Source organism: Coregonus clupeaformis, chromosome 16, assembly GCF_020615455.1.
Source record: "Coregonus clupeaformis isolate EN_2021a chromosome 16, ASM2061545v1, whole genome shotgun sequence".
Classification (NCBI taxonomy): Eukaryota; Metazoa; Chordata; class Actinopteri; order Salmoniformes; family Salmonidae; genus Coregonus; species Coregonus clupeaformis.
Window position 1 is genome coordinate 37,898,464 of NC_059207.1, and position 576,716 is coordinate 38,475,179.

Consider the following 576,716-nt stretch of genomic DNA (forward strand, 5'->3'; position numbering starts at 1 on the left):
TCAAAATGGATTAAATATATTTTTTCTCACCCATCTACACAAAATACTTGATAATGACAAAGTGAAAACATGTTTTTAGAAATGTTTGCAAATGTTTTGAAAATCAAATAAAGAAATATCTAATTTACATAAGTATTCACACCCCTGAGTCAATACTTTGTACAAGCAGCGATTACAGCTGTGAGTCTTTCTGGGTAAGTCTCTAAGTGCTTTCCACACCTGGATTGTGCAACATTTGCCCATTATTATTTTCAAAATTCTTCATGCTCTGTCAAATTGGTTGTTGATCATTGATTTTCAAGTCTTGCCATAGATTTTCAAGTACTGTATTTTAAAGTCAAAACTGTAATTCGGCCACTCAGGAACATTCACTGTCTTCTTGGTAAACAACTCCAGTGTAAATGTGGCCTTTGTTTTAGGTTATTGTCCTGCTGAAAGGTGAATTCATCTCCCAGTGTCTGGTGGAAAGGAGACTGAACCAGGTTTTCCTCTAGGATTTTGCCTGTGCTTAGCTCCATTCCATTTCTTTTTTACCCTGAAAAACTCCCCAGTTCTTAACGATTACAAGCATACCCATAACATGATGCAGCCACATTTATGCTTGATAATATGGAGAGTGGTACTCAGTAATGTGTTGTATTGGATTTGCTTCAAACATAACACTTTGTATTCAGGACAAAAAGTTAATTGCTTAGGAATTTTCTTTGCAGTATTATTTTAGTGCCTTGTTGCAAACAGAATGTATGTTTTGGAATATTTCTATTATGTAATGGCTTCCTTCTTTTCACTCTGTCAATTAGGTTAATATTGTGGAGTAACTACAATGTTGTTGATCCATCCTCAGTTTTCTCCTGTCACAGCCATTAAACTCTGTAACTGTTTTAAAGTCACCATTGGCTTCATGGTGAAATCCCTGAGCGGTTTCCTTCCTCTCCGGCAACAGAGTTAGGAAGGACGCCTGTATCTTTGTAGTGACTGGGTGTATTGATACACCATCCAAAGTTTAATTAATAACTTCACCATGCTCAAAGAGATTTTCAATGTCTGCTTTTTTAAATTTTGACCCATTTACCAATAGGTGCCCTTCTTTGCCAGGCATTGGAAAGCCTCCCTGCTCTTTGTGGTTGAATCTGTGTTCAAAATTCACTGCTTGACTGAGGGACCTTACAGATAATTGTATGTGTCGGGTACAGAGATGAGGTAGTCATTCAAAAATCATGTTAAACAGTATTAATGCACACAGAGTGAGTCTATGCAACTTATTATATGTGCACATTTTTACTCCTGAACTTATTTAGGCTTGCCATAACAAAGGGGTTGAATACTTATTGACTAAAGACATTTCAGCTATTCATTTTTTATTAATTTGTAAACATTTCAAAAAACATAATTCCACTTTGACATAATGGGGTATGGTGTATAGGCCAGTGACACAAAATCTATTTCATCAATTTTAAATTCAGGCTGTAACACAACAAAATGTGGAAAAAGTCAAGGGGTGTAAATACTTTCTGAAGGAACTGTATGCAGGATCTTAATTTGAGCCAGTTTGCTACAGCAGGAAAATAATCCTGCAGCAACAGGAAATGTGAATTATTATGTGTATTATAATTAATGGACCTTTTTGTAGGGGTTAATACATTTTTCATATGGTAAGATCAAGTTGAAATGTCAGAGTTGAAATTCCAAATATCAGAAGCCTTTTTAAATCTCAAATACAGTAAAAATGTTGCAAAGTTCTCCTGCAACAGGGTGATCAAATTAAGATCCTACATCTGTAGTTCCTCTCAAAGATGTAAAGTGTATCAAAACATAATGCTCTCATATAACCATAGAAAATGAATCGTATGATGTATTGTCATATCAGCCCTCTGTTCCTTAATCATTACAAGCGGTCTAAATCGAAGACAGCCAGATAGATCCTGTGTGCATGGTATTGGAACACTCTGTACAGGCTCATATTTATATACTTGCAGACTGTATAGAATAGATATTTGATCGTGAAGATATTTTAGCACAGAGTTTGTAGAGAACAAAAAGCCCAGAAAACTCCTAGATGAATTTACTAAACCAAGGAGGAGGGAAATGGTGCTGATCCACCATGTTGTCAATTATCAATGTTCCTGTTCCCCTAACCTCAGCTTTTGGCAAGGCTGTGGTCCTTCAGTGATTGGTGTGGGTTAAAAGCAGAGATTATTGATCTGCTGCCTGGGTCCCCATAGGATAAGGATCACTGTCTGCAGGAGGTGGACTTGACGAGACAAGGTCAGGTCATCCGACAAAGACGTACCCTTAAACCATCTCATCAGATGCCCACTTCACTAGAAGGTAAGAATCAATAATGTCCTGGTAGCACTGAAGGCGAATGTGCTTACTCAACAAGGCATTTGGAATTGTTATTTCCTCTCATCCTTGATATTTGTTAGATCAAACAAATGTTAGAAAGCTAATTAAAAAGCATAGACTGATATTACAATCAATGTAGCACTGAAACACGGAATCATATATGCTTACAATCTATACTGCTTTCATAGTATTCATGAATTGGGTAGTAGGTGAGGCCGATAATGCTGGGAGGAGTCTTTACAAATCTTGATTGTATTTGTTGTTGTATCATATCTGAGTGGCAGGCATTGCCATGGCAACATTTCCATGGCTTTTACAGCTTCTATCTTTCACTGACAGCAGTGGGATGGGAGAGAGGAGAAGAACAAGGGAATGGAGAAAAGAGTGATGTGTAGAATAGAGAAGCAACGCGGTAAGCAGAGAAATCACAATGATCCAAATATCATTAAAGCCAAACCATACACACTTCTCATAAATAAAGCATACAGTGTCTCGTTAGGCTTTCCAGTGTCAGACACCACCCCCACATCTTTCTCCCCTTCTCTCCTCTGTTTGGCATTGCAGGAGTGAAAATGTTAATTAGAGTGATGGCCGGCTCCTGTCAGCAGAGCTTGTGGGGGTCTTTGGGCTTCCTTCCTCCTACCTCCAGAGCACTCAGGCAAGAGCATCTATCTCACCACAGCCATCTCTGGAGAACCTAGGTCTCTCATCCATATTCATCCCCAGTCACAGGCACCTCTCAGCAGCCACCACCTTCATCCTCACCACCGCTATGGTGTCTATCACCAGGTCCTTCTCCTGTAATGGCTGCCTGGACTCCCCCTCTACTGCTTAAAGAGGCAGAACACTACCCTAACAACCTGATGAAGCGTTTTACATGCATGTGATTGTTCCTTACCCAACAAGCTGTCAAGCAGGAGAAAATATCTAAATGAAGGAATCTAGAGATACAGTCAGAGACCTATGAGTCACACACACATTTAGACATTTACATTGGGTTCCAGTACAGATATAATCATGGTCTCCTCTGTTCTAAATAACAAGTACATTTCGAATCATAAATCAAAATGTTCACAATAGGCCTACACACATACAAGCACACACAATTTATCCGTCTCACACACCGTTTGGCCTGTAATGTTTAGTTGAGGTAGAGGTGCTTGCTGGGGTTTTGATGGAGGTTGTTTAGTGCAGCCTCTCCCCTGGGGTTAGAGCAGGGCAGGCTGGGTCTGTTGAAGTGGCTATAGCACTCTGTCATGGCATCCCAGATCCCTGTAGACGAAGCCACGCTCCCCACAGTCAAATATGGCCACAGAGGTGGAGGCAACAGCATCCAAGGATAGTGCTGTGGTTGTTATGGCCGACGGTGACACAGAATGTGCTCTGTTGTATTATTTTACTAAAACCATTTATATCTAAAGACTATGGATACGTACAAATGGCTGAGATACAAATGACTCAGTGCAACTGATGCTGGTGACAGAGCAGAGATGCATACCTTGGTGGACTGTAGCACAGACAGTAACCATGACAACATGGCAAGGAGAGCGAGAAACAGAAGAAAATAGAAATGGGTTTCTGCTGAGACCTGCACTTGCGGCACTACAGCAATCCCTCTAAAGGGGCCAAGAGAAGAGGGAGTTAGGGAGAGGTGTAGACAGACAAGTCCTTATTAAACATACATGCCAACTGTCTCCCTCCGCTCTACCCAATTAAGGTCATTTCCACTAGAGGCGCTGGAGCCAGCGAGGCGGAACACCAAAGGCAGTGCATGGCGGCGTGGATTCGTTCTGATGAAGGTTGCATGACATTCAGTGGTTGACTTGCACTAGCCCAGTTACACCTTTAATACTAATCAGATGCTATATAGTTAATAGAGTGTGATAAGTAAAGTGTAGGACAGTGTGCCGAGCAGGTGTGTAGTGCTGGGGGAGCGGCTCACTTTTGTCAATTTGAGAATACACGGAGCTGGTAAAACTATATCTGAATAAATTTTTTTGATTAAATTCTAAATAAAATATAATTAATTACCACTAAAATGCCATGAAAAACGATAGAATGACAAACCAAAGAAATATGTATAGCCGCCTAGAGGTAGGTAAATGGTTTCTTCTCAGTCTTCTCTCTGGCGGTGGCGAGAATGATGAAGAATTATAGGCTACTTGTGTGCAATGCGGAGTCCTATCAGATGCTTGGCCACTTTGGCCAATCAGAACGTTGAAAATAATTCCTTAGATTTGTGTCATCATTAGTCCCTTTGCAGTATGCGCGTTTATCAGAGGCAATTTTTTTGACAGCTGGCTAGCTGTCATAGTTGTAATGGCGACGAAACAAACAAGCATTGGTGCATTCTTTTTTTAAATGCAAAAGCTGCAGCAACTACCACCACCAATAGGCCTGACAAAAACAGCCAGCAAGTCGACACAGGTGAAGATCCTGATCCTTCCTCATCTGACCTGGCTACTAGCATGGCAGCCCCCACCACAACCTTGCTGACATTGTGGGCTCCCTCTCAGTCCCCGGGGCCAGGCTTGATTTTCATAACACTGACAGCTCCCGATCATACCACCTCAGTTACCAATGCCAATTGCCAACACCTCGGCTACCGATCCCAACACGTCTTTGCTACCAATCCACCTTGGTTCCATCAGATGACAGGAAAGCTCCTCTCCCCACAGCTGGTACCACCATGTGACGACCCTCCCACTCTGTCTGCCGTATTCTCTCTCTTTGCTCTTGTTTCCTTATTAGGATGCCGGTGGGCGGAGTTGGGAGGGTCGTCAGCACATGGAAAACACCTGGGCCCGGGTGTGTCCCAGGATAAATGGACCTATTCTACATTCATTGGGGAGACTCTCTCCATGCAGACACCTTGACTGATTTTTGTTGTGGTAGTTTGTGGTTTTTGGTTGTTTGCTTTGGCACCTTTCAACACCTTGCATCATTACATTTATGCATGCAAAACACTCATTTACACTACTGATTACTGTTACTTTAGTTAATAAATATATATTCTGGTATTCCTTGTCTCCACGGTGTCTCCCTTTTTGTTACGAACTGTGAGCCGGTTCGTGACAAGTGGGGGCTCATCTGGGATCTTGAACGTGTTGTGTTTGGGAGAAAACGTGGAGTTAATGTTAAATTCTGTAGGGGCTTTGTTTGTATATTTTGTTAGTTTGTTTGAGTTTGATAGGCCCAGTATTGGTTGCCTTTGGTTTTTTGGGTTGTGTACTGCGTTGGAGAGAGACATTGGTTAGTTTCCAGGCCCTGCCCAGTCTGGAAACTCTTGCTCTACTCGCTGTTGGGACATCGGTCTGAGGAGGTGAGTACAATCGGCTGTGTACCTCAGTGGGAGATTTGGATAGGGTAGTGACATTTGCTACACGGAGCTATAGCCTTTTCCCCTGATAGGCTTAGTGATGTGTTATGTTTTGGAATACGTTGGGCATGGTTAAATGTTTGTTATTTTTGTGTGGTGTCTGTGGACTGAGCAGTTGTCTCGGGGGCACATCCGTGGCTTGGTGGAATCTACCAGCGTGCTGGGGGGTTTAATTCCTTGCCAGCGGGCTACAGTGCATAATTACCCACCGCGAATCCGCACGAAGACTAGGGTTGAGTTTTGGTAGGTTTTGGGGAAGCTCCATATCCCATCTCTCTTCTGTGGTGCTCGGTGTGATTGTCATTTCTCGTGTGGTGTCTGGTGTGCTCAGCAGAGGGGTTGAGCGAGATTATTATATTAATTTTTTTCTCTCTTGATTATGGCGTCTAATGTAGACGAAGTTTATTCGCTTTACCATTAGAGGAACTGTTAGAATTATGTACTAAAGAACAGCTGTTGAAGGTTGCTGAACACTACAAGGTTGAAATTAGTGATGAACGTCTAAAAAATTATATTAGGTTAATATTGAAGGCCAATTTGATGGAGAGTGGTATTCTTGAAGTTACCACTGGGGCAGCCTCTGCTGAGGACTCGTCGTCTCCCCGATATGTTACAGTGGCCGCTCCATTGGTTAGTCATAGTAGTCTTCTTTTTGAACAGCAGAAGGAACTGCTTCTGTTACAGCTAGAGCATGAACAAGCTAAAATGGGGCATGATCGTGTAAAATATGAAAGGGAATTGGAAATTAAATATGCTAAAATCAAGCTGCAACAAGAGCGACTAGAGTTGGTTAGGGAAGGAAAGCTCTGAGGGGAGAGTTTGCTCTGGGAAGGTGACCCAGAGTTACCTAGGGGTCGTTCCTCTTTTGGTCGTAACCCAGACACATTTGATATTGTTGGGAACTTACGGTTGTTGCCTCAGTTTAATGAAAAGGACCCTGAGACATTATTTTCGTTGTTTGAGCGTGTTGCTGACGCTAGGAGTTGGCCTGATTCTGACCGCACTTTGATGTTGCAGCGTGTGCTGACTGGTAAAGCGCAAGAAGCGTATTCAGCTCTTAGTGTAGCCGACAGTGTCAGTTATGATAAGGTTAAAACGGCTGTGTTACAGAGTTACGAATTGGTCCCTGAGGCTTACTGCCAACGATTTAGGACTTTAAAAAGGGATGATCAGCAGACTCATGGTGAGTTTGCGTGAAAATTATCTTTGCTGTTTAATCGCTGGTGTTCCGCCTCTGCAGTTATGACTTTCCAAGGGCTGTGTGATCTGATTATGTTAGAGCAATTTAAGGACACAATCCCTGATCGTATAGCGACGTACGATAACAAACGAAAAATAAAGACTGTCGCTGAAGATGCGGTTTTGGCAGATGAATATGTGTTGACTCACAAAAATGTTTTTGCAGAACCCCGTATTCGGAGTGAGTGGGGGCGTTCGCAGAGATTTGGGCCTCGCTCGCCGAGATACTTCGGTTCACGGGCAGAGTTTCATTCAAACAGGGTTGAGCCCGATTCCCGTGGTAAAACTGACTTTGGTCAAGAGTGTCACTACTGTCAAGACTTGGGTCATTGGAAAAATGAATGTCTGGTTCTTAGGTCTATGGGTAAATTCAGTACAGGTGCTTATGTTAAATCTAAGCCTATGGCGTTAGCTGCGCCTGTTCCACATCAGTTCACTCCTGACACATTGTCTCATGCCCAGGGCCATGTGAAAGGCCATACTGATCCAGACTATTTACCTTTCAAGAACCTAGTGCCAGTGAAGATCCTAATAGAATAGTGTTCTAATTAGGGGAATAGGTTTGAACACTCTGTCAGTTCCATTGCATAAACTGATGTTGGATTGTGGACTGGTGAAAGGTGAGGTTGTTGTGGGGGTGCGTCCTTCATTGCCTATTGAGGGTATTGACGTGATCCTTGGAAATAACTTGGCTGGGGAGCGTGTGTGGCCTATCGTGTTTCCATCTTTAGTGGTTTCCAATAAGCCGTCAATTGTAGGGATTCCTGATGAGAGTGCGCAGAATTTCCCAGAGGTGTTCTCTGCGTGTGCAGTGACGTGTTCTATGATCCATGACGACCTGGTCACGGAACTGGCTAACGAGAATACCACCAAGAAGTCTGTTACTGTTTTCCCTGTTATCCCGTTATCTGTATGTGGAACAGTTGGGAGATGTCGTACAGGGCTATTTTCTCCAAGAGGAGGTCCTGATGAGAAAGTGGATGTCTCATGGTAGTTGTTTTCTGGGGGAGGCGATTAGTCAGGTTGTGGTACCAGTTAAGCTTTGTGAGTTGGTGTTGATAACTTCTCACAATGACGTTGCTGGACATATGGGTGTGAGGAAAACCTACAATCGCATATTAAGACATTTATTTTGGCCAAGATTAAAGAGGGATGTTTCTGATTTCATCAAAATGTGTCACACCTGTCAATTAACTGGTAAACCTAATCAAGCTACTAAGCCGGTACCACTGTTTCCTATTCCTGTACTCAGTAAACCTTTTGAATATCTGATTATTGACTGTGTTGGTCCTCTGCCTCGTTCTAAAAAGGGTAGTAATTATTTGTTGACTGTGATGTGTCAGACCACTAGGTTTCCTGCTGCCTATCCTTTCCGGTCTATCACGACTAAGTCTGTGTTAAAAGCTTTGACTCAGTTTCTCTCACTAAGGTCATTCAAAGTGATCAAGGATCTAATTTAACCTCTAATCTCTTTGGTCAGGTTCTCCAACATCTCCATATTAAACACAACTTGTCTAGCGCCTATTATGCGCAAAGTCAAGGAGCACTGGAATGTTTCCATCAAACACTTAAGTCTTTGTTGAGAGCTTATTGTACTGAGATGGATAAGGATTGGGAGGAGGGGTTGCCTTGGTTACTGTTAGCCGCTAGGGAGGTTTCACAGGAGAGCACGGGTTTTAGCCCAAATGAACTTATGTTTGGACATAGGGTGCGTGGGTTTTTATCTGTTCTCCAGGATGACTGGAAGTCTCCCAAGCCTCCTCAGTCCCTGTTATCATATGTGTGTGATTTTCGACGACGCTTGTATGCCGCTGGTGAAATGGCTAAAGAGAAGCTATGATCTTCACAGGACAGGATGAAGAGCATATTTGATCGCCGAGCTGAGCCTCGTCACTTTAGTCCAGGTGATCAGGTTCTGGCTCTGCTGCCAATTGTTGGTTCTCCTTTTCAAGCCAAGTTTCAAGGTCCATATACAGTGGTGCGCCAGTACACTGAGCAAAATTATCTAGTTGCCACTCCAGAACGGAAGAAAGCACACCAACTGTGCCATGTAAATTTGTTAAAACCCTATTATGCACGTTCCTCTGAGACTGAACAGTGGGAGTCTACAGAGGACGGTAAAACTGTTTTTTTGGCTGATACTGTTATTTCCCTGGGTTCTGGTCATGCTAGGTCTGTGCAGGAGGAGGAAGATGTTTCTGGTCCCGACGATTGCATACTGCAGGGTAGATTGAAAAATTCAGAGACACTGGAGATTTTAGATAGCCTTCTTACCCATCTACCTGTTGATGGGCGGAAAGAGATGGTTGGTTTGATTCTGAGATTTCCAGGTTTGTTTTCTGATACACCTACACGTACAAACGTAATAGAACATGATATTGACATTGGAGATGCTGACCCCATTCGTCAGCGGTTCTATAGAGTTTCTTCAGAGAAACTGTGTTGTCTGGATGCTGAGGTCAGGTGCATGCTGGAGAGTAAAATAGCAGAGCCTTCTTTCTCCAGTTGGGCTTCTCCCTGTATCTTGGTCAGTAAATCGGATGGAACAAACAGATTTTGTACGGACTACCGTAAGGTAAACGATGTCACTAAGCCGGATTAATTTCCTCTTCCTCGGATGGAGGACTGCGTTGATCAAGTTGGCGCAGCTAAGTTTGTGAGCAAATTTGACCTGTTAAAGGGCTATTGGCAGGTGCCACTGATGAGTAGGGCACGTGAAATCTCTGCCTTTATTACACCTTTTGGTCTGTACTCGTATTCGGTTATGAGTTTCGGCCTGCGTAATGCACCTGCCACTTTTCAGCGACTTATGAACAGGGTTGTCTCTGGTCTGGCCGGGTGCGCTGTTTTACTGGACGATGTAGTGATATATGCAGATACTTGGGAGGAACATCTGTCCCGTATTCAAAACTTGTTTGAACGTCTGGCTGCGGGTCGCCTCACGATAAATTTGGCTAAATGTGAGTTTGCTCAGGCGACTGTTACATACCTTGGAAAGGTGGTTGGGCAGGGTGAAGTGCGTCCTGTTCGGCCTAAAGTGGTAGCTATTGATGCTTTTCCACTACCAACTACTAAAAAGGAACTGATGCGTTTCTTGGGAATGATTGGGTATTATCGTGTTTTTTTTAGGAACTTCTCTACTGCGGTCGCTCCCTTGACAGATTTGCTGAAAGCTAAGGCTGTGTACGTATGGTCTTCTCGTTGTCAACAGGCTTTTGAAGATGCAAAGAGGTTGCTTACTTCAACTCCGGTGCTGGCTGTTCCTCGTGTGGATTTGTCATTTACCTTGCAGGTGGATGCTAGTCATGGGGGGGCAGGTGCAGTTTTGTTGCAAGCAGATGTGTCTGGGGTTGAGAGGCCTGTTAGTTTCTTTTCCAAAAAGTTTAACCATTATCAGTTGAACTATTCGGTCATTGAAAAAGAAGCGTTAGCACTCATATGGGCGCTGCAACACTTCGAAGTGTATGTCGGGTCGGGAGTAGTACCTATTGTGGTCTACACCGACCATAACCCTCTCACCTTTTTGAGGTCCATGATGTGTCCTAATCAGAGGATAATGAGATGGTGTTTATTTTAACAATCCTTCCATCTAGATGTGCGGCACATCCGGGGGACTGATAACGTGATTGCTGATGCACTCTCTTGTGCGCCCTTTTCCTGAATGTCACGGATTCAGCCGAGGCTGCCCCTCCTCCTTGCTCGGGCAGGCTTCGGCGTTCGTCGTCACCAGAGTACTAGCTGCTACCGATCCATGTATCTATGTTCGACTTGTTTTGTCTTATTGGTTTCACCTGTTTCCCTTTTTCTTTTCATTATGAAGTTATGTCTTCCCTATTTAACCCTCTGTCTCACACTGTGTGTTGTGCGTGTTTGTTCATGTTTCGGTTGTCGTTAGTGTGCGGGTTTGTCCCCTCCCTGCGTGGAGGTTGTTGTTCATTCTTTTACCTTCGAGTAAAGTACGCCTTTTGATTAGCTCTGTGTCCTGCGCCTGACTTCGCCTACCGCATTACACTGACGCCTTGACAGAAACACGCACCATCTACATGGAGTCAGCAGGTACAGCTATGCCAGCCGGATCGATGGAGGAACGCGTCCAACAACAAGCGGCCATGATCCAGGCTCTCGGCACCGCTATGGAACGAGTAGTGAATACTATGGAGCGATGGGAGAGAGGAGGTATCCCAATACCTCCTCCGATTACACCACCGCCTACACGATGTCCATCGCTTCACCCTCTGGGTCCAATGAGATTCGGCTCTCGCTCCCGAGGGCTTATGACGGTACAGCTGCCGGGTGTCAGGGTTTTCTGCTCCAGGTAGAGCTCTACCTGGCAACCATCCACCCGGCTCCCTCGGGATACGAGAGCGTGTCCACCCTCATCTCCTGTCTGTCCGGTAAAGCGCTGGAGTGGGCCAACGCAGAGTGGGGGGGAATAGACTGGATAACCTGTTGGCTACCCGCGGATGTCCGGATCAGGGGCCGTCCATTCCATCCCCCAGCACCTCCGACCCTACCCCTATGGAGCTCGGAGGTGCTGCTATGAGGGAGACCGGTAGAGGGGCCGTCCCCTGCACCAACTGTGGCCGCAGAGGACACACTGCTGGTCGGTGCTGGGTAGGGCCTTCAAGGAGTCGAGGCAGTAGGCAGCGCACTGATGAACCGTTTCAGGTGAGTAGGCACCCAACACACCCAGAGCTCCCTGTTGCGCATATGTGTATTAATGTTGTATTTCCCGAGTTTTTTTCTCATTCCCGGCATAAGGAACTGGTTCTAATCCCCGAGCCGACTAGGTGAAAAATCTGTCGATGTGCCCTTGAGCAAGGCACTTAACCCTAATTGCTCCTGTAAGTCGCTCTGGATAAGAGCGTCTGCTAAATAACCAATTATTATTATTATTATTATTATTATATTATTATTATTATTATTATATAAGGCGCTAGTAGATTCAGGCGCAGCTGGGAACTTTATTGATCATCAGTTTACCCGTAGGTTATAATATAATATATAATATAATATGCCATTTAGCAGACGCTTTTATCCAAAGCGACTTACAGTCATGCGTGCATACATTTTTTTTGTGTATGGGTGGTCCCGGGGATCGAACCCACTACCTTGGCGTTACAAGCGCCGTGCTCTACCAGCTGAGCTACAGAGGACCAGGTTAGGGATTCCTATTGTGCCAGTCGATATGCCCTTCCCTACATGCCCTAGATAGTCGACCTTTAGGGTCAGGTCTGATTAGGGAGGTCACAGCACCACTCTGGATGAAGACGCAGGAGGGGCATGAGGAAATAATTAGTCTATATCTGATTGATTCTTCTGCGTTTCCCGTGGTGTTGGGGCTTCCCTGGTTAACTTCTCATGACCCCACTATTTAATGGCAACAGATTGCTCTCAAGGGATGGTCAAGTCAGTGCTTAGGGGAGGTGTGTAGGTGTTTCCGTAGGGGCAACTACGGTGGAAAGTCCAAACCAGGTTCCCACCATGCACATTCCGCCTGAATATGCCGATTTGGCTCCTGCCTTCTGTAAAAAGGAGTCACGTGTATCCTCTGTCACAGGAAGAGACGGTGGCTATGGAAACATATGTCACCGAATCTCTGAGACAGGGATACATTCGGCCGTCCACTTCCCCTGTGTCATCAAGTTTCTTTTTTGTGAAGAAGAAGGATGGTGGCTTACGCCCGTGCATTGACTACCGTGGTCTAAATCAGATCACTGTAAAATACAGCTATCCATTACCTCTGATTGCGAGTATGACGGAGTCATTGCACGGGGCGCGCTTCTTCACGAAATTGGATCTCAGGAGCGCGTACAACCTGGTGCGTATCCGGGAGGGAGATGAGTGGAAGACGGCGTTTACCTCGGGGCACTATGAGTACCTCGTCATGCCATACGGTTTGATGAATGCTCCTTCAGTCTTCCAATCTTTTGTTGATGAGATTTTCAGGGACCTGCATGGACAGGGTGTAGTGGTGTATATTGATGACATTCTCATATACTCCGCTACACGGGCCGAGCATGTGTTCCTGGTGCGTCAGGTGCTTGGTAGACTGTTGGAGCATGACCTGTATGTGAAGGCAGAGAAATGTATGTTCTTCCAAGAGTCCATCTCCCTCCTAGGACACCGCCTGTCCGCGTCAGGTGTGGAGATGGAGATTGACCGCATTTCGGCCGTGCGTAATTGGCCGACTCCAACCACGGTGAAGGAGATGCAGCGATTCTTGGGTTTTGCCAATTACTACCGGAGGTTTATCCTGGGCTTTGGTCAGGTAGCGGCTCCCATTACCTCCTTGCTAAAGGGAGGACCGGTGCGTCTGCAGTGGTCAGCTGAGGTGGACAGGGCTTTTGGGTATCTGAAGGACCTGTTTACTTCGGCTCCGGTGCTGGCTCATCCGGATCCTTCCTTGGCATTCCAGGTTGAGGTGGATGCGTCCGAGGCTGGGATTGGAGCTGTACTGTCTCAGCGCTCGGGTACGCCACCAAAACTTTGCCCCTGTGCTTTCTTTTCTAAGAAGCTCAGTCCGGCGGAGCGCAATTATGATGTGGGGGACCGGGAGCTGTTAGCTGTGGTTCAAGCTCTGAAAGTGTGGAGGCATTGGCTTGAGGGGGCTAAACACCCTTTTCTCATTTTGACTGACCATCGTAACCTGGAGTACATCCGGGTGGCGAGGAGGCTGAACCCTCGTCAGGCAAGGTGGGCCATGTTCTTCACTCGTTTTGTGTTTACTCTCACTTACAGACCAGGTTCCCAGAACGCTAAGGCAGACGCCCTGTCCCGACTGTATGACACAGAGGAGAGGTCCATTGAGTCCACTCCCATACTCGGACAGTGCACTGTCTTAGTGGGAAGTACTGGTGGCCCACCTTAGCCAAGGACGTGAGAGTTTATGTTTCCTCCTGCTCAGTGTGCGCCCAGTGTAAGGCACCTAGACACCTGCCCAGAGGGAAAATTATAACCCCTACCCGTTCCACAACGGCCGTGGTCCCACCTATCGGTGGATTTTGTGATGGACCTTCCCCCCTCACAAGGGAACACCACGATCCTGGTCGTTGTGGATTGGTTTTCGAAGGCCTGCCATCTCATTCCTATGCCAGGTCTCCCTACAGCCCTACAAACTGCTGAGGCCCTGTTTACACACGTCTTCCGGCACTACGGGGTACCTGAGGATATTGTGTCGGATCGGGGTCCCCAGTTCACCTCAAGGGTCTGGAGGGCGTTCATGGAACGTCTGGGGGTCTCGATTAGCCTTACCTCAGGTTTTCACCCCGAGAGTAATGGGCAGGTGGAGAGAGTTAACCAGGATGTGGGTAGGTTTCTGAGGTCCTATTGCCAGGACCAGCAGGGGGAGTGGTCAGGTTATATCCCCTGGGCAGAGATAGCCCAAAACTCACTCCGCCACTCCTCTACTAATCTTACGCCTTTCCAGTGTGTGTTAGGTTATTAGCCAGTCCTGGCACCTTGGCATCAGAGCCAGATCGAGGCTCCTGCGGTGGATGAGTGGTTTCGGCGCTCGGAAGAGACCTGGAACGCTGCTCATGTACACCTGCAGCAGGCAATCAGGCGACAAAAGGCGAGCGCCGATCGTCACCGCAGTGAGGCCCCGGTGTATGCACCGGGGGACCGGGTCTGGCTCTCGACCCAAAACCTGCCCCTTCGCCTGCCCTGCCGGAAGCTGGTTCGGCGATTTGTGGGGCCATTTTAAAGTCCTGTGGAGATTGAACGAGGTTTGTTATAGGTTACAACTTCCTATTAATTACTGTATTAACCCCTCGTTCCATGTGTCTCTCCTCAGGCCGGTAGTAGCTGGTCCACTCCAGGAGTCTCAGGTACGGGAGGTTCCTCCGCCCCCACTGGACATCGAGGGGGCTCCGGCGTACTCGGTCCGTTCCATCTTGGATTCGAGGCGTCGGGTGGGGGTCCTGCAGTATCTCGTGGAGTGGGAGGGGTACGGTCCGGAGGAACGGTGCTGGGTCCCTAGGAGGGACATCCTCGATCCCTCCATGTTGAGGGATTTCCACCAGAGTCATTCGACCCGCCCTGCTCCGCGTCCTCCTGGCCATCCCCGAGGCCGGGGTCGGCGCACGGCTGGAGCCGCGCATCAAGGGGGGGGGTACTGTCACTGATTCAGCCGAGGCTGCCCCTCCTCCTTGCTCGGGCAGGCTTCGGCGTTCGTCGTCACCGGAATACTAGCTGCTAACGATCCATGTATCTATGTTCGACTTGTTTTGACTTATTGGTCACACCGGTTTCCCATTATGTAGTTATGTCTTCCCTATTTAACCCTCTGTCTCACACCCTCCCAACTCCGCCCACCGGCATCCTAATAAGGAAACAAGAGTAAAGAGAGAGAATACGGCAGACAGAGTGGGAGGGTCGTCAGCTACATGGGAAAAACCTGGGCCCGGGTCTGTCTGCCGTATTCTCTCTCTTTACTCTTGTTTCCTTATTAGGATGCCGGTGGGCGGAGTTGGGAGGGTCGTCAGCTACATGGGCCCAGGATAAATGGACCTCTTCTACATTCATTGGGGAGACTCTCTCCATGCAGATACCTTGATTGATTTTTGTTGTGGTAATTTCGTGGTTTTTGGTTGTTTGCTGTGGCACCTTTCAACACCTTGCATCATTACATTTATGCATGCAAAACAGTCATTTACACTACTGATTACACACACCATTGTTAATTATACTTAGTTACTTTAGTTAATAAATATATATTCTGGTATTCCTTGTCTCCACGGAGTCTCCCTTTTTGTTACGAACTGTGAGCCGATAGGCCTGCTACCATGCGCTGTTGTGGAGGAACAAACAGGAGGCATACTGGGCTGCAAAATGTGCTGTCACACATCTCAGTCTACAAGTCTCAAGGGTTGACACTTTCACACAAATGGCGTTTGTACAAAGTAAGTAATAGTGTGTCAAATCGCACAGCTAATCGCTGTGGATTTGTTTTTATCCACCACAAGCAATCAAGAGCACACATCAGGCACAACTATCAATGACAACTCTAAAGTGGCGCTGTCCTTTCAGTACCATGAAGGGCGCTCCAATCGCTTACAATAACACTGTCTAATAGTCCTACTCATCACTTATTATTCTAATTCTTATTATTACAAAAATAAGATTATCATTGCTCACAATGGTGCTCCTTTCGTAAAGTTCGATCAAAGACGAATCAATGTCTCCCAAGATCACATAATGATTAATTTGCATTTTACATAACAGAACCGAATATAATAGCATAGCATTGTAGACCTATAACGTTACTGTTGCACCGAAAACACCTAATTGCTAATGAGATTTTAGGATGTTTAGCTGAAGCTGAATAGTCACTTATTTTTTCTCATGCGCCAAAACTCAACAGAGCATGCCACTAGGCAGGATATATGCTTTGATTGATTGTTTATTCAGATATAATATATATACAGTTGAAGTCGGAAGTTTACATACACCTTAGCCAAATACATTTAAACTAAGTTTTTCAGAATTCCTGACATTTAATCCCAGTGAAAATTCCCTGTCTTAGGTGAGGTAGGATCACCACTTTATTTAAAGAATGTGATATGTCAGAATAATAGTAGAGAGAATGACTTATTTCAGCTTTATTTATTTCAAGTTTTAATTTATTTCATCACATTCCCAGTGGGTCAGAAGTTTACATACACTCAATTAGTATTTGGTAACCTTGCCTTTAAATTTGGGTCAAACATTTCAGGTAGCCTTCCACAAGCTTCCCACAATAAATTGTGTGAATTTTGGCCCATTCCTCCTGACAGAGCTGGTGTAACTGAGTCAGGTTTGTAGGCCTCCTTGCTCGCACACACTTTTTCAGTTCTGCCCACAAATGTTCTATAGGATTGAGGTCAGGGCTTTGTGATGGCCACTCCAATACCTTGACTTTGTTGTCCTAAAGCCATTTTTCCAAAACTTTGGAAGTATGCTTGGGGTCACTGTCCATTTGGAAGACCCATTTGCGATTAAGCTTTAACTTCCTGACTGATGTCTTGAGATGTTGCTTCAATATATCCACATAATTTTCCTTCCTCATGATGCCATCTATTTTGTGAAGTGCACCAGTCCCTCCTGCAGCAAAGCAACCCCACAGCATGATGCTGCCACCCCCGTGCTTCACGGTTGGGATGGTGTTCTTTGGCTTGCAAGCCCTTTTTCCTCCAAACATAACGATGGTCATTATGGCCAAACAGTTCTATTTTTGTTTAATCAGACCAGAGCACATTTCTCCAAAAAGTACAATCTTTGTCCCCATGTGCAGTTGCAAACCATAGTCTGGCTTTTCTATGGAGCAGTGGCTTCTTCCTTGCTGAGGGGCCTTTCAGGTCATGTGGATATAGGACTTGTTTTACTGTGGATATAGATACTTAATAATAATATAATAATAATAATAATAATAATAACAATAATATGCCATTTAGCAGACGCTTTTTCCAAAGGGACTTACAGTCATGTGCGCATACATTTTTATGTATGGGTGGTCCCGGGGATCGAACCCACTACCCTGGCATTACAAGCGCCATGCTCTACCAATTGAGCTACAGAGGACTACTACTACCATTACATTTGTACCTGTTTCCTCCAGCATCTTCACAAGGTAATTTGCTGTTGTTCTGGGATTGATTTGCACATTGCGCACCAAAGTACGTTCATCTCTAGGAGACAGAACGCGCCTCCTTCCTGAGTGGTTGTCACAAGAATTTATATCTCTAATTCAACCTAGGCTTGAATCATTACCAGGGGTTGTAAGGCTCTGGTTTTAATCATAAATGATTCAAGGTCCACAACCAGCAAGAATGATCTGTATTTTTATTCATGGAGAGCTCTGGCGCCAAAAACCCATACATACTGTTTTATACCCCTTGACACACAAAGGCACTTTGCTCCGCCCACCTTTAGGAGGCTTTCTTAAACAGTTTCCGCAGTCTCCTTCACCCTGGAATGTTTAGTCCCGCCCCCCTCTGTTAGTGGGTTGCCACTACATTATAACTCTTAACACCGTTCACACATTTATACTGTATTTGGGGTGAAATCCTTTAGTCATTATTCTTAAAATACAAATCAATCTAACAATCCACCCCTTTGACTAAATGTTTTCACATTCAGGATAAATGTATTTTACAAGCATGATTAATCTCAGAGATTACGTCAGAACTAATAAACATTTCATCCAATTGCGGTCTTTCAGGGTCCAAATCCTCGTCATCCACCAAGCCTGGAGGATCGTTTTTCACATTCCCCTGGTCAGAGTCCGGAGTCAGTCCATCTCTCATCATTGTTTAGATACTGCATTTCACCAACGCCTGACTCACCAATCCTCGGACACAGGGAACAAGACAACAACCACATAATACAAGAATACCCATACAAACACTGACCGCTCCTAAGATGGTGGCTGCTATGGTTTTCCATTTACCAAACATTTCATCAAACCACCCTATCCACGATGTACTAACTTCTGAGTTCTCAGTTCATTCTTCACTTAGTGCAGTTAATTCTGTAAGACCTCTGGTGACTGTCCCATCCAGTGTGGTGTTGTTAGGGATAAATGTGCAACAATGGCTTATCATTCTATAGACACCGGCCCTTTCTGCCTGATCTAGAACCAACCTCTACTAAGTTATGAGCGGGATGGCGGATAATTGCTCGGAGATCCCCTTTACTGCATCTCTAGTCTGGTTAATAAATCGTTGTTGGTTGTAATAGATATAATTTATCCAATCCACATTCTTGTTTATTGTCACCCACCAGAAAAATGTTGTGGTAAAACCCTCCCATATTTGATTCATAGCTTTGTATTCGTCTGGAACACCCCTGGGATGCCTATACCATCTATCCAAATTGGGCTATATCCTTCCTGACCTATATTTCTTCTCCTCCTGATTATTCTTCCTGTCACTGGTCTTTGATGACTAATTCTTGCAGGTTTGGACCAACAATACTGGTGCACAAGTACCCACCCATCCTTCTGGTAATGTCTGTCGAATGCTCCCTTTGTTAGTACATGCCCACCACACATCAGTCAGAGGGATGGTAAGGTTCATAATTTTTTCCCCTCCCTTCCTTATCTAAATCAGTCACATTAATTATCTCCTTACAGCCATCAAAATCACCCAAGTTACGGGTGCCATTTCTATGTCTGTAACACTGGTATTCGCCAGGAGTTAAAGTGAATCTAGGTGGGCTGGCCGAGTAAGTCAACTTTGCCAGCCCAATCCCTGTGCAATTGGGCTCTTTTGATTGGACCCCAGGTCTAATACACAGGCAAACATTGCCTTTGGCATTGGGGGTGGTCAACATTGTCGGTCGCCCAATGGAGCATACATAACAATTGGTCTCCCCCAAGGCCCCTAGCGGTGTACTTCATCCACTTTAACCAGAGATTCTCATCAGGGACCCCTCCACTTCCCCTTGGTTCCATTCTTGGAGGAGAAAATCTTTCATAGTGGACGGGTTAGTCAAATTGACTCCGTCATCCCTTGACTGATCTACTCGGTCTATTGCTATTAATGGATTAATGACAGTACCTGTGCCCTCCATATCTTTCGACTCCATCAAATGTAATCTTAGACAAGTATCCCGTCCGTATTCGTCCGCACAAGCCCAGTAAGTTCTTTTCATGTCCTCTTTAGTGACCTTTACTATTGTTACTACCATCTCCGTGGGGATGTCATTATACCTTCTTATCCTCCATCTGGACGTCCAGCCCCCCGTCTCATATCTCCGTCCCCCAGTATGTCTAAATACCTGAGCCCAGGAACAATCCGCCGAGGGAGCTGAACATAAATACAATGGGATTTTATAATCCCACGTTGCTTGCTTATCCGCCCTGATAAGATCCCTAATCCTAATTTTGAATCTTACTCCCCACCCTTCTCTGACTCCTATTTTGTAGATAACTCGTCCTTGACGGTCAGTATGTCGGGTCGCTTCCCTTTTATTTCTTAATAATGGTAAGGCCATAGCGTAATTGGTGCGAGGTGGTGGTGGATCTTGACATACCAAGACTATTGCCGAGACTATGATGCAGCTCAGGGTCACCCATATTCCCAAAAACCGCCAACCCTCTCCTGCCTTTAGTCCTTCTGCTTGGTACCACCCCATACTCACACCCTAAGAACACACTACAGTGATGATAGGTCGGGGTAGGAGATCTTCATTAACAGAAGTGACCCCCGGACCCTATTGGTCTACTTCTTCTCTCCAACTCTGTGTGTGTTCAGTGGTGCTTGTATGTGGTCTTACCTTCTTGCAGTGGGTAACATGGAACCCGGTTGCTCTTTCTGCTATTCTAATGGCAAAGGCAAATACCAATATAACCTGATAGGGCCCTTCCCAACAGGCCTGCTTCCAGTTTTTCTTCTTTAGGGACTGGATGCTCACCAGTCACCTGGTTAGATAGAGTGGGTCACCTTCTCCTTTAGTTCACCTGTGGGGCACAAAACCTCTGACATACGGGTGTGGTTAATAAACTATCTTCACACATGTTCAGATTAATCTAACAATTTCTTTTTTAAGTATTTTGTCCTCTCCTTCGTATATTATTTAATCCTACCATTAGCCTCTTCCCCCCTCTTGACACATAGTTCTGCTCATGTGTCAATATTACCACCTACCTAAACAATCACTTAGGTAATTTATCAACCAATTGCCATGCCTTTTATTTTTGAGACTGTCTTTTGCTTCTTTATTGCTCCTCCCACTTCCTTTGTCTTTTATGGTGGCTAAATTCGACTTTCATTCAGTTCAGAATAAATTAGTAATCCAATCAAAATCAATCTCTTATCTTGTAAAAACACTTATGTTTAGTTCAAACTCTGTTCAACCCCGGCTCTCCCGGGCTTGACCTGAAGACTGATTGTTGGATATGACAAGTCCATATTTAAATCTTTCAAACCTAACACAACACCCCTTCATGCTGTAATCAATCAAGAAGATAGCAAAGGAGAGACAGGTTTTAGCCTGAACTCTGCTTAATCCTGGTGCCACTCCTTCACAATGTTTGAAGAGAGACAAAAGACAGCCATGGATTGAAGTAAGAGCAAGCACTTCGACCCTAGGTCACCTAAGTCTTCTGCCTAGCAACAAAGAATAAAAACCTCTATGTTCGTGATTAACCCAGTTATATCTAATAGCCCACCAAAAAAAAAAACATCACCATCTTTAAATCACGACCAATGTCATATCCCTCTTTACTCTCTACCATTTGGGTAACATCCCTGATATATGTAGGAAAAGCTAAGAGTGTTTGGGAAGAGAGCAACAACATAAACTGTTCTTCCTCCTCCTGAGCAACATTCCAATGAGATAAGCTAATCTCTTTCTCCTGGTTATACATTTTGTTAACCTTCAATTACCATCAGTAATCTAAAGATGGTAGTACACACAAAACATGATACAGATATCCCTAGTCCTAACCCATCAATAATGTTTGTATCAATCTAATTCCTCATAACTAATCCATAAAACCACTCAAAATTCCTGGAATGATTATTTAATTGATTACCCTAAATCTGCTACATGTGATCTCATCTCAAATGATCCATTATCAATTATTTGATCAACCCCCTAGGAAAATCTCTCTCCCCTTCTATTACACAATTCAGTTATTTTTACCTTTAACTTCATACTCGCCAAGATGGCGAAGTAGTGCAGTCCTGTTTCTGTCGTGTGTCTGTAAATAGCCTGTAAATACCCTGTTTTTTTGTATTTTTCTTACATATTTCCCTATCAGACTTTTCATCCTTCTACAAAATATACTTTCCTGCAACCCGCCTCACTCAATGTGGAACGGATTCTATTTTTGACTTACCTTTATCTAGAATCTAGAATCTCCAGTTGAAACTAGCTAGCCAGCTAACTAGCTACTTGCTATTAGCCACAGCTAGCGGTGTTTCACCCAGAACATTGGATTTTTTTCATGGGATTAATTTTAATCACTGGACATTGATCACCGGATATTCGGCCAGTCTGCACAGCGCCGTTATCGACCCAGAACATATCAGTTTTTCCGCCGGAATCACTGAATCACTGGACCTTTAACTCCGGATTCATCGCTACCAGCTGGCTACAACAAAACGGACGCTGTGGTCTGGCTAATCATCCTGAGCTAGGCCCATCTCCCGGCTATCTAACTCTCTGTCAACCGGACGGGACCACCTAGTGTTGACACGGAGCCCCCGCCGATCCTACACGACTGGTCTGCCGACGAAATCGTCTGATGTGGTTACGACGCTAACCACGAAGATTCCATCCATCGGCTAGCCCTGGCCCGCTAGCACACGCTATCCGTGGCCTCTTACTCACTAAACTGAACTAGCTACTGAACTAGCTACTTGCTATTAGCCACAGCTAGCGGTGTTTCACCAGAACATTGGATTTTTTTCCACGGGATTAATTTTAATCATTGGACATTGATCACCGGATATTCGGCCAGTCTGCACAGCGCGTTATCGACCCAGATCATATCAGTTTTTCCGCCGGAATCACTGAATCACTGGACCTTTAACTCCGGATTCATCGCTACCAGCTGGCTACAACAAAACGGACGCTGTGGTCTGGCTAATCAACCTGAGCCAGGCCCATCTCCCGGCTATCTACCTCTCTGTCAACCGGACGGGACCACCTAGTGTTGACACGAAGCCCCGCCGATCCTACACGACTGGTCTGCCGACGAAATCGTCTGATGTGGTTACGACGTTAACCACGAAGATTCCATCCATCTGCTAGCCCTGGCCCGCTTAGCACACGCTATCCGTGGCCTCTTACTCACAAGTGCTTCACAACCGGACCTTATGATAACTCAGCTATACAGCTGATATCTGCTGGACTGTTCCTTTTTACGGTACTACATCCTGTTTATGTTTAGCCTCAGCCCAAACATGGTTAGTTTATTGTTGTTTCGGTTATTTCTAATTGTACTATATCACTGTAGACCCCCAGCCTAGCTAAACCTGCCTTAGATAGCTCCTTTGTCCCTCCCCCATACACTCAGAGACCGACTCAATTGATGCCTCTAGAGATACTATCTCTTTCATTGTTACCCAACGCTTAGGTTTACCTCCACTTTACTCATATCCTTCCATATCCTTGTCTGTACATAATGCCCTGAATCTTTTCTATAACACCCGAAATCTGCCCCCTTTATTCTATGTACCCAACGCACTAGAAGACCAGTTCTTAAAGCCTTTAGCCGTATCCTTATTCTAGTCCTCCTCTGTTCCTCTGGTGATGTAGAGGCTAACCCAGGCCCTGCAGCCCTCAGTATCACTCCTACTCCCCAGGCGCTATCATTTGATCACTTCTGTAATCGCAAAAGTCTTGGTTTCTTGCACATAAATATCAGAAGTCTACTTCCTAAGTTTGAGTTATTCACTGCGTTAGCACACTCTGCCAACCCTGATGTTCTAGCAGTGTCTGAATCCTGGCTCAGGAAGGCCACCAAAAATTCTGAAATTTCCATCCCCAACTATAACATTTTCCGTCTAGATAGAACTGCCAAAGGGGGTGGAGTTGCAATCTACTGTAGAGATAGCCTGCAGAGCTCCATCATACTATCCAGGTCTGTGCCCAAACAGTTTGAGCTTCTACTTCTAAAAATCCACCTTTCCAGAAATAAGTCTCTCACTGTTGCCGCTTGCTACAGACCCCCTCAGCCCCCAGCTGTGCCCTGGACACCATATGTGAATTGATTGCCCCCCATTTATCCTCAGAGTTTGTACTGCTTGGTGACCTAAATTGGGATATGCTTAATACCCCAGCCATCCTACAATCCAAGCTAGATGCCCTCAACCTCACGCAAATTATCAACGAACCTACCAGGTACAACCCTAAATCCGTAAACATGGGTACCCTCATAGATATCATCCTGACTAGCATACCCTCTAAATACACCTCAGCTGTCTTCAACCAGGATCTCAGCGATCACTGCCTTATTGCCTGCGTCCCGTAACGGGTCCGCGGTCAAACGACCACCCCTCATCACTGTCAAACACTCCCTAAAACACTTTAGCGAGGAGGCCTTCCTAATTGACCTGGCCCAGGTATCCTGGATGGATATAGATCTCATTCCGTCAGTAGAGGATGCCTGGTTGTTCCTTAAAAGTAATTTCTCTCAATCTTAAATAAACATGCCCCATTCAAAAATACAGAACTAAGAACCGATATAGCCCCTGGTTCTCCTCAGACTTGACTGCCCTTGACCAGCACAAAAACATCCTGTGGCGTACAGCATTAGCATCAAATAGCCCCCGCGATATGCAACTTTTCAGGGAAGTTAGGAACCAATATACACAAGCAGTCAGGGAAAGCAAAGGCTAACTTTTTCAAACAGAAATTTGCATCCTGTAGCACTAACTCCAAAAAGTTTTGGGACACTGTAAAGTCCATGGAGAATAAGAGCACTTCCTCCCAGCTGCCCACTGCACTGAGGCTAGGAAACACAATCACCACCGATAAATCTACAATAATCGAGAATTTCAACAAGCATTTTGCTACAGCTGGCCATGCTTTCCATCTGGCTACCACTAACCCGGCCACCAACTCTGCACCCTCTGCTGCAACTTGCCCATGCCCCCCTGCTTCTCCTTCACACAAATTCAGACAGCTGATGTTTTGAAAGCGCTGCAAAATCTGGACCCCTACAAATCAGCTGGGCTAGACAATCTGGACCCTTTCTTTCTAAAACTAGCCCGAAATTGTCGCAACCCCTATTACTAGTCTGTTCAACCTCTCTTTCATAACGTCTGAGATCCCCAGAGATTGGAAAGCTGCCGCGGTCATCCCCCTCTTCAAAGGGGGTGACACTCTAGATCCAAACTGCTACAGACCTATATCCATCCTGCCCTGCCTTTCGAAAGTATTCGAAAGCCAAGTTAACAAACAGATCATCGACCATTTCGAATACCACCGTACCTTCTCCGCTATGCAATCCGGTTTCCGAGCTGGTCACGGGTGCACTTCAGCCACGCTCAAGGTCCTAAACGATATTATAACCGCGATTGATAATAGACAGTACTGTGCAGCCGTCTTCATCGACCTGGCCAAGGCTTTCGACTCTGTCAACCACCGCATTCTTATTGGCAGACTAAATAGCCTTGGTTTCTCAAATGACTGCCTCGCCTGGTTCACCAACTACTTCTCAGATAGAGTTCAGTGTGTCAAATCGGAGGGCCTGTTGTCTGGACCTATGGCAGTCTCTATGGGGGTGCCACAGGGTTCAATTCTTGGGCCGACACTTTTCTCCGTGTATATCAATGATGTCGCTCTTGCTGCTGGTGATTCTCAGATCCACCTCTACGCAGACGACACCATTTTGTATACATCTGGCCCTTCATTGGACACTGTGTTAACAAACCTCCAAACGAGCTTCAATGCCATACAACAATCCTTCAGTAGCCTTCAACTGCTCTTAAACACTAGTAAAACTAAATGCATGCTTTTCAATCGAACGCTGCTAGCACCCGCCCACCCGACTAGAATCACCACTCTGACGTGGTCTGACCTAGAGTATGTGGACAACTACAAATATCTAGGTGTCTGGTTAGACTGTAAACTCAACTTCCAGACTCACATAAAGAATCTCCAATCCAAAGTTAAATCTAGAATCGGCTTCCTATTTCGCAACAAAGCCTCCTTCACTCATGCTGCCAAACATGCCCTCGTAAAACTGACTATCCTACCGATCCTTGACTTGGTGATGTCATTTACAAAATAGCCTCCAACACTCTACTCAGCAAATTGGATGTAGTCTATCACAGTGCCATCCGTTTTGTCTCCAAAGCCCCATACACTACCCACCACTGTGACCTGTACGCTCTTGTTGGCTGGTCCTCACTACATGTTCGTCGCCAAACCCACTGGCTCCAGGCCATCTATAAATCACTGCTAGGCAAATCCCGCCTTATCTTAGCTCATTGGTCACCATAGCAGCACCCACCCGTAGTCTGCGCTCCAGCAGGTATATCTCACTGGTCATTCCCAAAGCCAACACCTCCTTTGGGCGCCATTCCTTCCAGTTCTCTGCTGCCAATGACTGGAACGAATTGCAAAATCTCTGAAGCTGGAGACTCTTACTCTCCCTCAATAACTTTAAGCATCAGTTGTCAGAGCACCTTACCGATCACTGCACCTGTACACAGCCCATCTGAAATTAGCCCACCCAACTACCTCATCCCTATATTGTTATTTATTTTGCTCTTTTGCACCCCAGTATCTCTATTTGCACATAATCTCTGCACATCTAGCATTCCAGTGTTAATACTATTGTAATTATTCTGCACTATAGCCTATTTATTGCCTTACCTCCATAACTTGCTACATTTGCACACACTGTATACAGTGGGGAAAAAAAGTTTTTAGTCAGCCACCAATTGTGCAAGTTCTCCCACTTAAAAAGATGAGAGAGGCCTGTAATTTTCATCATAGGTACACGTCAACTATGACAGACAAAATGAGAAAAAAAAATCTAGAAAATCACATTGTAGGATTTTTAATGAATTTATTGGCATATGATGGTGGAAAATAAGTATTTGGTCAATAAACAAAAGTTTCTCAATACTTTGTTATATACCCTTGTTGGCAATGACACAGGTCAAACGTTTTCTGTAAGTCTTCACAAGGTTTTCACACACTGTTGCTGGTATTTTGGCCCATTCCTCCAAGCAGATCTCCTCTAGAGCAGTGATGTTTTGGGGCTGTCACTGGGCAACACAGACTTTCAACTCCCTCCAAAGATTTTCTATGGGGGTTGAGATCTGGAGACTGGCTAGGCCACTCCAGGACCTTGAAATGCTTCTACGAAGCCACCCTCGTTGCCCGGGCGGTGTGTTTGGGATCATTGTCATGCTGAAAGACCCAGCCACGTTTCATCTTCAATGCCCTTGCTGATGGAAGGAGGGTTTCACTCAAAATCTCACGATACATGGCCCCATTCATTCTTTCCTTTCCACGGATCAGTCGTCCTGGTCCCTTTGCAGAAAACAGCCCCAAAGCATGATGTTTCCAACCCCATGCTTCACAGTAGGTATGGTGTTCTTTGGATGCAACTCAGCATTCTTTGTCCTCCAAACATGACGAGTTGAGTTTTTACCAAAAAGTTATATTTTGGTTTCATCTGACCATATGACATTCTCCCAATCCTCTTCTGGATCATCCAAATGCACTTCAGACGGGCCTGGACATGTACTGGCTTAAGCAGGGGGGACACGTCTTGCACTGCAGGATTTGAGTCTCCTGGCGGCGTAGGTGTTACTGATGGTAGGCTTTGTTACTTTGGTCCCAGCTCTCTGCAGGTCATTCACTAGGTCCCCCCGTGTGGTTCTGGGATTTTTGCTCACCGTTCTTGTGATCATTTTGACCCCACGGGGTGAGATCTTGCGTGGAGCCCCAGATCGAGGGAGATTATCAGTGGTCTTGTATGTCTTCCATTTCCTAATAATTGCTCCCACAGTTGATTTCTTCAAACCAAGCTGCTTACCTTTGCAGATTCAGTCTTCCCAGCCTGGTGCAGGTCTACAATTTTGTTTTTGGTGTCCTTTGACAGCTCTTTGGTCTTGGCCATTGTGGAGTTTGGAGTGTGACTGTTTGAGGTTGTGGACAGGTGTCTTTTATACTGATAACAAGTTCAAACAGGTGCCATTAATACAGGTAACGAGTGGAGGACAGAGGAGCCTCTTAAAGAAGAAGTTACAGGTCTGTGAGAGAGCCAGAAATCTTGCTTGTTTGTAGGTGACCAAATACTTATTTTCCACCATAATTTGCAAATAAATTCATTAAAAATCCTACAATGGGATTTTCTGGATTTTTTTTTCTCAATTTGTCTGTCATAGTTGACGTGTACCTATGATGAAAATTACAGGCCTCTCTCATCTTTTTAAGTGGGAGAACTTGCACAATTGGTGGCTGACTAAATACTTTTTTTCCCCACTGTATATATTTTCTGTTGTATTTCTGACTTTATGTTTTTTTTTACCCCATATGTAACTCTGTGTTGTTTTTATTGCACTACTTTGCTTTATCTTGGCCAGGTCGCAGTTGTAAATGAGAACCTGTTCTCAACTGGCTTACCTGGTTAAATAAAGGTGAAAAAAAAAAAAAAAATACTTATAACCAATGTTTTTTCAATCCATCATCCTAATAGTAAAAACGATATCCCATTGTTCACGTAACGAAACTAAATTATTTTTTTTGAATCCACCATTTATTTTCATCCACCACTGGTGTTACTCAACCTATACAATAAAGTAATAACCATTTGAATTCATCAAAGCACTTCCTTCCAGTAAAGTCTTTAGACCTCTACTTGAAAATGTCCAGCTAAATCTAACTCGCTGGACTGTCTCTATTTTTTCCCGCTAACCAGAGCCATAAATTATTCTCCTTTGTCCTCAACTCAATTTTCACAGCTCTATCGCCATTTCAGTTCGCTATTCAATTTCTTTATCTGTTCTCTCTGATTCGGCACTAATTAATAAAACAAATACTTGATATCGTTGAGTGGCGCAGTGGTCTAAGGCACTGCATCGCAGTGCTAACTGTGCCACTAGATCCTGGTTCGAATCCAGGCTCTGTCGCAGCCGGCCGCGACCGGGAGACTCATGGGCGGCGCACAATTGGCCCAGCGTCGTCCAGGGTAGGAGAGGGAATGGCCGGCAGGGATGTAGCTCAGTTGATAGAGCATGGCGTTTGCAACGCCAGGGTTGTGGGTTCGATTCCACGGGGGCCAGTATAAAAAATATGTATTCACTAACTGTAAGTCGCTCTGGATAAGAGCGTCTGCTAAATGACTAAAATGTAAATGTAAATAAGCATACATTTAATGATATTCCTATCATCTGAACTATGTACTGTCTCTCACATCCCCCCGCTCCTTCCTACATTACGGGGGAGGTGCGGGGGACCTTCCCTAATAATCTTTCTTCTTAGGAAATAATGTCATTCGTACTTGTAACATATTTTCATAGACCTATCTAGAATACTACTAAATTTATCTAATGCAACTTTTAATACACGTAAAAACTCTCTCTCCCTACACCCATTACCTATTGAATAAGTGAGTCTTTCTATTTAACCCCCAACCACGCTTCAAATCTTCTATAGTATTAACCAACCAAATACTAAGTAGTATCCGGTTACCATTCATACCAGCCGTTGAATTCCCTCATACACACAGATTTCACCTTATGCCATTCAAATGCCCAAAAAAAAAAATAGTTCAATGGAACCCTCTATTGGCTCTCTACTATTTATACATTACTTCTATAACCACTTTAGTTATGGTCCGATTACCCATTAAACCTTATCACATAACCTTATCACCTAATCAAACAACGGCACAACCTTAAACTCATATCGGCCGGCTGGTAGCCCAGTAACCAAGAGCACTGTGTCAGCAACCGAGACGCGCCGCTCCAATCCCCGAGCCGACCAGGCGAAAAATCTGCCGATGTGCCCCGAGCAAGGCACCCAACCCCAACCGCTCCTGCAAGTCGCTCCGACCAGAGCGTCGCCAAATGACCAAAAATGCAAATGTAAATATTCTCTACTTTCTCACTCATGACGTACATCTACGTTTGGGTGAGAAAGTTCATACGTATATATCGTTAGAAATTTATAGGTACCTCTCAAAAAATCGCTTCGTGGTGTTTTTAGCCAATTCTTAATCGACACGAATCATTTCTTCAAACATTTTACCCGTGGAACCAAAAAATAGACTGTCCTATCTCCGACACTGCCCTTTCCTTTATCCCTGCAGTCACGATGGTTATGACCTGTTTTGTTACAGTATTTACACGGGGCCTTACACTCCCTTGCCAAATATTCCTCTTTGTTACAGTTAAAGCACTTCCTCTCTCCTTCGCGCTTCCAAAAGCCATACCCTCGCTGTCTCTAGCCCCTCCCCTCGCTGTTTCCTCAAATCCGTTCCACAGTTTACATGCATCTGCTTAATCATAACTTCTAACTTCTCCACATCGAGATGCCCAATAAATCCATACCTCTTCTCCCAAATGGATCCATAAAACATATTTCTTCGATCTCTTCCTAACATATATCTTTCATCCCCCGTTAATTCTTGGACCTCTTTAGAATATTTATTTCCCATGGTGGAAAAATAAGAAATCCCCCCGTTTAGTAATAATTCAATCCAGAATTATTTTCCTGGGATTTATTATTAGGTGCGACTCTTGAGCCAATGTTATGATCTGCTTTTGTAATTAACCATTTAAATTATCTAACGCGTAACCCAGAGTTTTTTTTATTACTCCAGTTTCATGAAAGGGATCGGACAACAATTTTTTCTCACGCGACCTATTTTAGTTCCTTCCTTGAAACAATTATCACGTATTTCGATGGATCATTAAGTCTCACAAGTATACAACATTTAACAATTTTTTTCTAACACTATCCGTAACCTAGAGGTCGTAACTGCTCCAGTTTCATGAAATAGACAGAGTTAGAGCAAATCCCCAGTTGTTTATGCAACTTTTGACTTATCTATCTTACACGATGATAATTATCTCCCTTCCTGTTTATATTGTAAAGACTGTATCTCATGCAATCTCAATATTAACTAGATTCTTTTGGTAATAGCTCGAAGGACCACTTGTCACGAGAATTTATATCTCTAATTCAACCTAAGCTTGAATCATTACCAGGGGTTGTAAGGCTCTGGTTTTAATCATAAATGATTCAAGGTCCACAACCAGCAAGAATGATCTGTATTTTTATTCATGGAGAGCTCTGGCACCAAAAACCCATACATACTGTTTTATACCCCTTGACACAAAGGCACTTTCCTCCGCCCACCTTTAGGAGGCTTTCTTAAACAGTTTCCGCAGTCTCCTTCACCCTGGAATGTTTAGTCCCGCCCCCCTCTGTTAGTGGGTTGCCACTACATTATAACTCTTAACACCGTTCACACATTTATACTGTATTTGGGGTGAAATCCTTTAGTCATTATTCTTAAAATACAAATTAATCTAACAGTATGACGGCTGCGTGGTCCCATGGTGTTTATACTTGTGTACTATTGTTTGTACAGATGAACGTGGTACCTTCAGGCATTTGGAAATTGCTCCCAAGGATGAACCAGACTTGTGGAGGTCTACAATTATTTATCTGAGGTCTTGGCTAATTTCTTTTGATTTTCCCATGATGTCAAGCAAAGAGACACTGAGTTTGAAGGTAGGCCTTGAAATACATCCACAGGTACACCTCCAATTGACTCAAATTATGTCAATTAGCCTATCAGAAACTTCTAAAGCCATGACATCATTTTCTGGAATTTTCCAAGCTGTTTAAAGGCACAGTCAACTTAGTGTATGTAAACTTCTGACCCACTGGAATTGTGATAGTGAATTATAAGTGAAATAATCTGTCTGTAAACAATTGTTGGAAAAATTACTTGTGTCATGCATAAAGTAGATGTCCTAACCGACTTGCCAAAACTATAGTTTGTTAATAAGAAATTTGTGGAGTGGTTGAAAAACAAGTTTTAATGACTCCAACCTAACTGTATGTAAACTTCCGACTTCAACTGTATACATATACACTACCGGTCAAAAGTTTTAGAGCACCTACTCATTCAAGGGTTTTTCTTTATTTTTACTATTTTCTACATTGTAGAAAATAGTGAAGTCATCAAAACTATGTGTCAGCGCCCTGGCTCTGGGGACTCTTATATGTTGAGCCAGGGTGTGTAGGGTCTATGTTTTGTGTTCTATGTTCAGTTTCTAGTTCATGTGTTTTCTAGGTTGGTCGGGTGGTTCTCAATCAGAGGCAACGGAATCAGCGTTGCTTGTTGTCTCTGATTGGGGAACCATACTTAGGCAGCCTGTTGTGTACTTGTGTTTTGTGGGATCTTGTTCCGTGTTGGTTTGTGTTCATGACCGAGGACTTCACGTTTCGCTTTTGTTGTTTTGTATTTTGTATCGTGTTGCTAGTACACTATTAAAAGAGATGTACGCATATCACGCTGCGCCTTGGTCCAATCATTATGACGATCGTGACAGAAGATCCCACCAAAACTGGACCAAGCAGCGTGTTTTGAGCAAAGCCCGGGTAAGGAGCTGGAGAAGTTGGCGGTGGCCCAGGTGGGCTAATGGTGGTCCTGGGAGGACATGTTCGCGGGCAAAGGGCCATGGCCAAAGGTTAAAGCCCTGGCGAGGAGGAGGTACAGCCAACAGTGTCATCGTCGGACAGGCGAGAGGCATCCCCAATAATTTTTTTGGGGGGGGGCACACGGCATGGACGACAGGGTTGCTGGAGGCAGCTACAGGGCGTATCTGCAGAATAGGAGAGGAGGCCACCAGGTTACGGGGCTATTGGTCATGAGGGAGCAGGAGTTAGTTGGTCAGAGGGAGGAGCTACTGGAGGCGATAAGGGAGAAGGAGAGAGTAGAGGCACGGCGAGAGGAACTGAGTAGGCAGCAGAGGGAGCGGAGGTTTATGATGAAACCCAGTCCCGCCGCCTCGCACAAGCAAGTGGTGTGTGTCACCAGTCCGGTCCGGCCCGCCCTGATCCCCGCACTAAGTTAGTGGTGCGTGTTCCCAGTCCGGCCCGACCCGCTCCTGCTCCCCGCACTAAGTTAGTGGTGCGTGTTCCAGTACGGCCAACCGGCCTGCTCCCCGCACCAAGCCTATGGTGCGCGTCGCCAGCCCGGCCCGGCCTGTTCCTGCTCCCCGCACCAAGCCCATGGTGCGGTCGCCAGCCCGGCCCAGCCTGTTCTGCCCTCGCACCAAGCCAATGGTGCGCGCCGCCAGCCCGGCCCAGCCTGTCCTGCCCCCGCACCAAGCCAATGGTGCGCGCTGCCAGCCGGCCGTGTGTCTGCTCCCCGCACCAAGCCGTGGTGCGCGTCGCCAGCTCGGCTCGGCCTGTTCCCTCCCCGCACCAAGCCAGTGGTGCGCTCTGTCAGCCCGGTCCGCCCGCCCCTGCTCGCACTCAGCCAGTGGTGCGCTCGTCAGCCCGGTCCGCCCGTCTCTGCCCCCCGCACCAAGCCAATGGTGCGCTGCCGCCAGCCCGCCCGGCCTGCTCCTGCTCCCCGCACCAAGCCTATGGTGCGCGTCGCCAGCCCGGCCCGGCCTGTTCCTGCTCCCGCACCAAGACAGTGGTGCGCTCGTCAGCCCGGTCCAGCCCATTCCCTGCTCCCCGCACAAGTCAATGGTGCTGCGTCGCCAGCCCGGTCCGGCCTGTTCTGCTACCCGCACCAAGCCAGTGGTGCGCTTCGCCAGCCCGGTCCGCCCGCCCTGCTCCCCGCACCAAGCCAATGGTGCGGCGTCGCCAGCCCGGTCCGCCCGTTCTCTGCTTCTCCGCACTAAGCCTGTGGTGCGGTCGTCAGTCCGGCACAGCCCGTGCCTGTTTCACCGGTGCATGGTCAGGTACCGGTCAGCTGCCCACACCGGAGCCTAGCAATCCGCTCCACCGATGTCCAGTCCAGCTCCAGCCAGCGGGGCCAGACCAGACCAGGGGCGCAACGGGTGGTGGTGTCCCACTAAGCCCAAACCAGATGGGATGGCGTATCACTGCAGAATGCTTTGGAAACCATGCTGGTTAAGTCTAAATAAATCATAGACAGTGTCACCAGCAAAGCACCCCCATACCATAACACCTCCTCCTCCATACTTTACGGTGGGAAATACACATGCGGAGATAATCCGTTCACCTACACCGCGTCTCACAAAGACACAGTGGTTTGAACCAAAAATCTCAAATTTGGGCTCCAGACCAAAGGACACATTTCCACCGGTCTAATGTCCATTGCTCGTGTTTCTTGGCCCAAGCAAGTCTCTTCTTCTTATTGGTGTCCTTTAGTAGTGGTTTCTTTGCAGCAATTCCACCATGAAGGCCTGATTCACAGTGTCTCCTCTGAACAGTTGATGTTGAGATGTGTATGTTACTTGAACTCTGTGAAGCATTTATTTGGGCTGCAATTTCTGAGGCTGGTAATGCTAATGAACTTATCCTCTGCAGCAGTACAGTAACTCTGGGTCTTCCATTCCTGTGGCGGTCCTCATGAGAGCCAGTTTCATCATAGCGTTTGATGGTTTTTGCGACTGCACTTGAATAAACTTTCAACGTTCTTGACATTTTCTGTATTGACTGACCTTCATCTCTTAAAGTAATGATGGACTGTCTTTTCTCTTTGCTTAGTTGAGCTGTTCTTGCCATATTATGGACTTGGTCTTTTACCAAATAGGGCTATCTTCTGTATACCCCCCCACCCCCCAATTCCACAAATTAACTTTTAAGAAGGCACACCTGTTAATTCAAATGCATTCCAGGTGACTACCTCAAGAAGCTGGTTGAGATAATGCCAAGAGTGTGCAAAGCTGTCATCAAGGCAAAGGGTGGCTATTTGAAGAATCTCAAATATAAAATATATTTTGATTTGTTTAATAGATTTTTTGGTTACTACATGATTCCTTTTGTGTTATTTCATATTTTTGACATCTTCAGTATTATTCTACAATGTAGAAAATAGTAAAAATAAATAAAAACCCTTGAATGAGTAGGTGTCCTAAAACGTTTGACCGGTAGTGTGTGTATATACAGTGGGGTAAAAAAGTATTTAGTCAGCCACCAATTGTGCAAGTTCTCCCACTTAAAAAGATGAGAGAGGCCTGTAATTTTCATCATAGGTACACGTCAACTATGACAGACAAATTGAGAAAAAAATTTTTTTATGAATTTATTTGCAAATTATGGTGGAAAATAAGTATTTGGTCACCTACAAACAAGCAAGATTTCTGGCTCTCACAGACCTGTAACTTCTTCCTTAAGAGGCTCTTCTGTCCTCCACTCGTTACCTGTATTAATGGCACCTGTTTGAACTTGTTATCAGTATAAAAGACACCTGTCCACAACCTCAAACAGTCACACTCCAAACTCCACCTGGCCAAGACCAAAGAGCTGTCAAAGGACACAGAAACAAAATTGTAGACCTGCACCAGGCTGGGAAGACTGAATCTGCAATAGGTAAGCAGCTTCGGTTTGAAAAAATCAACTGTGGGAGCAATTATTAGGAAATGGAAGACATACAAGACCACTGATAATCTCCCTCGATCTGGGGCTCCACGCAAGATCTCACCCGTGGGGTCAAAATGATCACAAGAACGGTGAGCAAAATCCTGAACCACACGGGGGGACCTAGTGAATGACCTGCAGAGAGCTGGGACCAAAGTAACAAAGCCCACCATCAGTAACACACTACGCCACCAGGGACTCAAATCCTGCAGTGCAGGCGTGTCCCCTGCTTAAGCCAGTACATGTCCAGGCCCATCTGAAGTTTGCTAGAGTGCATTTGGATGATCCAGAAGAGGATTGGGAGAATGTCATATGGTCAGATGAAACCAAATATAACTTTTGGTAAAAACTCAACTCGTCATGTTTGGAGGACAAAGAATGCTGAGTTGCATCCAAAGAACACTATACCTACTGTGAAGCATGGGGTTGGAAACATCATGCTTTGGGGCTGTTTTTCTGCAAAGGGACCAGGACGACTGATCCGTGTAAAGGAAAGAATGAATGGTACCATGTATCGTGAGATTTTGAGTGAAAACCTCCTTCCATCAGCAAGGGCATTGAAGATGAAACGTGAGCTGGGTCTTTCAGCATGACAATGATCCCAAACACACTGCCCGGGCAACGAAGGAGTGGCTTCGAAGAAGCATTTCAAGGTCCTGGAGTGGCCTAGCCAGTCTCCAGATCTCAACCCCATAGAAAATCTTTGGAGGGAGTTGAAAGTCCGTGTTGCCCAGCGACAGCCCCAAAACATCACTGCTCTAGAGGACATCTGCATGGAGGAATGGGCCAAAATACCAGCAACAGTGTGTGAAAACCTTGTGAAGACTTACAGAAAACGTTTGACCTGTGTCATTGCTAACAAAGGGTATATAACAAAGTATTGAGAAACTTTTGTTATTGACCATTAATACTTATTTTCCACCATAATTTGCAAATAAATTCACTAAAAATCCTACAATGTGATTTTCAGGATTTCTTTTTCTCATTTTGTCTGTCATAGTTGACGTGTACATATGATGAAAATTACAGGCCTCTCTCATCTTTTTAAGTGGGAGAACTTGCACAATTGGTGGCTGACTAAATACTTTTTTCCCCCACTGTACATATATATACATATATATATATGAACTAAATGCATATTCCCAACTGATTGAGATCAACCAAATGACATTCTGTCACGCCCTGACATAGAGATCTCTAGTTGGTTTGGTCAGGGTGTGAATATCTATGGGTAGATCTATGTTATCTAGTTCTATGTTGGCCGGGTGTGGTTCCCAATCAGAGGCAGCTGTTGATCGTTGTCTCTGATTGGGGATCATACTTAGGCAGCCATTTTGCCTACCTATGTTGTGGGATCTTGTTTCAGTTTGGCTTGTTGGATGTTTAGTCTTTTGAACTTCACGTTCTGTTGGATTTTGTTATTTTGTCGGTGTTTATATAATAAACGACTATGTACATATACCACGCTGCACCTTGGTCCAATCCTTTATACAACGAACGTGACAGAAGATCGCACCACCAACGGACCAAGCAGCGTGGCCAGGAGGAGCAGACTCCTGGACACAGGTGGGGGAAGACATTTTGGACATGGGAGGAGATATTAGCTGGTAAAGGACCCTGGGAGAAGGAAAAAGCCAAGGCAGGAGAGGATCAACGGCGACGCTGAAGGTGCCGACGATGAATGAGGCTCCGAGAGGCAACCCCCAAGAAAACATTTGGGGGCAGGAGGCCGTGAAAAGGCTGACTGTGGAGGAGGAGAAGGCCGCTATAGTAGTAGTAGAGGCCCTCCAAGACCTGCAGCTCAGCAGTCTGAGAGAGGAGACCACCACATTGCGGAGGCTGTTAGCACAGAGGGAGCAGGAGTTCTCTCTTCAGAGGGAGGCGCTACAGGAGGCTCACAGGGAGAAGGAGTCAGTGGATGCACTGAGAGAGGAGTTGGCCAGGCAACAGGAGGAGCTGAGAGAGGAGTTAACCCTTCAGCAGCAGAGAACTCAGTACTTAGAGCAGAGGCTGGCGAAGCCAGGTTGCAGAGCAGAGCAAACTCCCGCACTCGCTTTGAGGAGCGTGTGATCGTGCAGACACCAGGCTATGCGCTGACGTTGCGCACTGTGCCGTAGGCGCTTCACAGACCCGTGGTGCGTGTCCCCAGTTCGGTAAGGCCCGTGCTCTGCTGCACCAAACCAGTGGTGCGTGTCTCCAGTCGGTACGGCCGTGCCTGTTCCTCGCACCAAACCAGTGGTGCGTGTTTCAGTCCGGTACGGCCCGTGCCTACTCCTCGCGCACCAAACCAGTGGTGTGTGTCTCCCAGTCTGGCACGGCCCGTGCCTGCTCCTCGCACCAAACCAGTGGTGCGTGTCTCCAGTCCTGTACGGCCCATACCTGCTCCTCGCATCAAACCAGTGGTGCGTGTCCCCAGCCGTGTACGGCCCGTGCCTGCTCCTCGCACCAGACTAGTGGTGTGTGTCCCCGGTACGGTCCAGTCCAGGGTCAGAGTAGTCCGCTCCACCGGTGCCAAGTCCAGCTCCGGTCAGCTGCTCCACTCCAGTGCCAGAGTAGTCCGCTCCACCGGTGCCCAGTCCAGCTCCGGTCAGCTGCTCCACTCCAGTGCCAGAGCAGTCCGCTCCACCGGTGCCTAGTCCAGCTCCGGTTAGCTGCTCCAGTCCAATGCAGAGCAGTCCACTCCACCGGTGCCAAGTCCAGCCCCGGTCAGCTGCTCTAGTCCAGAGCCAGAGCAGTCCGCTCCACCGGGGTCCAGTTCAGCGCCGGTCAGCGGCTCCACTCCAGTGCCAGAGCAGTCCGCTCCACCGGTGCCTAGTCCGGGTCCGGTCGCCTACTCTCCCACACTAGGGTCCAGACAGGACTTGGTGCATCGCGGGAGGACTGCAGAGCCAGAACCAGACGTCAACCCCTCTCCAGGGTCGGGGCCTCCCACACCAGGGTCCAGACAGGGCTTGGTGCATCGTGGGAGGACTGAGAGGGGAAGCATCGCGCCGGGTCCAGACCGGACCAGGTGTGCAACGGGGAGCCAGAAAGGGAGAGAGGACAGTAGATTGACGTCGCGCCCCGGAGCCGGAGCGCCACCGAGGCTAAATGCCAACCCCTAATGAGTCAGTTTTGCGGCCGGAGTCCGCACCTTTGGGGGTTAGGTAAATGTCACGCCCTGACATAGAGATCTCTAGTTGGTTTGGTCAGGTGTGAATATCTATGTGTAGATCTATGTTATCTATTTCTATGTTGGCCGGTGTGGTTCCCAATCAGAGGCAGCTGTCGATCGTTGTATCTGATTGGGGATCATACTTAGGCAGCCATTTTGCCTACCTATGTTGTGGGATCTTGTTTCAGTTTGGCTTGTTGGATGTTTAGCCTTTTGAACTTCACATCTGTTGGATTTTGTTATTTTGTCGGTGTTTACATAATAAACGACTATGTACGCATACCACGCTGCACCTTGGTCCAATCCTTTATACAACTAACGTGACACACTCAACCTGTAAAACATAAATAATTATTATTCACGATTGACAGTAATGATGGCCTATTTTGAAATTAGGTATGCCTAACATGGTGTTTGAGGGTATTAAAAATATAACATTTTCTTGAGACAATATGTGTGGGCATAGTGTCACGAGTGTCAGTGTAATGCGGTAGGTCGAAGTCAGGCGCAGGACACAGAATTCAATGAAAACGTACTTTACTGACAAGAAAAGAAACAAATACAAAATACCTCCACACAGGGAGGAGCAAACCCGCTCACCAAACGACACAAGAAACGAAATAACAAACACGCACAAAACACAATGGGAGCCACCGGGTTAAATAGGGAAGGAGTAATTACACGATGGGAAACAGGTGTGTGACAATCAGACAACAACAGGTAGAACATAGAAACATAGAACATAGATCGGCAGCAGCTAGTATTCCAGTGACGACGAACGCCGAAGCCTGCCCGAGCAAGGAGGAGGGGCAGCCTCGGCAGAAACCGTGACACAAAGGCAGACATTGCAATTGGAGGATGCATTTTATGCATATTCTAGTCAATAGTCTACATCTGTCTGTACAAACTTTGATTGATGAACTGATGACGTCATTTACATTTTTGTTTTGGCACTCCCTCACCTAAAAAAATAGCACTACACCACTGGTGCCGAAAAAGAGACCCATATAGGCATACAGTCTAAACGTAATGAGAGTGATCCATGCAAGTGATGAGAGCAAATCAGTGGATTCTCACCCCTACAATGTATTTACCACCCTTCTCTATCATGGCTTCTTCCAGCGAGAGCTCTCTCTCTCACTCTCAAAATGTGCAAAAAATAGTCCTCTATCGATACTTTGGGGAATTTTCGATGCTCCCGGACTATCTAGCTTTCATTTTTGGTGATTATTAGCGAGCTGGACACAGTCAAGAAACTGTATGAATGCAGGTCTATTATATTTTCTAGACAGTTTCAATTTGGTTTTAGTCATTTTAAAGTATATTGAGTTCGGCCACCCCCATCCACTGTCTAAATTTTAAGTAAACACAGACCAGCCATCCCCCCAGTCAAAGCTTTACATGGGGTTCTCTCTGAAGCCACAATAATCTGTAAAAATCATGTATGCATACAGTGAGGGAAAAAAGTATTTGATCCCCTGCTGATTTTGTACATTTGCCCACTGACAAAGAAATGATCAGTCTATCATTTTAATGGTAGGTTTATTTGAACAGCGAGAGACAGAATAACAACAAAAAAATCCAGAAAAACACATGTCAAAATGTTATAAATTTGATTAGCATTTTAATGAGGGAAATAAGTATTTGACCCCCTCTCAATCAGAAAGATTTCTGGTTCCCAGGTGTTTTTTATACAGGTAACGAGCTGAGATTAGGGGCACACTCTTAAAGGGAGTGCTCCTAATCTCAGCTTGTTATCTGTATAAAAGACACCTGTCCACAGAAGCAATCAATCAATCAGATTCCAAACTCTCCACCATGGCCAAGACCAAAGAGCTCTCCAAGGATGTCAGGGACAAGATTGTACACCTAACAAGGCTGGAATGGGCTACAAGACCATTGGTGAGAAGGTGACAACAGTTGGTGCGATTATTCACAATTGGAAGAAACACAAAAGAACTGTCAATCTCCCTCGGCCTGGGGCTCCATGCAATATCTCACTTAGTGGAGTTGCAATTATCATGAGAACAGTGAGGAATCAGCCCAGAACTACACGGGAGGATCTTGTCAATGATCTCAAGGCAGCTGTGACCATAGTCACCAAGAAAACAATTGGTAACACACTACGCCGTGAAGGACTGAAATCCTGCAGCGCCCGCAAGGTCCCCCTGCTCAAGAAAGCAAATATACATGCCCGCCTGAAGTTTGCCAATGAACATCTGAATGATTCAGAGGAGAACTGGGTGAAAGTGTTGTGGTCAGATGAGACCAAAATGGAGCTCTTTGGCATCAACTCAACTCGCCGTGTTTGGAGGAGGAGGAATACTGCCTATGACCCCAAGAACACCATCCCCACCGTCAAACATGGAGGTGGAAACATGATGCTTTGGGGGGGGGGGTTTCTGCTAAGGGGACAGGACAACTTCACCGCATCAAAGGGACGATGGATGGGGCCATGTACCGTCAAATCTTGGGTGAGAACTCCTTCCCTCAGCCAGGGCATTGAAAATGGCTCGTGGATGGGTATTCCAGCTACAATGACCCAAAACACATGGCCAAGGCAACAAAAGAGTGGCTCAAGAAGAAGCACATTAAGGTCCTGGAGTGGCCTAGCCAGTCTCCAGACCTTAATCCCATAGAAAATCTGTGGAGGGAGCTGAAGGTTCGAGTTGCCAAACGTCAGGCTCGAAATCTTAATGACTTGGAGAAGATCTGCAAAGAGGAGTGGGACAAAATCCCTCCTGAGATGTGTGCAAACCTGGTGGCCAACTACAAGAAATGTCTGACCTCTGTGATTGCCAACAAGGGTTTTGCCACCAAGTACTAAGTCATGTTTTGCAGAGGGGTCAAATACTTATTTCCCTCATTAAAATGCAAATACATTTATAACATTTTTGACATGCGTTTTTCTGGATTTTGTTGTTGTTATTCTGTCTCTCACTGTTCAAATAAACCTACCATTAAAATTATAGACCGATCATTTCTTTGTCAGTGGGCAAACGTACAAAATCAGCAGGGGAACAAATACTTTTTCCCATCCACTTCACCTGTCCTCGAGTTTCTTTTTTGTGAAGAAGAAGGATGGTGGCTTATGCCCGTGCATTGATTACAGTGGCTTAAATCAGATTACCATCAAGTAGAGCTATCCATTACCCCTGATAGCTAGTAAGACGGAATCATTGCACGGGGCACGCTTCTTCACAAAACTGGATCTCAGGGGCGCGTACAACCTAGTGCGTATCCGGGAGGGAGATGAGTGGAAGACGGCATTTAGTACCACCTCTGGACATTATGAGTATCTTGTCATGCCATACGGGTTAATGAATGCTCCATCAGTCTTCCAATAATTTGTGGATGAGATTTTCAGGGACCTGCACGGACAAGGGGTAGTGGTGTATATTGATGACATACTTATATACTCCACTACCAGGGCCGAGCATGTGTCCCTGGTGCGTAATGTGCTTGAAAGACTGTTAGAGCATGACCTGTATGCTAAGGCAGAGAAATGCCTGTTCTTTCAGGAGTCCATCTCCTTCCTAGGGTACCACATGTCCGCGTCTGTGGTGAAGATGGAGAGTGACCACGGTAAAGGAGGTGCAGCGTTTCTTGGGGTTTGCCAACTACTACCGGAGGTTTATCCGGGGCTTTGGTCAGGTAGCGGCTCCCATTACCTCGTTGCTGAAGGGGGGACCGGTGCGTCTGCGGTGGTCAGCTGAGGCGGACAGGGCTTTTAGTCGCCTGAAGGAGCTGTTTACCTCGGCTCCAGTGCCAGCTCAACCGGATCCTTCCTTGGCCTTCACGGTTGAGGTGGACGCGTCCAAGGCTGGGATAGGCGCTGTACTTTCTCAGCGCTCGGGCACGCCACCCAAGCTCCGCCCCTGTGCTTTCTTTTCGAAGAAGCTCAGCCCGGCGGAGCGCAACTATGATGTGGGGGACCGGGAGCTGTTGGCTGTGGTCCAAGCCCTGAAGGCGTGGAGACATTGGCTTGAGGGGGCTAAACACCCTTTTCTCATTTTGACTGACCACCGTTATCTGGAGTACATCTGAGCGGCGAAGAGGTTAAACCCTCGCCAGTCAAGGTGGTCCATGTTTCTAACACGTTTTGTTTTCACCCTTTCTTACAGGCCGGGCTCCCAGAATGCTAAGGCAGATGCTCTGTCCCGACTGTATGACACGGAGGAGAGTTCCGTGGAGCCCACTCCCATACTTCCGGCGTCGTGTCTGGTGGCACCGGTGGTGTGGGAGGTTGACGCGGACATCGAGCGGGCATTACGTAACGAACCCTCTCCTCCCCAGTGTCCAGAGGGTCGTAAGTACGTACTTTTAGAGGTCCGCGATCGCTTGATCTATTGGGCTCACACGTCACCCTCCTCTGGTCATCCTGGCATCGGTTGGACAGTGACCTGTCTTAGTGGGAAGTACTGGTGGCCCACCTTAGCCAAGGACGTGAGGGTTTATGTTTCCTCCTGCTCGGTGTGCGCCCAGTGTAAGGCTCCTAGACACCTGCCTAGAGGGAAATTACAACCCCTACCCGTTCCACAGCGACCGTGGTCCCACCTATCGGTGGATTTTATGACTGATCTTCCTCCCTCAAGGGGGAACACAACCATCCTGGTCATTGTGGATCGGTTCTCTAAGTCCTGTCGCCTCCTTCCTCTGTCCGGACTCCCTACGGCCCTACAAACTGCCGAGGCCCTGTTTACACACGTCTTCCGGCACTACGGGGTGCCTGAGGATATAGTGTCTGATTGGGGTCCCCAGGTCACCTCAAGGGTGTGGAGGGCGTTCATGGAACGGTTGGGGATCTCGGTTAGCCTTACCTCAGGTTTTCACCCCGAGAGTAACGGGCAGGTGGAGAGAGAATTAACCAGGAGGTGGGTAGGTTTCTGAGGTCGTATTGCCAGGACCGCGAGGGGAGTGGTCGGTTTTCCTACCCTGGGCAGAGATGGCTATAAACTCCAACCGCCACTCCTCAACTGACCTCACACCATTCCAGGTGTGTTAGGTTATCAGCCGGCCCTTGCACCGTGGCATCAGAGCCAGATCGAGGTACCTGCGGTGGACGAGTGGGTTCGGTGCTCGCAGGAGACCTGGGACGCTACACAGTGAACGCCTGCAGCGGGCCAGCAGGCATCAGAAGGCGAGCGCCGACCGCTACCGCGAGTGAAGCTCCGGTGTATGCACCGGGGACTGGGTCTGGCTCTGACCCGAAACCTGCCCCCTTCGCCTGCCCTGCCGAAAGTTGGGTAGGCGGTTTGTGGGCCCATTTAAAGTCCTGAGGAGATTGAACGAGGTATGTTATAGGTTACAACTTCCTGTTATTATCGTATTAACCCCTCGTTCCATGTGTCTCTCCTCAGGCCAGTGGTAGCTGGTCCACTCCAGGAATCTGAGATACGGGAGGTTCCTCCGCCCCCACTGGACATCGAGGGGGCACCGGCGTACTCGGTCCGTTCATCCTGGATTCGAGGCGTCGGGTGGTGGGCCTGCAGTATCTCGTGGAGTGGGAGGGGTACGGTCCGGAGGAGCGGTGCTGGGTTCCTAGAAGGGATATCCTCGATCCCTTCTTGTTGAGAGAATTCCATCAGAACCATCCCACTCGCCCCGCGCCGCGTACTCCTGGCCGTCCCCGAGGCCCGAGACGGCCCTTCCTTCTGGCTCGGGCAGGCTTCGGCGTTCGTCGTCACCGGAGTACTAGCTGCTGCCGCTCTATGTTAGATGTTTCTATATTCACTTGATTGTTGTCTGTAGTTGCGCACCTGTTCCCCATTATGTTAGTTTGTCTGCCTATTTAACCTGTATACGTCCACTGTTTGGTGTGCGTGTTTATTGTATGTACGAGTGTCATTAGTGTGAGCGGGTTTTGCTCCTCCTTTGTTGTTTTGGAGGATTTTCCTTGTATTTCTTTACTACTCAGTAAAGTGGTTCTTCATCTCATTCTGTGTCCTGCGCTTGACTCTGGCCTTCCGCATTCCACCGACATTCGTGACAATGAGGCAAAAGGAATAGCAAATAAGTCTGGCTGCACAACAAATTGGCAAATATATTGCAATCATGTGACTAAACTGAATAAAAAGAAGAAGAACCTACACTATGAAACGAAGATAAATTACATAAAGAATGATAGTAAAAGCTTTGGAGCACCTTAAATTAAATTTTGGGAAAAAAGGCAAACTCAGCTCCATCATTCATTGAATCAGATAGCTCATTCATCACAAAACCGACTGATATTTCCAACTACTTTAATAATTTTTTCATTAGCAAATGTAGGCATGACATGCCAGCAACAAACGCTAACACTACACATCCAAGTATATCTGACCAAATTATGAAAGACAAGCATTGTAATTTTGAATTCCGTAAAGTGAGTGTTAAAGAGCTGAAAAATGTACTGTTGTCTATCAACAATGACAAGCCACCGGGGTCTGACAACTTGGATGGAAAATTACTGAGGTTAATAGCAGACGATATTGCCACTCCTATTTGCCATATTTTCAATTTAAGCCCACTAGAAAGTGTGTGCCCCCAGGCCTTGAGGCCTTGAGGGAAGCAAAAATCAATCTGGTAGCTTAGTGGTTAAGAGCATTGTACCAGTAACCGAAAGGTCACTGGTTCTAATCCACGAGCCGACTAGGTGAAAAATCTGTGGATGTGCCCTTGAGCAAGGCACTTAACCCTAATTGCTCCTGTAAGTTGCTCTGGATAAGAGCGTCTGCTAAATGACAATAAAAAAATAAAAAAATAAAAAGAATTAGTCAAGCCCCCTTTACTGGCTCAAATAGCTGACCAATCAGCCTGTTACCAACCCTTAGTAAACTTTTTGAAAAAATTGTGTTTGACCAGATACAATGCTATTTTACAGTAAACAAATTGACAACAGACTTTCAGCATGCTTATAAGGAAGGACATTCAACAAGCACAGCAATTACACAAATGACTGATGATTGGCTGAGAGAAATTGATGATAAAAAGATTGTGGGGGCTGTTTTGTTAGACTTCGGTGCGGCTTTTGACATTATCGATCATAGTCTACTGCTGGAAAACGTATGTGTTATGGCTATATTGTGGATAAAGAGTTACCTGTAACAGAACACAGAGGGTGTTCTTTAATGGAAGCCTCTCCAACATAATCCAGGTAGAATCAGGAATTCCCCAGGGCAGCTGTCTAGGCCCCTTACTATTTTTCAATCTTTACTAACGACATGCCACTGGCTTTGAGTAAAGCCAGTGTGTCTATGTATGCGGAGGACTCAACACTATACACGTCAGCTACTACAGCGACTGAAATGACTGCAACACTTAAAAAAGAGCTGCAGTTAGTTTCAGAGTGAGTGGCAAGGAATAAGTTAGTCCTAAATATTTATAAAACTAAAAGCATTGTATTTGGGACAAATCATTCACTAAACCCTAAACCGCAACTAAATAATGTGGAAATTGAGCAAGATGAGGTGACTAAACTGCTTGGAGTAACCCTGGATTGTAAACTGTCATGGTCAAAACACATTGACACAACAGTAGCTAAAATGGGGAGAAGTCTGTCCATAATAAAGCATTGCTCTACCTTCTTAACAGCACTATCAACAAGGCAGGTCCTACAGGCCCCAGTTTTGTCACACCCGGACTACTGTTCAGTCATGTGGTCAGGTACCACAAAAAGGGACTTAGGAAAATTGCAATTGGCTCAGAACAGGGCAGCACGGCTGGCCCTTGGATGTACACAGAGAGCTAACTCTATTCTCCTGGCTCAAAGTGGAGGAGAGATTGACTTCATCACTACTTGTATTTATGAGAGGTATTGACATGTTGAGTGCACCGAGCTGTCTGTTTGAACTACTGGCGCACAGCTCGGACACCCATGCATACCCTACAAAACATGCCACAAGAGGTCTCTTCACACTCCCCAAGTCCAGAACAGACTATGGGAGGCGCAAAGCACTACATAGAGCCATGACTACATGGAACTCTGTTCCACATCAAGTAACTGATGCAAGCAGTAAAATTAGATTTAAAAAACAGATAAAAATACACCTTTTGGAACAGTGGGGACTGTGAAGCAACACAAACATAGGCACAGACATACACACACATACATTTATACATTTACGTCATTTAGCAGACGCTCTTATCCAGAGCGACTTACAGTTAGTGACTGCATACTTTTTTTTTTATACTAGCCCCCCGTGGGAATCGAACCCACAACCCTGGCGTTGCAAACGCCATGCTCTACCAACTGAGCTACACAGGACGTACACATGGATATTGTATTGTAGATATGTGGTAGTGGTGGAGTAAGGGCCTGAGGGCACACAGTGTGTTGTGAAACCTGTGAATGTATTGTAATGTTTTTTAAATTGTATAACTGCCTTAATTTTGCTGGACCCCAGGAAGAGTAGCTGCTGCCTTGGCGGCAGCTAATGGGGATCCATAATAAATACAAATAAGCTAGCTGTATTTATTCAGCTGCGTGACCTGCATCTATTAATCGTTTGTAAGTCTTCCATCAACTCCACTGTAGTCATAGGCAAGAGTAGGTCTACATTCTTGTCAAATGAGGTCACCACATCTGTGGTCTTGGGAGCTCAGTACTGTCTGCGATTATACACACGCGCGCACACATACGCACAAACATTTTGAGTGTTCACTTAGAAGATCCCTGCTTTGGACCCAGGTTGACGTTCAGTGTCATGAATCTTGCCCTGGAGGAAGAACTGAGCAACTTCTGCTAGTAAAAATTCATTTTTAAGGTGAGGGTTAGGCATTAAGTTTAGCAGTGTGATTAAGGTTAGGTTTAAAATCTAATTTTATGACTTTATGGCTGTGCCAGCTAGTGAGCACTCAGCAGAGCTGCCTCCAGAACAAGGTTAATTATGAAAAACGCTAACCTGCGCTTTGGACATAGAGTCTTTGAGACCATAACTAATTGGTCTACCAAAAGCTTAAGACGGGTGTTGGGGAAGCTACTCTGAAATCATAGTTTACCAAACTACCAAGTACTTCACACTAGAACAAGTTAAGCTACACTAAAGCTACCCTTAAGAAAAATATAGTTTACTTAACTAAAGCTACTTTTAAAAAGTAGTTCACTACATCCAAGCTACTTCGGGAAAAATTATCAGATCTTAATCTGAAATGTCATAGATTGCAAATTGCAAGAACAGATTACTCTGGAGTCAGATGTTAACAGAATGTGTAATTTAGCCTATTAAACACAAAAACGATGTTTCAAGTGAGAATTAGGCAGGTCTGATGCTGAAAAAGGAAGGTAATTCATGCCTATTTCACCCATATTTTCTTATCTTTTTGCAAAAAGAGTAGTGTGTAGTTCCAGTAGTTAGCTACACCACTACATGGCAAAAAAAATAATTATGTCACGATCGTTACATGATGAAGCGGACCAAGGCGCAGCGTGATAGGCGTACATACTTTTATTAAGTGTACACAACACGAACAAAAACAACAAAACGATACGTGAAGATCCCACAATAAACTAGTGAACACAGGCTGCCTAAGTATGGTCCCCAATCAGAGACAACGAGCTACAGCTGTCTCTGATTGGGAACCACCCTGGCCAACATAGAAATAAACGATCTAGAACAAAACCCATAGAAAACTAAACATAACAAGTCCACACCCTGGCTCAACATTTAAGAGTCCCCAGAGCCAGGGCGTAACAAATTAACTACACTGTAGTTAAATTACATGTAGTTCACTACTCCTCAACACTGCTTAACATAGTGTGTGTGTTTGCCTATTCTCTCTTAACTGCTATCCAGCATCAACCTCCCAATGCCCTCTGTCATATGTTTCTCCACATCTCTCCTTCTAACCATCTCTCTCCCCATGTCTTCTCCTAACCATCTTCCTCCTAGGCAGTTCTCAGTCCTGACTCTTTCATGGCTTTGGGAGCAGCAGAGTGTTCAGTGGTGTCTGTAATTACCTTGTGTCTAGACATTGCTGGTTGGAAGACATACACGCAAATTGAGACCGTGTTTGTGCAAGGGACTGTAGCAATCTTAGACTTAAAATTGTGTCAATGTCAACCATGACACGACAAGTCTGTCGCTGTATGATGGTGTCATCAACTGCCCGTGACACTCAACAACAGCTTGTCTGTGTGTGTGTTTGTCATTGTGGTGACAATGTAATGTTATCCACATCATGCAGACAATTGAGAGACGAGGTGTATTTAGAACTAATTTATACATAATGGACATGCTCCACTGTATTGAGTTTATTATTATAATCACTTATTTTCTGTCCTATTTTCCCTGTTACCGATTGTTTCATCATTATTTTAATGTTGTTGTTTTTCTGTCTGCATATTATATGCTTGAACATCTGAAAGGCAACAGTAGGAACACCAACCCTCAAATCTTCTATAGAGCACAAAAATGTAAACTTCACTATTATAATAGAATGGGCTCTGCACAAAGCTGATCACAGTTTTATTGAGATTACTTTTTCAAATAGAGGGGAACTGATTCTAAACAGGCCATGTAGGGTTGACTTACCGAAACAGGTTCACGGAGTATGAATATCCCACAATTCTCAACAAGCTCCAGTTTCACTTACTGATGTCAACAGTCGTTTGATTTCACTGAAGAAGAAAGACCAAGGTAGAGGTACTGTAGAGGAATAGGAGAGGAGTGAGAACATTGTCATGTCGGTGCACAACTTGACTGTATTTTGTACCGAATGTAACCCTTAAGGTTTCTTTCTATCCCATTTCCCAAGCAGATACAGCAGAATGGTTTATTTTAGTGGCCAGGTTGTTGCCTTTTCTTATTCCCCTTCTTACATTGTCCTCCCAGAATCCCAACTTCTAAATCTCTTTCCTTCTTGACAGTTTGTTTGCAATCCAAAGTGTAACCTGCAGTAATTTACTATTACATTACACTGATAGGTAGGTAGGCCTTGTGTTACCACAGGTTATAACACTGTTACCACAGGGCATAACAATAATATCTAAGCACTTTGTTATTCGTAATTGCATACTGGAGAATAAACTATCTAATTCTCATAGCTTCAAATCCCACAATGGTAACACAGGTAACATTCAAATGGGTGGTTGAGAGCAGAGAGAAATAACTGAATAAGTGACAATAATTAAACAAATTGAAATGTGTACAGAGAGGGATGGCGCAGGACAAAGGAATGGGAAACATTCCTAAGAATAATAAAAGAAAAGATGATGCACTGTCAGGGAAAGAAAGAAGGTAGAGTGAAATAAGGAGTGAGAGAATGAGCAGATGGGGTTGTACAGACCCTGAGCTTGGGGGAGAGAATAGATCAATAACTAATTTCAGTGGTGAGATTCAGCCACATTGTTTTTCAATAAATGACAGGTAAAGAGGCTTGGCTCCTCTCTCTTGGTTTTATCACCTTTTGCTGGCAGCATTGGTTCATCATTGGGGAATGCTATGTATCTGCCTCGGCATGATTGTTGGCTGGGGTAAGTTATGCCTTGCCAACTCTCCCTGGTGGCCTTTACAGTCCATGTATACACCACCAAATGAGCTCTCCTTCTCAAATCACACACCTGCTAATGTGTGATGATCCCAACGCATGTCTAGTGGAAGTCTGAGGTTGGTTTGAGGCCAGGGTTTGGGGAACATGAAACACAAGACAGTAAAAAGACTGCAAACCAAGTTGATCAAATGTATCTCTACTGTATCAAAAAAAGCAATCATATCCTTTACTGTATGTCCCTTGTTCCCCATCCCTTTCTCTGTAATACTGTGTCAGTTTCCTCTACAGTGGGGTAGCTTGGGGTTAAATGCCCCCCAGGGTTATACACCCCCCTCCTGTAATTCTTACAGAAACCACTGTCACCACATTTGACACTTTCCCTAGATTCCACTATTCTTGCTCAACTAAAAATCTTATCCGTCTCATCTCAACTTTTTAAGTCACCCCAACGATTTTGAGGTATATTGATCAAATAAATGTATAATTTAGAAAAAGTTAGATCTATAAACATTTGTATATTTACCAGTAGGGGAAGCTAAAGATAAATAATCCACTTGGTTAGAATATATTTTCTAAAGCAGTTTTTAATAAAGTAGTACAATTTAAAATGAGTATGTTTGTGGTAAAACAAGAGATGTGCAATGCCATTTTTTTTCCGATATTTGATTTAATTAAAATATGATACCTAGACTTTAGCTTTTAAGAGTCAATTACTCAAAAATGCCCAAATAAAACATATACATTTTAACACACTAATCTTCTACATTTATTTTATTCTGCCTACTTATTTCCCTTCAAAATATGTTTGCCTAAAGATAGCCACTATGCACATATCTAAATCGTACCATACATAGCTTTTTTCTGTCCGAAAATAGAAATGTCCCTTACGGGGGGCGTTTTCCCCCAAGTTACCCTACTGTTCTCTCTCAAATATTTTTTTCCTCTAATCCAAACCTCCACCCCACTCCCTCTCCCTGGCGGCTGATGTTGGGGTTTCGTCAGTGCGTGTGGAGAGATTCAGACAGACAGGAGAGTGAAGTGCGTGTGGAGCTGTAGCTGCCTCCTCTCTTCAGAGGCTATGACCTAGATAAAGAAGAGGAGTCAATGTGCTTGTCTGCGAGCCAGGCAGCCACTCCAGCCCCAGCCAGCAATGTCAGGAGGGGGTTAGTTGTGTAACACACTGTCCTATTTAGTTTGCTAGTCTCTCTCTCAAACACATTCATACACACTCTGCTAAAGCTGCATTAAAATAATGACTCTCTTTAGTAGCATCTGTCCATGCACGGCTTGAACAGTCACTGGCTTCAATGTAACTGCATTGGCCTAAGATGGGTGAATGAACCATACAGAAAGACTGAGATGGTGTGTGAATCACACCTGATTTGCTTCAGCATAAACTCTGTATAACCTTTCCACACCAGCAGACAGTCATCACAGCTCCATTGTGTCCCACAGAAAACCACTACTCAACCAAGACTTCTCCAATTACACTACCATCCACAGCAGCTGTTGGTAGAACTGCAGTGCATGTGTGCATATGTTGAATACTGCATATCTGTATTCTCAAACCTGACAGAAACATTTAGATCAAAATCTGCAACAAAATCTGCATTGGCAAGAAATCAATGTATGCATTGTGATGTACTAAAATGAGCTGTGTGTAGAACATGGGATATTCTAAATGACGTAAAAATAAAGTGAGTGTAAAGGATTCCATCTACCACACAACTATTTCCTAAAAAGGCAGTGGATATTGTGGAGTTTGTAGATGTAGTCAGTGGAACCAAATCAACCACTGGTCTCTCTCCCCATTGTGTAACACTGCCATCATCTGGCTTCTTGGTTACAGTACACTTAGTAGCAATCGCTTTCCAATATTTGCTGAGAGAAAATTAAAGTAGGCGTGTGTTTTCTTACATGTCCGTATAGTTCAGTAGTACTTTGAGTCTTTAGGGTCAGGGTAAATCAACACAACAGATACTCCAAGCACTGCTAATTAACCACCTGAAACACACAGACACGTACACTGCAATCCAGTCTCTTAGGCTGCATTTACAGGCAGCCCAATTCTGATATTTTTTCCACTAATTGGTCTTTTGACTAATCACATCAGATTTTTTCACGTCAGATCTTTTTTCTGAGCTGATCTGATTGGTCAAAAGACCAATTAGTGAAAAAAAGATAACCTTCTGTGCCAGGCTGATCTGCCCTGTAGCTTTCAATAGAATCAGGCTGCCGTTCAGCACAACCTTCTGACTCTGTAGCAACACCAAGTCCTCCGACTCCACCGACTCCCATAGGCACCATACACTGCCATGCTGTAATGTGTTAATTGTCAAAAATGTGTCAATGCTATTAAAATAAATAAGGAAACAATCCAAGCACAATTCATGAGCAAACACGTAGAGAGAAGGTTGATGTGAAGCTTCAATGGCTCATGAATACAAACAAAATACATGAAATGTGTATCGGATATAAAAATGTGTTTGAAGTATTAATAGAAGATTTCTGATTGTGTCAAGAACACTTGAATATATAATATAAATTGTAATTGGATCTCTTTTTTAGCAACTACCTGCTACAAAGAACAACACTGCCATCTTGCGGCCCATCACTATACTTCAACTGTTGTCGCTGACATGGAAAAAAGATGCAGAATAACTGATCCTGATTGTTTTATTCAGATGACAAAGTCCAAACTTTTCTGTTAATATTTAACAAAAATAGTTATCTGCACCCTTCCAGCAGTGCAAATGTATGGAAGTTACACAACTTATTCTTAAGAAATGTCTGAGTATAAGTGATCTTGATCTCGTGATAGTAAACATATACAGATTATTTGTCTGTATGATTTGGCGCGCACACACACACACTTGAACAACAAAACAAAGGCCTCAATGGCAGGTTCTGAGTACATTGATAGATTGGTGTCCTAACACCAAATAATTACAAAATAATAAAAGGTCAATTAATCCTTGTGTCATCCCCAGTTGCCATAGTGTAAGAAAATGTGTCGTCAACGTAAGGGTATGCTGTGGCTTGAAGCAGTCCCATCCTGGCTTGGGGCTCAGGGTGTGTTCAGGAAGTAGGTACTCCTTCAGTCTGTCAGGTAAGGGCAGAGCCTTCACCCTGTCATCCAGGGGCCAGGGCTGCAGGTGGCCCCTGATGAAGGCCCTGCAGAGGCAGCGCAGGGGGGGAGGGCTGGTCTCCTGCTCCACCACACGCCGATGGAGGTCCCGCAATGTCTGAGCATTGGGGTCTTGGTCTGGCATAGGCAGGTCCAGGGGCAGGGCCAGACTGGGGGAGGACACCCGGGCCAAGTCCAGGAGGACCTCAGCCTGCTCCAGGAGCTCAGCCGCCTGCCCTGCATCAGAACAGTCCAGCAGGGCCGTCTGGAGCCTCTGGAACACCAGCTTGTAGCCTGTCCAGCAGGAGGCTCCGTGGCGGGAACAGTGGAATGAGGCTCCACTCTGCAGCAGCAGCACTGCCAGGGGAAAGAGACGATCAAAGTGCTCCAGGCTGGTCACAGTCAGGGAGGGCTCCCCATCCTCCTCCCCGTCGGGGGCAAGGCAGCAGCTGGGGTCAGCCCCGTAGGCCAGCAGCAGCCGCGTGGCCCTCAGACAGAAGCGGCCGATCTCAGCTGCATCCTCCACAGAGGCCTCCAGAGCCTCCTTCACCAGAAAGACCAGCGAGGATACAGCCGTCTCTCCATCCAGTGTGGCAGCATGGACGTCTGCACCTTAGGAGGGGAACAAACAACACGTTTCCTAAATATAAATACGTTTGGACATACCCTGCTCTTGTTGATGTTTAATATTTCTGTCTTACTGATAAATGCCCATAAGCCTACTCCAAATTAAAGCGGCAATATCTAACTTTTTGGGCAACCTGACCAAATTCACATAGAAATGTGTGTTATAGATCTGTCATTCTAATTGAAAGCAAGTGTAAGAAGCGGTAGATACAGTGCTATGAAAAAGTATTTGCCCCCTTTCTAATTTTCTCTACTTTTGCATATTTGTGATACTGAATGTTATCAGATCTTCAACCAAAACCTAATATTAGATAAAGGGAACATAAGTGAACAAATAACACAACAATTACATATTTATTTCATAAACAAAGTTATGCAACACCCAATTCCCTGTGTGAAAAAAGTAATTGCCCCTTACACTCATTAACTGGTTGTGCCACCTTTAGCTGCAATGACTCCAACCAAATGCTTCCTGTAGTTGTTGATCAGTCTCTCACGTCGCTGTGGAGGAATTTTGGCCCAATCTTCCATGCAGAACTGCTTTAACTCAGTGACGTGTGGGTTTTCAAGCATGAACTGCTCGTTTCAAGTCCTGCCACAACATCTCAATTGGGATTAGGTCTGGACATTGACTAGGCCATTCCAAAACTTCAAATTTGTTGCTTTTTAGCATTTTCATGTAGACTTGATTGTGTGTTTTGGATCATTGTCTTGCTGCATGACCCAGCTTCGCTTCAGCTTCAGCTCACAAACGGATGGTCTGACATTCTCCTGTAGAATTCTCTGATACAGAGCAGAATTCATGGTTCCTTCTATTAAGGCAAGTCGTCCAGGTCCTGAGGCAGCAAAGCATCCCCAAACCATCACACCACCACCACCATGCTTGACCTTTGGTATGATGTTCTTACTGTGGAATGCAGAGTTTGGTTTTCGCCAGGCATTACTGGAACCATGTCGTCCAAAAAGTTATACTTTTGAATCATCTGTCCATAGAGCATTCTTCCAAGAGTCTTGATGATCATCCAGGTGCTTTTTGGCAAACTTTTTGGACGAGATGGGTCCCGTTATGCCAGGCGAAAACCAAACACTGCATTCCACAGTAAGTTATTGAGTGTAAGGGGGCAATTACTTTTTCACAAAGAGGAATTGGGTGTTGCATAACTTTGTTTATGAAATAAATGAAATAAATATGTAATTGTTGTGTTATTTGTTCACTTATGTTCCCTTTATCTAATATTAGGTTTTGGTTGAAGATCTGATAACATTCAGTATCACAAATATGCAAAAGTAGAGAAAATTAGAAAGGGGGCAAATACTTTTTCATAGCACTGTATGTTCTATCCATGTGTGCTATTTCTATGCTTCCCGTTCTTAAGTTTCGTTTGTGTGTCTTTTACTTTCGGTTTCAATCAGCTTCAAAAAGCTGAAAATAAAATATTTTAGGTTATGGAAAATATATTTCACAGATGGTACAATGATTCTCTACACTATACTTGCTTGTTTTGTCACATAAACTGAAATTAGAACAACTTTTAGAATTTTTGCAACCAGGAAATGGCGGAGCGATTTCTGCATAGTGGATTTTTAAGGTTATTTTATAGCACAGTACCTCTCTGGAGTAGCAGCCGGATGTTTTCTGTGTTATGCACAGTTAGTCCATCACTGCTAGCTAGGGCATGTAGCAAGGGTGATTTTCCTTTGGGGACAAGATCAAAAAGGCAGTGTTGAAATACAGGATATACAGTAAATACAGGTCAAAATGTCAACTCACCATTTTTATCTCTTGCATTCATGTCAGCACCCATGTCCAGCAGTGTGCGCATACAAGGCAGTCTCTCTGCCTCTTCACTAGCGAGATCCAAAGGGCTACTTTCATGGATCTGCAAAAGATACAGTACACTGTGTTACAGACAGCCATAACAACACATTCTGTATACAGAGCAAGAAATGCACTGCAATAAGGACACAACCGTATTACGTTTTGCAGCTATAAGTTCTTGCTACCGGTTGTACTCACCCTATCTCGCTTGTCAATGTCAGCTCCATGTCCAGCCAGCAACCTCACCATACTCGGCCTGCTCCTCAGTACAGCAATGTGCAGTGGGTTGTAATAAGACACAGGGTCTGGGAATAAAATTATATTTAGGTCAGTAAAATATATAGACAAATAGTCTCCTAATATTTGAATGACAACAAGTCATTCCTCTCACCCTCAAAGTTGAGATCTGCTCCATATCGTAGCAGGACTTCTGCTGCACAGACCAGTCCCCGTTCAGCAACCTTAAACAGAGCATAGCTGATCCCCTCCTCAAACACAGCTGACTGGGACTCCTTCTCCAGCAGCTCCACTAAAGACCCACATAGACTGTCCTCATCCTCAGGGCTTCGGCTCCTGTAAATCCAATGAGAAGAAGAAGAAAGACAAATACAGATAAATACACAAGATATGTTTAAGCTTACACATTGCCAAATCGATTGACATTGTGGAACTTGAGTGTCAGTGCAAATTACTATAGCAGTCACATCACAAACCAGACTCACAGCATCACATAACGCACACTCACCTCTCTTCAGTGCTTGTCCCTTCCTCCAGCCCAACAACACACAGCACGGCGTCCACCAGTGGCTGATACTCATATATAATCCTGCGAAAGCCATGGAGGAAAGGCATGCTCCTGGCCGATGTGCCACTCTCTGCTGCTTGCGCTAGAACACTGGACACGTTACACCCAAAGGGAAGGGCATTAGCTAAACAGTTGTATAAGTTTTATAAATTATTTTATAGATAGTGCTTATCTGAAAGTCTCAGACAGTTGTCAAGGGTGGTCTCTGGGATTTGTATACGCCCCAAACAAAAGTGCAGAATTATGCATAGCTAGCTTTTATCTGCAAGTTGTGAGCGCAAACTTAACAATTATTGCCACATGCGATCTAGCTAATATACCGACAAATTAATATTTGGTAGGTATATGGCTAGTTAGCTACCGTCTTTAAAGCCAACATTGAAAGCTAAATACGATTTGGCTAGCTAACGTTAGCTGTGAGCATCAGCAGACATTGCTACAGTTAGTTCATAATTTGTGTTACCTGGAGCAGAACGACAGAACAAGATTTGACATGACGGCAAAACTTGCAAGCTAGCTAACAAGAATAGCTAACTAGCTATTTTGTTTTGCTTCTAAATGATCCAACGCGCTGCTTTCAAGCTGCAATACTAGCTTACCTTCAAAACAGGAAGTAAACACGCCCACAAAGGTTTTTCGTATTTTCCCTTCCCCAGTAACATGTTGGTGGTGCTAAAACGTTCCTAGTTCCACTTCTGGTAAATTCCAGTACTTTTTCTATGCAAGTTGTAGTGATCGATGTACAGTACCAGTCAAAAGTTTGGACACACCTACTCATTCAAGAGTTTTTCTTTCTTTATTTTTTACTATTTTCGACATTGTAGAATAATAGTGAAGACATCAAAACTATGAAATAGCACATATGGAATCATGTGGTAACCAAAAAAGTGTTAAACAAATCAAAATATATGTTATATTTTAGATAAAAACACACACACACACACACATATATATATATATATATATACAGTTGAAGTCGGAAGTTTACATACACTTAGGTTGGAGTCATTAAAACTCATTTTTCAACCACAAGTCAGTTAGGACATCTACTTTGTGCTAATCACAATATTTCACATTGTTTGTCTGCATAATTCAAACCTAACATTCGTTTGCATGAGACAAAGTCCACTTGATCAATAGTTATTGCTCTAGTATCCTATGGTGCCGCTGGTGTCAATGGCATCTTTACTCATTACATAGTCAAAAAAGTTAATTGTTAATCGTTTCCTTATTTCAAATGTCATGAATCATCATGGTAGTCTTTGATGACTCTAAAAAGTTTCAAGTTGATAGGCCATTGTGGAGTGGATTTACAAAGGATTAAAATGGACATGTAAAATCTGATTTCCTGATTTATGAATAACTCAACCATCGCTTAACCAATCCCTTAGCTTTTCTCAAACTAAGTTAAGAGACAGTGCATTCGGAAAGTATTCAGACCCCTTGACTTTTTCCACATTTTGTTACATTACAGCCTTATTCTAAAATGGATTAAATTGTTTTTTCCCCTCTCATCAATCTACACACAATACCCCATAATGACAAAGCAAAAACAGTATTACAACTTTTTTTTTGCTAATTTATAAAACATAAAAAACGGAAACATCACATTTACATAAGTATTCAGACCCTTTACTCAGAACTTTGTTGAAGCACCTTTGGCAGCGATTATAGCCGCGAGTCTTCTTGGGTATGATGCTACAAGCTTGGCACACCTGTATTTGGGGAGTTTCTCCCATTCTTCTCTGCAGATCCTCTCAAGCTCTGTCAGGTTGGATGGGGAGCGTCACTGCACAGCTATTTTCAGGTCTCTCAAGAGATATTCGATTGGGTTCAAGTCCAGGCTCTGGCTTGGCCACACAAGGACATTCAGAGACTTGTCCCGATGCCACTCCTGCGTTGTCTTGGCTGTGTGCTTAGGGTCGTTGTCCTGTTGGAAGGTGAACCTTCACCCCAGTCTGAGGTCCTGAGTGCTCTGGAGCAAGTTTTCATCAAGGATTTCTCTGTACTTTGCTCCGTTCATCTTCCCCCGATCCTGAATATTCTCCCAGTCCCTGCCGCTGAAAAACATCCCCACAGCATGATGCTGCCACCAACATGCTTCACCGTAGGGATGGTTTCCTCCAGATGTGACGCTTGGCATTCAGGCCAAAGAGTTCAATCTTGGTTTCATCAGACCAGAGAATCTTGTTTCTCATGGTCTGAGAGTCCTTTAGGTGCCTTTTGGCAAACTCCAAGCGGGCTGTCATGTGCCTTTTACTGAGGAGTGGCTTCTGTCTGGCCACTCTACCATAAAGCTTGATTGGTGGAGTGCTGCAGAGATGGTTGTCCTTCTGGAAGTTTCTCCCATCTCTGCAGAGGAACTCTGGAGCTCTGTCAGAGTGACCATTGGGTTCTTGGTCACCTCCTGACCAAGGCCCTTCTCCCTCGATTGCTCAGTTTGGCCGGGCGGGCAGCTCTAGGAAGAGTCTTGGTGGTTCCAAACTTCTTCCATTTAAGAATGATTGAGGCCACTGTGTTCTTGGGGACCTTCAATGCTGCAGAAATTTTTGGTACCCTTCCCCAGATCTGTGCCTCGACACAATCCTGTCTCAGAGCTCTATGGACAATTATTTTGACCTCATGGCTTGGTTTTTGCTCTGACATGCACTGTCAACTGTGGGACCGTATATAGACAGGTGTGTGCCTTTCCAAATCATGTCCAATCAATTGAATTTAACACAGGGGGAACCCCAATCAAGTTGTAGAAACATCTCAAAGATGATCAATGGAAACAGAATGCACCTGAGCTTAATTTCGAGTCTCATAGCAAAGGGTCTGAATACTTATGTGAATACGGTATTTCTGTTTATTGTTTTTAATACATTTGCTAACATTTAAAAAAAACTGTTTTCGCTTTGTCATTATGGGGTATCGTGTGTAGATTGATGAGGAAAACGTGGAAAAAGTCAAGGGGTCTGAATACTTTCCTAATGCACTGTATCATGGGCCTACATACCACATTTTGGAGTTATGGTTTGATGAGAATACATTTTCCAAAATGTCTAAGATGGAAGAAAATCTATCCTGATTGTCCTTATGGGTCTTTGGGGTAAATTTGTTCAGCATGAGGAAAGACATTTACGTACAAAGTATCAAGTCTCTAGGTCAAACGGGGCGACGGATATGAGGGTTTAAGTTAGACTGGTTATAATAGCGCCAACTATAGGCCAATGAGTGCCATTCTTTTTTAACATGTTACTCATGGTCTCTAGTTTCTGTGTGCCAAATTTGAAAAAAGTTACCAGTCTATGCTTGAGTTATTTGACCATGTCAAGGAAAACAATAAGAAATCACCATGAACCCCGTAATTATCAGTCAATTGGTGTGTTCAACATAATTTTATTAGGTATAACACACACACACTTACCCAGAAGAACGTTTTTTACTTTCCCACGTAGACAGTCATGCACAGTCCATACAAAAAGCTCACCATTAAGATGAGGCATGTGCTGAGCAGTGGGCTAATAGAAAACAGAGATCCCAGCGAGTAGAGTAAGAGGAGAATGAGTAATGTGCGATAACTGGAAAATGTGCGCAGGCTAAGGCGTGGCCGCAGGTGGTAGTCCTCCTGGCTTTGCTGTGTCACTGTACTCTTTGGGAACCTTCCTTTTACAGTGGAGGTGATAAGGTAGTGTTGTCCCAGCCTTCCCAACAGGTTATGTTGTGAGCATAGATCGTTCATGTGTCCTTCAAGCTGCAGGACAAAATTCTCAAGTCATTTAGTCAATACATGTACAATCCCTGTACTACTACCAATCGTTATAGGTAGGCCTACTGTATGCCATATGCACTGATTATACAAAACATTAAGAACACTTTCCTAATATTGAGTTGCACCCCCTTTTGCTCTCAGAACAGCCTCAATTCGTCAGGGCATGGACTCTACAAGGTATTGAAAGGCTTCCACAGGGATGCTGGCCCATGTTGACGCCAATGTTTCCCACAGTTGTGTCAAGTTGGCTGGATGCCCTTTGGGTGGTGGACCATTCTTGATACACACAGGAAACTATTGAGCGTGAAAAACCCAGAATCGTTGCAGTTCTTGACACACTCAAACCGGTGTATCTGGCACCTACTACCATACCCAGTTCAAAGGCACTTAAATATTTTGTTTTGCCAATTCACCCTCTGAATGGCACACATACAAAATGCATGTCTCAATTGTCTTAAGGCTTAAAAATCATTCTTTAACCTGTCTTCTCCCCTTCATTTGCACTGATTGAAGTGGATTTAACAAGTGACATCAATAAGGGATCATAGCTTTCCCCTGGATTCACCTGGTCAGTCTATTTCATGGAAAGAGCAGGTGTTCCTAATGTTTTTAGTAATCATTATAGAAACATTAAATTGCATATAAAGTAAGACCCAAAGGCATCATGCCCATAGCGGGCACAGGGGCACGTGCCCCTCAGATTTGTCCTGTAAAATACAAAATAAAAACATTATAAAAAAAGTTTTTTTTTCAACACATGTTTTTGTGGTTGTTTCTCTGTAATACTACTAGCCAACTAGCAATTTTATTAAGTTGGATAAGTAGCAGATAGGTTCCCAATCTCCCAACCTCATAACTAGCTACCAATAAGCCATTTCAGGATATCAATCAAGTTAGAGTAGCTAGCTTGTCTAACTATTTTAGTTGGCATGACTGCTGGCAAGGTTGGTACACTTTAGAAAAGCAAGCAATTACTAAATGTACTGAATAAGACTCACATTCCTTTCAATCTTTTACCCAGATTTTAGCAGAGGTATGCTTAAGAGGTATGCTTAGATATGCTATATAATTAAGCATGATGATTATGGCTCTAGATAGCAGGAAAAATATGTTTCAGGTGTTTGAAAAATACCAAATTCTCCAACTTCCACCCCCCAGCCATCCTCACGTACTTTGTGCCCCCTCAGATTTTTGGGGTGCATGACGCCCCTGGTAAGATCCACCTACTTACTCTGTTATTGATTAGTGTGGCGATCCAAAACATAAGCTGCACAAAGACTGCATTTTCATAGCTTCTCACAGGCTGCAGCTGTGGGTCCCCTTGATACTCAATATCAAATCTGCGAAGGCCATTGATAATCTGCAATAGAACACAATTACAATTTACAATTACGTATTGCACCGTATGCACATCATTCATTTTTATTTTAGTAGTTATTCTCACCTGCATTCTGCCAAGGTCTGTCAGGATCAGCCCGGTTTCACTCTGAATACAGTCAGGGAGCTGTTTGGATTCCTCCACTGACCCCATGTTCATCATCTGAGATAGATGACCTGTGTTGAGCTACAAAACACCAAAACTGATGTGAGACATCACTTTAACATTGGTTACTACTTCTTGATAATAATAACCAATGTCATATCATCTTCTCACGTTGAAAACATGATTGAGGTGTTCCACAGCTTTCTTTAGTAGCTCCACGGTCTTCATGTCAGACTTGGTCATGTCATTCCTCCCACTTTCTGAGTTGGTTTTAGGAATCAACCTCATCCAGGAACAGAGAAACTGACCAACTGATACATTGCCTGGCTGATCCAACATTGTTTTTGCAGTCTGTTGGGCCTGCATTAGTCTCTGGACCAGTTTCAGCACCTACAATGTTCAGAATATAGGAAAGCATTTGTGACCACTCTCTATATTTGGTAGATTGCAGCACCCTCAGTCAAATGGTATTTTCTGTCATTCACTTGTTCTTCATGGGACTTACCTCAGCTCGCATTTCTACCCCAAACATCTGTAGGTTCTTGTTATTGATGTGAGTCTTGGGCAGGGGCAGAGCAGCTATTTCAGTGGGCTGCACCTGAGATGCCATCAGAGTGGGTGGGAAGAGGGGACCCTGATGCAATAACAGTCTTTCTCCTGTAAACAACATTTATGGAGAAAACAAATTTTGAGAGGCCTAATGTTGTTAATTGTGATTGAGTCACAGTGCCCTTCAACTAAGAATAATTGTGGTTACCATTTTCAATCAATTCTGGAAGATTGGGTTGGGCAAATACTTTTGCCATCCTGAAAACCATGGTTGCATTGTCGATGTTGACGAGGTCAACATGTGCAAATCTTTTCAAGAAGCAGCTGAATAGTTTGGTGTACATGAGAATATTCTCCTGAATGAAAGAGGCCCTAAGAGACGGAGACAGCTTTATGTTAGCAAACGTCCTTTTCAACTCACTGCTGTGTCTGAACTATAACACTATTCAGCATGTTCAAAATATCTTACCATTTCTCTTTGCTTTCACTGTGGACATGTTTTTGGTATCTCCAGGGCTGGATGTAAATAAGCCACGTCTCCAATACCTGTATCGAGAAACGGCTAATTCAAAACCACTTATCTTATACATACATTCAGAACCCCTACAGTAGCATACCTTCCAAAACCAGCTAGAAACACTGCAAATTAAGCAATAACATGGCCAAATGCCAAAGACAGACCAAATGTAAATCCAATGTAGAACTTAAGTGTGCACTCACTGCTCTGAAGGACGTCTCCATAGGCCACTGTTTGAAGCAGTGCAGCAAGAGAAGGTACAACCTCTGTACATATTCTGATGTGACCACTCTGGGTTTGAATAACAACATATTGTTAATATCATCATCATCATCATCATTGTAAAAAACACTAAAGTGGGTATTCACCTTTTTAAATCTTCTGAGAGATAGGTTTCTGAGGTGGCAGAAGGTAAGATATCAGTCTGGTCTAGTTTTGTGTTTCCAGAGAGGGCATGCATGTGCTTCACCAGCAGTCTCACCACCAGCATGTGCTCCTCTGTGATGACAGAGACCTGCAGGTTTACAGACAAGTGCTTATCATTAAAATGTAGCATTCTGAATCCATTAGATTAACAATGTGAATAAAAGTGCATGTTAGTCATGAAAAATGAGTCATCGAAGGAAGATAGGAAAGACCTCATTAAGCTTCTGGTGTGTCTCCAACGGGGAAATGTGGCAGCCATATCTCCAGAAATATCTAAAGCAGGGACAATGAACAAGGCCATACAATGACTCAGCAACTGCACCTTTGCGAGACAAGCCAAGATTGCTGTATTAAAAGTGTCTCTGTCCAACCCAGATTTTTCTCAATCACCTGTAGCATAGTCCCTGATCTCCAGATCGCCCTGATTGGTTGTCTCAGCGTTAACAGGGCACTGGCGTTTCAACAGGCCTTTGTTTGTTTCACTATACCTAGAGGACCTTGGGAACCATCAAAACAAGCGTTATCAAATATGATATTTCATATTTGCCCAACATTGATAGATTATGTGCTGGTCTTATAATGCATTGTGAAAGGCATAGACTAGTTATACTGCACCTTGGAATGTGTGAGGTCTAGGTGCCTTTGACATCTGAGTGAGGGGATCCTTCTGTAGGGAGGAAGTGTATGAGATATGCATCCACCAAGGCAAAGTAGACGCTGTTAGAGATGGAGGTTTGATGCCCTGAAGGGTGATCCTAATTTAACAATTAAAAACAGAGAACACTCAGGTTACAAAACGAGATAGCATTGGCAATGGATTGACTTTATTAATAATTTTATTTGAAACAAATGAAATGGAATAACACTTAGGCCTACCCTCTGTGTAATGACACTTGATGCAAAATAAAACATGAAGTACTCAAAGGCATCTGGTGACAGTTAAGAACAACACTAAACTGAAGTGGGCAAAGTTCAATAATACTTAGTAATAGTTGTCATTGCGTCAAACATAGCAAAAAGGATACTGAGTGACAATCTCTGATTCTGAGAGTGTAATTTATTGAGGAAAATCCGGCTATTTGAAATGACTCCCTCCTGGATGGAAATTCTCACACGATCCTGTTAAAATGAAAGAGAAAAAAACTCAACATTCATACAGGAATATAGACCAATAGGCATTTAACTACTGATATTGTAATGTGTAGTAATACTTGCTAACACGATGACATTGTGAAGTATACTGTAATAACACTGTACCATTAGCATTTACAGTCACATCCGAAATGATTGGCGCCCTTGATAAAGATGAGCAAAAAAGACTGTAATAAAAAAATCAACAAAAAAAAGAGTTATATATATATTTTTTAAAGATAGGTGTCCAAATGATTGGCATCCCTGTTTTCAATACTTTGTGTACCCTCCCCTCGTGAGGATGACAGCACTTAGTATTTTTCTATAATGTTTTATGAGATTGAAGAACACATTGGGAGGGATCTTAGTGTCAGGTGTCAGTGTGCAGCGGTAGGACGGAGTCAGGCACAGGACACAGAACTGAGTAAATAACGAACTTTACTCTGAAAACAACAAATCTAATTTCCACGCAGGGAAATAAAACAGCTCACAGCAGTATACAACACCAAACATAGAACAATCACGCACAAAACCATGAGGGAAGCGGAGGGTTAAATAGGGAAATAATCATAATGTGATGGGAACCAGGTGTGTACAATCAAGACAAAACAACCTGGAAAACAGAAACGTAGATCGGTGGCACTTAGACCATTCCTCCATAGAGAATCTTTCCAGATCCTTTCCAGATACTTCAAACCACAGGTTTTCAAGGGAGACTCATTTTCTGGTCAATTAACCATTTCTTTGTGGATTTGAATGTGTGCTTGAGGTCATTGTCTTGCTGGAAGATCAACTTGCCAAGTTTCAGGTCAAGTTCTGTAATTCTCCAACTATGGCCCTTGGACTAGTCTGTGTCTTCCGAACCATCATCCTCACTGTGCGTGGAGAAAATATACACTTGGGTCCTCTACCAGGCAAGTTTACCACCGTTCCAGTGGTTTTAAACTTTGTAATTGTTGCCCTAACAGTGGTAAGTGATATATGTGGTTTTTCAGTATTTTTTTTGTACCTATTGCCTGACTTATGAACGTCACCAACCATTTCTCTCTTTTAATTTGTGAGTTCTTTGCCTTTCCCCATGGTGATGGATGACAAATGGATTTTACATGTGTGCTACCAAATGTTTATACCCCAGTGAAACAGGAAGCCATGAAAGGCCACAATACAGTTTCTTAAACAGTTTCTTTAAAACAGTAGAATGTTAATGCAGATTAAATTGTTTGATTTTATTTATAAGAATCATTAGGGTGCCAATAATTTTAACACCTATCTTTTTTTTTACTTGTGTGTTGTGAAATCTGTGAATGTATTGGAATGTTTTTAAAACTGTATAACTGCCTTAATTTTGCTGGACCCCAGGAAGAGTAGCTGCTGCCTTGGCAGCAGCTAATGGGGATCCATAATAAATACAAATACTTGTTAAACAAAATCTCTTTCTCTGAGCAATTGTATTAGTATAAAATAATATAATTTTGCATACAATACAGCTTGGTACCAATAATTTTGGATGTGACTGTATGTTGAAAACTTAGTGTGCGGCTTTCCTTTTCTTTTTCAAGTGTTTTACTCCGTTAGCCAGCACCTCGCCTAAATAGGTGTGCGTTTCTTTCGCCTCTATAGAAAACTTACAGGTAAACTGGCGACTTGGATCTCAAAGTTGTATTCTTCAGCTTGAAGTTTATAAACAAGTTTCAGCATTGGGCCACTGCAAAATATTGTATGTTGGTGAAAACTCCCATGTTTATTAGTATACTGTAGGTCAGGGATCTCCAACCCTGTTCCTGGAGAGCTACCGTCCTGTAGGTTTTTGCTCCAACCCTAATCTAGCACACCAAATTCTAACAATTAGCTGGTTGATAAACTGAATCAGGTTAGTTACAACTGGGGTTGGAGCGAAAACCTACAGGAGGGTAGCTCTCCAGGAACAGGGTTGGAGAGCCCTGCTGTAGGTGCAATACACATTAGTAATATAATATTATCGATAGCAAGTTGTGGAACGTCTCAAAATCACAGACAGGTCCACCTTGGTCGTAGGAACTCCAGTACATTGCTGTAGTCACTGCTGTGGGCTTGCAGGGAGGAAAGACTCCAACCAACAATGCTGCCATCCAGGCTGCCAACAACCCTCTCCACCAGCCAGGGGAAGATACCACATAGCTCCTGTATGGAGGCCAAACAGCATCATTAACACACCCCTCACTCAGTTTATACATGTATAGGCTACACTACCTGATTTGAAGAGGAGTTGTGTTATGACACAGTGAAAATCTGAAATCTTTGCATACTGAGGAGCTAGAGGACAATTTGCAACAGGAAGCAGCATATGTACATGGTTCTACAGCTGTCTGAATGGCTGTGTCCAGACAGTCACAGTATCACATTGTCTACATCAGCCTGAAACAGCAACTGGCTGATCCTCTCTGACATTTACTCTACACATGGCCACTAGCAAGCAACTACTTTTTCTTACCGCTTGAATTCAATTTGTGGTACAAAATATGGTAACCTTTACCTGACTCTACACAGAACGAGGTAAAGGTTACCACATTTTGTATCATGTGAGTAAGTCCCGTGTGGTACAGTTGGTAGAGCATGGCCCTTGTAATGCCAGGGTTATGGGTTTGTTTCCCACAAAGGACCAATATGAGAAAAAAAGTAAGAAAGTGTATGTACTCACTAAGTTGACAAGAGTGTCTACTAAGTGACTAATGTGTGTGAATACATAACCCACTTATGTTAAAACATTCAAATACAACGTCTTGATGGAAGTTAGTATAGTAGCTAGCCATAGTATTGCAAGTTGCAACAGCAATACTGTGATATAGTGAAATGAATGAGGACATCATCTCTAGATGCAGTATAATTCAGTAGATTGTTCAGCTACCTTGACAGGTTTATCGTCAATTTCTTTTGTCATCTCTGTGCATTGCTGTGGGAGTGACTTGATTGTCCAATCTGTCTTCAGATGATCCTGCATGGGAGAACACTTGATCATAAACATCAGCTATAAGAGCCTCTGCTAAAATAAAATAAAAATCTTGAGCGTTTTAAGATTTAAGATTTGTCTTGACTCACCAAAGAGGAGGACATGATTGTAGTATTCCCGCAAAAAACTTATCTGAAAAAGTAAACAAGAAATTAAAATACAGTATTCAAGTCAAATAATCGGTTTAAAACATTTCCATTTCCATCTTGTGCGCTTTTAGTTCAGATCATTGTGCCAATGTTTTGTATGATCATGTCTTTAGAGACGTCAGTGTATGACAGCTGTCCTCTGCAACAGTTGCTTGTGTGCCCCCCACAGGTCATTTATTCTGCACCCACCCCCAAGTCTAGCTGGAGGTGGAATATTCCATGTTGAGGTTCAGTCAAAGAACCAATTCAGAGAATTTTGCATTTTTCAAACAACTGAAACAGCTCTTTCCTGCAATGTAGAGCCATAATCATTATGCCTAATTATATGTAAAAAAAAAATAATAATAAATACATAAATGTCTATTTTTCTGCATAGGTTATCTAAGCATGCCTCTTTACCGTTCAATTGTCATTTTAATTAATGATGCACATAGATTTTTTAAGAACGTTATGCCTTAGGAATTTAGTACAACTGCCACATTGGTATATAGTAGGGCTGTGACGATACCAGTATCGCAATGTTTTTTATAATAAATGACCCCCTATAGCAATAAGGCTCAATGGATAGAAGAATCCCACCAATCCATCTGCAGAGTTGAACTCTATCTCCATGTGTCCATGGTTATTTCTTTCCAGGATTGAATATTCATTAGATAGTCACACAATGTTACAATAGTATAATTGGTAACATTTCCTATGAATTCCACTCTTCATAATGCATTATGAGCCCATTTATAACACCTCATGAGCTATGCATAAATCAGAAATGAAGACACACGTTCACAAATGCACACATGCACACAAACAAATGCACAAAGCACTGCACTTTCACTGCATGTGTTCTAAGTTTTAATGTGTATTCATCCATCACAAATGCCCAGTGGAGGCCAAGTTCTTTCCCTGAAGTGGAAGGCAAAACACAGCAGTTCAATCAATGGCTGATGAATCATTCTAATTTCATCACTTTCAGCCAAGCATTATTATAATCACATCCCACCCAGGCATTCAATAAAGCATTGTTCACTGCAGGGATGGCAGGCTGCTCTAAATCATTCTGATGTGGCTGCAGTGTCCTGCTATTTCCCACCAAACTCAATTTACTCCCCATTTTTATGCCATGTGGTCATGAATGATCAATTTCCCTTCCCATTTTTGGCCAATCTGCCAGGGATGAGTTCCCCGGCCAATATAGTATTTGTGCACACACCTGTCTAGATACTCTGGTGCTACAATGGATCTCAAATGTAAGCTTCAATTAGTTGATATCCTCAAGTTTCATGTTTTATTAGTCATATGTACAGGATACACATGATATACGCCATCCAACGAAATGCTTACTTGCAGGTTCTTTCTCAACAATGCAACAATAATAAGAAATAATAAAAGATAAGAATAGGAACATAAAGTAAATGGCTCAGTAGAATAGAATAAACATTTTTGCATGAGTATAATACAGGGAAGCACAATTTAAAGTACAATATTCACACATGTATCAGAGAAAGGGGGGATTGGGGGGCAAGTATTAGCTATAGGAAGTAAGAGTCTGGTTGCAGCAATTCTGATGTGTGTGTAGCATGAATGTACTGTATATGTTTGTGTGTATGTGTGTGTGTTTGTGCATGCGTGCGTGTGTGTGTGTGTGGATGTGTGTCTGTCTGGGTGTGTGCATGAGTGAGTGCATGTGTGCTAAAGTGTGGAGAGTAAGTGCAGGTGGTCAGTCTAGTTCAAGTGTTCAGCAGTTGGATGGCTTGTAGAAAGAAACTGTCTCTGACCCTGTTGGTATCAGACCTCATGCTCCGATACCGTCTGCCCGACGGTAAAGGAGAGAACAGCTCGTGGCTAGGGTCTGTGGGGTCCTTGATGATGCTGCTGGACTTCCTCAGCCATTGTTTCAAGTAGATGTCCTGGATGGGTGGGAACACGGCCCCAGTGATGGAGAAGCTCATTTACTGCATTTCTACACAATTTAAAAACTCTAGAATGATATTTAGAGAACAGCAAAAACAAACAAAAATGACCCTAGCCATTAACACTGCAATATTAGGTTTAAAGGGCTGTGGAACCACATATACAATGTCAAACACTACTCAACCTCATCATAAATTGACTAATTTACTTACAGTGCAACGTGAAATACTGTGGATGCATAATACACGCTATCAAGTCACCACAAGGCTGACTTCAAATGTCGACATCCATAGGCGCCCCGTGAGTTTGGGGAAGCAATTTGTTCACCATAAAATTGCACATTTACAGAGCCGCTGGAAAACGTGTGGCAAGACAGCATTTGCCCCAGTACTTTTCAAAAGCAGCAGCACCGACATGGCCAGTAACTTCTCAGTGCATTTTTGTGTTCCAGTTCAACATTTACCTGATCTGTCGCAGTCTACCATTGAAAACCATTGAAGACTACATGCAGAAAAGTTGTGCTATTTGTATTTGAGCAATATGGCGTTCTGGCCGAGGAGTAGGGTTGATCCACAGATAAAACAATGAACTAGATATTTCACTGGATGTATAAAAGGGAAGCATCCGGTTGGTGTTTCCACTCACTACCAAATATGGTGATGAAAGGAAGCCCAGCGGCCGGCAGTGGGAGAAGATGGAATGAGATGAATTTTGGCCGACATTCTGCTAATTTTCTCATCAATGAAACTTTTGATCTCCATAAAATGTACTGTTTCCAAAACTAGAATCTGTAACAAACAGAGTGGACTGCATTTGTAGACTTTACCCAAAGTTTCTAAAAATTGCGTTGTTTAGAAGGAGTGCAAGGGCGAATTGAGTTATTGCACATGTGCACTTCACAGAGTAGGCATTCCCTAATGGCAATATGCAAATAAATGTTAAAACGCACCAATAGGATCTCACTAGCTTGTGCTTGACTCTGCCCACCTCCTTGCTTGTTCTGCCCACTATGATTAATTTGCTCCCATTGGAAATGACAGACTCTGGTCTATGTTGGGTTAGTTATAAAAATATTTGGTTGTTCTGAGTGTTCTGATCTCACAAAGGCAGTCAAGCGCCCAAGCTAACTGGCTAAAGTTGGCTAGCTTGCTAGCTACTTCCAGATACAAATGAGAGAACACGTCACTCTGAACATTTTACTCGCCCTAGCAGAGCTGGTTAGAGTGTTTTCATCTTATCTAGAGGGGTAGTGACTGTAACTGTGTTATAGCAAGAATTTAATTCAGTTTTTTAGCTGATGTTTACTTACACCTGTCATAACAACCAATTATTCTGCTCTCTGGCACTCTCAAACCAGAGTGCTCTAAAATCGGAGTAAATTACCACTGTGAATTTACAAACACACCCATGATTGGCCTTCATTCAAGCACCACTACGCTCCCGTGAGTCACAACTTATCAAGCACTCAAGCAGTACAGAAGTTGATAGCTACAGTACCTTCAGAATGCATTCATACCCCTTGATTTATTCCACATTTTGTTGTGTTATAGCCTGATTTCAAAATGGATCATGTTTTTAGACATTTATGCAAATGTATTGAAAATGAAATCCAGAAATATCTCATTTACATAAGTATTCACACCCCTGAGTCAATACATGTTAGATTCACCTTCGGCAGTGATTACAACTGTGAGTCTTTCTGGGTACGTCTCTAAGAGCTTTGCACACCTGGATTGTACAATATGTGCCCATAATTATTTTCAAAATTATTCAAGCTCTGTCAAATTGGTTGTTGATCATTGCTAGACTAGACAACAATTTTCATGTCTTGCCATAGATTTTCAAGCAGAAAACTCAGCCATTAGGGACATTCACAGACTTCCTGGTAAGCAATGTAGATTTGGCCTTGTGTTTTAGGTTATTGTCCTGCTAAAAGGTGAATTCATCTCCCAGTGTCTGGTGGAAAGCAGACTGAACCAGGTTTTCCTCTAGGATTTTGCCTGTGCTTAGCTCCATTCTGTTTAATTTTTATCCTGAAACACTCTCCAGTCCTTAATGATTACAAGCATACCCATAACATGTTGCAGCCACCACTATGCTTGAAAATATGGAGAGTGGTACTCAGTAATGTGTTGAATTGGATTTGCCCCAAACATAACACTTTGTATTCAGTACCAAAAGTTAATTGCTTTGCCAAATATTTTGCAGTATTACTTTAGTGCCTTGTTGCAAACAGGATGCATGTTTTGCAGTGGCAACCCGTCATTCAGGGCCTGTTTTGAGCCCCGCCTGTTCTGCATGTTATTTTGGCATTACTACATGTCACATACCAGTTTGCAAACAATTAAAAATTAAATATTGAGTTAATGAAGCCGTATACAAACATGGTCTCTTTTTTGCTTTCTTGAGTAAGGCAGCTCCAAAATGCGGATGTTTCAGCCTAGCTCAGTGCTTTCTGTGGTGGACGGGCAGGCAGCGCAAAATACAGAGCGTAGGGGTTGGTCATCTTCTCTAGTTGCGCCGTGATTGGCTCAGTATTCTGTACAGGCTTCTTTCTTTTCACTCTGTGCTTTCTGTGGTGGACGGGCAGGCAGCGGAAAATACAGAGCGTAGGGGTTGGTCATCTTCTCTAGTTGTGCCGTGATTGGCTCAGTATTCTGTACAGGCTTCTTTCTTTTCACTCTGTCAATTAGGTTAGTATTGTGGAGTAACTACAATGTTGTTGATCCGTCCTCAATTTTCTCCTATCACAGCCATTAAACTCTGTAAGTGTTTTAAAGTCACCATTGTCCTCATGGTGAAATCCCTGAGCGGTTTCCTTCCTCTCCGGCAGCTGAGTTAGGATGTTCGCCTGTATCTTTGTAGTGACTGGGTGTATCTTTGTAGTGACACCATCCAAAGTGTATTTAATAACTTCACCATGCTCAAAGGGATATTCAGTTAGTGTTTTCTTTTTTCTTTTACCCATCTACCAATAGGTGCCCTTCTTTGCGAGGCATTGGAAAAACTCCCTGGTCTTTGAGGTTGAATCTGTGTTTGAAATTCACTGCTCGACTGTGGGACCTTACAGATAATTGTATGTGTGGGGTACAGAGAATAGGTAGTCATTCAAAAATCATGTAAAACAGTATTATTGCAAACAGAGTGAATCCATGCAACTTATTATGTGACTTGTTAAGCACAATTTTACTCCTGAACTTATTTAGGTTTGCCATAACAAAGGGGTGAATACTTATTGACTCAAGACATTTCAGCTTTACATTTGTTATTAATTTGTAAACATTTCTAAAAACATAATTCTACTTTGACATTATGGGGTATTGTGTGTAGGCCAGTGACCAACACAATCTAAATGTAATCAGTTATAAATTCAGGCTGCAACACAACAAAATGTGGAAAATGTCAAAATACTTTCTGAAGGCACTGTACGTTCACACAGCACACCTGACCCGTTCCCCTGCAAAAATAAGTGTCCATCAATCTATTCTGAACAAAAATATAAACGCAACATGCAACAATTTCAACGATTTTACTGAGTTACAGTTCACATAAGGGAATCAGTCAATTGAAATAAATAAATTAGGGCCTAATCTATGGATTTTAACTTGACTGGGCAGGGGCATAGCCATGGTTGGGCCTGGGAGGATATAGACCCACCCACTTGGGAGCCAGGCCCACCCACTGGGGAGCCAGGCCCAGCCAATCAGAATGAGTTTTTCCCCACAAAACGGCTTTATTACAGACATAAATACTCCTTAGTTTGATCAGCTATCCGGGTGGCTGGTCTCAGACGATTCCGCAGGTGAGGAAGCCAGATGTGGAGTTCCTGGGCTGGTCTGCGGTTGTAAGGCCGGTTGGACTTACTGCCAAATTCTCTAAAAATACATTGGAGGCGGCTTATGGTAGAGAAATTAACATTCAATTCTCTGGCAACAGCTCTGGTGGACATTCCTGCAGTCAGCATGCCAAATGCACGCTCCTTCAAAACTTGATGCATCTGTGTCATTGTGTTGTTTGACAAAACTGCACATTTTAGAGTGGCCTTTTATTGTCCCCAGCACAAGGTGCACCTGTGTAATGGTCATGCTGTTTAATCAGCTTATTGATATGCCACACCTGTCAGGTGGATGGATTATCTTGGCAAAGGAAAAATTCTCACTAACAGGGATGTAAACAAATTTGTGCACCAATTTTGAGAGAAATAAGCTTTTTGTGCTTATGGAACATTTCTGGAATCTTTTATTTCAACTCATGAAACATTTGATGAGCTTATTTATTTTAGGAAAAGTGATTACAAAAGTAAACCTTCAATAGTGAACAAACTAGGAATATGCTGGCTACTGTTGAAAGTCTGCAAAAATAAAGCTACAAAAATACACTTTAACATTAGTCGTGGCTAGGCTACCATAGCCAGGTCTATATCTCTTTTGGAAGACAATTGTCTTAAAGGGGCAACGTTATATTTTGAGATGTAAAAAAAAAAATCTCAAAATCACATACAGTGGGGAAAAAAAGTATTTAGTCAGCCACCAATTGTGCAAGTTCTCCCACTTAAAAAGATGAGAGAGGCCTGTAATTTTCATCATAGGAACACGTCAACTATGACAGACAAAATGAGAAAAAAAATCCAGAAAATCACATTGTAGGATTTTTAATGAATTTATTTGCAAATGATGGTGGAAAATAAGTATTTGGTCAATAACAAAAGTTTCTCAATACTTTGTTATATACCCTTTGTTGGCAATGACACAGGTCAAACGTTTTCTGTAAGTCTTCACAAGGTTTTCACACACTGTTGCTGGTATTTTGGCCCATTCCTCCATGCAGATCTCCTCTAGAGCAGTGATGTTTTGGGGGCTGTCGCTGGGCAACACGGACTTTCAACTCCCTCCAAAGATTTTCTATGGGGTTGAGATCTGGAGACAGGCTAGGCCACTCCAGGACCTTGAAATGCTTCTTACGAAGCCACTCCTTCGTTGCCCTGGCGGTGTGTTTGGGATCATTGTCATGCTGAAAGACCCAGCCACGTTTCATCTTCAATGCCCTTGCTGATGGAAGGAGGTTTTCACTCAAAATCTCACAATACATGGCCCCATTCATTCTTTCCTTTACACGGATCAGTCGTCCTGGTCCCTTTGCAGAAAAACAGGCCCAAAGCATGATGTTTCCACCCCCATGCTTCACAGTAGGTATGGTGTTCTTTGGATGCAACTCAGCATTCTTTGTCCTCCAAACACGACGAGTTGAGTTTTTACCAAAAAGTTATATTTTGGTTTCATCTGACCATATGACATTCTCCCAATCCTCTTCTGGATCATCCAAATGCACTCTAGCAAACTTCAGACGGGCCTGGACATGTATTGGCTTAAGCAGGGGGACACGTCTGGCACTGTAGGATTTGAGTCCCTGGCGGCGTAGTGTGTTACTGATGGTAGGCTTTGTTACTTTGGTCCCAGCTCTCTGCAGGTCATTCACTAGGTCCCCCCGTGTGGTTCTGGGATTTTTGTTCACCGTTCTTGTGATCATTTTGACCCCACGGGGTGAGTTCTTGCGTGGAGCCCCAGATCGAGGGAGATTATCAGTGGTCTTGTATGTCTTCCATTTCCTAATAATTGCTCCCACAGTTGATTTCTTCAAACCAAGCTGCTTACCTATTGCAGATTCAGTCTTCCCAGCCTGGTGCAGGTCTACAATTTTGTTTCTGGTGTCTTTTGACAGCTCTTTGGTCTTGGCCATAGTGGAGTTTGGAGTGTGACTGTTTGAGGTTGTGGACAGGTGTCTTTTATACTGATAACAAGTTCAAACAGGTGCCATTAATACAGGTAACGAGTGGAGGACAGAGGAGCCTCTTAAAGAAGAAGTTACAGGTCTGTGAGAGCCAGAAATCTTGCTTGTTTGTAGGTGACCAAATACTTATTTTCCACCATAATTTGCAAATAAATTCATTACAAATCCTACAATGTGATTTTCTGGAAAAGAAAATCTCAATTTGTCTGTCATAGTTGACGTGTACCTATGATGAAAATTACAGGCCTCTCTCATCTTTTTAAGTGGGAGAACTTGCACAATTGGTGGCTGACTAAATACTTTTTTTCCCCACTGTACTTTAGAAACAAAAATGTATGCAATTAATACAATGCATTTCTAAAGAATAGAGTAATGACTTACATTGCTAAATTATATTAAACAGCTTTTCAATACATATCATAATAACCAAATCTAGCCTAATAATAGCTGCATATAGAGAGAAAGCATGCCAACTTATAGGCACTGCACGACCCCAATTCATTTTAAAACTACACCATGTCCAGGCAAGTAGAAATTCTGTTTGGGCCAGTCGATTTTTGGCCAACTGGCCCTGTCGGACCAGTCTTAGCCTAAGAATAGGACATAGAGTTTTACCTGACCAGGTCATGAGATCAGGAAAAACTCCAGGCCCCAGCAAAGACAGGGACAAATTTTTAGAACCTGTGGTGCCACCTCTGCACCTTTATAATAAAGGATTGAATATATCTATCATCGCAGACTAATGTAAGATAGGCTAGTATTCCTAATGTGATGAGTACATTGCATAGTCACAATCTAGGCTAATAATATAACTCATTCACACGCATAGTGACAGATTAGGCCTAATCAGAGATGTTTCTTCTCCTTTCTTTGCACTGAAAATTGTTTGCCTTTCATGCAATTCTACTACACTTTATATGACTGGAGACACAAGCAACATATTTTTTAATACAACACAAATTAGTAGCCTACTCTGCTGACACTGACAAACAGATCAGTAAAAATGACCTTGTCTTAAATGCGACCATCTAATCTTCGAAAAGGGGAGACTCAAATTGTACAATATGATGTCCATCTAGCCTGGAGGATGAAATTATTGTCCCCAATAAAACGTTCCAGTGGTACTGATGCAGTAATAAAGACAGTGAATATGCATGCACTCTCAGAGGGATATGGCTGATGCTCTCCGCTGGTGCCAATAAGATAGGCTACTGTTCGCTCAATTGGGAGTTGAGAATTTTGATAACTAGAGACAGATAATAGTTGTATTTTGAAATATTGTGATAGGCCTAAGCCTTTTTAATAGCTTTTCACTGACCACTGAAACTCAGCAATCAGCTATTTGGTAGGCTATTTGCTGTGCGCTGCCCAAATGGCATGATTCAAACAATCCACAGCTCATTTTTAAAAGAAGCTAATGATCATCTGTGGCCAAATCATGCTCTCTGGTGTAGTATTTTGAATGATTTTATTTATTTCTGTATAGGCATGAGTAATTACAGTATATAGCTAATTTTGGCAAATTGTATTCAATTTACTTTAGGGGAAGCTTATTGCATAAAACAGCTGGCCGCAAGGCTTACAAGGCTGAGTTCAAATATAGACATCAAATTCAAAGCAATCGGCGCACTGACTAAACAGCTGACCGGCAAAGCAAACTGTCTGGCACTGTCTTTGCTCTCTGCTTTCTTAAAGTGAGAGAAAGGCACCAGGCTGGAAGCTTCTCTCTGAGCGATGACCGCATGGTCCTAAAGCCAGCCAACAATATGCTAAACAGCCGTTGCATTTTAATCGGTATTGAAATTATTTTAGTCTACTTTTTTTGTAGCCTACTTTTACATTTTGGGTCTTGAGCTAGGGTATGGGGACTGCCATACCCTGCCATACCCACAATGCCAGTTTATTTACCTCCTCCCTATAGTCTGACTCATCATTGTTGGTTATCAGGCCTACAGCCAACCCTGGTGTCATCAGCAAACTTGATGATGGAGTTGGTGTCATGCAAAGCCACACAGTCATGGTTGAACAGGGAGCACAGCAGAGGGCTGAGGACACACCCCTGGGGGGCCCCTGTGTTAAGAGTCAGTGGAGTCAGCCTGTGGTCTTCCCGTCAGAAAGTCCAGGATCCAGTAGCAGAGGGTAGTGTCCAGACCCAGGGCTCTGATCCTCAGCTCCATGTGGTGGGCAGGGGCACTGCGCTGCTTGTCATACTAATGGAACAGTGGGTGTTGAGACACATGTGGTGCCTGATCCTTGAGAAAACAGTATATATCAGCCTTGAAGCTCCCCCTGTGTCTTAACATTAACTCAGGCATGGGGAAGAACAAATACAAATCTGTCAACATCAAGACAACAAATTGACATAGCTTGTGTCTTTTACAAACTACCAGTAAAGGGGGTCACAATAGCTTTGTAAACATTATCTTCTGATGTTCTTCAGTATATGTTCAGTTATCCAAAATACAGTTGAAGTCAGAAGTTTACATACACTTAGGTTGGAGTCATTAAAATTCGTTTTTCAACCACTCCACACATTTCTTGTTAACAAAGTATAGTTTTGGCAAGTCGGTTAGGACATCTACTTTGTGCATGACACAAGTATAATAATCAAGACCTCTACAAATACTCAGTCCTGCCAGTTCCACACTGCCAGATTGTAATCTCTGCTCATTCTGCCACTCCGACTCTGGTCCCTGTCTCCAGTCCCACGCCTCGTCATCCTGCTACTCTGTCCTGGATTCCCCACTCTACTACTCCCTTGGATTCCCCTCCGGACCTGCTCACCCTGGCACAACCCACCTCGCTCCAGCCTCAGCCTCCGCACCTGGTTTCCAGCAGTTTCCCCTGACCTGCACTCCATCTTCCCCCTGTGTTTCAATAAATACCTTGGTTACTTCATCCCAGTCTCCTCGTCTGAGTCTGCTCTTGGGTTCCTCTATTCCACTCTGCGTAACAGTACGATCTGGCCAAAGAGATGAACCCAGCAGACTCTGCTACTCTCCACCAAACCCTCATCGGCCAAGGCGCCCTGCTCGAGCAACATGACCAAGCCCTGAAGACCCTTCTGGAGCACATCAAGGAATTTTCACAGAGCATGTCTGACTTACAGGGCCGACCCTTCGCCCAGAGCTCACAACCAGTTCCAAGTCCTTCTTCCCCACTCTGGGAGCCGTTTGTTCCGACTCCCGAGTGTTACGATGGCAACCTCGGAGCTTGCAGAGCCTTTTTGGTACAATGTTCACTAGTATTTGAGCAACCGCCCTACTCTTATGCTAGCGAACAGGCCAAGATTTCCTTTCTGATTGGCTGCCTCCGTGGAGCAGCGCTTTCCTGGGCCACGGCGGTGTGGGAGAGGCAGTCCCCCATCTGCTTCTCCTACTCCAGATTCACGGAGGAGATGAAGAAAGTCTTCGACCAACCAGTGTGCGGTAAGGATGCCGCTAAACGACTCCTGTCCCTCCGTCAAGGCCCCCATAGTGTTGCTGAGCTGGCTTGTGAGTTCCGCACCCTTGGCTGGAATGAGCAGGCCCTTCAGGGAGCATTCCGGAATGCGCTCACTGAGACCCTCAAGGACGAGTTGGTGTCCAGGGATGAGCCTGATGGACTTGATGAACTCATCTCTCTCGCTATCCGCATCGACAACCGTCTCCGTGAGCGTCGGAGGGAGAGGGTATACTGTTGAACCAAATCGCCTGCCCATCTTCCCCCAGACCCCTGCTTGAAGGCAACCTTGTGTGGCAGAGACAGGTTTTTCCTCTGTCTACTCTCATCGATGCCAACGACAGCTTCCTGGACTGAGGTGTCATTACCCAGTTGGGCCTGGACACTGTCCCACTCAATTCACCCCTCGATGCAAATGCTCTCAATGGACAGCTTCTCACCGTGTCTGTGAGAGAACTGTCCCTGTCATCCTGTGTCTCTCTGGAAATCACTAGGAAAAGATCAGTTTCCACATAATCGACTGTCCTTACTCTCCCCTGGTTCTTGGCCATCCATGGTTAAAGCTACACAACCCACAGATTGACTGGACCGCCGGAAAGGTAACCACTTGGAGTTCATTTTCTCATTCTAATTGTTTACATTCTGCCCTTCCCCCTGCCTTGTCTGTGTCCCAGTTCATTCCAGAACCTCCGGACCTGTCATCAATTCCTCCCGAGTATCACGATCTAGCTCCTGTGTTCAGCAAGCACCACGCCCTTTCGCTGCCGCCTCATCGGTCGTACGACTGCGCCATTGACCTCCAGCCTGGAGCTCCTCTCCCCAGTAGCAGGTTGTTTAACTTCTCTTGTCCCGAGCAAGAGGCTATGGAGAGGTACATCCAGGATTCTCTGGCTGCAGGACTTATCAAGCCATCTTCCGCCCCGGTGGGTGATGGGTTTTTCTTTGTGAAAAAGAAGGATGGGTCACTGAGGCCGTGCATAGACTTCCGTGGTCTGAATAATATCACTGTTAAGAACAAGTACCCCTTGCCACTCATCAGCTCTGCTTTTTTTCCCCTCCATGGTGCCACGGTGTTTACCAAACTCGACCTCCAGAATGCCTACCACCTTGTCCGCATAAGAGAGGGGGACGAGTGGAAGACTGCGTTCAACACACCACTTGGTCACTTTGAGTATTTGGTCATGCCTTTTGGTCTTCCTAATGCCCCTGCTGTTTTCCAGAACCTAGTCAATGACGTGCTGAGGGATGTGATTGGACTCTATTTAGATGACATCCTGATTTTTTTCAAGGACGCTGAGGCTCACCAGCAACACATTCGCCAAGTTCTTCAACGGCTGTTGGAGAATAAGCTTTTTGTTAAAGCTGAAAAATATGAGTTCTATGCTGCCACAGTGTCTTTCCTGGGTTATATTATTGCACAGGGACAGTTATGTATGGAACCCGCCAAGGTCATGGCAGTCACAGAGTGGCCTGCGCCCTCCAACCTGAAGCAGCTACAGCGTTTCCTGGGGTTTGCAAATTTTTACAGATGTTTCAACCGCAACTACAGCAGTCTGGCAGCACCTCTCACCACTCTCACCTCCACCTCCACTCCGTTCCACTGGACTCCTGAGGCAGAGGCAGCATTCCTGGAACTCAAGCGTCACTTCACCTCCGCTCCGGTCCTTACTTAGCACGACCCAGAACTCCAGTTCATCGTGGAGGTGGACACCTCTGACACCAGGATAGGTGCTGTTCTGTCCCCCCTCTGATCAGAAGGTCCACCCATGTGCATTCTTTTCCCGTAAGCTCTCACCTGCAGAGAGGAATTTTGACATCGGAAACCGGGAACTCCTGGCAGTTAAGCTGGATCTGGAGGAATGGCGCCACTGGCTGGAGGGCTCTGTAACCCCCTTCATTGTGTGGACTGGCCATAAAAACCTGTCCTACATCCAGACCGCCAAACGTCTGAACTTCCGGCAAGCCAGGTGGGCCTTGTTTTTTGGTTGATTCAATTTCACACTCACTTATCGCCCTGGTTAAAAGAATACCAAGCCTGATGCCCTCTCCCGGGTACCGAGCCAGAAGCCATTGTGCCATCCACCTGCATCGTTGCCGCCGTCACCTGGGAGATCGAGTCCCGTATCTTCCAGGCTCAGCAGAACCAGCCTGATCCGGGTAACGGTCCTAGTAATGGTCTGTTTGTCCCAGATTGTGTTCGCTCTGATGTTCTTCAGTGGGGCCATTCTACCCACCTCACCTGTCACCCTGGTATGAACCGGACCCTTGCCTTCCTGCGTCAGTGCTTTTGGTGGGCCACCATGGAGCGAGATGTCTGGGAGTTTGTATCAGCCTGTTCGGTTTCTGCCCGGAACAAAACCTCCACTAAACCCACTTCCGGTCTTCTCCGCCCTCTTCCCATTCCCAGTTGCCCCTGGTCACACATAGCTCTGGACTTCGTCACTGGCCTCGTCATTCTGTTACTCTGTCCTGGATTCCCCACTCTACTACTCCCTTGGATTCCCCTCTGGACCTGCTCACCCTGTCACAACCCCCCTCGCTCCAGCCTCAGCCTCCGCACCTGGTTTCCAGCAGTTTCCCCTGACCTGCACTCCATCTTCTCCCTGTGTTTCAATAAATACCTTGGTTACTTCATCCCGGTCTCCTCGTCTGAGTCTGCTCTTGGGTTCCCCTGTTCCACTCCGCATAACAACATGTTGTGTTCACCTTCCAAGAGATAGCAGTTCAAAGGTGGCAGCCATGTGACTGACATCGATAAATAACCTTCATTTGGTGGTTTTTGTTTTGTTTCTCCCATCACATTTTCAGCAGGATTGTGAAAAGAAGGGAGCAGAAAAAGAGAGAAGATAACTACAATTCCATTCCTATACCACCTGCCAGTAAATTGGCTCCTTATTACATTTAGGCCACATCTATCAATAAATGGACTGATATTGAAATTACTTTGTTGGCCACCAATCGTTGGCAATAGATCCGGTCGCTCCTGAAACAAGGCGGTCATTTATCTGGTCCACATTTCCTCCTTGGGTGAGAGGAAGTAGAACGTAAGACATTTATTTGTTCCCTCAGTGATAGATGTGCCCCCTCTGAACCTCTGATTACCAGATTACCAGCAGTAAAGCAGGAATCCATTAGACAATAATTTAGTGCTGCTGGGGCCCCTTTGGATTCTCCCTCTTTCATCAACTGGTGCTACTAGGGAGGCCAGAGACACAGAGAAGACTAATGCCATACCCAGCAAACCGAGAGCGTTCCCAGGACATAACGTAAATTGTAATTAGGTTATGTAAAGCTGAGAGTAATTTTCCTCTAGAGGGCAATGCCTTAAAGTCGAGAATAAACATGAATGAGGAATATAATATTAATATGTAATGAATTAAATATGAGTAAAATGTTTTACATTAAAATTTAACTATTTGCTCATACACCTTTTATAGCCACAGACTGTATACCATTGCAAGGTAATAGAGTGCCCTTGGCAAGATGAAGGTAGTGGCAGACTGAAATGTTAATCAAGTGAGGGGGAGATTTGGGAAGGTCTCCCCAGTGCTTGGCACTCTGAGCGGTGGATTTATCAGTTCAGTAGGTCATTGCGTAATATCCTCTTGTGCTTTCAGCATATTGAAGAGAAAATAATCTGGGTGGAAATGATCAGCTGTATGAAAGGTCAGGGAAAGTTAAGCATGCCCTAAGCAGGTCATGACTCTTCCTCCCTGATAAGAAATAACTGCCCATGTAAGGCAGAATGAGGAAAAAAGATAACCTTGTCCAATTTGTCCTATTGAAATTGCTGAACTGTCACTCAAAATGATAGTCAGTCAACTGGTGTGATCAAAGCTCTCTCTCAGGAGGAGATATTTGGTACCTAAAGCTGTGCTTATTGAGTGGCTGCAGAATGCATTGACATATTAATTAATTAATTAATTAATAATAATTAATAATCACACCAACGTGAAAGCGTTTACAAGACAGGAAACAGGAAGGCAGAAATTCGGCTGGTATGACGTAGCATTACCTTGTACCCCTGCAAATCGACTCAGTACTAGTACCCCGTTATCGTTACTCATTGTGTATTTGATGGAAGTGGATGGAGGAGGGATGGAGGACGGTGTGGGCACAAGTGAGATAGGAGCATATTGGAAATGAACAGAGAACCATTGAGAGAGAATAGTCAGAGTGGAAGAGATGGAGAGAAAATTAAGATAAAATAGGGAAATAGTAGTGGAGATAAGAGAGTAGTAGTAGTAGTGATAGTAGTAGTAGTAGTAGTAGTAGTAGTAGTAGTAGTAGTAATAGTAGTAACACTAGTAGCAGTAGCAGTAGTAGTAGCAGTAGTAGTAGCAGTAGTAGTAGTAGTAGTAGTAGTTACTTTTGGTAACATCGCTAATAGACTAGACAATAACTGGAGGCAATAGACAGAACTAGTCTGTTTGGTAACATCGCTAATTGACCAGACACTAACTAGAGGTAAGAGACAGAACTAGTCTGTTTGGTAACATCGCTAATAGACCAGACACTAACTAGAGGTCAACTATGCCTCTGTCTGTCAACTATGCCTCTGTCTATCCCTGTTCTCTCCTCTCCGCACAGGCTATACAAACGCCTCACACCGCGTGGCTGCTGCCTCTCTAACCTGGTGGTCCCTGCACGCACCACCCACGTGGAGTTCCAGGTCTCAGGCAGCCTCTGGAACTGCCGATCTGCTGCCAACAAGGCAGAGTTCATCTCAGCCTATGCTACCCTCCAGTCCCTCGACTTCTTGGCGCTGACGGAAACATGGATTACCACTGAAAACACTGCTACTCCTACTGCTCTCTCCTCGTCTGACCATGTGTTCTCGCATACCCCGAGAGCATCTGGTCAGCAGGGTGGTGGCACAGGAATCCTCATCTCTCCCAAGTGGACATTCTCTATTTTTCCCCTGACCCATCTGTCTATCTCCTCATTTGAATTCCATGCTGTCACAGTCACTAGCCCATTTAAGCTTAATATCCTTGTCATCTATCGCCCTCCAGGTTCCCTTGGAGAGTTCATCAATGAGCTTGACGCCTTGATAAGTTCCTTTCCTGAGGATGGCTCACCCCTCACAGTTCTGGGGGACTTCAACCTCCCTACGTCTACCTTTGACTCATTTCTCTCTGCCTCCTTCTTTCCACTCCTCTCCTCTTTTGACCTCACCCTCTCACCGTCCCCCCCTACTCACAAGGCAGGCAATACGCTTGACCTCATCTTTACTAGATGCTGTTCTTCTACTAATCTCACTGCAACTCCCCTCCATGTCTCCAACCACTACTTTGTATCCTTTTCTCTCTCGCTCTCCTCCAACACTACTCACTCTGCCCCTACTCAGATGGTAATGCGCCATGGCAACCTTCGCTCTCTCTCTCCCGCTACTCTCTCCTCTTCCATCCTATCATCTCTTCCCTCTGCTCAAGCCTTCTCCCTCCAATCTCCTGATTCTGCCTCCTCAACCCTCCTCTCCTCCCTTTCTGCATCCTTTGACTCTCTATGTCCCCTATCCTCCCGGCCGGCTCGGTCCTCCCCTCCTGCTCCGTGGCTTGATGACTCATTGCGAGCTCACAGAACAGGGCTCCGGGCAGCCAAGCGGAAATGGAGGAAAACTAGACTCCCTGCGGACCTGGCATCTTTTCACTCCCTCCTCTCTACATTTTCTTCATCTGTTTCTGCTGCTAAGGCCACTTTCTACCACTCTAAATTCCAAGCATCTGCCTCTAACCCTAGGGAAGCTCTTTGCCACCTTCTCCTCCCTGCTGAATCCCCCCTCCTCCCTCTCTGTGGATGACTTCGTCAACCATTTTGATAAGAAGGTTGACGACATCCGATCCTCGTTTGTTAAGTCAAATGACACTGCTGGTCCTGCTCACACTGCCCTACCCTATGCTTTGACTTCTTTCTCCCCTCTCTCTCCAGATAAAATCTTGCGACTTGTGACGGCCGGCCGCCCAACAACCTGTCCGCTTGACCCTATCCCCTCCTCTCTTCTCCAGACCATCTCCGGTGACCTTCTCCCTTACCTCACCTCGCTGATCAACTCATCCTTGACCGCTGGCTATGTCCCTTCCGTCTTCAAGAGAGCGAGAGTTGCACCCCTTCTCAAAAAACCAACACTCGATCCCTCCGATGTCAACAACTACAGACCAGTATCCCTTCTTTATTTTCTCTCCAAAACTCTTGAGCGTGCCGTCTATAGCCAACTCTCCTGCTATCGCTCTCAGAATGACCTTCTTGATCCAAACCAGTCAGGTTTCAAGACTGGTCATTCAACTGAGACTGCTCTTCTCTGTGTCACAGAGGCTCTCCGCACTGCTAAAGCTAACTCTCTCTCCTCTGCTCTCATCCTTCTAGACCTTTCTGCTGCCTTTGATACTGTGAACCATCAGATCCTCCTCTCCACCCTCTCCGAGTTGGGCATCTCCGGCACGGCTCACTCTTGGATTGCGTCCTACCTGACAGGTCGCTCCTACCAGGTGGCGTGGCGAGAATCTGTCTCCGCACCACGTGCTCTCACCACTGGTGTCCCCCAGGGCTCAGTTCTAGGCCCTCTCCTATTCTCTTTATACACCAAGTCACTTGGCTTTGTCATATCCTCACATGGTTTCTCCTATCATTGCTACGCAGATGACACACAATTCATCTTCTCCTTTCCCCCTTCTGATAACCAGGTGGCGAATCGCATCTCTGCATGTCTGGCAGACATATCAGTGTGGATGTCGGATCACCACCTCAAGCTGAACCTCGGCAAGACAGAGCTGCTCTTCCGCCCGGGGAAGGACTGCCCGCTCCATGATCTCGCCATCACGGTTGACAACTCCGTTGTGTCCTCCTCCCAGAGTGCAAAGAACCTTGGCGTGACCCTGGACAACACCCTGTCGTTCTCCGCTAACATCAAAGCGGTGACCCGATCCTGTAGGTTCATGCTCTACAACATTCGCAGAGTACGACCCTACCTTACACAGGAAGCAACACAGGTCCTAATCCAGGCACTTGTCATCTCCCGTCTGGATTACTGCAACTCGCTGTTGGCTGGGCTCCCTGCCTGTGCCATTAAACCCCTACAACTCATCCAGAATGCTGCAGCCCGTCTGGTGTTCAACCTTCCCAAGTTCTCTCACGTCACCCCGCTCCTCCGTACACTCCACTGGCTTCCAGTTGAAGCTCGCTTCTGCTACAAGACCATGGTGCTTGCCTACGGAGCTGTGAGGGGAATGGCACCTCCTTACCTTCAGGCTCTGATCAGTCCCTACACCCAAACAAGGGCATTGCGTTCTTCCACCTCTGGCCTGCTGGTCCCCCTACCTCTGCAGAAGCACAGTTCCCGCTCAGCCCAGTCAAAACTGTTCGCTGCTCTGGCACCCCAATGGTGGAACAAGCTCCCTCACGACGCCAGGACAGCGTAGTCACTGACCACCTTCCGGAGACACTTGAAACCCTACCTCTCTGAATCTTTTGACTGGTAATACCTGGGATAGTATAAAAGTAATCCTTCTACCCCCAAACCCCCACCCCACCCCACCCCCACAAAAAAACATATATATATATATAAATAAAATATATATATATATAAAACAAATGAAAATAAAAATTATACTCAAAAAATTCAAATTACAAAAATTACAAAAATATGTTTTTAAAAAATGGTTAAGTGGTTGTCCCACTGGCTATCATAAGGTGAATGCACCAATTTGTAAGTCGCTCTGGATAAGAGTGTCTGCTAAATGACGTAAATGTAAATGTAGATTAGATTCTTCATGTTCATCTGGCTGGGAAATGTTTACAACATTTACCATAGACATAGCCAGTCCACTTCAGGTCTGTATGTTATTTGAAACAGAAGATGTTATTTTGTGCTGTGTCTAAGTGAGTCATATTTGCTTTAAAGGTTAGGCAACAAGAACAAATCAACAGGAGAGGAGCAGTAGTGTAATGTACCCTCCTGTGACTTACTGAGGGCCATAGGAAGGTCACTTTATTCTTCCCCTGTGGGCATCTTCCTGGCACACAGAGTGAAGATAATAAGTAAATACAATTTTAATGGCCTCTGCTCTGAATGGGTGGCTGTAATCTGCACAGGCTCAAGGTGTACTGGGCACCAAAGGAGACAGGGTATAGTCTGCAGTGCCAGTGGTTATTATTAGCGCTATCATTTATCAGATAGAGGAGGAGAATGAAGTGTGATGATGAATTTGGGGCTCCTGTCCACTTCTGTGGAGCTGTCAGGGCTGGTAGGCAGGGGAGCCTGGCTAAGGTCATGGATAAAGGATGCCACCTCAGGGTGGCCCCAAGGGAACTACTCACCACATTACGCATATAAAGGGGGAATATATTGCAACTCTGAACTAAAGGACAGAGGTGGGAACAAAAGTTGGTGGAAAAGTTTACTTTTGTTCTGTCAACTTCTGTTCACACATGGAGTCACTTAGATTTGTCCCTAAGAGTCAGGTAATTCCCAAAAGTACATTGGGTGATTTATTAATAGATGTATTAATAGAATGCCTATTCAATGTCTTTGTCTTCAAACCTCCCCATCCGTCTTAATTTCACGTTCCCTCACATCAGTCTGAAGTAAATTGATGCGGTGCGCAGCTGCTGCCAATGTCCATGTTAAAAATCTAACCACATGTACAAAAACATTCCTTTAACCAATAGACCTGAGTACTAATATACTTAACAGGTGTGGGTCTATGGGGAGTTAAAGGCGTATTATTGTATTTCAAAATTACTTGCAGCCACAGACATTGTAACCCTAGACATTGAGGCCCAGTCTGGAGCATATGAAAACCTTCAGAAGTAGAATACATCTCAGTGTAGAATTGGCTTCCAGGGATTTGAGTGGGGCCCAGATATACATGCGCTGCCTTTGGGCTGGCGCCAGCTTTCATGTGAATAACATGCCAGTTCACCATTACTGCTGAAATACATTTTTGTGAGCCAATGCTTTCTCCTTCCAACTCTTAATGTTTTTCACAGATGTTCGAGAGTGAATTTGTTTCCCTCCCAGAGATCACATTTCATACATTCAGAGGGAACCAAAACATAGGTTCCACGTGGGAGGGATGGAATTTGAGATAGAACCTGAAAGCATAATATACAGCATAAAAACAATTATAGTGTGACTGTGTGAGAGTATTGTAGAACGAGTATAGCTGATTGAAATGCAGTGGTGGTGCCAACTGTAAATCAATGCTGGTCAATGTAATTTCATAGTGGATCCTAGATATGTGAACACCATCACAAAGTACTGAGGATGCCAGGATACACTCAGCTTGAGCTCACTCTATTCTGACTTGCATCTGAATAGATTGCAGATTGATCGATATACAGTATGATCGAGACTCTTATGACATGGGTCTGTTTCCTGTTTCATGTATCTTTCCTACCTACGGACAGAATAGATGCAGGCTGCGTGTGGATGTCATCCTCACCTCATGTATTGGGCTTGAAAAGAGACATCAAAGCACTCAGAAAGAGCGAATAACATATGAAAAGAATGACTGAACTAGGCTGGTTTTAATTGCATTTAGTGTTCATATTCAATAGGATTTTGCTTGGGATTCTCCTTGTCATTCAAAGCAGGCAACAGACTTCCCATTATGAATTTAACTGTATGGTTTTCAAAATGTAATTAACCATCTGATGAGAGCAAGGAGACGCATGCTTCATGTCTGTGTGTGATAGAACATGTTGTTGAATCAATGGCACTACTGATTGCGGGTTAGTCCCTGTCATGTAGAATTGATTTTAAGCATGACAAAATAGATGGGTTTATGTTAAGTGTTTGTGCCTAGGTGGCATTTCGGTGGTGGCATACAGTTTAACCTATTCAGGGTGATCTTCAAAGTATAGCGACAATGTCATATCATGCAAGATGCCCTGGCAGTGATTATCAGAATACATGGGGTTAGATTGATTCATGTTGGCTACCGTGACTTTGTTTAATTAAGCTTATGATTAACAGTCCTGTAGTTAAGGGAATTGCAGCTGACAATATGTTAGCACTGGTAATAACGATCTATAACATTGAATGCACAAAGGTAATACATCTATGAACAGTTGTATTGTAAGGATGTACACGCTGGTCTCACGCTATAGTGACTACATTTGGCTAGATCGAGAGGGGCTCTGTCTCTTTCCGTGTGTCATCAGCTCGGTAAGTGAAACAAAACGCATTTATTGTAGTCCACATGGTGTCGCTGTTGCCTGTCAATCAGCATAATCTTGAGAAGAGGACAGGCCTTTAGAAACGGTTTGAGAAGAACCCACATGAATATGACTAACGTGAGAACCCTGAACCGTTAGGCAACATAAATGTGAAGTTTCCTTTTGAATATTAGTTTGTAAGGAATGTGTTAGATATGTAAAAAAAAAACCGCTTCCTAAATATCTGCACTGTAGGCTACAGCTTGGCTACTGCCTGGAGAAGAAACAAGACAAACCTGTAGCCTAGCCAGTTGTTAAGTTGTCATTTATAAATGTCAAAGTAATTCTCACATATTTTTCAAAGTGAGGTTGGAAGTGTAGGTTACCCCCGTGACGCAGTGCCTCTTTTCATCACACTGGCACAATGAACATAACATGACCAATAGTCTACTTAATTGTTAGTGAGTTGACAGTCACATTGAGTTTGGTATGATTAAGTTAGGCATTAAACGGCCTGGCTCTCGAGAGGTCAGGTGGGAAGAGATACTGCTGCAGCCCAATGTCGACATAAGACAGGGATAATACAAAAATATACGTAATTGCTGCGATTTGGGCGTTTTGCCCCTGATAGATTTTTACCAAGGTAGCCTAGGTATATATAGGCTATCGAACTATAACAAAATATATTCCCTATAGCATAAGCAGCAGTAGCAGAGTTATGTGTATCCAGATTGTTTGGCAAATTCAATAGCAGAACCATTTGTGAGTGCGCTAAAGTTTGTAAATGCTTTGCGTAAAATGCGCAATATCCTCTATTACGTTTGTTGGCAAAATTCATCACAATACCTGTTATCTTCATTAGTACCCCATCACGTCTGCGCTGTAAAGTGCGTGCGTGAGGTGCTGAGCGGTCGATCCGCCTTTACTCCACACTACACGCCCCCTAGACCAGAATTTACCAATACATGCTGTGATTTGGGTTCAATTCCCTCTTATTTTTATACAAAGGATGTTGACGGTGTGCACTATACCAGGAGGACGGATTTAAGAGGGCGGAGTGTCAGGTCTTTATAGCTTGGCTATATCTGCAGCAGTGCACATGGATACAAGCGGAGACAAACGCAAATAAGTATTTCATGCTGCATAGTCAGCCGCCACATGGAGTGCCGAAGTTTGATAAAAACTGATATACAACAACAGCTAACTGACGGCTATGTTGTACTGTATCCGACATGGGATTCATCTTTGTTCCCGCTGTAAAGAACCTGTATTGGAGTTAGTCTAAGCGTGATTTGAAACATTTATTTTTCTACGGGTGACAGGACACCTGAAGAACTATATGAAAACACTTTATTGTGCATTTCTATCACACCGTGAGTCGTCTGCAGCCAAAGTATAATTGATTCTCAGTGAAATTCTTGAGGTTCGACGATAAGAGCGATTACGCATCGCCATGAAACTTCACATCGGTCTGCAAATGATGCAGAGGAGACAGGGATGACAAACTGGTGAAGAAAGCGGATTTAAAATATACTATTATAATCTCTATGTGAAAATATAATTTTTGTAATAACGGCTTCCATGGTGATTATTCATGATCCCATGTAGCAGAAGAAAACTAAAAGGCTACAAATGATCTTTGTCGATACGTAACGCTGAAGTCCCCATGCGTTATTCAGTTATCTGGATAGCAATGTGCATGTAAACTGCAACTTGTAACAAGTATTTTTATGACTTAATATTTATTACATATTGCCACGTTTTCATTTACATTCGATATTCAGCAATGCGCACCTTTTGCTGAGGGCTGTTCACATTGGATAATAGAAACGGGGATGACTTTTTGGAACTTAATAAACTATCCATTTGGATGGTCAGTGGACATTTGTAAAAATCCCACAGTCAGTTTTGATGCAGCCAAGTCTATGATTTGAATCCCTTTTTGAATGATACATTATCACTAAATCAAAATGGATTTTTTTCAAGAGGCGAAAAGAAACATGTTGCATCTCCATGCGCTACAATCAATCATGGTACTTTTAGGGGGTAAGTGTGACATTATTTTAAACCATTTGTTTTGTGACGAATGCACACATGCAACTCATCTTAGCTCTATGATTTTGATATTTGAAGAATTTTATATTTTATTCATTCTGGGATGCTTAAGCTGTCAAATTTTGTTTTATGTTTCTCTAATCATAAACATCTAGTGAATTGGGTCGTTCCACCAATACTGTGTCTTTTAAGATGTGTATCTTGGTGAAAAACACATTCGATTTCACTTAATTTTAAGGTTCTGTCATAAAGAGCACATGTTCAACTTAATAAAAAACATGTTTTCCCACCTCAAGAGGTTTTACATAAAAAATATGACTGTAGTAAGTTCATATTAAGTGCCAAATACAGTAACAGGGTTGACCTTAACAGGGTTAATCATTTAATCTTAAAGGAGTTGTTCACTATTTTACAACATTATATTATAAGGTTCCTCACCATGAATGTAGTCTATGGGCAAGGATACATTTTAATCAATTGTTCGGTTTTATTTAAACAGCCACTACAAACTTTAGCTAACTATAGCCACCGCTAGCTAAAAATCTATGGTAGTAATAGGGGCATGTGAACATGTAATTTTAAAAAAATGGCCAAATCAAATGAGTTGATTATACTTTTTTGGGGTGACAGGGGATCGCATGCCCCATCATTTCCATAGATTTTTTAGCTAGCGGTGGCTAAAGTTAGCTGAAGATTGTAGTGGCTGTTTAAAGAAAACCGAACCATGGATTACTGGCCCATAGCCTACTTTCAGGATGAGGATCTAACATAATGTTGTAAAGTAGTGAATTACTCCTTTAAATCAGCCACAAATCCCCTTGTGACAAGGGAAATGGAAGCTTGTTTATGTGCAACAGGGAGGGGCAATCGAATGCAAGCTTCACAAAAAAAATGAAATTGTTAAAACATTTCTAGACTGTCTATGTATGGGTAACAGGGTTGACGTGTTATGCTTGACCCATTCAGTTCAGTTCAGGGTTGACCTTAAAATGAGGGACAGGTTGTTGTTTTTTTCAACTTTCAAATGAATCAGTAATCAGATTAAATACATAATCTTCAGAAATTACTTTGTCAAAGCAACAAAATAACTAGGGCTTCATAATGATGGGAAAACGTGGAGACATTTTGGGGTTAAGTGAGTTAAAATCAACCTGGAAGTCCCGTGTAGCTCAGTTGGTAGAGCATGGCGCTTGCAACGCCAGGGTTGTGGGTTCTATTCCCACGGGAGGCCAGTATGAAAATGTATGCACTCACTAACTGTAAGTCGCTCTGGATAAGAGTGTCTGGTAAATGTAAAATCACAGAGGGTACATGTCAAAATTGTGAATTTTTGCACTATAGCAAGTCTTTATTCATATAAAAAAAATCTGATTTATTGAATTCTACATGTGGTCTATATTAAAGGGCACTTCAATAAATATAAAAAGCTTTTAAAATTCAAGATTGGTGAACAATTTCTAATTAAAATATCAAAGGGACACAAAAGGCACTCATTTCATTGAACGACCCAAATATAACTGACCTATGTTAACGCCTCATATGGATAGCTTCCTCATGGGAGTCTTTCATCATAATTCTCAAGGCTAAGTGCTTACAACAAAAATTCAAGTACCTACTGATTTTCTGTCAGCATGGCTTTGTCCATTCCTTTCAGAACAGTTCTCTACACCCCATTCTCATACCCAGCTACAGTGGGGGAAAAAAGTATTTAGTCAGCCACCAATTGTGCAAGTTCTCCCACTTAAAAAGATGAGAGAGGCCTGTAATTTTCATCATAGGTACACGTCAACTATGACAGACAAATTGAGATTTTTTTCTCTCCAGAAAATCACATTGTAGGATTTGTAATGAATTTATTTGCAAATTATGGTGGAAAATAAGTATTTGGTCACCTACAAACAAGCAAGATTTCTGGCTCTCACAGACCTGTAACTTCTTCTTTAAGAGGCTCCTCTGTCCTCCACTCGTTACCTGTATTAATGGCACCTGTTTGAACTTGTTATCAGTATAAAAGACACCTGTCCACAACCTCAAACAGTCACACTCCAAACTCCACTATGGCCAAGACCAAAGAGCTGTCAAAAGACACCAGAAACAAAATTGTAGACCTGCACCAGGCTGGGAAGACTGAATCTGCAATAGGTAAGCAGCTTGGTTTGAAGAAATCAACTGTGGGAGCAATTATTAGGAAATGGAAGACATACAAGACCACTGATAATCTCCCTCGATCTGGGGCTCCACGCAAGAACTCACCCCGTGGGGTCAAAATGATCACAAGAACTGTGAACAAAAATCCCAGAACCACATGGGGGGACCTAGTGAATGACCTGCAGAGAGCTGGGACCAAAGTAACAAAGCCTACCATCAGTAACACACTATGCCGCCAGGGACTCAAATCCTACAGTGCCAGACGTGTCCCCCTGCTTAAGCCAGTACATGTCCAGGCCCGTCTGAAGTTTGCTAGAGTGCATTTGGATGATCCAGAAGAGGATTGGGAGAATGTCATATGGTCAGATGAAACCAAAATATAACTTTTTGGTAAAAACTCAACTCGTCGTGTTTGGAGGACAAAGAATGCTGAGTTGCATCCAAAGAACACCATACCTACTGTGAAGCATGGGGGTGGAAACATCATGCTTTGGGGCTGTTTTTTCTGCAAAGGGACCAGGACGACTGATCCGTGTAAAGGAAAGAATGAATGGGGCCATGTATCGTGAGATTTTGAGTGAAAACCTCCTTCCATCAGCAAGGGCATTGAAGATGAAACGTGGCTGGGTCTTTCAGCATGACAATGATCCCAAACACACCGCCCGGGCAACGAAGGAGTGGCTTCGTGAGGAAGCATTTCAAGGTCCTGGAGTGGCCTAGCCAGTCTCCAGATCTCAACCCCATAGAAAATCTTTGGAGGGAGTTGAAAGTCCGTGTTGCCCAGCGACAGCCCCAAAACATCACTGCTCTAGAGGAGATCTGCATGAAGGAATGGGCCAAAATACCAGCAACAGTGTGTGAAAACCTTGTGAAGACTTACAGAAAACGTTTGACCTGTGTCATTGCCAACAAAGGGTATATAACAAAGTATTGAGAAACTTTTGTTATTGACCAAATACTTATTTTCCACCATAATTTGCAAATAAATTCATAAAAAATCCTACAATGTGATTTTCTGGATTTTCTTTCTCATTTTGTCTGTCATAGTTGACGTGTACCTATGATGAAAATTACAGGCCTCTCTCATCTTTTTAAGTGGGAGAACTTGCACAATTGGTGTCTGATTAAATACTTTTTTCCCCCACTGTATATGTGACAGACGTATGGTTGGGCGGTATCCAGATTTTCATACCGTCATACCATTTCTGTACCATACCAGGGTGTACGGTATTACTGGAAGTGCAGACAACGGGCGCTATAAAAAAAAAGAAGATATACATATACACACACTGAGCAAAAATATAAACGCAACATGCAACAATTTCAAAGATTTTACTGACTTACAGTTCATATAAAGAAAAATAAATACATTCATTAGGCCCTATCTATGGCTTTCACATGACTTGGAAAACAGATATGCATCAGTTGGTCACAGACTTTTAAAAAAAGTAGGGGGGTGGGTCAGAAAACCAGTCAGTTTCTGGTGTGACCACCATTTGCCTCATGCAGCGCGACACATCTCCTTCGCATAGAGTTGATCAGGCTGTTGATTGTAGCCTGTGGAATGATATCCCACTCCTCTTCAATGGCTGTGAGAAGTTTCTGGATATTGGCGGGAAATGGAACACGCTGTCGTACATGTCAATCCAGAGCATCTAAAACATGCTCAGTGGGTGACATGTCTGGTGAGTATGCAGGCATTTTCAGCTTCCAGGAATTGTGTACAGATCCTTGCGACATGGGGCCGTGCTTTATCATGCTGAAACATGAGGTGATGGCGGCAGATGAATGGCACGACAATGGGCCTCAGGATCTCATCACGGTATCTCTGTGCATTGAAATTGCCATTGATAAAATGCAATTGTGTTTGTTGTCTGTAGTTTATGCCTGCCCATACCATAACCCCACCGCCACCATGGGGCACTCTGTTCACAGCGTTGACATAAGCAAAACGCTGGCCCACATGACCCCATACATGCTGTCTGCCATCTGCCCGGTACAGTTGAAACCAGGATTCATCAGTGAAGAGCACACTTCTCCAGCTCAGTGGCCATCGAAGGTGAGCATTTGCCCACTGAAGTCGGTTACGACGCGAACTGCAGTCAGGTCAAGACCCTAGTGAGGACGACTAGCACACAGATGAGCTTCCCTGAGACGGTTTCTGACAGCTTGTGCAGAAATTCTTCGGTGTTGCAAACCCACAGTTTCATCAGTTGTCAGGGTGGCTGGTCTCAGACGATCCCACAGGTGAAGAAGCCAGATCTGGAGGTCCTGGGCTGGCGTGTTTACACGTGGTCTGCGGTTGTGAGGCCGATTGGACGTACTGCCATATTCTCTAAAATGACGTTGGAGGCGGCTTATGGTAGAGAAATTAACATTCAATTCTCTGGCAACAGCTCTGGAGGACATTCCAGCAGTCAGCATGCCAATTGCACGCTCCCTCAAAACTTGATCACTGCTGGTTGTGGGTGATGATGGCAATAATGGCAAGAGGACTCTTGCTTTGTTTTGTTTCTGAAGCATTTTGAGTGAGATTTTTGCTGGGTTGTGAGGATTTGTACGCAACTCAGAGGGCGAGAGAGAGAGAGAGAGAGAGAGAGGGGGAATGGGTTCAAATTCCATTCAACAGGGTTGCCTTGGGTAGTCATCAGATTATTTATATTTTGTTTGTTTTTAGTTCCATCCTTCAGCTCCACTCAACCCCTCCCATCTATCTCTGAACACCATCCAGTTTTGATTTCTATTTGCCATATATTTTTCAACTGTGCTGTGATGTTTCACAAAAGTTCTGAACCTTTCTATTCTCAAAGATTCTACATATTGTCACAGATTATTCATATTATATTCTAACAATGGATAGGTAGTTGAGCATGAAAATGAAATGAACTGTCTGGTGCACTTAAAATTGTGATAGAGGCAGTCAAATTAGAGGAAGACATAACGTAAAAGAAGCAGACAGTGATGCACTAAATTGTTCAGCCATACATTAATATATTCATACATTTTGCATCCAATTTGAATCAAATTGTAATAATCGTCTGTTATCCTCGGGTTCATTTATTCTCAGCGTTCTGTAGAGGCCCCATCAAGTTTGTGTTAAAGAGGGGGGCCTGGGTGATGAGGAGAGGCTGCAGGAGCAGATAGTGGTGTAGAGGGGAAGGTCGTGCTCCGTGCCAAGTCAGCCTCCTCTGCACGGAGCACACAGAGCTCTGTGTTGAGCTGGACGCTGTGACTGCCACACGGCCATGGCAGGACAGCCCAGGAGTCACAGGCCCTTGGCACGCCAAGGACAGGGCAACTGCTGTGTAGGATCAAACAGCTAAGACAGGACGGGAGGGTAGCAGGATGAGATTTTGAGTTTGAGAATGTTCTGGATGTAGTACAGCCACTTCGGATTTAGTCGGCTAGAAATGAACAGTACCAGTGCACAGTGCACAGAGACGGTTTCTGACTGAGTGTGGCCTCAATGGTTTTGGTGTTCTTTGTTTAAAATAAGTGTAGACGAAATGAAGATGAAGATTAACCAGTTCCTGTGTGAAAGGCAGATGTACTGATTGAGCTCCGAGTGGCCATTACCTCCACTCTGATTAGGAGCAGAGGATTATGGGATTGTTGATTGGAGACACACACACACTCAGGCTTTCCAATTACACTCAGAACCTTGCCCCTAGTTACAGTTCTGTTCCTCAGGCCATTTTCATGAGTGATTAGAGTGAATCAGTGAATCTATTTATTCTGTAGTTTCAACAGACGTACCACAGAATGCAACTCTAAATAAGGGCTGGTGTACAGCACATAAAAAGCGGAGGATTTTTTTACATTGACCACACAACCACCAGAGAAAAGACAAATAATGTATGGTGCAGATAGTGTAGAGGTGAGTCATGGTTTCATATATCCCAGCCCAGTGAGTAAACCCCTCCACTGCATCACTCTGATCCAAAACAGAGGGAGATGGCAGAGGCTAGAGGGGGCCTGTTCTGTCAGGAGAGGAGAGAGATATGATTGAAAGTCTTGTAAAATCGCCTACTAAAACAACCTTCATTGTCAGGGTTATTTGAGGGTCCATGTTTGGTTTGACATCGAAACTTCAAGCACAAGAGTAGCAGATATATTCACGTCCTGTCTATTAGCCCATAAAACACCCATGTCCATCCATTTTGCTGTTGTCTCCCTGTACAGGGCATGCCTGTTTCACATCGCCCAAATACCCTTTTTGTCCATTACCACAGACCGACAAGTCCAACAATAAAAAAAGGTGCATTCCATCACAGATATTGACACCCTTCAGAAGGAGCTTTGAAGGCTAGGTGCTGGCATTGGGCATTTGTATTTGCTGAAGACAACATAGCAAATTAACTGTGTGTATCAAATACGTGATCCAAATATCTGGCATTATCAATATTCAACATGATGAGAAAATCTACAAATCTACTTGGCAGATCTACAGCCTGAGAATGAGAACAACACTACACGTTTATCAAACCAATACCAGGCTAACCTTTTCATTTCTAAATGCTCTCTGACTCACTCATCCCCAGCTCTCAGTAACAGCCTCACTCTGAATCACAGAGAGGTGTCAAGACTCCACACTTAACATAATCCTGACAGTCTATCCACCTCACCACAAAGAAGTAAATGGCCCTTGAAAATATGCACCTGTCATTGCCTATTCTAATGCATTTAGCTCTGATTCCTCCTATAGATGCTGACAGTTACTCACAGAGACTTCACTCTGATGCTCTGTGAACCTTTGTCCAGCCACCTGTGCATAATGTTTTCATTCCGAAAAGAGATGCAAAACAAATGTGCATGCCAAAGATGCATCTATTCAGCAGAGAAGCATTTTTGGGGTATACAGTTCAGATATCTATACAGCTTGTCTTGAAAATTCAACAGGGTTGACTTGGGTAGACATAATAGAATTTCTATCCAGATGTAAATCACCTTTCAGTGTCACAGATTATGCATTTTATATTCTAACAATGGATAGGTAGTTGATCATGAAAATGAAATGAACTGTCTGGTGCACTTAAAATTGTGATAAGAGGCAGTCAAATTAGAGGCAGACAGATCGTAAAAGAAGCAGAATGTGTACGCAATAAAGTGGTTGAATATAATTATATTGAGTTAAATGTACAGGTTAACTTAAAAGCCTCCAAGCACAACATATTGCATGAATATCTAATATAATGTTGTGCTGGCTTAGCATTTTCTCCCAGGCTGCCTGCTACTGTAATAACATCTCTAGTAATGCGGTAATGAAAACATAATACCTTTGCTGCTTCAAAGTAATTTTGAATACCTCATAATTAGATACGTTTCTAATTTTGCTGAAAGTTTTTTTTCTGTATGTTGGATCTAGACACCAACAGTGAGATCTGTTATCTGTACAGTAGGAAACCAGCCAAGCAAAACTTGAACAATCTAATATGAAGGTTTGTGAACTTCAACTTGAGTACAGAACATCTTCTTTATAAAGAAACTGGGCAATAAGTAGTCAGTGATAATGTGATTATCCCAATTCTTAGTGTCTGCCTTCTACAGTTAGTAATGAGTTTGGTGGTCCCACCCCACACAGTAATGAGAACAGAGTTGTGAATGTTGCATGGTAAACCAGAGCTTTGAACCCAGACAGATTGATGACCTTACAAGACCTTACAGTTCAACTCTTTTTACATAATTTATTAAATCTCACCAGTTACCATTATAGTAAATTCCATGATCAAATGCAATGAAGGGCCAAACTCAATGAAAGGAACCAGCTGTTACCAATAGATGGGTAACTAATTAATGGACATTTTCTTATGAACTTTATTACTCCTTAAGTGCTTAAGTGTTTTATTGAGTCTACTAGCTGTTTCCCAGAACATCCAGGTAGATTTGAAGGCAAACCATGAGGGGATCAAAGACAACCCAGAGTGGAGCCCTTATTTTGGTATAAGCTGCTTGAAATAAATGGGCAACCTATCAATATCCCCCTTCAGATCGGCCATCTATCTGATGAAGGTTCCAGAGGGGCTGTATCACTGAGATTACACACAGAGGGCATCTTTACCTCCACACTGAAACTCACAGCAAAAAAATGCAGACTTTACAATTGCCTTTTTAATCCATTGGCTTTGGCCGTGTTTCCCACCTCCCTCCAGGCAGCATTTAAAATCAATCTTCTGTTCATATTTCACTTCCCTTTTCTCATTGCAGGATGTGAAAGCTGAAGGGTGCCAGTTGTAACTCTTATCACCAGTGTCAGGGGACAAAGGGTAGTGGCTAACCCTGGGCATTGTGTGGTGGATCCATAGAGATCCTATTCAATTACGTATTCTAATTCCTAATTCTATGGGTGAATCATATCAGAGTGGATAACACACTCATAGTATACTAAGCAAAAATATAAACACAACATGCAACAATTTCAAAAGATTTTGTGGAGTTACAGTTCATATGAAATCAGTCAATTGAAATAAACTCATTATTCCCTAATCTATGGATTGCACATAGATGGGCCGGGGCGCAGCCATGGGTGGGCCTGGGAAGGCATAGGCCCACCCACTTGGGAGCCAGGCCTACCCACTTGGGAGCCAGGCCGACCCACAAAAGGGCTTTATTACAGACATAAATACTCCTCCGCACCCCCCCTCCCCCTCTGACGATCCCGCAGGTGAAGAAGCCAGATGTGGCGGTCCTGGGCTAGTGTCACGCCCTGACGTATAGGACTCTTGTTAGCTGAGTCAGAGTGTGGAAGTTCTATGTTATTATTTCTAGGTTTACGATCTAGGATTTATATTTCTATGCTTGGCCAGGTATGGTTCCCAATCAGAGGCAGCTGTCGCTCGTTGTCTCTGATTGGGGATCATACTTAGGTAGCCCAGTTGCCTACTATGTTTGGGGGATCTTGTTCCTGTGTTAGGCTTGTATTGTGTATAGCCTTGGACGTCACGTTATGTTGTTTTGTTTTTGTGTTTATTATTAATAAACATTGTGATGTCACGAGAGGCTGTGTCCTGGAGGGACGGTACATCCCCCTGAGATGGCTGCAAACCCAGACAGCTATGGCTCCATCTGCTGGTATGGTCGGGAACTCCAACCCTCTATGGCCAATCTTCCCACGCAGCTGAAACCAATCAGGAGCTGATGGGCTGAAGGTTTGTTGAAGGGAAGAGACACGGTCTCCAAGCTGAGCTCTCTGGAGGACAAGAGTGCTGCACGTCCACTTCCATGAGGAATATAAGGATTTGGAGATACTTACCTTTGGGAAATACTCACCTTTGGATATATGCACCTGTGGAAATACGTGTGGGACATTTGGAAGGACGTTTTGCTGGGTTGGCCACTAGCTGCAACGTGGAATACAGTAAGGCTGGGGAAAAGTTATTTGAGCGAGGGAGAGTTATGATTTTGGATGTGGAAGAGACATCCCGGAACTGTTAACCCTTAAGAGCCACCAGAGAACAGAATTGTGTTATAATTTCGTTAATTTCCCAAGACCTTTAATAAAATCCTTGTTTTGTTTGAACCTTGTCTCCTTGCACTACTTGAGCAATCCCGCTGAAAGCTGTGTAGCCTCTCGTGACATCACAGATGGTGGGGAATACAGGCACGCTCAAGCGTTAATAGTGCATGTCGGAGGAGGATACCGAAGGTTTGATCACCCAGTTTTCCAAGTTGGCCGTAGGCTCCCCGCCGACTGAAATGGAGGACATATTGAAAGCCCTTGTTGCTGGCCAGCAAGCCCAGATGCAAGCAAACGTGGCTCTCTTGGAGGAGCAAAAGAAAGCCAACCTTCTGAAGGCAGAGGAATTGCAGTTGCAGAGACAGAGGGTTGTCCAAAATACCCGCCCAATAAAGGCAAGTGACTTTATATCTAAGATGGGAGCTACCGATGACATTGAGGCATACCTGCATGCATTTGAGGCCACGGCCACTAGGGAAGCCTGGCCCAAGCAACAGTGGGTTGGTCTGTTAGCCCCCTTTCTAACCGGGGAAGCGCTGAATGCTGTCCGGGACCTGGGCCCTGACCAGGTTACTGACTATGATGCCCTGAAGTCTGAGATCCTCAGCAGATATGGACTCACAAAGTTTGGTATGGCCCAGCGCTTTCACAGTTGGACCTTCCAACCAGACCAACCTCCTCGGGCGCAGATGCATGAACTTGTCCGAATCGCAAGGAAATGGCTGGATCCGCAGAGGAATACAGCAGCGGCGGTGGTGGAGGCCGTTGTGGTGGATCGTTACCTACGCGCCCTGCCTTATGAGGCAAAACGGTTCATCAGTCAACAGGCCTTGACCACGGCTGATCTGACCGTGGAAGCTGTGGAAAAGTACCAGGCCACAGCGGAGATGCTGAATGCTTCCCGAAAAAGACCCCAGGAGGGCGGCCCCACCACAAATGGGAAGAACCCGTCCAAAGGACCCCAAGGTCTCGAACCCAGCCACGTCAGGACTTATCCCGGCTCCAGGGGGAGCCAGAAACCAGGCGGGTCCAAGAAGAGTACACCAGGAGGGGGAAACTTCGACAGTGTTACCGGTGTGGGGAGATGGGACATATCTCCTGGCAGTGTGGGAAACCAGCCGATGAACCTATGCCCACTGCGGAGTCCTCCAGCTCAGCACCCACACACCGTTTTGCCTCGCTCTTGGGAGTCGTAGATGGCGGCCCAGATCGACCCCCCACCTGCCCAGTAACTGTGAATCACCATGATGTGGAGGCCTTACTGGATTCTGGTAGCCGGGCCACCCTGGTGCGTAAGGATTTGGTGGGCCCAACGTGTCTGACCCCGGGGAAAGTCCTCCCAGTTTCCTGTGTCCATGGGGACACCAGAGAATACCCCATTACTGAACTTACAATGACCAGCACACGGGGAACCATACACACGACGGCGGGGGTGGTTGATTCCCTCCCCGTCCCTGTCCTAATTGGACGAGACTGCCCAGCCTTTTACCCACTCTGGAGAGAGTCTCAGGAGAGGATAACCCGAGTACCTCGGAAACGGAGAGGCAAGACTCATCCTGGGAAGGCTCCGGTGCAATCCTCCGAGTTACTCACTCCCGCCCGGGCTCTGATAGGGATGGCAGGTGCCCAGACCGACACAGAGACGGAGTTACAGAATCTGGACAAAGAACTGTCTGGTCTGAAGGGGACCGCTGAGAGGTATCGTTTGTTAAAGCAACAGTTAGACATGAAGACAGAAGAGTTAGATATCCTCCAGGCTAAACTCCAACAGAGCTCCTTCCATAAGCAACAGGAGGAGCTGGAGAGGCTGCGCAGGACCATCGAGGAGTGTGAGGAGACCCTGCGCAGTAGTAAGGAGGTCCAGAAGAAGGCAGAGGAGAAGTACAAGGTGTTGGAGAACAAGATGAAGAATGCGGAGGCAGAGAGAGAGAAGGAACTGAAAGCTGCTCAACAGAAGCTAAACTCTGCTAAAACCAAGGCTGATGCGTTCAGTAAGAAACTCAAGGAGAGACAACAGGAGGCTGAGTCCCTGGTCCTAGAGGTGGAGGAGTTGAAGAGAGAGCAGGCTGGCAAGCACCACGGCAATGCGGACGCCCTCTCCCGGCGTGATGCCTTCTTCGCTGCCTTTACCCCGACGAGGACGTCGGTCCCGAGGAGGGGGATGTGTGATGTCACGAGAGGCTGTGTCCTGGAGGGACGGTACATCCCCCTGAGATGGCTGCAAACCCAGACAGCTATGGCTCCATCTGCTGGTATGGTCGGGAACTCCAACCCTCTATGGCCAATCTTCCCACGCAGCTGAAACCAATCAGGAGCTGATGGGCTGAAGGTTTGTTGAAGGGAAGAGACACGGTCTCCAAGCTGAGCTCTCTGGAGGACAAGAGTGCTGCACGTCCACTTCCATGAGGAATATAAGGATTTGGAGATACTTACCTTTGGGAAATACTCACCTTTGGATATATGCACCTGTGGAAATACGTGTGGGACATTTGGAAGGACGTTTTGCTGGGTTGGCCACTAGCTGCAACGTGGAATACAGTAAGGCTGGGGAAAAGTTATTTGAGCGAGGGAGAGTTATGATTTTGGATGTGGAAGAGACATCCCGGAACTGTTAACCCTTAAGAGCCACCAGAGAACAGAATTGTGTTATAATTTCGTTAATTTCCCAAGACCTTTAATAAAATCCTTGTTTTGTTTGAACCTTGTCTCCTTGCACTACTTGAGCAATCCCGCTGAAAGCTGTGTAGCCTCTCGTGACATCACAACATGTTCACATCGCACGCTGCACCTTGGTCTGACCCGTCTCTCAACGTTCGTGACAGAAGATCCCACCAACAATGGTCCAGACATCCTGGACATGGGAGGAGATCCTGGACAGTAAGGGATCTTGGACATGGGAGGAGATCCAGGCTGGGATGGATCGCTGTCCTTGGGAACACACAGAGGACGCCCGGGTTAGAGAGGAGCAACGGCAACACAGAAGGCGCCGGCCGAGGAGGAAGCCCGAGAGACAGCCCCAAGAAAATATTCGGGGGGGGCTAAAAGGGTGGTCGGGGATCGATAGAGAAGAGCCCCGACCACTGCACTCGTGGGGGCTCAAGGAGGAGTCCTCACTGGAGGAGGACTGGGCGCGGAGAGTAAAAGACTGGTACAGTCGGAGATCTCTAACGACAGTTCCCAGTCCAGTACACCTCGTGCCTGCGTCTCGCACCAAACCAGTGGTGCGTGTCGCCAGCCCGGTACGCCCCGTACCTGCTCCCCGCACCAAACCAGTGGTGCGTGTTGCCAGCCCGGTACGCCCCGTACCTGCTCCCCGCACCAAGCCAGTGGTGCGTGTTCCCAGTCCGGTACGGCCTGTGCCTGCTCCCCGCACCAAACCAGTGGTGCGTGTCTCCAGTTCGGCACGGCCCGTGCCTCCTCACCGCACCAAACCAGTGGTGCGTGTATCCAGTCCGGTACGGCCCGTGCCTGCTCCTCGCACCAAACCAGTGGTGCGTGTCGCCAGCCCGGTACACCCCGTACCTGCTCCCCGCACCAGGCCAGTGGTGCGTGTTCCCAGTCCGGCCCGACCCGTTCCTGCTCCACGCACCAAACCAGTGGTGCGTGTCGCCAGCCCGGTATGCCCCGTACCTGCTCCCCGCACCAAGCCAGTGGTGCGTGTTCCCAGTCCAGCTCCGGTCAGCAGCTCCACTGCGGAGCCAGAGCAGTCCACTCCACCGGTTTCCAGTCCAGCTCCGGTCAGCGGTTCCACTCCGGAGCCAGAGCAGTCTGCTCCACCGGGGTCCAGTTCAGCTCCGGTCAGCGGCTCCAGTCTAGACCCAGACGTCAGCCCCTCTCCAGGTTCGGGTCTCCCACACCAGGGTCCAGACAGGGCTTGGTGCATCGCGGGAGGATTTCCGAACCAGGCCCAGACGTCAGCCCCTCTCCAGGTTCGGGGTCTCCCACACCAGAGTCCAGACAGGGCTTGGTGCATCGTGGGAGGAAGGAGAGGGGAAGCATCGCGCCGAGGTCCAGACCAGACCAGGGGCGCAACGGGGAGGCTGAGAGGAAGAGGTCGTCACGCCCGGAGCCGGATCCGCCTCCGAGGCGGAATGCCCACCCGGACCCTACTCTGTTATGTCAGGTTTGTGCAAACAGAGTCCGCACCTTTGGGGGGCTCGTTGTCTCTGATTGGGGATCATACTTAGGTAGCTCAGTTGCCTACTATGTTTGTGGGATCTTGTTCCTGTGTTAGGCTTGTATTGTGTATAGCCTTGGACTTCACATTATGTTGTTTTGTTTTTGTGTTTATTATTAATAAACATGTTCACATCGCACGCTGCACCTTGGTCTGACCCATCTCTCAACGTTCGTGACAGCTAGCGTGGTTACACATGGTCTGCGGTTGTGAGGCCGGTTGGACGTACTGCCAAATTCTCTAAAATGACATTGGTAGAGAAATGAAAATTCAATTCTCTGGCAACAGATCTGGTGGACATCCTGCAGTCAGCATGCCAATTGCACGCTCCCTCAAAACTTCAGACATCTGTGGCATTGTGTTGTGTGACCAAACTGCACATTTTAGAGTGGTCTTTTATTGTCCCCAGCACAAGGTGCACCTGTGTAATGATCATGCTGTTTAATCAGCTTCTTGATATGCCACACCTGTCTGTGATGCCTGATTTGAAGAAGTCAGGCGCAGGAGGGTAAATCACAGTATACAGAATTTATTCGGTAATCCTATGTAACCAGTCCAGTGCGCAAAACAGGCGCACTGGAACAAACATGCACACGGGGAAAATACCCCGGCAATACAAAATACTGAGCTCAACCGAGCTACTAATCCTGACAAAGAACAATCACCCACAAGGACAATGGGGCAGAGGGAACACTTAAACACATACTAATGAGGGGAATATGAACCAGGTGTGTGTTATTGACAAGATAAGACAAATGGAATGATGAGATATGGAGCGGCAGTGGCTAGTAGGCCGGTGACGACGAACGCCGAAGCCTGCCCGAACAAAGAGGGGAGGCAGCGTCGGAGGAAGTCGTGACACTGTCAGGTGTATGGATTATCTTGACAAAGGATAAAATGCTCACTAACAGGGATGTACACAAATTTGTGCACAAAATTTGAAAGAAATATGCTTTTGGTGGTAAATTCAATTGATTGGACATGATTTGGAAAGGCACACACCTGTCTATATAAGGTCCCACAATTGACAGTGCATGTCAGAGCAAAAACCAAGCCATGAGGTCGAAGGAATTGTCCGTAGAGCTCCGAGACAGGATTGTGTCGAGACACAGATCTGGGGAAGGGTACCAAAAAATGTCTGCACCATTGAAGGTCCCCAAGAACACAGAGGCCTCCATCATTCTTAAATGGAAGAAGTTTGGAACCACCAAGACTCTTCCTAGAGCTGCCCGCCCGGCCAAACTGAGCAATCGGGGTACAAGGGCCTTGGTCAGGGAGGTGACCAAGAACCCGATGGTAACTCTGACAGAGCACCAGAGTTCATCTGTGGAGATGGGTCAACCTTCCAGAAGTACAACCGTCTCTGCAGCACTCCACCAATCAGGCCTTTATGGCAGAGTGGCCAGACGGAAACCTCTCCTTAGTAAAAGGCACATGACAGCTCGCTTGGAGTTGCCAAAAGGCACCTAAAGGACTCTCAGACCATGAGAAACAAGATTCTCTGCTCTGATGAAACCAAGATTGAACTCTTTGGCCTGAATGCCAAACGTCACGTCTGGAGGAAACCTGGCACCATCCGGACAGAGAAGCATGGTGATGGCAGCATCATGCTGTGGGGATGTTTTTCAGCGGCAGGGACTGAGAGACTAGTCAGGATCGAGGGAAAGATGAATGGAGCAAAGTACAGAGAGATCCTTGATGAAAACCTGCTCCAGAGTGCTCAGGACCTCAGACTGGGGTGAAGGTTCACCTTCCAACAGGAAAGCGACCCTAAGCACACAGCCAAGACAACGCAGGAGTGGCATCGGGACAAGTCTCGAATGTCCTTGAGTGGCCCATTCAGAGCCCGGACTTGAACCTGATTGAACATCTCTGGAGAGACCTGAAAATAGCTGTGCAGTGACGCTCCGAATCCAATCTGACAGAGCTTGAGAGGATCTGCAGAGAAGAATGGCAGACACTCCCCAAATATAGGTGTGCCAAGCTTGTAGCGTCATAATCAAGAAGACTCAAGGCTGTAATCGCTGCCAAGGTTCTTCAACAAATTACTGAGTAAAGGGTCTGAATACTTATGTAAATGAAATATTTCAGTTTTTTATTTTGAATAAATATGCAAAAAAATCTAAAAATCTGGTTTTGCTTTTTCATTATGGGGTATTGTGTGTAGATGATGGAAAATAACTATTTAATCCATTTTAGAATAAGGCTGTAACGTAACAAAATGTGTAAAAAGTCAAGGGGTCTGAATACTTTCCGAATGCACACATATAGCTCACACTATGACACAGTTGACGAACTTAACACATGCATTCATTGTTAAGAATCATAACAGACTGAAAGAGATGTGTGGGATTAATTTGGTGATTGTGTACACATTCTTACTGTCCCAAATCCTAGAAGCCTATGGTTATTCCTAGACTGACGACTAACATATAATTATTCTGCTGCTCTGTCGTTAGCTACATTCTTTAGTCTGAGACTGCCATCATTGAAGTCAGTTTGTGGTGACGAGGGACACGAGGGTCGTTGTACAAAACAAAGTCATCAGCGATTGGATTGTCTCTAACCAATCAGAGTATCAAAGCCAATGACACATTTTCAAAGCCCCACTTTACTCACGTATGTTCTGGCTCTGGCCCAACCCATCGGTTTCTGGACTAATCAGACGGCCCCGAATGTGTTCACATTCGGTGAAGGGTCGAGATGGTACTCAGATCCAATCTCATTGCGGAGAAGAAACTAACGTCCATGGGTGTGGCGTAGCGTTTTGCCGGAGCAAGGAGTCTGGGTAGCCAGGCAAGGTTATTCCTTGACAGGGATACAGTTAATACTGGGACAGTCACAGCAGCTGAAGGAGGAGACAGCATGGTTTGTGTGCAAGTACTTATGATGCCGATTGTAGACTATCCATGCTTGATCCCCTATTGGATCTTTGTAAGCTGATGGATGAGAGGTAGGGATGGAAGATGGGGTATTTCTCCTAGCCAGAAGTCCCGTTGGGACACCGTTCAGTAGTTTCAATTAAAAGAGGGGTGAGGTTGAGAGAACATATTACAGTTTGAACTTTGGGGAGCTATGAGAAAATTAATTTCAATTAGTAAAATAAAAGAATGGGTATGTTTAACCCTTATAAATTATTGTTTTATGAGGTAGCAATTTGCCTATTCTGAATGTACTATCTTACAGTAGGATTCAATATATTGAGTCAGTGCTTTTCCCCTCCTTTTCTGTGCGTGCTCTGTAATTCATATGTATAACCTCCACCAACAAATGTGCACACACACACACTCTCTCTCTCTCTCTCTCTCTCTCTCTCTCTCTCTCTCTCTCTCTCTCTCTCTCTCTCTCTCTCTCTCTCTCTCTCTCTCTCTCTCTCTCTCTCTCTCTCTCTCTCTCTCTCTCTCTCTCTCTCAGTAGATAGTGAAATAAACAATAAACATTAACACTAAACATTACACTCAGAAGTTCCAAAATACATTTCAAATGTCATATTATGTATATATACAGTGTTGTAGCAATGTGCAAATAGTTAAAGTACAAATGGGAAAATAAATAAACATAAATATGGTTTGTATTTACAATGGTGTTTGTTCTTCACTGGTTGCCCTTTTCTTGTGGCAAAAGGTCACAAATCAAGCTGCTGTGATGGCACACTGTGGTTTTTCACCCAGTAGATAAGGGAGTTTATCAAAATTGGGTTTGTTTTCGAATTCTTTGTGGATCTCTTTAATCTGAGGGAAATACAGTGGGGGGGAAAAGTATTTAGTCAGCCACCAATTGTGCAAGTTCTCCCACTTAAAAAAGATGAGAGAGGCCTGTAATTTTCATCATAGGTACACGTCAACTATGACAGACAAAATGAGAATTTCTTTTCCAGAAAATCACATTGTAGGATTTTTAATTAATTTATTTGCAAATTATGGTGGAAAATAAGTATTTGGTCAATAACAAAAGTTTCTCAATACTTTGTTATATACCCTTTGTTGGCAATGACACAGGTCAAACGTTTTCTGTAAGTCTTCACAAGGTTTTCACACACTGTTGCTGGTATTTTGGCCCATTCCTCCATGCAAATCTCCTCTAGAGCAGTGATGTTTTGGGGCTGTCGCTTGGCAACACAGACTTTCAACTCCCTCCAAAGATTTTCTATGGGGTTGAGATCTGGAGACTGGCTAGGCCACTCCAGGACCTTGAAATGCTTCTTACGAAGCCACTCCTTCGTTGCCCGGGCGGTGTGTTTGGGATCATTGTCATGCTGAAAGACCCAGCCACGTTTCATCTTCAATGCCCTTGCTGATGGAAGGAGGTTTTCACTCAAAATCTCACGATACATGGCCCCATTCATTCTTTCCTTTACACGGATCAGTCGTCCTGGTCCCTTTGCAGAAAAACAGCCCCAAAGCATGATGTTTCCACCCCCATGCTTCGCAGTAGGTAGGGTGTTCTTTGGATGCAACTCAGCATTCTTTGTCCTCCAAACACGACGAGTTGAGTTTTTACCAAAAAGTTCTATTTTGGTTTAATCTGACCATATGACATTCTCCCCAATCCTCTTCTGGATCATCCAAATGCACTCTAGCAAACTTCAGACGGGCCTGGACATGTACTGGCTTAAGCAGGGGGACACGTCTGGCACTGCAGGATTTGAGTCCCTGGCGGCGTAGTGTGTTACTGATGGTAGGCTTTGTTACTTTGGTCCCAGCTCTCTGCAGGTTATTCACTAGGTCCCCCCGTGTGGTTCTGGGATTTTTGCTCACCGTTCTTGTGATCATTTTGACCCCACGGGGTGAGATCTTGCGTGGAGCCCCAGATCAAGGGAGATTATCAGTGGTCTTGTATGTCTTCCATTTCCTAATAATTGCTCCCACAGTTGATTTCTTCAAACCAAGCTGCTTACCTATTGCAGATTCAGTCTTCCCAGCCTGGTGCAGGTCTACAATTTTGTTTCTGGTGTCCTTTGACAACTCTTTGGTCTTGGCCATAGTGGAGTTTGGAGTGTGACTGTTTGAGGTTGTGGACAGGTGTCTTTTATACTGATAACAAGTTCAAACAGGTGCCATTAATACAGGTAACGAGTGGAGGACAGAGGAGCCTCTTAAAGAAGAAGTTACAGGTCTGTGAGAGCCAGAAATCTTGCTTGTTTGTAGGTGACCAAATACTTATTTTCCACCATAATTTGCAAATAAATTCATTAAAAATCCTACAATGTGATTTTCTGGAGAAAAAAAATCTCAATTTGTCTGTCATAGTTGACGTGTATCTATGTTGAAAATTACAGGCCTCTCTCATCTTTTTAAGTGGGAGAACTTGCACAATTAGTGGCTGACTAAATACTTTTTTCCCCCACTGTATGTGTCTCTAATATGGTCATACATTTGGCAGGAGGTTAGGAAGTGCAGCTCAGTTTCCACCTCATTTTGTGGGCAGTGTGCACATAGCCTGTCTTCTCTTGAGAGCCAGGTCTGCCTACGGTGGCCTTTCTCAAATGCAAGGCTATGCTCACTGAGTCTGTACATAGTCAAAGCTTTCATTAAGTTTGGGTTAATTCTTTCCAATGTGTCAAGTAATTCTCTTTTTGTTTTCTCATGATTTGTTTGGATCTAATTGTGTTGTTGTTGTTCTGGGGCTCTGTGGGGTCTGTTTGTGTTTGTGAACAGAGCCCCAGGACCAGCTTACTTAGGGGACTCTTCTCCAAGTTCATCTCTCTGTAGGTGATGGCTTTGTTATGGAAGGTTTGGGAATCGCTTCATTTTAAGTGGTTATAGAATTTAACGGCTCTTTTCTGGATTTTGATAATTAGCAGGTATCGGCCTAATTCAGCTCTGCATGCATTAAGGTGTTTTTCGTTGTACACTGAGGATATTTTTGCAGAATTCTGCATGCAGTCTCAATTTGGTGTTTGTCCTTTTTTGTGATTTCTTGGTTGGTGAGCAGAACCAGAATGTCAGAATGTCAGAATCTGTGAAGAAGATCTAGGTGCTGCTGTAGGCCATCCTTGGTTGGTGACAGAAGCACCAGATGATCAGCAAACAGTAGACATTTGACTTCAGATTCTAGTAGGGTGAGGCCGGGTGCTGCAGACTGTTCTAGTGCCCTCGCCAATTTGTTGATATATATGTTGAAGAGGGTGGGACTTAAACTGCATTCCTGTCTCTTTGGAAATAAATGTGTGTGTTTTTTGCCAATTTTAACCACACACTTGTTGTTTGTGTACATGGATTTTATAATGTCATATGTTTTTCCCCCAACCCCACTTTCCATTAATTTGTATAGCAGACCCTCATGCCAAATTGAGTCAAAAGCTTTTTTTGAAATCAACAAAGCATGAGAAGACTTTGCCTTTGTTTTGTTCATTTGTTTGTCAATTATGGTGTGCAGGGTGAATATGTGGTCTGTCGTAAGGTAATTTGGTAAAAAGCCAATTTGACATTTGCTCAGTACATTGTTTTCACTGAGGAAATGAACTAGTCTGCTGTTAGACCCTCACGGATGGGGCGGCATGTAACGCGAACGTCTAGCAACCCAAAGGTTGCGATTTCGAATCTCATAATGGATAACTTAAGCATTTTAGCTAATTAGCAACTTTTCAGCTACTTAATACTTTTTAGATACTTTGCAACTACTTATCATGTTAGTTAACCCTAACCCTAACCTTAACCCTTTTACCTAACTCCTAAACTTAACCCTAACCTTAACCCTAACCTCTAGCCTAGCTAATGTTAGCCAGCTAGCTAACATTAGCCACCTAGCTAGAATTCGTAACATATCATACATTTAGAAAATTCTTAACATATAGTATGTTTTGCAAATTCGAAACATATTGTACATTTTGCAAATTCGAACCATTTAATACGAATTGTAATTCGTAACATATCATATGAAATAGGTGATGGACATCCACAAATTAATACATACCATACGAAACTTAACATTTCATACTAAATGGAGTGAATTGGATTTAGTACAGAATAATACGAAAAGCTCTTAGACCAGGTTGGATGTACATACAGTGCATTCGGAAAAAGTATTCAGACCCCTTGACTTTTTCCAAATTTTGTTAGGTTACAGCCTTATACTAAAATTGATATTTTTTTAACATTCTCAGCAATCTACAAACAATACCCCATAATGACAAAGTGAAAACAGTTTTTTTTATACTTTTGCAAATTTATTACAAATAAAAAACAGAAAAACCAGACCCTTTGCTTTGAGACTCGAAATTGAGCTCAGGTGCATCCTGTTTCTATTGATTATCCTTGAGATGTTTCTAAAACTTGTTTGGAGTCCACCTGTGGTAAATTCAATTGATTGGAAATTATTTGGAAAGGCACACACCTGTCTATATAAGGTCCCACTGTTGACAGTGCATGTCAGAGCAAAAACCAAGCCATGAGGTCGAAGGAATTGTCCGTAGAGCTCCGAGACAGGATTGTGTCGAGGCACAGATCTGGGGAAGGGTACCAAAAATATTCTGCAGCATTGTACCTACATGTACAAATGACCTCAACTAACCTGTACCCCCGCACATTGACTCGGTACCGGTACCCACTACCCATAGCATCGTTATTGTTATTTTGTTGTGTTACTTTTTATTTTTTACTTTAGTTTATTTAGTAAATATTTTCTTAACTCTATTTCTTGAACTGCGTTGTTGGTTAAGGGCTTGTAAGTAAGCATTTCACGGTAAGGTCTACACCTGTTGTATTCTGCGCATGTGACAAATACAATTTGATTTGATCTGCAAGAACACAGTGGCCTCCATCATTCTTAAATGGAAGAAGTTTGGAACCACCAAGACTCTTCCTAGAGCTGGCCCTGGTCAGGGAGGTGACCAAGAACCCAATGGTCACTCTGACAAAGCTCCAGAGTTCCTCTGTGGAGATGGGTGAACCTTTCAGAAGGACATCTCTGCAGCACTCCACCAATCAGGCCTTTATGGTAGAGTGGCCAGACGGAAGCCACTCCTCAGTAAAAGGCATATGACAGCCCGCTTAGGGCTTGCCAAAAGGCACGTAAAGGACTCTCAGACCATGAGAAACAAGATTCTCTGGTCTGATGAAACCAAGATTGAACTCTTTGGCCTGAATGCCAAGCGTCACGTATAGAGGAAACCTGGCACCATCCCTACGGTGAATCATGGTGGTGGTGGGGATGTTTTTCAGTGGCAGGGACTGAGAGACTAGTCAGGATCAAGAGAAAGATGAACGGAGGAAAGTACGGAGAGATCCTTGATGAAAACCTGCTCGAGAGTGCTCAGGACCTCAGACTGGGGCGAAGGTTCACCTTCCAACAGGACAACAACCCTAAGCACACAGCCAAGACAACGCAGGAGTGGCTTCGGGACAAGTTTCTGAATGTCCTTGAGTGTCCCAGCCAGAGCCCGGACTTGAACCTGATCGATCATCTCTGGAGAGACCTGAAAATAGCTGTGCAGTGACGCTCCCCATCCAACCTGAGAGAGCTTGAGAGGATCTGCAGAGAAGAATGGGAGAAACTCCCCAAATACAGGTGTGCCAAGCTTGTAGCGTCATGCCCAATAAGACTCAAGGCTGTAAACGCTGCCAAAGGTGCTTCAACAAAGTACTGAGTGAAGGGTCTGAATACCTATGTAAATGTGATGTTTCATTTTGTTATTTTCAATAAATGTGAAAAAATGTAGAACAACCTGTTTTTGCTTTGTCATTATGGTGTATTGTGTAGATTGATGAGGAAAACCCCCAATTTAATACATTTTAGAATAAGGTTGTAACGTAACAAAATGTGGAATAAGTCAAGGGGTCTGAATGCTTTCCGAATGCACTGTATAGATTGCATTTTGATCCAGCTACAGTGCTATGTGGGTTGTTAATTGGATTAGTCGTTCTTGATTTCTTGCCTTTTGCTTTCTTTTCATTTTTTTCATTTTAATTGTTTGACATTTGACTGCATTGTTAGGATCTAGTAACATAAGCATTTCGCTGCACCACTATAACACCTGCTAAACTGTGTATGCAACCAATAAACATATATTTGATTTGTATTTTCAGATGTTGATGGCACCAAAAAATCCCTTAAAGCGGCAATTAACAGTAGAAACAATAGCGTTTTCCCACCACTGTATCGGTAAAAAGCTAAGGGATGGGCCTGGAGAAATGTAACCACTTTCAAATTCATAGACATAGCTATGGATGCAAGGACTGACCATACATGATATCAAAATGTAACCATGTTTTGAGGCCAAATACTGTTTGTTAACTTGGTTGACGAATTTTGGAGTAAAACAAGTTTATTTTTGGGGTTATGATGGGCTACAACAGTTGAACTAAGTTCATGAGGTATTATAAGTTATATTCTTCAAGAATCAATGGGTACATATCATTAATTGATTAGTCCAGAAATATATGTAGCAACTGCGATTTGTCCCTTTACAACTACGAGGGAACATCCTGGTATTGCAGTGAGTGGCAATGTCCTATTTTAAACTACTATCTCTGGCTTTTCATGGTAGAGAAATTATTTGCGGTGAAGTTTTTGTGACTCAAAGGGGCTATAGGTCCTCATTATGAACAATAATACTGGAGCATCTCACATCATTGATGATAGTATTCACAGCTTTTTTACTTCTTGTTTTTAACTTTAGCTTTACCATGAAAAGCTCCATGGTTGTGGAATGGGAGAGTAAAATAACTGCCTTGTCCCGGTAGCATTCCTCAAGACTAGACTGCTTGACTGTCCATCTTGGCAGTCAGACAAGCGTTGCCCTTCGCGCAAATATTTATTTTTACCTAAGAGACATTGTCGGAAGCAAGACAGCACATCGCTTTTCCTTGTGATGTAGTCTGAAATAGAATACTCCCTCTCCCCTTGTTGTGTGCTTAATGGCTTTCTTCTCCTGGAAAACAATAGAGCTACTTAGTTCCCAGTCTGACAGCTTTTGGGTTTAACCACAGATTTAGAGCCAGTCCATCTGGAGCCGCAACTAAGGTTATTTAAAAAAGGAAAGGGCCACAGTGAGGTGAATGCACACTTCCTCTTTAGATAGAGAATTCTACTGCATTTTCAATAATGGGTTAGGAAAATAAATAATTTAAGGCCATTCATGACCTACTGTATCTGTGGATTTTTCCTTCAAAGGATTGCAATATTTCCATAGATACACAATTAAGCTAGTAAGGTTCTGTTTTCAGTAAATGCCAAATTAGCAGAAACAATTTATGAAAAGACAGATTAAGCCAGGACAAAGGTCTAGTTGAAAAAGCGATGCATGGTTTTGTAGTCTGGTTCCCTTCGTAGAAATTCAGTGTTGTCACGTTGTAGACGTATAATGTATTGTCCAGTAATATGGGTGACCCTGGGAAAGGTTTACCAATATATTTAGGGAGGGTAGGAGTGCCTGTGTGAGTTTAAAATAATACTGAGCTACCGTGCTGCACAGGCTTTTTATGCACCAGCTCACTATTTAAAAGCTTGCTGTTAAAAAAGGGATTGAGGAAAACCTCTCAGCACTAGCTGAAGAACCTGAATTAATGAGGTTTACTGTTATTTTACAGGTATTATACCTGTGTTCCTTCACCAGCTACAGTACAGAAACATTACCAGTTTAGTAAGAAACTCAAGTCATATGAAACAAATTATGAAAGGAATATCTGGTCAGCTTTGTAGTTCTGCACATATGTTTGACTGTAGTTGTACTTTGGTGTGAGGTACGAGGCTTCTCTTCCCTGTCAGCCTAGGATGATCAGATCTCAGTGAGGTGTCTGAACTGTGGTGGTATGCTAAAGAACATCCTGAGGCTGAATCCAACTGCCACATCCTACATCCTCTAATGTGAGCTGCCCTCCATTTCTCATAGCCTTTAAAGAAGCCTGTAGCTCAGTCAGTCACTGGCTTCAAACCTGCACACTTCCTTCCACCACCATGCATAACAAATGGTTGCTATTGCTACACTGAGGGGTTGTTATAGTCACATGTAGAGACCTGTACTGTAGAAATATCCTGTTGAATATTTCACATTTATTATATCTATTTGACAGATTTGAGAATTTTGAGGGGAAATGTCTAACGAGAGGGTTTCAAAAGGTGTGTGGCAGTGTGCAGATGACTTTCTTGCATGACATCACACAGCCACCTATTTGATATGCCATTTTTAGACTCTGGGTATGTGTCTTCTATAATACAAAGAGGAGATGGTTACATGCCAAGCTAGAGGCTTAGCCTCTGACTGGAGAAGTAGCTATTGTCCTCACGTCTCTCAGGCGAGGCGGATGAGGTAGTCATTGTTCCACGGATCCTCTTATACCTCTGTATGCACAATTATCATTAAGAGTAGTTTTGATTACTTGTCATCGATTACATTGTGTGCAATCAGTGGTAATGTTTTTTCAATATTCTGTACATTTCCTGATTTGTGATAAGAGGACAGAAGGTCAACTGGTACTATAGCTGTTATACTGTCCAATTAAGAGAGATTGAAGGGGTTTGTTAGGGCCACTTGTAGCTGGTAAGGACCAGAGCAATAGATTCTCTCCATATGACTCTGGTCAGGACTATCCTTGACTATCCCCCCCCCACCCATTTCTGTCATGGTAGGACGCAGAGGTAATATTGAAAAGGCAGCCACGTTTACTCCACAGCGCTACCAATCTGTCTTCCATCACCTCGGTCTACACGGTGCGTGTTGTTGTTGCTTTGCTCTTCGCCATCATGCTGAGTGCTCACTGGCTATTGGCATTAGTCCTTACCCAATCGCGTCGTAGCACTGCTCATACTACAAGATGCACAACCAACATTTCTGACATGGCAGAAAATTATCGGGACATCTGTCATGGGTCTGGAGAACGGAACAGCCATCATCGGTGCGTCCTTGACCCGCTCAAACTATGCGAGTTCCGATGTAACTGATCCTAGCCCAAGTTCATACGATTTTACCCTGATCATGACAATTAGTCTGGGACGGCAAAAATTTGGCGAATTCGTGGCAAAATCGTTTAGTGTATGCCCAGCATAATGTAACGGCCCGATGACGATAGTCACTACAATTCCTATATTACAACAATTATCTTTTTTTTTCTTCATATTTTGCACTGTAAATCTTCTGCAATTAATATTGCTGAGCAGCAAGTTGTGGTCTGAGAGCAATCCTTTGGGGTGATATGAAAGTGTATTCAGCATTTTATTGACCTGTGCTTAGTCAGATGTGGTGAGAATGGAGAGTTCAGTATATGCTGTTTCCTGTAGTGGTTACATACCTGCACCGGGCAGTATGTTGTCTGAGCAGCAGCGTATAGATCGTATTCCCCTGGTCGTGACGGAGCTCTGCTCTCATTGTTAAATGTCCCTCAGTGCACACAAAGAGGCCGACTCACTCTGCCCTTCGAGAGGCCCTGTGTTTGCCCTGATTTACGATATTGCTTTGCAATAAAGGGCAGTGTGAGGGCAAGAGATTCATTAGGCAGCCAGTTTATGTTTTAGAAAAGTCCAGAGTGGCCCTGGGAATACTGATTGGCACACAAATCTGTGCTTGTCTCATCCTCCCTGTCCAGGCCTGGCCTTGCTTCCTCCCCTACAGCCGTGTGCGCTGCGCTGCCTGCTCTGGCACAATGGAGTCCTTCTTCTCTGCACCCAGGAGACCAGTAATGTCTACAGCCCAGCCCAGGTCACTCACTGACTGATACCCTTCAAGCCACATCACAGCACCTGAAGGTTCCTTTTTAGCAACTAATGGTGTCCCCACTGTCTCTCACAGCCAGGCAGGGGACGAGAATGTGGTTGCCGCGGTTCTTTCTCTTCTCCGCCCCACAGCTTTATCAAACACAAGGAGTACTGCTACTGCTGCTGCTGTTGTTTACTCTTCCCTGGCCAAAACTCTTTAATCCCCAAGATGATGCGTTCTCTCATGAACTCAAAAATAGCTATTCTCTTAGTGAAGCCACAGGCCCATTACTCTTTATTATCTCTTACCGTCTAAAATGTGGCCATCTATTAGAGGTCAGGTAGCGAACAGCTACAGCAGGTCCCCCACTGTAGTCGAAGAGGAAACTATTCTACACACAGCTATTTGCACGAGTAGTTATTATAGATGGAATTTTGCTCGTCTCAGGGATAGAGGGGTAATAGCACCTCTAAAATGTAAGTTTAAAGTGATCGTCGTAGTGCTCTTATTGACACTGTTTGAATTATCCTGTTTCTATAGGAAAAGTACAAATCTTTATATTTTTTGCCCGATTCTATTAAAATATTTCCCAAAAGGTTTCTATTTTTCACAGTTTTTTCAGGTTTTCAGTCTCAAAATCACCTTTTTCTAATAGAAAACAACATAATTGGATGTTCTAAGTCCACAATAATGCTTAAACCAGACCTTTGAGGTCTGTAAAAATCTACGAAATTTTGATTTTTGGGTGGGTTGCACTTTAATTCAAGTGTGCACCAGCCAGAGTTTCTGTAGCGCGCATGTGATTGCAGAGTTTGCAAAACAATGGCCAATGGATTGATGCAAATAATCAGGATATCATTCTGCCACGTAGGCATAGGCTACTTTGTAGTTAACATTTAATTGAGAAGGTTTTTGGGAAAGCCTTTCCATCTCTATGGTTATCATTAGCATCATCGCTAATGGCTACATAAAGTATAGTCATACGTGTGCACCTCAGACACACACAGACAGGGGCATTCCTGTGCCGTTTCAGAAAGTTACAGGAAAATACAAATTATTTATTATTATTATTTATTATTATTAATTATTTATTTTATTTTTTATTATTATTATTTATGCCATTTAGCAGACGCTTTTATCCAAAGCGACTTACAGTCATGTGTGCATACATTTTTTTTAACGTATGGGTGGTCCCGGGGATCGAACCCACTACCTTGGCGTTACAAGCGCCGTGCTCTACCAGCTGAGCTACAGAGGACCAAATCACTGATGCATTTTGTTCATGTCTTATGATTAACTTGGGCAAATTAAATAATTTTCTAATAAGTTCAATATATTTAGTGGATTTACTACTAAATTAAAAAAAAAAATGAATATTGTTGAATTTCGTTTTAATTTCTGGATTCTGTGATTCCGTCCGCACTTTCCGCAGTGCAGATTTTATAGGGCCCTAGAAAAATAAACAAGCAGAAATTAATATCATATTGTATCGTGTATTGATTCATCCCCTAGTGCCTTTGCCACTTTCTTACATTTCTTGGTGACTCAACAGCATAGATCATTCTCAAATGATGCTTGAAAGAAAAAAAATATGTATTATTGTTGACACTTGGGCACATATTCAATAGCCCTTATTAATTACATATGATGATAAATACGCTGTGGGTAATACATAGGGACGAGAGAGCTTTAAGTCATTCTTCATATTTAAGGAATGTCACATTCGGATTAAAGTCAGAGCTGTGGACTGTGGGAGTCAGAGGGGTAAGAGAGAGGTACACACCCAGGGAGGGGAAAAGAAGAGAGGAGGGGGAACTGTCAAAGTCAACCATTATAGCCTTATCCCAGGAAACATGACCCCATTGGCCCCATGTAGGTATTCGGTGGGCAAGGTGGGCACGGGCTAGCCCACACCAAGCCCACACCAAACCCACACCAGCACAGCACGGGCTAGCCCACAGGAATCCCACACCAGCCCAACATGGGCTAACCTACACCAGCCCAACACGGTCTAGCCCACACATAGCCGCAGGAAGTAGGGGTGCTGAAGGTGCTGCAGCCCCCCCCAAAAAAAAAAGTCCTGTATTTGTGGACCGATTTAACCGTCTGCAGCGCGGGCATAAAAAAACAAACATATGATAGTAACAACTTGGTTGTCTTTCTGATACAATGTATCAAGTTCCCTAAATACATTTAAGGCTTGATAATTATACAATTTATGCATGTAATTAAATTCTAATGAATAAATGATAAATACATAAATTCCTATTAAATAGAAAAAGTGCATCGGCCCAATGTGGGCAGCCTACATGGAGCCAATATTCTTGCCCACATTGGGCACACATTGTGCCAATGTGGGCATGTTTGCTGGAAAAAGATAGGCTTATTTCAGGCTGTCTTCACTAGATATGGGCTGCCCACACTAGTCCACACTGGGCAAATGCTTTGTGGGCCAACGTGGAGCCGATGAGCAAAGAAGCATTGGCTCAATGTTGGCAGCCTACATGGGGCCAGTATTTTAGCCTGCATTGGGCCACCATCATGCCAATGTGGACATGTTTGCTGGGTATTCTTATTCCTTACATATAGCTCCTCCCCTCTATTTGTTTCCGTCAGATCCTTATGCTCCTTTTACTGACTTTTCTCTGTATGTTTATATCTTGTGGAGTTTTCCTTCTGTGCTGTATCCCACTCTCTCACACCCCGGTCCTATTTTAGGCCTTTATTTGGTGTACTAATCATACTAGTCTTTCCCTGTCTCTTGTTGACCTGTGCAAGGAGCAGAAAGGCAGGCAGCCAGCCAGCCCCTCCCTTTTACTGGAGGAGGCTGGGTAAATTACTGGCTACTGGAGTGGTCCTCCAGTGACCACCCATATCATTAGACAAGGCAATGGGCAGCAGGAACATTGTCTCCATCCAGGGTGTCCTCTCCAGTAGCCAGTAATTTACCCAGCCTCCTCCATGTGTGAAGGCTGCTGCCCTGCCTGCTCTGTCAGTCCTGCTTCAGCTCTACAAACACCGTCTGGTCTGGTCTGGAGCCTGTGTGATAGCATGGCTGAGCATGTGTGTATGAGGTGTATAAGGAGTGCTGCTTGGTTAGTCAGGAGCTCTGACTGCTTGGTTCGGCCTGGGATCTACATGCACACTCTTGTTGGGAGCCTGTCTGCTTGCCTGTCTGTCTGTCCTGACGGCTCAAACATTGTGTAGCTCTCCCCAGGCTAGCTCATCTCGATGTGGCTAGCTCATCTCAAAAGAGAAGAAATGCCTCAAACGGGTTTGGAGTGGTCTCGCTCAAATAAAAACATGCAAACTCACCATCATTTGCATGTTTTTGCTTTATATGGTCGCTCCCTTAGAACGCTGTACTATGATAATGCTTATTTGATGATTAGTCCATCTCTTGCTAATAGAGAGCAATAGTAATGCCATATTTTTGTAGGCACTAATGGAGGCTAACTCTGCAATGGCTTGTTGTTCAAAGCCTATGGGGAAATTAATGTTTTTAGTTTTTTTGGATAAACGCCGAAAATAAGGTCTATGGTAAACACAGGTTTAGGAGAACTTATACGTTTTGCTAGGTAACATAACTTTTTGTGAATTCTGAAGCATTTATATATTCAAATCAAGTAAAAAGCTCAAACTACACCTCCGATCGCATGCCTTTGACATCTAGCTAACAGGCTTAGCTTTGAGATGGACCCAAAGTCTCCGCTGGACAACATAGTTCGGGAACCGATAAAATGAGCACCTTTCCACTGAAGAGATACGGTTGCAGCCTGGAGCAAAGCAATATCAATCAATCAATCAATTTTATTTTATTTTATATAGCCCTTCTTACATCAGCTAATATCTCGAAGTGCTGTACAGAAACCCAGCCTAAAACCCCAAACAGCTAGTAATGCAGGTGTAGAAGCACGGTGGCTAGGAAAAACTCCCTAGAAAGGCAAAACCTAGGAAGAAACCTAGAGAGGAACCAGGCTATGAGGGGTGGCCAGTCCTCTTCTGGCTGTGCCGGGTGGAGATTATAACAGAACCATGCCAAGATGTTCAAAAATGTTCATAAGTGACAAGCATGGTCAAATAATAATCAGGAATAAATCTCAGTTGGCTTTTCATAGCCGATCATTAGAGTTTAAAACAGCAGGTCTGGGACAGGTAGGGGTTCCATAACCGCAGGCAGAACAGTTTAAACTGGAATAGCAGCAAGGCCAGGCGGACTGGGGACAGCAAGGAGTCACCACGGCCGGTAGTCCCGACGTATGGTCCTAGGGCTCAGGTCTCTCAGTTGGCTTTTCATAGCCGATCATTTAGAGTTGAAAACAGCAGGTCTGGGACAGGTAGGGGGTTTCGTAGCCGCAGGCAGAACAGTTGAAACTGGAATAGCAGCAAGGCCAGGCGGACTGGGGACAGCAAGGTGTCATCATGCCCGGTAGTCCTGACGTATGGTCCTAGGGGCTCAGGTTCTCAGAGAGAAAGAGAGAACGAGAGAATTAGAGAGAGCATACTTAAATTCACACAGGACACTGGATAAGACAGGAGAAGTACTCCAGGTATAACCAACTAACCCCAGCCCCCCGACACATAAACTACTGCAGCATAAATACTGGAGGCTGAGACAGGAGCGGTCCGGAGACACTGTGGCCCCATCCGAAGAAACCCCGGACAGGGCCAAACAGGAAGGATATAACCCCACCCACTCCGCCAAAGCACAGCCCCCGCACCACTAGAGGGATATCCCCAACCACCAACTTACAATCCTGAGACAAGGCCGAGTATAGCCCACAGAGGTCTCCACCACAGCACAAACCAAGGGGGGCGCCAACCCAGACAGGAAAATCACGTCAGTAACTCAACCCACTCAAGTGACGCACCCCTCCCAGGGACGGCATGAAAGAGCACCAGCAAGCCAGTGACTCAGCCCCTGCAACAGGGTTAGAGGCAGAGAACCCCAGTGGAGAGGGGAACCGGCCCGGCAGAGACAGCAAGGGCTGTTCGTTGCTCCAGCCTTTCCGTTCACCTTCACACTCCTGGGCCAGACTACACTCAATCATATGACCTACTGAAGAGATAAGTCTTCAGTAAAGACTTAAAGGTTGAGACCGAGTCTGCGTCTCTCACATGGGTAGGCAGACTGTTCCATAAAAATGGAGATCTATAGGAGAAAGCCCTGCCTCCCGCTGTTTGCTTAGAAATTCTAGGGACAATTAGGAGGCCTGCGTCTTGTGACCGTAGCGTACGTATTGGTATTGTGATGTCACGAGAGGCTACACAGCTTTCAGCGGGATTGCTCAAGTAGTGCAAGGAGACCAGGTTCAACCAAAACAAGGATTTTATTAAAGGTCTTGGGAAACTAACGAAAGTATAACACAATTCTGTTCTCTGGTGGCTCTTTAAGGGTTAACAGTTCAGGGATGTCTCTTCCACATCCAAAATCATAACTCTCCCTCGCTCAAATAACTTTTCCCCAGTCTTACTGTATTCCACGTTGCAGCTAGTGGCCAACCCAGCAAAACGTCCTTCCAAATGTCCCACACGTATTTCCACAGGTGCATATATCCAAAGGTGAGTATTTCCCAAAGGTAAGTATCTCCAAATCCTTATATTCCTCATGGAAGTGGACGTGCAGCACTCTTGTCCTCCAGAGAGCCCAGGTTGGAGACTGTGTCTCTTCACTTCAACAAACCTTCAGCTCATCAGCTCCTGATTGGTTTCAGCTGCGTGGGAAGATTGGCCATAGAGGGTTGGAGTTCCCGACCATACCAGCAGATGGAGCCATAGCTGTCTGGGTTTGCAGCCATCTCAGGGGATGTAACGTCCCTCCAGGACACAGCCTCTCGTGACATCACACATCCCCCTCCTCGGGACCGACGTCCTCGTCGGGGTAAAGGCAGCGAAGAAGGCATCACGCCGGGAGAGGGCGTCCGCATTGCCGTGGTGCTTGCCAGCCTGCTCTCTCTTCAACTCCTCCACCTCTAGGACCAGGGACTCAGCCTCCTGTTGTCTCTCCTTGAGTTTCTTACTGAACGCATCAGCCTTGGTTTTAGCAGAGTTTAGCTTCTGTTGAGCAGCTTTCAGTTCCTTCTCTCTCTCTGCCTCCGCATTCTTCATCTTGTTCTCCAACACCTTGTACTTCTCCTCTGCCTTCTTCTGGACCTCCTTACTACTGCGCAGGGTCTCCTCACACTCCTCGATGGTCCTGCGCAGCCTCTCCAGCTCCTCCTGTTGCTTATGGAAGGAGCTCTGTTGGAGTTTAGCCTGGAGGATATCTAACTCTTCTGTCTTCATGTCTAACTGTTGCTTTAACAAACGATACCTCTCAGCGGTCCCCTTCAGACCAGACAGTTCTTTGTCCAGATTCTGTAGCTCCGTCTCTGTGTCGGTCTGGGCACCTGCCATCCCTATCAGAGCCCGGGCGGGAGTGAGTAATTCGGAGGATTGCACCGGAGCCTTCCCAGGATGAGTCTTGCCTCTCCGTTTCCGAGGTACTCGGGTTATCCTCTCCTGAGACTCTCTCCAGAGTGGGTAAAAGGCTGGGCAGTCTCGTCCAATTAGGACAGGGACGGGGAGGGAATCAACCACCCCCGCCGTCGTGTGTATGGTTCCCCGTGTGCTGGTCATTGTAAGTTCAGTAATGGGGTATTCTCTGGTGTCCCCATGGACACAGGAAACTGGGAGGACTTTCCCGGGGTCAGACACGTTGGGCCCACCAAATCCTTACGCACCAGGGTGGCCCGGCTACCAGAATCCAGTAAGGCCTCCACATCATGGTGATTCACAGTTACCGGGCAGGTGGGGGGGTCGATCTGGGCCGCCATCTACGACTCCCAAGAGCGAGGCAAAACGGTGTGTGGGTGCTGAGCTGGAGGACTCCGCAGTGGGCATAGGTTCATCGGCTGGTTTCCCACACTGCCAGGAGATATGTCCCATCTCCCCACACCGGTAACACTGTCGAGTTTCCCCCCTCCTGGTGTACTCTTCTTGGACCCGCCTGGTTTCTGGCTCCCCCTGGAGCCGGGATAAGTCCTGACGTGGCTGGGTTCGAGACCTTGGGGTCCTTTGGACGGGTTCTTCCCATTTGTGGTGGGGCCGCCCTCCTGGGGTCTTTTTCGGGGAAGCATTCAGCATCTCCGCTGCGGCCTGGTACTTTTCCACAGCTTCCACGGTCAGATCAGCCGTGGTCAAGGCCTGTTGACTGATGAACCGTTTTGCCTCATAAGGCAGGGCGCGTAGGTAACGATCCACCACAACGGCCTCCACCACCGCCGCTGCTGTATTCCTCTGCGGATCCAGCCATTTCCCTTGCGATTCGGACAAGTTCATGCATCTGCGCCCGAGGAGGTTGGTCTGGTTGGAAGGTCCAGCTGTGAAAGCGCTGGGCCATACCAAACTTTGTGAGTCCATATCTGCTGAGGATCTCAGACTTCAGGGCATCATAGTCAGTAACCTGGTCAGGGCCCAGGTCCCGGACAGCATTCAGCGATTCCCCGGTTAGAAAGGGGGGCTAACAGACCAACCCACTGTTGCTTGGGCCAGGCTTCCCTAGTGGCCGTGGCCTCAAATGCATGCAGGTATGCCTCAATGTCATCGGTAGCTCCCATCTTAGATATAAAGTCACTTGCCTTTATTGGGCGGGTATTTTGGACCCCCTCTGTCTCTGCAACTGCAATTCCTCTGCCTTCAGAAGGTTGGCTTTCTTTTGCTCCTCCAAGAGAGCCACGTTTGCTTGCATCTGGGCGTGCTGGCCAGCAACAAGGGCTTTCAATATGTCCTCCATTTCAGTCGGCGGGAGCCTACGGCCAACTTGGAAAACTGGGTGATCAAACCTTCGGTATCCTCCTCTGACATGCACTATTAACGCTTGAGCGTGCCTGTATTCTCCACCATCTGTGATGTCACGAGAGGCTACACAGCTTTCAGCGGGATTGCTCAAGTAGTGCAAGGAGACCAGGTTCAACCAAAACAAGGATTTTATTAAAGGTCTTGGGAAACTAACGAAAGTATAACACAATTCTGTTCTCTGGTGGCTCTTTAAGGGTTAACAGTTCAGGGATGTCTCTTCCACATCCAAAATCATAACTCTCCCTCGCTCAAATAACTTTTCCCCAGTCTTACTGTATTCCACGTTGCAGCTAGTGGCCAACCCAGCAAAACGTCCTTCCAAATGTCCCACACGTATTTCCACAGGTGCATATATCCAAAGGTGAGTATTTCCCAAAGGTAAGTATCTCCAAATCCTTATATTCCTCATGGAAGTGGACGTGCAGCACTCTTGTCCTCCAGAGAGCCCAGGTTGGAGACTGTGTCTCTTCACTTCAACAAACCTTCAGCTCATCAGCTCCTGATTGGTTTCAGCTGCGTGGGAAGATTGGCCATAGAGGGTTGGAGTTCCCGACCATACCAGCAGATGGAGCCATAGCTGTCTGGGTTTGCAGCCATCTCAGGGGGATGTAACGTCCCTCCAGGACACAGCCTCTCGTGACATCACAGTATGTACGGCAGGACCAACTCGGAAAGATAGGTAGGAGCAAGCCCATGTAACGCTTTATAGGTTAACAGTAAAACCTTGAAATCAGCCCTTGCCTTAACAGGAAGCCAGTGTAGGGAAGCTAGCACTGGAGTAATATGATCAAATTTCTTGGTTCTAGTCAGGATTCTAGCAGCCGTATTTAGCACTAACTGAAGTTTATTTAGTGCTTTATCCGGGTAGCCGGAAAATAGAGCATTGCAGTAGTCTAATCTAGAAGTAACAAATGCATGGATTAATTTTTCTGCATCATTTTTGGACAGAAAATTTCTGATTTTTGCAATGTTACGTAGATGGAAAAAAGCTGTCCTTGAAACAGTCTTGATATGTTCGTCAAAAGAGAGATCAGGGTCAAGAGTAACGCCTAGGTCCTTCACAGTTTTATTTGAGACGACTTTACAACCATCAAGATGAATTGTCAGATTTAACAGAAGATCTCTTTGTTTCTTGGGACCTAGAACAAGCATCTCTGTTTTGTCCGAGTTTAAAAGTAAAAAGTTTTCAGCCATCCACTTCCTTATGTCTGAAACACAGGCTTCTAGCGAGGGCAATTTTGGGGCTTCACCATGCTTCATTGAAATGTACAGCTGTGTGTCATCCGCATAGCAGTGAAAGTTAACATTATGTTTTCGAATAACATCCCCAAGAGGTAAAATATATAGTGAAAAACAATAGTGGTCCTAAAACGGAACCTTGAGGAACACCGAAATGTACAGTTGATTTGTCGGAGGACAGACCATTCACAGAGACAAACTGATATCTTTCCGACAGGTAGGATCTAAACCAGGCCAGAACTTGTCCGTGTAGACCAATTTGGGTTTCCAGTCTCTCCAAAAGAATGTGGTGATCGATGGTGTCAAAGGCAGCACTAAGGTCTAGTAGCACGAGGACAGATGCAGAGCCTCGGTCTGACGCCATTAAAAGGTCATTTACCACCTTCACAAGTGCAGTCTCAGTGCTATGATGGGGGTCTAAAACCAGACTGAAGCATTTCGTATACATTGTTTGTCTTCAGAAAGGCAGTGAGTTGCTGCGCAACAGCTTTTTCTAAAAATTTTTGAGAGGAATGGAAGATTCGATATAGGCCGATAGTTTTTTATATTTTCCGGGTCAAGGTTTGGCTTTTTTCAAGAGAGGCTTTATCACTGCCACTTTTAGTGAGTTTGGTACACATCCGGTGGATAGAGAGCTGTTTATTATGTTCAACATAGGAGGGCCAAGCACAGGAAGCAGCTCCTTCAGCAGTTTAGTAGGAATAGGATCCAGTATGCAGCTTGAAGGTTTAGAGGCCATGATTATTTTCATCATTGTGTCAAGAGATATAGTACTAAAACACTTAAGTGTCTCTCCCGATCCCAGGCCCTCGCAGAGCTGTGCAGATCCAGGACAGCTAAGCCCTGGAGGAATACGCAGATTCAAAGAGGAGTCCGTAATTTGCTTTCTAATGGTCATGATCTTTTCCTCAAAGAAGTTCATGAATTTATCACTGCTGAAGTGAAAACCATCCTCTCTTGGGGAATGCTGCTTTTTAGTTAGCTTTGCAACAGTATCAAAAAGAAATTTTGGATTGTTCTTATTTTCCTCGATTAATTTGGAAAAGTAGGATGATCGAGCAGCAGTGAGGGCTCTTCGGTACTGCACGGTACTGTCTTTCCAAGCTAGTCGGAAGACTTCCAGTTTGGTGTGGCGCCATTTCCGTTCCAATTTCCTGGAAGCTTGCTTCAAAGCTCGGGTATTTTCTGTATACCAGGGAGCTAGTTTCTTATGACAAATGTTTTTCGTTTTTAGGGGTGCAACTGCATCTAGGGTATTGCGCAAGGTTAAATTGAGTTCCTCAGTTAAGTGGTTAACTGATTTTTGTCCTCTGACGTCCTTGGGTAGGCAGAAGGAGTCTGGAAGGGCATCAATGAATTTTTGTGTTGTCTGAGAATTTATAGCACGACTTTTGATGCTCCTTGGTTGGGGTCTGAGCAGATTATTTGTTGCGATTGCAAACGTAATAAAATGGTGGTCCGATAGTCCAGGATTTTGTGGAAAAACATTAAGATCTACAACATTTATTCCATGGGACAAAACTAGGTCCAGAGTATGACTGTGGCAGTGAGTAGGTCCAGAGACATGTTGGACAAAACCCACTGAGTCGATAATGGCTCCGAAAGACTTTTGGAGTGGGTCTGTGGACTTCTCCATGTGAATATTAAAATCACCAAAAATTAGAATATGATCTGCTATGACTACAAGGTCTGATAGGAATTCAGGAAACTCAGAGAGGAACGCTGTATATGGCCCAGGAGGCCTGTAAACAGTAGCTATAAAAAGTGATTGAGTAGGCTGCATAGATTTCATGACTAGAAGCTCGAAAGATGAAAACGTCATTTTTTTTTTGTAAATTGAAATTTGCTATCGTAAATGTTAGCAACACCTCCGCCTTTGCGGGATGCACGGGAATATGGTCACTAGTGTAACCAGGAGGTGAGGCCTCATTTAACACAGCAAATTCATCAGGCTTAAGCCATGTTTCAGTCAGGCCAATCACATCAAGATTATGATCAGTGATTAGTTCATTGACTATGACTGCCTTTGAAGTGAGGGATCTAACATTAAGTAACCCTATTTTGAGATGTGAGGTATCACGATCTCTTTCAATAATGGCAGGAATGGAGGAGGTCTTTATCCTAATAAGATTGCTAGGGTGAACACCACCATGTTTAGTTTTGCCCAACCTAGGTCGAGGCACAGACACAGTCTCAATGGGTATGGCTGAGCTGACTACACTGACTATGCTATTGGCAGACTCCACTAAGCTGGCAGGTTGGCTAACAGCCTGCTGCCTGGCCTGCACCCTATTTCACTGTGGGGCTAGAGGAGTTAGAGCCCTATCTATGTTGGTAGATAAGAGGAGAGCACCCCTCCAGTTAGGATGGAGTCCGTCACTCCTCAGCAGGTCAGGCTTGATCCTGTTTGTGGGTGAGTCCCAGAAAGAGGGCCAATTATCCACAAATGTTATCTTTTGGGAGGGGCAGAAAACAGTTTTCAACCAGCGATTGAGTGCTGAGACTCTGCTGTAGAGCTCGTCACTTCCCCTAACTGGGAGGGGGCCAGAGACAATTACTCGATGCCGACACATCTTTCTAGCTGATTTACACGCTGAAGCTATGTTGCACTTGGTGACCTCTGACTGTTTCATCCTAACATCGTTGGTGCCGACGTGGATAACAATATCTCTATACTCTCTACACTCGCCAGTTTTAGCTTTAGCCAGCACCATCTTTAGATTAGCCTTAACGTCGGTAGCCCTGCCCCCTGGTAAACAGTGTATGATCGCTGGGTGATTCGTTTTAAGTCTAATACTGCGGGTAATGGAGTCGCCAATGACTAGGGTTTTCAATTTGTCAGAGCTAATGGTGGGAGCCTTCGGAGTCTCAGACCCCGTAACGGGAGGAGTAGAGACTAGAGAAGACTCAGACTCAGACTCCGACTCGCTACATAATGGGGAAAACCGGTTGAAGGTTTCTGTCGGCTGAATGAGCGACACCGGTTGAGCATTCCAACAGTATTTCCCTCCAGAAGCCATGAGAAAGTTGTCCGGCTGCGGGGACTGTGCGGGGGGATTTATACTAACATTACTGTCTGTACTTACTGGTGGCACAGACGCTGTTTCTTCCTTTCCTACACTGATATTACCCTTGCCTAACGATTGCGTCTGAAGCTGGGCTTGTAGCACAGCTTATTCTCGCCGTAAGGCGAGAATTCTCCTGTATATTATGAGTACAGCGACTGCAATTAGAAGACATCATGTTAATGTTACTACTTAGCTTCGGCTGTTGAAGATGTTGATGAACCATGTCCAGATAAAGCGTCCGGAGTGAAAAAAGTTGAATAAGGGAAAAAAGTTGCGATGGAAAAAAGGAAAATAACGTAAAGTTGGCAGCTAAAACGCACAGGAAAATGACTCTTCTGTCTCGGGATAAACGTCCGGGGTGAAAAAGTTTAACGAAAAAAGATGAGTGAGGACAAAACTAAAAAGTTGGTAAATTTGTTGAACACAGAGATTGATTAAACGTTTATTAAAAGTAAAACGTGAATAGTTTGTTAGGTAGCCAAGTAGCAACAAACAGCAGAGCAGCACGGAGACAATGCGGAAGCGAGACGGAAGTCAATATACCATCCTTGCATTTTCGTTCAAGCTGGTAAGCAGAAAGCGAACTAGCTTTTTGGTGGACTGTAGCGTAGACTAGTTTGCGTGTGTCACGCCCTGGCTCTGGGGACTCTCGTATGTTGAGCCAGGGTGTTAGGTTCTAGTTTTGTGTTTCTATGTTGGCCAGGGTGGCTCCCAATCAGAGACGGCTGTTGCTCGTTGTCTCTGATTGGGAGCCATACTTAGGTAGCTGTAAGGCATTCGTTTGGTGTGGTTTCTTGTTCCTTTTGATTTGTGTTTGTATCGAAGGACTTCACGTTTCGTTTGTTGTTTTGTTCGCTGTGGTGTACAAGAAAATAAATATGTACGCATCTCACGCTGCGCCTTGGCCCGCTCCTTTTCAAGACGATCGTGACAATGTGCTCCAATGGGAAACAGACGACACCCACTGGAAATTGCATTTTCACAGAAATCAATAGCTGACTACATCAAAACAATGTTCCAAAAACCATGGCTATATCTTCAGACAGAAGAAACCACCACGACTGGGTCAAGCAGCGTGATGAGGAGAAAGGTTGGAATTGGGAGCAGTGGAGAGAGAATTGGACGAGAACCATGGAGGCCTGGTCCACGGGGGAGAGACAAGCCCAGAAAATTTTTAGGGGGGGGGCTCACGCCGTGGACGACGGGGCAGCAGGAGTACGGGATAGAGTGGTTCAGAGGGTTGGCAGAGGAGGCCGCCAGGTTACGGGAGTTACTGGACACCAGGGGGAAGGAGTATGTAGAGGCACGGCGAGAGGTACTGGGGTGTGTTGCCAGTCCGGTCCGGCCCGTTCCTGATCCCCGCGTAGGGCCAGTGGCGTTTGTTCCCAGTACGGTTCGGCCTGTTCCTGCCTCTCGCACCGAGCCTGTGGTGCGCGTCGCCAGCCCGGTCCGGCCTGTTCCTGTCCCTCGCGCCAAGCCTGTGGTGCGCGTCGCCAGCCCGGTTCGGCCTGTTCCTGCTCCCCGCACCAAGCCTATGGTGCGCTTCGTCAGCCCGGTTCGGCCTGTTCCTGCTCCCCGCACCAAGCCTATGGTGCGCGTCGCCAGCCCGGTCCGGCCTGTTCCTGCTCCCCGCACCAAGCCAGTGGTGCGCTTCATCAGCCCGGTTCGGCCCGTCCCTGCTCCCCGCACCAAGCCAATGGTGCGCTTCGTCAACCCGGTTCGGCCCGTCCCTGCTCCCCGCACCAAGTCAATGGTGCGCGTCGTCAGCCCGGTCCGGCCTGTTCCTGCTCCCCGCACCAAGCAAGTGGTGCGCTTCATCAGCCCGTTTCGGCCCGTCCCTGCTCCCCGCACCAAGCCAATGGTGCGCGTCGTCAGCCCGGTCCGGCCCGTCCCTGCTCCCCGCACCAAGCCTGTGGTGCGCGTCATCAGTCCGGCACAGCCTGTGCCTGTTCCACCGGTGCCTGGTCCGGCACCGGTCAGCTGCTCCACTCCGGAGCTAGAGCATTCCGCTCCACCAGTGTTCAGTCCAGCTCCGGCCAGCAGGGCCAGACCGGATCAGGGGCGCTTTGGGGGGTTAGAGAGGGAGTGGGAGTCATGCCCGAGCCGGATCCACCGCCGAGGCGGAGTGCCCACCCGGTCCCTCCCTGTTGTGTTTGGTTGGCGCGGCCGGAGTCCGCGCCTTTGGGGGGTACTGTCACGCCCTGGCTCTGGGGACTCTCGTATGTTGAGCCAGGGTGTTAGGTTCTAGTTTTGTGTTTCTATGTTGGCCAGGGTGGCTCCCAATCAGAGACGGCTGTTGCTCGTTGTCTCTGATTGGGAGCCATACTTAGGTAGCTGTAAGGCATTCGTTTGGTGTGGTTTCTTGTTCCTTTTGATTTGTGTTTGTATCGAAGGACTTCACGTTTCGTTTGTTGTTTTGTTCGCTGTGGTGTACAATAAAATAAATATTTACGCATCTCACACTGCGCCTTGGCCCGCTCCTTTTCAAGACGATCGTGACAGCGTGGTCAGCGTAGTGACGTGAAATGTTCCTAATTCATTTCCCCCATAGGAATGCCCAACAAACCAGAGGTAGAAAATGCTAACTAATTTCCATTGTTTAGGACTACAAGCTGGCAAACTCTATAACACTGACATGAAAATATGTTTGTCAAAATACACATGAAACTGCCACACATTCACTGATAAGTGCCTGAATGTGTTGCCTACAATTAAGAAAATGAACCTATTTAACTATGAATCAGCATAATGCTGTCTTAGTTCAGAATAAAAGTAAGACAATGATCTTGTTTAATTATATATTATATTAAAAGTAAGACAATGCTCCTATTTAATTATATATGATAGGAATCACAGAGAGTATGATGAAATAGTCATATTCTAACTTGGAAATATTCTGTTGAATTATCATTTCTGTTTTTTAAGTCTCAGCATTATACACAATGTGAGTCAGCCTACTTTGTGAGTCTGAGGCTGTGTGGAGGTAATGCATACAGGACAGTCAAGGCTGATTTGCTACTGCAGGCAGGTTGGTGACTCAGAGGAGAGACACTGCAGTGACACTGACTGCATGCATGCTGGCTGGCCTCCCTGGCACCTGTCTGTCTGGACATTATGAACACTTAGTTCCATCTTCACTCCAGGTGAAGTGGGCCAAAAGCATTTCCCCAAAATCATCAAACCATTTTATGCCCTATTGCACAACATTGAATTACTGAAAGGGTTGAATTCAGGACAATTTTTTTTATTGCTTTGCCACATTTTTTGCAGTATTACTTTAGTGCCTTGTTGCAAACAGGATGCATATTTTGGAATATTTGTATTCTGTACAAGCTTCTTCTTTTCACTCTGTCAATTAGGTTAGTATTGCGGAGTAACTACAATGTTGTTGATCCATCCTCAGTTTTCTCCTATCACAGCCATTGGCCTCATAGTGAAAACCCTGAGCGGTTGAGTTAGGAAGGGTACCTGTATCGACTGATGGACCTTACAGATAATTGAATGTGTGGGGTACAGAGATGAGGGAGTCATTCAAAAAGCATGATAAATACTATTATTGCACACAGAGTGAATCCATGCAACTTATTATTTGACTTGGTAAGCACAGTTTTACTCCTGAACTTATTTAGGCTTGCCATAAAAAAGAGTTTGAATATTTATTGACTCAAGACATTTCAGCTTTTCATTTGTAATTAATTTGTGAACATTTCTGAAAACATAAGTCCACTTTGAAATTATGGGGTATTGTGTGTAGGACAGTGACATAACAATCTAAATGTAATCAATTTTACATTCTGGCTGTAACACAACAACATGTGGGAAAAGTCAATGGGTGAGAATACTTTCTATGGCACTGTATGTATATGTTTATACATACACTACATGACCAAAAGTATGTGGACACCTGCTTGTTGAACATCTCATTCCAAAATCATGGGCATTAATATGGAGTTGGTCCCACCTTTGGTGCTATAAAAGCCTCCACTCTTCTGGGAAGGCTTTCCACTAGATGTTGGAACATTGCTGCGGGGACTTGCTTCCACTCAGCCACAAGAGCATTAGTGAGGTCAGGCACTGATGTTGGGCAATTAGGCCTGGCTCGCAGTCGGCGTTCCAATTCATCCCAAAGGTGTTCGATGGGGTTGAGGTCAGGGCATTGTGCAGGCCAGTCAAGTTCTTCCACACCGATGTTGACAAACCATTTCTGTATGGACCTCGCTTTGTGCACGGGGGCATTCTCATGCTGAAACAGGAAAGGGCCTTCCCCAAACTGTTGCCACAAAGTTGGAAGCACAGAATCGTCTAGAATGTCATTGTATGCTGTAGAGTTAAGATTTCCCTTCACTGGAACTAAGGGGCCTAGCCCGAAACATGAAAAACAGCCCCAGACCATTATTCCTCCTTTCCCAAACTGTACAGTTGGCACTATGCATTGGGGCAGGTAGCGTTCTCCAGATGGTGAAGCATTTCCAATGCTTCAGAATCCAATGGCGGCAAGCTTTACACCACTCCAGCCGACGCTAGGCATTGCACATGGTGAACTTAGGCTTGTATGCGGCTGCTCGGCCATGGAAACCCATTTCATGAAGCTCCCGACGAACAGTTATTGTGCTGACGTTGCTTCCAGAGGCAGTTTGGAACTCGGTAGTGAGTGTTGCAACTGAGGACAGACGATGTTTACGCTCTACACGCTTCAGCACTCAGCTGTCCTGTTCTGTGAACTTGTGTTGCCTACCACCGTTGTTGCTCCTAGACGTTTCCACTTCACAATAACAGAGCTTACAGTTGGACGGGGCAGCTCTAGCAGGACATAAATTTGATGAACTGACTTGTTGGAAAGGTGGCATCCTATGACGGTGCCTCGTTGAAAGTCACTGAACTCTTCAGTAAGGCCATTCTACTGCCAATGTTTGTCTATGGAGATTGCATGGCTGTGTGCTCGATTTTATACACCTGTCAGCAACGGGTGTGGCTGAAGTAGTCAAATCTACTAATTTGGGCCTCCCGAGTGGCGCAGTGGTCTAAGGCACTGCATCGCAGTGCTAGCTGTGCCACTAGAGATCCTGGTTCGAGTCCAGGCTCTGTCGCAGCCGGCCGCGACCGGTAGACCCATGGGGAGGGTTTGGCCGGCAGGGATGTTCTTGTCCCATCGCGCACTAGCAACTCCTGTGGCGGGCCGGGCCCAGTGCGCGCTGACTCGGTCACCAGGTGTACGGTGTTTCCTTCGGCACATTGGTGCGGCTGGCTTCCGGGTTAAGCGGGCACTGCGTCAAGAAGCAGTGCGGCTTGGTTGGGTCGTGTTTCGGAGGACACACGACTCTCGACCTTCGCCTCTCCCGTGTCCGTACGGGAGTTGCAGCGATGGGAAAAGACTGTAACTACCAATTGGATACCATGAAAAAGGGGGTAAAATACCAAAAAAGAATCTACTAATTTGAAGGGATGTCCACATGTCCACATACTTTTGTATAGTGTATGCAAAGCTGTCATAAAGGCAAAGGGTGGCTACTATTTTGATTTGTTTAACACTTTTTTGGTTACTACATGATTCCATATGTGTTATTTCATAGTTTTGATGTCTTCACTATAATTCAAAAACGTAAAGAATTTTAAAAATAAAGAAAAACCCTTGAATGAGTAGGTGTGTCCAAACTTTTGACTAGTAGTGTATAGTGTATACACTAGTGTATACACTGAGTGTACAAAACATTAAAAACACATACCTAATATTGCCCTCAGAACAGCCTCAATTCATCGGGGCATGGACTCTATAAGTTGTTGAAAGCGTTCCATAGGGATTTTGGCCCATGTTGACTCCAATGCTTCCCACAGTTGTGTCAAGTTGGTTGGATGTTCTTTGGGTAGTGGACCATTCTTGATACACACGGGAAACTGTTGAGCGTGAAAAACCCAGCAGCGTTGCAGTTCTTGACACACTCAAACTGGTGCAACTGGCACCTACTACCATACCCAGTTTAAATATTTTGTCTTGCTCATTCACCCTCTGAATGGTACACATACACAATCCATGTCTCAATTGTCTCAAGGCTTAAAAATCCTTCTTTAACTTGGCTCCTCCCCTTCATCTACACTGATTGAAGTGGATTTAACAAGTAACATCAAAAAGGGCCCATAGCTTTCACCTTGATTCACCTAGTCAGTCTATCTCATGGAAAGAGCAGGTGTTCCTAACGTTTTGTACACTCAGTGTATATTATTTATTTCAATTCCGAGCACTGGCTTGCTGACTCTTGATTACTATGGATTTGGGTTTAGAGTTTTCCCATCTCTCTTTATTTCCTTTTCACTCTTGATGTTTTTTTTTTTTAAGGTTGCAAATTCGGAGCCAATTCCAGAGACTGATTCCATCATAGATTTGTATACTGATACCCAGCATCTGGGAAATGGGATCTCACAGTTGTCTGAGGGTGTAAGCATATTGTACACTACAATATGCTGCAGTTACTCTACCATGTAGTCACATAACGACCTACTCAAAGGTTGGTGGCTTCAAGCTGCTTTTATTAAGATACAAATGAAAAAAGCATTTTTGTAAAAGGTTTAAGAATTATTTTCTGATGTAAAAACCCATTCAGTGCTTTGTGTATTTGTTGTAAACATAAAATTCCAACCTCCTTGATTGCTTAGATCAATTAATCTATCTCCAGCATATTATTTTAAAATGAGCATAGATTGGCTTTGTATTTCTACAAAGCTGCCTCACAAAGATTGCAGAGAGGAACGTAGCTATCTGCTTTTGAATACACATGTCAAGTTCATAACTATTCTTTATTGGTAGATTTAATGTGCACACACAGGGTTTCCATTTGTTTGCTTGTGCTTTGAATGGAATTCAATAATCTGCAATGAATTATACATTCTGGGGAGTTTTAATTTATAACATCCCTTTTTTTCTTCCTTTAAACTTTTGTCCTCTCAGTTTAGAAATCGTACTACTAAATTCGGTCACAAACAGATTAAAATTATGTTGATTAATGTGCTCCCTCTGAGGGATCTTGGCCATCCTTTTAATTGTAATAAGCACATGGTTAATTAATTTCTTATTTATTTTGTATCAAATGTTCACAATTGGCTAGAATGGGCCTCTCAGAAATTAAAACAAGGCAACAGTAAACATGTCATCCCCCACCAATGATGCAGCACCCCCCTTAGGCCAATCAGTGCAATTTTGTAAATGACGGATCATTCACCCAAGTTTCATCAAAATCGGGCCAGTGGTGTCTGAGATATCGTATGTGACTAACGTACATACAGTTGATTACTATAGCGCCCCCCTTGGGCCATTTTGTAAATGCCGGATCTCTATGGCAAGACATATCATTCACCTAAGTTTCATCAAAATTGGGCCAGTGGAGTCTGAGATATCGTGTGGGTTAGCTACTCGTGTCCCTGAGCATGTTTGCCAAATTTCATCACTCTGAGTCAAACAGATCAATATATGTAAACATGTGCCGTTATAGTGCCACCGTGTGGTCAATATGAATTTTCTTGCATATGTTGAGTCTTGACAGTGTTTGCAACATGTGTACCAAATTGTGTTACAATAGAAACGTCCTTGACTGATTTATATGCATTTACGTGCCAGACCACGCCCACGTGAATGTTTATTGTCAATATGTTGTTTTAGGTACTAGTCTGGAAAATATTTTGTCCATAGATGCCACATATTACGTTTCGTGCAGATCGGTCATTCAGTGCTAGAAGTGTATATAAAAAGCTGCGTAAAATACATCATGGTGGACCTTATGGGTCCCTGAGGCAAATGTGTTCCTTGTGAGGAGAGGGAACTATTTACCGAATTTCATGACTTTAGGTCAAAACGGGGTGAGGGGCGTGACCTTTCAAAGTTCGCATTTTCAATCTCTTGTTATTGTGCCACCACCTGGCCAATCAGTGTCATTTTTAAATGCCGGATCACTATGGCAAGACGCATCATTCACCCAAGTGCTGTCTGAGATATGGCATGTGACTAACGCATCATTCACCCAAGTGCTGCCTTAGATATCACGTGTGACTAACGTACGAACGTACTAACAGACTGAGCCAGATCCACAAAATCAGTCAACCTTGCAATAATATATTAAGTCTAGAAAAAAAGAAAGAAGGGAAGCGCTGCTAAGGTACACAATAGTAGATTCTTGTAGACAGAAGGTGCTCTTTGGTAAAAGGGGTGAATTGGTCATCAAAAGAAAAGGAGGACCAAGGTACTCTTCAGATAATTAATTAAAACGTCTTTATTTGTATGGCATGTTCAATGGAAACAAAGTTTTTTTAAAACTCAGACACGTTTCGGCTGCATGGCCTTCGTCAGGGAGTACAAACCGAAACGCGTCTGAGTTTTTAAACTTTGTTTCCATTGAACATGCCATACAAATAAAGGCATTTTAATTAATTACATGAAGAGTACCTTGGTCCTCATTTCTTTTTGATGAATATATTAAGTCTATAAAGGTTTTCCTTTCAGCACACACTGCATAGCTAATCTTGGTGGCAACGCTTAACATTGACAGGTAATTCTTCTCCTGAAAATGTCTCAGACTTTTGTTGACTCCATAGATGCCAAAATGTTGCCCATGCAGTGTATGGTATCTGTCATTCACTGTCAATACAGCATGACTAACGGTTAGAAAATTGCCATTTGACAGCTGGTAACAAGGGAATAAATCTGACTGACTTTAAAACAGCCTGATTGACTAAGAAGACGAGAGCGATCCCATTCGTAGATGTGTAGATGTGCACTTTGCAGTGTTCTATGAGTAGCATTAGCCTATGTATGTGAGGCACATAGGGGCATTTCATTCCTTCTCAAGTGTGTTATGTCATCTGCAAAGCACAGACAATAAATATCATTATAGTAGAGACATGAGAGAAATGCTGAGGCCTCTGGAGCGAGTGCTTTGTCTTATAATGCTTGTTGGATTGAGACAGCTCCTGAGATGTGAGTAGAAACATTGCCACCATGGGACCGCAGAGGAGGAGACTTTGTTCCTGATTGTTCTATCTTGTATTGCTCTTGCTGGACTATCAAGCTTTTCATTTGTTAGTGTCGTCGTACCATCTGCAACAATGCTTCATGTGTACAAACAACACTTCTCGAGTTTGTTCAGAAAATAACAAATTACACTGCGGTATAGTATTGTCCAATGGTGTCTGTCTTCTGTTATAAAAGCCCCATATGGGTGCTGGTGTTTACTTTGAAGCAGCTAAGTGATATTTAAGTGGAGCTGTTAGTGATACTCCTCTATGGGGTTATGTTTAAGTGGAGCTGTTAGTGATACTCCTCTATGGGGTGATGTTTAAGTGGAGCTGTTAGTGATACTCCTCTATGGGGTGATGTTTAAGTGGAGCTGTTAGTGATACTCCTCTATGGGGTGATGTTTAAGTGGAGCTGTTAGTGATACTCCTCTATGGGGTGATGTTTAAGTGGAGCTGTTAGTGATACTCCTCTATGGGGTGATGTTTAAGTGGAGCTGTTAGTGATACTCCTCTATGGGGTGATGTTTAAGTGGAGCTGTTAGTGATACTCCTCTATGGGGTGATTGGGCTCAGCAGAGAGAGAGAGAGTCCCTAAACTAAACAGTGTTGTGTTGCCCTTCAGATGCGGAGGCAGGCAGGCTGCATCCCTCACGGCCTTCATGCTGCCTTCATGGGACAGACAGGGCCGAGGTCAAGTGGGCGCCATGAATCACAAATCCCTGGCTGATTTGTAAATTGTCGGGACATTGATTTACAAGGCTGGGGCTAAGGAATTAAATCCTCTCCCAGCAAACGTGGAAGATGGAAGTGTGCTGTGCAGGCAGGCAGGTGGGGGGGGCGGGGGGAGCGTAGTAATCACACAGCAGATTGCTCTTAAAAGGAAGGTCATAGCCCACTTTGGGTGATTAAAACCTTTTTACCAGTGTAGTGTTTTCTCTCTCATCACACAGGCCACCATGGAGTGGGACCTGTTAACAATGGCTCACCAGAAACAACTCATGATTACTCCACATTACATACATAAACTCCACTGATTACATTCATTCATACTGTATGTTCATGTACATCTTGCTTATTTAAAGGTGCAATATTCAGAAATAGCTCTGCCATTTCCTGGTTGCAAAAATTATAATAGTTTGCCTAATTTCAGTTTATGTGACAAAACAAGCAATGTATAGTGTAGAGAATCATTGTACCGTCTAAACCGCTGTGAAACATATTTTCAATAACCAACAATATTGCATTTTCAGCTGTTTGAAGCTGCTGTACAAAACTGAAAGTAAAAGATGCAAAAACTAAATTTAAGAACGGGAAGCATAGAAATAGCGCACATTGAACAGATGCTTGTTAGACTTGCGTTCAATGAGAATGACAGATTTACAACTCATATTTCTATGTGAATTTGATCAGGTCACCCAAAAAAAGTACATATTGCAGCTTTAACACATTGTGAATTGTAGCCCTACATAAAGTCATCTTTCATATGAGTTGCAATATGATAATGATACCTGAGCTTTTCATGAACGTTATAAGTATTTCATGTTTACTTGTTCTTGTTTTATCACAATCTGTGTTGATAATCTTATCATCATACTGTTGGTGTAGTCTCTGTTGGTGCCTCTTCTCTCTGTCGGCACCTCTATGGCTTTGTGCAGTACTCTTTGTACTTTCTCACACTAGAATATTGCATATTTCCCTTCCATCTGGAGACTGAGCTGAGCTCAGCTGAAAGATTGATTTACCAGAGGTTCAATATAATTGGATCTCATTCCGCTTTCAGAGCAGAATTTTTTTTATGTTAGGTGCAGACAAAATGAAGGGAGCGGGGGCAGGGGCAGCAAAGTATGAAAAAGCTACTAGTGCTAAGTAGAGTATCATTGACCAAAACTTGGTTATTCCAGATGTGGTTATTTTTTTTTACAATATGAGAAAATATATGGATAGTAATGTAATGTGCAATGGTCCTGACTCCTGGAGTTAGTTTCCTTCATTTTAAGAATATCAAAACATTACAATAACCGTACACCATGAAATTACATCTACAACATAATGAAATGTATTGTAAAGTAGGCCTGACAGCAGCTTACATTAGTCAGTGTCTTCTCTGCTGTCTGTGTGTAGTTCTATCAGGTCTGTCTGGTAAGCGCCAGTCCAAATGGCTGTCACTCAGTATGGCCATTCTAGTTTTACCGGAGGGAAGCTTTAGAGGAAATGTACAGGATGTACAACAAGTGAGCACTGCCTGAGCTTATCCTGACTCAGCTCTTATTTTCTGTCTTGTAGTAGCAGACTGTCGAGTCTTGGAGGGATTGCAGAGATTTTCATCCATCCCCACCTACTTGCCTGTCAACTACCAGGTGGTCAACGCAGAGTCTGCCTTCTTCCTGAAGGAGGCCAACCAGGAGTTTATGAGGAACTCCAGCCTGCTGTCGCGGACGGAGCCCTTCTTCATCTACCAGGCCCGCAGCATGCCCTCAGTAAACGCCAGCTATGGCCCCCTCTCTGTGGAGCAGCCTGTCCCCCCAGAGCTCATCCAGAACCCTGGAGCCTTCGTGGCGTCCTCCATGTTCACCTTCAACTGGAAGGTGCAGACCTTCATCATCCAGGACAGGATCTACCTTGCCAAGCCCAGGGTCCAGGTGCTGTTCTACGTGGCCGGCAGGGACTGGGACGACTACAGCGCCATCGACAAGCTGCCCTGCGTACGAATGTTTGCCTTCCACGAGACCCAGGAGGTGCGTGGCACCTGCCAGCTGAAGGGGGAGCTGGGGCTGTGTGTGGCTGAGCTGGAGCCCCTGGCCGGCTGGTTCAGCCCCCCCAGCGTAGTGCCTGGGCGTCAGAGGACTATAGAGCTGGCCGAGGGGACCACGGTGGAGCTCTACTACATGTTACAGTCAACAGAGGCAGGGGAGTGCCACTCGGAGGAGGCCCAGAAAGGCATCTCCATCCGCTCGGATCAAGAGGGGCTGTTTGGCTCATCCACCTCCACCCCCATGAGGAGGATCGGCAGTGTGCGTCTGTACCAGATCCCTGCCGCTCCTTTCCTGACTGAACACAGGCTGGATAGTAACTTCCTGGTCATGGTGCCAGCCATGCCGATGAGGCAGAGGGACACTGTCTCCGCCTTCATCACTGCCTCAGCCTTCTCTCCTGTGGAAATGTTCACCCTAAGGTAAGACAATACATAAGCATGTTCTGATATTAAAGGTTAATAATTAGACCTGTGCATATCTTCATACAAAGTGTCTCTGCAATGCTGTATTACAGAGTGAAGAAATTGAGAAATTAACAACTCTCTGTAGTACACCCTAGTTGTAATTCATTTAGCAAGGAGTGTAGGGCAAGTGTAATGTTTGGCAGTTTGGCTGTTAGTCCTGATTTAATTGTTAAGTTATCTCAGTTTTTTTGCGGTCTCCAAAATTAAAGTTACTTCACTCAGTTTAGCCAAGTTTATGTAACTCAGTGAAAACAGGGAGTGGAGCATCTTTATCTCAGAGAAATTGTCAGACTCATTGAAGCTGTAAATTGTAATTAGAATGTACAGATGAGATTAAGTGATTTAGATAATTAACACACAATGCAAATGAGGATGTCATTAATTAAAATGCATTTCCATTAGCGTAATGACTGCAAGCCTGATCTTAATCACGCTGGTTGGGAACATTTATAAACCATAAGAGATGCCGTGACTAGGGGTCAAGCCAATTTTTCAACCTGTGTAAATGAAAACAAGCCAACTGGCTGATTGGATTGTTTTCTGCATAGGTGAGTGGATATGCTGAGGCTAGTTTAAGTTAGTTACACTATACTTTTCTCATCTTGAACCATGGAAATAGAAGTTGTCATAAATGTCCTATATATGCCATTGTTCTCAGAGTCTAGATTTGATGTTGAATATATCTTTCAGCAATCTCTGACTTTCACAAAATTATAATCTAAACGAAAACTAGAACGTAACATTTAATCGCCAGATATTTATTCTGGTGAGATGAGGTAATGGCAAGTTTGTAAATAATCCTCGTTTTTTATCCCATGAATAAAAAACTGGCCACAGAGACTTAGCCTGTGGTGTTTTTATTTGGCAGTGGTGTACTTTGTGATTACCAGCCTCTACTGGCCAGCTGAGAGATGCAGATATGGAGAGGCCTTTGGTTTCAGGCCTTTGTGTGTTACTAGGTGATAAGAGTGTCCTCGTGTGTACATTTGTTAGGATGCCAAATCACCAGGACAAGAAAATATCTCTTTATACACAACATTATTAGCTTTTCTGTACTCAGTCCCTCCACCTCAACCATCACTGATTGCCTTGTGTCTTACAAAGGATGTACCAATAAACTTTTGTCAAACATCTATGATGACATTCTATTAGACGTTTTATTATATATATAGTATAATTAGAATACATATTATAATGTATATGTTCATGCCAACATCCATCTTTCTTCCTATTGTCACTTACCAATGCAGTAGAATCTAATTTGTAAGTCGCTCTGGATAAGAGCGTCTGCTAAATGACTTAAATGTAAATGTAAAGAAATACATGTTATGTATCCCGAATGATAAGAACATGATTAACACCTAGGGGTCTATTTTAACAAACATAAAGCAATGGTAAATCAAAGCGTTGGCTGTAGCGCTATAGGTTCAGGGGTGTGTTAGAAGAATTTTTACTATTTTCACTCACCTTCAACTTGTTAACCTCTACGGGATCGGTGTCCCGTATACGGGACGGTTGAGCTAACGTGCGAGAATGTGATTAGCATGACTGTTGTAAGTAACAGCAAACATGTCTCATGTGGTCCTCTGTAGCTCAGCTGGTAGAGCACGGCGCTTGTAACGCCAAGGAAGTGGGTTCGATCCCCGGGACCACCCATACACAAAAAAAATGTATGCACGCATGACTGTAAGTCGCTTTGGATAAAAGCGTCTGCTAAATGGCATATTATTATTATTATGGCCAGAAAGCTTACATTCTTGTGAATCTAACTACAGTGTCCAATTTACAGTAGCTATTACAGTGAAAAAATACCATGCTATTGTTTGAGGAGAGTGCACAACAACAAAAAACTTATCATGGCACCTGGTTTGATACATTCACCTCTGAAGGTAAATAATGTACTTACTATCAGTAATCTTCCTCTGATTTGTCATCCTAAGGGTCCCAGAGATAAAATGTAGCATAGTTTTGTTTGATAAAAATCAATTTTTATATTCAAATGTAGGAACTGGTTCTACAGTTTGAACCTCTGCTGTCTCTGGCTCCACACCCACCCCGCCCGGCCATCTAGATGTGTGAAAGTTAGTGTATAAGCTAACGATCCATCATGTATGAAATTCCTGGGAGTGTTTAAACTTACATTTGGTATTACCATATCATTTTTGTATGTTCTCTGTAGTTATTTACTTGAAAATGTATCAATTGACCAATTCGGCACATTTGGGCAGACTTGACACAAAATAGTCCAGTATTGCAATACTTCACTGGATCAATCTGAAACTTTGCACACACACTGCTGCCAAAATCTACATTGCGCCTAAACTGCAATATTATATTGTGGCCTTTCTCTTGCATTTCTAAGATGATGGAACATTTTTTGTTTATATTATATTTTACCAGATCTAATGTGTTATATTCTCTTACATTAATTTCACATTTCCACAAACTTCAAAGTGTTTCCTTTCAAATGGTATCAAGAATATATATATCCTTGCTTCAGGTCCTGAGCTACAGGCAGTTAGATTTGGGTATGTCATTTTAGGCGAAGATTTTAAAAAAGGGTCCAATCCTTAAGAGGTTAAAAACTGTAATATCTTATGTTTCACCGAGTCATGGCTGAACGACGACATTAATAACATACAGCTGGCGGGTTATACATTGTATCGGCAGAATATAACAGCAGCCTCTGGTAAGACAAGGGGTGGCGGTCTATGTATATTTGTAAACAACAGCTGGTGAAGAAATATCTAAGGAAGTCTCAGTGTTTTGCTCGCCTGAGGTAGAGTATATCATGATATGCTGTAGACCACACTATCTACCAAGAGAGTTTTCATCTATATTCTTCATAGCTGTCTATTTACCACCACAAACCGATGCTGGCACTAAGACCACACTCAATGAGCTGTATACGGCCATAAGCAAACAGTTAAACGCTCATCGAGAGGCGTTGCTCTTAGTGGCCGGGGACTTTAATGCAGGGAAACTTAAATCTGTTTTACCTCATTTCTACCAGCATGTTAAATGTGCAACCAGAGGGGAAAAAACTCTAGACCACCTTTACTCCACCCACAGAGACACGTACAAAGCTCTCCTTCGCCCTCCATTTGGCAAATCTGACCATAATTCTATCCTCCTGATTCCTGCTTACAAGCAAAAACTAAAGCAGGAAGCACCAGTGACTCTGTCAATAAAAAAGTGGTCAGATGAAGCAGATGCTAAGCTACAGGACTGTTTTGCGAGCACAGACTGGAATATGTTCCGGGATTCTTCAATGGCATTGAGGAGTACAACACATCAGTCACTGGCTTCATCAATAAGTGCATCGATGACGTCGTTCCCACAGTGACTGTACATACATACGCCAACCAGAAGACATGGATTACAGGCAACATCCGCACTGAGATAATGGGTAGAGCTGCTGCTTTCAAGGAGTGGGACTCTAATCCGGAAGTTTATAAGAAATCCTGCTATGCCCTCCGATGAACCATCAAACAGGCAAAGAGTCAATACAGGACTAAGATCGAATCGTACCACACCGGCTCCGAAGCTCGTCGGATGTGGCAGGGCTTGCAAACTGACACGAGCCTACCAGACGAGCTAAATTACTTCTATGCTCGCTTTGAGGCAAGTAACACTGAAACATGCATGAGAGCATCAGCTGTTCCGGACAACTGTGTGATCACGCTCTCCGTAGCCGATGTGAGTAAAACCTTTAAACAGGTCAACATTCACAATGCTGCAGGGCCAGACGGATTACCAGGACGTGTACTCCAAGCATGCGCTGACCAACTGGCAAGTGTCTTCACTGACATTTTCAACTTCTCCTTATCTGAGTCTGAAATACCAACATGTTTCAAGCAGACCACCATAGTCCCTGTGCCCAAGAACACTAAGGTAACCTGCCTAAATGACTACCGACCCGTAGCACTCACGTCTGTAGCCATGAAGTGCTTTGAAAGGCTGGTCATGGCTCACATCAACACCATTATCCCAGAAACCCTAGACCCACTCCAATTTGCATACCACCCCAACAGATCCACAGATGATGCAATCTCTATTGCGCTCCACACTGCCCTTTCAAACCTGGACAAAAGGAACACCTACACGAGAATGCTATTCATTGACTACAGCTCAGCGTTCAACACCATAGTGCCCTCAAAGCTCATCCCTAAGCTAAGGACCCTGGGACTAAACACCTCCCTCTGCAACTGGATCCTGGACTTCCTGACGGGCCGCCCCCAGGTGGTAAGGGTAGGTAACAATATATCCGCCACGCTGATCCTCAACACGGAGGCCCCTCAGGGGTGTGTGCTCAGTCCCCTCATGTACTCCCTGTTCACTCATGACTGCATGGCCAGGCACGACTCCAACACCATCATTAAGTTTGCCGATGACACAACAGTGGTAGGCCTGATCACCGACAACGACGAGACAGCCTATAGGGAGGAGGTCAGAGACATGGCCGTGTGGTGCCAGGAGAACAACCTCTCCCTCAACGTGATCAAGACAAAGGAGATGATTGTGGGCTACAGGAAAAAGAAGAGGACCGAGCACGCCCCCATTCTCATCGACGGGGCTGTATTGGAGCAGGTTGAGAGCTTCAAGTTCCTTGGTGTTCACATCACAATCAAACTAACATGGTCCAAGCACACCAAGATAGTCGTGAAGAGGGCACCACAACACCTATTCCCCCTCAGGAGACTGAAAAGATTTGGCATGGGTCCTCAGGTCCTCAAAAAGTTATACAGCTGCACCATCGAGAGCATCCTGACTGGTTGCATGACTGCCTGGTATGGCAACTGCTCAGCCTCTGACTGCAAGGCACTACAGAGGGTAGTGCGTACGTCCCAGTACATCACTGGGGCCAAGCTTCCTGCCATCCAGGACCTCTATACCAGGCGGTGTCAGAGGAAGGCCCTAAAGATTGTCGAAGACTCCAGCCACCCTAGTCATAGACTGTTCTCTCTGCTACCGCACGGCAAGCAATACCGGAGCGCCAAGTCTAGGTCCAAGAGGCTTCTAAACAGCTTTAACCCCAAGCCATGAGACTCATGAACATCTAATCAAATGGCTACCCCTCTTTTACGCTGCTGCTACTCTCTGTTTATTACTATGCATAGTCACTTTAATAACTCTACCTACAGTGCCTTGCAAAAGTGTTCATCCCCCTTGGTGTTTTCCTATTTTGTTGCATTACAACCTGTAATTTAAATTGATTTTTATTTGAATTTCATATAATGGACATACACAAAATAGTCCAAATTGGTGAAGTGAAATGAAAAAAATAACTTGTTTCAAATAATTCTAAAAAATATATAACGGAAAAGTGGTGCGTGCATATGTATTCACCCCCTTTGCTATGAAGCTCCTAAATAAGATCTGGTGCAACCAATTACCTTCAGAAGTCACATAATTAGTTAAATAAAGTCCACCTGTGTGCAATCTAAGTGTCACATGATCTCAGTATATAGACACCTATTCTGAAAGGCCCCAGAGTCTGCAACACCACTAAGCAAGGGGAACCACCAAGCAAGCGGCACCATGAAGACCAAGAAGCTCTCCAAACAGATCAGGGACAAAGTTGTAGCTCAGTTGGTAGAGCATGGCGCTTGCAACACCAGGGTTGTGGGTTCGTTTCCCACGGGGGGCCAGTATGAAAATGTATGCACTCACTAACTGTAAGTTGCTGTGGATAAGAGCGTCTGCTAAATGACTAAAATGTAAATGTAAAGTACAGATCAGTGTTGGGTTATAAAAATATATCAGAAACTTTGAACATCCCACGGAGCACCATTTAATCCATTATAAAAAAATTGAAAGAATATGGCACCACAACAAACCTACCGAGAGAGGGCCGCCCACCAAAACTCATGGACCAGGCAAGGAGGAAATTAATCAGAGGCAACAAAGAGACCAAAGATAACCCTGAAGGAGCTGCAAAGCTCCACAGCGGAGATTGGAGTATCTGTCCATAGGACCACTTTAAGCTGTACACTCCACAGAGCTGGGATTTACAGAAGAGTGGCCAGAAGAAAGCCATTGCTTAAAGAAAAAATAAGCAAACACGTTTGGTGTTCGCCAAAAGGCATGTGGGAGACTCCCCAAACATATGGAAGAAGGTACTCTGGTCAGATGAGACTAAAATTTAGCTTTTTGGCCATCAAGGAAAACGCTATGTCTGGCGCAAACCCAACACCTCTCATCACCCCGAGAACACCATCCCCACAGTGAAGCATGGTGGTGGCAGCATCATGCTGTGGAATGTTTTTCATCGGCAGGGACCGGGAAACTGGTCAGAATTGAAGGAATGATGGATGGCGCTAAATACAGGGAATATCTTGAGGGAAACCTGTTTCAGTCTTCCAGAGATTTGATACTGGGACGGAGGTTCACCTTCCAGCAGGACAATGACCCTAAGCATACTGCTAAAGCAATACTTGAGTGGTTTAAGGGGAAACATTTAAAAGTATTGGAATGGCCTAGTCAAAGCCCAGACCTCAATTCAATTGAGAATCTGCGGTATGACTTAAAGATTGCTGTACACCATCGTAACCCATCCAACTTGAAGGAGCTGGAGCAGTTGTGCCTTGAAGAATGGGCAAAAATCGCAGTGGCTAGATGTGCAAAGACATACCCCAAGAGACTTGCAGCTGTAATTGCTGCAAAAGGTGGCTCTACAAAGTATTGACTTTGGGGGGGGTGAATAGTTATGCACGCTCAAGTTTTCTGTTTTTTGTCTTATTTCTTGTTTGTTTCACCCCCAAAAATATTTTGCATCTTCAAAGTGGTAGGCATGTTGTGTAAATCAAATGATACAACCCCCTCCAAATTCCATTTTAATTCCAGGTTGTAAGGCAACAAAATAGGAAAAATGCCAAGGGGGGTGAATACTTTCGCAAGCCACTGTACATGTACATATTACCTCAATTACCTCAACTAACCGGTGCCCCCGCACATTGACTCGGTACCGGTACCCCCTGTATATTGCCTCGCTATTGTTATTTTACTGCTGCTCTTTAATTACTTGTTACTTTTATATATATATATTTTTTTTAGGTATTCTTTCTTAAAACTGAAATGTTGGTTAAGGGGTTGTAAGTAAGCATTTCACGGTAAGGTCTACACCTGTTGTATTCAGCACGTGACAAATAAAATTTGATTTGATATACCTTTGATAATATTTCCCATAATGTTATTATCCTACCTCCTCTTTCTCTCTCTATTGTTGCTTCATTCCCGAGTACTTCCTGTTTGAGCTTCTGCTTGTAAACAGGAAGCAGGAGTATGGAGTCATGATCTATTTTGCCGAATGGGGGAAGAGGGAGGGCCTTGTATCCTTGCTTGTGAGTAGAGTCACAGTGGTCTTTATCTCACCTAGTGGCGAAGTAGACGTGTGGATGGAAGTTGGGCATCACGTGTCTTCAAATCGCCGGCAACAAGGGAAGCAGCCTCCGGGTGCAAGTTTTCCTGCTTGTTTATAGCTCGTACAGTTTGTTAAGTGGCAGCTTGTTATTTATCTTGTCTTGAGGTAGAATGTATACAACAGTCACAATAGCAGCTGAAAACTCTCTTGGGAGGTAGAAGGGTCGGCATTTGACCATCAGGTATTCCAAGACGGGTGAACAATGGGTTGAGACTTCCACTGCGCTCGAGTCGGCTCAGTGAATGTGTGTGTGTGTGTGTGTGTGTGTGTGTGTGTGTGTGTGTGTGTACGCGGGACCGGGTGCACATTCTGAATGCCAATAGCATGAACTACTTAGGGAGAATAAATTTGCCTCATCTTTAAAAGGCAATGCATCAGTAAGCACATTATCATTATGTGTGCTGATGGACAGTGAACAAGGAACTAATGTATGCAGTGATGGCCTGACAAAGAAATCAGCAGGTGCAGGATACTATGACTCAGAGAATGCTCAGAGGAGGCGAATGGCGGGGGGTGGAGGAAGGGACTCGCAGAGATGTCAGGTCTTTACTAAAGCTTCAGGCTGAGTGTGTTTGAATGCTGGCAGGTGAGTGGGCTGGTGAGTGGTCTGTGGTAGTTCGTGGTGAACTGCGGCTGACTTGTCAAGTGAGTTAATTAGCTTTCTTAAGTTTTTCCTGGACAGGTTTTACTTCTGATTATACAACAGCATGACCCATAATGCCTCAGTAACATTGCTCTACAGTTGTATTGGTTGTAGTCCCTCTCTTTCAATTCCTATCACAGAAAGGCATATCCTCAGCTTTTGCTCTAAACCTCTACTCTGCTCCAGGCATTTAGATGGAGTTTATTCTTGGTCCCTTTTATTTAAGACTCGTATCAGGCCCAAAGTAACCTAGTCCTGCACACTAAAATCCTGTCCACTACATCCACATGTGTATCCTGCACCCTGTGGTGGTGGTGGTGCAGCTCAACTATCTTCCTCATCCAGATCAGAGATCCAAAGGGAATGTTCTCTCAATTCTCGCCCCTCTAATATATGACTGGTCGACAGCAGTGTACTCAGACTGAGTATCAGTATGGCCAACCAAGGCCAGGGTATAGGAAGTAGTGATGGGGGGGGGGGGGATAATCGATACAGTTATATACCTCAATATTATTTTGGAGGATATCATATTGATTTGTAAAAAATGTAATACTGTGAAACTTCAGTTAAATGCAGAGTCTCATAGCCGACTGTTCCTTTTAATAGCCGGGCAACGGCACACATTTCAGCAAATAAACACAGTTTTCAAATAAACGGCAGTTCTAAATGAATTTTTTACGAGGTTAACATTAACTGTTTATGAGGCTTAATGTTTTATTTGTTACATTCAGTAATTCAGTAATGACTTGAAAGAATGATGGCAATCATCAGTTTTTATCGGCAGTAAGAAACTGCTAGCCATTGGCTGCTAACAGCTGAGAACTCCTAGCTACAGTGGGGGAAAAAAGTATTTAGTCAGCCACCAATTGTGCAAGTTCTCCCACTTAAAAAGATGAGAGAGGCCTGTCATTTTCATCATAGGTACACGTCAACTATGACAGACAAATTGAGAAAAAAAAATCCAGAAAATCACATTGTAGGATTTTTCATGAATTTATTTGCAAATTATGGTGGAAAATAAGTATTTGGTCACCTACAAACAAGCAAGATTTCTGGCTCTCACAGACCTGTAACTTCTTATTTAAGAGGCTCCTCTGTCCTCCACTCGTTACCTGCATTAATGGCACCTGTTTGAACTTGTTATCAGTATAAAAGACACCTGTCCACAACCTCAAACAGTCACACTCCAAACTCCACTATGGCCAAGACCAAAGAGCTGTCAAAGGACACCAGAAACAAAATTGTAGACCTGCACCAGGCTGGGAAGACTGAATCTGCAATAGGTAAGCAGCTTGGTTTGAAGAAATCAACTGTGAGAGCAATTATTAGGAAATGGAAGACAAACAAGACCACTGATAATCTCCCTCGATCTGGGGCTCCACGCAAGATCTCACCCCGTGGGGTCAAAATTATCACAAGAACGGTGAGCAAAAATCCCAGAACCACACAGGGGGACCTAGTGAATGACCTGCAGAGAGCTGGGACCAAAGTAACAAAGCCTACCATCAGTAACACACTACGCCGCCAGGGACTCAAATCCTGCAGTGCCAGACGTGTCCCCCTGCTTAAGCCAGTACATGTCCAGGCCCGTCTGAAGTTTGCTAGAGTGCATTTGGATGATCCAGAAGAGGATTGGGAGAATGTCATATGGTCAGATGAAACCAAACTATAACTTTTTGGTAAAAACTCAACTCGTCGTGTTTGGAGGACAAAGAATGCTGAGTTGCATCCAAAGAACACCATACCTACTGTGAAGCATGGGAGTGGAAACATCATGCTTTGGGGCTGTTTTTCTGCAAAGGGACCAGGACGACTGATCCGTGTAAAGGAAAGAATGAATGGGGCCATATATCGTGAGATTTTGAGTGAAAACCTCCTTCCATCAGCAAGGGCATTGAAGATGAAACGTGGCTGGGTCTTTCAGCATGACAATGATCCCAAACACACCGCCCGGGCAACGAAGGAGTGGCTTCGTAAGAAGCATTTCAAGGTCCTGGAGTGGCCTAGCCAGTCTCCAGATCTCAACCCCATAGAAAATCTTTGGCGGGAGTTGAAAGTCCGTGTTGCCCAGCGACATCCCCAAAACATCACTGCTCTAGAGGAGATCTGCATGGAGGAATGGGCCAAAATACCAGCAACAGTGTGTGAAAACCTTGTGAAGACTTACAGAAATCGTTTGACCTGTGTCATTGCCAACAAAGGGTATATAACAAAGTATTGAGAAACTTTTGTTATTGACCAATTACTTATTTTCCACCATAATTTGCAAATAAATTCATAAAAAATCCTACAATGTGATTTTCTAGATTTTTTTTTCTCATTTTGTCTGTCATAGTTGACGTGTACCTATGATGAAAATGACAGGCCTCTCTCATCTTTTTAAGTGGGAGAACTTGCACAATTGGTGGCTGACTAAATACTTTTTTTTCCCCACTGTAACTGGCAGGCACAAAAACAGTCAACAACTTCGGGAGTACAGACCCCTAGAAATCGGTTGAAAGTAAGAACTGCCAAAAATGCAAAGTCAAAGACAATAATAATGATTCTGTCAAGGAAACATATATTATATATATATATATATATATATATATATATATATATATATATATACATACTAAGACAAAATAAATGGGACACAGTGTGTAAATAACACATTAGAGCAAAACATTTATACATTGATTGAAATGCTGGAAGTGAATGCTGGAATTATAAAATTAACTATGCAAATACTTTTTTTTTTTTCTTTTTTAGGTAGCATTAGCTAGCGCTAGTCGGCTGTACCTGCGGCAACATTTTTCATCCTATAAATTGTTCTCCATCTTCTTTTTAAATAGTGAGCCAACATGTTTTCAACACTTTTATTTCCATGACTGATCAAAACTATTTTATTTCATGCTCTCTCTTGTCTCTTTGCATTAGACATTCAGTATATTCAGAAAGTGTTCAGAACCCTTGACTTTTTCCACATTTAGTTACGTTACAGCCTTATTCTAAAATTGATTAAATTGTTTTTTTCCCTCATCAATCTACACACAATACCCCATAATGACAAAGCAAAGACTTTGGTTTTTCTAAATGTTTGCAAATGTATGAATAAAAAACCCTGGAAATATCACTTTTACATAAGTATTCAGACCCTTTACTCATTACTTTGTTGAAGCACCTTTGGCAGCGATTACAGCCTCGAGTCTTCTTGGGTATGACTACAAACTTGGCCCACCTGTATTTAGGGAGTTTCTCCCATTCTTCTCTGCAGATCCTTTCAAGCTCTGTCAGGTTGGATGGGGAGCATCTCTGCACAGCTATTTTCAGGTCTCTCCAGAGATGTTCGATCGTGTTCAAATTCGGGCTCTCGCTGGGCCACTCAAGGACATTCAGACACTTGTCCCGAAGCCACTCCTGCGTTGTCTTGGCTGTGTGCTTAAGGTCGTTGTCCTGTTGGAAGGTAAACCTTCGCCCCAGTCTGAGGTCCTGAGTGCTCTGGAGCAGGTTTTCATCAAGGATCTCTCTGTGCTTTGCTCTGTTCATCCTTCCCTTGATCCTGACTAGTCTCCCGATCCCTGCCGCTGAAAAACATCCCCACAACATGATGCTGCCACCACCATGCTTCACCGTAGGGATGGTGCCTGGTTTCCTACAGAAGTGACGCTTGGCATTCAGGCCAAAGAGTCCAATCTTGGTTTCATCAGAACAGAGAATCTGGTCTGAGAGTCCTTTAGGTGCGTTTTGGCAAACTCCAAGCGGGCTATCATGTGCCTTTTACTGAGGAGTGGCTTCCGTCTGGTCACTCTACCATAAAGGCCTGATTGGTGGAATGCTGCAGAGATGGTTGTCCTTCTGGAAGGTTCCCCATCTCCACAGAGGAACTCTGGAGCTCTGTCAGAGTGACCATCGGGTTCTTGGTCACCTCCCTGACCAAGGCCCTTCTCTCCCGATTGCTCAGTTTGGCTGGGCGGCCAGATCTAGGAAGAGTCTTGGTGGTTCCAAACTTCTTCCATTTAAGAATGATGGAGGCCACTGTGTTCTTGGTGACCTTCAATGCTGCAGACATTTTTTGGTACCCGTCCCCAGGTCTGTGCCTCGACACAATCCTGTCTCGGAGCTCTACAGACAATTCCTTCGACCTCGTGGCTTGGTTTTTGTTCTGACATGCACTGTCAACTGTGGGACCTTATAGAGAAGTTTCCAAAACCCAGTATAAATACATAATGAGCCTCCCACTATACTATATCAATAACTACAGTTGAAGTCGGAAGTTTACATACACCTTAGCCAAATACATTTAAACTCAGTTTTTCACAATTCCTGACATTTAATCCTAGTAAATATTCCCTGTCTTAGGTCAGTTAGGATCACCACTTTATTTAAAAAAGTTGAAATGTCAGCATAATAGTAGAGATAATGATTTATTTCAGCTTTTATTGATTTCATCACATTCCCAGTGGGTCAGAAGTTTACATACACTTAATTAGTATTTGGTAGCATTGCCTTTTAAATTGTTTAACTTGGGTCAAACGTTTCGGGTAGCCTTCCACAAGCTTCCCACAATAAGTTGGGTGAATTTTGGCCCATTCCTCCTGACAGAGCTGGTGTAACTGAGTCAGGTTTGTAGGCCTCCTTGCTCACACACACTTTTTCAGTTCTGCCCACATATTTTCTATAGGATTGAGGTCAGGGCTTTGTGATGGCCACTCCAATACCTTGACTTTGTTGTCCTTAAGCCATTTTATCACAACCTTGGAAGTACAGTGGCTTGCGAAAGTATTCACCCCCGTTGGCATTATTCCTATTTTGTTGCCTTACAACCTGGAATTAAAATTGAATTTTGGTGGTTTTGTATCATTTGATTTACACAACACTCCTTCCACTTTGAAGATGCAAAATATTTGTTATTGTGAAACAAACAAGAAATAAGACAAAAAAACAGAACTATTCACCCCCACCAAAGTCAATACTTTGTAGAGCCACCTTTTGCAGCAATTACAGCTGCAAGTCTCTTGGGGTATGTCTCTATAAGCTTGGCACATCTAGCCACTGCGATTTTTGCCCATTCTTCAAGGAAAAACTGCTCCAGCTCCTTCAAGTTGTATGGATTCCACTGGTGTACAGCAATTTTTAAGTCATACCACAGATTCTCAATTGGATTGAGGTCTGGGCTTTGACTAGGCCATTCCAAGACTTTTAAATGTTTCCCCTTAAACCACTCGAGTGTTGCTTTAGCAGTATGCTTAGGGTCATTGTCCTGCTGGAAGGTGAACCTCCGTCCCAGTATCAAATCTCTGGAAGACTGAAACAGGTTTCCCTCAAGAAATTCCCTGTATTTAGCGCCATCCATCATTCCTTCAATTCTGACCAGTTTCCCGGTCACTGCAGATGAAAAACATCCCCACAGCATGATGCTGCCACCACCATGCTTCACTGAGGGGATGGTGTTCTAGGGGTGACGAGAGATGTTGGGTTTGTGCCAGACATAGCGTTTTCCTTGATGGCCAAAAAGCTCAATTTTAGTCTCATCTGACCAGAGTACCTTCTTCCATATGTTTGAGGAGTCTCCCACATGCCTTTTGGCGAACACTAAACGTGTTTGCTTATTTTTTTCTTCAAGCAATGACTTTCTTCTGGCCACTCTTCTGTAAATCCAAGCTCTGTGGAGTGTATGGCTTAAAGTGGTCCTATGGACAGATACTCCAATCTCCACTGTGGCGCTTTCAAGCTCCTTCAGGGTTATCTTTGGTCTCTTTATTGCCTCTCTGATTAATGCCCTCCTTGCCTGGTCCGTGACTTTTGGTGGGTGGCCCTCTCTTGGCAGGTTTGTTGTGGTGCCATTTTCCAAAAAAAAATTAATAATGGATTAAATGGTGCTCCGTGTGATGTGAAAAGTTTCTGATATTTTTTTATAACCCAACCCTGATCTGTATTTCTCCACAACTTTGTCCCTGACCTGTTTGGAGAGCTCCTTGGTCTTCATGGGGCCGCTTGCTTGGTGGTGCCCCTTGCTTAGGGGTGTTGCAGACTCTGGGGCCTTTCAGAATAGGTGTATATATACTGAGATCATGTGACACTTAGATTGCACACAGGTGGACTTTATTTAACTAATTATGTGACTTCTGAAGGTAATTGGTTGCACCAGATCTTATTTAGGGGCTTCATAGCAAAGGGGGTGAATACATATGCACTCACCACTTTTCCGTTATTTATTTTTTAGAATTATTCGAAAAAGTTATTATTTTCTTTTCACTTCATCAATTTGGACTATTTTGTGTATGTCCATTACATGAAATCCAAATAAAATTCAATTTAAATTACAGGTTGTTATGCAACAAAACAGGAAAAACACCAAGGGGGATGAATACTTTTGCAAGGCACTGTATTCTTGGGGTCATTGTCCATTTGGAAGACCCATTTGCGACCAAGCTTTAACTTCCTGACTTATGTCTTGAGATGTTGCTTCAATATATCCACATAATTTTCCTTCCTCATGATGCCATCTATTTTGTGAAGTGCACCTGTCCTTCCTGCAGCAAAGCACACCCACAGCATGATGCTGCCACCCGTGCCTCACGGTTGGGATGGTGTTCTTCGGCTTGCAAGCAACCCCCATTTTCATCCACACATAACGATTGTCATTATGGCGGTTTTGGAGCAGTGGCTTCTTCCTTGCTGAGCGGCCATTCAGGTTATGTCGATATACAGTAGGACTCGTTTTGCTGTGGATATAGATACTTTTGTACCTGTTTCCTCCAGCATCTTCACAAGGTCCTTTGCTGTTGTTCTGGGATTGATTTGCACTTTTCGCATCAAAGTACGTTCATCTCTAGGAGACAGAACGCGTCTCCTTCCTGAGCGGTATGATGGCTGCGTGGTCCCATGGTGTTTATACTTGCGTACTATTGTTTGTAGAGATGAACGTGGGACCTTCAGGCATTTGGAAATTGCTCCCAAGGATGAACCAGATTTGTGGAGGTGTACCATTTTTTTCTGAGGTCTTTTGCTGATTTCTTTTGATTTTCCCATGATGTCAAGCAAAGAGGCACTGAGTTTGAAGGTAGGCCTTGAAATACATCCAATTGACTCAAATTATGTCAATTAGCCTATCAGAAGCTTCTAAAGCCATGACATCATTTTCTGGAATTTTCCAAGCTGTTTAAAGGCACAGTCAACTTAGTGTATGTAAACTTCTGACCCACTGGAATTGTGATACAGTGAATTATAAGTGAAATAATCTGTCTGTAAACAATTGTTGGAAAAATTACTTGTGTCATGCACAAAGTAGATGTCCTAACCGACTTGCCAAAACTATAGTTTGTTAACAAGAAATTTGTGGAGTGGTTGAAAAATGAGTTTTAATGACTCCAACCTAAGTGTATGTAAACTTCCGACTTCAACTGTATAGACAGGTGTGTGCCTTTCCAAATCATGTCCAATCAATTGAATTTACCACAGGGTCATGGAAAGAGCGAACACACACACACCTCACGACAAGATGGCGTACTGAACACAGCGGTGCAAATTGCCTCAAGATAAAAACGTAATATTCAATATCAGTAAGTTAGACTAAATATTAGCACTTCATATACTCGTGGGTAATAACATTCAATCTGGATAATAACACAAAACCAATTATAAGGCTAGAGAAATGTATCGACAAATATTACGACAACAAGCAACACTCAAAATGATGGAGGGCTAACGAGGACAATCAATCTCCAAAAGAAAACGCGACTCCTCGACGGATACAAATTATTTATGCTTTTCACCACTGGGACTGGTAAGTTTGGAAAGCGATCTGTTAAAGTCGATAAATGACAAACTGGGCATACTTTAATTAGTCAGTAAGGATATAAAGCTGTTGAAGGCGAGCCTTGAAATGAGTGACGAAAAAGCTGAGATAATGGAGAAAGAAACAAAAAAGCTAAGATAGAAATGGACGTTAATTAACTTAAAAATGAGAACATCTTTTTTGAGAGAAGCCTTACTAGACATATAGACTAGATCTATGAGAGAAAATGTAATACTTACAGGTATCCAAGAAAGAGAAGGAGAAGTTCCCGAAAATGTAGTAAAGGAATTATTTCTTACAGCGCTTCAAATCCCACTCGATGCTGTCAATAAAATCCAACTCTAACGTGTACAGCGTTTCGGGCAAAGAGGACAGAGATAGGAGCGTCCAATCGTTGCCAAATTTGCTTTCTTTAAGGATAAAGTAATGGTTAAAAGCCTGGGTAAAAGACTCGCTGGCACGAAAATAGGCATGAATGATCAGTTCCCGAGGGAGATTGCAGAAGGCACAAAGTTCTGTATCCAATCTTAAAGGAGAATAGATTAAAAGGGAAGCGTGTAGCGCACGTAGTCGATAAACTGTATATTGACAACCAAATGTTCAGAGACACAAAGACTACTCCATGGCTATTCTAAAAATTACAAAGTTCTCATAGAGGAGTCGAATAATGAAACACCCAATACTAGCCATGGTAGGGATTGTAATATTTAAAGAAATATAGCTAGAAAAGCAATAAAATAAAACAATTGTTAAATAAAATACAGTACAACTACACTGTACCTTTCAAGATAGGGAATGATGTAAAATAATTAGTATTCCATTTTCTATTTATAGTATTTTATAAATGGATAATACAGCATTAGAAGAAAGTATAGCTAGCAAAATAATACATCTTCAAATATAACTAATTGGAACACAAAAGTACTCAATCAACATGGTGGAGATAAAAACACAGCAAACAGAAGACAAAGAAGGCACAGTATGTGGGTATGTGTGGATGTATTGTGATGGAAGGTGTGGTGTGTGTTTTTTTGTTTGGAAAAGTGTGGCATTAGATGAGTGAGAAAGGAAATGGTTGCATATCCCAGAACCAATGTGTGTCTGTGAGCAGCGGTTGTGAGAGGGAGCTTTCAATTTTGTGCAGATGAGGGATATACATTTAAAATAAAGTATACATCTAATCTATTATTTGATTGTCCTATCATGATGGAACGGTCCCCAACCCTATATCCTAGACACCCACCTGAGCGACCCATACACCAAAGAGATGTCCCTATCTGTTTTATGGGCCTGCTGTAAGTTGCCTATATGCAGCCAAAACAGAAAGATAAATGCGGTCAGACACCTACTAGAGCAGCACAGCCCCCTCAAGATTCTAAGCCTGTCTGACAGGGTTGGTCCTACAAAGCCAGAGCCCCCTGATGGGAGAGCATAATATACAAGGAAATTCTCAAAGCTGCTAATGAGAACCTTGACGACCTTGTACCTAGCCAGTGGGGATTCCGGTGGGGTACCCCCACCCAGGTAGTGGCAGTGTTAGCAACACTGGCTGCAGTAACCCATGGGGTCTGACTGCACAGAGATGTTGGGGAAAATGGTCACAACAGGGGACCAGCGTGTGTGTGTTTCAGGGGAAGGGGGTGGATCTGATCTCTATCACCTAGGACTTGACATTGGTTAATCATATCTCACATTTGGCACATTTTTCCTCAACCTTGCATGATTTCTCAAACAACTTTAACTGTACAGTACCAGTCAAAAGTTTGGACACACCTACTCATTCAAGGCTTTTTCTTTATTTGTACTATTTTCTAAATTGGGATGGGATGGCGTATCATTGCAGAATGCTGTGGTAGCCATGCTGGTTAAGTGTGCCATGAATTCTAAATAAATTGCAGACAGAGTCACCAGCAAAGCACCCCCAAACCATAACACCTCCTCCCCCATGCTTTATGGTGGGAACTACACATGCGGAGATCATCCATTCACCCACACCACATCTCACAAAGACACGGCTGTTGGAACCAAAAATCTCCAATTTGGACTCCAGACCAAAGGACAAATTTCCACCGGTCTAATGTCCATTGCTCGTCTCTTCTTCTTATTGGTGTCCTTTAGTGTTCCGTATTGACTGACCTTCATGTCTTAAAGTAATGATGGACTGTCGTTTCTCTTTGCTTATTTGAGCTGTTCTTGCCATAATATGGACTTGGTCTTTTACCAAATAGGGCTATCTTCTGTATACCCCCCTACCTTGTCACAACACAACTGATTGTCTCAAACGCATTAAGAAGAAAAGAAATTCCACAAATTAACTTTTAAGAAAGCACACCTGTTAATTGAAATGCATCCAGGTGACTACCTCATGAAGCTGGTTGAGAGAATGCCAAGAGTGTGCAAAGCTGTCATCAAGGGAAAGGGTGGCTATTTGAAGAATCTCAAATATAAAATATACTTTAATTTGTTTAACACTTTTTTGGTTACTACATGATTCCATATGTGTTATTTCATAGTTTTGATGTCTTCACTATTATTCTACAATGTAAAAAATAGTAAAAAATAAAGAAAAACCCTTCAATTAGTAGGTGTGGCCAAACCTTTGACTGGTACTGTAAGTACAGTGAGGGAAAAAAGTATTTGATCCCCTGCTGATTTTGTACGTTTGCCCATTGACAAAGAAATGATCAGTCTATAATTTTAATGGTAGGTTTATTTGAACAGTGAGAGACAGAATAACAACAAAAAAATCCAGAAAAACGCATGTCAAAAATGTTATCAATTGATTTGCATTTTAATGAGGGAAATAAGTATTTGACCCCTCTGCAAAACATGACTTAGTACTTGGTGGCAAAACCCTTGTTGGCAATCACAGAGGTCAGACGTTTCTTGTAGTTGGCCACCAGGTTTGCACACATCTCAGGAGGGATTTTGTCCCACTCCTCTTTGCAAATCTTCTCCAAGTCATTAAGGTTTCGAGGCTGACGTTTGGCAACTCGAACCTTCAGCTCCCTCCACAGATTTTCTATGGGATTAAGGTCTGGAGACTGGCTAGGCCACTCCAGGACCTTAATGTGCTTCTTCTTGAGCAACTCCTTTGTTGCCTTGGCCGTGTGTTTTGGGTCATTGTCATGCTGGAATACCCATCCACGACCCATTTTCAATGCCCTGGCTGAGGGAAGGAGGTTCTCACCCAAGATTTGACGGTACATGGCCCCTTCCATCGTCCCTTTGATGCGGTGAAGTTGTCCTGTCCCCTTAGCAGAAAAACACCCCCAAAGCATAATGTTTCCACCTCCATGTTTGACAGTGGGGATGGTGTTCTTGGGGTCATAGGCAGCATTCCTCCTCCTCCAAACACTGCAAGTTGAGTTGATGCCAAAGAGCTCGATTTTGGTCTCATCTGACCACAACACTTTCACCCAGTTCTCCTCTGAATCATTCAGATGTTCATTGGCAAACTTCAGACGTGCCTGTATATGTGCTTTCTTGAGCAGGGGGACCTTGCGGGCGCTGCAGGATTTCAGTCCTTCACGGCGTAGTGGGTTACCAATTGTTTTCTTGGTGAATATGGTTCCAGCTGCCTTGAGATCATTGACAAGATCCTCCCGTGTAGTTCTGGGCTGATTCCTCACCGTTCTCATGATCACTCCTTTTAAGAGTGTGCTCCTAATCTCAGCTCGTTACCTGTATAAAAGACACCTGGGAGCCAGAAATCTTTCTGATTGAGAGGGGGTCAAATACTTATTTCCTTCATTCAAATGCAAATCAATTTATAACATTTTTTACATGCGTTTTCCAGGATTTTTTTGTTGTTATTCTGTCTCTCACTGTTCAAATAAACCTCCCATTAAAATTATAGACTGATCATTTCTTTGTCAGTGCGCAAACGTACAAAATCAGCAGGGGATCAAATACTTTTTTCCCTCACTGTATATATACACTGTGATGTCACGAGAGGCTACACAGCTTTCAGCGGGATTGCTCAAGTAGTGCAAGGAGACCAGGTTCAACCAAAACAAGGATTTTATTAAAGGTCTTGGGAAACTAACGAAATTATAACACAATTCTGTTCTCTTGTGGCTCTTTAAGGGTTAACAGTTCAGGGATGTCTCTTCCACATCCAAAATCATAACTCTCACTCGCTCAAAATAACTTTTCCCCAGTCTTACTGTATTCCACGTTGCAGCTAGTGGCCAACCCAGCAAAACGTCCTTCCAAATGTCCCACACGTATTTCCACAGGTGCATATATCCAAAGGTGAGTATTTCCCAAAGGTAAGTATCTCCAAATCCTTATATTCCTCATGGAAGTGGACGTGCAGCACTCTTGTCCTCCAGAGAGCCCAGCTTGGAGACTGTGTCTCTTCCCTTCCCAAAACCTTCAGCTCATCAGCTCCTCATTTGTTTCAGCTGCGTGGGAAGATTGGCCATAGAGGGGTGGAGTTCCCGACCATACCAGCAGATGGAGCCATAGCTGTCTGGGTTTGCAGCCACCTCAGGGGGATGTAACGTCCCTCCAGGACACAGCCTCTCGTGACATCACACATCCCCCTCCTCGGGACCGACGTCCTCGTCGGGTAAAGGCAGCGAAGAAGGCATCACGCCGGGAGAGGGCGTCCGCATTGCCGTGGTGCTTGCCAGCCCTCGGCTGTTTCCACTCCATCCGGTGAGTTGGTGCTGTGTTGTACAGTGCCGGTCTCTGGGGTCTCTCCTTGAGTTTCTTACTGAACGCATCAGCCTTGGTTTTAGCAGAGTTTAGCTTCTGTTGAGCAGCTTTCAGTTCCTTCTCTCTCTCTGCCTCCGCATTCTTCATCTTGTTCTCCAACACCTTGTACTTCTCCTCTGCCTTCTTCTGGACCTCCTTACTACTGCGCAGGGTCTCCTCACACTCCTCGATGGTCCTGCGCAGCATCTCCAGCTCCTCCTGTTGCTTAGGGAAGGAGCTCTGTTGGAGTTTAGCCTGGAGGATATCTAACTCTTCTGTCTTCATGTCTAACTGTTGCTTTAACAAACGATACCCTCTCAGCGGTCCCCTTCAGACCAGACAGTTCTTTGTCCAGATTCTGTAGCTCCGTCTCTGTGTCGGTCTGGGCACCTGCCATCCCTATCAGAGCCCGGGCGGGAGTGAGTAACTCGGAGGATTGCACCGGAGCCTTCCCAGGATGAGTCTTGCCTCTCCGTTTCCGAGGTACTCGGGTTATCCTCTCCTGAGACTCTCTCCAGAGTGGGTAAAAGGCTGGGCAGTCTCGTCCAATTAGGACAGGGACGGGGAGGGAATCAACCACCCCGCCGTCGTGTGTATGGTTCCCCGTGTGCTGGTCATTGTAAGTTCAGTAATGGGGTATTCTCTGGTGTCCCCATGGACACAGGAAACTGGGAGGCCTTTCCCCGGGGTCAGACACGTTGGGCCCACCAAATCCTTACGCACCAGGGTGGCCCGGCTACCAGAATCCAGTAAGGCCTCCACATCATGGTGATTCACAGTTACCGGGCAGGTGGGGGGTCGATCTGGGCCGCCATCTACGACTCCCAAGAGCGAGGCAAAACGGTGTGTGGGTGCTGAGCTGGAGGACTCCGCAGTGGGCATAGGTTCATCGGCTGGTTTCCCACACTGCCAGGAGATATGTCCCATCTCCCCACACCGGTAACACTGTCGAGTTTCCCCCTCCTGGTGTACTCTTCTTGGACCCGCCTGGTTTCTGGCTCCCCCTGGAGCCGGGATAAGTCCTGACGTGGCTGGGTTCGAGACCTTGGGGTCCTTTGGACGGGTTCTTCCCATTTGTGGTGGGGCCGCACTCCTGGGGTCTTTTCGGGAAGCATTCAGCATCTCCGCTGTGGCCTGGTACTTTTCCACAGCTTCCACGGTCAGATCAGCCGTGGTCAAGGCCTGTTGACTGATGAACCGTTTGCCTCATAAGGCAGGGCGCGTGAGGTAACGATCCACCACAACGGCCTCCACCACCGCCGCTGCTGTATTCCTCTGCGGATCCAGCCATTTCCTTGCGATTCGGACAAGTTCATGCATCTGCGCCCGAGGAGGTTGGTCTGGTTGGAAGGTCCAACTGTGAAAGCGCTGGGCCATACCAAACTTTGTGAGTCCATATCTGCTGAGGATCTCAGACTTCAGGGCATCATAGTCAGTAACCTGGTCAGGGCCCAGGTCCCGGACAGCATTCAGCGCTTCCCCGGTTAGAAAGGGGGGCTAACAGACCAACCCACTGTTGCTTGGGCCAGGCTTCCCTAGTGGCCGTGGCCTCAAATGCATGCAGGTATGCCTCAATGTCATCGGTAGCTCCCATCTTAGATATAAAGTCACTTGCCTTTATTGGGCGGGTATTTTGGACCACCCTCTGTCTCTGCAACTGCAATTCCTCTGCCTTCAGAAGGTTGGCTTTCTTTTGCTCCTCCAAGAGAGCCACGTTTGCTTGCATCTGGGCTTGCTGGCCAGCAACAAGGGCTTTCAATATGTCCTCCATTTCAGTCGGGCGGGGAGCCTACGGCCAACTTGGAAAACTGGGTGATCAAACCTTCGGTATCCTCCTCTGACATGCACTATTAACGCTTGAGCGTGCCTGTATTCTCCACCATCTGTGATGTCACGAGAGGCTACACAGCTTTCAGCGGGATTGCTCAAGTAGTGCAAGGAGACCAGGTTCAACCAAAACAAGGATTTTATTAAAGGTCTTGGGAAACTAACGAAATTATAACACAATTCTGTTCTCTTGTGGCTCTTTAAGGGTTAACAGTTCAGGGATGTCTCTTCCACATCCAAAATCATAACTCTCACTCGCTCAAAATAACTTTTCCCCAGTCTTACTGTATTCCACGTTGCAGCTAGTGGCCAACCCAGCAAAACGTCCTTCCAAATGTCCCACACGTATTTCCACAGGTGCATATATCCAAAGGTGAGTATTTCCCAAAGGTAAGTATCTCCAAATCCTTATATTCCTCATGGAAGTGGACGTGCAGCACTCTTGTCCTCCAGAGAGCCCAGCTTGGAGACTGTGTCTCTTCCCTTCCCAAAACCTTCAGCTCATCAGCTCCTCATTTGTTTCAGCTGCGTGGGAAGATTGGCCATAGAGGGTTGGAGTTCCCGACCATACCAGCAGATGGAGCCATAGCTGTCTGGGTTTGCAGCCACCTCAGGGGGATGTAACGTCCCTCCAGGACACAGCCTCTCGTGACATCACAACACATATATATTTGCAAAATAATATATGGGGGATTGGAAGTGATGCAGACAATTACATTGATGGAAGCTTCAAACTATCTGCAATATTAAAGCTGATCTACCCCTTAAAAAAATTAATATAATAATAATAAAACAACAAAAAAAGGATGATCAATGGAAACAGGATTCACCTGAGCTCAAGTTAGATTCTTATAGCAAAGGGTTTGAATACTTATGTAAATGTAATATTTCTGCCCAAGTAGAAAGGTGAGGGACTTCTACTGTGGCCTGGGCCTGACACGTTGCACTGCTTTAAACTGGACCCAGATTTACTGTCTGCTCAGGGTTTATAGAGGAAGGTCTCTCTCTGTGATAGTGTGTGTGCTTACTGCACAGGAGACCAGACTGTAACACGGCTGATTCCCTTCCTAGCTTTATTCAATCCCCCCCCTCCTCTCTCTCTCTCTCTCTCGCTCTCTCGCTCTCTCGCTCTCTCGCTCTCTCTCTCGCTCTCTCTCTCGCTCTCTCTTCTTTCCTCTCTGCTGTAAAATACTTTAATTGGGACAATAATTACAGAATTAGATGGTAGTAAATGCTCATGTGTACAATAATGGACAACAGTAACCAATGCCTTTGTGGAAATATACTACCTGGCTTATGGTGTAAAAAGGCCAAGCGAGTGAGTTTCTATCCAACAGCTAATGTTAAACAATTCTGATCTGTCCCAGAGGCCTGACACTTACACCAGGCCCATAATGGGGTAATCTCATTTGAGAGCCATAATCATCTACTATAAACAGCTATGAAATCAGTCGCTATTTTAGTTGGAGTGCAGGATACAGATGAAAGCCCAAGTGAATGCCGCTTAATGTAATGGCCAGTATCATTGCCCTATGCATAGCCGACCACATTCTGATGAAGCTATTATTTCATATAAAATTGAGATGTAAGCACCCCAGAGATCAGATGGTTGAGATGAGATAAAATATCCAAACCTGAGGTGGATTGACATGAGTTTGACAAGGTGATCTCTAAATACTGAGGGATTTGATGTGAGATCTGCCAATTGGCAGTTGTGTTTGTGAGTGGTTCCGCAACATTCAAAATGAATCACAAATTGCAGCTGGCATAAATGAAAAACGAGTTTCTTACAACAATTCCAATGTCCAATAGAGCCATTACCAGAGGCATGGATCAGTTTGATTATCGTTTGTCTGATTTTGCAGCTGCCCAATTGCTCAGTGCACTGGATTTAATTTCTTCATGTGTGCTTGTGAGCACAATGATAAATGGGTTCAGTAGAGAGGAACAAAAACCCAGCCCATCTGAGCATGGAGCAGATAGTTTTACTGGTGGCAATTCTCCTCACGTATTTAATAAGGCAGCACGGAGGCGCCAGTATGTGTCAAAACCTGACACCTTTTCTGCTGAGTTAGCCTATTGGAATATAGCCCATTAAGGTCTTACATTTTTATAAGTCGGCAGATTGGATCACGTGCATCTGTGGCCCAGCCAGCAACCCACTGGGCAAAAACTGGTTGAATCAAAGTTATTTCCACGTCATTTCAACAAATAGATTAAATGTGATGACGTTGAATCAACGTGGGAAACTGTTTGGATTTGCAAAAAGTCATCAACGTAAGGGAATTTCGTCTTTTTTTTCCACCAAACTATTAACCTAAATCTAATAACATAGTGATTTTTTTGGTTGATTTCATGTTGTATTCACCTTAGTTGACAACTCAACCAAATGTAAATCAAAACTAGACGTTGAACTGACATGATCCTGTTAACAAACACTCCTGCCAAAGTTCCACCTTCTGTCGAGAAATAAATACTGTACCACTCCACTCACTGAGCTGAGCTGAGCAGGGTACTGTTCATCCAACCCCACTGGGCTGTCACCCACCCACCACACTGCAAGCAGATCCATAGGAATACTTATGACCTGCAAAGACAGATGCACAATGCAATGCTGTTGTTCAATATATGGCCCTTGGCCAGACTGTGCAGATGAAATCACTACTAACATGGCCTGTGTTTTAATTATTCTTCTGATGTTGACTAAATATAACTCTTCTTCTTCTCCTCATTGTGAATATGAATATGCTAATCGAAAGCTGACCAGTGTGTGACACCTCCCGGGTATTAATGTTCTCTGTGGGAAGTTAATGGAGGTCATACTCTTGATGCTGATGAAAACACTGATAAGAATAGAGCTCTAAGGAATGGATCTCAACACATGTTCTATCTTAATACATACATGCAGTCAAGTTAATTATTTATGTGTAGAACGACTGAATTAAATCATGATCATATATTCTATTCATTAGAGAGGACTAATTAATGGGTCAACTTATTCAATCATCATAGCATTGTATTTCCTTGCTGCAGACCCCCTTTTCCTCTTCTCTGATCAAAGCAGTGTTGTTATAAGTAATTACAATCTCTAATCCAGACTCATGTCATGTGGCCTTTTTTCAGCTCTAATTTCATTATTTTGCTCATTGTAGTAATTGATTCAAGTTCATCTTAGATGTTTATGAAAAGCATGTTGAATCACACAAGTAAGCATTAGCACTGATGGCATAGCATTTTAATTAGGGAATCTGTAAAACCTGGTAAAAGAAGGATTTGTATCATCTTGCAAAGACCTAATCCCAAGGGAAGGTCATCTTCAAGTGATCAAGCAGCTGTTATGGGAAAATATCATTAGGAAGACATAAATAATCATCTGATTTTAGATAGACTTAAAATTATAGAATAAAAGGTAATTAAAAATGTCCATCTTAGTAAACATTAATAAAGCTAGCAATGTCTATTTACAGAGTTGACAGATAAATGTTTTTTGACTCGTATTGGTAATTCATCTGATGAATAGGGTGTGTAGCACAAATCAACTCTCTTCCTCTGGGGTGGGTGGTGTGAGGAGGAGCACAAAGAGACTGGTCTCCTCTTTAGATATTAATATTACAAATACCATTTTGCATATGGAGATAAAATAAAATCAGAGTTTAGCTCCTTACAACAGCTGTATGAAAATCTGTAAATTAAGAAAAAAACGGACAATGTTGCTCTTCCTAATATACTTTTATATTACCCATCTGTTCATTTTCCTTCATATTTTCAAAAAGAGCACCATGCAGGGAAATATGGGTTGTAAATTGGGACACAGAAAGTAACATAACATTTCCCTTCATTTATGTTAGGACTAGATTACCAGAATGTACAGTATATCTCCAGGCTCCATATACAGTGCGTCTGTGAAAGTCTACACACCCCTTGTACAGTTTTGACATTTTGTGGTGGCAGCATCAAATCAAATAAAATTTTATTTGTCACATACACGGGTTTAGCAGATGTTATAGCGGGTGTAGCGAAATGCTTGTGCTTCTAGCTTCGACAGTACAGTAAAATCTAAACATTTCTAAACATACCTGTATACCCAATACACACAAAACTAGTAAGGAATGGGATTTAAGAATATATACATATATGGACAAGCAATGACAGAGCAGCATGGACTAAGATACAGTAGAATATTATAGAATAGAATGCAGTATATACATATGAGATGAGTAGTGCAAGATATGTAAACATTATTAAAGTGACTAGTGTTCCATTTCTTAAAGTGGCCAGTGATTTCAATAGGCAGCAGCAGCCTCTAATGTGCTAGTGATGGCTATTTAACAGTCTGATGGCCTTGAGATAGAAGCTGTTTTTCATTCTCTCGGTCCCAGCTTTGATGCACCTGTACTGACCTCGCCTTCTGGATGAAAGCGGGTTGAACAGGCAGTGGCTCGGGTGGTTGCTGTCCTTGATGATCTTTTTGGCCTTCCTGTGACATCGGGTGTTGTATGTGTCTTGGAGGGCGGGTAGTTTGCCCCCGGTAATGCGTTTGGCAGACCGCACCACCCTCTGGAGAGCCCTGCGGTTGTGGGCGGTGCAGTTGCCGTACCAGGCGGTGATAGAGCTTAACAGGATGCTCTCAATTGTGCATCTGTAAAAGTTTGTGAGGGTTTTAGGTGCTAAGCCGAATTTCTTCAGCCTCCTGAGGTTGAAGATGCTCTGTTGCGCCTTCTTCACCACACTGTCTGCGTGGGTGGACCATTTCAGTTTGTCGGTGATGTGTATGCCAAGGAACCTGAAGCTTTCCACCTTCTCCACTGCGGTCCCGTCGATGTGGATAGGGGGGTGCACCCTCTGCTGTTTCCTGAAGTCCACGATCATCTCTTTTGTTTTGTTGATGTTGAGTGAGAGGCTATTTTCCTGGCACCACACACCCAGAGCCCTCACCTCCTCCCTGTAGGCGGTCTCGTCATTGTTGGTAATCAAGCCTACTACTGTTGTGTCGTCTGCAAACTTGATGATTGAGTTGGAGGCGTGCTTGGTCACACAGTCATGGGTGAACAGGGAGTACAGGAGGGGGCTGAGCACGCACCCCAGTGGGGCCCCAGTGTTGAGGATCAGCGAAGTGGAGATGTTGTTTCCTACCTTCACCACCTGGGGGTGGCCCGTCAGAAAGTCCAGGACCCAGTTGCACAGGGCGGGATTCAGACCCAGGTAATGAGCTTGGAGGGTACTATGGTGTTGAATGCTGAGCTATAGTCAATGAACAGCATTCTTACATAGGTATTCCTCTTGTCCAGATGGGATAGGGCAGTGTGCAGTGTGATGGCAATTGCATCGTCTGTGGATCTATTGCGGCGGTAAGCAAATTGAAGTGGGTCTAGGGTGACAGGTAAGGTAGAGGTGATATGATCCTTGACTAGTCTCTCAAAGCACTTCATGATGACAGAGGTGAGTGCTACGGGGCGATAGTAATTTAGTTCAGTTACCTTTGCTTTCTTGGGTACAGGAACAATGGTGGCCATCTTGAAGCATGTGGGAACAATAGACTGGGAAAGGGAGAGATTGAATATGTCCATAACCACACCAGCCAGCTGGTCTGCGCATGCTCTGAGGACGGGGCTAGGGATGATGTCTGGACCGGCAGCCTTGCGGGGTTATGTTATGGGTATGCTTGTCACCGGCAGAGACTGGGGAGTTTGTCAGTATCAAAATAAATATGGAAGGAGCAACGCCCAGGTATAAAGTTAGAGACACACCAGAATGGCTTTCCAGGAGGTGTTGAGTGTTCCTGAAGTGTCCAGTCTCAGTCCTCTGACTTAAATCTGCTTGAAAATCAGAGACAAGCATATTGCTGTCCATCAATGATTCTCAAGCAAATCTACTGAGCTTGAGCTATTTCTTCTGAACTTGAGCAAAGATAATGGATATAATGTTGCCCTAAGAGTTGTGCAAAGTTGGTATATTGTTATTAAAAATGATTCAAAGCTATAATGGCTGCCAAAGTTACTTCCACCAGGTATGAACTACATGTGAAGACAAACACAATCGAGAATTTTTATTGGTTGTAATTAATGTGGAAAATGTTCTATAATTTTTCTTTCACTTTCAAATTGTGAAGTAGGTTGTGAGATCTCATTTTAAGGCAGCAAAATGTGAAGACTGTGCAAGGGGGTGTGTATACTTTCACTAGGCACTGTACCTCAAGTAGGTTGTCCTTGTAGATTTTCAGTAAAGTGCATTTCATGAGTTCTCATGAATCAACCTCATTTGAAAAATTTGATAATTCTTACTTAGAAATTGATTTCCATCCTCTGTAGCTCAATTGTAACGCCAGGGTAGTGGGTTCCATCCCTGGGTCCACCCATACGTAAACATGTATGCGCACATGACTGTAAGTCGCTTTGGATAAAAGCGTCTGCTAAATGGCATATTATTTATTATTATTATTATTTTGAATGTCAAGTGCATTCTGTCACAACTTTGTATCATATCAGTGAATAGCATACAGAAATGAAAAAATTGATTTATATGCTATAATCTGAAGTATGGGCTCTTAAACGAATGAGTCATGATGGTGTGCAATGTGATGTGAAAAGCCCAAGGACACAACCTCTTGTGGGAGCCCACATAATCACTGTCTGCTCTATTTCTCTATTGATTCTAATAGGGAGGGTTCTGTAACTTCAGCCATGGGCAGAGGGGATGTATTCCATTTATTTAACCCTTTTTATCTGAATAATATCTTATGATTTCAGCATCATTATCTGTTCACAGACACAACTGTGTTTAGCCTGATATCTAACTCTATCTTGCCTAAGCATGAGCATCTCCTCTGTGAGAGGGGTGGTGTGGTGTACCTAACCCTGTGTATCCTTGGCATATCTACCAATAGCTTGAAGATAGTGTGGTCAATCATGCACCTTCTGTGCTGGAGGGTATTTATTTCTAACCTGTTGCACATACAGTATAAATTATCCATAATCTCTGGCATCTACTGATGACCTCCCCCCATAGTCGCTGTTGGAAACCTCTCCAAATACAGGACTGGCCCGGATCATCCCCCTAGACTGTGTTAGATCTATTTGGGATGTTTATCTGTCAGTCTGTCTGGCTGCATCCAGAGATCAGGCCAGATAGACTAACCGTGCCCTCTCCTCTCTGATCAGTGTAACACTCTGTGCATCATATGCCATCAGCACTGCCAGTTCCTTCTTGCTCCTCTCTGACCTACATCAAATAATATGGATTAGTGAATTAATGCCCTATAAGCTTCTCCATTGCATTTTCGGTAACTAATGCTATCTGGAATAAAAATGGTGTGTCTAATTAAAATGTTGTGGTGGCATTCTAGCTCCCTGCCAAATAGTCTGTGCCATATTCATTTTTCACAAGCAAATGTTTTTTTTAACATCAATGTTTTTTTCCATAGACACCACCTCACCTCACTCAGTCACTCATTGTTTTTTGGTTAAGTTTGGGTTCCTACTGAGCATCAATCAGTAGGCGGCAGGTAGCCTAGCAGTTAGAGCGTTGGGCCAGTAACCGAAAGGTTGTTGGTTCGAATACCCCAGCCGACAACTTGAAAAATCTGTTGATGCGCCCCAAACTACTATGGCTGACCCTGTAAAACAACACATTTCACTGCACCTATCCGGTGTGTGACTTAAAAAATCACAACTCTTCAGTATCTCTAGTGGAGATGTCTTGTAGAATTACAGTACATAAAGGTGCCAATGACAGGATGTATCTTCTGCTCTTACCAACATGCTACAGCTCTGTGCAGTGAATTTATCCATATTACATGTGAGGCTTTTAAATGATGGTAAACCATATATTAATGTCTACCAGCTTTGAATCATAATTACTCTGAGGTCTTCGGAAGCAGATCATGTTCTATTCCCCAGTTGTGTTTTTCACTGCAGAGTTTCTTCTTAGAATATACGTGTAGGATTAGTTATTTGCATATAAGAACTGGCCATGATAATATCTGTTAATAAAGCTGCATGATACAGATTTGATAACTATTTTGTTGCTGAGAATTTTCCTGCACAGCAGGAAATGCAAACTTGTAGTGTATTCAAGGTCTAAAAAGGCTTCTAAAGTTAGTAATTTCCACTTGAAAATGTCAGACTTGATTTGCCCCAATGAAAAATGTAACAACCCCTATAATAATTCACATTTCCTGTTGCTACAGGATTGTTTTCCTTTTGTGGCAAACTGGCTCAAATTAAGATCCTTGTCACGCCCTGGCTCTGGGGACACTTATGTTGAGCCAGGGTGTGTAGATCTATGTATTGTATTTCTGTGTTGGCCAGAGTGGTTCCCAATCAGAGGCAACGAGTGTCAGCTGTGGCTGGTTGTCTCTGATTGGGAGCCATACTTATAGAGGCTGTTTTCCCACATTAGTTGTGGGATCTTGTTTCTAGTTGGTTTGTGTTAGACCGTGAACTGTCACGTTATCGTTTTGTTTATGTTGTCGGAATATCGCTAAATAAAGAGTATGTTTGCCTGCAACGCTGCGCCTTGGTCCTCTGTTCCCGACGATCGTGACAATCCTCCATCTGTATAGGCATAATATTCTTGGTTATTGTCTGATTGGAAATGCTTGGAACTTTGTGTACAATATATTCAAATTAGATCTACATTGAGAATCCCACTGTATCTCTGTAATTCTTCAAACTAAATTATGTAAAATGTTAATGTAAAAATGATGGAAGATCTTTTCTATACACCTTGTATTATTAGTATCACATGGCTTGTATAAGGACTCCCAAATCCCCTCTCTGTATGAGGATAGGTCTGGATCCCCTGGAGTGTCTACTCATTGTGATAGCTAGCCTCTGGCAGGGCTTAATGTACAGTCGTGGTCAAAAGTTTTGAGAATGACACAAGTATTGGTCTTCACAAAGTTTGCTGCTTCAGTGTTTTTAGATATTTTTGTCAGATGTTACTATGGTATACTGAAGTATAATTACAAGCATTCCATAAGTGTCAAAGGCTTTTATTGACAATTACATTAAGTTTATGCAAAGAGTCAATATTTGCAGTGTTGACCCTTCTTTTTCAAGACCTCTGCAATCCACCCAATCCATTAACTTCTGGGCCACATCCTGACTGATGGCAGCTCATTCTTGCATAATCAATGCTTGGAGTTTGTGGGTTTTTGTTTGTCCACCCACCTCTTGAGGATTGACCACAAGTTCTCAATGGGATTAAGGTCTGGGGAGTTTCCTGGCCATGGACCCAAAATGTTGATGTTTTGTTCCCCGAGCCACTTAGTTATCACTTTTGCCTTATGGCAAGGTGCTCCATCATGCTGGAAAAGGCATTGTTCGTCACCAAACTGTTCTTGGATGGTTGGGAGAAGTTGCTCTCGGAGGATGTGTTGGTACCATTCTTTATTCATGGCTGTGTTCTTAGGCAAAATTGTGAGTGAGCCCACTCCCTTGGCTGAGAAGCAACCCCACACATGAATGGTCTCAGGATGCTTTACTGTTGGCATGACACAGGACTGATGGTAGCGCTCACCTTGTCTTCTCCGGACAAGCTTTTTTCCGGATGCCCCAAACAATCGGAAAGGGGATTCATCAGAAAAAATGACTTTACCCCAGTCCTCAGCAGTCCAATCCCTGTACCTTTTGCAGAATATCAGTCGGTCCCTGATGTTTTTCCTGGAGAGAAGTGGCTTCCTCGCTGCCCTTGACACCAGGCCATCCTCCAAAAGTCTTCGCCTCACTGTGCGTGCAGATGCACTCACACCTGCCTGCTGCCATTCCTGAGCAAGCTCTGCACTGGTGGTGCCCCGATCCCGCAGCTGAATCAACTTTAGGAGACGGTCCTGGCGCTTGCTGGACTTTCTTGGGCGCCCTGACGCCTTCTTCACAACAATTGAACCTCTCTCCTTGAAGTTGGTGATGATCCGATAAATGGTTGATGTAGGTGCAATCTTACTAGCAGCAATATCCTTGCCTGTGAAGCCCTTTTTGTGCAAAGCAATGATGACGACACGTGTTTCTTTGCAGGTAACCATGATTAACAGAGGAAGAACAATGATTTCAAGCACCACCCTCCTTTTAAAGCTTCCAGTCTGTTATTCTAACTCAATCAGCATGACAGAGTGATCTCCAGCCTTGTCCTCGTCAACACTCTTACCTGTGTCAATGAGAGAATCACTGACATGATGTCAGCTGTTCCTTTTGCGGCAGGGCTGAAATGCAGTGGAAATGTTTTTTGGGGATTAAGTTCAATTTCATGGCAAAGAGGGACTTTGCAATTAATTGCAATTCATCTGATCACTCTTCATAACATTCTGGAGTATATGCAAATTGCTATCATAAAAACTGAGGCAGCAGACTTTGTGAAAATTAATATTTGTGTCATTCTCAAAACTTTTGACCACGACTGTATGTTTGGATGGGCACGGTGAGCTATCCTCCAGGGTCTGCACGGCAGCACACTCAAGATTGCTGTCAAATCCTTCCTGCTAAGAGGCTCTTCAAGTTTGTAATATAAATTACTGTTTAAACCAATCACCCTAGAGCGTTATAATTAAAAGACACCTGTCATGAGTTTACCTGATCAATTATGCACATTATATCTCATGTTGTCTAAACATGTGTAATCAAAACGGCTCTCAATTCTCTTAATTCTCGTAATTTAATGTCCTTTCTTTTGAATGGTTTTCCTGTAGAATTAAAAACTTGATCTTTATTTAACCTGTGGATACCCTTGGTTCTGGTTCAGTAACTCTGATTTCATATGAAGATTGTTATTTTTCCTCTCAACTTTATAGGACCATACAATATATGGTCCCGCGTTAAATGACGTGCAGCTTATAAAGCCTTCATAAAGCCTTACTAAACACTACATGAATGTGTTACAAATAATCTATAACCGTACATTATTTTTTATAAAGGGTTCATAAATGTGGCATAACTGTGTGACATAACCACCACTGTCAAATGTGACATAACCCACTATGTCAAATATGACATAAACCTGTGCTTTATAAAGGGTGGCATAAGCACCGCTTAATAAAGGCCTTATAAATCATAATAAATTGAGTCTTCACAAAGCATTTATAACCCTGTCATGCATCTTGGTAGAGCATTGCAACACCATGATATTGGGTTCGATTCCCGTACGTAAAAATGTATTCACGCTTGACTGTAAGTCGCTTAGGATAAAAGCGTCTGCTAAATTTTATATATTATATTATATTTCACTAAAACATTTCTAGGATGGCCCAACTTCTTTCTCTCTTGGGTGCATAGTCAATATTGGACCTGACCTCAACTTCCCCCAAAATTCTGTACTGCAGGATGACACACACTCTAAATTATGATAAATGTACTATGTTACGTATTGGATCACTAAAAAATACAATTTTTACATTACCATGTAGTTTACCAATAAAATGGTCCGATGGTGACGTGGATATACTCAGAATAAATATCCCAAATGAAATAAGTGATCTCACTCCAATACATTTTAATAGAAAGTTAGCAAAAATAGATTAGATTTTGCTACCATGGAAAGGTAAATACCTGACAATTTGTGGAAAAATCACCCTGATTAACTCTTTAGTATTATCCCAGTTTACCTATTTGCTTATGGTCTTGCCTACGCCTAGCGAACAGTTTTTTAAATTATATGAGAAAAAAAATATTCAATTTTATTTGGAACTGTCACGCCCTGACTCTGAGGACTCTCATTTGTTGAGTCAGGGTGTGTATTTTCTGTGTCGTGTTGTGCTATGTTGATTGTCTATGTTGAGATCTAGAATGTGTAGATCTATGTTGGCCGGTGTGGTTCCCAATCAGAGGCAGCTGTAGCTCGTTGTCTCTGATTGGGGACCATACTTAGGCAGCCTTTTGGCACCTGTTAGTTGTGGGATCTTGTTCCATGTGAGGTTTGTTGCGTGTACCTTAGGACGTCACGTATCGTTAGTTTATTGTCTTTGTTCGTTGTGTTTATTCTATTATTAATAAACATGAATGCATATCACGCTGCGCCTTGGTCCTTCTCGTTCGTCAACGATCGTGACAGGAACAGCAAGCCAGACAAAATGAAATGGGCCTATTTATATAATGAATATGAATTCGGAGGACAGAAACAATTAAATATTAAAGCATCAGACCTATCACTAAAAGCTTCAGTCATACAAAAGTTATACTTAAATCCGAACTGGTTCTCTAGCAAATTAGTAAGATTGTCTCACCCAATGTTCAAGAATGGTCTTTTTCCCTTTATTAAGATTACAACCTCTCACTTTCAGTTATTTGAAAAGGAAATCATCTCCCAAATATCACTATTTCTAAAAATAGCCATAGAAAGTTGGTTGCAATTTCAATTTAATCCTCCAGAAACGACAGAACAAATAATGCAACAAATAGTGGTTACACTCAAATATACTAATTGATAAAAAAACATTATTTTTTGAAATGTAAAAAAAAAAAAAGTAATCTTCGTAAATGATATCATAGGTAGGACTGGTGGAGTTTTGCCGCACATGCAGCTAAAAAAAACATATGGAAATGTCTGCTCTACCCAAAAGTACAACCAAATAATTGCAGCATTACCGCAAAAATGGAAGCGGAAAATGGAAGGGGGAAAAAGTAAGGAACTTGTCTGACGGCCCTGCATTAAAGAACATAACTGGTTAAAGAAAATTGTGATAAATAAAAAGGTATACCAGTTTCATTTAATTACCAAAGGATTGACAGCCGTCCCATATAGATTGCAAAATAGTTGGGAAGAGATTTTTGACGTACCGATTCCATGGCATAGTGTTTATGAACTGACGCCGGATTCAAAACGTAGAATTTTTCTATTTTAATTATTATACAAAATTCTTGCTACCAATAGAATGTTATTTATATGGGGGATACAATCATCCCAGCTCTGCAGATTTTGCTGCGAAGAGACAGAATCATTAGATCATTTGTTTTGGTACTGTCCATTTGTAGCTTGTTTTTGGACAAGGTCCAGGAATGGCTGAAGGATTGCAATATTTACCTGGAACTAACCCTGCAGATAGCACTACTGGGTGATCTGAAAAGTTATAGTCAATTGATCAATAATATAATAATACTTTTAGGAAAAATGTTTATTTTCAATTTACAATCTGTAGAAACAATGAGAATAGATGGGTTCAGAACTTTTGTAAAACATCACAGTACAAAACATCACAGTAGAAATCCAATATGGATGGTGTTAAGAGATAGATGGGAGGTGTTGAATGGAGTTGAAGGATGGGACTAATAACAACTAACAACAATTAATAACAAGATAACTAATGTAAAGCATACTGTGTCCATAATTAGTATATAGGTTATAGGTTGAGAGCTTTTGTGAAAGAGCACAGTTAGAAAGATATGGCATATAGAAGCAAACCAGATGGACATCATGAAAATGATCTGAGAGGTTGAAGGTAGAGGAAGTTCAGGAGTAAAACCAAACAAAATAGAATTATTGTAAAATTGACTGTGTCCATAAAATGTAAATAGTATGTATGAGCTGGAAGTAGAGGCCTAATCATTGTTGTTCACTAGTTTACTCCAATTAGGTGGTGCGGTTGGAAAGTAATAAAGGGAAATATATATTTTTAAAGGATATGTATAGATGTGTATTTATATATATATATGTGTGTTTATTTATGTGTATGTATATATATATATATATATATATACATACTCTCACAGTTGAAGTGTACCTATGATAAAAATTACAGAGCTCTACATGCTTTGTAAGTAGGAAAACCTGCAAAATCGGCAGTGTATCAAATACTTGTTCTCCCCACTGTATATATAACATTTTAAAAAACGCACGGGATGTGATTCGGCCACCAATGGAATGGGCGGAGTAAAAGGCCAGCAACACTCCATATTATTCAGAGCCCCATGAAATAACACATTCTGATACTTTCTACAGACCCTACTGAGTATTCCCTACAATACTTTTACTCTGACACCCAGAATAGTTCTTGCTCTAAGCCAATATGTATTCCATATACAGTGATTTGCATTGTGGGCATTTATTTGACCTTGGAACATGGTTTAAAACCCAAATGTAATGCAAATGTCACTTAAATATTAACAAATCTGAATCATTGTTAATGTTTACACAACTATTTTTCATATATCATGAGTGGTTATTGACACTATTCTACTATGACATGGGGGACTTTTATTAAGAAAACTTCTGACATTCCGTGCCCCGGAAGTACATTTTTAGTGTTCCCGATGAGATGCTGATCATGTGATGAGTTCGCAAATCAAATGCTCACTTGTGCTGCCACTGGACAACGAAAAACAAGTAAGTTAACCTTTATTTATTGTAATTTAAATTAGTTTGTAGTTGTTAAGTGTTGAGTTAGATTACACACTGTAGCAACCTTAAACGTTATTTAAATACATTTGGTGACTTCACAGCAATTACTATCCGAAATGTAGCTAGCTAGCAGGCTCAGCTAAATACAAATCCACCTAGATACAGACACGTCTCATAGTCACGTCATGAGATGTGTAAATGAAAGAGGAATATAATAATACGAATTTATTGGAGTTTCCCATCTTCCCATTTAGAGTTTCTGTCGCAGCGCAGAAATACCCTTATCCAGATGGTGTGGCAAAGGCTTTTCCTAACAGACCTGCTAACTTTCTTTGTTGTTACTTTTAAGGTTGGAACCAACATGCAGTACCTCCAGCAGGAAGAGAGGCAATAACCATTCGTCCGCCAGCTCAGGGACAAGCTACACTATTCACAGCCCTGTGTAATGTTCAATGTAATTGCATTGCTGGACTTTTTGAAACTTCATGTATTTGTATTGTAAAAAAATGTATAATGGAAATGTATGGTTTAGCTCTTAGTCACAACACAACTGATTGGCTCAAACGCATTAAGAAGGAAAGAAATTCCACAAATTAACTTTTAAGAAGGCACACCTGTTAATTGAAATACATTCCAGGTGACTACCTCATGAAGCTGTTTGAGAGAATGCCAAGAGTGTGCAAAGCTGTCATCAAGGCAAAGGGTGGCGATTTGAACAATCTCAAATATAAAATATATTTTGATTTGTTTAACACTTTTTTGGTTACTACATGATTCAATGTGTTATTTCATAGTTTTGATGTCCTCACTATTATTCTACAATGTAGTAAATAGTAAAAATAAAGAAAAACCCTTGTTTTTGACAGGTAGTGTATGTGTTATGAATGACCAAGGTGTCTGACTTTATAGTAAATACAGCGTAATATGATATAAGGCATTTATGTATGTGTTGTGAATGACCAAAGGTGTCTGACTTTATAGTAAGTACACTGTCATATGATACAAGGCTTTTGTGTATGTGTTATAAATAACCAAAGGGTTCTGACTTTAAATTAAGTACAGCGTCATGCAATCTAGAGTCTTTTTGGATGTGTTATGAATGACTGAAGGTGTCTCACTTCAAACAAAGTATTACAGGACACTACATAAAGTGTCAATAAATAGGTTATTAATGTTCTGCTGATTTATGAAGGTTCTCTCATGATTCACAGGTTACTGTAGGGTGTGAGCGGTATTTAAATGAGTTGATGGACCTGCAAAGCTTGCTTGTGTGTATATGTGTGTGTGTGTGTGTGTGTTAGAGCCAATATGATTTGGAGTAGTCCAACCAGGTATTCCTCTTCTGTTCCCATGCTGGAGACCAGAGTTTGATTACAACCTGTTACAATGGTGACAACATTTTGTGGCTGATCTTTCAGCGGGGGAGTGGGTGAATGTGTCAAAGAACTGACTGGGCCCAGCACCGTGTGGTATGGTTCGTTTTTGTTGTGTGCGTGTTTGTGTTCTGAGGAACATGTAACTTGGTTCCAGAAGAAAGATACTTTCAATTTCTTTAGGTTGGGGGCTTTCATCAAGGTAAGTGTTTCTTGGTGTAACATAATCCCCAGGGTATTGCACACACAGCACATACAGTTGAAGTCGGAAGTTTACATACACTTAGGTTGGAGTAATTAAAACATCGTTTTTCAACCACTCCACAAATTTCTTGTTAATAAACTATAGTTTTGGCAAGTCGGCTAGGACATCTACTTTTTGCATGACACAAGTAATTTTTCCAACAATTGCTTACAGACAGATTATTTCACTTATAATTCACGGTATCACAAGTCCAGTGGGTCAGAAGTTTACATACACTAAGTTGACTGTGCCTTTAAACAGCTTGGAAAATTCCAGAAAATGATGTCATGGCTTTAGAAGCTTCTGATAGGCTAATTGTCATCATTTGAGTCAATTGGAGGTGTACCTGTGGATGTATTTCAAGGCCTACCTTCAAACTCTGTGCCTCTTTGCTTGATATCATGGGAAAATCAAATAAATCAGCAAAGACCTCAGAAAACAAATGGTAGACCTTCACAAGTCTGGTTCATCCTTGGGAGCAATTTCCAAACGCCGGAAGGTACCATGTTCAGCTGTACAAACAATAGTACGCTAGTATAAACACCATGGGACCACGCAGCCGTCATACCGCTCAGGAAGGAGGCGCGTTCTGTCTCCTAGAGATGAACGTACTTTGGTGCGAAAAGTGCAAATCAATCCCAGAACAACAGCAAAGGACCTTGTGAAGATGCTGGAGGAAACAGGTACAAAAGTATCTATATCCACAGTAAAACGAGTCCTATATCGACATAACCTGAAAGGCCGCTCAGCAAGGAAGAAGCCACTGCTCCAAAACCGCCATAAAAAAGCCAGACTATGGTTTGCAACTGCACATGGGGACAAAGATCAGACTTTTTGGAGAAATGTCCTCTGGTCTGATGAAACAAAAATAGAACTGTTCGGCCATAATGACCATCATTATGTTTGGAGGAAAAAGGGGGTAGCTTGCAAGCCGAAGAACTCCATCCCAACCGTGAAGCACGGGGGTGGCAGCATCATGCTATGGGGGTGCTTTGCTGCAGAAGGGACTGGTGCACTTCACAAAATAGATGGCATCATGAGGAAGGAAAATTATATCTCAAGACATCAGTCAGGAAGTTAAAGCTTGGTTGCAAATGGGTCTTCCAAATGGACAATGACCCCAAGCATACTTCCAAAGTTGTGGCAAAATGGCTTAAGGACAACAAAGTCAAGGTATTGGAGTGGCCATCACAAAGCCCTGACCTCAATCCTATAGAAAATGTTTGGGCAGAACTGAAAAAGCGTGTGCGAGCAAGGAGGCCTACAGCTCTGTCAGGAGGAATGGGCCAAAATTCACCCAACTTATTGTGGGAAGCTTGTGGAAGGCTACCCGAAACATTTGACCCAAGTTAAACAATTTAAAGGCAATGCTACCAAATACTAATTGAGTGTATGTAAACTTCTGACCCATTGGGAATGTGATGAAAGAAATAAAAGCTTAAATAAATCATTCTCTCTACTATTATTCTGACATTTCACATTCTTAAAATAAAGTGGTGATCCTAACTGACCTAAGACAGGGAACTTTACTAGGATTAAATATCAGGAATTGTGAAAAACTGAGTTTAAATGTATTTGGCTAAGGTGTATGTAAACTTCCGACTTCAACTGTATAAGCCTGAAATATCAACCATTCAAATTTGGCCTTAGTGGGAGTGACCATATAATTCTATAGGAGTGACCTTACTGAGTAAAGTATTTGTCATCATCATTACTTAACGCAGTCAAAAAGTCATAATTATAGCTAAACCCTGCACATTTCCTTCAATTTATTTTCTTAAAATTTGATTTTAAACCTAACCCTAACTAATGGCGGCCAAGTTTGGTCCATCAGACCTTCCCCGCATTTGGGCGGAAGTGTCTGGGAACGAGATTAGTTGTAATGTGACTAACATGACATCACTTTAGAGCATATGCCATCCTTAAGCACAACAAGTGACCTTTTATAAAGCACATGTTTATATCATATTCGACATAGTGGGTTATGTCATATTTGACATAGGTGATTATGTCACACAGTTATGCCACATTTATGAACCCTTTATAAAGCATGGCATACAGTTATAGATGCTTTGCAACACATTTATCTAGTGCTTATGAAGGCATTATGAAGCCTTTATGAAGCCTTTATAAGCTGAATGTAATTTAAAGCTGGACCGAATAGGGTCAATAATATCAGCATACAACAAGAAAAGATAATGCATTTTTCTGTCGTAGATTTCTGTTATTCTGAAAGATGTGTTCAGCTAGTCTCAGCCTCAACTCCTACCACAGTACCATGGGATTTAATCAGAGAATAAATGCTGTACAACACTGTGGCATTTTACATGCGCTTCCAAAATGTGTTGGGTTATTTAACAGGGTGGCATTTCCAAAGGTCATGGCCTTTCTTTGTTCATATGGTGCTTTCGATGTCAATGTTTCAGTGTTCAACATCAGTTTTTCGAGTGTCTTTGTCAGCGGCCTGATCCCTGTTAGGGCTGCAGAGATGGCTTATCAGCAGGAGGGATTGATTCTCAGCCAGCTCCCTATGATCTTTTCCACCTGTCACTCTCCCCTTCATCTCCTAGGCCTAATCGATGGGCTGCACCCAGATACTAAACTCTGCTGAATTACAATTGCACCTGCCAGCCAGTTTGGGGAGGGAGGGAGGCTCGACAATGATTTACAAGGCCCCTGTGGTCTATAGGTGTAGCTAAACACACAACGTAATTACTAAAAGTTGACCCATACACTTTACCCTTGAGTCAGGAATAAGGAACTTCTTCTAGTCCGCTGTTGAATTGTTTCTGCTTTTTAATGTTTAATTCCTTCAGATGAAAATCCTGTCACTTTTCAACTAGTATCAAAGTCCAGACAGTGAGAATATGACAGACTTTCCCCAGGCAGGCAATAAATCATTATATGAAAGAAAAAGAGGAGCAGAAAGAAATGGTTTTTCAGAGTCCTCCTGGATCGGGAGAGATGAGCCTCGTGGCCTTTTCTGTCCCCTTAAAGGAATCTTGGGGCCCCTCATGGAGGAGTGAGGTTAAGGATTCATCACTGACCAGGAAATAAAAGTGTGTGTGATCAGGGTGGCTGGGTCAGCAGCGCTGGGCTTAATGGAAGACTAATGGGTAGGGGGAGCAGGCCTGACGGGCTCTGAGGAGCCCTGTTCACACGCCCTACACCTGTCATCTATCACACTTCCTGCTAATACTGGGAGATAGCTGTCCCACACAAAGGGGAGGGGGACTGGGGACCAAACAGCCAGCCAGCTGCATGGGGACACAGACAGTACGGCATGTCATTAGGAGCAGCCTGTGTTCTAACCATCCTTTCTGCCTCACATATTGAGGCAAAGAGTGTGTTGTCAGTTTGGGTAAAGAAGACACCTTGTATTTGTGCTCAGCCTTAAGGCTCGCACACATTGCACTGAATGTGGATCTAGCGTTCATCTGCAGATCGTTCAGCGCCCTGTGTTTTAGAGACCACCCGCTGTAGACGTCTGACTGCAAAAAATCGGTGTGCACTCAATTCACAAATGACGTTCAGAGGTGCTAAGTACTCTCAGCCAGCAACCACTACTGCTGTATCTGAGCCCTTACAAGCAGGCCAAGCAGTTATATATTCTGGTATATGTTCGGTATATGAAATTTAAGTTGAAAAAAATCGATAGCATCTGTATGAGAGGAAGATGATTGAATCTCCATCTTTGTCAATTGAGATGTGTTTGTAATTAAAATGGTGATATATTCAGCCCAAGCAGGCAAGGGCTTGTGTAAGCTGCTATACGCTCAGTGGCCAGTCTGGATGTTTCTGTTAAACAGTGAGGGTTCAGATGTTTTCTTGCAGTACGGGAGCTCAGTGAGGAATGTGAAAATGATTGGGTCTTGGACCATTAGTCACTGTCTGTGGGACAGGCAGAGGGAGCACTGACAGAGGCTCACTCCTAAACCATCACGACCGTGCCTGTATCTATCCCAAGTCCTGTGAGTTGTGTGAATTCACTCTAAACACACGCACACACACATACACATGGCAACTGGGGCAAAACAATCCTTTAAAAAGGCCCTCTAAGTGTAAAGAAGGGTAAAGAAAACAGATTATGGATTTATTTGATTCACCTGCCTTCTAGGAGTCTTTGCCATGGCAAAATGTCAAAACTGAGTGAATGCTGCTCAGATTGAATAATAAGGAGTACAAAAGCCATTCTTCAGTGCAATATTACTATTTACTGTACCATTGTATAGAATAGAAAAACATCAACAACAACCTTGCCAGAAGACAAAATGTTTTAAGAGCAAAATGCAATTACAGACAGGAGAGAGGTAGGCAGGCACATAATGCACAAAGACGAGAGGGTAAGTGGGCTGTCCACACAGGTTTTGATTCCAGCAGATGTGGCAGTTGTTGATGTATGCTCCAGATGGCTATTAGTAGGGTGCTGCTAAGTGTAAGGAGGACATGATTAGAGCTGGATTAACCTCGTCCCTAGTGCATATAAACCTGGGACATCAACGATTCAAAGTTGGCCTTAGTGGGAGTGACCATAGAATTCTATGGGAGTGACCTTACTGAGTAAAGTATTTGACATAATTTAATTTTAGCAAATCACAACACTGCGAGGCGTGGATCCGTAAACAGAGATGCACAAGATACGTATGGTGGAGGGTTAGGGAGAAGGTGTTGTGGGAGATGATTGGTTGGTAGATTAAGCCGATTAAGCCAATGCCGATGTGCTGGGTGTTTCACCCGGTCTTTCTGTATTGGCTAACGAAGGCCAAGTTTGGCACGTTGGTTCACCAGACTCTTCTCTCAAAGTGTCTGGTAACGAGATTAGAGCTGGGTAGAAGAAGGGTGAAATGAGAGAACATGGAAGGATGGACGGCTGTACAGAGTATTGTATTGATTACTACTACCACTTACAGTAGCACTCCTGTATCCATCTTTAGTAGCTGTCTACATGAACTAGTTCTCCTCTATCTGTAACAATCTGTATACCTCCTGTTCTTACCTGCAGAAAATCATACCTATTACCTGCCCCTGTCTATGTACCTGCTTAATCTCACTGCCATGTACAGATGTAGGATCTTAATTTGAGCCAGTTTGTTACAGCATGAAAATAATCCTGCAGCAACAGGAAATGTGAATTATTATGTGGATTATAATTAATGGAAATGTTTGTAGGGGTTGATACATTTTTCGTTAGTGCAAATAAAGTCTGAAATTACTAACTTTAGAAGCCTTTTAAAAACTCAAATACACTACAAGTTTGCATTTCCTGCCTGCTATGCAGGAACATTCTCAGCAACAAAAGAGTGATCAAATTAAGATCCTACATCTGTACGTACAATTGGTCTTTCTTATGTGTTTACTGAGGATCCTCTGCTTCTTGTCAGTTGCAGTCCTGTGTAGCTCTTAAAAATGCAAATTGCATACAGGGTAGCTTTTGAGCTAGCTAGCTTTTGTGTGCAGTCTGCAATTTACTCTGTAATGTCACTCTCTCCTTGCCACTGAACAGTGGACTTCGGTGTCAGCTGTATAGCCTTCCTCCTGAGTCCTGGTGGAATGACACAGTATCTTTCAGAAAACGCTGCAGCATCTCCCTGATCAGCATGGAGACAAATAGGGTTGAAAGCAGTCGGCTGTTCTGTACACTCTCTAATGTATGAGGCCTTGACAGTATTTGTGTGCCTTTTATATGTATTTTAAGCAGATGGCAGCCCAGAGAAAACCTTAAGCGTTCCTCCTCTAGACATACAGTAGCGGAAGAGATGTTGAGTAAAAAGCTATACTGCACTGAACTGTGTCAAAAGATTCAAACAGACTTCACACTATGTCTCCGATAAATTCAGGGACAGCTACGCACATTCATTTATGATTTACTTTTTCTGTTATTCTGGCTTTTTAATGATACCACCTAAATGAATGAATTGTATATATTACAGAGATCTCCAACTAAATTTAACCTGCCAGGCAAAGCAACAATCTACTTACAGTAGCTTGTTATATAACTCTATTCTGAACCTATGGCATATGGTGAGATTGTTTATAATATACTGTAGTACCTTCCCTGATATAGTGTAATGCAGACCCCAAAGAGAGGTCTGCATTGTGCTCTATGCTCCTTCCCTGATATAGTGTAATGCTGACCCCAAAGAGAGGTCTGCATTGTGCTCTATGCTTCTTCCCTGATATAGTGTAATGCTGACCCCAAAGAGAGGTCTGCATTGTGCTCTATGCTCCTTCCCTGATATAGTGTAAAGCTGACCCCAGAGAGAGATCTGCAGTGCTCTCTGTGCTCCACTGGGCTGGTTCCATCTCCTGAGAAGCCTCAGTAACCGCACACTCACCCGAATGCTGGGCCTGGCACAGCAGGGGACCGCTGCTGATTCCAGCAGCTGGATTCTCCATACTCCCTCCCTCCCAGCCCCCCTCCCTCTCTACCTGCACCTCCCTCCCAACCCTCCTCTCTCCCAGCCCCCCCTTCCAGCCACCCTCTCTCCCTGCCTCCCCCTGCCTCCCAGCCCCCTCTCTCCCAGCCTCCCAGCCCCCCTCCCTTCCTGCCTCACCCTGCCTCCCAGCCCCCCTGCCTGTATCTGAGTAGAAGACTGCTTCTGAGAGCTGGGGATTCTCAGCAGCAGGGATCTCACTAGCTAGACTAACATCACAGCCCGTTTGTAAACATGCAGCATTAATTGTCACAGTCTCATTAACTCCAAGACTGAGAGTAAACAGAGCAAAACAGTGTTAGCTGAGATGAAAGTAGTCCTGTGTAGCTGAGTTGGTAGAGCATGGCACTCGCAATGCCAGGGTTGTGGGTTTGATTCCCACAGGGGACCAGTATGAAAAAAAAAGTATAGAAATGTATGCACTCATTACTGTAATTCGCTCTGTATAAGAGTGTCTGCTAAATGACTAAAATGTAATGAAATGAAGCTTACTGCAAATAATGTGTGTTTGGCACGGGGAAGAATGATAATGTTTGTGTGTGTGTGTGAGACTGGTTTCCATCAGGATTATACAGCACTTCCCTGTCATGACATTGAGTCATCACAGCCTCAGGGAAGGGCCCTAGTTGCCATAAATCACACTCTTTATCAACATGCTCCTGTTTATGGAGGAACTAGCCATGAAATAAAGATCACTTAATGAGCCTCTTTAATCCCTGTATAACATGGCATCTACTTACTTATACCAAATCCTGCCTGGCTGTCATCGTGGGCACTTACTGAACTTTTCTTCTGCAGATTTCTGTGAGAATATAAACTGACCATGCTGGTTGAAATGGATCTGAGGAATATGAGAGTGCAGGATGCAGTAGAAGTCTGTTATAAAGGCATTAAGTGAGCATAGTACTTTTGTAGAGCATATTCTCTTCCAATGTGATGCCATTATGTCTGGCAGCATTGATGTGACTACTGTTGATGCTTATATCGTCATGCATTATACATTCAGTCTCCACCTGCCTATAGCCAATCCTCATCTCTGTCTTCTGCCATCATATCTGTGTCATGTAGACCTTGCGTTTATGGTTGGGACATTTGATCAATTAGATCATGTAGAGGTGTTGAATTATTCATAAAGCATTAACCTCCCTGGTGTTGCATATGAGGTTTGTGTAATAGAAATGTCTTGCCATAATTGTATAAAGACTAATACAGCAATTCATGATTACTTACTCAACGCTCACTAGTCGACTATTTGTGCAGTGTCTAGATCAGGGCTCTCCAACCATGTTCCTGGAGAGCTACCGTCCTGTAGGTTTTCAATCGAACTCTGATTCAGCTCATCAACCAGCTAATTATTAGAATCAGGTGTGCTAGGTTACGGTTGGAGCGAAAACCTACAGGACGGTAGCTCTCCAGGAACAGGGTTGGAGAGCCCTGGTCTAGATAATCAGACATTTTCTTCAAAAAAGAGGGAAGACAGATTGAGATTGAAGTACTGGGCTGCATACTGATGTGTAACATAAAAGTATGTTAAAAGCTTGATAAAGTTGATTTAAGTCATGTAGCCTTTGTACTGAAAGAACTGAGCTGTTTATGTTTCTTCAAACAAAGCAGTTGTCAATACCTGTTCACAATGACTGACCAAGTCTGTCTTCTACAGCGAGACACTGTCACTCTCTCTCTCTCTCTCTCTCTCTCTCTCTCTCTCTCTCTCTCTCTCTCTCTCTCTCTCTCTCTCTCTCTCTCTCTCTCCCTCTCACACACACACACACCCTGCTCTGTCCACATATTGAGTTCACCTCTCCTTTCACTGAAGTCCTGAGCTCATCAAACGCCTATTGTTTCAGAACAGTGATGTTTTGGAGGGCAGGGTGGGGGAGAGGGGACAGGGGAAGAGGGGGATTGAAGGACACTTCCACTATGGGGAAATAAAAAGGCCCTTTGTGTGCACCTTAAGAGCTGAGCTGGTGGCACAGGGGACAGCCTGGGCTGTGTTCTGACAGGTCTGTCTATCAGCAGGGCTGAGGCTGAGGCCAAGGCACACAAACAGGACAAACAGAACAAGGACACAAAAAAGCCTCTCCTGTCCTTCCCAGCCATCCTCACGTGCTCACCTCACTCCCATGTCAATGGGACTGTCATATGCTCTGTCACCTGTCACTCACTGGGCTTAATGTGTTGTACAGTTCACATCCTAGGACAGGGGGACCAGTGATGTCCTAGGAATGATTTACTCTGTGGAAGACCATTCTAGTATGAGTCAGAGGAAGGGAGGTGAGACTGTGTCTATGCTGCAACCCTATGATCAGTGTTTGGTCAGTAGAGAGAGAAAGTGTGATTGGAAAATGATGGGATGTGGTCTCTCCCGTCTCCCTTTCTCTTCTCTTCCCCTCCCCTCCATCTTTTTCTTCCTGTTCTGAGGCCACCGTACTGAAATGGGGTGGGTATGGGATGGTGGTGGAGAGAGGTGTCGGGAAGTGTCTTTACCCAGGATTAAACACCAGCATCCAATACCAATTAGAATACACTTTGTTGTGGGGCCCGTCCTTTCCCTGCCCTGGCTCACCTTTCCCCATCCTCTGAAGAGTAGGCGACCTCTGATTGACTCCAACATACTCTCCTCTCCTGTTCTGGGCTCTTAGTGGTGCTCAGTCGTTTTACATGATTTGAATAGTTCTGGCATCACATTAGTGAACCCAGTTCCCTCTAATCCCATCTGGCCTGTGGTTAGAGAAAGATAGACAGGGTGCCAGCAGAGCCACTCAGCTGAGAGAATGGGGAAGTAGGCTCTAATAGAAGCATCCCTAATTCAATTGACATGAATATGTGGCTTTAATGGATTTTACCTGGTGGGCCTGAAATTGGAAAGATTTCAGGGCATATTAACCTGTTTAAAGTAATTGGAAAAAATGTCTGATTTTCATTTTATTTTGCAAGCATTTGGGAGGAAGGAAGTTGGTGACATGCAGGAGATTATGATCTATTTCTTAGGCCACGTGAGTAGAGTTTTGATTCGGTGTAGCTAAAGTGTTGCTTCCTTTCCTGCCTGTGGGGTTGCTCTTTTATCTCCCCCATGACATTTGATGTACTCTTCCACAGATACGCTGCACAGTGCACACCCAAGCCCTCTCCTCTCCTCTCTCCTTCATTGTGTTTTTAGGGATGTTGAACTTCTTGCTTTGTCATCTCTTTGTGTTTCTCCCGGGTGAGGTCTTTTTTTAGTGCTCTGCTCTCTGCCAGTTGGGGCTGGCCTGCTTTCGTTCCTGCTTTTTTAAAGGTCAGCGTGTCTGGGATAAAGACGTGTCGATCACAGGATAACCCGGGCTGGCCGGGTCATTTACATCAAAGCTGCTGTGAGAGGGTGTTGGGTTCTGGAGCACCAAGGGGGCTCTCTCTTTCTCTCTCTCTCTCTGAGGACTTCTCCTCAATACTATTAGCCCCACTGAATTACGGTGGAGATATGGCCTTGAGTCTACTCCACCCTGTCTCTCTCTTCATCTCAGCCAAATGTAATGTATCTCTGCACACTATTTAGTATTATATTGGTGATGCAGAGGAAATTAGTGAGCATCATAGGAAAATGTTTCATTTTTTGGACGGTCACCTGACAGAATTTCCAGAGGAGCACGGCAGTTGATCCACCCACGCTAGACTTTGTTCCTCTCCTCCAATCTTTTATTCACTGTCTTCGACAGGTAGCCTAGCGGTTAGAGTGTTGGGATAGGTAACCGAAAGGTTACTTGTTTGAATCCCTGAGCTGGCAAGGTGGATAAATCTGCTGTTCAGCCCCACAGAAACTGCTCCCTGGGTGCTGATGATGTGAATGTTGACTAAGGCAGCCCCCTGCAGCTCTCTGATTCAGAGGGGTTTGGTTAAATGTAGAAGACACATTTCGGTTGAATGCATTCAGTTGTCTCCTTTCCCTTCTCTTCCTCCTCCTTCTCCCTGTTAGTTTCCAAACATGGTTTGCATTGATTTATTCTCATCCACCAATTAAAAGTAATTTTGTGAGCATTAGAGTAAGCCATGCCGGGGGCCTTGTACCACAGCAGGCTGTTCAATACCTCACTGAGAGTTTGTGCATACAGGGTGTGTGTGTGTGTGTGTGTGTGTGTGTGTGTGTGTGTGTATGTGTGTGTGTTTATCTGAGATTTCCATCACGTGCAGGGCATTCATTCTCTGTTCTCAGGCTAAATCCTCATGTTGTTGGAGCAGTGTCAGTAGCCTTTGCTGCCACACAATGCTTATCTTTTACAAACTCCCTGCCCCCGTGGGTGTAGAGGGGGCATTGGCCCTGGGAGGGGGAGAGGAGGAGAGGAAGCCACTGATGTAAATAACCCTGGGCTGTGATGCCTGTGAAAAAGGCCTGGACACTACACAGAATACCAAGTGTCACTGCATGCCCAGCTCTTCCTCCCCATGTAGCCTACTGCCTGCTGTCTTAGTAGCAGTGGCATTGGCAGAGCTCTGACTGGTTCTGTGTGCCAATGGCACAATATACACTACCTGACCAAAGGTATGTGGACACCGGCTCGTCGAACATGTCATTCGAAAATCATGGGCATTAATATGGAGTTCCCCCTAAACAGCCTCCACTCTTCTGGGAAGGCTTTCCACTATATGTTGGAACATTGCTGCGGGGACTTGCTTCCATTCAGCCACAACAGCATTAGTGAGGTCGGGCACTGATGTTGGGCGATTAGGCCTGGCTCGCAGTCGACGTTCCAATTCATCTCAAAGGTGTTCGATGAGGTTGAGGTCAGGGCACTGTGCAGGCCAGTCAAGTTGTTCCACACTGATCTCGACAAACCATTTCTGTATGGACCTTGCTTTGTGCACGTGGGCATTGTCATGCTGAAACAGGAAAGGGCCTTCCCCAAACTGTCATTGTATGCTGTAGCGTTAAGATTTCCCTTCTCCGGAACTAAGGGGCCTAGCCCGAACCATGAAAAACAGCCCCAGACCAATATTCCTCCTCCACCAAACTTTACAGTTGGCACTATGCATTCGGGTAGTAGGCATTCTCCTAGCATCTGCCAAAACCAGATTCATCCATCGGACTGCCAGATTGTGAAGCGTGATTCATCACTCCAGAGAATGTGTTTCCACTGCTCCAGAGTCCAATGGTGGCAAGCTTTACACCACTCCAGCCGGCACTTGGCATTGCCCATGGTGATCTCAGGCTTGTATGCGGCTGCTCCACCATGGAAACCCATTTTATGAAGTTCCCGACGAACAGTTCTTGTGCTGATGGTGCTTCCAGAGGCAGTTTGGAAATCGGTAGTGAGTGTTGCAACTGAGGACAGACGATTTTTACGCACTATGCGCTTCATCACTCGCCGGTCCCGTTCTGTGAGCTTGTGTGGCCTACCACTTCGCGGCTGAGCCTTTGTTGCTCCTAGACATTTATACTTCACAATAACAGCAGCACTTACAGTTGACCGGGGCAGCTCTAGCAGGGCAGAAATTTGACGAACTGACGTGTTGGAAAGGTGGCATCCTATGACGGTGCCACGTTGAAAATCATTGAGGTCTTCAGTAAGGCCATTCTACTACCAATGTTTGTTTATGGAGATTGCATGACGTGTGCTCGATTTTATACAGCTGTCAGCAACGGGTGTTGCTGAAATAGCCAAATTCACTAATTTGAAGGTGTGTCCACATACTTTTGTATATATAGTGTATACTGTAGGTATGGAAGTGGATATGGATGGACCTCACTCCATCCTTCATTGTCCATGACAGGGTTTGTGGAGTGAGTCGGCTCTCCTTTTCCCTCAACAGCTGATCATCTTGTGGAACATCATTATCTCCAGGGCACACATCTACAGAACTATTTATTTCACCTATTTTCAAAATGAAAAATCGAGTGAGGGAAGAAAAGGGGGGAAAACAAGTGTGAGGGTAAATCCGTCTCCTACCACAGGCGACGTTATCGCTCCGTCACAGCTTAGTGGAGGCCTGGCCGTGTGTGTGTGTTGAGATTGAGAGGGGGTGTTGTGCTGTAAATGATAGGCATGTTAATCCGTACACACACGTTCGCCTGCAGATTAGCCTGTGCCTGCTGTAGGAATCAGTGGAAATACACACTCCTCTCCTGCAGCACGGGAGCCTCTTTTCTTGAGATGAGCTCCTATACCTGCTCTCGCTCGCTCTCTTTCTCTTTAAAAAAAAAATCAGTTCATCTCAAACAGGGTGACACTTTTAGGTCCTGGGACCTGGGAAGATACTGCCATATACAGGATAGAGGAGCAGTTGAACTAATTCTCTATATAAATTAGTAACCGTACAAATCACGGCCTAACTGCCGTCCAAGTCAATGATTTCCTCTTGGAGTAGTTGAGGCAAGGAGTTAGAGCCATCTAAGTCCGTGGTTAAGGTAACCTTATGGAGATACAGGAAAGTAATAGTGCCTCTGAGTTTAATTGAATTGAAAACCTCTGATTGGATGGAGCAAAAGGGGAAATGTTATGCAAGTGTCTTAGTCATGTATGAGTATTATTAACTTACTATTCATATTTCTCTCGTTGCTTCTCTCTCTTTGTTGTGTGTTCCCGATCTTTATCTCTCTGTTTTGTGTACCCCTCTCTATCTTTCTCTCTCTCTGTCTCTCTCTCTCGCTCTGTCCCCGACTGTCGTCAAAATCCAATTAGGAGACAGATTTGTGAGGAAACCACAGATCCGCACACCATGATAGCAGGCATATGAATTCTCAATATGGGTTTGTAATGCTTCCCTTTTGCACACAGCTCAGCGTGTTGACACAAAGGGTGGTGTAATTGTCACACATATATGCATACAAAACTATTTTCCTGTCTCCTGAATGGGCACTCAGGAGAGCAATGGCACAACATACAATAATCTCTGCTGTGTGATTCTGAAACGAAAAGCCAATGAAACATGTTCCCTCTGTGCAGTGGAATGGCCGACCACTGAGGGGATGTTGTAGACACTTGTGGTCCATGGTATAAAGGTAAAGTAGGCTACATGGGCCACAGGTTCACTGTTATGCGCCATAGTCACATCGGTCACAGGCCTTTCTTTTTACTGAGCCACGTCAGGTCATCTGCTATCCCAGCCTGCCATGCCCCTGTCAGTATGGGTAAAATGATAAAATACATGAGGCTATGTAATTGATGCAAATATGGCCATGGGCGCAGGTGGGGAATTCTAAATGCTTTCTTATCATTCATGTTGACATTGTGATGGTTTAAAGGGACATTAGATGAATAATTCATGAGAGATTAAAAGTGGGGGCTGATATGGCTGATAAAATGACTGTCCTGGGAGATAGTGTTTACACTGCTTTTCTAAGGTTCTGCTGCTGTGTGTGCTGTTGACAGCCTCTCTGAGGCTAGGCTGTTTACAGCAAGAAGTGTAAAATGTGTGACAAAATGTTGGATTTTTTGTAATCCTATTAACATTTTATTATGACTAAAAACTGCTTACGAATAACACATACTGCAGTTTCCAGATGGTAGTTACTGTTGTCTCTGATAGTAGGCCTAAAGCAGCTGTTTCCCTTCCCTGTTGAATGCCAGAGATGAGCGGCACGACAGATTGATTTAACAAGCAGCAGAGTGCACAGTCACGCTCTGACTGCAAATGTAACAGGGTTGGTTATGTTTCCACTTGGCACTGCAGAAATATGTATTCCTATTGGTTGGTTGAGTTTATATATTATACCATTGGTTACGCTTGCAGATAGGGGACGAAAACGTCAATTCTTCTGAGTCTATTGACATGCAAGCGGTAGGTCACGTTCTGAGATAGTGGAATCTATTTACTTTATTTACAGTGTGTACAAGTTAACTATGTACATTTCCTGATATATACTGTATATATATGTGTGTATGGTACCTATTAGATATTGGTGGCGTCCTGGGATGTGCTTTTGTATGTTATTTCTGTAAGACCGAGTTAGCTAGCATGCTGTAATTGTAATGGTCGCATTAGCTCCCTGTTAATTCACAGTTAATTCCATGCTAACAGACAAATCACGAATCTACAGCCATCAACATACTGTTGTCGTGCACATCTAATGTGCTTCCTTGTGTCTATCGTAAGGAACTTACATTTATTGTATTTTGTACTATTTTTGTCATTGTTAGGATGCTTGATTACAAAATACCCAGTCTGATATTGACATGCAAGTGACAAATCATGAATCTACAGCCATCAACATACTGTTGTCCTGCACATCTAATGTGCTTCCTTCCTTGTGTCTGTGTCAGAATAAACACCAATCAACTGGGACTGCTGGCTGGGTATTCCTTTCTTTAAAAACACAGTGCAAGAGAGTTACGATGACATTTGTTACAGTGGTACGGAGACCAGTGTTCTTGTCTTCGCTGGACATCTGTTACACAAACACACACACACGCACACACTGTGACCTCTTGAGCCGTCTGATGGGAGAGGGCAGACCATACTGTATCTGTCACACTACAGTGGCCCACAGTGAACTGAACAAGAGAACTGACTAGACATGCACGCCCATGTAACAGACTCACACACAAACAGCACATGTACATCCTCCTGTTCTCATCCTCCTGTTCTCATCCTCCTGTTCTCATCCTCCTGTTCTCATCCTCCTGTTCTCATCCTCCTAGATCTATCCACTGCCTTCGGCAACGTGAACTATCAGATCCTCCTTTCCACCCTCTTAGGGCTGGGTGTCTCAGGCTCTGCACACTGCTGGATTGCATCCTACCTGGCAGGTCGCTCCTACCAGATGACGTGGAGAGGATCTGAGTCTGCACCATGTGCTCTTACTACTGGTGTCCCGCAGGGCTTGGTTCTAGGCCCTCTCCTCTTTTCTCTATACACCAAGTCGCTCGGCTCCGTCATATCCTCACATGGTTTTATCCTATCATTGCTATGCGATTGACACTCAACCACTTTTCTCCTTCCCCACTTTTGACACCCAGGTGGCGACACATCTCTGCATGCCTGGCAGACATCTCAGCTTGGATGTCGTCCCATCACCTCAAGCTCAACCTTGACAAGACGGAGCTGCTCTTCCTCCCTGGGAAGGCCTGCCTGCTCCAAGACCTCTCCATCATGGTTGACAACTCCACAGTGTCCCTCCCAGAGTGCTAAGAACCTTGGCGTGACCCTGGACAAACACCCTGTTGTTCTCTCGCTACAGCAGGTTCATGCTGTGCAACATCCGTAGAGTATGACAGTTCCTCACACAGGAAGCGGTGCAGGTCCTAATCCAGGCACTTGTATCTCCCATCTACTGCAACTCTCTTTTGGCTGGGCTCCCTGCTTGTGCCATCAAACCCCTGCAACTTATCCAGAATGCCGCAGCCGGCCTGGTGTTCAACCTTCCCAAGTTCTCCCATGTCACCCCACTCCTCCGCACACTCCATTGGCTTCCAATCGAATCTCGCATCCACTACAAGACAATGGTCCTTGCATACGGAGCAGCAAGGGGAACTGCCCCTCCCTACCTTAAGACTATGCTCAAACCCTACACCCAACCCGAGCACTCCGTTCTGCCACCACTGAGGGACACTCACTCCAATGGTGGAACAAGCTTCCCCCTAACGTCGGGACAGTGGAGTCCCTGCCTATCTTCCGAAAATGTCTAAAACCCTATCTTAAATAAATCCCATGGCGCCACCCAGAACCCTACTACCACTGACTGCTGATAACTACTTTATTGAGGGAAAATGTACTTGGTATGACTGTGATATGTGGTTGTCTCACCTAGCTATCTTAAGATGAATGCACTAATTGTAAGTCACTCTGGATAAGAGCATCTGCTAAATTACTAAAATGTCAAATGTAAACACTCATTACTGTAAAATATTTGTGCTGAATGAGACATCTGTGCATTTCAGAAACCTGCAAGCTCTGCATACAAATATATTATTTACCAAAATCTCAATTAGTCAGACAACCCTTAACAACCTCCATGTAATGCTGAACAAAGCATCTGTCTTGGAGGGTCTCATAGTGCCTGATGTTTGTTCTGTTTACTGTCCAAAGAGAATAATTGGTAGACCATCCAATGTTTTATTGTTGCGCATTGCTACAGTATAATGAGCTGTTTTTGTGCAGTCTGAGCTAAGAGAGTTTGTAAATGGTTTCATGTTGTTGTGTATTCCAGGTGAGAGTGTGTGAATGACCTGATGTTGTTGTGTAGTTCAGGGTAAGTGTGTGTGTGTGTTAATGGCCTGATGTTGTTGTGTATTCCAGGGTAAGAGTGTGTGTGTGTGTGTGTGTGTGTGTGTGTGTGTGTGTGTGTGTGTGTGTGTGTGTGTGTGTGTGTGTGTGTGTGTGTGTGTGTGTGTGTGTGTGTGCGTGTGCGTGTTAATGACCTGATGTTTTGGTGGTCTTGGTACAGCCCAACAGTCTTTTTGATAGTGTCAGCTGCTTCTGAGGCGTTTCAGCTCAGCTTCCATTAGCCACGAGCCACAAACCATCGCAAACCACCACCGGCCCTCCTGCAGTCCGCCCTGTTGTCCCCCTGCTGTCCCCCTGATGACAAACTCACTTTGTCCCCCTCCCTGCTGAGCTGTCTCATTCCCCCACACTGTGTGTTGGTGGGGGTGGACCAGGGTAACAGTGAAACATGGCCTCCTGCATGCAGTGCCTAGCTTGGTGATGGAGGATGCAGATGGGCCTCAGCAGAGTAATGGAGGGAAACGAAGAGAAACAGAGTGCCATCCCTGTCCTCTCCTCTCCACCGGCCCGTGCTGCATCATGGAGCCAGGCAGAGCGGAGCGAGGAAGAGGGGCGCGAGAGAGGCCCAGGCGCATGCAGGGGACTGCCGGCTGGAGACCACTGTAGCGTGGCTTCCAACTTATTGGATTTCCTCTGAAGAGGTTTGTTTCCTTCACTGCCCCACTGAGGGACAGTGCTTAATCTAGTTATCTCATCATTATTTATTGAGGGAACCCTCCAAGGAGTCCGAGTGTGGCTTCTGCAGTCGATCAGGGTCTGAGTGAGGAGGTAGAGGGTTCGGCAAGGGGGTTAGCTGGTGATGTTTTTCTGAAATGGTGTTAGAATTGAGAGTGGACTATAGTAGCTTTCTGATTGCCTCATGACTAGCAGTGCCCACTTTGCTATGCTCAGCTCCATTTTGCTTCGCTATGCTGACAGCTTTGTGAAGTAGCATATTGTGACTCCAATGCAGTAGCAGAGAGTATTGTTAATGAAGTCTTGGTAGTTGAAAACATTTAAAAACACATTACATTTCCTCTTCAGTTGTTGTGGGTATTATATTTTCTTTATTAATTTGTTACTGTGCATTATTTGGTATTCAGGACATTCAATTTGGCACGTAGCTCAATACGTTTATAGAAAATATATTCCCCGACGGATTGGACCCAACAAGTATTGATATAGAATAAGCCTCCACCTTTTATTTCTGTGAAATGTCAGATCACAGCTTTCCTTTGTTTATAGAAAAATACCCAATTGCTGCATTCTATTCTGTAAGTCTCAGACTGGCCTATGACTTAACTAACTATTTGGGTGCTGATTCCCAATAGTACAGAGAGTGCTACTACATTCATTAAATGTCAGTTTAAAAGTTTAGGAAAGTTGAAAAGCTCCAGCATTTGAAGCCATGTATCCACATGGGGAGTATTAGATGACCAATATTAAAGGAACTCTGATGGGCCTACAGAGCTGCAGGAGGTTCCTCAACTGGATGCAAGGCCATATTGACCATTAAGTCAATAAAGGGACTTTTACTTCAGTCGATGTACTCAATGTACTACACACTATACTCCCAGCTTCGACATGGTTGGGGAGGTTAATGCCCTGTATTCCTAAGTGCTGGATTCAGCTGAGTACAGAACATTCTCAAATACAATGTCTGGATGGGAAACTACTGAGAGACATCATGTTTATTCAAGTGAGGAGAAACAAGAACCATGTCCCCATTGCTCTCTGCCTCCTCCTGAAAAAAGAAAGAGTCAGACAGCAAGACAGAGAGACAGACAGAGAGACAGACATACAGTGGCTTGCGAAAGTATTCACCCCCCTTGGCATTTTTCCTATTTTGTTGCCTTACAAGCTGGAATTAAAATTGATTTTTGAGGGGGTTGTATCATTTGATTTACACAACATGCCTACCACTTTGAAGATGCAAAAAAAAATAATCTGTGAAACAAACAAGAAATAAGACAAAATAAATTAAAACTTGAGCGTGCATAACTATTCACCCCCACCAAAGTCAATACTTTGTAGAGCCACCTTTTGCAGCAATTACAGCTGCAAGTCTCTTGGGGTATGTCTCTATAAGCTTGGCACATCTAGCCACTGGGAGTTTTGTGGGAGCAAAACTGCTCAAGCTCCTTCAAGTTGGATGGGTTCCGCTGGTGTACAGCAATCTTTAAGTCATACCACAGATTCTCAATTGGATTGAGGTCTGGGCTTTGACTAGGCCATTCCAAGACATTTAAATGTTTCCCCTTAAACCACTCAAGTGTTGCTTTAGCAGTATGCTTAGGGTCATTGTCCTACTGGAAGGTGAACCTCCATCCCAGTCTCAAATCTCTGGAAGACTGAAACAGGTTTCCCTCAAGAATTTCCCTGTATTTAGCGCCATCCATCATTCCTTCAATTCTGACCAGTTTCCCAGTCCCTGCCGATGAAAAACATCCCCACAGCATGATGCTGCCACCACCATGCTTCACTGTGGGGATGGTGTTCTCTGGGTGATGAGAGGTGTTGGGTTTGCGCCAGACATAGCGTTTTCCTTGATGGCCAAAAAGCTCAATTTTAGTCTCATCTGACCAGACTACCTTCTTCCATATGTTTGGGGAGTCTCCCACATGGCTTTTGGCGAACACCAAACGTGTTTGCTTATTTTTTTCTTTAAGCAATGGCTTTTTTCTGGCCACTCTTCCGTAAAGCCCAGCTCTGTGGAGTGTACAGCTGAAAGTGGTCCTATGGACAGATATTCCAATCTCCGCTGTGGAGCTTTGCAGCTCCTTCAGGGTTGTCTTTGGTGTCGTTGTTGCCTCTCTGATTAATGCCCTCCTTGCCTGGTCCATGATATTTGGTGGGCGACCCTCTCTTGGCAGGTTTGTTGTGGTGCCATATTCTTTCAATTTTTTTATGATGGATTTAATGGTGCTCCGTGGGATGTTCAAAGTTTCTGATATTTTTTTATAACCCAACCCTGTTCTGTACTTCTCCACAACTTTGTCCCTGACCTGTTTGGAGAGCTCCTTGGTCTTCATGGTGCCGCTTGCTTGGTGGTGCCCCTTTCTTAGTGGTGTTGCAGACTCTGGGGCCTTTCAGAACAGGTGTACAGCTGAAGTCGGAAGTTTACATACACCTTAGCCAAATATATTTAAACTCAGTTTTTCACAATTCCTGACATTTAATCCTAGTACAAATTCCCTGTCTTAGGTCAGTTAGGATCACCACTTTATTTTAAGAATGTGAAATGTCAGAATAATAGTAGAGAGAATGATTTATTTCAGCTTTTATTTCTTTCATCACATTCCCAGTGGGTCAGAAGTTTACATACACTCAATAAGTATTTGGTAGCATTGCCTTTAAATTGTTTAACATGGGTCAAATGTGTCGGGTAGCCTTCCACAAGCTTCCCACAATAAGTTGGGTGAATTTTGGCCCATTCCTCCTGACAGAGCTGGTGTAACTGAGTCAAGTTTGTAGGCCTCCTTGCTCGCACACGCTTTTTCAGTTCTGCCCACAAATGTTCTATAGGATTGAGGTCAGGGCTTTATGATGGCCACTCCAATACCTTGACTTTGTTGTCCTTAAGCCATTTTGCCACAACTTCCTGACTAATGTCTTGAGATGTTGCTTCAATATATCCACATAATTTTCCTTCCTCATGATGCCATCTATTTTGTGAAGTGTACCAGTCCCTCCTGCAGCAATGCATCCCCACAGCATGATGCTGCCACCTCCGTGCTTCACGGTTGGGATGGTGCTCTTCGGCTTGCAAGATACCCCCTTTTTCCTCCAAATATAACGATGATCATTATGGCCAAACAGTTATATTTTTGTTTCATCAGACCAGAGGACATTTCTCCAAAAAGTACGATCTTTGTCCCCATGTGCAGTTGCAAACCGTAGTCTGGCTTTTTAATGGCGGTTTTGGAGCAGTGGCTTCTTCTTGCTGAGCGGCCTTTCAGGTTATGTCGATATAAGACTCGTTTTACTGTGGATATAGATACTTTTGTACCTGTTTCCTCCAGCATCTTCACAAGGTCCTTTGCTGTTGTTCTGGGATTGATTTGCACTTTTCGCACCAAGGTACGTTAATCTCTAGGAGACAGAACGCGTCTCCTTCCTGAGCGGTATGACGGCTGCGTGGTCCCATGGTGTTTATACTTGCGTACTATTGTTTGTACAGATGAACGTGGTACCTTCAGGCGTGTGGAAATTGCTCCCAAGGATGAACCAGACTTGTGGAGGTCTACCATTTATTTTTTCTGAGGTCTTGGCTGATTTCTTTTGATTTTCCCATGATGTCAAGCAAAGAGGCACTGAGTTTGAAGGTAGGCCTTGAAATACATCCACAGGTACACCTCCAATTGACTCAAATTTTGTCAATTAGCCTATCAGAAGCTTCTAAAGCCATGACATCATTTTCTGGAATTTTCCAAGCTGTTTAAAGGCACAGTCAACTTTGTGTATGTAAACTTCTGACCCACTGGAATTGTGATACATTGAATTATAAGTGAAATAATCTGTCTGTAAACAATTGTTGGAAAAATTACTTGTGTCATGCAAAAAGTAGATGTCCTAATCGACTTGCCAAAATTATAGTTTGTTAACAAGAAATTTGTGGAGTGTTTGAAAAACAAGTTTTGATGACTCCAACCTAAGTGTATGTAAACTTCCGACTTCAACTGTATATATACTGATATCATGTGACACTTAGATTGCACACAGGTGGACTTTATTTAACTAATTATGTGACTTCTGAAGGTAATTGGTTGCACCAGATCTTATTTAGGGGCTTCATGGCAAAGGGGTTGAATACATATGCACAGACCACTTTTCCGCTATTTAATTTTTAGAATTTTTTGAAACAGGTTATTTTTTTAATTTCACTTCACCAATTTGGACTATTTTGTGTATGTCCATTACATGAATTCCAAATAAAAATCCATTTAAATTACAGGTTGTAATGCAACAAAATAGGAAAAACGCCAAGGGGGATGAATACTTTTGCAAGGCAATGTAGAGACAGAGCGAGAGAGACAGACAGACAGAGACAGAGAGAGGCCTTAGAACATACCTCTACTGTATTTAATATCTCTAAAATGTGTGAGAAGCGATAGCCATCTTAGATGAGTGTGTTTACCTGTAACTTAGCTTAATTACCTCATAGCTGCATTCTGCATTTTGGGTATGGCATTCAGTGTGTTTGCTTTATTTGAAGCGTTGAAATTTAATCTGAAGCGCCTTTCTCTTTTTCATATGATCCTGTCACATTAGGTCTATCTGTCTGGCTTCACTAATTTTTATCCAAAGGGAGCTTGCTCACACTAACATCCAAGACAAAGAACCAGCTGGTCAAGAGACCTCAAATTTCTAGAAAGTAACGCAGCCATGCATCCTGTAGAGAGTGGAACCACACCATCTGTGCTGCTGTCTTATTACGCTCCAATCATTGTTCCTGTAATACACCAATAAGATTTCACATCAAAGTATTCCTTTTGACTGGCCAGTGAGGGTTTTGTCATTGCATATATGTCTGGTGATAGAAAATGTTTGTTATTGCTGTTGTGGCAGAGGGCAGCTGCCACAGATTTGAGCTAGACAGGGTCTCGGGGTACAGAGGATCAGTGAGACAGGGTTATTATAGTCAAAACTCACTTTAATGTGTCAACAAAGTCTCAGTAATGCCATTACATTATCAGTCTCCAAAGACATATCCTGTCTGCTGCTTTCACTACAGTCTTTGGCCTGGGTCATTCCGTTGTTAGGGAATCAGCCTCAGTTACAGGGGCAATCAGCAGTTTTTGTACTTATAAAATAATGATATATACCCATTGATTCTTGAAGAATATATCTTAGGAATGCTTTATGAGCTTAGTTCATCTGTCATAACCATCAGAACTCAAAATAGAAGTTTGTTTTACTCCCAAGTTTGTAAACAAAGTAAATGTTAACAAACACTATAAAGCCTCAAAACATGGTTAAAACTATAATTTTGACATCTTGGATGGTCATTCCTTCCATCCATAGCTCTGTCTTGGTGGTGTTTGGAAGGTGTTTGGTGTTGGAAGATGTGTGGGGTTGGAAAGGTGTGTGATTAAGGAAGGTGTATGGTGTTGAGATTGTGTGTGGTGTTGGGAAGGTGTGTGGTGTTGGGAATGTGTGTGGTGTTGCGAATGTGTGTGGTGTTGAGAGGGAAGGTGTGTGGTGTTGGGAAAGTGTGTGGTGTTAGGTGGGTGTGTGGTGTTGTGAGGGTGTAGCAGGACACTAATGTTTATTCCTGAGTGCACCACACTGGCCTCAGCCTGATAAATAATGTAAAGAAAGACAATATTTTCAGTGTCATTTCCCCTCAGAAACCCGACTGCTCTACAGTATGTGCAGTGAATGGACTAATAACTTTTCATTTGTAGATTTTCCCTGTGAACATTATCCCTTTTTGCAGTATTTTCTGCCAAGGACATAGGGCTACTGTAATTTGCTGCAGTCACTGAACACATTTCATTATGTCCTTTTTGGATTCAGAAAATTTGTTTTATTATAACCATTACTGGAGGAGAATAGACATTGTATCTAGTATACACATGGAAACAAATTGCATAGTTCCTGTGCCACTAAAATTCATGCTTTTGTTGATATACTTTAGTAATATATGTTGAAGCAAAACAACACATCGTGATTTCACTGTAAACAATGTTATTTCTTCCATTAATATGTACATACAGTGTTTTATTGAACTAAAGAGCAGCAGTTACACCACAAAACAGAGAGAAAAACGTACAATCTATAATTTTCCTCTTCCAGGAGGATACATCTGTTAGTCACATAATTGGCTCTGGAACGTGACAGAGTTTGAGTAATTATTTGATAGGAAGAAAAGAAAAGACAGCTGAGACACATATAAAGAAAAAGGGATTTGTTGAAACCATCTGATCCTTTATTGTGTATTTCTATGGCGAAGACGACATGGTCTGTTGGGCCTCAGCTGTTTGAAGCAGGTTCAGCTGGATGAATACAATGATTCAGTGAATTAAAGATCTGTTTGATATAACCACGTGTTTAACCAACCAATGCTGTGCTGCGTTCTATCTCTCTCTCTCTCATCCTGAGTCTCTATGTGTTTTTTCTGCTTCCCCAGGGTCAAGTTGAAAGAGGGCATGGCGTTTCTGGGTGCCCGGCCCAGCAACCCCACCCTGTGGATGGTGAGCCAGGATGTGAGGAGTGAGGGGCACAGGGTGGTCACCCTCCATTGCCGCAGGAAAGAGTCCAGCTACGGACAAAGGTCAGTCAGCAGCACTTGGATCTCCCCACTGTGTCCTATTGAACATCACTGGTATACTGAACACACAACCATCTACAACCTGCACTCAACCTCTACAACCTTCCCCTATAGGCCCGAAGTCTGCCTTATAACTCTTGACTCTAAATAGCACAGTGTTGGCTTGAGTAAACCCAGCTAGCACATAACGCTCTGAGAACCATATGTTTCTTAGATCTTGGTGAGAGCGTGGTTGTCCTATGATTATTTTGCATACAACCTTCCCAAAACCTTCTGGGAATGGTGCAGGATAGTTGCTTGGCTTTAAAACTCAGCACATTTAAGGAACTTGACAAAATAATTGTCTTGCCATTTCATTACTTTAACAGAACGTTTCATAATAGTTCAAACATGGTTACATTTAATTTCAATTTTGTTAATGTTCTAGGAGCATTCTCCAACTGGTTTGAGAGAGAATGTTAAGAAACAACGTTTGTCTGTGGGAATTTAAGTACTTCAGCATAACGTTTCCTACAGGTTTCATCATGGTTCTACTTAAAGTCATGTTCTCAAATTGTTCCAAGAACATTAAGAAAACTTTCTATAAAAACTACAAGAAAACTTTAATAACATTCATAGAAGTTCTAAGATTGTTATTTAAAAACATACATTCCATTCTCAGAATGTTAAGAAAACTTTCCATAAAAAACACAAAACTTTAGTAATGTTCAGAGAACGTTCTAAGAATGTTATTTAAAAACACATACATTCCGTTCTCAGCATCAACAAAACTCTCTCTATCCTCCATCTTGTTAAGTGTGTTCAGGTGTTGGCCTCGCCCACTAATTGGCCACACCTGATCTTAATGAGTGCTTGTTTCCTTTGAAATGGGGTCTTTTTTAATAGACTAAAATAAACAGCTTTGTATGTGTATAAAAACATGGCATGCTAGCTCCATCCTGGTGGCACAGTGGACTAATTCCATGGATAGAGAACAGAAGATTATAAATTCAAATCTTACTGATGCCATGTCACAATACAAAATAAATGTGTTTGCATGATTAATGCCTAAGGAAATTACTGTGTCCTATCTGCACTTGGAATTCCAAAAAGGTTTACCCAAAATAAGCTATCAGTGTTATTAAAAGTCGTATTGAAACATTCAGTGAAAGTTTTAAGGAAGTTATTAAAAAACCTCCAAATAACCTATACTTTCCGTTCTCAGAGCGTTAAGAAAACCTCCCAGGAAAACTTTCAAGGAACAAGAGTAAAACATTCTCAGAACCTCCCTGCAACCTAAAAATAACAATTTCCAGAACAATTTTCACTTCTGTTCTCAGAACGTTTAAAAGACGTTCAGTTTTACCGGTCAGGAAACTTATGGCTTCATTCCCAGAACCAAAAATGTACGTTCCCACAACTTCCAAGGAACCAAATGTGGTGATGCCTATTCCCAATTTGTATTATACATTTTTATATAACCTTTATTTAACCAGGCAAGTCAATTAAGAACAAATTCTTATTTACAAAGATGGGCTAGCAAGAGGCAAAAGGCCTCCTGTGGGGACGGGGGCTGAGATAAATAAAAAACAAACAATGTAAGACCAAACAAACAACACAGATAGAAGACTCTTGCAACAGCACAAATACAACAGCAAACAAACAGTGGATGTGTGTGTGCGTGCAGGCATGTGTGTGGTGTGTGTAAAGTAAAACAACATACTTCCTTACATAAGGCAACGCAAACTAGAAACAACTACATCTCAACAACCTGTTAATCTATTTGTCCTTTGAACTCCTCCAGGGTCACCAGGTCCTGGAGTTTTAGGTTGGCTTGGAGGGAATTCCAATTTTCGAGACTGTTAGCATAAAACAAGATTGAGATCTGTGTTTGTATGTGTTTTATTTAGAGCTAGAAGAGAGGATACATAAAACTGCAGTTTTCCTAAAATGGCCTTATAAATAAGAATGTACCAGTGTTTGAGTCTGCGTGTTGCTAGTGATGTCGACCCGAAAGCATTATGTCCAATATAGCGAGGGAGGTAAACAGCCCATCTCCAGCTCTCTTTTGATTAGCATATTAATTTCCCCAAACTGAAATAGCCTTAAAGTTGTTTAGTAATTTCCTATCTGTATTATGTACTTACATGTATCTAGTAAATAGGAAACAGATTCCCAGGATGTGAAAAGGGTTGCTGCTGTATTAATTAAGTTGGAATCCAGGCCCTTTGTGTGTCCTAATGGTTTTCTTCAATGGATCAGAAAGTTGGGTTAATAAATCTAACTTTCTAGTGACAGGTGTAATTCTACGGATTAGCGAATGATTGGGAGGTTGGAAAGCTCTGCTTATTAAGTCCATCAGCATCATTCCACTATACTTACATTTAACTTACATTGTCTCCCGAGTGGTGCAGTGGTCTAAGGTACTGTATTGCAGTGCTAGCTGTGCCACTAGAGATCCTGGTTCGAATCCAGGCTCTGTCCCATGGGGCGGCGCACAATTGGCCCAGCGTCGTCCAGGATAGGGCAGGGATGTAGCTCAGTTGGTTGAGCATGGCGTTTGCAATGCCAGGGTTGTGGGTTCAATTCCCACGGGGGGCCAGTAAAATATATATATATATATAAAAAATAAAATAAAAAAGAATAATTCGCTCTGGATAAGAGCGTCTGCTAAATGACTAAAATGTAAAGAGAAGACTTTAGAGTTTGACTGTGTCACATTCAATTCAAAGTATGCCCTGTGGTTGTTTGAGTTTAGCCTTTTAAACGTACTTGTGTAATTCTAATAAATGTTTCCAGTGTTCTTGTTTAAATTGTTGTAAAACACTTCCCCCAAAAAAAAGTATTAGGGCAGTAACCATTCATTGGTTACTTTGGTTAGTTCAATGCAGAGCTGTGTGTTCAAAAGAAGGAAAGAGTGATTGCAATTCCAACCTCGATGAGTCTAGAGACTTTGAATGTTCAGGTCAGTTGTATAATCTTCTTGATATCATGAACCAGGGAGGTATCCCTACATGGTCCTAAGCAGTACTACAACATTGACTATCAAGCATCATGTACAACATAAACGAAAACATCCAGGCAAACAACAGTCTGGCACAGTCAACCTGGCACTCAGGTCTTCTACTTCTCTGGCCTCATCTCCCTGATATATCCCTCAGTGTACACCCAGGGTGTGCCGAGATTCTCTCACATGAGTGCGTAGCGAAATCAGTTTTATTGATTTAAGCATGTTCTGTCTAATCCCTGGCTGTCCTGTCGTGCCATGTTGAATGGACTACTGCTCCTTAATCCCCCAGCTGTCCAAGTCACTCCATAGGCACAAGAAGCCCAGCCGTGGCTATAATATACAATAATCCTTTATTTTTGCATTGCCTCTCCACCCCTTGCCCACTCCCAGTCTTTTCATTGGAGCCCTTTGGAGGGATTAGATACAGCCGTCTCATCTGTTGAGCTGTCATCCAATTTATCAGCCTCACTGACTGTAATGTTTCTCTCCGTTTCTCCATCCCCTGTTCTCTCTTTTCATCCTTCCACAATGAGTGGATGTGAGTACTGTACGTCAATCTGCTGTAGCTGCAGCTTTTTTACCAGGGGGAATTTTATTACCCATTTTATTATCTGTTTGTTCACTAGTACCATTAACCTTGTGTTTATTATGTATTTTATGCCCAGTACATGGGCAGTGCAGCAGGCATATTGTTCCTGCTATGTATTAAAGGGAATACTATAGGTGACTTGGACGAGTCACACAATCTGGAGTGGTGGCAATTCCATTTCAATTTAGACAAATTTAGATTTATTACAATTAATCTAATGAGTCGACGATTGAATACTCATTTTCTGAAGTAATTCATTTAATTTTAATGAATCTCTGAACTGAGTTCAAATGGAATTGGCCTCAAATCTGCACCAGGTAGCCAATGCAGACCCAGCTCTACTGTATAGGCCTACTGTAGCAGTTGTAGTGTACTAAAGGCCTTCAGTGCCTTCAGAAAGTATTTACACCCCTTGACTTTTTCCACATTTAGTTGTGTTACTGCCTGAATCTAAAATGGGTTACATTTAGATTTTTGGGTCACTGGCCTACACAGAATACCCCATAATGTCAAAGTGGAATAATGTTTTTCAAGAGTTTTACAAATTAATTAAAAAGGAAAAGCTGAAATGTCTTGAGTCAATAAGTATTCAACCCCTTTGTTATGGCAAGCCTAAATAAATTCAGGAGTAAAAATGTGCTTAACAAGTCACATAATAAGTTGCTCACTCTGTGTGCAATAATGACGTTTAACAAGATTTTTTGAATGACTACATCATCTCTGTACCCTTTTATTTATTTATTTTTTATTTAACCTTTATTTAACCAGGTAAGCCAGTTGAGAACAAGTTCTCATTTACAACTGCGACCTGGCCAAGATAAAGCAAAGCAGTGCGATAAAAACAACAACACAGAGTTACATATGGGGTAAAACAAAACATAAAGTCAAAAATACAACAGAAAATATATATACAGTGTGTGCAAATGTAGCAAGTTATGGAGGTAAGGCAATAAATAGGCCATAGTGCAAAATAATTACTATTAGTATTAACACTGGGGTGGAAATGAGCAAAATAAATAACAATATGGGGATGAGGTAGTTGGGTGGGCTAATTTCAGATGGGCTGTGTACAGGTGCAGTGATCGGTAAGGTGCTCTGACAACTGATGCTTAAAGTTAGTGAGGGAGATAAGAGTCTCCAGCTTCATAGATTTTTGCAGTTCGGCAGCAGAGAACTGGAAGGAATGGCGGCCAAAGGAGGTGTTGGCTTTGGGGATGACCAGTGAGATATACCTGCTGGAGCGCATACTACGGGTGGGTATTGCTATGGTGACCAATGAGCTAAGATAAGGCGGAGATTTGCCTAGCAGTGATTTATAGATGGCCTGAAGCCAGTGGGCTTGGCGACGAATATGTAGTGAGGACCAGCCAACAAGAGCATACAGGTCACAGTGGTGGGTAGTATATGGGGCTTTGGTGACAAAACGGATGGCACTGTGATAGACTACATCCAATTTGCTGAGTAGAGTGTTGGAGGCATTTTGTAAATGACATCGCCGAAGTCAAGGATCGGTAGGATAGTCAGTTTTACGAGGGCATGTTTGCCAGCATGAGTGAAGGAGGCTTTGTTGCAAAATAGGAAGCAGATTCTAGATTTAACTTTGGATTGGAGATGCTTAATGTGAGTCTGGAAGGAGAGTTTACAGTCTAACCAGACACCTAGGTATTTGTAGTTGTCCACATACTCTAGGTCAGACCCGTCGAGAGTAGTGATTCTAGTCGGGTGGGCGGGTGCCAGCAGCGTTCGATTGAAGAGCATGCATTTAGTTTTACTAGTGTTTAAGAGCAGTTGGAGGCTACGGAAGGAGTGTTGTATGGCATTGAAGCTCGTTTGGAGGTTTGTTAACACAGTGTCCAATGAAGGGCCAGATGTATACAAAATGGTGTCGTCTGCGTAGAGGTGGATCTGAGAGTCACCAGCAGCAAGAGCGACATCATTGATATACACGGAGAAAAGAGTCTGCCCAAGAATTGAACCCTGTGGCACCCCCATAGAGACTGCCATAGGTCCAGACAACAGGCCCTCCGATTTGACACATTGAACTCTATCTGAGAAGTAGTTGGTGAACCAGGCGAGGCAGTCATTTGAGAAACCAAGGCTATTTAGTCTGCCAATAAGAATGCGGTGGTTGACAGAGTCGAAAGCCTTGGCCAGGTCGATGAAGACGGCTGCACAGTACTGTCTATTATCGATCGCGGTTATAATATCGTTTAGGACCTTGAGCGTGGCTGAGGTGCACCCATGACCAGCTCGGAAACCGGAATTGCATAGCGGAGAAGGTACGGTGTTATTCGAAATGGTCGGTGATCTGTTTGTTAACTTGGCTTTCAAAAACTTTCGAAAGGCAGGGCAGGATAGATATAGGTCTGTAACAGTTTGGATCTAGAGTGTCACCCCCTTTGAAGAGGGGGATGACCGCAGCAGCTTTCCAATCTCTGGGGATCTCAGACGTTACGAAATAGAGGTTGAACAGGCTAGTAATAGGGGTTGCGACAATTTCGGCTGCTATTTTTAGAAAGAAAGGGTCCAGATTGTCTAGCCCAGCTGACTTGTAGGGGTCCAGATTTTGCAGCTCTTTCAGAACATCAACTGTCTGAATTTGTGTGAAGGAGAAGCGGGGGGGTGGTGGGGGGGGTTTCATGGGCAAGTTGCAGCGGAGGGTGCAGAGCTGGTGGCCGGGGTAGGGGTAGCCAGGTGGAAAGCATGGCCAGCCGTAGCAAAATGCTTATTGAAATTCTCGATTATTGTAGATTTATCAGTGGTGATAGTGTTTCCTAGTCTCAGTGCAGTGGGCAGCTGGGAGGAGGTGCTCTTATTCTCCATGGACTTTACAGTGTCTCAAAACTTTTTGGAGGTAGTGCTACAGGATGCACATTTCTGTTTGAAAAAGCTAGCCTTTGCTTTCCTAACTGCTTGTATATGTTGGTTCCTTACTTTCCTGAAAATGTGCATATCGCGGGGACTATTCAATGCTAATGCAGTACACCACAGGATGTTTTTGTGCTGGTCAAGGGCAGTCAAGTCTGAGGAGAACCAGGGGCTGTATCTGTTCTTAGTTCAGATTTTTTTGAATGGGGCATGCTTATTTAAGATTGAGAGGAAAGCACTTTTAAAGAACAACCAGGCATCCTCTACTGACAGAATGAGATCGATATCCATCCAGGATACCTGGGCCAGGTCAATTAGGAAGGCCTGCTCGCTAAAGTGTTTTAGGGAGCGTTTGATAGTGATGAGGGGTGGTCGTTTGACCGCGGACCCGTTACGGACGCAGGCAATAAGGCAGTGATCACTGAGATCCTGGTTGAAGACAGCAGAGGTGTATTTAGAGGGTAAGTTAGTCAGGATGATATCTATGAGGGTGCTCATGTTTACAGATTTAGGGTTGTACCTTGTAGGTTCCTTGATAATTTGTGTGAGATTGAGGGCATCTAGTTTGGATTGTAGGATGGCCGGGGTGTTAAGCATATCCCAGTTTAGGTCACCAAGCAGTACGAACTCTGAGGATAGATGGGGGCAATCAATTCACATATGGTGTCCAGGGCACAGCTGGGGGCTGAGGGGGGTCTGTAGCACATACAATTATCTGGAAGGTCCCTCAGTCGAACAGTGAATGTCAAACACAGATTCTACCACAAAGACCAGGGAGGTTTTCAAATGCCTCGCACAGAAGGGCACCTATTTGTGTAAAAATAACAAAGCAGACATTGAATATCCCTTTGAGCATGGTGAAGTTATTAATTACAATTTGGATGGTGTATCAATACAAAGATACAGGCGTCCTTCCTAAGTCAGTTGCCGGAGAGGAAGGAAACCACTCAGGGATTTCACAAGGCCAATGGTGACTTTAAAACAGTTACAGAGTTTAAGGGCTGTGATAGGAGAACTGAGGATGGATCAACAACATTGTAGTTTCTTCACAATACTAACCTAATTGAGAGAGGGAAAAGAAGGAAGCCTGTATAGAATAGAAATATTCCAAAACATGCATCCTGTTTGCAAAAAGGCACTAAAGTAATACTGCAAAAAATGGGGCAAGGCAATTCACTTTTTGTCCTGAATAGAAAGTGTTCGTCGTCCCCGGAGTACTAGCTACTACCGTTTGATGTTTTCGATGTTTGTTTTGTCATGTCTAGTTAGTGCACCTGTTTCGTATTCTGTATTGATTATGTCACCTATAAGTTCCCCTATGTTATGTTTGTATCTTGTGTGTTATTGTTCCACCTGTCGTGTATGGATAGGTTCGGTGCCTTGGCTCTACGTTGTTGTTTTACGCACTCCGCGTATTTTGACTCTTCGTGTTGTTTTACGCACTCCACGTATTTGTTCGCCTCCAGTGTTTTGAGGCCGTTTATTTTGTGTACTATTTCAAGTGTTAGTAAAGTCGTCTTGACTTATCCTCTGTGTCCTGCGCTTGACTCCACCACCGCATCCACATCAGCACATCCTGACACTGCATCATATTATGGGTATGCTTCTAATCATTAAGGACTGGGAGTTTTTCAGGATAAAAAAAAGAAATGGAATGGAGCTAAGCACAGGCAAAATCCTAGAGGAAAAACAGTTTCAGTCTGCTTTCCACCAGACACTGGGAGATAAATTAACATTTCAACAGGACAATAACCTAAAACACAAGGCCAAATCTACACTGGAGTTGCTTACCAAGAAGACAGTGAATGTTCCTGAATGGCTGAGTTACAGTTTTGACTTAAGTCTACTTGAAAATCTATGGCAAGACCTGAAAATGGTTGTCTAGCAATGATCAACAACCAATTTGACAGAGCTTGAATAATTTTGAAAATAATTATGGGCAAATGGTGCACAATCAATGTGTGGAAAGCTCTTAGAGACTTACCCAGAAAGACTCACAGCTGTACTCACTGCCAAAGATGCTTCTACAAATTATTGACTCAGGGGTGTGAATACATATGTAAATGAGATATTTCTGTATTTCATTTTCAATACATTTGCCAACATTTATAAAAACATATTTTCACTTTATCATTTTGGGGTATTGTATATATTTTTTCATCCATTTTGAATTCAGGCTGTAACACAACAAAATCTGCAATAAGTAAATGGGTATGAATACTTTCTGCACTGTAGGTGCTGTCTGTCAGACTGGCGTGATTTCTATTTCCACAAGGCCACCACAGCTGTAAAACGCCCACTTCACAGGTCTCCTTCAAAACATGTGTTCATTGTTATTGGATTGTACTCCAGAACACCTACTCTGCCAGACAAATGTGACATTAATATTTGTTCCAATAGACAGAATCTGACTTTATTCGCCAGGACACAACTGCTTACTCAACATAATAACGTGTCAACTTCTACCTGCCTTGCATGTTATGAGAAAACACACTCTTTGAAATACTGGGCTTTTTCAGTTGCAGATTTATTTTCTCCCTAATACAGTACTGTACAGGATGATCCGAATAAGCTCCTATAGAAACGCACAGATATCAGCTAAAAGAGCACTCTGGGAGATTGGAAATTCACCGGCAGTGCCACTAAAGAACAGCAGCACATTTAAAACAACAGCAGTCCTGCTTCCTCAGCATGTCATAATAACCCAGTCTAAGTGGACCCTTATCTCCTCAGTAAAAGTGCCTTGTCTGGCCCAAGTTATTGAAGACTGTCTCAGTCCAGATGGCTACCCCATCGGTGGCCATTGGGAGAGACCACATGTGGAGCAGTAACAGGCTCTTTACAGAACTAGTTCAGTCATTGTAGCCCACTCCCAGGCCTCAGTGAAGAGATACTGTCACAAAGACTGAGACTGACACTTACATGATTGAGTAGAGTGCAGGACTCAAGCATATCTTCTTTTACATTTCCCTCACCCTCACTCATGTTCTAATACATTATGACTGCATTGACTTGGATTCCACATTATGTGCGTTTACAATAGCAAAAGTCATAAAATGGAAAGCACATCTTTAAACATACACTACATGACCAAAAGTATGTGGACACCTGCTCGCCAAACATCTCATTCCAAAATCATGGGCATTAATATGGAGTTGGTCCCCCCTTTGCTGCTATAACAGCCTCCACTATTACATTTCCGTCATTTAGCAGACGCTCTTATCCAGAGCGCCTTACAGTTAGTGAGTGCATACATCTTTTCATACTGGCCCCCCGTGGGAATCGAACCCACAACCCTGGCGTTGCAAGCGCCATGCTCAACCAACTGAGCTACACGGGACCTATTCTGGGAAGGCTTCCCACTAGATGTTGGAACATTGCTGCGGGGACTTGCCACAAGAGCATTAGTGAGGTCGGGCACTGACGATTAGGCCTGGCTCGCAGCTGGTGTTTCAATTCATCCCAAAGGTATTCAATGGGGTTGAGGTCAGGGCTCTGTGCAGGCCAGTCAAGTTCTCCCACACCGATCTCGACAAACCATTTGTGTATGGACCTCGCTTTATGCGTGGGGGCATTGTCATGCTGAAACAGGAAAGGGCCTTCCCCAAACTGTTGCCACAAACTTGGAAGCACAGAATCATCTAGAATGTCATTGTATGCTGTATCATTAAGATTTATCTTCACTGGAACTGCGGGGCCTAGCCCGAACCATGAAAAACAGCCCCAGACCATTATTCCTCTTCCACCCAACTTTACAGTTGGCACTATGCATTGGGGCAGATAGCGTTCTCCTGGCATCCGCCAAACCCAGATTTGTACGTTGGGCTGCCAGATGGTGAAGCGTCATTTATCACTCCAGAGAACGCGTTTCCACTGCTCCAGAGTCCAATGGCGGTGAGCTTTACACCACTCCAGCCTATGCTTGGCATTGCGCATGGTGATCTTAGGCTTGAGTGCGGCTGCCTGGTCATGGAAACCCATTTCATGAAGTTCCCGACGAACAGTTCTTGTGCGGACGGTGCTTCCACAGGCAGTTTGGAACTCGGTAGTGAGTGTTGCAACCGAGGACAGACGATTTATACGCGCTACACGCTTCAGCACTCGGCGGTCCCATTCTGTGAGCTTTGTGGCTGAGCCACTGTTGCTCCTAGACATTTCCACTTTACACTAACAGCACTTACGGTTGACTGGGGCAGCTCTAACAGGGCAGAAATTAGACGAACTGACTTGTTGAAAGGTGGCATCCTACGACGGTGTCACGTTGAAAGTCACTGAGCTCTTCAGTAAGGCCATTCTACTGTCAATGTTTGGCTATGGAGATTGCATGGCGGTGTGCTCGATTTTATACACCTGTCAGCAACGGGTGTGACTGAAATAGCCAAATCCACTCATTTGAAGGGGTGTCCACATACTTTTGTGTATATAGTGTACATGACATCTCCATCTCCCCTTAAGCCCATATATTCTGTGTGTCTCTAACAACTCGACTCTGTATCCCAGAGGAAAGGCCCCTACAATACCACTGTAACAACAGTAGGGAATGAGCAGCATGCAGTGGGCCTTAATGTAGCAGAAATGAAGGCAGAAAGGAAATGGGTCTAATAGATTAGACCTGTAGTGGGCCATTAACAGGACTGTCCTAATGATAGCACCCTTAACAATAAAGCTTCCCATGGCCTTCATTCATACAGCCTCAGAGGAGGCCCATTGGCATTTCCACCAATGCATAATTGTGTTGGCGCTGCTCAATTTATATATGCTCCTCTCACAATTGGAATGACGTGTGATCAATGCTGTTCTTCTCTGCTTCAGCCCAGTCCTGTCAGAACTCTTTACTGCTGGGTTTTTAGATGTACAAATAATGGGAAAGGGACATTCAAATGGGTTTTTATGCAATGAATCAGCCCTCCTTGAGAAAGAGGGGAGATGAGATGGTGTCCACGATGTCTTGTATAAGACATCCTGGTGATTACACGAATCACTGTAGATTACACCAGAGTAGCACGGTGCTCTTTCTGCTTCTGTTACGTGGCCAAGCCAAGGAAACAATCTGTAGACTGAACAAAATGTCCAAGTTTTAGTGGTGTAAAGTACTTAAGTAAAAATACTTTAAAGTACTACTTAAGTAGTTTTGGGGGGTATCTGTACTTTACTATTTATATTTTTGCCAACTTGTACTTTTACTTCACTACATTCCTAAAGAAAATGATGTACTTTTTACTCCATACATTTCTCTGACAACCAAAAGTACTCATTACATTTTGACAAGAAATTGGTCCGATTGATTCACTAAACACAAATGCTTCCTTTGTAAATTATGTCTGAGTTTTGAAGTGTGCCCCTGGCTATCCATAAATAAAAAATAAATTAATACATTTTGCGTCTGGTTTGCTTAATAATAAGGAATTTGAAATTATTTATACTTTTACTTTTGACACTTAAGTATATTTTTGCAATTCCATTTACTTTTGATACTTAAGTATATTTAAAACTAAATAATTTTAGACTCTTACTCAAGTAGTATTTACTGGGTCACTTTTACTTCATTTGTCATTTTGTATTAAGGTATCTTTACTTTTACTCAAGTATGACAATTGAGTACTTTTTCCACCACTGCCTAGTGTCACACTGTGCAGGTGGAGCTACATAAATCAGGAGGTAATAACTTCCATTAGAAAAGCGAACCAATGAGGATGTGGGTCACCCATCATGGTTACACAAGTCCATATCAATGAGTCATTCTGATTTGGGCTCCCAGGCTCATTACTGATTGAATAGCACTGTGTGGGACACTGTACATGTCATTGGAATTAATTTGTGCCTAAATATGTGGTAAATATGGGCTACGTCGTGAGCAAGAAGACTGACTGACAGACAGATTGAAGTTTGCATGTGGTCTCCCTGGCCCACCATGGGTTCATGTGTTTCAGATTTATAAGGGTTTATGAGTTTATGTGAGTGAATATCCTGCTCTTAGAGGTTAATCCCAAAGGATTTGAATGTGGTTACGGCACATTAGTATACAGTGTTGTCTCTAACAACACACAGTGATATCCAAACTCCTCCCTCCCTGCCTGCCTCAGTACTGCAGCATAGACCTAGATTCAGCTCTCCACTGAGGGGGAGCTTTGGTTTTGTTGTAAAAACGCTGCTGTACAAAACAAAAGGACATAAATAAGCACAGCATGGTCTGCATAAGCCTTTGTGGATTTATTACTCATGCATTCCACCCATAAACAGATTTATGACCACATACCCATTCAGGCAGTTCCTCATGTTGTCTAAAAAGCCTAACACAATTTTCTTTAAATTAGACCTGTGGTGAGAGGCAATCTTGTTGTTTTGGAATGAGTCTGCTAAAATGAGTAATCTACTGTGTTAGCTACAGGTGGCACTAAGCTTGGAAGACAAAGTGGTCTTATGCATAATTATACAACGGGTGGTTCTAATCCTGAATGCTGATTGGTTAAAAGCGCATTCTAGCCAGTGTCTATTCCACAAGTTAAGTTAAATCTATGACGTTAAAATGCCTATTTACTCTGTTCCATCTGACTGCTCAATCCACTGTCTCATCAGCCCAGTCAGGCAATTTATTAACTTGATCTCCACTATAAAAAGCATCTAGACATTATCTCACATTTCTTTTAGACTAACATTTAGTTTTCAACAGCGGAGATTTGTATAAACCTTGCTGTCTGTCTCTCCGACATTTGCAACATTGTTTCAATATTCAAACACGATCTCCAGCTGTCCAATAGTAATGAACGTGTCAGGAGTCGGAAAGAGACAAATAGGCAGGCAGCGTTTCTCAGCCAGTCGAAATCATGAATCAGCTGGCATAATTTTTATGGATATATACAAAGAAATGTCAATTGAAAAAAGGTAAAACGAAATGAAGTGCAGCTAGTTTGTGGTCTTTCTAGCTTCAGTTTGAAGTGATTGTGTTAGAGGTGTTGTTGGCTAGCTCCTCTGAACAACAGTGTCCTGACGAGTGAGCATATTTTCTATGCCAGGTGAAATCACGCCTCATTAGCTCATTATTATGGATGTAGCCAAATAAATGTCACTAGAAAACTGCTTAAACAAATACAAATGTAGCTTTTCGGGCATTATCACTTAAATAGTAATCCGTCTATAGTAGATTGTAGATGACTGCTTGACTGATTTCCATAAAGGAAATGTACTATTGCTATTACAGTAACATCCTATTACTATTAACATATTCTAATTGTTACTTATTACATATGTTCTGTATTTTGAGTATATTGTATAGCTACAATATAACTACTATTGATGGAAAATAACAGAACAATGTAAAGGAAATTAACCACAAACATTACAGATTTACTTTTCCTTACCATGGTAAAGGTGAAGATTAAATTGTGATGCAGTGCAGCAATATCACCACTTCTGCTTCAAGACATCCACATAACTTGGTGCTATGAAAACTCCTTAAAGTTTTATAAGTAATCGTGATGGTCAATCCACTAGCCCCTGTATTTATCGATGTTACAAAATAACCTTGGCTTCCAGTTGATTCCAATTAATTCCTCTCACCCTCTCTTTTGAGATGATTGGCTTTTATAATGCATGGCACAGCATTTTCCGAGAGTATATGACTTTAAGATTGCTTGTCTGGCACCAGGGCTGTCTCATTTCTGTAACCTGTGCAGGAGAGATATTCAAATGACACTATTAAATCAAGGCCTTAATTCTGCGGAACGGTGGAGGAGTAGAATGAGGGACATTAACATTACATTTTAGACATAGTATGGACATAGTATGGGCTGAGAAAATACAAGATAGGAGATTGTGGAAAGATAAGAGAGGAAATATATGTTTTTATCCTGCTGAGTGTTGGGCCACTGGAACCCTCATCACATTGAACACAGAGCGGGAGCTGCTCTTCTCACTCTTCTCAGTAAAAAAACGTACAGAATCGATCAGCTAGAGGGCAGCGGGAGAAGGAGAAAAGAGTCCAGGCTCTTTGTGAGAGCGTCTTGTCCATGGTGTGTGCTAACTGAGAGCAGCAGGGCCATGGACTCCCCATGGCTATTTGTCCCCCTCCTCTGTCTCATCCCATTCCTGCACCAAGCCAAGGTTAACAGGTAGAACTGGCATCCGCTTGATGAAATGCAGTAAAAACTAAAATGCTAAGTGCTCCTCCTCTGTGCTGCTGCCTGACTCCCCTTTAGCAGGCATTTACCAGCACTGACATGTAATCAGACGCTCTGCACTCTGAGGGGTATCAGTACACCCACCCCAGGCCCTGGGCTCCGTCATTAGCAGGGCCCTTCACTGCCGGCCCCACAGCCACATTCCCCACCACTAGATGAGATGCCACACTCTGTTCATGTCACCTGCTCAAACAGGAGACACCAGCAATACAGGTCTCCTGTAGCAGGGTGTTTGCCTGAGGAACACTGTGTATTGTTCTAGGAGCGCTATGGTACTTCTGTGACCTGAGGTGTTATTGGACAATCAAATAACTTATTGTTTCACTGGGGTCATCAATGGGAAATGTATGGCTTTTAAAGCAACTCACAAGAATACAAGTGTTTGATGATAAAAATATACCCATGCTTCTCTTGTTGTATAGGAGAAGTTATTGAAGTCTCCAACAACATGAGTACATGTACAGTATATCTAAGACATGTTTGGTTTATTACTATAGTGCAGCATAAATGTATTAAGGGATAAATGAAGACGTTCTGTACATTACCTTGGAAATCCTGGACGACGCTGCGGGACGAGGCGGATGTACAGAACGGAGGCGTTTATCCCGCTTATACCACAGTTGCCAAAGAAAACAATATGAAAGCACACATTTACTGGTAAAAAAAAAAGAATGTTGATATTCGTTCATTTTTAAAAGCAAATTCATACTTTCTCATCTTTTGGTTGCTAGAGACCTGACCCAGACATTCGTTCGATTAGTTCGATATTTATGGACGTGACCCAGTCGTTCATTCTTTATGTTCCGTTGCCATGCTCGTTGGCAATGTTCTTATCCCTTGCTTGCTTGCTAGCTAGCCAGCTAGCTACGGCTAACACAGTCACGACCTCTGCAGCCAGAATAACAGCAAAGTAGCTGTTTTCTACTGACATTCATTTGGATACATCCATAACAATGAGCTGATGATGCCCGATTTTGCCTGGCATAGCTAGAAAAATGTGCCTTCTTGTCAGGACACTCGTCAACACTGACTGTTAGTTACGAGGAGATCGCATTGCATATCAAACACTAGGCTAGAAGCTAGCTAAATAGTTTGTTGCTAGCAAACCTGCCAATCTGACAACTGAATAAAAAAATAGCTGGTCAAACTAGAAACGTGGGGGGATTTGACAGCATAGCGCCACTTGCGCCATGACTGCAACTGTAGGGACCAGAGAAAAAAGGCATGTTCATCACTCACCACGTTAGGTCATCAAAGATGCTCAAAAAAAAGATGTCTCTGCAAAAACAAATCAATGCTAGCTAGCTAGCTAGCTAGCTATGTTTTCCTCGTTGGACCTGTGTTTACAATGTATACAATTTCGGTTTGTGCAGTTGTTGGTTTAGCTTTCTGTAAATTTGTAGGGAGTACGGTCTGCATGTGTAGGCACTTACTGGGTCATGATTGCAAGGTGTCCTGGTATATTTTCCAACAGTCCCGATATCTTTTCCAACTGTCTCATTATCTGGTTTTAATGTCCATTCTAGAATGCCCTTCTAGCCAATCAGAAACGAGCATTCAACAATGCTGTGGTACAATATTATTTCAAAAATGAAAATATAAACGAAAAAAGTATTTCTACCAGTAAATGTGTGCTTTCATATTGTTTTCTTTGGCAACTGTGGTATAAGCGGGATAAACGCCTCCGTTCTGTACATTACCTTGGAAAAATGAGCTCCGCTGTGTCGTCCATTATTTCCAAGGTAAAGTACAGAACATCTGCGTTTATTCCTTAATTAAAATGTGCCTCAATCCCATTATATGGTCTGTTTTCCCTGTTTGCCCCTGCTATCCAATACTTATCCTTTCTCTCATAGCACTGGCTTGTAACACATGTTGAATCAGTGTGTGAATATGTAAATATTTGCCATTAAGTTCACTTTCTTTAATTAGTCATCAGATTTAATGACTGAGTGCTACCAATTAAGGATCAATGTCTCATTTCTGCAGATGGACCCCTGGGTGAGTGGAGGTAGTTTAGCGGTTATGAAATCATTCATAATTTCTACTCTGCTGAGAGGAGTGCTCAGCTCATACCAGACTGATTACCTGATCGATGGAAAGCTGCACAGGCTCCTGGAAAACTGCATGTGTGCAAATTAGGTTGTTTTTTGTGTGTATTAGTAGTTTTGTATGATGTTTGTGTCCTGTGTGTGTATGTGTTCGTGTGTGTTTGTGTGTGTTCGTGTGTGTGTGTGTGTGTTCGTGTGTGTGTGTGTCTGACATTCATTTTCTTTAATTGCTCTGGCTGTAATGTAGCACTGAGCTCATTAACTGGTGTACCACAGAGGGGGCTAAATTCAGCTAAATACTTAAGCTCACTTCTGACACACTGTGGGAGAGAGATGCAGCTGTGATGTGGGTTGTGTTCACACAAATATACACTGTGTGATACTCTGGCTCCATGGACTTTGATTATTTGAGCCAGGGTTGTTCATTTTCATTGTTTGGGTGTATTTCTATGTTGGGTTTTGGGTGATTTTCTATGGTTGCATTTCTGTCACGTTTATTTCTAGGATTAGTCATATGACTCCCAATCGGAGGTAACGAGTGTCAGCTGTCGGCTCGTTATCTCTGATTGGGAGCCATATTTAAACTGTGTGGTTTCTCCTTGGTTTGTGGGTTTTTGTTCCATGTTTCTGTCAGTGTTACAGAGGACTTCACTATCGTCATTTGTTGTTTTTCGTGGTTGCTTTATTAAATAAAGTCATCATGTTCACTCCACGCGCTGCGTATTGGTCCGCTTCTTCAGACGATCGTGACAGAAAAACCCACCATCAAAGGACCAAGCAGCGTGTCAAGCGGCAACAGGACCCAGCTCCAAAGGCTTCCTGGACATGGGAGGAGATTTTGGACGGAAAGGGGTCCTGGACTTGGGAGGAGATCCTGGATGGGATGGATCGCCGTCCATGGAGCGAAACGGTGGAGAGGCGACGGCGAGAGGAGCAACGGCGTCAGCAGGGCCATCATCGTTGGAAGGACGAGAGGCAACCCCAAAAAAGTTTTTGGGGGGGGCACAGGGCTTGGACGACGGGGCTAACGGAGGCAGAGAAGGGGCGAATTCAAGAGGCCACCAGGTTACGGGGGTCACTGGCCAAAGTAGGGAAAGGAGATGTAGAGGCACGGCGTGAGAGACTGAGGTGTGTATCCAGTCCGGTCCGGCCCGTTCCAGTTCCCGGGGTAGAGCCAGTGGTGTGTGCCTCCAGTACGGTCCGGCCTGTTACGACCCCTCGCACCAAGGATACGGTGCGCTTCGCCAGCCCGGCCCGGCCTGTTCCGGCCACTCGCACCAGGGATACGGTGCGCTTCGCCAGCCCAGCCCGGCCTGTTCCGGCCACTCGCACCAGGGATACGGTGCGCTTCGCCAGCCCAGCCCGGCCTGTTCCGGCCACTCGCACCAGGGATACGGTGCGCTTCGCCAGCCCAGCCCGGCCTGTTCCGGCCACTCGCACCAGGGATACGGTGCGCTTCGCCAGCCCGGCCCGGCCTGTTCCGGCCACTCGCACCAGGGATACGGTGCGTGTCGCCAGCCCTTTCCCACCAGTGCCTACACCACGCCCCAAGCCTCCTGTGTGTCTCCCGAGTCCTGTGCGTCCTGTTGCTGCTCTCCGCACTAGGCTTAATGTGAGTCCCCAGGGTCCAGCATGCCCTGTTCCGGCTCTCCGCACTAGCCCTTATGTGCGTTCCCAGGGTCCAGCATGCCCTGTTGCTTCTCCCCGCACTAGCCCTGAGATGCGTGTCCTCAGCCCGGTACCTCCTGTTCCGGCACCACGCACCAGGCCTACGATGCGCCTCAGACGGCCAGAGTCTGCCGTCTGCCCAACGGGGCCTGAACTGTCCGTCTGCCCAACGCCGTCTGAACTGCCCGTCTGCCCAACGCCGTCTGAACTGTCCGTCTGCCAAGCGCCGCAGGAACTGCCCGTCTGTACTGAGCCTGCAAAGCCGCCCGTCTGCCATGAGCCTTCAGAGCCGTCCGCCAGACCGGAGCCGCTAGAGCTCTCCGCCAGACAGGAGCAGCCGGAGCCTTCCGCCAGACAGGAGCAGCCAGAGCCTTCCGCCAGACAGGATCAGCCAGAGCCTTCCGCCAGACAGGATCAGCCAGAGCCTTCCGCCAGACAGGATCAGCCAGAGCCTTCCGCCAGACAGGATCAGCCAGAGCCTTCCGCCAGACAGGATCAGCCAGAGCCTTCCGCCAGACAGGATCAGCCAGAGCCTTCCGCCAGACAGGATCAGCCAGAGCCTTCCGCCAGCCAGGATCCGCCAGAGCCTTCCGCCAGCCAGGATCCGCCAGAGCCGTCCAGCCAGGATCCGCCAGAGCCGTCCAGCCAGGATCCGCCAGAGCCGTCCAGCCAGGATCCGCCAGAGCCAGCCAGCCAGGATCCGCCATTCAGTCCGGTGCTGCCCCTTAGTCAGGTACTGTCCCTTAGTCCGGTGCTGCCCCTTAGTCCGGTGCTGCCCCTTAGTCCGGTGCCGCCCCTTAATCCAGTGGGGTTTAATTGGGGGGTGGTCAGGTGGAGGGGCCTACGGAAGCGGATAGTGACTAAGGTGGGGTGGGGACCACGACCTGGGCCAGAGCCGCCACCATGGACAGACGCCCACCCAGACCCTCCCCTAGACTGTATGCTGGTGCGCCCGGAGTGCGCACCTTTAGGGGGGGGTACTGTGATACTCTGGCTCCATGGACTTTGATTATTTGAGCCAGGGTTGTTCATTTTCATTGTTTGGGTGTATTTCTATGTTGGGTTTTGGGTGATTTTCTATGGTTGCATTTCTGTCACGTTTATTTCTAGGATTAGTCATATGACTCCCAATCGGAGGTAACGAGTGTCAGCTGTCGGCTCGTTATCTCTGATTGGGAGCCATATTTAAACTGTGTGGTTTCTCCTTGGTTTGTGGGTTTTTGTTCCATGTTTCTGTCAGTGTTACAGAGGACTTCACTATCGTCATTTGTTGTTTTTCGTGGTTGCTTTATTAAATAAAGTCATCATGTTCACTCCACGCGCTGCGTATTGGTCCGCTTCTTCAGACGATCGTGACACACTGTAGTGCTGTAAAACACTGCCATTGATGTTTATGGATGGGGGTCTTACTAATGGCCGGGGGTCTATGGACTACATTACTTATGTTTACAGAGGTGATGCCATAATAGGTCATCGTAGTTGTCGTAGTTATCACATGTAACATGTTGATGACCTGTAACATTTACCGCTTCATTGTCTCTTCATTGTCTCGAGAAACTAGAACAGGCACATAGTTGGCAACTTTTGATCTGGGGACCCATGCCAAATCTTTTCAGTCTCCTGAGGCGGAAAAGGTGTTGTTGTGCCCTCTTCACGACTGTCTTGGTGTGTTTGGACCATGACAGTTTGTTGGTGATGTGGACACCAAGGAACTTTTTGGGCTTAGTTGTGGTCAGTTTGCAGTGTACAAATTATTATAATTATGTTCCGGCCCAACGACCATACGCTCCGACAAAAATAGTCCCGCGACTGAACCTAGTTGCCTACCCCTGAACTAGAACATGGAGTAGACAGTATTCTTATTGAATCTGTCCATCCCCAAACCATGTTCATGCTCTCTGTCTGTGTTAACATCTCAGGGGTCACACTGCAATCGATAGAGGATCTGTGCTTGTGTGTGCATGCATGTGTTTGTGTATGTGTGTGTAGTCATGCATTTGTGTGTGTATGTGCATGACTGTGTGTGTGTGTATAATGCTCCTGTCTGAGAGGGGGGATAAGAAATAAGGCTCTGCAGGCGGGCCTGGGCGGGGGGCGGGGCCTCTGTCCACTGAGCCCTGACTGATTGCAGTGAGCCTGTGGGGTGTGAGGCAGCAGAGCCAGCATAGGACTGGAGTCTGTCCTCGCTCAGTCCCAGCAGTACGAAAGCCCCTCACTGCCACTGTCATTATAACAACACAAAGGATGTATGTAGGTGTGTGTGTATGTGTGTGAGTGCGCACGTGGGTCTGTGTGTGAGTGAGCATGTGTTTGTGTGTTAAAAAGTAGATCTACAGTGCCTTCGGAAAGTATTCAGACCCTTTGACTTTTTCCACATTTTCCCCCCTAAACAATCTAAACAATACCCCATAATGATGAAGCAAAAACAGGTTTTTAGAAATGTTTGCTAATAATAACAAATAAAAAATGGAAATATTACATTTACATAAGTATTCAGACCCTTCACTCAGTACTTTGTTGAGCACCTTTGGCAGCGATTACAGCATCGAGTCTTCTTGGATGTGACGCTACAAGCTTGGTACACCTGTATTTGGGGAGTTTCTCCCGTTCTTCTCTGCAGATCCTCTCAAGCTCTGTCAGGTTGGATGAGGAGTGTCGCTGCACAGCTATTTTCAGGTCTCTCCAGAGATGTTAGATCAGGTTAAAGTCCGGGCTCTGGCTTGGCCACTCAAGGACATTCAGAGACTTGTCCTGAAGCCACCTCTGCGTTGTCTTGGCTGTGTGCGTAGGGTCGTCCTGTTGGAAGGTGAACCTTCACCCCAGTCTGAGGTCCTGAGCGCTCTGGAGCAGGTTTTCATCAAGGATCTCTCTGTATTTTGCTCTATTCATCTTTGCCTAAATCCTGACTAGTATCCCAGTCCCTGCCGCTGAAAAACATCCCCACAGTATGATGCTGCCACCACCATGCTTCACCGAAGGGATGGTGCCAGGTTTCCTCCAGACGTGATGCTTGGCATTCAGGCCAAAGAGTTTAATCTTGGTTTCATCCAACCAGAGAATCTTGTTTCTCATGGTCTGAGAGTCCTTTATGTGCCTTTTGGCAAACTCCAAGCGGGCTGTCATGTGCCTTTTACTGAGGAGTGGCTTCTGTCTGACCACTCTACCATAAAGGCCTGATTGGTGGAGTGCTGCAGGGATGGTTGTCCTTCTGGAAGGTTCTCCCATCTCCACAGAGGAACTCTAGAGCTCTGTCAGAGTGACCATTGGGTTCTTGGTTACCTCCCTGCCAAAGGCCCTTCTCCCCCGATTGCTCAGTTTGGCCGGGCAGTCAGCTCTAGGAAGAGTCTTGGTAGTTCCAAACTTCTTCCATTTAAGAATGATGGAGGCCACTGTGTTCTTGGGGACCTTCAATGCTGCAGACATTTTTTGGTACCCTTCCCCAGATCTGTGCCTCGACACAATCCTGTCTCGGAGCTCTACGGACAATTCCTTCAACCTCATGGCTTGGTTTTTGCTCTGTCAATTGTGGGACCTTATATAGACAGGTGTGTGCCTTTCCAAATTATGTCCAATCAATTGAATTTACCACAGGTGGACTCCAATCAAGTTGTAGACACATCTCAAGGATGATCAATGGAAACAGGATGGGGTCAAAGGGTCAAAGGGTCTGATGGCAAAGGGTCTGAATACTTACGTAAATAAGGTATTTCTGTTTTTTTAATTTTGATAAATTAGAAAATAATTTTAAAAACCTGTTTTCACTTTGTCATTGTGGTGTATTTTGTGTAGATTGCTGAGGATTCTATTTTTTAAATCAATTTCAGAATAAGGCTGTAACATAACAAAATGTGGAAATCTGAATACTTTCCGAAGGCACTGTATATGGTACAGTTATGTCTGAATAGGCTTCATTTAGTCCTTGATACCACTAAGATGCTGGAACATTTCTGTTTCCCTGTAAAGGCAAAAAAACATGGATGCATTTTCCTTGTTTACTATTTACCTAATTGAGGAAAACATCCTTGTTGAACTAAAACTGATTCCCACCGTATCCTCTTCCCCCTCTCAGACTCAGAGAGCCTGAATAAACAGGGATGTTGTTAACCTTTTCCTTTTGTATTTTGCCTCAGCTAAAGAGCAGTTTTGATAGAGTGCCATTGATTGGACACTCTGGGCCCCCCTAGTCAATGGACCTTGTGTGTGCCCTGGGTTCAGTTGCCGTTCCAACAATGGTGGACATCCAAGGTCCAGTCTCATTAGGCTGTAGAGGAGAACAGGCTCTCCCAGTCTCTCAGCTGCAGGTGGTCATCACATCATGTCACTTACTAAACACCCTCAGAGAGCCAGGAAGAAGATATCAGCTTATCGGCACAGTTATCACCGCTGCAGATAGCTGTGTTTTGTATCTGCTGCCCACTAGCGTGTGGATGAGTGCTGTACCCACTGCCCACCCACTGCCCCAGTGGTCATCTGTGGTCAACTCAGCTACAGTTTCTTGCAGAATATGAAAGGGTGGGGTTGACATTCTATTACCCTCTCTCTTTGGGTGAAAGAGATTTGGGGGTTTGAAGTGAGAGAGTTGGAATGGTGGAATGGAATGTTTTGGAGAGGAGCAACAATACTGTTGAAACAGCAGCCTAAAATAAGCATACTAATAACAGGAAACCATAACTCTAAACTGAGGTTGAGGGGTGGCAGTTGATGATTACCGTAGTCATTCTGGGGTATATTAAAACAGCAGCGTTGCTTCCACTAATGGTGCTAACGATGTTCTTCTGTAGAAAGGCATTTATTTCTGATTGGACACCTGGTGGCACAGGGCATTTGCTTCAACTCTCCATGATAACTTATGGAGTCTGTGGACTGCTGTACTGTTGCTGTGTACTGAATAATATATAATACCTCTTCTCTGTCTGCTGCATTTCTCAGAGTGCAACTTTAAACTGCCTGTCTGCTTTGTACAAAGTGGTAAAGTAGCGTACTTGCAAAATATTTTCTCCAGCACTTTGAATAATGAGTTGTTGGTATTCGTGCTTCCTCAATAGAGCACTGAATTGTATTGTTTATATAGCAACCTATGACAACATAACTGCTAACTTGTTTATATAGCACCCTGTAACAACATAACTGCTAACTGAATACATGATCCTGTGGGACTCAGTAAATACTTAGCATGACCCTCTTAAGTAAAGAGAATACCTCTGCTTGAGTCCCTGTTCTCATGTAGTGCATGACAACCTTCATGGGTATAATTCTTAAAGAACATGACAATTACTGTAGAGGGCTACTCTCCTTTTGTGTGTGTGTGTGTGTGTGTGTGTGTGTGTGTGTGTGTGTGTGTGTGTGTGTGTGTGTGTGTGTGTGTGTGTGTGTGTGTGTGTGTGTGTGTGTGTGTGTGTGTGTGTGTGTTAGAGAGAGATTGGGCAAGACAGGGAGTATGAGAGGAGTGTGTGAGAGCTGGGGTCTGTTAGCTGATAGATGCTGCAGAATGCTGTTAGGCTAATAGGAAATGTGATCCCCTCTCTGGGTTTGATACACTCTAGCGAGAAGCCTTTGGTTTGTGCCCACGGTTCATTATAATGGTATAATTAATACCACTCAGCCTTTTCTCTGTGTGCCGCACTAGAGAAGGTTGAAGAAATAAATGATTAATTTAAAAGAATCTGATGCATATTAAAACACTTCTTTAATTCAGTAACAGTAAGTTATTCGAAATCTAATTGTCAAATATTTTTTACATGTTTCAAGAGAATACGATGAATGGAAATTAGATTGTTCACTTCCTTCCCTTCTTCAGAGAAAATACCCACCTAAAATCTAATATAGCGCTGTGGAACACCTGTTCCTTTGGTAAATATTTGATTTAAATAAAGTTGAAGCAGGAATAATGACACACAGTGTAAATCTATATGTGCATGTATTGACATTGATAGAACATACGTTTTACTGTTAATTAAGAGATATGTATATTTAGACATGCTTCAGTTGGTTTCGGCGTTCTATTTCCACATTCAATATAGCAGACAAGTAATGTAGGAAAGCTGGATCTCTGTGTAAGGAGATAATTTTCAAAGACAGATGGCATATGTGTGGTCATCAAATTGTTATTTGTATCGCCGTTTGTATGCTATGCGTAGCACTGTCAATAGTGTACATGTTCACTGAATTGTGTCTGATGGGCTTCCCCTTGTACTTCACAATCTCAGATGTGAAATTAATTTCAGCTAGCGGCTTTGTATCAGTCGTATTACCAAGGCAACCTGCATGCCACTGCTTCATCTTCCAACTTTGATTGGAATACAAATACAAATATAGATTCAACCTCTCTCTCTCTCTTTCTCCTCGCTCACTTTCTCACACACACGTGCGCGCGTGAGCCATGTTGCATTAGCAATTCTCATTCCTTCTCACTGCATAATCACGTGGACAGTTTGCCTTCTTTTCTTAGCTGGGTCTATTGTAATGTTCTCGCTGGCAGTTGCACTTGTGAATGAAAAAGCTAGTAGACTCTCATGCCATTAGAGAATAGCAACAGCTTTATAGAGTGAATGTCAGGTCCTGCGGCTCATGGACTGCAGTCAAGAAGCATTTAGTGGGGAAGTGTGACCCTGTGACCGCAGAGAGCCTCCCAGACCGGCTGCTCAACTTCTCTCTATTCAGACAGACAGACAGACCTGACCGACAGACAGACGGATACACTCTTAGAAAAAACGGTGCTATCTAAACCTAAAAGGGTTCTTTGTCTGTCCCCATAGAAGAAACCCTTTGAATAACTATTTTTGGTTCCAGGTAGAACCCTTTTGGGTTCCATGTGAAACCAAAAAGGGTTCTACCTGGAACCAAAAAGGGTTATCCTTTGGAACCCTTTTTTATAAGAGAGTAGATGGCAGTCTGATAACCTTCACTATTCAACAGTACACACCTCTCTGCTTTCAACCATGGAACATATTGTAAAACACCCCACAGGGTCGGACTACCGCATTTGGGGCCCCGGGGCACCGACCTCCAGGTTACAGATTTTTTGGGGGAAAACAGTTAACTTCATGCATTTCAATTTGCAGTTTTATAATGCTATTCAACACATCTTGTCATGAGGCTAAGAGAACATTTCGCCATTTTAAAGCAGGACTCCGCAGGTCGTGGGTGCCCCCATGCAACCCCACTTCTTGTGTTGTTTTTTCACTTTCAACAAAAACAAGGGGGATGAGGCCTGAGCCGCATTGAGCTGGCCTTCTGGGCAAGATGTGTCTTTGCGCGAAATCTCACCTACTCGAATGACCCTTGCTGTGCCATGGCCCCGGAGCTGGAGAGGAAGTCACTAGCAAGAAACAAGCACAGAGCAGACGAAGCCAACATGCTAGCTACCTTGTTTGCAGATAAACTGTTTTGGTAGAAGGGACAACGTTTTCAGAAAATGTCGACAGAAACAAGCATCATTCTAGTTTTTTGGATCTGAATCAACTCGACCCCAAAAGAGAAAAAGAAGAGAGAAAAAGGCTGCTCATCACCAATCCATAAACATTGGAATTCATTTTGAAAGGTGGAAGACTGACACCGAAATGGCCACCGTTTGCATGGTGTCACGAGTTGCTAAGCCAGAACCCAGAAGCAGACCAGGACAAGGTAAGTTGAAACGAAGGTGAGTGTTTATTTACAAGTTCAAGAGTGATGCTGAATAATCCAGGGAACAGAGCGGGCGGCGTTGATTAGTTGTTGGGGGTGCAGTGGTTGATCCCATCCTGGGTCGGCGGCCGCCGACCACCAGGCAGAGGTTGGATGAAGGTTCCGGACGGGTGACTGCAGATGGAACAAAACGGGGGTAAGTAAGCAACAAACCAACAAGGTGCAAAAACAACAAAACTAACGCTAGGCTCTAAGACTGATACTCTGGTAAACCTACTGTTCATGGCTAACGATCCGGCAGGGAATGGATGTTAGGCCAGAGCCTAAGAAGGGTGATGATCAGGACCAGGTGTGCAGATTGCTGATGGGATGCAGGTGCGGAAATCAAGAGAGCTCCCGGAGCGTTCCCGAACCCTCGGGAAACTGGAGATCACGAACAGAAAAACTAGTCACCAGACAGGACCCGACTCAGACTGCCGGGATCGTTACAGTACCCCCCCTCCGACAAACGCCACCGGGCGGACTCCCGGAGCGCCAGGATGGAGGCGGTAGAAGTCACTGATGAGGTCAGCATCTAGGACCTGTCGCCGCGGAATCCAACTCCTCTCTTCAGGACCATACCCCTCCCAGTCCACGAGATACTGGAAACCCCGGCCCCGCCGTCTGGAATCCATGATGCGACGCACCGTGTAGGCAGGACCACCTCCGATCATCCGAGGAGGAGGAGGAGGAGGCGGAGGAGGCAACAGAGGACTGAGGAAAACAGGCTTGAGGCAGGAGACATGAAAGGTGGGATGGACTCTGAGCGTCCTCGGGAGTTTGAGTCGAACTGCCACCGGATTGATCACCTTCTCCACCACAAACGGACCAATGAACTTCGGTAACAACTTCCTAGACTCAGTCCGTAAAGGAAGATCCCGTGTGGCCAACCAGACCCTATCTCCGATGGTGTAGGTGGGAGCGGGGATCCGGCGACGATTCGCCTGGAGCTGATACCGGTCCGACACTCTAAGGAGTGCTTTTCTGGCCCGATGCCAGGTCCGGTGGCAACGACGAATATGGACCTGAACAGAAGGCACTGAGAGCTCCTTCTCCTGAGAAGGGAACAAGGGAGGTTGGTAGCCATACAGGCACTGGAAGGGAGACATCCCAGTGGCAGATGTAGGGAGAGTATTGTGGGCATACTCAACCCAAGGCAACTGAGAGACCCAGGAGGTGGGGTTGGAAGAGGCCAGACAGCGTAGCGTGGATTCCATCTTCTGGTTGGCTCTCTCCGCCTGACCATTAGATTGGGGGTGAAAACCAGATGTGAGACTGACTGTAGCTCCAATGGCCAAACAGAAGGACTTCCAGACAGCAGAGGTAAACTGAGGGCCACGGTCGGAAACGATATCACTGGGCAACCCGTGGACCCTGAAAACCTCCCTAACCAGGATCTCGGACGTCTCCGAGGCAGAGGGAAGCTTGGCAATAGGCACAAAGTGGGCGAACTTGCTGAATCTGTCCACGATAGTCAGAACGACCGTGTTCCCCTCAGAAGCGGGCAACCCAGTGACAAAGTCCAGGGCCAGATGCGACCATGGTCGCCGGGGAATAGGAAGGGGGTGAAGTAGTCCAGAACTGGGCCGATTGGTACTCTTATTCTGCGCACACACTGGACAGGCAGCAACATAACCCCGAGTATCCTCGGCCATGGCAGGCCACCAAAAAGCGTCTGCGAAGAAACGCCATTGTCCGAGCCACGCCAGGGTGACAAGCCATCTTGCTGGCGTGGGACCATTTGAGGACAGCAGGACGAACCGACTCAGGCACAAACAACCGACCGGGTGGACCGTTACCGGGACCGGGCTGAGTCCGAAGGGCCGCCAGCACCTCCTCCTCAATCTTCCACGTAACTGCTCCCACGACGCAGTTCCGGGGGAGAATTGTCTCGGTCTTGGACCCACTCTCCTCCGTCTTGGAGAACATCCGGGACAAGGCGTCCGCCTTGCCGTTCTTAGATCCAGGTCGGAACGTCAGGGAAAACTTGAATCGTCCGAAAAACAACGCCCACCTGGCCTGACGGGAGTTGAGACGTTTAGCCGATTGCACGTAAGCAAGATTCTTGTGGTCAGTCCAGACAATAAACGGTTGCTCCGCCCCCTCCAACCAGTGGCGCCACTCCTCCAAGGCAAGTTTCACCGCGAGAAGCTCCCGGTTACCCACATCGTAATTCCTCTCCGCAGGCGAAAGGCGACGAGAGTAGTAGGCGCAGGGATGGAGTTTACTGTCCGTGGAGCATCGCTGCGACAGGATGGCGCCAACTCCCACATCAGACGCGTCCACTTCAACGACCGAACTGACGGGCCGTGTCCGGTTGAGAGAGAATCGGTGCGTTGGTGAATCGCCTCTTCAAATCCAGAAACGCTCGATCCGCCTCCGGATTCCACTTGAAGGTCCTGATACTGGAAGTCAAGGCAGTTAACGGAGCGGCCACACGGCTGTAATCCCGGATGAATCTGCGGTAGAAATTCGCAAACCCCAAAAATCTCTGGAGCTGCAATCTCGTACCGGGCTGGGCCCATTCCAGAACCGCTCTAACCTTCTCCTGGTCCATCCTAATCTCTCCCCTGGAGATGATGTACCCGAGAAAGGATGTCGTGTGGGCGTGAAACTCGCACTTCTCGGCCTTCACGAACAGGCGATTCTCCAACAATCGCTGCAGAACCTGCCGGACATGCTGGACGTGGTCGGAAGGTTCCTTCGAGAAGATCAGAATGTCATCCAGGTAAACAAACACAAAGAGACCGATCATATCTCTCAGGACGTCGTTCACCATACTCTGGAATACCGCTGGAGCATTGGTCAGTCCAAACGGCATCACCTGATACTCGAAGTGACCCATCGGTGTATTGAAACCCGTCAACCACTCGTCCCCCTCTCTGATCCGGACCATGTGATACGCATTGCGTAGGTCTAGCTTGGTGAACACCGTAGCACCCTGTAAGGAGTCGAAGGCAGAACTCATCAAGGGCAGGGGATACTTGTTCTTGACCGTGATGTCATTCAACCCCCGATAATCAATACACGGTCGAAGAGAGCCATCCTTCTTACCCACAAAGAAGAATCCTGCCCCCAGGGGGTGATGACGAGGGACGAACGAGACCAGCAGCTAGGGACTCCTTGATGTAGGTCTCCAAAGCCTCACGTTCAGGTCGGGAGATACTGTATAACCTTCCCTTGGGGTAGACAGCTCCAGGGAACAGGTTGATGGCACAATCATATGGTCGGTGGGGAGGGAGTGACAGAGCCTTCTGCTTACTGAAAACTTCCCCCAAATCGTGATATGTCTCGGGAACCAGGGACAAATCTGGGGGTTTAGCCTCAATCACCTGACTGGGAACCGAATGGGGGCAGGCAGTCTTGAGACAGTTAGCATGACAATCAAGGCTCCAACTCGTTACCTTGCCCGTCACCCAATCGAACGTGGGATTGTGTTCCTTCAGCCAGGGGTATCCAAGGACCAGAGGAACCTGGGAAGACGGCAGAATGAAGAATGAAATCATCTCAGAATGATTCCCCGACAACCGCATCTTAACCGGTTCAGTCCTCATCGTGATACGTGCCAGACTACTGCCGTCCAGAGTGGTAGCTTCAATGGCTTCCGGCAATTGCTCCTTGGAAAGCCCCAGCTGTTCCACCAACTCGGCATCTAGAAAGCTTCCATCGGCACCTGAATCGATAAAGCGTTAATCGCTAAGCTCTGATTCCTGTTCATAAGGGTAGCCGGGAAACGGGGTCTGACAGAGGTATTGAGAGGTCGAAACTGGCTCGCTAAAAGTCCTCCCAACTTTAGCGAGCCGCGCAGTTTGACGACCCGACTGGAACCTGAGAAGCTGATCGGTTGGACGGAGCCCATTGCTTCTCCCTCCTTCGCTCTCGGACTCGATTATCCACCCGAATAGACAAGGCTACCAAGCTGTCCAGGTCACTAGACTCCGGATAGGAGATCAACTCATCCTTGAGCTGCTCCGACAGACCCTGGTAAAAGGCCGCTTGCAGAGCCTCCTCATTCCACCCACTCTCCACAGCCAACGTCTTGAACTCGATCACGAAGTCGGCCACGCTGCGAGTTCCTTGGCGAAGCGAAAACAGGCGCCTAGCTGCGTCCCTCCCTCGGACGGAATGGTCGAAGAGCTTCCTCATCTCGGCCGTGAACCCCTGGTATGAAGCCATGCAGGGATCCTGTCGTTCCCAAACGGCTGAAGCCCACTCCAGCGCTCGACCGCGCAGCAACTCAATCACAAAGGCTATCCTAGCCTTGTCTGTGGCATAAGAGTAGGGCTGTAGATCGAACACTAATCCACACTGCATAAGGAAGGAACGGCATCTTCCCAGCTCCCCCTCATATTTCTCCGGTGTCGGAACCTTGGGCTCACGGAAGGACCCAGCTTCAGAAGCGGCAGGCGAGATGGGTGAAACCGGTAGTGGATCTTCCACCGGACACTTGCGTTGGTTCTGGACCTCCGTCAGACCGGTAGAAAGGTTCCGAACTGACAACGCGATCTCCTGTAGTACCGTGCTATGATGGCCCAACATCTTCTCCTGCTGGGTAATGGCATGGCGAACAGAGTCCAGGTCCGCTGGGTTCATTACTGGCCGGATCGTTCTGTCACGAGTTGCTAAGCCAGAACCCAGAAGCAGACCAGGACAAGGTAAGTTGAAACGAAGGTGAGTGTTTATTTACAAGTTCAAGAGTGATGCTGAATAATCCAGGGAACAGAGCGGGCGGCGTTGATTAGTTGTTGGGGGTGCAGTGGTTGATCCCATCCTGGGTCGGCGGCCGCCGACCACCAGGCAGAGGTTGGATGAAGGTTCCGGACGGGTGACTGCAGATGGAACAAAACGGGGGTAAGTAAGCAACAAACCAACAAGGTGCAAAAACAACAAAACTAACGCTAGGCTCTAAGACTGATACTCTGGTAAACCTACTGTTCATGGCTAACGATCCGGCAGGGAATGGATGTTAGGCCAGAGCCTAAGAAGGGTGATGATCAGGACCAGGTGTGCAGATTGCTGATGGGATGCAGGTGCGGAAATCAAGAGAGCTCCCCGGAGCGTTCCCGAACCCTCGGGAAACTGGAGATCACGAACAGAAAAACTAGTCACCAGACAGGACCCGACTCAGACTGCCGGGATCGTTACACATGGACTGGTAGGTAAGTGTTGGGTTGGGGGTTTTGCCTGCTAGCTACGTTAGCTGCTAGCCTTAGTGTGTTCAATGTTCAAGCTAGCTAACACAGCTACTTAGCTAGCTAGCTAACATTTTCTGTATTCTGACTGTTTTGTAACGTTACTCAAAGTAATCTAACGATAGCTTCAACATGAAGCTACACTTCATAAACCCCACAAGATGCCCAATGCATTTATTTCAACTAGCTAACGTTAGCTAGCTAAAGCTAGATATGCAGATTGTTGACATGATAGTGTGTTTGGTTTGTAGATGATAATAGATGCGGTAAACAGGTCAATGGAACACAGACTGTGGGGGACAGAAGAAGGACTCAGGATTGGGGCACATTCAACAAATCTCCATGCTCCACTGATCTAACAATGTGGATATTCGTCAAATCCGTCATGATTGATGTATTGTAAAAGGCCCAAAATGTGGTTACTAAAGTCCGATTTGGATATATTTGGCTGTTTTCTCTGCATAACATTTAGAAGTAGTCCCTTTTCAGGTTCAGAAGAAGTGATTGCTAAATGCTAACTCCTGTTTGTATAAGCTGGTAGCATAGCTAGCATAGAGAAATTGGTGGTGGTAATCAAAGTCGTTTTTAACTGTAATGCAGTTGATTGGTGACAATGACATTAACATGTATTGGGGTTCACATCAATACAAGCATTATACTCTGATTTTTACCTCAACATAGTGTGAAATACACATATAAACAATAGTCTAAATGTAGGGTAATTTTGCTGGGGGGCAATGAGGTGATTCGGGATTCATGGCATTTCCATGGCATTCCCATTGTTTTGGTCGAGTTCCATTGACCTCTTTAGCGAATCTATGATAACTAGCTAGGTGGTCGACAGCATGGACCTCCCCAATAAATGCATCTAGCTATAAAATTCAGTACAGTAACATCACACAAACATGCATTTCTCAGGGAGATACTGGTGGAGACAGTCTAATTTCGAAGGAACCTGAGGTTGTAGAAGTTGTGGTTGTGGTAAAATCAACACCAAAATAGGTGTAAGAAATGCTATGGAATTTTTTGTTATGCTTTTTGATTTAATAATTATTAGAAAACGCGCTTTGGTGAAGAAATTTCAATCGTCCAATGGGGGCTTTCTCTAACATATCATTAACAATATATCCAAGAAGTTGTATTTCTTAACCTAATACATCCGATAATAAGCACCGAACTCTGTTGACATAGCGGCGCCACTTTCTCACAGCGAATGTTTTTGGATTTTACATGTTGTGGTGGTAGTCTGCAAAGTTGTTTCCGCGGATCGCAAAAAGCAAAATTAACATAACACAAGTTGAATTAAATGTAAAAGGCTTTGGAAAGTAAAAACTTGGGGTACGCTCAATGCTCCACTTTTTTTCTCTGGCCTCCATTTAATTATTCATCCTAATTTTGGCCATCCTACTAGGGTAAAAACTCCAATAAATGTTGAACGGATTATGATAGAGACATGAGGTTTGGACCATTGGTTTTCTTAGAGGAGTATCTACACAATTAACATATTTTTCACCCATTGGCATTTTTATAGGATACCCTATAAGTATTTGGTTGGTAATCTACCAAAATAGTTAGCTACATGAAGCTGTCTGCCTGTTCAACACATTGCCTATATAGCATGGCATTAATTCCTACTGTGAATGACCCTACTTGAAGGAATGAATGAATATCCAATGTGGTCAGTCAAGTAAACAATTGCTCATTTGCAAGACATATTGGTAGACTAGCTATCGGCCATCAAGTAATAGGATGGTTACATTAGCATGACACGTTACACTGGTTACAGCCCAACACAACACCACATCCTATGTATGTAAAGTACACTGTTGTGACATTGACTTATTTGGTAGTAATGTCTCCCCCCATTTAGCTTTAGTCAATAGAGCATTGATGGCGATTCACAACCCTGGAGAGCATTGAAGAAGATGTGGTTGAATTCATAAACGGTGCGTACGTTCTCACTATAATGTATTCATATTCCATCAATATTGTTATCAAATCAAAATCAATGTTTATTTGACATATGCACAGGATACATTGGGATGTATAAGGTGGGGTGACTCCTGAGTGGCGCAGTGGTCTAAGGCACTGCATCGCAGTGCTAACTGTGCCACTAGAGATCCTGGTTCGAATCCAGGCTCTGTCGCAGCCGGCCGCGACCGGGAGACTCATGGGCGGTGCACAATTGGTCCAGGGTAGGGGAGGGAATGGGGATGTAGCTCAGTTGATAGAGCATGGCGTTTGCAACGCCAGGGTTGTGGGTTCGATTCCCACGGGGGGCCAGTATAAAAAAAATAACAAATATGTATTCACTAACTGTAAGTCGCTCTGGATAAGAGCGTCTGCTAAATGACTAAAACATTTAAATGGGTGTATATTGCATTGTACTATATACTATTGAAGTAACAATTTGTTTCATCTTTTCCCAATGTCAAACTATAATACACAGGATAGCTTGGACCTTTTCAATGGAGAAAACAAAGTCAGCCATAGATGATGATGAACATCCTAACCCTTCAGCTACACGAGATGCATCGCCATCAGTATTGTGTCAATGTGACATTCTACCACCTCCACCAGAAACCAACCGAATCAACTTTATTTCTCATTATTTCAATTCACAAGATAGAATGAATGAACGCGCACGTCAGCCATTGAAAATTGAACCTCTGTAGCAGGGCCGTAAGGATGCATTGCTGTCATAACGGCTCTGATGACCTCCTAGTAGGGGGTGAAAGGCAACTGGGTCGTCATTCCAAGCTGCTATGTGGCAAGTACTGGCCTCCTTCCATGATCCGCTGCGGCACCATGTAGGCTTTTGTCCTGGAAGCTGGTAGCTAGCTGTATATGTCCTGCCTTGTATGTGTGTTCATTTGTCATTGAGTATAATGCACAATAATAATTTCATATTAAACTGATTATGTCAGAAGGACAAGTATGACATTAGTCATGTAAAGACGGTACTCTGATTATCTTAATTGGCGTAAGGTCATAATCGAAGTAAGCATACGCCGATTAGAACACCTGATTTTCAGAGCAATGTTCCAGCTGTGTATTTGATCTGCGCATGTGCCAGCACCAGGTAGCGCAAGCCTCCCTCTTATGCGCGAGTGAAGTGAGTTCGGAAAAACTGAAAGTATGCATCTTATAAAAACACTATATATACAAAAGTATGTGGACACCCCTTCAAATTAGTGGATTCGGCTATTTCAGCCACACCCGTTGCTGACAGGTGTATAAAATTGAGCACACAGCCATGCATTCTCCATAGACAAACACTGGCAGTAGAATGACCTTACTGAAGAGCTCAGTGACTTTCAACATGGCACCGTTATAGGATGCCACCTTTCCAAAAAGTCAGTTTGTCAAATTTCTGCCCTGCTAGAGCTGCCCCACTCAACTGTAAGTGCTGTTATTGTGAAGTGGAAACGTCTAGGAGCAACAACGGCTCAGCCGCAAAGTGGTAGGCCACAGAAACTCACGGAACGGGACCGCCAAGTGCTAAGAATCGTCTGTAACACTCACTACCGAGTTCCAAACTGCCTCTGGAAGCAACTTCAGCACAATAACTGTTAGTCGGGAGCTTCATGAATTGGGTTTCAATGGCCGAGCAGCGGCACACAAGCCTAAGATCACCATGTGCATTGCCAAGCGTCAGCTGGAGTGGTGTAAAGCTCGCCGCCATTGAACTCTGGAGCAGTGGAAACGCGTTCTCCATCTAGTCCGACAGACAAATCTGGGTTTGGTGGATTCCAGGAGAACGCTACCTGCCCCAATGCATAGTGCCAACTGTAAAGTTTGGTGGAAGAGGAATAATGGTCTGGGGCTGTTTTTCATGGTTCGGGCTAGGCCCCTTAGTTCCAGTCAAGGGAAATCTTAACGCTACAGCATACAATGCCATTTTAGACGATTCTGTGCTTCCAACTTTGTGGCAACAGTTTGGGGAATGCCCTTTCCTGTTTCTGCATGACAATGCCCCCGTGCACAAAGCGAGGTCCATACAGAAATGGTTTGTCGAGATCGGTGTGGAATAACTTGACTGGCCTGCACAGAGCCCTGAACTCAACCCCATCGAACACCTTTGGGATGAATTGGAACGCCGACTGCGAGCCAGGCCTAATCGCCCAACATCAGTGCCTGACCTCACTAATTCTCTTGTGGCTGAATGGAAGCACGTCCCCGCAGCAATGCCTTCCCAGAAGAGTGGATGCTGTTATAGCAGCAAAGGGGGGACCAACTCCATATTAATGCCGATGATTTATGAATGAGATGTTCGAAATAAATAACATGGTCATTGTAGTAGAACGTTTCTTTTGACTGGCGATTTTCTGCATTCATCAAAAGTCCCATCAGTAGCCTGATTTCAGATGTGTCCATGTAAACAGGCTTATTAGGGAAATCGTTATTCTTGCAAAGCATGTACACATTTTGAACAAACTATTATATTAACCTGACCATCCACAATAATAACATTATTGTGTGCATGTACCCGTGATTGTAATAGTACATTTTTTGGGGGAAAACAGCCCCTTTTACCTTGTAAAGTTTTTAATTGTGAATTTAAATGAAAACGTGGATTTTTACATAACATAGATTTATGTGGTCAGTTTTTTTAATCATACAGCAAGTAGTCCAAGTCTTCCACGGTTCTGTTACTCTTGCAATGTTGATGCTGATGGGAGAAATAAAAGTGTCAATGGCCTTTCCAAACCAAGTTTTCATAGTATTGATTCTATCTCAATGTAATTTTAATTTCTCAAATGTCATCAGTAAAAGGGAAAATACCAAGTCCTATGCTTTGATGTTCCTGAAGAAACTCTTGCTTGGTTGGTAGTGGGACTAGCTACAGATTGTTACCCCAGATAAAATAAGCTCAATCAGTGAGAGAAGATTTGAAATAGACAAGACGGTAGTGTACACATTGTTGGATTACTTCATATTTATTTTAATAATTGAGTATTTTCTAAATTCAAATGGACCTACCTGCCCCAGACATTTTATGAGACTCCTGTTTCCATGAATTGAGGACAGTATCGCTAAGTTTGGTCGAAGGTTCTCTGTGCTACACAAAACAGTACCTATCCTGTAACTCCCAGTAATGGATACTAAAAATCTTTGGTTAAATCACATTATCTGGTGTAACAATCTGTAGAGTCCGAGTCTGTTGGGGTTGTTGGCACTGTGTGGGATAACATGAAATAAATTGTTACTTCAATAGTACACAGTACAATGCAATGTAATATTCCCGTATACACCCCACTGTGTCCTGTGCATATGCCAAATAAACTTTGATTTTGATTTACTAACATAATATTGATGGAATATGAGTACATTATAGTGAGAACATACGCACCATTTATGAATTCAACCACATTTTCTTCAATACTTTCCAGGGTTGTGAATCGCCATCAATGCTCTATTGAGTAAAGCTAAATGGGGGGGTGGAAATACATTACTACCAAATAAGTCAATGTCACAACAGTGTCCTTTACATACATAGGATGTGGTGTTGTGTTGGGCTGTAACCAGTGTAACACGTGTCATTCTAATGTAACCATCCTATTACTTGATGGCCGATAGCTAGTCTACCAATATGTTATGCAGATGAGCCATTGTTTACTTGACTGACCACGTTGGATATTCATTCAGTCCTTCAAGTTGGGTAGTTCACAGTAGGAATCAAAGCCATGCTATGTAAGCAATGTGCTCAACAGGCAAACAGCTTCATATAGCTAACTATTTTGGTCGATTACAAACCAAATAATTATTGAATCACAAAGCATAAGAAAGAATTCCATAGTATTTCTTACCTCTCTTTTGGTGTTGATTTTACCACAACCACAACTTCTACAACCTCAGGTTCCCTCGAAATCAGACTGTCTCCACCAGTATCTCCCTAAGAAATATATGTTTTGTGTGATGTTACTGTACTGAAGTTTATAGCTAGATGCATTTATTGGGGTGTTCCATGCTGTCGACCTACTAGCTAGCTAGCATAGATTCGCTAAAGAGGTCAATAGAATTTGACCAAAACAATGGAAATGCCATTGAAACGCATGGAGGAAAGATCCTGAATCTCCTCATTGCCTCCCAGCAAAATGTGCCTGAGTGTACAAAACATTAAGGACACCTGCACTTTCTCCATGACATAGACTGACCAGGTAAATCCAGGTGAAAGCTATGATCCCTTATTGATGTCACTTGTTAAATCCACTTCAATCAGTGTAGATGAAGGGGAGGAACCAGGTTAAAGAAGGATTTTAAAGCCTTGAGACAATTGAGATATGGATTGTGTATGTGTGCCATTCAGAGGGTGAAGGGGCAAGAAAAAATATTGAACTGGCTTTGAAAGGGGTATGGTAGTAGGTGCCAGGAGCACCTGTTTGTGTCAAGAATGGTCCACCCCCCAAAGGACATCCAGCCAATTTTACACAACTGTGGGAAGCATTGGAGTCAACATGGGCCAGAATCCCTGTAGAATGTTTACGACACCTTGTAGAATTCATGCCACGACGAATTGAGGCTGTTCTGAGGGCAAAAGGGGGGGTGCAACTCAATATTAGGAAGGTGTTCTTAATGTTTTGTATACTCAGTGTATGTGTATTTTACACTATGTTGAGGTAAAAATCTGAGTATAATGCTTGTATGGATGTCAACCCCAATACATGTTCATGTCATCGTCACCAATCAACTGCATTACATTTAAAAAAGACTTTACTACCACCACTGATTTCTCTATTCTAGCTATGCTACTATTTTATACGAACAGGAGTTAGCATTTAGCAGTCACTTCTTCTAAACCTGAAAATTACCTACTTCTAAGTGTTATGCATGAAAACAGCCAAATATATCTAAATCAGACTTTAGTAACCACATTTTGGGCCTGTTACAATACATCAATCATGACGGATTTGACGAATACCCACTTTGATAGAACAGATCTGTTGAGTGTGCGCCAATCAGGTGTCTTTCTTCTGTCTCCCACGGTCTGTGTTCCATTGACCTGTTTACGGAATCTATTATCATCTACAAACTAAACACACCATCATTCTGCAATCTAGCTTTAGCTAGCTAACGTTAGATAATTGAAATAAAGGCATTGGGCATCTTGTGGGGTTTAGGCAGTGTAGTTACATGATGTAAAGTGAGGGGGAAAAGTATTTGATCCCCTGCTGATTTTGTACGTTTGCCCACTGACAAAGAAATGATCAGTCTATAATTTTTATGGTAGGTTTATTTGAACAGTGAGAGACAGAATAACAACAACAAAATCCAGAAAAATGCATGTCAAAAATGTTATAAATTGATTTGCATTTTAATGAGGGAAATAAGTATTTGACCCCCTCTCAATCAGAAAGATTTCTGGCTCCCAGGTGTCTTTTATACAGATAACGAGCTGAGATTAGGAGCACACTCTTAAAGGGAGTGCTCCTAATCTCAGCTTGTTACCTGTATAAAAGACACCTGTCCACAGAAGCAATCAATCAATCAGATTCAAAACTCTCCACCATGGCCAAGACCAAAGAGCTCTCCAAGGATGTCAGGGACAAGATTGTAGACCTACACAAGGCTGGAATGGGCTACAAGACCATCGCCAAGCAGCTTGGTGAAAAGGTGACAACAGTTGGTGCGATTATTCGCAAATGGAAGAAACACAAAATAACTGTCAATCTCCCTCGGCCTGGGGCTCCATGCAAGATCTCACCTCGTGGAGTTGCAATGATCAGGAGAACGGTGAGGAATCAGCCCAGAACTACACGGGAGGATCTTGTCAATGATCTCAAGGCAGCTGGGACCATAGTCACCAAGAAAACAATTGGTAACACACTACGCCATGAAGGACTGAAATCCTGCAGCGCCCGCAAGGTCCCCCTGCTCAAGAAAGCACATATACAGGGCCGTCTGAAGTTTGCCATTGAACATCTGAAAGATTCAGAGGAGAACTGGGTGAAAGTGTTGTGGTCATATGAGACCAAAATCGAGCTCTTTGGCATCAACTCAACTCGCCGTGTTTGGAAGAGGAGGAATGCTGCCTATGACCCCAAGAACACCATCCGCACCGTCAAACACGGAGGTGGAAACATTATGCTTTGGGGGTGTTTTTCTGCTAAGGGGACAGGACAACTTCACCGCATTAAAGGGACAATGGACGGGGCCATGTATCGTCAAATCTTGGGTGAGAACCTCCTTCCCTCAGCCAGGGCATGAAAATGGGTTGTGGATGGGTATTCCAGCATGACAATGACCCAAAACACACGGCCAAGGCAACAAAGGAGTGGCTCAAGAAGAAGCACATTAAGGTCTTGGAGTGGCCTAGCCAGTCTCCAGACCTTAATCCCATAGAAAATCTGTGGAGGGAGCTGAAGGTTCGAGTTGCCAAACGTCAGGCTCGAAACCTTAATGACTTGGAGAAGATCTGCAAAGAGGAGTGGGACAAAATCCCTCCTGAGATGTGTGCAAACCTGGTGGCCAACTACAAGAAACGTCTGACCTCTGTGATTGCCAACAAGGGTTTTGCTACCAAGTACTAAGTCATGTTTTGCAGAGGGGTCAAATAGTTATTTCCCTCATTAAAATGCAAATCAATTGATAACATTTTTTACCTGTGTTTTTCTGGATTTTTTTGTTGTTATTCTGTCTCTCACTGTTCAAATAAACCTACCATTAAAATTATAGACTGATCATGTCTTTGTCAGTGGGCAAACGTACAAAATCAGCAGGGGATCAAATACTTTTTTCCCTCACGGGTAGCTACAGTGCCTTGCAAAAGTATTCATCCCCCTTAGCGTTTGTCCTATTTTGTTGCATTACAACCTGTAATTTAAATGGAGTTTTATTTGGATTTCATGTAATGGACATACACAAAATAGTCAAAATTGGTGACGTGAAATGAAAAAAATAACGGAAAAGTGGTGCGTGCATATGTATTCACCCCCTTTGCTATGAAGCCCCTAAATAAGATCTGGTGCAACCAAATACCTTCAGAAGTCACATAATTAGTTAAATAAAGTCCACCTGTGTGCAATCTAAGTGTCACATGATCTGTCACATGGTCTTAGTATATATACACCTGTTCTGAAAGGCCCCAGAGTCTGCAACACCACTAAGCAAGGGGCACCACCAAGCAAGCGGCACCATGAAGACCAATGAGCTCTCCAAACAGGTCAGGGACACATTTGTGGAGAAATACAGATCAGGGTTGGGTATTAAAAAAATATCTGAAACTTTGAACATCCCACGGAGCACCATTAAATCCATTATTAAAAAATTGAAAAAATATGGCACCACAACAAACCTGCCAAGAGAGGGCCGTCCACCAAAACTCACAGACCAGGCAAGGAGGGCATTAATCAGAGAGGCAACAAAGAGACCAAAGATAACCCTGAAGGAGCTGCTAAGCTCCACAGCGGAGTTTGGAGTATCCGTACATAGGACCACTTTAAGCCGTACACTCCACAGAGCTGGACTTTACGGAAGAGTGGCCAGAAAAAAGCCATTGCTTAAAGAAAAAAATAAGCAAACATGTTTGTTGTTCGCCAAAAGGCATGTGGGAGACTCCCCAAACATATGGAATAAGGTACTCTGGTCAGATGAGACTACAATTGAGCTTTTAAGCCATCAAGGAAAACGCTATGTCTAGCGCAAACACAAGACCTCTCATCGCCTCAAGAACACCATCCCCACAGTGAAGCATGGTGGTGGCAGCATCATGCTGTGGGGATGTTTTGCATCGGCAGGGACTGGGAAACTGGTCAGAATTGAAGGTATGATGGATGGCGCTAAATACAGGGAAATTCTTGAGGGAAACCTGTTTCAGTTTTCCAGAGATTTGAGACTGGGACAGAGGTTCACCTTCCAGCAGGACAATGACCCTAAGCATACTGCTAAAGCAACACTCAAGTGGTTTAAGGGGAAACATTTAAATGTCTTGGAATGGCCTAGTCAAAGCCCAGACCTCAATCCAATTGAGAATCTGTGGTATGACTTAAAGATTGCTGTACACCAACAGAACCCATCCAACTTGAAGGAGCTGGAGCAGTTGTACCTTGAAGAATGGGCAAAAATCCCAGTGGCTAGATGTGCCAAGCTTATAGAGAAATACCCCAAGAGACTTGCAGCTGTAATTGCTGCAAAAGGTGGCTCTACAAAGTATTGACTTTGGTGAATAGTTATGCATGTTCAAGTTTTCTGTTTTTTTTTGTATTATTTCTTGTTTGTTTCACACACAAAAAATGCATCTTCAAAGTGGTAGGCATGTTGTGTAAATCAAATGATACAAACCCCCAAACATTTTTAATTCCAGGTTGTAAGGGAACAAAATAGGAGAAATGCCAAAGGGGGTGAATACTTTCCCAAGCCACTGTATCTTTAGATTCCTTTGAGTAACTTTACAAAACAGTCCGAATACTACAGAAGATGTTAGCTAGCTAACTAAGTACAGTGGGGGAAAAAAGTATTTAGTCAGCCACCAATTGTGCAAGTTCTCCCACTTAAAAAGATGAGAGAGGCCTGTAATTTTCATTATAGGTACAAGTCAACTATGACAGACAAATTGAGAAAAAGAATCCAGAAAATCACATTGTATGATTTTTAATGAATTTATTTGCAAATTATGGTGGAAAATAAGTATTTGGTCACCTACAAACAAGCAAGATTTCTGGCTCTCACAGACCTGTAACTTCTTCTTTAAGAGGCTCCTCTGTCCTCCACTCGTTACCTGTATTAATGGCACCTGTTTGAACTTGTTATCAGTATAAAAGACACCTGTCCACAACCTCAAACAGTCACACTCCAAACTCCACTATGGCCAAGACCAAAGAGCTGTCAAATGACACCAGAAACAAAATTGTAGACCTGCACCAGGCTGGGAAGACTGAATCTGCAATAGGTAAGCAGCTTGGTTTGAAGAAATCAACTGTGGGAGCAATTATTAGGAAATGGAAGACATACAAGACCACTGATAATCTCCCTTGATCTGGGGCTCCACGCAAGATCTCACCCCGTGGGGTCAAAATGATCACAAGAACGGTGAGCAAAAATCCCAGAACCACACGGGGGGGACCTAGTGAATGACCTGCAGAGAGCTGGGACCAAAGTAACAAAGCCTACCATCAGCAACACACTATGCCGCCAGGGACTCAAATCCTGCAGTGCCAGACGTGTCCCCCCTGCTTAAGCCAGTACATGTCCAGGCCCGTCTGAAGTTTGCTAGAGTGCATTTGGATGATCCAGAAGAGGATTGGGAGAATGTCATATGGTCAGATGAAACCAAAATAGAACTTTTTGGTAAAAACTCAACTCGTCGTGTTTGGAGGACAAAGAATGCTGAGTTGCATCCAAAGAACACCATACCTACTGTGAAGCATGGGGGTGGAAACATCATGCTTTGGGGCTGTTTTTCTGCAAAGGGACCAGGACGACTGATCCGTGTAAAGGAAAGAATGAATGGGGCCATGTATCGTGAGATTTTGAGTGAAAACCTCCTTCCATCAGCAAGGGCATTGAAGATGAAACGTGGCTGGGTCTTTCAGCATGACAATGATCCCAAACACACCGCCCGGGCAACGAAGGAGTGGCTTCGTAAGAAGCATTTCAAGGTCCTGGAGTGGTTAGCCAGTCTCCAGATCTCAACCCCACAGAAAATCTTTGGAGGGAGTTGAAAGTCTGTGTTGCCCAGCGACAGCCCCAAAACATCACTGCTCTAGAGGAGATCTGCATGGAGGAATGGGCCAAAATACCAGCAACAGTGTGTGAAAACCTTGTGAAGACTTACAGAAAACGTTTGACCTGTGTCATTGCCAACAAAGGGTATATAACAAAGTATTGAGAAACTTTTGTTATTGACCAAATACTTATTTTCCACCATAATTTGCAAATAAATTCATAAAAAATCCTACAATGTGATTTTCTGGATTTCTTTTTCTCATTTTGTTTACCTATGATGAAAATTACAGGCCTCTCTCATCTTTTTAAGTGGGAGAACTTGCACAATTGGTGGCTGACTAAATACTTTTTTCCCCCACTGTAGGTGTGTTAGCTAGCTTGAACATTGAACACAATAAGGTTAGCAGCTAAAAGGCAAGAACCCCAAGCCAACACTTACCCTCTTCCACCTTTCAATATTAATTCCAATATTTATCAGGTTTCTGGATCGGTCATGAGCAATCTTTTTCTCGCTTTTTTCTTTCTTTTTTGGGGTCGAGTTGATTCAGATCCAAGAACCGAGAATGATGCTTGTTTCTGTCGACATTTTCTGAAAATGTTGTCCCTTCTACCAAAACAAGCTATCTAGCTGGTTTGGCTTCATCTGCTTTGTGTTTGTTTCTTGCAAGTGACTTCCTCTCCAGTGCCGGGGCCATGGCGCAGCAAGGGTATTTCGAGTAAGCGGGATTTTGTGCAAAGACACACCTTGCCCAGAAGGCCAGCCCAAGCGGCTCAGGGCTCAACCCGCTTGTTTTCATTGAAAGTGAAAAAGCAACACAAGAAGTGGGGCAGCATGGTTCCGCCAACGACCTGCGGATTCCTGCTTTAAAGCTAATTTCCTGTAATTCTACACTTTTTGCCATTGGTCAGAGAGAAAATAATGCTGTTTTATAGCTCAGCTCATGTTCGCATTTTGCCATGAGGCTGAGAGAATTTTGCAGTTTTAAAGCTAATTTCCTGCAATTCTACACATTTTCTATCATATGCTATCTGGGGGGCCCTGACCTCCGGCCCTGATACCACACATTTTTAGTCATTTAGCAGACGCTCTTATCCAGAGCGACTTACAGTTAGTGAGTGGATACATTTTCATATTGGCCCCCCGTGGGAAACGAACCCACAACCCTGGCGTTGCAAGCGCCATGCTCTACCAACTGAGCTACACACACCACTTTTGCACAACATTCTGTACAAGCTACTACTTCACGCTGAATGCAAAAGTCCTCTGTTGTGATAACATGATATTATGTGTGTGTTTGGCTTGATTACCCTACTGTTGTTTTCTATAGCATGTTGATCCTACTCCGCTATTTGCTCCTCAGCCTTTTCTTTACCCAGGCTAGCTTCATCTCTCCAGTGGCCACTTCAGTAACCCATACATCTCACTGCATAACCATGAACATTGCAGAGCAAACGCCCAGCAACATCTCCCTGACATTTATCACCATTATTCTCATTCTTGTCTTCCTTTTATTTGACAGTGTTTGAATGGGAGTTTATGTATTTTCTCCTCCTGCCGCTATCTCTCGTTCTTTTCTGGACAGGCTGAATTGAAAAACTCCGTTGGGTATAGGTCTCAGAGGGGACTCAGCATGCTCCCCTGTCTCTCTCTTGTTCTCTCTCTTTCTCTCTCTTTTTCATGATCTTTCTTGTTCTCTCTCTTCTCTCTTTGTCATTCTCTCGCTCTCTCTTTTTCTCTCTCTCTCTCATTTTTCCACTGAATAGTTAGATGACTAGAAAGCCTCTATAGAATAAATACTAGTCTACTAGACATTTGTTTATTTTTTCTCCTCATACTGTATTTCTCGATACTTTGTCCCTTCACCCTCTCTGCCTACTATCAGTACTGAATACACTTGAGAGGCCACGTCAAATTCCCAGCCTCTTAATTGACTGATAATGATGTATCCACGGCAACAATACACCTCAGGTGGCCTTTATGCACCTCCTCAATTTATTCATGGTTGTAACATAGCTATCCATTATTTTTCTGTTTAATAATATTGTTCTTCTTTTCAACATATGTTTTACTCTCTTTTCTACCTCTTGACAAGCATTGAGGGATTTGGTGGGGGCGTAGGTTAGGAGATTGTTGGGGGGGAGTGAATAACCTCCGGTCCGTACACTGCTCCCATGCCAGCTCCTAGATTGGGTTTCATGCTCTGACTGTTTGGGTCTCATCTCTCGATGCAGCCCTAACAACAGACTCTCACCTCTGGGGTGGGTGCGTGGCAAGAGCGGCCTTGGCTAAAACACTTCCGTCCAGCTCCCCCACGGCTTTGAAATGAAATTCCCCCACAGCTTACTGAAATTCCATCTGGGCTTCACTGGCTATTACCTCCGCAGTTCCTTCTCTTCCTATTTCCTACCCCCACACTTCTCACCCTCCTCCCTCTCCTGGTCCCTGGTAGTTGTCGTTTGACTAAAAGGGCTTTGTAAGTTAAATTGATTCTATCCTTCTGATGTATTATTATTGTCACGGCTAACCAAATTGTAGCCACATTTGAAAAGAGTGGGCCAAAGTAGAAAAACATGCAAGAGGTATTCATGCAGGAGGTTTGTGAGAGGAAACATACACAGTAGCTATGGTCGGCTTGTTGAGGTCTATATTTAGACAGACTCTCCTAGTCCATAAGCTTATAAGGATAGATTTTCGACCCATTTTTATTACATTTTCCCTTTTTCTGCAAATTTGCACTGGATATTGTAGTTTTATAATTTCGGTTATTGCAGCTGAGAACAGTGTGTGTATGTTTTACAGACTGTTTTGAGCACAGCACAAATATTCTTCCCAGCACAGACAGGCGTATACTGCACTGGTGCTTTTCATGTGTGACTTCCATGGCTTTAATTTGCTGAGATATGGAAGTAGAAAATGACAGTTGTGCTAGCACTTCACTTCTGCTTGAGTTGTTTGCATATTTATGACTGCCGGTAGCTTTGCTCAGAGACAAGCCAGATGACTCTAAAGCACAAAATCAGTCAGCAAACAGGTGAATGACAGTAGTGGGAAATTGGCAGTTAGCGTATTGCATAATTTATGTGAAATAAAATTACCTTTTTAGCCACAGGTTATACTGTACAATACATCCAGGAATTTCTAAAAACGTGGTCTACACAATTTCTGAGGGCATTCTATAGTCTCCGTATTAGTCATATAATATAATTCCCATAATGCCTGTATCCTATCTTCAAATATTCTGGATGTAAAACAAGGTGATGTTTGTGAACTATTGATTCCTGATTGAATATGACAGGTTATCTTGCATGTGTGAGGAGCCCTCCTCTCAGAATAAATAGGTTACTGTGTGTGTGTGTGTGTGTGTGTGTGTGTGTGTGTGTGTGTGTGTGAGAGAGAGAGAGAGAGAGTGTGATGCAGAGGGCTGGTATATCACTGTTCCACCCGGATGAGCATGGGAACAGCAGACATTTCAGGGTACTGTTTTCTAGCACCACTGGAGCCCTAAATTTGATTATTTTTTGACTTCACAGGTGCTTTGGAGTTTGCAAGAGGCCACCTCTCTTCAAAGCCTCCCTGTAGTGTGATGCAGTATAGTGTGGTGCTTCTATTCTACTGGCTGTGTGCAGGATATGTCCATCACCACATCTCACACTGGCCTCAGTCAACTCATTTCCCCCATCTCTTACAGACTGTGTGGTGCTGTGTGTGGTTGCATTCTGGCTTCTCCATGTCCAATTAGCTATGTCGTTTTTACACATTCATGAAAAATCCCTCCACACACACAAACACACACACACACACACCTCTGATGGTTGCGTAGCAGTGTAAGCCCCAGCGGTGTAAGGGAGAGAACACAGAAGCCCCTATCACATCTCCCAGAGATTAAATGACAGTGTCACAGTGAAACATTGGCTCTGATAATAGGACAATAGAGCCAGTTTCAATTATGGTCTTCCTCTAGAGAGGACTGCAAGAAAGGAATTACCTCAGGAAGGACAGTTTTATTTGTTATATCAGTTTATTCTCTGTGACATTTAAATCTTTATTTCTTTACACTCCTTAGGGCTTAAACACTCAATAGCTAGCCTCCTCTTATCAAGATGGGCTTTTGTTAGCTGTATGTGACTGAAATCGCTCAGGTATTTCAAATGTGAGTTTCAGACCATATCAGAAGTACCAGAACAATACACCATGAACCACATACTGCTGTATGTAAAGGACTTGTTTTTAGTATGAAGTGAGTACATGTCTCATTGTAAATAGCAGAATGATGTTTTAATATATGTGGTGGCTGGGTCTTATCAACATGTTTATTTCACCCCTGCTGGTAATGCTTTGTTGTGGTGATTGAGAGGATAAGAGGTTTGAGATGGCCTCTCCTGTGTGTAGCCTGTCTCCTCTCCTCTCCATGTCAGGTCTCTCTCCAGCCTCCCATCTCATCTCAGCCAGCCTGCCAGCTGCTCTTTCCTCAGTCCTCCACAGCCCTTATCTAGCTCTTCCCTACCTTGTCTCTGTGGTGCTGTTGGCTTGACTGCGTGTCTGTGTGACATGGCTCAGACATGGCCCGCCTCAGTAGAACAACATAGCCAGTTTACAGGTGATTATCAGCCCAGCCGTATGGAACACATGCAAAGGCCTTTGGTGTAAATTAATTAGAGTCCATGCTGGAAGTCTGAGAGACTGTCTGTCCCAGGGGCTGGAGGGAGGGAGCTGGTCCCCCTGTGATGCCTGTGATTAACAGACAGGAGTTTTGAGGAATAATCCTAGATGGATCTCTCTTGGTGTGTCTTCAATTCATTTGGACATTGGTACAGTATCGCTCACAAATGTTTACTACTTTGTATTATTTATTTGATCATAATTTTATAAAGTGTACTGTACTTTTGAGGAGAGCTTGCAAGTAAGCATTTCACTGTACCCGTTACACCCTGTATCCTGTGCACTTGGCAAATAAACTTTGATTGATTTGACCTGGGTCAAGTGCAACACTAGCGACACATCAGCAGAGCCTGGACTGTAACAGTGGAACTGTACATGCAGTGTTACAGCAAGCCATCTATTGATAAATAGAACATAAATAGAAGACAAAATAGTATTTTTAGCCTTTCTCTCCTGCCCTGACCATCCATGACAACTAGTGGTTTATTGGCCAAATGAAGTAAAGGACAGTATCTCCTCTGCCAGTAACATTAGCAGCTTCAGATGTTGATTAGCTTAACTGTATCATCAAAAGTTCAGACAGACTCCATAGCAACAGTTGTCGCAATACCTTAAAGGACAAGTTCTCTATTTTTGATGTAAATTGCATGTTATTGAAGTGTCCAGACAGTTTTGAGAAACTTACCACACCAGCAATAGATGTGTGTGCTTTCTCATTTCTCATATCACCACAATGGGAACGAGAAAGCATGCGCATGCTCGCACATGGAAAAGTATCGCTCGACACGTTGTGGATAAAGTTCGGAATTACACAATTTCATGTGTACAACATCTAAAGACCTGCATCACTATACTGAGAGCTTTACCATTTCTAAAAGGACATATTTGTGTGTTTTTGGAGCCTTTGTTAATGTTTATCCGTGGCCCCCATACTGCAGAACAAGCAATGAGGAAGTCTATTACTGGTGGGGTAAGTTTCTCAAAACCAAGTGAAATCACAAAAAAAGTGTCTGGACACTTCTGTAACATGCCATTTACATTTATATCTAAAAAGAGATTTGGTAAAAAAAAGTGAATTTGTCCTTCAAGTGTACTTTATTTAATTAAATGCATTGCATTCTGACAGCTGGCATGGTCTGTCGAATATAAGCACATAACACACGCACACACACACGCACACATACACTTTCATTCTGTATTTTAACTATATAGCATCCATTCCTATTCAGTGTTACTATGGTGTTAAATAATGCTTTTTCAGGCTTGTCTACCCCCACCTGCATAGGAGACCTCCCCCACCAGTCTGTCCAGTGTTAATATCCGCTGGCTGTGGCTGCTCACCAGGACTCACCTCAAACTAGCTGTTGCCATTTGTTTCCACTGCACCACAAGGTGGTGTCATCAAAGTCAAAGGGCTAAAATAATGTGTGCATGTAGCTATATAAATTTCTCTTCTCCTTGATATTTCCTCTTTCTTCACAATCTCTCTTCTCCTCCCATATCTTCCCTTCTCGCCTCCTATCCTATCTCTTTTTCTAAGGGCTTCATTACAAAAAAATAATTCTCTGCTCTTTTCATTGTAGTCAGATTTTTTGGTTTTTCAAAATTGCAAAATGTGCAGAATGTCTGTGTGTTAAGGTTAAGCTCAAAGAACAAAGAAAACTGACATCTGGCATCATATCTTCCTGAAATCTCAGGAGCTGGCGTGCTATATTCAGAGGAAATATGAAACCTTATAAAGTCCTTAATTTTCACGGCAGTTATAAAAAAATACCACCTTTGATGTGGTAGGGAGGGCAATAATTGACATCTCTAAATCAAAAACCTGAAATGATTCTCTGTCCCTCTGTAGAATAGTTTGCGGATATGTTTTGAAATTCTTTCAGTGTTTAAGTTCACATTATACACTTTTTGGTAAAAAAGTGCTATATAGAAACTAAAAAGGTTATTTGGCTGTACCCATAGGAGAACCCTTTGAAGAACAATTTTTTGTTCCAGATATAACCCTTTTGGTTCCAGGTAGAAAGAACCCTTTTGGTTTCCATGTAAAACCCTGTCATCAGAGGGTTCTACCTGGAACCAAAAGGGTTCTACCTGAATTCAAGGCACACTTAACCAGCATGAGTACCACAGCATTCTGCAGTGATACGCCATCCCATCTGGTTTGTGCTTAGTGGGACTATCATTTGTTTTTCAACAGGACAATGACCCAAAACACACATCCAGGCTGTGTAAAGTCTATTTGACCAAGAAGGAGAGTGATGGAGTGCTGCATCAGATGACCTGGCCTCCACAATCACCCAATCTCAACCCAATTGAGATGGTTTGGGATGAGTTGGACCTCAGAGTGAAGGAAAAGCAGCCAACAAGTACTCAGCATATGTGGGAACTCCTTCAAGACTGTTGGAAAAGCATTCCTCATGAAGCTGGTTGAGAGAATGCCAAGAGTGTGCAAAGCTGTCATCAAGGCAAAGGGTGGCTATTTGAAGAATCTCAAATATAAAATATATTTTGATTTGTTTAACACTTTTTTGGTTACTACAGGATTCCATTTGTGTTATTTCATAGTTTTGATGTCTTCACTATTATTCTACAATGTAGAAAATAGTAAAAAATAAAGGTGTGTCCAAACTTTTGACTGGTACTGTGTGTCAATCTAGCAAACCAGGCAACTAAAAGCAACTTTCTAAACAGCTTCTTAGCTAGCTAGCTAACATTAAGTTAGCTCACTAGCCAGTTCAAATAATGACCATATCATATAGCTGGCAACGTCTTCACTTTAGCTCATTTGTATTAATTATTACAGGAAAATAAACTCACAACAAGATAATTATTTACAAGTTAATGGCGAGCCAATCACAGAAAATAGCTTACGGTTGTTAGTGTGGCGAAATAATCGCAGGGCATTCGACCTGAGAATTTTAGAACTTGGGCACTGTCTCGTTGGCCTAACGTTATATCCTAATTTGACTTTGGTGCAGCTCATATTGTTCTTCACATTACTGTCTCTGGTAAACACATACTATACAAATAAAATCAACATTTATTTGTCACATGAACAGGTTACAGAAGGTGTAAACGGTACAGTGAAATGGTTACTTGCATAGTGGAGCCTTTGTTTAGAGATGTAGCTAGCTTGCTAAACAATTAACCATAAGCCCAACTCATGAATATGCAGGTAGCTAACCAACCAGGTTAATTGTTAGCTGGCTCTGAGATACGAATAATATTACTTCACAGATCATACACATAATGTTAGCTAGCAAGCCAGCCAGCTAACGTTGGCTAGCTAGATAACAGTACACTTTAATTTGCAAAGAAAACGACTTTCAGACAAAATTAGAAATGTATAATATCTGAAAATGTAACTAGCTAGACTCTTTTACCCATATACATGGATGAACACTTCTCCCTCCCTGTCACGGATGCCATGGTTGCCCTTAGTTTGAAGATGTAATCCGGAGACAGGTGTTTAATACAACAGCCTTCTGTCTGGATAAGAGCGTCTGCTAAATGACTAAAATGTAATGTAAATGTGTGCTCTCTTTTCGACTCTGCATATTTGCAATCAAACGCCAGAATTTTCTCCATCTCCTTAGCTATAATTTTCCTAATTCCACCGGGCATTCCACTAATTTCAAAACTAGGTCCTCTAGAAAGTGCAGAGCAACACTTGCATTTCTACTACGTGATATCTTTCAAAAAATCTGTGTTAGAAAGGATTACCTACACATACTGACCAGCTCATATTATAGACAGAAAGGAATGTGCTACATGGCAGACCAATCCGAACTCATCTCTCGGTATGTCCAGCCCATCCATTATCTCAGCCAATCATGGCTAGCGGGAAGTTTCCTGTCTTTTTCCAAGGCTAAACCAACTAGGCTCCTAATTTAACAATTGTATTCATATTTACAGATGGCATACAAGTTTGTTATTAAGGCACATGAAAGTTCACATGTTCCAGAAGGCATTTCTGTCCAAAAATGCATTTTGATAAAAAAAAAAGGTTTTACTTTCAAATGTGTGCGACATACGCCTAGTTTCCTGAAACGAGTCACATATGCTGCTGCTACTCCGTTTATTATCTATCCTGATTGCCTAGTAACTTTTACCTGACACCAGAATGAATCAGTTGGATGGATTTTGTTAATGGGTGTTATAGTAAAGACCATAGGCAGCCCGTGAGTTTCAAGTTTGGGGAAGCTTACCATTTATCCTACCACTTCTACCTATCTGTGTGCCAGTTATGATTATTTTCATACGCGCATTTTTGTGGAACAGTTTCATTTCAATAGTAATGTTTTAGTTTCTCAGAAGAAAGTAAGCTTATTTTTTTTAAATAGCTGTGGATTGTTTCAAATCACAAGTGCATAGGCCTATGCCTATTTGGGAAGCCAGCAATTTGGGCAGCGCGTGTGGCAATAGGCCTAGCTGATTATTGATTTGCGGCTGTCAGTGAAAAGCATCTAAAATGTGTGAAGATAATGTGTCTTGAGTATTATTTCAAATGTTGAGACAAGAAGAAGGGGAAGGTTGTGTGGCGAAGATATGGGCATCTCTCTCCAGAATGCTTGCACTCAGCTCTCCAGAATATGCTCCGCTGTCTCCCGCCAATTCTTGCACATTCATTGTTTCATTGTGTGAATTGTTTTCCCTTAGATTGTTTATTTTATCACATACAGAGACAGAGGGGCACTGTTTTGCTCTCTCGAATGCTTTATCTGAGATTGATGCGTCTCTGTCGGTGCGCGTCTCCGTCAAAGAAATGAAAAATATTTCAATATTTTATTTGGACGGGCAAGGAGGTACGGTAGGGTGGTATTTGGTATTTTATTAGAATCCCCATTACCTGTTGCAAAAGCAGCAGCTACTCTTCCTGGGGTCCACACAAAACATGAAACATTACATAATACAGAACATTAATAGACAAGAACAGCTCAAGGACAGAACTACATATATTTTAAAAAAAGGCACACATATCAATACATACACACAAACTATCTAGGTCAAATAGGGGAGAGGCGTTATGCTGTGAGGTGTTGCTTTATCTGTTTTTTTAAACCAGGTTTGCTGTTTATTTGAGCAATATCAGATGGAACGGAGTTCCATGCAATAATGGCTGTATATAATACTGTACGTTTTCTTTAATTTGTTCTGGATTTGTGGACTGTGTAAAGACCCCTGGTGGCATGTCTGGTGGGGTAAGTGTGTGTGTGGCAGATCTGTGTGTAAGTTGACTATGCAAACAATTTGGGATTTTCAACACATTAATGTTTCTTATAAAAAGAAGAAGTGATGCAGTCAGTCTCTCCTCAACTCTTAGCCAAGAGAGACTGGCATGCATAGTATTTATATCAGCCCTCTGATTATAATGAAGACCAAGACGTGCCGCTTTGTTTTGGGCCAGCTGCAGCTGAACTAGGTCTTGCCTTGCAGCACTGGACCACGCGACTGGACAATAATCAAGATTCGACAAAACAGAGCGGCACACCCTAGGGCCCGCCCATAACGCCGGTCCTGCTTTACCCCTACCTACATGTACTGTACATATTACCTAAATTACCTCAACTACCTCGTACCCCTGCATATTGACTCGGTACCGGTACTCCTTGTATATAGCCTTGTTATAGTTATTTTATTGTGTTACTATTTCATTTTTTTTATTAAGGGCTCTTAAGCATTTCAAGGTAAAGTCTACACCTGTTGTTTTCGACGCATGTGACAAATAAAATGAGATTAGATTCTGTCAGAGGGACTGTGGAGGAAGCAGTTATGTAAGGCAGTTTTCTGACATGCCATTGCTCTGACAGCACAGCACAGCACAGCTCTCTCCACACTGATTGCTACTCTGTTATGGAATGTGGCACAAGTTATTTGGTTGTCATTTTAAATATTTATACACACTTCTGTTTCATGGAGAAATTGGGTTGTTGTATGCTAGGACGCAACAAATCACTCATTCACTCTGAGTGAAAAACAATAAGTGAATGGGGAGTGAGTGTGAGCCTTACCCAGGGTTCAGCAAATAAAACGCCTGGTCTACAGTTAGTGAGTGCATACATTTTCATACTGGCCCCCCGTGGGAAACTAACCCACAACCCTGGCGTTGCAAGCACCATGCTCTACCAACTGAGTCACATTCATAATTGAGAACAGTATATATTTGCTCAGACGTCTTTTCTCAAAGTACAGCGCATGTTGTTCTTTGTTAATCACAACAATAAAAAAGGGAAAATGTATGTTGGAAAGGGTGCCATGTGCCATATGTACTGTAGACAAACTGCCGTCGTTGTCCCAAGCCAAGCAGCATAAAGAGAGCTTTAGAGAGAGTGCATATTTATCTCTTTCTTTCTGGCCAGCCTCAAATGAAGGAGATGCTGTTTAGTGCCGGTGCGCTTTGGAGACAGTGTGTGAAATGTATTGGCCCTGAGCCCTGCCATTTGACACACAAGACATGGCAACAGATCTGGTGCCATTTCCAATCTCCTGCTCCTGTGTAAAGCTGACCTTTGCTGCCTGCTGGCTATATTTAAACTCTGAGCACCGGAGACTGTCACCGGGAAATTATATTATCAATGCTCTCCATTTGTCTGCCCTGCCGTATATCCTCCTTGCATACAATTCTATATATTCATATTGTACTGCTGCAAACAAGGGCAGTGGTAAACACCCAAGCCTTCATGTCCAGAGCAGGCAACCTGGTCTCAGAGCATTTCGTATTATTCTGAACGAAATCTGAGAAGCTCCATTTAGTATGATATGTTACGTTTCGTATGGTATGTATTAATTTGTGGATGTCCATCACCCATTTCGTATAATATGTTACGAATTACAATTTGTATTATATGTTACGAATTTGCAAAACGTACAATGTTACAAATTTGCAAACATATGATATGTTACGAATTCTAGCTAGGTGGCTAGGTGGCTAACATTAGCTAGCTTTCTAATGTTAGCTAGGCTAGGGGTTAGGGGTTAAGGTTATGTTCGGAGTTAGGTAAAGGGTTAAGGTTAGGGTTAGGGAAGGGCTAGCTAAAAGGGTTAAGGTTAGGGTAAGGGGAAGGGTTAGCTAAAAGGGTTAAGGTTAGGGGAAGGGTTAGCTAACATGCTAAGTAGTTGCATAGTAGCTAAAAAGTAGTAAGTAGTTGAAAAGTTGCTAATTAGCTAAACTGCTAAAGTTGTCCGTGATGAGATTTGAAAACTCAACCTTTGGGTTGCTAGATGTTCACATTATACAGTCGTGGTCAAAAGTTTTGAGAATGAATTGGTCTTCACAAAGTTTGCTGCTTCAGTGTTATGAGATATTTTTGTCAGATGTTACTATGGTATACTGAAGTATAATTACAAGCATTCCATAAGTGTCAAAGGCTTTTATTGACAATTGCATTAAGTTTATGCAAAGAGTCAATATTTGCAGTGTTGACCCTTCTTTTTCAAGACCTCTGCAATCCACCCTGGCATGCTGTCAATTAACTTCTGGGCCACATCCTGACTGATGGCAGCCCATTCTTGCATAATCAATGCTTGGAGTTTGTCAGAATTTGTGGGTTTTTGTTTGTCCACCCGCCTCTTGAGGATCGACCACAAGTTCTCAATGGGATTAAGGTCTGGGGAGTTTCCTGGCCATGGACCCAAAATGTCGATGTTTTGTTCCCAGAGCCACTTAGTTATCACTTTTGCCTTATGGCAAGGTGCTCCATCATGCTGGAAAAGGCATTGGTCATCACCAAACTGTTCTTGGATGGTTGGGAGAAGTTGCTCTCGGAGGATGTGTTGGTACCATTCTTTATTAATGGCTGTGTTCTTAGGCAAAATTGTGAGTGAGCCCACTCCCTTGGCTGAGAAGCAACCCCACACATGAATGGTCTCAGGATGCTTTACTGTTGGCATGACACAGGACTGATGGTAGCGCTCAACATGTCTTCTCCGGACAAGGTGTTTTCCGGATGCCCCAAACAATCGGAAAGGGGATTCATCAGAAAAAATGACTTTTCCTCAGCAGGCCAATCCCTGTACCTTTTGCAGAATATCAGTCGGTCCCTGATGTTTTTCCTGGAGATAAGTGGCTTCTTTGCTGCCCTTCTTGACACCAGGCCATCCTCCAAAAGTATTTGCCTCACTGTGCGTGCAGATGCACTCACACCTGCCTGCTGCCATTCCTGAGCAAGCTCTGCACTGGTGGTGCCCCGATCCCGCAGCTGAATCAACTTTAGGAGACGGTCCTGGCGCTTGCTGGACTTTCTTGGGCGCCCTGACGCCTTCTTCACAACAATTGAACCTCTCTACTTGTAGTTCTTGACGATCCGATAAATGGTTGATTTAGGTGCAATCTTACTAGCAGCAATATCCTTGCCTGTGAAGCCCTTTTTGTGCAAAGCAATGATGACGGCACGTGTTTCCTTGCAGGTAACCATGGTTAACAGAGGAAGAACAATGATTTCAAGCACCACCCTCCTTTTAAAGCTTCCAGTCTGTTATTCTAACTCAATCAGCATGACAGAGTGATCTCCAGCCTTGTCCTCGTCAACACTCTCACCTGTGTTAACGAGAGAATCACTGACATGATGGCAGCTGGTCCTTTTGTGGCAGGGCTGAAATGCAGTGGAAATGTTTTTTGGGATTAGGTTCATTTTCATGGCCAAAAGGGACTTTGCAATTAATTGCAATTAATCTGATCACTCTTCATGACATTCTGGAGTATATGCAAATTGCCATCATCAAAACTGAGGCAGCAAACGTTGTGAAAATTAGTATTTGTGTCATTCTCAATACTTTTGACCACGACTGTACACCCATCCATCCACACCGATCAACCATCCTACTTTTGTTTTTGCCTTAAGTAACCATTTGTCTTATGTAACCATACCAAAGGTAACATATCATACTAATTACATTTATTATGTTACGTCTAGTCTATGAGACCAGGCTGGAGCAGGGTGATAGTTATGTGGAGCTTCCCTCTGAGCTACAGACTCATATGTATTGCTGTGTAGAGAAACGGTGTAGCTGTATGGGCAGTACACAGAATGTCAATGCAGAGTTGTGAGAAATAGCTAACAGTGCATATCATACCAACGACCAGAGAGTTGACCTTTTGTAGAAGCACAGTCTATAAAATGTCATGGATTACAGACATTGATTTAGTCATTAGACTCCACTATTTTTAGTCATTCGAATACAAATATGTGTTGATAGAGATTATGGACACACCATTACTTTCTCATATAATATTGATCCTCTCCCATCTCTATCTCTCTGTCTGTCTGTGCTGCAGGTCAGAGGTGGGTGTCCAGAGGGTCCTACAGGTGGATCTGGAGGTGGACAGCTTCCTGGATCCACTGGGCAGCCGCTGGATTACGTGGCAGGTGGAGTACCCGGGCAGCCGTGCCACCACGCAGGAGGCAGAGACAGAGATCCGGCTTGCCCAGAAAGACCTGGGGGGCATTGTGCCCCTGGCCATGGTGAGTGGTGCCACTCAGTCAGTCAGTCAAAATCACTGCAACACGTAGAGCAGATGAGCTGTGCCACAGTTCTGAAGAGCAAAAAGTTCATTCAAAGTTCTGTGGGTTACACAGTGTGCATCCTGCTGTTCACAACAGTGACAACACTTCCCTTAACATTGTCTTCTATTTACAGTTTCAACTTTTATACAGTAATGTGATTAAAATATACTGAACAAAAAATATAAATGCAACATGCAACAATTTAAAAGATTTTGCTGAGTTACAGTTCATATCAGTCAATTGAAATAAATTAATTAGGCCCTAATCTATGGATTTCACATGACTGGTCAGGGATGCAGCCATTGGTGGGCCTTGGAGAGCATAGGCCCACCCACTGGGGAGCCAGGCCCAGCCAATCAGAATGGGGTTTTCCCCACAAAATGGCTTTATTACAGAGATAAGTAATCCTCAGCACCCCCCTCAGACAATCCTGCAGGTGAAGAAGCCAGATGTGGAGGTCCTGGGCTGGCATGGTTACACGTGGTCTGTGGTTGTGAGGCCAGTTGGACGTACTGCCAAATTCTCTAAAACAACGTTGGAGGCAGCTTATGGTAGAGAAATAAACATTCCATTCTCTGGCAACAGCTCTGGTGGACATTCCTGCAGTCAGCATGCCAATTGCACGCTCCCCAAAAACTTGAGACATCTGTGGCATTGTGTTGTGTGACAAAACTGCACATTTTAATGTGGCCTTTTATAGTCCCCAGCACAAGGTGCACCTGTGTAATGATCATGATGTTTAATCAGCTTCTTGATATGCCACACCTATCAGGTGGATGGATTATCTTGGCAAAGGAGAAATGCTCACTAACAGGGATGTAAACAAATTTGTGCACAATATTATTTAGAAATAAGGTGTTTGTATGTATGGAAGATTTCTGCGATATTTTATTTCAGCTCATGAAACATGGGACCAACGCTTTACATGTTGCGTTTATAATTTTGTTCAGTTTAGTTAAATACAAATGTAAGAAGAGCAAAGACATCATTTTTATAGATTAACAAAATATAGAATGCCATAGGATTACGATCATACTGTACATCATGATTTTGGAGTAATACATATATAGGTATTGTAAATTACACAATAAATATTAGATCTGATATAACTACACTGATATTGCAGACCTGTAGCTCCAGTGTTTTGCCTGTGGAGTGTGTGTTTTGGCATGGAGGAGTGGGTACATGTAGCCCTCAGCAAGCCCTGTGTCTGTGGCCCAGAGGCTCTCTGTGGCCTGAGGCTAGGCCTGGAGGTGTGTGTCTCTCTTAGGTTGCTATACAGATGAGCCTCTCTGCTGGGTGGATTCATCAAAGCTATTCTATTTAACTTCACAGAACATCTCTCACCCCATTTGCCTTGGCTTTCTAAACAGAGTTAGATCCAGAAAAGCAACTTAAAAATACCAGAGAGATCAATTACACCCACTTACAAGCATGACATGTTGCTTGCCAGTGTTGAGTTACAGTGAGGGAAAAAAGTATTTGATCCCCTGCTGATTTTGTACGTTTGCCCACTGACAAAGAAATGATCAGTCTATAATTTTAATGGTAGGTTTATTTGAACAGTGAGAGACAGAATAACAACAACAAAATCTAGAAAAACGCATGTCAAAAATGTTATAAATTGATTTGCATTTGAATGAGGGAAATAAGTATTTGACCCCCTCTCAATCAGAAAGATTTCTGGCTCCCAGGTGTCTTTTATACAGGTAACGAGCTGAGATTAGGAGCACACTCTTAAAGGGAGTGCTCCTAATCTCAGTTTGTTACCTGTATAAAAGACACCTGTCCACAGAGGCAATCAATCAATCAGATTCCAAAATCTCCACCATGGCCAAGACCAAAGAGCTCTCCAAGGATGTCAGGGACAAGATTGTAGACCTACACAAGGCTGGAATGGGCTACAAGACCATCGCCAAGCAGCTTGGTGAGAAGGTGACAACAGTTGGTGCGATTATTCGCAATTGGAAGAAACACAAAATAACTGTCAATCTCCCTCAGCCTGGGGCTTCATGCAAGATCTCACCTCGTGGAGTTGTAATGATCATGAGAACGGTGAGGAATCAGCCCAGAACTACACGGGAGGATCTTGTCAATGATCTCAAGGCAGCTGGGACCATAGTCACCAAGAAAACAATTGGTAACACACTACGCCGTGAAGGACTGAAATGCAAATCAATTCATAACATTTTTGACAATTTTTTTGTTGTTATTCTGTCTCTCACTGTTCAAATAATTATAATTATAATTTGTCAAGAATGGCGCCGGAGAAGATGGCTGCCGTTTTACAGCCCTCTAACCAATTGTACTATTATGTGTGTTTTTCCGCGTTATTTGTAATTTATTTTGTACATAATGTTTCTGCCATCGTCTCTTATAACCAAAAAGAGCTTCTGGATATCGTATTGGACGAATAATTTTTCTTCAACGAGGCGGCCGCAAAGGATATCCTACAGACACCCGACAAGGCCCAAATCCCTGTCATTCGCATGAGGAAGAGACGGAGATATCGTGGACGTAGGTCGGGGTGCCTTGTAAGGATCCGACGGCGAGCGAGTAAACTGCCGCTCCCATCAATCCTATTAGCCAATCTTCAATCATTAGAAAATAAATTGGATGACCTAAGATTACGGTTATCCTACCAACGGGACATTAATAACTGTAATATCTTATGTTTCACCGAGTCGTGGCTGAACGACGACATGGATAACATACAGCTAGTGGGCTATACGCTACATCGGCAGGATAGAACGACTGACTCCGGTAAGACAAGGGGTGGCGGTCTGTGTATATTTGTAAACAACAGCTGGTGCACAAAATCAAATACTAAGGAAGTCTCGAAGTTTTGCTCGCCTGAGGTAGAGTATCTTATGATAAGCTGTAGACCACACTATTTGCCAAGAGAGTTTTCATCTATATTTTTCATAGCTGTCTATTTACCACCACAAACCAATGCTGGCATTAAGATTGCACTGAATGAGCTGTATAAGGCCATAAGTCAACAGGAAAACGCTCATCCAGAGGCAGCGCTCCTAGTGGCCGGGAACTTTAATGCAGGGAAACTTAAATCCGTTCTACCTCATTTCTACCAGCATGTTAAATGTGCAACCAGAGGAAAAAAAACTCTAGACCACCTTTACTCCACACACAGAGATGCATACAAAGCTCTCCCTCGCCCTCCATTTGGCAAATCTGACCATAACTCTATCCTCCTGATTCCTGCTTATAAGCAAAAACTAAAGCAGGAAGCACCAGTGACTCGGTTAATAAAAAAGTGGTCAGATGACGCAGATGCTAAGCTACAGGACTGTTTTGCTAGCACAGACTGGAACATGTTCCGGGATTCTTCAGATAGCATTGAGGAGTACACCACATCAGTCACTGGCTTCATCAATAAGTGCATCGATGATGTCATCCCCACAGTGACCATACGTACATACCCCAACCAGAAGCCATGGATTACAGGAAACATCCGCACTGAGCTAAAGGGTAGAGCTGCCGCTTTCAAGGAGCGGGACTCTAACCTGGACGCTTATAAGAAATCCCGCTATGCCCTCTGACGAACCATCAAACAGGCAAAGAGTCAATACAGGACTAAGATTGAATCGTACTACACCGGCTCTGACGCTCGTCGGATGTGGCAGGGCTTGAAAACGATTCCAGACTACAAAGGGAAGCACAGCCGCGAGCTTCCCAGTGACACAAGCCTACCAGACGAGCTAAACCACTTCTATGCTTGCTTCGAGGCAAGCAACACTGAAGCATGCATGAGAGCACCAGCTGTTCCGGATGACTATGTGATCACGATCTCCGTAGCCGATGTGAGTAAGACTTTTAAGCAGATCAACATTCACAAGGCCGCATGGCCAGACGGATTACCAGGACGTGTACTCCAAGCATGTGCTGACCAACTTGCAAGTGTCTTCACTGACATTTTCAACATGTCCCTGACTGAGTCTGTAATACCAACATGTTTCAAGCAGACCACCATAGTCCAAGGACACTAAGATAACCTGCCTAAATGACTACGGACCCGTAGCACTGACGTCTGTAGCCATGAAGTGCTTTGAAAGGCTGGTCATGGCTCACATCAACACCATTATCCCAGAAACCCTAGACCCACTCCAATTTGCATACCGCCCCAACAGATCCACGGATGATGCAATCTCTATTGCACTCCACACTGCCCTTTCCCACCTGGACAAGAGGAACACCTACGTGAGAATGCTATTCATTGACTACAGCTCAGCATTCAACACCATAGTGCCCTCAAAGCTCATCACTAAGCTAAGGATCCTGGGACTAAACACCTTCCTCTGCAACTGGATCCTGGACTTCCTGACGGGCCACCCCCAGGTGGTAAGGGTAGGTAACAACACATCTGCCACACTGATCCTCAACACGGGGGCCCCTCAGGGGTGCGTGCTCAGTTCCCTCCTGTACTCCCTGTTCACCCATGACTGCATGGCCAGGCACGACTCCAACACCATCATTAAGTTTGCCGACGACACAACAGTGGTAGGCCTGATCACCGACAACGATGAGACAGCCTATAGGGAGGAGGTCAGAGACCTGGCCGTGTGGTGCCAGGATAACAACCTCTCCCTCAACGTGACCAAGACAACGGAGATGATTGTGGACTACAGGAAAAAAAAGAGGACTGAGCACGCCCCCATTCTCATCGACTGGGCTGTAGTGGAACAGGTTGAGAGCTTCAAGTTCCTTGGTGTCCATATCACCAACGAACTATCATGGTCCAAACACACCAAGACAGTCGTGAAGAGGGCACGACAAAGCCTATTCCCCCTCAGGAGACTGAAAAGATTCGGCATGGGTCCTCAGATCCTCAAAAAATTATACAGCTGCACCATCGAGAGCATCCTGACTGGTTGCATCACCGCCTGGTATGGCAACTGCTTGGCCTCCGACCGCAAGGCACTACAGAGGGTAGTGCGTACGGCCCAGTACATCACTGGGGCCAAGCTTCCTGCCATCCAGGACCTCTATACCAGGCGGTGTCAGAGGAAGGCTCTCAAAATTGTCAAAGACTCCAGCCACCCTAGTCATAGACTGTTCTCTCTGCTACCGCACGGCAAGCGGTACCGGAGTGCCAAGTCTAGGTCCAAAAGACTTCTCAACAGCTTCTACCCCCAAGCCATAAGACTCCTGAACAGCTAATCATGGCTACCCGGACTATTTGCACTGCCCCCCCACCCCATCTTTTTACGCTGCTGCTACTCTGTTAATTATTTATGCATAGTCACTTTAACTCTACCCACATGTACATATTACTTCAACTACCTCAACTAGCCGGTGCCCCCGCACATTGACTCTGCACCGGTACCCCCCTGTATATATAGCCTCCCTACTGTTATTTTATTTTACTTCAGTTTTTTTTTTCTCAACACTTTTTCTGTTGTTGTTTTATTTTACTTTTGTATTAAAAATAAATGCACTGTTGGTTAAGGGCTGTAAGTAAGCATTTCACTGTAATGTCTGCACCTGTTGTATTCGGCGCATGTGGCCAATAACATTTGATTTGATTTTATTTGAAATAAACCTACCATTAAAATTATAGGCTGATCATGTCTTTGTCAGTGGGCAAACGTACAAAATCAGCAGGGGATCAAATACTTTTTTCCCTCACTGTATGTGATTGTCATGCATCTGTAAGGGCTTAATTTATATGTTTGTGGTATGCTTAATGAATGTTGGGAATGCACTGTCGGGTATAAATTGTTCCATATTAGCAGCGCCTAATAGCTACATGATAGGTGGCTGTGGGTGTAAGGCAGCCCCCGAAGTGACTCTCACACTACATGGGTGGCTGTGCCTGTATTCCTGTGTTGCTGTGCTGAGAGGAATGCAGATACTGTAGATCTTGTTCCCCCACAGTATTTAGCATTTTTACTATTTTATTAGGATCCCATGAGCTGTTGCTGAAGCAGCAGCTTCTATTCCTGGGGTCAACAGATCCATGTCCAGGATAATTGATGCTATGTGTACAGAGGTACAGTATATTATCCATATTTCCCTTTTTTTCTTCTGATGCGTCAACAAAAGGATATTCGCACCCACGCTGTAATGACGCTCCAGGAGAGTGAGGATCCATTTGCAGTTTTATTACAATCTTGGTCGTACAAACAGGGTCAATCGCCAGCAGACACAACAGTAGGGATAAGGCAACTCGTAATCCAGGTACAGGCATAAGGTCAGTGCAGGCAGCAAGCTACAACAATCAGTCCAGTAAAGAATATAGTCCAAGGCAGACAGCAAACAATCAAGGAGGGAAAAACAGTCCAGAGTAAATCCACGGGTAGACAGACACAGGCGAAAACGCACAGCAACGATCACCAGGGCTAACAAGACTTCGCAAGAGAGAGAGTTAGAGAGCACCTAAATAGTCTACTGATGGGAGTCAGGTGCAACGGTAATCAGAGCCAGGTATGTGGGAAATGAAGTTCAGGGGTTTAATACTCAGGAGAGGGTTCCCTCTGGTGGTGAGCAAGAGGAACAGCGGGAGTCTCATTTGTGACAGAGCCCCCCCCCTGCGAGCGGCTCCTGACGCGAAAAGGCGAACGACGCCGGGGTCTTCCTCGAGGTCGAGGGGCCGGTTTCTCCGGGTGCGTCCTATGGAACTCAGTCATGAGTGCGGGGTCGAGTATGTCCTCTGTATTAACCCAGGATCGCTCTTCCGGTCCGTACCCCTCCCAATCCACCAGATATTGGAGGAGCCTGCCCCGGCGTCTGGAATCGAGTAGATCTCGAACCTGATATGCCTCCTCGCCGTCCACCAAGATGGGTGGGGGGCCCTGATCACTGGTCTGCTCCTCCTCCTCCGCTCTCGGACCACCAGCGGGTTTGAGAAGTGATACATGAAAAGTGGGAGAGATACGATAATTAGAGGGTAATGCCAAACGGAAGGAAACTGGTGTAATCTGTTTAACAATTTGGAAGGGACCTACATACCTGGGACTGAGTTTCTTGCAAGGAAGTCTGAGGCGTAGGTCTCGAGTGGATAGCCAGACCCATTGACCTGGAGTATATTCGGGATTGGGGCGACGGTGACGATTGGCCTGCAACTTCTGTCTCCTGACAGCACGTAGCAGGTGGGTGTGAGCCTGACTCCAGATGTCCTCGCTTCTCTGGAGCCAGTCGTTGACAGAGGGTACCTCGGTGGGTTCCCCTGACCAAGGAAATAGGGGGAGGTTGGAAGCCCATTACACATTGGAATGGAGTTAGACCGGTGGAGGGTTTCTGGAGTGAGTTCTGTGCATACTCCGCCCACATGAGGAATCGACTCCAGTCTGCTTGGTTCTGATGACAGTAGGTTCTGAGAAACCGGGTGACTTCCTGATTGAGGCGTTCTGTCTGACCATTAGATTGTGGGTGATATCCTGACGTGAGGCTAATGTTGATGTTGAGTTGTTGGAAGAATGCTGACCATACTCTGGATGTGAATTGGGGCCCCCGGTCCGACACGATGTCCTCAGGCAGGCCATAGAAGCGAAACACAAGGTTGCACATAAGTTCGGCTGTTTCCAATGCAGTAGGCAGTTTGGGAAGTGGAATCAACCGGCAGGCCTTGGAGAAGCGATCTATGACAGTGAGTATTGTGGTGTTCCCATTGGACTTGGGAAGATCGGTAATAAAGTCTATGGCAAGATGGGACCATGGTCGGTGGGGAACTGGCAGTGGTTGCAGTAGGCCCGATGGTAGTTGTCTGAGATGTTTGCTTGTGTTACAGGTGGTGCATTCGTTAATGAATTTTATTGTGTCTGCCCGCAAGGTTGGCCACCAAAAGCTGTTCTGAAGCAGGTGAACAGTGGCAGCGATTCCAGGATGACCGGAGCTGAGTACGGAGTGAACTTGCTGTAGCACTTTCTGACAGAGATCTTGAGGTACAAAAGTTTTGTTAGGGGGCATTCGGGAGGAGGGGTCTTTTGTGAATTGGCCTGGGTGAGCTCTGTCATGATGTCCCACTGAATAGGGGCCACGATTAATGACTCAGGAAGCAGGGTTTCCTTGGATTCAGTGGGAACTACACCGTCGTGTTGGCGTGACAATGCGTCTGCTTTGGTGTTCTTTGAACCGGGACGATAGGTAACGGTGAAGTCAAATCGTGTAAAGAAGAGAGCCCACCTCGCTTGTCTGGGATTCAGTCTCTTGGCAGATCGCAAGTATTCCAGATTCTTGTGGTCAGTTAGAATCACAAACGGGTGTTTAGCTCCCTCCAGCCAATGACGCCACTCCTCCATAGCTGCTTTCATGGCCAACAGTTCTCGGTTACCGACGTCGTAGTTCTGTTCGGCTGGACTAAGTTTGCGGGAGTAATAGGCGCACGGATAGAGCTTGAGTGGGGATCCGTGCCGCTGTGAGAGGATGGCTCCAATGCCCGTGATTAGAAGCGTCCACCTCAACTGTAAACGGGATTTCAGGATTAGGATGGTGGAGGATGGGAGCCGATGTGAAACGTGACTTGAGTTCTGCGAAAGCCTCCTGTGCTGTAGTTGACCAGGTGAGGTGTCGTGCATTTCTCTTAGTCATAGAGGTTAAGGGAGAGGCTACCGAGCTGAAATTCCTGATGAAGCGTCGGTAGAAGTTAGCAAATCCCAAGAAGCGTTGTAACTCCTTTAAGGTTACTGGCAGTGGCCAGTCTAGAAACGGCCTTGACCTTCTTCTCGTCCATGGCGACTCCTTCCTGGCTGATGATGTAGCCCAAGAAAGACGTGGAAGTCTGGTGAAATTCGCACTTCTCTGCTTTGGCGTATAATTGGTGATCAATGAGTCGTTGTAATACTGTTCTCACGTGTTGCACGTGTTCCTCATAGGTGTTGGAATAGACGAGAATGTCATCGATGTAAACAATTACCCAACGATTAAGCATGTCCCGAAGACGTCATTGATAAACGACTGAAATACGGACGGACTATTGGACAGCCCGAAAGGCATAACCAAATACTCATAGTGCCCAGTGCTGGTAGAGAAGGCTGTCTTCCATTCATCACCGTCCCGGATGCGAATGAGATTGTAGGCGCTACGGAGGTCCAGTTTGGAGAAGTACTTGGCTTTGCGGAGTTGTTCTAGGGCAGCTGGTACCAGCGGTAAAGGATACTCGAAACTTGACGGTGATGTCGTTGAGACCCCGGTAGTCGATACAAGGGCGTAGGCCACCGTCTTTCTTTTTAACAAAGAAGAAGCCAGAGGCTGCAGGTGATGTCGACGTTCTAATGAACCCCTTCGAAAGTTCCTCCTCGATGTAGTTGTTCATGGCTTCTGATTCGGGTTGTGATAGAGGGAAGATTCGGCCCTTAGGTGGTGTTGTGCCTGGTAATAGTTCGATGGAACAGTCGCTTGATCGGTGAGGAGGGAGTTCCATCGCCTTGGTCCTGCTAAAAGCTTCGATGAGGTCAGAGTATTCAATGGGAAGAGTGGGGAAAAGGACCGGCTCGTCCCTTTAGCGTGACGGTCTGAATGGAAAGTGAAGGGCTGCCAGTTAAGCATTTGGAGTGACATGACGGGTCCCATTCGATGATACGACCCTCCCTCCATGAGATGAGGGGATTATGTTGACGTAGCCAGGGGAGTCCAAGAATAACCGGGTTATGAGGTGATGAAATGACGTAGAAACGAATTACCTCAGTGTGAAGGGTACCGGTCTGTAGTTGAAGGTCCACGGTGGTGTGCAGAACCCTCCCATCGCCGAGAGGCCGTCCATCTAGCGCCTCCACTGCCAATTGAGAGTTACAGGAGATTAATGGGAGTTGTTGTTGTTGGGAAAACTCGTGAGACATAAAGTTCCCGGCTGCTCCTGAGTCTAATAGAGCTGATGTGGATATCTGATTGCCCTCTAGAGATAATACGATAGGTACTTTGATGCAAGAACTGGAGTGATGTGCTTGAACACAAGGACTCACCGAAGAGGGATTACGAGGAGGTGGTCTGGTGGGGCAAAACGCCCTCAGATGGCCCGGTTGACCACAATAGAGGCAGAGATGTTGACGTATGCGGCGTTCTCGTTCTTCCGGAGTCAGGTGAGTATATCCGAGCTGCATGGGTTCAGTTTGAGACAGAGTGACCGGGTATTGTGTGCTGGTGGGTACCGTTCTGAGTGGACGACGTGAACGAATCAGATTGTCAATCTGAATGGTTAGTTCGATGAATTGATTCAGCGATCTCCCTTCATCTCGGCAGGCCAGTTCGGATTGCAACTCCAAGCTGAGTCCCTTGCGAAAGAGCAGTTTAAGTGTGCTCTCCACCCAGTCGGTTTGAGCTGCTAGAGTGCGAAATGTCAAAGCATATTCTGATGCGGTATTCCTGCCCTGGCTCAACGCCAGTAGTCGGTCATCAGCTCTCATACCTCCCTCCGGGTGTTCAAATATTTCCCGAAGCGTTGAAGAAAGGTACCAAACGATGGGAAAGCAGTGCCATCCTCTCTCCAAACCGCCGTCACCCACTCTAACGCCTTGTCAGTGAGGAGTGAGCATACCAAGGAAATCTTGCTGGCATCGGTGACATACATCGCTGGTTGTTGATCAATGAATAATGAACATTGCAGTAGAAATCCCTTACTTTTAGTTGGGTTGCCGTCGAATTTATCAGGGAGAGCCAGACGTGGGTTAACTGTGAGTGACGGTGGTGGAGAAGCGCCCACACTCGCGTTCGGTTGAGGAGGGGCTGGGTTCGTTAGCGACACCGGCAACCTCTGTAGCGTCCTGACGAGTTCCTCTGTTACTGTAGTTAAATGGGTTAGCTGCTGTTGATGAATGGCGAGTTGGTTAGCTTGAGTGGAGATCTCCGTGGACATCTGAACCAGAGCTGCTGGATCGTGTGTTGGCGAAGTCTTCTGTAATGACGCTCCAGGAGAGTGAGGATCCATTTGCAGTTTTATTACAATCTTGGTCGTACAAACAGGGTCAATCGCCAGCAGACACAACAGTAGGGATAAGGCAACTCGTAATCCAGGTACAGGCATAAGGTCAGTGCAGGCAGCAAGCTACAACAATCAGTCCAGTAAAGAATATAGTCCAAGGCAGACAGCAAACAATCAAGGAGGGAAAAACAGTCCAGAGTAAATCCACGGGTAGACAGACACAGGCGAAAACGCACAGCAACGATCACCAGGGCTAACAAGACTTCGCAAAGAGAGAGAGTTAGAGAGCACCTAAATAGTCTACTGATGGGAGTCAGGTGCAACGGTAATCAGAGCCAGGTATGTGGGAAATGAAGTTCAGGGGTTTAATACTCAGGAGAGGGTTCCCTCTGGTGGTGAGCAAGAGGAACAGCGGGAGTCTCATTTGTGACACACGCTTTGCATTGACACAAATTGTATAGAGGATTTCTCTTTTTCACATCAGTATTTCATACCATCTCTGTGAGGGAGCTTTATTTGGGTATCAGAATGAGCATGATACCCACTTATGGCTCAGTCATTCCTCTGATTATTTGCAGATACATTTGCTAATATTTTAGTATAGAGTATTTGCAAAATTATTAATGAGGGAATACATTTTGAGATGTTTTTGTAGCTATCAGAAGTGCAGACTGACTTGGGATCTTTGTGAAGTACTGTACACTCCAGGCCCCCATATATTACCCATCATTCTAATAGTATCTGGTTTTATGATGAAATCATTATGCATTTTGAGTGCAATAAGGATTTATGGTTCAAGGCCGATTATAAATGTTTTTATATAGTGACAAAGATCTATCATAATTAATCTGCTATTAGAATAATTTGCTAAACTTGGCTAAATCAATTATGGACATAATCAAGATGGTGAGCGGCTCATATGAGAAGATGAATGGTGTATTCAAATACATTAGAGCAGGTTACATACGTGTACAGTGTATGGATATGCTATGCAACCTCTGATGCTTAGTCATCCTTTCCTGATTCTGTATTCTATTCAGGAAGCCTTCCATTAATAATAATATAATAATAATATGCCATTTAGCAGACACTTTTATCCAAAGCGACTTACAGTCATGTGTGCATACATTTTTATGTATGGGTGGTCCCGGGGATCAAACCCACTACCCTGGCGTTACAAGCGCCATGCTCTACCAATTGAGCTACAGAGGACCACAATTAAGCCAGCTATGACCATAGAAATAGATGCCTGTTCTAGTGATTCTATTTCTATGGTTATGACATTACGTGTAATGGAGTGACTCAACATGTCAATGCATACCTATCTCAGGACTGCACCTGGTCAATGCTCGGTGGACATTTCCATAGCTGATATTGACATTGTGACATGAGCAACCCATGAGGTTGACAGGATGTAGAGCTGTTGGTGTCCGGCCTTATTCCAGTCCTATATCAATTAATTCACTCTTTCTTTTTTCAATCATTCCATCTGTCTGTTTCTCTATTCCTTTCTTCCCTCAATTTGTTGTAATTTCCTATCTTACCAATCTTTGTAGTTTCCTGGCTAGTACCGTGCAGACTCGTGTCAGACCATTCCCTTGTTCAGTATACAACTGGGTTTTCCCTCACTGCCTCTCCTTTGTAGATTGTCGCATACAAAACGCACACAAAATAGACTCATACTATGTACACAACTCACACACATAACCTCAGACATAGTCACAGAGCACATACAGTGCCTTCAGAAGATATTCAGGCACTAAAAGTATTTTACACATTTTGTTGTGTTACAGCCTGAATTTAAAATGGATTGAAATTAGATTTTGTGTCACTGATCTACATAATGTCAAAGTGGAATTTTGTTTGTAGAACATTTTAGAAATTAATAAAAAATGTACAGCTGAAATGTCTTGAGTCAGTAAGTATTCAACCCCTTTGTTATGGCAAACCTAAATATGTTCAGGAGTAAAAATGTGCTTAACAAGTCACATAATAAGTTGCATGGACTCATTCTGTGTTCAATAATAGTGGTTAACATAATTTTTTTTATGACTACCCCATCTCTGTACCCCACACATACAATTATCTGTAAGGTCCCTCAATTGAGTAGAGAATTTCAAGCACAGATTCAACCACAAAGTCCAGGGAGGTTTTTCAATGCCTCACAAAGAAGGGCACCAAGACGCTGAATATCCCTTTGAGCATGTTGAAGTTATTAATTAGGCTCTGGATGGTGTATTAATTCACCCAGTCACTACAAAGATACAGCTGTCCTTCCTAACTCAGTTGCCGGAGATGAAGGAAACTGCTCAGGGATTTCAAAATGGGGCCAATGGTGATTTTAAAACAGCATTTAATGGTTGTGATAGGAGAAAACTGAGGATGGATCAACAACATTGTAGTTACTCCACGATACTAACCTAAATTACCTAGTTAAAAGAAGGAAGCCTGTATATAATAAAAATATTCCAAAACATGCCTCCTGTTTGCAACCATGCACTTAAGTAATACTGGAAGAAAGAAATTAACTTTTTGTCCTGAATACAAAGCGTTATGTTTGGGGCAAATCCAACATATCACTGAGTACCACTGAATTCACCTTTCAGTAGGACAATAACCTAAAATATAAGGCCAAATCTACACTGGAGTTGCTTACCAAACGACATTGAATGTTCCTGAGTGGCCTAGTTACAGTGTTGACTTAAATTTGCTGGAAAATCTATGGCAAGACTTGAAAATGGCTGTCAAGCAATGATCAACAATGTGACAGAGCTTGAAGAACTTTGAAAAGAATAATGGGCAAATATTGTACAATCCAGCTGTGGAAAGCTCTTAAAAACGTACCCCAGCAGACTCACTGCTGTAATCGCCGTCAAAGGTATTTCTAAAAGGTATTGACTCAGGGGTGTGAATACTTATGTAAATTAGATATTTTTGTATTTCATTTTCAAAACATTTGCAAACATTTCTAAAAACATGTTTTCACTTTGTTATTATGGGGTATTGTGTGTAGATGCGTGAACAAATTATAATATTTAATCCATTTTGAATTCAGGCTGTAACACAACAAAATGTAGAATAAGTCAAGGGGTATGAATACTTTCTGAAGGCACTGTACGTTCACTCAGACACTCACTCACACACACAGAGAGACTTGAGCATGTGTCGGAAAATGTGTTTGTGTAATATGCATGCTTCAATGCAAGAGAAGGCACACCAGCGAGGAAGGCTGAATTAGATTACTTGGGATCACTCTGGCATGAAAAGCCTCCCCTCCCCCCCCCTCCCCTCCCCTCCCCTCCCCTCCTATCCTCTCCTCCTCTCCTCATCCTCTCCTCATCCTCTCCTCTCCTCTCATCCTCCCCTCTCATCCTCCCCTTCTCACCCTGCTGATGGAACAGAGGAAGTAAGGTAATATAAAAGCAGTGCTTGATCCTGCCCCACTTTCCCCCTGCCAGAGGGAAAACATGAACATGAACTGTGTTTCTGCGTTACACTATGTCTATGGTAGGACAGGACAGGAAACTGGACAAAGGCCTGTATCAGTGACACAACAATGTTGTCTTCCAGCTGTTGATCCTTTTTGTTTGGGGTGTAGAGAGGAGAGCAGGCAGCTCTCTATAGGCCAGGGAGAAGAGAAGAGCATTATTATTAGTGATGGGTGACAGAGAATCAGAGAGTGGTAGCCTAGCGGTTAGAGCGTAGGGCCAGTAACCGAAAGGTCACTAGTTCGAATTTCAGAGCCGACAAGGTGAAAGATCTGTCAATGTGCCCTTGAGCAAGGCACTTAACCCTAATTGCTCTGGATAAGAGCGTCTGCTAAATGATGAAAATGTAGATGTACCAGAACTCACTGGATTCTCCAATTACATTGAATGAACTAGAGGACAAAATACAAACCCTCCAACCCAAAAAGGCCTGTGGTGTTGATGGTATCCTAAATGAAATGATAAAATATACAGACCAGAAATTCAAATTAGCTATACTTAAACTCTTTAACATCATCCTCAGCTCTGGCATCTTCCCCAATATTTGGAACGAGTAACTGAACACCCTAATCCTCAAAAGTGGGGCGAAATTGGACCGCAATAACTACTGTGGGATCTGCGTCAACAGCAACCTCCGGAAAATCCTCTGCATTATCTTTAACAGCAGACTCCTACATTCCCTCAGTGAAAACAACGTCCTGAGCAAATGTCAAATTGGCTTTTTACCAAATTACCGTATGATAGACGACGTATTTACCCTGCACACCCTAATTGACAAACAAACAAAACAAAACCATGCTTTTCTCATGCTTTGGTGATTTAACAAAATAAGTTTTTGACTCAATTTGGCATGAGGGTCTGCTATATAAATTGATGGAAAGCGGTGTTGAGGAAAATAAATACGACAATATAAAATCCATGAACACGTGTGCGCTTAAAATTGGCAAGAAAAACACAGGGCCTCCTCAGGGCCGTGGGGTGAGACAGGGATGCAGCTTGAGCCCCAACCTCTTCAACATACACTGTGTACAAAACATTCCATAAAATAGACTGACCAAGTGAATCCAGGTGAAAGCTATGATCCTTATTGATGTCACTTGTTAAATCCACTTCAATCAGAGTAGATGAAGGGGAGGTGACAGGTAAAGAAGGATTTTTAAGCCTTGAGACATAGTTTGTGTATGTGTGCTATTCAGAGGGTGAAGGGGCAAGACAAAAGATTTATGTGCCTTTGAACAGGGTATGGTAGTCGGTGCCAGGTGCACCAGTTTGAGTGTGTCAATAACTGCAATGCTGCTGGGTTTTTTGACCCAAAATTAAGGAAATCTTTGACTATGTACAGACTCAGTGAGCATAGCCTTGCTATTGAGAGAGGCCGGCGTACGCAGACCTGGCTCTTGAGAGAAGACAGGCTAAGTGTAAGTGCCCACTGCCCACAAAATTAGGTAGAAACTGAGCTGCACTTTCTAACATCCTGCCAAATGTACAGTGCATTCGGAAAGTATTCAGCCCCTTGACTTTTTCCACATTTTGTTACATTACAGCCTTATTCTAAAATTGATTAAATTGTTTTTTTTCCCCTCATCAATCTACACACAATGCCCCATAATGGCAAAGCAAAAACAGGTTTTTTGAAATTATTGCAAATGTATTACAAATAAAAAACGGAAATATCACATTTACATAAGTATTCAGACCATTGAAGCTCCATTGGCAGCGATTACAGCCTCGAGACTTCTTGGGTATGACGCTACAAGCTTGGTATATGTATGTACACTACCATTCAAAAGTTTGGGGTTACTTAGAAATGTCCTTGTTTTTCGAAAGAAAAGCATTTTTTTTGTCCATTAAAATAACATCAAATTGATCAGAAATACAGTGTAGACATTGTTCATGTTGTAAATGGCTATTGTAGCTGGAAACGGCAGATTTTTTATGGAATATCTACATAGGCGTACAGAGGCCCATTATCAGCAACCATCAGTCCTGTGTTCCAATGGCACGTTGTGTTTGCTAATCCAAGTTTATCATTTTAAAAGGCTAATTGATCATTAGAAAACCCTTATGCAATTATGTTAGCACAGCTGAAAACTGTTGTGCTGATTAAAGAAGCAATAAAACTGGCCTTCTTGAGACTAGTTGATTATCTGGAGCATCAGCAATTGTGGGTTCGATTACAGGCCTAAAATGGCTAGAAACAAATAACTTTCTTCTGAAACTCGTAAGTCTATTCTTGTTCTGAGAAATGAAGGCTATTCCATGCGAGAAATTGCCAAGAAACTGAAGATCTCGTACAAGGCTGTGTACTACTCCCTTCACAGAACAGCGCAAACTGGCTCTAACCAGAATAGAAAGAGGAGTGGGAGGCCCCGGTGCACAACTGAGCAAGAGGACAAATACATTAGTGTCTAGTTTGAGAAACAGGCGCCTCACAGGTCCTCAACTGGCAGCTTCATTAAATAGTACCTGCAAAACACAGTCTCAACGTCAACAGTGAAGAGGCGATGCTGACCTTCTAGGCAGAGTTGTAACGAAAAAGCCATAGTGAACGGTAGTGTATGTGTATGTGTATGTATATGTCAATATAATTGATATATTTACAAAAAATATATATGGGGGATTGGAAATGATGCAGACAATTACATTGGTGGAAGCTACAATCTATCTGCAATATTAAAGCTGATCACACCTGTATAAGCTTGATACAAGCTTGACACACCTGTATTTGGGGAGTTTCTTCCATTCTTCTCCGCAGATCCTCTCAAGCTCTGTCAGGTTGGATAGGGAGCATCGCTGCATAGCTATTTTCAGGTCTCTCCAGAGATGTTCGATTGTTTCTCATGGTCTGACTCATTTTACATTTACATTCTCATGGTCTGACTCCACTTGCTTTGGCAATGTAAACATGTTTCCATACCAATAAAGCCCTTTGAATCAAATTGAATTGAGAGAGAGAAAGAAAGAAAGAGAAAGAGAGAGGGTGCTGCTCTAATCTCTTTAATCTAGTTGAGTGTGAGAGACTTCAGAGAGAATGCTGAAGGCATCTGTTGATTTGCGCATTGCTTTGGTTAAGAAAAGGCTTTAATCTGTAATTAGGACTAATTAGGCTAATAGGCTAGATTGTCTTTTGCCATGACGGAGAAGCTAATTTAGGCCAGAAATAATCCCTTAAACAAAGGGGAATCCATAAGTGACCATGCTGCAAAGGTTATTATGTAATAAAGCTAATGATTAGGAATAATGGCAGGCATATTCAGGGTTGGATCACATTTATTTCCTAAACTAATTTATGGCATGACCTAAATTACTGTGCCTTTGCTCTAATTGATTATAACAAAACACTCTTTCTTTCGTCTTTGAAGCAGCCTCCTCCTGAGCGTTATAGCAGGGACACCTACACGCTGCCAACTCACAGTGCTGTTCAATGGTTTGTCTCCCATTTCAAACCATGAAGCAGGATTTCTGTAAATGCCCAAAAATGTCAAAGGGAATTCTGAATAATGGCAAATAGAAATCAAAACTGGATGGTGTTCAGAGATAAATGGGAGGGGTTGAGGGTAGCTGAAGGATGGGACTGAAAACAAACAAAAGATAACTAATGTAAAATATAATGTGTACGTACAATGTATATAGTATGTATAAGCTGGAAGGAGAAGCCTACGTGTCGTTGTCCATTACTTTAATACAATTAGGGGATGGGTGGAAGAGTTAGGGAAAAATATATTAAAATATATACAGTGGGGGAAAAAAGTATTTAGTCAGCCACCAATTGTGCAAGTTCTCCCACTTAAAAAGATGAGAGAGGCCTGTAATTTTCATCATAGGTGCACGCATACTATGACAGACAAAATGAGCATTTTTTTTCCAGAAAATCACATTGTAGGATTTTTTATGAATTTATTTGCAAATTATGGTGGAAAATAAGTATTTGGTCAATAACAAAAGTTTCTCAATACTTTGTTATATACCCTTTGTTGGCAATGACACAGGTCAAATGTTTTCTGTAAGTCTTCACAAGGTTTTCACACACTGTTGCAGGTCATTCACCAGGTCCCCCCATGTGGTTCTGGGATTTTTGCTCACCGTTCTTGTGATATTATTATTATTATTATTTATCATTTTGACCCCACGGGGTGAGATCTTGCGTGGAGCCCCAGATCGAGGGTGATTATCAGTGGTCTTGTATGTCTTCCATTTCCTAATAATTGCTCCCACAGTTGATTTCTTCAAACCAAGCTGCTTACCTATTGCAGATTCAGTCTTCCCAGCCTGGTGCAGGTCTACAATTTTGTTTCTGGTGTCCTTTGACAGCTCTTTGGTCTTGGCCATAGTGGAGTTTGGAGTGTGACTGTTTGAGGTTGTGGACAGGTGCTTTTATACTGATAACAAGTTCAAACAGGTGCCATTAATACAGGTAACGAGTGGAGGACAGAGGAGCCTCTTAAAGAAGAAGTTACAGGTCTGTGAGAGCCAGAAATCTTGCTTGTTTGTAGGTGACCAAATACTTATTTTCCACCATAATTTGCAAATAAATTCATTAAAAATCCTACAATGTGATTTTCTGGATTTATTTTTCTCAATTTGTCTGTCATAGTTGACGTGTACCTATGATGAAAATTACAGGCCTCTTTCATCTTTTTAAGTGGGAGAACTTGCACAATTGGTGGCTGACTAAATACTTTTTTCCCCCACTGTATATGGACAAGAGATGTTAGAGTGGCATGGACTAAGATACAGTAGAGTATAGAATACAGTATATACATGTGAGATGAGTAATGCAAGATACGTAAACATTATTAAAGTGGCTAGTGTCCCATTTCTTTAAAGTGGCCAGTGATTTCTAGTCTATGTCTATAGGCAGCAGCCTCTAATGTGCTAGTGATGGCTGTTTAACAGTCTGATGGCCTTGAGATAGAAGCTGTTTTTCAGTCTCTCGGTCCCAGCTTTGATGCACCTGTACTGGTCTCGCCTTCTGGATGATAGCGGGATGAACAGGCACTGGCTTGGGTGGTTGATGTCCTTGATGATCTGTTTGGCCTTCCTGTGACATCGGGTGCTGTAGGTGTCCTGGCGGGCGGGTAGTTTTCCCACGGTAATGCGTTGTGCAAACTGCACCACCCTCTGGAGAGCCTTGCGGTTGCGGGCGGTGCAGTTGCCGTAACAGGCGGTGATACAGCCCGACAGGATGCTCTCAATTGTGCATCTGTAAAAGTTTGTGAGGGTTTTAGGTCCCAAGCCAAATTTGTTCAGCCTCCTGAAGGTGAAGAGGCTCTGTTGCGCCTTCTTTACATTTTAGTAATTTAGCAGACGCTCTTATCCAGAGCGACTTACAGTTAGTGAGTGCATACATTTTTCATACTGGCCCCCCGTAGGAATCGAACCCACAACCCTGGCATTGCAAGCGCCATGCTCTACCAACTGAGCTACACTGTCTATGTGGGTGGTCCATTTCAGTTTGTCAGTGATGTGTATGCCAAGGAACTTGAAGCTTTCCACCTTCTCAAATGCTGTTTCCTGAAGTCCACAATCATCTCGTTTGTTTTGATGACGTTGAGTGAGAGGTTATTTTCCTGGCACCACACTCCCAGAGCCCTCACCTCCTTCCTGTAGGCTGTCTCGTCATTGTTGGTAATCAAGCCTACTACTGTCGGTGGCACTCTGTTATCCTCAAAGTGGGCGAAGAAGGTGTTTAGCTTGTCCGGAAGCAAGACGTGGTTGGTTTTCCTTTTGTAGTCTGTGATTGTCTGTAGACCCTGCCACATACGTCTCGTGTCTGAGCCGTTGAATTGCGACTCCACTTTGTCTCTATACTGGCGTTTTGCTTGTTTGATTGCCATGCGGAGTGAATAACTACACTGTTTGTGTTCTGCCATATTCCTAGTCGCCTTGCCATGGTTAAATGCGGTGGTTCATTCTTTCAGTTTCGCGCGAATGCTGCCATCTATCCACTGTTTCTGGTTAGGGTAGGTTTTAATAGTCACAGTGGGTACGACATCTCCTATACACTTCCTGATATACTCAGTTACGGTATCGGTGTATTCGGCTAAATTATTTCCCCAAGCTACCCGGAACATATCCCAGTCCACGTGATCAAAACAATCCTGAAGTGTGGATTCCGATTGGTGAGACCAGCATTGAATAGTCCTTAGCACGGGTACTTCCTGTTGGAGTTTCTGCCTGTAGGAAGGGAGAAGCAAGATGGAGTCATGGTCAGATTTGCCGAAAGGAGGGCAGGGGAGGGCCTTGTAAGCTTCGCGGAAGTTTGAATAACAGTGATCCAGAGTTTTAGCAGCGCGAGTACTGCTATACTGGGAGGTAGCTGTTTGTTTTTTGGGTCACCTAAAGATGGATCTTAAAGGAAGTAATTGGAGGCTAAGCTGATTCCGCAGCAGCACAGCAGGAGGCTGGTCCATTATCTTTTACCATCTTGAAGTAATATGCTCCTGTCCAGACCAGCCTCATCATCATTACCCACGCTGCACTGCCCCAGTGATGGAGAGAGACCGAAAGGACAGGGCATATATCATATCACCACTCATCTGTCTTCCTGTCCCATCCTTCCTCGGCAGCAAACTGTGCTCACTCACACACAGCACATTCAAACAGCATGGAGATGAGGAGAAATGAAAGGAGCGGTTTGTATTCATGTGATCTCCGAATGGTATCGTTAAACAATAGATCATCACCCTGGCCTTCTCCGCCCACTTCGTCTCGCACATGATATAGTCATCCATCAACAATACTCAACTGAATGTTTCATTATTTATTTGTTATTTTCAAAAATTCCTTTCACCTTAGTACACATCTTCTCAGCCAGGCAAGTGAAATAGCAGGATAGTGATTTATCAAACCCATACCAGACACACAGGTATGATAGCAGAACATGCATCCAGCACCCAGCCAGACATGTACTCTGGTAACAGGATATAAACACATAGACATCACAGTGAAGTTTGAAGTTTGTGCACTGTTTTCAGATCAGGGTCTGGGTGCGGATACAAGAATATATAACTAAATATTCCAAGCATTAAGGTGCAGTGCCATCAGAAAGTATTCATACCCCATGCATTATTCCACATTTTGTGGTGTTACAGCCTGAATTCAAAATTGATTAAATATCTATTTTTCTCATCCATCTACACCCAATACCCATAATGACTAAGTGAAAACATGTTTTGAATTTGTTTTGTCCAAATGTATTGAAAATGAAATACAGATATATCACATTTACATAAGTATTCATACCCCTTTGCTATGACACTCCAAATTGAGCTCAGATGCATCCAATATACTTTTATCATCCTTGAGATGTCACTACAACTTGATTGGAGTCCACCTGTGGCCAATTACATTGTTTGGACATGATTTAGAAAGAAACACACCTGTCTATATAATGTCCCACAGTTGACAATGCATGTCAGATCAGAAACTATACCATGATGTCCAAGGAACTGTCCGTAGATCTCCGAGATAGAATTGTGATGAGGCATATATCTGGGGAAGGGTATAAAACCATTTCTAGAGTGTTGAAAGTTTCCAAGAGCACAGTGGTCTCAATTGAAAAAATATGGAACTACCCAGACTCTGCCTAGAGCTGGCCGGTCGACCAAACTAAGCAACCGGGCAAGAAGGACCTTGGTCAGGGAGGTGACCAAGAACCCAATGACCACTCTGACACAACTACAGAGTTCCTAGGCTGGAATGGGAGAACTTGCCAGAAGAACAACAGCCTCTACAGCGCTTCACCAATCTGGGCTTTATGGGAGAGTGGCCAGATGGAAGCCACTCCTGGAGTTTGCAAAAAGGCACATGAAAGACTCTGAGATCATAAGCCAAAAGATTCTGTGGTCTGATGAGACAAAAATTGAACTCTTTGGCCTGAATGCAAAGCACTATGTCTAGAGAAAACCAGGCACAGCTCCTCACCCTTCTAACACCATCCCTACCGTGACGCATGGTGGTGGCAGCATCATGCTATGGGGATGCTTTTCAGCGGCAGGGACTGGGAGACTGGTAAGGATAGAGGGAACAATGAATGGAGCCAAATACAGGCAAATCCTTGATGAGAACCTGCTTCAGAGTGCAAATGACCTTAGACTGGGGCGAAGATTTAAGTTCCAACAGGACAATAACCCCAAGCATTCAGCCAAAGCAATGCTGGAATGGCTTCAGAACAAGAATGTGAAAGTCCTTGAGTGGCCCAGCCAAAACCCAGACTTGAATCCCATTGAAAATCTTTGGAAAGACTTGAGGATTGTTGTTTACTACCACTCGCCATCTAATTTAACACAGCTTGAGAAAATCTGCAAGGAAAATCCCCAAATCCGTATGTGCAAATGACCTTAGACTGGGGCGAAGATTTAAGTTCCAACAGGACAATAACCCCAAGCATTCAGCCAAAGCAACGCTGGAATGGCTTCAGAACAAGAATGTGAAAGTCCTTGAGTGGCCCAGCCAAAACCCAGACTTGAATCCCATTGAAAATCTTTGGAAAGACTTGAGGATTGTTGTTTACCACCACTCGCCATCTAATTTAACACAGCTTGAGAAAATCTGCAAGGAAAATCCCCAAATCCGTATGTGCAAAGCTGATACAGACATAAGCTGTAATCGCCGCCAAAGGTGCTTCTATAAAGTATTGACTCAGGTGTGTGAATACTTATATAAATGAGATATTTCTGTATTTCATTTTCAATAAATGTGCAAACATTTTAAAAAGCAAAAAAAATATTTAATCAATTTTGAATTCAGGGTGTAACACAACAAAATGTGGAATAAATCAAGGGGTATGAATACTTTCTGAAGGCACTGTATACCTGTAAGTAGAGACACCAGATTATGTGAACAACAGATTGAAGTCCTCTGGTCTCAATCAGTGTCTGAGCAGCACACGACATGATACTACACTACACTAAATTCCACTACACAACACTAAATTACACTACACTAATCTACACTACACTAAATTACACTACACTACACTACAGGGACCTGTATTCACCCCCTAATTTCACGGCACTCAGGCACTGCTCTAGCTGATTGCCTTGCAAGGGTAAAGCATTGCATTTCTTTGCATAGAATGACTCATAGAGTCTACAATGGAGGCTGATGTATGAATCCCGAGTGGGCAATCCATTAGAAATTAGTACAGTAAAGCTGGGAGGTTGATGAAAGAGAGCACTAGCTAATTGAGTCTACTGCGGTGTTCACATGTGTCATAATACATGTAATGTTAATGAGTACAACACATAATTAATGGTCCTCTGATCCGGAACCACTCTCTCCTTGATCACAGAGGACTCTCTGTTTAAATACCTTTTTAAACTGCATTCTAAATTAAAGGGATCAGTTCTATCCATCCATGTTCCTTCTCTACAAAGCCTTCTCTACAATAGGCTGGAAGAGATAGGCAGAGGGATTCTCACTTGTTGTTGATAAGGCTGCAAACGGCAGGCCTAGTGTGGGCGGGAACATAACTACGTTTGCAAGTTTGCCATTTTCAAAAGAGTAGAAGTGCTTATTTTAATGGTGTATTCTTTTGGTGACAGACATGAAATACAGACTGTCTTGAAATGTCGACGTAATTGAAAGGCAAAAAATGCTGTTGTGATTGTGGCTTCTTTTAAAGTTGACTATTTTATGGGTGTGTATACAGGAGTACAAGCAAGCCCATGATTAGAATCTCTAAAGTTTTGCTCTCCAAACATCATCCCAAAATGTAGACGCCCCACTGATAGAAGATTTGTTTTCCGAACAATTCAGTTTCCTGCCCTGTGTCAAACTGATAGATCACATTACGGTAGCCCTAAGGGACAAACCTGCTTTCAAAATAACAGCCTGCAAAGTTTGGTAATAGACTGCAAAGTTATTTACAGGAAAACATTGAAAAGAGAGGATTGTCAAAAATAAGAATTTATTGACATATCTCAATGGCAGAACTTTCACAGATGGTCTGTATTGGTCTTCTATCTGAATGCAAACATGATCCTGTGAAGCTTGAGAGAAAACAGACTGGGTGTTATTTGGGGTTGGTAATGGACTCAGCAGTGGAATTGACCTTTGAGCCTGCGGAGGGGGGTTTCTGTCCAGAGGGCAGTTAAGCCAAGCTAAGCTGGCTGTATGGATCTCGATCAGAACCGGGGGAGGAAATCAGTCAGAGAGATCAGGAGGTCATCCCCACCAGGCCTGAGCCAGAGCAGAGGAAGAGCTCTCTATCGATCGGCAGAAGGTGATAGATAGGAGGCTGAAATGGAGCAGGCTGATACAGACAGAGTTGCATCCCTGGCTGCATCTCTGTAGCCCTGAAGCCCAGCCCAGGCTCCACGGGTGTACAGGGGGAAGCAGAGCATCATTAGAGCATCAGCAGAGCATCATTAGAGCATCAGCAGAGCATCAGCAGAGCATCATCAGAGCATCAGCAGAGCATCAACAGAGCATCGCTATACAACCAGCACATCCAGATGCATTAGCCCCCCTGCTGCTGCCCTCATCCCTCCCCAGACCCTGCGTGTGCTTTGGGGCAGGCGGAGAGCCCCTTGTGTCCCTGGTGCCTGACCTTGGTGTCTTCTCTCCTGGAGCGCTGAAACTCACTGTCATTTGTATTCATCAGGGATAAGGAATCCTCCCACCCACCTGACCCATTAATCTATACTGAACAAAAATATAAACACAACATGTAAAGTGTTGGTCCCATGATTAATGAGGTGAAAAAAAAAGATCCCAGTTTGAGGGAGTGTGCAATTGGCATGCCGACGGCAGAAATGTCCACCAGAGCTTTCGCCAGAGAATTGAATGTTCATTTTTCTTAAGCTTAAGCTGCCTCCAAAGTCGTTTTAGAGAATATGGCAGTACGTCCAACTGGCCTCACAACCACAGACCACGTGTAACCACGCCAGCCCAGGACCTCCACATCCGGCTTCTTCAGCTGCGGGATCTTCTGAGACCAGCCACCCGGACTGCTGATGAAACTGAGGAGTATTTCTGTCTGTAATAAAGCCCTTTTGTGGGGAAAAAGGGCCTAATTTATTTATTTCAATTGACTGATTTCCTTATATGAACTGTAACAGTAAAATCATTGAAATTGTTGCATGTTGCGTTTATATTTTTGTTCAGTATAGACGTACAATATATCAGATATGGAATTCATGAACCCTGCATGGGATTTGTCCTATAAAGTTAAAATATAGTGGTTCTACATCCAGCCATGTTTTATTCACCAGCTTCCTAGCACAGCATGAGAAGAAGCAATTCCTCGCCACTGTGCTCCAGAGGATGGTTCACTTCCTGTCTGTTCACTCTAATACCCAACTCTCAATACCACCTTAAAATGACCTTTAAAAAGAAAGACAGAGTTCTTATATGTTTACTTTTGAAGAACACTCATTTGTAGACCTATATGTGGGGAATAGGATGTACATGTTTTTAAAGGTAAATAAGTTGAACATGCCTACACATTGAAGACAGAGTAGTGCTCCAGTGCCACTTATATTGTTTTTTCCCTTGAAGAAATCAACCAGATGTTTAAAGAGCTCTCAGACATGATACTTTCTTTAGACAGTGAAGTTAGCAAAAAATCACCAGAAAGCTTACATTTACATTTACATCATTTAGCAGACGCTCTTATCCAGAGCGACTTACAAATTGGTGCATTCAACTTATGATAGCCAGTGGGACAACCACCTTTTTCTTTTTTTTATGGGGGGTGGGGGAAGGAGGATTACTTTATACTATTCCAGGTATTCCTTAATGAGGTAGGGTTTCAAGTGTCTCCGGAAGGTGGTCAGTGACTCTGCTGTCCTGGTGTCGTGGGGGAGCTTGTTACACCATTGGGGTGCCAGAGCAGCGAATAGCTTTGACAAAATATTGTCACAAAAACAACAACAAACTAATACTGTCAGGGTGTCAAATGTGCAGCGGTAGGACGGAGTCAGGCGCAGGACACAGAACTGAGTACACAACGTACTTTACTCTGAAAAAACAAACACTAATTTCCATGCAGGGAAAACAAAAGCGTATGACACAACACAACGAACAAACACGCACAAAACCATGTGGGAACCAGAGGGTTAAATAGGGAAATAATCATCATACAATGGGAACCAGGTGTGTACAAACAAGACAAAACAAATGGAAAACAGAAACGTAGACCGCCGATAGCCGCCTGCACAAGGAGAGGCACCAACTTCGGCGGAAGTCGTGACAGTACCCCCCTTGACTCGCGGCTCCAGCACGCCGACACCGGCCTCGGGGATGACACGGAGGACGAGGCACAGGACGATCCGGGTGGAGAAGGTCAAATTCCTGTAGTAAGGAAGGGTCCAGGATGTCCTCCACCGGCACCCAGCATCTCTCCTTCGGACCGTACCCCTCCCACTCCACAAGGTACTGAAGGCCCCTCACCCGACGTCTTGAGTCCATGATGGCTCGTACAGTATACGCCGGGGCCCCCTCGATGTCCAGAGGGGGCGGAGGAACCTCCCGCACCACAGACTGCTGGGGCGGACCTGCTACCACCGGCCTGAGGAGAGACACATGGAACGAGGGGTTAATACGGTAATCAGGGGGGAGCTGTAACCTATAACATACCTCGTTCAGTCTCCTCAGGACTTTAAATGGCCCCACAAACCACGGACCCAGCTTCCGGCAGGGCAGGCGAAGGCAGGTTTCGGGTCGAGAGCCAGACCCGGTCACTGCGGTGGCGGTCGGCGCTCGCCTTCTTTCGCCTGATGGCCCGTTGCAGGCGCACATGGGCAGCGTCCCAGGTCTCCTCCGAGCGCCTAAACCATTCATCCACCGCAGGTGCCTCGATCTGGCTCTGATGCCACGGTGCCAGGACCGGCTGATAACCTAGTACACACTGAAACTGAGAAATGTTAGTGGAGGAGTGGCGGAGGAAGTTTTGGGCCATCTCTGCCCAGGGGATGAAAGCCGCCCACTCCCCCGGCCGGTCCTGGCAATAGGACCTCAGAAACCTACCCACATCCTGGTTAACTCTCTCCACCTGCCCATTACTCTCGGGGTGAAAACCTGAGGTCAGGCTGACCGAGACCCCCAGACGTTCCATGAACGCCCTCCAGACCCTCGATGTGAACTGGGGACCCCGATCAGACACTATATCCTCAGGCACCCCGTAGTGCCGGAAGACGTGGGTAAACAGAGCCTCCAAAGTCTGTAGGGCCGTAGGGAGACCGGGCAAAGGAAGGAGACGGCAGGACTTAGAAAACCAATCCACAACGACCAGGATCGTGGTGTTACCTTGTGACGGAGGAAGATCCGTCACGAAGTCCACCGATAGGTGTGACCACGGCCGTTGTGGAACGGGTAGGGGTTGTAATTTCCCTCTGGGCAGGTGTCTAGGTGCCTTGCACTGGGCGCACACCGAGCAGGAGGAAACATAAACCCTCACGTCCTTAGCTAAAGTGGGCCACCAGTACTTCCCACTAAGACAGCGCACTGTCCGACCGATGCCAGGATGACCAGAGGAGGGTGACGTGTGGGCCCAACAGATCAATCGATCGCGGACATCAACCTGAACGTACAGACGCCCAACTGGACACTGGGTGGGAGTGGGCTCCGTACGTAATGCCCGCTCGATGTCCACGTCAACCTCCGATACCACCGGTGCCACCAGGCAAGAAGCCGGAAGTATGGGAGTGGGATCCACTCTGTGTCATACATCCGGGACGACAGTGCGTCTGCCTTAGCGTTCTGGGAACCTGGTCTGTAGGATAGGGTGAAAACAAAACGGTTTAAAAACATGGCCCACCTTGCCTGGCGAGGGTTCAGTCTCCTCGCCGCCCGGATGTACTCCAGAATGCGGTGGTCAGTCCAAATGAGGAAAGGGTGTTTAGCCCCCTCAAGCCAATGCCTCCACGCCTTCAGAGCCCTGACAACAGCTAACAGCTCCGGAAGTAGTTGGCAAAACCCTAAGAACCGCTGCACCTCCTTTACCGTGGTTGGAGTCGGCCAATTACGCACGGCTGAAATGCGGTCATTCTCCATCTCTACCCCTGACGCGGACAGGCGGTACTCTAGGAAAGAGACGGACTGTTGGAAGAACAGACATTTCTCAGCCTTGACGTACAGGTCATGCTCCATCAGTCGACCAAGCACCTTGCGCACCAGGGACACATGCTTGGCGCGTGTAGCGGAGTATATTAGAATGTCATCTATATACACCACTACACCCTGCCCGTGCAGGTCCCTGAACATTTTGTCTACGAAGGATTGGAAGACTGATGGAGCATTCATCAACCCCTACGGCATGACGAGGTACTTATAGTGCCCAGAGGTGGTACTAAATGCCGTCTTCCACTCATCCCCCTCCCGGATACGCACCAGGTTGTAAGCGCTCCTGAGATCCAATTTGGTACTCATTGTGCCCAGAGGTGGTACTAAATGCCATCTTCCACTCATCCCCCTCCCGGATACGCACCAGGTTGTAAGCGCTCCTGAGATCCAATTTGGTGAAGAAGCGCACCCCGTGCAATGACTCTGTCACACTGGCTACGAGAGGCAGTGGGTAACTGTACTTCTCAGTGATCTGATTTAGCCCACGATAGTCAATGCACGGGCGTAACCCTCCTCCATCCTTCTTCTTCACAAAAAAGAAACTCGAGGAGGTAGGTGAAGTGGAAGGCCGAATGTATCCCTGTCCCAGAGATTCTGAGACATATATTTCCATAGCCGCTGTCTCCTCCAGAGACAGAGGATACACGTGACTCCTGGGAAGTGCTGCGCCTACCTGGAGATTTATCGCACAATCCCCCTGTCGATGGGGTATTCGGGGGGAATGTGCGCAGTGGAGACCTGGTTTGGACTTTCCACCGTAGTTGCACCTATGGAAACACCTACACACCTCCCTGAGCACTGACGTGACCATCCCTTGAGAGCCCTCTGTCGCCACGAAATAGTGGGGTCATGAGAGGCCAACCAGGGAAGCCCCAACACCACAGGAAACGCAGGAGAATCGATCAGGAAGAGACTAATTCTCTCCTCATGACCCTCCTGCGTTTTCATCCATAGTGGAGCTGTGACCTCCCTAATCAGGCCCGACCCTAAAGGACGACTCTCTAAGGCATGTACAGGGAAGGGCACATCAACAGGAACAATAGGGATCCCTAATCTACGTGCAAATGAACTGTCAATAAAGTTCCCAGCTGCGCCTGAATCGACTAGCGCCTTATGCTGGGAATGCGGGGAAAACTCAGGAAATTTTATACAAACATGCATGTGCGCCACAGGGAGCTCTGGGTAAGTCAGGTGCCTACTTACCTGGGATGATCCACCAGTGCCCTGCCTGCTGCCTCGACTCCCTGGGGAACCTCCCCAGCACCAACCAGCAGTGTGCCCTCTGCGGCCACACTTGGTGCAGGAACCGCCCCCCCCCCTCCGGTCACCCTAGGACCAGCACCTCCGAGCTCTATAGGCGTAGGGTCGGAGGTGCTGGGGGATGGAAGGGACGGACCCTGATCCGGACGTCCGCGGGTGGCCAACAGGTTATCCAGCCGTATAGATAGATCCACCAGCTGGTCGAGGGTAAGGGTGGTGTCCCTGCATGCCAGCTCCCGACGAACGTCCTCATGTAGACTACATCGGTAATGGTCGATCAGGGCCCTCTCATTCCATCCCGCGCTGGCCGCCAAGGTCTGGAAGTCCAGTGCGAAGTCCTGTGTGCTCCTCTTCCCCTGTCTGAGGTGGAACAAACGTTCCCCTGCCGCTCTCCCCTCAGGTGGATGATCGAAAAATGCCCGGAAGCGGCGGGTGAAATCCTCATAGCAAACCAACGCTGCGTCTATTCCTCCCCATTCGGCGTTGGCCCACTCAAGCGTTCTCCCCGACAGACAGGAGATGAGGGCGGATACGCTCTCGTATCCCGAGGGAGCCGGGTGGATGGTCGCCAGGTAGAGCTCCATCTGGAGCAGGAACCCCTGGCACCCGGCAGCTGTCCCATCAAATGCCCTTGGGAGCGAGAGCCGAATCCCACTGGGTCCAGGTGACGGAGGGGTGGACATCGGTGTGGGTTGACCTGAAGTTGCTGGGGTTGTGGGAAAATCCCCTCTCTCCCATCGCTCCATGGTCTGCAACACGCGATCCATCGCAGTGCCCAGATTCTGGAGCATCGTCGCGTGCTGCTGGATGCGCTCCTCCACGGGTACCGGAGGACCGGCTGCACCTGCTGACTCCATATTAGGGTGCGTGTTTCTGTCAGGGTGTCAAATGTGCAGCGGTAGGACGGAGTCAGGCGCAGGACACAGAACTGAGTACACAACGTACTTTACTCTGAAAAAACAAACACTAATTTCCATGCAGGAAAAACACACCAGCTCACAAAAGCGTATGACACAACATAACGAACAAACACGCACAAAGCCATGTGGGAACCAGCGGGTTAAATAGGGAAATAATCATCATACAATGGGAACCAGGTGTGTACAAACAAGACAAAACGAATAGAAAACAGAAACGTAGATCGGTGGCAGCTAGAAAGCCGGTGACGACGACCGCCAATAGCCGCCCGCACAAGGAGAGGCACCAACTTCGGCGGAAGTCGTGACAAATACATTTTTTAGAAGCCATGTTTCATGCTGTTGTTTTTGCAGCTTCAGCTTTTGTAGTTTTGTGGTTTGTCCACCTTGTATTTTACATCTCTCAAATCACATCGTAAATTAAGGAATGGAGCACAATCCATAATGTACTGTAATTAATATTTTAGGGAAGGATTTGTCCAATCAGCAGGGTGTCATTGAGACACTTTGGTTGCTAGAGGAGAGGTTCACCCGTAAATCATGTGTACTCATAAATAATGTAGAACTAGAGCAATTCAACGAGACCAAAGGGTCAATACTATCTTTGAGCTGTCATATGGATCCCCACGGCCCCGCAATCCCCTCATACCATCCATGACAGACAGAGAGGAGGGCACTCTGGTTTAAGTATATGTACTGTCTATCAGAGCAGCAATTCATCCCAAAGTAAGTTCCCTAATAGGAGATGATATCTATGATTATTGGAACCTCATGAATCAGTGAATACTGCACTTTCCATAAAGAAATTGTTGAAATTATAGTATTTATTTTTAGTGTGATATATGGTTGTGTTTGAATGTAATCTCTCCTACTGTAGATCTTCTCCTGGATCTTCTATCTTCAAACCCACCCCTCCTTTCCTCAGGGCATTGCAGTTAGTTAATGAGTGAGTAAACAGTGAGTTCTGTGTTTTCCAGGAAAATGCCCCTGAATTAAGTCAAGATAAATTAAATGTAATACCACCAGCCAAATGAGGCCTCCGTCGTGATAGCTGTGTGTCATTTCCGACACCAGTAGACCGTGGCCATGGGATTACCAGCATGCGCTCTCATTAGACCTCTGTTCCCAGGCTGGCTCTCACTGGAAGATCTTCACTATCAAAGCAGCCATTGAATTCAGCAGCACTTCCCACCTTGTCTCCCCTAATGAGAAGATAAGCTCTGAGACGAGCATGCTCTGGCGGTCCAGCTGACACTATTTGAATGTGGTTAGAGCTGTTTTAGGAGGCAGTGAGGGATGACTGCCTGGTGGAGAGACTGTATGGCCTGTCCCCGCTGAAACACACAGCAGTTACAACCTCTCTGAGGGGAAAGAGAGGAAGAGAGACAAAGAGATGGAGAGAGAGTTGGCTTGATCTCATGTGGAGAGAAAGCGAGAGAAACAGAGAGACCCTCATTAAAAGGGAGTGTTCATTTCACAAACATCCCCAACGTTGTCATGCAGTGATATATTGTTGTTTATTCCCCTCTCCTCTACCATGCTTACTTCCTCCCAATTAAAAGCCCATTGGACTGAGAGAGAGGAAGAGAGACACTGGGAACTACACAGAGAGGAGAGTGCAATGGATGAAAGGACGTGTCTCTCTTAGCCTGCTTAATAGCTTCCTGACTCAGTTTGACTGTCATTTTATGCCTGGATCATATTCATCATCATCTTCTTCTGCTCTTGTTTCAGTTTCCCTGTTCACAAATAATGTGAAAAGTAGAAAACACTTAAGTGGGTTATCTATTCACTCAAATTTCTTGACTGTTGAAGGACTGTCATATTTTAAGTGCACATTCTGTCTCATTCATTCATCACCTGCTCAAGTTGAAAATATATCATGAGTGGCCCAGTATTATAATACATTTTAGACAAGTTATCAATCAATATAAGATATTAGTGATTAGATTAGCTTGCATTGGTCAATGATATGCTTCTACTTATCCTCTCTGTAGGCTACGTGAGCAAGGCACATTAAGCTGGGTTTTAAACTGCCACAGTGGTGTGTTGACATGAACAAGTATAAGTATATATATCCACAACAGACGTGTGTTTACCCCTCTCTCTCTCTCTCTCTCTCTCTCTCTCTCTCTCTCTCTCTCTCTCTCTCTCTCTCTCTCTCTCTCTCTCTCTCTCTCTCTCTCTCTCTCTCTCTTTCCACCAGTGCTTTATGAATAATACAAGCCTTCCAAATCCCTGGCTCAACAGTGTGCTAGACCTGCTCTAGTGGGAGCAGTGGCCAAGTTGGCTGGGTTAGAATGTGGATGTTTTAGGGCAAGCAGAGGCAGATGTGGCGAGCGGATCACTAGCCTGTAGCCTGGAACAGCACTTGGAGCTTGGCTGGCTGCTTCTCATGCTGGCTGTGTCACTCTGGCTGACACCATAAATCTCACTTATTTTCAGATCCAAGCCAGACGCAGGCAAGAATTATGGTCCAGACCACATCGCCAGGCAGCGACTGCACAGTGCTGAATGCTAACAGAGAGCCCCATGATAAACTGGGCAGCCACTTCTCCTACACGTTACAGGGCAAAGGCTGAAAAACACTCTCAATCTGTGTGGCTGAGACAGGGCTGATTGGCTATCAAATAGATACTCCAGAACTGGTAGCTATTTGCTCCTGGGTCGCAGAACAACCCGTATCAAGGCCATGCAAGGTAATAGTGTGAGGTAGTTGCTCATAATAAGTGGGTTTTAGGTTTCTGGTTTCTCAGGTACAAGAGTGACAGAAATGTATCCCATACTTAAAGAGTCTAACTTTTTCCGAGCCAGGTGGTAGCATTACTAGTTAATAGAGTAATCATTCCAATAATACAGGAATCAGGCTCATATTTCCCTATGACCTCTGTCCCATACAGACTCAGCTATAAGTAACTCTCCTGTGGTGCACCAATGCTCTCCGTTTCGCATTAAATTGCGCTGTCTGTGTGTGGCTGGCTGTGTGGGCCATTGAAGCATCTCTGTGACATCCCACTGTGGCTTATTACTGCCAGGACCTGCTCTCTCGCTTCTCCTGCTGGTTCCAGCCTGCTGGGTCACTTCCAGCCTCTGTAATGTAACACTGCCCTGGGTTTCACCGGGTCTCAACCATTTACACCATCATCTATTATAAAATACCCTCTAGAAATGGAGGAATTGAATCAAAGTCAGCACCAGAGAGGGGGGGTATATGCTATATACAACTGTCACAGTCTATAAAAAATATAATCAAAATCAATTTGAAGATAGTGCCACATTATTGTTTTTGTGATTCATTGGTATCTTTTGTCTCAACCAATAATAATTTCACTCCAAAGCCTGAATGGACTGGTAATTGACGCTTATAAATGTCCAGGCTCCTTTTAACAGAACTTAATCCCCCTTTTCTCTCTTTTTTCAAATGCCTCTTTGCACATAAACACAAGCACATAAACACAAGTGAAAGTCTTAAGGACCCATGCTGGCAGTATACAGAGCAGTGTACAAATCCATGTGTTTTCCCCTCATGCAGAGCAAGGGCTATGTTGACAGTAAGTCAAACACACAGCAAATAGAGCCTGTCACAAGGTGTCAGTATTAGTGATATGAAAGGATATGTCAATGTCAACGATAATGGCGCCGAAGAAGATGGCTGCCGTTTTACAGCCCTCTAACCAATTCTACTATTATGTGTGTTTTTTGGCGTTATTTGTAATTTATTCTGTACATAATGTTTCTGCCACCGTCTGTTATGACCAAAAAGAGCTTCTGGATATCAGGACAGCGATCACTCACCTCGTATTGGACTAAAACAATTTATTCAACGAGTCGGACGCGAAGGATATCATATAGACACCCGACAAGGCCCAAATCCCCGTCATTCGCATGAGAAAGAGACGGAGATATCATGGACGTAGGTCGGGGTGCCTTGTAAGTATCCGACGGCGAGCGAGTAAACTGCCTCTTCCATCAATCCTATTAGCCAATGTTCAATCATTTGAAAATAAGGTAGACGACCTAAGACTACGGTTATCCTACCAACGGGACATTAAAAACTGTAATATCTTATGTTTCACCGAGTCGTGGCTGAACGATGACATTGATAACATACAGCTGGCGGGATATACTCTACATCGTCAGGATAGAACGACTGACTCCGGTAAGACAAGGGGTTGCGGTATGTGTATATTTATAAACAACAGCTGGTGCAAAAAATATAATACTAAGGAAGTCTCAAGGTTTTGCTCGCCTGAGGTAGAGTATCTCATGATAAGCTATTTACCAAGAGAGTTTTCTTCTATATTTTTCGTAGCTGTCTATATACCACCACAAACCAATGCTGGCACCAAGACTGCACTCAATGAGCTGTACAAGGCCATAAGTAAACAGGAAAGCGATCATCCAGCGGCAGCGCTCCTAGTGGCCGGGGACTTTAATGCAGGGAAACTTAAATCCGTTCTACCTAATTTCTACCAGCATGTTAAATGTGCAACCAGAGGAAAAAAAACTCTAGACCACCTTTACTCCACACACAGAGACGCATACAAAGCTCTCCCTCGCCCTCCATTTGGCAAATCTGACCATAACTCTATCCTCCTGATTCCTGCTTATAAGCAAAAACTAAAGCAGGAAGCACCAGTGACTCGGTTAATAAAAAAGTGGTCAGATGACGCAGATGCTAAGCTACAGGACTGTTTTGCTAGCAGAGACTGGAATATGTTCTGGGATTCTTCAGATAGCATTGAGGAGTACGCCACATCAGTCACTGGCTTCATCAATAAGTGCATCGATGACGTCGTCCCCACAGTGACCGTACGTACATACCCCAACCAGAAGCCATGGATTACAGGCAACATCCGCACTGAGCTAAAGGCTAGAGCTGCAGCTTTCAAGGAGCGGGACTCTAACACGGACGCTCATAAGAAATCCCGCTATGCCCTCCGATGAACCATCAAATAGGCAAAGAGTCAATACAGGACTAAGATTGAATCGTACTCACCGGCTCTGACGCTCGTCGGATGTGGCAGGGCTTGAAAACTATTACAGACTACAAAGGGAAGAACAGCCGCGAGCTGCCCAGTGACACAAGCCTACCAGACGAGCTAAATCACTTCTATGCTCGCTTCGAGGCAAGCAACACTGAAGCATGCATGAGAGCACCAGCTGTTCCGGATGACTATGTGATCACGCTCTCCGTAGCCGATGTGAGTAAGACTTTTAAGCAGGTCAACATTCACAAGGCCGCAGGGCCAGACGGATTACCAGGACGTGTACTCCAAGCATGTGCTGACCAACTGGCAAGTGTCTTCACTGACATTTTCAACATGTCCCTGACTGAGTCTGTAATACCAACATGTTTCAAGCAGACCACCATAGTCCCTGTGCCCAAGGACACTAAGATAACCTGCCTAAATGACTACCGACCCGTAGCACTCACGTCTGTAGCCATGAAGTGCTTTGAAAGGCTGGTCATGGCTCACATCAACACCATTATCCCAGAAACCCTAGACCCACTCCAATTTGCATACCGCCCCAACAGATCCACACATGATGCAATCTCTATTGCACTCCACACTGCCCTTTCCCACCTGGACAAGAGGAACACCTACGTAAGAATGCTATTCATTGACTACAGCTCAGCGTTCAACACCATAGTTCCCTTAAAGCTTATCACTAAGCTAAGGATCCTGGGACTAAACACCTCCCTCTGCAACTGGATCCTGGACTTCCTGACGGGCCGCCCCCTGATGGTAATGGTATGTAACTGTCACGACTTCCGCCGAGGCTGCCTCCCCTCCTTGTTCGGGCAGGTTTCGGTGTTCGTCGTCACCGGCTTACTAGCTACTGCCGATCCTATTCTCATCACTCCACTTGTCATGTCTTGTCTTGTCAATCACACACACCTGGTACTCATTCCCCTAATTAGTATGTGTATAAGTGTTACCTCTGTTCCCCTTGTCTTTGTGAGTGATTGTTTCATTGTGAGAGCGAGTAGCTCGGTTGAGCTCCTCTTCCATTTGTTATTGCCAAGGTGGAATATTTCCCTTTTGATAGTTTCGTTTTGACGCTTGGTGCATTTTATTTATGTAAACGGAATAAACTCTGGACTTCGGTGTTTTACCTCCTGCGCCTGACTCCTTCATTCACATATCATCACAGAATCACTCACTCGCTGAATGGAGTCAGCAGGAGAAGACTGCATGCCTGGAGTTGTGGCAAGGGTCCAGGAGCATTCCTCGATGCTGGCCAGCTTGGGGGAAGCGATGGATCTATCGAGACCAGCTGGTCAACCGGATCCAGCCACCTACACCCCAGCCCCTGGAGGGATCCAGATATCCCGGCCACCGGCGTTTGATGGGATGGCAGCGCGATGTAAGGGATTTCTGCTCCAACTAGAGCTGTATTTCTCCAGCATCAGGCCGTCGCCACTGGAGCGGGAGAAGGTATCCGTCCTCGTTTCCTGCCTTTGTGGGAGAGCCCTGGAGTGGGCCAACGCGGTGTGGAACGAGGGAGGTGCCGCGTTAGAGGACTACAGGGAGTTTGCTCGCCTCTTTCGGGCCATTTTCGATCACCCGCCTGAGCATCAAGAGGTGGGACGAACGACTGGTCCATCTGAGGCAGGGGACGAGGACCGCACAGGACTACACGCTGGAGTTCCGGACGCTGGCAGCGGGGTCCGGGTGGAACGAGCGGGCCCTGATCGACCATTTCCGGTGCCACCTAAGGGAGGACGTCCGACGGGAGCTAGCCTGCCGTGATGCCATGCTATCGTTCTCCCAACTGGTGGACATGGCCATCCGGCTGGACAATCTGCTAGCAGCCAGTGGACGTCCTAGTAGGAGTCTGCCCGTTCCCACTCCGGACGACTCTGACCCCGAGCAGATGGAGCTGGGGGAAGCCGCCGGTCGAGAGAGCGCAGGAGGACGGCGACAGTGCCACTCTGGTGGCACGAAGGGACAATCCACCTCACGTCGCAGTCAACGTTCCTTTGGGTCTGGAGGCGGTAGGCAGGGTACTCATGCATCACCCCAGGTAATGAACACCAAACTTGTTCAGAGCCCTTTGCGGCGCACTGTACCTTATCTATCTCCTTTCCCGATCACCTGGTAGTTTCCCAGTGTAAGGCGTTAGTCAATTCAGGCGCAGCTGGGAACTTTATGGATAGGGCATTTGCACGCCGTCAAGGCATTTAATTGGTTCCCCTATCCATTCCACTCCCCATCAGAGCACTTGATAGTCGACCATTAGGGTCCGGGTTGGTTAAGGAGGTTACTGTACCAGTCACCATAATTACACAGGAGACGCATGATGAGCAGATCACTTTTTTGATTATTGAGTCTCCTGCTTACCCTGTAGTCTTAGGTATTCCGTGGTTAGCCCTTCACAACCCCAATTCTTCATGGCCGCAGAGGGTTCTTACGGGGTGGTCGCGTGAGTGTCCGGGTAGGTGTCTAGGTGTTTCCATTGGTGCGACCACGGTGGAAAGTCCAGACGGTAACAACACCGTGCGCATTCCCCCCGAATACCATGATATGGCACTCGCGTTTTCCAAGACGCAAGCGAATAAATTACCACCTCATCGGGAGGGGGATTGCGCGATAAACCTTCGGGAAGACGCTGTACCTCCCATGAGTCATGTGTATCCCCTGTCGCAGGCTGAGACGGAGGCTATGGAAACATACGTCACTGAGTCCCTGCGCCAGGGGTATATATATATCCCTCCACTTCACCTGCTTCCTCGAGTTTCTTCTTTGTGAAGAAGAAAGATGGCGGTTTACGCCCGTGCATTGATTATCGACCACTGAATAAGATGACGGTACGATTTAGTTATCCTCTTCCCCTCATTCCTTCAGTGATTGAGTCAATGCATGGGGCCCGTTTCTATCACCAAATTAGACCTCAGGAGTGCCTACAACCTGGTGCGTATTCGGGAAGGGGATGAGTGGAAAACAGCATTCAGCACAACATCGGGGCATTATGAATACCTGGTGATGCCCTACGGTTTGATGAATGCTCCATCCATTTTCCAGTCCTTTGTGAACGAGGTGTTTCGGGACATGCTTGGTCGCGGTGTGGTGGTCTACATCGATGACATCCTGGTGTATTCCTCTACCCGCGCCGAGCATGTGCGGCAAGCGGTACCGGAGCGCCAAGTCTAGGTCCAAAAGGCTTCTGAACAGCTTCTACCCCCAAGCCATAAGACTCCTGAACAGCTAATCATGGCTACCCGGAGAATTTGCACTGCCCCCCCACCCCCACCCTGTCCCCCTTTTTTACTCTGCTGCTACTCTGTTTATTATTTATGCATAGTCACTTTAACTCTACCCACATGTACATATTACCTCAATTACCTCGACTAGCCGGTGCCCCCGCACATTGACTCTGCACCGGTACCCCCCTGTAGATAGCCTCCCTACTTTATTTTATTTTACTGCTGCTCTTTAGTTATTTGCTTTAATCTTTTTTGCTTAACACTTTTTTCATTTGTTTTACTTTGCATTGTTGGTTAAGGGCTTGTAAGTAAGCATTTCACTGTAATGTCTACACCTGTTGTATTCGGCGCATGTGGCAAATACAATTAGATTAGATTTGATAGACATCATTTTAGAATTAGGTTCATATCCATACCTCAATTCTGCATGATGTCATGTCATCGCAGAAACATTTGAGAGCCAAGTCTTCAATACAGACACAGCTTTAACTGAGTAAGGCAAAGAGGGCCGCTCAGTTTCTGCCCTTGTAAAGCCTTTTCAAAGCCAAACCTTTGAAATGATTGTGAACCTCTGTATAGAGGTTTCACAGTAGCAATTAATCAAGACGACCTTGCTTGGAATGACATTTTTCACTCTATAGGATTCAATTGTCATGTGGGTTCCTCAATAGAGCAGACAGTCCTCAATGACCTAAAGACTGTGTACCTTGGCTCCAAGGCCTTTCTAGTGGTGTTTCAGCTTACTTAGTTGTCTAATTGAAATGGAGATGTAGTGAATGTCTATAACAGACAATATAATGTTCATGTCTGGCTAAGACAGTAACGCCTTTCCCAGGCCAATTATCTCTTCTGACAGTGTGATGGCTGTGTAATGAAAGGTTATGAGCTCTATTGGGAACCCTAGTCTCCACTAGGGTTCCCATTTACTAACAATACTAAGGTCAGACACAGCTGCCCACTCACTAATAGTACTGAGCTTGTTTCTCTACCCAGAGCTGTGAACTCACTAAAAGTAATGAGTCAAAAGCTGTCCATCCAAAAGCGGTGTTCGTTCTAGAGCTGTTCACCTATTAGCAGTGCTGATTCTGGAGCTGTCTACTCTAGAGCCGTCCACTCAGTAATGGTGCTGATTCTAGACCTGTCCATTCTAGAGCTTTTCACTCTGTAATCGTGCTGATTATAGAGCTGTCCACTCAGTAGTGGTTCTGATTGTAGAGCTGTCCACCCAGTAATGGTGCTTATTCTGGAGCTGTCCACTCTAGAGCTGTCCACTCAGTAATGGTACTGATTCTGGCAGCCAGGTCACCTGTGATACAAGTCCGTATTTGACGTCCATCAATGTCTGAGGACGTCAGTCGATGACGTGGAAACCAGCCACTAGGGGCAACAGTGAGCACTGTTACCTTCAAGTAGGTTTCGGTTTTGCTAAGGCGTTGTGGACGGGGCTTGCGGATGGGCGTAAGCATCTGCCTCAGGTTGCAAGTTTGAATCCAACGATAGGTTGTTTTTGATATTTTTGTTTTAAGCCTATCCCAAACCTTAACCCTTACCATAACCATTTGGAGTTAATGCCTAAACTTAACCTTAAACAATTGACATTTGGAACAACTTGACGTTTGAGAAACATGGATGAAAGTCTAATTCTGACATGAGACTGTGAGAGCTGGTAGGATTCTGGAGCTGTCTACTCTAGAGCTGTCCACTCAGTAATGGTGCTGATTCTAGAGCTGTCCATTCAGTTTGGTGATGATTCTAGAGATGATTCTAGAGCTGTCCACTCAGTAGTGGTGCTGATTCTAAAACTGTCCATGGTGCTGTTGTAGAGCTGTCCACTCAGTAACGGTTCTGATTGTGCAGCTGTTTTTTTCCTTAGTGTGTACTGATATTACCCTGTGTATGACTGTGCTGGTCCTCTGTCTCTCTCTCAGGACACAGAGATCCTGAACACGGCCGTGTTGACAGGAAAGACAGTGGCTGTCCCGGTGAAGGTGGTGACCATCGGAGCAGACGGCACGGTCACTGACGTCTCAGAGGCAGTGGACTGTCGCTCCACAGATGAAGATGTGGTCAAGGTCAGTCAGTGGAAACGAATCAGAAATAAATTATTTGATTTATAGACAACAACAAAAATATTTAGATTATCAAACTTATAATAGATGTTTTTCTAAGCCTCATTCTTGCACTGAAGTATTTTCATATGTTTCTCTTCTCACTAGCAGTGTCATTTTGAAACATTGTCGCTCAAATTACCATAACATTTCAAGTGACATCAGTAGTAATTTATGTGCATATTGAGTTTGTATATGTTTAGAAAAAATGGCGGTTAGAAAAAGTGCCAGCATGTTTGCGCGAGGCTCATGCAATTTCTGTTCATTTATATGTTGGTATTATTTGAGTGTGCATATGTCTTAATTGAATTCCAGTGGCCATTTTTCCAGTGACTCGTTTTAGTGGTTGGAGGGTGACTGAGTGAGATGGAGTTTCCAGTGAAATGGGTTTCAGCTAGCTCATGGAAGGTGGAGCATAATGAAGAATGGCCAAGTGCAGTTGCATGGCCATTTATTGTTTTATTGACTGGTGGGCACAGTCCGAGCCTGACTCATTGCCAGTTGCAACAAGTGATAAACTCAAGAACGTTTAGAAAAATTGATTTGTATTTCATTTTGTCCTAATTATTTTCAGCCTTTAGACTTTGGATATTGACTTCATTCCAGACATAACACTGCTTTGAAGCACTGTGTTTTTTCTCTAAGTTTGTGTTCATATAGTTTAATTATAATCTCAACTGCTATACACAGGCTGTAATGTGCCTTACGATTCTATTCAGGTTAGCCACTGACAGGTGACAAATAGGCATAAATTATTTTCATTTGCACAGCAGTAAAGAGAGAACAATGGGGCATATAGGTGTGCCTGGTTATGAAACAACTAAGACACTGGGAATTATTTATTTGAACCAAATAGGATTGAATGAGAGTAAATCTGTAATGATTGACAATATACATGGCATTTGGGCCTTGCAAAGAATTGTACATTCAAGCTTATGTTAAATCAATAAACAAATCCGGAAAAGACAAGAAGATTCCCTATTTTTAGAGTGTCTATTTTCAGATTTAAGTCTCAAGACAGGATACACAAACACAGAAAAAGAAAGCATTTGATATGAAAACATCAATGACAGGTCGCTTGAGTTTTATTTTATTTTCCGTGACTCTCTCAAACCGAGGGCACACAGCACAAAACACAACACCAAACCCAGAACAGAACAGTACAGAGGGATGCAGGCAGAGCCTCCACATCAATGACTCACTTCTGTTCTCTGAGAAATCCTCCTCCTGACTCAAAATGAGTGGTTAATTATCCATGGAATGGCTAACTCTCCAAAACACGAACTGGAGTATAGAGACAGCGCCTTCAATCTGTCCACAGTCTGTTTCCCATCCTAACTGGCTGAGCTATCCACAGACAGGTCCATTATGTGCCAAAGGCTCCGCCAGTTGATGTCTGTTTCCCTCTCTTTGAATATGTCATGAAGATGAAGATAAATTCAGCCATGGAGACAAAAACCTGGGCCATCCTAATTACAGGCACATTTGTTATTAAGACATCCAATAGAGCTTCCTATAAGCCCAGTATGGTATTGTTAACTGACCATTGTAAAGAAAGAGGTAGCTACTCTGTTTACACTGATGAGCTACAGTGAGGAAAGAACCTTGGCCTTGTTTTTACACTGAACATCTAAAAGATGATTTTCTTTAAGTGTGTTTTAGAGGAAACTTTTTCTGTAGCCTACTCTACCACATTAGCATTGTGTTATCGGCTATAGTTAGAAAACTGAAGTCACTCCACACCAGAGTTATTTTCTGAGAAAAGGCAACAACCTCATATAAAGAGGTTGCTGATACTGGATGTTTGTGGTTTGAATAGAAATAGATGTGTTTAATGTATAATCCGGTTCGGTGAAGAAGAGCTAGATTGTATCAGTTCATTTCTAATCATGAGTGTAAACATAACTACTTCATGTCATTTGGGCCTGGGGAATTAAAGGCAGTGTTAAGGAAACACAGAGTGACACATCATTTGAATAATGAATCACTGTGCTCATTTACTGCTGCTTTATTCACTCTGTAGCTTTATAATTACACTGCATGCTTTTAAAAGGATACCTCATTTGACATGCTTCTCCCTCAACCCCCGCTAGAGAATAATGCTACTTAAAAACAAATCTGTGTTGACAGGTACAGGCAAAAATTAGGCTCTGCCATATTATATATTTTGGGTGCATGGCTTTGACAGGCCTGCAAAAGGACTGATGAGACCCAATGTAAAACATGCCAGGCAGTAAAGAGAGTACTGTATGTGAGAGGCCCACACTCTCCCCTGGTCCCAGATCAGTTTGGTGTCCCACTCTGTGCAGTGTTTGTGGGTACACTGAGGTTATTAGTCTGACGGTAGTTGAGTCACCCTCTCCAGGAGGTGTTAGCAGAACGCGTGATGTTTGGGTTCTGTGTGTCCCCTGGCCCCTCTCAGCTAGCCTCTGACATCACTCATTGAAGATACTGGTGAGGAAAAATGATTGCTCACGTTCAATCACTGTAGCTGCTCTGCTAGACCTAGCCCCTACACAAACCGCCCATGTAGGTTTGAATATTTTTTATGTTGAAGTAACTGACACAGGGATTATGAACTCTTGCACCTCACCATGCACACACTAGTCTAGGGTACATATTCTCACTTTGAATTACATGGTGAGAGCAAAAGAGAGTAGGAGAGAGCAATGGAGACAGAATTTTCTTCACAAATACCGTCCCCTTTATCAGGCTGCCGTGATTGGTCTGACTCCATTGCTGTAACTACTCTTTGTTCATCCATTGGCTTTACTCTGACAATCATGTATGTGGTATTTATGTGGTAGTCTTTTCTATCTCCTCCTGCTTGAAATTGCTCAGATTAACCCATTGTTGTACTAGTTCACCCCGTTTAATCCATATCTCTGTCATCCATAAAGCTACAAACTATAGGTTGAGTCAGTGTAGAAGTACTATGATAGCTGAGATCTGGGGTATCAATCCTCCTCTCCCAGCTCCACTGAGCCCTGCTGACACCACTAGAACCACTGCACTCAGGATAAATGATAGCTGTATAGACCAGTTCTCAGGAAAGCAACATCATCACGCATTCTTGTTTTCTCCATCCCTGATCTGTGTAGCCATGAAGAGCATGAGATCATTTAGCTTGCCATTTTTTTATGAATTGAAGCACATTTCTTTGAAGGGAGGGATCTGATTCATGTGGATTCCTGGTCTGTTTATTGCCGTGTATATGGGCTCCTCCAACCAGGGAGGAGGCATGGGAGGATTCAGGGGTTCCCCCTAGGTGCTGTGTTGATATGAGTGGCATGGCTGACGTGGACCGTGGGCTGCTTAATTGATTCTGTCAAGCTAACTCCTATATTCAAAACCTAGGCCTGCCCACTGTCATGCTTTCCAATCCCATCCCTCATATCTTCCACTGTTCGTATCTGTCTGGCGAGTCGTTCATTTCCTGGGCTAGATCCCGAGACAGCGTTAATGTCCTCTGTAAGTATTCTCCCGTTAGCTGCATAATGTGTCTGATGAATGTGCCTCTGGATCCTCCTGGACATTTATGATACCTTGAGGGATGAGTGTGACAGAGACTGTATAACTCACAGTGAAGTGGTCGCTTCCCTCCAGTCCTCTACAATACCAGCCTTCCCTTGTCAGCCTACTGAGGAGGAGGATGGTGAGTGTGTACGTTAAAGTATTGATTTTGAGTTAAGATGGCCGATAATGTGCCACTGGGGGCCAGTGTTAGCCTGTGTAATGTGTTAGGATGGCTGGACTTCATCTGCCATGTCCTCCATAATTGTTTCTGCTCAGATTATTGTGAATTATAGAAGTGCCAGCAGGCAGTTAATTTGGCTGTCAGGTGCCATAGTGTTGTATGTGAATCAATCCCAGCACTCAGACAAGCTGTTAGAGCATGTTGCTGTACTCCACACTCACCCCTGACAGATGTAGGTTTAATATAATATCGTAGACAGTGATTATTTTTGAGGCCAAAGCACTGCTGTGAATCATAAAGTGTTGCATTGTGTGTGTGTGTGCGGGGGGATACATCAAATGGAACTTGAACAAATGTTGCTTAGTGCCATTTTGTTTATCAGTGATGTTACAACCGTGATGGGCTATGCAGACTTGTTGTAAAGTTTCAACTCTAAGGAAATGGCTTTGACATTGTCTGTTGGAGGCACTTTACTCCCAATAGAGAGAGAGAGAGAGAGAGAACCTAACCTCCTGCCAAATGTATGACCATATTAGAGACACATATTTCCCTCAGATTACAGCGATCCACAAAGAATTCGAAAACAAACCCAATTTTGATAAACTCCCTTAACTCCTGGGTGAAAAACCACAGTGTGCCATCACAGCTGCAAGATTTGTGACCTGTTGCCACAAGAAAAGGGCAACCAGTGAAGAACAAACACCATTGTAAATACAACCCATATTTATGTTTATTTATTTTCCCATTTGTACTTTAACTATTTGCACATTGTTACAACACTGTATATATACATAATATGACATTTGAAATGTATTTATTCTTTTGAAACTTCTGAGTGTAATGTTTACTGTTAATATTTATTGTTTATTTCACTTTTGTTTACTATCTACTTCACTTGCTTTGGCAATGTTATCATACGTTTCCCATGCCAATAAAGCCCTTAAATTGAAATTGAGAGAGAGAGAGAGAGAGAGAGAGAGAGAGAGAGAGAGAGAGAGAGAGAGAGAGAGAGAGAGAGAGAGAGAGAGAGAGAGAGAGAGAGAGAGAGAGAGAGAGAGAGAGAGAGAGAGAGAGAGAGAGAACAATAGAACCTGATAAGAAGTGAGGACTCCTCTGACATCTTTATCAGTCCAAACAGACTCACACCTCAAGCTCTGACAGAGCAGAATCTGCTCAGTCTGTTGTGAAGAAGCAGAGTTTTAATAACTTTATTAGAAACCAGTAGCAGTACAGCAATGCTGCCAGTCTTTGTGATAAAACAATTACATTATCATCATCCTCTTAATTATTTATGTCATTATAAGTTGTGGCAATAGTAGTCATAAAATTAATTGGTTTAGTATAGCATTACTATTCCAGAAAGAAACAATAAGAAAGCTTGCTATTGCAGACCTAGAAGGCTACAGCAGCATGCTGAACGAAGATATCCAGTGGTAAGAAATCCATTTGAGAATTGAAGTATAAAGCAGTCCTTGATATCAGAGGTTGAAGGGAGCTCTGATGGTTGACTGTAGCCCTTGGGCTGCCCTACACTGTACTCCAGACCTCCTTATAGAAGGATTCATGTCAGGGAGAGAAAATAAGTAATAAGGGCCTGAAACACAGAAAGCCTTGTGCTTTTGTTTGGTGAAAGTGAGGGAAGGACATGAGCAACAACAGGAGAGATGGAGAGTTGAGAAGGTGGGAGTCTGGGGTTCTAAAGTGATGCAGGGAGAGGAGAGCTCAGGAGGAACCGGGTATCTGTCACACAATCCCTTGTCCTTGATGAATGCTTATTCAAGTCTCTTATATCTGGCAGTAAAGAAACAACTTGGAAATGGGAAAATATATTTTATGATTTCATCTCAATTCATCTAATCGAAGTAGTAAACTGCTAATGGGGGGGGTTGGCAAATTCCCATGTTTGTGTGTTCGATGCTAACATGGCTACATCATAGGGCTTTGAGAGAGAGAGGCTTGGTGTGGATCAAAGAGTAGTTGCTAGTGAAGGAGCGAGTCAGCCAGCTAAAGCGACGAGGAGCTGTGAAGCCTTGCTTCTTTCAATGGCATGCAATTGGACCAGTGATTTCCTCTAAAAGGCCATTTGTGAAACAGATGGTTTTGAGTTTGTCATGTTATCAGTGGAGATCTGCCCTCCTCTCTCTAGCTGCCATCTGTTGGTGCTGCATTTAGCCCCTGGGCATATCTAGGTAATCTAGGGGGCTGCATTGCAACACTCTCACAACACATTCCAAGATGTGCCCCTGCCCTCTTCTCTCCTTTTGTAGTTGGGAATAAATAATGGGGATGGCCAGTGAAGGACAAATGCTAGAAATAATGCATCAGAGGGACACACAACACTTTATCTGGCCTACAGTGCATCTCATACTGTAAGGGTCAAGATAAAAGACCACCTACAGTACAGTACAGCACAGTTTGGAAAGTGTGTGTGTGTGTGTGTGTGTGTGTGTGTGTGTGTGTGTGTGTGTGTGTGTGTGTGTGTGTGGGCCAGCATTGTCCGTTGAGTTGGGTTTGGCTGGTCCTGATGGTGCTGCTTTGTCTGGGTATCTCCTTGTGATACTTACACATGCTTCTCTCCCCCTCCTCTCCTATTCCTGTCCAGGTGTCAGACAGGTGTGACTATGTGTTTGTGAATGGGAAGGAGATGAAGGGCAAGGTGAGGATGATGGTGAACTTCACCTACAGCTACCTGAGTGCTCAGCTGGAGATGAACGTGTGGATCCCACGGCTGCCCCTCCAGATCGAGGTGTCTGACACAGAGCTCAGCCAGATCAAGGGGTGGAGGGTTCCCACCACGGCAAGCAGCCAAAGGTATGTGTCCCTCTTCCCCTTCCATAGAATCACATAGACAAGCTTTTCACCCATGCTGTCCTAGCCAGGTAAGTGGACAGACAATTGGAAATGGGATGATTGAAAGAGCATGCACAACAGCTCTTATCTTAGACATAAGATACTTTGTTCTGCACTTTGTATGAACACTATTAATATATAAATGCCTGCCATATTTATCTCCAGCCAACATTATGTTCTGGCAGAACAGGATCTTGTTGTTTGCTATTGACAAATACCTTATTATTGGAAACTATACTCTTATTGTAAATTCCAAATCGACATAAATGTTAAACGTCTTAGATGTTAAGTCCCCCATATCTTTCAGCGGTTCTGGAACGGTTCCAACTGATATTTTGCAGTACAAAGTGCTATGTGAACGCCGTAGGGTCCCGTGCCTAAAATGCCAAAAAGTCACATCTGTTTGCTCTCTGTTTCCACTCTCTAAGAGGAGCTGAATTGAAGTGTCAGGTTTCAGACCATACATTTGCATGGGGAGTGACGTGTCACATTTTCTGGCCCATCCAGACAAATAATCAATTATCTCTTCCGCTGAGTGAGTGAGCCCAGCTTGAGAGACTGCAAATGAATGGTGACAGTCTAGCGAGTCCAGCCATTGTGGTTTTATCTCACTGTGATATTCTCAGCCGGATCTAGAGCTCTCAACATGAACAAAATACTAAATAATTTCATATAATTTAAATAAGATCACTTTCTCTTGGTCACGTGCTTAAAGCTGAAGTTGCAACGAGTCTGCACACATTTGAACGTTGTCTCTGCACCTCTCAGTGGACGTTTAGGAGAAAATGAGCTGTCGAGAGTTAGACTTCAGTGCGGCTTTTGACATTATTGATCATAGTCTGCTGCTGGAAAAACGTATGTGTTATGGCTGTACTCCACCTGCTATATTGTGGATACAGAGTTACCTGTCTAACAGAACAGAGAGGGTGTTCTTTAATGGAAGCCTCTCCAACATAATCCAGGTAGAATCAGGAATTCCCCAGGGCAGCTGTCTAGGCCCATTACTTTTTTCAATCTTTACTAATGACATGCCAGAGTGTCTATGTATGTGGATGACTCAACACATTTTACATTACATTTTAGTCATTTAGCAGACGCTCTTATCCAGAGCGACTTACAGTTAGTGAATACATATATATTTTTTATACTGGCCCCCCGTGGGAAACGAACCCACAACCCTGGCGTTGCAAACGCCATGCTCTATCAACTGAGCTACATCCCTGCCTGTCACGGTTCAGACAGACGACCAGAGGACCACAATTGCGTCACACCAGAAAGTTTATTAAACTTAAGGGAAAAGGGAAGTAGGGAGTGAATGAAGGCTCCAGGGGTAACAGGGATCCCGTCCAATGCGCTGGGTCTGTGCCCCCCCCAGTGGCAGCGATGCGTCCTATGAAGCCGGTGGTGGGTGGTCCAGAAGTCCTGGGGGGGGGGGGGGAGACACAGACACAACAGGGCGGAATGAAACCAGGCAGCAGTACAGTTCAAGGGAAATCCAAAATACGTAGTAGCAAGGCAGAAGGCTGGTCAGAGTTACCGGGGTTGAAGAGTAGTCAGGAGTCGTAATGGCAGAAGCAGGTCTGGATCTCCTGAGGCAGAAGAGTATCCAAAAAACAGGCAGGTCCGGGGTCACAAAACCAGGGTGAGCCAGAAGCGCGAGCAAACAGGTTCCGGGTGTGAGCTTTGCAGACGATCTGACACCGGAGAGCTGAAAGACAGGGCCATAAATACTGGGAGAGGTTAGTGGGTAATGCAGCGCAGCTGGCAGAGTAATTAGAGCCGAGCAGAGCAGGGACAGGTGGAGCTAGTTAGGCTGAGTAGAGAGAGGGAGGTGAGCAGAGTGGAAGATAGTGGAAACCAATTAAGGTGGTAACCCGGTGGAGTGAGAGGGCTCATGACAGAACCCCCCAAGGGACGGCCCCAGAAGTCCCAAGAGCAACACCACGCCGGGCGGGAGGAGGGGAGCCGGAGGAGGGCTAGAACTCCTCCGAACGGTCCGAGTGAACGTCCTCATCCTCGGAGGAAGCCGGAGGGCCGTGGTCGGGAGATGGGACAGGTCCCGAGACAGGGTCAGGCACAGGACAGGAAGCCGAGCGGGCCGGACGGTTAGGGACCCCTCTGGGGCGGCCCCTACGGATTGCAGGTTGATCAGGATGCCGTTGGTGGAAAGCGGTGATGAGAGTCCTATCCACAATCCGACTAGCTGGCACCCAGGTCCTTTCCTCAGGTCCATAGCCCTCCCAGTCAATGAGGTACTGGAGACCCCTACCCCTCCGTCTGGACCGAAGCAGGCGGCGGACGGTGTAAACCAGACCACCTTCGACGAGCCGTGGAGGAGGAGGACAAGGCGCAGCAGGGACCAGCGGACTCCTGGGCACAGGCAGGGGCTGCAGCAATCCGGCTGGGGGGCTGGCAGGACGACTTGTGTTGGTTGCAGATGGGGCAGGCTTGGACGAATTCCCGTACATCCTTCCTCAGAGAGGGCCACCAGAACCTCTGGGCGAGCAGGTTGTAAGTGCGGGTGGAGCCAGGGTGACAAGCTAGGCGGGAGTCATGTCCCCACTGAACGACCTGGGACCTCAGGTCTTCGGGGACAAAAAGGCGGTCAGCTGGGCAAGTGCTGGGACCTGGCTGGTTACGGAGAGCCTCCAGCACCTGTTCCTCAACAGCCCAGGTCAGAGCTGCAACGATGCAGGGACTTGGCAGAATCGACACAGGGTCCTTGGAGGGGTCAGGAGCGGAGTTAGTAGGTACTGGCCGAGGGGGTAGTGCGGCGGCAAGCAGGCAGGTTCGGTGGCAGTCCTCTCCCCACTCCCTGATCACCCCGGTCACCCAGTCGAGCTGAGGGTTGTGCCGGGCGGAGCCATGGGTAACCCAGGATGAGGGGTTGGCCTGGAGAGGGGAGCAGGTGAAACTGGATAGTTTCTTGATGGTTTCCGGACAGACCCATCGAGACCGGGGCCGTGACATGAGTGACCGATCCGAGTAAGTGTCCGTCCAGTGCCCGGGCAGGAATAGGAGGTGTCAAACGGAGGTTCTCCAGTCCCAGTTGGCGTGCCAGCTTGATGTCCATTATGTTGGCTTCGGCGCCAGAATCCACCAGAGCAGCCAGGGTGTGAGTTGAGTCAGGGAGGCGGAGGTGAACTTGCAGCAGGGGTTTGCGGTCGGAGGACTGGATGGTCATTGAACTCAACCGGACTCCCCCTATGCCCGGTGAGCTTCGGCCCTTTAAAGGGCAGGTTACCACACGATGTCCATCACCTCCACAATAGAGGCAGAGGTTTGAGGTGAAGCGTCGCTGGCGCTCTGCAGGAGTGAGAGAGGCTCGCCCAATCTCCATAGGCTCAGACTGATCAAGCTGACCTGGGTGAGTGGCAGTAGATGACAGGAACCCAGTCGGATCTCTCCGAATGCCGGTAGTAGGTGGACCTTGGCGCCCCCTCTCACGACGACGGGTCTGTATCCTACTGTCGATCCTGACAGTCAGTGCGATGGCTTCATCAAGAGTGGAAGGCAGTTCCTGGGAGACCAACTGCGTCCTTGATATAGTCAGCCAAACTATGGAAGAACGCGTCCACCAACGATGGTGTGTTCCAAGAACTTCGTCTAGCCAGGGTTCGGAAGTCGATGGAATGGTCTGCGACTGTACGTCTGCCTTGTCGAATACTGAACAGTTCACGAGACGCCTCTGCGGTTGGTGAATCCAGGTCAAACACCTTCAGCATCTCCTCAGCAAACAGGTCGAAGGTTGCACATGCGGGGGTTTGACGTTCGAACTCTGCTGTTCCCCAGAGTCGAGCTCGGCCCGTCAGGTGAGTGATGGCATACCCAACCTTAGCCCCCTCCGTGGCGAAGGTCCTTGGCTGCAAGGAGAACTGAAGTCGGCAGCTAGTCAGGAATGGCCGGACCTGGGTTGAATCGCCGTTGAACCGCTCGGGGTTTCCAATCTTGGGTTCGAGCAGCGGCTGCAATGACCGGGGCAGGTAACTCGGGGGCAGGGCTGGTGGGCAGACTGGCTGGGGTCAGGTTGGTGAGGAGTTGAATGATCATGGCGAGTTGTTGTTGCTGCTGCTGGGACTGCTGCTGGTGCTGCTGGAACTGCTGATGCTGTTGGTAGCCGGCCTGAAGCAGAGAGGTGATGTCGCCGCTCATGCGGCCTAGCTCTCTCTCAGTGTGTTCCAGGCGTAGCATGGCGGTGGGTTGCTCAGGTTCTTCGGTTTCCATGTCGGGGGAAGTGTGCGCTGGGTCCATGATGGTCAGATCGTACTGTCACGGTTCAGACAGACGACCAGAGGACCACAATTGCGTCACACCAGAAAGTTTATTAAACTTAAGGGAAAAGGGAAGTAGGGAGTGAATGAAGGCTCCAGGGGTAACAGGGATCCCGTCCAATGCGCTGGGTCTGTGCCCCCCCCAGTGGCAGCGATGCGTCCTATGAAGCCGGTGGTGGGTGGTCCAGAAGTCCTGGGGGGGGGGAGACACAGACACAACAGGGCGGAATGAAACCAGGCAGCAGTACAGTTCAAGGGAAATCCAAAATACGTAGTAGCAAGGCAGAAGGCTGGTCAGAGTTACCGGGGTTGAAGAGTAGTCAGGAGTCGTAATGGCAGAAGCAGGTCTGGATCTCCTGAGGCAGAAGAGTATCCAAAAAAACAGGCAGGTCCGGGGTCACAAAACCAGGGTGAGCCAGAAGCGCGAGCAAACAGGTTCCGGGTGTGAGCTTTGCAGACGATCTGACACCGGAGAGCTGAAAGACAGGGCCATAAATACTGGGAGAGGTTAGTGGGTAATGCAGCGCAGCTGGCAGAGTAATTAGAGCCGAGCAGAGCAGGGACAGGTGGAGCTAGTTAGGCTGAGTAGAGAGAGGGAGGTGAGCAGAGTGGAAGATAGTGGAAACCAATTAAGGTGGTAACCCGGTGGAGTGAGAGGGCTCATGACACTGCCGGCCATTCCCTCCCCTATCCTGGACGACGCTGGGCCAATTGTGCGCCGCCCATGAGTCTCCCGGTCGCGGCCGGCTGCGACAGAGCCTGGATTCGAACCAGGATCTCTAGTGGCACAGTTAGCACTGGGATGCAGTGCCTTAGACCACTGCGCCACTCAACACTATACATGTCAGCTACTACAGTGGCTGAAATGACTGCAACACTTAACAAAGAGTTGCAGTTAGTTTCAGAGTGGGTGGCAAGGAATAAGTTAGTCCAACATATTTCTAAAACTAAAAGCATTGTACTTGGGACAAATCATTCACTAAACCCTAAACCGCAACTAAATCTTGTAATAAATCATGTGGAAATTGAGCAAGTTGAGGTGACTAAACTGCTTGGAGTAACCCTGGATTGTAAACTGTCATGGTCAAAACATATTGATACAACAGTAGCTAAGATGGGGAGAAGTATGTCCATAATAATGTGCTGCTCTACCTTCTTAACAGCACTATCAACAAGGCAGGTCCTACAGGCCCTAGTTCTATCACACCTGGACTATTGTTCAGTCATGTGGTCAGGTGCCACAAAGAGGGACTTAGGACAATTGCAATTGGCTCAGAACAGGGCAGCACGGCTGGCCCTTGTATGTACACAGAGAGCTAATATTAATAATATGCATGTCAATCTCTCCTGGCTCAAAGTGGAGGAGAGATTGACTTCATCACTACTTGTATTTATGAGAGGTATTGACATGTTGAATGCACCGAGTTGTCTGTTTGAACTACTGGCGCACAGCTCAGACGCCCATGCATACCCCACAAGACATGCCACCAGAGGTCTCTTCACAGTCCAGAACAGACTATGGGAGGTGCACAGTACTACATAGAGCCATGACTACATGGTACTCTATTCCACATCAAGTAACTGATGCAAGAGGTAAAATTATATTAAAAAACAGATTAAAAAAACACCTTATGGAACAGCGGGACTGTGAAGCAACACACACATAGGCACAGACAGATGCATACACACACATGATAACATACGCACTATACACACACGTACACATGGATTTTGTACAGTTGATATGTGGTAGTGGTGGAGTAGGGGCCTGAGGGCACACAGTGTGTTGTGAAATCTGTGACTGTATTGTAATGTTTTTAAAATTGTATGAACTGCCTTAATTTTGCTGGACCCCAGGAAGAGTAGCTGCTGCCTTGCCAATATTGTACTGTCATTAAGTATGATCATATTTATTTTACAGTTATAAGAAATGTGAAATCTTATTGTAAGTCGTTTATAATTTGATTGTTACTATATTTAGAAAGCATTTCAGTCATTTCAAGCCTTATTGCCCCACTTTTGTTGAAAAGGAAAAAAATATGATTTTTCATATATTCATAATATTTATACTATGTACTTGCGCTTGTGTCCTCAAAAGTGAGTACACCTCAGCAATTTATAAAAAAATTTATCAGAAAGGTGAGTTCCAGACCTTTCTAAAACTATGCAACATTACCACTTATTGTTTATGGCCATCATGAAAAATAATTATGTTTGAGTATGTCTATTTAGGCGGAAGTCAAAATGTTGTCCTATCATTCAACTTAAAGTGCAATGTTGTTTTTAAAATTGAATGACCCTGTACCAGTGCCTCTTGCCCCTCTATATTAAGTATATCCTCCCTTGTGTGTAGTATTGCGTACAGAGGGAGCCCTGATCACACTGACTGTATTGGATTACTGTCACGGTGGGCTCACACAGGGTAATGAGGGCAAGTGTTGGACACAACTACCATGGTTGCTTCTGGTTCCTTCTGGCTCACTGCAAGGCCTGACATTATTAGAGCTGTCTGAAGGTCACACATCTCCCCACCGGGGCCGAGGCCTCGTCTCCAATAGCACCTTACCACCATTCTGCTGGCCTCACACTCTTTGACATCTATCAATGGAGGGAGCAGACATCAGGTCAACCTAGTGTAATTAGTACTGGACATGTTCACTATTGGACCTGGTTTGAGTCCCCTCTCTCACCTGCCAGCCTGGAAATGAAGGTGTCTGGCTCCTTTATAATTAGCTGTTACCTTATTCAACATTTTCACTGACTGAGCTGAGAGGCATATAGTTTGGATTTGTGGGGGCTTGTTGTGTTATGTAGGATGTTGTTTTCCAACTGTGTGTTGGTATGCCCCTATCAGCAGGAACAGCCCATTTCTGTTGTCCTTGTTGATGAGAGTGTGTCCGGTCTGGCATGGCTGCTGACAGACCGCTGGGAGTTTGTTCCCTCCCTGTCCTCCTCTCATCTTTGTTTATCAGGGAATAACAGGCGTAACCTTGCAAAGTAGCGGGGTGACTGGTGACGAGAGCGGGCACCGGGCACCCGTCCACAGTCGAAGGAACCCACAGAGCACTGGCCCAGTCAGAGCCACAATACCAAGAGAAGGGACCTGCCTCCGTCAGATAGGCTGCTAAGTGATCCACACAGACGAGAGAGAGAGAGAGAGAGAGAGAGAGAGAGAGAGAGAGAGAGAGAGAGAGAGAGAGAGAGAGAGAGAGAGAGAGAGAGAGAGAGAGAGAGAGAGAGAGAGAGAGAGAGAGAGAGAGAGAGAGAGAGAGAGAGAGAGAGAGAGAGAGAGAGAGACCGAGAGAGACCGACCACTGGGATCCAGATTATGTGTGTCCAGGCCTGGGAGTGGGGTGTTTGCCAGAACGCTAGCTCCACAGTCTTGCATTTGCGGGGTTTGCCTCCCCCTCGCAGCAGCCCCCACCAATACTTGTACATGGTAAGTGTTTACAGGCAGGCACATTCATTAATTCCCCTCGCTCAGGGATACAAGTGTGCTCTCTGTGAGGGATGTGCAACATGTCATGATGATTTTCTTCTCATGGCTATGTTTCCTTTGTTCCGGGACCGGGTTGCCTTTGTGAAGGGTTCTTATGTTCTGTTTTTAGAACATCTGCATGTTTCTCTATATAAGGGCTTGTGTATTGTCCTCAAATGCTGACCTTGCCAAAACAATGTCACTTACTGTACTCTTTCGACATTACAATTTGGACACGCTCTTAAATAGGCGGCTGGTAGCCTAGCGATTAAGAGCTTTGGGCTAGTAACAAAAAGGTTGCTGGTTCGAATCCCCGAGCCGACTAGGTGAAAAATCTGTCGATGTGCCCTTGAGCAAGGCACTTAATCCTAATTGCTCCTGTAAGTCGCTCTGGATAAGAGCGTCTGCTAAATGACAAAGAAATGTACAATAAAAAGCAATCAATGTTCTTGGAAGAAAAAATGCAGCTGCAGTACCGTCCATCTCTCTCTCCAAATGACCTTCATTACATCTTTGTAACAGAAAAGGAACATGCAGCAAAATGCCAAAACAAATACCCGACAGAATCCATGGGGAAGTGGAAAATCAGCATGACACAAACATTAATATGCATCTGTTCCGAAGCTAAATTTGGAAATGAGAGTGAATGAAGCACAGAGAGAAATTGCTTTCAGATACAGGTTGTTCCCAGAGTTTGATTCGTCTATTAGATTAACTATAGATTAGATTGGAGATCGCTGCACAGTGCCCTGCTGCAGATTAGATTTATGCCAGGAGTAAAATACCAGCTAGGTAGGGATTGGGAGCCATCAGTTGATAATGCACACATGACTTCTGATTGATATGCCCTCTGTGGCCCACTCACACTGCCCCCAATCACATCCTCATACTGCACCAATCACATCCTCACATGGCCCCAATCACATCCTCATACTGCACCAATCACATCCTCACACTCTGCCCCAATCACATCCTCACCCTGCCCCAATCACATCCTCACATGGCCCCAATCACATCCTCACCCTGCCCCAATCACATCCTCACACTGCCCCAATCATATCCTCACAGTGCCCCAATCACATCCTCACTCTACCCCAATCACATCCTCTCTCTTCCCCAATCACATCCTCCCACTCTGTCCCAATCACATCATCACACTGCCCCAATCACATCCTCACTCCATCCCAATCACATCCTCTCTCTTCCCCAATCACATCCTCCCACTCTGCCCCAATCACATCCTCACACTGCCCCATCACATCCTCACACTGCCCCAATCCCATCCTCACTCTGACCCAATCACATCCTCACTCTACCCCAATCACATCATCACACTGCCCCAATCACATCCTCACTCTACCCCATTCACATCATCACACTGCCCCAATCACATCCTCACACTGCCCCAATCACATCCTCACTCTCTGCCCATACTCTGACTAATCCTCTAGACTGGACCTAGCCACTACCCAGACCCTGTTCCTAGGAGCTGGAAGACCCTCACTGTAGAGAGTATGAGTGGATAAGTATGAGTGCACAGTAATCTGTCAATAAACAAGATAAGTTGAACCCTAACCACAGTTAAATTGGAAATGTCACGCTAGAGTGTAATAAAGGCAGACAGGCTTTTGCAGTTCTTTATTCACTTTCCTTTTTGTATTATGTCTTACTGAAGACTAATTCCTTGATTGATGTGAAATAACCCTTGTCCTGAAATCCCTCTGATCTTGTCAGTGGAAGTCCTGTGCCTTAACTCTACTACCCAAGGCTGATCTCTAACACGCTTAGCTAGTGTCTTCATTGCCATACCCTGTTTTGCCACACATCGAAGGATACTAATTAAGGGTGTTGGACAGGGAAACAGAGACAATGAGAGAGGATAATCAAAAGAATAACATTTCAAGTGAATAACTTTCACTCTTTTCTCTCCCATCATGGTATCAAACCTTGTGTGTGTGTGTGTGCGTGTAGCCATGTGTGTGTATGTGTAGTCATGTGTGTGTGTATGTGTAGGCATGTGTGTGTCCGTGCATGTGTGTGTGTGTTTATGGTCAGACATGAGGTGATGAGGTGATGAGGCAGCAGGACAAGCGAAGCCCTGTGATTATTACACTGTTGACGAAGCACGCCTGTCCGGTCCCGTTGCTTGACATCAGTGCTGCTGTGGCAGCATTTACTCACACAAAGCAAACACTACTATTTATCTCACTAGAAGTGAGCTGTGTATCTATGACATACAATTACTTGTTTAAAAGCAACTTTATAGGTAAATTCCACAAAAGCAACCTTGTAAGCCTTGTTTTCACATTGCAAGAAATATTCTAATTGAGAAAGTCCATTCTTTAAGATGATTGGTTGCCTATAGCAACCTGAACAGGATTTGCTATCAGTGGGTGGGTGTTAGATGTTCATGTTAGACATGTCCAGAGGTTAGTTTAGGCTTTCATGTTATATGACTGCCTCTGTTTGTGATGGCAGGTCTGCACGGGACAGTGATGATGAGGATGATGAAGACCGGAGAGGGAGGAGCTGCACGTTACAGTACCAGAATGCCATGGTTCGAGTTTTGACATACTTTGTGGCCGAATCCACCGACCCACGTGGTCAGCTGACCTTCATGCTGGGCAGTGATTGGCAGGTGGACATCACTGGGCTGGTGTGGGACTTCCTGAAGGTGGAGAACCCCCAGATAGCTCAGCTACAGGACAGACGCATACTTGTGGGACTAGACATGGGGATGACCACCATCCAGGTACGCTGTATGTCTGTGCATGTGTGTTATAATCAGGAGTTTCCGTTCAATGGCAGAGCAAAAATTAACAGAGCAAGTGAGTTAGAATTGAGAGAGGAGTGAGCGGGGGTGGAAGGAATTTGAAAATATAACCGTAAAACATCCCTCAGTTTCAATAATAGGGCTGAAAAATACCTTAAAACAGTCATCTTAAGTAAGTCATAAGTTATAACAATGGGATTTGCAAATGTCGAGTGGAGGAGATAATATCTATATTTTTGTTTCACCAACATTTTCCTTATCACCTTGTGCAGTCAGCCAGGCAGGTTGTTATCAATGGTCCCATGTCCCCAGCTTTAGGCTGTGGTGACAGTAAATGGGGCCTCACCCTGGTGCAGAAAGGAAGGATGTCATCTCTCACTAGCAGGGCCCCTTCATTTGTCAGCCTCCGCTGGCTAACTGGATAAATAGCAGTCAGTTAATGACGTCTGTGTGAAACTGATCAGCAGCCTGACAGTCTGGACTCATCCATCTGTCTGCAGGCAGACGTGCCCTCATCTCCACACCCATCCCCCAGCTCCCGCCTCCCGTTAGGCTGGGCACAGAGGAAAACACCCTACAGCGGAAAACAGCACGAGATGAGACATTTTACATTTACATTTTAGTCATTTAGCAGACGCTCTTATCCAGAGCGACTTACAGTTAGTGAACACATATATATATATTTTTATACTGGCCCCCCGTGGGAATCGAACCCACAACCCTGGCGTTGCAAACACCATGCTCTATCAACTGAGCTACATCCCTGCCGGCCATTCCCTCCCCTACCCTGGACGACGCTGGGCCAATTGTGCGCCGCCCATGAGTCTCCCGGTCGCGGCCGGCTGCGACAGAGCCTGGATTCGAACCAGGATCTCTAGTGGCACAGTTAGCACTGCAATGCAGTGCCTTATACCACTGCGCCACTCAGGAGTACAAAACTGTGAATAACTTTCTGTTTGTCTGTCACACTGACTACCTCTCAAGAGAGCTGGTGATGCGTTTCTGTGAATGGGCACGCAGTGAAAGATAAAATGTATTTCCAAAATGACATTAATGAAATTAGATTTGCACTAATTAGATTACCAGGAAAAGTCAATTAACAGCAGAAATTAGCACATGATTGGTCCTTGCCTACTCCATTGTGTATGCTGGTGGTTTTCTGTCCACATCATCATTTGATGAACGTTTTATGAACAAACACCTGACAGTGAATACTGGAAGGGCTTGTTCAGGTCACCCCAATTACTGACAAATAACTAAATCTATATACTCATCAATTTAAATGGAAGCCAGCATAATGTTGGAAGGCATTAAGGTCAGAGCTGAGAATCATTGCAGGATTTACAGAGCATCCGAGAATAATGTAATAACAGGCTCCCTACCTAAATATGGTAATGTGTTGCGTGACAACAAAGTGAAGGTGATGTTTGATGTCCACTCAGCCGTGAGCACATTAATTTGAATGAGTGTGTGGCTTTATACACAGGTGTATACCAGCCTTTTATATACAGCGCATTCTGAAAGTATTCAGACCCCTTGACTTTTTCCACATTTTGTTATGGTACAGCCTTATTCTAAAATGGATTAAATTGTTTTTTTCCCTCATCAATCTACACACAATACCCCATAATGAGAAAGCCAAAACAGGTTTTTAGAAATGTTTGCAAAAAACTAAAAAAAACTAAAATGGAAATATCACATTTACATAAGTATTCAGACCCTTTACTCAGTACTTTGTTGAAGCACCTTTGGCAGTGATTACAACCTTGAGTCTTCTTGGGTATGATGCTACAAGCTTGGCACACCTGTATTTGGTGAGTTTCTGCAGAACCTCTTGAGTTCTGTCAGGTTGGATGGGGAGAGTCGCTGCATAGCTACAGTGGCTTGCGAAAGTATTCACCCCCTTTGGCATTTTTCCTATTCTGTTGCCTTACAACCTGGAATTAAAATAGACTTTTGGGGGGTTTGTATCATTTGATTTACACAACATGCCTACCCCTTTGAAGATGCAAAATATTTTGGGGGGTGAAACAAACAAGAAATAAGACCAAAAAACTGAAAACTTGAGCGTGCATAACTATTCGATCCCCCCCCCCCCCCACCCCAAAGTCAATACTTTGTAGAGCCACCTTTTGCAGCAATTACAGCTGCAGGTCTCTTGGGGTATGTCTCTATAAGCTTGGCACATCTAGCCACTGGGATTTTTGCCCATTCTTCAAGGCAAAACTGCTCCAGCTCCTTCAAGTTAGATGGGTTCCGCTGGTGTACAGCAATCTTTAAGTCATACCACAGATTCTCAATTGGATTGAGGTCTGGGCTTTGACTAGGCCATTCCAAGACATTTAAATGTTTCCCCTTAAACCACTCAAGTGTTGCTTTAGCAGTATGCTTAGGGTCATTGTCCTGCTGGAAGGTGAACCTTCGTCCCAGTCTCAAATCTCTGGAAGACTGAAACAGGTTTCCCTCAAGATATTCCCTGTATTTAGCACCATCCATCATTCCTTCAAATCTGACCAGTTTCCCAGTCCCTGCCGATGAAAAACATCCCCACAGCATGATGCTGCCACCACCATGCTTCACTGTGGGGATGGTGTTCTCGGGGTGATGAGAGGTGTTGGGTTTGCGCCAGACATAACATTTTCCTTGATGGCCAGAAAGCTCAATTTTAGTCTCATCTGACCAGAGTACCTTCTTCCAAATGTTTGGGGAGTCTCCCACATGCCTTTTGGTGAACACCAAACGTGTTAGCTTATTTTTTTCTTTAAGCAATGGCTTTTTTCTGTCCACTCTTCCGTAAAGCCCAGCTCTGTGGAGTGTATGGCTTAAAATGGTCCTATGGACAGATACTCCAATCTCCGCTGTGGAGCTTTGCAGCTCCTTCAGGGTTATCTTTGGTCTCTTTGTTGCCTCTCTGATTAATGCCCTCTTTGCCTGGTCCGTGAGTTTTGGTGGGCGGCCCTCTCTTGGCAGGTTTGTTGTGGTGCCATATTCTTTCCATTTTTTTATAATGGATTTAATGGTGCTCCGTGGGATGTTCAAAGTTTCTGATATGTTTTTATAACCCAACCCTGATCTGTACCAGCGGAGGAAGGAGGAGGTCGTCGGGTAAGCTTGGCGTCGGGTAAGCTTGGCTTTATACATAGCTTGGGCTTTGTCGAGTAAGGCTTAAACTATGTATTTAGATTGTAGTTAGGTATTGTAGGTAGTTATCGTGGGTTGTTGTATGTAATTATTGTAGGTTAGTATTGTATTCGGCTGTGCCCGGTGTAGCACGAAGCTAGCTAGCTAACCCACCACCTGGACTAGCTGGTGAGTAGCTATTAGCAACGGTATAGTTGTTTCACGCCTGAGAGTGCCTGTAATTACGCCAGCTGGCTGCCTACAATAATTACATACAATAATTGCCTACCATTCAGCTGTTTTCTAACCTCATTGTCTGAACCGTTAACGTTAGGTAGCAAGTGGCTACTGTGCTTGAAATTTAGCTAGCTTGTTGCTACCTGGATAGCTACTAGTAAACAATAGCTGGAACGACCGAGCGAACAGACGCGAACTGGCTGAGTCAATTCAGTGGCTAGCTTTGCACTTGGCTAGCTAACAGTAGCTGCTTGGGGTAAGTCATAACCTACATTTGTGTTTTGTTTTTTACATATTGATAGCCCGAGTTGTTCAAGGAATTCGGGACATGGGTGACTAGTTAACGTTAGTTTGGCTCACTCTGTGTGTTCGTGCCGTGAAAGGAGGGGTTCTTCTTTGTCTGAAAGCAATGGCTAGCTAGTTTGCTAACTATTCTAGCTAACTAACTGGCTGAATAAGTTGACGACGGACTCGCTCAAGCTGTCGGGACTAACCCACAACGTTAGACACGGACACGAACGATCTGCTTGCGTGTTGATACACTGGTGGTTTGTTGTGGCCGAGTATTGGCGCTAAACCGTGTTGTTGGAGTCCGGCATGCTAGCTGGCTGTGGCGTCTTATGACTAAGTGCCTGGACGATTTTCACGGAATAATACTGCACCTAGTTAGCTAGCTGAATAAACTAAGTTAGTCTATTCCTAGAAAACATTGAACCGCTGTAGTTTACAACAATTATAGTTTCTGAGGTGGAAGTTGGGAGAGTTATATTTGGGAGTTGTGGTGAGGGAGGCCCCGCTCTCTCCTTTCCCAGATGTTTAGTTCATTTCATTCCGATCTCCTCTGCATTATTGTAGCCATCTGCTGCAGCCTGTCAACTATGCCTCTGCCTATCCCTGTTCTCTCCTCTCTGCACAGGCTAAACAAACGCCACACACCGCGTGGCTGCTGCCTCTCTAACCTGGTGGTCCCTGCACGCACGACCCACGTGGAGTTCCAGATTTCAGGCAGCCTCTGGAACTGCCGTTCTGCTGCCAACAAGGCAGAGTTCATCTCAGCCTATGCTACCCTCCAGTCCCTCGACTTCTTGTCGCTGACGGAAACATGGATTACCACTGAAAACACTGCTACTCCTACTGCTCTCTCCTCATCTGACCATGTGTTCTCGCATACCCCGAGAGCATCTGGTCAGCGGGGTGGTGGCACAGGAATCCTCATCTCTCCCAAGTGGACATTCTCAATTTTTCCCCTGACCCATCTGTCTATCTCCTCATTTGAATTCCATGCTGTCACAGTCACTAGCCCATTTAAGCTTAATATCCTTGTCATCTATCGCCCTCCAGGTTCCCTTGGAGAGTTCATCAATGAGCTTGACGCCTTGATAAGTTCCTTTCCTGAGGATGGCTCACCCCTCACAGTTCTGTGGGATTTCAACCTCCCTACGTCTACATTTGACTCATTTCTCTCTGCCTCCTTCTTTCCACTCCTCTCCTCTTTTGACCTCACCCTCTCACCGTCCCCCCCTACTCACAAGGCAGGCAATACGCTTGACCTCATCTTTACTAGATGCTGTTCTTCTACTAATCTCACTGCAACTCCCCTCCATGTCTCCGACCACTACTTTGTATCCTTTTCTCTCTCGCTCTCCTCCAACACTACTCACTCTGCCCCTACACAGATGGTAATGCGCCGTCGCAACCTCTCTCTCCCGCTACTCTCTCCTCTTCCATCCTATCATCTCTTCCTTCTGCTCAATCCTTCTCCCTCCAATCTCCTGATTCTGCCTCCTCAACCCTCCTCTCCTCCCTTTCTGCATCCTTTGACTCTCTATGTCCCCTATCCTCCCGGCCGGCTCGGTCCTCCCCTCCAGCTCCGTGGCTTGATGACTCATTGTGAGCTCACAGAACAGAGCTCCGGGCAGCTGAGCGGAAATGGAAGAAAACTAGACTCCCTGCGGACCTGGCATCTTTTCACTCCCTCCTCTCTACATTTTCTTAATCTGTTTCTGCTGCTAAGGCCACTTTCTACCACTCTAATTTCCAAGCATCTGCCTCTAACCCTAGGAAGCTCTTTGCCACATTCTCCTCCCTGCTGAATCCCCCCTCCCTCTCTGTGGATGACTTCGTCAACCATTTTGAAAAGAAGGTTGACGACATCCGATCCTCGTTTGTTAAGTCAAATGACACTGCTGGTCCTGCTCACACTGCCCTACCCTATGCTTTGACTTCTTTCTCCCCTCTCTCTCCAGATAAAATCTTGCGACTTGTGACCGCAGGCCGCCCAACAACCTGCCCGCTTGACCCTATCCCCTCCTCTCTTCTCCAGACCATCTCCGGTGACCTTCTCCCTTACCTCACCTCGCTGATCAACTCATCCTTGACCTCTGGCTATGTCCCTTCCGTCTTCAAGAGAGCGAGAGTTGCACCCCTTCTCAAAAAAACAACACTCGATCCCTCTGATGTCAACAACTACAGACCAGTATCCCTTCTTTCTTTTCTCTCCAAAACTATTGAGCGTGCCGTCTTTAGCCAACTGTCTTGCCATCTCTCTCAGAATTACCTTCTTGATCCAAACCAGTCAGGTTTCAAGACTGGTCATTCAACTGAGACTGCTCTTCTCTGTGTCACGGAGGCTCTCCGCACTGCTAAAGCTAACTCTCTCTCCTCTGCTCTTGTCCTTCTAGACCTGTCTGCTGCCTTTGATACTGTGAACCATCAGATCCTCCTCTCCACCCTCTCCCGGGGAAGGACTGCCTGTTCCATGATCTCGCCATCACGGTTGACAACTCCGTTGTGTCCTCCTCCCAGAGTGCGAAGAGCCTTGGCGTGACCCTGGACAACACCCTGTCGTTCTCCGCTAACATCAAGGCGGTGACCCGATCCTGTAGGTTCATGCTCTACAACATTCGGAGAGTACGACCCTGCCTTACACAGGAAGCGGCACAGGTCCTAATCCAGGCACTTGTCATCTCCCGTCTGGATTACTGCAACTCGCTGTTGGCTGGGCTCCCTGCCTGTGCCATTAAACCCCTACAACTCATCCAGAATGCCGCAGCCCGTCTGGTGTTCAACCTTCCCAAGTTCTCTCACGTCACCCCGCTCCTCCGCACACTCCACTGGCTTCCAGTTGAAGCTCGCATCTGCTACAATACCATGGTGCTTGCCTTCGGAGCTGTGAGGGGAACGGCACCTCCGTACCTTCAGGCTCTGATCAGTCCCTACACCCAAACGAGGGCATTGCGTTCATCCACCTCTGGCCTGCTGGCTCCCCTACCTCTGCGGAAGCATAGTTCCCGCTCAGCCCAGTCAAAACTGTTCGCTGCTCTGGCACCCCAATGGTGGAACAAGCTCCCTCACGACGCCAGGACAGCGGAGTCACTCACCACCTTCCGGAGACATTTGAAACCCCACCTCTTTAAGGAATACCTGGGATAGGATAAAGTAATCCTTCTACCCCCCACTTACCCCAACCCAAACCCCAACCCAAAAACAAAACAACAAAAAAACATTGTAAAGTGGTGATCCCACTGGCTATAAGGTGAATGCACCTATTTGTAAGTCGCTCTGGATAAGAGCGTCTGCTAAATGACGTAAATGTAAATGTAAATGTACTTCTCCACAACTTTGTCCCTGACCTGTTTGGAGAGCTCCTTGGTCTTCAAGGTGCCGCTTGTTTGGTGGTGCCCCTTGCTTAGTGGTGTTGCTGACTCTGGGGCCTTTCAGAACAGGTGTATACAGTGGGGAGAACAAGTATTTGATACACTGCCGATTTTGCAGGTTTTCCTACTTACAAAGCATGTAGAGGTCTGTAATTTTTATCATAGATACACTTCAACTGTGAGAGACATAATCTAAAAAAAATCCAGAAAATCACATTGTATGATTTTTAAGTAATTAATTTGCATCTTATTGCATGACATAAGTATTTGATCACCTACCAACCAGTAAGAATTCCGGCTCTCACAGACCTGTTCGTTTTTCTTTAAGAAGCCCTCCTGTTCTCCACTCATTACCTGTATTAACTGCACCTGTTTGAACTCGTTACCTGTATAAAAGACACCTGTCCACACACTCAATCAAACAGACTCCAACCTCTCCACAATGGCCAAGACCAGAGAGCTGTGTAAGGACATCAGGGATAAACTTGTAGACCTGCACAAGGCTGGGATGGGCTACAGGACAATAGGCAAGCAGCTTGGTGAGAAGGCAACAACTGTTGGCGCAATTATTAGAAAATGGAAGAAGTTCAAGATGACGGTCAATCACCCTCAGTCTGGGGCTCCATGCAAGATCTCACCTCGTGGGGCATCAATGATCATGAGGAAAGTGAGGGATCAGCCCAGAACTACACGGCAGGACCTGGTCAATGACCTGAAGAGAGCTGGGACCACAGTCTCAAAGAAAACCATTAGTAACACACTACGCCGTCATGGATTAAAATCCTGCAGTGCACGCAAGGTCCCCCTGCTCACGCCAGCGCATGTCCAGGCCCGTCTGAAGTTTGCCAATGACCATCTGGATGATCCAGAGGAGGAATGGGAGAAGGTCATGTGGTCTGATGAGACAAAAATAGAGCTTTTTGGTCTAAACTCCACTCGCCGTGTTTGGAGGAAGAAGAAGGATGAGTACAACCCCAAGAACACCATCCCAACCGTGAAGCATGGAGGTGGAAACATCATTCTTTGGGGATGCTTTTCTGCAAAGGGGACAGGACGACTGCACCGTATTGAGGGGAGGATGGATGGGGCCATGTATCGTGAGATCTTGACCAACAACCTCCTTCCCTCAGTAAGAGCATTGAAGATGGGTCGTGGCTGGGTCTTCCAGCATGACAATGACCCGAAACACACAGCCAGGGTAACTAAGGAGTGGCTGCGTAAGAAGCATCTCAAGGTCCTGGAGTGGCCTAGCCAGTCTCCAGACCTGAACCCAATAGAAAATCTTTGGAGGGAGCTGAAAGTCCGTATTGCCCAGCGACAGCCCCGAAACCTGAAGGATCTGGAGAAGGTCTGTATGGAGGAGTGGGCCAAAATCCCTGCAGCAGTGTGTGCAAACCTGGTCAAGACCTACAGGAAACGTATGATCTCTGTAATTGCAAACAAAGGTTTCTGTACCAAATATTAAGTTCTGCTTTTCTGATGTATCAAATACTTATATCATGCAATAAAATGCAAATTAATTACTTAAAAATCATACAATGTGATTTTCTGGATTTTTGTTTTAGATTCTGTCTCTCACAGTTGAAGTGTACCTATGATAAAAAATTACAGACCTCTACAAGCTTTGTAAGTAGGAAAACCTGCAAAATCGGCAGTGTATCAAATACTTGTTCTCCCCACTGTATATACTGAGATCATGTGACAGATCATGTGACACTTAGATTGCACACAGGTGGACTTTATTTTACTAATTATGTGACTTCTGAAGGTATTGGTTGCACCATATCTTATTTAGGGGCTTCAGAGCAAAGGGGGTGAATACATATGCAAGCACCTCTTTTCCGTTATTAATTGTTTAGAATTTTTTTAAACAAGTTACTTTTTTCATTTCACTTCACCAATTGGGACTATTTGGTGTATGTCCATTACATGACATCCAAATAAAAATCCATTTAAATTACAGGATGTAATGCAACAAAATAGGAAAAATGCCAAGGGAGATGAATACTTTTGCCAGGCACTGTATCTTCAGGTCTCTCCAGAGATGTTCGATCAAGTCCTGGCTGGGCCACTCAAGGACATTCAGAGACTTGTCCCGAAGCCACTCCTGTGTTGTCTTGGCTGTGTGCTTAGGGTCATTGTCCTGTTGGAAGGTGAACCTTCGTCCCAGTCTGAGGTCCTGAGCGCTCTGGAGCAGGTTTTCATCGAGGATCTCTCTGTACTTTTCTACATTCATCTTTCCCTCGATCCTGACTAGTCTCCCAGTCCCTGCCGCTGAAAAACATCCCCACAGCATGATGCTTCCACCACCATGCTTCACCGTAGGGATATGCCAGGTTTTCTCCAGACGTGACGCTTGGCATTCAGGCCAAAGAGTTCAATCTTGGTTTCATCAGACCAGAGAATCTTGTTTCTCATGGTCTGAGAATCCTTTAGGTGCCTTTTGGCAAACTCCAAGCGGGCTGTCATGTGCCTTTTACTGAGGAGTGGCTTCCGTCTGGCCACTCTACCATAAAGATTGGTGGAGTGCTGCAGAGATGGTTGTCCTTCTGGAAGGTTCTACCATCTCCACAGAGGAACTCTGGAGCTCTGACAGAGTAACCATCGGGTTCTTGGTCACCTCCCTGACCAAGGCCCTTCACCCCCGATTGGTCAGTTTGGCTGAGAGGCCATCTCTAGGAAGAGTCTTGGTGGTTCCAAACTTTTTCCATTTAAGAATGATGGAAGCCACTGTGTTCTTTGGGACTTTCAATGCTGCAGACATTTTTTGGTACCCTTCCCAAGATCTGTGCCTCGACACAATCCTGTCTCGGAGCTCTACGGACAATTCCTTCAACCTCATGGCTTGGTTTTTGCTCTGACATGCACTGTCAACTGTGGGACCTGACATAGATAGGTGTGTGCCTTTCCAAATCATGTCCAATCAATTGAATTTACCACAGGTGGACTATAAACAAGTTGTAGAAACATAAAGGATGATCAATGGAAACAGGATGCACCTGAGCTCAATTTCAAGTCTCCTAGCAAAGGGTCTGAAAACTTATGTAAATAAGGTATTTCTGTTTTTTATTTTTAATACATTTGCAAAAATGGCTAAAAACCGGTTTTTGCTTTGTCATTATGGGGTATTGTGTGTAGATTGATGAGATTATTATTTTTTAATCATTTTTAGAATAAGGCTGTAACGTAACAAAATGCGGGAAAAGGGAGGACTCTGAATACTTTCAAATCAAATCAAATGTTATTTGTCACATTCGCCGAATACAACAGGTGTAAACCTTACAGTGAAATGCTTACTTACAAGCCCTTAACCAACAATGCAGTTTTAAGAAAGAATACCCCCAAAATCACTAAAAAATTTAGCAGCAGTACAAATAACAATAGCGAGGCTATATACAAGGGTTACCGGTACCGAGCCAATGTGTGGGGGCACCGGTTAGTCAAGGTAATTGAGGTACATGTAGGTAGAGTTATTAAAGTGACTATGAATAGATAATATACAGAGAGTAGCAGCAGCGTAAAAGAGGGGCGGGCAATGCAAATAGTCTGGGTAGCCATTTCATTAGATGTTCAGTAGTCTTACGGCTTGGGGGTAGAAGCTGTTTAGAAGCCTCTTGGACCTAGACTTGGCGCACCGGTACCGCTTGCCGTGTGGTAGCAGAGAGAACAGTCTATGACTAGGGTGGCTGGAGCCTTTGACAATTCTTAGGGCCTTCCTCTGACACTGCCTGGTATAGTGGTCCTGGATGGCAGGAAGCTTGGCCCCAGTGATGTGCTGGAACATACGCACTACCCTCTGTAGTGCCTTGCGGTCGGAGGCCGAGTAGTTGCCATACCAGGCAGTGATGCAACCGGTCAGGATGCTCTCGGTGGTGCAGCTGTAGAACCTTTTGAGGATCTGAGGACCCATGCCAAATCTTTTCAGTCTCCTGAGGGGGAATAGGCTTTGTCGTGCCCTCTTCACGACTGTCTTGGTGTGCTTGGACCATGTTAGTTTGTTGGTGATGTGGACACCAAGGAACTTGAAGCTCTCAACCTGCTCCACTACAGCCCCGTCGATGAGAACGGGGGCGTGCTCGGTCCTCTTTTTTTTCCTGTAATTCACAATCATCTCCTTTGTCTTGATCTCGTTGAGGGACAGGTTGTTGTCCTGGCACCACACGGCCAGGTCTCTGCCCTCCTCCCTATAGGCTGTCTCGTCGTTGTCGGTGATCAGGCCTACCACTGTTGTGTCATCGGCAAACTTAATGATGGTGTTGGAATCGTGCCTGGCCATGCAGTCATGAGTGAACAGGGAGTACAGGAGGGGACTGAGCACGCACCCCTGAGGGGCCCCCGCGTTGAGGATCAGCATGGCGGATGTGTTGTTACCTACCCTTAACACCTGGGGGCGGCCCGTCAGGAAGTCCAGGAACCAGTTGCAGAGGGAGGTGTTTAGTCCCAGGGTCCTTAGCTTAGTGATGAGCTTTGAGGGCACTATGGTGTTGAATGCTGAGCTGTAGTCAATTAATAGCATTCTCACATAGGTGTTCCTTTTGTCCAGGTGTGAAAGGGCAGTGTGGAGCGCAATAGAGATTGCATCATCTGTGGATCTGTTGGAGCGGTATGCAAATGGAAGTGGGTCTAGGTTTTCTGGGATAATGGTGTTGATGTGAGCCATGACCAGCCTTTCAAAGCACTTCATGGCTACAGATGTGAGTGCTACGGGTCGGTTGTCATTTAGGCAGGTTACCTTAGTGTTCTTGGGCACAGGGACTATGGTGGTCTGCTTGAAACATGTTGGTATTACAGACTCAGACAGGGAGTGGTTGAAAATATCAGTGAAGACACTTGCCAGTTGGTCAGCGCATGTTCGGAGTACACGTCCTGGTAATCCATCTGGTCCTGCGGCCTTGTGAATGTTGACCTGTATAAAGGTTTTACTCACATCGGCTACGGAGAGCGGGATCACACAGTCGTCCGGAACAGCTGATGCTCTCATGCATGTTTCAGTGTTACTTGCCTCGAAGCGAGCGTAGAAGTAATTTAGCTTGTCTGGTAGGCTCGTGTCACTGGGCAGCTCGTGGCTGTGCTTCCCTTTGTAGTCTGTAATAGTTTGCAAGCCCTGCCACATCCGACGAGCGTTGGAGCCGGTGTAGTACGATTCGGTCTTAGTCCTGTATTGACGCTTTGCCTGTTTGTTGATTTGTTGGAGGGCATAGCGTGATTTCTTAAAAGCTTCTGGGTTAGAGTCCGTCTCCGTAAAAGCGGCAGCTCTAGCCTTTAGCTCAGTGCGGATGTTGCCTGTAATCAATGGCTTCTGGTTGGGGTATGTACGTACAGTCACTGTGGGGACGACGTCATCGATTCACTTATTGATGAAGCCAGTGACTGATGTGGTGTACTCCTCAATGCCATCGGAAGAATCCCGGAATATATTCCAGTCTGTGCTAGCAAAACAGTCCTGTAGCTTAGCATCTGCTTCATCTGACCACTTTCTTATTGACCGAGTCACTGGTGCTTCCTGCTTTAGTTTTTGCTTGTAAGCAGGAATCAGGAGGATATAATTATGGTCAGATTTGCCAAATGGAGGGCGAGGGAGAGCTTTGTACGCGTGCCTGTGTGTGGAGTAAAGGTGGTCTAGAGTTTTTTCCCTCTGGTTGCACATTTAACATGCTGGTAGAAATGAAGTAAAACAGATTTAAGTTTCCCTGCATTAAAGTTCCCGGCCACTAGGAGCGCCACCTCTGGATGAGCGTTTTCCTGTTTGCTAATGGCCATATACAGTTCATTGAGTGCGGTCTTAGTGCCAGCATCGGTTTGTGGTGGTAAATAGACAGGTACGAAGAATATAGATTAAAACTCTCTTGGTAGATAGTGTGGTCTACAGCTTATCATGAGATACTCTACCTCAGGCGAGCAAAACCTTAGAGACTTCCTTAGATATCGTGCACCAGCTTTTGTTTACAAATATACATAGACCGCCACCCCCTTGTCTTACCAGAGGCTGCTGTTCTATCCTGCCGATACAGTGTATAATCCGCCAGCTGTATGTTATTCATGTCTTCGTTCAGCCACGACTCGGTGAAACAAAAGGTATTACAGTTTTTAATGTCCCATTGGTAGGATATTCGTGCCTGTAGTTCGTCCACTTTATTATCAAGCGATTGTAAATTTGCCAATAGTATCGATGGCAATGGGAGATTATCCACTCGTCGCCGGCTCATTGCCAAGCACCCCGATCTCCTTCCGCGATATCTTGTCAGGGCGACGTGTATGCTGTGAGCGAAGTCAAGCGCAGGACACCGAGCTACTGGCAGACGAACTTTACTTGCACAGTAATCAAAATTACAAACAAAACCTCCAAACAGGGAGGAACAAAATACGCATACACCCGAACACTGCCGACCTCACGGAAAACAATCACACACAATAACCAATGAGAGACAGGGGGTTATAAAGAAAATACAATGTAACATAATGGGAAACAGGTGAAAACAATCAAGACAAACTAGACAAACACCGAAACATCGATCGGTGGCAGCTAGTACTCCGGAGATGACGAACGCCGAAGCCTGCCCGAGCAAGGAGGAGGAGCAGCCTCGGCTGATTCCGTGACAGTACCCCCACCTTGACGCGCGGCTCCAGCCGTGCGCCGACCCCGGCCTCGGGGATGGCCAGGAGGACGCGGAGCAGGACGAGTCGGATGACTCCGGTGGAAGTCCCTCAACATGGAGGGATCTAGGATGTTCCTCCTAGGGACCCAGCACCGTTCCTCCGGACCGTACCCCTCCCACTCCACGAGATACTGCAGGCCCCCCATCTGACGCCTCGAATCCAAGATGGAACGGACTGAGTATGCCGGAGCCCCCTCGATGTCCATCGGGGGCGGAGGAGCCTCTCGTACCTCACTCTCCTGGAGTGGACCAGCCACCACCGGCCTGAGGAGAGACACATGGAACGAGGGGTTAATGGGGTAATTAATGGGCAGTTGTAACCTATAACATACCTCGTTCAATCTCCTCAGGACTTTAAATAGCCCCACAAACCGCCGACCCAGCTTCCGGCAGGGCAGGCGAAGGGGCAGGTTTCGGGTCGAGAGCCAGACCCGATCTCCCGGTGCATACACCGGAGCCTCACTGCGGTGGAGATCGGCGCTCGCCTTTTGCCGCCTGATAGCCCGCTGCAGATGGACATGCGCAGCGTTCCAGGTTTCTTCCGAGCGCCGAAACCACTCGTCCACCGCAGGGGCTTCGATCTGGCTCTGATGCCAAGGTGCCAGGACCTCAGAAACCTACCCACATCCTGGTTCACTCTCTCCACCTGCCCATTACTCTCGGGGTGAAAACCTGAGGTAAGGCTAATCGAGACCCCCAGACGTTCCATAAACGCCCTCCAGACTCTAGAGGTGAACTGGGGACTCTGATCAGACACTATATCCTCAGGCACCCCGTAGTGCCGGAAGACGTGTGTGAACAGGGCGTCAGCAGTTTGTAGGGCAGTAGGGAGACCTGGCATAGGAATGAGACGGCAGGCCTTCGAAAACCGATCCACAACGACCAAGATCGTCGTGGTCCCCTGGGAGGGGGGAAGGTCCGTGACAAAATCCACCGATAGGTGAGACCACGGCCGTTGTGGAACGGGTAGGGGTTGTAACTCCCCTCTGGGCAGGTGTCTAGGCGCCTTACACTGGGCGCACACCAAGCAGGAGGAAACATAAACCCTCACGTCCTTAGCTAAAGTGGGCCACCAGTACTTCCCACTAAGGCAGTGCACTGTCCGACCAATACCAGGATGACCAGAGGAGGGTGACATGTGAGCCCAATATATCAATCGATCGCGAACCTCGAGCGGCACATACTTCCGACCCTCTGGACACTGTGGGGGAGTAGGATCGGTACGTAACGCCCGCTCGATGTCCGCATCAACCTCCCACACCACCGGTGCCACCAGACAAGACTCCGGAAGTATGGGAGTGGGCTCAATGGTCCTCTCCTCTGTGTCATATAGTCGGGACAGGGCGTCTGCCTTAGCGTTCTGTGACCCTGGTCTATAGGTGAGCTTAAATACAAATCGGGAAAAAACATAGCCCACCTTGCCTGGCGAGGGTTCAGCCTCCTCGCTGCCCTGATGTACTCCAGGTTACGATGGTCAGTCAGAATGAGAAAAGGGTGTTTAGCCCCCTCAAGCCAATGCCTCCACACCTTCAGGGCTTGAACCACAGCTAACAGCTCCCTGTCCCCCACGTCATAATTGCGCTTCGCCGGACTGAGCTTCTTAGAATAGAAAGCACAGGGGCAGAGTTTTGGTGGTGTACCCGAGCGCTGAGACAGCACAGCGCCGATCCCAGCCTCGGACGCATCCACCTAAACTTGGAACGCCAAAGAGGGATCCGGATGTGCCAGCACCGGAGCCGAGGTAAACAGGTCCTTCAGATGTCTAAACGCCCTGTCCTCCTCAGCCGACCACTGCAGACGCACCGGACCCCCCATTAGCAGGGAGGTAATGGGAGCTTCTACCTGTCCAAAGCCCCGGAAAACCTCCGGTAGTAATTGGCAAAACCCAAGAACCGCTGCACTTCCTTCACCATGGTGGGAGTCTGCCAATTACGCACGGCAGAAACGCGGTCAATCTCCATCTCCACCCCTGACGTGGACAACCGATGTCCTAGGAAGGAGATGGACTCCTGGAAGAACAGACATTTCTCCGCCTTCGCATACAGGTCATGCTCTAACAGTCTACCAAGCACTCGACGCACCAGGGACACATGCTCGGCTCGTGTAGCGGAGTATATTAGAATGTCATCAATATACACCACTACACCCTGTCCATGCAAGTCCCGGAAAATCTCGTCCACAAATGATTGGAAGACTGAAGGAGCATTAATTAAACCGTATGGCATGACGAGGTACTCATAGTGACCCGAGGTGGTACTGAATGCTGTCTTCCACTCATCTCCCTCCCTAATGCGCACCAGGTTGTACACTCTCTTGAGATCCAATTTTGTGAAGAATCGCGCCCCGTGTAATGACTCCGTCATACTAGCAATCAGAGGGAGAGGATAGCTGTATTTGATTGTGATCTGATTGAGACCACGGTAATCAATACACGGGCGTAAACCCCCATCCTTCTTCTTCACAAAAAAGAAACTTGAGGACGCAGGGGAAGTGGACGGCCGTATGTATCCCTGTCTCAGAGATTCTGTGACGTATGTCTCCATAGCCGCCGTCTCCTCCTGAGACAGAGGATACACATGACTACGCGGAAGCGCAGCGCCTACTTGGAGGTCTATCGCACAATCCCCCTGTCGATGAGGTGGTAATTGAGTCGCCTTCTTTTTACAGAAGGCGAGTGCCAAATCGGCATACTCAGGTGGAATGTGCATGGTGGGAACTTGGTTCGGGCTTTCCACCATCGTTGCCCCTACGGAAACACCTACACACCGCCCAAAACACTGATCAGACCATCCCTTGAGAGCCCTCTGTTGCCATGAAATGTTGGGGTCATGAGATGTTAACCAGGGAAGCCCCAACACCACGGGAAATGCAGGAGAATCAATCAAATACAAACGTAGTATCTCCTCATGGCCCTCCTGCGTTTTCATCCTGAGAGGCGCTGTGACTTCCCTAATCAATCCTGACCCCAAAGGGCGGCTATCTAGGGCATGGATGGGGAAGGGCACATCAACAGGTACAATAGGAATCCCTAACTTATAGGTGAATTGGCGATCGATAAAATTCCCAGCTGCGCCTGAATCTACTAGCGCCTTATGCTGGGAGTGAGGAGAAACCTCGGGAAACACAACTTTAATACACATATGCGCAACAGAGAGCTCTGGGTGAGTTGGGTGCCTACTCACCTGGAATGACTCATCAGTGCGCTGCCTACTGCCTCGATTCCTAGGAGACCCTCCCCAGCACCGACCAGCAGTGTGTCCTCTGCGGCCACAGTTGGTGCAGGGGACGGCCTCCCTCCTGGTCTCTCTCCTGGTCTCCCTAGCACCAGCACCTCCGAGCTCCATAGGGGTCGGCTCGGAAGTGCTGGGGGATGGAATGGACGGCCCTGAATCCGGACATCCGCGGGCGAATGGACATGTCCACCAGTTGGTCGAAGCTGAGGTTGGTGTCCCTGCAGACCAATTCCCGACGCACGTCCTCCCTCAGGCTACATCTGTAGTGGTCGATGAGGGCCCTCTCATTCCATCCCGCGTTGGCAGCCAGCGTCCGGAAGTCCAGCGCGAACTCCTGTGCGCTCCTCCTCCCCTGTCTAAGGTAGAATAGACGCTCACCCGCCGCTTTACCCTCTGGTGGATGATCGAATACTGCCCTGAAGCGGCGGGTGAACTCCGCATAGTTGACAGTAGCGGCGTCTATTCCCCCCCACTCGGCGTTGGCCCACTCCAGCGCCTTGCCGGACAGACAGGAGATGAGGGCGGACACGCTCTCGTATCCCGAGGGCACCGGGTGGATGGTTGCTAGGTAGAGTTCAACCTGGAGCAGGAGACCCTGACACCCGGCCGCTGTGCCATCATAAGCCCTCGGGAGCGAGAGCCGAATCCCACTGGACCCCGGAGGTGAAGCGATCGGCATCGCCGATGGTGGTGGTATCGTTGGAGGAGGCGTAGGCAGACCCCCTCTTTCCCATCGCTCAATAGTGCTCACCACCCGTTCCATGGAGGTGCCGATAGCCTGGATCATGGCCGCTTGGTGTTTGACGCGTTCCTCCATTGATCCAGCTGGCACCGCCGCTCCTGCTGACTCCATGAGTGGTGTGTGATTCTGTCAGGGCGACGTGTATGCTGTGAGCGAAGTCAAGCGCAGGACACCGAGCTACTGGCAGACAAACTTTACTTGCACAGTAATCAAAATTACAAACAAAACCTCCAAACAGGGAGGAACAAAATACGCATACACCCGAACACTGCCGACCTCACGGAAAAAAATCATACACAATAACCAATGAGAGACAGGAGGTTATAAAGGGAATACAATGTAACATAATGGGAAACAGGTGAAAACAATCAAGACAAACTAGACAAACACCGAAACATCGATCAGTGGCAGCTAGTTCTCCGGGGACGACGAACGCCGAAGCCTGCCCGAGCAAGGAGGAGGAGCAGCCTCAGCTGATTCCGTGACATATCTCCTTTTCTTTCTACTGCGAATGACGGGGATGAGCAAATCCCTCTCGTCCGACTCATTAAATAAAGATTATTCGTCCAGTTCAAGGTGAGTAATCGCTGTTCTGATGTCCAGAAGCTATTTTCGGTCATAAGAGACGGTAGCAGCAACATTATGTACAAAATAAGTTACAAACAATACGAAAAAACACACAAAATAGCACGGTTGGTTAAGAGTCCATAAAACGGCAGCCATCCCCTCCGGCGCCATCTTCTGAATGCACTGTATGTAATGAAATCTTTTGAAAGACCAGCTCACTCACATCCCCTCTATATCAAAAGAGTTCAGGTTTGATGATTTTTGGGTAAATAATTTGTCCTCACAAGTAACTTGTTTCTTTCAAAGAGTAATACTTTTCATGTCCCGCCCATAATCTGGCTCGCTCTCTCTCGTGTGTACTGGCCCAGGTGCTATCCCCCCTGTCTGACTCCATCCTGGCAGAGAAAACTGTGACGGTGGTGGATGACAAAGTGACCATCACAGAACTGGGGGTGCAGCTGGTCACCGGCCTGGCTCTGTCCCTGCAGCTCAGCCCAGGAAGCAACAGGGCTATCCTCGCCACGGCAACCACACAGGAAGTGCTGCAGAGCCCCAAACAGGTCATTTCAACATACTGTATATCTTCAGAAATGACTGTCCTACTCGGTTGGCAGTCCCTTTGAGTAAGGGAGGGATTTTACCACAGTGATGCAACAGTGACAATGTTAATTACTGTAGTTTATTTAATGTGAACCATGACTGTTTTCATCCCATTTCACACAATTGCAGTCCTTTAATGTAAACAATTAGTAAGAACTGCAAACTGTGTGTGTGTGCACGCGTGCATGCATGGTTGTGTGAGTGTATTTGTTTGTTCCACTGCATTCCTAACCCTCTTAATTCCAACTCTTGAAAGGCAGAGTGTGACAGAATGTGTTTCCTTAGGCATCTAATAGAAAGGGAAGCTTAATCTCAGAGCGTGTAAAAGCAACACTGCCCTAGCTGTCCTATCATCTTTCTCCCTCACTCTCCTTCTCTTGTGACCTCTTTGATCTGTCCATCAGCTTCTCCAACACACCCTCTATCTTTCTGTTCCTCTCATCCCTTTCTCTTTCTAGTGAGGGAAAGAATGGAGGACAGGCTACTTTTATCAGTCCAACTCTGTAGGGAGGATGTCCGTGCGGAGATAAGCGGCCAGTAATTCCCCTAGCGGATCTGTAATTAGAGAGCAATGGCGGACCACTGAGGGTTCCCCTGCTCCCAGGGATTTGTCATGTGGCCATATTAAAGAGCAAATAGCAGAATCACAGCAAGAAAGGGACTTAAGATGCTTGGATGTGTCATATCCTTATTTGCATGAACTGTCTTTAATGTGACTGACTGTTATTTTCACTATGTTTTATTCTGTGTCGCCTCGGCTCTCAGAGCACAGCAGCAGAGTCAGCGAAACAGTGGGTCTTAGTGAGCTTTCCTCTACCTCCCCTTTCCTGCTATTATAGTATATGAGTCTGAATGACTCACAATGTTGTAGGCCTACATCTCTAAAAGTATTACCAAAAAGAGTACAAGTATATTTTGTTGTTGTTTCCTTACGTTCTGATCTTTTGAACCTTGTCCTTTTGAAGTATTGAGTAGTCAGGCAACTTTGCTTTCTTGTGCCTCATGGAAATTGTTTAATTTGTTTTATTTAGCCATTTAACAATTACTCTGTAAGGTGTTGTTTACACTTAGCTTGCCTAATGAAATAATAGCACAGGAAAATTGCAGAAATGGTCTTATTTATACATTCTTAGAACTAATAAATAAATGGATTTTAAATTGGTATTTTTGAAGCCTTCATTATTCTCTACTTATGTTGAGATTGTTGCTGCTCTTCAAAATGTGATAATGCGACCTGTGTGAGGTCGCTGTCAGTGTTACATTAGAAAAATATTTGTCTTTATTTGTTATTTTCTTTGCTCTTGTTCAATGTAAGTAGTCATGTTTGTGTTTGGTTCTGTGTGTGTTACCTACTCACTGTGTGTGTGTGTATGTGTATGTTTGTCCAGGAGGCCCTGATCAGCGCATGGCTGCAGTTCAGTGATGGCTCCATGGCTCCTCTGGACCTGTACAACCCAGACTACTTTGTCCTGATGGCTACATCTCTGGATGAGGAGGTGGTGACGGTGCAGCAAGACCCCTTCTGGAAGTGGCCTGTGATCGTGACCGAGTCCGAGGGCCAGGGCCTGCTGGTCAGGGTGGAGATGACCGTCTGTGAGCTCTGCCAGAAGTTCAAACGCCGCAGCGTGCTGGCTGCAGGCAACTGCAACGTCAGGGTGAAGTTTGGCCTGAGCGACACCGGCACCTCCAGAGGCAGTGACTACGGGCCAGAGGGCGAGGAGCTGGAGAACAGGGCCAGCGACCGCAGACAGCAGTCCCCTTCCCAGGACAGGACTGGTCTGGACGCCCACTACTACGGCAGCTCCATCTCTGACATGGACAACGGGGTCATGAGGAGGGTCACCACCACCACCACCAAGAGTACCATCGTCAGGAGGCCCAATGGAGACAAGCTGTCAGACGATGGGAACCAGGTCCAGAACATGCCAGACCTCTCTGAATTCCCTGCTCAGGTCGACCTCCCTCGCAGCCGCAACATGGACGATGATCTGATCCAGACAGCCCGGGGCCTCACTGACCTGGAGATTGGCATGTACGCCCTGCTAGGGGTCTTCTGCCTGGCCATCCTGGTCTTCCTCATCAACTGCATCTCCTACACCCTCAAGTACCGCCACAAAGAGATGTCCATCGAGGGCCAGGAGAGCATGAACCACGCCCATGACTGGGTGTGGCTGGGGAACGAGGCGGAGCTGCTGGAGAGTCAAGTTAGTCTGTCCCCCCAGCAGGACGAGCTCACCTCCATGGTGGACTGCACTGCGGGGCTGGAGGAGGGCAGCCACCTGCTCAACGGGGCCTCTGTCCAGAAGAACGTGCAGGGCCAGGTGCACCGGGCAGCAGACACTGGGGGCTGCACAGCCAAGGACAGCAAAGGAGACTCGCCGACCACAAAGAGGAAGCGTGTGAAGTTCACCACGTTCACCACCATCCTGCCGGACAATGGCTGCCCCACTGTCAGCACACTGAGCATGGGTCACAGCCAGGACATTAAGTGGGTGTGTCAAGACGTAGAGCTAGGGGACTACAAGGAGCCCTGGAACTACATGGAGAGGTTAAATGACAGTGCTTTAAAAGAGGTGGCGTAGTCTGTGTGCTCAGTGCACTTACAGCGAACTCACCCTTATGCCTTTCACAGTGAAGTTGGCCTGGACAACACCTAAAACTAAACCCAGAGGAGGTTGAAATCTGGAAAATGTATTCAATGGGACAAAAACAGTAATGATACCACACAGGAATAATTGAAAATCATTAACTTGAAAATAAATGAGGATGTCTGTTTATTTTTTGATAATTTGTTTATCTCTTAATATCTTCCTACCTTTTTATCATTATTTCATTATGGTTATTTTGTAGGTAGACTTAAACCATGTTCCCAGACTAGCTCTGCATTACTGACAAAACTACGGAATGTTAAGCAGATGAAATGTGGATTTAAGAATGTAATCTGAATAAATATGTAAGATGTATATAAAGTACTCATAGAAAGGTTTTGGAAGTTTTGTAGCATTTTGAATATTGATTTCCTATTGCACATAGTTTTTTTTTAATCATTATTTTATTATGGTTATTTTGTAGGTAGACTTAAACCATGTTCCCAGACTAGCTCTGGATTACTGACAAAACTAGGAAATGTTATGCAGATGATATGTAGATTTAAGAATGTAATATGAATAAATATTTAAGATGTATATAAAGTACTCATAGAAAGGTTTTGGAAGTTTTGTAGCATTTTGAATATTGATTTCCTATTCCACTTAGTTTAAAACAATATATATATATATATATATATATATATATATATATAAATGTCTGGCCTCCCAGAATAGACCAGAGATAGCCTACAGAACATCCTGCATGCGGTTTGAAATGAAGGCACATGGCTATGTATATACTGAACAGTCCTCCTACAAGCCATTGTATTGTTGCTCTATATATTGTATTTTCATATCTATCATTTAAAGAATATTCAACAATGTAGAGTATGCGTGTCCACTTCTATCCACTAACCACATGGAAATACATTAAACACGCTCACAGGAATTTCTCTTTGCTGCCCACTATCTTCAATGACTGGAGATTAGTGCTTTTCCATGTTATGTCTTCATATAAGCCACACAGTATAATTAATATGGTGTAGGAGTTGTAATCGACTACAATAATTACCAGTAATGGAATCATTTCACAAAGGCTACATTTCCATGGTGAAGAAAACTATTCACCCATTAGGCCACTGTAAGTCATTTGCTGCTCTTCTATTCTCAGAATTTAGCCAAACATACTTAACTCAACTGTATATTAGATCAATCCATTAAGCTTTGTAGCACAACAGCTAGATTTGGATAAAGGATGAAGCTGTCTCCAATTATTCCACCAGCAACTATTAGAGTGATTCTCTACAATAACATGACGCCTACTGCATGAATAATGATTGTTCTACATGTTAATGTGACATTTCCTCTACAACCCCTCACATTAAAATACTGTGAGCTTTGGCAGAAATGCCAATTATGGTCAAATTAACCCATCTCTGAGCCTGCAGAAATGCTCGGCGAGGACAAAGTGGAATGGGATTTCCTCTTGCTCTTTTGAAATGGAAAATTCCCATCATCAACCCTAATAAATAAGCCAAGCATTCTACAGTAGGTGGGGAAAGAGGATGGGGAAAACATTTCCACTGTAGTTACTTCAAATATGAGTAATTTAGCTAACCAGCACAGTCATAATATCAACTTGACATCAATAATCAATGTGACTTTTTGAGATCATGTTGCAATATCTACTGCTAGGGAGTAGACACTAGACAGACAGCTGAGCCAGCAAATTACAGCAATATCCTTTCACTGCTGAATTAAACTAGTTGTTGTGTCTACAAGGCCCATTGAATAGTGCTCTCCTGAAAGCTCATGTGCACTGATAGGAGCCCTCCTCATTCCTTTATCCATTTAGTTCAAGTAGCTTGTCTACATGATTCCCTGCTGCTCCTGCGGTTCCTCTATTGATCTTACGCTCTATGGTGAATGAAAACCTCCCTTCTATCTCTGTTTATCTCTTCCTCCCTCTGTCTTTCCCTCTGTTTCTCTCTCCTCTCACTCTTTGTCTCTGTTTCTCCCCTGTCCTGATGAATGATTTTTTCTTTTTCCTCTGCTCTTTTTTCTTCCCCTGTGTGATTTGGCCTATGCTGTGGCTCTATCAGTGGAGTGGAGTGGGATTGATGTGGGGGCTGTGTGCAGTGCAGTGTGCTGGGACTGTGAACGCTGTGCACTGTGGACTGTGAAGGGCGCAGAGAGCCATCCAGGCCTAGGAAGAATTTAACATGATTGATGGAGGGAAGGAGGGCCCTCTGTAATTAATACACCACTATCACTCTGTTTCTTTGCCCAGTGGTGACTTTGGCCTTGCCACTTAGAGACAAAGCAGCAGCACAGGCTATTACAAGTCCACTTGTTCCTTTGTTTTATCCCTCCTGAGTCTCTGTTTGGAAATAGATATACCTAAATGAAATTACAGATATAATACGTTTGCTTTGTAGTCCAGGCAAACATAAATAAAACTCCCATAGGACTCCACTTGGATATACTTAACTGAATTGACCATGAGACCAGCAGTACACTCACAGTAAATGAGGAGCTGTTCTGTTCTCCCTGTGGTAGTGATGTACACTCTGTGTGTTTACTCTCTCGAAATTGACTTATGTAGCTTACTGTTATATATATATTTTTGGTACATCTTTTGCAGTGTGTTATAATAACTAACATACACAGACTCAAGCATCTACAAACACGCGCACGGGCACACACACACAGACTTCACACATCGTTTGAGGTTGAGTTCTCAGACTGTGCTGGTGATCCTTCTAAATTTTGGAAAACCATAAATGCACTGAAGCGTGGAAATGCCTTTCCTCCCCTGCCTAAGCAAGTTGTCTCAGATTCTGGCATCATTACTGAGAAAAATAAGATAAGTGATTCTTTTAATCAGCATTTTATCTCTGCAGGCTTTTTATTTGAAATAAATTGTGGTTTAATTAACCCTGGTCAGTCAGTCGACTGCTCTTCCCTCTCCCAGCCTACAGTTGGCTCATTGGAAGATCATTCAACTTCTAGCGAATCTAGAGCAACTTTCTACTTGTGATGTGCTAGATGCCTTGCTTAAGATAGATGTCGACAAAACAAAATACGCTAGACAAGGTGGGATCTTTTTGTGTGAATTATTCGAGAAATGTCGGTGGAAACCCTTTAATGCGCAAGTATTTATATAATCGTATCGAAGTAAACTTGGAGTCACGCGATGACATGTGGTGTGGTCCTCCCACTACTGTGAGTCAGGAAAGCGTACAGTTTATTAGGCTACAGATGAAAAGAAAATAAGTTATGAACTTCACAGGATGGTGAAAGTGCAAGGTGATGCTTGATGCTCCTTTCCAATAAATATCGAGGGGCTTATTCTGGTGACATGATCATCAATGCTTGGCTGCTGTTTGACAAATAAAAATAATATTTTGTCCAAAATAATCTCATCATGTAGGCTATAAGTGCGCTCTAGCCAACAGCACACAGATACAGTACTGTATCTTATCCAGAGCGACTTACAGTTAGTGAGTGCATACATTTTCATACTGGTCCCCCGTGGGAATCAAACCCACAACCCTGGCGTTGCAAGCGCCATGCTCTACCAACTGAGCTACACAGGAAAAAGAAACGGGACAATTGAATTTGATGGAAACACACCTCTGGTGGGAACATTTTAGAATATTCGCATGAACATTTGTCCCCAATTGGATGGAAACCAAGTTATTGACACATTTTTTATCTGACGATTATCTCGGGTGCTATCCCCAGGGTTTGGAAGGTGGCCCATGTGTAACAGTGTTGCTTCCGTCCCTCTCCTCGCCCCCTCAATGCATTGCACTCTTTTTGTTTCTAAAGCCCTCCTGCATAAACTTCTGCCATACCTTACTTCATTGTTAACTTATAGACATAGGAGATACCAGACCCGGTCTCAGGGATGGCTAACTCTGGAGATCCCTTCGATCTCCTCCACAGGAGGCTGCTGAGGGAGAATGGCTCATAATAATGTCCGAAACGGAGCAAATGGAATGGCATCAAACACCTGTAAACCATGTGTTTGATGTATTTGATAATATTCCACCCCAGTCATTACCACGAGCCCGTTCTCTCCAATTAAGGTGCCACCAACCTCCTGTGATCTCCACCGAGTTGGGTAGATCTGCTTTTAGTTTTTTGGCACTTTACTGAAGAATGTGTCTGTTTATGATTGTGTTTTGTTTTTCATGTGTTGTTGTGTATAATAACGTGTATTTCAATGTCTATATGTATGTGTAGTTTAATGTGTATATTGTATTTTGATATGTATTGTTGTGCTAAACAGGGCTCATCTGAAAAGAGACCTTGGTCTCAGCATTGACTCCCTGTCAAAATAAAGGTTAAATAAAATAAAAAGAGCAGCTGTCAAGTTCAGCTTAGCATTCCAGTCTAACCATTTATTTTACAGATGGCGCCACGGGGAAATGCAGACAACATTGTTCAAAAACACAACTCTGGTGCCTGAGCCAAGTAGCTGTGCCTTGTAAACAAAGTCTCCCGCCTGACCTGTGCACCTCAGTGGGATGACAAACAACAACATTCCCCCCTCCTCCCCACCCCCCGGATCCACTACAGAAAATAGCAGTGATGGCTCAAACACCCAAAGGCAATGAAAGATTGGCTGGCAAAAAGCCTCCAGCTGCAAGATGAGGGGTGCACCCAACCATGTCATATAGATATATAGTGAGGCTGGTTGGAAAATATACCACTCCAAGACCTTGTGGGACATTTTTAAACCTGTTTGAAAACAAGTGAAGGTCACAAGGCCAGAGTGATGTACAGTATACCTGCTGATGATAGCAGCAAGCTTCGTCAAGGCTGAGGAAGATTTATTTTTATATTTTGATGAGACTCTGGATGTATCCCTACACAAACAACCTCAGCAGATAATGACAAATCTTAACAATAAATCCTGGTACATACAACATACCTGCAATAAGTTGTTTTTCTGGTTATCTGTTCGCCTGTCTGGACAACCTAATGTAACACAGCTTAATACTCCTCCTGCCACACTTCCCGGTGCTATGGAAACCGGCACTGACAGTGACAAAACATGTTGTTGAACTGAACAATAGATACATGAATAATAATTTGTTCTGGGCTGGACTACATCCCACATCCCCTTCAACAGGGTTATCTTGTTGCTGCTGATCCAGTGTGCCTGAAATTCCTAAACTTCCAAAAATATCTGAGATTATCTCCTCTATGGTTCAAGAAAATCCTGCAATGCAACAGAAAGGACTTCAGAACGCCCATAAACCAAAACATCCTAAATAACATATCAAATGTGTCGTACGTAAACTGAGTGTACAAAACATTAGGAACACCCGCTCTTCCATGACATACACTGATCAGGTGAAAGCTATGATCCCTTATTGATGTTACTTGTTAAGTCAACTTCAATTAGTGCAGAGGAAGGGGAGGAAACAGGTTAAAGAAGGATTTTTAAGCCTTGAGACATGGGTTGTGTATGTTTTATTTATCCTTTATTTAACTAGGCAAGTCAGTTAAGAACACATTCTAATTTATAATGACGGCCTACACCGGCCAAACCCGGACGACGATGGGCCAATTGTGCGCCGCCCTATGGGACTCCCAATCACAGCTGGTTGTGATACAGCCTGGAATCGAACCAGGGGGTCTGTAGTGACACCTCAAGCATTGAGATGCAGTGCCTTAGACCGCTGCGCCACTCGGGAGCCCATGTGTGCCATTCAGCGCGTGAGTGGGCAAGATAAAATATTTAAGAGCCTTAGAACGGGGTATGGTAGTTGGTGCCAGGCGCACCGGTTTGAGTGTGTCAAGAACTGCAACACTGCTGGGTTTTTCACGCTCAACAGTTTCCCATATGTATCAAGAATGTACCACCACCCAAAGGACATCCAGCCAACTTGACACAACTGTGGGAAGCATTGGAGTCAGCATGGGCATCCCTGTGGAACGCTTTCGACACCTTGTAGAGTCCATGCCCCGATTAATTGAAGCTGTTCTGAGGGCAAAAGGGTGTGCAACTCAATATTAGGAAGGTGTTCCTAATGTTTTGTACAATCAGTATATAAACCAATGATGCATATAAATCGTTGGAATAAAAACTAATGATTAGTGTATTATGGATGGATGATCTGGGTGCCTTGGGCTGCATTTACACAGCCCAATTCTGATCTTTCTTTCACTAATTGGTCTTTTGACCAATTAGATCAGCTCTGAAAAAGATCTGATGTGATTGGTCAAAAGACCAATTAGTGGAAAAAAGAACATACTTGGGATGCCTGTGTAAATACAGCCTTTAAGGCTCAAGCAATTAAAAGGTTTTAATGGTTCCAATAGATTATCTTAATGAACGTGAGAAAATGTAAGATAATACCCGCTTATTCAATAATTACAACTGTTTGATATAGTATATGATAGTAGTCAATACTGATGTTTAGTTTGAATAATCTTGTTCAATAATCTGTTTCTAAACTACTATCCAAATGACTTACTACAAACCCTGTTGTACATCTATTAGTCTAGATAATGACTAGAAATACACATTAGAAACAATTGATTTCATAACTAGCTTACAGCTCTCCAGTTCCACTGCTTTGTAAAGCCTGGTCTACAAACCTGACCTAAACCCTGAACCTCAAAGGCAATATCTCAATTATTCAGTATTTTTCAATGTTATTGCCCTTCAAGACTTCCTCCATAACCAAAAAAAATAATAACCACTCATATCTGCCAAAAAGTAATCTTGTGAGAAAGAAGCGGCCACACAGCTATAACCTGGAGGCTTTGCTTTAAATTCAAACATCGAGCTGGTTGTTCTGACACACTTGTGTGGTCTGAATCCAACCACCAGACTCCATCTAATTTAATATATAGGAAACGACCCGGCGTTGTTGCCTCGGCTGTATGGCCTCAGCATTAACGCATGATTTGTGGAGACGTGCCGATTTCAATCCCAGTCTGATGAAATTGAAGAAATATGCATACGCTTCACTGGAAATGCTAAACTTCACACGAGTCACAATAAGAGCTCTGTGTTATACAAAGTATTCTGTGACAACCTGCCAGCGGGGGTCTCCCATTTCTAAGAGGAATAATAGGGTTACAATGGACTAGAAGATGCTTACCGTAATAGATACATAATATAACCCGGATTATGGCAAATATATGCTAATGCTCGTGCTAACATAACAGTTATCAAACAGTTGTAAAACAGACAGCATCAATATGACTAAAATACTTACGGTTCTCTTTTACCCATCTTTAAAATAATAGATGTCAATCATTACATGTCAAGTCCTAAGGGATAAGCAATCTCAAACAAAGTGTTTCCTTTAGAGTAGCCAATGTAGAAAATTACAGATTTAATATATTTTATTGGCAAAAATAACAACCCCCCCAAAAAAGTATTTTTATAAATACCAATGCTCCAGCATGTTTCTTCAAAAGCTGTTGACACAAAAAAGGAAGACTTACATTTGAAATACTGAATAAAATAGTGAACCACCATTCATCAAACAAACACTAATAACAGCCAAAATAATGTTTTCAGCCACTGTCAATGAGTTAGTAAGTGGTTTCAATGTGATAGCTAAAAGGTCAATTCAAGCCACCAACCTGAGAATCTGTAAACAGCTATACTTCATGAGATCTCAAAGACAGTTTACTAACTCCTCTAAACAATTGTATTGGTATTCTTTAATAATTAAATTATTCCACCTCCCTTGAGCCCTGAGTGGATTTTGGTTTGTAAAACACCTTACTTTCAGCTTTCACTTTTTGCACTTAAGTCTAGATAAAGCAAACATGCAGATAACTCCTAAACAATCACTTGTTGGGAAAAGAAAAATAAATAAACATTGTGGATCTTGCTGTTTAACAGAACATATATAGTTTTCAAGTGCCACAGTCAACGACCAAATAAGAGGGATTACATGGAGTGTTCTGAACATTGTCTCCCGTATGATAAGTATACAGTAGTCACGACCCCCCAAAGCTACAGTATCTAAAAGTGCAGTCTATCCATAAGGACACCATGTGGTCACTACAGACATTCATATTCATTAATACATCCAAATCAGAGGCTAGCCATTGTCAGAGACTGATACTGCAAATGAACATTTTCATCTTAACCTTCACCCCAAGTGCATAAAGAAACAGTAACTCTAAAATTGTGGTTCAGTCTGAACTAAATGTCAACTTGATAAAAAAATAAATGTGTTTCACGATACAACCAATTTGATACAATTCACATTGTTTTCTGCTGCAGCAATCACAGAATATCCCGTTTCAGCAACACTATATTTTGCTTTTGCTGGCTAGGGATGATTAGTCAGAGTAAATTATGATGGTAAATATATCAGAATGGTATACAAGTTGAACCAGCTGGCACTATGTACATTTAATGTCATTGTTTTTTTTTCTGTAATCAGATTAAAGTTTGATTAAATCATTGCATAGATGAAAAGTAGTAGTAGTCTAAACCTTATTCATGGTTTTTAGCAGGCAAATTTAATTCAAGAAATACCTCTGATATTTAAGTAACTCTAGATCAACACCTAAAAGACAAAGTGTATGTATACACTGAGTGTACAAAACATTGAGGACCGCCCGCTCTTTCCATGACAGACTGACCAGGTGAAAGCCATGTTCCCTTATTGATGTCACCTGTTAAATCCACTTCAAATCAGTGTAGATGAAGGGGAGGAGACAGGTTAAAGAAGGATTTTTAAGCCTCGAGACAATTGTGTATGCGTGGCATTCGGAGGCTGAATGGGCAAGACAAAAATATTGAAGTGGCTTTGAACAGGGTATGGTAGTAGGTGCCAGGCACACCGGTTTGTGTTTGATACACAGTTTCTGTGTGTATCAAGGATGGTCCACCACCCAAAGGACATCCAGCCAACTTGACAACTGTGGGAAGCATTGGAGTCAACATGGGCCAGCATCCCTGTGGAACGCTTTTGACACCTTGTAGAGTCCAGAATTGAGGCTGTTCTGAGGGCAAAAGGGGGTGCAACTCAATATTAGGAAGGTGTTCCTAATGTTTTGTACACTCACCGTATAAGCAACAGTATGACATCATTCAAAATTAAAGACTGAAAACATAGTACCATATTGAAAACGCTTACAGTAGGTGAAAATAATGATTAGTAAAAAAACATGTTTTATTTAACCTATACATGCCAATCATAAACAGATGTTTAAAAAAGTTATCTAGCAAACACCAAGCCCCTAATCACAATTGAATAATGTTCAATACTGTCTGAATATGGCACAATTCCTCTACTGCAAATTATCAAAGAAAGGCTTTAAGAGAAAACAAACAAGAGTACAAACCTGATCAGTCAGTTGATGAATCCTCAAAAGTTTTTCAAAGTAGTGTGTCATGTTAAATTGTAAATTGATCTATGATACCAGTAAAAAGGCTACAGTCGTGTAATGCCATACTTATCTGACGATAGGAGTGAGTCATTTGGGTTTAATTTGAGCAGTTTACGTTAAATAATTAGTTTAAATTATTGAAAATTACATAATTCGTATTCAAGGGCACCCTGATCTAACACAGTAATTATAGTTTAAATAAGGTACTGTACAATAAATATACATTAAAGATGAACTTGATCTCATGTGAGGGAAATAGATATTTCTCCTTTAAAATGTAATAGTCTTACAAACCCATTGAGGAAAAGAACACAAACTATCCCGTACCAAATCGAGATTCCCTAAAAGCACGTCACTTTGATACAGCTACGACCGGAAGGGACTTTTTCGTAGCAGGTTAGGAGAATTAACGTAGCAGGTTAGGAGAATTAGGTTAAGGTTAGGAAAAGGGTTAGAGTTGGATAAAATGCTCTCTTAACTTGCTACGAAAAGTCACTTCCGGTCATAGCTGTATCGAAGTGGCGTGTTTTTAGGGACTCCAGTACCAAATCAGGCAGGTGTTTTGGCACTAACCACTACGAACTAAAGCAGGTAGGGTGAGGTCAGATGGACAGGGGTCAGTCCTGGGACCCAGATGAAGTGATACCCTGCCTCTGACTTCCTGCTCTATTACTCTTCCGTTTGTCGTACTTGACCGACACGATGAGGAAGACCAGCAGGGTGAGGCCCTGGATCCCCGCTAGCAGGAAGAAGTAGTAGTTGAGCTGGGAGTCATTGATGTTACCTAGAGGGAGGGAGAGAGGGGGGAGGCACAGGGACATTGTTATGACAGACATCAGTGCAACATCTCAGAAAGAGACACCACAAGAACCTGCAGAGAGGAAGAGATGGGGAGACAAGAGGGCATGATGCAGATGTCATAAATCATTAGTCACAATAAAAATGGGGTATAGAAAGAGCAAAACATGACAAACAGCAGTGGTTGATGCAACCTGCAGAGAGGGAGAAAGAGTCAGAGATGGATGGGCGCATGACACCAACATCACAATGCAGTGTTCCACATTAATGGCATACATACTGTTCATTCAGGCATACAGATGTAGGATCTTAATTTGAGCCAGTTTGCTACAGCAGGAAAATAATCCTGGAGCAACAGGAAATGTGAATTATGTGGATTATAATGAATGGACATTTTTGTAGGTGTTGATACATTTTTGTTTAGGGCAAGTCAAGTCAAATTTCTAAGAGGAAATTACAAACTTTAGAAGCATTTTTAAAACTCAAATACACTACAGCAACAAAGGTGATCAAATTAAGATCCTACATCTGTATGGGCATAACCTGACAATGTCACATGGCAACAAAAGTTTTTCTGTTTCCATGTTTAGCTCGCTCTTTCGAGAGAAATGGAATGAGATCAGTCTTGTGCATGAGAAGAAACAGCTCCATCACAGTGCAGCGGGAAGCCGATTTCTTCTTGTCTTATTACTTATGAGATGTTCGACGCAGTTTGACCCCACACTTCAATGATCATATGGAGGGTATTATTGAGGATCTGGGATTGAAGCTTGAGAAATAACAGAACAGTTTGGACCCTCAGCTGTGAGGAGCGGCAGGGAGTCTCAACACTATTAAAGGACTGTTTCCTCAGAGGAACAGATGCAATAAAAATGAGAAAAATCACAATCACTTTATTGTTCGACCTTCACTCTGGCTTAGTGGGATTGAAATATGAGCTGTGTGTGTATTGGAGACACTGGCGCAGTATGTCATAGAAAAGCTCTGACTATTTTCAGTACAAAACAACTGGTCGGCATCTCTCCTACATAGACCCTTGTTAGAGCAACTCAGCAACCCTATGCAAACCATATCACCACCTTAAATCTGTAGTACTATAAAATTCATATTGTCCAAGACAATACTACCCTTCTGTCTTAATGAGATAAAAATTGGCACCCTTCTTTCTCAGCTAAACAACATCACCAGTCTCCAGTTTCAGCAGTGCATCGTTACTAAGAAGCCTCTTTCCGAGGTTTATATTTGCACCCAGCTATTGCAGTCTTTACTTCTGAACGTTGGCACTGCTGATTGGTTGTCCCTATTCAAACAAACACTGGAGGGGAATTCTAAACAAAATCTTGTTTTTCCCCGCTATAGTTTGACATGAAGGGAAAAGCCGGACTAAATCCTCCATTTTGAAACTTAAACGGAACATTGTCTGACAATTTTGCTGGCATTAGAGAAGCTTTCCACCCCTGGCAGTCTGGTTTACTGGCCTTGCTGGTCAGCCAGAAGCCTAATGCAAATCACAGCTATTCATTTGACGGCTGCCCTATCAGAGTGCCCTGCATAACGTTTCAGTTTATACAATAGGCACACAGCATGGTACGCTTTCTTAGCCCGGAAGGATACATGAGAGAATGGATAGAGCTAGCTAGCTTACATACTGTATCTTCAAATGAGGAAGTCCAAAGCTCCAAGGCAGTGTGCTGTCAAAAGAATGCACCTACTAAGTTCTCCATGTGGGACTGTCACTGTGAATAAAGACCTAGAGAAGAAGGACTAGGCTTGATTTTAAATTGTATAACGGGGTAATCCCACAGAAATCTTGTCATTTCCCATGGTGAGGGTGGGTGGCACGGGTGGGCTGAGAAAGAGAGAGAACAGGAAGAGTGGTGTGATGGCCCTCCGGGCCCTGGGGTTCAGAGACCTGTCCCTTCAGAGTTGGGGGCCCTGGGGCCAGGAGAACACAATGACTCAGTCACAGAGCCTCAAAGTCATTGTGTACACGACAGCAGAAGAGGTCAAACACACACATGATACTGGGGAGGTCATCAACATGACCCCAATTCACCAAGGGCTTGAACTTTTTACTGGACACGCTTTGGGATTTGCACAATTTGATAAGTCACAAGGCATGACCAGAATACAACACTGACCTTATACATATATAGGATTGCAATCATTTGTATTACCTCGCTAACAATTGACAGATTTACCGCAGAGTGTATCCCAAGGCCTCAGAGTTCTCATTCCCTTCCAAATGTAAACCTATAAACTATGCTCACTCAAAACTGAAAACAAACTCAATGGATTGCTGCTAGCGGCACTTCACCAGAGGCAGAAGATATGCAGGTCGGCATATTTTAACCATAAAGAACCTCCAAACTGCAACAGGTAGGACTCACTCTGTAGGCAGTCTAAATGCATGTAGAACTACACATTCAGGTGCATGCCTCATGTTTCCTTTGCAGTTCATCATAGGATTGTATTAACCTTTATGAGAAAGTGTTGCAGGTCCTGTCCCTCCGTATGCAGTCAGCAGAGCACATCTGAATCCATATCACATCCACATCCAGCCTCTCTGCTGTCTGTGTGCTCTGCATGCTCTTTATGGATAATTGGAAAAGGAGAAGATTACAGAAAGACCATCGGGATAACGTTCACAGAGGGGGTCAATACCTTAAAGGCCCAGTGCAGTCAAAAACTTTATTTTCCTGTGATATATACTGTATTACTGGAACCATGTCGTCCAAAAAGTTATACTTTTGAATCATCTGTCCATAGAACGTTCTTCCAAGAGTCTTGATGATCATCCAGGTGCTTTTTGGCAAACTTGAGTCAACTTTTTGGACGAGATGGGTCCCATTATGCCTGGCGAAAACCAAACACTGCATTCCACAGTAAGAACATCATACTAAAAGGTCAAGCATGGTGGTGGTGGTGTGATGGTTTGGGGATGCTTTGCTGCCTCAGGACCTGGACGACTTGCCTTAATAAAAGGAACCATGAATTCTGCTCTGTATCAGAGAATTCTACAGGAGAATGTCAGACCATCCATCTGTGAGCTGAAGCTGAAGCGCAGCTGGGTCATGCAGCAAGACAATGATCCAAAACACACAATCAAGTCTACATGAAAATTGCTAAAAAGCAACAAATTGGAAGTTTTGGAATGGCCTAGTCAAAGTCCAGACCTAATCCCAATTGAGATGTTGTTGCAGGACTTGAAACAAGCAGTTCATGCTTGAAAACCCACACGTCACTCAATTAAAGCAGTTCTGCATGGAAGAGTGGGCCAAAATTCCTCCACAGCGATGTGAGAGACTGATCAACAACTACAGGAAACATTTGTTTGGAGTCATTGCAGCTAAAGGTGGCACAACCAGTTATTGAGTGTAAGGGGGCAATTACTTTTTCACACAGGGGAATTGGGTGTTGCATAACTTTGTTTATGAAATAAATGAAATAAATATGTACCGTAATTTTCGGACTATAAGCCGCGCCTTTTTTCCTATTTGTCGACCCTGCGGCTTATATAACGGTGCGGCTAATCTATGGATTTTTACAGCTAACGGCCACTAGAAGACCTCCTAAATCTATGGATTTTACAGGTTACAGTCCACCAACTTTAACTCTATGGGCTCTATGACCGGTCCGCGCCCCCCACCTTTAAGCGGCGGGCTCCAGCAGGAAAAGCTGGAGGCCGGAAAAGAGTGAGACAGGTAGCGCGCAAAAGTAAAAGTGGAACCGAGAGTGGTACGAGAGACAGAACGAGAGACAGAACGAGAGCAAGACAGACAGACATTACGAGAGCGAGACAGTTTGTGCAAAGGAAAGTTTTCATGCACAAACCCTCATTATGGAAAACAAACGTAGAAATGCATATGATGCAGCTTTTAAGTTAAAGGCAGTCAATCTGGCTGTCAAAACATCCACGATCATTAACGGGTTCCGAAAGGCTGGACTGCTGCGTGATGAAGAGGAGGACGCCGCCACAGCTGAGGCCCTTCATAGGCTGTTCGATTCCGACAGTGACGAAGAGGAGTTCGTTGGTTTTGAGAGCGACAACGAAGGAGAGAGGAGAGTGGCTGACGAAGCCACCCTGAGCCTCTTCGTTTCCGACACTGAAGATGAGGACTTTGGTGGTTTTAGTACGCAGGAAGAAGACGGAGATGAGGATTAATGACTTGACTTTTCTGGTTACAGCCGTGTACTGCACCTTAGCCTAAAAGATGAAGACGAGGATTAATGACTTTTCTGGTAGGCTGATTACCGTATATTTTAAGCAGCCGTGTTGCTGCAACTTTAGGCTTACGCGCTTACTGTCGTGTTACAGGCACTTTATTTTGCACTTTCAAAAAAACACATTTAATTTAGCCATTGATATTGCCTCGTCAAGCGCTGTAAGCTTTGTTTTTTGTTATGGTACTACTGTAGGCTATAATGTAGATAAATATTCAAAGATGTGCACACTTTTTCAAGGTTTTTCAAAAATAACCAAAGTTAAGTGGTTAAATGATTGTGACGCTATTAACTAATTTTGCTGGGGAACCCCTAGCACTCCCTCAAGGACCACTGGTTGAAAACCACTGCTGTAGATCACTGCCGGTATAAAGCGCTGGGAGCGCACCGTTTAAGTTTGAAAGTTGAAAAGTTTGTGTGTCTGAAACGCTATGTGATACAGTACAGTTTACACAGCACAGTATATGTTCTGTAGCTACTATTGCACTAAATGGTAACACTTGAATACGTTATGCAAATATGCAACTTGTTTGTTGAAATGTTAATAAATGGGAGCTTCCTCAAGCAGCCATCTCTTTCCCGACAATCCCCTCTGTGCACGAACCCTTACATATGGTAATTAAACATTAAAACACCTGCGGCTTATAGTCCAGTGCGGCTTATATATGTACACATCATTCAATATCATTCAATTTAGCTGCTGCGGCTTATACTCCGGTGCGCCTTATAGTGCGGAAAATACGGTAATTGTTGTGTTATTTGTTCACTTAAGTTCCCTTTATCTAATATTAGGTTTTGGTTGAAGATCTGATAACATTCAGTATCACAAATATGCAAAAGTAGAGAAAATTAGAAAGGGGGCAAATACTTTTTCATAGCACAGTATATATATATCCACACCGAGGTTGGAATGATACTGTGAAATTGTGAACATTATGATAATGCCCTTTTAGTGTAAGAGTTGTTTGAAAAGACAGTGTGAAATTTCACCCTGTTTTGGTGGGAGGGAGTTTTGGCCTTCCATGGTGACATTTAGTCATTAGTAAATAGACCAATAAGAAAGAGAGCGTTCCAAATCTCTCTGCCAATTTCCGCTCCACACTCAGACCACTCCAAATAGTCATAGCAAAATTCTTGCTTGAGAAATTGCTCTTGGCTAAGAAACTATTTGTTTATTTTTGACCATTTTAATTGAAAACAACTTAATTGTTATGTAGAAATTATTTGATATTGAGATAAAAACAGCTGCATTGGACCTTAAACCAGGTCGTTAGAGATTGCATACGATTCAACAGCGCTGCCCATCTATGTGAATGTAATTTCACTAATTGAAAACATTTCATCTTACTTTCAAAAGGCCAGGGAATTTCTCTCCTGATTAGATTGGCGACAGTCATTTTGTAATTCTACAATAGGTAAAGCTCCACCAGTGTATCAGTGTAGAAATAGCATGGAGGAGCCAAACACTAAAAGTTTTTCCATTTCAGACCTTTTTCGTTGGTGCTCACTCAAGCTTGGACATGTTTAAAATGTTAGTAAAATACCAAAATAATAGATTCCGACGTAATGTTGAATAATTCATAGGGAATAAAACAATTTGCACAGTAGGCTAGCACAGGGGGTATGGGTATGCCGGCAGAGAGTCTACTGCTAGTATTTCAAATCGATAGCTAACACTCAGAGAGTCTGCAAGCACAGCCTTAATTAAACAGGGGTGATGGCTTTAAGGGGACTGAGAGAGGCCAAGGCACAACTGCAGCTGAATAAATACATGTTGAGGGGAAAGAGCACCCTGTTCATTGACCTTAATTGTGTAGTGTTTTATAGATTCAATAAACATCCCTGGAGAATAAGTAATATAACTGGCTCCGGAGGAATATCAGGGGACGACTGATTAGCGGAAAACGAGTTTATGGGGTGCGTTTGAAAAATTATGCAAGGTTTACATTTTTGTAATGGAACTTTCCTAATTTTCATTAGTCTGCTTCCCTCCTTCCTGCCCACAGTATGTGGCAATAACCATGCCACTGTATGGCTGTGCTGTGGTACTGTATTGGAGCAAGTCATGTTGTGCAGAGATGGATCATGTCAATATCAATTTAAGGTTTTTGAAATTGATCAATACATTTAAGCTCTCAATGCAATGTCCCAACAGTTTCACACTTCAAGGCATTCAATCCCATTTTCTGGTACAAAATGAATTTAATGAAGGGGATCAATGCAGGTTTTTATGTTTTCAACTATGCCTGAACATATTCTGTCAGACTTCTCTTCCTTGTGTTGTAAAACTTCTGATTTGACTAGAGTAAATGGATTCAGTAGATCAATCATGAGTACCGGTAATTGTAAATACATTGATAATTGTATCTATCAATACCATTATTAGCTTATCTATATGGAGAAATCACTATACTGAACTCTGACACCATTAAAGGAAATAACAGGCTTCTGTTATTTGAGGGACAGGCTTCTCCATTGAGGGAGACTATGGCCAGTTCTTAGATTTGTAGTTACAGTGAGGGAAAAAAGTATTTGATCCCCTGCTGATTTTGTACGTTTGCCCACTGACAAAGAAATGATCCGTTTATAATTGTAATGGTAGGTTTATTTGAACAGTGAGAGACAGAATAACAACAAAAACATCCAGAAAAACGCATGTCAAAAATGTTATAAATTGATTTGCATTTTAAATGAGGGAAATAAGTATTTGACCCCCTCTCAATCAGAAAGATTTCTGGCTCCCAGGTGTCTTTTATACAGGTAACGAGCTGAGATTAGGAGCACACTCTTAAAGGGAGTGCTCCTAATCTCAGCTTGTTACCTATATAAAAAGACAGCTGTCCACAGAAGCAATCAATCAATCAGATTCCAAACTCTCCACCATGGCAAAGACCAAAGAGCTCTCCAAGGATGTCAGGGACAAGATTGTAGACCTACACAAGGCTGGAATGGGCTACAAGACCATCACCAAGCAGCTTGGTGAGAAGGTGACAACAGTTGGTGCGATTATTCGCAAATGGAAGAAACACAAAATAACTGTCAATCTCCGTCGGCCTGGGGCTCCATGCAAGATCTCACCTCGTGGAGTTGCATTGATCATGAGAACGGTGAGGAATCAGCCCGAACTACACAGGAGGATCTTGTCAATGATCTCAAGGCAGCTGGGACCATAGTCACCAAGAAAACAATTGGTAACACACTACGCTGTGAAGGACTGAAATCCTGCAGCGCCAGCAAGGTCCCCCTGCTCAAGAAAGCACATATACAGGGCTGTCTGAAGTTTGCCAATGAACATCTGAATGATTCAGAGGAGAACTGGGTGAAAGTGTTGTGGTCAGATGAGACCAAAATCGAGCTCTTTGGCATCAACTCAACTCGCCGTGTTTGGAGGAGGAGGAATGCTGCCTATGACCCCAAGAACACCATCCGCACCGTCAAACATGGAGGTGGAAACATTATGCTTTGGGGGAGTTTTTCTGCTAAAGGGACAGGACAACTTCACAGCATCAAAGGGACGATGGACGGGGCCATGTACCGTCAAATCTTGGGTGAGAACCTCCTTCCCTCAGCCAGGGCATTGAAAATGGGTCGTGGATGGGTATTCCAGCATGACAATAATCCCATAGAAAATCTGTGGAGGGAGCTGAAGGTTCGAGATGCCAAACGTCAGCCTCGAAACCTTAATGACTTGGAGAAGATCTGCAAAGAGGAGTGGGACAAAATCCCTCCTGAGATGTGTGCAAACCTGGTGGCCAACTACAAGAAACATCTGACCTCTGTGATTGCCAACAAGGGTTTTGCCACTAAGTACTAAGGCATGTTTTGCAGAGGGGTCAAATACTTATTTCCCTCATTAAATGCAAATCAATTTATAACATTTTTGACATGCGTTTTTCTGGATTTTGTTGTTGTTATTCTGTCTCTCACTATTCAAATAAACCTACCATTAGAATTATAGACTGATCATGTCTTTGTCAGTGGGCAAAAGTACAAAATCAGCAGGGGATCAAATACTTTTTTCCCTCACTGTATTGAGAGTTGATCAGATGGCATTTACAGCATAAAATAAAATAAAAATTACATCTCATATAGATTTTATTTCCATTCTAAAAGGAAACATTTTGCTATAGTATATACACTTACACTAAAAGTATGTGGACACCCCTTCAAATTAGTGTATTCGGCAATTTCAGCCACTGACAGGTGTATAAAATCGAGCACAGAGCCATGCAATCTCCGTAGACAAACATTGGCAGTAGAATGGCCCGTAATGAAAAGCTCAGTGACTTTCAACGTGGCACCGTCATAAGATGCCACCTTTCCAACAAGTCAGTTTATCACATTTCTGACCTGCTAGAGCTGCCCTGGTCAACTGTAAGTGCTGTTATTGTGAAGTGAAAACATCTAGAAGCAACAACGGCTCAGCCGCGAAGTGGTAGACCACACAAGCTCACAGAACGGGACCGCCGAGTGCTGAAGCGCGTAGCGCATAAAAGTTGTCTGTCCTCGGTTGCAACACTCACTACCGAGTTCCAAACTGCCTCTGGAAGCAAAATAACTGTTTGTCAGGAGCTTCATGAAATGGGTTTCCATGGCCGAGCAGCCGCACACAAGCCTAAGCTCACCATGCGCAATGCCAAGCGTTGGCTGGAGTGGTGTAAAGGTCGCCGCCATTGGACTCTGGAGCAGTGGAAATGCGTTATCTGGAGTGATGAATCTCCATCTGGCAGTCCAACGGACAAATCTGGGTTTGGCGGATGCCTGGAGAACGCTACCCGCCGAATGCATAGTGCCAACAATAAAATGTGGTGGAAGAGGAATAATGGTCTGGGGCTGTTTTTCATGGTTCGGGCTAGGCCCCTTAGTTCTAGTGAAGGGAAATGTTTACGCTACAGCATACAATGACATTCTAGACGATATTGTGCTTCCAACTTTGTGGCAACAGTTTGGGGAAGGCCCTTTCCTGTTTCAGCATGACAATGCCCCTGTGTACAAAAGCGAGATCCATACAGAAATGGTTTGTCAGGTCTCCCGTGTGGCGCAGCGGTCTAAGGCACTGCAGTGCATGAGGCGTCACTACAGATCCGGGTTTGATCCAGGGCTGTGTCGCAGCCGGCCGCGACCGGGAGACCCATGAGGCGACACACAATTGGCCCAGCATCGTCCGGGTTAGGGGAGGGTTTGGCCGGCCGGGATGTCCTTGTCCCATCGCGCTCTAGCGACTCCTGTGGCAAGCCGGGCGCATGCATGCTGACACGGTCACCAGTTGTACGGTGTTCCTCCAACACATTGGTGCGGCTGGCTTCCAGGTTAAGCGAGCATTGTGTCAAGAAGCAGCGCAGCTTGGCAGGGTCATGTTTCGGAAGATGCATGGCTCTCGACCTTCACCTCTCCCGAGTCTGTACGGGAGTTGCAGCGATGGGACAAGACTGTAACTACCAATTGGATATCATGAAATTGAGGCGAAAAAGGGGTAAAAAGTATTTAAAAATATAATAATAATAATAATAATAATAATAATAATAATAATAATAATAATATGGTTTGTCGAGATCGGTGTGGAAGAACTTGACTGGCCTGCACAGAGCCCTGACCTCAACCCCATCGAACACCTTTGGGATGAATTGGAACGCCGACTGAGAGCCAGGCCTAATCGCCCAACATCAGTGCCCGACCTCACTAATGCTCGTAGCTGAATGGAAGCAAGTCCCCGTAGCAATGTTCCAAAATCTAGTGGAAAGCCTTCCCAGAAGAGAGGAGGCTGTTATAGCAGCAAAGGGGGGGAACAACTCCATATTTACTGCCCATGATTTCGGAATAAAATGTTTGACAAGTAGGTGTCCACATACATATTATCAAGAATACCTGATAGCTCTAATCTCAAGAAGAGTTCTTGAAAGATGAATAGCTCTCTGAGCATTTCTTCCTTTTCTGGAACCTTTGCCCCCCATTAAAACACTGACATTTCACTAAGCATCACCCAATGGTCCGTGAGCAGGATATGAGGGTCTCAACCCAAACTTTGAATGTCCAAAATCCCCTGATATCTGATCCTGGATCAGTCAGGACTTGAACACGGTACAATGAAAATAAAAGGCCATTTCCTGGTCTGTGACTGCAGCTACATACTCAGAGCATCAAGCTCTGTGTTCCTGAAAGTCAATGGTGTATGAATACATTGGCCAATAACTCAAAGGAGCACCCGTTTCAGCAGAATAAACCATATTTATGTGTACAAGCAAACTCATGAGGCAGAAGAGGTTGACCTTTCATTGACTTTAACCGTGGGGTTAACGGAGCACATTGCAGTCTCCGTCAGAGGAGACAAGATGGCTGCCTTTTCTAGGACCACATAAAGGAATGTGATAATGACCAGTAAGATGTGGCGTCACCAAGTCGAAAACATAACACAAATACTAGTTACCAAAGGCATATGCTTTTACATTTGGACAGATTTCTGGTCTCTATTTTTGTACCTAACTTTGCTTCTCTACCTGTGCATGTCTGCTGCTAGTTTGTGTGGATTAGAAGAGAGGAGGTGGTGTAGTGTAACAGAGGTGAGCAGTAGCCTCCAGCATGCCAAGGAGGTAGCTAGCTAGCTGTGCCAGCTCTCTGGTGTGCCCCAGGGGCAGCTTTACTTAAGAGGAGGGGGCTGTTTAATCAGGCCCCCAGCCTGTGATTAATACTGTGTGTCTGTCCCCAAGCATGCACCCCTCTACTCAGCTCACAAGCTCCTGTTTAATCCATGCTTCACTCCACTTCGCTCCGTCTCCGCATCACACAGCCCTCAGCCATGTAAATAAGTGCACTGAGTCACGGGGGTGGGGGGGGGGGATAGAGACAGGTAAAGCCCAGCAAAGTAAGTGGGAAAAGACAAAACAGCAAACTGATCTCTAACAGGCTTTGAGGATAAAGCTTTGGCCACCTGGATGTTTATTCTGTTTGTTCGCCTGCCTTACGATGTTCAGTCTCTCTTTAAATAACTTTTTCAAAAAGAAGAGAGAGCGAGAGAAAGAAGGCTTGCAGGCAAACTGGGGTCTCATTTAACAATCAAATGATGCTTACTAAACAAACAGCTCCTCGGGCGAGGCGAGGGATGGATTTATGAAGCCGTGCCAAGCATCTTCAAGTGCTAACATCATCAAAAATACCTCCCAACCTGTCGGCACACTGTATTAATGAGCTATTAGGTGTTTGTGGGTAAACAATTTACAGTGTGATCTTAGGAAAGGAAAGTGCATTTGGGATGGGAGGCTCCTCTCACTAGGGAACACATCCATCTGCTGCCAGCGCCACGCTATTTATTCAAGCACTACGACAGATTTACACAAACCTTTTGTTGTTAGTCTGACATCTCTATTTACTACGGGAAACACTTAAAACAAGAGAATTACACCAGGGTCATTTTTTCTTCTTCGGAGCAACTCATTTTCAAACCCCTTAAGTGGATTTAAAAATCAGGACGAGACATGAAAGTTCTTGTGACGCGTCCCCCCAGGAAATACATTTCTGTTTGTTGTTGTGAGACTAAATACTGCTTAGGTAATCAGTGTCAATACTGTGTTCTGCTATACGAAGACAACAGTAATTTGTCACACTGATGATGTTTTGTCACAACAATTTTACAGTAACATCTATAAAAACGCAAGACATTGTGCATGAGTGGAGCATAGTATCATAGCTTTCCTCATCCCTGGAAAACTGTGTTCATAAAGATCAATGACCAGTGTGTTGATGGCAGTTTTCAGAGCCCATGTTTAAGGCCCATTGCGCCGACAGGTTTCCCTAGAGTCCGTATACAGATCTTTATGCAGGCTGAGTCGATAAAATGCACCATCATTCTCACTCACATTGCTTCTCTCTGAAGAGCCTGTCCACCTCCTATAATATGAGTAATGACCTACTCAATAACCTACCTTAAGAACTTGTATTGGCTGTATGTTTGCGCTCTCTTACCAAAATCCTTGTGGGAGGACATCCAGCCAATCCCCTTGAGGGACACTATGGCCAGTAGGCCGGAGCCCACGAAGGAGCCTATCCCAGAGAAGAAGAAGAACAGCCCCATGATGGCACTCTGCATGGACCTGGGGGCAGCTGAGTAGGCAAACTCCAGACCTGGAAGAGGAGACAGAGACACTTAACTCAACAAAGATCCGTAGAATAAACTATAAATACTAACAAGTAAACATAAAAACCCTCATGCAGTACATCTGGCCATACAGAGTAAACATTGACGGATGCTAACATTGACAAGAGTCTAGAAATGTGTTTGGATCAAACAAAATCCATGTCTGTACATGTTCCAACCATGGCAGACCATGGCTGGGGGGTGAGGATCAGTTCAAAGTGTTTTTTTCGACGACTTTGGCAGAGGACAGCCTATTGGCCGTGTGTGTGTGGCTGTAGCATAGTGGTCAGCAGCAGACAGTGTGTGTCATAGTGAGGATGGCTCATTACCCATGGGTCCCACCTAGACACAGTAGCCAGGGGGCAATCACTATGGAAGCAACTCCGATGATTCACTGTAGAGCTCCACTTTAGAGATTAGATTTACATTAGAAGAACAGGCCTTTCATCCATAACAACTTGACCAATTTATATACATGAGATAGAGGCTTTAGCCCACCACAGCGCTGTTTGACTGCTAAATATCAGTGGAAAGTAGGGCTGTTCTCTCCCCTTACGCCCGCAGGCCTACCTTACGCCCCCCCAGCAGGGGACCAGTCTCGAGCACCTATTCAGCTGCAATTGTTTCTGGAAAAGTGTCAATATTTTATGTGTCATGAGACAGAGGAGGGGATTGAGGGGGAGGGGGGAGCGAGAGAGAGGATCAAATAGTTTTTATTTTGCCATGAGAGCTGCCTGCCTGCTAGCTGACGTTGATCATTTCATGTCGCCTCAAACCTGATCTTTCAAATTAGGTCCTATAGCTGCAGCTGTCAAGAGAGATTAGGGAGCCTTTGTTAACCAATGAGTCCCACTGTAACGCCGGTGCGTTTATATACCATTGGATTAGTCTATTTCTTCTGCATCCATAGATATCAACCATTAGTCTGTGTGAATAACGGGGCCTGAGCTAGAGCGGTGTTTGTGAGACAAGGGCGTATCCCGAAGGGACGTCTGTAGAGTGCGAATAGTTTGAGCTACAAACTATTAAAAGCTATCTATGAAAAGCTGAGACTCTCACGAACACGCACGTGTAAAATGTTTTCACATGTTGCTCACAAGCTACACAAGAGTCGTTAGAAGGTAAGGGGTTCTTCTACATAGAAGATCACAGGAAATCCCAGGAAATAGTGTCTAGAATACTGTAATAAGCTCCAAACAGTTGTCAATTGACTAGTTGGATATTCATTTCCCAGTGAGCAAACAATTTCTTTACTTACAGCATTTATATAAATTAATTTCTATCAGGGTTTCGCTTTGGCAGACCTTATTTTCTTAATTTACATTTGTCAGTACAACTAATGAATGCAACCATTTATGTCAAATTGTTTTGTGTTCTACTTGTAGCCCTGGTTGTCCTGAAAATAAAATGGTAAAACACTTCATTGTGAAGCTAAATAAAAGAGCTGGACATGCAGATAAATGAAAGTCAGATAAATGAGAGCTGGAGTCTCGGGACTGATAGGGTTAAGGATGCCTTTTTACACCTTCCTTACTTAAAAACATGTATGCGACGCACGACTCCACTCCCAGTTACTTGGACAGGGACTAAGGTAGACACGGACACGAATGATCTGCTTGGCGTGTTGACACACTGGTGGTTTGTTGTGGCCGAGTATTGGTGCTAAACACTACCCACTCTGCCCCTACTCAGATGGTAATGCGCGGTCGCAACCTTCGCTCTCTCTCTCCCACTACTCTCTCCTCTTCCATCCTATCATCTCTTCCCTCTGCTCAATCCTTCTCCCTCCAATCTCCTGATTCTGCCTCCTCAACCCTCCTCTCCTCCCTTTCTGCATCTTTTGACTCTCAATGTCCCCTATCCTCCCGGCCGGCTCGGTCCTCCCCTCCTGCTCCGTGGCTTGACGACTCATTGCGAGCGCACAGAACAGGGCTCCGGGCAGCCGAGCGGAAATGGAGGAAAACTAGACTCCCTGCGGACCTGGCATCTTTTCACTCCCTCCTCTCTACATTTTCTTCATCTGTTTCTGCTGCTAAAGCCACTTTCTACCACTCTAAATTCCAAGCATCTGCCTCTAACCCTAGGAAGCTCTTTGCCACCTTCTCCTCCCTGCTGAATCCTCCTCCCCCCCTCCTCCCTCTCTGTGGATGACTTCGTCAACCATTTTGAAAAAGAAGGTTGACGACATCCGATCCTCGTTTGTTAAGTCAAATGACACTGCTGGTCCTGCTCACACTGCCCTACCCTATGCTTTGACTTCTTTCTCCCCTCTCTCTCCAGATGAAATCTTGTGACTTGTGACGGCCGGCCGCCCAACAACCTGCCCGCTTGACCCTATCCCCTCCTCTCTTTTCCAGACCATATCCGGTGACCTTCTCCCTTACCTCACCTCGCTCATCAACTCATCCTTGACCGCTGGCTATGTCCCTTCCGTCTTCAAGAGAGCGAGAGTTGCACCCCTTCTCAAAAAACCAACACTCGATCCCTCCGATGTCAACAACTACAGACCAGTATCCCTTCTTTCTTTTCTCTCCAAAACTCTTGAGCGTGCCGTCTTTAGCCAACTCTCTTGCTATCTCTCTCAGAATGACCTTCTTGATCCAAACCAGTCAGGTTTCAAGACTGGTCATTCAACTGAGACTGCTCTTCTTTGTGTCACGGAGGCTCTCCGCACTGCTAAAGCTAACTCTCTCTCCTCTGCTCTTGTCCTTTTAGACCTGTCTGCTGCCTTTGATACTGTGAACCATCAGATCCTCCTCTCCACCCTCTCCGAGTTGGGCATCTCCGGCGCGGCTCACTCTTGGATTGCGTCCTACCTGACCGGTCACTCCTACCAAGTGGCGTGGCGAGAATCTGTCTCCGCACCATGTGCTCTCACCACTGGTGTCCCCCAGGGCTCAGTTCTAGGCCCTCTCCTATTCTCTCTATACACCAAGTCACTTGGCTCTGTCATATCCTCACATGGCCTCTCCTATCATTGCTACGCAGACGACACACAACTAATCTTCTCCTTTCCCCCTTCTGATAACCAGGTGGCGAATTGCATCTCTGCATGTCTGGCAGACATATCAGTGTGGATGACGGATCACCACCTCAAGCTGAATCTCGGCAAGACGGAGCTGCTCTTCCTCCCGGGGAAGGACTGCCCGTTCCATGATCTCGCCATCACGGTTGACAACTCCGTTGTGTCCTCCTCCCAGAGTACGAAGAGCCTTGGCGTGACCCTGGACAACACCCTGTTGTTCTCCGCTAACATCAAGGCAGTGACCCGATCCTGTAGGTTCATGCTCTACAACATTCGGAGAGTACGACCCTGCCTTACACAGGAAGCGGCACAGGTCCTAATCCAGGCACTTGTCATCTCCCGTCTGGATTACTGCAACTCGCTGTTGGCTGGGCTCCCTGCCTGTGCCATTAAACTCCTACAACTCATCCAGAATGCCGCAGCCCGTCTGGTGTTCAACCTTCCCAAGTTCTCTCACGTCACCCCGCTCCTCCGCACACTCCACTGGCTTCCAGTTGAAGCTCGCATCTGCTACAAGACCATGGTGCTTGCCTACGGAGCTGTGAGGGGAACGGCACCTCCGTACCTTCAGGCTCTGATCAGTCCCTACACCCAAACGAGGGCATTGCGTTCATCCACCTCTGGCCTGCTGGCCCCCCTACCTCTGCGGAAGCACAGTTCCCGCTCAGCCCAGTCAAGACTGTTCGCTGCTCTGGCACCCCAATGGTGGAACAAGCTCCCTCACGACGCCAGTACAGCGGAGTCACTCACCACCTTCCGGAGACACTTGAAACCCCACCTCTTTAAGGAATACCTGGGATAGGATAAAGTAATCCTTCTACCCCCCCTTACCCCACCCCAAAGAAAGAAAGAGAAAAGAAAAAAAATATTGTAAAGTGGTTATCCCACTGGCTATAAGGTGAATGCACCAATTTGTAAGTCGCTCTGGATAAGAGCGTCTGTTAAATGACGTAAATGTAAAATGTACAATACAGAGGGAGGAGTGGAAAAAATATAAAACATTCCTAATAGAAAAAAGAATGTGGTGTAGACACTTTATTACACTGTCAAATGCTCTGCCACAACATATCTGACCTTTCCATTTGTTTCCACCTGAAAACATGCATTTATTTGTATCCTCAGGTAACCTTTTCACAGCAAATGAAAAAAAGCTGTAATAGCCTACATATCGTAGGGGGAATGCATGAGGTTTCTCGGACAATGCACAGCAGTACAATGGGATCTGTAGTGAAAGGAGGTATTTGCAGGACTATTTTCAATGAATCCCCTACTTGTCTATGTGGAGGTGGATACAATGAGTTGAGATGGAATAATAATTATGTCCGCTTCCCAACCACACGCAAAACAAACAGCCTGACCTTTTTGCACCAAGAGGCTGAATTATTCAAAAAGGGAACCAGAAAGTTAAAATATTTTATTTCGCTTTCTCCCGAGGGCTGTGTTGCAGGGGTGATTTTTCTTTCTTGGAAAATAACATTAGCCTTTAACATTTTCAAAAGAGCAATACATAATTAAAAATCCCAGAGGGGATCATTTGCAAAGTTTTTGTATATTCTTAGTGCCTGAAAGCAGGAGAACCGCGGGTGGTGTATAAGCACAGAATTACCCTAGTACCTCCGAGGCTGAAGGAATTGTAGTGGGGGAGGAGGTGGGTACCTAGATGTATTAAAATGATTTATTCAAACAGAATAAGACCAAGGGGAAACTGTTTTTCCAGACATATGTCACAATTCAGTCATCTAATTTTCCTTGAAGATATCCCCAGTGGGGGAAGTTTATTTTAGGGCTCCCCACAGCTTTCTTATGTCTGTATTTGAATTTCATGGGCATTCTGATACTGGAGTAAAGTGTGACTGCCAGTGTTTTTTTAATAGACACCTTGGGCAAACCAATGTGTTCCAAACATAACTTAATTATGTTCAATTTAATTGATAACGTGGATATTTAATTAATCCTGTGAATTCATTTTCTTTATATCTGTGCAATGTCTTTTCATCTGCCCTCAGCCACACATCTACCTACAGTGTATTTTTCCACAACACAAAGACTAAACACTGAGTCACTAAAAGGTCTCCTTTGTGGAGACACCATTGATGGGCTAAGGAAAAGAAGAAACACAATATCCAGAAACAACTAGCAATAACTGACAAATTACAGAGATTATGTATGAAAGACATGTTGAAGAAAAAAAGAAAAAAAGTATTCCTCTTATATGATACAATAGACCTTGTGGAATTATTTTTTGAAACTATGCAATGTTCCAAGATGGCGTAGTAGTGCAGTCCTGTTTTTGTCGTGTGTCTGTAAATAGCCTGTAAATACCCTATTTTTTTTTGTATTTTTCGTACATATTTCCCTATCAGACTTTTCATCCTTCTACAAAATATACTTTCCTGCAACCCGCCTCACTCAATGTGGAACGGATTCTATTATTGACTTACCTTTTATCTAGAATCTCCAGTTGAAACCAGCTAACTAGCTACTTGCTATTAGCCACAGTTAGCGGTATTTCACCCAGAACATTGGATTTTTCTGCCGGAATAATTTAATCACTGGACATTAATCACCGGATCGCAACTAGCTAGCCGCAACCGAATGGATGTTGTTGTTTGGCTAATCACCACTGCCCCCGATGCAAGCACCAGTTAGCCTCGAGCTAGCCTAGAGCCAGGCCCATATCCCGGCTATCTACCTCTCGGTCTACCGGACGGGAGTAGCCAGATAACTAGCTACTTGCTATTAGCTACCGTTAGCGGTTTTTCACCATTGTCCGTGGCCTGCACCACCTACCAGCCAGCTCTAGCCTGGACTATTATTCGGCCAGTCTGCACTGTCTGCACAGCGCGTTATCGACCCAGAACATATCAGTTGTTCTGCCGGAATCACTGAATCACTGGACCTTTAACTCCGGATTCATCGCTACCAACTAGCTGCAACAAAATGGACGTTGTGGTTTGGCTAATCATCCTGAGCTAGGCCCATCTCCCGGCTATCTACCTCTCTGTCAACCGGACGGGACCACCTAGTGTTGACACGGAGCCCCGCCGATCCTACACGACGGGTCTGCTGACAAAATCGTCTGATATGGTTACAACAGGCTTCCCGTTACGACGTCGACCACGAAGATTCCATCTGCTAGCCCCGGCCCGCTAGCACACGCTAGCCGTGGCCTCTTGCTCGCTAGTGCTTTAGCAGCCCCCAAACTACCTCCGAACTATCCTATTGCTGTTCACCGGACCTTATGATAACTAAGCTATACAGCTGATGCCTGCTGGACTGTTCCTTTTTACGGTACTGCATCCTGTTTATGTTTAGCCTCAGCCAAAACTGTGTCGTCATTACCAGCTGTTGTCTTAGCTCTCTCAAATTACACCTGTGATTGCTTTATGCCTCTCTCCCATGTCAATATGGTTTGCTTATTGCTGTTTCGGTTATTTCTAATTGTACTATTTCACTGTAGATCCCCCAGCCCAGCTAAACCTGCCTTAGATAGCTCCTTTGTCCCACCCCCCATACACGCGGAGACCGACTCAATCGGTGCGTCCAGTGATGCCATCTCTTTCATCCTTGTCTGTACATAATGCCCTGAATCTTTTCTACAACGCCTGGAAATCTGCCCCCTTTATTCTATGTACCCAACGCACTAGAAGACCAGTTCTTAAAGCCTTTAGCCATATCCTTATTCTAGTCCTCGTCTGTTCCTCTGGTGATGTAGAGGCTAACCAAAGCCCTGCAGCCCTCAGTATCAATCCTACTCCCCAGGCGCTATCATTTGTTGACTTCTGTAATCGCAAAAGCCTTGGTTTCTTGCATGTTAATATCAGAAGTCTACTTCCTAAGTTTGAGTTATTCACTGCGTTAGCACACTCCACCAACCCTGATGATCTAGCAGTGTCTGAATCCTGGCTTAGGAAGGCCACCAAAAATTCTGAAATTTCCATCCCCAACTATAACATTTTCCGTCTAGATAGAACTGCCAAAGGGGGTGGAGTTGCAATCTACTGTAGAGATAGCCTGCAGAGCTCTATCATACTATCCAGGTCTGTGCCCAAACAGTTTGAGCTTCTACTTCTAAAAATCCACCTTTCCAGAAATAAGTCTCTCACTGTTGCCGCTTGCTACAGACCCCCCTCAGCCCCCAGCTGTGCCCTGGACACCATATGTGAATTGATTGCCCCCCATTTATCCTCAGAGTTCGTACTGCTTGGTAACCTAAATTGGGATATGCTTAACACCCCGGCCATCCTACAATCCAAACTAGATGCCCTCAATCTCACACAAATTATCAACGAACCTACCAGGTACAACCCTAAATCCGTAAACATGGGTACCCTCATAGATATCATCCTGACTAACTTACCCTCTAAATACACCTCCGCTGTCTTCAACCAGGATCTCAGCGATCACTGCCTTATTGCCTGCGTCTGTAACGGGTCCGCGGTCAAACTACCACCCCTCATCACTGTCAAACGCTCCCTAAAACACTTTAGCGAGCAGGCCTTCCTAATTGACCTGGCCCAGGTATCCTGGATGGATATAGATCACATTCCGTCAGTAGAGGATGCCTGATTGTTCTTTAAAAGTAATTTCCTCTCAATCTTAAATAAACATGCCCCATTCAAAAAATACAGAACTAAGAACAGATATAGCCCCTGGTTCTCCTCAGACTTGACTGCCCTTGACCAGCACAAAAACATCCTGTGGCGTACTGCATTAGCATCAAATAGCCCCCGCGATATGCAACTTTTCAGGGAAGTTAGGAACCAATATATACAAGCAGTCAGGAAAGCAAAGGCTAACTTTTTCAAACAGAAATTTGCATCCTGTAGCACTAACTCCAAAAAGTTTTGGGACACTAAAGTCCATGGAGAATAAGAGCACTTCCTCCCAGCGGCCCACTGCACTGAGGCTAGGAAACACTTTCACCACCGATAAATCTACAATAATCGAGAATTTCAACAAGCATTTTGCTACGGCTGGCCATGCTTTCCACCTGGCTACCACTACCCCGGCCACCAACTCTGCACCTTCCGCTGCAACTTGCCCATGCCCCCCCCCCGCTTCTCCTTCACACAAATTCAGACAGCTGATGTTCTGAAAGAGCTGCAAAATCTGGACCCCTACAAGTCATCTGGGCTAGACAATCTGGACCCTTTCTTTCTAAAAATAGCAGCCGAAATTGTCGCAACCCCTATTACTAGCCTGTTCAACCTCTATTTCGTAACGTCTGAGATCCCCAGAGATTGGAAAGCTGCCGCGGTCATCCCCCTCTTCAAAGGGGGTGATACTCTAGATCCAAACTGTTACAGACCTATATCCATCCTGCCCTGCCTTTCGAAAGTATTTGAAAGCCAAGTTAACAAACACATCACCGACCATTTCGAATCCCACTGTACCTCGGTTTCCGAGCTGGTCATGGGTGCACTTCAGCCACGCTCAAGGTCCTAAACGATATTATAACCTCGATCGATAATAGACAGTACTGTGCAGCCATCTTCATCGACCTGGCCAAGGCTTTCGACTCTGTCAACCACCGCATTCTTATTGGCAGACTAAATAGCCTTGGTTTCTCAAATGACTGCCTCGCCTGGTTCACCAACTACTTCTCAGATAGAGTTCAATGTGTCAAATCGGAGGGCCTGTTGTCTGGACCTATGGCAGTCTCTATGGGGGTGCCACAGGGTTCAATTCTTGGGCCGACTCTTTTCTCTGTGTATATCAATGATGTCGCTCTTGCTGCTGGTGACTCTCAGATCCACCTCTACGCAGACGACACCATTTTGTATACATCTGGCCCTTCATTGGACACTGTGTTAACAAACCTCCAAACGAGCTTCAATGCCATACAACACTCCTTCAGTAGCCTCCAACTGCTCTTAAACACTAGTAAAACTAAATGCATGCTCTTCAATCGAACGCTGCTGGAACCCGCCCACCCGACTAGAATCACTACTCTCGACGGGTCTGACCTAGAGTATGTGGACAACTACAAATACCTAGGTGTCTGGTTAGACTGTAAACTCTCCTTCCAGACTCACATTAAGAATCTCCAATCCAAAGTTAAATCTAGAATCGGCTTCCTATTTCGCAACAAAGCCTCCTTCACTCATGCTGCCAAACATGCCCTCGTAAACGGACTATCCTACCGATCCTTGACTTCGGCGATGTCATTTACAAAATAGCCTCCAACACTCTACTCAGCAAATTGGATGTAGTCTATCACAGTGCCATCCGTTTTGTCTCCAAAGCCCCATACACTACCCACCACTGTGACCTGTACGCTCTTGTTGGCTGGTCCTCACTACATGTTCGTCGTCAAACCCACTGGCTCCAGGCCATCTATAAATCACTACTAGGCAAATCCCCGCCTTATCTTAGCTCATTGGTCACCATAGCAGCACCCACCCGTAGTCTGCACTCCAGCAGGTATATCTCACTGGTCATCCCCAAAGCCAACACCTCCTTTGGCCGCCATTCCTTCCAGTTCTCTGCTGCCAATGACTGGAACGAATTGCAAAAATCTCTGAAGCTGGAGACACTTATCTCCCTCACTAACTTTAAGCATCAGTTGTCAAAGCACCTTACCGATCACTGCACCTGTACACAGCCCATCTGAAATTAGCCCACCCAACTACCTCATTCCTATATTGTTATTTATTTTGCTCTTTTGCACCCCAGTATCTCTATTTGCACATAATCTCTTGCACATCTAGCATTCCAGTGTTAATACTAATTGTAATAATTTTGCACTATAGCCTATTTATTGCCTTACCTCCATAACTTGCTACATTTGCACACACTGTATATATATTTTCTGTTGTATTTTTTGACTTTATGTTTTTTTACCCCATATGTAACTCTGTGTTGTTGTTTTTAATCGCACTGCTTTGCTTTGTCTTGGCCAGGTCGCAGTTGTAAATGAGAACTTGTTCTCAACTGGCTTACCTGGTTAAATAAAGGTTAAATAAATAAATACATGTAAAAATACATATAGTGACGAAGTGACTGCAATGACAGTGCACCAAATAGATCACAGACAGATGGGAGGATGACGCAATCATGGACAGAGGTGTCTCCTGAGTGGCGCAGTGGTCTAAGGCACTGCATCGCAGTGCTAGCTGTGCCACTAGAGAGCCTGGATCGAATCCAGGCTCTGTCGTAGCCGGCCGCGACTGGGAGACCCATGGCGGCGCACAATTGGCCCAGCGTCGTCCAGGGTATGGGAGGGAATGGCCGGCAGGGATGTAGCTCAGTTGGTAGAGCATGGCGTTTGCAACGCCAGGGTTGTGGGTTCGTTTCCCACGGGGGGCCAGTATGAAAAAATAAAATAATGTATGCACTCACTACCTGTAAGTCACTCTGGATAAGAGCGTCTGCTAAATGACTAAAATGTAAAAAAAAAAATTTACAAATGTGTCAACAACCCCAGTCATCCAGGTAATTGAAATCTGTCCGAAACAGAAGCCTGAGCCTGGTAATGATCATGATCGCAGGAGAAATAGAAAGAAAAACAGCTTATGTAATATCTACATCTAACAATACCTCAACCTTCAAAGATATGAGGTAGGACAGATTGTAGGATTTGCTAATAGAAGTTCTTAAGTCAACAGTAAAGCTGTTCTTCAGTCGATCGCTATGGTGATGACAATGAAATGACTACGCCAACATCTATCTAGGAGCAAGAGTTGTTCAATCAATGGCAAGCGGAAGAAAATAGCCTAGCCTGTCTTTTTGTGCTTGTGGGCTTTGCAGTTGAAAAGTATGTCACCACACAGGAATGACACAGATTTGACATGCAAAGGATTTCTGCACAACTGACAATTCCTATCCATGAGTCAAAGCATAACTTGACTTTCTCTGAGTAGAACAGCGTGATTTGGTTTCACTTCCAAACATATGACTGTTGGCATAATAATTCTCTACAGATCCATATTGTAGCATGTTTGAGCTTTGCCATGCCCATGCATTGAGTCTACATACAGTGCATTCGGAAAGGCTTCAGACCACTTTACTTTTTCAACATTTTGTTACGTTACAGCCTTTTTCGAAAATGGATTAAATTGGGGTTTTTCCCCCGTATCAATCTACACAATACCCCATAATGAAAAAGCAAAAACAGGTTAAGACATTATTGCTAATTTATATAAAATTGATAGATTAATTTGTATTTTAAGAATAATGACTAAAGGATTTCACCCCAAATACAGTATAAATGTGTGAACGGTGTTAGAGTTATAATGTAGTGTCAACCCACTAACAGAGGGGAGGGGGGTGTTAGAAACTGTTGAGAAAGCATTCCAGGGTGAAGGGGACTGAGAAACTGTTTAAAGGTGGGCGGAGCAAAGTGCCTTTGTGTGTCAAGGGATATAAAAGCTGTATGTATGTTTTTTGGCGCCAGAGCTCTCCATGATTAAACATACAGATCATTCTTGCAGGTTGTGGACCTTCGTTTAATTCATGATTAAACCAGAGTCTTACACCCTCTGGGAATTATTCCAGAGTTTGATTAATTAGAGATAGAAATTCTCGTGACAAAATTAAAAATTTAAATTATCACATTTACATAAGTATTCAGACCCTTCACTCAGTACTTTGTTGAAGCACCTTTGGCAGTGATTACAGCCTCGAGTCTTCTTGGATATGACGCTACAAGCTTGGCAGACCTGTATTTGGGGAGTTTCTCCCATTCTTCTCTGGAGATCCTCTCAAGCTCTGTCAGGTTGGATGGGGAGCGTGGCTGCACAGCTATTTTCAGGTCACTCCAGAGATGTTTGATTGGGTTCAAGTCTGGGCTCTGGCTGAGCCACTCAAGGACATTCAGAGACTTGTCCCGAAGCCACTCCTCCGTTGTCTTGGCTGTGTGCTTAGGGTCATTGTCCTGTTGGAACGTGAACCTTCACCCCAGTCTGAGGTCCTGAGTGCTCTGGAGCAGGTTTTCATCAAGGATCTCTCTGTGCTTTGCTCCGTTCATCTTTCCCTCGATCCTGACTAGTCTCCCAGTCCCTGCCGCTAAAAAACATCCCCACAGCATGATGCTACCACCACCATGCTCCACCTTGGGGATGGTGCCAGGTTCCTCAAGACGTGACGCTTGGCATTCAGGACAAAGAGTTCAATCTTGGTTTCATCAGACCAGAGAATCTTGTTTCACATGGTCTGAGAGTCCTTTAGGTGCCTTTTGGCAAACTCCAAGCGGGCTTTCGTGTGCCTTTTACTGAGGAGTGGCTTCCGTCTGGCCATAAAGGCCTGATTGGTGGAGTGCTGCAGAGACGGTTGTCCTTCTGGAAGGTTCTCCCATCTCCACAGAGGAACTCTGAAGCTCTGTCAGTGACCGTCAGGTTCTTGGTCACCTCCCTGACCAAGGCCCTTCTCAACCGATTGCTCAGTTTGGCCGGGCGGCCAGCTCTAGGAAGAGTCTTGGTGGTTCCAAACTTCTTCCATTTAAGAATGAGGGAGGCCACTGTGTTCTTGGTGACCTTCAATGCCAGATATATACTTTTTTTGGTACCCTTCCCCAGATCTGTGCCTCGACACAATCCTGTCTCTGAGCTCTACGGACAATTCCTTCGACATCATGGCTTGATTTTTGCTCTGACATGCACTATGAATTGTGGGACCTTATATAGAATTTTTTTATCAAAATGCGTTTTTTGGCAGAAATGCCTTCTGGAACATGTGAACTTTCATGTGCCTTAATAAAACTTGTATGCCATCTGTAAATACAAATAAACAATTTAGAATTACGAGCCTAGTTGGTTTAGCCACGGTAAAAGACAGCAACCTTACCGCTAGCCATGATTGGCTGAGATAATGAGTGGGCTGGACATGCAGAGAGATGAGTTCGGATTGGTCTGCCACGTAGCACGCTTGTCTATTTGAGCTGGTCAGTAGGTGTAGGTACTCCTGTCTAACGCGGCTTTAAAAATATATATATTGCGTAGTAGAACTGCATATGCGTTGCTCTCCACTTTCTGGAGGACCGAGTTTTGAAATCAGTGGAATTAGAGTATGATAGCTAAGGAGATGGAGAAAACACCTGTCTCCGGATTACATCTTCAAACTAAGGGCAACCATGGCATCCGTGACAGATGGAGAAGCGTCCATCCATGTATACGGGTAAGCTAGTCTAGCTAGCTACATTTTCAGATATTCAACGTTTCTAATTGTCAGAAAGTCATTTTAATTTCAAGTTAAAAAGTGTACTGTTAGATAGCTAGCTAACGTTAGCTGGCTGGCTGGCTGGCTAGCTAACGTTACGTGTATGATCTGCGTAGTAACATTATTCGTATCTCAGAGCCATTTGCTTTGCTAGTTATAGCCTAATATTAGCTAGCTAACATTGAACCTGGTTGGTTAGCTACCTGGAGATTCATGCAGGGTAGTAACGTCATGCATTGGGATTATGGTTCATTGTTTAACTAGCTAGCTACATGTCTTAACAAAATACTATGCAAGTATCCATTTCAATAGAATGTTCATGATGTCACTGTGACAGCAGTTGATAGACGTAGCTGGTAAATTCGCTCTGGCTATCTACTCCGATTTCAGAGCACTCTCGCCTGAGTGTGCCAAAGTGCGAACGCTCAACACCCGCTGAATATGGCCGGTGTCAGTAAACGTTGGCAAAAAAACGTAATTAAATTGTTGCCAGCAGCACAGTTGCAGTCACCAACTGAAAAATACACTACGAAAGAAAGCAATGGCTATCCCCTTTGCTGATATGAACTTGAGGACTGATTCAGCTTTTAAACTTTATTTGCCAAGATGCACCACTTTCTCAAGCCCCAACAAGTAATAAAAATGGCAGATGCATTCACACTGTAAACAGGGCACATGGGAAAATGCCTGCCCTCAATATACAACGGTCATAAAACAGAATACTTGTTAAAAGTGTTCTAAATTAAGAGACACAGACAAACACCCAAACATATTCTGCGGCAGGAGTTAGGGAGATCTGACAGTCCATTAGGGCTTAAGTGTCAAATCAAAGCCAGTGCTTCATTAAGATCACATCAGTAAACGTTGGCAAAAAAACGTAATTAAATTGTTGCCAGCAGCACAGTTGCAGTCACCAACGCTTTGGATAACATAAAAACAGCCTAACCAGCTCTGCTAGGGCGGGTAAAATGGTCAGAGTGAGTTGTTCTCTCATTTGTGTCTGGAAGTAGCTAGCAAGATAGCCAAATTAGCTTGGGTGCCTGACTGCTGCTGTTAGGACAGAACGCTCGGCTCAACCCTTAAAGATATGGGTGGGGCTAAATTTTAGGAGGGTGTGAACGATGCTGAATGGGGGTAGACAAAGAAGAGCTCTCCAATAGGTGTACCAAAACATTCGAAGGCCATTTTCTCAAAAGTAAGGTTACAAGTTTATCAACTTTCAAAGCAGAATTACTTTCCCATTGTTCCTCAACTGTAGTGTATGATATACCATTTTCTAGCTCCGAGTCTCTACTTTTATCCAATGTAAAAAAACACAATTTCAAATTTTGCTACATAAGACCGAATTGAGCCGGTCGCTCACAAATAAGGTATTTCTGTTTTTTCTATTTTTTAAACATTTGCATACATTTCTACTAACTTGTTTTCACTTCGTCATTATAGGGTATTGTGTGTCGATTGATGAGGAATTATATTTTTAAAATCCATTTTAGAGTACGGCTGAAACATAACAAAATGTGGAAAAAGGGAAGGGGTCTGAATACTGTCCAAATGCACTGTATGTCTCAAACTATTGTGTTACTGCTTCGAAATGTTTGGTAATCAATAATATAAATGTCTCTCTGCAAATACTGTAGGAAGAGTTAACACCGAAATTGAGTGGCACTCAACCATCATGCTAGAATACGTTAACAGGGGAAAGTATTCCACAACAAGCTAAAACTATAATTTCATCATGTAAGGAAAGCACCATTCACTGCAGGTGCAATTCACTGTGTGTGTGAGTGTCAACCACTATGCGTGACCTTCTGATGAGAGCTCTTGTAGCCTACATGCTGTGTTCAAAATACTTCTAAAGCAATTTGAACCAGATGCTCAAGACCGAAATCCTTATATACCACACAACATATTCCATTCACTCAGATAGCAATTCACGGACAGGGTCAATGTTATAGAATGTAATGTTACCCTTAGTAGCTGTACAGGTACTAGTGGTAGCACTGTAGCATGCCAGCAGAGGTGGTGGTTAAAGAAAATAACTTGAAGAACAATCAAACTATAGAAATGTGGTTGTCCATTGTCTGTTGAGGTAATGTAGAGGCAGGAGAACATGTTGCTCAGCAAAGTAAGTCCAATGCTAAATCTGACTTTGCAACCTGCAATAAAGTATGTATTTGTGGCAAAATGTAAGTAAATTAGACAAACTTTTATGCCTGTGCCCAGCGCTTCTAAAAATGTATCTTTCACTCAGCTCGTCACGTGCGCACAGGCCCAGACAGGCAGTGTTGCAGCGTGAGGTGGGATAGGCTATCAGATTCGTAGTTCTTTGACTTAGTGTGATTAATTTACCATCCATGAAACAAAACAGCAGAAAAACTTTGAAAACGGCTACTGCAGCATTTATTTTGCTATACTGTAAATGTAATGATACTTGACAATTTTTATTCACAAATGCAAGTGAAATGCTCACACTGTGGAGCCCTGACCACCTATCAACATGGCTGGTGAAAGTAATCTTACCCGCCAATGCCAAAATCTACCCGCATTTGGTGGGTGGCGGGTGTTAATTTTAGGCCCTGGACAAAATCAATCCCCACTGATTGATCCCTCCCTCCCTCCTTACCAAGCAATTTCAACAATAGCTCAGACAACGGCTGCTACACAAATGTAAGGATGCAGGAAGGGTTTTTGTGTTTTAGGAAATAACCATTGATTGGAGTCTTAAGAATGAACAGAGGAAACATCAATGTCAGGTTGTTCAAAGGCTGGAGGAGAGGAAGACTATTCATCACAATGCACGCTAAAGATTACTTTACTTTTACATTGACTACTGCATTTCAACTTGCCCTTTAACAAAACCTGCCATTATTGGCTACAGGATAATGGTAGTGCTGCAATCAAGATAGGAATGCTAACCATCTATCAACATCTATAGTATTGACTGTATGACTGCAAGACCAAATTATAATTGTTAACCAAATCTGTTAGACAATTATCATCATCATTATCAGATCTCTACATCGCTTTATAATGGTATGTATGCATTATAAGCTTCATTGAGCCATTTCTATATCCATTGGCCAACAGAACAGCTTTCTACTTACCTGCGATGCTGGCAAAGATTTCACTGATTCCGATGAGCACATACTGAGGCACCTGCCACCAAATGGGCAGATCTGCTGCGTAGTAGATTACATCTCCAAAGACCTGGTCGATGGTGCCATTAGATTTGATGATCTCAAGTCGTTTTGTCTCCAGTATACCTGTACGGGAGGAGGCACAAAATGTATTTAGGTCGAGATGCTTGAATTATGTCACTGCATATATAAAGACACAGATGGAAACAAACTTGTTCCCATCTGTCAGAACTCTTTATTCTGGATTATTAAAATATTTAGATGGTTCTTTAAAACTAATGAGGGGAGAAAAAAAAATACACTACGAAAGAAAGCAATGGCTATCCCCTTTGCTGATATGAACTTGAGGACTGATTCAGCTTTTAAACTTTATTTGCCGAGATGCACCACTTTCTCAAGCCCCAACAAGTAATACAAATGGCAGATGCATTCACACTGTAAACAGGGCACATGGAAAAATGCCTGCCCTCAATATACAACGGTCATAAAACAGAATACTTGTTAAAAGTGTTCTAAATTAAGAGACACAGACAAACACCCAAACATATTCTGCGGCAGGAGTTAGGGGGATCTGACAGTCCATTAGGGCTTAAGTGTCAAATCAAAGCCAGTGCTTCATTAAGATCACATTTGCACGCTCACACTTAGAGATTACAGCAGTTAGTAATGGAAGAGAGAGCCATCAACTCAACAATAACACCCCTAGCAGTTGTCATCTGCAGCCGCTGATTCCTAAAAGCTTTATTCGATAACCATTATCATGGAAGCAGCAGCTATTTCCAGATAACTCCTAGAGACAGCCTCCTATCATCACCCCACACTTAATGCTGTATTTGAGAGGGGATGGGGATTTATAATCTAGCTAGCCTATAATACCGCCTGTCCATCCCAGGCAAGGCGGTCACTGCCCTGCCCAAAGCAACTTCTTACACTCACCATAAACACACATATACTGCTTTTTTAACAACATCATATCAGGCATTTGAGCCCTATCCCTGGGCGAATTATAAAAATACAATAAAAACCCTAGAGCTACTTTTGGACATCTAATATAGAACATATTCAACACTAGCTAAAGCAGATTAGAATTGAAAAAGTTGAGATTGTTGAAACTGATAAAAAGGCAATGTCATTGGCCATCAAAGGCAATGTCAACGCATCATGTGGTGAGGGCCAGCTTTGTGGTTCACAACTCAACAAGAGCAGGTCGGCATAGCGATAGATGCCAACCCTGTGAACGGAGGATGGCAGGTGTGCAAGGCAGTGTTGATGCTAGCTGTGCCCGGGGCAACAGATACCACTATGGCAGATGCACAGCTGCCCATCTGTCTGTCCTATGGTGTGTGTTTTCTAAATGGTTCATCCAATATGGATGAAAATACCCTTAAATTGTATAATTCAAATCCAAAGCACTGGAGTACAGAGCAAAAAAAAAGTATAATGTGTCACTGTCCCAATACCTTTGGAGCTCACTGTATATACTCAATACATTTCCTTTTCGCAATAGTAGTGGCATAGTGAGCATCTAGACAGCACTGTCTGTGTCCAAAGAATAATTAAAAGTGGTTAATATAACTTTACGATAGCAAACAAATCAAACACTTTTTCTACAGGCACCATTGAAGTTCTGTCTAATCAGACAGGCTAAATTAAAAATCTTACCTCGTGCACACACACACGTTTAGACAGTAAGTTGGTAAGTAGTTCTTCCTGCAGACTGCCTGCGGTTGGCTGTGGTTTATTAATGACGATGCTGCAGTAGTGAGTGGGATCCAGCCAAGCCGGTCTGTCCCTGGGGAGAGGGGGCTATTTCTCTGGGGCCTTCATTAGGCTCTGATGACATCCCCACACGGGGTACCAGCTAGCAGCTAGCTAGAGCCTCGATCACTATCCCTCTATCCACTATCACACAGCAATACACCTCATACAGCAGAATATAAATGTAATAACTACAAGAACAAAGCAATGACTATTAGGACTGTGTGTGTGGGGGTGTTGTTTAATGCTACTGTAAAATAAATATTTACGCCACACTAGATATTAATTATCCTCTACAAATGGGTGTTAACAGTGTTCAGCTGTGAAGAATGAACAATTAATTGTCTCCAGGATTCAATATCCCAAATGTCATTGCGGACACCAACACATTTAAAGTGCTCATTATGCTGGAGTGAAAATGAACCGAAGAGGAAAGAGAACTTGGGTTGTGAAAAATAACATGTGCATTTGGTTCTCAAGCGTGCCACTGATTTGAGAAAAGCTTTTTTCGCTGCCTTCTGGCTCATCTCACTCAAAATGTGTTAGCATGAATATATGCTATTCAATCGGCACAGAATAAAAAAAGGTTTTATTCCAAATTGCACATTTCAAACAGTCAATTCAAATTAATTTGAGTAGACTTTATTTCAAAGATAATCCACAGGCTGTTATGCAATAGAAACCGTTTCCTCCAAATGGAAAACATTTTGCAACGAAAATGAGTTTCTATTAGACAAATTTAGGTAGGTCCCACCCAGCTTCGTTTGTTCGGTTTGCTTCCGTTTGGTTCTTAAATGGTAAACGGCTTCCATTGCAAGACTTAATGAATACACCCCGGTTGTCTGGTCTATGAATGTTTAGGATTTTTGAGAAATGATCCCTGTCCGTCTGCCTTTTCCCTCATCAAATAAGTCCTTGAAACTACATTGAAACATGAGCCACATACTGCTAAAATAAAGCCAAGCTACATTAGTATGAGTCATAATACCCATGAAACCTAGTGGTCAAACAGGGAAATGGTTCCAATTGTTTTTCCAGCTTCATTTTTCCCCATAGGTTTTTTTTTTAGAAACACTCATGTAGGCTTACCCTGGCGAGACATTTTGATAACCGTGTAAATCTCTCTAGGACAAGGTGACTTATCAATATATTCGCCTGTATTTAACCCACAAAAATGAAATGCTAATTGGCTGCTAATGTGGCTATCATAAAGAACTACAAATGCCATGACGATCTGGACAAAGGTATGATTCTCTGGATTAACTATCTAATGTTACCTAATGTAGTAATTAATAAATTGGCTAAATTTCTTCAAATTTTATTGTTCGCATACACATATTTAGCAGATGTTATTGTGGGTGTAGCGAAATGCTTGTGTTCCTAGCTCCAACAGTGAAGTAATATATAACAACTCACAACAATACACACAAATCTAAAAGTAAAAGAATGGAATTAAGAAATACATAAATATTAGGACGAGCAATGTCCGAGTGGCATTGACTAGAATACAGTATATACAGTTGAAGTCAGAAGTTTACATACACTTAGGTTGGAGTAATATAAACTTGTTTTTCATCCACTCCACAAATTTCTTGTTAACAAACTATAGTTTTTGCAAGTCGGTTAGGACATCTACTTTGTGCATGACACAAGTAATTTTTCCAACAATTGCTTACAGACAGATTATTTCACTTATAATTCACTGTATCACAATTCCAGTGGGTCAAAAGTTGACATACACTAAGTTGACTGTGCTTTTAAACAGCTTGAAAAATTCCAGAAAATGATGTCATGGCTTTAGAAGTTTCTGGTAGGCTAATTGACATAATTTGAGTCAATTGGAGGTGTACCTGTGGATGTATTTCAAGGCCTACCTTCAAACGCAGTGCCTCTTTGCTTGACAGACATCATGGGAAAATCAAAAGAAATCAGCCAAGACCTCAGAAGAAAAATTGTAGACCTCCACAAGGCTGGTTCATCCTTGGGAGAAATGTCCAAACGCCTGAAGGTACCACGTTCATCTGTACAAACAATATTACGCAAGTATAAACACCATGGGACCACGCAGCCGTCATACCGCTCAGAAAGGAGACGCGTTCTGTCTCCTAGAGATGAATGTACTTTGGTGCAAAAAGTGCAAATCAATCCCAGAACAACAGCAAAGGACCTTGTGAAGATGCTGGAGGAAACAGGTACAAAAGTATCTATACCCACAGTAAAACGAGTCCTATATCTACATAACCTGAAGGGCCGCTCAGCAAGGAAGAAGCCACTACTCCAAAACTGCCATAAAAAAAGCCAGACTACGGATTGTAACTGCACATGGGGTCAAAGATCATACTTTTTGGAGAAATGTCCTCTGGTCTGATGAAACAAAAATAGAACTGTTTGGCCATAATGACCATCATTATGTTTAGAGGAAAAAGGGGGCCCTTGCAAGTCGAAGAACACCATCCCAACCGTGAAGCACGGGGTGGCAGCATCATGCTGTGAGGGTGCTTCGCTGCAGGAGGGACTGGTGCACTTCACAAAATAGATGGCATCATGAGCAAGGAAAATTATGTGGATATATTGAAGCAACATCTCAAGACATCAGTCAGGAAGTTAAAGCTTGGTCGCAAATGAGTCTTCCAAATGGATAATGACCCCAAGCATACTTCCAAAGTTGTGGCAAAATGGCTTAAGGACAACAAAGTCAAGATATTGGAGTGTCCATCACAAAGCCCTGACCTCATTCCTACAGAAAATGTAACAGTCTGATGGCCTTGAGATTGAAGCTGTTTTTCAGTCTCTCAGTCCCAGCTTTGATGCACCTGTATTGACCTTGCCTTCTGGATGATAGGGGGGTGAACAGGCCGTGGCTCGGGTGGTTGATGTCCTTGATTATCTTTTTGGCAGTGTGCCCCCGGTGATGCGTTGGGCAGACTGCACCACCCTCTGGAGAGCCCTGCGGTTGTGGGCGGTGCAGTTGCCGTAACAGGCGGTGATACAGCCTGACAGTATGCTCTCAATGGTGCATCTGTAAAAATTTGTGAGGGTCTTAGGGGCCAAGATGAATTTCTTCAGCCTCCTGAGGTTGAAGAGGCACTGTTGCACACTGTCTGTGTGGGTGGACCATTTCAGATTGTCAGTGATGTGCTCCCTCTGCTGTTTCCTGAAGTCCACGATCTGCTCCTTCGTTTTGTTGACGTTGAGGGAGAGGTTATTTTTCTGGCACCACTCCACTCACCTCCTCCCTGTAGTCTTGCATGATGTCTACTTTGATGCTTATTATCATTTTTTCAAATCAGAGTAAATAGAGAATATATTGATAAAAAGTAACCTTTTCCGAGAGAGATTTACATGGTTATCAAAATGTCATGCCAGGGTAAGCAGGGCCGAAAATTAACATTTTGGCATTGGTGGGTAAGATGTCTATTTCACCAGCCACGTTGGCGGGTGGTCAGGGCTCCATAGTACGAGCATTTCACTCGCAATTGTGAATAAAAATGGTCAAGTATGATCACATTCATAGTAAAATAATTGCTGCAGTAGCCGTTTTCAAAAGTATTTCCGACGTTTTGTTTCATAGCTGGTAAATAAAAAATTGCAGAAAATCAAAGAACTATGAATCCTATATAGCCTATTCCACCTCACGCTGCAACACTGCCTGGCTGCGGGTTGTGCGCATGTTAAGAACTGAGTAAAATATTCATTTTTAGAAGCGCTGAACACAGGCATAAAAGTAGGTCTAATTTACTTGAAACGAACGTCTACTGAAGTGAGACTTTGTCCTTGTGTTTCTTGGCTATTTACATTGTTTGGTTTACAAGCTAGGTTGTTTTTCTGTTTGAGTTTCAACTGCTAGGGAAGAGAAGACAACACTTCTACTAGTCAGACTCAATCTCACAGGCACAAACATGACTTGAGTCGCACTACCACGTAACCTCCCGCCCTTAAAGGGGCAGGTGAACATTTGTCTCATCTGTGATACTTTGGTTAAAAGTTTAATCATTCAATATACCACATTAGTTACATCTTCTAGTAATACGTGTATTGTTTTAGAAACATTACAAAGCACGCTCATCCATTTGTTTGTGTTTTGTTGGTGTAATTTTAGCAGCAAAAAAATCTTGCCTGATAAAAATCTGAGTGGCTGGTCAATTTATTTTATCTACCTGCCACAGTGGCTGGTGGACCAAAAAGTAAATTGTATGCCCTGAGGGTAAACCTACACGAAACACAGCACTTATTTTAAGCGTTTCTAAAATCCCCTATAGGAAAAGTTTATGGTGTAAAACCGATTAGAACCATTTCCCTGTTTGACCGCTAGTTTTTATGGGTATTATGACACCTTCACTGTTGGGCTCTATAGGCTTGCTTGTCCTGTTTGCCTCATGAATCCTGACCAATGATGTGTATAAGCCCTTGATTGCTGATGCAATGTAATGGCCAATGACAATGCCATATTGGCACTCCCCAGAAGGAGCAGTACTCATTAGGAATGACTGGAATTCTACAGTATTTCAATAAAATGTTTCAAGGACAAAATTACATGTATTTAAGTATTTATTTGTTGTAGTAGGGAAAGTAACATTAGTACAAGAATATATACAGTGGGGAAAAAAAGTATTTAGTCAGCCACCAACTGTGCAAGTTCTCCCACTTAAAAAGATGAGAGAGGCCTGTAATTTTCATCATAGGTACACGTCAACTATGACAGACAAAATGAGAATTTTTTTCTCCAGAAAATCACATTGTAGGATTTTTTATGAATTTATTTGCAAATTATGGTGGAAAATAAGTATTTGGTCAATAACAAAAGTTTCTCAATACTTTGTTATATACCGTTTGTTGGCAATGACACAGGTCAAACGTTTTCTGTAAGTCTTCACAAGGTTTTCACACACTGTTGCTGGTATTTTGGCCCATTCCTCCATGCAGATCTCCTCTAGAGCAGTGATGTTTTGGGGCTGTCGCTGGGCAACACGGACTTTCAACTCCCTCTAAAGATGTTCTATGGGGTTGAGATCTGGAGACTGGCAAGGCCACTCCAGGACCTTGAAATGCTTCTTACGAAGCCACTCCTTCGTTGCCCGGGCGGTTTTTTTGGGATCATTGTCATGCTGAAAGACCCAGCCACGTTTAATCTTCAATGCCCTTGCTGATGGAAGGAGGTTTTCACTCAAAATCTCACGATACATGGCCCCATTCATTCTTTCCTTTACACGGATCAGTCGTCCTGGTCCCTTTGCAGAAAAACAGCCCCAAAGCATGATGTTTCCACCCCCATGCTTCACAGTAGGTATGGTTTGGATGCAACTCAGCATTCTTTGTCCTCGAAACACGACGAGTTGAGTTTTTACCAAAAAGTTCTATTTTGGTTTCATCTGACCATATGACATTCTCCCAATCCTCTTCTGGATCATCCAAATGCACTCTAGCAAACTTCAGACGGGCCTGGACATGTACTGGCTTAAGCAGGGGGACACGTCTGGCACTGCAGGATTTGAGTCCCTGGCGGCGTAGTGTGTTACTGATGGTAGGCTTTGTTACTTTGGTCCCAGCTCTCTGCAGATCATTCACTAGGTCCCCCCGTGTGGTTCTGGGATTTTTGCTCACCGTTCTTGTGATCATTTTGACCCCACGGGGTGAGATCTTGCGTGGAGCCCCAGATCGAGGGAGATTATCAGTGGTCTTGTATGTCTTCCATTTCCTAATAATTGCTCCCACAGTTGATTTCTTCAAACCAAGCTGCTTACCTATTGCAGATTCAGTCTTCCCAGCCTGGTGCAGGTCTACAATTTTGTTTCTGGTGTCCTTTGACAGCTCTTTGGTCTTGGCCATAGTGGAGTTTGGAGTGTGACTGTTTGAGGTTGTGGACAGGTGTCTTTTATACTGATAACAAGTTCAAACAGGTGCCATTAATACAGGTAACGAGTGGAGGACAGAGGAGCCTCTTAAAGAAGAAGTTACAGGTCTGTGAGAGCCAGAAATCTTGCTTGTTTGTAGATGACCAAATACTTATTTTCCACCATAATTTGCAAATAAATTCATTAACAATCCTACAATGTGATTTTCTGGAGAAAAAAAAATCTCAATTTGTCTGTCATAGTTGACGTGTACCTATGATGAAAATTACAGGCCTCTCATCTTTTTAAGTGGGAGAACTTGCACAATTGGTGGCTGACTAAATACTTTTTTCCCCACTGTATGTTTTTATTCTTTTTATGTTTTATTTTCATGTTCAGTTCACTTAATTACGCTTAAAATATTGGCTTAAATATGATAGAAGGGAGAATTGAATGTAACATTGAGCTTCAATCAATCCCTACTATAGTCACGACTATAATATTTTAAGTATGCATTAAAAGGTGTCTGTAATCGAATATACTTGTCAAAAATGAATGTAGACATTAATAAATGCATTTCTGTAGCTTCCAATATATTTTTTACAATGGAGGAGCGAGTACCTAAATGGCTTCACAGGGGCTTCAGACATCTAAGGTTGATATATATCATTGGTCCTGACATCATCTACCAGTAATGTCCGCCACAGAATAAGGAACCGCAACAGAGATCATTGAGAGACATGAGATCAAGGAGCAGGGTTTTTCCCTAACATGTGACATTTTAATGTGTGACATATCATGGTGAACAGTGTGACATGGTGAAACTGTGGCTTGAAGAGGATGTGGGGTGGTTAAAATTGAAGATTTACTAGAATGATCTACCATGACAGTCTCTCTAGACATGCCACCGAATAAGTAAGGGTTAGCTGTTGCACTCAGTGTACTCCACTCACCAGCCGCCACAGCTGACCACATGACGAAGAACATCCCCACTGCGATCCTCTTGAGGGAGGAGGGCAGCAGGCCTCTGCGTTTGAGGATGGGGTCCACCACTTTGTCCTTAAGGGGGATCAGCATGAGAATAAGCACTGCGTCGAACATTGTCAGCCAGGCAGCAGGGAAGCGGAACGTAATCTGCCAGGAATTCAGAGGAAGAAAAACATAAGAAAAAATATGTACAAGAAGTGCACAAAGCATGAAAAACAATAGAAAGAATGTCAGTGCACTCCAGTCCAGTTCCTCAGGGGTGAGAGTGGATGTGCTGATGGCCTCAACACTGTATTGGCGCCCTCAGGTGGATGGAACTAAAACTGAACCAAAACTCAAGTTACAAAGTTATAGTGGGAGAGGTGCCAATACAGTGTCGAGGCCATCAGTGGCAGAGGTACCCCAGTAGGCACACTTTAACATGGGTAAGGAAGCACATTAACCTTGGTAAGTGTTAATTAAGCAGAAAAATAGCCCAGACGAAAACAGCTCCTTATCCTGTAGCTACTCTTCCCTTGGACTGAGTATGCAGAGAAGACACCCTAAAAACACAGGTGGACCAAACTCTGGAAAGTGTTGGTTTTTACTCAAGAAGTCTCTGCACTTTGGAAGACTAATGAGTCATTAATCTTTTTCTTTCCTGCCCTTTGATAGGAGTTTCCTGGAAAAAGAAAACCACTACTCTGTAAGATACAGCTCAAATGTGTCCTCAGAAGCTAAGGAGCACAACATCACTAAGATATCTAATCTCACTTCCCTTTTCATTTTAAGGACTGCTTAGAGTACGGTGAAAGCAGTTCCTTTTTTGGGGAAACCGAGATATTGCATGCTGAGAATGAAAAGAAGCAATTCAATTTCCAGTTTAATTGATAGTTGAAAATGTAAAGACCTTTTCATAAAATAACTTTTTGAAAAATGTCAATTTCAGCTTAAAGCTGTTTTGACAGATAGTATTGAAATACAAATGGAAAACAGAATGTGGCAGAATGCTTTTGCTCTTTTAGGTCTTATAGATGGTGGATGTTTCAGCACACTAGAATGTGTTGTTAAAGAGCAAGTGTTTCAGTTCACATTTTACTCTACACTTCCCTTACCAAACGCCAGAGAGACACAACTGAATCTAAAAGTATCAAGTAGCAACAAACCCAAACCTCAACCAAACCACTCTTTAACAGGTGCTAGTCTCATACTCCTTTGAAGTCATACAGTATGCATATGTATTGTGGAATAGCCAAATACCTCAAATAGGCTACTCCCTGGGAGAAATCGTGGCACACACCGCAACAGATGGACTCTGGCCTAGTCTAGTCGGAGGCATCACCCAGGAACATTACAGTGGGGAAAAAAAGTATTTAGTCAGCCACCAATTGTGCAAGTTCTCCCACTTAAAAAGATGAGAGAGGCCTGTAATTTTCATCATAGGTACACGTCAACTATGACAGACAAATTGAGGAAAAAAAATCCGGAAAATCACATTGTAGGATTTTTTATGAATTTATTTGCAAATTATGGTGGAAAATAAGTATTTGGTCACCTACAAACAAGCAAGATTTCTGGCTCTCACAGACCTGTAACTTCTTCTTTAAGAGGCTCCTCTGTCCTCCACTCGTTACCTGTATTAATGGCACCTGTTTGAACTTGTTATCAGTATAAAAGACACCTGTCCACAACCTCAAACAGTCACACTCCAAACTCCACTATGGCCAAGACCAAAGAGCTGTCAAAGGACACCAGAAACAAAATTGTAGACCTGCACCAGGCTGGGAAGACTGAATCTACAGTAGGTAAGCAGCTTGGTTTGAAGAAATCAACTGTGGGAGCAATTATTAGGAAATGGAAGACATACAAGACCACTGATAATCTCCCTCGATCTGGGGCTCCACGCAAGATCTCACCCCGTGGGGTCAAAATGATCACAAGAACGGTGAGCAAAATCCCAGAACCACACGGGGGACCTAGTGAATGACCTGCAGAGAGCTGGGACCAAAGTAACAAAGCCTACCATCAGTAACACACTACGCCGCCAGGGACTCAAATCCTGCAGTGAAAGACGTGTCCCCCTGCTTAAACCAGTACATGTCCAGGGCCGTCTGAAGTTTGCTAGAGTGCATTTGGATGATCCAGAAGAGGATTGGGAGAATGTCATATGGTCAGATGAAACCAAAATGTAACTTTTTGGTAAAAACTCAACTCGTTGTGTTTGGAGGACAAAGAATGCTGAGTTGCATCCAAAGAACACCATACCTACTGTGAAGCATGGGGGGTGGAAACATCATGCTTTGGGGCTGTTTTTTCTGCAAAGGGACCAGGACGACTGATCCGTGTAAAGGAAAGAATGAATGGGGCCATGTATCGTGAGATTTTGAGTGAAAACCTCCTTCCATCAGCAAGGGCACTGAAGATGAAACGTGGCTGGGTCTTTCAGCATGACAATGATCCCAAACACACCACCCGGGCAACGAAGGAGTGGCTTCGTAAGAAGCATTTCAAGGTCCTGGAGTGGCCTAGCCAGTCTCCAGATCTCAACCCCATAGAAAATCTTTGGAGGGGAGTTGAAAGTCCGTGTTGCCCAGCGACAGCCCCAAAACATCACTGCTCTAGAGGAGATCTGCATGGAGGAATGGGCCAAAATACCAGCAACAGTGTGTGAAAACCTTGTGAAGACTTACAGAAAACGTTTGACCTGTGTCATTGCCAACAAAGGGTATATAACAAAGTATTGAGAAACTTTTGTTATTGACCAAATACTTATTTTCCACCATAATTTGCAAATAAATTCATAAAAAATCCTACAATGTGATTTTCTGGATTTTTTTTTCTCATTTTGTCTGTCATAGTTGACGTGTACCTATGATGAAAATTACAGGCCTCTCTCATCTTTTTAAGTAGGAGAACTTGCACACTTGGTGTCTGACTAAATACTTTTTTTCCCCACTGTATTTGTCTGACAGAAGCACAAGAGATACAATGAAAACCATAACGCTTATGTGATTAGGTCAAACTTTTGATTCAATCCTGTGGGCTTTAGCAACCTTGACTGCTTCCAGCTGTTGCCTCTGATGCTTTACAACTGTAATATTTAACCTTCAAGTTGGAGTAATGGCCAAAATGTGAGACTATCTAGCATTTATTCAGAGCAACAGTGACTATCATCATAGCAGAAATGCTGGCACACATACAGATACAGAACACAGCAGGGCCGGCGCCAGAGTGAATCAGTTGGACAGGCATTTGATTTCTATAGCGGGGCAAATTTTTTTAACAGGACCTTTTAAATGGGTTTTATAGTAAAGACATGTAATTTAACTGTAAAAATGTATTACCTTTTAATGTGGCCTGAACAACCAGTCATGATGTTTTCATCTCATTGTGAAACAATTCACTTCATAGGCGGCATGCGAGTTTCAAGTTTGGGGAAGCTTACAATTTATCCTACTATTTCTACCGATCTGCGTGTCAGTTATGATTTTCATATGCACATTTTTCAAAATCATGTGTGACTTGGTTTATTATAAAAATCTGAATTTAAAATGATACAAATCTAAAAGTTAAAATTCAACTAATGTGTCCATACGCCAGTCTCTGCCATATGGACACATTGATGCACAGTGAACCATTGGCGGCTAAAGAAATGAGTGCATGCATGGAACTCAGAGATAGCCTAGAGCAGGGATCATCAACTTGATGGGGGCCAAATAAAACCACCCGCGGCCAAATTCGGCCCGCGGGCCGCCAGTTGGGGAACCCTGGCCAAGAGGCCAATGCAGCAGTAGGCCTACAGTGAGGGAAAAAAGTATTTGATCCCTGCTGATTTTGTACGTTTGCCCACTGACAAAGACATGTTCAGTCGATAATTTTAATGGTAGGTTTATTTGAACAGTGAGAGACAGAATAACAACAAAAAAATCCAGAAAAACACATGTCAAAAATGTTTTAAATTGATTTGCATTTTAATGAGGGAAATAAGTATTTGACCCCTCTGCAAAACATGACTTAGTACTTGGTGGCAAAACCCTTGTTGGCAATCACAGAGGTCAGACGTTTCTTGTAGTTGGCCACCAGGTTTGCACACATCTCAGGAAGGATTTTGTCCCACTCCTCTTTGCAGATCTTCTCCAAGTCATTAAGGTTTCGAGGCTGATGTTTGGCAACTCAAAACTTCAGCTCCACAGATTTTCTACTGGCTAGGCCACTCCAGGACCTTAATGTGCTTCTTCTTGAGCCACTCCTTTGTTGCCATGGCTGTGTGTTTTGGGTCATTGTCATGCTGGAATACCCATCCACGACCCATTTTCAATGCCCTGGCTGAGGGAAGGAGGTTCTCACCCAAGATTTGACGGTACATGGCCCCGTCCATCGTCCCTTTGATGCGGTGTTGTTGTCCTGTCCCCTTAGCAGTAAAACACCCCCAAAGCATAATGTTTCCACCTCCATGTTTGACGGTGGGGATGGTGTTCTTGGGGGTCATAGGCAGCATTCCTCATCCTCCAAACACGGCAAGTTGAGTTGATGCCAAAGAGCTCGATTTTGGTCTCATCTGACCACAACACTTTCACCCAGTTCTCCTCTGAATCATTCAGATGTTCATTGGAAAACTTCAGATGGCCCTGTATATGTGCTTTCTTGAACAGGGGGACCTTGCGGGCGCTGCAGGATTTCAGTCCTTCACGGCGTAGTGTGTTACCAATTGTTTTCTTGGTGACTATGGTCCCAGCTGCCTTGAGATCATTGACAAGATCCTCCCGTGTAGTTCTGGGCTGATTCCTCACCGTTCTCATGATCATTGCAACTCCACGAGGTGAGATCTTGCATAGAGCCCCAGGCCGAGGGAGATTGACAGTTCTTTTGTGTTTCTTCCATTTGCGAATAATCGCACCAACTGTTATCACCTTCTCACCAAGCTGCTTGGCGATGGTCTTGTAGCCCATTCCAGCCTTGTGTAGGTCTACAATCTTGTCCCTGACATCCTTGGAGAGCTCTTTGGTCTTGGCCATGGTGGATAGTTTGGAATCTGATTGATTGCTTCTGTGGACGGGTGTCTTTTATACAGGTAACAAGCTGAGATTAGGAGCACTCCCTTTAAGAGTGTGCTCCTAATCTCAGCTCGTTACCTGTATAAAAGACACCTGGGAGACAGAAATCTTTCTGATTGAGAGGGGGTCAAATACTTATTTCCCTCATTAAAATGCAAATCAATTTATAACATTTTTGACATGGGTTTTTCTGGATTTCTTTGTTGTTATTCTGTCTCTCACTGTTCAAATAAACCTACCATTAAAATTATAGACTGATCATTTCTTTGTCAGTGGGCAAACGTACAAAATCAGCAGGGGATCAAATACTTTTTTCCCTCACTGTATAACTTCCATTGTCAACTGTGTCAAAATACATAAAGCTGACAAATAATAAAAGTAGAAAATATCCTGATGAAAATTCAAGTTCTTTAAATCAGATCCATCTCTCTACTCCGCCTATCTGCCTCCCTTTCTATCAGTCTTGACTTCAACTAGGTCTATCGCTAGTGAAGTGCAACATTGTATCAAATCAACTGGGTACATCTGGAAGCGGTCCTAGCGAACTTGCAACACTGTATCAACTAGCCTATTCACAAGAGTTTCCCGCACCAGTGTGCTCAGAAAAAATAAATATATACCATTTTTTTGTGTTCAGGTATTTTATGATATTTCCACTGGATAAATGGGCTAATCAGATCATGATATTTTGCTTATCACACTGAGGCTTGGTGATTATCAAGCGAGAGAGTATTGAAAATATTTTTCAAATACTGTGAGGATTGAGGAACTATTATCATTCACAATGGATGTATAACATTTTTACAAAATACTTCATTGACATACTGTGCGAGGTGCAGAAAAAAGGACTGAGAAGCTCAGCTTATTAGTGGTGGATGTGGTGAGTGAAGACAATCAGAAATCAGACATACCCAAATGGGCACTTTCCTACATTTGCGCGCAGCAGGCCAGGTACTTCTATGCGTGCTCAAGGATGCACGCTCCCTCAACATTAACAGGACAGAGAAACCAGACACATGCTCATTGCTCACATGGAGCACTCCAAACAAAAGACAATGAAACATTTAACTAAACTCGTAAATGATGATTATGAAATAAACCAAAACTTGTTTCTCGCAAGTGTAGCTGGTTGTGAACTCTGTAAATGTTTCCACCCTGAGAATGAGAACAGTAAATGACAAATTAATACATGCATTATTTGGTAACACTTTACTTGACACCCAGTGTCATAACACTCAATGCTGTAATCGCTGCCAAAGGTGCTTCAACAAAGTACTGAGCAAAGGGTCTGAATACTTTTTTTTAAATAAATTTGCAAAACAATCCAAAAACCTGTTTTCGCTTTGTCATTATGGGGTATTGTGTGTAGATTGATGAGGGGAAAAAACGATTTAATCAATTTTAGAATAAGGCTGTAAAGTAACAAAATGTAGAAAAAGTCAAGGGGTCTGAATACTTTCCGTATGCACTGTATAGCCAGTAGCCACCCAAACTATCTGAAATATTAAAATGATCAATCAAATCGCCAGGTAGCCTATTGTTCTGGTAAAGATGAGTCAGTAATTCCTAAACCATATTTTATATGGATGATAAATGTAGGCCTACTCTGTTTTTGCCAGGCAAAACTGGAGGAAATTAAACAAGTTATTTCTGGTCACTAATCTAGATATGTGAGCCCACCTTTCTGCACCAATGCTGATGACTGGTCATTGGTCAATAGTAAAGACACCCAACATTTTGGTTCTGAAGCATAGATGAGAATTTAACTACGACTTGCGGGCAGCGGGTTCAGAACAAGGACAAAAATAATTTATACAAATTATACCAACAGAAAGGGCACTTTGGAGACTGGAAGGGCAAAGAGGCATGTGCTCTGCACAGGTAGAGCCTGTGCACTTGCCTGGTTGTAATTAATGTTTTTGTTCCATCACATTTTAAATAACTTATAGAAAATACACTTTATGACACTGTCATGAAGCATTATGACCATCCTGTGTCACTTTACTTTGGGTGGGTTCATAAATTCGCTCTGGCTATCTACTCCGATTTCAGAGCACTCTCGTCTGAGTGTGCGAGAGCGCAGAATAACTGATGAATTTACGAACGCGCAACACCCAGTCAGTAAACGTCAGCAGGAAAGTGTAGTTAAATTGTTTTCAGCAGCACAGTTACAGTCACCAACGCTCTGGATAACATGAAAACAGCCTAACCAGCTCTGCTAGGGCGAGTAAAATGGTCAGAGTAAGGTGTTCTCTCATTTGTGTCTGGAAGTAGCTAGCCAACTTTAGCCAGTTAGCTTGGGTGCTTGACTGCCGTTGTGAGATCTGAACGCTCAGATCAACCCTACTCCTCGGCCAGAGTGTCCAGTGTGCACTCTGAACGCTCCAAGAGCAAAACGCTCTGAATTTACGAATGGACAATCTGAATTTATAAAAGCCCAGAGCGCACTCTGTCACTCCAGATTTAATTTACGAACACACCCTTGGACTAAGGAAATGCACTTTATGACACTGTCAAGAAGCATTATGAGCATCATAATCACATAAGCCAGATAGGCAAATCACGTACATGCCCATCACGTACATGCCCTTGTCAGTCATCAGTCAAAAAGAGGGTGTCTTGCTCCTGAAATCTGCTCCTGCATTCGTCCCAGTCATCAGCAACAGAGCATTGGGGTAGGTGCATGTCTGATATCAATGTGTGCGCAATTACAATGATAATTGGATATGGTCAATTTCAGAAAATGTTAAATACCGTAATTTTCGGACTATAAGCCGCGCCTTTTTTCCCATTTTTCGACCCTGCGGCTTATATAACGGTGCGGCTAATCTATGGATTTTTACAGCTAACGGCCACTAGAAGACCTCCTAAATCTATGGATTTTACAGGTTACAGTCCACCAACTTTAACTCTATGGGCTCTATGACCGGTCCGCGCCCCCCACCTTTAAGCGGCGGGCTCCAGCAGGAAAAGCTGGAGGCCGGAAAAGAGTGAGACAGGTAGCGCGCAAAAGTAAAAGTGGAACCGAGAGTGGTACGAGAGACAGAACGAGAGACAGAACGAGAGCAAGACAGACATTACGAGAGTGAAACAGTTTGTGCAAAGGAAGTTTTCATGCACAAACCCTCATTATGGAAAACAAACGTAGAAATGCATATGATGCAGCTTTTAAGTTAAAGGCAGTCAATCTGGCTGTCAAAACATCCACGATCATTAACGGGTTCCGAAAGGCTGGACTGCTGCGTGATGAAGAGGAGGACGCCGCCACAGCTGAGGCCCTTCATAGGCTGTTCGATTCCGACAGTGACGAAGAGGAGTTCGTTGGTTTTGAGAGCGACAACGAAGGAGAGAGGAGAGTGGCTGACAAAGCCACCCTGAGCCTCTTCGTTTCCGACACTGAAGATGAGGACTTTGGTGGTTTTAGTACGCAGGAAGAAGACGGAGATGAGGATTAATGACTTGACTTTTCTGGTTACAGCCGTGTACTGCACCTTAGCCTAAAAGATGAAGACGAGGATTAATGACTTTTCTGGTAGGCTGATTACCGTATATTTTAAGCAGCCGTGTTGCTGCAACTTTAGGCTTACGCGCTTTACTGTCGTGTTACAGGCACTTTATTTTGCACTTTCAAAAAAACACATTTAATTTAGCCATTGATATTGCCTCGTCAAGCGCTGTAAGCTTTGTTTTTGTTATGGTACTACTGTAGGCTATAATGTAGATAAATATTCAAAGATGTGCACACTTTTTCAAGGTTTTTCAAAAATAACCAAAGTTAAGTGGTTAAATGATTGTGACGCTATTAACTAATTTTGCTGGGGAACCCTAGCACTCCCTCAAGGACCACTGGTTGAAAACCACTGCTGTAGATCACTGCCGGTATGTAAGCGCTGGGAGCGCACCGTTTAAGTTTGAAAGTTGAAAAGTTTGTGTGTCTGAAACGCTATGTGATACAGTACAGTTTACACAGCACAGTATATGTTCTGTAGCTACTATTGCACTAAATGGTAACACTTGAATACGTAATGCAAATATGCAACTTGTTTGTTGAAATGTTAATAAATGGGAGCTTCCTCAAGCAGCCATCTCTTTCCCGACAATCCCCTCTGTGCACGAACCCTTACATATGGTAATTAAACATTAAAACACCTGCGGCTTATAGTCCAGTGCGGCTTATATATGTACACATCATTCAATATCATTCAATTTAGCTGCTGCGGCTTATACTCCGGTGCGCCTTATAATGCGGAAAATACGGTAACCATACTGTTGACACGTGGATTTTGTGGGTATTGACACTCTTATGTAGGTATCATAACAGCCATAAAATAACGCAATATATGTCACAACGGGTCTAAATATGTGTCATGACAGTGTTTTGACCGTATTATGACAGGTTATGACAAGTTATGTCAGCTGTTATGACATGGTTATGACCTTGCCATAATATGTTATGACGCTGGGTATCAAGTAAAGTGTTACCCATTATTGTAACCAAATGACGGGATTAATGGTACATTTACTACTGGTGACATATGTAAATAGGGGAATAGATTTTTTAAAAATACAATCAAAAGGCAAACAATTCACACAATGAAAGCGCAAGAATTGGCGGGAGACAGCTGAGGCATTCTGGAGAGATGAGCGCATGCATTATGGAGAGAGACGCGCCTATACCGTCGCCACACACCCCTCCCCTTCTTCTTGTCTCAACATTTTAAATTATACTCAAGACGCAGGTAGCCTAGTGATTAGAGCGTTGGGACAGTAACCGAAAGGTTTCTAGTTCAAATACCCAAGCCGACAAGGTGAATAATCTGTCAGTGTCCTTGAGCAAGGCACTTAACCATAATTGCTCCAGGGTCGCCATTGATAATGGCAGACCCTGGCCGTGACCCCACTCACAGAGTATCTCAGGCGGAGTTGGGATATGCAAAAAACACATTTCCAATTCACACATGCGTACAATACACACTTGTACATGTATTAAATAGGACAAATATAAGCACCCACCTAATTATTGTATTATTATATCTTCACACATATTTTATACTTTTCACTGACAGCCACAACTCAATAATCAGCTAGGCCTATTGCCACTTGCACTGCCCAAATTGCGTGCTTCCCAAATAAGCATAGGCCTATGCACTTGTGATTTTGTTTAAAATAAGCGAATGATCCTCTGTGGCTCTGTATGCTCTCTGATGAATTATTTTGAATAATTGTATTTATTTCAGGAGTAAATATATAATTTTGGCAAATGTATATTTGCTTTAAGCCTATTGGATGCGCAGTCTATTCAAAAAGTGTTTACTTTCGCATGTTCGTCAAAAATAATTCCAGCATCCGAACAGTACACTGTGCACCCGCCAACTTTCCTTAAATTCGCGTAGCTGAAAATATCTCACCAGAGAAAGCATCCGAGCGAACAAAACAGTGCCCCTCTGTCTTACTATATGTAGCCCATGTATCTGATACTGTCTGGCCCGAGAATAGTATGGCATGCCATCCTCTTTTTGACCAGACAGCATCAGATACATAGGCTACACATACTGAGACAGAGAGGCGCTGTTTCACTCGCTTAGATGCTTAATCTGAGATTGATGCGTCTTTCTGTCGGCGTGCGTCTCGGTCCAATAAATTATCAATATTTAAAAGATGCAATATGGAGAAAATCACTCCGCAATTTCCTGGTTGCTAAAATAGCCTAATTAGCCTAATTTCAGTTTGTGACCAAACAAGTAAAGTATAACGTAGAGAATCATTGTACCATCTAAAACCACTGAAATATATACAGTGGGGGGAAAAAGTATTTAGTCAGCCACCAATTGTGCAAGCTCTCCCACTTAAAAAGATGAGAGGCCTGTAATTTTCATCATAGGTACATGTCAACTATGACAGACAAAATGAGAAAATAAAATCCAGAAAATCACATTGTAGGATTTTTTATGAATTTATTTGCAAATTATGGTGGAAAATAAGTATTTGGTCAATAACAAAAGTTTCTCAATACTTTGTTATATACCCTTTGTTGGTAATGACACAGGTCAAACGTTTTCTGTAAGTCTTCACAAGGTTTTCACACACTGTTGCTGGTATTTTGGCCCATTCCTCCATGCAGATCTCCTCTAGAGCAGTGATGTTTTGGGGCTGTCGCTGGGCAACACAGACTTTCAACTCCCTCCAAAGATTTTCTATGGGGTTGAGATCTGGAGACTGGCTAGGCCACTCCAGGACCTTGAAATGCTTCTTACGAAGCCACTCCTTCATTGCCCGGGCGGTGTGTTTGAGATCATTGTCATGCTGAAAGACCCAGCCACGTTTCATCTTCAATGCCCTTGCTGATGGAAGGAGGTTTTCACTCAAAATCTCACGATACATGGCCCCATTCATTCTTTCCTTTACACGGATCAGTCATCCTGGTCCCTTTGCAGAAAAACAGCCGCAAAGCATGATGTTTCCACCCCTATGCTTCACAGTAGATATGGTTTGGATGCAATTTAGCATTCTTTGTCCTCCAAACACGACGAGTTGATTTTTTACCAAAAAGTTCTATTTTGGTTTCATCTGACCATATGACATTCTCCCAATCCTCTTCTGGATCATCCAAATGCACTCTAGCAAACTTCAGACGGGCCTGGACATGTACTGGCTTAAGCAGGGGGACACGTCTGGCACTGCAGGATTTGAGTCCCTGGCGGCGTAGTGTGTTACTGATGGTAGGCTTTGTTACTTTGGTCCCAGCTCTCTGCAGATCATTCACTAGGTCCCCCGTGTGGTTCTGGGATTTTTGCTCACCGTTCTTGTGATCATTTTGACCCCACGGGGTGAGATCTTGCGTGGAGCCCCAGATCAAGGGAGATTATCAGTGGTCTTGTATGTCTTCCATTTCATAATAATTGCTCCCACAGTTGATTTCTTCAAACCAAGCTGCTTACCTATTGCAGATTCAGTCTTCCCAGCCTGGTGCAGGTCTACAATTTTGTTTCTGGTGTCCTTTGACAGCTCTTTGGTCTTGGCCATAGTGGAGTTTGGAGTGTGATTGTTTGAGGTTGTGGACAGGTGTCTTTTATACTGATAACAAGTTCAAACAGGTGCCATTAATACAGGTAACGAGTGGAGGACAGAGGAGCCTCTTAAAGAAGAAGTTACAGGTCTGTGAGAGCCAGAAATCTTGCTTGTTTGTAGGTGACCAAATACTTATTTTCCACCATAATTTGCAAATAAATTCATAAAAAATCCTACAATGTGATTTTCTGGATTTTTTTTCTCTCATTTTGTCTGTCATAGTTGACGTGTACCTATGATGAAAATTACAGGCCTCTCTCATCTTTAAGTGGGAGAACTTGCACAATTGGTTGCTGACTAAACTTTTTCCCCACTGTACCAAAATATTGTATTTTCAGCTATTTGAAGATAAAGTAAAAGACACAAAAAAGACACAAAAACTAAACTTAAGAACAGGAAGCATAGAAATAGCTCACATAAAACAGATCTAGCGCATTTTAGACTGGCTTTCATCGAGAATGACAGATCTATAACATTTCTATGTGAATTTAGTCGGGTCAAATCAAAATGTATTTGTCACATGCGCCAAATACAACAGGTGTAGACCTTTCCGTGAAATGCTTACTTAGAAGCCCTTAACCAACAATGCAGTTAAGAAAATATTGACTAAATAAAGGAAAGTAAGAAAAGTAACAATAAAAGAACAATAACGAGGCTATATACAGAGGGTACCGTTACCGAGTCAATGTGCGGGTGTACAGGTTAGTCGAGATAATATGTACATGTAGGTAGGGGTAAAAGTGACTATGCATAGATAATAAACAGCGAGCAGCATCAGTGAAAAAAAAAAATGCAAATAGTCCAGGTAGCCATTTGATTAATTGTTCGGTAGTCTTTTGGCTTTGGAACTAGACTTGGTGCTCCGGTACCGCTTGCCGTGCAGTAGCAGAGGGAACAGTCTATGACTTGGGTGGCTGGAGTTTATTGACAATATTTGGGGCCTTCCTCTGACACCGCCTAGTATAGAGGTCCCGGATGGCAGGAAACTTGGACCCAGTGATGTACTGGGCCATACGCACTACCCTCTTTAAGTCGGATGCCAAGCAGTTGCCATACCAGGCGGTGATGCAACCAGTCAGGATGCTCTCGATGGTGCAGCTGTAGAACTTTAAGGATCTGAGGGCCCATTAAATATTTTCAGTCTCCTGAAGGGGAATAGGCATTGCCGTGCCCCCCCTTCATGACTGTCTTGGTGTGTTTGGACCATGATAGTTTGTTGGTGATGTGGACACCAAGGAACTTGAAGCTCTCGACCCGCTCCACTACAGCTCCGTCGATGTGAATTGGGGCGTGTTCGGCCCTCCTTTTCCTGTAGTCCACGATCAGCTCCTTTGTCTTGCTCACGTTGAGGGAGAGGTTGTTGTCCTGGCACCACACTGCCAGGTCTCTGACCTCCTCCCTATAGGCTGTCTCATCGTTGTCGGTTATCAGGCATACCACCGGTGTCGTCAGCAAACTTAATGGTGTTGGAGTTGTGCTTGGCTACGCAGTCGAAGGTGTACAGGAGGGGACTAAGCACGCACCCCTGAGGGGCCCCGTGTTGAGGATCAGCATGTTGTTGCCTACCCTTACCAACTGGCGGCCCATAACGCCGGCCCTGCAACACAGCCTTCCAGAATAAGAGAAAATCATCCAAGGCTCAGTTTGAGTTTACCTGGTGGGTCCCGGCGCTGCTGTTGGTGCCTGTGCGGATGTCAGGAATCCTTAGATGTAGGCTCTGGAGGAAATACGTTGTCTGCATCTATAACACAATGAAAATAAAATAATTACACTAGCTATGTAGGCCTACTGTACATGTTCAAAGTCCCCAAACTATCACCATTCCTTAAGTTGTAATGCTATTCTGCCTGCAAAAATACTGAAGAAAACCACACTGTTGCTGATGTTACTATGAAAACTAAAGTTGTTTTGTTACGATAATGAGGAGAGGTAAATAAATATATCCTACCTGAAAGTATACAGTCCAGTATGGGATAAGAGCAAAGAACACCGGGAGAATTTTCAGCACTGCTTTCACTTCCTCCACTTTCTCCTCAGGGAATCTCCCTCCATAAGTCACCTTAGCTCCTTCCAGCATGGTTGGTTTAGCCCTTAACGAGAGAAGAATAACACAATTGAACAACTTTAAAAGACGTACAAAGCGGCTACTGCATGTTTTGATAGGGGCCTTACAATTCAGTAAATATCCCTTAAACATAAACTCAGCTACTATTAAACTAAACTCTGGAGATAAGAGACTTAAAATCAGGCCTTTTTTTGTTTCTGTCTCCTTTAAATAACGGCACTTCTAGTGAAAGGACAAAAATGTTCTACTAAAGCCTATAATCCCTATCTCTGGAGAAAAAGCCTTAATAAGGAATTCTTGAAAGGCTGCAGGATTGGCCAACTTAAAATATTAAATGTCAAGTTCTTGAACTGATTGTGCTACTTAGGTTCAAAGTCAAGCAACAGCACTTCAGAATGACTTTCCTCCACAATGAATGATGATGAATGCCAGGAAAGACCACAAATAAACGTATACAGAACAGGCTGGGGATCAAATAAGAGTTTAACATAAAGGACTATCAGCAACACCTAGTGGTGTGGTGCCATCTTGAATAGAGAAGCACCATAACATAGCCTTCTTTTTTACTCCTAAAGTAGATTTGAAAAGGTTCGCTATAAAGTCAAGAGTATTGTGTTTCCATTGAGATCAGATAGAGCACAGCCTCTTTCACACCCTTGATCTAGCCTACATATAGATACTGATACTACTAACGCCCCATTTCCATTGGCACTTTGAAGTCAACCCAGGTTGGGCTGGCCTTCGTGGGCTGATTATTGCGTTTCCACTGCCTCCAGAAATTACAAATTATATCATGTTGCTATGTAGCCAATATGTGACTGCAGCTGGCTTCGCTAATGTTGCTAGCTAGCGAGATGTTGAAGAATTCAATTCACCCTCACCATACAGTAAATAACGTTACCCCATACTCCTGCCAGTGCCAGCCAGACTCTGTAGAGCCTTGTATTTAGCTTGCTGACGTTAGCTAGCTAGCTAAATGGTTAGCGTCGTTGCTAGCATAACAGACTACCTAACGTTAGCTAGCATTTGAGGGCAGACTTTTCTCATAAAAGTTTATTGTGTAGTGCAAAAAATGAATGAAGGATCCAGCTATGGTGGTAATTCACGTCATGTGTGACTACTGCAGTACTGCTTGTCCATGTGCTCGCTAACAGCAACAAGCCCAGATGAGTTAGCTAGCTAAATGTTGACAGCATCCAGCAGTGATCAGCTAGACATGATAGAATTCCTGAGAGAAGCTACCTGACACGTGACTTCCGTCTCGCTTCCGCATTGTCTCCGTGCTGCTGTGCTGTTTGTTGCTACTTGGCTACCTGCCAAACTATTCACGTTTTACTTTTAATAAACGTTTAATCAATCTCTGTGTTCAACAAATTTACCAACTTTTTAGTTTTGTCCTCACTCATCTTTTTTCGTTAAACTTTTTCACCCCGGACGTTTTATCCCGAGACAGAAGAGTCATTTTCCTGTGCGTTTTAGCTGCCAATTTTACTTTATTTTCCATTTTTCCATCGCAACTTTTTTCCCTTATTCAACTTTTTCACTCCGGACGCTTTATCTGGACATGGTTCGTCAACATCTTCAACAGCCGAAGCTAAGTAGTAACATTAACATGATGTCTTCTAATTGCAGTCGCTGTACTCATAATATACAGGAGAACGATCGCCTTACGGCGAGAATAGCTGTGCTACAAGCCCAGCTTCAGACGCAATCGTTAGGCAAGGGTAATTTCAGTGTAGGAAAGGAAGAAACAGCGTCTGTGCCACCAGTAAGTACAGACAGTAACGTTAGTATAAATCCCCCCGCACAGTCCCCGCAGGCGGACAACTTTCTCATGGCTTCTGGAGGGAAATACTGTTGGAATGCTCAACCGGTGTCGCTCATTCAGCCGACAGAAACCTTCAACCGGTTTTCCCCATTATGTAGCGAGTCGGAGTCTGAGTCTGAGTCTTCTCTTGTCTCTACTCCTCCCGTTACGGGGTCTGAGACGCCGAAGGCTCCCACCATTAGCTCTGACAAATTGAAAACCCTAGTCATTGGCGACTCCATTACCCGCAGTATTAGACTTAAAACGAATCACCCAGCGATCATACACTGTTTACCAGGGGGCAGGGCTACCGACGTTAAGGCTAATCTAAAGATGGTGCTGGCTAAAGCTAAAACTGGCGAGTGTAGAGAGTATAGAGATATTGTTATCCACGTCGGCACCAACGATGTTAGGATGAAACAGTCAGAGGTCACCAAGTGCAACATAGCTTCAGTGTGTAAATTAGCTAGAAAGATGTGTCGGCATCGAGTAATTGTCTCTGGCCCCCCTCCCAGTTAGGGGAAGTGACGAGCTCTACAGCAGAGTCTCAGCACTCAATCGCTGGTTGAAAACTGTTTTCTGCCCCTCCCAAAAGATAACATTTGTGGATAATTGGCCCTCTTTCTGGGACTCACCCACAAACAGGACCAAGCCTGACCTGCTGAGGAGTGACGGACTCCATCCTAGCTGGAGGGGTGCTCTCCTCTTATCTACCAACATAGATAGGGCTCTAACTCCTCTAGCCCCACAGTGAAATAGGGTGCAGGCCAGGCAGCAGGCTGTTAGCCAACCTGCCAGCTTAGTGGAGTCTGCCAATAGCATAGTCAGTGTAGTCAGCTCAGCCATACCCATTGAGACTGTGTCTGTGCCTCGACCTAGGTTGGGCAAAACTAAACATGGCGGTGTTCACCCTAGCAATCTTATTAGGATAAAGACCTCCTCCATTCCTGCCATTATTGAAAGAGATCGTGATACCTCACATCTCAAAATAGGGTTACTTAATGTTAGATCCCTCACTTCAAAGGCAGTCATAGTCAATGAACTAATCACTGATCATAATCTTGATGTGATTGGCCTGACTGAAACATGGCTTAAGCCTGATGAATTTGCTGTGTTAAATGAGGCCTCACCTCCTGGTTACACTAGTGACCATATTCCCGTGCATCCCGCAGTAAGGGCGGAGGTGTTGCTAACATTTACGATAGCAAATTTCAATTTACTAAAAAAAAATGGCTTTTTCATCTTTTGAGCTTCTAGTCATGAAATCTATGCAGCCTACTCAATCACTTTTTATAGCTACTGTTTACAGGCCTCCTGGGCCATATACAGCGTTCCTCTCTGAGTTTCCTGAATTCCTATCAGACCTTGTAGTCATAGCAGATCATATTCTAATTTTTGGTGATTTTAATATTCACATGGAGAAGTCCACAGACCCACTCCAAAAGTCTTTCGGAGCCATCATCGACTCAGTGGGTTTTGTCCAACATGTCTCTGGACCTACTCACTGCCACAGTCATACTCTGGACCTAGTTTTGTCCCATGGAATAAATGTTGTAGATCTTAATGTTTTTCCACAAAATCCTGGACTATCGGACCACCATTTTATTACGTTTGCAATCGCAACAAATAATCTGCTCAGACCCCAACCAAGGAGCATCAAAAGTCGTGCTATAAATTCTCAGACAACACAAAAATTCCTTGATGCCCTTCCAGACTCCTTCTGCCTACCCAAGGACGTCAGAGGACAAAAATCAGTTAACCACTTAACTGAGGAACTCAATTTAACCTTGCGCAATACCCTAGATGCAGTTGCACCCCTAAAAACGAAAAACATTTGTCATAAGAAACTAGCTCCCTGGTATACAGAAAATACCCGAGCTTTGAAGCAAGCTTCCAGGAAATTGGAACGGAAATGGCGCCACACCAAACTGGAAGTCTTCCGACTAGCTTGGAAAGACAGTACCGTGCAGTACCGAAGAGCCCTCACTGCTGCTCGATCATCCTACTTTTCCAACTTAATCGAGGAAAATAAGAATAATCCAACATTTCTTTTTGATACTGTTGCAAAGCTAACTAAAAAGCAGCATTCCCCAAGAGAGGATGGCTTTCACTTCAGCAGTAATAAATTCATGAACTTCTTTGAGGAAAAGATCATGACCATTAGAAAGCAAATTACGGACTCCTCTTTGAATCTGCGTATTCCTCCAGGGCTTAGCTGTCCTGGATCTGCACAGCTCTGCGAGGGCCTGGGATCGGGAGAGACACTTAAGTGTTTTAGTACTATATCTCTTGACACAATGATGAAAATAATCATGGCCTCTAAACCTTCAAGCTGCATACTGGATCCTATTCCTACTAAACTGCTGAAGGAGCTGCTTCCTGTGCTTGGCCCTCCTATGTTGAACATAATAAACAGCTCTCTATCCACCGGATGTGTACCAAACTCACTAAAAGTGGCAGTGATAAAGCCTCTCTTGAAAAAAGCCAAACCTTGACCCGGAAAATATAAAAAACTATCGGCCTATATCGAATCTTCCATTCCTCTCAAAAATTTTAGAAAAAGCTGTTGCGCAGCAACTCACTGCCTTTCTGAAGACAAACAATGTATACGAAATGCTTCAGTCTGGTTTTAGACCCCATCATAGCACTGAGACTGCACTTGTGAAGGTGGTAAATGACCTTTTAATGGCGTCAGACCGAGGCTCTGCATCTGTCCTCGTGCTACTAGACCTTAGTGCTGCCTTTGACACCATCGATCACCACATTCTTTTGGAGAGACTGGAAACCCAAATTGGTCTACACGGACAAGTTCTGGCCTGGTTTAGATCTTACCTGTCGGAAAGATATCAGTTTGTCTCTGTGAATGGTCTGTCCTCCGACAAATCAACTGTACATTTCGGTGTTCCTCAAGGTTCCGTTTTAGGACCACTATTGTTTTCACTATATATTTTACCTCTTGGGGATGTTATTCGAAAACATAATGTTAACTTTCACTGCTATGCGGATGACACACAGCTGTACATTTCAATGAAACATGGTGAAGCCCCAAAATTGCCCTCGCTAGAAGCCTGTGTTTCAGACATAAGGAAGTGGATGGCTGAAAACTTTTTACTTTTAAACTCGGACAAAACAGAGATGCTTGTTCTAGGTCCCAAGAAACAAAGAGATCTTCTGTTAAATCTGACAATTCATCTTGATGGTTGTAAAGTCGTCTCAAATAAAACTGTGAAGGACCTCGGCGTTACTCTTGACCCTGATCTCTCTTTTGACGAACATATCAAGACTGTTTCAAGGACAGCTTTTTTCCATCTACGTAACATTGCAAAAATCAGAAATTTTCTGTCCAAAAATGATGCAGAAAAATTAATCCATGCATTTGTTACTTCTAGGTTAGACTACTGCAATGCTCTATTTTCCGGCTACCCGGATAAAGCACTAAATAAACTTCAGTTAGTGCTAAATACGGCTGCTAGAATCCTGACTAGAACCAAGAAATTTGATCATATTACTCCAGTGCTAGCTTCCCTACACTGGCTTCCTGTTAAGGCAAGGGCTGATTTCAAGGTTTTACTGTTAACCTATAAAGCGTTACATGGGCTTGCTCCTACCTATCTTTCCGAGTTGGTCCTGCCGTACATACCAATACGTACGCTACGGTCACAAGACGCAGGCCTCCTAATTGTCCCTAGAATTTCTAAGCAAACAGCGGGAGGCAGGGCTTTCTCCTATAGATCTCCATTTTTATGGAACAGTCTGCCTACCCATGTGAGAGACGCAGACTCGGTCTCAACCTTTAAGTCTTTACTGAAGACTTATCTCTTCAGTAGGTCATATGATTGAGTGTAGTCTGGCCCAGGAGTGTGAAGGTGAACGGAAAGGCTCTGGAGCAACGAACAGCCCTTGCTGTCTCTGCCAGGCCGGTTCCCCTCTCCACTGGGGTTCTCTGCCTCTAACCCTGTTGAAAGGGGCTGAGTCACTGGCTTGCTGGTGCTCTTTCATGCCGTCCCTGGGAGGGGTGCGTCACTTGAGTGGGTTGAGTTACTGACGTGATCTTCCTGTCTGGGTTGGCGCCCCCCCCCTTGGTTTGTGCTGTGGTGGAGACCTCTGTGGGCTATACTCGGCCTTGTCTCAGGATTGTAAGTTGGTGGTTGAGGATATCCCTCTAGTGGTGCGGGGGCTGTGCTTTGGCAGAGTGGGTGGGGTTATATCCTTCCTGTTTGGCCCTGTCCGGGGTTTCTTCGGATGGGGCCACAGTGTCTCCGGACCGCTCCTGTCTCAGCCTCCAGTATTTATGCTGCAGTAGTTTATGTGTCGGGGGGCTGGGGTTAGTTGGTTATACCTGGAGTACTTCTCCTGTCTTATCCAGTGTCCTGTGTGAATTTAAGTATGCTCTCTCTAATTCTCTCGTTCTCTCTTTCTCTCTGAGAACCTGAGCCCTAGGACCATACGTCAGGACTACCAGGCATGATGACACCTTGCTGTCCCCAGTCCGCCTGGCCTTGCTGCTATTCCAGTTTCAACTGTTCTGCCTGCGGTTACGAAACCCCTACCTGTCCCAGACCTGCTGTTTTCAACTCTTAATGATCGGCTATGAAAAGCCAACTGAGAGACCTGAGCCCTAGGACCATACGTCGGGACTACCGGCCGTGGTGACTCCTTGCTGTCCCCAGTCCGCCTGGCCTTGCTGCTATTCCAGTTTCAACTGTTCTGCCTGCGGTTATGGAACCCCTACCTGTCCCAGACCTGCTGTTTTCAACTCTTAATGATCGGCTATGAAAAGCCAACTGAGATTTATTCCTGATTATTATTTGACCATGCTTGTCACTTATGAACATTTTTGAACATCTTGGCATGGTTCTGTTATAATCTTCACCCGGCACAGCCAGAAGAGGACTGGCCACCCCTCATAGCCTGGTTCCTCTCTAGGTTTCTTCCTAGGTTTTCGCCTTTCTAGGGAGTTTTTCCTAGCCACCGTGCTTCTACACCTGCATTACTAGCTGTTTGGGGTTTTAGGCTGGGTTTCTGTACAGCACTTCGAGATATTAGCTGATGTAAGAAGGGCTATATAAAATAAAATTGATTGATGATTGATTGATTGATGGCTGCATAGTAACGGCGTCACCAGCCCAAATTCTAATCGCACCAGTTGTGAAACTGGGCTGCGCTGGCCCGGATTTCCCTCGACCCAGCTCTAATTTGAGCATTCCATTCAAGTCACCTCGAATTTGGCCCTAATTGTATGTGCCAGTGGAAACGGGGCTTAAGTAACAGCAACACAGTTGTGATCTGCCTGGCACTCTTACCGTAGCAGGTTGGGCTCTTTGGGCTGTGCGTTGCAGCAGGCATAACCCAGGATCTTGAACATGTCAGTGAAGGCACTACCGTCAGCAGGCTTGTTGATGAAGACTGTGCGCCCCAGCAGGAACACCAGGAAGGAGACACCCAGGCACACTGCTGGAATTATGTACCCCAATTGGAAGTTGATGTTCTGCTGGATGTAGGCCACGCCACCCAGGGACAAGATGGCCCCCAGGTTGATGCACCAGTAGAACCAGTTGAAGAACCTGCGAGTGGCCTCTGGGCCGCAATCTTTTACCTGTGAGGAAAAAGGGATTGTCATGTCAAATAATATCATCATCATCATCATTCTGCTCTCCATGAGCACCTTTAGGAAACAAAACAGAACTGTAGTATCATATCAAATTCAAGACATAGGCCTAACATGTAATCTAATAAAATAAACAGTAGTCTAACTTTATTAAAAAATGTTATTGTATATCCCATCATTCAATGGCAGTGAATAAGTGTATAACATCCACGTGATAAAGTGCTAACATCTTCCTTCTATTCCGTGCTTGACAAAAAAAGGGGAAGGGGAGGTAACCCCGCTGGCAATAAGAATTTCTAGTAACTAATGAATAGGCTAATCTAATCATGTTTTACAGGTGAACAAGATTTCTACGAATCATGCTCAGTGGCATTTACCTTTTTTCCCCCAATATTACTTTGTGAATCCCATTAAAACATTCACCAATGAAAATGAAACAACTAAACCAATCACCCATCAAACATGTGGCAAGCAGAAACATGTGAAAATCATATGACAGTGGCATTGAAATCTATGCTAATCAAAGTCACCACCTCTAAAAACGTTTTGGGCCAGCCTGGGTTAGCTAGATTTGAATTAGCCAGCCTGGGTTAGCTAGATTTAAAACTGACTATCCTACCGATCCTTGACTTCGGCGATGTCATTTACAAAATAGCCTCCAACACTCTACTCAGCAAATTGGATGTAGTCTATCACAGTGCCATCCGTTTTGTCTCCAAAGCCCCATACACTACCCACCACTGTGACCTGTACGCTCTTGTTGGCTGGTCCTCACTACATGTTCGTCGTCAAACCCACTGGCTCCAGGCCATCTATAAATCACTGCTAGGCAAATCCCCGCCCTATCTTAGCTCATTGGTCACCATAGCAGCACCCACCCGTAGTCTGCGCTCCAGCAGGTATATCTCACTGGTCATTCCCAAAGCCAACACCTCCTTTGGCCGCCATTCCTTCCAGTTCTCTGCTGCCAATGACTGGAACGAATTGCAAAATCTCTGAAGCTGGAGACTCTTATCTCCCCCAATAACTTTAAGCATCAGTTGTCAGAGCACCTTACCGATCACTGCACCTGTACACAGCCCATCTGAAATTAGCCCACCCAACTACCTCATCCCTATATTGTTATTTAATTTGCTCTTTTGCACCCCAGTATCTCTATTTGCACATAATCTCTTGCACATCTAGCATTCCAGTGTTAATACTATTGTAATTATTCTGCACTATAGCCCATTTATTGCCTTACCTCCATAACTTGCTACATTTGCACACACTGTATATATATTTTCTGTTGTATTTTCTGACTTTATGTTTTTTTTCTTTACCCCATATGTAACTCTGTGTTTTTTTTATTGCACTACTTTGCTTTATCTTGGCCAGGTCGCAGTTGTAAATGAGAACCTGTTCTCAACTGGCTTACCTGGTTAAATAAAGGTGAAATAAAAAAAATAAAAAAATAAAAATAACAATTACCCCCTTTCAGAGATTTGCTACTGAAATGGGCTTTCCTCTTCAATGAATGGTCTTATAGGTAGGCCTAATCCTGAATTTAGATAAGAAACATAATGAGACAGATGTGAGTTTCACTTCCTAAATTGATGTACAATTACCCATCTTCTCAGCCTTAGATGACTGGTGTGTTGACCAGACCCGATGGATGGCATTACCCAAATGTAAACCTCGTGATGCAAATTACAAACGCTACAACCAGCAGGGGCCTGGCTGATTGAGTTCTCATGGTAAATGTAGAGATGACAGGCGTACTAGATCAACATTTAGCCTATTTCACGATTACCATTTCAGTCCATATACAAGGCTGACCAAAGTAAGATCATGTTCAGAACCTTTCAGGCTTTATAAATTAGTCTGTTATATATTCTCTTATACTCACATCATTAGATGGGATAGCATTAGCAACAGTGTAAAGCATAATACATTGAGCATTCAGTGAGTTTTCATTTGACCTTAGAAGTCCTTCTGAAGAGCTTTTAATTAAGATTGAATGCTTTGCTTATTCATAAGCTTTACTGTACCTGGTCTGCCCCAAATGGAGTGATGTTGGACTTCACTGTTCCCACACCTAGGGCAATGAGAATAAGGCCGGTGTAGATCACTGGCCCACAGTAAGGTGCCCGTGTGGGGCAGGTCACATTGCTTGGAGAGGTACTGTTTGTGCTCAAACACTCTGCAGGTTGCACTGGAAATGCCATTTCATCACCACATAGGGTTTTCCTGGAGTCTTCATATGCAATAAATGGGAAAAACAGCATGCCAAGGAAGTATAGGATCAAACTGCCAGCAATGGTCCAGAACTTGCCCAGATATGCATCAGCCAGCCAGCCACCAAATGGTGAGATCAGGTATGTAACCCCCATGAACATCAGGGGTGCCTGGCTGGCCTCAGTCCCCTCCCAATAAAATGGGCTACTGTTGAGGAAAAGGACCAGGTTGGAAGTGATGCCATAGAATGCCACTCGTTCCAATGATTCTGCAAGCAGAATGGTTGCACACGCCAGTCTTCTGCCCTGGAACACTGACACAGGCCTGCTCACAGAGCTGCTGTCCAAAAGAGGAGTGCTCTCACTGGCATCCCCGCTGGCCATCGTCAGCTGACTTGTTGACTTGAGATGTTTACTGGAAACCGTCAACCCTAAACAAAATGAACACGAGATTATGATACGAAGTGTTATGACAATAGCTGCAATAGTTAAGATGTTGGAGAAATTACAACAGGGTGGTCCAGTTCAGTTTGAGATACACTTGTTTTTAGCTAACTAACTAAGGCATGGAATATTAGCTTACAAAGTTTGGTCTGCTTCCTGACATCAGCATGCTAACTTTAGCATGATGATGATCTGCATCATAACATTGAGGAGAACTAGCATACAGTACCTTTAATGAATGACACACTTTCCAACGTCTGCCATTTAGCCTCCTATCTTAACAGTTCATGTGCTCGACATGCCACAAAATCAATGTGTTCAGAAGAGCGAATATCTAAAGTTACTCGGGTAACTAATAATGAAACTGACAATCACACACTGCCTGTCAAAGCACTGGCGCGTGACTGTATATTCGTTCAGCAACCTCTAAATTCTGCTTTTTTCCGCATACCGTAAACAGATGGATCGACTTCACATAACACCACTGACAGTTTGAGCGCCTGGGGCAGTCAAGACTTACATTTTACAAATCTACGTTTTGTGCTGATGCGATGCTGTTTAGTCCGCCCACTGACGTTTTTAGCGAGGCTCCATTGGCCAGAATGGTAACATACCTATACGCTATTGGTCGAAAAGGAAGACATTCAATACAATTTTATCAACACTTCCTGGAGGGCTTGCAGTTCAGTAGGAAAGCGGAGTGGGTTGGTATGAATAGTCATAAGTCTCGACATAGATTGGTTGAGCCTTCTTGAGTGCGTGACCTCACACCGACCGAACGACTTGGGAAACCCAGCTTCAGTTTGACCACCAAATTAATTTGAAAATAAATGAAAGCCTCACCAGCTACCTACCAATCTATTTTAGCATAACTGTCTGATCATTCAAAAAACGAGCCCACTATTAGTTATTTTTACCTTTCCACAAACGGTCTGGTATGTGTTGCTTGATATAAGCAAGTTAACCCAAATGTATCAAATAATAGGTCATGCATCCACGATTAGTTAGTGTCTACTGCCTGGCCAGTGATCTAGCTAACTAGATTAAAGTAATTAGCTATCCTCCTAAATACGGTGGTCAGTGGATAAACTAAGTTGAAGATTTGAAACTATTTGTCTGAAAATGAGCTAGTGGACAGTTATTGTTGCCCATGGTGTAATCCACAGGAGGTTGGTGGCACCTTAATTTATTTTATTTCACCATTATTTAACCAGGTAAGCCAGTTGAGAACAAGTTCTCATTTACAACTGCGACCTGGCCAAGATAAAGTAAAGCAGTGCGATAAAAACAACAACAACACAGAGTTACATATGGGATAAACAAAACGTACAGTCAAAAACACAATAGAAAATCTATATACGGTGTGTGCAAATGTAGTAAGTTATGGAGGTAAGGCAATAAATAGGCCATAGTGCAAAATAATTACAATTTAGTATTAACACTGTGTGAGTGATAGATGTGCAGAAGATGATGTGCAAATAGAGATACTGGGGTGCAAATGAGCAAAAAAAATAACAATATGGGGATTAGGTAGTTCGGTGGGCTAATTACAGATGGGCTGTGTACAGGTGCAGTGATCGGTAAACTGCTCTGACAACTGATGCTTACAGTTAGTGAGGGAGATAAGAGTCTCCAGCTTCAGAGATTTTTGCAGTTCGTTCCAGTCATTGGCAGCAGAGAACTGGAAGGATTGGCGGCCAAAGGAGGTGTTGGCTTTGGGGATGACCAGTGAGACATACCTGCTGGAGCGCATACTACGGGTGGGTGTTGCTATGATGACCAATGAGCTAAGATAAGGCGGGGATTTGCCTAGCAGTGATTTATAGATGACCTGGAGCCAGTGGGTTTGGCGACGAATAGGTAGTGAGGGCCAGCCAACGAGAGCGTACAGGTCACAGTGGTGGGTAGTATATGGGGCTTTGGTGACATAACGGATGGAACTGTGATAGACTACAACCAATTTGCTGAGTAGAGTGTTGGAGGCTATTTTGTAAATGACATCGCCGAAGTCAAGGATTGGTAGGATAGTCAGTTTTACGAGGGCATGTTTGGCAGCATGAGTGAAGGAGGCTTTGTTGCGAAATAGGAAGCCGATTCTAGATTTAACTTTGGATTGGAGATGCTTAATGTGAGTCTGGAAGGAGAGTTTACGGTCTAACCAGACACCTAGGTATTTGTAGTTGTCCACAGACACATAGGTATTTGTAGTTGTCCACATATTCTAAGTCAGACCCGCCGAGAGTAGTGATTCTAGTCGGGCGGGCGGGTGCAAGCAGCATTCGATTGAAGAGCATGCATTTAGTTTTACTAGTGTTTAAGAGCAGTTGGAGGCTACTGAAGGAGTGTTGTATGGCATTGAAGCTCGTTTGGAGGTTTGTTAACACAGTGTCCAATGAAGGGCCAGATGTATACAAAATGGTGTCGTCTGCGTAGAGGTGGATCTGAGAGTCACCAGCAGCAAGAGCAACATCATTGATATACACAGAGAATAGAGTCGGGAGAACGGGCTCATGGTAATCATATACATCAAACACATGGTTTCCATGTGTTTGATGCCATTCAATTAACGCCATTCCAGCCATTATTATGAGCCGTCCTCCCCTCAGCAGCCTCCACTGCTGTAATCATGTCTAAACAAATATTTATATACACTAGATGACTTGTATGAGGCGCTGTGTTGAAGCCATCGTGCCTCCATCTTGGCACTACCTCACGTCATAAAACGTATTTTGGAAGCTATAGAAATGCATTTATTAATGTTTGCATTGTTTTTTGCCACATTTATTCATTTATAGACACCTAAATGCATACTTTTAAATTATATTATGTGCACTAAACATACAAATAAAAATACATTAAAACATTCCTTAAAGTATATATATATATATATATTTAGATTACTACTGTTACTGTCCCCATTACAACAAAAATACTTAAATACATGTAATTTTGTCCTTTAAACATTTAATTGAAATACTGTAATTTAATGTATTCATATAGAGGACAGCGCCTCCTAGAGAGTGCCAATATGGCCGAACGGTGGCTTCAAAGCCTCTCAATGGCCAACACATAGCATTAGCAATCCAGGGTTTATATACATTATTGTGTCTAACCAGTTGGCTAGATAGCTGTGGCTTTTGGCATCCACAATTATCTAGTTACTGCATGGTCAGTATGAGCCAGCATTTCAGTCTGTAGCTATGCTTCTAAATAATAATAATAATAATAATTAGTCATTTAGCAGACGCTCTTATCCAGAGCGACTTACAGGAGCAATTACAGTTAAGTGCCTTGCTCAAGGGCACATCGATAAATGCGGTGTTCATTGGATAAACAAGCTATGCGTTGAACATATGTGGCTGAAAACGAACTAGTAGCCAGTTGTTATTGCCCATAGTGCAATATCTAACCCGCTGGATCCTGAAGCATATTTCCCCATGCGCTCCCAAGTCTAGCTAACGTTAGCTAGCATCGCAAATTAGCACTTCGCTAGCTAGTTGGTTTGTTTTACAAGAAAACGGTTGGTATGAATCAAACACTGCAGCTAGATAGAAAGCCCTCCTCGGTGACAATGTTCTTGGGGTGCGGGAATGTCAGATTCGCATTTTAATTTGATGTTAAATGTCATTGAAGTTGGTGGCTACTACTAGTTTCAAGGCGAGATAAATTGTCTACCATGTTTTGCTTTGGTAATGCCGCGTTCAAAACAGCTGGGAACTCTGAAATATCCGACTTCAGTGCGTTGAATATAAATGGGAACATGTGGGAAAATCTTTCAAGAGCTCCGACTTCCCGACCTGAAGATCAATGACGTCATGATTTGACCTCGTTTTTCCCAAGTTCCCAGTTGTCTCGAAAGCGCCATAAGGGCCGAAAGGCTCAACCATTCACCCGGTGGGTTCTATGTCTCGACTCGTGCTGAATATTTGGGTGTGTTCATAAATTCACTCTGGAGTGCCAGAGTGCGCTCAGAGCGAACTCTGGGCATCCGTAAATTCAGAGCATCTGTTCGTAAATTAGGAGCGACACACTGGACGCTCTGACCGAGGAGTAGGGTTGATTCGAGCGTTCTGACCTCACAATGGCACACAAGCTAACTGGCTAAAGTTGGCTAGCTACTTCCGGATACAAATGAGAGAACACCTCACTCTGACCACCTTTTTTGCCGACGTTTACTGACACCAGCAAACGGGTGTTACGTGTTCGTAAATTCATCAGTTATTCTGCGCTCTGGCAAACTCAGATGAGCCAGAGTAAATTTACGAACGCACGCAATAGCCGACTTAGAGGACATTTCGCTTGCAGTTCCTCTTCCACTTGAGTTGAGTGTCATGAATGAAGATCAGAGTACTAAAATTGAATGAAACTAAATTAATTAATACATATAGAGCACCAGTCAAAAGTTTGGACACACCTACTCATTCAAGGGGTTTTCTTTATTTTTACTATTTTCTACATTGTAGAATAATAGTGAAGACATAAAAACTATGAAATAACACATATGGAATCATGTAGTAACCAAAAAAGTGTTAAACAAATTAAAACATTTTATATTTTAGATTCTTCAAAGTAGCCATCCTTTGCCTTGATGACAGCTTTGCACACTGGAATGCTTTTCCAACAGGCTGAGCACTTGTTGGCTGCTTTTCCTTCACTCTGCGGTCCAACTCATCCCAAACCATCTCAATTGGGTTGAGGTCAAGTGATTGTGGAGGCCAGGTCATCTGATGCAGCACTCCATCACTCTCCATCTTGGTCAAATAGCCCTTACACAGCCTGGAGGTGTGTTGGGTCATTGTCCTGTTGAAAAACAAATGATAGTCCCGCTAAGCGCAAACCAGATGGGATGGCATATGGCTGCAGAATGCTGTGGTAGCCATGCTGGTTAAGTGTGCCTTGAATTCTAAATAAATCACTGACAGTGTCACCAGCAAAGCACCCCCACACCATCACACCTCCTCCCCCATGCTTCACGGTGGGAACCACACATGCGGAAATCATCTGTTCACCTACTCTGCGTCTCACAAAGACACAGTTGGAACCAAAAATCTCAAATTTGGACTCATCAGACCAAAGGACAGATTTCCACCGGTCTAATGTCCATTGCTAGTGTTTCTAGGCCCAAGCAAGTCTCTTCTTCTTATTGTTGTCCTTTAGTAGTGATTTCTTTGCAGCAATTCAACCATGAAGGCCTGATTCACACAGTCTCCTCTGAACAGTTGATGTTGCGATGTGTCTGTTACTTGAACTCTGTGAAGCATTTATTTGGGCTGCAATTTCTGAGGCTGGTAACTCTAATGAACTTATCCTCTGCAGCAGAGGTAACTCTGGGTCTTCCTTTCCTGTGGGGGTCCTCATGAGAGCCAGTTTCATCATTGCGCTTGATGGTTTTTGCGACTGCACTTTCAAAGTTCTTGAGATTTTCTGGATTGACTGACCATCATGTCTTAAAGTAATGATGAACTGTCGTTTCTCTTTGCTTATTTGAGCTGTTCTTGCCATAATATGGACTTGGTCTTTTACCAAATAGGGCTATCTTCTGCATACCTTGTCACAACACAAAATAAAATACATTTTGATTTGTTTAACACTTCTTTGGTTACTACATGATTCCATATGTGTTAATTCATAGTTTTGATGTCTTCACTGTTATTCTGCAATGTAGAACATAGTTTATTTTTAAACAAACTTGAATGAGTAGGTGTGTCCAAATGTTTGACTGGTACTGTACATAAATCAATATATAGACTACTTTGTTTTTTTGAATGGTTGCTAGGGTGTACAGGGGGCAGCAGCTTTTTCTGGGATGGTCCAAAGAGATAATTATTTTCTTGTTTCTATGAAAGACGTCCGTTTTTTATTTCATTTATTTATTTTGATTATTGCCAATGTACAAATACAATAAGGCATAACATACATTCACGTTAACACGTTAAAACTAGAAGCTTATTACCTCAAATTGATGAATTGAAAGTGTTGGTTCACAGCTCCAATCCAGATGTGTTGGTCATTACTGAGACGTGGTTAAGAAAGAGTGTTTTAAACACTGACTTTAACCTTTCTGGTTATAACCTTTTTCGGCAAGACAGATCTTCCAAAGGTGGTGGAGTGGCAATCTTTACCAAGGAACACCATCAGTGCTCGGTTGTCTCCACCAAGTCTGTCCCCAAACTATTTGATTTGCTGGTTTTAAGCATTAAACTTTCCAATAGCTCTTTATTGACTGTTGCTGGATGTTATCGTCCACCATCAGCACTGGCCTGAACCCTAAATGCCGTAAACTCTCTCCTGGCCCCTTACACTAAGTCTGAATTTGTCCTGCTAGGTGACCTAAACTGGGACATGCTTAAACCACCTGAACAAGTGCTAAAGCAACGGGACTCGCTAAATCTACCTCAGATTATTACCAATCCCACAAGGTATGACTCCAAACACCCAGAAAAGGCTACTCTCCTTGATGTTCTCCTCACAAATGATTCTGATAGGTATCAGTCTGGTGTTTTCTGTAATGACCTTAGTGATCACTGTTTTACAGCCTGTGTTCACAGCCTGTTAACACCAATGCTCCTTATAGGACACATCACTGCACTCTATACTCCTCTGTAAACTGGGCGGCAGGTAGCTTAGTGGTCAAGAGCGTTGTGGCAGTAACTGAAAGGTCGCTGGTTCTAATCCCTGAGCCGACTAGGTGAAAAATCTGTCGATGTGCCCTTGAGCAATTGCTCCTGTAAGTTGCTCTGGATAAGAGCGTCGACTAAAATGTAAACTTGTCATCTCTGTATACCTGGTTGATGCTTATTTATAAAACCCTCTTAGGCCTCACTCTCCCTATCTGAGATACCTACTGCAGCCCTCATCCTCCACATACAACACCCGTTCTGCCAGTCACTAAAATGACAGGTCCTGTAGCTCAGGACCTGAAGCAAGGATATGCATATTATTGATACCATTTGAAAGGAAACACTTAGAAGTTTGTGGAAATGTGAAATTAATGTAGGAGAATATAACACATTACATATGGTAAAAGATAACACAAACAAAAAAACATTAGTATTGTTTAAAAAAAATCATATTTGAAATGCAAGAGAAAGGCCACAATAGAATATTGCAGTTTAGGCGCAATTTAGATTTTGGCCACTAGATGGCAGCAGTGTGTGTACAAAGTTTCAGATTGATTTTGTATCAAGTCTGCCCAAATGTGCCGAATTGGTCAATTGATACATTTTCAAGTACATAACTATAGAGAACATACAAAAATGATATGGTAATACAAAATGTAAGTTTACACACTCCCAGGAATGTCATACATGATGTATCATTAGCTTATACATGTATCATAATTTTCACACATCTAGATGGCCGGGCGGGGTGGGTGTGGAGCCAGAGACAGCAGGGGTTCAAACTGTAGAACCCAGTTCCTACATTTGAATATAAAAATAGATTTGATCAAATAAAACTATGCTACATTTTATCTCTGGGACACTTAGGATGACAAATCTTCCCATATATGACATGTCTATGTCCTGTAAGGTTTGCTGTTACTTACAACAGTCATGCTAATCACATTAGCGCACATTAGCTCAACCGTCCCGTATATGGGACACTGATCCTGTAGAGGTTAAAGGTCCCCAAAGCACACACATCCCTGGGTCGCTCCTCTTTTCAGTTCGCTGCAGCTAGCAACTGGAACGAGCTGCAAAAAACACTCCAACTGGACAGTTTTATCCCCATCTCTTCATTCAAAGACTCAATCATGGACACTCTTACTGACAGTTGTGGCTGCTTCGTGTGATGTATTGTTATCTCTACCTTCTTGCCCTTTGTGCTGTTGTCTGTGCCAATAATGTTTGTACCATGCTTTGTGCTGCTACCATGTTGTGCTGTTGCCATGTTGTGTTGCTACCATGTTGTTGTCATGTTGTGTTGCTACAATGCTGTGTTGTCATGTGTTGCTGCCATGCTATGTTGTTGTCTTAGGTCTCTTTTTATGTAGTGTTGTGGAGTCTCTCTTGTCGTGATGTGTGTTTTGTCCTATATATATATATACTGTATATATACAGTGGGGGGAAAAAGTATTTAGTCAGCCACCAATTGTGCAAGTTCTCCCACTTAAAAAGATGAGAGAGGCCTGTAATTTTCATCATAGGTACACGTCAACTATGACAGACAAAATGAGAAAAAAAATCCAGAAAATCACATTGTAGGATTTTTTATGAATTTATTTGCAAATTATGGTGGAAAATAAGTATTTGGTCAATAACACAACTTTCTCAATACTTTGTTATATACCCTTTGTTGGCAATGACACAGGTCAAACGTTTTCTGTAAGTCTTCACAAGGTTTTCACACACTGTTGCTGGTATTTTGGCCCACACTGTTGCTGGATTTTGTCCCACTCCTCTTTGCAGATCTTCTCCAAGTCATTAAGGTTTCGAGCCTGACGTTTGGCAACTCGAACCTTCAGCTCCCTCCACAGATTGTCTATGGGATTAAGGTCTGGAGACTGGCTAGGCCACTCCAGGACCTTAATGCGCTTCTTCTTGAACCACTCCTTTGTTGCCTTGGCCATGTGTTTTGGGTCATTGTCATGCTGGAATACCCATCCACAACCCATTTTCAATGCCCTGGCTGAGGGAAGGAGGTTCTCACCCAAGATTTGACGGTACATGGCCCTGTCCATCGTCCCTTTGATGCGGTGAAGTTGTCCTGTCCCCTTAGCAGAAAAACACCCCCAAAGCATAATGTTTCCACCTCCATGTTTGACTGTGGGGATGGTGTTCTTGGGATCATAGGCAGCATTCCTCCTCCTCCAAACACGGCGGGTTGAGTTGATGCCAAAGAGCACGATTTTGTACGTTTTCTGTAAGTCTTCACAAGGTTTTCACACACTGTTGCTGGTATTTTGGCCCATTCCTCCATGCAGATCTCCTCTAGAGCAGTGATGTTTTGTGGCTGTCGCTGGGCAACACAGACTTTCAACTCCCTCCAAAGATTTTCTATGGGGTTGAGATCTGGAGACTGGCTAGGCCACTCCAGGACCTTGAAATGCTTCTTACGAAGCCACTCCTTCGTTGCCCGGGCGGTGTGTTTGGGATCATTGTCATGCTGAAAGACCCAGCCACGTTTCATCTTCAATGCCCTTGCTGATGGAAGGAGGTTTTCACTCAAAATCTCACGATACATGGCCCCATTCATTCTTTCCTTTACACGGATCAGTCGTCCTGGTCCCTTTGCAGAAAAAACAGCCCCAAAGCATGATGTTTCCACCCCCAAGCTTCACAGTAGGTATGGTGTTCTTTGGATGCAACTCAGCATTCTTTGTCCTCCAAACACGACGAGTTGAGTTCTTACCAAAAAGTTCTATTTTGGTTTCATCTGACCATATGACATTCTCCCAATCCTCTTCTGGATCATCCAAATGCACTCTAGCAAACTTCAGACGGGCCTGGACATGTACTGGCTTAAGCAGGGGGACACGTCTGGCACTGCAGGATTTGAGTCCCTGGCGGCGTAGTGTGTTACTGATGGTAGGCTTTGTTACTTTGGTCCCAGCTCTCTGCAGGTCATTCACTAGGTCCCCCCGTGTGGTTCTGGGATTTTTTGCTCACCGTTCTTGTGATCATATTGACCCCACGGGGTGAGATCTTGCGTGGAGCCCCAGATCAAGGGAGATTATCAGTGGTCTTGTATGTCTTCCATTTCCTAATAATTGCTCCCACAGTTGATTTCTTCAAACCAAGCTGCTTACCTATTGCAGATTCAGTCTTCCCAGCCTGGTGCAGGTCTACAATTTTGTTTCTGGTGTCCTTTGACAGCTCTTTGGTCTTGGCCATAGTGGAGTTTGGAGTGTGACTGTTTGAGGTTGTGGACAGGTGTCTTTTATACTGATAACAAGTTCAAACAGGTGCCATTAATACAGGTAACGAGTGGAGGACAGAGGAGCCTCTTAAAGAAGAAGTTACAGGTCTGTGAGAGCCAGAAATCTTGCTTGTTTGTAGGTGACCAAATACTTATTTTCCACCATAATTTGCAAATAAATTCATTAAAAATCCTACAATGTGATTTTCTGGATTTTTTTTCTCAGTTTGTCTGTCATTGTTGACGTGTACCTATGATGAAAATTACAGGCCTCTCTCATCTTTTTAAGTGGGAGAACTTGCACAATTGGTGGCTGACTAAATACTTTTTTCCCCCACTGTATATATATATATATTTTATCCCAGCCCCCATCCCCGCACGTGGCCATTTGCCTTTTGGTAGGCCGTCATTGAATATAAGAATTTGTTCTTAACTGACTTCCCTAGTTAAATAAAGGTTAAATATATATATTTTAAATAAAACATTTAAATAGAGTCAGTGGGAAACAGAACACACAAGGGTTACAACATAGAAAAATACAAAAGCAAATAAATAAACAGTAAGAAAATGAAATATAGGCTACAAATGAGGCATAACTTAAGATATGGGGTCTTCTAATAAATCTAATACATTAATCAATTTCAGTAGTCTTTTTGTCAACTTTTTTTTCTTATGCATTTCAATGAATCTAAGTAATAAAGAAATAATTCAGAAAAACAATAAGCAAAGGCTGTGTTTTTATGCATTTGCATTTATGAATATAAGATTTACCCCAAATAAGTAAAACATTCAATAGAAATTCTGTACTTATCTTCCATTATTATACCGAAAGTTACATTATCTCTAGTAAATTAGGTTATTGGAAAGATTTTTGTTTCTAAACTGTCATACATATCCTAAGGAGCCCCTTCAGGGTCATGGTAAAAAAAAAAAAAAAGCTGCCAGACTAATCCCTTCCCTCTGTTTTTTTATCAGTTCTCTCAGATTTTGTATTTTTTTTCATTCCCTCAGATTTTTTGTCCATTCCCCTGTTTAAAAAATAAATAAATCAGGTCCCTCAGATTTTGTATTAATTCTCTCAATTGTAATAATCCTTGGAATCTGCATGTTTTTCCATTCATTGTGTCTGCACCCCTTCACCAGAAACATGCTGCTGATGTAACCATAGTCTGAAATGGATTAAAACAGGTAATTGATTTCTAATTCCTTTTGTAGCTAGCTGGCAGTATAAGCAGCTGACCTGTTTTTGTGTGTGCGTGTCCAGTGGTGATTTTAGCATGTACATCTTGATGGGGCAAACAAAACATTTTGCCAGCAAAGCCACTACACAACACAACACTAAACAATACATTAATTGCACAATAACGGTGACAAACGGTGCCCACAAACTGTTAGGGCCTACATAAAGCTGTCCCAACCGCAGAGCTTTCTTTTCAGCACCATGGAGTGAATCCTTACCACTGCTACACCTGGCTATCAGCGAAGCCTTGTCTGGCAGCGAAACAGTTCATTCAGCCTCATTTACTGCCTTTAAAAAAAACATAGCTGATATGGCTGACTTGCTTAAACAAATGTGGTTTCTACTGACAATTGAGATGTACAAACTATGGCATAAGGGGACGACGAGCGGATAAGAGGCAATCCGTAATTTCGATTAAGACATTAATGAGCTTGCTAGGACGGACGTGGTCAATATAACTATTGGTTCAGCACTTTTTAAATGTACAGCGACATAATTCAGAACATGGACCGTTCTTACAGTATTCTCCCTGTACACCAAGTCAGAAACGTAGGATAAATAAAGGGGGCATATAAGCAGACAGTGAAAGCTCTTACAATATTTGATGATTACATTTCTCTAAAACAGACTATAGGCTACATGTGCACCACCAAATCAGAACAGTAGGCTAAATTATGAGGGGGAAAGGGACCAAATTATTAGGGTGAGGCACATGGGCTACTAACAGCTTACTAAACAACATACTTAGTATTACTTTCTTAGCTACAGTATACATATCTCCCTGGCGTATTACATCATTTATGCAGCAGCATACAATACATTTTTGGACTCACTTGTTGTGCTGTGCTCACTTGAACAGGAAGGTGGCGTGGCGGTCCTTCTTGTGGGCAAATTTTGTCATCAAACTTTGTCATCAAAGTCTGGCATTCTCTGGATTTATGATGCTTTCAAAACAACTGGGAACTCTGAAAAAAACAAGGTTGAATCATGACGTCGGTGATCTTCAGGTCGGCGCTCTAGAAAGAGGCCAGAGTTCCCGATTTGGAATTCTGAGTTGGATGACCGTTCAAAACACATTTTCCCAGTCGGAGCTCATTTTTTCCAAATTCCCAGTTGCCTTGAACTCACTGAAGTCTGACATTTCCCAGTTCCGATTTTCCAGTTGTTTTGAACGTGGCAGAAGTCATGCTGGATTGACAGCATGGCCAATGTATTCAACCTTTTCTGGCCCATGGTGTTGAATGTTTACCCTTTTAAGCTTGGAAAAGAGACCCTAAAACCCAGACTTGGACCACACACCCACTCCACTGCATAGCAGGCTAGTGATTGCTTTGCAACGCTTGCAGTTAGCCACTGATTCCTTCCAAACCACTCATTGTTGAATTTTTTGTAATGTAAAGTTTTATCTATAATTTCTCTTCATATGACAAGGATTGAAAAGGATTTGCCAGTAGATTGTCGACTTGATTCATGATGATGACTGCTTGTCTAGGTTGCTAGCTAAGATTTTGAAAGTATGATGTTGACATGATCAGTCCAATCAAAGCTATTGTAGATATAACATGGTTTGACATCATTTTATCTATGGCCAATGACCTTGAGCCTTCTTGGATGGGCACTTCTAATGTAACTCTATGGCAGCACCCAAGGGGCTTGAATTTTCGAGCTCTCCCATAGATTTGGCAGTGACATAGTGTCCCCATGAGTAATAGAACACTGAGCCAATCATGGCGCAACTAGAGAACATTACCAATCCCTACGCTCCATATTTTCCGCTGGCTGCCCCACCACCACTGAGCTAGGCTGAAACACCTGCATTTTGGAGCTGCCTTACTCAAGAAAGCAAAAAAAGAGACCATGTTTGTATGTGGCTTTATTAACTCAATTATTAATTATTTTTTACATTGTTTGCAAACTGATATGTGACACCTATTAATGCCAAAATAACATGCAAAACAGGCAACATTTTTTATTTTTTTTAGCTAAACAGCCCCACCTGCCCTGAATGACAGAGCGTGACTGACTGACTCAGCTAGCTGTCTTGCTCATTGGCTGTGTAGCAATTTAAGCAACCAGGCAACTTAAAATGATAATTTGCTTCGTTGCTATGACAATACGTTCCCCTGGATACTAGCTGATAGCCAAGCTAGGATACGTAGCTAGCCTAGCTAACTAGGTAACAAGCTTTTGATAGATAGCTAGCTAACCAGAGTCTGCCCCCTCTATCCTCTGGAGTATAGGCTAGCTAAGATGGAGCAGATTCAGAAATTATTGCGCTCTTTGAGAGATGAAGAAGGGTTTGATGAGGATCTAGTACAGACCTTCATCAATGAAAAGGTAGGCCCATGTGATAGCTAACTTTTAGGGGTTTCCTAACAAAATAGTAGAGCAGGGATGAGAGCGCATCACAGCACCGAAGCCTCAAGTCCTAGAAATTATGCCATTCTGCCTCTGACAATTAAACAATCATAAACACATCAAGGCGTTTGCCTGATGCCATGTTTTATTGAACGATCAAATCATGATGGCACTATAGCAAGCACATTTTGTTCCGGGTTCCGAAAGTTGCATTCTGTGCATGGTTCTCTGCATGGTTGTGCTCTGTATTTACAAATCAACAGGACGGTAAGGAGCAGGCAAAATAGACTTTCCAATAACCTGAACCATTGTCATGTCACAGTGCTATTTCATGGTGTAATCTCAAAAAATTCCAGGAGATGGCGCTGTATATATTGCCAATGTGGCATGTATCCGAGTTTGCGCATTGTGTCTTTAGTTTGCGTCGTAAACATGCATAATTCAGTTATGACAGCTAGTGAGGGTCCTGACTTTTCAGGTTATTGAAATGACTAAGCCTAAAAGTTTACTTAAGGAGAACGCCGTTCTTAGAGCTACACAAATCCACAGAGTCTGGAGTAGACTCATGTTAATTATAAAGTCAGCCATATCAGCCATGGATCTGAAAAGGCAGTAAAAAAAAAAATCTAACCATAAACAGAAAATGGATATTAAAGCCACTAAAGGCTGTCATGTTATCGCAAGCCTGCCTAGCCTGCACGTAACAGCTGCCCTGTAAATAAAATGACAGATAAATCAACAAATAAATATAGGCTTATGGTGCATGGAAATAAAAGATAGTACGCCTACTTATAAGGATGTTAAAGACGCATGCATGACAAACAAAGCAAACTCAACCTGAGTTTGGGAAACCCTGGTGTAGCGGATTAACTCTGTGGTGCTGAAAGGACAGCGCTGCTGCCTAGCCAGATATAGATCAATTTTTGGACTTATAAATTAATGCTATATATACCCAGTGATGCTTGAAAAATATAACTTATAAATGCCTCATGAGCTTAGTTCAACTGTCGCACCCCATCAGAACCCAAAATATAATCTTGTTTTAATTTTGATATCATGGATGGTCAGTCCTTGCATCCATAGCTCTTTGTATGAATTTGAGAGTTGTTACATTTTTCCAGGCCCATTCCTCAGCTTTTTACCAAAACAGAGGGGTGGGGTTGGCCGCTTTGTTATTGTTTCAATTAAGGATTCTTGCTTTAATTGAGCCATATATGTATTAAATCTGAATTTTTTCATCCATCCACTATAACCATCCATCATATGAAGTTACTTGCTCAAAGTTGTAACTATTTTCCTCCTTTGTTTTCAGATTGACTGCAGTGCTGTCGAGGTCATGACGGATGCGGAACTCGCAAAATACATGCCCAGATTTGGTGATCGTATTGCCGTAAGGCAGTACTGCAAAAGAGAAGTGGCCACTCTCCAGGGATCCATTGTGTCCAAAGCTGCAGAAAGGCTTATGGAAAAATTTAAACACAGAAAGAAAAGTCATGAGAAGTCAGCAAAACTTTGTGGAAACTCCAACACTAAGAAAACAGAACGTACTTTCCAAATTGGATGGCTGGAACAAGTTGGAGTCGAGTCATTCTGCCAAGTCAGAGAGAAAAAAGGTGGTGGGACAAGACAATTAACGGCACCAAAGATGGTTACTATGGCAGAGCTGTTGGAGATCAGGAAGGCACTTTTCTTTCCAAATGGAAAAAACAAACTAGGGCATGTCAATGATTTAGAATTCACCAGGCGAGACTTTACTGAGGAAGTCTCGCCTGGTGAACTTATGTAAATGTGATATTTCTGTGTTTTATTTTTTATACATTAGCAAAAAAATCTAAAAACCTGTTTTTCCTTTGTCATTATGTGGTATTGTGTGTAGACTGATGAGGGGGAAAAAACTATTTCATCAATTTTAGAATAAGGCTGTAACGTATCAAAATGTGGAAAAAGTCAAGGGTTCTGAATACTTTCCGAATGCACTGTATTTATGAGTGGTAAAGGGAGTAGAGGGAGAATTAAATAGGCCTACAGGGTTTAAAAGTACTAACAGCTCTTCCCTTAGCACGACGTAGAGGTCAATGGCCATGTATGCATCCACAGGAACAGCAAGATTGTTCTCTGCCATGATGTAGGAGCACAGGGTGTACACATCCTCATCACAAGCTATGTCATGACGGTGGACACACTGGTCCTCTTAGCTGGTTATGTCCTCTTGTGACACACCACACAAGTAATCATGTGTATCATACAACTCTGGAACTGTATACATTCTCGTTCTTTGAGGGGCGGATCAGGTGACTGTTCCAGGTCTCCTTTGGAGCGTCCAATTCATCCTGTAGAGGTGGAAATAATAATAATGAGGTATCATGAACATATCAAGCCCTACAAGTGCCAAAATAAGAAAGAAAAAAATAGATATATTTCACCATAATGTGGGACTACCAGTAGCCTATCCTACATGATTTTCAAAGCCCTTGTCCAATTTGGGGCTGAGAAGTTTCTGTGTATTAGGCTTAGTGGCCTGCCATGTGAGAAGCCCCATGAACTCCAAGATGTGCCCATTAAAACAGCAGACACGTAGTGATTCAGGACCAGGAACAGTGGCACAAATCAGCGCCAAATGAACATAGGAGCGCTATCTCCTGGATTTCGGCACCACCAGTTGCTAGACAGCGACGCATCAAATACAATTGTATTGGTTGTGTACACATATTTGCAGATGTTATGCAGGTGCAGCGAAATGCTCGCCTTGTAAGTCTTCTGCTCCTTCGAATCTCTGTGCCTGTTGGGTCATGTGTGGATATAATTAGGCATATATTTTTTTATATACCTTTATTTAACTATGCAAGTCAGTTAAGAACAAATTCTTATTTACAATGACAGCCTACACCGGCCAAACCCGGACGATGCTGGGCCAATTGTGTGCCGCCTTATGGGACTCCCAATCAAGGCCGGTTGTGATACAGCCTGGAATCGAACCAGGGGGTCTGTAGTGACACCTCAAGCACTGAGATGCAGTGCCTTAGACCGCTGCGCCACTCGGGAGCCCATGTATGTGTTTTTTCTGTACATGAAACCCCCTTTCTTTGCACTTTTTGTACATCCACCGGTACCCATGTAAAGCCCCGGAGCCCTGTAGCTCGCCTCTAATAAACTGTACAGTTTCTGCCAAGTTGCCAAAGTCTTTACTACGAAAAAGGCCTTGCTGGCGTAGGAAATGTTTCAGAGTTGCTAGGCTGAGAACGATCTTGTGTTTAACACTCAAAAAGTGAAGAATATCTTTGCATTTCAAACCCAGATTGAAGTGGAATTCAATTAACTCTGATCGAGCCATGATAAGCAGTAAGCACATGCGCTGGAATCTACAGGGGAGATCCAAGGTAACGAAATCTGGTTAATAAATGTAAGGAATGAAACACAAACTGGAAATAACCTATTGAATAAATATAATTAACTAAATATAATTACATTTAGGCTGCAATATGTTATGGCCAAGTGGGACAAGCATGGTAGCCTACATAAGAAGAAGAGGGCACGAATAAAACATTTGAGAATGGATAAAGAATCTGAGGGAACGGATAAAAGATCTGAGGGAACAGATTAAAAAAACTGAGGGAATGGATAAAGAATCAGATGGAATGGATAAAAAATCAGAGGGAACAGATAAAAAATCATAAGGAATGGATAAAAAACCTGAGGGAATGGATTAGCCTGGCTGTTAATTTTTTTTCTCCACCATGATGGCTAAGAGGCTCTGTACATACAGCTAGCTAGATGTAACCTAAACGTCAAGACATAGCTACAGTGGATAGTGCTAGCCAACTTGTTCGCTACAATCCTTTGATTTCAGGGCACACATTGAATCTGCTGGTCACACCTGTGAGCTTCGAGATGCAGCGGTTTTCCAGTCGTCGGCAGAGGAGGCCAGTTTGATCGAGCAGAAGCCACCCTTCGAGGGTGCTATTGCCATTCACCTGTTCAAACGAGGCAGGCTCTTTCTAGGTGAAGTTATATTTTCCTCTTATCACCTTTTTCTATTTCGTTATTGATTCACCCTTTAATTTAGGTGAATTGTACTGATAATGTAATTGATAGTAAACTAGCTAGTTAATAATATAAGGATAAAGGTTCCAACTCCTTCAAGTTGATCAACATCATAATATAAACATCCTTTAAATAAACGTCGTTTTCAAAATAAAGGCCTTGTAATTTGTTTCTACTCTTTATACCAGATATCCAAGTGCCCTTTGGAGTAGTCTTCGGAGGAACAGACATTAATGAAGATGGGAAAGTTGAGCAGAAGCATGCAGTTACGGAGCAGGTGCTGCTGAAAGCCAGGTGAAGGCACACCTCTCAGATTCTAGATATGGGAAGGGAAACCATTCATGTCCAGTTGAACCACAGATTATGCAGACTGCACAGCACGCTAACCATTTTCAACTACTGTAGTATGGACAGTTCCTTTGCTTTTATGTTATTTTAAGTAAGCATACCACTGAACACATTACCAAAAATCAAATCGAATTGTATTTGTCACACGCGCTGAATAAAACAGTTGTAGACTTTACCGTGAAATGTTTACGAGCCCTTTCCCAACAATGCAGAGTTAAAAAGTATACAAATTAGCAAAAAATAAATAATAAGGAAATAATAACACAATAAAATAACAATAACAAGGCTATATTCAAGGAGTACCGGTACCGCGTCAATGTGCTAAGGGTAAGAGGTGATTGATGTAATATGTACTGTACATGAAGGTAGGAGTAAAAGTTGCCTGGAAACCCAACGTTGAATTGCATTGAATTCTACGTTGACCAGAAATGAGTGTTTGAATCAGGAAAGTTTCCTCTCATGACCACTACAAGCCGGTTGTCCTTGTGGTTGGTCCTTTTTGGCGGTAGGAATGTGAGACAGTATATCCACAGGAAAGTATAATTACATCAACTGTTCAAAGCGCTGGTAGTGCATTCAGATTTCTATCACCTGAAGCATGCTCACAAGATAAAAATACATACACAAGATACAAATACTTGCACGCGAGGCATGCATACTTTCTGAGCTTGGGCATGTCTTTACATGGTTCTGCATACGCTTCAGGTGATAGAAATCTGAATGCACTACAAGCACTTTGAAAAGTTGAGGCTGTGGTGGTCATGACATTTTGTCCGCTGGTTATTGTCATGGTTATTGTCATGCAAAAGACAGCCAGTCTCACGGTAATTGACAGTTAATTAACAAACACCTTTACCATCTCCAGGCCTCCACCCATACCAGCCGCATACAAGCCACTGATGCGCACATTTGGAACATCTACAATTAAAAAGTCTAATAAATCAATTTAATATACACCATCACAATAAATCAATTATTTATTTTAGGCAGGTCTAAAGAAACATTATGATATGAAGAAAATGTATTTCAGAAGAACAGAATATGAGTTGGCCTACAGTATGTTATCTGGCTATGTTCCATGCCATAGGCTGTATGTAGGCTTGTTCATTTAGCAGAGAAGATATGCTTATAAGTCCCATGCCTTTATTTTGTATTATATGATTTTATAGTAAGAATAATATAATTTAACTTAGCTGAATAAAATAGAAAGGATATTTTTCCCATTCCGAGTGCACATACAGTGGGGAAAAAAAGTATTTAGTCAGCCACCAATTGTGCAAGTTCTCCCACTTAAAAAGATGAAAGAGGCCTGCAATTTTCATCATAGGTACACGTCAACTATGACAGACAAAATTAGATTTTTTTCTCTCCAGAAAATCACATTGTAGGATTTTTTATGAATTTATTTGCAAATTATGGTGGAAAATAAGTATTTGGTCAATAACAAAAGTTTCTCAATACTTTGTTATATGCCCTTTGTTGGCAATGACACAGGTCAAACGTTTTCTGTAAGTCTTCACAAGGTTTTCACACACTGTTGCTAGTATTTTGGCCCATTCCTCCATGCAGATCTCCTCTAGAGCAGTGATGTTTTGGGGCTGTCGCTGGGCAACATGGACTTTCAACTCCCTCCAAAGATTTTCTATGGGGTTGAGATCTGGAGACTGGCTAGGCCACTCCAGGACCTTGAAATGCTTCTTACGAAGCCACTCCTCCGTTGCCCGGGCGGTGTGTTTGGGATCATTGTCATGCTGAAAGACCCAGCCACGTTTCATCTTCAATGCCCTTGCTAATGGAAGGCGGTTTTCACTCAAAATCTCACGATACATGGCCCCATTCATTCTTTCCTTTCCACGGATCAGTCATCCTGGTCCCTTTGCAGAAAAACAGCCCCAAAGCATGATGTTTCCACCCCCATGCTTCACAGTAGGTATGGTGTTCTTTGGATGCAACTCAGCATTCTTTGTCCTCCAAACACGACGAGTTGAGTTTTTACCAAAAAGTTCTATTTTGGTTTCATCTGACCATATGACATTCTCCCAATCCTCTTCTGGATCATCCAAATGCACTCTAGCAAACTTCAGACGGGCCTGGACATGTACTGGCTTAAGCAGGGGACACGTCTGGCACTGCAGGATTTGAGTCCCTGACGGCGTATGTGTGTTACTGATGGTAGGCTTTGTTACTTTGGTCCCAGCTCTCTGCAGATCATTCACTAGGTCCCCCCGTGTGGTTCTGGGATTTTTGCTCACCGTTCTTGTGATCATTTTGACCCCACGGGGTGAGATCTTGCGTGGAGCCCCAGATCGAGGGAGATTATCAGTGGTCTTGTATGTCTTCCATTTCATAATAATTGCTCCCACAGTTGATTTCTTCAAACCAAGCTGCTTACCTATTGCAGATTCAGTCTTCCCAGCCTGGTGCAGGTCTACAATTTTGTTTCTGGTGTCCTTTGACAGCTCTTTGGTCTTGGCCATAGTGGAGTTTGGAGTGTGACTGTTTGAGGTTGTGGACAGGTGTCTTTTATACTGATAACAAGTTCAAACAGGTGCCATTAATACAGGTAACGAGTGGAGGACAGAGGAGCCTCTTAAAGAAGAAGTTACAGGTCTGTGAGAGCCAGAAATCTTGCTTGTTTGTAGGTGACCAAATACTTATTTTACACCATAATTTGCAAATACATTCATTAAAAATCCTACAATGTGATTTTCTGGATTTTTTTACCTCAATTTGTCTGTCATAGTTGACGTGTACCTATGATGAAAATTACAGGCCTCTCTCATCTTTTTAAGTGGGAGAACTTGCACAATTGGTGGCTGACTAAATACTTTTTTTCCCCACTGTATGAAGTGGCTATGTTGAGAGTAAAAGTGATCATTTGAAACAGGTCCTATACACTAGATTTATAATTATTTGTCAACTTTAGTTGTGAATGATACAAACTTCAGAGTGTCTTAGAAATCCAAACATATATGGGCTGCATGATGATTTGAGGAAGTCACAAAAAAAGCTTGTGCTCTGTTCCTTGCCTCAGGCTGCACATGTTGTTCTCTCATCAAGTGATCATATTTTCACCCATCAGATTACAACTTTTTTCAAATCTTCATTAGAGTTGCATCATGCAGCCTTACAATGTATTTAAAATCAAAACATATAGCCCAACGTTTGTAGAACAAATAAAGTTACATTAATAACTCTAAATTCTTTGTTAACCGCTCACATTCTAGTCATTTAGCAGACGCTCTTATCCAGAGTGACTTACAGTTAGTGAGTGCATACATTTTTCATACTGGCCCCCCGTGGGAATCGAACCCACAACCCTGGCGTTGCAAACGCCATGCTCTACCAACTGAGCTACACGGGGCCACAACACAAAATTCCCTCAAATCGTTTGGAGAAAATATCCTTTCTATTTTATTCAGCTTTGTTTAATTGTATTCTTCATACTATAAAATAATGCCACAGAATTCTAAGCAAATCTTGTCTGCTAAATGAACTAGTGTAGCCCACAGCCATTTGGCATAGCCAGATCAGGACCTAACATAAGGACAACTCAGAGTATGCTATTCTGTTCTTCTGAAATAGACTACATTTTCTTCATATCATACTTCTTTAGACCTGTCTAAAATAAAAAATGGATTTATTGTGAAGGTGTAGGCTATATTACATGGATTTAGTAGACTTTTTTAAATGTAGATGTTCCAAAGGTCTGCATCAGTAGCTTGTAGGCTATGTGTGGAAGCCAGGAGATGCTAAATGTGTTTATGTTAATTAACGGTCAATTACCGTGAGACCGACAGTTATTTGCTTGACTATCACCAGCTGACAAAGTGTCGTGACCGCCACAGCCCTAGCTGTGACCATATTACAATAGCCTACATAGCTTACCGCATATTACGCACGGCAGAAAAACATTAGAAAAAAACGGATATAAGATATCTTTGGTACATAATTGGTCTAGCCTATACTCCAAAATTAAACAGAATTCTCACCACAGTGATGGGTGAAAATATGATCACTTGATGAGAGAACAACATGTGCAGCCTGAGGCAAGGAACTGTTTTTACACCCCTTGTAAAACAGATTAATGTGCTTAATTTTAAGAAGTTATTTGGCCATTTTAGTTGTGATACAAACCTTATCAAAACATATAGGCCAATGGGCTAGGCTACATGTGATAAGTGTGATGGAAAGGAGTCAGGCGCAGGAGGGTAACCACCGAATACAGAGTTTATTCCTTATACACAGACTAATTAGAGGATAGGAACCAGGTGTGTGTGATTGACAAGTGTGATGATGATTGGGGCGGCAGTGGTTAGTAAGCTGGTGACGACGAACGCCGAAGCCTGCCCGAACAAGGACGGGAGGCAGCCTCGGCCGAAGTCGTGACAGTACCCCCCTTGACGCGCAGATCCAGCAGCGCGCCGATCCCGGCCTGCCAGGAGGACGCGGAGCAGGGCGAGACTTTGAACAGCCCCACAAACCGCGGGCTCAGCTTCCGGCAGGGCAGGTGGAGGGGCAAAATCTGGGTCGAGAGCCAGACCCAATCCCGCGGTACGAAGACCGTGGCCTCACTGCGGTGACGGTCAGCGTTGGACTTCTGACGGTGCACGGCGCGCTGGAGGTGAACGTGGGCAGCGTCCCACGCCTCCTCCGCGCGCCGAAACTAGTCATCCACCGCAGGAGCCTCGGTCTGGCTCTGGTGCCATGGTGCCAGAACCGGTTGGTAACCTAAAACACATTGGAATGGTGTTAAGTTAGTAGAGGAGTGGCGAAGAGAGTTCTGGGCATATTCTGCCCATGGCAAGAACACCGACCACTCCCCCGGCGCGTCCTGGCAGTAGGACCACAGGAACCTACCCACATCCTGATTTACCCGTTCCACCTGCCCATTTGACTCGGGGTGGAACCAAGAGGTCAGGCTGACCGAGACCCCCAGACGTTCCATGAACGCCTTCCAAACCTTGGACTTGAACTGGGGACCTCGGTCGGACACTATATCCTCTGGCACCCCGTAGTGCCGGAAGACGTGAGTAAACACGGCCTCCGCAGTCTGCAGGGCCGTGGGGAGACCGGGCAGAGGAAGGTGGTGGCAGGACTTGGAGAAGCGGTCCACAACGACCAGGATGGTGGTGTTACCTTGGGAGAGGGGAAGATCAGTCAAAAAATCAATACTAAGGTGAGACCATGGTCGTTGTGGAACTGGTAAAGGTTGTAGCTTACCCGCTGGGAGGTGCCTAGGTGCCTTACTCTGGGCGCACACCGAGCAGGAGGAGACGTACACCCTCACATCCTTAGCCAAGGTAGGCCACCAGTACTTTCCGATCAAGCAGCGCACTGTACGACCGATACCTGGGTGACCAGAGGAGGGTGACGTGTGTGCCCAGAAGATCAGACGATCACGGATAAGAGCAGGCACGTACCGCAGCCCAGCTGGACATTGCGGTGGAGATGGATCTGTGCATAATGCCTGCTCTATATCCACGTCCATCGCCCATACTACCGGCGCCACAATGCAGGAGGCTGGGAGTATGGGGGTGTTGTCTCTGGGCCTCTCCTCTGTGTCATACAGCCGGGACAGTGTGTCTGCCTTCACGTTCTTCGTACCCGGAATGTATGACAGTATAAAATCAAACCGGGTGAAGAATAGGGCCCACCTGGCCTGGCGAGGATTCAGCCTCCTCGCTGCCCGGATGTACTCCAGGTTACGGTGGTCCGTCCAGACGAGGAAAGGGTGTTTCACACCTTCGAGCCAATGCCTCCACATGGTCAAAGCTCGGACAACAGCCAATAGCTCCCGATCACCAACGTCGTAGTTCTGCTCCGCCGGGCTGAGCTTCTTAGAGAAGAAGACACAGGTGCGGAGCTTGGGTGGCGTGCCCGATTGTTGGGACAGGACAGCGCCTATCCCTACCTCGGACGCATCCACCTCCACTACGAACTGTAGTGATGGATCGGGGTGGGCCAGTACCGGAGCTGAGGTGAACAGACCCCGCAGTCTCCTGAAAGCCAGGTCAGCTGCAGCAGACCAGCGGAGCCAGGACAGCCCACCCTTCAACAGGGATGTAATGGGAGCTGCAACCTTGCCAAAGCCCCGGATAAACCTCCGATAGTAGTTGGCAAAGCCAAGGAAGCGCTGCACCTCCTTAACAGTGGTTGGACTCTGCCAATTACTCACGGCTGAAATGCGATCTCCCTCCATCTCCACACCTGAGGTGGTAATGCGGTATCCACGGAAGGAGACGGACTGCTGGAAAAACATACACTTCTCTGCCTTGGCATAAAGGTCATTTTTCAACAGTCGGGCCAGCACTTTGCGAACCAGGGACACATGCTTGGCGCGAGTAGCGGAATACACCAGGATGTCATGGATGTAGACCACCACATCGCGACCAAGCATGTCCCGAACCACCTCGTTCACAAAGGACTGGAAGACGGATGGAGCATTCATCAAACCGTAGGGCATCACCAGGTATTCATAATGCCCCGTGGTTGTACTGAATGCTGTCTTCCACTCATCCCCCTCTCAGACACGCACCAGGTTGTACGCACTCCGTAGATCTAATTTGGTGAAGAATCGCGCCCCATGCTTTGACTCAATCACCGAAGGAATGAGGGGGAGAGGATAGCTAAATTGTATCGTCTCCTTGTTCAGTGATCGATAATCAATGCAAGGGCGCAGACCGCCGTCTTTCTTCTTCACAAAAAAGAAACTCGAGGAGGCGGGCGAAGTGGAGGGACTTATAAACCCCTGGCATAGGGACTCGGTGACGTATGTCTTCACAGCCTCCGTTTCAGCCTGTGACGGGGGATACACATGACTCCTGGGAGGCACAGCGTCTACCCGGTTGTTTATCGTACAATCCCCTGCCAGATGAGGTGGTAACTTGGTCGCCTGTGTTTTGGAAAACGCGTGTGCCAAATCGAGGTATTCGAGGGAATGCGCACGGTGGAGGTACTGTCTGGACTTTCCACCGTGGTTGCACCAACGGAAACACTGAGACACCTACCCTGACACTCTTGCGACCACCCCTTGAGAACCCTCTGTGGCCATGAAAAGGTGGGGTTGTGGAGTGCTAACCAAGGAATACCTAATACAACAGGGAAAGCAGGAGACTCAATAATAAAAAAAAAGTGACTTGCTCGCGATAAATCTCGTGGGTAACCATAGTGACTGGTGCTGTAACTTCCCTAACAAACTCGGACCCTATTGGTCGACTGTCAAGTGCTCTGATGGGGAGTGGAATGGATAGGGGAACCAATGAAATGCCTAGACTGTGCGAAAATGACCTGTCCATAAAGTTCCCAGCTGCGCCTGAATCTACTAGCGCCTTACACTGGGTAACTACACTTTAATCAGGAAAGTGGATGGGTAGGGTACAGTGTGCAGCAGAGGCCTCTCAACAAGTGTGGGTGTTCGATACCTGGGGTGACGCAAGAGTGCCCTGCCTGCCGCCTCCAGACCCAAAATAACTCTGACGACGACGTTCGGTGTAATGTCCTCTCGTGCCACCAGAGTGACACTGTCGGATCGCCGCTCCACCCAGCTCCATCAGTTCGTGATCCGAGTCGGGCGGGGATGGAACGGGCACCCGGACCCAGCTGCTAGAGTCCGGAACTCCAAGGCAAAGTCCTGCGCTGTCCTCGTCCCTTGCCTCAGGTGGACCAGCCGCTCGCCCACCTCTCGACCCTCGGGCGGGTGATCGAAGACAGCCCGAAAGAGGCGAGCAAACTCCCCGTAGTTGTCCAACGCGGCTCCTCCTTCATTCCAGACCACGTTGGCCCACTCCAGGGCTTTCCCCCGAGAGGCAGGAGACGAGGGCGGACACCTTCTCCCACTCCGATGGGGCCGGGCTGATGCTGGAAAAATAGAGCTCCAGTTGGAGGAGGAATCCCTGGCAGAGAGCAGCTGTACCGTCAAACACCCATGGTCGGGATATATGGATCCCTCTGGGTGCTGGGGTGTGGGTGGATGGAGCCGGTCGCCCAGCTGGTCTCGAAAGATCGGGTCCTCTCCTCTCCAGGCGTTGGACAACCTGGAGAACCCGATCCATCGCTTCTCCCAAGCTTGCTAGCATCGTCGAATGCTCCTGGACCCGTGCCACGACTCCAGGCATGCGCTCCTCTCCCGCTGACTGTGTTGGGTGATTTGAAGGAGTCAGGCGCAGGAGGCTAAATCACAGAATACAGAGTTTATTCCGGAAAACAGTTACGCAGGATAGCGTCAAACAGTCCAGTGCGCAAAACAAGCGCACTGGAGCAAATACAGGCACACAGGGAAAATATACCCCCGCAATACAAAATACACGTAGCTCAACCGAGCTATTCGCTCCTCACATAGAACAATCACCCACAAGGACAAGGGGGCAGAGGGAACGCTTATACAAGTACTAATGAGGGGATATGAACCAGGTGTGTGTAAATGACAAGACAAAACAAATGGAATGATGATATGAGATGTGGCAGTGGCTAGAAGGCCTGTGACGACGAACGCCGAAGCCTGCCCGAACAAGGAGAGGAGGCAGTTTCGGAGGAAGTCGTGACACTGTACAAGAGAGTCAGTGCAAAAAAAGGGGGTCAATGCAAATAGTCTGGGTAGCAATTTGATTAACTGTTCAGCAGTTTTATGGCTTGGGGGTAGAAGATGTTCAGGAGCCTTTTGGTCCCAGACTTGGGGCTCCTGGACCAAACAGCCAAAAAGCCCATGCAGTTGATCTGAAAAATACAACCCCAATAAACTTGCCATTGAATGAATACTTTAATATTTGCAGTATCACATTTTAAGACTATACACACACAACACTTGTATCATTGCTGCCATGACTGCACTATGTTACTAATGATAAGTTTGATTAAATATGCAATAACCTCGTTTACCACAAAAGAGTCAAAACTCAGAGTGAAGTTCAATTGTTTAATACCAAAGACGCAAAAGCTTTAATGCGCACCCCTCGAGTGGCGTAGCTGTATACATACTGTAAATGGTGCAGCATTTTCTTATATTCAAGTGAAGCCCCCCCCAAAAAAAAAGACTACTTCAGCTGTTTTCTACTGTGGTTCACTTAGACCCATTCACCCTGATTAAAGACCCCGTCTGTCATTTCAATAGTTTCATCATCCTTTACGCCCCTTCCTCTTCTTGTCCTACTATTGCTCCAGATAACAAATTGGAGGTCTCCAGCTACCGGGAGTACATAGAAACTTCTTCAAACCGACACACTAATATTCAGCATAACACTTTTCTCTACTTTCACTATGACTTTGTAAGGCAAACATCCCAGAGACTTCAGGCCTCATTCTACTTCTCCTTAATCACGTAAAAGCCATTAATCACACAAACAGTAATTATTTACAATGTATCACTTTCTATAGTCTCAGTAGTGCATAATGCACCATAGTGGTTCCCCTTAAGAACCGAAAGAATGTGTGGGAAAATAAAGACAGGATTAGGCCAACTTTGAGATACCACTAGGAGACCTAGGATCTGGATTACTGGCATGAAACAGAGTGATTTTGAACTGTCTTACCAGGAAAGCTAACCCCAGCTGTGCTGTTTGTGGTTCTCTCTTCGTGAGATCCCGCCCTGCCCCTAATTCTGCTGGCTAGCGGTGCATTGACTGGACCTATACCTCTCATTTCACAGATAACTTTGTGTCTTTATTTTCAAGGGTGTTAGATTTTTATAGACAGTAAGACACCCATCTAGTGTGAGTGTAAAGGGATAATTGCCTCTAGGGAGCACTGGTGCAATCTGGGTCCCATGACTTCAAACGTCTCAGCAGAGCACCTCCTGCTGTTACTGCCTGTCCTCACAAACCTTGATCATGAAATTCAGTCACCCATAACTAGAGCCTGTTGGCCCAATTCAAAATCCTTAAGCAATAAAGCACACTACTGTCTTTTGTTCAACATTCCCTTTGTATTCTTAGTATATTCATGCAGAACTCCTTCCTTCTCAAACCAGAAGCAGCAGCTTCTCCACCCTCACCTACTCATCCTCAGTTAGGAAGTTTCTGTGGAGTTGCTGTCATACGCCTTTGATTTCTGCTCTGACATTTTCTCAACTGTCATTGTTTGGTAAGGAGTGACATAGATGCCAACCCTAAAATACAATTGTATTATCATGATGAGGAAAGAGATACAGTGAGTGAGGGAAAAAAGTTTTTGATCCCCTGCTAATTTTGTATGTTTGCCCACTGACAAAGAAATGATCAGTCTATAATTTTAATCGTAGGTTTATTTGAACAGTGAGAGACAGAATAACAACAAAAAAAGTCACCAAGAAAACAATTGGTAACACACTACGCCGTGAAGGACTGAAATCCTGCAGTGCCCGCAAGGTCCCCCTGCTCAAGAAAGTACATATACAGGGCCGTCTGAAGTTTGCCAATGAACATCTGAATGATTCAGAGGAGAACTGGGTGAAAGTGTTGTGGTCAGATGAGACCAAAATCGAGCTCTTTGGCACAACTCAACTCGCCGTGTTTGGAGGAGGAGGAATGCTGCCTATGACCCCAAGAACACCATCCCCACTGTCAAACATGGAGGTGGAAACATTATGCTTTGGGGGTGTTTTTCTGCTAAGGGGACAGGACAACTTCACTGCATCAAAGGGACGATGGACGGGGCCATGTACCGTCAAATCTTGGGTGAGAACTTCCTTCCATCAGCCAGGGCATTGAAAATGGGTTGTGGATGGTATTCCAGCATGACAATGACCCAAAACACACGGCCAAGGCAACAAAGGAGTGGCTCAAGAAGAAGCATATTAAGGTCCTGGAGTGGCCTAGCCAGTCTCCAGACCTTAATCCCATAGAAAATCTGTGGAGGGAGCTGAAGTTTCGAGTTGCTAAACGTCAGCCTCGAAATCTTAATGACTTGGAGAAGATCTGCAAAGAGGAGTGGAACAAAATCCCTCCTGACATGTGTGCAAACCTGGTGGCCAACTACAAGAAACGTCTGACCTCTGTGATTGCCAACAAGGGTTTTGCCACCAAGTACTAAGTCATGTTTTGCAGAGGGGTCAAATACTTATTTCCCTCATTAAAATGCAAATCAATTTATAACATTTTTGACATGCGTTTTTCTGGATTTTTTTGTTGTTATTCTGTCTCTCACTGTTCAAATAACCCTACCATTAAAATTATAGACTGATCATGTCTTTGTCAGTGGGCAAACGTACAAAATCAGCAGGGGATCAAATACTTTTTTCCCTCACTGTATGCGTCCTGCTGTCCATAGGCGCTTGTAAATTTATTTTATTGTATTATTATTATTGATTTGATGTTGCATTTACCAACAAACTGAAAGAAGAGTCTGAAGTATTTCTGGTAGCTATGATTCATTTATCAGTGTAGCTGGTTCATACAGTGAGGGAAAAAAGTATTTGATCCCCTGCTGATTTTGTACGTTTGCCCACTGACAAAGACATGATCAGTCTATAATTTTAATGGTAGGTTTATTTGAACCTGGGAGCCAGGGCCCTGACAGCCTCAATAAATGAAACAGAAGGGTTTTACTACCCAAAACACAATATCCTGATCCGTCCCATAATAGTGTGGCATTAAAACAATATTACCATGTTTTATTTCCAGATTAAATTCCAGCCGTGGGCTGCAGGTTGAGGGGAATGGCATGCTTTATCTCTGTCATCTAGTGGTGACAGCATGCGGTCAGGATAGCCGCAGGGAGACTGTGCCTCGCTTTTTATTCAGACAGAAAACACACATGGGGGATTGATCTAGCCTAACTCTGTGTGATAACATCCAGTCAATTTCCTTTCCATCAACTATGAGTTATTTGCATGGGCTCACCCCCTCCTCCTGGGATGACTGTTTCTGCTTATTTTGAGGCGGTGATTGTATAGAAATATGCCAAGGTTGAATTAGACTACCAAGAAATATACTTTTGCTGTGATTGTCCATTTCCCCTATATCAATATAATAATTTAGGTACCACCTAATGTCAATATTTGATAACATTTACATTTACATTTACGTCATTTAGCAGACGCTCTTATCCAGAGCGACTTACAAATATATGTTTTTTTTTTTTTTTTTTTTTTTGGGGGGTTGGAGTAAAGGGAGGGGGGGGTAGAAGGATTACTTTATCCTATCCCAGGTATTCCTTAAAGAGGTGGGGTTTCAAATGTCTCCGGAAGGTGATGAGTGACTCCGCTGTCCTGGCGTCGTGAGGGAGCTTGTTCCACCATTGGGGTGCCAGAGCAGCGAACAGTTTTGACTGGGCTGAGCGGGAACTACGCTTCCGCAGAGGTAGGGGAGCCAGCAGGCCAGAGGTGGATGAACGCAGTGCCCTCGTTTGGGTGTAGGGACTGATCAGAGCCTGAAGGTACGGAGGTGCCGTTCCCCTCACAGCTCCGTAGGCAAGCACCATGGTCTTGTAGCAGATGCGAGCTTCAACTGGAAGCCAGTGGAGTGTGCGGAGGAGCGGGGTGACGTGAGAGAACTTGGGAAGGTTGAACACCAGACGGGCTGCGGCATTCTGGATGAGTTGTAGGGGTTTAATGGCACAGGCAGGGAGCCCAGCCAACAGCGAGTTGCAGTAATCCAGACGGGAGATGACAGTGCCTGGATTAGGACCTGTGCCGCTTCCTGTGTAAGGCAGGGTCGTACTCTCCGAATGTTGTAGAGCATGAACCTACAGGATCGGGTCACCGCCTTGATGTTAGCGGAGAACGACAGGGTGTTGTCCAGGGTCACCAGGTAAACACAAATTATTGCTCACAGTTATCTGTGGGGGAAATATTTTCCGTTATGAAAATGTCTCCATACTGCTTAGTGCTACTCAATGGGGTATGTCTTACCATGCAAATCATGTAGTATGTTTAAATTGCTGCATTAAACTTTCAGTATTTTTGCCAATATCATATCTTCTGTTTTCATTCCCCCAGTTGTCCCAAAGCACCAGGAGAAATACCGTAATGATTCATGCGTGTTATACTCCTGTCAGCAGGTAGCAATCCCATGTGTGTCATCAATTGTATGTTTCGGCGTTCCTCAAGTTTCCGTTTTAGGACCAGTATTGTTTTCACTATATATTCTACCTCTTGGTGATGTCATTTGGAAACACAATGTCAACTTTCACTGCTATGCGGACGACACACAGCTGTACATTTGGATGAAACATGGTGAAGCCCCAAAATTGCCTACCCTGGAAGCCTGTGTTTCAGACATAAGGAAGTGTATGGCGGCAATATTTTTACTTTTAAACTCGGACAAAACAGAGATATTAGTTCTAGGTCCCAAGAAACAAAGAGATCTGCTGTTGGATCTGACAGTTAATCTTGATGGTTGTACAGTCGTCTCAAATAAAACTGTGAAGGACCTCTGTGTTGCTCTGGACCCTGATCTCTCTTTTGACGAACATATCAAGAATATTTAAAGGACAGCTTTTTTCCCATCTTTGTAACATTGCAAAAATCTGAAACTTTTTGTCCAAAATTGATGCAGAAAAGCAAATCCATGCTTTTGTCACTTCTAGATTAGACTACTGCAATGCTCTACTCTCGGGCTACCTGGATAAAGCACTAAATATATTTAAGTTAGTGCTAAACACGGCTGCTAGAATCCTGACTAGAACCCAAAAGTGTGATCATATTACTCCAGTGCTAGCCTACATTGGCTTCCTGTTAAGGCTAGGGCTGATTTTGATGTTTTACTGCTAACCTACAAAGCATTACATGGGCTTGCTCCTACCTATCTCTCCGATTTGGTCCTGCCGTACATACCTACACGTACGCTACGGTCACAAGACTGAGGCCTCCTTATTGTCCCTAGGATTTCCAAGCAAACAGCTGGAGGCAGGGCTTTCTCCTATAGAGCTACATTTTTATGGAATGGTCTGCCTATCCATGTGAGAGACGCAGACTCGGTCTCAACCTTTAAGTCATTACTGAAGACTCATCTCTTTAGTAGGTTCTATGATTGAGTGTAGTCTGGCCCAGGGGTGCGAAGGTGAACGGCAAGGCACTGGAGCGACGAACCGCCCTTGCTGTCTCTGCCTGGCTGGCTCCCCTCTCTCCACTGGGATTCTCTGCCTCTGACCCTATTACAGGGGCTAGGTCACTGGCTTACTAGTGCTCTTCCATGCCATCCCTAGGAGGGGTGCGTCACTTGAGTGGGTTGAGTCACAGACGTGATCTTCCTGTCCGGTTTTGCGCCCCCTCGGACTCGTGCGGTGGAGGAGATCTTCGTGGGCTATACTCAGCCTTGTCTCAGGGTAGTAAGTTGGTGGTCTGTTGATATCCCTCTAGTGGTGTGGGGGCTGTGTTTTGGCAAAGTGGGTGGGGTTATATCCTGCCTGGTTGGCCCTGTCCGGGAGTATCGTTGGACGGGGCCACAGTGTCCCCCGACCCACCCGTCTCAGTCTCCAGTATCTATTCTGCAATAGTCTATGTGCCGAGGGGCTAGGGTGGTCTGTTATCTGGTGTAATTCTCCTGTCTTATCTGGTGTCCTGTGTGAATTTAAGTATCCTCCCTGTAATTCTCTCTCTCTCCCTCTCTCCCTCCCCTCCAGGAGGACCTGAGCCCTAGGATCATGCCTCAGGACTACCTAGCCTGATGACTCCTGGCTGTCCCCAGTCCACCTGGTCGTGCTGCTGCTCCAGTTTCAACTGTTCTGCCTGCGGCTAGAGAACCCTGACCTGTTCACCGGACGTGCTACCTTGTCCTGGACCTGCTGTTTTCAACTCTCTCTCTTTTTCCTAGCCACTGTGCTTCTACATCTGCATTGCTTGCTGTTTGGGGTTTTAGGCTGGGTTTCTGTATAGCACTTTGTGACATCTGCTGATGTAAAAAGGGCTTCATAAATACATTTGATTGATTGATTAGCCTGTTAATTCGGAGGAGGCCAAGCTGATGATACTGTAACTCATTCTTGGAAAATACAATGACCTTTCACAGACACACTTTATTTTCTTTGGTTCTGAAGGGATCAAGACTGAGGCAGCTGAGCTTCAGCTGGTGTAAATGTCTAAGGAGCTAAGGTACTGTCACTTTCTCACAGTTAACTTGGAGACAAATAGGGGAAAGAAACCATAGATGACAGATGTTTAGCAACGGTATTCCAGAAGACCTGAAGGACATTACCATCTGCCTTCTTTCTTTCTTTCTTTCTTTCTTTCTTTCTTTCTTTCTTTCTTTCTTTCTTTCTTTCTTTCTTTCTTTCTTTCTTTCTTTCTTTCTTTCTTTCTTTCTTTCTTTCTTTCTCTCTCTCTCTCTCTCTCTCTCTCTCTCTCTCCCTCTCTCTCGCTCTCTCTCTCTGTGTCTGTCTGTCTGTCTGTCTCTCTCTCTCTGTCTGTCTCTGTATCAATCTCTCCTCGCTTAGATCTAGATCTACTCCTCTCTTTCTTTGCCCCCCCTCCCCCCCTCTCTCTCTCAGCCCCTCATCCCACCACCATAGTAAATGTATGTCATTACTCAAACTAGCTTCCCCACAGCCCTGACTTTAAATGTAAAATTGTGGGACGATTTCCATCCCAGGTACATCAGAGCTCAGGGCTGTTCAGGGATGCAGCTCTCCAACACCATGTGATTACAGTTTTTCTCGATTGCTAAGACACATTTCTTGAAAGCTGCTCTCCTTTTCTCTTAACTGTGAACACAAAACCCAATTTTCAAGCTACATTCACAAAACCTCAGACTCTTCTTGCAAAACCAAACTTTCACCTCAAAACAGTTCAATCTGTGCTCAAAACTGAACTATGTTGTCAAATCGTGCCCCGAGTCAATCAAAATAAAAAACACTACTGAACAGTCACTAAACACTACGTAGAAAAATAGAAAACACAATGCTCAGGACATGAAGCTGGAGAAATAAATGTTTATTGTTCACTGTAGGCTAAATGCATGTTGCAAAACAAAAAAAACCTGTGCATTTAGCACTTGTACAAAAAGACAAAACAGAAATCTTGTGCATTTACATGTAGCACTTGTAAAAACAAACAGAAATCTTATGCGTTTGCCACTTGTGTACAGTAAGCCCATGTAAAAAATAAAGTACAAAAATATACAAATAAGTGCATTACTCAGCCACAGCATCATGTCTCCGTACTGGGTCAGGCCACAGGACTTCATCCACATCACAGGCCACATTTTGTCTGGCCAGGCAACGGGGGGAAAAAACCCCTGGCATGCCGTATCCAGGCTTGGCATGCCTCCACACCTATGTCACCACAGGCAAGTCCCATGGCTTGCAGGAGATTTACCCTGGTGTAAGGTTGGCGTTCATATACCTTCCACCGCCATGAGGAGAAGAATTCCTCAATGGGGTTTAGGAAAGGGGAGTACGGTGGAAGGCAAAGATTGATAAAACCTTGGTTCATATTGTACCACTCTCTAACCTGGAGGGCTCTGTGAAAACTCACATTGTCCCAAACAACAACATAGATGGGATGCTCATCCTGCTGCCCTAACAAAGCATCTCCCATGTGATTGAGGAAAATGAGGAGCTGGTGAGTGTTGTAGGGCCCCAGGTTGGCATGATGGTGGACAACCCCATGATTGCTGATGGCAGCACATAATGTGACATTGCCACCACGCTGCCCAGGAACACCAACAATGGCCCGATGGCCAATCACATTACGGCCTCTCCTTCTCCTTTTGGTGAGATTAAACCCAGCTTCATCCATGTAGATGTATTGATGGGGTCTTTCCATTGCATCCAGTTGAAAAACCCTCTGTAGAAATAGATATAGTTTTGTAAGTGATACGGAAAAAGTGATTTAGGCCACTACAGTAAATCACTACTTAGAGTAATCAACATTGAATGTGTCTGGATATATGCCAACCTGTACATACTGGAATCTTTGCTCTTTGACTCTGTCTGAGTTGCGATAAAGGGCACTCTGTATAGCTGTTTCATGCGCAGTCTGTTGCGCTTGAGGACACGATCAACAGTAGAGAGGCTGACACTGTTGATACCCTCAACATGTAAATGGTCCTCAACAATCTTCTGCTGAATTTCGCTCAGTTTACAGTTTTTTTGGATTGCTTACACACTAAAATTAAAAGTAGTACACTATTAGCAAAACCTTACACTCAAGAAGCAAAATATCAGCCCATATTTGCACAACTATAAGCACATTGTCAACCTTACACTTGTTGCAAAACTCTACACACAGTGATTTGCAAAACACTAAACACAGTTAACATACATTACACACAAAAATCTATCATGAAGTCACGTCCTTGCAATACCAAAGCACTGACTGTCAAATTACCACACCGTCCAACCAATTGGTTCAACACAGTCATCAGGTGTGCAAACACTCGTTTGCTTAATTGTAGACACACCAATCAGGTGTATAAGCACTATAAAAAGCAGCAGGTGAGTTCATCGGTCTTCAAGCACAATGGAAAGAGTCAGAGAAAGAGTAAGACGAGGAGGAGGAGGAGGAGGAGGAGGAGGAGGACGACGAGGAGAACGAGAACGAGGAGGAGGACGAGGAGAACGAGGAGGACGAGGAGAACGAGGAGGACGAGGAGAACGAGAAGGACGAGGAGGAGAACGAGGAGGACGAGGAGGAGGACGAGGAGGAGGAGGAAGGGGAGGAAGAGGAAGAGGAAGAGGAAGACAAGAAGGTGCTCAAAGAGGACCGAATCTGACAAATGAGATCCGCGCAACACTGGTTGACCACATTGTCAACCACGGCCTGACGCTGAGGGAGGCTGGACTGCGAGTACAGCCAAATCTAAGCCAATATACAGTGGCAAGTGTGATGAGAACATTTCGACTGGAAAATAGGTATTGTAAAAATATCATCGTATCAAAAACATCTGCACGGTTTCAGTAACTGCTTACAGTACTATATTCTATGCACTATCAGCACTTCTGTTACCTTTTCCTGTGAAATTACTGTACTATTGTATACTGTTTTTTTTTCTACATAGGATTGAGGGTCAGGGACGACAAGGGGGAAGGCCTCCTATGTTCACAGAACAGCAAGAGAGGGAGATGGTAAACATGGTTTTGGCCAACAATGCTATAACACTCAAGCAGCTCCAAGCTAACATTGTCAATAACCACGCCATTTTCAACGATATCCATCAGGTCTCAACATCAACACTGGCACGCATCCTAAAAAAAAACATATTCAAATGAAGCAAATTTATCGAGTGCCTTTCGAGCGCAATTCCGAAAGGGTGAAACGACTGCGGCATGATTATGCAGAGGTATGTATTAACTTTAGCAGTGTGATCTTGCATACTGTCTCATAATCTTTTACTGTACTGTAATATGTATACTAGATCTACACTGAACTACACAATTTTGCCTGACACTGTTTTTCAGAGAGTTTTACGAATGGATGGAGAGGAGATCCAGCATGAGTTCATTTACGTAGATGAGGCTGGGTTCAACCTGACGAGAACACGAAGGAGGGGAAGAAACATCATTGGCCACAGGGCTATAGTCAATGTCCCAGGGCAACGTGGGGGTAATATAACACTCTGTGCAGCCATTACACAGAATGGGGTCCTCCACCGCCATGCCCATATGGGCCCTTACAACACAGCACTCATACTTACATTCTTGGACCAATTGCACAACATAACAGCAGCAAATCAAATCGATCATATGCAATACATTGTTGTCTGGGACAATGTGTCTTTCCACCGCTCTGCTCTGGTTCAGAACTGGTTTCAGCAACATCCACATTTCACCGTCCCTATATCTTCCACCATACTCTCCATTCCTCAACCCTATAGAAGAGTTTTTCTCGGCATGGCGGTGGAAGGTATATGATCTCCGTCTCCAGGCTGAGGTACCCCTCATCCAAGCCATGGAGGAGGCCTGTGACCAGATGGAGGTAGCAGCAATGCAAGGATGGATTCGTCATTCAAGACGTTTCTTTCCAAGGTGTCTTGCTAATGACAACATTGCCTGCGATGTTGATGAAATTCTCTGGCCAGATCCAGCTAGGCGAAGAGACAATGTCTAGTTATTTTTTTATTTTTTTTGAACTTACAATACGTAAAGTGACGTTTGGTTACAGTATTATGAATCTCCATGTCAACATTTTGGGCGTGTTGAGAAATAAATGAGTTTCTTCAGTCTGCAACATTGGTCTTGTGTAGTGTTTGGTGAATTTACATTATATTTGTACTTTGTTGAGAGTAGCCTACTCTAATCATAGGGAAGTAGAAGTGCTAAAAGTGTTTTAGGTTTATCACAGCAGAGTGTAACTCGTGCAAACAGAGTATAGTAATGTGAAACGTGTGTGTTTCATATGGTAACAAAGTGTGGTTTTTAAAAAGAAGTGTATAGTTTTTACAAGAGTGTTTAATTTTGCAAAGGATCTGTAGTGTTTTGCTAATTGGGTGTGTGGTTGTGCTAATTGTGTGTAGTGTTTTGAAAACACGGGCCCTGTTTTGAAAATCGTGCTTAAGCAATCAAAAAAAACTGTAATGGCATTGTTCTCACGGACCATATCAACAATTAGGGTCTCTTGGTGTGGGGAGAACATACCTGTCCTCCCACCCCCATGTGGCAGTCTTTCAATTCTACAAAAAGAGAACATGGAGTTACAAAAAATATACATGGAATACTAGGCCTACAAACAGTTAGACCAACCCTCCATTACAATACTACAGTACATTGGTACAGTGGTACAAAATAATATAAATATAATATATAAAATAAATATAAATATAAATATATATATAAATATAATATAAAAATATATGTACTGAAACATATATTTACTTACAGTATACTGTGGTACAGTATATAGTATGTCATACAGTAATTGCTGTCAACATTTACATACTGTACTATAATGTCAAAAAGGTAATTACCTGTTCTCTTCTCTAAATCTTCGGATTATGGTGGACACAGTGAATCTACTGATGTTTGGTTGTACCCTTTGTCCAGCCTCCCTCATGCTCATACCATGGACAAGAACATGGTCAATCACAGTAGCTCTGATTTCATCAGATATTACTGTTCTTTGTCTTCGCTGACCACCTCGACCACCTCGACCTCCTCTCACACCGAACTCTTCCTCTCAGATTTCTATCCATTGTAGGGCCTCACAAACCAGTGCTCTCTGAACTGGCTTACTGTATATGTTCCCTCACATCATTAGCCACAAGTGTGATCAATTTTGAGTTGTTGTGTTCAAGTGGTGACACCTGTGCTCTAATTGTGTTTGACTTTTGTCACCTGTGCTCACCATTATGCAGCACGGGTGCATCACAATGAAAATGTGTTGGCAAGTTATGTCTAAACAGGTGAAAAGTGCTTATGGTTTTGCCAAAAGAGTGATTGATTCAATCAGTGGGTTCAGGCAACTGAGCATTTGGTTCAGACAATAGGGTTCAGTGTTTTAGCAATTGAGAAAAACTGTAATAGCTCTCTCATACAGGGCCATTCCTCACCAGGTTTCTACACTGGTGCCAGCAATTCTGATTGCCAACAGGGCGAGTCCACACCAGGAAGCCCCGAAAATATTTTTGGTATCTCAGATTGTTCTGGCAATTCTCACATAGAAACTTCATTGGGAGGAAGGATACAGTGAGGGAAAAAAGTATTTGATCCCCTGCTGATTTTGTACGTTTGCCCACTGACAAAGACATGATCAGTCTATAATATTAATGGTAGGGTTATTTGAACAGTGAGAGACAGAATAACAACAACAAAAATCCAGAAAAACGCATGTCAAAAATGTTATAAATTGATTTGCATTTTAATGAGGGAAATAAGTATTTGACCCCTCTGCAAAACATGACTTAGTACTTGGTGGCAAAACCCTTGTTGGCAATCACAGAGGTCAGACGTTTCTTGTAGTTGGCCACCAGGTTTGCACACATCTCAGGAGGGATTTTGTTCCACTCCTCTTTGCAGATCTTCTCCAAGTCATTAAGATTTCGAGGCTGACGTTTAGCAACTCGAAACTTCAGCTCCCTCCACAGATTTTCTATGGGATTAAGGTCTGGAGCTCTTTGGCATCATCTCAACCCGCCGTGTTTGGAGGAGGAGGAATGCTGCCTATGATCCCAAGAACACCATCCCCACAGTCAAACATGGAGGTGGAAACATTATGCTTTGGGGGTGTTTTTCTGCTAAGGGGACAGGACAACTTCACCGCATCAAAGGGACGATGGACAGGGCCATGTACCGTCAAATCTTGGGTGAGAACCTCCTTCCCTCAGCCAGGGCATTGAAAATGGGTTTTGGATGGGTATTCCAGCATGACAATGACCCAAAACACATGGCCAAGGCAACAAAGGAGTGGCTCAAGAAGAAGCCCATTAAGGTCCTGGAGTGGCCTAGCCAGTCTCCAGACCTTAATCCCATAGACAATCTGTGGAGGGAGCTGAAGGTTCGAGTTGCCAAACGTCAGGCTCGAAACCTTAATGACTTGGAGAAGATCTGCAAAGAGGAGTGGGACAAAATCCCTCCTGAGATGTGTGCAACCTGGTGGCCAACTACAAGAAACGTCTGACCTCTGTGATTGGCAACAAGGGTTTTGTCACCAAGTACTAAGTCATGTTTTGCAGAGGGGTCAAATACTTATTTCCCTCATTAAAATGCAAATCAATTTATAAAATTTTTTACATGTGTTTTTCTGGATTTTTTTGTTGTTATTCTGTCTCTCACTGTTCAAATAAACCTACCATTAAAATTATAGACTGATCATGTCTTTGTCAGTGGGCAAACGTACAAAATCAGCAGGGGATCAAATACTTTTTTCCCTCACTTTATTTTCTGTTGTATTTTTTGACTTTATGTTTTGTTTTACCCCATATGTAACTCTGTGTTGTTGTTTTTATCGCACTGCTTTGCTTTATCTTGGCCAGGTCGCAGTTGTAATGAGAACTTGTTCTCAACTGGCTTACCTGGTTAAATAAAGGTGAAATAAAATAAAAAATAAAAAAAAGTATTTGTAGTTTACTACTTTCTAATGTAAAGGTGTGAAAATGACTGCATGTGTGTTTCTCTGCATGTTTGTGTGTGAGAAAGCATAGAGTAACCCGGCTACCTTGTAACATATCAACCAGAATGAATTAACAGTTTCAAATTGGTAAGAAAAATATGTAGTCTCCTTTTGTATTTGCATTTTCTATTATAAATATGTGTCAGAAAAGGAGTTGATTTTAATGCAGTCTTGTGGTTGTTATTAGATTCTTGTTAGATGCCTTTGCATCCATGTTATTTACCAGATTAGTTGTTCTATTCCCTCTTTTGAACCTTGACACGCTGAGGCCCTATTTCTCCTCCCAGAATAATTCATATTCATCCTTCATAACTTTATTTCTCGCTCTTCTCAGACACAACAAAACGCGTTGGCAGAATCAACGCCTCCAGTATCAGAAAGAGATCAAACCCTTAGCCTGTCCTGTCAACATTTATCCCCTCCACGTCTTCACACTCAGGCACAGTGGGGGACACTTTCTCATCTGCCTGTTTTCTTTTTCAATATTACAGTTAGTTTTTTCTTTCCATTAGTTTTTGTTTTGTTCAGAGTAAATCAGAGCATGTTCTGCCAAATAGGGCTTGTTTTGCCCTCCTGTGCGATTGCACCATGACACCCAGTATAGAAATGGCAGATACCTAAAATTCTTCTCTTCTACTGTAGGTAGGTTAGAGTAGGCCCATTTAAGCTCCAAATGTGTGTGGGGGGAGAGTCTTGGCACATGGGGCGCACTCCAAGATACCTCCTCAGTGGAACATGACAGAGGCCCAGGCATCCCAGCTGCCTGATTGAAGATGCATCTCCCTCTGTGTTACCCTTTGGTTGTGGTGAAGCCTCCAAGGGCAGAGTGTAGAGTTAGGAGAATCCAGAGGCTGCAGGTCCATCTAAGAGGCCCAGTATCAGTGGTGTGTTGCCCCCCTGCTGTGTGCACTGTAGGGAGGGGGTAGATGGGTGCAGGGCCGGGGAGAGCAAGCTGGTGAGTGACAGGGGGAGAGCGGGAGTGAGGGCCGGGTACAGACAGGGGGTCTTCTGAGGTGGAGCAGGTTTTACACTATAGAGACGGGAAGGGGGTTCCTGAGTCTGTCCAGAAGGAATACGCCGGCACCAACCTCCTTTAGAGGCAGACCCAAACTACATACTTTCTTCTGAAAAGGCATGGGGTGTGTGGCATTTGTTTAGCTAAAATAGGCTTGTTTATCTGCAACAATTATAAACAATATTCTGTTTATTTCCTCCAGTGCTGCCACATCTGGAGAGTAAAAAGTGTGTAAGAGTCATATATTTCCCTGCAGATATTAGGAATATTCTCCCTATAGTTTACCCTAAATTCAGCTTAAATAATGTTTGAAAGCTTCAGTGTTTCAAAAGCTCTTATTTAGCCTCTGTGTTCAGTGTGTCTCAAACTGTGGCAGTCTCCAGAGGTACTGACAAGAGCCGTGAAACACACACACTGAGCAATGACAGGGAGCTCTGCAAAATGTCCCTCAATATCAAACGCAGAAGAACAAAACAGTGTTTTCTGCGATACAAGGGACATGAGACAGGCAACAAACAAATGCTGCTGGCACAACAGACAATTTGTCCAATGCGGTTTCTCCCCTGAAGAAAGATGAATCGTTTCTAAGTCTCCAGAGGATTTTACTTTCTCTATTTCTATTGGGTTATTCTGCCTGCTTTGACAGACATGCCAATACTTTTTTCCAGCTCTCCTCCATTCTTTCTCTGTTTCCCTCTAGATGTGAAGTCGTGAAAAGGTTTTACCCTAACTGACACCCTTTGTCCTCCCCTGAATTAGTGGGATGTAATTCAGTTCAAATCAAACATAATTGTATTATTTCTCTATTGCATCATAGACCTGTGAACATTTCACAAGGCCCTTACAAGTGGTAAGAAAGTCACAAAAACAGGTTGAGAGCGAAGGAGAAACCAAGCATTGCTGCAGCACCAGGTTTCCATGTCCCTGCTGCAGAGTCTTCTGCTGCACAGACTGGAGATTCTGCTGATCTCACAAACCAATACCCCAGGGTTACACAGCTTTGTTTTTGTTGCTTTGTTTTATATTAATAGAAGCTGTGATACAGTAGGGCCCTTGCTTCCTCCCCCAGCTCCAGCAGGTCTAGGGTCAGTGGCCTGACTGTCACACTCTGTACTCACATTTTTTAGATGCTCTGTAATAGCGTTAAAAGAGCTGCCTTATCCTCCTGATGAAAGGTAACTGAACTAAATGACTATCGCCCCGTAGCACTCACCTCTGTCATCATGAAGTGCTTTGAGAGACTAGTCAAGGATCATATCACCTCTACCTTACCTGTCACCCTAGACCCACTTCAATTTGCTTACTGCCCCAATAGATCCACAGACGATGCAATCGCCATCACACTGCACACTGCCCTATCCCATCTGGACAAGAGGAATATCTATGTAAGAATGCTGTTCATTGACTATAGCTCAGCATTCAACACCATAGTACCCTCCAAGTTCATCATTAAGCTCGAAGCCCTGGGTCTGAACCGCGCCCTGTGCAACTGGATCCTGGACTTTCTGACGGCCCGCCCCTAGGTGGTGAAGGTAGGAAACAACATCTCCACTTCACTGATCCTCAACACTGGGGCCCCACAAGGGTGCGTGCTCGGACACCTCCTGTACTCCCTGTTCACCCATGACTGCATGGCCAAGCACGCCTCCAACTCAATCATCAAGTTTGCAGACGACACAACAGTAGTAGGCTTGATTACCAACAATGACGAGACCGCCTACAGGGAGGAGGTGAGGGATCTGGGAGTGTGGTGCCAGGAAAATAACCTCTCACTCAACGTCAACAAAACAAAGGAGATGATCGTGGACATCAGGAAACAGCAGAGGGTGCACCCCCCTATCCACATAGACGGGACCGCAGTGGAGAAGGTTGAAAGCTTCAAGTTCCTTGGCGTATACATCACTGACAAACTGAAATGGTCCACCCACGCAGACAGTGTGGTGAAGAAGGCGCAACAGAGCCTCTTCAACCTCAGGAGGCTGAAGAAATTTGGCTTGGCACCTAAAACCCTCACAAACTTTTACAGATGAACAATTGCATGGCAACTGCACTGCCCGCAACCGCAGGGCTCTCCAGAGGGTGGTGCGGTCTGCCGAATGCATTACCGGGGGCAAACTACCCACCCTCCAAGACACCTACAGCACCCGATGTCACAGGAAGGCCAAAAAGATCATCAAGGACATCAACCACCCGAGCCACTGCCTGTTCACCCCGCTATCATCCAGAAGGTGAGGTCAGTACAGGTGCATCAAAGCTGGGACCGAGAGAATGAAAAACAGCTTCTATCTCAAGGCCGTCAGACTGTTAAATAGCCATCACTAGCACATTAGAGGCTGCTGCTGCCTATTGAAATCACTGGCCACTTTAAGAAATTGAATACTAGTCACTTTAATAATGTTTACATATCTTGCACTACTCATCTCATATGTATATACTGTATTCTATCCTATAATATTCTACTGTATCTTAGTCCATGCCGCTCTGTCATTGCTTGTCCATATATGTATATATTCTTAAATTCCATTCCTTACTAGATTTGTGTGTATTGGGTATATGTTGTGAAATTGTTAGATGTTACTTGTTAGATATTACTGCACTGTACAAGCATTTCGCTACACCCGCAATAACATCTGCTAAACACGTGTATGTGACAAATAACATTTGATTTGATTTGATTTGATCTGGCCTTATCTAGACTGGCAGGAAGGGATTTCACTGTCTGACACTGCAGCACAGTCACTTGTTTACTGGCTCTGTGTATGTGCAAGCAATTGTATTTATTTGCTTGTGAGTGGAATCATATTTTATTGTGAGTCTGTGTTAGGGGTTAGTATGTACAGTCGTGGTCAAATGTTTTGAGAATGACACAAGTATTGGTCTTCACAAAGTTTGCTGCTTCAGTGTTATGAGATATTTTTGTCAGATGTTACTATGGTATACTGAAGTATAATTACAAGCATTCCATAAGTGTCAAAGGCTTTTATTGACAATTACATTAAGTTTAAGCAAAGAGTCAATATTTGCAGTGTTGACCCTTCTTTTTCAAGACCTCTGCAATCCGCCCTGGCATGCTGTCAATTAACTTCTGGGCCACATCCTGACTGATGACAGCCCATTCTTGCATAATCAATGCTTGGAGTTTGTCAGAATTTGTGGGGTTTTGTTTGTCCACCCGCCTCTTGAGGATCGACCTATTATTACTTACTTTCCGATGACCCACTGACGGGAGAGGTTGTGTTTTCTCTAGCAGGAGGTAAGCTTGGCTTCTTATATGGTGTTGAGTAAAGCTTAAACCATGTATTTAGATTGTAGGTAGGTATTGTAGTTAGGTATTATAGGTAGTTTACTCAGGTAGTTATTGTAGGTAATTATTGTAGGTAAGGACTGTATTCGGCGGACCCCGGCGAAGCACGAGGCTAGCTTACCCACTACTTGGACCAACAAAGCTAGCTAGCTAGCGGGTAGCTACCGGTAACTTTTAGCAACTTTTAGCAACTGTGGTTAGCTGTTTCCAATGTTATTTCACGCTTAAGAGTGCCTGTAATTGAGCCAGCTAGCTGCCACCTTCAGCTGTTTTTCTAACCTCATTATCATTAACGTTAGGTGGTTGGTAGCTGCTGTACTTAATTTCGGCTACTGATTGCAGTCTGCCAGTTTGGCTTTATACATAGCTTGGGCTTTGTCGAGTAAGGCTTAAACTATGTATTTAGATTGTAGTTAGGTACTATAGGTAGGCATCGTGGGCTGTATATTATTAAGTAGTATAGGTAGGCATCGTGGGCTGTTGTGGATAGCTGTTGTGTAGTTATTGTAGGTTACTTTTGTATTCGGCGGTGCGGGTGTAGCACGAAGCTAGCTAGCTAACTCACCTCCTGGATTAGCTGGCGAGTTGCTATTAGCAACGGTTGCAACTAAAAACAATATCCTTTTAAACAGCTACATTCGTTCTGCAGCGACGCCGTTTTTTCAAACAAAGTCAACACAGTAGCCATTGCTAGCCAGCCAACACTACCAGCTGGCTGTACTGTGGTAGCTAAATACAATATCTTTGTGCTAGCTACCCAACGTTTAATCATTGCTGCGTTATGAAAGGTAAGCTTGGCTTCTTATATGGTGTTGAGTTAAGCTTAAACCATGTATTTAGATTGTAGGTAGGTATTGTAGTTTGGTATTATAGGTAGCTTACTCAGGTAGTTATTGAAGGTTATTGTAGGTAATTATTGTAGGTAAGGACTGTATTCGGTGGACCCCGGCGAAGCACGAGGCTAGCTTACCCACTACTTGGACCAACAAAGCTAGCTAGCGGGTAGCTACTGGTAACTTTTTGCAACTGTGGTTAATTGTTTCCAATGTTATTTCATGCTTAAGAGTACCTGTGATTGAGCCAGCTAGCTGCTACCAATCAGCTGTTTTTCTAACCTCATCCGAGGCATTAACGTTAGGTGGTTGGTAGCTGCTGTACTTAATTACAGCTACTGATAACAGTCTGCTGTAGTTTACAACAATTCTAATTTCTAAAGTGGAAGTTGGGAGAGTTTTACTCGGGTGGTTCAGTGAAACAATTATAGTTTCTGAGGTGGAAGTTGGGAGAGTTATATATATTTTTTTTTTTGGTGAGGGAGGCCTGCTCTCTCCTTTCCCTGATGTTTAGTTCATTTCATTCCGATCTCCTCTGCATTATTTTTAGCCATCTGCTGCAGCCTGTCAACTATGCCTCTGCCTATCCCTGTTCTCTCCTCTCCGCACAGGCTACACAAACGCCTCACACCGCGTGGCTGCTGCCTCTCTAACCTGGTGGTCCCTGCACGCACCACACACCTGGAGTTCCAGGTCTCAGGCAGCCTCTGGAACTGCCGTTCTGCCGCCAACAAGGCTGACTTCATCCCAGCCTATGCTACCCTCCAGTCCCTCGACTTCCTGGCGCTGACGGAAACATGGATTACCACTGAAAACACTGCTACTCCTACTGCTCTCTCCTCGTCTGACCATGTGTTCTCGCATACCCCGAGAGCATCTGGTCAGAGGGGTGGTGGCACAGGAATCCTCATCTCTCCCAAGTGGTCATTCTCAATTTTTCCCCTAACCCATCTGTCTATCTCCTCATTTGAATTCCACGCTGTCACAGTCACTAGCCCATTTAAGCTTAATATCCTTGTCATCTATCGCCCTCCAGGTTCCCTTGGAGAGTTCATCAATGAGCTTGACGCCTTGATAAGTTCCTTTCCTGAGGATGGCTCACCCTTCACAGTTTTGGGGGATTTCAACCTCCCCACGTCTACATTTGACTCATTTCTCTCTGCCTCCTTCTTTCCACTCCTCTCCTCTTTTGACCTCACCCTCTCACCATCCCCCCCCCACTCACAAGGCAGGCAATACGCTTGACTTCATCTTTACTAGATGTTGCTCTTCTACTAATCTCACTGCAACTCCCCTCCATGTCTCCGACCACTACTTTGTATCCTTTTCTTTCTCGCTCTCCTCCAACACTACTCACTCTGCCCCTACACAGATGGTAACGCGCCGCCGCAACCTTCGCTCTCTCTCTCCCACTACTCTCTCCTCTTCCATCCTATCATCTCTTCCCTCTGCTCAATCCTTCTCCCTCCAATCTCCTGATTCTGCCTCCTCAACCCTCCTCTCCTCCCTTTCTGCATCCTTTGACTCCCTGTGTCCCCTATCCTCCCGGCCGGCTCGGTCCTCCCCTCCAGCTCTGTGGCTTGATGACTCATTGCGAGCTCACAGAACAGAGCTCCGGGCAGCTGAGCGGAAATGGAAGAAAACTAAACTCCCTGCCGACCTGGCATCTTTTCACTCCCTCCTCTCTACATTTTCTTCATCTGTTTCTGCTGCTAAGGCCACGTTCTACCACTCTAAATTCCAAGCATCTGCCTCTAACCCTAGGAAGCTCTTTGCCACATTCTCCTCACTGCTGAATCCCCCCCCCTCCTCCCTCTCTGTGGATGACTTTGTCAACCACTTTGAAAAGAAGGTTGACGACATCCGATCCTCGTTTGTTAAGTCTAATGACACTGCTGGTCCTGCTCACACTGCCCTACCCTATGCTTTGACTTCTTTCTCCCCTCTCTCTCCAGATAAAATCTTGCGACTAGTGACTGCAGGCCGCCCAACAACCTGCCCGCTTGACCCCATCCCCTCCTCTCTTCTCCAGACCATCTCCGGTGACCTTCTCCCCTACCTCACCTCGCTGATCAACTCATCCTTGACCGCTGGCCATGTCCCTTCCGTCTTCAAGAGAGCGAGAGTTGCACCCCTTCTCAAAAAACCAACACTCGATCCCACTGATGTCAACAACTACAGACCAGTATCCCTTCTTTCTTTTCTTTCCAAAACTATTGAGCGTGCCGTCTTTAGCCAACTCTCTTGCTATCTCTCTCAGAATGACCTTCTTGATCCAAACCAGTCAGGTTTCAGGACTGGTCATTCATCTGAGACTGCTCTTCTCTGTGTCACGGAGGCTCTCCGCACTGCTAAAGCTAACTCTCTCTCCTCTGCTCTTGTCCTTCTAGACCTGTCTGCTGCCTTTGATACAGTGAACCATCAGATCCTCCTCTCCACCCTCTCCGAGCTGGGCATCTCCGGCGCGGCTCACTCCTGGATTGCGTCCTACCTGACCGGTCGCTCCTACCAAGTGGCGTGGCGAGAAGCTGTCTCCGCACCACGTGCTCTCACCCCTGGTGTCCCCCAGGGCTCAGTTCTAGGCCCTCTCCTTTTCTCCCTATACACCAAGTCACTTGGCTCTGTCATATCCTCACATGGCCTCTCCTATCATTGCTACGCTGACGATACACAACTAATCTTCTCCTTTCCCCCCTTCTGATAACCAGGTGGCGAATCGCATCTCTGCATGTCTGGCCGACATATCAGTATGGATGACGGATCACCACCTCAAGCTGAACCCTGGCAAGACGGAGCTGCTCTTCCTCCCGGGGAAGGACTGCCCGTTCCATGATCTCGCCATCACGGTTGACAACTCCGTTGTGTCCTCCTCCCAGAGTGCGAAGAGCCTTGGCGTGACCCTGGACAACACCCTGTCGTTCTCCGCTAACATCAAGGCGGTGACCCGATCCTGCAGGTTCATGCTCTACAACATTCGGAGAGTACGACCCTGCCTTACACAGGAAGTGGCACAGGTCCTAATCCAGGCACTTGTCATCTCCCGTCTGGATTACTGCAACTCGCTGTTGGCTGGGCTCCCTGCCTGTGCCATTAAACCCCTACAACTCATCCAGAATGCCGCAGCCCGTCTGGTGTTCAACCTTCCCAAGTTCTCTCACGTCACCCCCCCTCCTCCGCACACTCCACTGGCTTCCAGTTGAAGCTCGCATCCGTTACAAGACCATGGTGCTTGCCTATGGAGCAGTGAGGGGAACGGCACCTCCGTACCTTCAGGTTCTGATCAGTCCCTACACCCAGGCGAGGGCATTGCGTTCATCCACCTCTGGCCTGCTGGCTCCCCTTCCTCTGCGGAAGCATAGTTCCCGCTCAGCCCAGTCAAAGCTGTTCGCTGCTCTGGCACCCCAATGGTGGAACAAGCTCCCCTCACGACGCCAGGACAGCGGAGTCACTCACCACCTTCCGGAGACATTTGAAACCCCACCTCTTTAAGGAACACCTGGGATAGGATAAAGTAATCCTTCTACCCCCCAAAAAAAAGAAAAGTATAATTGTAAAGTGGTTATCCCACTGGCTATAGGGTGAATGCACCAATTTGTAGTCGCTCTGGATAAGAGCGTCTGCTAAATGACGTAAATGTGCCCTTGAGCAAGGCACTTAACCCTAATTGCTCCTGTAAGTCGCTCTGGATAAGAGCGTCTGCTAAATGACTAAAATGTAAAATGTAAATGTAAATGGATTAAGGTCTGGGGAGTTTCCTGGTCATGGACCCAAAATGTCGATGTTTTGTTCCCAGAGACTTTTGCCTTATGGCAAGGTGCTCCATCATGCTGGAAAAGGCATTGGTCGTCACCAACTGTTCTTGGATGGTTGAGAGAAGTTGCTCTCGGAGGATGTGTTGGTACCATTCTTTATTCATGGCTGTGTTCTTAGGCAAAAATGTGAGTGAGCCCACTCCCTTGGCTGAGAAGCAACCCCTCACATGAATGGTCTCAGGATGCTTTACTGTTGGCATGACACAGGACTGATGGTAGTGCTCACCTTGTCTTCTCCGGACAAGGTGTTTTCCGGATGCCCCAAACAATCGGAAAGGGGATTAATCAGAGAAAATGACTTTACCCCAGTCCTCAGCAGTCCAATCCCTGTACCTTTTGCAGAATATCAGTCTGTCCCTGATGTTTTTCCTGGAGATAAGTGGCTTCTTTGCTGCGCTTCTTGAAACCAGGCCATCCTCCAAAAGTCTTCGCCTCACTGTACGTGCAGATGCACTCACACCTGGCTGCTGCCATTCCTGAGCAAGCTCTGCACTGGTGGTACCCCGATCCCGCAGCTGAATCAACTTTAGGAGACGATCCTGGCGCTTGCTGGACTTTCTTGGGCGCCCTGACACCTTCTTCAGAACAATTGAACCTCTCTCCTTTAAGTTCTTGATAATCCGATAAATGGTTGATTTAGGTGCAATCTTACTAGCAGCAATATCCTTGCCTGTGAAGGCCTTTTTGTGCAAAGCAATTATGACGGCACGTGTTTCCTTGCAGGTAACCATGGTTAACACAGGAAGAACAATGATTTCAAGCACCACCCTCCTTTTAAAGCTTCCAGTATGTTATTCTAACTCAATCAGCATGACAGAGTGATCTCCAGCCTTGTCCTCGTCAACACTCTCACCTGTGTTAACGAGAGAATCACTGACATGATGGCAGCTGGTCCTTTTGTGGCAGGGCTGAAATGCAGTGGAAAGGTTTTTTGGGGATTAAGTTCATTTTCATGGCAAAGAGGGACTTTGCAATTAATTGCAATTCATCTGATCACTCTTCATGACATTCTGGAGTAAATGCAAATTGCCTTCATCAAAACTGAGGCAGCAGACTTTGTGAAAATTAATATTTGTGTCATTCTCAAAACTTTTGACCACGACTGTACAACACATTAAGATATTGAGTTACACCCCCACCCCCTTTTGCCCTCAGAAAACCCTTAATTCATCGAGGAATGTACTCTACAAGGTGTCGAAAGCGTTCCACAGGGATGCTGGCCCATGTTGACTCCAATGCTTCCCACAGTTGTGTCAAACCGGTGCACCTGGGACCTACTACCATACCCCGTTCAAAGGCACTTAAATATTTTGTCTTTCCCATTCACCCTCTGAAAGGCACACATACCAAATACATGTCTCAATTATCTCAACGCTTAAAAATCCTTCTTTAACCTGTCTCCTTCCCTTTATCTACACTGATTTGAAGTGGATTTATCAACTTATATCAATAAGGGCTCAAGCTTTAACCTGGATTCACCTGGTCAGTCTGTCATGGAAAGAGTGTTCATAATGTTTTGTACACTCAGTGTATAGTATGTGTACATTTTAGTCATTTAGCAGACGCTCTTATCCAGAGCGACTTACAGTTAGTGAGTGCATACATTATTATTTTTTTATATATTTTTTCATGCTGGCCCCCCGTGGGAATCGAACCCACAACCCTGGCGTTGCAAACATCATGCTCTACCAACTGAGCTACATCCCTGCCGGCCATTCCCTCCCCTAAGGGGTCCGGTAAGGGCACTCTCATTTGCATCCTGTGTGCCTGCAACCTACACCTTGACACAGCAGTAACAGCCTACCTACACTCCTGCATCCTCCCCAAAGAGTTTGTCCTAAACAACTCATCAAACTTACTGTAGCAGTATTTCTACCTCTGCTGGTCCCTTTTGTCACGTTCAATGACACGTGGGTGATGCTACTAGGAGTGTCATACTGTTGACAGAGAGTCACACTGCTGTGCCTAGTAGGCCAAAGTGTGTTATTAGGGGCAGGAGTTATTTAGGGAAATTGTGTTTTGATCTGCTTGGCAGGCCAGGTGCAGTGGTAGCTGGCATGGAAGTCCAGGCCCACTGCAGGCCAGCCAGTCCCCCACTAATCTGGGGGAGGGGGTGTAGGGGTTGAGCATGGAAGGTGGATGATCTGGGAAAAGAGCAGATTAAGTTTGTCTGCCTCTCAATTAAGGTTTCTTCTATAAAAACACTGATGTGGTTTGTCTGATATTGAAGTCAGTCAATTTCAATATAGGAATGAAATGCATCCATGTGACTCCCAAATTCTGTATTGTACATTTTGATTAAACTGATTTGTCTGTAGTTGTTTTGTCTGCATGACTCACAGCTTGCAGTACAACTTCCCAACATCCACCACTTCTCTTCTCTGTCGATGTTTCTGTTGTGATCTGAGCGTTATGTTAGAGCATTAGTCACTGCTGTCTCCTTTTCCTCATGACCTTGGCTGATGAATGGCTCTCATTATCTGCTGTGGTAGTTTCCCTGTTCATTATAATGGGTTGTGATACACTCTGCCATCTGTCTGTCTGTGTGCCTGTCTTTGTGCCTGCCTGCCTGCCTGCCTGCCTGCCTGCCTGCCTGCCTGCCTGCCTGCCTGCCTGCCTGCCTGCCTGCCTGTCTGTATGTCTGTCTGTCTGTCTGTCTGTCTGTCTGTCTGTCTGTCTGTCTGTCTGTCTGTCTCTCTGTCTGTCTGTCTGTCTGTCTGTCTGTCTGTCTGTCTGTCTGTCTGTCTGTCTGTTCCCAGGTGTGAGTGCGGAGGATGTGGAGGACCTGCATGTGTTCCTGCTGGTCTGTGGCCTGAGAAGAGTGAAGGATCCTCTCTATCTGCTGGAGGCATTCTCAGGATTACCCCCTTGCCCCAATATGCTGCCCTAATTACATCCTCTGCCTTGACTTTTACTGGACACAAGCCCTGCCACAATTACATGATCTAATCTGGTACCTGAGCTATTCTTAAATATGCATTGCCACACAGAAGCAAAGTGAAAGAAAGTAAATTGAATTATGGTTGGCTGTCAGTCACTGTCTCTGGTTGATCAAATCAAATCAAATTGTATTTGTCACATGCACCGAATACAACAGGTGTAGACCTTACAGTGAGATGCTTACTTACAAGCCCGTAACCAACAATGCAGTTTTAAGAAAGAATACCGAAAAAATTAAAATAAAAAATGAATAAAATACAAGAAAATATACACACCAAAAAATACACAAAAATACAATATAAAATTATACGAAATAAAAGTAACAAATAATTAAACAGCAGCAGTAAAAATAACAATAGCGAGGCTATATACAGGGGGTACCGGTACCGAGTCAATGTGCGGGTCACCGTTTAGTCGAGGTAATTGGGGTAATATGTACATGTAGGTAGAGTTATTAAATTGACTATGCATAGATAATAAACAGAGAGTAGCAGCAGCGTAAAAGAGGGGTGGGGGGCAATACAAATAGTCTGGGTAGCCATTTGATTAGATGTTCAGGAGTCTTATGGCTTGGGGGTAGAAGCTGTTTAGACAGCTGTTCTTGGACCTAGACTTGGCGCTCCGGTACCGCTTGCCGAGCGGTAGCAGAGAGAACTGTCTATGACTAGGGTGGCTGGAGTCTTTTACAATTTTTAGGGCCTTCCTCTGACACCACCTGGTATAGAGGTCCTGGATTGCAGGAAGCTTGGCCCCAGTGATGTACTGGGCCGTACGCACTACCCTCTGTAGTGCCTTGCGGTCGGAGGCCGAGCAATTGCCATACCAGGCAGTGATGCAACCAGTCAGGATGCTCTCGATGGTGCAGCTGTAGAATCTTTTGAGGATCTGAGGACCCATGCCAAATCTTTTCAGTCTCCTTAGGGGGAATAGGTTCTGTTGTTATCCTGGCACCACACTGCCAGGTCTCTGACCTCCTCCCTATAGGCTGTCTCGTCGTTGTCGGTGATCAGGCCTACCAATGTTGCGTCATCGGCAAACTTAATGATGGTGTTGTAGTCATGCCTGGCCATGCAGTCATGAGTGAACAGGGAGTACAGGAGGGGACTGAGCACGCACCCCTGAGGGGCCCCCGTGTTGAGGATCAGCGTGGCGGATGTGTTGTTTCGTACCCTTACCACCTGGGGGCGGCCCGTCAGGAAGTCCAGGATCCAGTTGCAGAGGGAGGTGTTTAGTCCCAGGGTCCTTAGCTTAGTGATGAGCTTTGAGGGCACTATGGTGTTGAACGCTGAGCTGTAGTCAATTAATAGCATTCTCACATAGGTGTTCCTTTTGTCCAGGTGTGAAAGGGCAGCGTGGAGCGCAATAGAGATTGCATCATCTGGGGCGATATGCAAAATGGAGTGGGTCTAGGGTTTCTGGGATAATGGTGTTGATGTGAGCCAGGACCAGCCTTTCAAAGCACTTCATGGCTACAGACGTGAGTGCTACGGGTCAGTAGTCATTTAGGCAGGTTACTTTAGTGTTCTTGGGCACAGGGACTATGGTGGTCTGCTTGAAACATGTTGGTATTACAGACTCAGACAGGGAGATGTTGAAAATGTCAGTGAAGACACTTGCCAGTTGGTCAGCGCATGCTCAGAGTACACGTCCTGGTAATCCGTCTGGCCCTGCGGCCTTGTGAATGTTGACCTGTTTAAAGGTCTTACTCACATCGACTACGGAGAGCGTGATCACACAGTCATCCGGAACAGCTGATGCTATCATACATGTTTCAGTGTTACTTGCCTCGAAGCGAGCATAGAAGTATTTTAGCTCTACTGGTATGCTCGTGTCACTGGGCAGCTCGCGGCTGTGCTTCCCTTTGTAGTCTGTGCTTCCCTTTGTAGTCTGTTTGCAAGCCCTGCCACATCCGACGAGCGTCGGAGCCGGTGTAGTACGATTCGATCTTAGTCCTGTATTGACGCTTTGCCTGTTTGATGGTTCGTCGGAGGGCATAGCGGGATTTCTTATAAGCTTCCGGGTTAGAGTCCCGCTCCTTGAAAGTGGCAGCTCTACCCTTTAGCTCAGTGCGGATGTTGCCTGTAATCCATGGCTTCTGGTTGGGGTATGTACATACTGTCACTGTGGGGACGACGTCATCGATGCACTTCTTGATGAAGCCAGTGACTGATGTGGTGTACTCCTCAATGCCATCGGAAGAATCCCGGAACATATTCCAGTCTGTGCTAGCAAAACAGTCCTGTAGCTTAGCATCTGCTTCATCTGACCACTGGTCAGTCACTGGTGCTTCCTGCTTTAGTTATTGCTTGTAAGCAGGAATCATGAGGATAGAATTATGGTCAGATTTTACAAATGGAGGGCGAGGGAGAGCTTTGTATGCATCTCTGTGTGTGGAGTAAAGGTGGTCTAGAGTTTTTTTCCCTCTAGTTGCACATTTAACCTGCTGGTAGAAATGAGTTAAAACGGATGTAAGTTTTCCTGCATTGAAGTCCCCGGCCACTAGGAGCGCCGCCTCTGCATGAGCGTTTTCCTGTTTGCTTATGGCCGTATACAGTTCATTGAGTGTGTTCTTAGTGCCAGCATCGGTTTGTAGTGGTAAATAGACAGCAATGAAAAATATAGATGAAAACTCTCTTGGTAGATAGTGTGGTCTACAGTTTATCATGAGATCCTCTACCTCAGGCGAGCAAAACCTTGAGACTTCCTTACATATCGTGCACCAGCTGTTGTTTACAAATATACATAGACCGCCAGCCCTTGTCTTACCAGAGGCTGCCGTTCTGTCCTGCCGATACAGTGTATAACCCGCCAGCTGTATGTTATTCATGTCATCGTTCAGCCACGACTCGGTGAAACAATATATTACAGTTTTTAATGTTCCCTTGGTAGGATATTCGTGCCTGTAGTTCATCCATTTTATTATCAAGCGGTTGTAAGTTGGCTAATAGTATCGATGGCAAAGGCAGATTAGCCACTCGTCGCCGATTCCTTACCAAGCACCCCGATCTCCTTCCGCAATATGTCCTTTTCTTTCTACTGCGAATGATGGGGATGAGGGCCCTGTCAGGTGTCTGGAGCAAATCCCTCTTGTCCGACTCAAAAAAAAAGTAAAAATTAAAATTATAGTTCAAGGTTAGTAATCACTGTTCTGATGTCCAGAAGCTCTTTTCGGTCATAATAGACGGTAGCAGCAACATTATGTACAAAATAAGTTAAAAACAATGCAAAAAAACACACAAAATAGCATGGTTGGTGTCTTTCAGAGTGGCACACTGATAATCCCCTGGTAGTGCTCATCGTCATCGGGCCTATGGTGAGTGACCATAATAGGATCAGGGTGATTGTACACCTGAGAGGTCAAGCCTCCTGTGCCTCCTTTACTGTCTACTTATGTCTGTTAGAGCAGATCAGTGCATGGACAGCAACGTGCCTCCGGAGCCAGGTCAAAGGTACCTCTAATTGGATGCAGCATAGATAACAGCATTAGCCGGCATTAAACTGGAATAACGGGCGGCATTGAGCGTCTCCCGAGCTGCAGCCTTAGGAGCCAGGGGCAAGTTACTGTTTCAGTGCTGAGCTGACCCACCTGCCTGACTCCCAGCCTGCCTGTTCTCTCAGATCAGCCAGCCCACTGATTTATACTTTTACTTTTGATACTTAAGTATATTTTAAACCAAATACTTTTAGACTTTTACTCAAGTAGAATTTTACTGGGTGACTTTTGCTTTAACTTTAGTCATTTTCTATTAAGGTATCTTTACCCAAGTATGACAATTGTGTACATTTCCATCACTGTTAATGAGAGGTAGTGGCACAGTCACGCCGAGGGTCACACAGGATGTCTGGGAAGGAGGATAAGTAGAGAGCCACTGCAAAGTAGTCCTCAGGATGAGTTCATGTCACGATCGTCGAAGGAGGAGGACCAACGCGCAGCGTTATTTGCAAACATACTTTACTTTATTAACTGATACACGAACAAAACAACAAACGATAACGTGAAGTCCTTGGTTAACACACATAAACCAACACGGAACAAGATCCCACAAACACTGTGGGAAAACTGGCTGCTTAAGTATGGTTCCCAATCAGAGACAACAAGCAACAGCTGATACTCGTTGCCTCTGATTGAGAACCACACTGGCCAACATAGAAACACAATACTAGAAAGAGAACATAGAACAAAACACATAGACTCTACACACCCTGGCTCAACATATTAGAGTCCCCAGAGCCAGGGTGTGACAGTTCACTCTTATCAAAGGGCATGCTCTAATGCTAGTTTGTGATAGCCGTACAAAACATACTGAATGGTTCTCTTGATTTATATATTAATTTCTATGTTTTATTTACAATTACTACGACCAGTTTATGAAATAGTATTGATGCCATAATGCACTTTTACTTTCATATTCGTTTTTTGCTATAGTGTTTTAATTGCATTGACATCATAGTTGATAAAACCTTGTCAAAAAGAGTAGAGCCAAAATGTCAGATGAAATCACCATTACTGCATATACAGCGCCTTCGGAAAGTATTCAGACCCCTTGACTTTTTCCACATTTTGTTACGTTACAGCCTTATTCTAAAATGGATCACATAAAACTAATCCTCAGCCATCTATACACAATACCCCATCATGACAAAGCGAAAACAGGTTTTTAGATATTTTAGCAAATTTATAAAAAATAAATAACAGAAATACCTTATTTACATAGGTATTCAGACCCTTTGCTATGAGACTCGAAATTGAGCTCAGGTGCGTCCTGTTTTCACCTGTGCTAAATTCAATTGATTGGACAGGATTTGCACCTGTCTATATAAGGTCCCACAGTTGACAGTGCATGTCAGAGCAAAAACCAAGCCATGAGGTCATAGGAATTGTCCGTAGAGCTCTGAGACAGGATTGTGTCGAGGCACAGATCTGGGGAAGGGTACCAAAAAATGTCTGCAGCATTGAAGGTCCCCAAGAACACGGTGGCCTCCATCATTCTTAAATGGAAGAAGTTTGGAACCACTAAGACTCTTCCTATAGCTGGCCGCCCGGCCAAACTGAGCAATCGGGGGAGAAGGGCCTTGGTCAGGGAGGTGACCAAGAACCCGATGGTCACTCTGACAGAGCTCCAGAGTTCCTCTGTGGAGATGGGAGAACCTTTGAGAAGGACAACCATCTCAGCAGCACTCCACCAATTAGGCCTTTATGGTAGTGGCCAGATGGAAGCCACTCTTCAGTAAAAGGCACATGATAGCCCACTTGGAGTTTGCCAAAAGGCACCTAAAGACAATCAGACCATGAGAAACAAGATTCTCTGGTCTGATGAAACCAAGATTGAACTCTTTGGCCTGAATGCAAAGTGTCATGTCTGGAGGAAACCTGGCACCATCCCTACGGTGAAGCATTGTGTTGGCAGCATCATGCTGTGGGGATGTTTTTAGCGGCAGGGACTGAGAGACTAGTCAGGATCGAGACAAAGATGAACGGAGGCAAAGTACAGAGAGATCCTCAATGAAAACCGGCTCCGGAGCGCTCAGGACCTCAGACTGGGGGCGAAGGTTCACCTTCCAACAGGACAACGGCCCTAAGCACACAGCCAAGACAACGCAGGAGTGGCTTCGGAACAAGTCTCTGAATGTCCTCGAGTGGCCCAGCCAGAGCGCAGACTTCAACCTGATCGAACATATCTGGAGAGACCTGAAAATAGCTGTGCAGCAACGCTCCCCATCCAACCTGATAGAGCTTGAGAGGATCTGCAGAGAAGAATGGGAGAAACTCCCCCAAATACAGGTGTGCCAAGTTTGTAGTGTCATACCCAAGAAGACTCGAGGCTGTAATCGCTGCCAAAGGTGCTTCAACAAAGTGCTGTGTAAAGGGTCTGAATACTTATGTAAATGTAATATTTCAATTTTTAATTTTTTAATAAGTTGGCAAACATTTCTAAAATCCTGTTTTTGCTTTGTCATTATGGGGTATTGTGTGTAGATTGATGAGGGAAAAATACAATTTAATCAATTTTAGAATAAGGCTGTAACCTAACAAAATGTGGAAAAAGTCAAGGGGTCTGAATACTTTCCGAAGGCACTGTAAGTAGGAAGAAGGGTTCTCTCACCTTCAGCCCTAAAGCCAGAAAGTTTTCCACTGATTTGATAGTAGTCTATTTTCCGTGCTGCCAAAGAGGGGCTGTATCATAGCTGCCAATGGCCACCTTGGTACTTTTACTCCTGCTCTGTTTCCCTGTGTGATCTTCACCATTGGCCCTTTCCTATTGATTCTGTGTGGGCCTCTTCCCATAGACTGATTTAAATCCACCATCAAATCATTTATCCCGTTTTTCCCCCTACTCAAACTTTTTGTAACTCTCTCTAAAACAGCAGTATCATAAAAAGCTAGGCTACAGTGCATTCGGAAAGTATTCAGACCCCTTCACTTTTTGCACATTATTCTAAAACTGATTATATAACAAAATGTGGAAAAAGCGAAGGGGTCTGAATATTTTCCGAATGCACTGCATAGTGTGTTTTTGTGTTCAAAGGCGCCTTTGAGTAGAATTGGCCAGGGGCACACCACTGTTTAGGCTGATGTGTTACTGGTTCTTCCTGCTCTGCTGTAGTTTGTGTTGTTGTTTGATAAGAAGATTCAGTGAAAGCATAGCCTTTAGTGATTCATGTAGACAACATCAAATGAACCACGGTGGTGTCTGTGCTCACACTAATGAAAGCAACAACATATCCATCTGTTCTATGTTAAACAAACAGTATACTAGAGATGTATTGCTAATTATTGAATGCAAGATAAAGGAGTTGTTTAAGGTTGATCAGGGAAGGGGGGGTATATAAGCGTATGATGATGTCTCTCTACAAACAATTTCACACAGGTTCTGTTATTCTGTCCACTAAAGTTACTATATTTATCTCTGTATCATGACTATCATTGACTAGTAATCACTGATGTCATTCTTTATATTGTCTCCCTGACCCTTCTATCTTTGTAAATCCTAGCGTTGTTTCTGGACGATGAGTATATTCAAGTACGATTATTTGCATGTGATACACATGCGCATTAAATATCACATTTAAATTCTGAAAAGCGATAAGCATGACAATAAAACAAAGAAAAGAAAACAGCATCTTGCTTGCAGCATCTTTGACCTAAATTGCTATGCTGCTAGGACTTTGCAGTGGGCCAGCTAATGCACGCAAATCCCACAGCGCAATTAATAAGATTGGGCACCGCACCCTGACCCCAATCTCTGAAAATACAGGATTAATCTCTGAAAATACAGGATTTTCAGAGAATGATTTGGCTACGTTAGAAATGATAAGCTGTGCCATTGTTGTATATCTTATGGTCATGATTAAGGCATGGCTGTCATTATCTCATGGAGGGTAGAGGTATGGACTCATAACTGGTAGGAGTATGCACTATGCAGTACCTAGCTGAGTGTTTAATATCTCAGTTCTAGGTCTCTGTAGCCTATAGTATTAAGTACAGATCAGAACAGTCTTCTTCCCAAAGAAGTCACATATTCCTTTTGTACAGCACTGCATATATACACAAAAAAAAGAATGCTCAAGCTTATTAAATAGTTAAACAGCATAAAGTCTAACCTGCTTTGACTGGAATATAGACACTATTTACCAACAGATTAATCATGTCAAAAGGTGTATTCTCTGATTTTTGTCTTCGATTGATCCTTTTTTTACTGAAGAAGTAGAAGCAATCAGTAAAAGGTAAAGCCTTTAAAACTTTTATTTCATGGTTATCAGTTAAGTAGAACTTTAGGGCTGACTAAAGATCTGCCAAACTGATCTAGAGCCTGCCGCTCCTGAGAGAAATTCAAAGACGCCCCGCCTCGGCTTATCTCACGCTTTATCCCGTGTGGTCCAAGAGAGCATGTAAACAAACTTTGCTTATGTCTGCTGTAGTGTTAGCAGAATGCAAATGTTTTCTAACTTGTTATGCAAATCTCTTGTCTCTTTTCACCCCCAGAGGCAGCTCTCAGAGAGATATTAGTGAAAGAGCTTCACCTCTTGGTCAAGGTGGTTTCAGACAGGAAACAGCCCTGTCTCTCTGTGGTTAGGACTTCCCTGTACTCTCAGAGCATGTCATGTCATGTCACACATACTGCACAGTGGCACCAGCGGTCCGTGCATCATGCCCTGCACCTGTCACTCCTCCTGCCCATCATTCACTGCTGTGTGAGCCCAGTGGTGAGCCCAGTGGTGAGCCCTGTGGTGAGTCCTGTGGTGAGCCCTGTAGTGAGTCCTGTGGTGAGTCCTGTGGTGAGCCCTGTAGTGAGTCCTGTGGTGAGCCCTGTAGTAAGTCCTGTGGTGAGCCCTGTAGTGAGTCCTGTGGTGAGCCCTGTAGTAAGTCCTGTGGTGAGCCCTGTGTCACACAGTGCGCTGCTACTGCTGTGTTTCTCCAGGTCAGCAGGGGTCTACCTGGCCCAGGACAGGAGCCAAGAGGAGCTCTATGCTGCTATGAGGAGGTCAGCTGCCCTGGTTAACAGTTCAGTCTCAGAGGGGATGTCCTCAGAGAGTGAGGGATTACTATATGGGGCATAGTCAGCAATCATATCTTTTATCATCATAGTCATCATTGTCATCATTTTCAGGGCGTGCTCCGCCCACAAAATATATCACAATGTATATTTTGAATACAGCTCAGAATATAATATGTTGGTGTAACATGTAGTTCTTTCAAGGCACCAATATTTTGTACTACTCCATCCTGGGAACCTCATTATTTGCTTAGAGTGTTATCTGACCTGTGCCAGAGCAATTATAATAATTAATAGATTGTCATACTATCTTTTTATTCTTCTCATAGAGAATGGGGTCTAATCCTGTTCATCTGTTTTAAACACTGTAGATTAAAACAATCCACAGAAGGATTAAACTCTGATTAGCATGTTTCACTTCAACAACCTGCTGAGGAGGTATTACCTGAATTAATTACAGTGCAGTCCCAAGGGGATACCTACAAGTAAAGTCAATAAAGGGCTGGATGCAGCTAGCTAGCTAGCTAACAATAGCAGTTGTCAGGAGTGTGTGGTTTGATGTAGCTGTGTCTGTGTCATGTTCTGTGTCATTCAGGCAATGGATCTGGAGGTACTGGTGGTAATGCAGAAGAAAGACAGCCACCAGCAGTAGCAACATAACTGAGCCTAGCAGCACTTTTGGCTACTTAAGGTATGAGGAGAGAGGCTTGTGACCACTGAGGTGTATCAGACCCACTTAGAATGGGACTGTCTTTCCCCTGACACAGTCTGCTGTTTCTGAGGATTAACCTACTGTACTAGACACACTCTCTTCATGCTATTGTTTTTTTGTAAAGCTTAACATTACAACCATAAATTACATAATAGTTATGTGCGTAAGTAGGTAAAATTACAAAAAGGGATTTTACATGTCTCAGAGTCCTAGACTTTAGTGAGAATGTACAGACCTCAGGGAAAAGAGTCAAGATACAACAGTATCCAGTGAACTGTATAATGGTGTACATTAGCAACCAAGCATGTGGAGAAAGCGAGAGTTCCTTGGAGGGTCTCTTTAACTTACTGCTCAGAGAGAGGTTTGATGTGAAAAGAGCAAAGGTAGGTGTCAGCCGGCAGGGGGTACGTTCTCAGCATGGCGTGGTGGCAGGCAGGAGGTTGACATTAGCGTGATGCTGCTATGATGCCATAAGATGAGGGACTGTACGTTATTTATAATGAGTGATACCTGTAGAAAATCAGATCTCTCTGAAATGAAAATGGATGGCCCTCCCTTCAGTAAAATATATTTTTACCCGACCCTCCCTGAATGCTTAAAAAAAAAAGAAGTGACCCTCCCTTGTACCCAAAATAATAACTAAAACATAAAGTGGATAGCAGAGAACATGGAGAACACACCATTTACCTTCACTCCCAGGACAGACCAGAGCCTTAGATATGCAGTTTTAGAAACTGTTCTTAGTTTTTTAAGCATTACATGACAAAGTAGCCAGAAGGTTGTGGATTCGCAGACCACCGCGGACAAAGGTGAAAAGATATCCATTACAATAAAAGCACTGCATGAATTTATCATCTTATTTGCGGTCCGATATTTTTTGTATTCTTAAAAAAAACGCATTTCATGCAATTCTACGTCAGTTTACATGACTGGAGACAAGCAGAATCTTTTTTTAATACCACAACAGAGCATGACAACGAATGAGCGCATGCTGCAGCACCGGAGACGTTTTGATTTCTATACAGGCTATTGTTAAAAAAGAGGATAGTCTATGTTTGGAACAGTGCTAAAGTTGTCTATCAACTGTAAAAATGTAGAACAACAGAACCAGTTACAAGTGAAGTATCTAATCATCAATGATTTCGAGAAAAAGCCATTAAATGTTTAACAGAGCAGCCACATATTATCAGGTATGCACTTTCTTTCATTTTCTTTTTTATTCAATGATATTGTTGTTACAAAATAGATTTGTGTTGACTGTGATTAGGGCATGGGAATATAAGAGCATCTGCTAGGCTAAATTAACAAACTAGGAATGCATAGCTCAACTCACCTCTCCGGGGGAGGTCACGTCACGTGTGCTCAGCTGAGCCATGGAGAAATCCCTCTAATGGGGAACCTCACACACAGATGGCTGCAGAGACGAGGGTAAGCTAAACCATGACCTCTAGATAGTTTCAATTGGAACTTTGTCTGGCTGACACAACTTTCTCACACAGGATAATTTGCATGTTGCACAAGCCTTTCCCAGCACTGGCAATATGTTATTGGCCATTCATTCATTTTTGGTGTTGACTTGTTCATTTGATACATAACACTCCTCAAGAGTGCTGGAAATGTACTATAGAAGCTGTCAAAAGATCAAGTACTTGAATGCCTGGAGCCATATAACCAGAATATGCCATTTTCAGAACGACTGTAGTATATTTATTTTAGAGTCCATTGATTATAGCATACGTCTCATAACTTGACCTTTAATTGTATTGACCAGCAAGATGGCGCAGACGATGGTTGCCCTCTTGCTAGCGCCTAGCCAATGTTGCAGTCTTTTGTTTCAGTACAGGGACGTGGAATCACATTTCAACTGCTCCGACACGAGACGCATGTGGCAAGGACTAGCAACCATTACAGACTTCAAAGGGAAAACCAGCTGCGCGGCAACACCGATGCCTCGCTCCAAGACGAGCTAAACACTTTCTATGCTCGCTTACAGGTAATCAACACCGATCTTCCTACGAGGGCCCCCGCTTCTGAAGAGGACAGTGAGCTCTTGATGTCTGTGGCCGACCTAAGGCCTTCAAGCATGTGCATACTCGCAAATCAGCCGGACCAGACAGTATCCCCGGGCGCGTCGTCAGAGCATGCAAAGACCAGCTGGCGGGAGTGTTCACAGACATATTCAACCTCTCCCTGTCCCAGTCTGTGATTCCCACATGCTTCAAGATGTCCACCATTTCCCCTGTACCCAAGCAAACTAAGAAACTTGTCAAGGACCACATCAGCTCCACCTTACCTGACACCCTGGACCCAGTCAAATTTGCATACCACCCCAAAAGATCCACAGATGTGGCAATCACCATTGCTCTACACAATGCTCTATCCCACTTGGACAACCGGGACACCTATGTGGAATGATGTTTTTTGACTACAGCTCAGCTTTCAACACCATAGTCCCCTTCAAGCTCGACACTAAGCTCAAGGCCCTGGGTATGAACAGTTCCCTCTGCAACTGGATCCTGGACTTCCTGACAGGCAAACCCCCGGTGGTCAGGGTAGGCAACAACACCTCCCCCACACTGACCCTCAACACTTAGATCCCCCAGGGGTGCGTGCTCAACCCCCTCCTGTACTCCCTGTACACCCATGACTGCGTGGCCATGCACAACCCCAACGCCACCATTAAGTTTGCTGACAACACAGTGGGGGAGGAACTGATCACCGATGGCGACGAAACAACCTACAGGGAGGGGGTTAGAGCCCTGGCAGAGTGGTGCCAGGAAACCAGCCTCTCCTTCAACGTCAGCAAAACCAAGGAGCTGATCGAGGACTACAGGAAACAGGGGGGGAGCACGCCCCTATTGTCATCGACAGGGCTGCAGTGAAGAGGGTCAGAAGCTTCAAGTTCCTCTGCGTACACATCATAGAGAACCTGACATGGTCCAATCACACCACCACCGTGGTGAAGAAGGCGCAACAGCGCCTCTTCAACATCAGACTACTGAAGAAATTTGGCATGTGCCCTCAGATCCTCAAGAAGTTCTACAGCTACACAATCAAGAGCATCTTGGCCGGCTGCATCACTGCCTGGTACAGCAACTGCACCACCCTCAGGCGGAAGGCTCTACAGAGGGTGGTGCGGATGGCAAATACATCACTGGGGGCGAGCTCCCTGCCCACCAGGACATCTACACAAGGCGGTGTCTGAGGAAGGCCTGAAAGATCGTCAAGGACTCTAGTCAACCGAGCCACAGATTGTTTATTCTGTTACCATCTGGCAAGCGGTATCAGAGCATCAGGTCGTGGTCCAACAGGCTCCGTGACAGCTTCTACCACCAGGCCATCAGGCTGTTGAACAGATAACCCTAGCTGTCACCCTTCACAGACCTGCAACTTAGAGACTATTTGCACCTTAGAGACTATTTGCACATTAAGGACTATCTGCACCTTAGAAGTTATTTGCACTGACTACTAACACATCCAACCATTACACACAAACTCCCATAAACACACACACAAGTACACACACGCAGTCAGAACTCTTTCTCACACACACATACACACACAAACAAACACACACAGAGTCAACGCTAGTGTTCTGTTATACAGTGCACTGAAAGTATTCAGACCCCTTGACATTTTCCACATTTTATTATGCTATAGCCTTATTAAAAAACAAAAATATCCTGTTCAATCTACACACAATACCCCATAATGACAAAGTGAAAAAGTAAAGAAATGTTTGCAAAAAATAATTACATGAAAAACAGAAATACCTTATTTACATAAGTACTCTGACCCTATGCTATGAGACTCGAAATTGAGCTTCCATTGATCATCTTTGAGATGTTTCCACAACTTGATTGGAGTCCACCTACTGTAAATTCAATTGATTGGACATGATTTGGAAAGACACACACCTGTCTATATAAGGTCCCACAGTTGACAGTGCATGTCAGAGCAAAAACCAAGCCATGAGGTCGAAGGAATTGTCCGTAGAGCTCTGAGACAGGATTGTGTCGAGGCAGAGATCTGGGGAAGGGTACCAAAACATTTCTGCAGCATTGAAGGTCCACAAGAACACAGTGGCCAACATCATTCTTAAATGGAAGAAGTTTGGAACCAATGGTTCCAATGGTCACTCTGACAGAGCTCCAGAGTTCCTCTGTGGAGATGGGAGAACCTTCCAGAAGGACAACCATCTCTGCAGCACTCCACCAATCAGGCCTTTATGGTAGAGTGGCCAGACAGAAGCCACTCCTCAGTAAAAGGCACATGACAGCCCGCTTGGAGTTTGCCAAAAGGCCCCTAAAGACTCTCAGACCATGAGAAACAAGATTCTCTGTTCTGATGAAACCAACATTGAACTCTTTGGCCTGAATGCCAAGTGTGACGTCTGGAGGAAACCTGGCACCATCCCTACGGTGAAGCATGGTGGTGGCAGCATCATGCTGTGGTGATGTTTTTCAGCGGTAGGGACTGGGAGACTAGTCAGGATCGAGGGAAAGATGAACGGAGCAAAGTACAGAGAGATCCTTGATGAAAACCGTCTCCAGAGCACTCAGGACCTCAGACTGGGGTGAATGTTCACCTTTCAACAGGACAATGACCCTAAGCACACAGCCAAGACAATGCAGGAGTGGCTTCGGGACAAGTCTTTGAATGTCCTTGAATTGCCCAGCCAGAGCCCGGACATGAAACCGATCGAACATCTCTGGAGAGACCTGAAAATAGCTGTGCAGCAACTCTCCCCATCCAGCCTGACAGAGTTTGAGAGGATCTGCAGAGAAGAATGGGAGAAACTCCCCAAATACAGGTGTGCCAAGCTTGTAGCGTCATACCCAAGAAGATTCGGAGCTGTAATCGCTGCCAAAGGTGTTTCAACAAAGTACAGAGTAAAGGGTCTGAATACTTATGTAAATGTGATATTTCAGTTTATTTCATTTTATAAATGTGCAAACATTTATAAAACCTGTTTTTGCTTTGTCATTATGCGGTATTGTGTGTAGATTGATGAGGGAAAACAGTAAGGCTGTAACGTAACAAAATGTGGAAAAAGTCAAGGGGTCTGAATACTTTCCGAATGCACTGTATGCTATTTGTTCTATTGCGTGACCAAGTCACTACCCACTTCATATTTGTAAATACAGTTATTACTTTGCATACTACCTCTTCATTTACTGATAAAGAAATGTGTGAGTGAGATATGACTAAAATGTCACACCCTCAGTTAAACTAATTATTAATGACTAATTATTACACCCTGAGACTGTGTGAAATGTGTTAGAGTGTGTGAGCGTAGGGCAAGTTAAGAGTATGACATTGTGTTACCATTTAGCAATGCGAGTAGGAGTTAGACCAGATAACAAAGGACAAGGAGAACTGTCTACAGACAACTGAGAAACCAAGATAAAGAGGCCTCCCAATTTAGGGAGGAGAGAAACTGTTAGGCTTGGAAGAGTGCATGTGTGTGTGTGTGTGTGTGTATGTGTGTGTGTGTATGTGTGTGTGTGTGTGTGTGTGTGTGTGTGTGTGACCTGATGGTCAGGAGAGCAGTTTTCCAGTGGAAAACTACAGCCCGCCTAAAGAGGGGTGGGGTTTTTCCTTTGACGTGTGCATATAAAAATATTGTACGACCATTTTGTTTCAGAACGTTCTCATGAATAAAGCCTGATGATTGTATGCTGGGCTGCTTGGTCTGATTATTAGAGATTTACAACCTCTGGAATACAGACTGAGTAATACGTTCATTTTTGAAACATTGGGATAGAAATTCTCGTAACAGCTTGGTCCTTTCGAGCCGGATCTCAACACCCGTTGTCTGTCGTCCCAGGGAACCCCGAAACCGTGCACGGATGGATCTAGGATCCGTGGGACAAAGTCCTGACCTCTAAAATTGAGGGTTAATCCAGGCCGGCGGTGAACTGGTTCATGGCAGGAACGGTGACAAGATCCAACCAAATTGAGTCCCAGCTACAAGAATAAGGTCAGTAGTCTTTATTCATGGTATTTGGGGGAAATTATCTGAACTTGCAATAACTGTTGTAATTCTTGTAAAGGACAGAGAATGATTACCAAAATCCTCAAGGAAGTCTTGCCGTCGTGTTTTTAGACGCTTATCTAGAGTAAAACCCCAATGCGCTAATATTCTAAATAAGTAGGAAATACGAGTGGTGTAGCAAAGGGGGGGTCCGAAATAGACTCTGGGTAGAGAGGCCATTACCAAACATAAACTAGCCTTGTGTTGAGACAATCTGAAAGAGGGTTGTCAAAAGTACACCAGGAGGAATTAAAATAGTATGTGTGAGAAATAGAATATTATAAGTCACAAACAACTGTAGATTAGCAGTAACTCTATCCGTTCCATGAAACTGGAGCCGTAATTTGTCTTAGTACAAACTCCAAGTCATGAAACTGGAGCCGTAATTTGTCTTAGTACAAACTCCATGTCATGGAACTGGAGCCGTAATTTGTCTAAGTACAAACTCCAAGTTGCCGGTAGTGTTAACCAATAATCTTGTGTGAGACTTAATATTTGCTCAAAAGTCACATCTAAGAATACATTCCAGAGACAGGGACCAAAATAGGTCATGTGAGGAAGTAAGTAATTATAATTGACTGTTTTGAGGAAGAAACATATAAAAAATTAATTAAAGATCGAATAAATCATTAAAAGCAAAATTGTAAAATTATTTAATACCTAACAACTCAATTAAAGTGACAAAAACTATTATTAGAGAGTTGGAAGTAATCTAAACTCGAATCCATGCTTAAACAGATACATAAGGTGTGTAAAGGGAGAGTAGAGAGAGAGCGGGTTAAAGTCATTTGAGTCATTTAGCAGATGCTTTTATCCAGAGCGACTTATAATTAGTGAGTGCATACATTTTTCATACTGGCCCCCCGTGGGAAACAAACCCACAACCCTTGTGTTGCAAGCGCCATGCTCTACCAACTGAGCTACAGGAGGGCCAATACACCTGCTGTAAATTGTGACGAATACAATTTCATTGTATTTATTGCTGAGAATTAATGGCTCTCTCGTATGGCTCCATCTCAAATGAAGATGCCCTCCAAACATGATCACATCACTTGAGTGAAGTGAAACAGCCTGCTGTTCTGGCGTTGGCTGCAGCTCTGTTTACCCACAAGGCTCTCTGCTCCAGGAGATCTTGGCTGCAGTGCCAGAGCAGGAGTCCTCACTGAAAGGCTGTGTGAGTTTGTATTATGTTACGGGCCTGGTCCCAGCCTCCCAGGCCACTAAATGAGCTGCCAGAATCCAAAAAGGACCTTATGGGCTCCAAACATTTCCACCGGTGCTCAGGGATAATGTCATTACTCATTTTGTAATTGCTTGATGTTTCTCCCCATCTCCTCCATCTCATCCTGACAGCTGGTGTGGCAGGGCCATTAAATAGCATCAGACAGACACTGTTTGTGTTCTACTCCCTTCATAAGCAAATAAGAAGCAGCAGACATCAGAATAGGTTGCAAAGGGCCATTGCACAGGCCTATTTGGAACTGGTCACAGATGTCTCCATCAATTAGCAAGGCAGAGCATATTCAATGTGTGTTTACCTTTCAGAATAGCAACACTCCCTCATGTAATTCACTGCTGGGGTTGGTTACACCCCATAAACTCACTGCTTTAATGGGCTCTTAGAGGCTAGTTTCATAACTCTTTTTTTAACTATTAGTTTATTTTGGGGTAAAATACTAGTAAAGATTTATACTGAAGCGTTGATTGTACTTGCCCCTCCCCTTCCAGGAACTTGTGCGTGTGTCCCAGAGGGTGCTGGTAAACGGGGAGCTGCAGGTGCGTGTGGTGAGGAAGGGAAGCGCTATGTTGAAGAGCACCACTGCCTGGACCATGAGAGGGAGGCCTACCAGAAGCTGGTGGACACACTGCACTGAGGCTGAGGCAACCCTACTGTCTCTCAGGAACAACACCAACGCTGACCTATACCTTCTCTCCATCTGGGGCTTAACACATCGCCGTGTGCTCATATATGAACTCTGCTGCTCTCTAACTACGCAGAGTTACAGCTGGGTCACACTTATATCAGAAAGGCCAAAAGAGAGGCATTGCATCCATAAAGGGATAAGTAGCTTTAATGATCAGGTACACAACATGGCCAAAAGACGGTGGACACCCTTTCAAATTAGTGCATTTGGCTATTTCAGCCCCACCCGTTGCTGACAGGTGTATAAAATCGAGCACACAGCCATGGAATTTCCATAGACAAACATTGGCAGTAGAATGGTCCATACTGAAGAGCTCAGTGACTTTCAATGTGGCACTTTCATAGGATGCCACCTTTCCAACAAGTCAGTTTGTCAAATTTCTGCCCTGATAGAGCTTCCCCGGTCAACTGTAAGTGCTCTTATTGTGAAGTGGAAAGGTCTAGGAGCAACAACAGCTCAGCCGCAAAGTGGTAGGCCACACAAGCTCACAGAACGGGACCGCCAAGTGCTGAAGCACGTAAAAATCGTCTGTCGTCGGTTGCAACACTTACTACCTAGTTCCAAACTGTCTCTGGAAGCAACGTCAGGAGCTACATGAAGTGGGTTTCTTAGGCCGAGCAGCCGCACACAAACCTAAGATCACCATGCGCAATGCCAAGCATCGGCTAGAGCGGTGTAAAGCTTGCCGTCATTGGACTCTGGAGCAGTGGAAATGCGTTCTCTGGAGTGTTGAATCATGCTTCACCATCTGACAGTCTGACGGATAAATCTGGGTTTGGCGGATGCCAGGAGAAAGCTACCTGCCCGAATGCATAGTGCCAACTGTAAAGTTTGGTTGAGGAGGAATAATGGTCTAGGGCTTGTGATGGACATTTTTATGTTTGTGCTTTTCTAATAACCAATGTCTGTGTTCTGTTTGAGCTTTTCTATAAACCAATATCATTCAATCCTCACTATCAGTATCTGCAATTTGGCAGTACTGTCACGCCCTGGCTCTAGGGACTCTTAAATGTTGAGCCAGGGTGTGTAGTGTCTATGTTGTATTTTCTATGTTGTTGATCTAGATCGTGTAGATCTATGTTGGCCAGGGTGGTTCCCAATTAGAGGCAGCTGTTTCTTGTTGTCTCTGATTGGGGACCATACTTAGGCAGCATGTTTGGCACTAGTCATTGTGGGATCTTGTTCCGTATGGTTTGTTTTGGTGTTAACCTAGGACTTCACGTATCGTTTGGTTTGTTGTTTTTGTTCGTGTGTGTTAAGTACGTGAATTAAATAAAATGTATGCTTACCACGCTGTGCCTTGGTCCGTCACTTCCATGAACGAGCGTGACAGAAGATCCCACCTCGACTGGATCAAGCAGCGTGACGAGGAGAGAGGGAGGAGATGAGTGAGAGTCTGGCAAGAGGGATGGAGGCCATGAGCACAGGGGAGAGACAAGCCCAAAAAATGTTTAGGGGGGGGGCTCACGCCGTGGACGACGAGGCAGCAGGAGGCCGCGATAGAGCGGTTCAGCCGGTTAGCAGAGGAGGCCGCCAGATGAAGGGGGTCATTGGTCACGAGGGAGAAGGAGAGTGTAGAGGCACGGCGAGAGGAACTGAGTAGGCAGCAGAGGGAGCGGAGGTTTATGAGGAAACCCAGTCCTGCTCCTCGCACCAAGCAAGTGGTGTGTGTCACCAGTCCGGTCCGGCCCGTTCCTGATTCCCGCACAAGGCCAGTGGTGTGTGTTCCCAGTACGGTCAGGCCCGTTCCTGCTCCCCGCACTAAGCCTGTGGTGCGCGTCGCCAGCCCAGTCCGGCCCGTTCCTGCTCCCCGCACCAAGCCAGTGGTGCGCGTCGCCAGCCCGGTCCGGTCTGTTCCTGCTCCCCGCACCAAGCCAATGGTGCACGTCGTCAGCCCGGTCCGGCCTGTTCCTGCTCCCCGCACCAAGCCAATGGTGCGCGTCGCCAGCCCGGTCCGGCCTGTTCCTGCTCCCCGCACCAAGCCAATGGTGCGCGTCGCCAGCCCGGTCCGGCCCGTTCCTGCTCCCCGCACCAAGCCAGTGGTGCGCGTCGCCAGCCCGGTCCGGCCTGTTCCTGCTCCCCGCACCAAGCCAATGGTGCGGCGTCGTCAGCCGGTCCGGCCCGTTCCTGCTCCCCGCACCAAGTTAGTGGTGCGGCGTCGTCAGACCGGTCCGGCCCGTTCCTGCTCCCCGCGCAAGCTAGTGGTGCGCGTCGCCAGCCCGGTCCGGCCTGTTCCTGCTCCCGCACCAAGCCAATGGTGCGCGTCGTCAGCCCGGTCCGGCCTGTTCCTGCTCCCCGCACCAAGCCAATGGTGCGCGTCGCCAGCCCGGTCCGGCCTGTTCCTGCTCCCGCACCAAGCCAATGGTGCGGCGTCGTCAGCCCGGTCCGGCCCGTTCCTGCTCCCCGCACCAAGCCAGTGGTGCGGCGTCGCCAGCCGGTCCGGCCTGTTCCTGCTCCCGCACCAAGCCAATGGTGCGCGTCGTCAGCCCGGTCCGGCCCGTTCCTGCTCCCCGCACCAGGTTAGTGGTGCGCGTCGTCCAGCCCGGTCCGGCCCGTTCCTGCTCCCCGCACCAAGCCAGTGGTGCGCGTCGCCAGCCCGGTCCGGCCTGTTCCTGCTCCCCGCACCAAGCCAATGGTGCGCGTCGTCAGCCCGGTCCGGCCCGTTCCTGCTCCCCGCACCAAGCTAGTGGTGCGCGTCGTCAGCCCGGTCCGGCCCGTTCCTGCTCCCCGCACCAAGCTAGTGGTGCGCGTCGTCAGTCTGGCATGGTCCGTGCCTGTTCCACCGGTGCCTGTTCCGGCACCGGTCAGCTGCTCCACGCCGGAGCCAGAGCAATCCGCTCCACCGGTGTGGTGCCGGAATGCCCACCCGGCCCCTACCCTCTTGTGTTTGGTTGGCGCGGTCGCAGTCCGCGCCTTTGGGGGGGGGTACTGTCACGCCCTGGCTCTGGGGACTCTTATATGTTGAGCCAGGGTGTGGATTTTTCAATGTTATAGTTTTCTATGTTGTGTTGTAGATCGTTTAGTTTCTATGTTGGCCAGGGTGGTTCCCAATCAGAGACAGCTGTAGCTCGTTGTCTCTGATTGGGGACCATACTTAGGCAGCATGTTTGGCACTATTCATTGTGGGATCTTGTTCCGTATGGTTTGTTTGGTGTTAACCTAGGACTTCACGTATCGTTTGGTTTGTTGTTTTTGTTCGTGTGTGTTAAGTACGTTAATTAAATAAAATGTACGCTTACCACGCTGCGCCTTGGTCCGTCACTTCCATGAACGAGCGTGACAAGTACGCCCAGAACCTTGTTTAGACAAAGGGATATCTCAGTTTCAAGGTCTCAGCTTAGAGAGAAGAAGCCTCGTGAGGTATTGGTCTTTCACATGCATGACCCAGTATTGGTCGAAACATGAATTAAGCAAACGTTAATTATGAATGATGAATAAGCTAAATCATGCAAATATAACTTGTCAGTATATAAGGGAACTAACGGGACTGCCCTGTTAGAGCTCATTTCAGTCCGGTACTTTATGCATCTAAGTTTGACTGTGACCTCTCCCGCTAGTTTACAATAAAGAATGATCCATTTAAGATTGACTTCTTGTCCCTGGTGTAGAATTTCCACAACAATTGGCTGTTTTTCATGGTTCGGGCTAGGCCCCTTAGTTCCAGTGAAGGGAAATCTTAACGCTACAGCATACAATGACATTCTAGACGATTCTGTGCTTCCAACTTTGTGGCAACAGTTTGGGGAAGGCCCTTTCCTGTTTCAGCATGACAATGCCCCCGTGCACAAAGCGAGGTCCATACAGAAATGGTTTGTTGAGATCGGTGTGAAAGACTGGCCTGCACAGAGCCCTGACCTCAAACCCATCGAACACCTTTGGGATGAATTGGAACGCCTAATGCGAGCCAGGCCTAATCGCCCAACATCAGTGCCCGACCTCACTAATGCTCTTGCGGCTGAATCCCTGCAGCTATGTTCCAACATCTTGTGAAAAGCCTTCCCAGAAGAGTGGAGGCTGTTATAGCAGCAAAGGGGGGACCAACTCCATATTAATGCCCATGATTTTGGAATGAGATGTTCGACGAGCAAGTGTCCACATCACTTGTCTTTTTTACAAGTATTTTCTAGCCCTCAAGCTTTAATTGTATGTGGACCAATCTACACAGCACAATCAAACTTGATTAGCCAAATGTACTTTAAGTACTGGAGGTGGATGTTAACTTTTATTCAAAGCACAACAGTAGTCTTATTGAATTTATTGGTGAATTGGTGTCCAATTAAAGAAATAGGTGCTGTGCTGCTACTCTGTTATGTTTACTTTGCTTGATATATTCCAAGTAGCCTACAGAAAAACATTTTGAACTTATTTATTGACATTTTGTAATGAAAGTTAATCTACGAAAAATATGTATATTCTGTTTCTTATTGATGTATCATGTTCAATAAAATATGGTTAAATTATGTGTTGCTTTTGTTTAGGTGTTTATCCTTAAAAATGAATCATCAAACGAATTGAGATCCTAATCAGTCAACATCTCTATGAAAGTCCTCCAGATTTAGGTTGCCAATGGTCCTACAATTTATAACTACGACACTACCTCAATGTCCACCTACAGTAACATACATTTTTCATAAAGTGCAGAGGTTGTTTGTGTCGTGCCAGATTACTCACATTCAAAGTCCCTACTATGGAAATTTCAATCTGGTTCCAAAGGCTAACAGGGCACTAAAGCTCAGTCTAATTTGTTGTCTGAAAGTATTATCTTTGCTGCAAGTCAGAGAAAGGAAAGTTCTCATTCTTATGTTTGCAAAATGTATACATTCACATGAGAGGACAACACAGAGGTGGCAACATTCATTCTACTGGACTCAAAAGCTTGTATCCCCAATGAGCACAAGGTGCACCTGTGTAATGATTATGCTGTTTGATCAGCTTCTCGATGTGCCACACCTATCATGGGATGGATTATCTTGGCAAAGAATAAATGTTTACTAACAGGGATGTAAACAAATTGGTGCACAACATTTAAGGTGGTGGTCCTCTGTAGCTCAATTGGTAGAGCATGGCGCTTGTAATGCCAGGGTAGTGGGTTCAATCCCCGGGACCACCCATACGTAAAAATGTTTGCACACATGACTGTAAGTCGCTTTGGATAAAAGCGTCTGCTAAATGGCATATTATTATTAAGAGAAATAAGCTTTTGGTGCGTATGGAAAATGTATGAGATCTTTTATTTCAGCTCATGAAACATGGGACCAACACTTTACATGTTGCACTTATAGTTTCGTTCAGTGTTAATAAACTCCCTAGATTTGTTTTTTTTTTAAATGCATCAAATTTTACAGTAGCCTATTTCAGAGAGCCTAATTCATACTGTGACATGGTGCATAGGGTAAAACTGTCTCTAAAATGTGAAGCTTAAAAATAATAGAATTAGTAAGAAATAAATCCTGTCTGGAAATGGTCATTCACAGAGGCCCGATCCCGACCAGATTTAAGTGCACATAAATGGAACGTAATTCCCTTTTTATGCACTTTTCTCTCTATGTGTATTCTGACCTTGATCTTAAGCATGAGAATAGCATGCTATTCACCCAGTATTCGTTTGAGGTGGAAATCGAATAAATGAAGGTTAGGCGGAGGTGTCTACAGAGACACCATATTCTGACTTTGACTAAATTCCCTAATAATGCGCAAGGAAACCATGAATAAGGTCTAGCGAACCTACCGGTTCAAAGTGGAAAAAGCATCTACTTTATTTTTTCAGATAGAAATAACACGATTCTCCATGCACTGTAATTTATAAATGGATAAGGGCTATTGATAAGAGCTAGGTAAATGAGTAATCCATTTGGAGAAGGGGATTGTAAATACAAATAGCAATTGTTTTAGATGATTTTTCCTTACGATCCCTGGAGACTAATGTGAAACCAGCCATATGGAAGCAAAGTGAAAATCATATCAACATGACATTTATTGCAGCCCCTTTTCCACAGTGAAATAGGCTATAAATAGCTGTGCCTTTATTCAGAATTTTTATTGTGTGCCCTCATAATTTGCATGGATGAAATTTGGACACCCAAGCTATAGACTTCTATAGCACTAAACCTGCAGAGTTGATGTATGCACTTCAGAATGTTTTAATTATGGCCTATGCCACGGCCTTTCTCCGTTTTATTTTACAATTTGAATAATGTTAAATATTAGCCACTATCGGGAGCCACCATCAGTAATACACATACATTTATAACTGTAACTTTAGTTTTCTTCCATTTGTAGCTTACATTTAGCATCATCCCATTCCGTTTACCTTTCTTTCTTCTGTCACATCCGTGCTAGCATTAGTGGATCTTATTAGGCTAACGTTGTGCAATAATTTGGGACATGTAGCCTATTTGAATCATTATGGAACTCCGACCACACGTAGCAGGTTAAACCTGAAGCTTCAGGTTTACAGTTCCATGATTAATGAGAATTAGGGTAGATTTATAGGACTATTCAACCCTTCTATCCACCTTCCAATATTTCATGAATTGAACTTGAAATTGACAACTTTCAGGATGAATCAAACCACTGTATTTTTGATTCAGCAATATATTTAGTGTAAAGTCTCTCCAAACCAGTTTTTTACTAAGATCAGAGTATTTAAAAATCTACCAGTTGGTGCTAAAACGGAGATGAAGATGCATAGATGGCATTTTTTCATTGATCCATATATTCTGAACACATTCTCTCTATGTATTCTATTGAGTCTGTCGAGAAAATCCGAATTAAAGGTACACCGTATTTAAAGGGATGGCTTAAGATAAATGTACTGAAAACCCTATTAAATGACAACTCAGCCAGAAAATCTGTTGGCCAGCAAGTGGGAGGGTTTTCAGCAGTTGGCTTAAATATATTCAGAGAGCGAAAGGTAGCCACACCTGCAGAGTGCATTACTCGACTGAATAAGGTAAGTCTGAATACCAAATACTGAGAAGTGCGTAGGAAAGGCATAAATTCCTAAGTCGGAATCGGCCCAAGACAGCACAATAAATCAAGAGTTCTAGGACTAACAGATTAGTCAAATGCAGTGTCTAGTCTACAATCATCGGATAGATCACATGATCAATACCATTGAACTAAATATATAATAGTGGAACTCTATGGAATACAAACATCATTGAGATATATCTTTAATGAAAAATCATATCAGACACAATCAAAAAACGAATAAAACAGAAATGTACACAATATGAAGACATAAACAGTGCACATAGAAAAATCCCACTTGCTTATGTTTGGTACCTTTAGGAGTGGCTCACATAATCACTCTGGATAAGTTGCTTGTAAACCATGTCTGTTTATGTGTGTGGGGTTCCCAACATGTGAGTGTAAAAGGTAAGCGAATAAAAATGTTCACATGCAACAAAGACTCTCTTTAGCCCAGTTTATACCTGGTTCTAACATGCATCCTTTGTCCTGATCTTGTCCACATTATGATTGTGCCCACATTTTCAGCCAGGTGTAGACGATTAAAATATGCATTGTGATCTGATTGTGATCAGATCTTCCTGACCACCTCCGGAAGTAGTCAGTCACCCATTGTGTCTAGATATCTTACAAGTATAGACGGATCTGGACAGTGAAACTATTTAAATCATAATGATCCTGCTTTCTAAAAATTATTGATAGGTGGCACTATTGACTTATGGCATCAATATGTGTCTTAAAATAAATATATATAATTTTGAAAGAACAGCTGTCAAACAATTTGCATACAGGGAGGGATCAGGAAATCTTGTCACAATGTGGACACGGTGGACAGATATAACACAAATTTTTACACCATGTGTAGACATATTTCTGAAAATGTGGGCACAATCAGAGTGTGGACAGATCAGGACAAAGGACACATGTTAGCGCCAGGTATAAAGGAGGCTTTTGTGTCTATAAGCTTTGTAAAAAGAAATCTTTCAACTAGTCAAACGTTTAATCCTCTCTCCACCACACAAAGTGCCATCAGTCGGTTTATGACAAGCATCCTCACACTTATTCACAGCATTTTCTCCAATATCTAATATAAAAAATGTATCTCGCAAAACATTTGAGATATTTACATGTAAGACACCTTTACACATATTGAAACGAAGAAGGATCTTTGTGTAATCACATATAATGAATAAGTATAACCAGTAGTACTGATGCACCTTATGTTGTGTCTGCTTTTATCCATGAATAAAGGCATTGAGGTGATCGAAGCCACATACACACCCACAGTTGGAGTGAAACGGTCCCGATACGTATTATAAATGGTCCACGGGCTCTGTGATGGGCACTTGGGGTTCAACACAGTTCTCCTCCTTCCCCACCCAGTGGATGCCATGGCCGTTCTCTCTGGGGAGGTGTGGGGAGTGCTGACGGTCCAGAGAGGCAAAGGTGGTGAACTGGACCCTCTTCCTCTTACTGGTGGGGGAGTGGATGGACTCGGTGCGGTTCATGGACTTGGCCCTATGGGAGCCCCCACAGCCCAGAGGAGAGGAGGGGCTAGAGGAGACTAGGCAGCTGGGTCGCCTGGGCAGAGATGCAGTCTTATCAGACCCAATGTCTATGACTGTGGTGGCGCTGTGGTTGTCTTGCTGGGGAGGACTGCCAGGCACGTTCATCACAAGCTCAGCGTCTGTGCCCAGCCACACCCAGTCATGCCTGTGCCCCGTGGGCTCCTGGCCGTGAGAGGGGGGCTGTTTGTGCCTGAACTTTACCACGTAGGAGATGCAGTTCACCAGGAAGACCAGGATGGCCAGACAAAAGACCCCCAGCAGGGCGTACATGCCAATCTCCAGGTCTGAGAGTGGCCGGTTGGACAACATGTCCTCGCTGCCCATGTCCACCCCCACTGGCTCCTGGTCAGGCACCTCCTCCTGAGAGGGGAAGTTATTGTAGTTGACCAGGTTACCAGGTGCCTTCACAGTGCTACTGACTGCAACACTACCTATATCTTCAACTAGCCCATTGTCTGTCCCTTCAGCTGTCCTATAGTCATTAGGGCTGCTATAATCACTGTCATTGATAGGGCTGGCAGGGCTGTTGAGGGTTCCAGCATTTAAGAAACTTCCTGTTTCAATGACTCCGCCTACACCGCCCTGGCTGCTGCCATCACTCGACACGCCCGGAGCGGAGTCATGCTCGGTGGATTTGGCGGTGGTGGTGACCTTGCGCATGGCGCTCTCCTCCCGCTCAGAGGCGGAGCTGCTGGGCAGGGTCTGCTGGGGCTGCTTCCTCTCACTGTCCACCTCCTCCCCATCGTTCCCATAGTCACTGCTGCTGTCCTTACTTCTGCCACTGCCAACCCCACCACCTCCACCTCCACCTCCACTACTGCTGCTGCTGTTGCTGCTGTCAAAGCGCCGGCTGTTGACCTGGAACTTGACCTTGAGGCTGCCACTGCCCACGGCCAGGGTGCTCTTTCGTTTGGACTTCTGGCAGGCCTCACAGATGGCCATCTCCACCCTGACCAGCACTCCCTGTCCCTCACCCTCTGCCACCACTGCAGGCGGGGAGCCCTGCACCGACACCACGCCCTCATCCAGAGAGGTCACCGTCACACGGTAGTAGGCAGGGTCATAGATGTCCAGAGGGGTCATGGAGTCATCGCTGAACTGGACCCAGGAACTAACCACAGCCTCCTGACGAGAACAAATAGCCAGATTTTTGTTTTACTTTAATTGAATATTATTAAACTCAATAATCTACAGTACACCTATGTCTGATCTGATTGACATTCAAGAAGATCGTAAACGGCACCTGTTTGGGGCTCTGCAGCACTTCCTGTGTGGTTGCCGTGGCGAGGATAGCCCTGTTGCTTCCTGGGCTGAGCTGCAGGGACAGAGCCAGGCCAGTGACCAGCTGCACCCCCAGCTCTGTGATGGTCACTTTGTCATCCACCACCGTCACAGTCTTCTCTGCCAGGATGGAGTCAGACAGGGGGGAGAACACCTGCTCAGGCACAAAACACAGAGAGCATTAGATATCACATCATGTCAATATCTCTGGATGAAGGCCCAGTTAAACATGCAATCAGTCATGCTTCCAATCAGGCCTGATGGTTACCATACCTGGATGGAGGTGGTCCCCACGTCTTGTCCTAACAGCACCCTGCCTGCCTGCAGTCTGGCGATGCGAGGGTCCTCCACCTTGAGGAAGTAGCGGACCAGCCTGGTGACGTCCACCTGCCAGTCTGAGCCCAGGAAGTAGGCCTGGGGTTCCCGGGGGTCCGACTGCTTGGCTATGAAGTGTGTGATCACACGCACCAGGGCATGCTGGAACTGCAACATGCAGCCTTTACCCTTCTTCTCCTCCTCCTTCTCCTCGCTGTTCCAGCTGAGCCTAGGGAATGAAGAGAAACACTGTATTACGCTACAGCACAGGGCACACTTAAAAATTACAAAATTCAAATCAAATTGGATCACATTACGTAATAGTATTATAACACAAGCCTGAGCTCTTTGCGAAGTATTATTTGTGCTAAAAATGTACACTCATTTTAGAGCTACGGGCTGCCTTTTAGGCCACTAGACCTCTATACTGGTCCCTTTACCCACTGTACCTACAGTATGTATGTACACTAGTATGTACAGTGGGTGGAGGTTTTACTGTGTGACAGGAATGGGGGTGGCTGTTTTGTGGGTCCTACTGTACCTCTTGGTGGTGATAATGGGCACCCTCCACCCCTTGATCTGGCTGAGCTCTGTGTCAGACACCTCGATCTGGAGGGGCAGCCGTGGGATCCACACGTTCATCTCCAGCTGAGCACTCAGGTAGCTGTAGGTGAAGTTCACCATCATCCTCACCTTGCCCTTCATCTCCTTCCCATTCACAAACACATAGTCACACCTGTCTGACACCTGGACAGGGGGGGCAGAAAAAATAACAATGGTTAAATCATCAGAACAGGTCTAACCAAAAACATACATTTCTTGTCATATATGCTATTCATGGGTAAATATGCTATACTGTATAAGCATATGACCAGTCTTCTAAATTAAACTACTGTATGTACAGTTTTGAAATAATATAGCATTTATCCTGGTCATTAAATGATACAGAGATTTTATATGAGATGCTTAGCTACACTAATGAAAAGGAGAGATAATGAAACCAGGCTCTAAGTTATCCTTAACCTAGACAAATAGTTGCCCAAGCTTTAATGAACTCAACAAATCGTTCTGCTGTAACTTGCTCCACTATGGTAATAATATAGTCAAATAATAGTCAAACAGCTGTAATAAACTGTCACACTGAACACAAGGCACAGGCCATAATAAGATATAACATTGCAAATGTATGTTAATCCAATAACACACTGTGCTATATTGGACATCAATCCTTCACAACCCTACCCAAGAACACATTCATTACATTTTAATTTAATGTAACCTTGGCCAGTAGTTTCTGTCAGCCCATTGAGAAATCTCATGCGCTTTTTGAAACCCTGGAAGACATAGTGCAGATTCGGCCTGGTTCTATCAACATCCCTTGCTTTAATCAATTGGATAATTTACGGAGCATTGAAATACAGTTGTCATTGGCTCCCGTAAGTGCTCAGGGGAGCAGAAAATAATGGCACTGACTTTGACAGACGGCTCAAGGAGGAATGCAAATGGCAGAGATTGCTAATCTACCTATTCATGAATTTAGCAATTAGAAGATGCACTGTCTGAGTAATTTCCTGTTGGTTGTGGGGGGTCCTGTGACATCCTGTGACAATAATTACCTTGCACTCATTAACTACAATGCTGTTCTGGTTAAAAGACTCTATCCAGGATCAACATGGAGGATTTAGTTGGAAAGGTGCTGCAGCTTCTCATCCAATCAAAGCAGACTTATGTAACATTAGGGCCCACAATGCAGTTATGCAAACTTATGAACAACTGTCTGTGCTATTATGTACTGATCTTTTTTCAATGAGGTCATGAAGAGTTTTCATGAATCATTTTAATCCAGAGACGGTAGATAAGGTCAGACAATCATCCTGTGTCTGTTCAGCATGAGGCTCCCAGGTAAGAGTCCTCATCCTCTCATCTCCAAGATACTCCATATTAGTTAACGCTCGTTGAGTCACAAACCCTTCCATGTTAACATGGCAACATAATAAAAAACAATCCCCAAAATATTTAATATACACTACATTACCAGAAGTATGTGGACAGCTGCTCATCGAACATCTCATTCCAAAATCATGGGCATTAATATGGAGTTGATCCCACCTTTGCTGCTATAACAGCCTCCACTCTTCTAGGAAGGCTTTCCACTAGATGTTGGAACATTGCTGCGGGGACTTGCTTTCATTCAGCCACAAGAGCATTAGTGAGGTTGGGCACTGATGTTGGGCGATTAGGCCTGGCTCGCAGTCGGCATTCCAAAACACCCCAAAGGTTTTCGATAGGGTTGAGGTCAGGACTCTGTGCAGGCCAGTCCAGTTCTTCCACACCGATCTCGACAAACCATTTCTGTATGGGCCTCGCTTTGTGCATAGGGGCATTGTCATGCTGAAACAGAAAGGGCCTTCCCCAAACTGTTGCCACAAAGTCAGTTGCCACACACCACTCCAGCTGACGCTTGGCATTGCGCATGGTGATCTTAGGCTTGTGTGCGGTTGCTCGGCCATGGAAACCCATTTCATGAAACTCCCGACGAACAGTTATTGTGCTGACGTTGCTTCCAGAGGCAGTTTGAAACTCGGTAGTGAGTGTTGCAACTGAGGACAGGCGGTTTTTACGCGCTACGCGCTTCAGCACTCGGTGGTCCTGTTCTGTGGTCTTGTGTGGCCTACCACTTCGCAGCTGAGCCATTGTTACTCCTTGACGTTTCCACTTCACAATAACAGCACTTACAATTGACCGGGACAGCACTAGCAGGGCAGACATTTTACGAACTGACTTGTTGGAAAGGTGGCATCCTATGGCAGTGCCATGTTGAAAGTCACTGAGCTCTTCAGTACGGGTCATTCTACTGCCAATGTTTGTCTATGGAGATTACATGGCTGTGTGCTAGATTTTATACAACGGGTGTTGCTGAAATAGCCAAATACACTAATTTGAAGAGGTGTCCACATACTTTTGTATGTATAGTGTATATAATAACATATGCCATTTAGCAGACACTTGTATCTGCTTTTATCCACAGTCATGCTTACATACATTTTAAGTACGGTGGTCCCGGGAATCAAACCCACTATCCTGACGTTGCAAGTGCCATGCTCTACCAACTGAGCTACAGAGGATCATTTTATTTCAAAGGTGTTGAGTTTTGCAGTGCAGAGTCAAGTCTCCTGCAAGGCTCCAAAGACACAATCTCAACATGGAGCACAGAATATAACGTTTCATTTGATGTTACTGATAAATGTTTGTGAGTCGAGGGAAAGATGCAAATGAAATTCATCTTGTTGACCTGAAAGAGAGACGTTCTCACTCTGCCTTGATACTGAGTGAAGTGAAGAAAGACAAGTGGCATAGCAGTGAAAACATTTCTCTTTCAGGTCAACAAGATGTATTTCATCTTTCTCTCAACTCACAAACATTTATCAGTAACTGTGCTGACAGGGTGGATACCAACTGCATGGTATAAATATCAAAGTGTCAGCTTCCTGCTTCCCCTGTTTGTCTCCTGGCCTCTAGAGGTCAGCTGTGTTCCCCTTTTGCCTTAGTTTTTCCTCATGTGTCCTAATTAGCTTATCTATGTCACCTGTGCCTTGTTTCCCCTTGAGTATTTTAGCTGTGTGTTTTCCCCTTGTTTCTCACTTGGTTATTGCGTCCTGACTGTGTGTCTCCTGCTTTGTCTCACCGTGTCTGTCCTAGTAAGTTGTTGAAGTTATCTTTAGTTTGTTTTTCTCCCTCGTGGAGTTGTTTTGTTTTGCCTCCTGTTTTGGAATATTAAATCTACTTGCCTGGAGTATTGCCTTGGGTGTTTCATTTGGGTCCTACAACATTTCCTCTGTGGCTAAGGGGTAGTACCCCCAGCTCTACACATCTGAGACCGGAGTTCTAACCCGGCTTGTGACAGAATAACCAAGCCAATCATGGACCCAGAAACACTCAGTTCCCAGGACCTGTTGGCGGTGATCATTCGACATGAGGCTTCTTTCCAGCGCCATGAAGCCGTTCTCAGCCGACAAGAGGAGCTGATGGCTAGACATTCTCAACTCCTGGCCGAAATGATGAGTTCCCTTCACCAGCTCTTTGAACGCCTCCTTGGTTCTCCCCCTTCCCCCGGTCACCTCCCAGTGACGACAGGCCTTCTCGGTTGGCGGAGCCCCGACTACCACCTCCCAAGCCCTTTTCTGGGGATCCAAGCTCTTGTCAGGGTTTCCTCACCCAATGCTCCCTCACCTTCGAGCTCCAACCCTCAAGTTTTCCCACAGACCGTTCCAAGATTGCCTACCTCATTACCCTTCTTTCAGACAAGGCGCTCGCCTGGGCCTCTGCGGTGTGGCAGTCCCAGGAGGCCTGTTGTGACTCCCACGCTGCATTTGTAGAAGAATTCAAGCGGGTGTTCGATCATCCTGTCAGTGGGCGGGAGGCTTCCAAGCGCCTACTGTCTCTCCGTCAGGGCCCCCGAAGCACGGCAGATTTTGCCATTGAGTTCCGAACCATAGCAGCAAGGAGCGGATGGAATGATGAAGCGCTGAGGGTCTGCTTTCAGGGAGGGTTATCTGAGCCCCTTCAAGATGAGTTAGCCACCCGTGAACCAGCTGAAGATCTCGAGTCCCTCATAGCCTTGGCCATCCGCCTGGACAATCGTCTAAGAGAGCGGAGAACGGCTCGCCGTCAGGTGTCTCAGTCCCAAGTTCCTCTGAGCAGCTCTGTTTCTCCTGTTTGGACTCCGTCATTCAGAGCTGCCCCGGCTCCTGAACTGCCCCAAGATTCCCCGGAGAGCATGCAGTTAGGCCGTTCCAGGCTTTCTTCCAACGAAAGGGAACGTCGCATGAGGGAGCGTCGGTGCCTCTACTGCGGGGTTGCCGGCCACTTCCGCTCCACTTGCCCCGAGCTTTCGGGAAACGCCTGTCCCCGCCCAGCTACAGGAGGGTTGTGATGGGGAAAATTAGAGCTCCTCCTACTAACGCGGTCCTAGCTATTCCAGCCACTCTGTCCTGGGAGGGCCACCAGCATCGGGTCCAGGCTATGATCGATTCCGGTGCCGCAGGTGATTTTATGGATGTAACCTTGGCTAAGGAACTTAAGATCCCTACCCAACTACTTCCTCAACCCCAGGCAGTTACAGCCTTAGATGGCCGACCTCTGGAACCAGGAAAAGTTACTGAGGCGACTCAGTCCCTGCGACTTACCATCTCTCAACACCAGCAGGAGGAGACCTTCTATCTCATTGACTCTCCCGAGTATCCTATTATCCTGGGTCACCCTTGGCTATGCAGACATAATCCCCAGATCGACTGGCCTACTGGCACCATTCTTAGCTGGGGTCCCACTTGCCAACTCACCTGCATGCTTCAGAGTTCCTCAGCCCCTAGTACCCAGTTTCAAGAGTCTGTTGACGTCTCCCGAGTCCCCAGTGTTTACCATCGGTTCAAAACAGTGTTCAGCAAGGCCCGGGCTACTGCCTTACCGCCTCATCGCACTTATGACTGTGCCATTGATCTACTCCCTGGGTGCTGCCCTCCTAGAGGTCGGATCTTTTCCTTGTCCTCCCCGAGCACGCAGCTATGGACACTTACATTAAGGAGTCCTTGGCAGCCGGCCTCATCTATGCCTCTACTTCCCGGCTGGGGCGGGCTTCTTTTTTGTTGAAAAGAAAGACGGGGTCTGAGGCCTTGTATTGATTACCGGGGACACAACAAGATCACGGTTCGGAATCGATACCCTCTTCCTCTCATGGCCACTGCTTTTGAGCTGCTTCAAGGGGCTTCCATTTTTACTAAGCTGGATCTCCGCAATGCTTACCATCTCGTGCGGATCCGGCCAGGAGACGAATGGAAGACGGCGTTCAACACGCCCACGGGACACTATGAATATCGGGTGATGCCGTTCGGGCTCACCAATGCCCCCGCAGTATTCCAAGCCCTGATTAATGATGTTCTCCGGGATATGCTTAATCTGTTCGTCTTCGTGTACCTGGACGATATCCTCATCTTCTCGAGGTCACTGAAGGAGCATGAGGGGCATGTTAGCCGGGTTCTCCAGAGGCTCCTTGACAATCACCTCTACGTTAAGCCTGAGAAGTGTGAATTTCATGTTTCTCAGACTCAGTTTCTCGGGTTTATTGTCACTCCCGGGCACCTAGAGATGGATCCCAAGAAGGTCAAGGCGGTCCACGATTGGCCCACACCTGCCACGGTCAAGGAGGTTCAACGGTTCATTGGCTTTTCTAACTTCTATCGGAAGTTCATCAAGAATTTCAGCTCGGTGGTAGCCCCCTTGACGACGCTTACCAAGGGAGGAGGGACCAAGATTCACTGGGGTCCGGAAGCAGCAGGGGCCTTCGAGGATCTCAAGCGCCGCTTCACTTCTGCTCCGATTCTGGTGACCCCTGACCCAGAGAGACCTTTCGTGGTGGAGGTGGACGCCTCAGAGGTGGGGGGTGGGAGCCGTCCTGTCACAGAGGGGTGCGGATGGGAGATTACACCCTTGTGCCTTCATGTCTCGCCGCCTGTCTGAGGCCGAGCGCAACTACCACGTGGGGGATCTAGAGTTGCTTGCGGTTAAACTGGCCTTGGAAGAGTGGCGCCATTGGCTTGAGGGGGCTCAGCACCCTTTCCAGGTTCTCACAGACCACAAGAACCTGGAATATCTCCAACAGGCTAAGCGGATGAACCCTCGGCAAGCACGATGGTCCCTTTTCTTTAATCGATTCCAGTTCATCCTGACTTACCGACCTGGCACCAAGAACGTCAAGCCGGATGCTCTGTCTCGAGTCTATTCTCCCGAGGTACAAGAGAAGCCCTTGGCATCGATTATTCCGAGGTCTAGGATCGTCGCACCTCTTCAGTGGGAACTAGAAAGAGGGGTACGAGAAGCTCTTGCCCATGAGCCCGATCCAGGCGGTGGTCCTGCCGGTCGCCTGTACGTTCCTCTCTCGGTTCGGGCCCGCGTCTTGCAGTGGGGTCATGAGTCGCCCTTGACATGCCATCCTGGCAGTGCTCGCACACTGGAGTTCCTCCGACGGCGGTTTTGGTGGCCGTCCATCAAGAAGGACGTGCAGGTCTACGTTGAGGCCTGCCCTGTGTGCAACCAGGGAAAGTCGACACGCCAGCGACCCCAGGGACTGCTCCATCCCTTACCTGTTCCTCGAAGGCCATGGTCACACCTTTCGCTGGACTTTGTTACGGGACTTCCTCTATCCCAGGGCAACACCGTCATCCTTGTGGTGGTAGACCGTTTCTCTAAGGCTGCCCGGTTTATTCCCCTGCCCAAGCTGCCCTCGGCTAAGGAGACTGCTGAGCTCCTCATGAACCATGTCTTCCGGATATTTGGCATTCCCCTGGACGTGGTCTCTGACCGAGGTCCCCAATTCTCGTCCCGGTTTTGGGGGGCCTTCTGCAGGCTTATTGGGGCCACAGCCAGCCTATCGTCAGGATTCCATCCAGAGTCTAATGGCCAAACGGAACGGATTAATCAGGATCTGGAGACCACCCTGCGGTGTATGGCGGCCAGTAATCCCCACGTCTTGGGCCACCTATATCATTTGGGCTGAATATGCCCACAACACCCTCCAGTCCTCAGCCACCGGATTGTCCCCCTTCGAATGCCAGTTCGGTTACAACCCTCCTTTGTTTCCAGAGGAAGAGGCGCAAGTTGGTGTTCCCTCGGCCCAGCGCTTTGTCCAACGCTGTAGGCGGACCTGGAAGAAGGCCAGGTGTACCCTCCTTCGGACCTCCCAGAGATACCAAAGTCAGGCTAATCGCCACCGCCGGACGGCCCCTAGTTTCCGAGCTGGTCAGAGAGTTTGGTTGGCCACTAAGAACTTGCCCCCTCGGGTCGAATCCAAGAAGCTTTCCCAGAGATACATCGGCCCTTTCCGCATTTCTAGAAAGGTTAACCCTGTGTCGTATCGTTTAGTTCTGCCTCGCTCCCTTAGAGTTAACCCCACTTTCCATGTTTCACTCCTTAAACCTGTCTTGTCTTCTCCTTTTGCCCCCCACACAGACCCCCGCCACCTCCCAGGATCATAGACGGCCAGCCAGCCTACACAGTCCGCCGGATACTGGACTCCCGGAGGGTCCAGAACTCTCTGCAGTATCTGGTGGACTGGGAGGGCTACGGGCCAGAGGAGCGCTCCTGGGTTCCAGCCAGGGACATCCTGGACCCAGGGTTGATCCGAGATTTTCGCACCCTGGGGCCAGGGTGTTCTGGAAGGAACGTCAGGAGTCGTTCCTAGAGGAGGGGTCCTGTCAGCTTCCTGCTTCCCCTGTTTGTCTCCTGGCCTCTAGAGGTCAGCTGTGTTCCCCCTTTTGCCTTAGTTTTTCCTCATGTGTCCTAATTAGCTTATCTATGTCACCTGTGCCTTGTTTCCCCTTGAGTATTTTAGCTGTGTGTTTTCCCCTTGTTTCTCACTTGGTTATTGCGTCCTGACTGTGTGTCTCCTGCTTTGTCTCACCGTGTCTGTCCTAGTAAGTTGTTGAAGTTATCTTTAGTTTGTTTTTCTCCCCTCGTGGAGTTGTTTTGTTTTGCCTCCTGTTTTGGAATATTAAATCTACTTGCCTGGAGTATTGCCTTGGGTGTTTCATTTGGGTCCTACAACATTTCCTCTGTGGCTAAGGGGTAGTACCCCCAGCTCTACACATCTGAGACCGGAGTTCTAACCCGGCTTGTGACACAAAGGTTGCAGTGAGTATACTGTATTCATGACACAAAATGCTACAAATTTACAGAGAATATACTTTTATTCATATCAATTTTAAAGATAACCATTTGTCATTGTGCTTGATTTTGATATTTGACGTGCCAGATTAATCTTAATCTCATGGTTTTTCACAAAGTACCCATTACTCTCTTCACACATAACTGACAAAGCAAATGTTTCCATACTTCTTAAAAGCCTCTTTATCATCACAGATTTGACTTTGTTTTGGCATTTCAGACCAGAAAATGTTTTAATGGAATAAAGCCTTGCCATTTATCATCTGCGGATTTCATAATTTTTTTCACATGCATCATAAGAGAAAAGATATCTGAGTAGAGCCGCTAAACTAAGAAGCTTAAGGGGAATTTTGTGACTCAAGCTTACTGATATCTGATCAGAAAACACACACACACAGCTAGGGGCAACTATAAAGGGTCATATTTTATCATGGTCATGTTTTAAAATGCAGTGATTTACACTCTGTTGCTATTATCATAATCCCACTGATCTCATATCTAAAACACTCCATTACTTTACACAACAGACACCACTTATTTCCTGTGATCATGTACTAATGGATCTCCTAAAATACAGAATAACAACAAACAAATGTGTCTTGGATAAGCCTTTGTTTTAATGTATAATTATACTTAGATTAGCCGAATGGCTGTAATAACAAAGAGACCTTGTGCAACAACAAAAAAAAATAACTATGAGTTTAGTTTTTCCTTTGTTTCCCTGTCATTTCCTGTTATTTGTCCATTTCAGCAGCTGATTGGCTTGATGGAGGACGTCACTGGAGTGTCACTCACTTTTTGTTTTGTTATGTGGAAGAGAGAATGTGGAGAGGTGACTTTGATACAACTTCTTTGCCTTTAGCAGTCTCTCCTCCCCTCTTACACCCACACTAAATGCCCCTCCTGTCTCATAGCAGCCAGACAGGACAAACACACATCCAGCACTCTACTCCCTCCTAACCACAGTCAAAACAGTCTGGTCTTCACATGACCTCAAATCACCTCCATGGTTATTGGACGTTTGTTCACACCACAGATCTGCAAGGTACCATGGCATGCTGGCAATGACACATGCACACAAAACAGGTCCCCATAGGAGAACCCTTTGAAGAACCCTTTTGGGTTCCATGTAGAACCCTTTCCAAAGAGGGTTCTACATGGAACCCAAAAGTGTTCTTCCTGGAACCAAAAAGGTTCTATGGGAACAGCCGAAGAACCCTTTTGGAACCCTTTTTTCTAAGAGTGTATGTACAGTAAAGTTGCTTTCAGTGAAAGAAATGAAGGTGAATGTTAGAGTAGCCCCAAAACGTCTGTGTTGCAATGCTCTGTGTTTAGCAACTCTGTCTGACATCTTCATGTCTACACCTCCAAGTACCTCCACCACTAAGATGGGGTTTTAAAACACATACACCCTCTACACAACTGTAAATGCTAGATGCCACTGTGGCATCAAGTGGCAGGCAGCCTGCTGTACCTTCAGGATGTCCTCATCAGTGGAGCTACAGTCGGTGAAGTCTGAGACATCAGTGACTGACCCGTCCTCCTCCACAGCCACGGTCCTGACAGGCATCACCACCTTCTTCCCAGTTAGCACAGCTGTGTTCAGGATCTCTGAGTCCTAAAGGGAACACATCATCAGTCTGGCTATACACTAAGTGTACAAAATATTAGGAACACCTTCCTAATATTGAGTTGCACCCCTTTTTGCCCTCAGAACAGCCTCAATTCATTGGGGCATGGATTCTACAAGGCATCACATGCGTTCCACAGGGATGCTGGCCCATGTTGACTCAAGTGCTTCCCACAGTTGTGTCAAATTGGCTGGATGTCCTTTGGGTGTTGGACCATTCTTGATGCACACCGGAAACTGTTGAGTGTGAAAAACCCAGCAGCATTGCAGTTCTTGACACACTCAAACTGGTGCGCCTGGCACCTACTAGCATACCCCGTTCAAAGGCACTTAAATATTTTGTCTTGCCCATTCACTCTCTCATTGGCACACATATACAATCCATGTCTCAATTGTCGCAAGCCTTAAAACTCTACACTGATTGAAGTGGATTTAACAGGTGACATCAATAAATAATAATATGCCATTTAGCAGACGCTTTTATCCAAAGCGACTTACAGTCATGCGTGCATACATTTTTTTTGTGTATGGGTGGTCCCGGGGATCGAACCCACTACCTTGGCGTTACAAGCGCCGTGCTCTACCAGCTGAGCTACAGAGGACCACGTAGATTCACCTGGATTTACCTGGTCAGTCTTTGTCATGGAAAGAGCATGTTTTGTACACTCAGTGTAGGTTTAATGAGATATTGGCCTACTGTAACCTCCTAACTACTCATGGTTAAGATATACAGTGCCTTCAGAAAGTAATCATACCCCTTGACGTATTCCACATTTTGTTGTGTTACAGCCTGAATTCAAAATGGATTCAATTGAAAACATGAGAAAACATGTTTTCGCACATTTTTACTCCTGAACGTATTTAGGTTTGCCATAACAAAGGGGTTGAGTACTTATTGACTCAAGACATTTCAGCTTTTCATTTGTTTTAAAATGTCTAAACATTTCTAAAAACATAACTCCACTTTGATATTATGGGGTATTTTGTGTAAGCCAGTGACACAACATCTCAATTGAATCAATTTTAAATACAGGCTGTAACACAACAAAATGTGGAAAAAGACAAGGGGTGTGAATACTTTCTGAAGGCACTGTAGGCTTGTTGTATGTAGGAAGCGGGAGCAGGGGAGGAATTGCGTGTGGAAACATGACCCGAAGTTGTGAGTTCCCATCGCTGGTAGAAATATATATATTGGAATTAAACTGTGATACCAAAATTCCAGAAACCACATCTCTGCCAGGAAATACAAGCAATCAGTATAAATCCTTATTTTATTGTTAATATAACTGTAGCTCCAACCAGTATTGCCCCTCTGGCCAAACATCAAATCTCCTCATGTTTGGCTAGAAGCCTGAGGTCAACATCTAATCCATGATTGAGATGGACCATATCAAACAACCTAGTCTCAGAGCATTTTGTATGCTTCTGTACATAAATCCAAGACACTCCATTTAGTATGATATGTTACGTTGCGTACGGTATGTATTAATTTGTGGATGTCCATCATCCATTTCGTATGATATGTTTTTTGACAATTCGTATGATATGTTATGATTTTGCCAAAAGTACAATTTGTTATGAATTTGATAAATGTACAATATGTTAAGAATTTGCAAAACGTATGATATGTTACGAATTCTAATTTGTTTTGGCTAATGTTAGCTAGGTGGCTAGGTGGCTAACGCTAACATTAGCTAGCTGGCTAACATTAGCTAGGCTAGGGGTTAGGGATAGGAGTTAGGATTAAGGTTAGGAGTTAGGTTAAAGGGTTAAGGTTAGGGTTAGGGAAGGGTTAGCTAAAAGGGTTAAGGTTAGGGAAAGGGTTAGATAACATGCTAAGTAGTTGCAAAGTAGCTAAAAAGTAGTTGAAAAGTTGCTAATTAGCTAAAATTCTAAAGTTGTCCGTGATGAGATTCGAACGCGCAATCTTTGGGTTCTTAGACGTCCGCGTTACAGGTCCACCAATCCACCGCGACCAACCACCCTTCTTTCATTTTTGCCTTAAGTAGCCCTAACATCAGTCTTATGTAACCATACCAAATCATACATATCATACTAATTTGAATAATACATTGAATTTACTATGTTACATATAGTCTATGAGTGTCAAATTTCAAACCAAAATCAAGTTTCCAATGCCTTCATATTTCAGTGCCTTTCAACTGTATCATTTTCAAAATACTGTCTATTGTATGATATAGACAGAGTGATTGAAAGACAATCAAGGTTTTTACTGTTTTCAAACACACTAACACACTATTACATCATTTTTTGTAATAAATTGACAAAAACTGTATCATAAAAGATGGAACATTTTGAAAGATATGATGTTGAAAATATTACTAGGCAGAGATTCTAAATCTCCCATGAAAACAAACAATAATGGCTTTAAAGTTCAGCTGGGCCCCTTGATTGTAGTAGCACAAAGGGCTAAGGGCAGATTGGATATTGTAATGCAAATTCCTCCCAAGGCATTTATAACATCCACTATTTAGTGACAGAGATTATATGATGGATTAATTGCAGGGGTCCTATATTAAAAGATACAAAACACAAAAATAGAAAAAGAAACAATAGAGAAGTAGCTGTCAGAGACTGACAACCTCCTGGTACATCAGGACAGGCATCAATGTCATGAATACACAGTGCATTAGGTCACAGTACCTACACTAGACCTCATATACAAACAAGCAATGATCACAAAGATTGTTGTTGTAACTCAAAAAGGGTGTAATGCTGGAGCCCACATCCAAGGCCAAACACAACATTTGCAATAGCAAATGTCACAGGTGAAAGTACTATATGCATATGGTGCTAGAGATTAATTGTTAGTCGGTGCTCACCATAACGAGTGGGGCTAGGCCCACAAAGTCTCTCTGGGTGGTGTAGATCCTCATGGAACCTTCTTTCTGTCCCCCATCCCTAGTGTCTGGTGGCAACTCTAGGCGCCATGTGATCACCTGGCTGTCTGATTGGCTGCTCAGCTCCTCCACCTCAAAGTCCATCTGTAGGACCTCCAGTAGACTGCTGTCCAGCCTGAGAGAAGATAGAAGAGTCAGAATCAGAATCTCACTGCCAGAGGAACACATTCAGCTCAAGCTATTATCTTTGATACTATTTGTATATCCACTGTAAATCCACTGAGTATTTGTATATCCACTGTATATTTGTATATCCACTGCTCATCCTCTTATAGCTCTATGCTCACTCTACCTAGTTGTGTGTAATGTACAGTACCAGTCTCCTTCTTGGTAAAATAGCCCTTACACAGCCTGGAGGTGTGTTGGATCATTGTCCTGTTGAAAAACAAATGATAGTCCCTCTAAGCCCAAATCAGATGGGATGGCATATCGCTGCAGAATGCTGTGGTAACCATGCTGGTTAAGTGTGCCTTGAATTCTAAATAAATCACAGACACAATGTCACCAGCAAAGCACCCCCACACCATAAAACCTCCTCCTCCATGCTTTACGGTGGGAACTACACATGCGGAGATCATCCGTTCACCCACACCGCGTCTCACAAAGACACGGAGGTTGGAACCAAAAATCTCCAATTTGGACTCCAGACCAAAGGACAAATTTCCACCGGTCTAATGTACATTGCTCATGTTTCTTGGCCCAAGCAGGTCTCTTCTTATTATTGGTGTCCTTTAGTAGTGGTTTCTCTGCTGCAATTCGACAATGAAGGCCTGATTCACACAGTCCCCACTGAACAGTTGATGTTGAGATGTGTCTGTGACTTGAACTCAGTGAAGCATTTATTTGGGCTGCAATTTCTAAGGCTGGTAACTCTAATAAACGTATCCTCTGCAGCAGAGGTAACTCTGGGTCTTCCATTCCTGTGACGGTCCTCATGAGAGCCAGTTTCATCATAGCACTTCATGGTTTTTGCGACTGCACTTTCAAAGTTCTTGACATTTTCCGTATTGACTGACCTTCATGTCTTGAAGTAATGATGGACTGTAATTTCTCTTTGCTTATTTGAGCTGTTCTTGCCATAATATGGACTTGGTATTTTACCAAATAGGGCTATCTTCTGTATACCCCCCACCTTGTCACAACACAACTGATTGGCTCAAACACATTAAGAAGGAAATAAATTCCACAAATTAACTTTTAAGAAGGCACACCTGTTAATTGAAATGCATTCCAGGTGACTACCTAATGAAGCTGGTTGAGAGAATGCAAAGAGTGTGCAAAGCTGTCATCAAGGCAAATGGTGGCTATTTGAATATAAAATATATTTTGATTTGTTTAACACTTATTTGGTTACTACATGATTCCATATGTGTTATTTCATAGTTTTGATGTCTTCACTACTATTCTACAATGTGAAAAATAGTAAAAATAAAGCAAAACCCTTGAATGAGTAGGTGTGTCCAAACTTCTGACTGGTACTGTATGTATATACAGTGGGGGAAAAAGTATTTAGTCAGCCACCAATTGTGCAAGTTCTCCCACTTAAAAAGATGAGAGAGGCCTGTAATTTTCATCATAGGTACACGTCAACTATGACAGACAAAATGAGGAAAAAAAATCCAGAAAATCACATTGTAGGATTTTTAATGAATTTATTTGCAAATTATGGTTGAAAATAAGTATTTGGTCAATAACAAAAGTTTCTCAATACTTTGTTATATACCCTTTGTTGGCAATGACACAGGTCAAACGTTTTCTGTAAGTCTTCACAAGGTTTTCACACACTGTTGCTGGTATTTTGGCCCATTCCTCCATGCAGATCTCCTCTAGAGCAGTGATGTTTTGGGGCTGTCGCTGGGCAACACAGACTTTCAACTCCCTCCAAAGATTTTCTATGGGGTTGAGATCTGGAGACTGGCTAGGCCACTCCAGGACCTTGAAATGCTTCTTACGAAGCCACTCCTTCGTTGCCCGGGCGGTGTGTTTGGGATCATTGTCATGCTGAAAGACCCAGCCACATTTCATCTTCAATGCCCTTGCTGATGGAAGGAGGTTTTCACTCAAAATCTCACGATACATGGCCCCATTCATTCTTTCCTTTACACGGATCAGTCGTCCTGGTCCCTTTGCAGAAAAACAGCCCCAAAGCATGATGTTTCCACCCCCATGCTTCACAGTAGGTATGGTGTTCTTTGGATGCAACTCAGCATTCTTTGTCCTCCAAACACGACGAGTTGAGTTTTTACCAAAAAAGTTCTATTTTGGTTTCATCTGACCATATGACATTCTCCCAATCCTCTTCTGGATCATCCAAATGCACTCTAGCAAACTTCAGACGGGCCTGGACATGTACTGGCTTAAGCAGGGGGACACATCTGGCACTGCAGGATTTGAGTCCCTGGCGGCGTAGTGTGTTACTGATGGTAGGCTTTGTTACTTTGGTCCCAGCTCTCTGCAGGTCATTCACTAGGTCCCCCCGTGTGGTTCTGGGATTTTTGCTCACCGTTCTTGTGATCATTTTGACCCCACAGGGTGAGATCTTGCGTGGAGCCCCAGATCGAGGGAGATTATCAGTGGTCTTGTATGTCTTCCATTTCCTAATAATTGCTCCCACAGTTGATTTCTTCAAACCAAGCTGCTTACCTATTGCAGATTCAGTCTTCCCAGCCTGGTGCAGGTCTACAATTTTGTTTCTGGTGTCCTTTGACAGCTCTTTGGTCTTGGCCATAGTGGAGTTTGGAGTGTGACTGTTTGAGGTTGTGGACAGGTGTCTTTTATACTGATAACAAGTTCAAACAGGTGCCATTAATACAGGTAACGAGTGGAGGACAGAGGAGCCTCTTAAAGAAGAATTTACAGGTCTGTGAGAGCCAGAAATCTTGCTTGTTTGTAGGTGACCAAATACTTATTTTCCACCATAATTTGCAAATAAATTCATTAAAAATCCTACAATGTGATTTTCAGGAAAAAAAAATCTCAATTTGTCTGTCATAGTTGACGTGTACCTATGATGAAACTTACAGGCCTCTCTCATCTTTTTAAGTGGGAGAACTTGCACAATTGGTGGCTGACTAAATACTTTTTTCCCCCACTGTACCCATACACTGCTCATCCTCTTATTGCTCTATGCTCACTCTACCTAGTTGTGTGTAATATATGTAAACTTTGTTTAAACTCTGCTGTCTGTATTCTGTTTCTAAATGTTGTCATTCACTAGCAGTAACATATCATCAAGTACAATTCTGAGTATGTGCAAATGTACTTGGCAAATAAAGGTGATTCTGAATCTGAAGCGTTGCTCAAACCCAGGACGAAAAACAGGAGGAATACAGTTTTTTAACCCTAACCTTGACTCTGTGATAGACTTCATTGCATTGTAAAAGCTTATGTCTTACATGTACTGTATGTTTAGTATAATAAACAGACCAGCATTGTCAAAGTGACTTCCTACATATGCCTAATAAGAAAACAACTCATTTATGATTCTGTTTTTAATTTATTGTTTTTTTGTCCTTCATCCAAATAACAACAAAACATTTTATCTTCACGCCGTCAGTACCATAAAACAAGACTATCCACACAGAGGGTGTCATTTAATGTTCTTTCCCGCATTAATTTCCGGTTACTGTAAAGTAATCACTTTGTTTGTGCACATGTAAGGTATGACGAGCTGAGCATGTCAAATGAGCATCAGGGATTTGATTGTGAGACAACAGATTAATGAGGTGGACAATCTCCCGGCTCCACTGAAACCTATTATCTGTAAACAGACACACATGCCACAGCAGGCGTCAGCCTGAAGGAGAATGCACGCATGGGCTAAATAGGATAGATAGCTTGTAGCAGCAAAGTTCTCTGATAGCCTGATCCTCTCAATGTACATGATAATGGCTTGAATAGGACTTGGATAGGATCCCCTCTAATCTGATGAATCTGTTCAAAGTCTCTAAAGTGAAACATCTTTAAAGCATTACAGACAGTGTTAGGCCTGTTTTAACTGAAAGTACTTTAGATCATCATCATAAACATGGGGATTTACAAGAATGGGTAAGTGCAGTGATGGGTTTAGACAGCTTTTAACTATGTACTTTGAACTTGGAGTCAAGTGAGGTGCCATGAACTCATGAGATCTCCTTTGACTCATAATATTACGCAGCTGGAACATTGACAGTAGAGTGTCCATCCTATCCCTTTGTCATTGCAACTCCCTGTGAAACATACTGAATAGGACCACGTCCACTCACTCTCAAGTAAGACAGTCCTGTATCTGGCACACACCCTCCCTTCGTCACATAAAACACTTACACACAACCAACTGTCAAATATTTTCAAATGTACAGTGTGTGTCTCTTCAAAACCAAATGCAAGCACAAAGCTACTTCTGATGAGTTCTCTATCATTTATTCTCTAAGAGCTTTCATAATTCTGCACACCATATGTAAAGACGTAAAAAGATAGATTTACTGTAATTGAATAATCTTAGAATATTGCACAAAAACACACTGAAACACAAACAAACCGATGTTTGCAAGATGTGCAAGAGGGTCTCTATCCCCTAAAGTATATATTAAAACAGATTTTGCTGTTTTAATCTGGCATTACAGTGAGATGGGGGACACCATTATAGCCTTCTGTCATTCTTGTGGGTGAAGCAGTGAAGTACTCCAAACCCCAGATTATTAAAGGGACAGCACTCTCACTAAGTGGCCATCTTAAGTCGGAAGATCTGTTGCATTCTATTGTCAAACAGAGGCTAAAAATTCCTTAATATCCAGATAGCCGCATAAACACTCACAGTGCGCTAGGAAGCTGAGAGACAAAGTCCATGAAATCCCCAAAGTGGTGTGACATTAGACAGCCCCTGCAGGGGGTCTAGTAAATTAAATGACATTTTTAGATGGATTATCCCTAACAAACGATTCTGCATCAACAAATATGTTCCCCAAAACTGGTTCGATAAAGAATGGACTAATCCCCATTACATGGAGAAAATAAGAAAATTAGGTCGGGCGGCAGGTAGCTTAGTGGTTAAGAGCATTGTGCCAGTAACCGAAAGGTCGCTGGTTCTAATCCCCGAGCCCACTAGGTGAAACATCTGTCGATGTGCCCTTGAGCAAGGCACTTAACTCTAATTGCTCCTGTAAGTCGCTCTGGATAAGAGCGTCTGCTAAATGACCAATTATATTATATAATTATATAGGTCAACCCAATAATAACTTAATTTTACCAGGTCAGTGTTTCTATCACTCCATCCTTGTCAGTGTGAAGTGTATCCTGCTTGCTACGCTCAATGCAATCATGGACGCCATAATGCTCCAATTAAAATGACAAACTACAAAGGATGTGCCACCTTTAAATTCACAGGAACATCTCATAGGCTATAAATACCTGGAGCCACACCAGATCATAAAGGTCAGCCAAGTCACAGAGTTGGTCAGTTACATGGAATGTCAATGGAAGGTCCTGTTCCAGCATGGACAGGTTCCTACATCTGGCGTATTGTCCTCAAGCAAGGTAAAGGTTACACTTCAAAAAGAGCACCATGACTCCAGATGTCTTTGTGACAGCAGCAATGGTACCAGAAATAGATCCTACAGACTTAAAAGGACATGCAAGTTGAGCTTCTAGGAACGGAAGAGGTATTAACAAAGCCACATATTCACATTGACTGGGCCCGCTACTGTCTAATGTTAATAATTGTTTAGTATTTGCCAAAAGTCTTAACAACATACAGTACAGTAAAGGAGACAGAAACACTTTAATATACTGAAAAATAATTTTCAGAGATTTCATGTGAACTATACACTGAGTGTACAAAACATTAAAAACACCTTCCTAACATTAAGAACCCTATTTCTACACAGTTGTGTCAAGTTGGCTGGATGTCCTTTGGGTGGTGGACCATTCTTGATACACACGAGAAACTGTTGAGCCTGAAAAACCCAGCAGCGTTGCAGTTCTTGACACAAACCGGTGCGCCTGGCAACTACTACCCTACCCCGTTCAAAGGCACTGTAAATCTTTTGTCTTACCCATTCACCCTCTGAATGGCACCCATACACAATCCATGTCTCAATTGTCTCAAGGCTTAAAAATCCTTCTTTAACCTGTCTCCTCCCCTTCATCTACACTGATTGAAGTGGATTTAACAAGTGACATCAATAAGGGATCATAGATGTAGTCTGGATTCACCTGGTCAGTCTATGTCATGGAAAGAGCAGGTGTCTTTAATGTTTTGTACACTCAGTGTAGATAAGCAATTAGAGACTTCTCGAGATTTTCTTAAAGACGTAGCGCTACTTAATGACCTGTGAGGACAGTGGCCTCTTTAAGAAGCAGATTTACTTAAGCTTTTCCCAGCAGTAGACCAGTGCTTGTATAGCATAAGGTGTCTTCTCAGGTCAGATAGCCTAAGCCCCAGTCAAAATGGCATCATGTGTGAGTGTTTATTTACATTTTTACATTTTAGTCATTTAGCAGACGCTCTTATCCAGAGCAACTTACAGTTAGTGAATACATATATATATATATTATAATTTTTTATACTGGCCCCCCATGGGAATCGAACCCACAACCCTGGCGTTGCAAACGCCATGCTCTACCAACTGAACTACATCCCTGCCGGCCATTCCCTCCCCTACCCTGGACGACGCTGGGCCAATTGTGCGCCGCCCCATGGGTCTCCCGGTCGCAGCCGGCTGCGACAGAGCCTGGATTCGAACCAGGATCTCTAGTGGCACAGTTAGCACTGCGATGCAGTGCCTTAGACCACTGCGCCACTCAGGAGACAAAATAGTATGTGATATTTATTCTGAGTCGTTAGCCTACTCATTGTTTCACATACTATTTTGCAGACTATTTTCAACTTACTCAGGCAAAATGGAAGTCATTAACCCTCTGTATCATGTACACTACTATTCATATTAATTAACTAACAAATCCATGACTTTAACTCCTTATACAGTACAGTAATGCTTATTCAGGAGTATGTGTAAAACTGTCTGTGAGCAGCCAAATGTGAAGGGTCCAGCCAATGGTTGAACACATGGTGGGTTTAATGGCGTTCACTGACAGTCTATTAGGGGGATTGTTGTGTATTTTCAGCAGACTTGCCTTTTTCCATATATGGCAGATTTCCTCTGACAAACAACAGCGATGGTGCCATCCGCTCTAGAGTCCAGGGTGATGTCCCACAGCAACGAGTTACTGGGTGTAGCTGAGCGAAACGACACTCCTTTTTTTACAATCGCTCTAAGAATGGAGACAATAAAAAGAGAAACACAGGAATAAGACACATGTTAAACAAACCAAGGTAAAGTTGTAGAAAGTAAACTCTAAATCCTACACCTAGCAATAAGTCCAATGGACCTAGCTAGCATGATGTTGGCTCCCATAGTTTGGGGCCTTGAAATGATTCATTCCTAAGACCTTCAGTCAATCAGAGTCCATTTTGCTCATAGCAAAGCCCTGTAATTTAAGAGGATTGGGCAAATCCCTGGGGATAGGTTTCAATAGACTGAGGAAAAATGCATTTTGAGTGTTTAGTATTCCTCATATACTATGGGCCTCTTTGTTCCTGTTTCGTACACAAATTATTCATAGTGTACTAATGGCTTGTTGGCCTGCTGGCCTCTCATTTGTAAATGATAAGCATTATCTAATGCAGCTGAACACTTACACTGTTCCAGTAGACAGCCACACTAGGGAACTGAATGCTAATTCAAACATTACCCTGCAATTAATGGCTAGTGTAAAAGGTCCTACGAGGGAGTTAGTGTAGAGTAAGAGTGGAGGCAGGTTAGATATATACATGAAAACCTCCATAATGTCATGCAGGAGAGGCATCCCACTGTACAGGATTACAACACTGCACTCATTTGTCTCTCTTTAGAGCCATTCAAAGCATTTTTCAAATAGTATTCTTCCAGCTCAATGTTCTATAAAAACGGAGCACCACCAAGTTGTTTCTTCATAAAATATTATTATAGTGCTGAATATCATCACTGTAGTAGGGTGATTACTCACAAAACTAGAACAAAAAAGATTTTTGGGATTTTCACAAAATGTAATCAATAGAAGGGACCTTTGGTGGAAGCATTCTTAACATATATTTGACATTTGTATCTTAAAGCATAATTGAGAAATAATGAATTGAAGTTGGAACATTTGTGACATTTTGGCCTTACCCAGGCCTCCTTTAAGACTCCATAATGTTTAATCTGTAGGTATGAAGCTTTACCCCTTGCTTTGTTATATGAGTAGTATTTTTATTTCAATAACAATTTTGTTACATTAATTAATGAATATTGAAGAAAATAAACAAACATTTTCAATATACTGTTGCACATAATATACTCTACGGGCAATGTTTTTATAGAACATTGAGCTGGAAGAATTCTATTTGAAAAATGCTTTGAATGGCTCCAGAGTGGGATCTCTGCTACTTTTAGACTTATGATCCAATTTGTAAACATTACCAAAAGAGTGAATGTGAAAATGGATTCAGAATGGTTGTAAAAAGAGGGCAGTGATTGGTTACATTAGCTACTATGCTAATTTAGTCAAAAATAGTAAAATCCAATTTTCAATATTCATTAAAAAAAGTAAGAACATTTTTATTGAAATCTAAATACTACTCATATTACAGAGCAAGCGGTAAAGCTCCATATGACACCAACAGATGAATCATTATGGAGCCTTAAAGGAGGCCTGGGTAAGGCAAAAATGTCACAAATGAATGAATTATTTCTCAATTATGCTTTAAGATACAAATGTCAAATATGGATGAAAGTTAGTGAAAATCATGGTCTTTTTCAAATGTATTTTTACCCCAGCTAACAATTTTAGGGAGAGAGAATGTTTTTGTAATATTGCTCATAATGTTCCACTAATGTTTGAGTGTCCAGTTTTCTGTTAGTTAGGGGAACATTCTATCTATATTAGCAAAAACCTTCTGAGAACCTTTTTAGCATGTTTTGGTGTTAAAGTTAGGAGAACATTCCCTTAATGTAAAGCAGAACTTATCTAGAATGTGGTTACAATGTTCTCAGAATATACAACATTAATGTTCTCGATGAGTTTTATGGGACATTGCAAGAACATTCATGTGTCCAGTTTTCTGAGGGTTAGGAGAATATTCTATCAACGTTCCACCAAACATACACAGAACATTGTTGCCATGTTCTCACAATATTAGATATTAATGTTCTAGACACATTTCATGAGAACGTTGCAAGAACATTCCTATGTCCATTTTCTGAAGGTTAAGAGAATATTCCATCAATGTCACATCAACCATACACAGAACATGGTTGCAATGTTCTCAGAATGTAAGATATTAATGTTCTAGACATGTTTCAAGAATATTTCTGTGTATCAGTTGTCGCCTGATGGTCCCAAAGAAACTTGTTACTATTGCCAAGCCCATCAAGGCCCTGACTGGTGAACCACTGATCCATTCACAGCTCTGTTTGTTTGTTTACAAGGTTAGAGATGCTCACACAGAGTGCTTTTAACATACAGTGTTCAAATAAAATAAAATAAAATTTGATTTGTCACATGCACCGAATACAACAGGTATTGCTTACTCACAAGCCCTTAACCAACAATGCAGTTTTAAGAAAGAATACCCCCCCCAAAAAAAAAGTAACAAATAATTAAAGAGCAGGAGTAAAATAACAATAGTAAAATAACAATAGCGAGGCTATATACAGGGGGTACCGGCACAGAGTCAATGTGCGGGGGCACCAGTTAGACGAGGTAATATGTACATGTAGGTAGAGTTATTAAAGTGACTATACAAATAGATAATAAACAGTGAGTAGCAACAGTGTAAAAGAGGGGGGGTGGGGCAATGCAAATAGTCTGGATAGCCATTTGATTAGATGTTCAGGAGTCTCATGGCTTGGGGGTAGAAGCTGTTTAGAAGCCTCTTGGACCTAGACTTAGCGATCCGGTACCGCTTGCCGCTTGCCGTGCGGTAGCAGAGAGAACAGTCTACAACTAGGGTGGCTGGAGTCTTTGACAATTTGTAGGGCCTTCCTCTGACACCACCTGCTATAGAGGTCTTGGATGGCAGGAAGCTTGGCCCCAGTGATGTGCTGGGCCGTACACGCTACCCTCTGTAGTGCCTTGCGGTCAGAGGCCGAGCAGTTGCCATACCAGGCAATGTTGCAACCAGTCAGGATGCTCTCGATGGTGCAGCTGTAGAACAATTTTTTCAACTTACATATTTGATATACATGATTGCATTTTCATTTATACAGTAATTATTATTCAACATGTCCTTAACTTGGATTTGAACTCACAACCTCTTGGTTCATGGTACCCCGATCTTCCTGTTACGCCACCATGTCCGTGTCAGGTATCAGTTAATTTGACTATTCTTTAATTATTGATTTGATTGACTAATTTCAACAATTTAAGGGTTTTCTGTATAGCTGTCTAATGTTGGTGTAGAATATTAATCTGTTTTAATCATACTCCTTAATCACTATGATTAATACAAGTTTTTCTTGAGTGTACTTTTAACAGAGCTGAGATTTACTTTAAACTGGACACATTGTTTTTGCCCAGGTTCCCATGAATTGTGTCTAGAACATTAATATCTTATGTTCTGAAAACATGGAAACCATGTTCTGTGTATGTTTGGTGGGATATTGATGGAATATTCCCTGAAGAAGGCACAGTGATGTAGAAACGTTGGTGGTTTACCCAATACATTACTGGGAGCTTGTATATCGTGTGTGCAACTCTTTATTTCTATAGCCTACAGTTTACTAACCGTTAGTCAGCACCTCTACACTTAATTTATATGGGTGTGCACCAGCTCATGCTTTTTATTAGAATGAAAACATGGCAACCATGTTCTGTGTATGTTTGGTGGGATGTTGATGGAATATTGTCCTAACCCACGAAAAACTGGACTCATGAATATTCTTGCAACGTTCTCATTTAACGTGTCTAGAACATTCATATCTTATGTTCTAAGAACATGGCAACCATGCTCTGTGTATGTTTGGTGGGACGTTGATGGAATATTCTCCTAACCCACAGACAGAAAACTGGACACATTAATGTTCTTGCAACGTGTCTAGAACATTCATATATTATGTTCTGAGAACAATGTTACCACGTTCTGGATAAATTATATTTGACATTAAGGGAATGGTCACTGGGAAACATTCCTTGCACATCACGGGAACATTCATATGAACATTTTAGCTAATGACCTAATGAGACACTTAAGGGAACGTTCTCGAAAGTTGTGGGAACGTTTGTTGTTAGCTGGGACCCTGTATTGTCATGTGTAACATCATGTGTAGCCTAATGCTGCTCAGGGGTTTATCCCAGACTCTTTCAGATACACATTATGGCAGTAAAACAAATGCTGAGCACATTATGGGTCTCTGGGGGGGTATAATCTACGATATGAGCATCCATCTGATCTTCCCTACTTCCCCTCCTGGGTGGGGGGGGGTGGTGTACATCCAAGGTCATAGACAGATGCTGTACTCACGCTACTGCCACACACAAAAACAAATGTACTCATCCCATTTAAAAACAAATTTGAGTTATTGTAATTTGCCTTTGTGTGTTTGTGAGTGATTTGTGTGTGTATAAGTGTGCATGTGTGGTGTGTGTGTCTATGCATATTTGTGTAGTGTAAGAGCATCAGCTCTTCCTAGATGAAATCTGATGCAACCGTTGACAACTCAAGGGAGAACTAATCTTGGCATGGAGGTTGCTGAAATTGTCCTGTGATGCTGCCACATGGCGCACTGAAATGACCCAATGACTTCGGCTCTCTCTCACTCTCATTCTCTCCCTCTCTCTCTCCCTCTCTCTGTCAACGTGAGGGGACATACTTGTGGCACTTGTGAGACAGGGACTCATACATTCCAGCAAAATTTCACTGATCCTTCCATGTTACTGCTATAATCTCTATCTGACAAAGTGCTAACAGTACTTACTAGACTGGCAAAGGAAGGTTTGACGATTAGAGGATAATTACACATCCCCAAAGGGGCTGGATGCAAGTCAGGAAATATCTTGGGATAATCTAAAAAGAGTTGCAAGCAGCAAAAATGTCAATTTGGGCAATACAGTGAAGGTGAAGGTAGAGTCACCAACACAGTGCTCAATGTGTTTGTGTGTGTGTGTGTGTGTGTGTGTGTGTGAGTGTGCATGTGTGTGGTGTGTGTGTCTGTGTGTGTGGTGTGGTGTGGTGTGGTCTGTCTGTCACACAGTGTGTGTGTGTGTGTGTGTGTGTGTGTGTGTGTGTGTGTGTGTGTGTGTGTGTGTGTGTGTGTGTGTGTGTGTGTGTGTGTGTGTGTGTGTGTGTGTGTGTGTGTGTGTGTGTGTGTGTGTGTGTGTAGGTGACCTGCCTCTCTTTGTACTGTCAGAGAGGGGCCCTCACTCTATTGATAGCAGGAACCAGCAGGTTCTCAGGGGGAAGCAGGAACAAAGGCACAGGTGACTGATAGGCTTTGAGGGGAGAAGAGGAGCAGAGCAGCAGCCTCTGATTAACAGGGGGACAGAGACTGTGAGTGGGGGTGACTGGGTAAAAGGGGATATGCCTGTCACCATACATCTTTCCTGACACAACAACACTCCTGGAGCCAGGAGGACAGGTAATCTTGAGGCCTCTACAACCTCTGGGATAAAGGTATAGTAATATACTGTACTAACAGTACTTGAAGATAAAAAAGCCATTAAAAATAATTTTTAAAATCCATAACTGGAGATAAAAACCATAACATCCTGCCTCCACATGAACTTCTGTTAGTTTAGCAGTAACTATAGGAACAGGTCACAGCATCATTCTGACACTTTTGCTGGAGTCATAGTGGTAATACCAACAATGCTATTATTTGCCATCACTGAAATGGCATGTATTACAAACAAATAAGATGTACTGATGACCAGGGGCGGTGTGTTCATTAGGGCGATATGGGCGACGCACTGCCAAACGGGAAAAGGAAGGGATTTTTTTTCTAATCAATTATATCACGGCAACAGTAGTTATCAGTGTTCTAATCTAGACGTCTGATCTGCCACTAAATGTCCAATCAGGCTAAAGTCGTGCTTCAAATGGCCACGCCCCTTTTGGGGCGATTTCAGTCAGGTTGAAAATCGCCCCAGAAGTCTCTCATAGACTGTAATGTAAAATCTATTTTTTTCAAATATCAGAGCTTTCAATACAATCTCTATGGGTTTCTGAGGGCTTGCACTTACGCGCTTTCGTCATACGTAACATAACCATGAACGTAACTAAGAAAAGAGCGGGTAGCAGCGTCAATCAATTCACATACTACTCTCTCACTCAAGATGGCTAGCGTTCAGTGCAACTCGATTGTCTCTTTGAAAGAAGTTCACATCAAAGACCATTCAAAACGAGCTACTGGAGTGTATGCTAGCGGTCATGAGGGAACATATTGTGGAGGAGGTGAAGTCGGCGAACTTCGTAGCTATCCAAGCTGACGAGACCACGGATGTTTCTACACAGACACAGCTGGTGCTTGTGCTGAGGTACATAGATAGCAACCACAAAGTGCAGGAGCGCTTTTTTGAGTTCCTTCCCATCTCGGAATCAACCTCAGTCTCAATCGCCAGTGTGCTTTTGGAGAGACTGAACGGTCTTTTTGCCGACGACGAGAAAGTCAAACTGTGGTGCACTGGCACTGTACCAGGTTCTCATGAGCTACAACCTCCAGGAGACGTTCTCTGAGACTGTGACTCTGTTGAACATCCTCATAACTACTCCCATGACAACAGCTGAAGCTGAGAGATGTTTCTCAACTTTGACACGAGTTAAGACATTCCTGCGAAATTCAATGGGCCAGGAACGTCTGAATGCACTGGCCATGCTTTCCATGGAGAGGGAACTAGTCCTCAGCATGCCTGATTTCAATGAGAAAGTCATTGACCGCTTTGCTGCATTGAAAGAGAGAAGAGAACAGTTTCAGTACAAGTAATGTAGCCTCTCTCTCTCTTTGTCCCTCCCTGTCTGTCTCTGTAACACACACACGCCCAAATCAGTTCACAGTTGATGTTGTTTAAAATAGTTATTTTTCATTTTTAAAAAAGTAAAAAAATAATAATAATCTGTTCATGTTCATTTTTACAAATCTATACAATTGGCCAGAATATGGTTGTTCATATTTACAAATCTATACAATTGGCCAGAATATGGTTGTTCATTTTTACAAAGCCATACAGATAGCTGTGTTTACCTTTTCTATAAATTATTTTCAAATTCTGTTTTCAGGCAAAATGTCTATCACTGTTCATTTTCACAAATCTATAGAAGAGGGCAGAATATGGAAGTCTATAAAAATTTCTTATTACCAATAACTTGCATCAATGTTTTCAGTAGCCTCTATCAAAAGCTCCTGCTTGCTTGTTGTGAATTATGCTCAGGTGCACATATTTCCAATTCAACCATGAGGCAAAAAATGTGGTAAAAGCTCTTGTTGATCCTGCAATCTGAACAAATACCAAGATGCTGTATTTTCAGCTGATATTTCATTTGTTTATGGAAATGCATATTGTTTATGCAGTGTTGAGGAATGTGAAAGAACACCCTTGATTATTTTTACTGTGATAACTTATTTTGCTTTTGTAAGCCAACACTTTTGAGATCAGTCAATAAATGCTTCTGGCATTGACTTATATGCTGCCCCTGTCTTCATGTTGTTGCTGGACATATATTTTTTAAAATGTGTGTAGGTCACCTAAATCATCAGAAAAATTGCCCCCCCTGAGAATTTTTTCAGGAGCCGCCACTGCTGATGACACATTTCTTGTAATAACAAATTAGAACACCTCTGAGAACAGGTAATGTAGTAATGGCATTCTAAATCCACCCACTCATGCTATTCATGGGTTGCACATTTCGCCATAATATTGTTTTGAACATTAGTTTTAGGACTGACACACGACTGAGTGTTCTACTCAATGCAGTGTCAATTGGCGCTGATGAAGATTTAATCTAAAGCGCATTACAGTGGCTTGGAAATACAATGACATTCCTAAATGAGGCAAATAATTAGTAGGAAAACCTTTTGTCGTCATTGTGATGTTGCCAGATTGCCAGATGCAGTATAACTTTAGCTAGCTAGCTAAGATTGAGGGGAGACCACCGAATTTTAGCTAGCTAACGTTAGCATTGCTAGCTATTTTTGATGAACTTTGCTAGCTATTGACAACATTGCCATCTGTCTAAAGTAAATTTGATGATTGATGATTAGTTGACAAGTTGAATCAGGTGTACTTGTCAAGGGCTACAACAAAAATGTGTGCTGTTGGGGGTACTTGAGGACTGGAGATTGTAAAAAAAAACTGGTGTAGGGTTTACTTAATAAATACGGATTGTTACAAGATTATCTATCTGAAGCCTTTTCTGCTCCAGGCCCTCTGGGCTCTAAGTGGGAAACCCCATGGCGATAGGGGGAGGGTTTTTTTGCAGGAACCATAGCAGTCAGTGGCTGTGGTTAGCCAGCGCTGACTGTGGAGGCAGGAGGAGGACGAGGCACCAAGGCACCAGGGCAGGGAAGATGGATTGGCCCAGAGACTGGAACTGACAGTGTGTGAGAAAAGCAGCTCTCAGGTGCTGCACCTGCCATCCATCTCACTTCTCTCCAAGTGAGGTTTGGGTGGTGGACTAACGCTGTGTATTTTGCATACCGGTGCCCCACCACCCAACCTCCCTATAACCACACTGCCACAGGAAGCCATGGCCTCCCTCACCTCTGTCACACACACTCATGGCAGCCCTCGGCCCCTGGTCAGCAAACCCTCCCTTGTGCTTGTTTTCTCTTCTCTCTAAGCCTTATTTGTTTTAGACATAATAGAGAGTGAATAATGGCTAAGACCCTGAAAATCAAGCAAACAGTCTTAAATGTAGAATAGCTTGCCATATAATTCAGCATTTTAGTTGCTGTTAGTGAATACTGAAATGCCACTCTTGGACCAATAGTACCAATATTGTTGTTAAAATACCAATAACACAATCATTAAATGTATGTATATGATTCTATGGATGATTGTATGAATATACAAAACATTTCCTAATACATCAGTCAGCATGGGCATGATGCTCCCCATGGTCATTTGACCCAGTGCAGTATTCCCAGTAAGACCCATTCTGCAGGCAGGCCCACCTGTTCTACTGCTGCCCAGGGGTTACAATCCTCCCCCTGATTCACTCTGCCTTTACATCCCTGGCTCTGTACAGATGAATCACTGCAGAGACATTGGGCCAACACTGAACACAAATGCAATCTCAAACAGATGCAATCTTTAATTATGCAAGCAAATAACCATCGTTCAGCCACTCTGATGCTCCGCCAGTCATCAATGACGTGCTTGTCATTCTTATGGGGCAGTTTAGGGAGTGAGAGAGACTTTTAGGGCAATGTTAACACCAGATGGCCAGCACTAAAAACACAGCAAATGGGATGAAAAAGTCCTATTTGTCACACAGATGAATGATCGGTAGCCCACTGACTGGATCCACCGGATAGGAAAGCTTATTGGTTTTTATCCATGAGGCTGTCTTTGAATAAAACACACGTTATCAGAGAAAATTGTATTAAATGGTGTTTGATCAGATATCATCACAATGTAATCATTTAATCATTGCCTAAAAAAATAGGCTGTGATCTGGGGTTTTGCCAACTCAATCTGTCCACTAGCCAGCTCATGGTTCACAGACTAAACACATTTCCTACAGCAATCTGATTCCCCCTCATGTAATTGACCATGCAGCATAGGGAGGTGATGGCATGGCACTACATTGTCAATATGACCAGTTATAGAGCTGTAATAGAGAGTTGACACCTGCAAAATCTCATGGAAATCTAAGGAAACTATCAGGTATGGTTTGACCATTTTATCACACTGACTAGATCTCCGGTCCTCTTGTCACTAGCTATCACCACCACTGGGATCATCATGTTGATGACTGTGCATTAAGCCTGACTTAATTGGACACTTGAACAGTGATAAAATAGCCAGACAGCTGCTGAGCCCCAGACTAGAAGAGACACTGGCTGCATGGTGGTGAAGAGGAGGGCTAGAACACAGGCTGTGTGGGCAGGGTGGTGAACAGTACACAGACAGACATATACACATATACACAGATGTACTACTCTGTTTATGAGAGGCAAGGTAATTCGAGTTTTAGGGGAGAGGAGAAATTACTTGAGAGAGAGGAGAGGAGAGGAGATGAGAGGAGAAGAGAAATGACAATATTTCTTTACTCTCCTTGTTGTTATTATGTGACCATTGACCCCATGAGGCAGAGTGAGTGAGGAGAGACTGTGAGCAAGAGGCAATTTGGATTCAAACTAGAGCAACAGGGATTAAGATACATGGGCACTGGGGTGGGTGGGAGAGAGAGAGAACCCAGGGAAAAGGCTTATTTTCAGCCCCACTGCTTAAATATACATAGATTCCAACACATGGGAGTGGAACAGGAAGAGAGAGGCAGCTGTCAACTTGATTTAAATCAATCTCATTCAAATGAGTTGCCACACAAATGAGTTCGACATTAGAAAAACATAAGATATTTAAATAACTAGAAGTAGTAGAGAAACACATTCTAGTACTTTATCGAAATAACTTGAAAACATGAAAACATTTGCATTACATTTCTGACATTTAGCAGACTCTCTTATGGCTAAATTTTACTCACGTTAGGCTGTCAACCATGTCCAATCACCATCTCTATGTCCATGTTTCAAAAGTCAATCATGTATAGCTTCTCATTCTTTGGAAGAAAGACACAGCCTTTAGCATCACACACCTCCATCTTGCACTCCTCCATCTTTCAAAAGATGGAGGGGTGCGACCGTGCGACGCTATTGGAACGACGTCCAGACAGTGCACGATCGAGACAGAACTGTAGCTAGCTAGCCAACCTTCTCCAACTTTCTCCTGGACTATCAGCTTTTCATATCATATATTTGTTTTTAAAACTGTTTACCCTCAAATCATTTTCATATTAGGTTATATAATAATCTTCTATAATTTCCCCTTTCTCCCGGCCCCTCTCCAGCCCTGCTACGGGCCTCTGTGAAGACCAACTCGCAGGTAGCTTAGTGGTTAAGAGTGTTGTGCCAGTAACCGAAAGGTCGCTGGTTCTAATCCCCGAGCCGACTAGGTGAACAATCTGTCGATGTGCCCTTTAGCAAGGCACTTAACCCTAATTGCTCCTGTAAGTCGCTCTGGATAAGAGTGTCTGCTAAATGACGTAAATGTAATGTTCTAGACCACCTCTGCTACAGCCTCTGTGAAGACCATCACTGCCTGCTGTCTCTCAGGGCACCAGCTCTCCTCCTCTACAGCCTTTAAGAGGAACCTCAGTACATAACACACTGTCATTTCTTAACTAATATCATTACATCCATTAAAACATGGCAGAAACAAAACTACGTGTCTGTGTTTTGATTTGATTAAGATATTGTGCGTAATCATATTCATCTATTTTTCTTGTTTTGCATTCTGTTGTCTTTTTTATTTTCAGGAGAGCTGATTGGTGTGTGGACTACCTGCTCAGGCAGACAGGGAAGGCCATGAAGGAAATGGACCCTGACTTGGAAGAGACTGATTTTGAGGACTACGCAATGGACCCAACCTGCTTCCTCCAGTGCCAAGTCTGCTGCCAGCAGTACCTGGCCTGCTTCACCCACAGCCCAGTCTGCTGCCAGCCAACTCCACCCATACAAAAAAATGGATTGGTTTGATAAGTGGCAACGTGTCACTAGTTTCCATATAGACTCTGCTTTACTCCAGCGCTTGTTATCTTCTTTCTAGAATTAGAGGCTCGATTCAATCAGATCGAGGGTTAACCCGTAGTTGCTCTTGTGTGTCACAAAACACTCCCTTCCTTCCCACTGGGCACACACTGGTTGAATGTCAATTCAATGAAATTACATTGCACCAATGTGGAATTGCCGTCTGTGCCCAGTGGGTTATTATCCCTACTGCGTTAGAAGTTCAGAACGCCGATAGAAAGTGTAGAATACTGCATCATTTTCATGTTAATTTGAATGGGGGGATTTAAAGCCTATCAGTCTAATCGGGAGTAGGGCCTATAGCCAGTGGGGTAAACTACTTAAGTAAAAATACTTTAAAGTACTACTTAAGTTGCTTTTTGGGGGGTACCTGTACTTTACTATTTATATTTTTGACAACTTTTACTTTTACTTCACTAGATTCCTCAAGAAAATGATGTACTTTTTACTCCATACATTTCCCCTTACACCCAAAAGTATTCGTTACATTTTGAATGCTTAGCAGGACAGGAAAATGGTCAAATTCACGCACGTATTCAAGAGATCATCCCTGGTCATCCCTACTGCCTCTGATCTGGCGGACTCACTAAACACAAATGCTTCATTTGTAAATGATGTCTGAGTGTTGGAGTGTGCCCCTGGCTATCAGTACATTTTTAAAACAAGAAAATGGTGCAGTCTGGTTTGCTTAATATAAGGAATTTGAAATGATTTATACTTTTACTTATGATACTTAAGTATATTTTAGCAATTACATTTACTTTTGATACTTAAGTATATTTAAAACCAAATACTTTTAGACTTTTACTCAAGTCGTATTTTACTGGGTGACTTTCACTTTTACTCTTTACTTTTACTCAAGTTTTTCCACCACTGTCTATAGCCTACAATAGAACATCATGCATTCAAGTGTTTGAACTTGTAACGTGGCTGCAGGAACTTCTAACGTGGCTGCATAGGATTTGTCGGATATAAAATTGGGTGATTTCGTTGCATCCAAAGGCAGTGTAGGCGATAAGGTAACACAAGGAGCCGCATATAGATTAGTAGATTTGACAGCTCTAACGCAGTTCCACCCAAAAAATGCTACGCGAGTGTCGACCAACGCTAATCTGATTGAATCGAAACCTAGAACGTTCAGGTGGAGTTTTGTCCTCTGTTTGTATGGATGTTGTCATATGTTTGGATCCTGTTGTGTTATTCACTCAGAATCAGTCAGTTGCCATACCTACTCATTACCTTGGGCCCCTAGGGGCTATGTGTGTGTTTGTGCGTGTAACGTTTCACATTTGTCATTAATAAACATGTTTATATATTTCAATAATTTTTTGGAATGACTTTTAATTGTAGGTCAATCATTCTACACTTTTAATGACTAAAATATATGTCTCTCAGAGTAAATTGTCATATATCCCACTGGGCACACACTGGTTGAATCAACGTTGTTTCCACATCATTTCAATTAAATTACATTGAACCAATGTCGAATAGACGTTTAATTGACATCTGTGCCCAGTGGGATGTGGTGTATTTATAATTATATCAGGTAATATGCAGTCCACAAGAAACCGCAACAGATAACTGATACTCATTGCATAAACAAGGTAATGGGTGTATATAAACAAGGTAATGGGTGTATAGTACAGTAATAAACCAACCTCATTAGGACAACACTTCTATATGTTATGATTATGCTACCATAATCGTTCCATTAACTCAGGTGATCTCAAATTCACCAATGTGAAGAAGAAAAAAAAAACTTTTGGAGACTATAGTGGTTGTTTAGAAATGTTTTTTCTGGCTGAGGCAGGATTTGAACTGGGGACCTTGAGGTCCACTCTTCCCCTTCCTCAAATACAGGAAAAAACACAATTTTCATTGTTTTTCAGCTTATCATAATAAATGATATGAAGAAGAACACTACATTTTTCCTTTTCCTTCTCCTTTTTTTCCTCCGTTTTCTTCTCCCCCTCTTAACATACTATTGTTCCCCAGCTTTGGCAAAGAGTGATTTCCATTATTGTATACATGTTCATACTTCTTCGTACTGGTCCCCATGGGAACCCACAACCCTGGTGTTGCAAGCGCCATGCTCTACCAACTGTTGACTCTAAGAAATCTCACCTAAAGCATTAAATCAGAACAGTGCATGTTCCTGTCAGTGTGCTCTGGGAATAGCAACATTGTACGTGCACAGGGACCTACTGAAGGTGAGGGAGAGACCAACTCCTACAGCTACACCTTCCATCTCTACTTTGGCCTTCATTTGAGATTCTCTAATAGGAAGTGAGGTGCATCCATGCCACGCTCACCACTGACTGACTTAATATTGGACATCTCCAGGCACCATTCCCATCTGGCTAAATTAAGGGTCAGCTGAATAATGCATAGGCCTGCTTTTTGGGCCATCCCCTTTTCAGCCTAATGAAGCCCAACTACAGAACATATAAGGCCCCTGTGAATGTGAGGGAGGCTGGGGAACCTGTAGGGTGTGAACAGAGTCCGACTGGAGCAGTAGAAATGCGTTCTCTGGAGTGATGAATCACGTTTCACCATCTGGCAGTCCAACGGACAAATCTGGGTTTGGCGGATGCCAGGAGAACACTACCTGCCCCAATGCACAGTGCCAACTGTACAGTTTGGTGGAGGAGGAATAATGGTATGGGGATGTTTTTCATGGTTCAGGCAAGGCCCCTTAGTTCCAGTGAAGGGAAATATTAATGCTACAGCATACAATTACATTCTAGACGATTCTGTGCTTCCAACTTTGTGGCAACAGTTTGGGGAAGGCCCTTTCCTGTTTCAGCATGACAATGCCCCCGTGCACAAAGCGAGGTCCATACAGAAATGGTTTGTCGAGATCAGTGTGGAAGAATTGGACTGGCCTGCATAGAGCCCTGACCTCAACCTATCGAAAACCTTTGGGGTGAATTGGAATGCCGACTGCGAGCCAGGTCTAATCGCCCAACATCAGTGCCCAACCTCACCAATGCTCGTGTGGCTGAATGAAAGCAAGTCCCCGCAGCAATGTTCCAACATCTAGTGGAAAGCCTTCCCAGAAGAGTGGAGGCTGTTATAGCAACAAAGGGGGGACCAACTCCATATTAATGCCCATGATTTTGGAATGAGACGAGCAGGTGTCCATATACTTTTGGCCATGTAGTGTATATCATAAAAACAAAAGGCAATTTCCAAAGTGGGGACATTAGCAAACATTTACTCCTGATACCATCAAATAAACTCCAGAATACATGCAAGACAAATAAATGATTGTGACATATTGAGAAAATAGATGTTGGATCCCCTGACATGGCCGCCATTCACCACATACAGTAAGTAGTGTGGAGGAAATATTGTAGCAGTAGAAAAAGTACTATCTCTAATCAAGACAACGTAAATCTCCACCTGTCTGTGTTGAAAGCAACCCTTGACAAAGATAGCTATGTTTTCATCAGTGAAAATACATTTCTGTTTGGTCTAGGGAGGGGTTTGGCTGTGAATAAGGATGATGTGGAGATATTGAGGGCTGTGTGGAGATCATTTATACTGCGCAACACTCTATACCATAAGCAAGCCTATGAAAATGCTGTCAGAAACACCTCAATCTAATATGATAAACCAGGGAACTAGAGAGAGGCCACATCATCCTTATTCATCACAAATAGTGACGACCTCGGCCCTGAGAGTCCTTGAAACCATAAGTTATCTTTATAATGCCTAGTGTAAAGAATTAATAGGGTCAGGCAGCTGTGTTAACATAGCCGTGGGAAGTAGGGGTGCTGATGGTGCTGCAGCACCCCCTGATAAATCTAAATCAAATATTTTTCCCCAACAAATTAGTGCACTAGGCCTTTTTTACTCCTGTATGAGCGGAGAAAAATACTAGTCAGACAAATATTCTCAGCAGTATGGATATAAACCCTACATGCGTGGCTGTCACACTATGATGTTGAAGCTCTGTAGTGTGCAGGTGCTCTGTCCTCGAGTACAACCAGGACATTTAACATAATGAATGAGCACAGCCTTGAAATTATGAAATTGGGCTTTGCCTGTAATCACCACTATATAGATATGCAGTCATTATACTAAGATGCACAGCACACTGTATGTAAACCTTTTTACATCAGTCAGATAATGAGCCACTAGAAAGCTACATGTGAGCACGCTTTATCTCCATCACAGTGACACAGAGACGCTTGATGACTGCATGGGAAGTTGAAATAGCTCTGAATATCATAACTCTCCACTAGCACAGACCTCAATTCCCTGTAAGAATGCTAAAATCTATCATATTTTCAGAGAAATGCTTTAATCCACTTAAAATCTAATTTCCCCCCAATATTCCCTTATTTCTAACGGATAGGGTTTGGGCACGTGTCGCTAAATCTAGTAGATAAGTAAGGCTACTGTGCAATACATTGGCAGTACTTCAGCAAATAGAGTTAACTGTTATTAACCAATTATAACCAAAGTGTGCTGCAGGACAGTTATTGGTCTGATAAGCACTCCACTATAGTTTTTGCTTTATTTAATGTGAAAACAACTGCATTTGCATTTGGAATTATGAATATTCAAGATAACTAATTGTTTTATAATAAGTGACTTGACATAATGAAAAAGTCAAAGTTAAGTATGAGTGAAAACGTCAAACATGACATCTGAAACTCACCGCAGAGTGAAGTTCTCTAGGGAGGAGGAGCTGGCCATGAGGATGTAGAAAGTGGCGATATCTGTCTTCTTCAGGGGTTTGGAGGAAGTCTGGATGACAACAGCCTTTCCCAGCTTGAGTTGAGACAGAGATGAAGCTCCCTTGGGCACCTGAAGGAGGCGCACACTGCCGATCCTCTGCATGGGAGTCACAGGGACGTACTCAGCCTGCTGCTGCTCTGAGCTGCCCCAGCGACCCCCATCCCCCTCCCTGCACTTCCCATATGCACTAGGTCGGGCCTGGTAGTACAGCTCTACTGTGTTGCCCTCTGTTGGGTCCAGCCTCTCCCGGCTAGAGCTCTCTGCTGCGGGACTGAACCAGCTGGCTACAGTATCCAGCTCAGCCATGCAGGTGCCCCTCTGACCTCCAAGGGCACAGGAGCCCCTCACCTCCTGGGTCTGCCAGAAGGCAAACACCGTCACACAGGGCAACTCATCCTTTAGCCCCTCTGCTCCTCTGTCCCAGTCCCTCCCAGCCACATAGAACAACACCCGCACCTTGGGCATGGAGGAGTAGACCCGGGGAGTCAGCACAAAGGACTGGACCTTCCAGTTGTAGGTGAACACCCCCGGGGCCCGGAACAGCTGCACAGACTGGACCAGGTCTAGAGGGACAGGCTGCTCTGTGGACAGGGGCCCATAGCTGGCGTTGACAGCAGGCGGCCGGCTGGCTCTCAGGATGACAAATGGCTGTGTCTGTGTCTGCATGCTGGAGTTCCTCATGATGTCCTGACCGGCCTCCTTCAGGAAGAAGTAATCTGCGTCTTGCACCTGGTAGTTGACTGGAAGAAACACAGGGAATGGCAGAGAGCTCTTAGTGTTGTCTGACATCTCCCGACTGTCCAACTCTGTGGGAAAGTAAGAGACAAAACATTACCCTTAGGTTAACAGACAGTGTTGTTTTGACGACATGTAGAGGAAATTAATGTTCTAGTGAGTCACCCTTAACCTGTCCTAATAGCCTACGGCCCGGCATTAACAACCTTCCGGCTACTGGTCAGTTTCTCTAAACTCTGGGCTACTTACCACAATCAGGGTCAGGAGTTTTATAACAGGGTCCATTGTTTCATGGTTATATCAAGGGTCAGGAATAATAGCTGGCCTAAATCATTAAGTATAAAATCATAATAAGTATCTGAGTACAAAGATATCCCAATAAAATATTGGTTGAACAAGAATTGCAAAAAAGAAATCATCCAGAGATTTCCAGGAACTAGACTTGAGGCAAGCTGATCAACTGGATGGGACATCATCATTCAAATGACAATTTACTTAATCTTTAAATTCCCATAGTATACAAGAGGGCCTTTATATTAGAAATCATAGCAGGAGCAGCTAAGTGTATTACTGTGCGTGATGCAGTGGCACCGGAGCACTGGTGGGACAGCAGCAGAACAGACTCCATTGCCTTGATATCATCCATCATCCAGATCAAGTCAATCCCATTCCCAAATGAGAGTGATTTCTAGTGAAAATGGCCAAAGTGGGGGACGGACTACCTGTCATAAACACTTGGTTATTGGTCAGTGAGTACAGTTTGGTGAAGGAGGTCACAGGGAGGCCATACTTGAATGACATGCTTTTCACAATCAACTGGAATTACAGTTTTCACAAGTGACTTGATTTACATCGTAACCCTCTCCTTTCAGATCAAAACATTTATGTAAAACCAAAAGGCAAAGTAGCAAGCAATAACATCTGCATTGATCCGATGACATGCATGAAAACAGAAAAAAATATTTATTGGCAGATTTTTCTGTATGACAGATTCATTAAATGGGATTACTTCCTGTAAATGACATAATTCCTGCTATATTGACTTGTATGCCTGAAAACAACTTGACCTGCCTAGGTGGAAGCTGATCTGGTCCTACACAGGGCAGCATGTTCATTTTGTGTGTGTTTGGAGTAGCGTGAGGGTGTCGAGGGAGACAACAGCATTAGAGCCCTCTGATCCGGCATAAAAGCATGAGGGGTACGACACAACTGTCTCTCTGAAGTGAACTGAGGCACAGGTCCGCAGGCCCGCATCCACTCTCATTTGCCCCCATTTTGATAGATTACACAGATTATGGCTGCTGACCTGAGGCTGCACTGTCAATAGGAGGCTAATTGGCCTACTTGGTGGGTGAGAGAGAGAGAGTGAGAGAGAGAGAGCGAGAGAGAGAGAGCGAGAGCGAGAGCGAGAGCGAGAGCGAGAGCGAGAGCGAGAGCGAGGGAGAGAGAGAGAGAGAGAGAGAGAGAGAGAGAGAGAGAGAGAGAGAGAAGCAGCCTGGTATGTGCTCATTACCTGAGATTATCTCATACTCAATGGCACTCAACAGCACTCTGGCTTTGCTAATAAACTGTCTGTTAAAAAAGAATGAAACAGAGTCTATTCTCCTCTTAAGTGTAGACTATTAGCTTGATTTTGCAGTATAATGACACAAAATAAAATCAGTTGCTTGTTCATGAAAAATGGCCACATTCTGTTCTGCCCAGAGGACAACCTCATCCAAAGACTAGCCTCTGAGCCCTGTAATGTAATGTGATTTTATTCATCATGAACTATGATGAACTAAGAATACACAATGCATGTATCTTATGCAGGGACTTGTCATCTCCCGTCTGGATTACTGCAACTCGCTGTTGGCTGGGCTCCCTGCCTGTGCCATTAAACCCCTACAACTCATCCAGAATGCCGCAGCCCGTCTGGTGTTCAACCTTCCCAAGTTCTCTCACGTCACCCCGCTCCTCCGCACACTCAACTGGCTTCCAGTTGAAGCTCGCATCTGTTACAAGACCATGGTGCTTGCCTATGGAGCTGTGAGGGGAACGGCACCTCCGTACCTTCAGGCTCTGATCAGTCCCTACACCCAAACGAGGGCACTGCGTTCATCCACCTCTGGCCTGCTGGCTCCCCTTCCTCTGCGGAAGCATAGTTCCCGCTCAGCCCAGTCAAAACTGTTCGCTGCTCTGGCACCCCAATGGTGGAACAAGCTCCCTCACGACGCCAGGACAGCGGAGTCACTCACCACCTTTCGGAGACATTTGAAACCCCACCTCTTTAAGGAATACCTGGGATAGGATAAAGTAATCCTTCTACCCCCCCCCCCCCTAAATTTTTTTTGGGGGAAAGTAGTTATCCCACTGGCTATAGGGTGAATGCACCAATTTGTAAGTCGCTCTGGATAAGAGCGTCTGCTAAATGACGTAAATGTAAATGTCAATGTTATGCGCCAGTGATGAGTCAACTATTTGTAGCTATAATCAATAATGTCCCTCTTGACAACTACTGTTGATCTTATAACTGTGATAAACGTGTCCTTCTCACAGAGTTTACTGAGATTCCCCCCCAAAATGGCCATGATCTTCCTTTCCTATAATGTTATCTGCATGTGTAGTGACACACGTTTCAGTTCTATTTGTCAAATTATGACAAAAGATGCCAGAGAGAATGACACATCTGTCACTGGATTGTTGATGGTTGTTTTTCCTGAGGAGAAGGAGGAGGAGGAGGGCTTGGAGCTTTTTGTAAATCTAACTAGGTCTTGTCCCTCAGGGTCTGTGGCGTGTGACAGGTCTCTACATCATCCCTCCTTCACCTGCTTTTATCGCCACGCAGACACCTGGGACAGAGACTGGTTGGAGAGCTTTACACAGTCAGGGAAACAGTTTGTGTGTCACAACGGAGCCATGTCTACGGAGTGACCCCCCCAAAGAGAAACACAAATGGATCTTCTTATTTTTCCCACACAGACATCTCGATCATCTTCCTGGGCTGGGGAAGGAGCTGTCTCCCCCTTAGCTCCACCAGTGGCCACTGATAGATGTGCTGTTTAATACCAGAGCTGACAGCATCTCCCACCGCTGTGAATAAACACTCACTGGGTGTTTTCTGCTTCGGCATCTCTGCAGGAGGGAGATGTGCTGCAACTGTGGCAACACATAACATCACATGCTATTATATCTCTCTCAAGTTCAGTTCATCTGTGCTCCTCAAGGTATTTAAGAACACTTGAGTTAGCTCTGAAATCTAAGGGGGGTAGTAAAATGGTGCTCAATGCAAATGATGCACTAGTGAGTATATACTGTATGTTAATAGTAGCATTTGCTGTGACAATAATCACTGATTCTCCATTGTGTAGGGAAGCTATAGTATATGCTGTGCCTATATGTACTGTATGTCCTCTCTCTCCATGATAAACGCTTTGCATCCAGCTGATAAAGAAGAGGCCAAATCCCTCCACCAGCTGTTTCAGCACATAGCTGCTCCAATCACCCAACTTGGAGACCGACATCTTTGACTTTTCTATTTTCCTGTCCAGAAGAACAATATCTGTTCTGGTCTGCAGAAATTCACTTGTCTCCATTGACATTGTTGTTTTCCCTCTTGGGTCGTTCTAAATCATTTCAATCACTTTTTGACTGCACCCCTTTTGATTTGAACCAAACTTTCAATACATGTTTGCCCATGGTAGAAGTGGTCAGAAAGTGACTTTTTGGACCTGAATGCCAAAACATTTAGGAGATAAAATTGCTCAAAGTTACCCCACCCTGCTATGAGACATCCAATGCACAACCGAAACCATATGCAGAGCACAACATAATATGCTGTTAATCAAATCTATTTTACAAATTGACTTGGGGGGAAATTCTCCAGTTGATTCCAAATTAAAATATATGTGTATAGGTTACATTTGTACAGTGGGATAGTCTATATTTTTTTTGAATATGCAACTGCAATTGCATTAAGCAATTTAAATATAGTATATTAGATATGAAACAAGGAGAGAGAGAGAGAGAGAGAGAGAGAGAGAGAGAGAGAGAGAGAGAGAGAGAGAGAGAGAGATTTTCAGATCTGATTAAACAAGACTGAGGCGACCTTTAAACATAATCTTCAGGTCCCTTTTCTCAGAATAAGTCACTACTTGTGGGCCTGTTAGATACAGCAAATAATCAAAGCATTAGAACACAAGGAACAGGGAGCAGGACAGGACTACATAGGGCCCTATGTTCTAAAGTTGGGGGTAACAACAGGGCTACAGTACCATTAGGATCACTGGACACAGTCAAACAATTAAGGCTGCTAGGAGACTGAGGCAAAAGATAATTAATGGCATGGTTATAAGTGTATGTAGGTCTGCTTGGCATTGTTCCCAGTAGTGGTAAAGCTGTCAGCTGACCAATGTCTGGACAGCACCGCACTGCTCACTTAAGAGTATAAGCTCTCTACTTACTGTAGGCTACTGTGCAATTACAGTAGGCTATTTGTTACCAGGAAATAAGATTACCCATGCTGTCATTCTATGCTATTTTCAGCAGCATTAGATTGAGACCAACAAGTATACAGGTCAATGTCTCTTTTAATACAGAATTATCTATCACGCTCTGACCAGCTATTCAACTTGAGTTTGTCTTGATGGAACCCACTGATTTAGGTTGCCACAAACCAAACATACCTGGCCTATGCTGCATGTTGTGTGAAAGAACAGTAACAGTTTAACTCCATGCATTCTAATGTGCTATAATGGAATGTTTCTATATTTGAAGAACAGCCTGTACGTGATCTGACTTCAAATGGCATGACAGAGACATGACACAGATGTCTCACTTATTCCACTTGATGTGTTGAATAGAGCCTGTGTTTGTAGGTCAAGACATTGTTTGCTTCCATATTGGCTGTGTCCTCTCCCCAGAGGAAAAGTCAGGCATGACCTAATCATTTTAGGGACAAATCTCTCCTAATAGAAATTGTGGTTTACTCATTGAAAATACCCTATATCCCTGCAACTGCTACATACACATAAAAATGAGATAGAACACTGATCATATGTGTACAGAAAGGGAGAGGATGAGGAGGAGGAGGAGGAGGAGGAGGAGGAGGAGGAGGAGGAGGAGGAGGAGGAGGAGGAGGGAGGGAGATGCTTAGGCCTGTGTGGGGATTGGTAGGGATTGCTATATCCAATGAGACTCTTAAAGCTGCTTTTATCAGGATTTCTCCCTTTTTATTATCTCTTTATCCAGTCTGTTTATTATAATTCAGGAAAGCCAAGTTGCCTGGAAATAGCCGTCTTTGAGGCAGTTAAAAGCTTTTCAGCAAATGCCTTTGTGATTTGGAATATTTGCTGGGTTTTTAATTAAAGTCCAAAGGGTCCTGTCCATTTAATTATTGAGGTGATGTGAATGCGCACAATAACGTGTTCTGGACTTCTGGTAATATGCACTAAAACTCATTTTCAGCTCTGCTGCACACTGAGACTAAACTAAGAGAATGAAAATTAATTTTAAAATGTGTGTCCATTTCATTAGTGGAACTTAATGACTGTGCCAAAGGTCCCATAAAGTACTGGTACACAGTACAGCATCAAACACATAGATTCATCCTTATAAGGTTTGCTAAACTAAATGCAAGTTACATCACCACTCACACTCGATAACATAAACCCTAAATAAAAATCAACTCTAAATAAGATTGATTAGTCTTAACATGCTCTTTGGAGTAATTAGACTAAGGTGGACCTCCTTGGCTTACCTGTATACCTGTATTCTCACAAAACTGAGTGGCACCTCCACTGGACTGGCCCCACTCATTTCAAGCCATAGTCTTATTCACTGGACAAATGGGACTTCTTAAGTCCTATAAGGGCTGTTGACCACAATGATCAGTTATCATGGTGAAATTGCAGTCTGTAACTATGTTGCAAAGCCAATTGACTGATGGCAGTATGCATATTGTAGTCATAAAAGTATGGCATACCATTTCAGAGGAAACTATAACAAGTTAAATACATTTTGAACCACATGGGTATACTGTCTATCTCATATCAGTTCATTGATCATATAAAGAGACACAAATCAACTAGCTTGTTACACATTATCTAATGGAATACAAATAAACCTAAATACTAATTTAGACTATTTCAACAGCATAAAGAGTCTGCAATGAAATATGTACCAAACAAAAACATACATGTAGAATAGAATAGAATATGCAGATTGTCACTCAGGCTCATTTTAACAAAAACGAAATGATGGTACATACCTTGCGTGACAACTGTGACAATCGTCGCTATGAATATCTGTAAAATCCTCCAGATATGAGAGTAAATACTCATTTTGGCATCAGACTGTCACTTTATTCCATGTAAATTCCCAGGCTCGAAGTTTCAACAAAGTGAAGAGGGGTATACTTCATTCATTTCTACCCAGGAAGAGAACTTGCCTAGTTTAGCCTACAAAATCACACCTGTAAGAATAATACAGCCTTGTCGTGTGCACTCCGTGTGTCACATAAACTATGCATTGAGCTGTCAGAAAAGGTCTGCGTAAGGAGCTTGGAAACGTCCGGTCCAAGTCCTTGATCAGATTGCGATCAACCTAGTTTCTTCTTTGTTTTCCTGATTAACTTCAGCCCTTATGCCGCCGTACTGAATACGAGCAACTCCATCTGATTCATTTTGAAGTCCTTGCATTAGCTCCCAGACTCAAACATCTACCCAACTTTGACCATCGTCGGGACGTCGCTGCAATGTACAGTGAGATTCACAGATCATCGACTGCCTTGTGCACAGTCCTTGGGGCACTAAAGTCATCGTCTGTCATGCGGTCAGAGCACGTTCTGTGCGGTGGCGACAGGATTTAACAGCATCAGTAAATTAAGCACTATACCATGATAATTTGGGATTTCACATCTAGCATGAGAAGGAGATAGATGGACTGAGGATGGTGTACACAAATAGCCTGGCTACTGTACATGCTGCTAATTACAGTGATTAGTCGATTATAGTTAGACAATAACATAAATTACTTATTTGGGGCTTTGAAAATATCCCTGGGGCATTGTAGGTTTTAGAGTAGAGGGTGCTCTTTAAGAATTGAACTTTTCTCCAATTATTTGTTCAATTATTATAAGGGGAGATATTTTTCTTCTTCTCCAGTTTTGAATATGGGTGGGATATAACATGACATATTGCCATAACTGTCATCAACTTTTGTAAGTGGGGCAATAAGAATGTGATGGGCATGGTGGACATGTTGCTCTCCATCTCTGATTGGCTCATCTGTAAATGCATTAGGTAAATTAGGCTAAACCATGTTGTTGTGAACGGCTACTTTGGTCCTCTGTAGCTCAGCTGGTAGAGCACGGCGCTTGTAACGCCAAGGTAATGGGTTCGATCCCCGGGACCACCCATGCACAAAAAAATGTATGCACGCATGACTAAGTCGCTTTGGATAAAAGCGTCCGCTAAATGGCATATTATTGTTAATGCTATAGAGGTGGAATTCTAGTGCCCCCTGATGGCTATAGATGAGGCATTATAAAACTATTCGACTGTATGTTGGTGGATTTGGAGTATATTTACATCCCTATATTCCTTGCAGTCAGTTACATCAGCAATGATCAGTGTTTGGAGCTCATTTTCAAAAGGGTTGTCATATCATTAGAATACAGAGAACTCTAGATTTGGGCAAAGTTGTCAAGAGTAAGACTGGTCAATGCCATACTGCATGGAAGTTAAATATTTGTGTCAATCATAGTAATGTTGATATTCTCCTAAAGCATTGGCAACAGTTTTAGACTGAGGGTTAACCCAACAAACAGTGTGCTCGGGGTGTGCAGGTATTGTGTTAGGGTATGCAACAAAGTGAACAAAACTTAAAAAGCACTCGGTACCTCTCCTGTACTGTTTTATCATCACTAAACTGGCAAGCTCGTGCAATGAGAGGTACTGATGTTTGCAACACTGCTGTAACTGCTGTCGCGTACAGCTGTACTCCACTGTATTGGAGCACCCTGTGAGCAGTGAGGGGCTTGTTCAAGTCAAGCATCCAAAGCAGATGCCAGGGAACACATACACAAACACATACACTTCATCCTTAATGAATTGTTTACCAGACTTCACAGGATAGGGTCAGGGGGAAGATGCCACAAGCTACACTGAGCTACACTTCTCCCCTCACTGCAGCTCTGTGATTAGCTGTGTGGGGGTGGTATGATGGGACCTGGGCTCTGCTACTGTAGTGCTGTGGCGCCGTAGGGTCATTTAGATCCTCTCCTCTTTACCTGCTCCAAGCTGCACCATGGAGAACAAGCTAACTACGCACAACTCTCAGAAACTCTCAGCTTCTGAAAACACACAACCACTAACAAATACATACACACTGACACACGCACACACCACACGTTTTCTATGAAAAAAATCCTCATCGGAAATGAGATGACCCTTGTCATATGTCACTTAATCTTACCTATTATAAATGACCATACATTAACATTTTAGTCATTTAGCAGTTGCTCTTATCCAGAGCGACTTACAGTTAGTGAGTGCATACATCTTATTTTCATACTGGCCCCCCGTGGGAATCAAACCCACAACCCTGGCGTTGCAAGCGCCATGCTCTACCAACTGAGCTACACGGGACTAACTAATACATGACAAACGGTTTATGGTTTAGGATGAGAAGAACATGTATTAGTTGTATGGATGTGTGGTCCCAATATGTTGATAGAATCAAATGTAAAAGAGAAAATAAACATGTATAAGGAGTTTGAGTTTGGAGCGTTGGCAATTGGTTTGGCACTGGAACCTATTGTTGTGTGTCTCCCTTTAAAATAACTCCTTATTTTGGTTCATTTGATGATCAGAAAATGTGATCATGTTTATCTATTAAATCGTGAAGGTTATGCTAAAGAAACATGCACTGAGTGTACAAAACTTTAAGAACACCTTCCCAACATTGAGAACCCCATTTTGCCCTCAGAACAGCCTCATTTTGTCGGGGCGTGGACTCTACAAGGTGTCGAAAACATTCCACAGGGATTCTGGTCTATGTTGACTCCAATGCTTCCCACAGTTGTGTCAAGTTGGCCGGATGTGCTTTGGGTGGTGGACCATTCTTGATACACACAGGAAACTGTTGAGCATGAAAAACCCAGCAGCGTTGCAGTACTTGACACAAATCGGTGCGCCTGGCACCTACTACCATACCCCATTCAAAGGCACTTACAGTGGGGGAAAAAAGTATTTAGTCAGCCACCAATTGTGCAAGTTCTCCCACTTAAAAAGATGAGAGAGGCCTGTCATTTTCATCATAGGTACACGTCAACTATGACAGACAAAATGAGAAAACAAAATCCAGAAAATCACATTGTAGGATTTTTTATGAATTTATTTGCAAATTATGGCGGAAAATAATTATTTGGTCAATAACAAAAGTTTCTCAATACTTTGTTATATACCCTTTGTTGGCAATGACACAGGTCAAACATTTTCTGTAAGTCTTCACAAGGTTTTCACACACTGTTGCTGGTATTTTGGCCCATTCCTCCATGCAGATCTCCTCTAGAGCAGTGATGTTTTGGGGCTGTCGCTGGGCAACACGGACTTTCAACTCCCTCCAAAGATTTTCTATGGGGTTGAGATCTGGAGACTGGCTAGGCCACTCCAGGACCTTGAAATGCTTCTTATGAAGCCACTCCTTCGTTGCCCGGGCGGTGTGTTTGGGATCATTGTCATGCTGAAAGACCCAGCCACGTTTCATCTTCAATGCCCTTGCTGATGGAAGGAGGTTTTCACTCAAAATCTCACGATACATGGCCCCATTCATTCTTTCCTTTACACGGATCAGTCGTCCTGGTCCCTTTGCAGAAAAACAGCCCCAAAGCATGATGTTTCCATCCCCATGCTTCACAGTAGGTATGGTGTTCTTTGGATGCAACTCAGCATTCTTTGTCCTCCAAACACGACGAGTTGAGTTTTTACCAAAAAGTTATATTTTGGTTTCATCTGACCATATGACATTCTCCCAATCCTCTTCTGGATCATTCAAATGCACTCTAGCAAACTTCAGACGGGCCTGGACATGTACTGGCTTAAGCAGGGGGACACGTCTGGCACTGCAGGATTTGAGTCCCTGGCGGCATAGTGTGTTACTGATGGTAGGCTTTGTTACTTTGGTCCCAGCTCTCTGCAGGTCATTCACTAGGTCCCCCCGTGTGTTTCTGAGATTTTTGCTCACCGTTCTTGTGATCATTTTGACCCCACGGGGTGAGATCTTGCGTGGAGCCCCAGATCGAGGGAGATTATCAGTGGTCTTGTATGTCTTCAATTTCCTAATAATTGCTCCCACAGTTGATTTCTGATTTGAGGTTGTGGACAGGTGTCTTTTATACTGATAACAAGTTCAAACAGGTGCCATTAATACAGGTAACGAGTGGAGGACAGAGGAGCCTCTTAAAGAAGAAGTTACAGGTCTGTGAGAGCCAGAAATCTTGCTTGTTTGTAGGTGACCAAATACTTATTTTCAACCATAATTTGCAAATAAATTCATAAAAAATCCTACAATGTGATTTTCTGGAGAAAAAAAATCTCAATTTGTCTGTCATAGTTGACGTGTACCTATGATGAAAATTACAGGCCTCTCTCATCTTTTTAAGTGGGAGAACTTGCACAATTGGTGGCTGACTAAATACTTTTTTTCCCCACTGTACATTTTTTGTCTTGCCCATTCACCCTCTGATGGCACACATACACAATCCATGTCTCAATTGTCTCAAACAGTGGCGACCCATCATTCAACACCTGTTTAGCAAAAAAATTATATATATATATATATATATATATATATATATATATACGCTACCATTCAAAAGTTTGGGGTCACTTAGAAATGTCCTTGTTTTCGAAAGAAAAGCACATTTTTTGTCCATTAAAATAACATCAAATTGGTCAGAAATACAGTGTAGACATTGTTAATGTTGTAAATGGCTATTGTAGCTGGAAACGGCAGTTTTTTATGGAATATCAACATAGGCGTACAGAGGCCCATTATCAGTAACCATCAGTCCTGTGTTCCAATGGCACGTTGTGTTTGCTAATCCAAGTTTATCATTTTAAAAGGCTAATTGATCATTAGAAAACCCTTTTGCAATTATGTTAGATTGATGGGGGGGTGGGGGGGGAATGTTGAGTTTGCCCCACCAAGATTTACATGCTAAAATCGGCACTGGTCTCAAGGCTTGAAAATAATTTTTTAACCCGTCCTTCCTCTCCTTCATCTACAATGATTGAAGTGGACTTAACAAGTGACATAGATAAGGGATCATAGCTTTCACATGGATTCACGTAGTCAGTCTATGTCATAGAAAGAGTAGGAGTTCTTAATGTTTTGTATTCTCAGTGTATATGCTTATCTTGGTTTTCCTCCTTAATTGAAGAGGTTTTTGAGTGCATGGTATATTCAGTGTACGGGTATAGCAGAAGTAGCTTATTCCCGTGGGGACGTACATGTTTATATCCCGAGTTGTAATTATGCCTAAACATGGGTTCACACCTTAATTGAGATGTGTGCCGGTATAAATGTATTTATGTTTATGAGCTGAATAATTATAGATTTAATTTTGTGCATTGTGAATGGTAATTGATCATTGTATGATATGGCTGTTTCTCATTAGCCAATGCATTGTGGGTATTCCTATTTAAAACCTGTCATTTCTTTGTTTGTGAGAGAGTCAGGGTAAGGTTGGCATGCTGCCGGGTGTTCAGGCATTATTGTAGCCTGGGTTGTCTTTTGATAGAGCTCAATTTATTTGATTCAGTTCAGTTTGCCCTTATGTGTTTTGTCCTGTATATTGCTTTGAAAATACCTGAACAGTTTTGCTGTCTTATTATCGTCACTTTTCAAATAAAAGCCTCACTCTGGGCAAGAAAAAACACATCTACTACGTAAGCCTGCTCCCTATTAAAATCCAACCACATGGTCAACCTCACACCATTGCATAAGACAAAAGCAACACTTTAGAAAAAACTTTGAGAAAACAGCAGTGCCTCAGGAAATGCAACTTAGTTGAGTTCTATTGTCATTGATGGATGTCAAAGCTATAGCAGCAGAGCTCTGCCAGAGTGGGAATAGAATAGGGTCCATAAACTGCTGATAGATGTGGATGCCATGGGAAACAATGTGTTTTCAATGTACAGTATATCATTATTCTATTTGACAGATGGAGGTAGCTGATGTTGGGTAGTGCCTTGCCACGCATCTTGTTCAAGTGTTGAAACTCTCATTTTCATGTCAATGTCAGAGACTAGACACATTAACAATCCCTGTCACTGACTACAGAGAGGGGTGCCTACCTTGGCTGTATTGTTTTGGGCAAACTCATATATATCAAAAATACAGAGTGGCTTCATCGATACAGAATATGAAGATGATCATGAGTCTTATATATTTACTCTAGCATGTTTTTTTTCTTTTACGCAGCCTTTACTCTTGCAGTAGGGGTTTCTTATAGCTATGTGATTGTGAACTAACCCAAACTGGACCATAAGAAGACAGTCCGCATCCTCTAGTCTAGTTGTACACACCCTGAGATCTGAGGAGAGAGCTTGTTCAATTTCTTAATCTACACTGTGTTTGTGACGGGTGACTCCTTCTCCCCCTGCCGTCCTGCCCATGTAATCTGATGTTGATTCATTTTAAGCCGCAGTGTACCGGGGATTGGAGTTGGGACTACATGATGATGGGAACTGTCATCTCTCCCATCGATGGGAGCTGCCAGTGTGCCGCCCGGCAGGGCTGCTAATCCCTGGGGTAATCCTGGACTACAGAGAAATCATCCACACCAAGGCAGAGAGGACAAGGCTACACACAGCTGATAGTCTGCCAGAGAAAGCCTTTTTCTCTCTCACACACATCCCTTATTGAGTCTGTCCAAGAAGATGGGCTCAATGCATATATAATGAATCAGAAGATGTGGTTGTTGGAAACAGTGCATACTAAAGCAAAATGCTAACTACAATTTAAATATGTTTATAGATCGATGCCTCTTGCACAACCCACATACATATTTCAGTATTTTGGCTTTTGGGGAAATATGGCCCAAAAGCCAAAATACTGAAATATGTATGTGGGTTGTGCAAGAGGCATCGATCTATAAACATATTTAAATTGTATGGATGTGTGTTGTGCTTTCTTGATAGACAATTTAGGCTTTTAAGTGGTACAACCCCTCCAGTAAAATGACAGAAAGCTGAACATGGAGATAGATTCGCTGTTGATTTCCTGACATTTCCTGTTGAGGCACTGGGCACTGGGCACAGACGTCAGTTCAAAGTCTAGTTTTGATTCACAACAAGAAGTGAAACCAACAAAGTGAAACCAACGATGTCATTGGATTTAGGTTAAAGGTTGGGTGAATCAAAGACAACAAATCCACAAATTCCTTTACGTTGATGACTTCTTTCAAATCCAAATGTTGATTCAACGTTGAAAAATATTTTTTGTTGTTGTTGAAATTACGTGGAAACAATGTTGATCCAATCCCTTTGTGCCCAGTGGGTTAATCTTTTATGTAATGGAACATTGTCTTTAAAAACAACATGAGAAAGTTATGCCTTTACTGTACATTTTCCACCCTCTGCGGAAAGGGTTCTACATGGAAAGGGTTCTTCAAACTGTTCCTGATTGTAGCAGTGTGTAATTTTCCTGACTTCATATAGAGGTTGTTTACATGTGAATGCCAAGTGGGGTCATGTCCTCGTCCTCGTCAGCACATTGACAACATAACACCAGTGAATGATGTCTTTTGTGGACTACAATACCAAGACTCAGATGTTTCCAGCCAGGGGTCAGACAAAGATACTGTAAGTGTTCTCTCATTACTGATCTACTGAGAAGTCAGGACACAGATTTGTTCTACCACAAGCCTAGTGCGCTTGCACAGCTGACGCTACACTGATCCCCCCGCCCTCAGAATGAGTGGGACCCTAAGATCAGAGGATGAAGTGATGTTCGGCCGTGTCTCCAATCTGTTGATCAAATTGTGGTATTAGCTCCTATGCCTATACCCACAGGTAATGTGTTACTGCCCCGCAAGGCGGCAACAGTGTTCTGTTATATTGTATTTATGAGATAGGGGATTAAACAGGACTCGAGGTTCGGTGCTCAACCCAACATGCCATGTTAGTGTTCTCTCTATCCCAACACAAATCACAGGGAGTGTACAACAGGTTTACAGTTCATTTGCATATTCTGTCAAATGAAAACAAAAAAGTTTCCCTTAAATAATGTGCAACTTTTATCGAATGTACAATCTACATAAGTTCTAAAAAGCTGATTTACATTTACGTCATTTAGCAGACACTCTTATCCAGAGCGACTTACAGTTAGTGAGCGCATACGTTTTCATACTGGCCCCCCATGGGAAAAGAACCCACAACCCTGACGTTGCAAGCGCCATGCTCTACCAACTGAGCTACAGGGGAAGCCTATTAACTATCATTTAATTGTAGTATCATTTAGTTTTTAGAATTTTGAAGTAAATACTCATTTTGTCATATTTATGTAGTAAAAACGACTGCCATTTAATGGTGTGGTACACCAAATTTTGAAATATACTTAATTTTATTGACAAAAAGTGATTCATCCATTGATCCTGAGAGACAATTACCAAAATTATGGCTATGTTTTCCTTATTTACTTATCCCACAGCCAGCATTAGCATTGCTGCTAGTGAAACAATGGGAGTGGTAGGGCCTATGGCAGGATGCTTCAAAAAGCATGCCCAAATCCTTAAAGTCACTTTAAACCAAATGCCATAACAAGTTGCATATATATAGTATTGGAGGATATTATAGGAATTCTCGTATTTACAGTGCATTCGGAAAGTATTCAGACCCCTTGACTTTTTCCACATTTTGTTACGTTACAGCCTTATTCTAAAATTGATTAAATTGTTTTTTTCCCCCATAATGACAAGACAAAAACAGGTTTTTAGAAATTTGTGCAAATTTATAAATAAAAAAAACAGAAATATCACATTTACATAAGTATTCAGACCCTTTACTCAATACTTTGTTGAAGCACCTTTGGCAGTGATTACAGCCTCGAGTCTTCTTGGGTATGACACTACAAGCTTGGCACACCTGTATTTGGGGAGTTTCTCCCATTCTTCTACGCAGATCCTCACAAGCTCTGTCAGGTTGGATGGGGAGCTTCGCTGCACAGCTATTTTCAGGTATCTCCAGAGATGTTCAATCGGGTTCAAGTCCGGGCTCTGGCTGGGCCACTCAAGGACATTCAGAGACTTGTCGCGAAGCCACTCCTGCGTTGTCTTGGCTGTGTGCTTACGGTCATTGTCCTGTTGGAAGGTGAACCTTCACCCCATTCTGGAGCAGGCTTTCATCAAGTCTCTCTCTGTACTTTGCTCCGTTCATCTTTCCCTTGATCCTAACTAGTCTCCCAGTCCCTGCCTCTGAAAAACATCCCCACAGCATGATGCTGCCATAACCATGCTTCACCGTAGGGATGGTGCCAGGTTTCCTCCAGATGTGACGCTTGGCATTCAGGCCAAAGAGTTCAATCTTGGTTTCATCAGACCAGAGAATCTTGTTTCTCATGGTCTGAGTCCTTTAGGTGCCTTTTGGCAAACTCCAAACAGGCTGTCGTGTGCCTTTTACTGAGGAGTGGCTTCTGTCTGGCCACTCTATTATAAAGGCCTGGTTGGTGGAGTGCTGCAGAGATGGTTGTCCTTCTGGAAGGTTCTCCCATCTCCACAGAGGATCTTTGGAGCTCTGTCAGATTGACCATCGGGTTCTTGGTCACCTCCCTGACTAAGGCCCTTCTCCCCCGATTGCTCAGTTTGGCCGGGCGGCTAGCTCTAGGAAGAGTCTTGGTGGTTCCAAACATCTTCCATTTAAGAATGATGGAGGCCACTGTGTTCTTGGGGATCTTCAGTGCTGCAGAAATTTTTTGGTACCCTTCCCCAGATCTGTGCCTCAACACAATCCTGTCTTGGAGCTCTACGGACAATACTTTCGACCTCATGACTTGGTTTTTGCTCTGACATGCACTGTCAACTGTGGGACCTTATATTGACAGGTGTGTGCCTTTCCAAATAATGTCCAATCAATTGAATTTACCACAGGTGGACTCCAATCAAGTTGTAGAAACATCTGAAGGATGATCAATGGAAACAGAATGCACCTGAGCTCAATTTTGAGTGTCATAGCAAAGGGGCTGATACATATGTGTGCCAAGCTTGTAGTGTCATACCCAAGAAGACTCAAGGCTGTAATCGCTGCCAAAGGTGCTTCAACAAAGTACTGAGTAAAGGGTCTGAATACTTATGTAAATATGATATTTCAGTTTATATTTATTTATACATTTGCAAACATTTCTAAAAACCTGTTTTCACTTAGTCATTATGGGGTATTGTGTATAGATTGCTGAGGATTTTATTTTATTTAATCCATTTTAGAATAAGGCTGTAATGTAACAAAATGTGGAAAAAGTCAAGGGGTCTGAATACTTTCCGAATGCACTGTATTTAACATTTACGGAGAACACACACCAATACACCACTATGTGTAAAATTAAAGGGTAGCTGGCTTCTGTTTTAGAGTTCTACCATGTATTCATACCACTGTCAGACTTTATGAGCTGTTTTGACTGCAACTAAGCATATATTTAAGGTAATTTAGATTTTGTACAAGGTCATACCAACAATAACCAGTAATAACCATAGGCGAGTACATAAGGTACTACATCTATGCATATTTACAACAGCTGTAAGTTAACTGTTGCAAAGCACTTTACATCAAGAGTGATTTTTATACTCCTAAGTGCAGATCGGAATGTACAAGTTATATCAATTTGTTTGTAAACATTGCTGGAATATTGTACAGATGTGGTGTTTCCTTTGTGAATATTTGTGGTGCATTTTGTCAAATATAATTTCAGCTAATGATAGCTTGTTATTTACTGTGTCTGGGGGGGGTTCATGTATTTTGTACAGCGCGTGCAGAGTAGGATGAGGATCTGTGGTGGCTGCATTGAATAACGTGCTGTTTCCCACCAGGTACATTTGTGAAATTATTAGTATATTGTGTATTGTAATTTTCTTGTATTCCTGTTGTAAACTTATTATTTTTGGTAACTATGGTTACCCCAGTCAACAAGCGCCAAACCAGCATTGGCAGAGTAGGATAAGTATCTGTGGTGGCTGCATTGAATAAATTGCTGTTTGCCATCAGATAATACATCCGTGACTGGTGCTACATGCTGGAGTCCTTATCGATAATTGTTCACAACACAATGCAAGAATAGTACTGTTACACACCCTCTGGTGATATGGTAACTTGTTATTATGTCTCCAGAGAAACGTAGATTCAAATAAGGGTCCTGTCTATTAAATTACTATAGGCAGAATTAGGTGTTTTTGGCTGGCGTCAAAATGACCTGCATTTTTAAAAGTCTATATTGATACAGACACAGTAAACAATTATTTAGATTTATTAAGAACAAGTTGATTGACAAAATCATGAAAAATTGGAAGAATTGAATAAACCACCTTTGGGCTATAATAAAAAATATGGCTCTGGTGTCAAAATGACCCCTGTTGGTAGTCTGAGGGTTAAATCATTTGCCCATTATAAGGTGTGATGTGACAAAGCTCAACTCCTAATGCAGCTATGTAGCTCAGTTGGTAGAGCATGGCGCTTGCAACGCCAGGGTTGTGGGTTTGTTTCCCACGGGGGGCCAGTATGAAAAATGTATGCACTCACTAGACTGTAAGTCGCTCTGGATAAGAGCGTCTGCTAAATGACAGAAATGTAAAATGGCATTTTTCCTATTTTGTTGCCTTACAACCTGGAATTAAAATGGATTTTTGGGGGGTTTGTATCATTTGATTTACACAACATGCCTACTACTTTGAAGATGCAAAATATTTTTTTGTGTGAAACAAACAAGAAATAAGACAAAAAAACTGAAAACTTGAGCGTGCATAACTATTCACACCCCCAAAGTCAATACTTTGTAGAGCCACCTTTTGCAGCAATTACAGCTGCAAGTCTCTTGGGGTATGTCTCTATAAGCTTGGCACATCTAGCCACTGGGATTTTTGCCCATTCTTCAAGGCAAAACTGCTCCAGCTCCTTCAAGTTGGATGGGTTCCGCTGGTGTACAGCAATCTTTAAGTCATACCACAGATTCTCAATTGGATTGAGGTCTGGGCTTTGACTAGGCCATTCCAAGACATTTAAATGTTTCCCCTCAAACCAAGTGTTGCTTTAGCAGTATGCTTATGGTCATTGTCCTGCTTGAAGGTGAACCTCCATCCCAGTCTCAAATCTCTGGAAGACTGAAACAGGTTTCCCTCAAGAATTTCCCTGTATTTAGCGCCATCCATCATTCCTTCAATTCTGACCAGTTTCCCAGTCCCTGCCGATGAAAAATATATCGGGGTGATGAGAGGTGTTGGGTTTGCGCCAGACATAGCATTTTCCTTGATGGCCAAAAAGCTACATTTTAGTCTCATCTGACCAGAGTACCTTCTTCCATATGTTTGGGGAGAAGTTTTATTTTTTTTGTTCAAAGTTTCAGATATTTTTTTATAACCCAACCCTGATTTGTACTTCTCCACAGCTTTGTCCCTGACCTGTTTGGAGAGCTCCTTGGTCTTCATGGTGCCGCTTGCTTGGTGGTGCCCCTTGCTTAGTGGTGTTGCAGTCTCTGGGGCATTTCAGAACAGGTGTATATACTGAGATCATGTGACACTTAGATTGAACACAGGTGGACTTTATTTAACTAATTATGTGACTTCTGAAGGTAATTGGTTGCACCAGATCTTATTTAGGGGCTTCATAGCAAAGGGGGTGAATACATATGCACGCACCACTTTTCCGTTATTTATTTTGTAGAATATTTTGAAACAAGTTATTTTTTTAATTTCACTTCACCAATTTGGACTATTTTGTGTAATAAAAATAAAAATCAATTTAAATTACAGGTTGTAATGCAACAAAATAGGAAAAACGCCAAGGGGGATGAATACTTTTGCAAGGCACTGTCGGACACTGATACATTCTCATGATAGATGTATGCCATTGCTGACCATAATGGTCCCTGTGCAGGTCTGTCTGGCAGTAGCTCCATAAGTGATGTGTTTGCATCCTAAATTTGCAGCATTAGATTAGACTGCTGTGGAGCAACAAGACAGATAAGCTTTTCCCTCACCCTCCAGGGGACAGAGTTGGCCATGATGGAGTGAGTCATGAGGCCCTGCCATCCCCTTGGATACACATCCATACACATCCATTACCTCAATACTGCAACAGATGATCACTCTTTGGACAAAGTACGAAAGAAGACTACAGTTACACAAGATATGTAAGAGCATACTCTAACTCTCCTCATATGTTCCTGCTGTGTAGATATTTGTTTGTCATCTACAGCGGCTCCTTGTCATTGTCAGCAACACAAACTGGATGGAGACATTGCAGTTTTTCATTTGGAATAAACTGGACTCAGTTACCGTAGTACTTGTACACTACAAACTTGTTCATTCCAGGCCTCTCTCTTGGCCTCGTCCTCTCACTGGGAGAAGCTACTGTACTCTGTAGAACTGGAAGGACTCTAATCTTAAACCCAGTTTGCCCACAGCAGAGTGACAGGAAGCTGCCTACCAAGAGGAGTTACCTGGCAAGCAGCTACCAGGTCCAAGGGATTACCAGCCGGGGAAATTCAACACACAAATTGTGATTTTTGTTTTTCTCCAGAGTGGCTTAAGCCTGGGTGGATGTCAGAGCATGACCATAATCTATGCATTTTTTTCCCTCATGCATGCTCACCACAGCATGACATGCCAGCCAGGCAGTTAGTCATCCATGTTATTAGATTTTTTTCTCAGGACAGATGAGTTTGCAGGGCAGATGAGGAGTTCTGGGTCAATAAATATGACAATCATGCAATGAGCTAATGTACATACATTGGCAATGATGTGAGCACCAAAGCACTAAATTATACAGATGTCACACAAATAAGGATGGTCCTCAAATTGTACATGCACATAAATTAAATTGAATTGAATGAATGAGCGGACCTGCAACAGTTCAGTAAATACTGCCTAGTCTTACATAAATACATTGGCCTGCCTGTTGAATTGAGTTCTGGGTTGTTCAACCAATTCTGTGACTTTTGAGAAGTGTAACTCAGTTGTCCACCACAAAACACCAGAAAATAGCCAAAAAGAGTAGAACCAGCTCACCTGCTTTTATGCTACGATTTGACTATTAGATGTTCAACGTTTCTTAAGATATATATATATATATATTTTTATAGTTTCACCATATTAAAACGAGAGTTCAGTTCACATAACATGGGTGACCTTAAAATGAATGACAGACGTATGTGAATCACTAATCACATGAAATAAATAATAATCTTCTAACATGACTTTCTCAAAGCAAAACAATAACTAGGTCTTTACAATGATGGTGAAAACTTAGGGTTAATTGGTTTAGAATCTTCCTAGAAGTCACAGATTTATTGAATTCTACATGTGGTCTATATTAAACAAATGTTAAATGTTCATATTTTTCTTTCACGAGCTTTGAATTGGTGTTGCTCAACTGAGTTTTTTTGTTCTATGTCGTGTGTCAAGGCATCACCAGCATCATGTCATTTAAGAGGCCTTGTGAATTTACACTGAACAAAAATATAAACGTAACATGTAACAATTTCAAATATTTGACTGAGTTACAGTTCATATAAGGAAATCAGTCAATTGAAATACATTCATTAGGCCCTAATCTATGGATTTCACATGACTGGGAATACAGATATGCATCTGTTGGTCACAGATACCTTAAAGAAAAGGTAAGGGCGTGGATAAGAAAACCAGTCAGTATCTGGTGTGACCACCATTTGCCTCATTTAGCGTGACACATCTCCTTCGCGTAGAGTTGATCAGGCTGTTGATTGTGGCCTGTGGAATGTTGTCCCACTCCTCTTCAATGGCTGTGCGAAGTTGCTGGATATTGGCGGGAATTGGAACACACTGTCGTACACGTTGATCCAGAGCATCCCAAACAGGCTCAATGGGTGACATGTCTGGTGAGTATGCAGGTCATGGAATAACTGGGACATTTTCAGCTTCCAGGAATTGTGTACAGATCCTTGCTGTAGCAATATTGATGTTACTCATATTGATGTCACACAGGAAATGGAAACAAAGTGTTACTTACTGTCTGCATGTACTGGATGTGCTGGTTGACAACATGCATAGTAAAGTTTGCTTAACTAAATATCTTTGTCTGTGGTGACTACAACACAAAGCATATTGACACACTTGCGACATGGGGTCATGCATCATCATGCTGAAACATGAGGTGATGGCGGCGGATGAATGGCACGACAATGGGCATCAGCATATCGTCACGGAATCTCTGTGCATTCAAATTGCAATCGATAAAATGCAATTGTGTTTGTTGTCTGTAGCTTATGCCTGCCCATACCATAACCCCACCGCCACCATGGGGCACTCTGTTCACAGTGTTGACATAAGCAAAACGCTGGCCCACACGACCCCATACATGCTGTCTGCCATCTGCCCGGTACAGTTGAAACCGGGATTCATCTGTGAAGAGCACACTTCTCCAGCTCAGTGGCCATCGAAGGTGAGCATTTGCCCACTGATGTCGGTTATGAACTGCAGTCAGGTCATGACCCTGGTGAGGATGATGAGCACGCAGATGAGCTTCCCTGAGACGGTTTCGGACAGTTTGTACAGAAATTCTTCGGATGTGCAAACCCACAGTTTCATCAGCTGTCCGGGTGGCTGGTCTCAGATGATCCCGCAGGTGAAGAAGCCGGATGTGGAGGTCCTGGCTTGGCGTGGTTATACGCAACTGTGAATGGTCCTGGCATACCGAAAAAAAAGTGTCAAGGGAAGTCAGCTTGGATTTTGGCATCACTCCTATCAAATCACTTTGAGAACATACGTCATTGACAGAAACAACTTGAATTGTTGCATCTCGTTGTGTTGTTGTCCTCCGGTGGCTAGCTAGCTAGCTAAAATTGGCCTTTCTTTAATTAGCCATGGATGGAGATAGGATTTGGACTTGTGGTTTTACTTAATTCTCCGTACTGGCCAATGATTATAACAGCGATTCTGATCCAACTATTAATTAATACATTGTTGTGCCCCTGGCATGAGGAGATGGAAGTTCAATATGTAGCTAGATATAGAAGGCTAATGTTAACTAGCTAACGTTGTCCATGAATGGAAGTTAGGCTAGCGAGCAAGCATTTTAACCAGGTTTTCATCAACATGAAAGAGAGGAGGATGTCAACATGTTTTTCTACTTGCACGAACGCACACGCACAGAAAATAGAACGATTGACAGCCACATCATATTTAGCTTACGTTGATTGGACTAAATTGTATTTGGTATCTTTTAGTTATCACTCTATTAGACTAAGCAGAGGTGATTTGATGATGTTGAAATGTTGAAGTTGAAATGGTGCTGGAATATTGGAGGCAGCTCCTATTTCCTTTGCGACTTGCTGTAACTCTGTGGTTCTAAACCAATAGTTGTTTACTGCTACGAAAATGTCAGAAACATTAACTTGCTTGACCATGTTGTAGGTCATGTAACTGTCTGTTACATGCAATATGCTTTGTGGACTTGACCGAACAGAGGTTGGTATCCGGTTTTGTGCTAAAACAAAGGTGTGGTTGAATGTATTCTGCCATTGTGTCTTCTTATTGTCTCGGCCTTTAGGCCTATATATATCACGGTCGCAAGGCATATGAATTAACAGGTTATAGAGCATACAACACAATTATCACAACACATACACTACCGGTCAAAGGTTTTAGAACACCTACTCATTCAAGGGTTAATCTTTATTTTCACTATTTTCTACATTGTAGAATAATAGTGAAGACATCAAAACTATGAAATAACATATATGGAATCATGTTGTAACCAAAAAAGTGTTAAACAAATCAAAATATATTTTATCTTTGAGATTCTTCAAATAGCCACCCTTTGCCTTGATGACAGCTTTGCACACTCTTGGCATTCTCTCAACCAGCTTCACCTGGAATGCTTTTCCAACAGTCTTGAAGGAGTTCCCACATATGCTGAGCACTTGTTGGCTGCTTTTCCTTCACTCTGCGGTCCGACTCATCCCAAACCATCTCAATTTGGTTGAGGTCGGGGGATTGTGGAGGCCAGGTCATTTGATGCAGCACTCCATCACTCTCCTTCTTGGTAAAATAGCCCTTACACAGCCTGGAGGTGTGTTGGGTCATTGTCCTGTTGAAAAACAAATCATAGTCCCACTAAGCCCAAACCAGATGGGATGGCGTATCGCTGCAGAATGCTGTGGTAGCCATGCTGGTTACGTATGCCTTGAGTTCTAAATAAATCACTGACAGTGTCACCAGCAAAGCACCCCCACACCATAACACCTCCTCCTCCATGCTTTACGGTGGGAAATACACATGCGGAGATCATCCATTCACCCACACCGCGTCTCACAAAGACACAGCGGTTGAAACCAAAAATCTCAAATTTGGACTATAGACCAAAGGACACATTTCCACCGGTCTAATGTCCATTGCTCTTGTTTCTTGGCCCAAGCAAGTCTCTTCTTCTTATTGGTGTCCTTTAGTAGTGGTTTCTTTACAGCAATTCGACCATGAAGGCCTGATTCACACAGTCCCCTCTGCACCATCGAGAGCATCCTGACTGGTTGCATCACCGCCTGGTATGGCAACTGCTCGGCCTCCGACCGCAAGGCACTACAGAGGGTAGTGCGTACGGCCCAGTACATCACTGTGGCCAAGCTTCCTGCCATCCAGGACCTCTATACCAGGCGGTGTCAGAGGAAGGCCTTCAAAATTGTCAAAGACTCCAGCCACCCTAGTCATAGACTGTTCTCTCTGCTACTGCACGGCAAGTGGTACCGGAGTGCCAAGTCTAGGTCCAAAATACTTCTCAACAGCTTCTACCCCCAAGCCATAAGAGTCCTGAAGAGCTAATCATGGCTACGCGGACTATTTGCACTGCCCCCCCCCCACCCCCACCCCACCCCATCTTTTTACGCTGCTGCTACTCTGTTAATTATTTATGCATAGTCACTTTAACTCTACCCACCTGTACATATTACTTCAACTACCTCAACTAGCCGGTGCCCCCGCACATTGACTCTGCACCGGTACCCCCCTGTACTGTTATTTTATTTTACTTCTGCTCTTTTTTTCTCAACACTTTTTTGTTGTTGTTTTATTTTACTTTTTTATAAAAATAAATAAATGCACTGTTGGTTAAGGGCTGTAAGTAAGCATTTCACTGTAATGTATGCACCTGTTGTATTCGGCGCATGTGGCCAATAAAATTTGATTTGATTTGATTTGATTTTGATTTGAACTGTTGATGTTGAGATGTGTCTGTTACTTGAACTCTGTGAAGCATTTATTTGGGCTGCAATTTCTGAGGCTGGTAACTCTAATGAACTTATCCTCTGGTTGAGAGAATGCCAAGAGTGTGCAAAGCTGTCATCAAGGCAAAGGGTGGCTATTTGAAGAATCTCAAATATATAATAAATTTTGATTTGTTTAACACTTTTTTGGTTAATACATGATTTCATATGTGTTATTTCATAGTTGATGTCTTCACTATTATTCTACAATGTAAAAAATAAAGAAAAACCCTTGAATGAGCAGGTGTTCTAAAACTTTTGAGCGGTAGTGTAGGTTGTAATATGGCATTTATTTTTGTTTCCCCAGTGATTTTACCCACGCACCACTACTGTTTACATGTGGTCTGCGGTTGTGAGGCCGGTTGGATGTACTCCAAAATTCTGTAAAACGACGTTGGAGGCAGCTTATGGTAGAGAAATTAACATTAAATTATCTGGCAACAGCTCTGGTGGACATTCCTGCAGTCAGCATGCCAATTGCACTCTCCCTCAAAGCTTGAGACATCTGTGCCATTGTGTTGTGGAACAAAGTGGCACATGTCCCCAGCACAAGGTGCACCTGTGTAATGATCATGTTGTTTAATCAACTTCTAGATATGCCACACCTATCAGGTGGATGGATTATCTTGTCAAAGGAGAAATCCTCACTAACAGGCATGTAAAAAAATGTGTGCACAAAATTTGAGAGAAATAAGCGTTTTGTGCGTATTGAACATTTCTGGGATATTTTATTTCAGCTCATGAAACCAACACTTTACATGCTGGACCAACACTTTACATGTTGTGTTTATATTTTAGTTCAGTGTCGTTACAGCATGTGGAATGACAATGAGGCCAGTACATGGTGAGTCTGCTGCTTGTTATAGGGTTGTACAGGCAAAGGGAGCCTGGTCCCATAATGTATGCGTTGTAGCCAACCCCTCTATCGTTTTCATGCCATACAGTTCACAAAGATTCTGTTTTGCCATCTTTCTGTTGCCATCTTTCTGTTGGCCATCTTTCTGTTGTGACCAGGCTAGAGGCAACTCAGGGCGCTGTCTCATGCACCTTACCTTGTTGTCTTGTTGTGTGAATGACTGTCCTGTAGGTTAACAGCTCTTGTGGTGAAGACTTTGGGACAGGTGGTCAAATACGTCAAAGTAGACAGTGACATGTTGTCTAACTCAATCTTCTGGCTGATCAACAAGGCTCAAAATGAGGATGGCTCCTTTCCGTGAATTCTCTACCTGTCCCAGAGTACAGGTGCAGATGCTGTGGATCAATCCTCACGTCCTTCGTCATGATTGGAATCAAGACTGCCATGGTGGTGGAAAACTGTGGCTTGCTGGGGAGGCTATAGCAAGTGTGGAAGTAGGCTATAAAATATAGCCTCTAATATTTATGTGTGAGTACCATGTGGTAACCTGGACTTTGTGTGGTTATCCTCAGGAGTTTAGTCAGGCTCTGAAACATGCTGCAGGCAACGTCTCTGATCATGCTCCCCGGGTGAAGAGCTGTGGTTAGCTATGCTTTCACACTGGACGACAGGGACAGCATGCAATCCGTGATCCTGTATGAAAGCCTTGAGAAGCAAGCCAGGGAAGGGGTGTGGAATCTGTGTAGAAAATTACTGGATACAATCTACAATTCAATGTAGAACATACTGGAGCTCCAAATCATCAATCTACCTGTACTCCGTGAAGGTGAACCAGTTGACTATCGCTACTGGCAGGAGAAAGATGCAAGTCTGAACCCGCTGAAGCCTGACAAGGTTTCGGCCCAGACTGTGGAGACCACAGCCTACGTCCTATTCATGGACTTGATCAAAGCCAAATACAACTACGCCCTGCCCATCCACAACTGGCTGACCAAGGACCAACTGTACGGAGGGGGCTTTCACTCAACTCAGTAATACCAACACAAACCTGGGACAAGATAGTATTTAATTTTCTTTCAAATACTTTGCGCGTTGAATTGAGCCTGGCCGAACAAAGTGCCAAAAATGACAGGGTTTGAACTTTGGGAACTAGTCCATTGGTTTCATTGCACCAGACCTGCTCAATCAAGTGTACTTGAAAGAAAATAAATATGTTTACTATATTTGAACCCAAGTCTGATGGTCACATCACAATACATAATATATTACATTGTACATTATAGTCTACTGCCAATGGTTCCAGCCCTAAATGACTAATCAAAACATACCTGTGTTAAACCCTATGACCCCACTCCACCCCTTCTTCATCACCCTACTGTATGTCATCCCTACGTATGACAGTGGACACTATTTTTTAAACATTTTAGTCATTTTAGAAGACGCTCTTATCCAGAGCGACTTACAGTTAGTGAATGCATACATTTTTCATACTATTCTCACCCTGGAGGCTTTGACTGAGTACAGCAAAGTGGTGAATTATACTGCTGGATCTATTGATCGAGGCCCTTTAAACTTTAAACCCTCTATGCTCCTTTGAGACCCCTCTTTCAAAGTCACTGAGATCTCTTCTTCTAGCAACTGAAGCATTTTTATACATGACCCTAAGCATGATGTGATGTTTTAATTGCTTAATTATCTCAGGAACCACACCTGTGTGGAATCACTTGCTTTCAATATGCTTTATATAAGATAGGGATCAAAATTATTGGAACCCCTGTTTTCAATACTCCAGCACCCTCCCCTTGAGAGGATAACAACACTGAGCCGTTTTCTAAAATGTTTTATGAGATTGGAAAACACATCTTAGACCATTCCTCCATATAGAATCTTTCCAGATCCTTGATATCCTTTGTCTGCCCTTTTTAACTAAACCACAGGTTTTCAATGGGGTTTAAGTCCAGAGACTGAGATGGTCATTGCTAAATGTTGATTTTGTGGTCAATTAACCATTTATTTTGTATTTTGATGTTTTGTTAAGGTCATTGTCTTGCTGGAAGATCCTGGTAGAAGCAACCAGGGTTTTGGCTGAATTGTCCTGGTAATTGGTGAAGTTCATGATGGTGTTTTTAACAAGGGCCCCAGGACCAATGGAAGCAAAATAGCCCCATAACATAAAAGATCCACCACTATATTTTGCAGGAGGTATAAGGTACTTTTCTGCATATGATACGTTTTTTTCCCAACGCCAGACTCACCACTTGTGTGAGTGGCCAAAGAGCTCCATTTTCATGTCATCTGACCATAGCACTTGTTCCAATCCAAGTACCAATACCATTTATCAAACTCCAGGCGGTGTTCACCAGAGACTATTCTGCATTTGTCTCAAAGTGAGTACAGTGTTTCGTTGTAATATGTCATTAAAATACAAAAAATCCTAATGTTATCTCCACCACTGTTAAGATGATGTGTATTCATGGATAGTAAAATATACTTTTTACCTGGGCTTTGCTCCTTTCATATATTTATTTTGATCCTGACAAACTCCTCAGTCTATTTGGAACATGTTGGTTTAAGCGTGGACATTGAACTGAGTCCTATAATGTAGTCCTATGCTGTAGTTCAAATGAATTCTATACTGTAGTGCTATACTGTAGTTTAAATGAGTTCTATACTCTTAACACTGTCATTGCCTTTCACACTGCAAGTACCCTCTGACCAATTCTTCTTTGTGGTATTCCATATACAAGAGCTATTTCCAGTTGGCATGGCCATTGCGTCCTTGTTTAAAGTCTACGAGTTCAATGATCAAGGTACAGTATGGCCGAGACGAAACCCATAGGCTAATGTACAGAAACGAATATACCACAGGAAGTTTGACCAACTTAGAAAATATTATCCTGTATTCCTCAACCGAGAACCAACGCTCCAAACTCTACTCCCCACATATAGAAAACAAGCTACTGCGGCTTTGTGTAGGGGAACAGTGCCACTGTATGGCAGGTAGTTCATATGGGCTCAGGGGGCAGTGGTGGGTGTAAGTAAATGATATGCATGGAGGATGTATGGAGGGTGGAACACAAGTGGGTTGGAGAAAACTGGTTGGTCATTTTAAACGGTGGGTGATTACTCACCTGTATGACCGTTTGTTTTTATTTGTGACTGCAATCTGTTGCTGTGATGATAGCGGAATGATGCAAATTCAAATCAGAGATGAATCCCAGCATCACTGCTGAGGAAAGAAGACAAGTTACCTGCCGTGACAATATAAAAGATGGTAAGATGCTACTTTGTTATACATGTTACCACATAAGCAAACATTTTCACCAATGTACAGTTGATTTATGGAAGTAATGTCACATTTGTGGACAGTCTTTTTGGTATGATGAGCTTATTCTATTTCTTAGGGTTAGGGTTAATGAGGAGATTAACAACAACTAGTGAGTAAATATCAAATATAGGTTAGTTATACCTTAGAAGGAAAACTATTTTCCATCTCGTGAGTTCCAAAATTACATATGAAATCAAATAGATCAAAATGAACATGGTCTTTCATAAATGCATTCATAAACACCAAAGTGACTTGCCATAAGTACATATGGGGGCTAGTAGCTTTTCAAAAACAGAAACAATACCACAACCCCCCCGCAAAAAAAAGTAGTTAAAGAAGAAAGAAATTATATTGTTTAAGCTTACATTACATTCTTTTTTTTTATGTAGTTATATTGGGATACATTTACATTTTAGTCATTTAGCAGACGCTCTTATCCAGAGCAACTTACAGTAATTGCATTCATCTTAAGATAGGTAGGTGGAACAGCCACATATCTCAGTCATAAACCATGTTTCCATCCACAGTTTTTATGCGGGTAAAGTCATACCATATATTCGCCTTATTCTGGAACGTCACAGTGATCGCTGCGAGTTAGTTGCAATTGTGTTTCTATTTCCGGCAACATTCGCGCAATAATTGGATGAAGAGGAGGAAGTTTTTACAACAGCAATGTTTTAAACACCAACCTCTACGTCGATCTGAATGTACCTGTGGAGCCCCATACGACCTGCATCCACCTCCTAAAGACGGTGAGTCTTTGCGGCTGTGGCTCAAAGCGTTGAACCTAAAGAAACCACCAAAACGTCCCTTTTTGTGCTCCTACCACTTCTTTGACAAGAAGCCTAGAGGAGCATCCTTACCCAGAAAAATGGCTTGGCTACGATGCTCCACTCGTGAAGAAGCGTCGGGTGTTGGTCAGGCAGTCATCAGTGACAGGTAAGCCAAACGCTTGAGCAGTTTGCCTGCTGTCATTTTGTGTCTCCCTCTTGCTCTTGTATCTAAGCACAGTCTCATAATAGCACAATTTATTTCCTCTACAACTCAATAAGAAATTCCCATTTTATATATACTTCATTATTATGATTATTAAATATTATTAGGAGCGTCCATGCAGTATGGTGTTTTATTGTACAGTTTTGTTATTAATTGTCCATTGACTTGTTTAACAAGCCATGCTGAATTCTTAACAGATGACACAACAGGCTCAAGTGTTCACCAAATTTAAAATGGGGATTGGCAAACACAGATCGAAGGAATGGATACGCCTTCAGAGAAGGATGCCCAAACCCAATGGGAAGACCCATCTCTAAGTGATCACAACTACAGCTCAGGTGATCATATAAAGCCCACTACCTGTGAGGCAGGGATACAGTGCCCAGCAGCACCTCTCTACAAAACCCTGCTGAGGAACGAAGCACTCTGTCGACTGCATACAGGCTTGTCTCTTGCTGCATTTTCTACCCTGGGTGGAACATCTTCTACCCCTCTACAAAGGCAGCTTTCAGTTAGACCTGACAGACCAACTCCTGATCAATCAATCAATCAATCAATTTTATTTTATATAGCCCTTCTTACATCAGCTAATATCTCGAAGTGCTGTACAGAAACCCAGCCTAAAACCCCAAACAGCTAGTAATGCAGGTGTAGAAGCACGGTGGCTAGGAAAAACTCCCTAGAAAGGCGAAAGCCTAGGAAGAAACCTAGAGAGGAACCAGGCTATGAGGGGTGGCCAGTCCTCTTCTGGCTGTGCCGGGTGGAGATTATAACAGAACCATGCCAAGATGTTCAAAAATGTTCATAAGTGACAAGCATGGTCAAATAATAATCAGGAATAAATCTCAGTTGGCTTTTCATAGCCGATCATTAAGAGTTGAAAACAGCAGGTCTGGGACAGGTAGGGGTTCCATAACCGCAGGCAGAACAGTTGAAACTGGAATAGCAGCAAGGCCAGGCGGACTGGGGACAGCAAGGAGTCACCACGGCCGGTAGTCCCGACGTATGGTCCTAGGGCTCAGGTCTCTCAGTTGGCTTTTCATAGCCGATCATTAAAGAGTTGAAAACAGCAGGTCTGGGACAGGTAGGGGTTTCGTAGCCGCAGGCAGAACAGTTGAAACTGGAATAGCAGCAAGGCCAGGCGGACTGGGGACAGCAAGGTGTCATCATGCCCGGTAGTCCTGACGTATGGTCCTAGGGCTCAGGTTCTCAGAGAGAAAGAGAGAACGAGAGAATTAGAGAGAGCATACTTAAATTCACACAGGACACTGGATAAGACAGGAGAAGTACTCCAGGTATAACCAACTAACCCCAGCCCCCCGACACATAAACTACTGCAGCATAAATACTGGAGGCTGAGACAGGAGCGGTCCGGAGACACTGTGGCCCCATCCGAAGAAACCCCGGACAGGGCCAAACAGGAAGGATATAACCCCACCCACTCCGCCAAAGCACAGCCCCCGCACCACTAGAGGGATATCCCCAACCACCAACTTACAATCCTGAGACAAGGCCGAGTATAGCCCACAGAGGTCTCCACCACAGCACAAACCAAGGGGGGGCGCCAACCCAGACAGGAAGATCACGTCAGTAACTCAACCCACTCAAGTGACGCACCCCTCCCAGGGACGGCATGAAAGAGCACCAGCAAGCCAGTGACTCAGCCCCTGCAACAGGGTTAGAGGCAGAGAACCCCAGTGGAGAGGGGAACCGGCCCGGCAGAGACAGCAAGGGCTGTTCGTTGCTCCAGCCTTTCCGTTCACCTTCACACTCCTGGGCCAGACTACACTCAATCATATGACCTACTGAAGAGATAAGTCTTCAGTAAAGACTTAAAGGTTGAGACCGAGTCTGCGTCTCTCACATGGGTAGGCAGACTGTTCCATAAAAATGGAGATCTATAGGAGAAAGCCCTGCCTCCCGCTGTTTGCTTAGAAATTCTAGGGACAATTAGGAGGCCTGCGTCTTGTGACCGTAGCGTACGTATTGGTATGTACGGCAGGACCAACTCGGAAAGATAGGTAGGAGCAAGCCCATGTAACGCTTTATAGGTTAACAGTAAAACCTTGAAATCAGCCCTTGCCTTAACAGGAAGCCAGTGTAGGGAAGCTAGCACTGGAGTAATATGATCAAATTTCTTGGTTCTAGTCAGGATTCTAGCAGCCGTATTTAGCACTAACTGAAGTTTATTTAGTGCTTTATCCGGGTAGCCGGAAAATAGAGCATTGCAGTAGTCTAACCTAGAAGTAACAAATGCATGATGACACTGATGAAGCTGAAGCTCAACTTGCTGCAGCAGTACCTAGCAGAAAGATTTGGTGTTTCCCAGAGTATTGTCAGTCGAGTGATTAGTTATTGGATTAACATGATGGAAGATAATCTGAGGGAGTACATTCCATGGCTGCCAAGGGAGACCATCCGTGCTACAATGCCACAATGCTTTAAGTACCACTACCCAGGAACAACCTGCATTATTGACTGCTCAGAAACTGCTTTACGGAAGTGCAAGAAACTGGATTCAAGGGCGGAGTCGTTCAGCCATTACTACACCCAGAACACTATCAAGTACCTGGTGGCCATTGTACCTTGTGGTCTAGTGATGTTCATCTCCTCTGTAGCTCAGCTGGTAGAGCACGGCGCTTGTAACGCCAAGGTAGTGGGTTCGATCCCCGGGACCACCCATACACAAAAATGTATGCACGCATGACTGTAAGTCGCTTTGGATAAAAGCGTCTGCTAAATGGCATATTATTATTATTATTATTATTATCTCCTCAGCATATGGAGGTAGATGTAGCGACAAATATATAAAATCGGATTCTGGGTTCCTGGAGTACTTCTGTCCAGGTGATGAGGTCATGGCTTACCGGGGCTTCACAATCCGTGATCTGCTACACGAGAGGAAGGTCAAATTAACAATTCCAGCCTTCACAAAAAGAGGCACACGGCTGTCAGAGGAGGACACCACATGTACAGTCGTGGTCAAAAGTTTTGAGAATGACACAAGTATTGGTCTTCAAAGTTCGCTACTTCAGTGTTATGAGATATTTTTGTCAGATGTTACTATGGTATACTGAAGTATAATTACAAGCATTCCATAAGTGTCAAAGGCTTTTATTGACAATTACATTAAGTTTATGCAAACAGTCAATACAGTGAGGGAAAAAAGTATTTGATCCCCTGCTGCTTTTGTACGTTTGCCCACTGACAAAGACATGATCAGTCTATCATTTTAATGGTAGGTTTATTTGAACAGTGAGAGACAGAATAACAACAACAAAAATTCAGAAAAACATATGTCAAAAATGTTACAAATTGAATTGCATTTTAATGAGGAAAATAAGTATTTGACCCCTCTGCAAAACATGACTTAGTACTTGGTGGCAAAACCCTTGTTGGCAATCACAGATTCAGGTCAGACGTTTCTTGTAGTTGGCCACCAGGTTTGCACACATCTCAGGAGGGATTTTGTTCCACTCCTCTTTGTAAATCTTCTCCAAGTCATTAAGGTTTCGAGACTGACGTTTGGCAACTCGAACCTTCAGCTCCCTCCACAGATATGTTCTATGGGATTAAGGTATGGAGACTGGCTAGGCCACTCCAGGACCTTAATGTGCTTCTTCTTGAGCCACTCCTTTGTTGCCTTGGCCATGTGTTTTGGGTCATTGTCATGCTGGAATACCCATCCACGACCCATTTTCAATGCCCTGGCTGAGGGAAGGAGGTTCTCACCCAAGATTTGACGGTACATGGCCCCGTCCATCGTCCCTTTGATGCGGTGAAGTTGTCCTGTCCCCTTAGCAGAAAAACACCCCCAAAGCATAATGTTTCCACCTCCATGTTTGACGGTGGGAATGGTGTTCTTGGGGTCATAGGCAGCATTCCTCCTCCTCCAAACACGGCGAGTTGAGTTGATGCCAAAGAGCTCGATTTTGGTCTCATCTGACCACAACACTTTCACCCAGTTCTCCTCTGAATCATTCAGATGTTAATTGGCAAACTTCAGACGGCCCTGTATATGTGCTTTCTTGAGGGGGACCTTGCAGGCGCTGCAGGATTTCAGTCCTTCATGGCGTAGTGTGTTACCAATTGTTTTCTTGGTGACTATGGTCCCAGCTGCCTTGGGATCATTGACAAGATCCTCCCGTGTAGTTCTGGGCTGATTCCTCACTGTTCTCATGATCATTGCATGGAGCCCCAGGCCGAGGGAGATTGACAGTACTTTTGTGTTTCTTCCATTTGCGAATAATCGCACCAACTGTTGTCACCTTCTCACCAAGCTGCTTGGCGATGGCCTTGTAGCCCATTCCAGCCTTGTGTTGGTCTACAATCTTGTCCCTGACATCCTTGGGAGCTCTTTGGTCTTGGCCATGTTGGAGAGTTTGGAATCTGATTGATTGATTTCTTCTGTGGACAGGTGTCTTTTATATAGGTAACAAACTGAGATTAGGAGCACTCCCTTTAAGAGTGTATTCCTAATCTCAGCTCGTTACCTGTATAAAAGACACCTGGGAACCAGAAATCTTTCTGATTGAGAGGGGGTCAAATACTTATTTCCCTCATTAAAATGCAAATCAATTTATAACATTTTTTACATGCGTTTTTCTGGATTTTTGCAGTGTTGACCCTTCTTTTTCAAGACCTCTGCAATCCGCCTTGGCATGCTGTCAATTAACTTCTGGGCCACATCCTGACTGATGGCAGCCCATTCTTGCATAATCAATGCTTGGAGTTTGTCAGAAATTGTGGGGTTTTGTTTGACCACACGCCTCTTGAGGATCGACCACAAGTTCTCAATGGGATTAAGGTCTGGGGAGTTTCCTGGCCATGGACCCAAAATGTTGATGTTTTGTTCCCCGAGCCACTTAGTTATCACTTTTGCCTTATGGCAAGGTTCTCCATCATGCTGGAAAAGGTGGTTGGGAGAAGTTGCTCTCGGAGGATGTGTTGGTACCATTCTTTATTCATGGCTGTGTTCTTAGGCAAAATTGTGAGTGAGCCCACTCTCTTGGCTGAGAAGCAACCCCACACATGAATGGTCTCAGGATGCTTTACTGTTGGCATGACACAGGACTGATGGTAGTGCTCACCTTGTCTTCTCCGGACAAGGTGTTTTCCGGATGCCCCAAACAATCGGAAAGGGGATTAATCAGAGAAAATGACTTTACCCCAGTCCTCAGCAGTCCAATCCCTGTATCTTTTGCAGAATATCAGTCTGTCCCTGATGTTTTTCCTGGAGATAAGTGGCTTCTTTGCTGCCCTTCTTGACACCAGGCCATCCTCCAAAAGTCTTCGCCTCACTGTGCGTGCAGATGCACTCACATCTGCCTGCTGCCATTCTTGAGCAAGCTCTGCACTGGTGGTGCCCCGATCCCGCAGCTGGATCAACTTTAGGAGACGGTCCTGGCGCTTGCTGGACTTTCTTGGGCGCCCTGACGCCTTCTTCACAACAATTGAACCTCTCTCCTTGATGTTCTTGATGATCCGATAAATGGTTGATTTAGGAGCAATCTTACTAGCAGCAATATCCTTGCCTGTGAAGCCCTTTTTGTGCAAAACAATAATGACAGCACGTGTTTCATTGCAGGTAACCATGGTTAACAGAGGAAGAACAATGATTTCAAGCACCACCCTCCTTTTAAAGCTTCCAGTCTGTTATTCTAACTCAATCAGCATGACAGAGTGATCTCCAGCCTTGTCCTCGTCAACACTCTCACCTGTGTTAACGAGAGAATGCCTTACATGATGGCAGCTGGTCTTTTTGTGGCAGGGCTGAAATGCAGTGGAAATGTTTTTGGGGGATTAAATTAATTTTTATGGCAAAGAGGGACTTTGCAATTAATTGCAATTCATCTGATCACTCTTCATGACATTCTGGAGTATATGCAAATTGCCATCATCAAAACTGAGGCAGCAGACTTTGAGAAAATTGATATTTGTGTCATTCTCAAAACTTTTGACCACGACTGTACAAGACGGATAGCTAACATGAGGGTTTATGTGGAACGCGTAATTCAAAAGCTCAAACGATTTAGAATCATCTCACAGACAGTGCCAATCAACCTCATCTAAAATGGACAAAATACTTTGAATCTGTGCTGCCCTGTATAACCTGTGTGGTGATATCATTCATGAAGATGCTGAATGAACTGATCAGTCAAATGCCATTCACAGGGTCGATTTCCCAATTTGAATTAAAGTTGTGTGTCACGACTTCCTCCTCTCCTTGTTCGGGCAGGCTTCGGCGTTCGTCGTCACCGGCCTTCTAGCCACTGCCGCTCCTCATCTCATCATTCCATTTGTTTTGTCTTATTTATTACACACACCTGGTTCATATCCCCTCATCAGTACCTGTATAAGTGTTCCCTCTGCCCCCTTGTCTTTGTGTGTGATTGTTTATTGTGGAGGAGAGAGAAGCTCGGTGGAGCACCGTGTATTTTGTGTCGCCGGGAATATTCCCTGTGTGCCTTGTATTTTCCAGTGCGCCTGTTTTGCGCACTGGAGTGTTTTTACGCAATACTGCGTAACTCTGTGGTTCAGAATAAATCATGTTATTCTGTGATTTACCCTCCTGCACCTGACTCATAAAAAATCACCTCATCACATAATCACACACCCCAACATGGAGTCAGCAGGAGAGGAGCACCTGCCTGGAGTAGTGGCACGGGTCCGGGAGCATTCGACTATGCTAACCAGCTTGGGAGAAGCAATGGATCAGGTTCTCCAGGTCGTCCAAAGCCTGGAGAGGAGAGGACCCAATCTTTCGGGACCAGCTGAGCGACCGGATCCAGCCACCCACACCCCAGCACCCAGAGGGATTCACATATCTCGACCACCCAAACTCGTTCAGAGCCCTCTGCTGCGCACTGTACCCTACATATCCACTTTCCTGATTACACGGTAGTTCCCCAGTGTAAGGCGCTGGTCGATTCAGGCGCAGCTGGGTCATTTGCACATAGTCTAGGCATTACATTGGTTCCCCTATCCATTCCACTCCCCATCAGAGCACTTGACAGTCGACCATTAGGATCCGGGTTCGTTAGGGAAGTTACAGCACCAGTCACTATGGTTACGCATGAGACTCATCGAGAGCAAGTCTTTTTTTTTATTGAGTCTCCTGATTTCCCTGTTGTGTTAGGTCTTCCCTGGTTAGCACTACACAACCCCAGCTTTTCATGGTCGTGAGAGTGTCAGGGTAGGTGTCTAGGTGTTTCCGTTGGGGCAACCACGGTGGAAAGTACAGACACTACCTCCACCGTAAGCATTCCCCCCGAATACCTCGATTTAGCGCATGCATTTTCCAAAACACAGGCGACCAAATTACCACCTCATCGGGCGAGGGATTGCGCGATAAACCTCCGGGTAGACGCTGTGCCTCCCAGGAGTCATGTGTTTCCCCTGTCGCAGGCTGAAATGGAGGCTATGGAGACATACGTCTCCGAGTCCCTGCTCCAGGGGTTCATACGTCCCTCCACTTTGCCTGCCTCCTAGAGTTTCTTTTTTGTGAAGAAGAAAGACGGAGGTCTGCGCCCTTGCATTGATTACCGAGCACTGAACAAGGGGACAATATGTTATAGTTATCTTCTACCCCTCATTCCATCTGTGATCGAGTCAATGCATGGTGCACGCTTCTTCACAAAATTAGATCTACGGAGTGCGTACAACCTGGTGCGTGTCCGAGAGGGGGACGAGTGGAAGACAGCATTCAGCACAACCATGGGGCATTACGAATACCTGGTGATGCCTTACGGTTTGATGAATGCTCCATCCGTCTTCCAGTCCTTTGTGAACGAGGTGTTTCGGGACATGCTTGGTTGCGGTGTAGTGGTCTACATCGATGACATTCTGTTGTGATCTGCTACGCGTGCCGAGCATGTGTCCCTGGTTCGCAAAGTGCTGGCCCGACTGTTGGAACATGACCTTTATGCCAAGGCAGAAAAGTGTCTGTTTTTCCATCAGTCCGTCTCCTTCCTCAGATACCGCATTACTGTTGTCCGAGCCCTGACCGTGTGGAGGCACTGGCTCGAGGGGGTGAAACACCCTTTCCTCGTCTGAAGGAGGCTGAACCCTCGCCGGGCCAGGTGGGCCCAATTCTTCACCCGGTTTGATTTGACCCTATCTTACATCCCGGGTACAAAGAACATGAAGTTAGATGCACTATCACAGATGTACAACACAGAGGAGAGTCCCATAGACAACACCCCCATACTCCCGGCCTCCTGCATTGTGGCACCGGTAGTATGGGCGATGGACACGGACATTGAGCGGGCGCTACGCACAGAGCCATCTCCACCTCAGTGTCCAGCTGGGCTGCAGTACATGCCTTCTTTTGTCCGTGACCATCTGATATATTGGGCACACATCCCCCTCCTCTAGTCACCCAGATATCGGTCGTACAGTGCGGTGGAAAGTACTGGTGGCCTACCTTGGCTAAGGATGTGAGGGTGTATGTCTCCTCCTGCTCGGTGTGCGCCCAGAGTAAGGCACCTAGGCACCTCCCAGCGGGTAAGTTACAGCCCTTACCAGTTCCGCTTGTGTATTGACTTCCTTACTGATCTTGCCCTCTCTCAAGGTAACACCACCATCCTGGTTGTTGTGGACCGCTTTTCCAAATCCTGCTGCCTCCTTCCTCTGCCCGGTCTCCCAACGGCCCTGCAGACTGCGGAGGCCCTGTTTACACACGTCTTCCGGCACTACGGGGTGCCAGAGGACAGTGTCTGACCGGGGTCCCCAGTTCACCTCCAGGGTCTGGAAGGCGTTTGTGGAACGACTGGGGGTCTCGGTCAGCCTGACCTTTGGTTTTCACCCTGAGTCTAATGGGCAGGTGGAACGAGTGAATCAGGATATGGGTAGGTTCCTGCGGTCCTACTGCCAGGACCGGCCGGGGGAGTGGTCAGTGTTCTTGCCATGGGCCGAATGTGCCCAGAACTCTCTCCGCCACTCCTCCACTAACCTAACGCCATTTCAATGTGTTTTAGGTTATCAGCCAGTTCTGGCACCGTGGCATCAGAGCCAGACCGAGGCTCCTGCGGTGGATGACTGGTTTCGGTTCGCGGAGGAGACGTGGAACGCTGCTCACGTCCACCTCCAAGGTTGTTGACCCAGGTTGACTTTTCTCCCCATTTTCCAGAACAATGCAGGCAGTCAAACAGTACTCAGAGGCAGGTTGTAGATCAGAGAGAGTGATTTTAGTTGAGGATGTGGTAGTGATTTGTGATTTTGTCCCTGGACTATTGAAGGAGATCTGGTAACAGTGTTTTTGTTGTTTTTTCCGATTCCATGTAGCTGATGTGGTGTCCACCAAGCAAACACTCAGCTTTTCTGGGGCAGGGATTACTAATGGGAAAATAGATTATTGTCAGTGCTACAGTTTAACTCCAGAAATACAAGAGGAAAGGTATAATAAGGCCAGGGCTTTGCATTTCTTTGCAATTGATTTTGATATGGGAAGAAATAAGCTAAAACAGAACAAAAGTCACACAACTGAAGTAGGATTTGTAATATAACAAAAATGTATGTTCTATACTGAACAAGAATATAAACGCAACATGCAACAATTTCAACTATTTTACTGAGTTACAGTTCATATAAGGAAATCAGTCAATTAAAATAAATTCATTCTGCCCTAATCTATGGATTTCACGACTGGGAATACAGATATGCATCTGTTGGTCACAGATACCTTAAAAAAAAGATAGAGGCATGGATCAGAAAACCAGTCAACATCTGGTGTGACCACCATTTGCCTCATGCAGCGCGACACATCTCCTTCGCACAGAGTTGATCAGGCTGTTGATTGTGGCCTGTGGAATGTTGTCCCACTCCTCTTCAATAGCTGTGCGAAGTTACTGGATATTGGCGGGACACGCTGTCGTACACGTCGATCCAGAGCATCCCAAACAAGTTCAATGAGTGACATTACAGGCCATGGAAGAACTGGGACATTTTCAGCTTCCAGGAATTGTGTACAGAACCTTGCGACATGGTGCCATGCATTATCATGCTGAAACATGATGTGATGGCGGCAGAAGAATGGCACGACAGTGGGCCTCAGGATCTCGTCACGGTATCTCTGTGCGTTGAAATTGCCATCGATAAAATTAAATTGTGTTCGTTGTCCATACCATAACCCCACCGCCATCATGGGGCGCTCTGTTCACAACGTTGACATCAGCAAACCACTCGCCCACACGACGCCATATACGCTGTCTGCGGTTGTGAGGCCGGTTGGACGTACTGCCAAATTCTCCAAAATAACGTTGGAGGCGGCTTATTATAGAGAAATTAACACTAAATTCTCTGGCAACAGCTCAGTGGACATTCCTGCAGTCAGCATGCCCAATAGCACGCTCCCTCAAAACATGAGGAATCTGTGGCATTGTGTTGTGTGACACATTTTACAGTGGCCTTTTGTCCCAAACTGTGTAATAATCATGCTGTTTTTCTTGATATGCCACACCTGTCAGGTGGATGGATTGTCTTGGCAAAGGAGAAATGCTCACTAACAAGGATGCAAACAAATTTGTGCACAACATTTGAGAGAAATCTGCTTTTTTTGCATATAGAACATTTCTGGCCTATTTTATTTCAGATCATGAAACATGAGACCAACACTTTACATGTTGCGTTTATATTTTTGTTCAGTGTAGTTTGAACATTAAAAACAATATATATATATATATATATACAAAATGTCGGCGCCATCTTGAATTCCGCCCTCTAAAATCATTGACAGGTGGCACTTATGGAATCAAGTTGTCTCTTAAAATAAATAAATAAATATTATTAGGAGGGACCAGGAAATCTGGTCACATTGCAGACAGTGGACAGATGAGAGACATTTTAATAGCATGTGTAGATGCAATGGCTAAAATGTGGGCATAATCAGAATGTGGACAAGATCAGGACAAAGAATGCATGTATGAACCAGGTATAAGAACGGGACAAAAAGTTGTGTGTTCTCATCATAAGGGCATTTTGTTATGATGGACATTATGTATTCCTGTGAGATTTTACCTAGAGTGATGGGTACAGGGCAGGTTCTCTGTCACATTTCTTAAAAGTAACACAATATTATATATAATATTAAATTATGTATCATTGTAACAAGTAGACTTCAGGGAACCCTTAAAGAGAAATTGTAAGTGTTTAAATGTAAAACAAATTGAAACTAGGGTGAAAACATTTACAAAAAACAGTAACCCGGGTAGATTTTGGGGCACTTTTTAGCCACTTTTCTGCTAAAATTGTAAATGATACGTATATATGGCATAATTGGGTTATTTTATTATGTTCTCAACACCACATCAAACATGTTAAACCAGCAATGGGCATTATGTAGAAATTATTTATGGAAATAATGCATGTGAAACCTGTCCTATTTCGCCCCACGGAGCTGGTTGGCAGACATTTTAGAAAATCATCAAAAACATTGATGATTTAAAAGCAGTGAAGTCTAAACTAACACAATCAAGACTAGTTCTACTTCTAATAGGATGTTGCAATCAATAACTACTGCATGTGTTTTATCTTTGTCAGCATGTGTTTTCTGATCCACACTGGCGCTATAGCTCCACAGGTAGGTATACTGTGTATAAGACCTTATTCTAGACCAGTAGTGCCCAACCCTTTTCGGTTACTGTACCACCAACTGAATTTTGCTCTGCCCGGATTACCCCTGAAGTACCCCCTCGTGCATATGACCAGTAACCCTATGGGAACTACTGTTCTAGACTTGAAGGCTTACCACCAGTTATTCTGTCTTCCATGGGCCCTGTCCTGTAGCTTACAGTGATGTATATACACAGACAGAGATGAGTGGAGCAGGGAGAGACAGTGGCCCACTCATCACTGTACATAAGAGCGATGGATGTCCAGGGAACAGAGACGAGCCACACACTGTGTCATCCATCCATCAGCCAGGCAGCCGCCCAGGTGAACCAAATCAAATCAAATCAAATTTTATTGGTCACATGCGCCGAATACAACAGGTGCAGACATTACAGTGAAATGCTTACTTACAGCCCTTAACCAACAGTGCATTTATTTTAAACAAAAAAGTAAGAATAAAACAACAACAAAAAAGTGTTGAGAAAAAAAGAGCAGAAGTAAAATAAAGTGACAGTAGGGAGGCTATATATACAGTAAAATAAAGTGACAGTAGGGAGGCTATATATACAGGGGGGTACCGTTGCATTGTCAATGTGCGGGGGCACCGGCTAGTTGAGGTAGTTGAGGTAATATGTACATGTGGGTAGAGTTAAAGTGACTATGCATAAATACTTAACAGAGTAGCAGCAGCGTAAAAAGGATGGGGTGGGGGGGGCAGTGCAAATAGTCCGGGTAGCCATGATTAGCTGTTCAGGAGTCTTATGGCTTGGGGGTAGAAGCTGTTGAGAAGTCTTTTGGACCTAGACTTGGCACTCCGGTACCGCTTGCCGTGCGGTAGCAGAGAGAACAGTCTATGACTAGGGTGGCTGGAGTCTTTGACAATTTTGAGGGCCTTCCTCTGACACCGCCTGGTATAGAGGTCCTGGATGGCAGGGAGCTTTGCCCCAGTGATGTACTGGGCCGTACGCACTACCCTCTGTAGTGCCTTGCGGTCAGAGGCCAAGCAGTTGCCATACCAGGCGGTGATGCAACCAGTCAGGATGCTCTCGATGGTGCAGCTGTAGAATTTTTTGAGGATCTGAGGACCCATGCCAAATCTTTTTAGTCTCCTGAGGGGGAATAGGCTTTGTCGTGCCCTCTTCACGACTGTCTTGGTGTGTTTGGACCATGATAGTTCGTTGGTGATGTGGACACCAAGGAACTTGAAGCTCTCAACCTGTTCCACTACAGCCCCGTCGATGAGAATGGGGGCGTGCTCAGTCCTCTTTTTTTTCCTGTAGTCCACAATCATCTCCTTTGTCTTGGTCACGTTGAGGGAGAGGTTGTTGTCCTGGCACCACACGGCCAGATCTCTGACCTCCTCCCTATAGGCTGTCTCATCGTTGTCGGTGATCAGGCCTACCACTGTTGTGTCGTCGGCAAACTTAATGATGGTGTTGGAGTCGTGCCTAGCCATGCAGTCATGGGTGAACAGAGAGTACAGGAGGGGACTGAGCACGCACCCCTGAGGGGCCCCCGTGTTGAGGATCAGTGTGGCAGATGTGTTGTTACCTACCCTTACCACCTGGGGGCGGCCCGTCAGGAAGTCCAGGATCCAGTTGCAGAGGGAGGTGTTTAGTCCCAGGATCCTTAGCTTAGTGATGAGCTTAGAGGGCACTATGGTGTTGAATGCTGAGCTGTAGTCAATGAATAGCATTCTCACGTAGGTGTTCCTCTTGTCCAGGTGGGAAAGGGCAGTGTGGAGTGCGATAGAGATTGCATCATCTGTGGATCTGTTGGGGCGGTATGCAAATTGGAGTGGGTCTAGGGTTTCTGGGATTATGCTGTTGATGTGAGCCATGACCAGTCTTTCAAAGCACTTCATGGCTACAGACGTCAGTGCTACGGGTCGGTAGTCATTTAGGCAGGTTATCTTAGAGTTCTTGGGCACGGGGACTATGGTGGTCTGCTTGAAACATGTTGGTATTACAGACTCAGTCAGGGACATGTTGAAAATGTCAGTGAAGACACTTGCCAGTTGGTCAGCACATGCTCGGAGTACACGTCCTGGTAATCCGTCTGGCCCTGCGGCCTTGTGAATGTTGACCTGCTTAAAAGTCTTACTCACATCGGCTACGGAGAGCGTGATCACATAGTCGTCCGGAACAGCTGGTGCTCTCATGCATGCTTCAGTGTTGCTTGCCTCGAAGCGAGCATAGAAGTGGTTTAGCCTCGTCTGGTAGGCTTGTGTCACTGGGCAGCTCGCGGCTGTGCTTCCCTTTGTAGTCTGTAATAGTTTTCAAGCCCTGCCACATCCGACGAGCGTCAGAGCCAGTGTAGTATGATTCAATCTTAGACCTGTATTGACTCTTTGCCTGTTTGATGGTTCGTCGGAGGTCATAGCGGGATTTCTTATAAGCGTCCGGGTTAGAGTCCCGTTCCTTGAAAGCGGCAGCTCTACCCTTTAGCTCAGTGCGGATGTTTCCTGTAATCCATGGCTTCTGGTTGGGGTATGTACGACGGTCACTGTGGGGACGACATCATCGATGCACTTATTGATGAAGCCAGTGACTGATGTGGTGTACTCCTCAATGCTGTCTGAAGAATCCCGGAACATGTTCCAGTCTGTGCTAGCAAAACAGTCCTGTAGCTTAGCATCTGCGTCATCTGACCACTTTTTTATTAGCCGAATCACTGGTGCTTCCTGCTTCAGTTTTTGCTTATAAGCAGGAATCAGGAGGATAGAGTTATGGTCAGATTTGCCAAATGGAGGGCGAGGGAGAGCTTTGTATGCGTCTCTGTGTGTGGAGTAAAGGTGGTCTAGAGTTTTTTCCCCTCTGGTTGCACATTTAACATGCTGGTAGAAATGAGGTAGAACGGATTTAAGTTTCCAGCCAGGCAGGACAGGAGATGAGCAGGCCAGAAATGTAGAAGCCCCCTCTCTCCTCCTCCTGTCATCTCCCACACCATCACTCAGGCTCTATGGGGTTAAGAGTCATGGGCACAGACTTTAAGAACGTGTGAACAGAAGAACAACGAATGATGAGAACAGGTCTGGCCAGGCCATGCAGCGGCCCATCTACTGTCATCATAGAACACAGTGTGGGGCAAAACAGTAGGCCTATAGGACAAACCCCTGTGATACTGGTTATAATCAAAGGTGATGTGACCTTCCCTTTAACCTCATTAGTGCCTGAGATGCATATTAAGCTACATATTATTGTCCTTTTGTTTGGTTAAATGACCCTTTTGCAATCCTCCAAGTGGATGCTTCCTTTACATTTTGCTTATTTCCATATAGCCATGTTTCCTTAGTTTGTAATTCCAGCCTCTCGGAGCTCCATGTCTGTCAGTTAGGAGGTTCGATTATCTGGCCCAGCTTACCCCGGTGGGAGGAGTTTGCACCAGGTGAAAAGTGATTGCATTCGTTTTTGGAATCAGGCTGCCTCCCAGGTGTGAGCCAGGTGCCCCATTCAAATGGTGCTTTCACGACAACTGGGAACTATGAAAAAAACAAGGTCAAATCATGGCATCAGTGCTCTTCAGGTCGGAAAGTTGGAGCTCTAGAAAGATGCCAGAGTTTCCGACATGGAATTCCGAGTTGGACGACCGTTCAAAAAGATTTTTCCCAGTCGGAGCTAGTTCCCAGTTTTCATGAACACACTGAAGTCGGATATTTCCGAGTTCCCAGTTCCCAGTTGTTTTGAACATGGTGAAGTCAGCTCAAAACAAAAGTGATGTAGCCTAGGTTAGATTAAGCACATAGATTAATGTGTAGGCTTTTGTATTTTCAAATGCGAAAGTGAATGCTTTTGATAAAAACACTATCTGCCTTCCCAATGAAAACTAGTTTGAAACTTCAAACATGTTTCATGGAAAATATATGTATCTCACCGGCACACACTGGTTGAATCAATGTTGTTTCCACGTAATTTTAATGAAATTAGGTTGAACCAACATGGCATAGACGTTGAATTGACGGCTGTGCCCAGTAGGATGTTTCTGGACGATGCACCATGCTGCCTTGTTGAGAACATGACAGAGCCGCGCAGATTACTGTTCTATCACACAGGTTATTGCCATCTGGTACATTTAGGTAGTCTTTACAATTCATGCGCCGCATTACAGCAAAACCAATCACGCTACACATTAGCAACTTGTTTGGTGTTTTACTGCTGGTTTCACACCGCAAAGCAACGCACACGTTGAAATCCAACGCATGCGACACACTGCACGCAATGCAACCTAGTCAAACAGATGAGCAGCGGTGCAGATTGCCACCCAATGAAATTAATGGACATCTGCCGGAAACACATACGGTTTGACGCAACTGGTGTGAAACGCATACAGTTTGACGCAACCGGTGTGCAAGCCTCGTCCATACCGGTTGTGTAAACTGTATGTGTTCTGGCGGAAGACCATTAATTTCAATGGGAGGCAATCTGCACCGCTGCGACTCATCTGCCAGACTAGGTTGTGCTGTGGCACTGTGTGCAGTGTGTCGCATGCATTGGATTTTTCCAACTTGTGTGTTGCTTTCCCTTGTGATATCAGGAACGGAAGTAGATAAACCACCTAAGAAGGCTATGTAAAATGTACCATATGGCAATGTAATATTGCAACCTGTGTGAACGCGACGTTAGGCTACTGCCCAACATCCGGCCCCAACTACAGTGAGGGAAACAAGTATTTGATCCCCTGCTGATTTTGTATGTTTGCCCACTGACAAAGACATTAGCATTCTATAATTTGAATGGTAGGTTTATTTGAACAGTGAGAGACAGAATAACAACAAAGAAATCCAGAAAAACGCATGTCAAAAATGTTATAAAATGATTTGCATTTTAATGAGGGAAATAAGTATTTGACCCCTCTGCAAAACATGACTTAGTACTTGGTGGCAAAACCCTTGTTGGCAATCACAGAGGTCAGACGTTTCTTGTAGTTGGCCACCAGGTTTGCACACATCTCAGGAGGGATTTTGTCCCACTCCTCTTTGCAGATCTTCTCCAAGTCATTAAGGTTTCGAGGCTGACGTTTGGCAACTCGAACCTTCAGCTCCCTCCACAGATTTTCTATGGGATTAAGGTCTGGAGACTGGCTAGACCACTCCAGGACCTTAATGTGCTTCTTCTTGATCCACTCCTTTGTTGCCTTGGCCGTGTGTTTTGGGTCATTGTCATGCTGGAATACCCATCCACGACCCATTTTCAATGCCCTGGCTGAGGGAAGGAGGTTCTCACCCAAGATTTGACGGTACATGTCCCCGTCCATCGTCCCTTTGATGCGGTGAAGTTGTCCTGTCCCCTTAGCAGAAAAACACCCCCAAAGCATAATGTTTCCACCTCCATGTTTGACGGTGGGGATGGTGTTCTTGGGGTCATAGGCAGCATTCCTCCTCCTCCAAACACGGCGAGTTGAGATGATGCCAAAGAGCTCGATTTTGGTCCCATCTGACCACAACACTTTCACCCAGTTCTCCTCTGAATCATTCAGATGTCCATTGGCAAACTTCAGATGGGCCTGTATATGTGCTTTCTTGAGCAGGGGGACCTTGCGGGCGCTGCAGGATTTCAGTCCTTCACGGTGTAGTGTGTTACCAATTGTTTTCTTGGTGACTATGGTCCCAGCTGCCTTGAGATCATTGACAAGATCGTCCCGTGTAGTTCTGGGCTGATTCCTCACCGTTCTCATGATCATTGCAACTCCACGAGGTGAGATCTTGCATGGAGCCCCAGGCTGAGGGAGATTGACAGTTATTTTGTGTTTCTTCCATTTGCGAATAATCGCACCAACTGTTGTCACCTTCTCACCAAGCTGCTTGGCGATGGTCTTGTAGCCCATTCAAGCCTTGTGTAGGTCTACAATCTTGTCCCTGACATCCTTGGAGAGCTCTTTGGTCTTGGCCATGGTGGAGAGTTTGGAATCTGATTGATTGATTGCTTCTGTGGACAGGTGTTTTTTATACAGGTAACAAGCTGAGATTAGGAGCACTCCTTTTAAGAGTGTGCTCCTAATCTCAGCTCATTACCTGTATAAAAGACACCTGGGAGCCAGAAATCTTTCTGATTGAGACGGGGTCAAATACTTATTTCCCTCATTAAAATGCAAATCAATTTATAACATTTTTGACATGCGTTTTTCTGGATTTTTTTGTTGCTATTCTGTCTCTCACTGTTCAAATAAACCTACCATTAAAATGATAGACTGATCATTTCTTTGTCAGTGGGCAAATGTACAAAATCAGCAGGGGATCAAATACTTTTTTCCCTCACTGTACATGCTCCGTCAAGGTGATTTTGGTGAGACAATGCTAGAACCTGCTTTGTAAGCAATTGTACCCTCACGCTGCAGAATAGCATTTAAATATCTTTGAAACAATACCTTAATGAGGTAGACGACATGTAGGAGTATTTTCGTTTTGATAGATAATATGTTCATCTGAGTAATGCAACTGAGCAGTCCATTGCAAGTCCATGGAGCAGTGAACTATAGTGACATATTCTCACACAAGGCTGAGCACAGCTCATCAAATCAAATAACATTTTATTTGTCACATGCTGTGTAGACTAACAGTGAAAGGCTTGCTTACGGGCTCTTCGCAACAGTGCAGAGAGAAAAAAATTGAATAAATACACAATGAGTAACAATAGTGATATCTCTCTCATGACAGAGAGAGAGAGAGAGAGAGAGAGAGAGAGAGAGAGAGTGACAGCGGTAGGAGGATAGAGGGTGGTTGTGGAGCTGGACTCAGTGGAGCTGACATGTACATACGACTGATCTGTTGTGATTAATTTCCACAGTAGCTTGGGTGTGGACGCTGCATGGGCAGGTCAATTTGGTTTGGGAAGAGGAGGAGGCGCCATTCTGATTTATAAGAGCTGGGGCCCTATGTGTTCTCCACACTCCTGGAATGGCTGATTTATCCACAGCACACAGGCTCAGCACACTGGGAGGTATTGAGGGAAGAGAAACCTGAGTGTGCTACTGCAGAGCCAGTCCAGCCAGCCAGCCAGGGACCGGGCCCCTGCAGCTCAATGAGCCCAGGAAGGGCCTCTCTCTCTCTCTCTGACAGAAGATTGGCTGCTGGAGAGGGACTGTGTGTGAGCAGTCATGTATTAAGGTTCCTTTTTTGTTTTTAGCAAGTACGAGAAAAGTACACATCGGCTCAACCCCAACCCTAGCCATAACCTTAACCCTATGTTATCCCTGACCCTAATATAATATATGGGTATATACCTAGCGCCACATCCAGGACTAAATCATTACCCAAATGCACTCACACATGCGTACCCAAGTATGCGCAGAGAGCTTGCAGTCACCTTAGCCTCCATTCCTAATAACCCAATATTATAAATTATGTTTCGTAGGTAAAAATGCCCTTTCAGATGGTATTTAAATTAGCCACAATACATATATTTGGAATTCAGTATCGAGTGAGTGGTTTTACTTTAGAATTGCGTATTTCGTATAGAGCTCTTTATAGTATGTGTAAGATATTCTTAACAC

The 576,716-nt window shown here is 44.2% G+C and overlaps 6 protein-coding genes and 1 long non-coding RNA gene across 10 annotated transcripts; 1 reads left to right on the plus strand and 6 right to left on the minus strand.

Moving 5' to 3' along the window:
- Positions 1-52,277: 52,277 nt before the first annotated feature.
- On the minus strand, positions 52,278-56,644 carry asb6 (ankyrin repeat and SOCS box containing 6). Of its 3 annotated transcripts, none has more exons than XM_041875901.2 (7): positions 56,597-56,644; positions 55,938-56,087; positions 55,584-55,774; positions 55,391-55,497; positions 55,145-55,253; positions 54,983-55,069; positions 52,278-53,358 (listed from the first exon to the last, which is right to left on the minus strand). In XM_041875901.2, the coding sequence occupies exons 2-7, from the start codon at positions 56,042-56,044 to the stop codon at positions 52,514-52,516; spliced, it is 1,446 nt and encodes a 481-aa protein (XP_041731835.2). In that variant the 5' UTR covers positions 56,045-56,087; positions 56,597-56,644; the 3' UTR covers positions 52,278-52,513. The 3 variants fall into 3 exon arrangements, with proteins under 3 accessions (XP_041731835.2, XP_041731834.2, XP_041731833.2); XM_041875900.2 differs by lacking the exon at positions 56,597-56,644 and adding an exon at positions 56,461-56,590 and having other exon boundaries at positions 55,584-55,765; XM_041875899.2 differs by lacking the exon at positions 56,597-56,644 and adding an exon at positions 56,461-56,590.
- Positions 56,645-58,993: 2,349 nt separating this feature from the next.
- LOC121583961 (sphingomyelin phosphodiesterase 4-like) lies at positions 58,994-62,974 on the minus strand. The gene is made up of 10 exons (XM_045225916.1): positions 62,939-62,974; positions 62,669-62,814; positions 62,504-62,591; positions 62,253-62,329; positions 61,992-62,155; positions 61,740-61,891; positions 61,406-61,624; positions 61,196-61,315; positions 60,983-61,111; positions 58,994-59,733 (listed from the first exon to the last, which is right to left on the minus strand). Exons 2-10 carry the CDS (start codon positions 62,788-62,790, stop codon positions 59,422-59,424), a joined length of 1,383 nt encoding a protein of 460 aa, XP_045081851.1. The 5' UTR covers positions 62,791-62,814; positions 62,939-62,974; the 3' UTR covers positions 58,994-59,421.
- Positions 62,975-63,122: 148 nt separating this feature from the next.
- On the minus strand, positions 63,123-65,656 carry LOC121564827. The gene is made up of 5 exons (XR_006661873.1): positions 65,487-65,656; positions 63,752-63,845; positions 63,603-63,655; positions 63,342-63,481; positions 63,123-63,223 (listed from the first exon to the last, which is right to left on the minus strand). It is a non-coding gene; the product is annotated as an uncharacterized LOC121564827 (long non-coding RNA).
- Positions 65,657-65,755: 99 nt separating this feature from the next.
- LOC121584153 (sphingomyelin phosphodiesterase 4-like) lies at positions 65,756-67,088 on the minus strand. The gene is made up of 3 exons (XM_041899994.2): positions 66,933-67,088; positions 66,742-66,828; positions 65,756-66,017 (listed from the first exon to the last, which is right to left on the minus strand). Exons 1-3 carry the CDS (start codon positions 66,945-66,947, stop codon positions 65,865-65,867), a joined length of 255 nt encoding a protein of 84 aa, XP_041755928.2. The 5' UTR covers positions 66,948-67,088; the 3' UTR covers positions 65,756-65,864.
- Positions 67,089-89,329: 22,241 nt separating this feature from the next.
- LOC121584783 (transmembrane protein 132C-like) lies at positions 89,330-342,969 on the plus strand. Its single transcript, XM_041900894.2, has 9 exons — positions 89,330-90,332; positions 140,177-141,065; positions 203,169-203,312; positions 260,107-260,293; positions 301,084-301,227; positions 307,563-307,771; positions 318,038-318,311; positions 336,912-337,103; positions 338,532-342,969. Exons 1-9 carry the CDS (start codon positions 90,257-90,259, stop codon positions 339,723-339,725), a joined length of 3,309 nt encoding a protein of 1,102 aa, XP_041756828.1. The 5' UTR covers positions 89,330-90,256; the 3' UTR covers positions 339,726-342,969.
- Positions 342,970-348,715: 5,746 nt separating this feature from the next.
- Positions 348,716-411,872, minus strand: LOC121584782 (solute carrier family 15 member 4). The gene is made up of 9 exons (XM_041900893.2): positions 411,632-411,872; positions 410,773-411,389; positions 408,438-408,730; positions 401,211-401,352; positions 400,917-401,003; positions 387,128-387,308; positions 378,553-378,711; positions 362,094-362,252; positions 348,716-349,899 (listed from the first exon to the last, which is right to left on the minus strand). The coding sequence occupies exons 2-9, from the start codon at positions 411,340-411,342 to the stop codon at positions 349,733-349,735; spliced, it is 1,758 nt and encodes a 585-aa protein (XP_041756827.1). The 5' UTR covers positions 411,343-411,389; positions 411,632-411,872; the 3' UTR covers positions 348,716-349,732.
- A 75,601-nt stretch (positions 411,873-487,473) lies between these two features.
- Positions 487,474-534,731, minus strand: LOC121584781 (transmembrane protein 132D-like). Of its 2 annotated transcripts, XM_041900891.2 has the most exons (9): positions 534,209-534,731; positions 527,147-528,032; positions 510,791-510,928; positions 503,600-503,792; positions 500,601-500,744; positions 490,953-491,158; positions 490,370-490,640; positions 490,059-490,250; positions 487,474-489,940 (listed from the first exon to the last, which is right to left on the minus strand). In XM_041900891.2, the coding sequence occupies exons 1-9, from the start codon at positions 534,279-534,281 to the stop codon at positions 488,561-488,563; spliced, it is 3,483 nt and encodes a 1,160-aa protein (XP_041756825.2). In that variant the 5' UTR covers positions 534,282-534,731; the 3' UTR covers positions 487,474-488,560. The 2 variants fall into 2 exon arrangements, with proteins under 2 accessions (XP_041756825.2, XP_041756826.2); XM_041900892.2 differs by lacking the exon at positions 500,601-500,744.
- Positions 534,732-576,716: the final 41,985 nt, after the last annotated feature.

Bases quoted from the DNA above. Each gene is read 5' to 3' on its own strand.
- LOC121584783 (XM_041900894.2), top strand. From the start codon at position 90,257: ATGGATTTTTTTCAAGAGGCGAAAAGAAACATGTTGCATCTCCATGCG. The intron at 307,772-318,037 runs GTATGTGTCCCT...TTGTGATGGCAG, and splicing joins ACCACGGCAAGCAGCCAAAG to GTCTGCACGGGACAGTGATG. The intron at 337,104-338,531 runs GTCATTTCAACA...ATGTTTGTCCAG, and splicing joins TGCTGCAGAGCCCCAAACAG to GAGGCCCTGATCAGCGCATG.
- LOC121584781 (XM_041900891.2), bottom strand. From the start codon at position 534,281: ATGAGTATTTACTCTCATATCTGGAGGATTTTACAGATATTCATAGCG. The intron at 503,793-510,790 runs GCAAGTCTGCTG...ATCTTCTCTCAG, and splicing joins TCTGCCATATATGGAAAAAG to GCTGGACAGCAGTCTACTGG. The intron at 490,641-490,952 runs GTACAGTAGGAC...TTCATTCCCTAG, and splicing joins CCCATTATCACCACCAAGAG to GCTCAGCTGGAACAGCGAGG.
- LOC121583961 (XM_045225916.1), bottom strand. From the start codon at position 62,790: ATGCTGGTGGTGAGACTGCTGGTGAAGCACATGCATGCCCTCTCTGGA. The intron at 62,592-62,668 runs GTGAATACCCAC...ATTCAAACCCAG, and splicing joins CTCTCAGAAGATTTAAAAAG to AGTGGTCACATCAGAATATG. The intron at 61,892-61,991 runs GTAACCACAATT...TGTTGTTTACAG, and splicing joins TCCAGAATTGATTGAAAATG to GAGAAAGACTGTTATTGCAT.
- asb6 (XM_041875899.2), bottom strand. From the start codon at position 56,492: ATGTCAAATCTTGTTCTGTCGTTCTGCTCCAG. The intron at 56,088-56,460 runs GTAACACAAATT...TAACGTGTCCAG, and splicing joins GTTCTGTCGTTCTGCTCCAG to TGTTCTAGCGCAAGCAGCAG. The intron at 55,498-55,583 runs GTGAGAGGAATG...TTTTATTCCCAG, and splicing joins AGCAGATCTCAACTTTGAGG to ACCCTGTGTCTTATTACAAC.
- LOC121584782 (XM_041900893.2), bottom strand. From the start codon at position 411,342: ATGGCCAGCGGGGATGCCAGTGAGAGCACTCCTCTTTTGGACAGCAGC. The intron at 408,731-410,772 runs GTACAGTAAAGC...TTTTCCTCACAG, and splicing joins CTCCATTTGGGGCAGACCAG to GTAAAAGATTGCGGCCCAGA. The intron at 378,712-387,127 runs GTGAGTGGAGTA...CCTCCCGTACAG, and splicing joins GTGGTCAGCTGTGGCGGCTG to GTATACTGGAGACAAAACGA.
- LOC121584153 (XM_041899994.2), bottom strand. The intron at 66,018-66,741 runs GTAGCTGAACAA...GCCTCCATACAG, and splicing joins TTGACGATAAACCTGTCAAG to GAGCTATGTGGTATCTTCCC.